This window comes from Canis lupus, chromosome X, assembly GCF_011100685.1.
Source record: "Canis lupus familiaris isolate Mischka breed German Shepherd chromosome X, alternate assembly UU_Cfam_GSD_1.0, whole genome shotgun sequence".
NCBI lineage: Eukaryota > Metazoa > Chordata > Mammalia > Carnivora > Canidae > Canis > Canis lupus.
The window spans coordinates 40658619-41233907 of record NC_049260.1 but is presented as its reverse complement, the minus strand read 5'-3'; the positions used below and the strand labels follow the sequence as shown (position 1 = coordinate 41233907).

The 575289-nt window shown below is 42.6% G+C and overlaps 11 protein-coding genes, 1 non-coding gene and 2 pseudogenes across 32 annotated transcripts; 2 read left to right on the top strand and 12 right to left on the bottom strand.

Annotated features, from left to right (window-relative positions):
* Window positions 1-25193: 25193 nt before the first annotated feature.
* On the bottom strand, window positions 25194-78363 carry ZNF157 (zinc finger protein 157). Of its 3 annotated transcripts, XM_038587286.1 has the most exons (5): window positions 77813-78363; window positions 75781-75987; window positions 29540-29666; window positions 29152-29247; window positions 25194-28146 (listed from the first exon to the last, which is right to left on the bottom strand). In XM_038587286.1, the coding sequence occupies exons 2-5, from the start codon at window positions 75850-75852 to the stop codon at window positions 26924-26926; spliced, it is 1518 nt and encodes a 505-aa protein (XP_038443214.1). In that variant the 5' UTR covers window positions 75853-75987; window positions 77813-78363; the 3' UTR covers window positions 25194-26923. The 3 variants fall into 3 exon arrangements, with proteins under 3 accessions (XP_038443214.1, XP_038443215.1, XP_038443216.1); XM_038587287.1 differs by lacking the exon at window positions 75781-75987; XM_038587288.1 differs by lacking the exons at window positions 75781-75987; window positions 77813-78363 and having other exon boundaries at window positions 29152-29333; window positions 29540-29668.
* LOC119878042 (methylosome subunit pICln-like) lies at window positions 68460-70003 on the top strand. Its single transcript, XM_038586683.1, has 2 exons — window positions 68460-68576; window positions 68735-70003. The coding sequence occupies exons 1-2, from the start codon at window positions 68460-68462 to the stop codon at window positions 69254-69256; spliced, it is 639 nt and encodes a 212-aa protein (XP_038442611.1). The 3' UTR covers window positions 69257-70003.
* A 95584-nt stretch (window positions 78364-173947) lies between the features above and the next one.
* Window positions 173948-174083, bottom strand: LOC119868685. Its single transcript, XR_005386651.1, has one exon. It is a non-coding gene; the product is annotated as a U4 spliceosomal RNA (small nuclear RNA).
* On the bottom strand, window positions 185798-187164 carry LOC403708 (cathepsin L2 pseudogene; annotated as a pseudogene).
* On the bottom strand, window positions 188538-204589 carry USP11 (ubiquitin specific peptidase 11). The gene is made up of 21 exons (NM_001197040.1): window positions 204273-204589; window positions 197678-197787; window positions 197389-197519; window positions 196991-197108; window positions 196455-196600; window positions 196273-196334; window positions 196050-196149; window positions 195544-195717; window positions 195275-195433; window positions 194739-194963; window positions 194522-194605; window positions 194321-194415; window positions 192559-192765; window positions 191788-191879; window positions 191404-191649; window positions 191245-191315; window positions 190928-191040; window positions 189627-189776; window positions 189420-189535; window positions 189158-189246; window positions 188538-189073 (listed from the first exon to the last, which is right to left on the bottom strand). Exons 4-21 carry the CDS (start codon window positions 197034-197036, stop codon window positions 188936-188938), a joined length of 2313 nt encoding a protein of 770 aa, NP_001183969.1. The 5' UTR covers window positions 197037-197108; window positions 197389-197519; window positions 197678-197787; window positions 204273-204589; the 3' UTR covers window positions 188538-188935.
* Window positions 204590-209106: 4517 nt separating this feature from the next.
* On the bottom strand, window positions 209107-221134 carry CDK16 (cyclin dependent kinase 16). Of its 6 annotated transcripts, none has more exons than XM_038587282.1 (16): window positions 220725-221134; window positions 215691-215898; window positions 214974-215107; window positions 214747-214872; window positions 214565-214621; window positions 214353-214467; window positions 213565-213659; window positions 213412-213474; window positions 213037-213160; window positions 212718-212838; window positions 212511-212608; window positions 212319-212424; window positions 212187-212250; window positions 211920-212010; window positions 209468-209545; window positions 209107-209382 (listed from the first exon to the last, which is right to left on the bottom strand). In XM_038587282.1, exons 1-16 carry the CDS (start codon window positions 220734-220736, stop codon window positions 209345-209347), a joined length of 1530 nt encoding a protein of 509 aa, XP_038443210.1. In that variant the 5' UTR covers window positions 220737-221134; the 3' UTR covers window positions 209107-209344. The 6 variants fall into 6 exon arrangements, with proteins under 6 accessions (XP_038443210.1, XP_038443213.1, XP_038443212.1 ...); XM_038587285.1 differs by having other exon boundaries at window positions 212187-212229; window positions 220725-221131; XM_038587284.1 differs by lacking the exon at window positions 220725-221134 and adding an exon at window positions 220284-220661.
* A 3029-nt stretch (window positions 221135-224163) lies between these two features.
* Window positions 224164-247028, bottom strand: UBA1 (ubiquitin like modifier activating enzyme 1). Of its 4 annotated transcripts, XM_038587241.1 has the most exons (27): window positions 243366-243579; window positions 239058-239180; window positions 238792-238908; window positions 238598-238656; window positions 238318-238486; window positions 238089-238223; window positions 236964-237070; window positions 236616-236706; window positions 236373-236505; window positions 235749-235846; window positions 235525-235671; window positions 235206-235382; window positions 234984-235088; window positions 234809-234889; window positions 234276-234431; window positions 232228-232393; window positions 231886-232082; window positions 229813-229877; window positions 229380-229575; window positions 228566-228640; window positions 228232-228421; window positions 226568-226656; window positions 226189-226281; window positions 225868-226059; window positions 224838-224939; window positions 224627-224727; window positions 224164-224502 (listed from the first exon to the last, which is right to left on the bottom strand). In XM_038587241.1, exons 3-27 carry the CDS (start codon window positions 238906-238908, stop codon window positions 224367-224369), a joined length of 3177 nt encoding a protein of 1058 aa, XP_038443169.1. In that variant the 5' UTR covers window positions 239058-239180; window positions 243366-243579; the 3' UTR covers window positions 224164-224366. The 4 variants fall into 4 exon arrangements, with proteins under 4 accessions (XP_038443169.1, XP_038443170.1, XP_038443171.1 ...); XM_038587242.1 differs by lacking the exons at window positions 239058-239180; window positions 243366-243579 and adding an exon at window positions 246874-247028; XM_038587243.1 differs by lacking the exons at window positions 239058-239180; window positions 243366-243579 and adding an exon at window positions 246044-246373.
* A 7473-nt stretch (window positions 247029-254501) lies between these two features.
* Window positions 254502-284037, bottom strand: RBM10 (RNA binding motif protein 10). Of its 6 annotated transcripts, none has more exons than XM_038587235.1 (24): window positions 283504-284037; window positions 281448-281589; window positions 269370-269553; window positions 267721-267951; window positions 265819-265888; window positions 263899-263972; window positions 262209-262295; window positions 260103-260163; window positions 259802-259978; window positions 259262-259422; window positions 258977-259074; window positions 258803-258890; window positions 257999-258113; window positions 257746-257888; window positions 257508-257625; window positions 257317-257408; window positions 257064-257228; window positions 256015-256164; window positions 255854-255919; window positions 255586-255774; window positions 255426-255500; window positions 255142-255248; window positions 254936-255065; window positions 254502-254843 (listed from the first exon to the last, which is right to left on the bottom strand). In XM_038587235.1, exons 1-24 carry the CDS (start codon window positions 283766-283768, stop codon window positions 254718-254720), a joined length of 3114 nt encoding a protein of 1037 aa, XP_038443163.1. In that variant the 5' UTR covers window positions 283769-284037; the 3' UTR covers window positions 254502-254717. The 6 variants fall into 6 exon arrangements, with proteins under 6 accessions (XP_038443163.1, XP_038443161.1, XP_038443162.1 ...); XM_038587233.1 differs by having other exon boundaries at window positions 257999-258185; window positions 283504-284036; XM_038587234.1 differs by having other exon boundaries at window positions 257999-258185; window positions 259265-259422; window positions 283504-284036.
* Window positions 284038-284102: 65 nt separating this feature from the next.
* Window positions 284103-286538, top strand: NDUFB11 (NADH:ubiquinone oxidoreductase subunit B11). The gene is made up of 3 exons (XM_038587310.1): window positions 284103-284528; window positions 286014-286144; window positions 286312-286538. Exons 1-3 carry the CDS (start codon window positions 284322-284324, stop codon window positions 286436-286438), a joined length of 465 nt encoding a protein of 154 aa, XP_038443238.1. The 5' UTR covers window positions 284103-284321; the 3' UTR covers window positions 286439-286538.
* Window positions 286539-293067: 6529 nt separating this feature from the next.
* On the bottom strand, window positions 293068-293585 carry LOC491855 (annotated as a pseudogene).
* A 21883-nt stretch (window positions 293586-315468) lies between these two features.
* Window positions 315469-347044, bottom strand: RGN (regucalcin). Of its 3 annotated transcripts, XM_038587295.1 has the most exons (9): window positions 346928-347044; window positions 333506-333757; window positions 332681-332849; window positions 331679-331856; window positions 329307-329489; window positions 319566-319781; window positions 317926-318057; window positions 317407-317561; window positions 315469-315880 (listed from the first exon to the last, which is right to left on the bottom strand). In XM_038587295.1, the coding sequence occupies exons 4-9, from the start codon at window positions 331839-331841 to the stop codon at window positions 315830-315832; spliced, it is 900 nt and encodes a 299-aa protein (XP_038443223.1). In that variant the 5' UTR covers window positions 331842-331856; window positions 332681-332849; window positions 333506-333757; window positions 346928-347044; the 3' UTR covers window positions 315469-315829. The 3 variants fall into 3 exon arrangements, with proteins under 3 accessions (XP_038443223.1, XP_038443222.1, XP_038443221.1); XM_038587294.1 differs by lacking the exon at window positions 332681-332849; XM_038587293.1 differs by lacking the exons at window positions 332681-332849; window positions 333506-333757; window positions 346928-347044 and adding an exon at window positions 332147-332302.
* A 1323-nt stretch (window positions 347045-348367) lies between these two features.
* JADE3 (jade family PHD finger 3) lies at window positions 348368-485451 on the bottom strand. Of its 3 annotated transcripts, none has more exons than XM_038587245.1 (11): window positions 485388-485451; window positions 410609-410665; window positions 409775-409854; window positions 391987-392144; window positions 379484-379674; window positions 376020-376231; window positions 370479-370646; window positions 367468-367584; window positions 355450-355920; window positions 353474-353591; window positions 348368-351477 (listed from the first exon to the last, which is right to left on the bottom strand). In XM_038587245.1, the coding sequence occupies exons 2-11, from the start codon at window positions 410652-410654 to the stop codon at window positions 350567-350569; spliced, it is 2472 nt and encodes an 823-aa protein (XP_038443173.1). In that variant the 5' UTR covers window positions 410655-410665; window positions 485388-485451; the 3' UTR covers window positions 348368-350566. The 3 variants fall into 3 exon arrangements, with proteins under 3 accessions (XP_038443173.1, XP_038443172.1, XP_038443174.1); XM_038587244.1 differs by lacking the exon at window positions 485388-485451 and adding an exon at window positions 484938-485070; XM_038587246.1 differs by lacking the exon at window positions 485388-485451 and adding an exon at window positions 464229-464322.
* LOC491854 (40S ribosomal protein S6-like) lies at window positions 420061-421192 on the bottom strand. The gene has a single exon (XM_038587311.1). The coding sequence runs from the start codon at window positions 420846-420848 to the stop codon at window positions 420594-420596; it is 255 nt and encodes an 84-aa protein (XP_038443239.1). The 5' UTR covers window positions 420849-421192; the 3' UTR covers window positions 420061-420593.
* A 19757-nt stretch (window positions 485452-505208) lies between the features above and the next one.
* RP2 (RP2 activator of ARL3 GTPase) lies at window positions 505209-558399 on the bottom strand. Of its 2 annotated transcripts, XM_038587292.1 has the most exons (6): window positions 558102-558399; window positions 539109-539774; window positions 534253-534367; window positions 511128-511213; window positions 509261-509369; window positions 505209-506150 (listed from the first exon to the last, which is right to left on the bottom strand). In XM_038587292.1, exons 1-5 carry the CDS (start codon window positions 558201-558203, stop codon window positions 509286-509288), a joined length of 1053 nt encoding a protein of 350 aa, XP_038443220.1. In that variant the 5' UTR covers window positions 558204-558399; the 3' UTR covers window positions 505209-506150; window positions 509261-509285. The 2 variants fall into 2 exon arrangements, with proteins under 2 accessions (XP_038443220.1, XP_038443219.1); XM_038587291.1 differs by having other exon boundaries at window positions 506000-509369; window positions 558102-558398.
* Window positions 558400-575289: the final 16890 nt, after the last annotated feature.

The following is a 575289-nucleotide window of genomic DNA, read 5'->3' as shown; positions in this document are numbered from 1 at the left end:
TCTAACAGCATAGATTAGTTTTGTCTGTTTGGTAATTTAAATAAATTAAGTCAAACAATTATATTTCATATTTTAGTAATATAATCTTTAGTTCTTTCATTCACATTGTAAATGTGAGGTTCATCCATTTTATTGAATGCAGTTGTAGACAATTCATTCTTATTGTCATGTTATGTTCCATTGTGCGAATATGCTACAATATGTTTATTCCACTGTTGATGGACATTTGGGTTGTCTGCAGCTTCTGGCTATTAGGAATAGTGGTGCTATAAATATTTTAGTACCTATATATTAATGAATATACTTATGAATTTCTGTTTGGCATATATCTAGGATTTGATTTGCCAAGTCATACAGTATCGATATGCTCAGCTTCAGTTTATAAAACTAGTTTTCCAAAGTGTCTATACCAATATACACTCCCAGCAGCATAGTATATGAGTTCTGGTTGCTCCACATTCTTGCCAACACTTGGTATTTTCCATCTTTTTTACTTTAGCCCATATATATATTTGTGTGTGTGTGTATATATATATATGTGTGTGTGTGTGTGTGTATGTGCATGTATATATACACACACGAAAAGATACATTTAAATCTTGCATATATATGTATATGAATGTATATCTATGTATGTATGTGTGTATATGTATGTATGTGTGTGTGTGTGTATATATCTATATATATATATATATATCTGTTATGGTTACTATATAGTGATTGCAGTGTGATTTTAGTTATTATTTCTTATCTTCCAATCCCACCATAGTAGCTCCCCAAGACAGTTAACTGATATCTGAGATCTGACACCCAGGCATGGTCCTCACATGCCTGCACCATTTATATTACAGTAGTAAGCAATTAGTAAATTTAAATCTTCCCATACAAAAAAGACTAAAGCCAGGTGGCTTAACTGGTTAATTGCATTAAACATTTATAGGAGAAATAATATCAAAATTCAATAAAATCTTTCAAAAAATAGAGGAAGAAGGAGCACACTCCCAAGTCTGTGAGGCCAGTATTACCCTGATACTTAAGCCATACTAATACATAACAACAACCAAAAAACTACAGACCAATATTCTTCATGAATTTAAGATGTGAAAAAACCTTCAACAAAATATTAGCAAATTGAATCTAGCAACATATAAAAGAATTCTACATCATGACCAAGGGAGGTTTATTCCGTGATGCAAGGCTGCTTCAACATTCAAAAATCAGTCAATGTGGGCAGCCTGAGTGGCTCAGCGGTTTAGCGCCACCTTCAGCCCAGGGCGTGATTCCGGAGACCCGGAATCAAGTCCCATGTCGGGCTCCCTGCATGGAGCCTGCTTCTCCCTCTGCCAGTGTCTCTGCCTCTCTCTCTCTGTGTCTCTCATGAATAAATAAATAAAATCTTTTTAAAAAATCAGTCAATGTAATCATATTAACAAACTGAAGAAGAAAAATCACATGCCCTACAGATTCAATACAATTTTATCAAACATTCAGCAGTCTTCCTTCCCCCAAAACTGATCAACTAATCCTCAAAATATAGAGAGAGGTAGAAAGGATCAAGAATAGCAAAAAGGAATTTGCCAAAGTAGAAGGACATTTACCTACCAATTTCAAAATTATTACAAAACTACAGTAATTGCGACAGTATGCTACTGGCATGGGGATTGATACATAGATCAACAGAATAGAATAGAGTCCAGTAATAAACCCTCATACTTATGGTAAACATTTTTTTTCACAAAAGTGTGAAGGCAATTCAATGAGGAAAGAAAAGCCCTTCAACATTTGGTGCAGGGATAATTGGATATTCACATGCAAAAAAAGATAAATTTAAATCTTCACACCATTCTAACAACTCAAAATGGATCATAGACATAAATGTAAAAGCTAAAACTATAAAAATTTTAGCAGAAAACACAAGAAACTCTGTGACCTTGTTTTAGGCAAGAAATTCTTAGGACACCAAGAGCATGATCCATTAGGAGAAAAAATAATAAACAACTTAAACCAAAACTCAAAAAGACTTGTGCTTCAAAAGACACCAGTAAGAAAATTAAAAGACAAAACACAGACTAGGAGAAAACATTTGTAAATCCTATGTCTGATAAAGGACTTGTATATGGTATACATAAAGAACTCTTACAACTCAATAAAAAGAGACAACTCATTTTAAAAATGGGCAAAAGGGCAACCCAGGTGGCTCAGTGGTTTAGCGCTGCTTTCAGCCCAGGGTGTGATACTGGAGATCTAGGATCGAGTCCCATGTCAGGCTCCCTGCATGGAGCCTGCTTCTCCCTCTGCCTGTGTCTGTGCTTCTCTCTCTCTCTCTATCTCTCTGCGTCTCTCATGAATAAATAAATAAAATCTTTAAAAAAAAGATTGACTTTAAAAAAAATTAAAATTAAATAAAAATGGGCAAAAGACTTGAAGAGACATTTCACCAAAGACATAGTGCAAGTAAGCAAATAAAGAGATGCCCAACATCATTGGTCATTAGGGAAATTCTAATGAAAACCACAATGAAATACCACTTTACATGCAGTAAAATGGCTATAATAAAAAAGACAACCACAACAAATGTTGGCAAAGATATGGAAATTAGGAACTTGCATACATTTCTGGTGTAAATGCTTCAAAGTGGTATAGCCACTTTTCCAAAGTGGCAGTTTCCTTAAAAGTTGATCATAAATTTACCATAAGACCCAGAGATGTCACCCCTACTATCTACCCAAAAGATATGTAACATGTGTTCACACAAACACTTGCACTTATTTGTAACAGCATTATTTACACAAGGCAAAAAGTAGAGACAATCCAAATGTCCATTAACTAGCAAATGGATACACAAAATGTAGTGCACTCAGCAATAAAAAGTAGTAAATACTAATAAATAATACAACATTGATGAACCTCAAAAATGTGCTAAGTGAAAGAAGCAAGACAAAAGAGATCAAGTATTATATTCGTATATTGTATTTATATGGAATTTCCAGAAAAATCTATAAAGATCTGTAGATTATTGGTTAACTGGGGGCTGAAAATAGGAATGATCATTACTGTAAATTAGTACAGAAATCTTATTGGGGTGATATAAATGTTCTAGAACTTGATTGTGGTGATGGTTTCACAACTAGGTAAATTTAATAAAGGTCATTGAGGTGATCCTTAATTCCATTCCTTTTTAAACATCTGGATTCCCTGCCATAACATCTATTGCCACTTATAGCTAGAATGAACTGTTGTACATTTAAGAATAAACTTTTTTGTTTAAAAAAAGTCATTGAACTGTAAAATTTAAATATAGAATGTAAATTATACCTCAATAAAGCTGTTTCTTTTTCAGAGTTTGTTTTGCCTATTCTAGGTCCTTTACATTTCTATATGAATTGTAGAATAAGTTTGTCCATTTCAACAACAACAAAAATGCCATGGTTTTTATTGGGATTAGTTTGAATCTATAGATCAATGTGAGGATAACTGAAATCTTAACAATATTGTTTTCTGACTCATAAATAAGATATATCTCTCCATTTCTCTAAGTATTCTTTAATATTGTTACATTTTATTACATTTGTAGTTTTCAATATACAGGTCTTTCACATCTGACAAATGATTCCCTAAGTCTTTCATATTTTTGATGCTTTTTTAACTTGTTGTTGTCTTGTTTACACTTTATTGTGTAATATTGGTTTTTCTTTTTAATTTCTTTTTTTTAAGTAATCTCTACACCCAATGTAGGACTTGAACCCACATCCCTGAGATCAAGAGTCACATGCTCCACAGACTGAGCCGGCCAGGTGCCCCTTTGATTTAAACTTCTTATTGTTAATTACTAGTATATGGAAAGTCAGTTGATGTTTATATGTTTATCTTGTGCAGAAGTTCGTGGAAACAGCCCTCACACAAGACTGTCCTCACTTAGGACAGCAATAGCAAGTTCAAGGGTCACCAAGACCACCCTCAGTTTTAATAATTCGCTGGTTAGACTCTCAGAACTCACTGAATGCTGTTAATACTCATGGTTACATTTTATTACAGCTAGAGGATAGAAATTAAAATCAGTCAAGGGAAGAAGTGAATATAACAGAGTCCTAGAAGGTAAGCTTCCAGTTGGAAGGAAGAGATTCCAGTTGTCCTCTCCCCACAGAATCAAGATATTACTCTCATCGCATTGCTATGTGACAATGGCATGGAATATTGCCAACAAGGGAAACCCACTCAAGCCTTGGTGTCCAGAGTCTTCAAGGGGTTCCATCATATAGGCATGGTTGACTGTTCACATGGCTGATTTCAGTTTCCAACCCCCAAGAAGCCAAGCTTCATGAACCAAAGACCCCACACTTCATTATGTTGTTCATATGGCTCTGAGCCCTCACCCTAAATCACATAGTTACTACCTGGAAGGCATAAGGCCCCCAGATAAATAAAGACATTCCTATCAGGTATGACATTCCAAGGGCCTAGAAATCTGAGGGCAAAGACCAGACTTCTCTTTGAGTAAGGTTAAGTTTTAAAAGTTTTATTTATTCATAAGAGACACAGAGAGAGAGAGAGAGAGAGAGGCAGAGACATAGGCAAAGGGAGAAGCAGGCTCTATGCGGGAAGTCTGATGTGGGACTCCATCCCGGAGTCCCAGGATCATGACCTGAGTCAAAGGCAGATGCTCAATCGCTGAACCACTCAGGCCTCCCAGAGTAAGGTTAAGTTATTTAAAATATAAGCCAACCCCTGAAATTTGGCAAAGGCTCTTTCACAGCAAAATATATTTGCCTAGGCACTACCTTTAGTATAACATTTATATAATGTCAGCAAGAGTAAAAAGCAAATCCATCCTCTAAGGCCATTGTATACATTTTCATGTTTTTATGTTTATCTGATTACACTTCCCCTTTGATCTCCCTGTATCTATACCTTATTATGTACTTGTGATGAACTCTTTAGGATGGAAATTAGCTTATGGTTAATTAAATCCAGTTCTTAGGGGCACCTGGGTGGCTCGGTGATTGAGTGTCTGCCTTCAGCTCAGGTTGCGGTCTGGGGGTCCTGGGATCGAGTCCCACATCGGGCCCCCCTGTGAGGAGCCTGCTTCTCCCTCTGCCTATGTCTCTGCCTCTCTGTTCTCTGTGTCTCTCATGAATAAATAAAATCTTAAAAAAACAAATCCAGTTCTTCAAGCCATTTCCCATCAGAATTATATCCTGAAAAGTCTTTAGCTCACTTAATCAATATATTTGATCATCAATATAAATATAATCTTAGCAACAATGCCAGTGTTACACCATATCTCAGTATGGTAGTAAATATAACTTGATACAAAACTATACCTAGAGTCAACAATAAGGTACTGCACATTTAGAATTTTGTGTATCTCCTGTTAAGTGTTCTTTCCAAAATAAAATGCCTAAAAGGTACTGGCACATTACTAGAGTCTTATTCAGTCATCAACAATTGGTCCAGCTCATCTCCCAAAGGAATGCCAGAGTTTGTAGGCTCCCTTCCACCTTGTCAGGTTCCAAAGGTAGTGCCAGTCTTGGTAACATATGGCTTCATTCTTTCAGGCATCTGATATAATTGAGTTAAGAGACAATATTATCTCTTTCTCTGAGCCTTTCATGTACCAATTTAATGGATTTTCCTTGTTGCATACCTATCCATTCGTTTTTTTCTGAAATATTAGTATCTTTTTTAAAAAAGATTTTATTTATTCATGAGACACACAGAGAGAGGCAGAGACATAGGCAGAGGGAGAAGCAGGCTCTCTGCGAGGAGTCCAATGCAGGACTCAATCCCAGGACCCCAGGATCATGACCTGAGCCAAAGGCAGGTGTTCAACCACTGAGCCACCCAGGTTTCCCTCCATTCATTCTTTTACTCTTAGCTACCATTCCTCCTCTCCGTTTATCATTGAATTTGATCAAAATTTTTCACCCTTAGGAGAGATAATAGGTTTGGCCACTGTCCTATTCCAGATTGCCAACAGCAATGCCAGTCTAGCAAATGCTTGCCCTTCAGTCTACTCCCATTCATATAGGGAATCATTACACAGGTTCAGAACTAGCAGGGTATTTCAACCACTAAGTAAATCAGCTGCATTCATTGTGAACCCCAATTTTTCCAGATGGGGTGAAGGCAGAATCTATCACATTAGGCCCTTAAGAATTCTCACATAACCAGGACACCCAGGTGCCTCAGCGGTTGAGCATCTGCCTTCAACCTAGGGTGTGATCCTGGGGTCCTGGGATCAAGTCCTGCATCAGGCTCCCTATAGGGGGCCTGTTTCTCCCTCTGCCTATGTATCTGCCTCTCTGTGTGTGTCTCTCATGAATAAATAAAAACTTAAAAAAAAAAAGGTAGAGCCCTAATCCAATAGGACTAGTGTCCCTATGGAAAGAATAAGAGAGGGACATCTGGCTGACTCAGTCAGTAGAGCATGGGACTCTTAATGTCAGGATCATGAGTTCAAGCTCCACATTGGGCATGGAATCTACTTTTTTTTTTTTTTTTTTTTTTTTAAATTTTTTTTAATTTTTTATTTATTTATGATAGGCACACAGTGAGAGAGAGAGAGGCAGAGACACAGGCAGAGGGAGAAGCAGGCTCCATGCACCGGGAGCCTGACGTGGGATTCGATCCCGGGTCTCCAGGATCGCGCCCTGGGCCAAAGGCAGGCGCCAAACCGCTGCGCCACCCAGGGATCCCTGGAATCTACTTAAAAATAGTTTTTTTTAATGAAAAGGAAATGTTAAAAAAAAAAAAAAGGAAGATACTCCAGTGCTGTGTGTACATAGACAAAATGCCATGTGAGGACACAATGAGAAGATGGTCACCAATAAGCTGGAAAGAGAGGTCTTACCAGAAACCAACCCTGCTGTCAGCTTGATCTTGAACTTCCAGCCTTCAGAACTGTGAGAAAATAATTTTCTGTTATTTAAGTCACCCAATCTGTGGTATTTGATTATGGTAGTCCAAGTAAACTAATACAGTTGTAAAGTTTATTCCAAGGTCTGAAGAAATGTAAATTGATGGCCCAAATTGGTACAATCTCTTCCATTCTGGTCCTTTTATAGTACTCTGAACATTTGCATCTACCATCAGGTATGTATGACTTAGTTCAGAGTGTCTCTGCCTGTCAGGACCCATTTGTAGCCTCTCCAAATTTGCTGAAAGATGTTACACATCCAAGAAGCACAACAAACTTAAAGTAGGATGAATTCAAAGAGACCCACACCCAGACACATCCAAGCAAAATGCTAAAGGGCAAATACAAAATCAGAATCTTGAAGCAAGGGGAAAATGGTTGGGCATATAGAAGAAAACCCCAATAACCTTCACAACTGAATCTCTACAGAAACAATAGAGGCCAGAAGGCAATGGAATGACATCCGAAGTACTGAAAGAAAAAAAACGTCAAAAAAGAATTTTATATCCAGCAAAACTATCTTTTAAAAATGAAGGAAGGGGGGATCCCTGGGTGGCTCAGCAGTTTGGCGCCTGCCTTTGGCCCAGGGCATGATCCTGGAGTCCTGGGATCAAGTCCCATGTCGAGCTCCCTGCATGGAGCCTGCTTCTCACTCCTCCTGTGTCTCTGCCTCTCTCTGCCTCTCTCTCTCTCTCTCTATGTCTATCATAAATAAATAAATAAATAAATAAATAAATAAATAAATAAATAAATCTTTTAAAAAATAAAAAAATAAAAAAATAAAAAATAAAAATGAAGGAAGGAAAAAAGATGAAGGAAGAGGGGGGCACCTGAGTGGTTCAGTCAGTTAACTCTTGATTTTGGCTTAGGCCATGACCTCAGGGTTGTGAGATCCAGCCCCATGTTGGGCTCCACGCTGGGCATGGAGCCTGCTTAAGATTCTCTCTCTCCCGTTCCCTCTGCACCTCCCCCCACTGTAACTCTCCCCCTCTCTAAATAAAATAATAAAACATAAAAATAAAATTTTAAAAAATGAAGGAAGAAGGGTGCCTAGCTGGCTTAGTCAGTAAAACATGCAACTCTTGGTCTTGGGGTTGTAAGTTTGAGCCCCTTGTTGGGTGTAGAGATTATTTAAAACTAAAAAAATCTTTTTAAAAAGATTTTATTTATTTATTAGAGAGAGAGCATGAGCAGTGTGGGAGAGGCAGAAGGAAAGGGAGAAGCAGGCTCCCCACTGAGCAGGGAACCTGACACAGGACCCCAATCCCAGGTCCCCAGGTCCCCAGGTCACCCAAGAGCCCCCAAAAGTAAAAATAATCTTTAAAAAACATAAATAATTTTTTAAATGAAGGAAGAATAAATGTATTCCCAGATTAACACCCAGATGCTTGAATCTGTAAATCCACTATTTACCAAATTTAGGAATTTTTTGGTAATTTTTGAATTCTTTAGTCATGTCCTAGTTCTCCTTTCCTCCAGGACTCTGATGACATGAAATACTGTGTTAAAGGGGTGCCTGGGTGGCTCAGTGGTTGAGCATCTGCCTTAGACTCAGCATGATCCCAGGTCCAGGGATTGAGTCCCACATCAGGCTCCCTGTGGGGAGCCTGCTTCTCCCTCTGCCTGTGTCTCTGCCTCTCTCTCTCTCTCTGTGTGTGTCTCTCATGAACAAATAAATAAAATCTTTTAAAAATGAATGAAGTAAATAAATAAATAAATACTATGTTATAGTCTCATTAGTCCCTGAAGATCTGTTCATTTTTTAAATTATATTTCCTCTCTCTTGTTCAGATGGGATAATTTCCATCCTTACTTCCAACTCACCAATTCCTTCATTTGTTCCTCCACTGAGCTCTTTTGAGGTTTTTATTTTGGTTATCGTATTTTTCAGTTCTAAATTCCCATGTGGTTTTTATATATACTTCTATATCTTTGATGAGACTTTCTTTTTTTTTTTTTTTGCTGAGTCTATTTTGTCATTTGTTTCAAGTGTTCTTAACTGCTCATTGAAGCGTTTTTTAATGGTTTCATTAACACAAATACAATATGCACATATGCTGTCTGCTCATTTTCTTCACTGTGCAGCCTGGCATTGATTGGGTTTGTTGACACTGATGGCCAGCTGGGCTGCTCTTTCCACAAGAAAAAGCTTTGCAGTTCTTGGAGGAGATCTTTATGAGCATTCAATCTCTGCATAGTAAGATTTGTTGCACATCAGCAACACTTGACATAGACTAGGAACTCCCAGAAGCCACTAGGCAGCATGTGCTTTGTTTTCTTGTTACTCCCATAACCAATGTTGGGCACCGAGATCTGACTCTATTGCTTCTTCTGGGCACCCTATTGTCAATGCCTATGGGTTTCTGCCAGTTGTGCTTAATTTTGACATATCAGTCTAACTGGTTCCTGATGGACTTCTTGGTCCTCTTTTTAATGATCTTGGACTTCCCCAGAGGTCTGAGGGCAGCCATGATACCAAGTAGGAGATGGCTGCCACCTCCACAGGCAGCGCCGAGGAAGAGGAAGCATTTGTATTACGGCTGCTTTTTTTTAAAGATTTTATTTATTTATTCATGGGAGACACAGAAAGAGAGAGGCAGAGACACAGGCAGAGGGAGAAGCAGATTCCATGCAGGGAGCCTGACGTGGGACTCAATCCCGGGATTCCAGGATCATGCCCTGGGCCGAAGGCAGGTGCCAAACCGCTGAGCAACCCAGGGATCCCGTTATGGCTGCTTTAAAAGTATTGTCAGGGATGCCTGGATGGCTCAGTGGTTGAGTGTCTGCCTTCAGCTCAGGATGTCCTCCATTGGGTTTCCCATGGGGAGCCTGCTTCTCCCTCTGCCTGTGTCTCTGCCTCTCTCTTTGTGTTTCTCATGAATAAATAAATAAAATCTTTTAAAAAATCATTGTCAGATAATGTCAGATAATTTGTCATCTTGGTGTTCACACACATGGATTGTCTTTTTTTCATTCAGTTTGATATCTTCCTGGTTCTTGGTATGACAAGTGATTTCCAATCTAAAGCTGAACATTTTAGGTATGTTATGAAACTCTGGTTCTTATTTAAGCCTTCTTTTTAAACTGGCTTTTTCTGATACCATCCCAGCAAGGAAAATGAGTGGAGGGTACCAGTTTGCTAATGCCAGGCAGGGGGAGAAGTCTAGTTTCCCCACTTGGCCTCTGTTGATAACAGAGAGGGGGGGCTCATTGTTACTATTGGGTAGGGCTTGGAATTCCACTCACAAGTAGGGCTCCAGTTGTATTTCTCTCAATGGAAGAGGTAGCAGTGCCTCCTTTCTGCTCTCTACATGCCCTCCAATGATACCACCCTCGGGGGAAAGGGAGGGGTTTCTTGATACTGCCAAGTGAGAGAGCAAGTCAAGGCTCCCCACATGGTCTCCACTGACACCACACAGGGGAAGGCTTGTTACAACCTGGTCAAGACAAAAGTCCTAGCTCTATAATCAGTCTTTCCTGAGACCACCTTGGCAGGGGTTGGGCATGAATTTTACAGCCTGTAGAGGATGAAAATATAAGCTCTTTACTTGGCATCTGTTGGTGTGGATGGAAATCAGGCCACATTTTTTTCTACACTGTTTTGATTCAGTAAAGTAACTATTTTCTAAAAGTTTACTATCTCATTAGACTACCCATTTCCTGGTTCTTTGACAAGATAAAGCAAGCTTTGGTAAGGTCATTTTTCTTGTTTGGGACCACTGGCATTCCCACGTTGCCAGGTTCCCCAGCACAGTCTCAAATACATGAATAAAAAAAAAAAATCCATGGAACTCACCAGTGTGCTCTTTTTTGGGTTCTGAGATCCCTAGCCAGTCTGCATTTTTTATTCCACCTTTCAGAGTCATCTTACATTTGATTTTCTAGACATCATTTCCAGGGGGTTTTTATGTACTCTGTGGGAAAGATAGGGAAAAGGGCATCTATTCCATTTTTTCAGAAGTGGAAATCCTATATCGGGTCTTTATATATATTTCTTCCAAGTCTCTACTAACTTTCTGAGGATATGCAATGCATTTGTTCATTCATTCACTCATTCATTCATTCATTCATTTATTAATTAAACCAGAACATTTACTGTGTGACTAATCTTTGAAATCCTTAAGGTAAACTGGATGCTCTACAGCTGCCCTCTTGGATTTCAGTGTTTGTTGTTCCTTCATGGAATCCATGCCTGAATCTGTGGCATACAATTTTTAGGTGCCTCATTCGACTGACTGGTCCCAGTGGTATTTCATCCTTCAACCTTGGAGCACCAGTTGTACGTTCTCTTCTGCTTGGCACTATAGCCACATTTGCCACAGGTCAACTTCTGAAGGTGGTAGATGTTAGAGCCACAATGTGTGCATCTTATTGGAACGCTTTCCAAACGATGGAGACTTCCCCATCATCATCTCATTTAGGTGGCCAAGACCAAAGAGGTGGGAAGAGAAGCCACTGTGCAAGAAATTGATAGTAACTTTTTAAATACCCTTATTTGCTCATTCTAACGTGTGTCAGTTCTGGGTTAGTTGATTGCTTGATTATTCTCATTATATGTGCTGTTCTCTCACCTCTTTGCATGCCTGTTAATATTTGATTTAATGACATTGTGGATTTTACTTTGTTGGATACTGGGTATATATGCATTTTTATGAATTATTTTCAGTTTTGTTCTGGGACATGAGTTTGTTCCTTGGAAATAGTTTTACCCTCACAGGTCAGGTCTTCCTTATATAATTTTTAGGTGTATCTGGAGGAGTGCTCAACCTAGGGCTAACTATTCTCCACTATTGGGGCAATAGCTTCTGGGATTTTTTATGTGATACCTATTTTTCCAGCCTGGTTGGTGATCACAGACACTATTCCCAGTGATGTGTGAGCATCAGACACCATTTCCTCTTATTCTTTCAGATGCTTCTCTCACTGGCCTCAGTTTCCTCACACATGTGTGCCTGAGTGGTACTCTATTGAATACTCAAGAAGGACCCTAGAGAGATCACTTGGATCTTTTCTCTGTGCAGTTTTCTCCATTCTGGTAGTGTGTCCTATGAATTCTAGCTGCCTTCTTCTCCTTAGACTCTCCATTCCTTCTCAAGTCAGGGAATTTATCAGCCTTTTCCTGAGTTCCCCTACTCTGTGCAGTGCCCTGGGTAGTCTCTCAGTGAGGTAAGCCAGACCAATCATAGGGCTCATTTCCTGTTTCCCTTTCCTCATGGATCACCATTGTTCATTGCCTGATATCCAGCACCATGAAAACTGGGGGGAGGGGGGGGCTTAATGTATTTTCTCTGGTTTTGTTTGTTTGTTTGTTTCTTTTCTTTGTTTATTCCAGGCCTGAGGGAAATCCAGTCCCTGTGACTCCATCTTGGCTGGAATAAGTCACAGAAGGGAATTTATAAATGGGGAGATTCGTCAGTGGAGGTCACCAATATGAGATATATTTGAGTTAGTGTGATTTTTTATGAATAGGTAACATTGCACCCTGAGTTTGAGACAAGTGTGTCAACGAACCTGTATCAATGAATGGGGAACTTATAGCGATTGAGTGCTCATTGCTGTGGGATATATTGAGAAGTATTAAAGAAAGGGGAGATATGTGAATGTAGGCTGTCAATAAGAAATATTCTCAAGGGTGGCTCAGTGGTTGAGAGTCTGCCTTTGGCTCAGGGTGTGATCCCGGTGTCCTGGATCGAGTCCCACATCAGGCTCCCTGCATGGAGCCTGCTTCTCCATCTGCCTGTGTCTCTGCCTGTGTCTCTCATGAATAAATAAATAAAATCTTTTTTAAAAATATATTTTCAGGGTGCCTGGATGGCTCAGTCAGTTAAATGTCTGCCATTGACTCAGGTCATGATCCCGGAGTACTGGGATCGAGCCCCACATCAGGCTCCCTGCTCAGCAGAAGGTAGCTGAGCAGGGACCCTGATTCTCCCTCTCCCCACTGCCTGTGGTCTTTCTCTCTCAGATAAATAAATAAAATCTTGAAAACAAAAGAGGGGAGCCTGAGTGGCTCAGTCAGTGGAGCCTTAGGCTTAGGTCATGATCCCAGAGTCCTGAGATCAAGCCCTCTTGGGACTTCCCGCTCAGTGGGGAGCCTGCTCTCCCTCTTCCACTGCCTGCCACTCTCCCTGCTTGTGTTCTCTCTCTCAAATAAATATAAAATCTTAAAAAAAGAAAGAAAAATATTCTCCAATAGGTGAAAATCTATGAGTATGTTCAACAGATTTTCAAGTAAAAAAAATTCCAATGGGCAGGCATTTACAAATCAGATCTGTAAATTGTGTTGTCAATGATATGCTTGGTGAGTATTTAAGAAAAAAGAGATTTTTCACCAGTGATCATCAATGGAGTTATACAAGTGGAGGGGGCAGTATTTAGGAATATAGATCCTGATAAATGTGGAGCAACCAATCAGGGATACATTGATAGGTGTACATGAATGGTGAGATATACAATAGGTATTGTATAGACCAATGTAGTATACGTCAATAGGGGTATTATGATGGGTATCTATGTAAAATAAGCTGAGCAATAGAGCATATGTCAGTAGGCAAGTGTTTATAAAATAAGGCAACTTGTCATTAAAGATAACAAGTTATACAATCAGGTGGATATTTAAGAATATAGGTTTTTTTTTTTCAAAGGCAAGCAACAATGGAGTATGTATTATATAGGTTATCAATAAAGAGATTTTTGAGAGAGAGAAAGTGCTCATGCACATGTGCATGCAAGGGGAGGGGAGGGGCAGTGGGAGAGGGAGAGGGAGAATCTTAAGCAGGCTCTATGCCCAGCAAGGAGCTCAAATTGGAACTCAATTTCATGACCATGAGATCATGACCTGAACTGAAGTCAAGAGTCAGATACTTAACCAACTGAGCCACCCAGGTACCCCAATAAAGAGAGATTTTTAAACAGCAGTTATAAATTAAGAAATATGCCAATGGGGCAGCCCTGGTGGTGCAGCGGTTTAGCACTGCCTGCAGCCCAGGGTGTAATCTTGGAGACCAGGGATCCGGTCCCACATCAGGCTCCTTGCATGGAGCATGCTTCTCCCTCTGCCTGTGTCTCTGTCTCTGTGTGTGTGTGTGTTTCTCATGAATAAATAAATAAATAAATAAATCTTAAAAAAATAAGAAAAAAGAAATATGCCAATGGAGGTGGTGGGCTGGCTCAGTGGGAAGAGTATGGGACTCTTGATCTTAGGGTCATAAGTTTGAGTTCCATGTAGGGTGTAGAGATTACCCAAATAAAAATAAAACTTAAAAAAAAGAAGGGGTACCTGGATGGCTCAATTGGTTAAGCATCTGACTTGATTTCAGCTCAGTTCATGATCTTAGAGTTGAGAGATTGACCCCCCTTGCTGGGCTCCATGCTGGACGTGGAGCCTGCTTAAGATTCTCTTGCTCCTTCTCCCTCTCCTTCTGCCCCTCCCCTCCTCTCTTTCTCCCTCCTAAAAAAGAAATATGCCAACAGGTGTTTATGAATAAGATTTCTCAATGACAGACATCTATGGGTGATATGTCAATGGTTTTTATTTCTCAGTGGGGAGATTTGTCAAGAGGGGTCATGAATAGATATGTTTTAATGGGTATTTTTGAATGGAGTGATTTTTTTTTCCCAAGAGGTTAATGGATGAAAGATTTGCTGATGGGTAGGTATTTATGAAAGGAGAGATTTACCAATGGGAATCATAAATAGAGATATGCCAGTAGAATATTCATTAATAAGTAGGTAGCACAAAAGTGGCTATGGTAGGCAGAATTCTGAGAATGAAACCTAATATCTCTATCACCCTTACATAAGCTCCTCCCTTGAATGTAAGTGGAACCTGTGAATATGATGACATATAACTCCATGACTGTATTACATTAACAAGCAAAAGGGATCTTGCAAATGAAATTAAGGTTAATCGGTTGACCATAAAATAGAGAGATTATCCAAGTGAGCCTAATCTAATTAAGCGCAGGAGCCCTTCAAAAATGCTATTTTCTCCTTTTGGTGGCATAAAAGGACATCAGAGAAACTGAAAGCATGAGAAGCATTTGGCACATCCTTCTTGGCTTCGAAGACAAAGAGGCCCATGTGGTGAGGCATGAGATTGGCTTCTAAATGCAGGGAACAAGCCCTGGCTGAGTAAAGAATTGGGAACCTTTTACTACAACTGCAAGAAACTGAATTCTGCAAATAAACTGAACAAGATTGGAAATGGACTCATTCTTCCTGCGAGCTTCAGATGAGTTCACTGTGGTCAACTTTCATTTGGTGAGACCATTAAGGAGTGAATTCAGCCAAACTCACTTGGACTTTGGACCTACAGAAATGTGAGATAATAGATGAATGTTGCTTTGCTTCTAAGTCTGTGGTAATTTCTTACACAGCAATAGGAAACTGATAAACTATTTTCCAGTTGGGTATTTATGAAAGAGGGGATATGCCATAAAGAGAGGACGTTTCAAGGCAACTATTTACCAACAGCTTGGGGATTTGTCATCTGCAATCTTGGCAATAGTTGAGATTTATAAACACTGGGATTTGTCTATAATGGGGACTGCATAAAGGGGAACTAATTTTATGGGTTGAATTGTGTCCTCCAAAAAGGTACATTGAAGCCCTAATCCCAGTACCTTAGAATGTGACCTTACTTGGAAATAGTAACAGAACATTATCAATGGGGGGATGGTTGTCTTCAGAAGTCTTTGAAAAAAAAAAGAAGTCTTTGAAAACGTTGGTATTTGTCAGTGCAGATATTTACACACTAGAAATTAGTGTATGAGCATCACCATCAGAAAAAAAACCATTACAAATGAGCATCTTAATATTTGTAATGTTTTGAGGAAAGACCATCAAAATTAAAGGTGCCAGGGGACACCTGGGTGGCCCAGTGGTTGAGCATCTGCCTTTGGCTCAGGGCATTATTCTGGGGTCCTGGATGGAGTCCTACATCGGGTTCCCCCAAGGGAGCCTGCTTCTCCCTCTGCCAAGTCTCTGCCTCTCTCTCTGTGTCTCTCATGAATAAATAAAATCTTTAAAAAAAAAAGGTGCCAGCATGCATGAAATTATTACTCCTAGCATTACACATTATCTCTAATATAAATTATCATTCTGTTTTATAAGTTATTCTTAATAAAGCATTTGCAATATTATATATTATAAATAATTTACTAGGTCTTATCACTACTAAATTATAAATTATATTTACTGTTACTACTCATAATAACTAATACTTACAGAGAGCTGACTAGGTGCCTGGCATGGTTTTAAGCACTTTATATATATGACTTCATTTAATATTCATACTGTTCCTATGAATTAGGCATATTTAATCCCCATTTTACAGATGTAAAAATTGAGGCATAGAGAGATAATATAATTTCCCTAGGGACACACAGCTAGAACAAGGAAAAGATAAGATTTTCTTAGTCAAAATTATAAGCAGACACTAATTAAATTTTTTTCCTTTAAAAAAATTACAAGGACTCAAATTTTAAAATACTGACCTAGTTAAAATCTTTTTTATTTTTATAATATTTTTCTTTTTAAAACATTATTGAGGTGTAATTCACATACAATAAAATTTACCCATTTAACATGACAATTAAATCTTGTATATTCACAAAGTTGCACAACCATCACAATAGAATTTTAGAATATTTTCATCATCCCAAAAAAAGACCCTGTACCCATTAGCAGTCTACTCTCCATTGCTCCCACCTCCTCCCACTCCAGCCATAGACAACCACTAATCTACTTTCTGCCTCCATTGTTTTGCCTGTTCTGAACATTTCTTATAAATGGAGTCATACAACTACATGGTCTTTTGTGACTGGCTTCTTTCAAATATTTTCAAATTTTGTCCATGATGTAACAATATCAGGACATCGTTCCTTTTGATTACTGAAGACTGTTTCATTGTATGGATATACCATATTTTGATTATTTATTCATCAGTCAATGGACATTTGTGTTGTTTCCACTTTGGGGCTATTATGAATAATGTTGCTGAGAACATTTGTATATAAGTGCTTATACAGACATGTTTTCATTTCTCGTAGGTGAATACCCAGGATTAAAATTCCTGAATCAGGGGCACCTGGGTGGCTCAGTAGTTGAGCATCTGCCTTTGGCTCAGGTCATGTTCCTGGGGACCTGAAATTGAGTCCCACATCAGATTCCCCACAAGGAGCCTGCTTCTACCTCTGCCTATGTCTCTCTCTCTCTCTCTCTCTCTCTCTGTGTGTGTCTCACAAATAAATAAATAAAATCTTTTTTTAAAAAAAAAGATATTCCTGAATCATATGATAACTCTGCTTAACATTTTGAGAAACTTTCAAACTGTTTTCCAAAATGGCTGTACCACTTTGTTTCACCAGCAGTGTAAGATGGGTTCAATTTTTCCAAATCCTTGCCAACAATTGTTGTTGTCTATACTTTCTTTTCTAGCCATACTAGTAGGTGTGAAGTGTTTTCTCATTGTGTTTTTTTTTTCATTGTGGTTTTGATTCTTATTTTCCTAATGCTTAATGATGTTGAGGCCATTCGTATATCTCATTTAGAGAGATAAATGTGTTAAGTTTTTCATGTGTTAAGGCCATTCGTATATCTCATTTAGAGAAATGTCTGTTCAGATCCTTTGCCCATTTTTAAGTTGGGTTATTTATGTTTTTATTATTGAGTCATAAGAGTTCTACATAAATTCTAGATAGAAATCTATTATCAGATATGTGATTTGTAAATACTTTCTCCCATTCTGTGGGTTAACTTCTTACTTTCTTGACAGTATTGTTTGCAGAACAAAAGTTGTTAATTTTGATGAAATCCAATTTGTCTGTTTTATTTTTTTAAAGATTATTTATTTATTTGAGAGAGTGAGCAAGAGCAAGAGCATGAAAGAGAGAGACAGAGACAGAGAGAGAGAGAGAGAGAGATTCCCCACCGAGCAGGAAGCCCAACACAGGGCTCAATCCCAGGTGGGAATAATTCACTTTACTCACTTTAGTGGATTTTCTAGAAGGGTAATGGGAGGAAATGCAGCAACCCCAGGACTACACATAGCCTGCCAAGAGCCATACAAAGACCCTGAAGTAGGAAGCCTCTCTGTAAAGTATGCTTCTCCATGGCAGCCACAACTAAAGGGAACTACCTGGAAGGAAGGTGCTCCCATCAGCACCCTGAAACTCCTTGCTGTTTAATACCCCCAGCTACATCCAGTGTATTATATAAGAGTAACTTAGTGTTGAGAAACAGTTGGATAAACCAGAAAATAAGCAGGTGTGAACATACCTAGGATTGAGATAACAACTGGGAGAGTAAGGTCAATTATTCCAGGCATTGGGGAATAACCAGAAGCAGCAAGAACAGTTTGTGGTTCCAGACAATAAGCTAGGGTGGAAGAAATATTCCAAGACACTAGAAAACAGCTATAGGGACAGGTAACAGTCACTGCAGCGATGTGAAACAGTCAAACAGGCTACCAAACAGCCAGAGGGACAGAGAACAGTCCTTATAGTTAGAGGACAGCCATAGAGACTCTAGCCAAATGGAAGAGGAAGTCATACCTAAACGTCATGCAACAGCCAGAAATACCAAGGAGACAGCCAAAGAGATAAGGGAAGAATCTCAGGCTGAGAAACAAGGAAACAGCTGGAGGGACAAGGGGACAGTGTCTGGACCTGAGGAATAGCAAGATCATTTAGCATCTGGAGAGATCACAAAATAGTCCTTGTATTTAGAAGATAATCAGAGGGACTGCAAAACAGCCAAAGCAACAGGGGATAGACCCTAAGGATAAGCCCATGGCCATAAAAACAAAAACAAAAACAAACACAAACAAACAAACAAGCAAACAAAAAACACCAAGAAGTGGGCTCTCAAGTGCAAGGAACAGAAAAATAAAATAGTCGGAGGGACTGGGGAACCACCAGAGTCCAAGGAACAACTGCAAGGATTGAAACAATAGCCAACAAATCAGCATACAAAGATCAGGGGAAAATGGCTGGTCCTAACATAGGGTCACCAGAAACTGTGGGGAGTAATCACAGAGATCAAAGACACTATACTTATGACTAGTGGGAATTCAATAGATAGTCATGGGAGCTAATATAGTGCCAGCAGGCACATAGGGGGGACTACTGGGAGTCAAGGACACTGTACTGATGGCTAATAAAGGATCATCTGAACCATGAAGGGCTCTAATGTGGGGTAGGTTCTAATGAGTCCTGGGCATTAGGATGAGGTTCATGAGGCCAATACACCATACTAGGGAATAATGAGGGACCAGCATTCACAAAGATGGGGGTAGTAAATGAGTTGATGCTGAGATAGAGACAAAATCACTTTAGTGGTGGCTAATGGCTAATCAGTAGAGTGACCAAGGGCTAAGGGTTGATTTTTTAGGATGAAAACCACTGCATTTGTGACCAATATTAGTAGTTATAGTGATAACACTAATACAGGGTGAGCGGCAGTGCCAGGACTGACAAGCATGAGGCAACGATTAAACTAGTGAGCAATCACAGTGTTGAAGCTAATATGGTGTTAGCATACACAGTGATAAACGCTAATGTATGGTCAGCATGCACTTTGCTGGCCCATCAATGCATTCTGACACTATATTACTGGCTAATGAGGGATCAGCTGACACAGTGATGAGGGTTAATGCAGTCACAAACACCATGATTGGAACTTGGGAAGGTCAAAGACACTGTACTTATAGCTAAAGGGTGATCAGCAACGTAGGGCTAATGTGGAATCAACAGATACTGTACTGGAAGCTCATGGAAGTTAGTCTCAGCTCTTCTGGCTAATTGGGGATCAACAGACAGAGGGATGGTAGCTAAGAAGGATCTGCAAATACACTGCTGGTGTCTCATGGGCGTCAAAGAAACTAGTATTGGTTAATGGAGGATCAAAAGACACCATAACAGGGGCTAATGTAGAGTCAGCAGACTACTGTGGCTTCAACTGGTCAGACACAATATTAGTGGTTAAGGAAGAGATTTAGCAGACACAATGATTTGACTACTGTAAAGGCAAAAAACATAGTGATGCATCCTCAAGGAATTCATATTCTGCTTGTGCCTAATAAATCAAAAGACACTTTCGGGAGCATGGGCAGCATAGTAGGTTAAGCTTCCAACTTGGCTTTGGTTCAGGTCATGAGATTGAGTCCCATGTCAGGCTCCACACTCAACACAGAACCTGCATAAGATTCTCTCTCCCTCTCCCTCTTCCCCTCCACACTGTGCTCATGCACTCTCCCTCTCTAATAAATAAATCTTTAAAAATCAATCAGTCAAAAGACACTAGTGTATGGTCAGCAGATACACTGACAGGCTGTAGTGTAGGGTCAGAAGACACAGTGATGGGGGCTATTTTCAGTGGACACCACTCAGTTTCAACATTAAAAAACTTGAACCTTGGTAAACGGGATCAGAAGACAGAGTGACAAGGTCATCTGAGTTCTGCAGATATTGCATTGGGGCTCAGAAGGATCAAACTCTCCACACTGGTGGATAATTGGGGAACAGCAGATAGATACTGGTGCAACTGTGCTATGCTGTTTGTTCATGGTGGGGAGGTGGCCAGACAGTGACTACTGGTGGATAATAAACATCACCATAACGATACCATCCAACATAGGATGAGCAGACACCGTAATTAGAACACATTGGATTGAATATATTGTAATGGTAGCCAAATGAGGGAGCAACAGACACTACATTAGGTCTAAAGGAAGGTGACAAGACACACTACTTTGAGTTAATGGGCAGCAGTCACCATGGTGAATCTAAAGGAAGGCAAAAAAATTCCATGATACTGAGTTAATAGAGGATCATCAGTCACAAACCTGGAGGCTAAAGGGGTGAAAAGACACTCTGGTGAGCAAATGGGTCAGCAAAAATTGTAATGGCAGCTAAAAGGGGTGGTGAGAAATGATGCTACGAGCTAATAGGGAGTCAGCAGAAAATTGTGATAAGACAAGATATTGTGGGCACCTGGGTGGCTCAGTGGTTGAGCATCTGCCTTTGGCTCAGGTCGTGATCTCAGGGTCCTGGGATCGAATCCTGCATTGGGCTCCCCACAGGGAGTCTGTTTCTCCCTCTGCCTATGTCTCTGCCTCAATCTCTTTGTCTCGCATGAATAAATAAAATCTTAAAAAAGAAAAAAAGATTTTAAAAAAAGACAAGATATGGTGACCTGCTGGTAGGTCATTGTACAGACACTGTGCTCCAGGCTAACAGAAGTAAAAAGAAGAGCTGCAAGTTAATGGTGTATTAGTAGACACCATGCTGACATATCCTGGGGGTAAACTACTGTGGTGGTGGCTAATGGAGGATCAAGAGGGATTGTGCTTACACAGGAGTTGGGACGCCTGGGTGGCTCAGCAGTTGCGTGTCTGCCTTAGGCTCAGGGCATGATCCTGGGATCTGGGATTGAGTCCCATATGGGGCTCCTTGAGGGAAGCCCGCTTCTCCCTCTGCCTGTGTCTCTGCCTCTCTTTCTCTCTCTCCCTTTCTGTCTCTCTCTCTCTGTCTCTCATGAATAAATACAATCTTTAAAAAAAAAAAAGAGTCAAATACACATAGGAGGGTTGGCACTGAGGGATCACCACGTAGGTGATAGCTGCTGGTGGAGGGCGACTACCATCCATCATGGGGCCTCAGTGAAGGTCATTTTCATGGAGCAAGGCCATTTCTAAAGCCTTGGGAGGACTAAGTGTCCCATTGCTAGTGTCTTTTATCTGATCTAGCAGTCAAGATTCCTGGTTTTCTCCCTGGCAGCCCACATCTGGCTCCTGGTACAGGAACAGTTAACTTTTTTATTGTTTTTAAATTTTAGTTGAGATATAATTTACAACAATAAAGTGCACAAATCCTAAATTTACTCATTTCATAACTATTAGTACACATTCCAATCAAGATACAGAATAGTTCTATCACTCGAGGAAGTTCCATCCAATCCCTTAGGAATTAATCCCCATCCCAGGGGCAACCACTGATCTGCTTTCTGTCACTACAGGTTACTTTATTTATGGTTGACACTTTCCATAATAATAACAATAATAATAATTTTAAAACAGAAAGTTGAAATTCTGTTTTTTTTTTTATTTTTTCATTTATTTATGATAGTTACAGAGAGAGAGAGAGGCAGAGACACAGGCAGAGGGAGAAGCAGGCTCCATGCACCGGGAGCCCGATGTGGGACTCGATCCCGGGTCTCCAGGATCGCGCCCTGGGCCAAAGGCAGGCGCCAAACCGCTGCACCACCCAGGGATCCCGAAATTCTGTATTTTTTAAAAGATTTTATTTGACAAAGAGAGCACAAGCAGGAGGAGTGGCAGGCAGAGGGAGAGGGAGAAGCAGGCTCCCCACTGAACAAGGAACCCAATGTGTAGCTGGATCCCAGGAGCCCAAGATCATGACCTGAGCCAAAACAGACACTTAACCAACTGAGCCACCCCTAAAATTGAAATGTTTAAAATGGATGAGCTGAAGATTAAAAGAATCAATGAGAAAACATCTTGATAAATGTAATTAATAATAAATGAGGGCGAGGACACACTGTTTACAAAATGCAGAAAGTGTAATATATACATTCAAGTGTATGCTATATTTGGGAGCATCTGATGATTAATTCAAATGTCCTGGGTCTTCATATTTATTACAGAATATACAGGAAACTAAACAAAAAACAAGTATTTAATTTAGCATCAATTTACTATAGCAGAGTGCTACCAAATACTAATGGTAAAGGATTGACTTCTGCTGATCAGAAATGGTGCATTAGAAACATTCTTGGGGGGGCCTGGCTGGCTCAGTCGGTAGAGCATGTGACTCTTACCTTTGGGTTATGAGTTCGAGCCCCATGTCGAACTAGAGCTTACTTAAAAAAATTTTTTATATAAGATATGCTTCAAAAAAAAAAAAACATTCTCAAAGTTCAGTGGGTTGTCACTAATAGATCTCCACTAAACAATATTTTTCAGGCAAAGAAGAAATTGATCCTGGATGGAATACAGAAAGGAATGAAGAGCAACCAGGGTGGTAAACATGTGGGTAAAATGAAATGAACATATAAAACAAAAATGTTTTCAAGGGATTTATGAGTGTGTATTTGCCTGTGTGCGTATGTGTGTGTATATGTATATACACACATATATTACATATAATTATTTATATAAACCCCATAATACATCATTATATTTGAAAATATATATGTACATACATCTATATGAGCAAAGTTTCTGTTAAAAATTAGCTTTAATCACTAAACTCTACCTCTGAAACTAATATACTATATGTTAATTAATTGAATTTAAATTTAAAAAAAATTTAAATTAGCTTTAAAAGACAATTTCTTGGAGAAAACCATAAGATACAATTAAAGGTTAAAAAGGTGAGTTAACCAAAAGACTCCACCCCAAGATTGCTAGAACTCATACAGCAACTTGGCAGCGTGGCAGGGTACAAAATCAATGCCCATAAATCAGTGGCATTTCTATACACTAACAATGAAACTGAAGAAAGAAAAATTAAGGAGTCAATCCCATTTACAATTGCACCCAAAAGCATAAGATACCTAGGAATAAACCTAACCAAAGGGGTAAAGGATCTATACCCTAATAACCACAGAACACTTCTGAAAGAAATGGAGGAAGACACAAAGAGATGGAAAAATATTCCATGCTCATGGATTGGAAGAATTAATATTGTGAAAATGTCAACAGTACCCAGGGCAATTTACACGTTTAATGCAATCCCTATCAAAATACCATGGACTTTCTTCAGAGAGTTAGAACAAATTATTTTAAGATTTGTGTAGAATCAGAAAAGACCCCGAATAGACAGGGGAATACTGAAAAAGAAAACCAGAGCCGGGGGCATCACAATGCCAGATTTCAGGTTGTACTACAAAGCTGTGGTCATCAAGACAGTGTGGTACTGGCACAAAAACAGACACAGAGATCAATGGAACAGAATAGAGAATCCAGAAATGAGCCCTCAACTCTATGGTCAACTAATACTCGACAAAGCAGGAAAGACTATCCACTGGCAAAAAGTCTCTTCAATAAATGGTGCTGGGAAGATTGGAGAGCCACATGAAGAAGAATGAAACTAGACCATTCTCTTGCACCATACACAAAGATAAACTCAAAATGGATGAAAGATCTAAATGTGAGACAAGAATCCATCAAAATCCTAGAGGAAAACACAGACAACACCCTTTTTGAACTTGGCCACACCAACTTCTTGCAAGATACATCTATGAATCAAGGGAAACAAAAGCAAAAATGAACTATTGGGACTTCATCAAGATAAAAAGCTTCTGCACAGCAAAAGAAACAGTCAACAAAACTAAAAGACAACCTACAGAATGGGAGAAGATATTTGCAAGTGACCTATCAGATAAAGGGCTAGTATTCAAAATCTATAAAGAACTTATTAAACTCAACACCCAAGAAACAAACAATCCAATCATGAAATGGGCAAAAGACATGAACAGAAATTTCACCAAGGAAGACATAGACATGGCCAACAAGCACATGGGAAAATGCTCCACATCAGTGGCCATCAGGGAAATACAAATCAAAACCACAATGAGATACCACCTCACACCAGTGAGAATGGGGAAAATTAACAAGACGGGAAACCACAAATGTTGGAGAGGATGCGGAGAAAAGGGAACCCTCTTGCACTGTTGGTGGGAATGTGAACTGGTACAGCCACTCTGGAAAACTGTGTGGAGGTTCCTCAAAGAGTTAAAAACAGAACTGCCCTATGACCCAGGAATTGCACTGCTGGGGATTTACCCCAAAGATACAGATGCAGTGAAATGCCAGAACATCTGCACCCCAATGTTTCTAGCAGCAATGTCCACAATAGCCAAACTGTGGAAGGAGCCTTGGTGCCTATCGAAAGATGAATGGATAAAGAAGCTGTGGTCTATATATACAATGGAATATTCCTCAGCCATTAGAAATGACAAATATCCACCATTTGCTTCGACGTGGATAGAACTGGAGGGTATTATGCTGAGTGAAATAAATCAATCAGAGAAGGACAAACGTTATATGGTCTCATTCATTTGGGGAATATAAAAAGTAGTGAAAGGGAATAAAGAGGAAAGGAGAGAAAATGAGTGGGGAAATATCAGAGAGGGTGACAGAACATGAGAGACACCTAACTCTGGGAAACGAACAAGGGGTAGTGGAAAGGGAGGTGGGCAGGGGGTTGGGGTGACTGGGTCATGGGCACTGAGGGGGACACTTGACAGGATGAGCACTGGGTGATATGCTGTATGTTGGCAAACTGAACTCCAATAAAAAATAAATAAATAAAATAAAATAATAAAAAATAAAAAGGTGAGTTAAAAAATAAAAAGATAAACCATTTTCATGGATAGAATGGCTTAAAGCCATTTTGCACCTTTCAGACTGGTAGCAATTTGAAAGACTGATAATAAGTCCTGGTGAATATGTGGGAAAATATAAACTTCATCTCAACTGCTCATAACAGTATAAATTAGTACAACCTGGAAGGAAAAATCCAATTATTTAATAAAGTTGAAAAACTTTTTGTATCAATCAGAAGAACCCAGCTAGGGGACAGAAACAATACCAGCTATTTTAATGAAAAGAATGTCTTAGAAAGAATGTTTAACTACTCACAAATTATTAACCATGTAACTGAAAAGACAGAAAGAGACTGTTAAAATTTTCATGGAGGTAGCAATTGCAGAAAGCAGCTGAGCTAAGATAACAAGGGAAGAAACTGGAATTAATAAACATTGAAAGGTTGGAGGAGTAGTGTCATGTGGGTGGGACTCATACCTCTAAGGAGATGGCACCAAGCAGTTGCTGCTAGTGTCTCTGAGGAGGTGAGTAGGCTGTTCTGTGAGTGCTGGTAATCTACAACCTGAATTAAACTATTGCCGTCGTGAGGAACTTCTGCTGCTCAAAGGAAGACACAATCCTGAGCTGACATTCATATAAACAGGGAGCTAAAAGGAAGGGGGGGGGGGGAAGGAGCAGGTCCCTTTTTCCTTCCTCACACTCAAAGTGTGTATTTAGTATCTCTTACTGGTAAGGCCCAACAGGAAGCAGATAGCAAGAAAGAAATATGTTTTGTAGAGTCATAGCCCCAGCATCACAGAGAACGGTGTTGAAGGGGAGTGTCAGAGTGAGGGCACAAGAGCTTAATCACTTAAACACTCCCTATACTCTAACTCTATGACCCATCAGTTCCACTTTTAGATTTAGATGCTAAACATAGAAAAATACAAATGTCTTGCACTAGGGGAATGAAGAGAGAAATGAACGAACCAGACCTAGATTTATCAACATAGATGGACCTTGGAAAGGTAAAATTTCATGAAAAAAGCAAGCTACAGAGTTTCAACACTGTATGATATCCTTTAGGTAAAGTTTTTAAGAGCAATAGAGAATTATATATTGTACAATTCACACTATACACATACACAAAAACTCTTAGGGTAGATGAAAAATTCTAAATGTTGAAAGGAAAACCTTAACCTCAGAGGAAAGGACAGGAGAATATTATCAACTTGAAACTGGTAATATTCAAACATAAAGCCTCAGCAGAAGAGTTAACAAAATTAAGTAACCAGGCACAGTCCATGAGCAGATTATCTGCAACACATATGACTGGAAAAAAAGATTTTTATATTCTCATATATTAAAAAACAAAAACAACAACATTTAAACCAAGAAGCAAATATAAGATAAGCAGCCCATTATAAACAATGAGCAAAGGATATAGAACTGTCAGTGCACAGAAGAAAAATCCTAATGGCCAATCAACAGGTAAGAAAATATTCCACCTCATCATTAATTAGGGAAATCCAAAAGAAATGAAATCAATGAGTTGTCCCATAAAGAGAATCAGGACGTATTTTCACACCAGTGTAGGAGCCAATTATAACAGGTATACTCTGTGTGTGTGGTGACTAGATGACCCAAAGGGATTGATCAAATGGTAATAGGAGTTTTCACAAAGAAGCTTTCTCCATAGTACAAGGCAAGGGCCGGCCTATGTGAGTTCTCTGATGTTCTGTGAGGTGTGCTTTCCGGCAGAAGGCTTTCCCACATTCCTGACATTCAAAGGGTCTCTCTCCTGTGTGAATTCGCTGATGTTCAATGAGGCGTACTTTCACATAGAAGGCATTTCCGCATTCACTACATTCATAGGGTTTCTCTCCTGTGTGAGTTCTCTGGTGTTGACAAAGGGATTTCTTCATACTGAAGATTTTTCCACATTCACTACATTCATAGGGTTTCTCTCCTGAATGCATTCTCTGATGTTCAATGAGGCGTGCTTTCACATAGAAGGCATTACCACACTTATTACATTCATAAGGTTTCTCTCCTGTGTGAATTCGCTGATGTATCCCAAGAGATGAGTGCACCCTAAAAGATTTCCCACATTCATTACATTGATAGGGTTTTTCACCTGTGTGAGTTCTCTGATGATTATTGAGAGTCATTTTCATTCTGAAGAATTTCCCACATTCACCACATTTATATGGTTTCTCACCTGTGTGAATTCTTTGATGTTGATTTAGGGATTTCTTTGCACGGAAGTTTTTCCCACAGTCACTACATTCATATGGTTTCTCCCCGGTGTGAGTTCTCTGGTGTTGCGTAAGGGATATCTTAACTCGAAATGTTTTTCCACATTCACTACATTCATAGGGCTTCTCCCCAGTGTGAGTTCTCTGATGAATCATGAGGGTTGCCTTCTCAGAAAAGGTTTTTCCACATTCAGTACATTCATAGGGTCTCTCTCCCGTGTGCGTTCTCTGATGTAGAATGAGTTGTGACTTCCTGCCAAAAGACTTCCTACATTCATTACATTCAAAGGGTTTCTCCCCTGTGTGAGTTTTCTGGTGAGCAATGAGGTATGATCTTGCACTAAAGGTCTTTGCACATTCACCACATTTATAGGGTCTCTCCCCTGTGTGTATTCTCAGATGTTCAATAAGATTTGATTTCCTGCAGTAAGTTTTCCCACATTCATGACATCCAAAGTTTTTTACTCCTGTGTGTGTTCTTTTGTGTCCAACAAAGCCTGTTTTCTTGTAGAAGACTTTCCCATATTCGTTATATTCAACAGTTTGATCCAAAGTTTGAATTTTCTGATGCTGAAGGTCATTATCATGCCTGAGGGCATTACCCCCAACAGAACTGTTGCCACACAGCAGTGAGAGAGATCCTTTAAAAACAAATCAGAAAAAATAAAATAAAATAAAATAAAAACTAAAAACAAATCAGATCATTCTTTCACTTAAATCTCAAAAATGGCATCAAATTAAAGTGCTTAACAAAGTCTATAAAGCATATCCTATAAAAAGTGCTTAACATATCCTAAAAAACTACATAATTTGGCCCCCAGCTAATTCTCTGATATTGCCTCTTACCACCCTCACCACCCACCATCAGGATACCCAGCCTCAAAAAAAAAAAAAAAAAAAAAAAAAAAGGATACCTGGCCTCTTTGCTATTTTTAGGATATATCACTCAGACCAGGCCTGATACATACTGTTCTCTCTACCCAGAATTTGAAAATCTACATGGTTCTGTCTGTCTCCTATCACCGATGTTGGCACGCTAATGTCAACCTCACAAAAAGTCTTCCCTGAGCACATTCTCCACAAGCACACAACCATCATTGTCTATCTTTTTTATCTTGAACTGATTTTCTTTTCACCACCAAACATTTGTTTTTGGTCTCTTTCCCTCATAAGACTGCAAGTTCCCAGAGAACAGAGATATCAACTTATTCACTGCTGGACCCCCACACCTAGAACATGACCAGATTAGAGTTGATACTCATTTAAGATTTGGTTGAACACTAAATGAATGTATGAGTGAATGCCTGACAACAGTAGCCATCCAAGACAATGGAGGGAAGGAAGATAATTTAGAATACTAAAGAGAGACAGTCTAGCTAAGAATGTCTAAGATTAGGCAGGCAGGGATGGATAAGAGTGGTAGATAACTACAAAAATCAAAATAAAATAAGACCGAAAACTTAAGTGTGAGCATAATAATGGCATGTGTGATTTAGGTATCTGAAGTGTGTAGACCTTCCAGTCATTTTCAAAGAGCAAGGGCCTCTAAAAAGAGATTACTGAAAAACACTGCCCAAAGTGTTTTGCCCTGAATTTCTGGGCTATTATTTCCCCTGTTTCCATATGTCTGATTATTGTACACTCACCTGGGTAACAATGGCCTGAGGAGTCCTCCTCTAATATCCACAGCTCCTCGCCTCGCTCCAACTTGAAGATCATCTCTGGTTTGGCCACGCAGAGGCCTGTTAATGGGAAATGGCACAGGACATGGGCCAAGCTGTCTGAGCTTTAGGGCCTCTGATGAAGGAGGAAGGTGCATCCTCATGAGCTGCACAAGGAAGGGGGCCCATTTAAACCTTTCATTGGGGGAAGTGACAACACACACACTCTTCCTGATGCCCCAAACTGATGAATCATCTGTAACCCTTGAATCTAGCACTAGAGTATCATTAAAGTCTACAACAGTTGCATACATTACAGTAACCAAGAAAGGAAACACATGCTACTAGGAGTTACATGGACAATAATCCTCACCCACAGATGCCAGGTTGCTATAGTTCTCCAACATCACATCCTTGTGCATGGTCCTCTGAGCAGGGTCCAGTCTGTGCCATTCCTGTCGGGTAAAATCCACAGCTACGTCCTCAAATGACACAGATACCTGTAACAACAATCTACAATGATCAGAATGGGACACACAAAAGATGTATGGGAACTAATTCTCACCATAGAGCACCATTAAGAGTTAACTAGAAGCTACACTGGACATCTGACTTTCTGTCTTGCTTGATATACATTGTTGGGGGGAAACTCCAGAACAGCCATGCTATTATGTTAATTTACCAATCCATGAAGAAAAGACTACTAACTACTTAGCGAACACTTTGTACCCGGACTTGTCTCAGTTGCTGGTTAAAAGAAAAGACAGAAGATGGAGTGCCTGTTGTCAAAGAGTTCATACCCCAAAATAAAGAGACTTGTATATAAAAACATTCTTGCAATGAGGTATTATGGGAGCTGTGCTAGACATGTGTAACAGGGTGCAATGGGCTTTCATGAGGGAGGAATAGGATTCCACTTGGTGTTAGCAGATTTCACTTAATTTGAGGAGACAGAGCTATGAATCCTTAAATAAGAATATAATTTCCCGGGCAGCCCTGGTGGCGCAGTGGTTTGGCACAGCTTGCAGCCTGGGGTGTGATCCTGGAGACCCGGGATCGAGTCCCACATCGGGCTCCCTGCATGGAGCCTGCTTCTCCCCCTGTCTGTGTCTCTGCCTCTCTCTGTGTGTCTATGAATAGATAAATAAAATATTTATAAAAAAAAGAATATAATTTCCCTAAAAAATATGGGGCAATAGCATAAGAAAAGGCAGGTAAACATGAAATACACAGAGTGAGTTATAGAACTACACATAGAGCAGCATGACAGAAAAACAGCACTTCAGGCTCTGATGAAATAAAGTGCTGTAGAAGACATTTAGGGGCCAGAGAGTGGGAGGATTTTCAACTCTTTTTTCCTACAGATCCTCAGTCTCTAGGACTCTTGACTCCTTACACCATCAGAATATTTTCTGACCTTCCCACAATATATTTGTATCTATAAACTAAACAGAAGTACCTTCAAGTGGAAGAGAGGCACAGACTACTACTCCCAGGATAATGGCATGAGCAGATGGGTTGAGGCTAGCAAGATTAAAACAAGAGAGATACTGGGTTGGCAGAAGGGAAATTAAAATAGATCTTGGACCTCAGCTGGAGTGTTTATGACACATACTGATGGACATCCAGCTGGCAGGTGGATATATGGTTCTGAAGCTCAGAAGAAAAGGCTAGGACAGGCCAAGGATGGGGAGGCAATAGCATTTCAGTATGAGGCGAAGCCACCAGAATAAGAATAAACTGGATGGCAAAGAAAAAAGAAAGAGCTTGAGAGAAGTACCAAGTACTGATTCAGCAAGGACACCTAAGTTACATGAAAATTGAAGGAAGAGGGTCCCTGTGGGACAGAGAAAATGAGAGAACTGTTGTTTTTTTAATGCAGTCCTTCCCCAGACCCAAAGCTCCAACCTTCTAGCAGAAGAAACCTCATACTGTAAGGAAGAGAAATTACTTTCCTTGGCAAGGAGAATAGTGGTCTGAAGAGTGTAGAAAGGATCCTATTGCCTTTTTTGTAACTGCTCACCACTTGGCCCCAAGGGCAAGCCTAGTTACAGAAAGTGAGTGCCAAAGCAGAGAGACTAAAGCCCTAACTGTCCAGCCAAAAGACCATGGAGGGAATCGTGGGGGAGCAGGATTGTGGGGAAGACTGTCCGAATAAAATGGTCTGAATAACATGAAGCAAAAATGACAGACCTGAAAGAATTGGGCAAATCCACACTGAGGGCTGCTGACTTTCAACACTTTTCTTAGTATTAAAGGTAACTAGTAAACAGAAAATCAATAGGGATTAAAAAAAAAAAAAAACACCATCACCCATCAACCAATTGACTGTGCACACTGTTCCTCTCAAAAATATAGAAATTAAGTTTCTCCAAGTACACATGGAATACTCCTCAAGCTAGAACATACTCAGCATCCTAAAACAAACCTCACCACAAAGACCTACAGAGTACCAAGGAACATTGATCTGGAACAACCCACTCTGAGCTATATCTTAATCAGACAATTAGAATTTAAAGACAAAGAAAATTTTCCTCAGGGTCTCAAAGCCAAAAAGATGAAATAATGCCAAGACAAGAGAATTAAACTGGCATTAATTTATCAAAAACAAAGTAATAGTAATACAGTATTGTCAAGAAAGTTAAGGGGGAAGAGTACAAATGAAGGAAATTATATCCAGCCAAGATACTCTTCAAGTACCAAGGCTATTAGAAGAACAGCTGAGTATGCCAAAGCGCTTGTGACCTTCCTAAGGAATTTAATAGAGGTGCACCATTTAATTTGGCAGCCACTAGCCACATGTGGCTATTTATTTTTAAGTTTTGATTAATTAAAATGGAACAACACAGAAAATCCTGTCTTTCAGTCACATCAGGCATATTTCCAGGGTTCAACAGCCACACAGAGCTGGTTACAATCCTAGACAGCATAGATACAGAACATGCTCATCACTGCAGGAAATTCTGTTGACCAACATTACACCAAATAATGAGTTTCATCCAAACAAAACCAATGAATGGGAAAATGCTGGAAAAAGCCAAACAGCAAGCATTTCATATACTTAAAGCTGTAAAGCTGTAAAGCTAAGGCTGAAACAAGGCTGGGGTCATGGGTTGAAGGATAATGCATAAACATTAAGTTGTTCTGACAAAATAAAAAAACAACCAAAAATAGAAGGAGAATAGAAAGAGAAAGAGAAAAGATGAATATGATCATTGACTGCTAAGGAGGAGGGAGGCAAGATGGCGGAAGAGTCGAGTCCTCAACTCATCTGGTCCCACTAACAAACCTCGATAACTTTCAAAACATCCTGCACACCTACGAATTTGACCTGAGATGTAAAGACAGAACAGGTAGAACGCTACAGAGAGAAAAGTTTTCACTTCTGACATGGTAGGAAGGTGGAAAAAATTAAGTGGGGGAGAGAAGCCATGACAAGCCGGACAAAAGCAGAGCCACAAACGCCGCCAGGGCACAGCAGCCCAGCCCTGGACGAGTGGGAACTATAAAAATCCGCCCCTGAGTTTTCCCTGACTGAAAAGTGCTCAGCAGGGAAATAGGGCAGAAACGCAGGAGGGGCAGAGAAGCATCAGGATTCCAGGAGATACTGTAAGAGGAGGGGCGCCCAGGAGAAAGCTCACCGCAAACCATGGTCCACAACCTTCCAGGGCGTTTGGGAGAAGCTGGCGGGTTATGCAGGGTGGCTCTGGAGCCCCCTTTACCCTAGAGCCCGGCAATGGACAGAAGCGGCTGGCCTCAGTTCTCTCTGGGAGAGGCGATCCCTGGGAGTGCGGGTCCCGTGGCACAGGGTCCACGATCAGAGGGCGCCGAAGCAGACAAAGCCATCGTCCGTTCCCCCTGGGACAGGCGGAAGCAGGGAGGTCACAGGAAAGCGAGAACTCTGCCGCTGGGTGCCTGGCAAGCTGTGCAGATCAGTGCATCCATGACTGACCCCAGGAGCATCTAGGCAGTGTGGACGGGGAGGCTGCGGTTAGGTACTGACAGGGAGCCCTTGGCTCCGGAGCTGGAAATCTGGCCACCACTTTTTTTCACTGGGAGAGGCGGGGCCTTTAAGGAACAAAGGCCTCACCGGATAAACAGCTTATACTGAGTCTGGCACCTGGTAAGGGGCCGGGCATCTCTTCCCAGGCACAGACACCTGGGAGTCAGCACAGCAGACCCCTCCCCCAGAAGAACTCCCGGAAGAACAACAGAAAAGCAAGTTTACTGAACAAGCCGCACTGTAAAGATCTAGGACTGAAGGAAAATAATATATAGAACTAGAGGGTTTTTTTTTTTTTTCATTACAACCCATTTTTATATCAGGTTAAAATTTTCCAATATTTTTTCTCTTTTCCCACCTTAACTATAATATTTTATCAACTCTTCGTTTTTAAGCGTCTTCCTTTTTGAATTTCATATTTCTACAATTATACGTCCTGGATATATTTTTTATTTCTGGATTCCCTTCAACATGCTCAATTTAATTTTGGTAGATATATGAGATAGGGATTTTTGGTTTGCTGTTTTTCCACTTTGTTTTGTTTCACAATGGTGTAAGTTAATACTTCCTAACACAAAGACCAAAATACATCCGGAACCAAGTGGAACACCATTTTGGTTCATTATGTGAGACTATATTCTCTCTTCCTTCCCATTCTGACCCCCTTTTATATTGTTTATGCTTGGGGAGTCGATGTTGGGTCTTTATATAAGTTTTACTGGTTTATATGAATTTGGAATTGAGCATCTTCCAACATACATAACAAAATACACTCAGAACCAAGAGGATCACCCTCTAGGTCCCCTCGGGGAGATATTCTCTCTCTACCACCACTTCCTCACCACCATCACCCACTCCTCCTCCTCCTCCTCCTCCTCCTTCTTCTTCTTCGTTTTTGGTTTCTTATTTTTACTATTTTGTTTTAAAATCTCTTTTTCATTTTAGTGGCCTTTTTCTTTTATTTTGTTCTGCTCTTCTTTTTCTTTTATTTTCTGGTCTCTGACCTTTTTGGAATTGTCTAGGGTGTATTTTTACATAGGTCATGGTTGATATTTTTGACTCAGCTCACTCATATAGCAACTCTGCACTAGACAAAATGACTAGAAGAAAGAAATCACAAAAGAAAGAACCGGAAGCAATATGTTCTGCCACAGAATTACTGAACGCGGATTTAAATACCATGTCAGAAATCCAACTCAGAAGCAAAATTATAAACTTACTGGTGGCTCTGGAAAAAAGCATAAAGACTCTAGAGACTGTGTTACTACAGAATTGAGATCTAATCAGGCTGAAATTAAAAATACTTTAACCGAGATGCAATCGAAACTGGATGTTCTAACTCTTAGGGTAATGAGATGGAAGAGAGAGTGAGTGACATACAAGACAAGTTGATGGAAAGGAAGGAAGCTGAGGAAAAAAGAGAAAAACAATTAAGAACCAATGAGAAAAGGCTTAGGGAAATAAATGATAGCTACAGAAGGAAGAATATATGTCTAACTGGAATTCCAGAAGTGGCTGAGAGAGAGGACCACAAGGTATATTTGAACAAATCATAGCTGAGAACTTCCCTAATCTGGGGAGGGAAACAGGAGATCCAAGAGATAGAGGACCCCTCCTCATAAAAACAATAAAATCCGTTCAACATCTTGACATTTAAGAATGAAACTTGCAAATTTCAAAGATAAAGTTCTTAAAGCAACTCGAGACAAAAGATTCTTAACTCGGGCAGCCCCGGTGGCGCAGCGGTTTAGCGCCGCCTGCAGCCCAGGGCGTGATCCTGGAGACCCTGGATCGAGTCCCACATCAGGCTCTCTCTCTGTATGATGCCTGCTTCTCCCTCTGCCTGTGTCTCTGCCTCTCTCTCTCTGTCTCTATGAATAAATAAATAAAATATTTAAAAAAAAAAGATTCTTAACTCATATGGGGAGAAATATCAGATTATCAACAGACCTCTCCACAGAGACCTGGCAAGCCAAAAAGGGCTGGCAGGATATATACATGGTACTAAGTGAGAAAAACATGCAGCCAAGAATACTTTATCCAGCGAGGCTCTCATTCAGAATAGAAGGAAAGATAAAGAGCTTCCAGGATAGAAAGAAACTGAAAGAATATGTGACCACCAAACCAGCTCTGCAAGAAATATTAAGGGGGATCCTGTAAAAGAAAGAGGAAGCCCAAAGAAATATGCCACAAGAACAGGGACTGAATAGGTAATATGCTGACATTAAACTCATATCGTTCAATAGTTACTCTGAACATGAATGGGCTAAATGATCCCACCAAAAGACTCAGGGTATCAGACAGGATAAAAAAGCAAGACCCATCTAAATGCTGTCTATAACAGACTCATTTTAGAACTAAGGACACCTCCAGCCTGAAAATGAAGGGTGGAGAACCATTTACCATTCAAATGGTCCTCAAAAGTAAGCTGGGATGGCAATCCTCATGTCAGATAAATTAGAGTTTATACCAGACTCTAATAAGAGATGCAGAACACTATGTCATAATTAAAGGGTCTATCCAACAAGAGGACCTAACAATCATGAATATTTATGCCCCTAATATGGGAGCTACCAAGCATATCAATCAATTAATAACCAAAGTATAGACATGTTTAGGTAATAATACACTAATAGTAGGAGACTTCAACATGGCAGTTTCTGCAAATGACAGATTTTCTAAGCAGAACATCACCAAAGAAACAAGGGCCTTAAATGATGCACTAGACCAAAGAGATTTCCCAGATATAAACAGAACATTCCATCCTATTGCAACAGAATACACATTCTTCTCAAGTGCACATGGTACTTTCTCCAGAATAGACCACATACTGGGTCACAACCAATACCAAAAGATTGGGATTTTCCACTGCACATTTTCAGACCACAATGCTTTGAAACTAGAACTCAATCACAAGAAGAAATTTGGGGGATCCCTGGGTGGCGCAGCGGTTTGGCGCCTGCCTTTGGCCCAGGGCGTGATCCCGGAGATCCGGGATCGAATCCCACATCGGGCTCCCAGTGCATGGAGCCTGCTTCTCCCTCTGCCTGTGTCTCTGCCTCTCTCTCTCTCTCTCTCTCTGTGACTATCATAAATAAATAAAAATTAAAAAAAAAAAAAAACAAGAAGAAATTTGGGAGAAATGCAAACACGTGGAGGTTAAAAAGAATCCTACTAAATGATGAATGGGTCAACCAGGAAATTAGAGAAAAATTAAAAAGATTCATGGAAACTAATGAAAATGAAAAAACAACCATTCAAAATCTTTGGGACATAGCAAAAGCAGTCCTAAGAGGGAAATATATCACAAATACAAGCATCCCTCAAAAAATTGGAAAAAAACCCAAATACACAAGCTAAACTCGCACCTAAAGAAATTGGGGAAACAACCACAAATAAAGCCTACACCAAGCAGAAGAAAAGAGATAACAAAGATTCGAGCAGAACTCAATGAAATAGAGACCAGAAGAACTGTGGAACAGATCAACAAAACCAGGAGTTGGTTCTTTGAAAGAATTAATAAGATAGATAAACCCCTAGCCAGTCTTATTATAAAGAATAAAGACTCAAATTAATAAAATCATAAACGAAAGAGGAGAGATCAAAACCAATACCAAGGAAATACAAATGATTTTAAAAATATGTGGAGCATGGGATCCCTGGGTGGCGCAGCGGTTTGGCGCCTGCCTTTGGCCTAGGGCGCAATCCTGGAGACCCAGGATCGAATCCCACGTCGGGCTCCCGGTGCATGGAGCCTGCTTCTCCCTCTGCCTGTGTCTCTGCCTCTCTCTCTCTGTGTGTGTGTGACTATCATAAATAAATAAAAATTTTTAAAAAATGTGGAGCAGCTATATACCAACAAATTAGGCCATCTGGAAGAAATGGATGTATTTCTAGAAACCCACAAATTACCAAAACTGGAACAGGAAGAATTAGAAAACCTGAACAGGCCAATAACCAGGGAGGAAATTGAAGCAGTAGTCATCAAAAACCTCCCAAGACACAAAAGTCCAGGGCCAGATGGCTTCCCAGGAGAATTCTATCAAACGTTTAAAGAAGAAATAATACCTATTCTACTAAAGCTGTTCCAAAGGATAGAAAGGGATGGAATACTTCCAAACTCGTTTTATGAGGTCAGCCTTACATTCCTTCCAAAACCAGACGAAGATCCCACCAAAAAAGAGAATTATAGACCAATATCCCTGATAAACATGGATGCAAAAATTCTCAACAAGATACTAGCCAATAGGATGGAACAATACATTAAGAGGATTATTCACCATGACCAAGTGGGATTTATCCCCAGGATACAAGGGTGGTTCAACATTCGTAGAACAATCAATGAGATAGATCACGTCAATAAGAGAAAAAACAAGAACCATATGATCCTCTCAATAGATGCAGAGAAAACATTTGACAAAATACAGCATCCATTCCTAATGAAAACTTTTCAATGTGTAGGGATAGAGGGAACATTCCTCAATACCATAAAAGCCATTTATGGAAAACCCACAGGGATTATCATTCTCAATGGGGAAAAACTTAGAGCCTTTCCCCTAAAATCAGGAACACAACAGGGATCTCCACTCTCATCACTGCTATTCAACATAGTACTGGAAGTCCTAGCCTCAGCAATCAGGCAACAAAAAGACATAAAAGGCATTCAAATTGGCAAAGAAGAAGTCAAACTCTCCCTCTTTGTAGATGACATGATACTGTACATAGAAAACCCAAAAGACTCCACTGCAAGATTGCTAGAACTCATACAGCAATTCGGCAGTTTGGCAGGATACAAAATCAATGCCCAGAAATCAGTGGCATTTCTATACACTAACAATGAGACTGAAGAAAGAGAAATTAAGGAATCAATCCCATTTACAATTGCACCCAAAAGCATAAGATACCTAGGAATAAATCTCACCAAAGAGGGAAAGGATCTATACCCTAAAAACCACAGAACACTTATGAAAGAAACTGAGGAAGACAAAGAGATGGAAAGACATTCCATGCTCATGGGTTGGAAGAATTAATATTGTGAAAATGTCTATGCTACCCTAGGGCAATTTACACATTCAGTTCAATCCCTATCAAAATACCATGGACTTTCTTCAGAGAGTTGGAACAAATCATCTTAAGATTTGTGTGGAATCAGAAAAGACCCCAAATAGCCAGAGGAAGAGTGAAAAAGAAAACCAATGCTGGGGGCATCACAATGCCTGATTTCAAGCTGTATTACAAAGTCGTGATCAGCAAGAAAGTGTGGTACTGGCACAGAAACAGACAGATATATCAATGGAACAGAATAGAGAACCCAGAAATGGGCCTCAATTCTATGGTCAACTAATATTCGACAAAGCAGGAAAGAATATCCACTGAAAAAAGGACAATCTCTTCAATAAATGGTGCTGGGAAAATCGGACAGCCACGCACAGAAGAATGAAACTAGACCATTCTCTTACACCATACACAAAGATAAACTCAAAATGGCTGAAAGATTTAAATGTGAGGCAAGAATCCATCAAAATCCTAGAGGAGAACTTGGCCACAGCAACTTCTTGCAAGATACATCTAGGAAGGCAAGGGAAACAAAAGCAAAAATGAATTATTGGGACTTAATCAAGATGAAAAGCTTCTGCACAGCAAAAGAAACAGTCAACAAAACTAAAAGACAACCTACACAATGGTAGAAGATATTTGCAAGTATCAGATAAAGGGCTAGTATCCAAGGTCTATAAAGAAGTTCTCAAACTCAACATGCAAGAAACAAACAATCCAGTCATGAAATGGGCAGAAGACATAAACAGACATTTCTCTAAAGAATACACGTAGCCAAGAAGCACATGAGAAAATGCTCCACACCAGTTGCCATCAGGGAAATACAAATCAAAACCACAATGAGGGGCAGCCCTGGTGGCACAGCAGTTTGGCACCGCCTGCAGCCTGGGGTGTGATCCTGGGGACCCGGGATCGAGTCCCACATCAGGCTCCCTGCATGGAGCTTGCTTCTCCCTCTGCCTGTTTCTCTGCCTCTCTCTCTGTGTGTCTATGAATGAATAAATAAAATCGTAAAAAAAAAACACACACACAATGAGATACCACCTCAAACCAATGAGAATGGTGAAAATTAACAAGACAGGAAATAAATGTTGGAGAGGATGTGGAGAAAGGGGAACCCTCTTGCACTGTTGGTGGGAATGCAAACTGGTTCAGCCACTCTGGAAAACAGTGTGGAGGCTCCTCATGAAATTAAAAATAGAGCTAGCCTACGACCCAACAATTGCACTACTGGGGATTTACCCCAAGGATACTGATGTAGTGAAATGCCAGGACACTTGCACCCCAATGTTCATAGCAGCAATGTCCACAATAGCCAAACTGTGGAAGGAGCCACGATGTCCTTTTACAGATGAATGGATAAAGATGCGATTGATATATATATATACACACACAATTGAATATTATTCAGCTATCAGAAAAGACAAACACCCACCATTTGCTTCAACATGGATGGAACTAGAGGGTATTATGCTGAGTGAAGTAAGTCAATTGGAGAACAATCATCATATGGTTTCACTCATATGTGGAATATAAGAAATAGTGAAAGGGATTATAAGGGAAATGAGGGGAACTGAGTGAGAAAAATTAGAGAGGGAGACAAATCATGAGAGACTTCTAATTCTGGGAAAGAAAAGAAGGGTTGGGATCCCTGGGTGGCGCACCACTTTGGCGCCTGCCTTTGGCCCAGGGTGCAATCCTGGAGACCCGGGATCAAATCCCACGTCGGGCTCCCGGTGCATGGAGCCTGCTTCTCCCTCTGTCTATGTCTCTGCCTCTCTGTGTGTGTGTGTGTGTGTGTGACTATCATAAATAAATAAAAATTTTTAAAAAATAAAAAAAAGAAAAGAAGGGTTGCAGAAGGGGAGGTAGGTGGGGGAATGGGGTAGCTGGGTGATGGGCACTGAGGAAGGCACCTGATGGGATGAGCACTGGGTGTTCTACTATATGTTGGCAAATTGAATTTAAATGTAAATAAATAAATAAATAAATAAATAAATAAATAAATAAATAAATAAATAAAAATTTTAAAAATAAAAATAAAAAATAGTGAACAAATTTTACATCTTAAAAAAAAGATCATGGACTACTATAAAGGGAAAGGTGAGAGACAAATTAGATGGATTTGCTAAGGTCAAGCCCCACATTCCATGTAGAGATTACTTAAAAATAATCTTTAAAAAAGGTAAATTGCTACACCCATTATGGAAAAACAGTATGGAGGCTGTTCAAAAAATTAAAAATAGGCACATCTGGGTGGCTCAGCAGTTGAGCATCTGCCTTTGGCTCAGGTCATGATCCCAGGTCCTGGGATCAAGTCCCACATTGGGGTCCCCCCAGGAAGCCTGATTTTCCCTCTGCCTTTGTCTCTCATGAATAAATAAATAAAATATTTTTTTAAAAAAAATAAAAATAGCGCAGCCCAGGTGGCTCAGTGGTTTAGCGTCACCTTTGGCCCAGGGCATGATCCTGGAGCCCCGGGATCAAGTCCCACATCATGCTCCCTGCATGGAGCCTGCTTCTCTCTCTGCCTGTGTCTCTGTGCCTCTCTTTCTCTCTCTGTGTCTCTCATGAATGAATAAATAAATAAATTAATAAAGTATTTTTTAAAAATTAAAAATAGAACTACTATATGATCCAGCAGTCCCACTTCTGGGTATATATCTGAAGGAAATGAAATCAGTATCCCAAAGATATATCTGTACTCCCATGTTCACTGCAGCATTAATCAGAATAACTAAGATATGGAAAACAACCTAAGTGCCCACTGATGGATGAATGGATAAAGATGGATATTTCCGAGTATTATTCAATCATGAGAAAGAAGCAAATTCAACCATTTGGAAGAACATGGATGAAACTGAAGGACATTATGCTAAGTGAAATGAATCAGACAGAGAAAGACAGATATTGTATGTTCTCATTTATATGGGAAAGCTTTTTAAAAAACGTTAAACTCATAGAAGCAGAGTAGAATGTTACCAGAGTTATGGGGGAAATGAGATGTTGGTCAAAGAATACAAAGTCAATTATGTAGAATGAATGTCTAGAGATCTATGGGGCACCTGGCTGGTTCAGTCAGTGAAGCATGAAACTCTTGATCTCAAGGTTGTGAGTTCAAGCCCCACAATGGGTATGGAGATATACTTAAAATCTTAAAAAAAAAAAAATTCTAGAGATCTAATATACAGGCATGAAGGCTATCTATACTTAATAATACTATATTGAACAATGGAAATATGTTTAAAAAAACTAAATTATAGGTGTACTCATCACACACACACAAAATGGTAACTTTGGGGGTGCCTGGCTGGCCCATTTGGAGGAGTATGCGACTCTTGATCTCATGATCAAGCCCCATATGTGGTGTAGAGATTACTTAAATACAAGTTTTAAAAAATGGTAACCATATGAGGAGATGTTAATTAGCTTGACTATAGTAATCATTTCGATACGTATATGTGTATCAAATCATGTTGTATACCTTGAATATATATACAAATTTTGTGAATAATAAGTAAATAGAAGGATAGAAGGATTGACTAAGGGTACTATAAGAAGTATTAACACAAAGGAAGCTTGAGTGGTTCAGTCAGTTAAGCTTCTGGCTCTTGATTTTGGCTCAGGTCATGGTCTCAAAGCCATGAAATCCAGCCTATTATGGCCTCCATGTGAGTATGGAGCCTACCGAAGATTCCTTTTCTCCTATGGGGTACCTGGGTGGCTCAGTCAGTTAAAGGGCTGACTCTTTGTTTCAGCTTAGGTAATGATCTCAGGGTTTTGAGATCAAGCCCTGCCTTGGGCTTCATGCTCATCACACAGAGTCTGCTTGAGATTCTTTCCCGTTCCATCTTGCTCCCCCCTCCACTCTTCTCCCCACTTCTATGCTCTCTAAAACAAATAAATAAAATCTTTAAAAAAAATTCTCTCTCCCCCAGCCCCTCCCCTGTCCCACTCTCTCTCTAAAAAGAAAAAAAAGTATTAACACAAAGGAGATTAACAACATAAAAATACAACCTTCCTTTTTTTTAAATACAACCTTCCTAATTACAAAAAAAAAAAATTAGAAGAAACGCTCAACAGAGAACAAAATACAGTGAATATAACACATATGCCCAGTAATTACATCAGAAGATGAAAGAATTGAGATGAAACACATTTGAATTGTTTATATCATCAAACAGTAACACAAACAAGTGTAAATAGGCTTATCTCACCTATTAAGCAAGAAAGGTTTCCACATTGCCTCATAAAGCAGAACCCAGAAATGCTGTGCACAAGAGATATGTTTACAACACAGTCATTCAAACAGGCTAAAATTAAAGAGATGGACAAACATTTACCAAATGAAAACAATATAAAAGAAGGAACTGGAATCCTGATGTCAAAGTAGCATTCCAAAAGCAGTTATATGAGCCAAAGGAGAATACTTTGTAATGTTAAAAGCCCTGTCCAAAATGAAGATTTAGGGATGCCTGGGCAGCTCAGTGATTGAGCATCTGCCTTTGGCTCAGGGCATGATCCCAGGGTCCTGGGATTGAGTTCCACATTGGGCTCCATGCAGGGAGCCTGCTTCCTGCTCTGCCTGTCTTTGCCTCTGTGTGTGTGTGTGTCTCTCATGAATAAGTAAATAAAATCTTTTTAAGAAATGAAGATTTAACAACAAAATATGTGAAGATACCTATGCACAAACTTACACAGCAAAAGCCTATATAAACCAAAAATGTTAGGAATGCAAAAAAAACAAGCATTCCCTAAGGGGAGACTTGCAACATACCACTTACAAAATGAGACAGATTTAGTAGACAAAAAAATAAGTGAAGATACAAAAGACCCAAGCAATATAATCAATAAGGTGAAACTTTTGGATCTATATATATTGAACACTATACCCAGATCATACAAAATATAGTTTCTCTTGAGCACACATGCAGCAGTCACAAAAACTGATCATACAGTACAACACAAAAAAAGATAATCTCAGTACGTTCCTTAAAATATTTATTACAAACACAAATTACAATCAGTAAAGAAATTTAAGAGTTACAAGTTAATAAGCTGATTCTAAAATTCATATATTAGGGATGCCTGGGTGGCTCAGCAGTTGAGCGTCTGCCTTCAGCTCAGGGCCTGATCCCGGAGTCCCGGGATTGAGTCCCAGGTCGGGCTCCCTGCATGAAGCCTGCTTCTCCCTCTGCCTGTGTCTCTGCCTCTCTCTCTCTCTCTCTCTCTGTGTCTCTCAGGAATAAGTAAATAAATAAAATCTTTTAAAAAAATAAAATTCATATATTAAAAAAAAAAAAAAAAAAAAAACGGGAAAAAAAGAGCCTAGATAGCCAAAGCAATTTTGAAAAAGAAGAAAAGGGGCACCTGGGCAGCTCAGTGGTTGAGCATCTGCCTTTGGCTCATGGCGTGATCCCAGGGTCCTGGGATTGAGTCCCACATCAGGCTCCCTGCAGGGAGCTTGCTTCTCCCTCTGTTTATGTCTCTGCCTCTCTCTGTGTCTCTCATGAATAAATAAAATCTTAAAAAAAATGTTAAAGAGCTTATATTACCTCATTTTAAGACTTATAAAGTTATCGTTCTCAAGACAGTGTGGTAGTTTTGTAAAGATATACACAAGACAAAGTAAGGTTTAGAAATAAACCCACATATACATGGTCAATTGATGTCTGACGAAGGTGTCAAGGATATTCAGGGAAGAAAGAATACTCTTCTCAACAAATCTCTCTGGACAACTGGTTAGTCATATCCAAAAAACTTCAGAGTTCCTGAAGGATCTTACTCAACTGTTAAGACTGATTATCTCCAGAAGGTGAGACTATGAGGAATGTTCAAATTAAAATTTTTATATTTCTGGTCATTTAGTGAAGGTGGTAACTAACAGGTTTCTCCATTATAAAGTTACCAATTGTCCCTATGTAACCAATGACTAATCTGTGGGGATGTAACTTGAGACAATGTAAATATTTTGTTCCTCATTCAACTTTCACCCAATAACTTTGGCGTCCATCAGTGATTCTTGCTTGACTCAATTATTACTTTAATAGTTTCAAAATGGTTATTTTTCTAACTCTCAATCTTCCCACATTATTAATTGGTACTACACAAAACTGTAATTCCAAAATCTGCTGGCGAAGTCCTAACAGGGGCCATAGTCAGATCAGAAGGATAGAGGGATACAACAGTTGATGGAATTAAGGTGGAAGTTTGGATGAAAATAGGAATGTCTGAATGGACTTTACATGTAGATGCATCTCCTTCATCTAAATGTATTCCTAGGGGCACCTAGGTGGCTCAGTGGTTGAGCATCTGCCTTTATTTAGCTCAGGTCATGATCCTGCAGTTCTAGGATTGAGTCCCGCTTCAGGCTTCTCGTGGGGAGCCTGCTTTTCCCTCTGCCTATGTCTCTGCCTCTCTGTTTATCATGAATAAGTAAATAAAATCTTTTAAAAATTAAATAAATGTATTCCTAAGGTGGATATTATGTCTGACTAGGGAATATTTCTCCTGTCTAGTATGGTAAAACAAAAAGAATGTAAGTTCACCCTTTGGGCAGTATTAATTGTACATGATAAATGAGAATCTTTAGAATTGCCCAAACCCATACAAGTTGTTATTCTGAAGCAGTACAGAATACGTGGTGAGGGGGCACCTGGGTGGTTCAGTCGGTCAGACATCTGCCTTTGGTTCAGGTCACCCTGGGGTCCCGGGATAGAGCCCTACATCAGGCTCCCTGCTCAGCGGGGAATCTGCTTCTCCCTCTACCTCTGCCCCAGACTCTCCCCCTCCCTGCTCGTGCTCTCTCACTATCTCTTTCTCTCCCTCTCAAATAAATAAATAAAATCTTAAAAAAAAATACGTGGTGGACAAAAAGAGATGACGACTTTAGTGGCATGTTAGAGGCTGAATTACTGGTCCAAAAAATTCTCCTAGAATAGCCCTGTGTGCCCTGTGAAAGAGGTGGTTGACACAGACAACAACACCCTGTCACGGCTTAAATAAATTAGTAACACCTGACAGCGTTAGTAGTTCCTGATATGGTTTCCACAATGGAAAAACAAAGAAAGCTAAGGAGACTGGTTCTCAGTGACTGATCCTGCAAAGGCTTTGTCCTCCATCTATTGAGATAGGAAAACAGTAAGCAGCCCTCTGCTTTCATATGGGAAGGATCCTAATTTACATTTACAGTACTACCAGTGTTCTCTGAATTCACCAGATGTCATAATCCAACTGTCAAAACTTGGTTAGAAGAGATTTGGATTTGATACAGGTCCCAAGGATAATAATACACTACGTTGATGACATCATAATACGAGAGACACTGAAAATCAAGCCAGGACTTACAGGCAGTGAGTGACACACGGGGACAGAGGTGAGTTGATAAATCCAGCGAAAATCCAAGGGCCCACTCAAATGGTGAAATTCATCAGAATCCCCAGGGCAGGAGCTCTTCATGACATTCCACAGGCAACAAAAAATGAACTACTGTTGGACTGTGAGCATGGGCGAGAGCCAGAAACTGGCTGTCATTCTTGGAACATAAGCAGGCCTCAGGCCCTGTATAAAGCATCTGTGATGAAATTTACATTCCTTCCTGAAAGGAGGATTCTGCAGTCACTTTGTCAACCAGCACAGATGTTTCTCTTCCTACGATAAAGATCAGGGATCTAAACTTACCCAGAAAGGTAGAGAGGTACCATGTGTTCCCATTGGAATGGCGGGTTTTGCAGCATTTTGTGTGTATTATTTAAATTGAAGAGCAAGGCAAATGCTAAAAGGTTGTCTGTTCACCTGATCCACATGTGCCTGGCAGCCAAAGGCTTTGCTGTGGGAGCAAGGACTCTTGGTATGGGCTAATCCTGCATAAGGAATTCTGAGCAAAGCCTAAACTTTAGAAGAAGAGATGCTTGGTGGTAGTTGCTTTAGCTAGACATCTCATTTTGAGGTTATATGTTCATGTTGAAAATAAATCATTAGAGTGGGTCAGACAAGAACATGGTGATTTGAATATTGACTTCCTTTCTTGCAGGCTTGATCTCCCTGGTGACCAAATTACTAGTGACTAGTTCACTAACCAGGTCATTCAGGGGAGTCACATTAGTACCAAAAAAAGTTACTTTTAAATGCACTTCATAGGGACGCCTGGGTGGCTCAGTGGTTGAGCGTCTGCCTTCAACTCAGAGAGTGATCCTAGAGTCCTGAGATCGAGTCCCACATTGGGCTCCTTGCATGGAGCCTGCTTCTCCCTCTGCCTCTCTCTCTGCCTCTGTGTCTCTCATGAATAAATAAAATATTTAAAATAAATAAATACATAAATGCACTTGATAGTGGCAAAATGGTTACCTTCTTAAACTCTTCTGATGAAATTAGTTTTAAAGAGGACAACATGCCAGTCCTAATGTATTTCCAGTTGCTGCAGAATATCATATGCATTTCATGTTATGTAGGAATCCTACTTATTGCAGTTAATTTAACTTTTTTCTGCCTGCTCTGTGGACTGAGTACTTCAGTTTTTAGGGCTGGTAAGCTATTGACGATCCCTTTTAGAACAATGCATTAATATAACATTATAAGCCTCCCCATAATTGAAAATGTGTGTGTTTAAACCAAACCTTAAAAAGCTGATAAAATGGCTGCTTAGAAGTAGTGCTTATTTCAAGAAGGATCAACGGGATCCCTGGGTGGCGCAGCGGTTTGGCGCCTGCCTTTGGCCCAGGGCGCGATCCTGGAGACCCGGGATCGAATCCCACGTCAGGCTCCCGGTGCATGGAGCCTGCTTCTCCCTCTGCCTGTGTCTCTGCCTCTCTCTCTCTCTGTGACTATCATAAATAAATAAATTAAAAAAAAAAAAGAAGGATCATAGTTGCAAACATGAGAATAAGTTAATTATGGATCCCAGTTTAGCTCTTTTGCAACTGCAGAATTATATTTATGCTGCTGTTATATTAGAATAATTTTTAAATGTCCTTTTGAAATAGAAACATCTTTTAAGTGCCAATGCAAAGGTAAATGAAAAACAATTTTTAAACGTATGAAGTATGTTTATTTCTCCTATAAGACTCATAAATGTTAACAAATTACCTACAGTGGAAGTGATTAATGACTTATGAGCAAGCTTGTTTGGTCAAACATTACACACAAACTTTGGTATACTCCAGAATATGTATTGCAACTTGTGAAATTCTCTTGTCTAACCTGAATTTACATTCCATGGTGATAACATGGTAAATGTAACTAAAATAAGTGAACACATTAAAATATATATATATATATAGTTGCCTACCGCTGGTATTAAGCAAAATAACATAGCACCTAATCAGGTTACTTGGATTTTGCAAGACACATGTTCCATGTCTGTGGATATTACTAACTCCTATCTATAAAATTACCCAAATACGGTCATATTCGAATAAGATCCTGGAAAAAAAGTAAGCTGTCTCAATTGCAAAAAGCAGGAGCTCTTTTTTTTATGGTGAAAAAACTTATATTTAGATTTAGCCAGCTGGACTCAGTTTAGATGATCCCATTTTTATTGGCAACATCCAAAGCATCATAGTCAGAAGCCAATCAAACATATGACTTCTCTCCAATGGGCCTGATCAAGATGTTGATGTTGGTTACAACAATGTCCTAGAGCTTCTTCACAGCCCGTGTGATCTGGTGCTTGTTGGCCCTGACATCCACGATGACTACGAGTATGTTGTCTTCATTTTCTTCATGGCTGTCTCGGTAGTCAGGGGGGAACCTGATGATGGCATAGTGGTCAAACTTGCAGCTTTGGGAGGGACAGGGGCTTCCTTATTTGCCTTCAGTGCCATCTTCACGAAAGGGAACAGTAGCTCTCTTGATGCCTTTGGCCATTATGATCCACACTTAGATATGATTTTAGAACTGTCTCCAATTTTACTAATGAAGACAGGAGGCCAGGAGGCTCATGAGCAAAATGACCATGGTGACAGGGATGGAGGTTATGTACAGACCCAGCAACATGGACTTTCACTCACCAAGGTTGACTTGGCTACAACCACAGCAGAGTGCCCAAGGTGCCAGCAGCAGAGACCAACACTGAGTCTCTGATATGGCACCATTCTCTGGGGTAATCAGCCAGTTACCTGGTAGCAGGTTGATTACACTGACCACTTCCATCATGGAAAGGGGAGCACATTCTTGTTACTGGAATAGACAGTTACTCTGGATATGGATTTGCCTTTCCTGTACAGCATGCCAAAACTACCATCTGTAGACTTATGTGATGCCTTATCCACTATGACGGTATTCAACACATTGTTAATGATGAAGGAATTTACTTCACAACAAATGAAGTGCAGCAATGAGTCTGTGCTCATAGAATTCACTTGTCTTACCAGGTTTCCCACCATCCCCAAGCAGCTGGCTTTGACAGAATGGTGGAATAGCCTTTAGAAGACTCAGCTGCAGTGCCAACTAGGTGGTAACACCTTGCTAAGCTGAGGCAATGTCCTCCAATAGGCTGTACACCCTCTGAATCAGCATCTGATATATGGTACTGTTTCTCCCATAGACAGGAGTCAAGGATCCAGAACACAAGGGGTGGAATTGGAAAATGGCACCACCCACTATTACCCATAATGAAAAACTAGCAAAAATTTCCCTTTTCATCCATATGACCTTATGCTCTGCTAGTATAGAAATCTTATTTCCAAAGGGATGAATGCTTCTACCAGGAAACACAATGATTCCATTTCACTGGAACCTAAGATTGCCACCCAGCAGAAAATTGGGCTACTGCTACACAACTGAGGTAAGGAATTATATGCCTGAAATACAGAAGACCCCTTGGGCACCTGGGTGATGGCTCAGTCAGTTAAGCACCGAACTCTTGATCTCAGCTCAGGTCTTGATCTCAGGGATGTGATTTCAAGCCTTATGTTGGGCTCCACACTGGGCTTGGGGCCTACTTTAAAAAAAAAAAGGCCCCTTAAGGCATACTCTGTGTCATGTTCTGTGATGAAAGTCGATGGAAAACTATACAACACAATTCAGGCAAGACTATTAATAGCTGGACCCTGCAGGAATGAAAGTTTGGGTCACTGCACTAAATAAAGAACCAACCGAGGTACTTGCTGAGAGCAAAGGGAATATGTAATGGGTAGTAGGATTTACTTATAAATACCAGTTATGACTACCTGACCAGTTATAAAAATAAGTGCTATAATCTTTTAGTATTTCTTCCTTGTTTTGTTATAAACATTGTGTATAACACAATTATTTTTGCTTTGTGCCCTCTCTTATCCTCTATCACCCAACATAAAATCTATTAATAAGGCTTAGCTTTGGGGCACCTGGGTGATGCAGTCAGTTGAGCATCTGACTTTTGATTTCGGCTCAGGTCGTGATACTGAGCCCCATGTAGGGCTCTACACTCAGTGCACTGTCTGTTTAAGAGTCTCACTTCCTCTGTCCTTCCTGCTCATGCTCTCTAAAATAAATAAGTCTTTAAAAAAAATAATAATGGTTAGCTTTACGTCACTTATGTAAGTGCATGGTATATCAAAGAGAAGAGTAAACATCACTCAATGACTTTGCATCCTCTTCTGAGGAAAGAATTAGCCTGTTTTCGGTTATACACAAGATGGCTGTATCATGTTAGGCAGAAGGATGACTTTGTTGTCTTTATTTGGGGACTGAGTATGGTTCAGGATGATGCATGTGGGCACCAAGTTGACAAGGGGTGGACTGTGACGGGTCAGTTTTATGTGTCAAGTGGGCCAGCTATCATCCTGAGTTACTCAATCAAACACTAATCTAGGTGTTGCTGTGAAGTTCTTCTGTAGATGTGTTTAACATGTACCATTAGCTAACGTTAGTAGAAAAGATCATCCTTGATTATCTGGATCCAGTTTTATACAATCAGTTGAAAGGCCTTAAGAGCAAAACTGAAGGGATGCCTGGGTGGTTCAGTGGTTGAGTGCCTACGTTTGGCCCAGGGCATGATCCTAGAGTCCCAGGATCGAGTCCCACATCATCAGGCTCCCGGCCAGGAGACTGCTTCTCTCTCTGCCTCTGTGTGTGTGTGTCTCTCATGAATAAATAAATAAAATCTTTTTTTTTTTTAATGATAGTCACACACACAGAGAGAGAGAGGCAGAGACATAGGCAGAGGGAGAAGCAGGCTCCATGCACCGGGAGCCCAACGTGGGATTCGATCCCGGGTCTCCAGGATCGCGCCCTGGGCCAAAGGCAGGTGCCAAACCGCTGCGCCACCCAGGGATCCCAATAAATAAAATCTTTAAAAAGATAACCACAAAACTGAAGTTTCCCTCAGGATGAAATTCTACCTGTGGATGGCAATGTCAGCTCCCACCACTTTCCTGCTGGCCTGCCTATGGATTTTGGACTCGCCTTGCCAACTCACACAATCATGTAATCCAATTCCTTGCAATAAATCTCTTAAAGCACTACACGTGTATATCCCCTACTGGCTCTATTTCTCTGGTAGAACTCTGACTGATACAGAGTACCCAGTTGGGCCCTTAATCCTTGTAAGACACAGAAGAGGAGAAGGCAGACACAAAGGAGAGGGTCTTGTAATAAAAGCAGAGATTACAGTGATACAGCCACAAACCAAGGAATACGTATACCCATAAGAAGGTGGAAGATGCAAGGATGGATTCTCCCTTACAGCCTTCAGAGGGAGCATGGCTCTGCCAACACCTTGATTTCAGATTCCTGGCCTCCAGACTGTGAGAGAAAAAACTTTTGTTGTTTAAGCCACCAAGTTTATGGTCATTAGTTATGGCACAACAAGGAAAGTAACACAAATTTTTCTTACTGGGAAGTCAGGTACTGCTATAATAAATACCTAAAAACGTGCAAGTGGCTATGGCTTGGGCTACTATGTAGCAGCTAGAAGAATTTTCAAGCAAGTGACAGAAAAAAACCAGACTGCCCCGAAGAGACTGTTGGGAAGAAATATGGACGTTAAAGGCACTGCTGGAGAGGGTTCAGAAGGAAGTGAAAAAGACAGTAGGATAAGTTTCTATCATTTTATTTTTTTAGGATTTTATTTATTCATGGGGGGGGGAGCATGAGAGCACAAGCAGGGGGAGGGGCAGAGGGAAAAGAAGAAGCAGACCCCCAGCTGAGCAGGGAGCCTGATGTGGGCCTTGATCCTAGAACCCTAAGATCATGACATGAACTGAAGGCAGACATCTAACTGACTGAGCCACCCAGGCACTCCAGTTTCTATCATTTTAAAGAATACATATATCACCAACAGAATGCTAACAAACATATGAACATTAAAGGTGCTTCTGGTGAGGTTTCAGATAAAATGAGGAACATGTTACTGGAAACTGAAAGAAAAACTATCCTTGTTATATAATGGCAGAAAACTTGGGAGAATTGTGTTCTACAGTTATGTAGGAACTAAAACTTGTAAGGAATGAACTTGGATATTTAGCTGAGAGATTTTCAAGCAAAGTATTGAAGGCGCAGCCTGGGTTCATCTTGCTGCTTATAGTAAAAAAGTAGGACAAAAGGAATACATTGAGTAAGGAACTATTTAACAAAAAAAAAAAAAAAAAAAAAAAGAAAAGAAACGACACTCGATGATTTGGTATATTCTCAACCTACCCATATTGTAATGAAGGCTAAAGTTAGACAAATGAATTGTCTGTGGAAATTTTCTGCGGAAAGCCAAGGGTGTAGCTAGATAATCTTTTCCTGGAAAGATTAGGTATATGGCTAATGGATCCACTGAACCATCTCACCAAGATCCAGGAATAGAGGGTGCCTGGGTGGCTCACTAGGTTAAGCGTCCAGCTCTTGATATTAGCTCACGTCATGATCCAAGTCCAGAACACCATCATGATCCCATCAAGTCCAGAACATCAGGCTCCTTGCCCCATGGGGAGCCTGCTTCTTCCTCTCCCTGCCACTCCCCCTGCTTGTGTGCACGCGCTCTCTCTCTCTCTCTCTGTCAAATGCATAAAATCTTTTTAAAAATCTAGGAACAGGGATCCCTGGGTGGCGCAGCAGTTTGGCGCCTGCCTTTGGCCTAGGGCGTGATCCTGGAGATCCAGGATCGAGTCCCACGTCGGGCTCCCGGTGCATGGAGCCTGCTTCTCCCTCTGCCTGTGTCTCTGCCTCTCTCTCTCTCTCTCTCTCTGTGACTATCATAAATAAGTAAAAAATTTTTTTAAAATGTTTAAAAAAATCTTAAAAAAAAAAAAAATCTAGGAACAGAGATGGGATTATCCAGTACAGATCACTGGGGTCCCTTTTGTCTAATGCAGACATACATAAGAGAGTCACAAGGCTTTTGAGAACATTATATGCATAGAAACACTGCCAGCTTGAACCGAAAGAGAAAGATACAGGACAAAATGAGAAAATGCTGAAAGCTTCCAGGTTGGTGAACATGTGGAGGTGGGGAGACTGGTGTGCCTAGAGAGCATGGAAGCTTTGCACCCTATCCCCATACCTTGCTTTATGCATATCTTCATCTGGCTGTTGGTTTGCTTACTTTATCCTATCCTTTAATAAACTGGCAAACATCAAAAAAAATGAGACAAGGCTGCCAGCCTTCCAAAATTTTATAGGCAGAAAACCAGCTGATGGAACTACCTAGCTGTAAATGTGTGCCACTGTGCCAGAAAAAGGGAAGAATGACTTAAAAGGCAGAGAGCCTCAGGTGCATCAGAGTGGGACCAGAAGCAGAGGAGCCACTGCAGGCATTGCAGAGGCTAGAAGCCAATGGAGCCACTGCAGGCATTGCAGAGGCTAGAAGTGTTGCAATAGGTGCACAAGATCAAGGAAGAATCTTATAAGCTCAAGAATTATGCAAGAGAAAGAAATACTATAGTGATAACTCAATTCTGTCTTCCTGATGGTTCTTCCTTTATAAATCAGTTTCATCTGGACTCTAATCAGGGAAAAAGCACGCAGTTTGCTGCACAGGCAGAAAGTCAAACTACATCTATGGTTCACTCTTCCAATGGGACATTTGTACACTGTTGGGGACAGTATTTTATCCATGACTTGTCATCTGAATATCGATTAGCAACTGGATACTGATTACCTGCACAGACCGGACAACATCATCAGAACACCATCACAGCTCTCAATTTGTGCATCATACAGAAACTCACGAAAAAAACTAAAAAAAAACTAAAAAAAAAAAAAAAAAAAAAAAACAGCCAGGGATGCCTGGGTGGCTCAGCGGCTTGCCTGCCTTCAGCCCAGGGCGTGATCCTGGAGTCCTGAGATCGAGTCCCAAATCAGGCTCCCTGCATGGAGCCTGCTTCTCCCTCTGCCTGTCTCTGCCTCTCTCTCATGAATGAGTAAATAAAATCTTAAAAAAAAAAGAAAGAAAAGAAACAGCCAGAACAGAGTGTCAGAAAAGCACAGGAAAGACTTAAAAAAGGAAAGGTAATAGATTAAGGACTCAAGATGATGGTGAAGATGAAAACACTTGGAATTCAAATTCTACTCAACAGATGTAATGAGATTAGTACAATATGTACACTAATAATTGTTTCATTTATAATTTAATGCAACTAGGGCAGCCCGGGTGGCTCAGTGGTTTAGCGCCGCCTTCAGCCAGGGTGTGATCCTGGAGACCGAGGATCGAGTCCCACATCGAGCTCCCTGTGTGGAGCCTGCTTCTCTCTCTGCCTGTGTCTGTGCTTCTTTCTCTCTCTCTCTGTCTCTCATGAATAAATAAAATCTGTTTAAAAATAAATAAATAATTTAATGCAACTAAAATTCTACTGGGAGAATTAATGAAGTGCACTTGTGATGAGCACTGGGTATTATATGTAAGTCTTGAATTGCTAAATTGTACACCCCAAACTAGTATTATACTGTAATATACTATTACAAAACACTATTATTTTTTTAAGTTTCTTTTTTTTAAGATTTTATTTATTTATTTATTCAGAGAGGGAGAGAGAGAGAGAGAGAGAGAGAGAGAGAAAGGCAGAGACACAGGCAGAGGGAGAAGCAGGCTCCATGCAGGGAGCCCGACACAGGACTCGATCCCAGGTCTCCAGGATCACACCCCGGGCTGCAGGCGGTGCTAAACCGCTACACCATCGGGGCTGCCCAATTAACTGGAATTTAAATAAAACTTTAAAAAATTCTACTGGGGAAGTAGAACTGCTTTTCCTTTTTCAAGGAATCTATATTTTGAAATGTATCCTTAATCTCCTTAGTGGGTGTGGGTAAAAACACATGATCAATAGAAGAGGATAGAATGTCCAAAAATAAACCCACACATACATGTCAATTAATATTCAACAAAGAAGGAAGAATATACAATGGGAAAAAGACAGTCTTTACAACAAATAGTGTTGGGAAAAATGGACAGCTACATGCAAAAGAATGAAACTGGACCATTTTTTACACCATACAAAAAAAATAAAATGGATTAAGGACTGAAATGTGAGACCTAAAATAATACAACTCCTCAAATACAACATAGGCAACTATGTTGGACATAACTTCATGGACATCACCCTTAGCAACATATTTATGGATATATCTCCTCAGGCAAGGGAAAGAAAACAAAATATTGGGACTACATCAAAATAAAAAGCTTCCACACAGCAAAGAAAACCATCAACAAAATGAACAGGTAACCTGTTGAATGGGAGAAGATATCTGCAAATGATGTATCTGATAAGGGGTTAATATACAAAATACACAAAGAACTTGGGATCCCTGGGTGGCGCAGCGGTTTGGCGCCTGCCTTTGGCCCAGGGCGCGATCCTGGAGACCCAGGATCGAATCCCATGTCAGGCTCCCGGTGCATGGAGCCTGCTTCTCCCTCTGCCTGTGTCTCTGCCTCTCTCTCTCTCTGTGACTATCATAAATAAATAATTAAAAAAAAAAAAAAAGAACTTATACAACACAACACTAAAAAAACTGATTAAAAAATGGGCAGAGGGATCCCTGGGTGGCACAGCGGTGTGTTTAGCGCCTGCCTTTGGCCCAGGGCGTGATCCTGGAGACCCGGGATCGAATCCCACGTCAGGCTCCCGGTGCATGGAGCCTGCTTCTCCCTCTGCCTATGTCTCTGCCTCTCTCTCTCTCTCTCTCTGACTCATAAATAAATAAAAATTTTTAAAAAAATCATTAAAAAAAAAATGGGCAGAAAGGGGCACCTGGGTGGCTCAGTGGTTGAGGATCTGCCTTTGGCTTAGATAGTGATCCCGGGGTCCTGGGATGGAGTCCTACATCGGGCTCCCTGCAAGGAGTCTGTTTCTCCCTCTACCTATGGCTCTGCCTCTGTGTCTCTCATGAATAAATAAATAAAATTTCTTAAAATAAATTAATTAAGGGATCCCTGGGTGGCGCAGCGGTTTAGCGCCTGCCTTTGGCCCAGGGTGCGATCCTGGAGACCCGGGATCGAATCCCATATCGGGCTCCTGGTGCATGGAGCCTGCTTCTCCCTCTGCCTATGTCTCCGCCTCTCTCTCTCTCTCTCTCTCTCTCTCTCTCTGTGTGACTATCATAAATAAATAAAAATTAAAAAAAAATTAATTAAAAATGGGCAGAGAACTTAAAAGACATTTTTCAAGAGAAGACAGGTGGATGGCCGACAGACACACAAAAAGATGTTCAAAATCACTCATCATCAGGGAAATATAAATCAAAACCACAATGAGATAACACCTCACACAGTCAGAATGGCTAGTATCAAAAAGAAAAGAAACAGGGATGCCTGGGTGGCTCAGCGGTTGAGCATCTGCCTTCAGCTTAAAGCGTGATCCCAGGTCCTGGAATCGAGTCCCACATCAGGCTCCCTGCATGGAGCCTGCTTCTCCCTCTGCCTGTGTCTCTCTGCCTCTCTCTCTCTCTGTGCCTCTCATGAATAAATAAAATCTTAAAAAAAAAAGAAAGAAAGAAAGAAAAGAAAGAAAAAAGAAAAGAAAAGAAAAGAAAAGGAAAGGAAAGAAAAGAAAAGAAAAGAAAAAAGAAAAGAAAAGAAAGAAAAGAAACAAGTGTTGGCAAAGATGTGGAAAAAAAGAAATCCTAGTGATCCTTAATAGGAATGTAAGTTTGTGCAACCACTGTGGAAAACAGTATGGAAATACTTTTTTAAAAAAATTAGAAATAGAGGTGCCTGGGTGGCTCAATCATTTAAGTGTCTGCCTTCTGCTCAGGTCAGGATCCCAAGATCCTGGGATCAAGCCACACAATGGGCTCCCTGCCTGAGAATTCAACTTCCCCTCTCCCTCTGTCTGCCCCTCCTCCTGCTCAGGCTCATGCATGCTGTCTCTGACAAATAAATAAATAAAATATATTTTTTAAATTAGAAATAGAAATACCATTTGATCTAGTAACTCCACTAGTGGCATTTACCCAAAGAAAATGAAAACACTAATTTGAAAAGATGTTTACTGCAGCATTATTTACACTAGCCAAGATATGGAAACAACCCAAGTGTCCATCCACAGATGAATGGATAAAAAAAATACGGTATGTATATATACATACACACAATGGAATATTGCTCAGCCGTAAAAAAACAATGAGGGATGCCTGGATGGCTCAGTGGTTGAGCATCTGCCTTTGGCTCAGGGTGTGATCCCGGGGTCCTGGGATTGAGTCTCACATCTGGCTCTCTGCAGGGAACCTGCTTCTCCTTCTCCCTGTTTCTCTGCCTCTCTCTGTGTGTCTCTCATGAATAAATAAAATCTTAAAAAAAAAAAAATAGAATGAGATCTTGCCATCTGCGAAAACACAGATGGACCTAGAAGGTATTATGCTAAGTGAAATAAGTCAGGCAGAGAAAGACAAGTACAAGTACCATATGATTTTACTTATACATGGAATCTAAAAAATAAAACAGACTCAAAATACAGAGAACAAACTGATGGTTGCCAGAGTATAGGTGGATGGGGGAACAAGCAAAATAGATAAAGAGGATTAAGAGGCAGAAACTTCCAATTATAAAATAAATAAGTCACACAGATGAAAAGTACAGCACAGAGGGGGCACCTGGGTGGCTCAGATGGTTAAGTGTCCGACTCTCGATTTCAGTTCAGGTCATGATCTCAGGTTTGTGAGATTGGGCTCCACGCTCAATGAGGAGTCTACTTGAGATTCTTTCTCCCTCTGCTTGCATGCTCTCTCACTCTCTCTCTAAAATAATTAAGTAAATCTTTAAAAAAAAAAAAAGAACAGCATAGGGAATATAGTTAAAAATAATGTAATAACATATAGAGACAGGTAGTGACTACACTTATGTGGTGAACAGAGTCATATATAAAATTGCTGAATCAGTTCTGAAAAATAGTTTTGCTGGATATTAGATTGCTGGTTAACTGTTATTTTCTTTCATTATATTGAATATGTTATCCCACTGCTTTCATTATTGAGATTCTATTATTTGCTGAGACATTGTCATAAAACCTTTGTTAAAGTATGATTTTCTTTTGTTGTTTGAATATATTTAAAATAAGTGCTTTGGGGGGCTCCCAGGTGGCTCAGTGGCTGAGCATCTATCTGCGTTTGCCTCAGGTCGTGATCCTGTGGTCCTGGGATTGAGTCCAGCATTGGGCTCCCCATAGGGAGCCTGCTTCTCCCTCTGCCTATGTCTCTGCCTCTCTCTGTGTGTCTTTCATGAATCAATAAAAAAAATTTTTTTTTAAATTGCTGAATCAATGTTGTACACCTGAAACTAATATAATGTGGTATGTTAATTATGTTTTAATTTTAAAAATCTGTATCTGTAGGGATCCCTGGGTGGCGCAGCGGTTTGGCGCCTGCCTTTGGCCCAGGGCGCGATCCTGGAGACCCGGGATCAAATCCCACATCGGGCTCCCGGTGCATGGAGCCTGCTTCTCCCTCTGCCTATGTCTCTGCCTCTCTCTCTCTCTCTCTCTCTCTCTCTCTGTGTGTGTGTGTGTGACTATCATAAATAAAAATTTTAAAAAAATCTATATCTATAATCTATAAATTTCCCTGGGGTAGGAGTAACTTGAAAAAGTCAAAAGATAAATAACTAACTGGCTATGAAGTCCCTGCATATGGTAACCAACTGTCAGAAGCCTAAAGAGTCTAAAGGTCTGACACAAGTAACTTCCAACGGCTTTCTTATGTAGTATATCATATACCCAGTATCACTATGCTTTTAGATGGTATGTTTTGCTTAGAAATATTTTACCCTAAAACTCTTAAGCCCACACAAAGTAACTGGTATATCAATGAATAACTTGACTCTGGGTCAGATACATTTTCATTAACCAATCATATGATAATCTGTTTTAGCCTTTCTTTTGTTACACAACAATTGCAAGGAAAATCTTCTCATTTTTAATTATAAACACTGAATGAAAAATCTTTTCAAAAATAAAAAAGCCACAGAAAAGCTGTGATACCATTCATAACAAGATTGTAATTAAAGAGAGATGTCGGCGTGTCTCAGTCCATTAAGCATCTGCCTTCAGCTTAGGTCATGATCTCAGGGTCCTGGGATCGAGCCCCACAGAGCTGGGAGCCTGCTTCTCCCTGCTTCTGCCTCCTTCTCTGTCTCTTGTGAATAAATAAATAAAATCTTTATAAAGGCACCTGGGTGGCTCAACGGTGATCATCATTGGTTCAGGTTGTGATCCCAGGGTCCTTGGAGCAAGTCCCACATCAGGCTCCTCACAGGGAGCCTGCTTCTCCCTCTGCCTAGGTCTCTGCCTCTCTTTCTGGGTCTCTCATGAACAAATAAATAAAATCTTTTAAAAAATTAAAAATTTAAAAATAAAATCATTAAAAATAGATTATAATTGAAGATCTTATTTCCATCATCCATATGAAGATCAAAAGATTTTTTGACACTCAAGTATCATGAAATCTTTACTATAGAGGAAGTATTGATTTCCCTATGAAGGCATTGTAATACATGTGTCTGATTGCACTTCTTACTCTGTTATGTCTTCCCAAAATGTCAGAGATCAATCTAGACATCTTTGTCTTCTTCCAGATCTTAGAGAAAAGCTCAGTTAATCTTTACACACTGTTGGTGGGAACATAAATTGGTACAGCCACCGCAGAAAACACTATGGTGGCACCTCAAAAAATCTGAGGGGCACCTGGCAGGCTCAGTTGGTACAGCATGCAACTCTTGATCTCAGGGTCATGAGTTCAATCCCCACACGGAGAATGCAGTCTACTTAGAAAAAAATTTTTGAAACAGAAATACTATATGATCCAGTAACTCTACTACTTTTTTAAGATTTTGATTTCTTTTTTCTTCCCCAGCTGTATTGAAGTTAGAGGAAGCCAGCTACGAAAACTTAATAAGAACAAGATTCTCAGGGGATCCCTGGGTGGCTCAGCAGTTTCGCACTGTCTTTGGCCCAGGGCGTGATCCTGGAGTCCCGGGATTGAGTCCCACATCGGGCTTCCTGCATGGAGCCTACTTCTCCCTCTGCCTGCGTCTCTGCCTCTCTCTCTGTATCTCTCATGAATAAATACATAAAATATTTTTTAAAAAAAGAACAAGATTCTCATAACAATATAAAAAAGGTCTAGGTTTCAATGGATAATCACACCAAAAACCAGAAAAACCTCAAACTGAATGAAGAAAAATCAATTGGTATCAAGACTGAGATAACAGGGGCACCTAGGTGGCTCAGTGGTTGAGCATCTCCCATCAGCTCAGGTTGTGATCCCAGAATCCTGGGATCGAGTCCCAAATCAGGTTCCCCACAGGAAGCCTACTTCTCCCTCTGCCTGTGTCTCTGCCTCTGTCTGTGTTGTGTCTCTCATGAATAAATAAACAAAATCTTTAAAAAACAAAAAAAGACTGAGATGACAGAAAATTATCCAACCAAGACTTTCAATGAGCCATCATAAAAATGCTTCAATGAGCCTGTCTCAGGAAAAAAACAAGATATAAGGCAGACCCAAATGGAAATTTTAGACCTGAAAAATACAATAACTAAAATAAAAAAACTCATTGGATGGCCTCAAAAACTGAACAGAGGGAACAGAAATTACCCAATCTGAACAGCACAGATAAAACTGAATAAGAAAAAAAGTGCCTTAAGGATCTATAACAAAAGAACCAAATCGTGTAATCAGAAAACAGGAAGGAAAAGAGAAAGAGAACAGGCCTTAAATTAACAACAATTCTGGAAACAACAGATGTTGACAAGGATGTGGAGAAAGAGGACCCCTCTTACATTGTTGGTGAGAATGCAAACTGGTGCAGTCACTATGGAAAATGGTATGGAGGTTCCTCAAAAAAGATAAAAATAGAGCTATCCTACGACCTAGCAACCACACTACTAGTTATTTATCCAAAGGATACAAAAATAGTGATTCCAAGGGGCACTGCACCCCAATGTTTATAGCAACAACGTCCACAATAGCCAAACTATGAAAAGAACATAGATGTCCACCAACAGATGAATGGATTTTATATATATATATAGAATAGTCTGTAGTATATATACTACAGACTATTACTCAGCCATCAAAAAGAATGAAATCCTGCCATTTGCAATGACGTGGATGGAACTAGACTATATAATGCTAAACAGTCAGTCAGTCAGAGAAAGACAAGTACCATATGATCTCACTCATATGCAGAATTTAAGAAACAAAACAGATGAACATAGGGGAAGGGAAGGAAAAATAAGATAAAAACAGAGAGGGACGCCTGGATGGCTCAGCAGTTAAGCTCTGCTTTCAGCTCAGGATGTGAGCCTGGAGTTGAGGGATGGAGTCCCACATCAGGCTCCCTGAGGGGAGTCTGCTTCTCCCTCTGCCTATGTCTCTGCCTCTCTCTCTCTCTGTGCCTCTCATGAATAAATAAATAAAACCTAAAATTAAAAAAATTAAAAAAAAAACAGAGAGAGAGGCAAACCACAAGAGACTCAACACAGGGAACAAATTGAGGGTCACTGGAGGGAAGGTGGGTGGGGAAATGGGGTAACTGGGCAATGGGCATCAAGAAGGGCATGTGATGAAATGGGCACCAGCTGTTATACACAACTGATTAATCACTAAATGCTACATTGAACCTAATAATACACTATCTGTTAACTAAGTTTAATTTAAGTTTAGAAAAAAAGGGGGGGGGGGGAGTACATGAAGAAATAATGGCTATAAATGTCCCAATTTGGCAAAACATAAATTTACAGGGGCCTCTGGCTGGCTCAATCAGAAGAGCATGTGACTCTTGATCTTGGGGTTGTGAGTTCAAGCCCCACATTAGGTATAAAGATTACTTAAAAATAAAATCTTAAAAAATAATAATAAATTAATTAAAATAAATTTACAGACTCAAGAACCAGAAAAAAACCCCAAACAGGATAAAATCAAAGAAATCGTCACCAAGATGAATTGTTAAACTTTTGAAAACTAAAGATTAAAAAAAATATATATATGGGCACCTGAGTGGCTCATTCGATTAAGTATCTATCTTCAGCTCAGGTCACGATCCTGGGGTCCTGGGATCAAGGCCCTCCCACTCCTGCCCCAGTCAGGCTCCCTGTTCAGTAGGGAGCCTGCTTCTCCCTCTCCCTGTCCCCCATTCGTGTTCTCGCTCTCAAATAAATAAATAAAATCATTAAAAAAATATGTATTTGGAACGCCATGATTGAGAAATGATACTTTACCTACAGAAACAATTTGAGTGAAGAAGATTTCACATCAGAAACCATAGAGGCCATAGGAGGTGGGACATTTTTCAGCTGAAAGAAAAGAACTGTCAACATGAAAATATCCCTTCAAGAATGAAGGACGGAGGGACACCTGGGTGGCCATGCCTTCAGCCTAGGGCATGGTCCTGGAGTCCCAGGATCGAATCCCACATCGGGCTTCCTACATGGAGCCTGCTTCTCCCTCTGGCTATGTCTCTGCCACTCTCTCTGTGTCTCTCATGAATAAACAAAATCTTAAAAAAAAAAAAAATGAAGCAGACGGGCAGCTGGGTGGCTCAGTGGTTGGTTCAGTGTCCGTCTTTGGATCAGGTTATAATCCCCGGGTGCTGGGATTGAGTCCTGTTGCTTCTCCCTCTGCCTGTCTCTGCCTCTTTCTCTATATCTCTCATAAATAAATAAATAAAATCTTAAAAAAAAAAGAATGGAGAAATAAAGACTTCTCAGATGAAAAAAAACTAATAGAATTGTCCCCAGCAGACCTACCTAAAAGAATGGCTAAAGTAAGTTCCCTAAACAGAAAAGTAAAGACAAAAGAAGGAATCCTGAAACACCGCAAAGGAAGAAAGAATACAGGAAATAAGACTATGGGTAGGGACACCTGAGTGGCTCAGCGGTTGAGCATCTGCCTTTGACTCAGGGCATGATCCTGGAGTCCTGGAATCGAGTCCCACATTGGGCTTCCTACATGGAGCTGGCTTCTCCCTCTGCTTATGTCTCTGCCTCTCTCTTTCTCTCTCTCTCTCTGTCTCTGTCTCTCATGAATAAATAAAATATTTAAAAACTAAAAATAAATAAAAAGAAAAAATTAAAAACATCATGCAAGTGTATGGTATCTAAAAAGAAAGTCACTTCAAATATAGCAATATAGGCACACTGAAGGTGAAAGTATGGAAAAAGATATATCATGCAAATGTTCATCAAAAGAAAGCAGAGATGCCTGGGTGGCTCAGGGTGTGATCCTGGGGTCCAGGATCAAGGCCTACATCAGGCTCCCTGTGAGGCTCCTTTCTTTAAAAAATAATAAAGAAATCAATGACAGAGAACAAGAGAATCTCCAAACACTTGGAAACTAAATAACACATTTCTAATAATCTATGGTTCGAAGAGGAAGTCTCAAAGGAAATTTTAAAAACTACAATGAACTGAATGAAAATGAAAATACAACCTTTAAAATTCATGGAACACATCTAAAGCAGTGCTGAGAAAAAAGCACATAGCACTAAATGCGTACGTTTAAAAGAGAAAAGTCTCAAAAAGTCTAAGGTCGCACCTCAAAAATCTAAGAAAAAAGACCATATTAAGGATATGTTGTTTAAAGGTACAAACTTGAAACTAGTAGATAAATAAGTACTAGAGAGCTAACGCACAGCAAGTTGATGATACAATACAATATTATAAACTTCAAAGTTGCTTTTTCTTAAGATTTTATTTATTTATTCATGAGAGACACAGAGAGAGAGAAAAAGGCAGAGACACAGGCAGAGGGAGAAACAGGCTCCTTGCAGGGAACCCAATGTGGGACTCGATCCCAGGACCCTGGGATCACGTCCTGAGCCCAAGGAAGACGTTCAACCACTGAGCCACCCTAGGCATCCCTCAAAGTTGTTTTTTAAAGATTTATTCATTTATTCATTTATTTGAGAAAGAGAGGGTACAAGGTAGGGGGAGGGGGAGCAGGAGAGGGAGAAGCAGACTCCCAGCTGAGCAGGGAGCCCAACTCAGGGCTCCATCCCAGTACCCTGAGATCATGACCTGAGCCAAAGGCAGATGCTTAACCAACTGAGTCACCCAGGCACCCCAAACTTCAAAATCGTCAAGAAACTAGACCTAAATTGTTCCCACCACAAAAAAGAAATGATAATTATGCAATGAGATAGAGATGTTAGCAAACACAATAGTAATCATATTGCAATATATAAATGCATCAAATCAGTATGTGTATACCTCAGGGGATCCCTGGATGGCTCAGCGGTTGGGCGTCTGCCTTCGGCCCAGGGCATAGTCCAGGAGACCCGGGATCGAGTCCCGTGTAAGGCTCCCTGCATGGAGCCTGCTTGTGTCTCTGCCTCTCTCTCTCTCTCTCTCTCTCTCATGAATAAATAAATAAAATCTTTAAAAAAAATAAAAATAAACCAATATGTGTACACCTCAAACTTATATGTTATATAACAATTATATTTTAGTTTTTTAAAAAGACCAAAATAAACCCAGAGCAAGCAGAAGGAAATAGAAAAGAGCAGAAATTAATAAAGTTGAAAACAGAAAAATAATAGATAAAAATCAATGAAACAAAGAGGTGGCTCTTTGAAAAGATCAATAAAATTGAGAAACTTCTGGCAAGACTGAAAAAAAGAGAAAAATCAAATTACCAATATCAGGAATGAAACAAAGGATATCACTAAAGACCCTGCAGACACCAAAAGGATGAAGCAAATATAAACAACTCTTCATATATACATTTGATAATTTAGATGAAATGGACTGATTCTTTAAAAAAACAAAACAACAACAACAAAAAAAACCAACTACCACAAATTGACTGATATGAAATGGATAATTTGAATAGCCCTAAAACAACTAAGGAAATTTAATCCATAATTTAAAACTCACCAAAAAAGAAATCAGTCGATCAATGAATCTGTGGCCTAGATGGTTTTCCTGGAGAATTTTACCAAATTTTTTTTTTTTAAAGATTCTGTTTTATTCATGAGAGACAGAGAGAGAGGCAGAGACATAGGCAGAGAGAAAAGCAGGCTCCATGCAGGGAGCCTGATGGGCACTCCATCCTGGGGCCCCAGGATCATGCCAGAAGCTGAAGGCAGATGCTCAATCGCTGAGCCACTCAGGGGTCCCTTACCAAATTCTTTTAAAGAATTAACACTGGCGGGGATCCCTGGGTGGTGCAGCGGTTTGGCGCCTGCCTTTGGCCCAGGGCACGATCCTGGAGACCCGGGATCGAATCCCATGTCGGGCTCCCGGTGCATGGAGCCTGCTTCTCCCTCGGCCTATGTCTCTGCCCCTCTCTCTCTCTCTCTGTGTGTGACTATCATAAATAAATAAAAATTAAAAAAAAAAAAAAAAAAAGAATTAACACTGGCGGCCCAGGTTTAGCGCCGCCTTCGGCCCAGGTTGTGATCCTGGAGACCCGGGCTCCCTGCATGGAGCCTGCTTCTCCCTCTGCCTATGTCTCTGCCTCTCTCTCTCTCTCTCATGAATAAATAAATAAAATCTTTAAAAAAATTAACACCAATTACAACACCTCTTACAGGAAAAAGAAGAGGAAGTGATTCTTCCAAACTCATTCTAGGATGCTAGCATTTGCCTGTGACAGGCTAAAAAGGGACCCCCCCACACACAAAGATATTCACATCCTAATCCTGGCAACCTGTGAATATCACCTTTATAGGGCAAGAACAAAAGAGTCTTTGCAGATGTGATTAAGGATCTTGAGATGAGTACCCTGAATTATCCAGGTGGGTCCTAAATGCAATCACATGTATCCCGATAAGAGAGAGGCAAAAGAACTTGACACACACAGACACAGAAGGCAGTGATGTGAAGACAGAGTCAAGAGATTTGAAGATGCTGGCCATTAAGAATAAAACGATGAAGCCAAGGAATAGCTGCAGCCAGCCAGAAGCTAGAAGAGAGGCAAGGAATAGATTCTCCCCTAAAGGCTCCGGAGGGAGTACAGACAGCCCTGCCAAAACCTTTATTTTGGCCCAAGGATACTTACTTTGGACTTAAGGCCTCCTTAAGAACTATGAGAGAATCAATTTCTGTTATTCTAAGCCACCAAGTTTGTGGTGATTTGTTGCAGAAAACACATGAAACTAATACATTCCCTGATTACAAAATCAGACAAATACAATATAAAAAAGAAAACTACACACCAATATCACTCATGAATATGTAGGAAAAAATTCTTGATAAAATATTAGCAAATATAATTCAACAATATATTAAAAGAATTATACACCATGACCAACTGGGGTTTACTCCAGGAATGCAAGGCAGGTTCCACATTCAAAAATCAATCCATGTGAGGGACGCCTGGGTGGCTCAGCAGTTGAGCATCTGCCTTTGGCTCAGGACGTGATCCCAGAGTCCTGGGATCGAGTCCCACATAGGGCTCTCTGCATGGAGCCTGCTTCTCCTTCCTCTTCCTATGTCTCTGCCTCTCTCTGTGTGTCTCTCATGAATAAATAAATAAAATATTTTTAAAAAATCAATCCATGGGCAGCCCGGGTGGCTCAACAGTTCAGCGCCGCCTTCTGCCCAGGGTATGATCCTGGAGACCTGGGATCGAGTCCCACGTCGGGCTCCCTGCATGGAGCCTGCTTCTCCCTCTGTCTGTGTCTCTGCCTCTCTCTCTCTGTGTGTCTCTCATGAATGAATAAAAAAAGAAAAATAAACCCATGTAATTCACATTAACAGGATCTTAAAAATTACATGATAACCAATGTAAAAAAATTTTTGACAAAATTCAACACTCATTTCCGCCAAAAATATGAACAGAAACAGGAATAGACAGGAACTTCTTCAACTTGATAAAGAGCATCTAAACCAAAACTACAACTCATATTATATTTAATGGTGAAAGACAATATTAACAGCAGGCAAGAATATCCAAGGGGCATCCCGGGTGGCTCAGTGGTTTAACGCCACCTTCAGCCCAGGGCCTGATCCTGGAGACCCGGGATCGAGTCCCACATCAGGCTCCCTGCATGGAGCCTGCTTCTCCCTCTGCCTGTGTCTCTGTCTCTCTCTATGTGTGTCTCTCATGAATAAATTTAAAAAATCTTAAAAAAAAAAAAAGAATATCCATTCTCACAATTCTTATTCAACATAGTGCTAGAAGTTCTAATAATGTAAAATTAGGCAAGAAATGGAAATGACAGGTATACAAAATAAAAAAGAAAAAAGCCCCTATTTATAAATGAAATGATTACCTATGAAGAAAAATCACCAAAAAATCTCTAAAAACATAAAAACCTCAGGACGCCTGGGTGGCTTGGCAGTTGAGCATCTATCTGCCTTCAGCTCAGGGCATGATCCCGGAGTCTGGGATCAAGTCCCACATCGGGCTCCTTGTGGGGAGCCTGCTTTTCTCTCTGCCTGTGTCTCTGCCTCTCTCTGTGCCTTTCATGAATAAATAAATAAATAAATCTTTAAAAATAATAATAATAAAATAAAATAAAAATAAAAACCTCCTGGAGCTAATAATTGAATTCAATGAAGTCACAGGAAACAGGATACAATACAAAAACCCACTGTATTTGTTTGCAATGAAAATGTGGACTTCAAAATTTAAAATATAAAATCATTTATAATCACTTAGAAATATGAAATACTCAAGTATAAATCTAACAAAACATGTAGAAAACTTATAAATCAATAACAACATGCTAGCAATCATAAAAAAAAAAAGGACAGGACTGGAGGCATTGTGCTGATTTCAAACTATCATACAAAAGCTATATAGTAATCAAAACAATATGGTATTGGCATAAAAACAGACACATAAGTTAACAGAATAGAACAGAGAACTCAGAAATAAACCCATGCATATATGGCCAATTAATTTATGACAAAGGACCCAAGAACTTTCAATGAGGAAAGGACAGTCTCTTCAATAAATGGCATTGGAAAAATTAGACAGCCAGTGCAGAAAAATGAAACTGGGGACCACTAGCTTATATCATACACAAAAATCAACTCAGAATGGATTAAAGACTTGAACCTAAGACCTTAAGCCAAAAAATCCAAGAAAACATAGGCAGTAAGCTCCCTGACAGTCTTGGTGATGCTTTTTTGGATTTAATACCAAAAGCAAAGGCAACAGAAGCAGACAAACAAATGGGACGACATCCAACTAAAAAGCTTCTGCACAGCAAAGGAAACTACCAACTAAATGAAAAGGCAACCTACTGAAGGGTAGAATATATTTGTAAATCATATATCTGATAAGGGGCAATATCCAAAATATATAAGGAACCCATACAATTCAATAGCAAAAATAAATAAATACTTATTTAAAAACGGGCAGAGGGGGATCCCTGGGTGGCGCAGCGGTTTAGCGCCTGCCTTTGGCCCAGGGCGCGATCCTGGAAACCTGGGATCGAATCCCACGTCGGGCTCCCGGTGCATGGAGCCTGCTTCTCCCTCTGCCTATGTCTCTGCCTCTCTCTCTCTCTCTCTCTCTCTCTCCCCCATCCTCTCTCTCTGTGTGACTATCATAAATAAATAAAAATTTAAAAAAATAAAAAAAATAAAAAAATAAAAAAATAAAAACGGGCAGAGGGATGCCTGGGTGGCTCAGCAGTTGAGTGCATCTGCCTTCGGTTCAGGGCATGATCCCAGGGTCCTGGGATTGAATCCCACATCAGGTTCCCTGCATGGAGCCTGCTTCTCCCTCTGCCTATGTCTCTGCCTCTCTCTTTCTGTGTCTCTCATGAATAGATAAATGATCTTTCAAAGAAGACATGCAGATGGCCAACAAATACATGAAAATATCCCAACATCGGGAGTCGCCGTGCGGCAGCTCCCTCCTGGCCTATGTCTCCGCGCTCCCTGCCGCAATGAGCTTCCTCAAAAGTTTCCCGCTGCCCCGCTCGGCCGAGGGGCTTCGGCAGCAGCAGCCCAAGACCGAGGCTGTGCTGAAGGGCAAGGGCCTCGGCACCGGCACGCTCTACATCGCGGAGAGGTTTTGAGTCTCCGGCCCCTGAGTGAGAATCATCAATGTGCCTGTCTCTTCTGTGAAAAGGTGTGGGAGGTGTTGCTCTTGGCAAGATATCCACCTGTCTTGGTTAGATGGCTCTGGATTAGGATTCTCACTGGAATACCCCACCATTAGCTTGCATGCGATGTCCAGGGACCTAAATGCCTATCCACAGAGCATTTGTATGTTATGGTGAATGCTAAATTTGGAGAAGAATCAAAAGAATCTGTTGCTGAAGAAGAAGACAGTGATGATGATGTTGAACCTATTGCTGAATTTAGATTTGTGCCTAGTGATAAATCAGCATTGGAGGCAATGTTCACTGCAATGTGTGAATGCCAGGCTTTGCATCCTGATCCTGAGGATGAAGATTCAGATGATTACGATGGAGAAGAATATGATGTGGAAGCACATGAACAAGGGCAGGGGGACATCCCTACATTTTATACCTATGAAGAAGGATTATCCCATTTAACAGCAGAAGGCCAAGCCACCTTGGAGAGATTAGAAGGAATGCTTTCTCAGTCTGTGAGCAGCCAATATAACATGGTTGGAGTCCGGACAGAAGATTCAATCAGAGATTATGAAGATGGGATGGAGGTAGACACTACACCAACAGTTGCTGGACAGTTTGAGGATGCAGATGTTGATCACTGAAGATGATTTATGCTGCTGTGGGATTCTGCTCATAACTAGGAAAGAACTAAAGAACTTGGTGCCTCTTCTACTGTGGAGTGGGTGTTGATGAAAGTCTTTTTCCTTCTCCAAAATTTACCTGAACCAGTTCTTTTTTTGAGACAGACTATATACTGAGACAAAAAGTTGTCACCAGCAGAAGAAACTATGACCTTTATTAACAAAGGTGAATTAACTTAACCAAGAGGGTATTTGTAGTTTATCATCTACCCAAAACTTTTGTGTATAGGTATCCTCTGAGTAGGCCTATAGTTCCTGCTTTCACTATATGCATCTTCTGTAACCTGGCAGGCCTATGTGGTGAGAATGCGCAGGTACTTGAAGACATAGGTAGACTGGATGGGAAGGAAGGAGGCTGAATCTAAGATATATCCTTTAGAGCCTAAGGATTCCCTTACCCCTTAAAAAGAAAGACAAAGAGATCTCAGAGAAATCCTGGCCACTGCTTGTTCTTCACAGGGATTAAGGTCTTTTTACTAATTTGGGATCCAGGTTAATTCATTTAGGCATCTTTAGAGAGCCTCTTGGGAAATATCCTAGCCACATGAAATACCACTAATATGGATGCTTCTGATTAGCTTTTACTTCTTTCACCATGTTTCACCAGTCTGTTTTGTTATAACCTCTTAGGTTATAGCCTTTAATTTCTAACCTCTTAGGTCAGTTTCCATAACAAATGAAATTGGGACGAAGTCCTCACAGTACTTCAATGATAATTGTTTTGTCTTTGTAATAGTTTAACAAATAAGTCTAGGTTTTCTATTAAAAAGAAAAAAGAAAAAAGAAAATATCCCAACATCACTAATTTAGGGGCACCTGGCTGGCTTAGTCTGTAGAGCATGTGATTCTCGATCTCAGGGTTGAGTTTAAGCCCCACACTGGGCATGGAGCCCACTGGAAAAAAAAAAAAATCACTAATCTAATCATTGGAGAAATGCAAAATAAAACCAGAGTGAGACATCACCCCACACCTGTTAGAATGGCTAGTATCAAAAAGACAAGAAATAACAAGTGTTGGTGAGGATGTGAAGAAAAGGGAACACTTGTGCACTGTTGGTCGAACAGAAACTGGTACAGCTGCCGTGGAAAACAGTATGAAGTTTCCTAAAAAAATTAAATCTAGAACTATCATATCATCCAGCAATGCCACTTCTGAGTATTTATTCAAAGTGGAATAAAGCAGTAACAAAGAAAAAAAAAAAACAGTAACAAAGAAATATATGCACCCCCATGTTAATTGCCACATTATTTGCAATAGCCAAAATATGGAAGCGATCTAAGTGTCTATTAACAGATGAATGGATAATGAAAATATGGGGTGTGTATGCGATATACACACAATAGAATATTATTCAGCCATAAAAGAAAAGGGAAATCTTGCTATCTGCAAGAATATGGATATACCTTGAAGGCATTCTGCTAAGTGAAATAAGGGAAATATAAAAAATAGTGAAAGGGAAAAAAGGGGAAAGGATAGAAAATGAGTGGGAAAGATCAGTGAGGGTGACAGAACATGAGAGACACCTAACTCTGGGAAATGAACAAGGGGTGGTGGAAGGGGAGATGGGTGGGGGCTTGGGGTGACTGGGTGATGGACACTGAGGGGGACACTTGACGGGATGAGCACTGGGTGATATGCTATATATTGGCAAATTGAACTCCAATAAAAAATATTTAAAAATATATTAAAATGCAAAAAAAGAAAGAAAGACAAACACTGTATGAGGTCACTTATATGTGGGTTCTAAAAACAAAACAAAACAACAAAAAACAAGTTCATAGTACAGAGAACAGATTGGTGGATGCCAGATATGGGGCAAAATGGGGGAAGGGAGTCAAAAGGTACAAACTTCATTATAAAATAAATTACGGGGATCCCTGGGTGGCGCAGCGGTTTGGCGCCTGCCTTTGGCCCAGGGCGCGATCCTGGAGACCCGGGATCGAATCCCACATCGGGCTCCCGGTGCATGGAGCCTGCTTCTCCGGTGCATGGAGCCTGCTTCTCCCTCTGCCTATGTCTCTGCCTCTCTCTCTTTCTCTCTCTGTGACTATCATAAATAAATAAAAAATTTAAAAAAAAAGTCTTAAAATAAATTACGTCATGGGGATGTAATGTACAGCATGGCAACTATAGTTAATTAAACTGTATTGCATATTTAAAAGTTGCTATGAGACTAAATCTTAAAAGCTCTCACCACAAGAAAAAAATTAATAACTATATATGGTGATGGATATTAACTAGCCTTATTGTGGTGATCATTTTGCAATACATACAAATATCGAATGATTATGTTGTATACCTGAAATTAATATAATGTTGAAGTCAAGAATACCTCAATTTAAAAAGAGCATGGTAGGGATGACTGGGTGGCCCTGCAGTTGAGCGTCAGCTTCAACTCAGGACGTGATCCCGGGATCTGGGATTGAGTCCTGAATCGGACTCCTGCATGGAGCCTGCTTCTCCTTCCCCTGCCTATGTCTCTGCCTTTCTCTATATCTCTCATGAATAAATAAATAAAATCTTTTTAAAAAAGAACAACACGGGATCCCTGGGTGGCGCAGTGGTTTAGCGCCTGCCTTTGGCCCTGGGCATGATCCTGGAGACCTGGGATCGAATCCCATGTTGGGCTCCCGGTGCATGGAGCCTGCTTCTCCCTCTGCCTATGTCTCTGCCTCTCTCTCTCTCTCTGTGTGACTATCATAAATAAATTAAAAAAAAAATTTTTAAAAAAAAGAACAACATATTGGAGAAAGAATAGACAATTTTATCAGTGGAACAAACAGAAAGAAAGTAGACCTGAGCGCCTAGGTGGATCAGTCGGTTAAGCATCTGACTCTTCGTTTCAGCTCAGGTCATGATCTCAAGGTCTTCAGATCAAGGTCTGCATCAGGCTCCACGCTCAGTATCAGTCTGCTATCCCTCTCCCTACACTGCCCCCCCACCGCATCGCTTGCACAATTGTGCACACTCTCTCTCTCTCAAATAAATAAAATATTTAAAAAGAAACAGGAGGGATCCCTGGGTGGCGCAGCGGTTTGGCGCCTGCCTTTGGCCCAGGGCGCGATCCTGGAGACCTGGGATCGAATCCCACGTCGGGCTCCCGGTGCATGGAGCCTGCTTCTCCCTCTGCCTGTGTCTCTGCCTCTCTCTCTCTCTGTGACTATCATAAATAAATAAATTTTAAAAAAAAAATTTAAAAAAATAAAAAAAAAAAGAAACAGGAAAAAAGAAAAAGAAAAAGGAAATAGACCCACACAAATATAATCAACTGATCTTGGACAAAGGAGAAAAAGCAATTCAATGGAGAAAATAAATAGTGCTGAAACGACTGGACATCCATATGCAAACAAAAAAACTAGACTCGGTCCTTTTATCTTTCACAAAAATTAACTCTAAATGGATCTTAGACCTATATGCAAAATGTAGAACTATAAAACTTCTACAAGATAATAAGAGAAAATCTAAGTGACTTGGGTTTGAAAATGTTTTAAAATACAACACCAAAATTACGATTCATGAAAGGAAAACTGACAAGTGGGACTTTATTAAAATTTTAAAATTCTGCTCTATGAAAGACACCATTAAGAAAATAGACAAGTCACAGAATGAAAGAAAATATTTACAGAACACACATCTGATAAAGGACTTGTATTTAAAACATATAAACAATTCTTAAAACTCAACAATAACAAAATAAACAACCCAATTTAAAAATGGATAAAAGAGGGACGCCTGGGTGGCTCAGTGGTTGAGGGTCTGCCTTTGGCTCAGGGCGAGATCCCAGAGTCCTGGAATCGAGTCCCACATTGGGCTCCGCACAGGAAGCCTGCTTCTCCCTCTGCCTATGTCTCTGCCTCTCTCTGTGTGTCTCTCATGAATAGATAAATAAAATATTTTTTAAAAATGGATAAAAAGGGGCAGCCCAGGTGGCTCAGCAGTTTAGCGCTGCCTTCAGCCCGGGGCCTGATCCTGGAGACCCAGGATGGAGTCCCACGTCGGGCTCCCTGCATGGAGCCTGCTTCTCCCTCTGCCTGTGTCTCTGCCCCTCTCTCTCTGTCTCTCATGAATAAATAAATAAAATCTTTTAAAAAAATGGATAAAAAGGGGGGCACCCGGGTGGCTCAGTCAGTTAAGTGTCCAACTCTTGATTTCAGCCTAGGTCATGATCTCAGAGTTGTGAGATAGAGCCCTATGTTGGGTTCCATGCCCAACAGGGAGCCTGCTTAAGATTCTCTCTCCCTCTCCCTTTGCCCCTCCCCTGCTCATGTTCTCTCTCTCTCAAATAAATACATAAATCTTTTTTAAAAGGACAAAAGATCTGAACAGACACTTGACCAAAGAAGATATACAGATGGCAAATGAGCACATACAACTAGATTCAACATCATTATGGAATTGTAAACTAAAACAATGAGATACCATTACACACCTATTGGAATGGTTAAAATCCAAAAATCCGACAATATCAAATGCTGACAAGGATGTAGAGCAACAGGAATGCTCTCATTCATTGCTGGTTTGAATGCAAAATGGTGAAGAACTTTGGAAGACAGTTTGGCAGTTTCTTATAAAGCCAATCTTACCATATGACCCACAATTGCACTCCTACTTATTTACCCAAGTGAATTAAAAACTTACATCCAGGGATGCCTGGGTGGCTCAGTGGTTGAATATCTGCCTTTGGCTCAGGGCATGATCTCGGGTCCAGGGATCGAGTCCCACATCGGGCTCCCTGTGAGAAGCCTGCTTTTCCCTGTCTCTGCCTCTCTCTGCCTCTCATGAATAAATAAACTAAAAAAATATATTAAAAATAAAAACTTATGTCCAGGGACGCCTGGGTGGCTCAGTGGTTGAGCGTCTGCCTTTGGCTCAGGGCATGATCCCAGAGTTCTGGGATCGAGTCCCACATTGGGCTTTCTGCAGAGCCTGCCTTCTCTTCCCTCTGCCTGTGTCTCTGCCTCTCTATGTGTGTCTCTCATGAATAAATAAATAAAATCCTAAAAAAAAAACTTATGTCCACACAAAAACCTGTATACAAATGTTTATAGCAGCTTTATTCGTAATTGCCCAAAACCAGGAACACATAAATGTCCTTCAATAGATGAATGGATAACCAAATTGTGGTACATCCATACAATAGAATTATTATTCAATGATAAAAATGAGCTATAAAGCCATGAAAAGACATGGAGGAAGTTAAAATGCAAATTGCTAAGCAAAAGAAGCTAATCTGAAAAGGCTACAGACTGTATGATTACAACTATGACATTTTAAAAGAGGTAAAACTATAGAGACAATTAAAAAAAAAAAAAACAGTGGTTGCCAGAAGAAGTCCAAGCATAGGAGAGAAAAGATGAGTAGCTGAAGCACAGATCAAACTGTTCTGTATTGAAACTATAATGTTGGATATGTGTCATTATGCTTCTATCAAAACCTACAGAATGTGCAACACAAAGAATGAACCTTACTACAAAACCGTAGACTATAATTAATAATAGGGTATCCGAATCCATTCATCATAACAAATGTACTAAACTAATGCAAGAGATTAATCATGTGGAAACTGGGGGAATACAGAGTGGTACATGGAAGTATATGTACTATTTTCTCTATTATTTTGTAAATCTAAAATTCTACTAAAAAAATTAAGTCAATTAATTGTTTGACATGCACTTAGCATACAATCCAGCAATTGCATTCAACACATACAAAATCCTTACACAAACAATCATAGCATCTTTTTTTAAAAAGAATTTATTTATTTGACAAAGAGGGAGGGAGGGAGAGCACAAGCAGGGGGAGTGGCAGACAGAGAGAGAGGGAGAAACAGACTCCTCGCTGAGCAAGGAGCCCAATGCAGAGCTCAATGCCAGGACCCTGGGATCCTGCCCAGAGCCAAAGGCAGATGCTTAACCAACTGAGTCATCCAAGCGTCCCCAATCATAGCACCTTTATTCGTAATAGTCAAAAACTGGAAACAACCAATAGGTCCTTCAACTAGAGGTTGGTTAAGCAAACTGTGGTACATTTATGCCATGGAATACTGTTCGGTAATAAAAAGGAACAAGCTATCCATATACACAACGATCTGCACGAATCTCCAGAGAATCATGCTGAGTAAAAAAAGCCAGTCCGAAAAGATTATATACCGTATTATTCCATTTATATGTCATTACTTGAAGTAACAAGACTATAGAATCAGAGCACAGATTAATGATGGCTACAGGTTAAGGATAGAGTGGGGGAGGAGAGAAGTGGTTGTGTCTAGTAAAAGGCAAGATGAGGGATCCTTGTAGTGATGGAAATGTTCCCTATGTCAATATCCTGGCTGTGACACTATACCAAGGTTTTGCAGGACGTTCCTACTGGAGGACACTGAGTAAATGGTACATTGCATTTGTATCTACAATTATCTCAAAACTAAATTTATCTTAAAAAAAAAAAACAAAAGAAAAAAATTTTAAAGTAGGCTCCTCCTCCTTACCTCAAATGATCTGCCAGACTGTCCTGGAACCAAGGCAGGGAACCTCTGGGGTGATTTCCCATTAGCTGGCATGTTCACCCTGGGTCTCAGACCACCTTCCAAAGCTGGAGGGGAGTCTGTATGTGGGCTGCGATCAGAATGAATGGAAGATCCCGCAGCCTCCAGTAAGGAGAAAGCTCAACAGCTCCACAGAGACACCAAGAAATCCTAAAAGGACAGTATCCATGTCATCAGTGTCATTCCATATCTACACCACAAAGTTCAGCAACCCCCACTCTAAGTGTTAGGGTGAATTATGGAAACAATCATGATATTTGAAGTCAAATTAATGATCTCAGAGTCCTTTATACTGGGGTGGCTCCACAGGGAGCTTCATACCTTATCTAGCCAGCCTATTCCTCAATTCCAGGTTCAAAGTAGATCTGGGTTTGCAGGAAGGGCAGAAATGGGGCAGCAAATGGTGCTAAAGCCCTAAGCCGTGGACAGAGGGAGGGCTTGTCCATGGGGACTTGGTGGGTGTCTGTGGAGGCAGGAAACCTGGAGACCTGGCAATCTGAATGAAAGGTATCTCTTTCTGCTCTCCTTAATTATCTTGCCATTTTAGGGTGAAAAATCCCTCCTGAATTCTACAGGAAGCTCTTAGCCTCTTCTTTCCAGAAGATGGTTCAACATCAATAATATTATTTATTAATCAACAAATGGGGGATGGCCATGCTGCTATGAACTTACACCAGAAAAGCATATGACACAATCCAGGAGACATTACCAATAAGACTCCCAACTAAAATTAGGGAAGATGTAAATCACTTAAATATCACAAAAATCATTTACTAAACATAGCCCTGAACTATGATGCTAAAAAATACAATGATGAAGCTACTGCCATTAAAATTATCAACAACATAGGGATGTCTAACACAGCTCAAAATTGTTTTGCTGGCTCTAGCTCACACTATGGAAGATGAAACAATCAGAATGAATGTTGTAAGGAAATGGAAATGTGGCTTTCTTTGCCAATGATATGATTTTATACATAGAAAAAGACAGTACTAGCATTCATAGAGCAATTTGATAAGGGGCTGGATACTGCATAAAATTATAAGAGCATATAGTTTTTCCTCTATAATAGCAATGGTCAAATGAAAACGGCGGGGGGTGGGGAGGGGAACCAATTAGTAACAGCAGGAAATACGCAAAATACATTGAAGGAGTTGAACTTCTATGATTAAAAAATTGACAAATATAAAGTAGTCACACAAATATACCATATCCTTGGATAAGAAGATGTTATAAAAATGTCAACCCTCCCAAAAGCATTATAGTAATGTAAATAATAAATTTAGGGTAGCCCTGGTGGCTCAGCGGTTTGGCGCCACTTTCAGCCCAGGGTGTGTGATCCTGGAGACCCGGGATCGAGTCCCACGTCGGGCTCCCTGCATGGAGCCTGCTTCTCCCTCTGCCTGTGTGTGTGTGTGTGTGTGTGTGTGTGTGTGTGTCATGAATAAATTAAATCTTTAAAAAAATAATAAATTAAAAAAACAACTCTCAATAATAAGATGGTGTATATAGAATGTTGTGGAATGCAGCTAAAGAGATCTTTAAAGAAAAATTCATGTTCTAAATGGCTTATAACAAAGAAGAAAGGCTGAACATTAGTGAATTAACATCCTATTTAAAAAGTTAAAATGGTACAGAAAAGAGCAGAAATTAAGGAAATATAAAACAAAGGTACAAAAAAAATAATAAAAAAAAATAAAACAAAGGTACATCAGAGAGGATCAACAAGGCCAAAAGTTGGTTCTTTGGAAAGACTAGTAAGATCAGCACACCTCCGGGGAGACTGATAAGGAAAAATCTAAACACACACTCTATTAAGACTTGACAAGACGCAGCGAGGAATCTGAAACCTGACTGCCCCAGAAGCCCCATCCCTGACATGCACAGATTCCCATTCACCAGAGTCTTTAACTTCCCACCAATGGACCTTCACGAACTGACAATTCATCATTCCCAAAGCCAACAAAGCCATCACCTCAAAATCACTGATGACTGTCACGCCATAAAACCTCGTGCACTCGCTTTAGCGCCGCGCGCCAACAAGACTTAAACGTCCTCTGAGGGCCACTTCCGTTTCCTGTCCACCCCGACAGTGCCCCTTCTGGGGTGCTGGTCTCGCACAGGATCCTAAGGGCTGTGATGCTGCAGTCTACTCGCTCCGAGACGTGCGCTTACGGATCTACGGAGACTTTGCCCATGAGTGGTGGTGTCGGGAAAGGAACATGGCTGTGCGGAGGCGTTCCTCCGTGGGGGCTGCCATCTTTGCGCCCATTCCGTACAGTGGGCTGTTCCATGGGAGGCGGTGGCTGGGGGCGCAGTTCCGGGGTAGAAATCTGCGGGCAATCATTCCGGGAGGAGCTGGTCTTTGGAACTGGGTTCTCTGGGTCTGTACAAAGTTTAAAAAAGCGGAGGTGCCGACGCTCGGGGAGAGGTGTCCTGATCTTTAAGGGAGATATCACACGGCGTGGGAGGGGGTAGTCAGGATTAGTTTCCCCTGGGAAGATGTCACTCGAAGAAAAGGAGAAATTAGAATGGTACAGTCCCCCTCCTGGCAGATACCACTGGGCAAGAGAGGGAAGGCGTCGCTGTGGTTCAGCCCTCTTCCTGGAGGTACCGCTGGAGAAGAGTGGGGAGGAGTCATGGGGACACATTGTTTTGATGTGCTGGACAGTTGGTTAGAGGGTAATGGAAACCCCCTCAATCTCCATTACCTCCATTATCCCCACTAAAATAATAATGGCTAGGAATAATAATAATAGCTATTGATATGGACAACTAATATTTTTAAGCAAATTATCAATAGAAAAATATTTAGAAAACATCATAAATGTACTTTCTCTGAAAACACATCTCCGAGACACACTCCTAACTCCTCCTGTCAACCAGTTTACAGCCCCTTAACCTCTCTTACGTGGGAATTTAGGAGCTACTAGTACTCTTGGGAGAAAGGGAGAATTCTTCGGGCGCCCGGGTGGCTCAGCGATTGAGCGTCTGCCTTTGGCTCAGGGCCTGATCCTGGGGTCCTGGGATCCAGTCCCGCATTAGGCTCCCTGCGAGAGCCTGCTTCTCCCTCTGCCTATGTCTCTGCCTCCCTCTCTGTGTCTCTCATGAATAGATAAATAAAATCTTTAAAAAACGGAGCGGGGGGGATTCTTCACCTCTGAACTCCTAAACATTCTTCAAAGCCTACTCCTACATATACTCCTCAGTAGGCCTTCTCTGACAAGAGGTAGAGGGCTCTTTTGCCTGCTGAAGGCATTTCAAACAGAACAGGTAGGCCCTAGCTAAACTTAGCTAAACTTGGGTATGGATTGCTGGGTCCCCTAAGGACATTCATACCCTCTCTCTGGGTCTCAGCCCAACAACCTGGAAAGTTAGAGTGTAACCCTCTATTTGTGAATTGAGTGGAAGAAAGTAGCAAACGTGAGAACATTTTTGTAACACACACACTTCTACAGAAATTTCCAAAACATTCTTGTTGTGACTTCTGGGCAATATCTCAAATCCTGGTACAAGTGCATTCATGGTAGAAGACTGCTCACAAGCTGGGACTTAGAGCCAGTAAAACAAGATGGTAATTTCTGGCAAAACCATAAACATGTTTTTAGCTCAAACCAGGGAGACTGATGATGTTGAAAAGTTCATGTTTTCCTAAGGTATAGACATGGAATGGTTAATTGAGGCCCAGAGTTCAAAGGCAGAAGTGATGGTCTGTCACTTAAGAGAATAGATTATAAAAGACTGAGGCTTCCATCTTGTTCTCTCTCTCTCCTTCTATCCCTCATATCACACACTCTGGGAGAAGCCAGCTGCTATGTCATAATGACACCCAGGCAGGCAGCCTTTGGAGAGGCCCCAGTGCCAAGCACACCTGCCCATAGTCAGTGAGGACCATCTAGGCCTCTAGCCTCTAGCCATCTAAATGAGCCAACCTCCAGCCTCAGCTGACTACAGCCCCAGGCTACAATTTCAAGATAGCATCAGTTGAGACCCTGAGACAGAATCTCTAAGCCAAGCCACTCCCAAGTTCTTAAACCCACGGACATTGTGAGATAATAAATGTTTGTTAAATTTCTGTGTTTTAAGAGTAATTGGTTGTGCCACAATAGGTAACAATATGGGCATTTTAAGTTTTAGTATTTTGTTCATCGTGGATTTTTGTATTGATTCTGACTTTTGAAAACTCTGCACTAAAATGTTGTTTATCTTGATTACTGAGGGGTTTTTTGGTGCCCCCTTAAATTTTCCACTTTGAGGTGAGTGCCTCGCCCTAGTCCCAGCTCTGCCAAGAAAACTTGTTCTCTGTAATCAAAGACTATCAGAAACTTTGCTATTTTAAATTATACCAGTAAGAATAAAACATCCTACTCTGCCTGGAGGATCCAAGTCACTTTGACATAGAGGAGCAGCCTCAATTTCCAACCCAGGTTCAGAGGCTCCAATTAGGGGCATTTGAAGTGAACATGTCACATCTATTTTTACTGTAGTGTTTCTTTTTCTTAATTTTATTTATTTATTTTTAAGATTTTATTTATTTATTCATGAGGGACACAGAGAGAGAGGCAGAGACAGGCAGAGGGAGACTCAGGCTCCATTCAGGGAGCCTGACCGGGAACTCCATCCCGGGTCTCCAGGATCATACCCTGGGCTGAAGGCAACACTAAACCTCTGAACCACCCAGGCTGCCCTACTGTAGTGTTTCTAAATAAAAAGGCCCCTGAATCCATTTCACAGTCCAGACTTAACTTGACTCTTGTGATGCCTGGGTGGCTCAGCACTTGAGCAGATATCTGCCTTTGGCTCAGGGCGTGATCCCGGAATCCCAGGATAGATTCCCACATCAGGTTCGCTGCATGGAGCCTGCTTCTCCCTCTGCCTGTGTTCTCTGCTTCTCTCTTTCTGTGTCTCTTATGAATAAATAAATAAAATCTTTAAAAAAAACACATTGACTCTCTTATATACCAACTTGCTTTGCTTTGGCCTAATCCAAACTCTGCTTTCAATTTAAAAAATTTTTTTACATTTAAAATTTTAACTAAACTCAACTCTTCCCCAAAACCCTATAGTAATCTCATTTCCTCCTTTGTTTGCAAAGACTAAAGTGATTGACCGTCCCTGTTTGCCCAAGACCGAAGGATTAACTGAGACAAGGGACAATCATTGCTGAAACCAGGAAAGTCGCAAGTAAACTTGAACAAGTTGGCCACCCTAGGTGAGATTCTCCTCAGTTCTTATGATGTGTGGTCTCCATTGCTGCAGCAAGTTAATAAGCCCATTAATGTCAGACTATGTATGTGACCCCAGGGGTCTTTATCAGGTAGGCTTTATCAAGGTCGTTAATGTTGGAAGGGTTTACAGAGGTCATGTTTGAGATCAGTCCTACTATGCACTGATGGTGAAAATTTTCACAGACCTGGACTGAAGCTTCAGATCAAAGGGGCATTGATGGAGGAATGATTAATTGTAGGCTGAATGTTAAATCATGCCAGAAAAGCACTGAGTTATCTGAGCTCTAAAGTCAGAGACTAGAACAATATTCTATAAAGTTAGAAACGGGTCCAGAAGTGGTAGAAGTGTTAAAAGGAGCCTGGATTTTATATTTTGACGAGAGAGTTATTGATGGTGGATTAGATAACAAATGACCAAGTTCAAGGGCCAGCTGGATGAGAAGTGGTGGGGGAAGAGTTAACAGAAGCCGGCAATTTGAGCTCTCTTGTCTAGACCAAGTCTGTGGGTTGTAGATAGATGGTACAACTGGCCAATGGCTGTTTAAGAGAGGTGGGGTCTAGTCTCTGATGGCCAATGAGATGAAGCAGCAGCCTGTTACTAAGGCGAAGCCCCTTTTGCTACGTGCCAAGGAGAAGCAGGGTCTAACTTGAGTAGCTCCAGACAAATAGCCAATGACTGCTGGAGAAGATGGACTTTGGCCTCTTCAGCCCTTGGTGAACTGTTACTATGCCACAAGCGCCAAGACCATGGGAAATGAGGCAGCCAAAGTGGCACCTGAGAAACTGTAGACTGAAGGTGCACTTAAGGGAGTTGGTGAGCGTTAAGAATCTGGCTCTGGCTGCTAGGTCTGTAAACCAGCAAAGTCCCCATGCTCCAATGCAGGGAGGGGGCAGGGCATAGTCTTAGGGGCTGCGAGGCAGACTCTAGTTTCCTTGGCCAATGAAATGTGAACATCCCTGTTACTATGCAGCAATAACTTTGCCGTTCCAAATCATATCAGTAAGAATGAAGCCTCTCACTGTTGCCTGGAGAATCTAAATCACTTTGATGCAAAACGGCAGCCTCAGTGTCCAACCCAAGGGGAAGAAAAGGAGGAAACTTAGCATGAGGGGCTGCAGACAGGTGACCTGTTGAAAAGAAAAAGAAACAAATGAAACGTAATAATGTGTTTTATTTAAACTACATATCCAAAACATCATTTTGACCTGTCATCAATTCTTTAAATTATGAATGAGATTATTTGGTGGGTTTTTTGTTATTGCAAATAAGTCTACAAAATCAGATGTGTATTTTACACTTACAACATGTCTGTTGGAATACTGAATTTCCACCAGAAAGACTTGATCCTTCTTTAGATTTCATAAAATTTAAATTTGAAAACCTAGATTAATATTCACAGATTAGGGATCCCTGGGTGGTTTAGCAGTTTAGCGCCTGCCTTTGGCCCAGGGCGTTATCCTGGAGTCCCAGGATCAAGTCCTGCATAGGGCTTCCAGCATGGAGCCTGCTCCTCCCTCTGCCTGTGTCTCTGCCTCTCTCTGTGTCTCTCATGAATAAATAAATAAAATCTTTAAAAAAAATTTTCACATTTTAGTTCAAACGTACTTGAAAAGTTTTCCATTTGCTGAATTGAATATCTATTTTAAATGCTTCATTAATTAAAAGAAATAAAATTTAAAATTTGATTCTCTGTCTCACTAGCTTCATTTCAAGTACTGCATAATCACATGTTATGCTAGTGTCTCCTATTTCAAATGGCATGATTCTAGACAAAATGCCACTGATGGTGGTCGAGTTTAAAAGGCATGGTTTTGAGTTGTGGACCAGGTAGGCATGGATAGTAAAAGTGTTCATAGAGGCCAGGGTTGAAGATCTATAAAAGATGGGAAATGGTGATGAGTTGTTGACAGAAACCCACGTTCAAGGATAGATCAAAGCAGCACTGGTGGTGGAAGAATTAACAGAAGCTTGGGTTTGAGGCCAGCCCCGAGAGGTGTTGATGGTTAAAAAAGAGGTTTCCAGTCTCCACAAGATAGACAAGGTAGCATAGGTCTGTTTCTCCCTGCTAAGCACAACTATCCACCCTAGAAATAAAACAAGAAAGCATCAACAGAAAACTAGGAAGGGTGGCAAAAAGAAGGTGAATTCGGGGATCCCTGGGTGGCTCAGCGGTTGAGCGCCTGCCTTTGGCCCAGGGCATGATCCTGGAGTCCCGGGATCAAGTCCCACATGGGGCTCCCTGCATGGAGCCTGCTTCTCCCTATGCCTGTGTCTCTGCCTCTCTCTCTGTGTCTCTCATGAATAAATAAATAAAATCTTTAAAAAAAAAAAAAAGGTGAATTCATTTAGGATAGGACTATTCCTGGACTAGAGGAACAGTACAACTGCAGGGCATCTTATATTCCCCGCCCCCCCCCCCCACCCAACAGAAGGCAATTCAGGCCCTGCCTAGCAACATGACACCCCACCTAGCAACATGAGGCAGCTTAAGTGGGTTCATTTCTCCCCTGGATCAAAAGAAAGTCCCTCTGACAACATGAGGCAAACCCAAGAACCACAACGTGATGGACTGAGAGTTTGCTTACAATAAGTGGCCATGAGAAGTTCCGTCTTTCTCCACTGCCCTCCCCCACCACACTGCAGCAGGCAGGGGAAGCTGTAAGAGGAATGTAGACACAGCAAGAGACCAGCCTGGAAAACTTCCTTTCCTTTGAAAGCCCCCAAGACCTGAGATTCCCTTCTCCCAACAGGAGGCACAAGGCTAGTGGGTGAAATCAGCAGGAAGAACTCAATCAGACAGCCAGACCTGGAAATCCTTTCACCTGATCAGAGGTCCTGGAATAGTAAGGTGGAACCAGCAAAAGGGGCTCAGCCACACAAGCATTATGCCTCAGGATGCCACTTTGAACTTGTAGGCCTAAGATTCCCATTCCCTGCACAGAGACCCCTGGGCAACCATGAGGCACTGGTCAGGGGAGCCCATCACATTCCTCTACCACTGAGGGACACCCAGAGGTCTGGCTTGTAGAAATTTCTTCTGCCCCTTCAGTCAGAACCAGCAGAGACAAATGGGAGCCCCAGAGACACCAGAATGAGCAGGCAGATGAAAATAACACCACAAAGTTTCTGAAAATTAAAATTCCATTGGAACTACAGCACAAAAACTAGGCCAAAATACTACATAATATACCTAAACAAGGCAACGGGCCACTGAAATAAAAGATTTTAATAGGACCCAGTCTCCTAACATCATAAACAAATGCCTGGGATACAATAGAAAATTATCGGGATCCCTGGGTGGCGCAGTGGTTTGGCGCCTGCCTTTGGCCCAGGGCGCGATCCTGGAGACCCGGGATCGAATCCCACGTCGGGCTCTCGGTGCATGGAGCCTGCTTCTCCCTCTGCCAGTGTCTCTGCCTCTCTCTCTCTCTCTCTCTGTGACTATCATAAATAAATTAAAAAAAAAAATTTAAAAAAAATAATAAAATAAATAAATAAATAAAACCTTTAAAAAAATAAATAAAATATTTTAAAAAAAAAGAAAATTATCCATCATTTGAAGAGCCAATAAAATCACAACTTGAATAAGAAAAGAAAACCTGATGCCAGGGCACCTGGGTGGCTCAGTCAGTTTAGCTTCTGTCTTTGGCTCAGGTCATGATCCCAGGGTCCTGAGATGGAGTCCCACATCAGGCTGCCTGCTCGTTGGGGAGTCTGCTTCTCTCTCTCCCTCTGCCTACAACTCCCCCTGCTTGTTCTCTCTCTGTATCAAACAAATAAATAAAATCTTAAAAGGGGGACCTGGGTGGTTCAGTGTTTGAGCATCTGCTTTTAGCTCAGATCATGATCCTGGGCTCCTGGGATCAAGTCCTACATCAGGCTCCTCACAGGGACCCTGCTTCTCCCTCTGCTTATGCCCCTGCCTCTCTTTCTGTGTCTCTCATGAATAAATAAATAAAATCTTTAAGTAAATAAAATCTTTAAAAAAAAAGAAAAAGAAAACGTGATGCCAATGCAGAGATGACTCAGATGTTCAAATTATCTGACAAGGTCTTTAAAGCAGCCATCATGAAAATTATTCAGCAATCATAAACTCTGCAAATTTTCATGGAACAAATGAAAAACAAGATAAATCTCAGCAAAGAAATAGAAGCCATTTTTAAAAAACCCAATGAAAATTATAAATTGAAAAACACAACAAAGGAAATAAAAATCTCACTGTACTGGGCTTTAAAAAAAAAACCTCAACTGAGCAAATTTAAAGCTCTAATTGGCTTTATTTAATCATTAACGAATCTAGAAGCATCCCATGTACCAAATACAAAGGTGCTCCAAGGAGCTGTACAAAACAGAAGATTTTTATAGGTAGAAGGAGGCAGGCAGGACAAGGAAGTTTCTAGCAGAGTGAATTGTTTCAAGCAAGGTCACCTTCCTTTGAGGGGTCACAGAGGTCTATAGCTAATTACCTCATTAGTGCTGACCAGGAAATTCCAGACTGACTGGATTATATTACATTCCTGGGAGAGACTGAAATTGCAATTAGGTTAGGTATTAAGTCTCTAAATTGGTGATGTGAGTTTAGCACAAATGGCTTCATTTGGGGCCCGTTGTCTTTTTTTCCCCATAGGCTCAATAGTAGAGTGGAGATGACAGAAGATAGAATCGGTAAATTTAATCAATAAATTTAATCAATCAATAAATTTAAAAACTGGGGGCATCTGAGTGGCTCAGTCAGTTAATCTGTCTTCAGCTCATGTCTTGATTCCAGGGTCCTGGAATTAAGCCCCAAATCGAGACCCACATGGGGTCCAGGAATTGAGCCCGGCTTCTCCCTCTCCTTCTGCCTCTCCCCACTGTTCGTGCTCTTTCTCTCTCTCAAATAAATAAATACAATATTTTTGTAAATTATAAATAAATAAATAAATAAATAAATAAATAAATAAATAAATAAATTTGAAAACTGGACAATAGAATTAACCCAATCTGAACAGAGAGAAAACTGATTGAAAATATGAGACAGTAACAAAAGACCTAGCATTCAAATCAGAGACATCCCAGAAGGGTAACAGAAAGACAGTGAGGCCAAGAGTGTTTAAATAAATCATGAAATGAATAAATAATGAAATCTGGCAAAAGACACAAACCTACAGATCCAAGAAGCCAAGGCAATCTCAACAGGATAAAACCCCCAAAATTCACATCAAAATATGTCATAATTAAACCTTTGCGGGATCCCTGAGTGGCGCAGCGGTTTGGCGCCTGCCTTTGGCCCAGGGCGCGATCCCAGAGACCCGGGATCGAATCCCACGTCAGGCTCCCAGTGCATGGAGCCTGCTTCTCCCTCTGCCTGTGTCTCTGCCTCTCTCTCTCTCTCTCTCTGTGACTATCATAAATAAATAAAATTAAAAAAAAAATAAACCTTTGAAAACTGAAGACAATGAAAATACCTTTGAAAGCAACCAGAGAGAAACAAAGCATTACCTCTAGGGAAACACCAATCTAAGTGACAGCATACAGGATGAGGGAATTGGAGAGATGCTGTTTAAGGGTACAAACTTGCAAGTAGTAGATAAGTTCTGGAGATGTAATGTACAGCATGATGAATATAGTGAATGGTACCATACCATATCTGATGTGAAAATTTGGGAGTTAGGGAGTAAATGGTCAAGAAAGAATTCTTCAGATGTCTTCAGTGCAAAAAGGTGATTTTATTAAAGCATGGGGACAGGACCCATGATCAGAAAGGGCTGCACTGGGGTTGTGAGGAGTAGCTGATTATATACTTTGAAGTTGGGAGGGGTTTAAGGAAACCATAAGTCTAAGGAATTTGGAGGCAAAGTTACCAGGACCTTGAGGGGGCTAGCTGTTGTTGGGAAAGGTCATTTACTATCTAGTAAAACCTGAGTCATGAGACCCTTGAGATGTATATCAATGGGCCAAATGCTTGGAGGATGATTGCTAAGATATATCTTAGTGGGTAGAGCTAAAGGAAGTTTCCAAAGGAATTTTTTTTCCCAAAGGAATTTTTATATTAAATGAGACTTACAGGATCCTGGAGGATGGGATAATTTAAGGTAATATTGATTGCCTTTTGTCCTTAGCAAAGTTATTAACATCGAGGCAGTTGAGTTCCTAGAGGTAGGTAGCTCTACCCATCTCAAGGACTTGTCGGTGGGTTGCAAATTGTAAGGAAACGTAATTTTTTTTCTTTTGTGTTTGTTCTCCATATCAATATCCTTGAATACTGCTAAGAGAATAGATCTTAAATGTGCTCACCACAAAAGAGAAATGGTCTACAGCCATACCACCCTGAATGCCACCCAATCTTGTCTGATCTCGGAAGCTAAGCAGGGTCAGGCTAGCTAGGTCAGGTCAGGTAGAGAAATGGTAACTGTGTGACAGGATTGAGGTATTAACTAATGCTATGGTGGCAACCATAATGCAATAAATAAATGTATCGGGGATCCCTGGGTGGCTCAGCGGTTTGGCGCCTGCCTTTGGCCCAGGGCGCGATCCTGGAGTCCGGGGATTGTGTCCCGCGTCGGGCTCCCTGCATGGAGCCTGCTTCTCCCTCTGCCTGTGTCTCTGCCTCTCTCTCTCTCTCTATCATGAATAAATAAATAAATAAATCTTTAATTAATAAATAAATAAACAAATGTGTCAAATCAATGCATTATACACCTTAAACTTACACAACGTTATATGTCAATTATATCCCAATTTTTTAATGGAAAAAAAACTTTCAGTTAAGATGAAAGCATATTTCTCATCTGGAGGCCAGAAGGAAGAGGCATAACATTTTTCAAAGTGCTGAGACAAAACAATTGTCACCTGCAAATTCTGTATCTGGCGAAACTATCGATCAGGTAAGATGAGGAAATAACAAGCTTCCAGGTTGGTGAACATGTGGAGATTCTGGGAGAATGGTACACTGGAAAGGGCATGGAAGCTCCTTGTCCTATACACCTCTTCCATCTGGCTTTAATAAACCAAGGCTAAATAACAAGAATTCAGGGGTGCCTGGGTGGCTTAGTTGGTGAAGCTATTACCTTGGGTTCAGGTCATGATCCCCAGGGCCTGGGATTGAGCCCTAGGTGGGGCTCTCTGCTCAGCGAGAAGCCTGCTTCTCCCTCATCCTCTGCCCCTCTCCCAGCTCATTCTCTATAAATAAATAAATAAATACATACATACATACATACATACATACATACATAAATACATACATAAATAAATAAATAATAAAATCTTTTAAAAAAATAACAAAAGTTCAAAAAAACTTTCAACCGAGTACATTTTAAAGATCTAACTAGCTTTTTTTCTTTTTAAAGATTTATTTATTTATGATAGACCTAGAGAGAGAGAAGCAGAGACACAGGAGGAGGGAGAAGCAGGCTCCATGCTGGGAGCCCCACGAGGGACTCGATCCCAGGACTCCAGGATTGCGCCCTGGGCCAAAGGCAGGCGCTAAACCACTGAGCCACCCAGGGATCCCCCTAACTAGCTTTTATTAAATGATTCATGAGTTGGGCAGCATCCTGACTAGCAAGTAGAGGTGGAGCTCCAAGGGCTACATAAAGGGAGAAGTTTTTAAAGCTAGAGAGGGAGTAGGGGAAAAGGAAATTATTAGCAAAATCCACTGTTTTTTAGGCAAGGTCACCCTCCTTAGGGGAAAAGAAGGGTCCTATTAGTAAATTTCCTATTACTGACCAGGAAATTCCAATGTTGACTGATTAAATGTGACAGTACTAGGTGGTTGAAACTGCAGTTAGGTTAGGTATTACATCTTGGTTTACTGACTTGGGGTCCTTAACTCTAAGGATACAATGTCCGGCCTGTGGTTTTCTTCTTAACACCAGTGATCTAGTAAGTAAATTGTTCCTCCGAGTTACATGACCTGCTCTAGCAAATTAATAGAGCCTAAGGAGGTGGGAACCTCTGGTTTATAGCCAGTTGGTCAGAAGTCCAGGTAACCTGAGCTTGTGACTGCCATCTGATATGTGTATGTGTGTGTGTGTGGGGGGGGCAAGTCTTGTAGGACTGAATTCTTAATCTGTGGAATCCGGGGCTACTTCTGGGTAAGTAGAATCAGAATTGCTTGGTGTTGGAGCACCTGGATGGCTTCGTGGTTGAGTGTCTGCCTGAGGCTCAGGGCATCATCTAGGGTGCAGGGATCAAGTCCCCGCATCCGGCTCCCAGCAGGGAGCCTGCTTCTCCCTCTGCCTATGTCTCTGCCTCTCTCTGTGTGTCTCTCATGAATAAATAAATAAAATCTTAAAAAAAAAAAAAAAAAAAAAAGAAAGAAAGAAAAGGGGGCAGCCCGGGTGGCTCTGCGGTTTAGTGCTGCCTTCAGCCCAGGGCCTGATCCTGGAGACCCCGGAATCGAGTCCCAATTCGGGCTCCCTGCGTGGAGCCTACTTCTCCCTCTGTCTGGCTGTCTGTCTCTCTCTCTCACACACAAATAAATAATAAATAAAATCTTTTTAAAAAAAAAGAAAAGAGGGATTCCCTGGGTGGCGCAGTGGTTTGGCACCTGCCTTTGGCCCAAGGCGGGATCCTGGAGACCCGGGATCGAATCCCACGTCGGGCTCCCGGTGCATGGAGCCTGCTTCTCCCTCTGCTTCTCCCTCTGCCTATGTCTCTGCCTCTCTCTCTCTCTCTATCATAAATAAATAAAAATTAAAAATAAAAAATAAAAGAATTGCTTGGTGTAGTGTCAGATGCCGCTCCCCCCCACCCCCCGCCCATACTCACACGTGCCCATGCATTGTAAGTGGGTCCAGGAACCCAACCTAGTGGTGTCGGATACATGAGATTTACTAAGAATGGCCCTGGCCCAGGGAAACAAGAGGTTTGGAAAGAGAAGTATAAAAGGGCGGGGGATGAGGAACGTTTGATTCCTGGGTGGCCATGTGGTCACCTAAGGTTTGGAGCAGCAGCTGCGCTGTGCTCAGTTGCTAAAGATAAAAATGACCAATGAAATTTAGAAATGCATCCAACTCCTGGGCAGTTGGTTCACTGAATGCATAAGGAAATAATGAGAAACTAAGGAGCAAGCAGAGAAGAAAAAGGGAAAATACTCAATCCCTTGGTTTATTGTAAATCTGTAAGAGCTAAACAAAAAGTAAAACAACGCCCGGGTCAGACTGATGCTAGTCCAAGCTCAGATTGCAGAGGCTGAGCTTCAGTCACTGGCCTCAAACCCGCCCCCCAAGGTAGAAAAAAAAAAAATCAAGGTGGGGGAAGGGCAAAGCCAGGAAACCATTGAAACTGGGGGAGGAGGGAGGCAATAGTGTGAAGGGGCTTTTTCATTTTGATCTGGGTCTTCAGCTTCCTGAAAAGACTTTACCCAAATGGATTATGAGCATAATTTACTCAGGAGCTGTGTCAGTGGTTTTTGCTGCTGCAGGGTGGAAGAGCCTGTTTGAATTGCTACAGGACTCACAGCTCACTACCCAGGTCAAGGGAAATGCTGTGATTAAAGGGGCCACTTTCACCCGCACACCATACAAACTTATTGTTGCAAAACTGAAAAACAGCCCCGGAAGCCTTATTGAATTTGCAATCTCAGCTTGCCCTCCTGGGTCTTACAGATGCTAATGGAACGTTAGGTTAATTAACAAGTGAATGGGGGAGATTCAGAGGGGAAGAATCCCAGGAAGTTTCCTGACGAGGTGGAAATTTTTTTAACAGTTGTTTGGAAGTAAGGTGAATAAAGCATGATTTCCGAGCAAAACAGAGGAGACGGGGGAGAGGCACAGGACTCATTTTAGCAGGGTGGAAATCTTTAGATGGTTATTAAGAAATGGGGTGAATAAAAAAAAGAAATGGGGTGAATCAAACATTGATGAAGTTAAAACAAAGGTTTTATTTTTTTAAAGATTTTATTTATTTATTAAGGAGAGACACAGAGAGGCCGAGACACAGGCTGAGGGAGAAGCAGGCTCCCTGCAGGGAGCTCGATGTGGGACTCGATCCCGGGACCCCAGGATCACATGCCCTGGGCGGAAGGCAGACGCTTCACCGCTGAGCCACCCGGGCGTCCCAAAACAAAGGTTTTAATACTGCACTGCCAAAGGACCCACCCCCTGCAGATGCCCCAATATTAAAGGCCCCCAAACAATTCTGCTTTATTTTACCCCAGTTTAAAGCAATATTAAAAGTCAGAAGGTAGAAATTACTATGAGAAACCTGACCAGCAATCCCATGGATATATTACTTAAAAATAACGTCTTAAAAAAAAAAAAAAAAAAGTCAACCAAAGGGCCAGAGTCCCTCTCTGAGGACCTCAGGGCCTTTTACACCAGAGTAGGTAAAATGGTTAGGGGATTGGAAAAGTTTCCAGGACTCTTTGAAACAGAAGCCCCAGGAACTCTATGTAGTACAAGAAAACCTGTTCCTGAAGTCTTCATGGAGGCTACAGTTAGAAATATAAGTGAAGGCTAGCACACTTTGCCACCCAAAAACATGCTTCTTTGGCATGGGGATTATTTTAAACTGCTTATTTTCAAGAAACAGCAGACACAGGTGAAGCTCTGAAAAGTGAGCAGAAATTACGTTTGCTAAGAGACATTTACATGTATAAGGGAAATCTCCATTTGTAAAAGTGTCTTCCTTGCTATAACCAGGAAGCAGGGGATGATTCAATTTCTAGAAAATCTGATCAGTGGAGAAGACAGTGACTTAAATCTGCATAAGAACCCTACCCTGAAAAAAAAAAAAGAACCCTACCCTGGTTTACTGTGATTTGTGTGCTCTTTTGTCTTTGGCTGAACGTGGTACGCAAGGTGATAGCTTTGATCTTTTGGGGAGAGTTACTCAGTTTTCCTGGGTCTTTCCCTTGTATCTCGGAGGTCTGTGTGTGAGTAAACTTGTCTTTCTCCTCTTGATTGTTCTTGATTAATGTAATTATTAGACCAGCCAAAGAAGCTAGAAGGGAAGAGGGGAAAACTCTTCCACCCCTACATAAGTGCTGATAAAATTAGGGTAAAATGTTTGTAGGGGAATTGGTATGTCTGAACAGGCTTTATGTGAAGTGGTTGCATCTTTTTTTTTTAAAGATTTTATTTATTCATTTGAGAAAGAGGGGGGAGGAGGGAGGTGGGCAAGAGTAGAGGGAGAAGCGGACTCCCCACCAAGCCGGGAGCCCAGCGCTGGGCTCTATCTCAGGACCAGGGGACCATAACCTGAGCCCAAGGCTGACACTTAACCAACCGAGAGCCACCCAGGCACCCCGGTTGCATCTTTTTTATCTAATTGTATTATCGGGATGGGCATTGTATCTGACTGGGGAATGTTTCCCCTGCCCAACACCGTAACCCAGAAGGCATGTAAATCTGCCCTTCAAAGCAATGTTAATTGGACATGCTAAATGGGAATCAGTAAAATTGCCTAAGCCCGCAGTGCAGAACAGGAGCCGGAGCGTGTAAAAGATTTCAAAATGGATCAAGCAAGCAGAGATAAGAGACTTTTAAAAAGAGGGTCAGGAGGCCATCAAGGAGGAGGAATTTACGCACATACCCATTGAAGAAACAATGAACTTTTTTTGAACTTTCCAGCCAGCTGCAAGCCCTCCATCTGGACTTAACTGCTCCTCACCACATACACCCATATCATCCCCAACTGCACTTTGAAAGGAGCCAATGTGATCTAACAAGTTTCAATCCTTCCTTTGCATATTAAGCCAACCCATCCCAGTTAAGCTAGTTTAGATCCCTGTTTTTGCAAGGAGGACCTGAAAGAGAACTACACTATAGGCTGTTTTGAAAATCCACCCTCTCTTTGTGTTCCTTCAAACATGATTTAGGTGTCTATCTGAATCTGTGTATCCCGAATTGCAATTCTAATTGCCCAAATAAATGCCTGTTTGTTTAAATTTGCAGTGAATTCTTTCTTAGTCGACAAATGCTGATAAGGACAAATTATGCAATAGCCCACATGGAGCTTAGATTGGGCCTTATGGCAAAACCCTGTGAACACCTCCCAGTGACTACTACTTGGACCTTGACCTAGAGCATTTCCACTTGAAGGGCACTTAATACCTAGCTATTAGACGTTATTAATTGAAGCTACCTCTGTGACTGAAAGACATAAAGTGATCATAATGCCAGAAAGTCAGCCGAAAAAGACAAAGACCCAGTGAACAAATTTGAGCCAAAAAGAAGTGATCCAAAGACAAAATTCGGAACAAGCTCAATAATCTAATCTTGTTTCATAAAACAACATAAGACCAACTTTATAAGAAAGTTCCCAGGGAAGCTGGGTGGCTCAAGGGGTTCAGCAGCTGCCTTGGGCTTAGGTCATGATCCCCGGGCCCTGGGATCCAGCCCTATGGCTGGCTCCCTACTCAGCGGGGACCCTGCTTTTCCCTCTGCCCCTCCCCACCCCCTGCTCAAGTTCATGCATGCTCTCTCTTTCTCTCTCTCTCAAATAAATAAAATCTTTTTTTTTAATTTTTATTTATTTATGATAGTCACAGAGAGATTGAGAGAGAGGCAGAGACACAGGCAGAGGGAGAAGCAGGCTCCATGCACCGGGAGCCCGACGTGGGATTCGATCCCGGGTCTCCGGGATCGCGCCCTGGGCCGAAGGCAGGCGCCAAACCGCTGCGCCACCCAGGGATACCCCTAAATAAAATCTTAAAAAGAGAAAAAGTTGGGATACCCCTAAATAAAATCTTAAAAAGAGAAAAAGTTGGGATACCCCTAAATAAAATCTTAAAAAGAGAAAAAGTTGGGATACCCCTAAATAAAATCTTAAAAAGAGAAAAAGTTGGGATACCCCTAAATAAAATCTTAAAAAGAGAAAAAGTTGGGATACCCCTAAATAAAATCTTAAAAAGAGAAAAAGTTGGGATACCCCTAAATAAAATCTTAAAAGAGAAAAGTTGGGATACCCCTAAATAAATCTTAAAAAGAGAAAAAGTTGGGATACCCCTAAATAAAATCTTAAAAGAGAAAAAGTTGGGATACCCCTAAATAAAATCTTAAAAAGAGAAAAAGTTGGGATACCCCTAAATAAAATCTTAAAAAGAGAAAAAGTTGGGATCCCTGGGTGGCGCAGCAGTTTGGCGCCTGCCTTCGGCCCAGGGCGCGATCCCGGAGACCCGGAATCGAATCCCACGTCGGGCTCCCGGTGCATGGAGCCTGCTTCTCCCTCTGCCTGTGTCTCTGCCTCTCTCTCAATCTCTCTGTGACTATCATAAATAAATAAAAATTTAAAAAAAAATAATAATAATAAAAAGAAAAAGTTCCTAACTATAAGCTTATAACTCCAGCTGTTACTCTGAGAAGGTAGATACCACTGAATATCTGAGGTTCCCAGGCCAGAGCAGCTCTTCAGGGGCTCTTTAGTAAAGAACTTTTTTTTTTTTTTTTTAAGATTTTATTTATTTACTCATGAGAGACACACAGAGAGAGAGGCAGAGGGAGAAGCAGGCCCCATGCAAGGAGCCCGACATGGAACTCGATCCTGGGTCTCCAGGATCACACCCTGGGCTGAAGGCAGCACTAAATCACTGAGCCACCAGGGCAGCCCTATGCAGAGTGTTCTTTTTTTTTTTTTTTAAAAGATCTTATTTATTTATTCATGAGAGAGAGACAGAGACACAGGCAGAGAGAGAAGCAGGCTCCATGCAGGGAGCCTGAAGTGGGACTCGATCCCGGGACCCCCGGATCACGCCCTGGGCCAAAGGCAGGTGCTAAAGCACTGAGCCACCCACGGATCCCTGCAGAGTGTTCTATACACACCTAATGGTAACCACAAATCAAAAATCACTAATAGATATGGAAAGAATAAAGAGCAAGCACTAGAGACAAACAACCACGAAACAAGTAACAAAATGATAATAAACACATATCAATAATTACTTTGAGTGTAAACAGACTAAACATTCCAATCAAAAGACAAAGGTTCTGGGGCAGGTGGGTGGCTCAGTCATTTAAGCACCCAACTCTTGATCTCAGTTCAGGTTTTGATCTCAGGGTCCTGAATTCAAGCCCTGCCCTGCATCAGGCCCCACACTGGGCATGGAGCATATACTTAAAAAAAAAAAAAAAGAATGGATAAACAGAATGGATAAAAAAAAAAAAAAAAGACCTATGTAGCTGCTGCCTACAAGAGACTCATATTAGATCTGAAGACACTTGCAGATTGAAAGTGAGAGGGCAGAGAAACATATATCATGCAAATGGATGTCAAAAGAAAGCCAGAGTAGCAATAATTATTTCAGACAAAATATACTTTAAAACAAAGACTAAGAGGCACCTGGGTGACTCAGTTGGTTAAGCACCCAACTCTAGTTTCAGCTCAGGTCATGATCTCAAGGTCATGAGAGCAAGCCCCTTGCCATGCTCTGATCTCTGCAGAGTCTGCTCAAGATTCTTTCCCCTCCCTCCCCTTCAGTTCCTCCCTCTGCTTATGCTCCTGCACTCAGTCTCTCCCTCTCTCTAAAATAAATAAACTCAAGCTTCCACCTGGGTGACTCAGTGGTTGAGCATCTGCCTTTGGCTCAGGTCATGATCCCAGGGTTGTGGGATCAAGGCCCTCGTTCCAAATCAGGCTCACCACAGGGAGACTGCTTCTCCCTCTGCCTATGTCTCTGCCTTTCTCTGTGTCTCTCACAAATAAACAAATAAAACCTTTAAATAAATAAATAAATAAAACACCTTTTTAAAAAATAAAAAATAAAAGTGAATCAGGAGAAAGAATGTAAAAAAAAAAAAAAAAAAAAGACCATAACAAGAGACAAAGAAGTACCCTATAAAATAATAAATGGGAAAATCAAAGAAGATTTGACAATTGTAAATATTTATACACCCAATACGAGAGCACCCACATATATAAAATAGTTAAAAACAAACATAAAGAAATTAATCCATAGTAAAGGAGCTGGTTCTTTGAAAAGATCAACAAGAAATTGATAAACGTCTGAGTCTAGTCAGACTCATCAAAACTAAAAGACACAAATACACAAAATCACAAATGAAAAAGGAGAAATGAGAAATAACAACAAATACCACAGAAATACAATTTTAAAAGAATATTATAAAAAATTATATGCCGGGATGCCTGGGTGGCTCAGTGGTTGATGTCTGCCTTTGGCTCAGGTCATGATCCTGGGGTCCTGGGATTGAGCGCTGCATTAGGCTCCCTGCTCAGAGGGGAGTCAGTTTTTCCCTCCCCCGTTGCCCCTCCCCTTGCTCCTGCTGTCTCAAATAAATAAATAAACACTTAAAAAAAAAAAAGCTCCCAACAAAGAAAAACTTTAGGACCGGACAGCTCACAGGCAAATTCTACCAAACATTTTTTTAAAGATTTTATTCATTTATTAATGAGAGACACAGAGAGAGAGGCAGAGACATAGGCAAAGGGAGAAGCAGGCTCCCTACAGGGAGCCTGATGTAGGACTTGATCCCAGGGCCCAGGGATCACGCCCTGAGCTTAAGTCAGACGCTCAACCACTGAGCCAACCAGGAACAAATGTTTGTTCTTTTTTTTTCTTAATATTTTATTTGTTTATTCATGACAGACAGAGAGAGAGAGAGAGAGGCAGAGACACAGGCAGAGGGAGAGGGAAAGAAGCAGGCTCCATGCAGGAAGCCGGATGTGGGACTCAATCCAGGTACTCCAGGATCACGCCCTGAGCCAAAGGCAGATGCCCAACCTCTGAGCCACCCAGGCGTCCCTTCTACCAAACATTTAAAGAAAAGTTCAGGGAGGAGGGACAGGATGGCTGAAGAGTAGGGTCCCCAAATCACCTGTCCCCACCAAATTACCTAGATAACCCTCAAATCATCCTGAAAATCTACGAATTCGGCCTGAGATTTAAAGAGAGACCAGCTGGAATGCTACAGTGAGAAGAGTTTGTGCTTCTATCAAGGTAGGAAGACGGGGAAAAAGAAATAAAGAAACAAAAGGCCTCCAAGGGAGAGGGGCCCCACGAGGAGCCGGGCTGAGGCCGGGGCGAGTGTCCCCAGGACAGGAGAGCCCCGTCCTGGAGACGCAGGAGCTGCACCGACCTTCCTGGGCGGAAAGAGGCCCGCAGGGAGTTGGAGCAGGACCCAGGAGGGCGAGGATGCCCTCGGGCTCCCTGGGACACTAACAGACACCTGCGCCCCGGGAGAGTGCGCCGAGCTCCCTAAGGGCTGCAGCGCGCACGGCGGGACCCGGAGCAGCTCGGAGGGGCTCGGGCGGGGGCTCCGCGGAGGGGGCTGCGGGGCGGGAGCAGCTCGGAAGGGCTCGGGCGGCAGCTCCGCGGGGCTCGGGCGGCAGCTCCGCGGAGGGGGCTGCGCGGACGGGAGCATGAATCCAACTGCGCAGGCCCCGGAGCACTGGGCGCCGGGACACAGCCCAGGATCCGGCCTCCCCCCGGGACAGGCAGAGGCCGGGAGGGCCCAGGACAGCGAGGACGCTCCTGCCCCGAGCTGAGCAGATCAGCGGCCCCGCCCCGGAGCCTCCAGGCCCTGCAGACGGAGAGCTCCGGACCTACTGCCAGAGCTGAATCCAGGGCTCCAGAGCTGGCCCCGCCACTGGGGCTGTTCCTCCTGGGGCCTCACGGGGTAAGCAACCCCCACTGAGCCCTGCACCAGGCAGGGGGCAGAGCAGCTCCCCCAAGTGCTAACACCTGAAAATCAGTACAACGGGCCCCTCCCCCAGAAGACCAGCTAGACGGACAAGTTCCAGGGGAAGTCAGGGGACTTAAAGTATACTGAATCAGAAGATACTTCCCCGTGTTTGTTTGTTTGTTTGTTTTTTGATTTCTGATTGCTTCCCCCACCCTTTTCCCCCTTTCTTTCTTTTTCTCTCTTTTTCTTCTCTTTTTTCCATTTTTTCTTCCTTTTTTCTTTTTCTCTTTTCTTTCCTTCTCTCTCTCTCTTTTTCTCCTTTTCCCAATACAACTTGTTTTTGGCCACTCTGCACTGAGCAAAATGACTAGAAGGAAAACCTCACCTCAAAAGAAAGAATCAGAAATAGTCCTCTCTCCCACAGAGTTACAAAATCTGGATTACAATTCAATGTCAGAAAGCCAATTCAGAAGCACTATTATACAGCTACCGGTGGCTCTAGAAAAAAGCATAAAGGACTCAAGAGACTTCATGACTGCAGAATTTAGATCCAATCAGGCAGAAATTAAAAATAAATTGAATGAGATGCAATCCAAACTAGAAGTCCTAATGACGAGGGTTAACGAGGTGGAAGAACGAGTGAGTGACATAGAAGACAAGTTGATGGCAAAGAGGGAAACTGAGGAAAAAAAGAGACAGACAATTAAAAGACCATGAACAGATTAAGGGAAATAAATGACAGCCTGAGAAAGAAAAACCTACGTTTAATTGGGGTTCCCGAGGGCGCCGAAAGGGACAGAGGGCCAGAATATGTATTTGAATAAATCCTAGCTGAAAACTTTCCTAATCTGGGAAGGGAAACAGGCATCCAGATCCAGGAAATACAGAGATCCCCCCCTAAAATCAATAAAAACTGTTCAACACCTCGACATTTAATAGTGAAACTTGCAAATTCCAAAGATAAAGAGAAGATCCTTAAAGCAGCAAGAGACAAGAAATCCCTGACTTTTATGGGGAGGAGTATTAGGGTAACAGCAGACCTCTCCACAGAGACCTGGCAGGCCAGAAAGGGCTGGCAAGATATATTCAGGGTCCTAAATGAGAAGAACATGCAACCAAGAATACTTTATCCAGCAAGGCTCTCATTCAAAATGGAAGGAGAGATAAAGAGCTTCCAAGACCGGCAGGAACTGAAAGAATATGTGACCTCCAAACCAGCTCTGCAAGAAATTTTAAGGGGGACTCTTAAAATTGCCCTTTAAGAAGAAGTTCAGTGGAAAAATCCACAAAAACAAGGACTGAATAGATATCATGATGACACTAAACTCATATCTGTCAATAATAACTCTGAACGTGAACGGGCTTAATGACCCCATCAAAAGGCGCAGGGTTTCAGACTGGATAAAAAAGCACGACCCATCTATTTGCTGTCTACAAGAGACTCATTTTAGACAGAAGGACACCTACAACCTGAAAATAAAAGGTTGGAGAACCACTTACCATTCAAATGGTCCTCAAAAGAAAGCAGGGGTAGCCATCCTTATATCAGATAAACTAAAATTTACCCAGAAGACTGTAGTGAGAGCTGAAGAGGGACACTATCTCATACTTAAAGGATCTATCCAACAAGAGGACTTAACAATCCTCAATATATATGCCCCGAATGTGGGAGCTGCCAAATATTTAAACCAATTAATAACCAAAGTGAAGAAATACTTAGATAATAATACACTTGGTGACTTCAATCTAGCTCTTTCTACCTTTGATAGGTCTTCTAAGCACAACATCTCCAAAGAAACGAGAGCTTTAAATGATACACTGGACCAGATGGATTTCACAGATATCTACAGAACTTTACATCCAAACTCAACTGAATACACATTCTTCTCAAGTACACATGGAACTTTCTCTGGAATAGACCACATACTGGGTCACAAATCAGGTCTGAACCGATACCAAAGGATTGGGATCGTCCCCTGCATATTCTCAGACCATAATGCCTTGAAATTAGAACTAAATCACAACAAGAAGTTTGGAAGGACCTCAAACACGTGGAGGTTAAGGACCATCCTGCTAAAAGATGAAAAGGTCAACCAGGAAATTAAGGAAGAAGTAAAAAGATTCATGGAAACTAATGAGAATGAATATACAACTGTTCAAAATCTTTGGGATGCAGCAAAAGCAGTCCTAAGGGGGAAATACATTGCAATACAAGCATCCATTCAAAAACTGGAAAGAAAAATATTCCATGCTCATGGATTGGCAGAATTAATATTGTGAAAATGTCAATGTTACCCAGGGCAATTTACACGTTTAATGCAATCCCTATCAAAATACCATGGACTTTCTTCAGAGAGTTAGAACAAATTATTTTAAGATTTGTGTGGAATCAAAAAAAAAAAAAAAAAAAAAGATTTGTGTGGAATCAGAAAAGACCCCGAATAGCCAGGGGAATTTTAAAAAAGCAAACCATATCTGGGGCATCACAATGCCAGATTTCAGGTTGTACTACAAAGCTGTGGTCATCAAGACAGTGTGGTACTGGCACAAAAACAGACACATAGATCAATGGAACAGAATAGAGAACCCAGAAGTGGACCCTGAACTTTATGGTCAACTAATATTCGATAAAGGAGGAAAATAAAATAAAAATTTATATATATATATATATATATATATATATATAATTTTAAAAGTTATTATCTGGCAGTCCCTGCTTTACTCTCCTGCCTGCCACTCGCTTATGGTATATTCAAGAAAATTCTATATCGTTTAAAAAAAGTGATTCACCACAATCAAATGGGACTTATTCCCAGGATGCAAGTACAGTTTAATATTTGCAAATCAATCAATGTGATACATCACATCAATAAGAGAAAGAATAAAAACCACAATATCATTTCATTTCTTTTTTTTTTTTTAAGATTTTATTTATCTGTTCATGAGAGACACAGAGAGAGAGAGAGGCAGAGACACAGGCAGAGGGAGAAGCAGGCTTCATGCAGGGAGCCTGACGTGGGACTTGATTCCAGGGCCCCAGGATCAGGTCCTGGGCTGAAGGCGGTGCTAAACAGCTGAGCCACCCAGGCTGCCCCACATTATCATTTCAATAGACGCAGAAAAAGTACCTGACAAACTACAACATCCATTCATGATAAAAGCCCTCAACAGGGACAACTGGGTGGCTCAGTGGGTTGAGTATCTGCCTTTGACTCTGGTCGTGATCCTACAGTCCCAGGATCAAGTGCTGTATCAGGCTCCCTGCAGGGAGCCTGCTTCTCCATCTACCTCTCTCTGTGTCTCTCATGAATAAGTAAATAAAATCTTAAAAAAAATAAAAGCCCTCAGTAAAGTATGTTTAGAAGGAATATGCCTCAACATAATAAAGGCCACATATGAAAAAAATCTACAACAAATATTAAGCTCAATGGGGAAAAAGTAAGAGGTTTCTCCTTAAGGTCAGGAACAAGACAAGGATATCTACTCTCACCACTTTTATTCAACATAGTACTAGAAGTCCTTGTCACAGCTATTAGACAAGAAAAAGAGGGGAGCCCGGGTGGCTCAACAGTTTGGCGCCTGCCTTTGGTCCAGGGCATGATCCTGGAGACCCGGGATCGAGTTCCACATCTGGCTCCCTGCATGGAGCCTGCTTCTCCCTCCGCCTGTGTCTCTGCCTCTCTCTCTCTATCTCTCTCTCTCTCTGTGTGTGTCTCATGAATAAATGAGTAAGATCTTTAAAAAAAAAAAAAAGAAAGAAATAAAAGGCATCCAAATTTGTAAGGAAGAAGTAAAACTTTCATAGAAAACCCAAAAGAGGGCAGCCCCGGTGGCCCAGCGGTTTAGCGCCGCCTGCAACCCAGGGCGTGATCCTGGAGACCCGGGAGCGAGTCCCACGTCTGGCTCTCTGCATGGGGCCTGCTTCTTCCTCTGCCTGTGTCTCTGCCTCTCTCTCTCTGTGTCTCTATGAATAAATAAATAAAAATCTTAAAAAAAAAGAAAACCCAAAAGAATCCATCAAAAGACTACTAGAACTGATAAATGAATTCAGTAATGTCACAGGATACAAAATTAAGGTACAGAAGTCCATTGCATTTCTATACGCTAATAATGAAGCAGCAGAAAGAGAAATTAAGAAAAAATTTCCAATTTACAAATGCACCAAAAAGAATAAGATACCTAGGAATAAACTTAACCAAAAAGGTGAAAGATCTGTACTCTGAAAACTATAAAACATTGATGAAAGAAATTAAAGACAGCACAAAGAAATGGAAAGACATTCCATGCTCATGGATTGGAAGAACAAAATTTTAAGGGATCCCTGGGTGGCGCAGCGGTTTGGCGCCTGCCTTTGGCCCAGGGGTGATCCTGGAGACCCGGGATCGAATCCCACGTTGGGCTCCCGGTGCATGGAGCCTGCTTCTCCCTCTGCCTGTTCTCTGCCTCTCTCTCTCTCTCTCTCTCTCTCTCTCTCTGTGTGTGTGTGTGTGACTATCATAAATAAATAAAAATTAAAAAAAAGAACAAAATTTTAAAATGTCTATACTACCCAAAGCAATCTATCAAAATACCAACACCATTGTTCACAGAGCTAGAACAAACAATCCTGAAGTTTGTATGGAACTACCAAAGACCCCAAATATCCAAAGCAATTTTGAAAAAGGACAGGAAAGCTGGAAGTATCACAATCCTGAACTTCAAGTTATATTACAAGGCTGAAGTAATCACAACAGTATGGTATTGGCACAAAAATAGATCAATGGAATGAAATAGAAAATCCACAAATGAACTCCCAATTATATAGTCAATTAATCTTCAACAAACCAGGAAAGAACATCCAATGGAAGAAAGATAGTCTCTTTAATAAACTCTGTTGGGAAAAGTAGTCAGCTACATGCAAAAGGATAAAACTGGACTACTTTTTCATACCATACAGAAAAATAAATTCAAGATGGATTAAAGACCTAAATGTGAAATCTGAAACCATAAAAAGAAGACAGTTCAGGCAGTAATGTCTATGATATTGGCTGTAGCAACATTTTTCTAGATAGGACTCCTGGGGCAAGGGAAATAAAAGCAAAAATAAACTATTGGGACTACATCAAAATAAAAAGCCTCTACACACACACACATACACACACACACACAGAAAGCCTCTACACAGCAAAGGAAACAATCAACAAAATAAAAGGCAACCTACAAAATAAGAGAAGATATTTACAAATGACATATCTGATAAAGTGTTAGTATCCAAAATATATAAAAACTTAAACAAATCAACACCCAAAAAATAAATAATTCAATTTAAAAGTGGGCAGAAGACATGAGCAGACATTTCTCCAAAGAAGATATCCAGATGGCTAACAGACGTGTGAAAAGATGCTCAACATTACTCATAATCAGGGAAATGGAGAGCAAAACTACTATGAGGGGACTCCTGGGTGGCTCAGTGGTTGAGCATCTGCCTTTGGCTCAGGGCATGATCCCGGGGTCCTGGGATCGAGTCCCACATTGAGCTCCCCACAGGGAGCCTGCTTCTCCCTCTGCCTATGTCTCTGCCTCTCTCTATCTCTCTCTCTCTGTGTCTCTCATGAATAAATGAATAAAACCTTAAAAAAAAAAAAACAGTGAATGTAGCTCTGTTGCCTGATGGTACCGATAGCCCATCAGGCAATGCGCCTAGGTAACCTTACTCCATATGGCAGGAGTCATTGAGGGGGGGACGCTTGCTACACTAGTATTGCTGCCTGCAATCTAGACCATCGTAGTGGTAGAACCTAAAAATAAAAAGCCTCTACACAGCAAAGGAAACAATCAACAAAACCAAAAGCATCCTACAAAATGCGAGAAGATTTCCCTTCCAAAAGGGAAAAAGTTTGGGTGTGATTGGAAAGAAGGAAAAACAGCCCCTGAGAGTAAGGGGATGAGTAAATGAGTTATGTTATATATGTAATGAGAGAAACTCAGTATCACATTAACACTTTGAAAGAGGCTCAGAGGAAGAGATGATACTCTCTAAGGTTGATTATATCAAATGCCTGAAAAGGTGAATCCATAACCTTGCTGACGCCACTCCTGCTTTTGGAAACTGACAAGATGAAATGGAAGCCTGTGTAAGAGAGGAAAACGTTTAGTCCTACCCTTCTAGTTTTTTTGGCTGGTTCTGTAATGAAATTGACATAAGACAGATTAACAGGAGAGAAACAAATTTAATTACATAAGTACAGGAGCCCCAAAGATATAAGACTCAAGGCAAGTTGGTCAGTTGAGGCTTATATGCCATCCTGAACTAAGAATAACATGGGGGGGGGGCCTTCAGAGGGGATGGTGGAAATTCACAGGACAATTCTTATTGCAAATGTTTGATAATGAGATACTTGTCCTGCCATTCAGACAGGTCATTCAGATAAAAGTTATCTCTGGTAATAGGTCTTTCTCTGAGCCAGGCCTCTCATCTAAATTATTTTAGGTAGTTAAGGTAAAGGTAAGTTTTTCTTGACTCTGCTGGGTCTTGACTGCCTTCAGTTCAAAATAATCCAGGTGCCAAAGTGGCATGTTTTAAGGATCACATAGTCTTCTCCCCTTCACCTGCAAATCTGAGTGATTTCACCCTGGAAAACATTTTCATGTGATATGATGATGGACTGGATAGTTACTAACGACTGAATCAGATGCTAATAATGCGGCATTATCTTTTGACGTTTATGATTATTTTGCTGTAGGGAGTCCATGTTCAAAGACCAGGGGGTGGTGGACTGTGATACTGTGATTTGTAATAAGAAATATATATATTTATTTATTTATATTTTTTAAAGATTTTATTTATCCATTTATGAGAGACACACAGAGAGAGAGGCAGAGACACAGGCAGAGGGAGAAGCAGGCTCCATGCAGGGAGCCTGATGTGGATCACGCCTCGAGCCGAAGGCAGACGCCCAATCACTGAGCCACCCAGGTGTCCCAGGAAACATATATTTAGTCTTCGTTCCCATTTCTGGCACAGTGCTCCTAAAACCCTTGGAATTTCCTAAGTGAGGAGAGCAGTCAAGTCTTTTGTTATGTTAATAATATGGCTTTTGGAAAGCATCTAAGGAAAGGGGCTGGTTGCCAGGGCAACCAACCCTGTGGTTAGTGGGTTGGAACTTTTGATTCCACCCCCTGACCTCTCCAGAAAGTAGAGGGACTACAGATTGAGTTCAGTCACCAATGGCTGAGGATTTAATCAATTGTGCCTATGTAGTGAAGCTTCCATAAAACCCCTAAAGGATGGGTTTGGAAAGCTTCCAGATTAGTAAACACATAGAGATGTGGGGAGACTGGCGGGCCAAGAGAAATCATGGAAGCTCTACAACACTTCCCCACACTTTGCCCTATTCATTTCCTCCACTGAGCCCTTCCTGAGTTATATCCTTTTTTAGTAAACTGATGATCTAGGAAGTAAAAATAAACAAATTAAATTAAATTTTAAAAAGACAAAGAAAAAAAAGAAAAACAAATAAATAAAAAGACAAAAGTAAAGACATACTCAGGCAAAGGAAACTGAAAGAATTTGTTGCTAGCTAGATGCACCCTTAACAATTGGCTAAGGAAATTCTTCAAGAAATAAGAAATGAGAAAAGAAAGCATCGTGGAGCATCAGGAAGGAAAAAGACTCAAGAAGAAGAGCAGAAATATGGGTACAGAAATTACACTACCTTTTTCTTCATTATTTTTATATAATGTATCATATTTGATGGTTGAAACAAAAGTGGAGAAATGGGATGCCTGGGTGGCTCAGTCAGTTGAGCATCTGCCTTTGGCTCAGGTCGTGATCTTGGGGTCCTGAGATCAAACCCTGCGTGGAGCTCCTTGTAGGAGGCCTGTTTCTCCCTCTCCTGCTTCTCCTGCTTGTGCTCTCTCTCTTTTTCAAATAAATAAATACAATATACATTTTTTAAGATTTATTTATTTATTTATTCATTCATTTATTTATGTATTCATGAGAGAAACAGAGACAGGCAGAGACATAGGCAGAGGGAGAAGCAGGCTCCATGCAGGGAGCCTGATGTGGGACTCGACCCCAGGACCCCAGGATCACGCCCTGAGCTGAAGGTAGATGCCTAGCCGCTGAGCAACCTAGGAGTCCCAATAAATAAAATCTAAAACAAAAAAAGTGGGGAAGAAAAGGATCTAGATGGAAGTGAGGTTTTCATATTTCACTAAAAATGGTAAAATGAGGGTACCTGGGTGGCTCACTGGTTTAGCATTTGCCTTTGGCTCAGGTTGTGATCCTGGGGCTCTGGGATCAAGTCCTGCATCGGGCTCCCCGCAGGGAGCCTGCTTCTCCCTCTGCCTGTGTCTCTGCCTCTCTGTGTTTCTCATTAATAAATAGATAAAATCTTTTTTTGTTTAAATAAAGTGGCAAAATGTTGTACCAGTTTATTTTATTTTATTATTATTTTTTAAAGATTTTATTTATTTATTCATGAGAGAGAGAGAGAGAGAGGCAGAGACACAGACAGAGGGAGAAGCAGGCTCCATGAAGGGAGCCTGATGTGGGACTCGATCCCAGGACTCCAGGATCATGCCCTGGACCAAAAGCAGGCACTAAACCGCTGAGCCACCCAGGGATCCCAATACCAGTGTATTTTAAAATATAAATTTTTCATATTATTCAGGTATATCACTATACCTTCACAGCCAACCAGTCAGGAGACAAGTGCCATTGAAAGAGAGTTGGTTATACTCGCAGATACCAAGAGGAAGGTCATGCCACACCACGGGGGTGCACATAATGAAGCCCAGGGTCAATAAAGAAGAAGGAGCAAGGAGAAAACAAAGATATTATGGACTGAATGTTTGCATCCTCCAGAATTCATATGTTAAAGCCCTAACTCCCAGTGTGGCTGTGTTTGGAAACAGAGCCTCTAAAGAAGTAATTAAGGTTAAATGAGGTCAGAAGGGGCTCTGATCTGATGGGATTAAAGACCTTATAAAAAGAGACATCAGAGACAACAAAATTGTTTTATAGCCCTCAAACTTGTTAAGAGACTAGATCTGTACTTCCACCAGGGAAAAGAAATGACAATTATGGGACATGATGGAGGTGCTATCTTATTACAATGGAAATCATGTTACAATATAAAAAATGTATCAAATCAACATATTGCATATCCTAAATTTATACAACATTGTATATCGAGTCTATTTCACAAAACATTAAAAGCAAAAAAATGATTCAAGAGTATATATTTTTCCGGGTGGGGGTGAGTGGGTGACGGGCACTGAGGGGGATACTTGACGGGATGAGCACTGGGTGTTATTCTGTATGTTGGTAAATTAAACACCAATAAAAAATTAATTTATTAAAAAAAGTATATATTTTTCCATATTAAACAAAAAGAAAGAGACCCTAGGGTTCTCATGTTCTCTCTGTCTCTCCCTCTCTCTCCATGTTTATGTACAAAGAGGTGGTATAAGCACAGAGAGAAGGCAGCCATCTGCAGTCTTGTTCCCTCACTAGACATCAACCCTGCTGGCACCCTGATTTTATTTATTTATAAAAAATATTTTTTTTATTTATTTATGAGAGACACAGAGACAGGGGCAGAGACACAGGCAGACAGAGAAGCAAATTCCATGCAAGGAGCCCCACATGGGATTTGATCCCAGGTCTCCAGGATCATGCCCTGGGCCAAAGGCAGGTGCCAAACTGCTGAGCCACCCAGGCGTCCCTGGCACCTTGATTTTAGACTTCTAGTTTCCAGAACTGTGATAAAATACATTTCTGTTGTGCAGGTCACCGAGTCCACTGTATTTTGTTATGGTGACTCTAGCAGAATAATACAATGAGGGGGCATCTGGGCGGCTTAATTGGTTAAGCATCTGCCTTCAACTCAGGTCATTATCCCGGGTTTCTGGGATCCTGGGATTGAGCCCTATGTCGGGTTCCTGGCTCATCAGGGTGCCTGGTTCTCCCTCTCATCCTTGCTCATGCTCTCTTGCTATCTCTGTCTCTGTCTCTCTCTCCCCTAAATAAATAAATAAATAAATAAATAAATAAATAAATAAACTTAAAAAAATAAGAATAATACGAGTAAGAGATTTACTGTGGTTTCCACAGTAAGAAACTGTCAAGGCAGGGTCCTCAGGTTTAAGATTGTTTAATTTGAATACTTTCAGTAGTCTCTGGGTATAAGGGGCTGTCTCTAGTCGGCTGGTACCTGGCTTTGGGGTGAGTAGGGCAGGTGGATTAAGGCCTGGAGTATGACAACCTGATAGAAGCAGTAGTTAAGGCTGATGCTCATTATGAATAGCACAAGACATTCTTGTAGTTCAGGAAATCCCAAAGGTTTTAGGAACTCTATGCCAGGAACCAGGGACAATGACCAAATATATATATCTTACTGTACAACCTGAAGAAGAAAAATCATGTAATCATATTAGTTGATGCAAAAAAGTATTTGACAAGATCCAACACACACTCTTGATTAAAAAAAGAAAACTCTCAGCACGTTAGAAATAGTGGAGAATTACCTCAATTTGATAGAGCATTTACAAAAATCCTACAGCTAACATCATATTATTGGTGAAAGACCAAATTGTTTCCCCCTAAAATAGAGAACAGGGTGCCCAGGAGTGGACAGCATGGTCTGAGGGAAAAGTAAATAAATAAATAAAATAAACTAGGGAATAGGGCAAGAATATCTATCTGATCTTACCATTCTTATTCAACATAATATGAGAAGTTCTTTTTTTGAAAGAAGATTTATTTATTTATTCATGAGAGACACAGAGAGAGAGAGAAAGAGACAGGCAGAGGGATAAGCAGACTCCCTGCAGGAAGCCTGATGTGGGACTCGATCCCAGGACCCCAGGATCACCACCCAAGCCAAAGGTAGATGCTCAACCACTGAGTAACCCAGGTGCCCCAGTATGAGAAGTCCTGATCACACCAATAATACAACAGAAATAACATAAGCATCCAGATTATAAAAAGGGAAACAAAATTGTCCTTATTTGCAAGTGACATGATTGCCTATATGAACTATCCCAAAAGGGGCACCTGGATGACCCACTCAGTTAAGCATCTGACTGTTGTTTTTGGCTCAGGTCATGATCTCATGGTTGTGAGATCGAGCCCCATGTAGGGCTGTGCACTCAAGGTGGAGTCTGCTTCAGATTATCTCCCCCTTTCCCTCTGCTTCTCCCCCCTTCCCCGCTCTCTCTTAAATAAATAAATAAGTAAACAAACAAATAAATAAAATCTTATAAAAAAAAAGAAATTTATCCCTCAAACCCCTAGAATTAATCAGGGACTTCAGTGACATTCCTGGATAAAAATCAACATGCAAAACAATCACATTTCTATATACTTAAAATGAACACACAGAAACTGAAATTTTAAATACACTATGATTTACAAACAGTCCTAAGAAAATGAAATAATGGGGACACCTGGGTGGCTCAGTGGTTGAGCATCTGCCTTTGGCTTAGGGTGTGATCCCCGGTCCGGGATCCAGTCCCACACTGGGCTCCCTGCATGCAGCCTGCTTCTCCCTCTGCCTATGTCTCTGCCTCTCTTTCTCTGTGGGTCTCTCATGAATAAATAAATAAAATATTTTTTTAAAAAAGAAAAAGAAAATGAAATATTAGGGTATACACTTAACAAATAGTGTAAAATATCTGCTTGACCTAGAAATTACAAAATGCTGATAATGTAAGAGAAGACTTAAATGAATGAAGAGGAATACTGTGTTCATGGATAGGAAGACTCAACAGAGTAAAAATGTCAAATTTCCCCACATCAATATATAGGTTTAATGCAATTCTCATCAAAATCTCAACAAAGTTTTTGTAAATAGACAATAATTTTCTGAAATTTATATGGAAAGACAAAAGAACTAGAATAGCTATAACAGGGATCCCTGGGTGGCTCAGTGGTTTGGTGCCTGCCTTCGGCCCAGGGTGTGATCCTGGGGTCCTGGGATCAAGTCCCACATCAGGTTCCCTGTGTGGAGCCTGCTTCTCCCTCTGCCGATGTATCTGCTTCTCTCTCTGTGTCTCTCATGAATAAACAAAAAATTTTTAAAAATATATAGCTACATTAATAAGAGTGTGGTTTGGAGGAAGGATAGACACATAAATCAGTAGAACAGAATAGAGAACCCAGAAAAAGCCCCACACAAGTATGGCCAAGTTATTATTATTATTATTATTTTAAAGATTTTATTTATTTGAAAGAGAGCAGGAGGGAGCAGAACAGGGGAGGGTCGGAAAGAGAGAGAGAGAGAGAGAGAGAGAGAGAGAGAGAGAGAGAAGCAGACTCCCTGCTGAGCAGGGAGACTGATGAGGGGCTCTATCCCAGGACCTTAAGATCATGACCTGAGCCAAAAGCAGACACCCAACCAACTGAGCCACCCTGACCAATTTATTTTTTACAAAGTTGCAAAAGCAATTCAATGGAGAAGGATAAGATTTTCAACAAATGGTGGTGGAGCAAGTGGACATAAACAACAACAACAACAAAAATAAGCTTTAAGCTTTACATAAAAATTAATGCAAAAATGTGAAATGTAAAACTTTTAGAAAAAAAGCATAGAGAAAATCTTTGGGATCTAGGGATAGGCAAAGAGCTCTAAAATTGGATGCCAAAAGCTTGATTCAAAGAAGGAAAAATTTATCACCTTGTCAAAACTAAAAACCTTTTTTTCTGCAAAATCATTTGTGAAAATGGAAGACAAAAAGGCAGAAAGGAAGAAAAACTTTAGTATACTACACAGCCAACAAAAGACTAGTTTCTGGATGTAACTAGATGTAACATCTATCTATGTGATAGATATAAAGAAGTCTCCGGACATCTGGGTGGCTCAGTGTTTGAGTGTCTGCCTTCAGCTCAGGGCATAATCCCAGGTCCGGGGATCAAGTCCTGCATCAGGCTTCCTGCAAAGAGCCTGCTTTTCCCTCTGTCTATGTCTCTGCCTCTCTCTGTGTGTCTCTCATAAATAAAATCTTAAAAAAAAAAGAAGTATCAAAACTCAAGAGCGTAAAACAAACAATCCAATCATAAATAGGAAAAAGATATGAACAGCCATTTCACCAAAGAGGATGTACAGATGGTAAATAAGTACATGGAATGATGTTTGACATCATTAGCCACCAGGAAAATACAAACTTAGGCCACAAAGCAAAATCAGGCTGAAATATCAGAACGGCTGAAATTAAATATAGTGACAACACCAATGCTAGTAGGATATGGAGAAATTGCTCATTCATACATTGCTGATGGTAATGTAGAATGGTACAGCCACTCTGGAAAATAGTTTGGCAGTTTCTCATAAAACTCAACACGCTCCAGAAATTGCATTCTTGGGCATTTATCCCAGAGAATATATATGTAATATAATTTTTTAATAGGATGTGGGCTTTAAAAAATAGTTTATTCATAAGCTTCAAAAAGTATTTCCACCAGATGATAAAAGGTTAGCTAAAACTGGTTAATAGAAACAATCTTGCACAAACAGAAATAGCTTTGATTTGGAGGATTATAACAACATAGGACTGGGAGGGACTCCTTAAGGAGAGTTAGATCACACAGTTTGTACCTCTTCCAGAGACTGCATTAAAAAAACAATTGAGGGCAACCAGAGTGGCTCAGCAGTTTAGCGCTGCCTTCAGCCCAGGGCCTGATCCTGAACACCAGGGATCAAGTCCCACGTCGGGCTCCCTGCATGGAGCCTGCTTCTGTCTCTGCCTCTCTCTCTCTCTCTCTCTCTCTCTGTGTCTCTCATGAATGGATAAATAAAATATATATATTTTTAAAGACAATTGATGGGACATTCTGTCCTGTTTTGTGACACATGCCACTTCTGAAAATTGTCAACTTTCTACATAGGCTCTGAGATATTTTATTTACATTTTATTTTTGTTTTTTAAGATTTTTATCATGATCTAAGCTGAAGGCAGATGCTTAACTGATTGAGCCACCCAGGTGCCCCCTCCCAGGTGCCCCTTTAGATATTTTTATTATGGAAACTTAAGCACATGGACAAATGATAATAAAAAGTATAATGACCTGGCATATAACCATCACAAGTTTTTTGGTTCTTTTTTTTTTTTTAAGATTTTAAGTAATCTCTACACCAAACATGGGGTTCAACTCACAACCCCAAGACCAAGAATCACACACTCTACGAACTAAGCCAGCCAAGTGCCCTTAACCATCAGAAGCTTCAACAATTTTCATGAAAATAATTCATTTTTTGGAAAGGGAGAGAGAGGAAGTACAGAGGGAGAGGGAGAGAGAGAATGTTAGGCAGGCTCCACATCCATCGTGGAGGTGGATACAGGGCTCAATCTCACAAATCTGAGATCATGACACGAGCCAAAATCAAGAGTCAGACATTTAAGTGACTGAGCCACTCAGGTGCCCTGAAAATCTTTTTTTAAAAAGATTTACTCATTTATTTTAGAGAGAGAGAGAAAGTGAACACATGTGTGCACTACAGGGGGAGGAGCAAAGGGAGAGAGAGAGAGAAGCTGACTTCCCACTGAGGGCAGAGCCCATCTCAGGGCTCCATCCCAGGACCCCAAGACTACTACCTGAGCTGAAATCAAGAGTCCCATGCTCAACCAACTGAGCCATCCAGGCAACTCCCCAAAATGATTTTTAAGTCCTACATAAATCACATAGATATGACATCCTCATATTTAAAAATGTAACATCTATCTATGTGATTAATCTGTGTGTGTGTGTGTGTGTGTTTATGATAGTCACAGAGAGAGAGAGAGAGAGAGGCAGAGACATAGGCAGAGGGAGAAGTAGAGGGAGAAGCAGGCTCCATGCACCGGGAGCCCGACGTGGGATTTGATCCCGGGTCTCCAGGATCGTGCCCTGGGCCAAAGGCAGGCGCTAAACTGCTGCGCCACCCAGGGATCCCATAGTTTTGTTTTTATATATAATATATACTTTATATATAATTATATTATTTATATAATATAAATATATATTTATACATATTTTATACTATAAAATTTTTGTGTATTAGATGTATATATTTACCTATGTAAGCAGGGGGATTCTCCAAATTTACACTTTGGGAAGCAGTTCCCTAACCCCTAAAAACTAGTCCTCTTCCTGCCACCCCATCCCAGAGCACAAAGACCATAACCCTTGAAGAACTGACCCCCAGGAGCACAATCCTGGAGGACAGGTGGCAAACTGTTACTTCACAGCTGCTAATGAGGATGCATACTGGTGGGAAATAGGCAAGGATTGGAAGAAGGGGGCAAGGGAACCTGGTTGAGTTCCTACCTTTAGCTCAGGGCATGATCCTGGGGTCCTGGGATCGAGTCCCACATCAGGCTCCCTGCATGGAGCCTGCTTCTCCCTCTGCCTATGTCTCTGCCTCTCTCCCTGTGTCTCTCATGAATAAATAAGTTAATCTTAAAAAAAAAAGAAAGAAAGAAAGAAAGAAAGAAAGAAAGAAAGAAAGAAAGAAAGAAAGAAAAAGAAAGAAAGAAAAGAAGCAGATAAAAAACAGTAAGGGTCTGCAACTCGTCTAGAAACTGGCTTTTGTCAGGAATGGTGACTTTGGTTAATGATGGGGGTGGGGGTGGGTAAGACAAGTTATGAAGATCTGTGGGGTCAGTAATAAACAGTCTATGGGGTGAGTAATGAATGAACGATTGGATGTCTGTCAAGTCAATTATGAGGTCTTATTATTTCCTTGGCTTCCTTTACCATATTATATGACAAAGTACTTCTAGTTGAGATACAGCTGTCTTTCCCAATATAGAGAATGACGTGTCAAGATGACCTGCCCCCAAATTTATATAACTAACATTCTAAATCTTCTTTTAATGCTTGACATTTATTGCTTTTCACATTTTCCATCTTTACAGCAGCTGCAGTTTGTTCTGTGTTTTGGTATTGCAGGAACACTTAACTTTTTGAAAAGTTATATTAATTTTTGTCTGTCCAATATCTGCTCCTCTAGTTTCTGTTGCTAATTTATTTTTTTTAAGATTTTATTTATTTAATTGTTTGAGAGAGAGAAACAGAGAGAGAGAGAGAGAAAGCGCCCGCACAAGCAGGGAGAGTGGCAGAGGGAGAGGGAGAAGCAGGCTCTCCACTGAGCAGGGAGCCCAATTCGGGGCTCGATCCCAGGACTCTGGGATCATGACCTGAGCCCAAGGCAGGCACCTAAGTGGCTGAGCCACCCAGGCACCCCCTGCCTCTAATTTCTTAACTAACATTGGCTAGGTCCTCTAGGACATATCAAGTCCTGTCAGGGACCAATCTCATCTTTTTCCTGACTTGAATACAATGACTTTAGTGGTTCCATGTTTAATATGATGCTGGTTATTGGTTTATTTTAATTTTTTAAGATTTTTTTTATATTCATGAGACACAGAGAGAGAGAGAGAGAGAGAGAGAGGCAGAGGGAGAAGCAGGCTCCATGCAGGTAGCCTGACCTCGGACTCGATCCCAGGTCTCCAGGATCACACCCTGGGCTGAAGGCAGCTAAACCGCTGAGCCACCCAGGCTGCCCCTGGTTATTGGTTTAAGATAAAAATACTTTATCACATTAAAAAAATAACCAACTATTCCTAGTATATCAAGTTTTTATTCAGAATGATCAATGGTTTTTATCACATCTGTTTTTGACATCTGGGAGATAATCTGTTTTATCTCCTAACACCAATCAATACAATATGATTTATAGTCATAGATTTCCTTTCATCTGACCCTCCTGGCTTTCCTAGAAAAAAAAAAAAAAACCCACTTGTTCATGTTGTAGTATTCTTTTGTTGGGTAGTGTGTTTCACACTTTTTTATATATGATTTATGTATTTATAGGCATAACTGAAATATGGCTGTAGTTACCATCTGATTTTTTTCTCCTTTTGGTAAGGTTGATATCAGGGTTGTATTCAATTTAAAAAAAAGTGAAAACTTTTCCCTTGTTTTTCTTTAGTTTTTAACTAACACCCTTTTCATGTTTCAGGATATCACATTACATTTAATTATCATGTCCCCTTAGGCTCCTCTAGGCTACAATAGTTCCCATCAATTTTTTTTAGCATCTCCTTACTTTTTGGTATAACAAGATGTTCCAGGTTCATATTATATTTTCCCTGTCCCAGCCCTGCAATCCGCCATTTCTCCAGGGAGCTCTGATTGGTGGAAAATGTTACGGGAAACTGAGATCTGGGCACCAGGTGGGCTCATTGCAATTGGGATGTTAATGTTCCCAAGCCCCTTCAGTGGATAAAAGATTACAGTGGTATGCTGGAGCTGGCTTGCACTGGTTTGCAAGAGCTGATTGTTAAATTTTCATTGTTAAATTGTGAACTGGTTATCAAACCCAGCCACTATTAAATATTAAATAATATAAACTTACAGGGATGCCTGGGTGGCTCAGCGGTTAATCGTCTGCATTTGGCTCAGGGTGTGATCCTGGAGTCCTGGGATCGAGTCCCACATCGGGCTCCCTGCCTGGAGCCTGCTTCTCCTTCTGCCTATGTTTCTGCCTCTCTCTGTGTCTCTCATGAATAAATAAATAAAATCTTTATATATATATATATATTTACAATTAAATGAGTTATATTAAAAGCAAATATAGGCCCCTGGATAGCTCAGTCTGTTAAGTGTCTGACTCTTGATTTCAGCTTAGGTCATAAGCAAATATAGGCCCCTGGATAGCTCAGTCTGTTAAGTGTCTGACTCTTGATTTCAGCTTAGGTCATGATCTTGGAGTCCTAGGATTAAGCGTTCCATATCAGGCTCCATGCTCAAGAGAGAGAAAGCTAGAGAGTACATGATGGAGGGGGAGAGGGAGAAGGAGAGAAGCAGACTCCCTGCTGAGCATGGAGCCACCACCCAAGCACCCCTCCAAAGTAAATAAATAAATAAAATATTTTTTAAAAAGGTAATACATACTCAGAATTAACCATTCCTAATTATTTTTATATAGTTTATTGTTATTTTCATCTTCAGAATATTTACATGTATTGTGTGTGTATAGTGGAAATACTATATAATGGAGTGCTATTGTGCATTTCTCCCCAACTCTGTTTAATGATGTCATGTAGGCAGCTTTGAAATCAGCCATGGTGGCAATATTTACATACTGGAAATCAGCAAATACTATAAGTCAGAGCCAATTGATTCTAGAGTGCATTGTTTAAAGCAGGGATCAAAATGGTAGCTCACAGGCCAATCTGACCTACGACCTGTTTTGTTTTTTTTTTTAAGATTTATTTTTATTTATTTATTTTTTTTATGATAGACATAGAGAGAGAGAGGCAGAGACACAGGCAGAGGGAGAAGCAGGCTCCATGCCGGGAGCCCGACGCGGGACTCGATCTGGGGACTCCAGGATCGCGCCCTGGGCCAAAGGCAGGTGCGAAACCGCTGAGCCACCCAGGGATCCCCTACGACCTGTTTTTTAAGTAAAGTTTTACTGAAACCCAGCTATGCACATTTGTTACATATTGTCTATGGCTATTACCCAATTTATCAAAGAAATCACTCAAATCATTGGAACAATGAGTGGAGTTGCAGCTTATATAGTGATAAAGCTGAAAGAAATTTTTGCATAATGAGAATGGAGTTTAACATGGTGAAGCAGGGGATGCCTGGTGGCTCAGTGGTTAAGCGTCTCCCTTTGGCTCAGGTTGTGATCTCAGGGTCCTGGGATCGAGTCCCACATGGAGCCTGCTTCTCCCTCTGCCTGTGTCTCTGCCTCTCTTACTCTCTCTGTGTCTCTCATGAATAAATAAATGAAATATTTAAAAAAAAGATGGTGGAGTAGTAGGAGGACCCTATGCTTGAACACAACTACATAAATATCAAATCATTCTGAACACTCAAGAAATTGATCTGAGGGGGCAGCCTAGGTGGTTCAGCGGTTTAGCATCTGCCTTCAGCCCAGGGTGTGATCCTGGAGACCCGGGATCCCACATCGGGCTCCCTGCATGGAGCCTGCTTCTCCCTCTGCCTGTGTCTCTGCCTCTCTCTGTGTGTGTCTCTCATGAGTAAATAAATAAAAATCTTAAAAAAAAAGAAATTGATCTGAGGACTGACAGAACAATCTGCACAACTAGAGAGAGAGAAGAGGCCACATCATGGAAAGTAGGAGATGCAGAGATGTGATTTGGAGGAGAAAAGGATCACAGGTGCTATGGAGAGGAGGGAGCTCTGCTCATGGAAAGAAGCAAAAGAGAGAGACAGAAAGGATCACAAAGGGGATTGCTAAGCCATTGACTAGGAAAATGAGAGGGGCTGATTATCTTGAATTTTTACAACCAGTAGAGTTCAAAGTCTAGAGTTTTAGAAGTCTGCACCTTAGCTGGTGTTGAGCCCAGTGGGTGCTACAGTGTTCCTGTGGAGAAGGAGGGCAGAGGCCCAGGAGTGGATGGCATGATCTAAGGATTCCCTGGGATGCACTGAGAAAGACAGTTCCGCCATCTTGGAGTACATCTGAGAGAAGTGGTGTTGGCCTCTCAGGGGACAAAAGAGCCAGCAGGTACCATTTCACTCTCCTGCCCTTTAAGCACCACATGCACCATGTTTACTGACCATGGAGTTCTACAAAGTTTTAGCTCTAGTGGAAATAACATCAGGTCTCTTTTAACAAGCAGACCCTAGAGCACACCTAGTTAAAACTCACCATACTGTGGCCAAGTTCCAAACACTCCCTGCTGCAGGCAAGAAGAAACTGCAGAGCACTGATATGAAGAAAAGAGCAGCCAAAACACAGAGGCAGAAGGCACACAGCATACACCAGAAATACTACTCAAAGTGCTTCTCAGATGCAAGAAATATGATAGGCTTTCCTAATACACAAGAAGGCAGAGACCTAGACAAAAATACCAAGATGGAGGAATTCATCCCAAGAGTAGGAACAAGAAAAGGTCACAGCCAGGGATCTAATCAAAACAAATATAAGTAATATGCCTGATCCAGAATTTAAAGCAACAATCATAAGGATATTTGATGGGCTTGAGAAAAGCATAGAAGACACCAGACAGTCCCTTACTGCAAAGATAAGAGATCTAAAAACTAGTCAGGCTGAAATTAAAAATCCTATAACTGAAATGTGAAACCAACTGAATGTAATGCCACAAGGATGGAAGAAGCAGAGGAACAAATAAATGATAAAGAAGATAAAATTATGGAATATAATGAAGGTGAGAGGCACCTGGGTAGCTCAGTCTGTTGGATATCTGCCTTTGGCTCAGATCATGATGCTGGGTCCTGGGATTGAGTCCTAAATCAGGCCCCCTACTCAGCGGGGAACTTGCTTCTCCCTCTCCCCCCTGCTTGTGCTCTCTCTCTCTCTCAAAAATAAATAAATAACTAAAACCTTTAAAAATAAAAGAATGAAGGTGAAAAGAAGAGGGAAAGAAAAATACTGGATCATGAATATAGACTGAGGGAACTCAGCAACTCCATAAAGCATAATAACATTTGTATCGTAGGAATCCCAGAACAAGAAGAGAGGGAAAAGGGGACAGAAGGTTTACTGAGGAAATGATAGCTGAAAATTTCCCTGATCTGGGGAAGGAAACAGATCTCTAAATCCAGGAGGCACAGAGAACTCCCAACAAAATCAGTAAAAGCAGGCCAATACCAAGACATACTATAGTTAAGTTTGCAAAATATGGAGATAAAGAAAAAAATCTTAAAGCCAGCAAGACAAAAGAAGTCCTTCCCTTACAAGGGAAGACAAATAAGGTTAGCAGCAGATCTTGCCACAGAAACTTAGCAATGCCAAGATATATTCGACATACTGAATGGGAAAAATCTGCAGCCGAGAATACTCTACCCAGCAGGGCCATCAATCAGAATAGAAGGAGTGAGAAAGTGTTTCCCAAACGAAAACAAAAGGAGTTGGTGACCACTAAACCAGCCCTGCAAGAAATATTAAAGGGGACTCTGTGAATGGGAAAGACCAAAGCAACAAAGACTAGAAAGGAACAGAGAAAGTCTCCAGAAACAATGACTTAACAGGTAATACAATGACACTAAATTAATATCTATCAATAATTACTCTGAATGGGGCAGCCCAGGTGGCTCAGAGGTTTAGCACCGCCTTCAGTCCAGGGCCTGGTCCTGGAGACCGGGGATCAAGTCCTATGTCAGGCTTCCTGCATGGAGCCTGCTTCTCCCTCTGTCTGTGTCTCTGCCTCTCTCTCTGTGTGTCTCTCTCATGAATAAATAAATAAAATCTTTAAAAAAAGACATAGGGTATCAGAATGGATAAAAAAAATAAGACCTTTCTATATGCCTATAAGAGACTCATTTTAGACCTAGAAACACCTGCAGATTGAAAGTGAGGGGATGGAAAACCATATATCATGCTAATGGACATCAAAAGAAAGCTGAAGTAGCCATACTTACATCAGACAAACTAGGTTTTAAACCAATGACTGTAACAAGAGATGAAGAAGGGCATTATATCATAATAAAGGAGTCTATCCAATAAGAAGAACCAACAACTTTAAATATTTATGCCCTCAACCTGGGAGCACCCAAATATATAAATCAATTAATACAAACATAAAGGACCTCATAGTAATAATACAATAATAGTAGGGGTCTTTAAGACCCCACTCACAGTAATGGACAGATCATCTAAGCAGAAAATCAACAAGGAAACAATGCCTTTGAATGACAGACTGGACCAGATGGACTTAACAGATATATTCAGATCATTTCATCCTAAAGCAGCAGAATACACATTCTTTTCCAGTACACATGAGATATTCTCCAGAATAGATAACATACTGGGTCACAGATCAGCTCTCAGCAAGTACAAAGAGATTGATATCATACCGTGCATATTTTCTGACCACGATGCGATGACTTGAAGTCAAGCAAAAGAGAAATATTTGGAAAGACCACAAATACATGGAGGTTAAAGAGCATCCTACTAAAGAATGAATGGGTCTACCAGGAAATTAAAGAAGAAATTTTAAAAATACATGGAAACAAATGAACATGAAAACACGATGGTTCAAAACCTTTGGGATGGGGGCAGCCCAAGTGGCTCAGCGGTTTAGCACTGCCTTCAGACCAGGGTGTGATTCTGGAGACCCGGGATCGAGTCCCACATCGGGCTCCTTGCACGGGGCTTGCTTCTCCCTCTGCCTGTGTCTCTGCCTCTCTCTCTGTGTGTGTGTCTCTCATGGATAAATAAATAAAATCTTAAAAAAAAACCTTTGGGATGTAGCAAAAGCAGTCATAAGAGGGAAGTATACCATAATACAGGCCTTCCTCAAGAAGCAAGAAAAATGTCAAATATACAACCTAACCTTACACCTAAAAGAGTTAGAAAAATAGGGATCCCTGGGTGGCGCAGCGGTTTGGCGCCTGCCTTTGGCCCAGGGCGCGATCCTGGAGACCCGGGATCGAATCCCACATCGGGCTCCCGGTGCGTGGAGCCTGCTTCTCCCTCTGCCTGTGTCTCTGTCTCTCTCTCTCTCTCTGTGACTATCATAAATAAATAAAAAATATATATTAAAAAAAAAAAAAAAAAAGAGTTAGAAAAATAACACCAAATGAAGCCTAATGCCAGCAGAAGAAGGGAAATAATAAAGATTAGAGCAGATATAGAAACAAAAAAACCACCCTACCCAGTATAGCAAATTAATGAAACTAGGGACTGTTCTTTGAAATAATTAATAAAATTGATAAATCCCTAGCCAGACTTATCAAAATGAAAAAAGAAAGGACCCAAAGAACTAAAATCATGGAAGAGACAGCAGAGATCACAACCAACACCATGGACATACAAACAATTATAAGAGAATATAATGAAAAACTTTATGCCAACAGATTGGGCAACCTGGAAGAAATAGATAAATTCCTAGAAACCTATAAACTACCAAAACTGAAACAGGAAGAAATAGAAAATTTGAAGAGGCCCATAACCCGCAAAGAAGTTGCATCAGGAATAGAAAATCTCCCAACAAACAGAAGTCCAGGGCCAGATGGCTTCCCAGGAGATTCTATGAAACATTTAAAGAAGAGTTAGTACCTATTCTTCTCAAACTGTTCTAAAAAATAGAAATGGAAGGAAAACTTCCACTTCTGAGCAGACTCTATAAAGAACTTTTCAAACTCAGGGCACCTGGGTGGCACAGTCAGGTGGGAATCCGACTCTTGGTTTTGGCTTAGGTTGTGGTGCTCAGCCCAGAATCTGCTTAGGTTCTTTCTCTCTCTGCCACTCTCACCACCCCCACCTCTCTGCTCTCTTTCTCTCTCTCTCTCTCTCTCTCTCCCTCAAATAAATCTTTAAGAAAAAAAGAACTTATCAAACTCAACACCCAAAGAACAAATAATCGAGTTAGGAAATGCCAGAAGACATGAATAGACATTTTTCCAAAGTAGACATCCAGATGGCTAACAGACACATAAAATATGCTCCACATCGCTTATCATCAGGAAAAGACAAATCAAAACTACAACGAGATGCCACCTCACACCTGTCAGAATGGCTAAAATTAACAACTAAGGAAACAACAGATAACGTCGAGAATGTGGAAAAAGGAAAATCCTCTTATACTGTTGGTGGGAATGCAAATTGGTGCAGCCACTGTTGAAAACAGTATGGAGGGATGTCTGGGTGGCTCAGTGGTTGAGTGTCTGACTTTGGCTCAGGGCATGATTCTGGAGTCCTGGGATTGAGTCCCACATGGAGCTTCCTGCATGGAGCCTGCTTCTCCCTCTAGCTATGTCTCTGCCTCTCTCTCTCTCTCTCTCTCTGTGTGTGTGTCTCTCATGAATAAATAAATACAACCTTTAAAAAAAAGAAAAGAAAAGAATAGAGTATGGAAATTCCTCTCGAAGTTAAAAATAGAACTACTGTATGACCCAGCAATTGCACTACTGGTCATTTACCCAAAGGATACAAAAATACTGATTCAAAGGGGCACATGCACCCTGATGTTTATAGTACAGTATCAATAATGGCCAAACTAGGGAAAGAGCCCAAATGTCCATCAGCTGCTGAATGGATAAAGAAGATGTGGTATATACATACAATGGAATATCACTCAGCCATTAAAAAAATGAAATCTTACCATTTTCAGTGACATGGATGGAGTTAAAGTGTATTAAGCTAAATGAAATAAATCAGAGAAAGATAAATACCATATTATTTCACTCATGTGTGGAATTTAAGAAACAAAACAGATGAACATGAAGGAAATTTTTTTAAAAAAGAGGGAGACAAACCATAAAAAAGACTCCTAACTATAGAGAAAAAACAGGGTTGATGGAGGGGAGGTGGGCAGGGGGTGGGCTAAATGGGTGATGGAGACTAAGGAGGGCACTGGTGATGAGTACTGGGTGTTATGTGTAAGTGATGAATCATTAAATTCTATTCCTGAAACTAAAAAAAAAAAAAAAAAAGAGTAGAAATAGAAGCAATTTTTGTGTAATGAGAATAATCTGCATGACCATGAGAAATCACCCAATAGATCACATATCAGATTTAATGACCATAAATTTATTTGGAAATGAGTTATCAGATTGGAATGCAATTGAAAGAGATAGTTTGGCCACAGATACAAGAATTTGGCAAAAGACAATGAAAGAATTCTGTGATAATGAATTGGCTATACAATATTTAAAATAAAGAGTATTGTATATTGAGGTGCCTGGGTGGCTCAGTTGTTTAAGCATTTGACTCTTGATTTGGCTCAGGTTGTGATCTCAGGGTCAAGAGATAGAGCCTCACATAGGGCTCCGTGCTCAGAGGGTAGTCTGCCTGAGGATTCTCTCCCTCTGCCTCTCCCCCTGCCCCTCCCCCAGCTCAAGCTCCTGCTCTCTCTCTAAAAATAAATTAATAAGTCTTTTCTTTTTTTAAAGATTTTATTTTTTTATTCATGACAGACACAGAGAGAGAGAGGCAGAGACACAAGCAGAGGGAGAAGCAGGCTCCGTGCAGGGAGCCCGACGTGGGACTCGATCCCAGGTCTCCAGGATCAGGCCCTGGGCCATAGGCAGGAGCTAAATCGCTGAGCCACCCAGGTGTCCCAGTTAATAAGTCTTTAAAACAAGAATATTGTATATCTAATTATCCACTATAAAGTGAGTGCTACACATCCTTCATATTGGTAAAATTTATAGTAAACTCAGTTATATAGTACATTTCCCCTAGAGAGCTGGTTGTTAAATATTTTCCAGCACATGTGTGCACACACATACACACACACACAATCTCTTGTCCTTAGTATCTCTACAGAACTATCTGCAGGGCAGCCCCGGTGGCACAGCGGTTTAGCGCCGCCTGCAGCCTGGGGTGTGATCCTGGAGACCCGGGATCGAGCCCCACATCGGGCTTCCTGCATGGAGCCTGCTTCTCCCTCCACCTGTGTCTCTGCCTCTCTCTTCGCTCTCTCTGAATGAATAAATAAACCTTTAAAAAAAAAAAAAAAAAGAACTATCTGCAGTCTCTGAGCCCATGGAGTCCTTCTGTGCTCTAGGATCCAACTTCTCCCTCTGTGAATACCATCCCTCTCATGTCCTACGACCATTTATTGTGCCCCACTCAGCCTCTCCCACGCCTCTCCTGTGCACATACTTGACTTTCCTGAGCAGGAGAATTGTCCTCCTCCCACACACTCTGCCCTCCAATCCCTAGGCCAATTCTTAAAAAAGAGGCCTGTTTCTCTAGGTCCTCAAACTACCTAGTAAAGGGGATTTATCTTGGGCAGCCCAGATGGCTCAGCGGTTTAGCGCCGCCTTTAGCCCAGGGTATGATCCTGGAGACCTGGGATTGAGTCCCGCATTGGGCTCCCTGCATGGAGCCTGCTTCTCCCTCTGCTTCTCCCTCTGCATGAGTCTTTGTCTCTCTTTCTCATGAGCAAATAAATAAAATTTTTTTAAAAAAGGAATTTATCTGGGGGTGGTTAATAAACCCCCGGCCATCAACTTGCTCTGATCATTGGCATGGGGGCCCTAAAAGAAGCCCCCCAGGCTTCCTTTTTTTAAGGGATGAAGAAAGATGCATAGCAAGTGGCAGGATATATTTAAGTGACATTCTCAAAGTAAACTTTATATATTTTTAAAAGATTTTATTTATTTATTCATGAGAGACACACAGAGAGAGGCAGAGACATAGGCAGAGAGAGGAGCAGGCTCCCCGCAGGAAGCCCGATGCAGGACTTGATCCCAGAACCCCAGGATTATGACCTGAGTCGAAGGCATACCCAAAGCAACCCCAAAGTAAGTTTTATATTAAGAAAACATGCAGGGAACCCTGGGTGGCGCAGCGGTTTAGCGCCTGCCTTTGGCCCGGGGCGCGATCCTGGAGACCTGGGATCGAGTCCCACGTCGGGCTCCCGGTGCATGGAGCCTGCTTCTCCCTCTGCCTGTGTCTCTGCCTCTCTCTCTCTCTGTGATGTGACTATCATAAATAAATAAAAATTTTAAAAAAAGAAAACATACAGTAAAGTGCACAAATCCTAATCCCAGTGTGATTTGACAAATATATTGACCTATGTAACCAGCACCAACAAGCTATAGGACCCTTTAAGCTTCCTCATCCTTCTCTGAATGCAGTAAAGCTTTCAGTAGGAAATCAGAACTCACCATTCATCCTGGGATTCATACTTCTGAGAAGCTCTATGAATGTAATGAATGCAAGAAGCCTTCTCTTATAACACATCTTTTAGTAACCATCAAAGAATTCATGCTGGGCAGAAAAGCTATGAATGTACTGAATGTGGTAAAGCCTTCTTCTGGAAGTCAGAACTAATTGTACATCCAGAACTCATACAGGGAAGAAACCTTATAAATGTATTGAATGTGGGGAAGTTTTTAGCACAACGTCGTATCTCATCCTACATCACAGAACTCATACTGGGGAGAAGCCCTGTATATCTTCTGAATGTGGGAATGACTTTAGACCTGGCTCCAGACTTATAAGCATCAGAGTATTCCCTCTCAGGAGAAATCATCAATTTGAGGAAGTTAGGAAAGCATTGTAATTTTTTTAAAAAAGATTATTTATCTAAGAGAGAGAGGGTAGAGCAAGCAAGAGAGAACACGAGTGGCAGGGAAGGGCAGAGGGAGAGGGAGAAGCAGACTCCCCACTGAACAGGGAGCCTGATTCAGGACTCAATTCCAGGACCCTGGGATCATGACCCGAGTCGAAGGCAGATGCTTAACTGACTGAGCTACCCAGGCGCCCCAGCATTTGTATTTTTAAAATATAATAGTATAAGGGGACACCTGGCTGGCTCAGTCAGTGACTAAGTGTGCACAAGTCGGTGTGACTCTTGATCTGGGAGTTGTAAGTGTGAGCCCCACGATGGGTGTAGAGATTATAAAATTTTTAAAAAGTTATATAAGGAAGGTTATATTTCAGATGTGATGTCAAACATCTTGAAATGTTTTAAAAATAGTAATTTATTTTTTTAAATAAGAATTTAAATAAAAACAGGGAATCCCTGGGTGGCTCAGTGGTTTAGCGCCTGTCTTTGGCCCAGGGCGGATTCTGGAGTCCCGGGATCGAGTCCCACATCAGGCTCCCAGCATGGAGCCTGCTTCTCCATCCTCCTGTGTCTCTGCCTCTCTCTATGTCTGTCATAAATAAATAAATCTTTAAAAAAAAGAATTTAAATAAAAACAAAATACCATAGCACACTTGAAAAATTAGCAATAATTACTTAATACCATCAAATATCTGTTCAGTGTTCAGGTTTCACCAATGTCTTTTAGTTTTATTTTTACATTTGAGTTTACAAATTGAGTTCCAAACAAGATTCATGGATTGCATTTGCTTAATGAAGCCTCTTATGATCTTCTCTTTCCTCTTTTTTTCCCTTGAAATTTATTTGCTGAAGAATCCAGATCATTCACCTTAGAACTTCTCATGTTCTAAGGTTAGAACCTTACATGTTCTCATGTTCTAACTTCTCATGTTCTCATGTTCATGGCTTTCTGATTACATCATCATGGTGTTAAAATTTCTCTGAGACTTATATCTCCTTTATTTTTTTTAAAAGATTTTATTTATTTATTCATGAGAGACACAGAGAGAGAGAAGCAGAGACACAGGCAGGGGGAGAAGCAGGCTCCATGCAGGGAACCTGATATGGGACTCGATCCTGGGACTCCAGGACCACACCCTGGGTCGAAGGCAGGTGCCAAACTGCTGAGCCACCCAGGGATCCCCTTATATCTCCTTTAAACTAGTAGTTAGATCTAAAGGTCTGATAAAATTCAGCTTTAATTTTTTTTAATTAAAATTAATTTTTTTTTCTAGCAAGAGAACTTAATACGTGGTGCCATGTACTTTTATTATATTATACTAGGAAGCACATAATGTGTCTCACTTTGGGTTATGTTAACATTGATGAGTGAGTTTAGGTGGTGGAGCCTGATCCAACCATTAAAACTGCCCACCGGCTTTTCACCATGGTTTGAACACTGTTGCTGATCACTGCTGAGATTTTTATTGCAAGAGAGTGATATGCTAATTTTGTCCTCTTCCTGTATTTATCAATTTCATTGTACTTCAAAGAAGAATCTCCTCTAATCAACTGTTTGTTCATCCTACTGTACATTTCAAACAGGAAAGGTAGGATATAAATACTATTCTTTCCTTTTATTGGTCCAAATGTAACCAATGAAGTTTGTTTATTTTGGGGATTTTTTTTGAGGGGAGGATGGCTAAGATTATTAGGAACTCATGAATTTTAGTATTTGGCTGTGTTTCAAGTCGTTAGCATTAGTATCCTTACTGATGCTAAAATTGCCCTACCTTTAGCCAGTGGGAACCCTTCAGTTTGGTTCTGGTGTCCTATTGACATGTCTCTAGTAATCTTTGACAACTATCTGGGATGATAGGATAGTCCAGGCTCATTTATATGTTTCCTTGCCACAGACTTAGAATATACCCTTCTCTCCAAAGAGATTTAGCTCCTTTTAGTGGGAGATGATATTTAAAGATGCTAGGGCTACTTGTTGCTACAAGGTCGGTCATTGTTGCCAGGATTTTTCAGTGGACCAAGCAAGGAAAGATATGTATTTGAGAGAGAGAAAAAAATGCATCATAAATCCATACCATTATTTTCCATTCAAATATAAGACTACAGGATTTTTACTTAGCTTCTTTGATTTTGCATTTAGAGGTCTATAAATAAACCAAGTCTGAAAATCTTGGTTCCTAACAACACTGACATAATTACTTATTTTAAATATCTGTATATATCTCTATGTATATTTATCTATAAACTCATTGCCAGATAGTAATTCACATTTTTTTGTATATTTCTTAATTGGAATTCAATTTGCCAACATATAGCATAACACCCGGTGCTCATCCAGTCAAGTGCCCCCCTCAGTGCCTGTCACCCAGTCACCCCATTCCCCTGCCCACCTCCCCTTCTACTACCCCTGTTCGTTTCCCAGAGTTGGAAGTCTCTCATGTTTTGTCTCCCTCTGTAATTTTTCCCACTCATTTTCCCTCCTTTCCCCTATAATCCCTTTCACTATTTCTTATATTCCCCATATGAGTGAAACCATATGTTTGTCCTTCTCCGACTGACTTGCTTCACTCAGCATAATACCCTCCAGTTCCATCCACCTTGAAGCAAATGGGGGGTATTCGTAGTTTCTAATGGCTGAGTAATATCCCATTGTATACATAGACCACATCTTCTTTATCCATTCATCTTTCGATGGACACCAAGGCTCCTTCACAGTTTGGCTATTGTGGACATTGCTGCTATAAACATTGGGGACATTTAACTTTTTTAAAAAAGATTTTTATTTATTTATTTGAGAGAGAAAGAGAAAGAGAGATACAAGTGGTGAGGAGGAGCAGAGGGAGAGGGAGAAGCAGACTCCCTGCTGAGCCAGGACCCTGACCTGGGAAGGGGGGAGGGGGGAGGGGCTCGATCCCAGGACCCCAGGATCATGACCCTGCTGAAGTCAGACCCTTAACGGACTGAACCACCCAGGTACCCCTCGTATTTAACTTCTAATGGAAAATATTTTGCAAAACACTCATTAGCAATAGCATTGTTCATTCTGGGTACTAGAATTTTTTCAATGTCAGAAAGTTGACTGGCCAGATTAGCAAATGAAGCTCATGCATGGACTATAATTACTAATGCTATGGAATATAAAATATAATAGAAGCTATATGTTCTGTATTTCTGGAAATCTAAAACAGCTGTAAGATGCACCATTATTTTATGTAACATCAAGAAAAAATGCTGCCAATAAAACATTGACATAATGCTTTCTTTATTACATGGATTTTTAATTTTAGACTTACTGAAACAGCTGGTTTAGACAGTGATGGATTTTCACTACATATAACTCTTTTTGTTTTTTTAGAGACAGAGAATCTTAAGCAGGCTCCATGCCCAGCATGCAGCCCGATCTCATGACCCTGAGATCATGACCAGAACCAAAATCAAGAGTCGAATGCTTAACTGACTGAGCCACCCAGATGCCCCTACATATAACTCTTATGTAGGACTTGGATCTGCAATATTTTTTTCATTTTTTCCTTTTAAAATTTGGAATAGATAACACATGCACACTGTTCAAAAACTAGAACATGAAAAAAAAAAAAAAAAAAAAAAAAAAAAAAAAAAACTAGAACATGAGAAGTAAAGATTGGCAGATTTTCCTTCTCCTGTTTCATCCAACTGATCTACTCCAGGCCTCTTTAAATAACCATCTTTGTGACTTTTTCTTTTTCTTTTTTTTTTTAAGACTCACTTTCCTTTTTTTAAGATTTTATTTATTTATTCATGAGAGACACACAGAAGCAGAGACACAGGCAGAGGGAGAAGCAGGCTCCATGCAGGGAGCCTGATGTGGGACTCCATCCCAGGACCCTGGGATCACGCCCTGAGCCAAAGGCAGACACTCAACTACCGAGCCATCCAAGTGCCCTTTTTGTGACTTTGTTTTTGTCCTTTCAGGGCTTCTCTATGTAAAAACTAAATAAGTTCAAATATGCAGACTAATAAATGATATTATGTAGGCATAATTATATCATGGCAGGATGTTAATAGGTAATAGATATAAATATCACATAGATGATGTATAAAAATGATAGGTCAAGATGTGCACTCACCAGAATGTTTAAAAATAAAAGGACTGATGGTACCAAGTATTGGCAAGAATGTGGAACAACTGGGAGATTCTAAATTAGAACAACTGGTTTGGAAAGCTGAATATATGCCTACTCAGAAATTCCACTAATAGCTATACACATTACAGAAGTTGGTACTTATGCTTACTCAAAGATATGCATTAGATTGTAGAAATACTATTTGTAATAGTCAAAGCTGGAACCAACCCAAATTGCTCATCTATAGGAGAGTGGATAAATAAATCACAGTGCGTTAGCCCAATGGAATAATGTGCAGTGATAAAAGGATGAACTATCACTCTACACACAACATGGGTGAATCTCACAAATATTGTGTTGAGCCAGACACAAAAGACTACACACTGCATGATTCAATATATATGAAGTGCCAAGACAGACAAAACTAGTTTGTGGTAATAGAGGTCAGAACAGTGGTTATGATTGGGGGATGGGTATTGACTGGAGAAGGCATGAGGGAGGCTTTTGAGGTCCTGGCAATGTTTTATATCTTGATCTTGGTGGTAGCTACACAGGTGTAAGTGTATAAAATATGATTGAGTTGTATACTCAAGATTTGTGAGCCTTATTATATTTTACAGTTCAGTTTAAAAGTAAAAGGAGGCAGTGCCTGGCTGGCTCAATCTGTAAAGCATGTAACCCTTGATCTTGGGGTTGTGAGTTCAAGCCCACATTGGGTGCAGAGATTATTAAAAAATAAAATCTTTTAGGGCAGCCCGGGTGGCTCAGTGGTTTAGCGCTGCCTTCAGCCCAGGGCGTGATCCTGGAGACCCGGGATCAAGTCCCATTTTGGACTCCCTGCATGGAGCCTGCTTCTCCCCCTGCCATGGACTGAAGGCAGTGCTAAACCTCTGAGCCACCCGGGCTGCCCTGAAGGCAGCTGCTTAACTGATTGAGCCATCCAGGCACCCCACATCAACTTTATCTTAATCTGTCATAGGCTGCATATGTAAATCAATGGGGAAACTGATCCTGAGGCCCTGGCTCAATAATAGGGCCAATACTCTTGAGGTCTTCCACTGCCTTTGTGCCAGAGGCAGATTTCATAGAAGTGTCTTTTGCCTAAAATATACAAAAGTAAAAAATTTCCGTTAACAAGGCAAGAGTTATGGGGAACCTGTGTGGGTCAGTTGGTTAAGCATCTGCCTTTGGCTCTGGTGGTGATCCTAGGGTCCTGGATGGAGCCCCACATCGGGCTCCCTGCTCAGCAGAGAGCCTGTTTCTCCCTTTCCCTCTGCTGATCCTTTTGCTTGTGCTCTTGCTCTGTGTCAAATAAATAAGTAAAATCTAAAAAAAATAAAAGACACTATTTTCAATCTAAATTTTCTTTGGTGACTTTGTTCATCATATTTTTTTGCCTTACCAAATATTGACATTGTTATATAGTAAAACACGCACATTTCTAAATGTATTGGCATACAATTATAGGTATAAAAGTTCTTCCCTTTAAAAGTATGGTCTTGGGTTCAGTCTGCAGAGCGCTGGACTTTTGATCTTGGAATTGTGAGTTGGAGCCCCACATTAGTGGTAGAGTTTACTATTTTTTTTATTTTTATTTTTTAGGTAATAGTGCTTCCATTTCTTTTTTTTTGTATATTTTTTTATTGGAGTTTGATTTGCCAATTATAGTATGACACCCAGTGCTCATCCCGTCAAGTGCCCCCCTCAGTGCCCGTCACCTAGTCACCCCATCCCCCCGCCCACCTCCCTTTCCACTACCTCTTGTTCGTTTCCCAGAGTTAGGAGTCTCTCATGTTTTGTCACCCTCACTGATATTTCCCACTCATTTTCTCTCCTTTCCCCTTTAATTCCTTTCACTATTTTTTATATTCCCTGAATGAATGAGACCATATAATGTTTGTCCTTCTCCGATTGACTTACTTCAACTCAGCATAATACCCTCCAGTTCCATCCACGCTGAAGCAAATGGTGGGTATTCGTCGTGTCTAATGGCTGAGGAATATTCCATTGTATACATAGACCACAGCTTCTTTATCCATTCATCTTTCGATGGACACCGAGGCTCCTTCCACAGTTTGGCTATTGTGGACATTGCTGCTAGAAACATCGGGGTGCAGGTGACCCCGCATTTCACTGCATCTGTATCTTTGGGGTAAATCCCCAGCAGTGCAATTGCTGGGTCGTAGGGCAGATCTATTTTTAACTCTTTGAGGAACCTCCACACAGTTTTCCAGAGTGGCTGCACCAGTTCACATTCCCACCAACAGTGTAAGAGGGTTCCCCTTTCTCCACATCCTCTCCAACATTTGTGGTTCCTGCCTTGTTAATTTTCCCCATTCTCACTGGTGTGAGGTGGTATCTCATTGTGGTTTGGATTTGTATTTCCCTGATGGCCAGGGATGTGGAGCATTTTCTCATGTGCTTCTTGGCCATGTCTATGTCTTCTTTTGACACCAAAATGTTATATTCATTTATTTATCTAGCAAATGAAAACCAATATTACAACTGCTATAAGCATTGGGGGGAGGGCATGGAGTTTGTCTTCTTTGAGCATTAGCAGAATTTTGGGTTTTGAGATGGGCCACTAGCCCAGAATTAAATTCTTGCTGCTGAATACAATCTTAAGGGGATCCCTGGGTGGCTCAGTGGTTTAGCTCCTGCCTTCGGCCCAGGGCGTGATCCTGGAGTCCTGGTATCAAGTCCCACATCGAGCTCCCTGCATGGAGCCTGCTTCTCCCTCTGCCCGTGTCTCTGCCTCTCTCTCTCTCTCTCTCTTTCTCTCTCTCTCATGAATAAATAAATAAAACCTTAAAAATAAAATAAAGAAAAATGAAGACAATCTGACATCTCCCCCCCCCCCCCCCCCGTGTCCACAGTCTCATGGATGACAAATATCAATGGACAGGCATCAAGGATGCCAACGTCATGACCCTCACCTCCTGAGACTCTGGTTCCTGCCTCAAGGTGTTTGTGAAGGTCCTGGGGGATGGTGGTGGATGCTGGCCATTCAAGCAGAGGCCCACTCATTCTTTCCTGGACCAGCCACAAGAGATGTATGTTCATGTCTAAGAGCTAAAACTCACAACCCCCAGGGCCCAGTATGTGGGCCACAGCCAGAACAGGTCAGTGAGGTCGTGGCCTGCTGGTTCTGCAAGACCAAGGAGGGATGCCTGGGAGGCTGTGGAGGAGGGAGGAGGGAGGAGGGAGGAGGGAGGAGGGAGGAAGACATCTTTAGTGTCCAAAGATGAAGGGGACACCCTGAGGGAAAGGACCTGACTCCTTTGTCTCTCCTATTGTTTGCCCCTCCTCCTCAGCTAGCCCCTAGCTACCTTTCCCAAACCAATTCTCTGTCACCACGTACCATATCTCTTTCCTCAGTGTACACAGTCTGGGCAGATTGGAGAAGAAGTCCACCACCTACCCCTCCTACACCAACACTGCCCACCACAGGTCCTTTCTGAACCTGGCATGCAGAAATGACAACAGAGGACATAGCCTGGGGTCCTGGAAGCCTCAAGACAAAGCTACTGAGCAGTTGGCAAAGGGCCAGAATAAACTCTTCTGTGTCATGTCACCCTGCTATCCACTTCAGAATGGGGCCAGATGGCCAATGGAGACTCAGACGTGGTCCAGAGTACCACGCTGAGACTAATTTTTACCATTCAAGGAAAAGGTGGGTCTGAGAGTAGAGTCAGGTGGGAGAGTCTGATTGCTGTGTGGACTCCAGTTAGTTGAGGTGCACAAGTTTGGGCTTGGTGATGAGTCTGGGGACTGACATTGCACCTAGGTCTGATATTCAAGGTCTTGTTTGGCATAAAGCAGCCGAAGTCCCCAGGCTGGAATTGAGCTGTAGCAAAACTCTCAGCAACAAGCAAGCCCTTAGCTACAGGGAGGGCACTAGCAATTCAGGCTTGGGACCTCCCCTTGGAATGTTTGATAAGTCACACTGAGGCATGGGCATCACGCTCAGAGACTGGAATGCTTGGCAGAGAACGGGTGTCATGGAGACTAGGACTGGCACCAAGGCATGGCAGGGTGGAGTGAGGAAGACTGAATTTAGACACAGAGGGGGAGGAGGAGTTAGCTCAAGTCCAGGTGGGTGTGGCTGACACATAATCCAAGATGGCTGCACCCAAGGAGAGGCTGCTGTGTGGGTACTGCCTGCTTCCTTGAAGTTTAGGGATGAAGGATGCTCAACGGTGCACAACAGAGCTACAGGGACTGCTATGTTGGTTTAAAGCACTCATCTACAACCTTAAATCCTCGATGAACACTCCAGAAGACTATCAGCTTCCCAGATGGAGCCTAAGGGGATTAAGCTTGTTGTGTTAGGTTTAAGAACATGCCAAACTTAATAAAATCATAATGTCAGACCATACTTTTATGTTATTTGCTTAAAATGTTTTTAAAGATTTTATGTATTTATTAACGAGAGACCCACAGAGAGAGGCAGAGACACAGGCAGAGGGAGGAGAAGCAGGCTCCATGCAGAGAGCCCGATGTGGGACTTGATCCCAGGACCCCAGGATCACACCCCGGGCCGAAAGCAGGAGCTCAACCTCTGAGCCACCCAGGCGTCCCCTATTTGCTTAAAAATATTTTTTTAAGGGTGCCTGGGTGGCTTAGTGGTTGAGCTCAGGTTCTGATCCCCAGGGTCCTGGGATCAAGTCCTGAATCAGGCTGCCCGCAGGGAGACTGCTTCTCCCTCTGCCTATGTCTCTGTGTCTCTTATGAATAAATAAATAAAATCTTTTAAAAAATTAAAAAATTTAAAACTGTACATTAATTTATTTTTTTAATTTTTATTTATTTATGCTAGTCACACACAGAGAGAGAAAGAGGCAGAGACACAGGCAGAGGGAGAAGCAGGCTCCATGCACCGGGAGCCCGACGTGGGATTCGATCCCGGGTCTTCAGGATCGCGCCCTAGGCCAAAGGCAGGCGCCAAACTGCTGCACCACCCAGGAATCTCTAATTTATTATTTTTTTTAAGTAAACTCTAGGGGCAACCTGGGTGGCTCAGTGGTTTAGTGCTGCTGCCTTCAGCCCAGGTTGTGATCCTGGAGGCCCAGGATCAAGTCCTGCGTCAGGCTCCCTGCATGGAGCCTGTTTCTCCCTCTGCCTGTGTCTCTGCCTCTCTCTCAATCTGTGTCTCTCATGAGTAAATAAATAAAATCTTAAAAATAAGTTAATAAATAAACTCTAACTCCCAAACATACAGATGCAGTGAAAAACCGAGACACCTGCACCCCAGTGTTTATAGCAAAAATGTCCACAATAGCCAAACTGTGGAAGGAGCCTTGGTGTCCATCAAAAGATGAATGGATAAAGAAGATGTGGTCTATGGAACAAATCATCTTAAGATTTGTGTGGAATCAGAAAAGACCCCGAATAGCCAGGGGAATATTAAAAAAGAAAACCACAGCTGGGGGCATCACAATGCCAGATTTCAGGTTGTACTACAAAGCTGTGGTCATCAAGACAGTGTGGTACTGGCATAAAAACAGACACAGAGATCAATAGAACAGAATAGAGAATCCAGAAGTGGACCCTCAACTCTATGGTCAACTAATATTCGACAAAGCAGGAACGACTACCCACTGGAAAAAAAGAGTCTCTTCAATAAATGGTGCTGGGAAAATTGGACAGCCACGTGCAGAAGAATGAAACTGGACCATTCTCTTACACCATACACAAAGAGAAACTCAAAATGGATGAAAGATCTAAATGTGAGACAAGAGTCCATCAAAATCCTAGAGGAGAACACAGGCAACACCCTTTTTGAACACAGCAACTTCTTGCAAGATACATCCATGAAGGCAAGGGAAACAAAAGCAAAAATAAATTATTGGGACTTCATCCAGATAAGAAGCTTCTGCACAGCGAAAGAAACAGTCAACAAAACTCAAAGACAACCTACAGAATGGGAGAAGATATTTGCAAATGACATATCAGATAAAGGGCTAGTTTCCAAGATCTATAAAGAACTTATTAAACTCAACACCCAAGAAACAAACAATCCAATCATGGAATGGGCAAAAGACATGAACAGAAATCTCACAGAGGAAGACATCGACATGGCCAACAAGCATGTGAGAAAATGCTCCGCATCCCTTGCCATCAGGGAAATACAAATCAAAACCAGTGAGATACCACCTCACACCAGTGAGAATGGGGAAAATTAACAAGATGAGAAACAACAGATGTTTGGAGGAGAGGGTGGATTGGAAGGAGAGGATGTCAACAAGGTGACAAGCAATCAGACCTTCGGGGGCAGGAACACACACACAGCTCTCCTTCTCTGTAGGCATCATCACACTCAGAGGCCCCTGTAAGGCCTGGACCTCCTTGCAAAGCTTGAAGCCTGGTGGGGTCAGGGTTGCTGACATGCTGCAGCAGTGCTAAGGGCGAGCTCAGCCTAACATGTGTAACTTCTGGCTGAATGTTAGATTCAAAGTTAGAATAATGGCTGCGTGTAAAACATTGGGTCTTGCAGAGAAAGATAAATACTGTATGATCTCACTTATGTGGAATCAAAACAAGCCGAACTCTGAGAAGCAGAGAGGAGAATGGTGGTTGCAGGGGCTGGGGGATGAGGGAAGTGGGGGGATATTGGTCAAAGGGTACCAACTGCCAGTTAGAGGAGTAACAAGTTCTGGGGAATCTAAGGTACAACATGGCAGGTCTAACTCACGATACCATATCATATACTTGGAAGTTGCTAAAAGAGTACATCTTAAATGTTCTCACCACAAAAAAGGAAAGATAGCTATGTGATGAGATGGAGGTGTTAGCTAATGCCATGGTGGTAATCAGACTGCAATAAATAAATGTATCAGGGATCCCTGGGTGGCGCAGCGGTTTGGCGCCTGCCTTTGGCCCAGGGCGCCATCCTGGAGACCCGGGATCGAATCCCACGTTGGGCTCCCGGTGCATGGAGCCTGCTTCTCCCTCTGCCTGTGTCTCTGCCTCTCTCTCTCTCTCTCTCTCTCTCTCTGTGTGACTATCATAAATAAAAAAAAAATAAATGTATCAAATCAGCCTATTGTACACCTTACACTTACACGATGTTATATGTCAATTATATCTCAATATAGCCGGGGCGGGTGGGTGGGGAGGAAGTAAAATAATACTGATTTCCTCTGTTTTCTTGTTTTGTTTTTAAAGATATTATTTATTTATTCATAGAGACACAGAGAGAGAGGGGCAGAGGAACAGGCAGAGGGAGAAGCAGGCTCCATGCAGAGAGCCCAATGTGGGACTCGATCCAGGGTCCCCAGGATCACACCCCAGGCTGCAGGTAGCGCTAAACCGCTGTGCTACCAGGGCTGCCCCTGATTTCCTCTGTAAACCTGAATAGAGATTCTGCAAAATTACTACTAAAAATTGGGTCTAAGGGCAGCCCCGGTGGTGCAGTGGTTTAGTTCTCTCTGAATGAATAAATAAATCTTTAAAAATAAATAAATAAAATAAAAAATAGAAAAATAAAAATTGAGTCTTAAAGCATGAAGTTGTCACAGCTTTATTTTGTAAAAAAATACGTGACATATAGGGGCACCTGGGTGGCTCAGTGGTTGAGCATCTGCCTTTGGCTCAGGTCGTAATCCCAGGGTCCTGGGATCAAGTCCTGCATCAGGCTCCCTGTAGGGAATCTTTCTCCCTTTGCCTATGTCTCTGCCTCTCTCTGTGTGTCTCTCATGAATAAATAAATAAAATCTTTTTAAAAAATTTTAAAAATTAAAAAAATAAATAATATGCGATGTATAGATTTCTTTCCCTCTAATCACTGAAACTATGATGATCCCCCAACTTATAGATGAGGAAAATCAGGCCTATAGTGCTAAAGCACCTTGTGTAAGGTCATGTAGCTGGTAAGATGTAAAGCTGGATTTAAGGGACACCTGGGTGGCTGAGTCGGTTAAGCATCTGCAATCTCAGGGTCCTGGGATCCAGTCCTGCATAGGGGTCCTTGCTCAGCTGGGAGCCTGCTTCTCCCTCTCCCTCTCCTTCTGCCTGCCACTCCCCTGTTTGTGCTCTCTCTCTCTCTGTCAAATAAATAAAATCTAAAATAAATAAATAAATAAATAAATAAATAAATAAATAAATAAAGCTAGAACTTGAACCCAGTCCTGAATCAAAAAGGACAGTAGAGAAGTTCTAGGCAGAGGGAGTGAAGGGTAGGAAGTGGTTTTCTGTCTTCTGCAATCTGTATATGGTGCAGCAGAAGAGAAGATAGGTATGAGAGTCTTACAGCTGGGCAAGAACTGGTCACAGGGCATCCTGTAGACCCTGCTGAGGAATTCAAGCTTTTCATTGAAGCAAATGGAGAAATAATCCTTAGTTTTAACTAGTGGCAATAGCCATCGCCTATATTTTTAGACAATCCATCTGGCAGCAGTGTGGGCTGTGACTTTAAGGAACGAAGGAAAGAATGAGATAAGAGATATTTAGGTTACTACTGTAATAGTCCAGCAGTAGACCAGGTGAGAAATGTCATAATGGCCTAAAGAAAAAAAAACAGTGAGGATTGTGGGTTGAGACAGATTTGAAGAATGTGCCCTGGGATTTGATGACTGATTACACATAGGAACTGAAGGTTATAGTGATAGCATGAGATGTGTTTCAGGCAAAATGTATTTGATGTATCTACACAACATCCAGATAGAGACATCCATCAGAGAATTGGATAAAGGGTTAAGGGCAGGCAGCATTATCCCAAAGCAGTTGGCAAAAAATGATTGTTCTCTGGGACATTAGCAAGTTTAAAAGGATAAATGAAGGAGGAAAGCTCCATATAAAAGAAGTTAGGGGAAAAGCTCCAAGCTACATGAAGTTGAACAGGTAGGGAGCTGTTAATATGTTAATGTACATTGTGAATTTCCAAGAGTAAAGGCATTTCTCCAAATTATTTGAACATAGACCTGTTTTTCTTCCCATAGAGTATCCTGGGGGATTTGTTCCAAAGAACCCTTCAAAAAGACTGGTTTTGAGCTCCAGGGAGAAAAGTATGGAATAGCAACATGGGAGCGCTCTATTAACATGCCAACAGAAGGCATAGAAATGATAAGATCACTACAGAGCATATGGAGTGAGAAGAAGTGATGACTGAGAACAAAGCTTGAAGGCAAAAGAAAAAGCTTTCGAAAGGACACCTAAAACTAGTCATAGCTTGTGTCTGCTTACGTTTATCTATAATAAAGCACAGTTTTCCATGACATTTTCCTCTTAATATTTTATTTTTTTCAGTTGATTTTTTAAAAGTTTTCATTAATGCTTTTATTAGAAAAATGCACAAATCCTAAGTATACAGCTGTCTGGATGATTCCAAAAGTGAACATATATACCCAGGTACTGATGCCCAGGTCAAGAACCCCAGAAACTCCCTTTGGGCCCCTCCCAAGTATCTCCTTCCACCTCCTCAAAGTAAGTAACCATTATCCTGACTTATTACACTATACCCTGGTTTTGTCTGGATTTGAACTTTCTTCAAAAGTGGAACCACACTGTTTGATGTCTTGCTTCTTTCACTCAACATCATGTTATGGGATTCATCTATGTTGTTGCATATACTTGTAATTTGTCCTTTTGTTTTTATTTTTTTTTAATTTTATTTCTTTAAAAGTAATCTCTATTCTGTGCCTGACATGGGGTTCTAACTCATGACCCCGAGATCAAGAATCACATGCTCTAGGGACACATGGCTGGCTCAGTTGATAGAGCATGTGATTCTTGACCTTGGGGGTCATGAGTTCAAGCCGCACGTTGGGTGCGGAGCCTATTTAAAAACAAAATAAAGGGAAGCCTGGGTGGCTCAGAGGTTGAGCATCTGCCTTTGGCTTAGGGTGTGATGCCAGGTTCTGGAATCGAGTCCTTCATTGGGCTCCCCAGAAGGAGCCTGCTTCTCCCTCTGCCTGTGTCTCTGTCTCTCTCTGTGTGTCTCTCATGAATAAATAAATAAAAATTTTAAGATAAAAAAATGAAAACAAAATACAAATATTTAAGAGTCACATGCTCTACCCACCGAGTCAGCCAGGTGGCCTGTAGTTTGTTCTTTTAGTTGCAGCATAGTATTTCATTGTGTGAATATGCCACAATCTATACATTCTATTATTGATAAACACGTGTGTTGTCTCCAAGTTCTTTTTTTTTTTTAAGATTTTACTCATTTATTCATGAGAGACACAGAGACAGAGACAGAGAGAGGCAGAGGTACAGGCAGAGAGAGAAGCAGGCTCCATTCAGGGAGCCTGACTCAGGACTCGATCCCGGGTCTCCAGCATCATGACCTGAGCCGAAGGCAGCCGCCCAACTGCTGAGCCACCCAGGCGTCCCATGATTTTTGGTTTTTAACAGATTTCCACTTTGATCCCAAACATCATTGTCCGTATATCTTATGATCCTTTGCAAACAGTGTCCTGGCTGACACGGATAGCAAGAGCTTTAAACAACTATCTTCCTGGGACAGTAGGAGGGAGAGTTTGAGGGCTCAATGCTGAAAGAATTACAGCTGCTCCAGGAGCTTCAGTGAGAGCTGAGGCTGGTAAAGTGCAATGCACCTCCTGTTGCTTCCAAGTTGGCCCAGACCCCAAAGAAGTGCCCACTTCCATCCATCTCTCACTATTTCCCCTATTGTAGAGTAATTTTTTTTAAAGTTTTCAATTTTTTAAAAAGATTTTATTTATTTATTTATTCATGAGAGACACACACACAAAGAAAGGCAGAGACACAGGCAGAGGGAGAAGCAGGCTCCTTGCAGGGACCCCGACATGGGACTCCATCCCGGGATTCCGGGATCCCGCCCTGAGCTGAAGGCAGATGCTCAACCACTGAGCCACCCAGGCATCCCCAAATTTTTCAAATTTTATTAGAAATATATTTGACATATAACATTTTATGTCCCCTATACTTTTATACATCAAGTTTCAACTTGAGTATTGCTACTGCTTCTTTAGGTAATTCTCATAACTGCATTGCATTACAACGTGGTCTTTTAAAAAAAGGTTTAGAAGGATTAACAGCCTCTCATAGCCAAAAGAATAATGTGTATAATGAATGCACACCTAGCATGATATTATCTCTAGAAAAGTCCCCAGCATTTAACAAGAATTTTTACAGGAAACCCTATTACCTAGGAATATAAATTTCAATTAAAAGTATGATTTTTCATTCTTGAATCCTGTAAATTTTCTTTTTTTTTAAAGATTTTATTTATTTATTCATGAGAGACACAAAGAGAGAGAAAGAGAGAGAGAGAGAGGCAGAGACACAGGCAGAGGGAGAAGCAGGCTCCATGCAGCGAGCCTGACATGGACTCGATCCCGGGACTCCAGGATCAGGCCCTGGGCTGAAGGCGGCGCTAAACCGCTGAGCCAGCCAGGGATCCCCTCCTATAAATTTTCTAATGGTGATTTTCATTGTTGGAAATTACAAAGTTTAAGATTCTTAGAGATTAACTGTCCTAACATTTTTCAGAAATAGTGAAGTCTAGGGGCATCTGGCTGGCTCAATCAGCAGAGCATGCAACTCTTGATCTCGGGGTTGTAAGTTTGAGCCCCATGTCAAGTGTAGAGATTACTTAAAAATAAAATCTTTAAAAAAAAGAAATAGTAAAGTCTAAACAATTAGCATGTTTCTCCCCCAAAATATAAAGAAATGAAACACCTTTCTTCTTCCTTTTTTCTTTTACCTTCATTTTCTTCTCTCATTCTTTTCATTTACTCCTATAACTTTTACCTTCCCTCTGCCTTCTGATATATCCTTAAAAGAAATTTTATTTTGGATCACCTGGGTGGCTCAGTGGTTGAGGGTCTGCCTTTGGCTCAGGTCATGATCCCAGGGCCCTGGAATTGAGTCCCGCATTGGGCTCCCAGCTAGGAGCCTGCTTCTCCCTATGCCTCTCTCTGTGTGTGTTTCATGAATAAATAAATAAAATCTTTTAAAAATTTCATTTCATGAAAATATTTCCAGCAATGCAAAGGATTTTTGAATCTAAAACCTGAGAAGGGTCTCAATTTACACTGCCTGGAAGAATATAGAAGAAATAAACAGGTAACCATGTGTTAAAAGAAATCCGAATGTTTGGTCAGTAATGTTGATTTAAATATAAGCTGTGGCAACAGAAGGATGTTTTATTTTTTAAATTTTTTTGTTAAAGATTGTATTTATTCATGAGAGAAACAGAGAGGTAGAGACACAGGCAGAGGGAGAGGAAGGCTCCATGCAGGGAGCCCGATGTGGGACTCGATCCTGGACCCCAGGATCATGACCTGAGCCAAAGGCAGATGCTCAACCACTGAGCTGCCCAGGCATCCTGAAAGCTGTTTTATTTACACCATTTGAGGGTTTACCAAAAGTGACTATGAATATAAGGCAATTGTACAAAGAATCAACATCAGATTTTTTTTGAGACTTTATTTATTCATGAGAGACACACAGAGAGAGGCAGAGAGACACAGGCAGAGGGAGAAGCAGGCTCCACGCAGGGAGCCCAATGTGGGACTCGATCCTGGGTCTCCAGGATCATGCCCTGGGCCAAAGGAGGCACTAAACTGCTGAACCATCTGGGCTGTCCTCAACATCAGATTTAAATGTATAAGATTATTCTGCCCAAAAGCATAAAGATTTTGTTTTAGACTTACCCTCTTATCATAAATCTGGAGCTAATTGTGGAACCCTTATTTAGCTTCTAATTCTGATCTTATGTATTTGCTTCTACATTTTTATTAGGTGAATTACAAAGTCATAAAAACGGCACATGAATCAGAAAACATTTATCTTTGTGTTCTAATATTTTAAACAAAGAATTTTCTGTTTGAACCATATTAACCAATATTTAGTAAGACCAACTTTCAGCTAGTGGTACCACTTAAAATCCTCTATTCGCTAATTATTCACACCTAGCCTGTCATTTCCTATGAAATGCAAATAAGACTCTAAGCTACTAGGCCTGCATGTTCATTTATAAATTGCAGGTAAACAGATTCAAAATGGCACCGTGGCCATCTTGCTTCTCTCCACATAGGTCACATAGTCAAGTTTTGACTGCAGTCACCCAAGTCTTGGTAGAACCACCTGTGATCCTCCCCTGGGACATCATGGTCATGTGAGGAGCTATCCCCAGGCCATTTCTCATCTGCCTCCCTAGGTTCCAGAAGCCTCTTGCCAGAGGCTCCCGCACAGCATTTTCTCATCTGCCTCTCTGGTTCAGGTGAAGCATGGGACATTCTCCATTGTCCCTCCATCCTTAGGGTAAGCTGTAAACTTCTGTGCAAGTCTATAAAATTGTTTGGTTGTAGCTGATAGGAGAGTTCCATCGTGACCCATCGTGAATGCTTTCTCTCATCTGGCCCCTCTGGTTCAGTGTCACCCTGTGAGACTGGGCATACGGGGGGGTGACACAATACTGACCTTGCTTTTATGGTCTGTGTAAATAATAAATCCTATGCTTCATTGTCTCCTTACCGGCTGGATCCATGGAAATATGACAAGCCAACTTAACGGTGCTGTTGCTTAGGGACGGCTTGAGCACTTGACAAATTGGCACCCAGTGTGGGGCCAGTAAAGTCACAATGCCTTTTTGGAGAAAAGACGTAAGAGTCCAGCAGGTCAAGTTAGGAGACGCCCTGGGATCTGGCAGTGGATGCTCTTTCTCTTTTCAGCACTGCCACATGTAAAAAGTACTCATGGGGGAAACCTCCCTCCACAATTTGTCACCATGTGTGAGTCAAGATTTAATGCAAGTACCTCTACCCTCTGATGTCCAAAGCTTTCACTATATAGATGATGTTCTGCCGGTTGGCAAGTCAGAAGCCTTAATCTTAGCAGCCCTGACTATGGTGTCATCTCACCTTCACCAGTAGGGGTAGCTGATCAACCCCAACAAAATCCAGAGTCCTGCTTGCCAAGTAAAGATTTTTGGATCCACATGGATGAATTGACAACACTCAGTCCCTGTGGAAGCCAAAGAACACAACCTACTGTCTCTTACAAAGTAAGAACTCTATGTTTCTGATAAGAAACCACTAGTGCATGTCAGACTGATAGCTTCTGGCAAAGTCTTAGTACCAAAATATTCCCATTTCACTGGGCATTGGCCCCACTCACTCCTAATAGATCAACATCAGATCTGTGTGATACCCTTTCAGGTTATCAGTGGGACCTCATCACAGTTGATATTTGTTCAAACTGTGCCATGTTTTACTTGATGAACACACAACTCAAACGGTTGTAACAGATGTTGTTGAAAGTTACTGGGGTATCAGACATTTTAAGTAGGAGTAATACTTCTGATTGTGTGGAACGTTTCCAGTGGAGAAACACCACAATTTTTTTTTAAGATTTTATTTATTTATTCATGAGAGACACAGAAAGAGAGACAGAGACATAGGCAAAGGGAGAAGCGGGGGTCTCTCTACGGAGAGCCCAATGTGGGACTTGATCTCAGGACCCCGAGATCACGACCTGAGCCAAAGGCAGATGCTCAACCGCTGAGCCACCCAGGGGTCCCTTGGAGAACAGTTGTTTGGTCAAGGGTACACGAGTAGCTGCACTCCCCTGCTAGAACCTCCAAACAAGCTCTCAAGGTTCATTGGTAGGAGAATGTAGGGCAGTCAAGCTTCCAAGACTTCAGACACATCCAAATGAATTGCTGGATGTGGCAGTCTGCCTTTCTTTAAAAAAAAAAAGTAATAATAATAAAGTAAAATTAAATAATAAAAAAATCCAACAGATTGCTATCCTGCTTAGGCCAGTCAGGCCTAATAAGCTTTTTGAATTACAAGTGTCAGTGACTCATAATTAGGCAGACTAGAGCTTGTAGCAAAAATAAGTTGTCACTAAGGCCATAATCTCTATTATGGTTCTGCACATGGCATTTGCTTTGGTACACCAAGATTCCTGAGTATAACGACCTGATTCACAGACAGATCAACTTAGTTCAAGTCTGATGGGGCACTCTGGGCCACTTGCAGCAATGCAACCACCACAAAACAAAACAAAACTATTTAAAGCTTTCCACGGAGCATGCAGACCCAGGAAGGTGCTGTGCCCCTGAAGGCAACACCAGCACAGATGGAGCAGTTTCCAGTTTCCAGTTTCCAAGAAACTGGAAAAAGTGTTCCCACCTCCCAATCCCACATCGTCCATCCTACACCCATGGGCCAGGAAAGCAACATCCACGCTTGCCATCAACAAAGACTGAGATGGTGCTCTAGTAGCACCAGGTAAATGAAGCAGACCGGAATAACATTGCAAGGACTCTGAAAACTAAATTGTCATTGGAACCACAGCCCCAAAACAGTCAAGACTTGCATGCTAAACCTAAACGATAATTGATTGCGAAAACAGAAGACTTAAGTAAGATTCAGAGTCCTGTCACACAATAGACAAAATGTCTGGAACATGAAAAATCAGATCTCACAGCAAAAAAAAAAAACAAAAAAAAATCACAATGGGAATGAAAAGATATCAACATAAGCCAATACCAAGATTAATTGGATGTTGGAATTATCTGACAAGGATTTTTTTTTTAAGATTTAATTTATGTATTCATGAGAGGTACAGAGAGAGAGGCAGAGAGAGAAGCAGGCTTCCCACAGGGACCCTAATGCAGGACTCGATCCTGGACCCGGGGATCCCAACCTTAGCTGAAGACAGAAGTTCAACTGCTGAGCCACCCCTCTGACAAGGATTTTAAAGTAATTATAAAAATGATTCAACAAGGAATTACAAATAAAGTTGAAACAAATGGGGACACCCAGGTGGCTCAGCAGTTGAGTGTCTGTCTGCCTTTGGCTCAGGGTGTGTCCCCAGAGTTCTGGGATGGAGTCCCACATCGGGCTCCCTGCATGGAGCCCGCTTCTCTCTCTGCCTATGTCTCTGCCTCTCTCTTTCTGTCTCCCATGAATAAATAAATAAAATCTTTTTTAAAAATTGAAACAAATAAAGAGAGAGACAATCTCACTAAATAAGACATTAAAAAGAACCAAATGGGTGGTGTCTGGGTGGCCCAGTGGCTGAGCATCTGCTTTTGGCTCAGGTCATGATCCTGAAGTCCCAGAATTGAGTCCCGCATCGGGGTTCCTGCAGGGAGTCTGCTTCTCCCTCTGCCTATATCTCTCCCTCTCTCTCTGTGTCTCTCATGAATAAATAAATTTAAAAAAATTTTAAAAATTACCAAATGGAAACTACAGAATTGAAAAATATAAGTGAAATTTAAAACTCATCCAAAAAGGATCAATGGCAGAATAAATTTGATAGAGAAGAAGTGATCTTAGAGATAGAACAATAAACTTGCCTGATATGACTAACAGAGATAAAATATACTGGAAAAAAAAGGTAAAGAATCCCAGGGACATATAGGACAATAACAAAGATCTAAGATTCATATCTTTGGACTACTGGAAGTAGAAGAGAGAGTAGTGTTGGAAAAGTATTAAAAGAAATAATTATTGAAATCTTCTCAAGTTTGGCAAAAGACATAAACCTACACAGATTCAAGAAGCTGAGAAAGTATCAGTAGGATAAACCAAAAGAAACCCATGCCAATATATCATAATTCAATTTCTGAAAACTAGGGGCACCTGGCTGCCTCAGTGAGAAGAGCATGCAGCTCGTGATATTGGGCTCATGAGTTCAAGCCCCATGTTGGATGTAGGCATTACTAAAATAAAATAAAATGGGTCACGTGGGTGGCTCAGTTGGTTAAGCATCTGCCTTCAGCTCAGGTCATGATCTCAGGGTCCTGGGATGGAGCCCCATGTTGGAGGAGTCCCTGCTTGGCAGGGAGCCTGCTTCTCCCTCTCCCTCAGTCCCTCTCTCCACTCATTCTCTTTATCTCAAATGAATAAACAAAATCGTTGGGGTGCCTAGGTTAAGCATCTGCCTTCAGCTCAGGTCATGATCCAAGGTCCTAGGATTGAGCCCCATGTCTGGCTCTCTGCTTAATGGGGAGCCTGCTTCTCCCTCTCCTTCTGCCTGCTGTTCTGCCTACTTGTGCTCTCTCTCTTTGTGTCAAATGGATGAATAAAGTCTTAAAAATATATGTAAAAAATGTTTTAAAAAAATAAAAGTCAGAAGGGTAAAGGGACTCAAAAGAAATCTTTTTTTTAAAGATTTTATTTATTTATTCATGAGAGACACAGAGAAAGAGAGAGAGAGAGAGAGAGAGGCAGAGACACAGGCAGAGGGAGAAACAGGCTCCATGCCAGGAGCCCGATGCTGGACTCGATCCCAAGTATCCAAGACCACGTCCTGGGCCAAAGGCGGGCGCTAAACCTCTGAGCCACCCAGGGATCCCCGGGACCCAAAAGAAATTAAGTTTTCTCCACTTTAATCAAAGTGGTAAAACATTGCTATCAGTAGACTGTGATAGGTCATATCTGCACATTGTAATACTATAGCAACCACTAAGAAAATAACACAGATATACTAAAAAATTACATATATAAAAATAGAATTCTAAGAAATATTTGTGTACCCAAAGGAAGGTAAAAGGACAGAAGCAGAAGAATAAGAATCAGAGGGAACAAGTAGAAAACAAATAATAAAATGATAGACATAAGTCCAAACATATCTTACTAATTACCTTTAGTGTAAATGGTCCAAACATGTCAGTTAAAAGACAGAGATTAGCAAAATAGATACAAAACACACCCCAGCAATATGCTGTCTACAAGAAAGTCACTTCAAATCTGATGACAAAGGTAGGTGGAAAGTAAAGGGAAAGAAAAAGATGCAATGTTAACATGAATTTTTAAAAAGTAGACCTCAGACCAAATAAACTTATAGGAACAGGGCAACCCGGGTGGCTCAGTGGTTTAGCGCTGCCTTCAGCCCAGGGTGTAATCTTGGAGAACCGGATCGAGTCCCATGTCAGGCTCCCTGCATGGAGCCTGCTTCTCCCTCTGCCTGTGTCTCTGCCTCTCTCTCTCTCTCTCTGTGGGTGTCTCTCATGAATAAATAAATAAATAATCTTAAAAAAAACTTATAGGGACAAAGAGGAACATTACATAACGATAGAAGAATATACCAAGAAAATATAGCAATCTTAAACATGTATGCACCAACAAAACAGTTCCAAAAAATGCAAAGCAACAGAGATTGGGCTGAAAGAAGAAATAGATAAATTCGCAATTATAATTAAGGACATCAACACCCCACATCAGCAATTAATAGAACTATGGAGAGAATTCCAGCAATGATAAAGAAAAACTGATAAAGAAAAACTGAAAGAAAAATTGATTAACAGGATCTAATTGATATTTATAGAACATTCAACCCAGTAACAACATATTTTTTTAATTATTTTTGAGAGAGACAGAGAGAGAGGCAGAGACATAGAGTGAGAAGCAGGCTCCTCGTGAGGAGCTTGATGTGGGACTCTATCCCAGGACCCAGGGATCCCGACCTGAGCCGAAGGCCCAACCGTGGAGCCACCCAGGTGTCCCCCAAACAACAACACATTATTTTCAAGTGCCTATGGAACATTCACCCAGATGCCCAATTTCTGGGCCATGAAAAAATACCTCAACAAAGTCAGAAGAATTGAAATCATACAGTGTATGTTCTCTGATGGTATGAAATCAAACTACAAATCAACAACAGAAAAACAACAGTAAAATCTCTAAGACACTTATTTAAAATCATGCTTCTCAACAATCCATGGGTGAAGGTGGAAATCAAAAGGAAATTTTGGGCAGCCCTGGTGGCTAGTGGTTTGGTGCTGCCTGCAGCCTGGGGTGTGATCCTGGAGACCCTGGATTGAGTCCCACATCGGGCTCCCTACATGGAGCCTGCTTTTCCCTCTGCCTGTGTCTCTGCCTCTCTCTGTGTGTGTCTCTATGAATAAAGTTATTTTTTTAAAAAAGGAAATTTTACAAATATGTGGAGCTGGGGTTGCCTGGCTGGCTCAGTCAGTAGAGCATACAATTCTTGATCTTAGGGATCCCTGGGTGGCGCAGCGGTTTGGCGCCTGCCTTTGGCCCAGGGCGCGATCCTGGAGACCCGGGATAGAATCCCACATCAGGCTCCCGGTGCATGGAGCCTGCTTCTCCCTCTGTCTGTGTCTCTGCCTCTCTCTCTCTCTGTAACTATCATAAATAAATTTAAAAATTTAAAAAAAAATTAAATCTTTAAAAAAAAAAATTCTTGATCTTAGGGTCATGAGTTCAAATCCCACATTGAATGTAGAGATTACATACAAAAAAAATCTTTTTTAAGGGAGGAGGAGCAGGCAACCCGGGTGGCTCAGTGGTTTAGCCCCGCCTTCAGCCCAGGGCATGATCCTGGAGACCTGGGATCGAGTCCCACGTCAGGCTCCCTGCATGGAGCCTGTTTCTCCCTCTGCCTGTGTCTCTGCCTCTCTTTCTGTGTCTCTCATGAATAAATAAATAAAGTCTTTGGGATCCCTGGGTGGCTCAGCGGTTTGGCGCCGCCTGCAGCCTGGGGCATGATCCTGAAGACCTGGGATCGAGTACGGCATTGGGCTCCCTGCATGGAGCCTGCTTCTCCCTCTGCCTGTGTCTCTGCCTCTCTCTGTGTGTGTCTATCACAAAATAAATAAATAAATCTTTAAAAAACAATTAGGGAGGAGGAGCTAAGATGGCAGAGTAGTAGGAGGACCTTAAACTTTCTCAATAACACACCTAGAGGGATCCCTGGATGGCGCAGCGGTTTGGCGCCTGCCTTTGGCCCAGGGCGCGACCCTGGAGACCCAGGATCGAATCCCACGTCGGGCTCCCGGTGCATGGAGCCTGCTTCTCCCTCTGCCTGTGTCTCTGCCTCTCTCTCTCTGTGTGTGTGTGTGAGACTATCATAAATACATTTAAAAAAAATAACACACCTAGATAAAATGTCAAATCATTCTGATTACCCAAGAAATCGATCTGAGGTTGGACAGAACAAACTGCACAATAAGAGGAAGAGAGGAGGCCATGTTGTGGAAGGGAAGAGGTGTGGAGATGTGGCTTGGGGGAGAAGCAGATCTCTGGTATTGCAGAGAGGAGGGAGGCCTGGTCACAGAGAGAGGCAAGAGAGATTAGTGCACAGGGTATCACACAAGGAAAATACTTCCCAAAAACTATTGATTGGGAAAACGAGAGGGGCTGATTTTTGTGAGGTTTTACAACCAGTGGTGCTCAGAGACTGGACTTTTTGAGATCTGGGGTGTGGCTGCTAGGGAGCCCCGAAGACACAGCACTGGCCCCGTGGAGGCGGCAGAGAACCTGGGGCAGACAGCACAATCTGAGGATCCCTCTGGGAGAGACGGTTCCCCCTTCTTGGAGCCCATCTGGAAGAAGTGGCATTGCCTCTCAGGGGACAAGAACTGGTGGGCACCATTACCCTCCCCCACCCTCCAGCATAAGGGCAGAGACACCTGCTGAGGGTGACTAACCTGGATGCCAGCTCTTTGCTCACTTTACTCCAAACACCATGCCCTTGCACTTTGGCACAACTGCCCACTTGATACAAACCTGTATCAGTCCCAGGTCAGCAAGACCCTGCCCCAGGGGACCATCATGGATCCCTGACATGCCAGGTGCCTAAAGTTTGGAGTTTTGAAACTCAGGCGGCCTGCCAGGGATAGAGCCCAAGGTGTACTGCCCTGCTAGGTGGGCAGATGGCCCAGACACAGACAGGATGAAAGTAGCGAGCTGAGGAACACCTGGGGCACACAAGGGGAGATGTGTCTTCCACTGAAGTCTAAAGACTTCCCAGACAATGGAGGTTGCAAACTCCCCTCTGGGACGAGGGAGCTGGCTGGCACCATTTCCCTCCCCCACCCCTCAGCATAAACTAACTTCAGTAAGCAACAGTGTGCTAACCTGCTACACCAAGCCCCACCCCCCAGCCCTCTGCAGGTGCTTCTGAGTGTGTCTGAGAACCACAGCAGTGGCCCCTTCCCAGAAGACCAGCACAACCCCCCACCACATGCATCACGTCTACTGACCATAGAGGTCTAAAGCTTCAGCTCTAGTGGGAATAAGCATCAGGTTGGTTTTAACAAATAGACCCTAGAGTACACCTAGTTAAAACTTGCCACACTCAGGACAAGGTCCAAACACTCCCTACTGCAGGCAAGGAGAAACTGCAGAGGACTGACCTGAGGGAAAGAGCAGCCACAAAACAACAGCAGAGTGCATATAGTATATACGAGGGACCCTACCTGAAGTGCCAGGCCCCGGACAGTATATGACCTCTTCTTCATTAAGCCATTAACTGTCAGAAGCAGGAAACATAACATGCTTTCCTTTTCTTTTTTTTAATATATTTTATTTATTTATTCATGAGGCACACAGAGAGGGAGGCAGAAGAAGAATCAGGCTCGTTGTGGGGAGCCCGATGTGGGACTCAATCCCAGGATCCCGGGATCTCGGCCTGAGTCCAAGGCAGACACTCAACCGCTGAGCTACCCAGATGCCCCTCCTTTTCTTTTTAAGTAGGCTTCCCCATGGGCATAGGGCCCAGCCTGAGGCTTGAACTCACAACTCTGAGATCAAGATCTGAGCTGAGATCAAGAGCCTGATGCCTAACTGCCTGAGCCACCCAGGCTCCCTTTTAACAGGCTTTCCTAATACACAAAAGAAGACAGAGACCTAGACAAAATGCCAAGATGGGGGAATTCATCCCAAAAGAAAGAACAAGGAAAGGTCATGGCCAGGGATCTAATCAAAACAGATTAAGTAATATGCCTGATCCAGAATTTAAAGCAACAATCATAAGGATACTAAATGGGCTTGAGAAAAGCATGAAAGACACCAGAGAGTCCCTTACTACAGAAATAAGAGACCTAAAAACTAATCAGGCCGAAATTAAAAATCCTAGAACTGAGATATAAAACCAAGTGAATGCAATGACCAAAAGGATGGAAGAAGCAGAGGAACAAATAAGTGATAAAGAAGATAAAATTATAGAAAATAATGAAGATGAAAAGAAGAGGGAAGAAAAATACTGGATCATGAATATAGACTGATTGAACTCAGCAACTCCATAAAGCATAATAACATTTTTTTGTAAGATTTTATTTATTTATTCACGAGAGACACAGACAGAGAGAGAGAGGAGAAGGAGGCTCCATGCAGGTAGCCTGATGTGGGACTTCATCCCGGGACTCCAGGATCACACCCTGTGCCAAAGGCAGGCACTAAACCGCTAAGCCACCCAGGGATTCCCCATAATAACATTTGTATCATAGGAATCCCAGAAGAAGAAGAGAGGGAAAAGGGGACAAATGGTTTATTTGCGGAAATGATAGCTGAAAACGTCCCTGATCTAGGGAAGGAAACAGATCTCCAAATCCAGGAGGCACAGAGAACTCCCAACAAAATCAGTAAAAGCAAGCCAAGACATGTTATAGTTAAATTTGCAAAATATAGAGATAAGGAAAAAAATCCTAAAGCAACAGGACAAAAGACATCCCTCCCTTACAAGGGAAGACAAATAAGATTAGCAGCAGGTCTTGCCACAGAAACTTAGCAGGCCAGAAGAGAGCACCAGGATATATTCAACGTGCTGAATGGGAAAAATCTGCAGCCAAGAATACTCTACCCAGCAGGGCAATCATTCAGAATAGAAGGAGAGATAGTTTCCCAGACAAACAAAAACTAAAGGAGTTGGTGACCACTAAACTAGCCCTGCAAGAAACATTAAAGGGGATTCTGTGAGTAGGAAAGACCAAAGCAGCAAAGACTAGAAAGGAAAGGAGAAAGTCTCCAGAAACAACAAAACAAGTAATAAAGTGCATTAAACTCATATCAAAAAATTACTCCAAAAGATAATAATAATTACTCTGGGGATGCCTGGCTGGCTTAGTTGGTGGAGTATGTAACTCTTAATCTTGGGATTATAGGTCTGAGCTCTACTTTTTGTGTAGAGATTACTTAAAGATAAAATCTAAAAAAAAGAAAAAATTACTCTGAATGTAAAAGAACTAAACGCTCCAATCCAAAGACACAGGCTATCAGAATGGATAAAAAAAAAACAAGACCCATCTATATGCTGCCTACAAGAGACTTATTTTAGACTTTAAGACATCTTAAAGGGGATGGAAAAATATTTATCATGCAAATGAATGTCATAACAATACTTATATCAGAAAAACTAAAATGTTTTTAAGTAGGCCCTACTCCCAGTGTGGATCCCAATGCAGGGCTTGACTTCATGATCCTGAGATCAAGACCTGAGCTAAGATCAAGAGTTGGATGCTTACTTAAATTGACTGAAAGACCCAGGCACCCCAGAAAAACTAGATTTTAAACCAAAGACTATAACAAGAGATGAAGAAAGGAACTACAAGAAGATCTAACAACTGCAAATATTTACACTCCCAACTTGGGAGCACCCAAATATTTAAATCAATTAATAACAAAGGACCTCATTGTTAATAATACAATAATAGTAGGGGCCTTTAAGACCCCACTCACAGCAATGGACAGATCATCTAAGCAGAAAATCAACAAGGAAACAATGCCTTTGAATGACACACTGGACCAGATGGACTTAACAGATATATTCAGATCATTTCATCCTAAAGCAGCAGAATACACATTCTTTTCCAGTACACATGAGATATTCTCCAGAATAGATAACATACTGTTATCAGTATGTACAGCCCTCAGCAAGTTCAAAGAGATTGATATCATACCGTGCATATTTTCTGACCACAATGTGACGACTTGAAGTCAAGCAAAAGAAATATTTGGAAAGACCACAAATACATGGAGGTTAAAGAGCATCCTACTAAAGAATGAAGGAGTCTACCAGGAAATAAAGAAGAAATTAAAAAGGGGGCACCTGGGTGGCTCAGTCAGTTAAGTGTCTGCCTTTGGCTTGGGTCATGATCTCAGGGTCCTGGGATTGAGCCCCACATTGGGCTTCCTGCTCAGCAGGGAGCCTGCTTCTTCCTCTTCCTTTCCCTCTGCCTCTAAACCTGCTCATGTGCTCTCTCTCTCTTTCTCTCAAATAAATAAATAAATAAATAAATAAATAAATAAATAAATAAATAAAATCTTTAAAGAAAAATATATGGAAACAAATGAAAATGAAAACATGATGGTCCAAAATCCTTGGGATACAGCGAAAGCAGTCATAAGAGGGAAGTATATAGTAGTACAGGCCTTCCTCAAGAAGCAAGAAAAATCTCAAATGCCCAACCTAACCTTATACTGAAAGAGTTAGAAAAATAACACCAAATGAAGCCTAATGCCAGCAGAAGAAGGGAAATAATAAAGATCAGAGCAGAAATACATGATATAGAAACAAAAACAAACAAAAAAACCCAACCCAGTAGAACAGATTAATGAAACTAGGAACCAGTTCTTTAAAAGAATTAATAAAACTGATAAATCCCTAGCCAGACTTATCAAAATGAAAAAAGAAAGGACCCAAAGAACTAAAATCATGAATGAAAGAGGAGAGATCACAACCAACACCCACGAAAATACAAACAATTATTAAGAGAATATAATGAAAAACTTTATGCCAACAAATTGGGCAACCTGTAAGAAACAGATAAAATCCTAGAAACCTATAAACTACCAAAACCGAAACAGGAAGAAATAGAAAATTTGAAGAGGCCCATAACCCGCAAAGAAGTTGCATCAGGAATAGAAAATCTCCCAACAAACAGAAGTCCAGGGCCAGATGGCTTCCTAGGGGATTCTATGAAACATTTAAAGAAGAGTTAGTACCTATTCTTCTCAAACTGTTCTGAAAAATAGAAATGGAAGGAAAATTTCCAAACTTACTCTACAAGACCAGCATTACCTTGATTCTAAAACCAGACAAAGATAAAAAGAGAGAGAGAGAGAGAGAAAGAACTATAGGCCTACATCCCTGATGAATATAGATGCACAAATTCTTTTTTCTTTTTTTTACAAATTCTTTTTTTTTAAAGATTTTATTTATTTATTCATGAGAGGCACAGAGAAAGAGAGGCAGAGACACAGGCAGAGGGAGAAGCAGGCTCCATGCCGGGAGCCTGATGCGGGACTCGATCCTGGAACTCCAGGATCACGCCCTGGGCCAAAGGCAGGCGCTAAACCACTGAGTCACCCAGAGATCCCAGATGCACAAATTTTTTTTAATTGTTTATTTATTTATGATAGTCACACACACAGAGAGAGAGAGAGAGAGGCAGAGGCATAGGCAGAGGGGAGAAGCAGGCTCCATGCACCGGGACCCTGATGTGGGATTCGATCCTGGGTCTCCAGGATCACACCCTGGGCCAAAGGCAGGCGCCAAACCACTGCGCCACCCAGGGATCCCGCACAAATTCTTAATAAAATACTAGCTGGGCACCTGGGTGGCTCAGTGGTTGAGCATCTGCCTTCAGCTCAGGTCGTGATCCCCGGGTCTTGGGATCCAGTCCTGCATCAGGCTCCCCACAGGGAGCCTGCTTCTCCCTCTGCCTATCTCTGCCTGTCTCTCCGGGTCTCTCATCAATAAAGAAATAACATCTTTTTTAAAAAAATTTATTTATTTACTCATGAGAGACACAGACACACACAGAGAGAGGCAGAGACACAGGAAGAAGGAAAAGAAGGAGAAGCAGGCTCCACGCAGGGAGCCCGATGTGGGTGGGACTCGACCCCGGGTCTCCAGGATCAGACCCTGGGCTGAAGGCGGCGCTAAAGCGCTGCGCCACCCGGGCTGCCCAGAAATAAAATCTTTTAAAAATCTCCAAAATACTAGCTAGTCCAATCCAACAGTATATTAAGAGAATTGTTCACCTCAATCATGTAAGATTTATTCCTGGGTTGCAAGGGTGTTTCAATAGTTACAAATCAATCAACATGATACACCACATTAATAAAAGAAAGGATAAGAACCATATAATCCTCTCAGTAGATGCAGAAAAAGCATTTGACAAAGTACAGCATCCATTCTTTTTTTTAAGATTTTATTTATTTATTTATTTATTTATTTATTTATTTATTTATTTATGAGAGTACAAGTGAGCCCAAGCAGGGGGAGGAGCAGAGGGAGAGGGACAAACAGACTCTGCACTGAGCATGGAACCTGATGTGCAGCTTGATCCCAAGACCCCAAGATCATGGCCTGAGCTGAAATCAAGAGTTGGACGCTTAAGTGACTGAGCTGCCCAGGCGCCCCTACAGTATCCATTCTTGATAAAAACCCTCAACAAAGTGGGAATAGAGAGAACATATCTCAACATCATAAAGGCCATATATGGAAGACCTACAGCTAATACCTCAATGGGGGAAAAACTGAGAGCGTTTCTTCTACAGTCAGGAACAAGCCAGGGATATCCACTCTCACTGGTGTAACTTCACATAGTACTGGAAGTCCTAGCCTCAGCAGGCAGACAACAAAAAGAAATAAAAGGCAATCAAATCAACAAGGAAGAAGGCAAACTTTCACTCTTCAAAGATGATGTGATGCCCTATATAGAAAACCTGAAAGACTCCCAAAAAATTGCTAGAACTAACATATGAATTCAATAAAGTCACAGGATGCAAAATCAACGTACAGAAAGCTGTTGCATTTCTTTTTCTTTAATTTTTTTTTAGCTGTTGCATTTCTATGCACTAATAATGAAGCAGCAGAAAGAGAAATCAAGGAATTGATAGCATTTACAGTTGCACCAAAAACCATAAGATATCTAGGAAAAACCTAACCAAAGAGATAAAAGATTTGTACTCTGAAAACTATAAAACACTTAAGAAAGAAATTGAAGAGGACAGAAAGAAATGGGAAAACATTCCATGCTCATGGATTGGGAGAGCAAATATTGTTAAAATGTCTATACTAGCTTGTGGCGCCTGGGTGGCGCAGTTGGTTAAGCATCTGACTCTTGGTTTCAGCTCAGATTGTAATCTCAGGGTTGTGGGATCAAACCCCGTGTTGGGCTCTGTGCTCAGTGTGGAGGCTGCTTGGAATTCTCTCTCCTTCTCCCTTTGTCCTTCCTGCTTGTTCTCTCTCTCTCATAGATAAATAAATCTTAAAAAAATAAGTTGACTAATTTTTTAAAAAAGAAACTAATGTAAGATTGTATGTTAATTTTACTCCAATTAGGGGCAGCCCCAGTGGCGCAGCGGTTTAGCGCCGCCTGCAGCCTGGGTTTGTGATCCTGGAGACCCAGGAGCGAGTCCCACATCGGGCTTCCTGCATGGAGCCTGCTTCTCCCTCTGCCTGTGTCTCTGCCTCTCTCTTCGCTCTCTCTGAATAAATAAATAAATAAATATTAAAAAAAAAAATTTACTCCAATTAAAAAAAAAACAGAAAAAAAGTAAAGAAGGGAGGAAAGTTCTCAAATCAATAATCTGATTCCTACCCCCAAGAAACTAGAAAAAGAAGAGTGAAACAGATCCAAAGCAAGCAGGAGGAACGAAATTATAAAGATCAGAGCAAAACCCAAGAAAATGGAAAATAGAAAAGTAATAGATAAAATCAGTGAAACAAAGGGGTAGAGCATTAGAAAGATCAGTAAAACTGAAAACCTCTGGCAAGGGAATCCCTGGGTGGTTCAGCGGTTTAGCGCCGCCTTCAGCCCAGGGCGTGATCCTGGGGACTCGGGATTGAGTCCCACATCGGGATCCCTGCATGGAGCCTGCTTCTCCCTCTGCCTGGGTCTCTGCTTCTCTCTCTCTCTGTATCTCTCATGAATAAATAAATAAAATCTTTAAAAAAAAAAAAAAACCTCTGGCAAGACCAAGAAAGATAAAAAGAGAGAAAATACAAATCACCAATATCAGGAATGCAATACAGGACCTCTCCGCAGATCCTATTAAAAAGATAGTAAGATAACCTGGTGAACAGCTTTATGTTCATAAATTCAACAACTTAGAAAAAAATCGACCAAGTGCTCTGAGAATACAAACTACCAGACTCCTCCAAATAGTCCTAGAACCATTGAAAAGATTACATGTGTTGTTTTGCCCTCAAGAAAGGAATCTCCAGGTCCGGATGTTTTCACTGGAGAATTCTACCAAATATTGAAAGAGAAATTAGCACCAACTTTGTAGAATCTCTTCCAAATAAAAGGACATTTCCCACCTCATTTTATGAGGCTAGTTTCATTTTGCTACCAAAACCAGGAAAAAAGCACACACACACACACACACACACACACACACCAGACTGAAAGATCTCACTAACTCAGCCAGAGAAATTCAACAAAATAGTAACAAATCAAATCTGGCAATGTTTAAAAAGAATTATACAGTATACCACAACCAAGTGGGATTTATTCTAGGTAAAAAATCAGTCAACATAATTCACCATATCAAAAGAAGACAAATCATATGATCATATCAATTGATGCACACACACACACACGCACACACACACAACCCCACCAGCATTTGACAAACTCCATCAGCCAGACTTCTGGTGCCCGGAAAAGATGGAGTGGACACACCTCTCCCTATTTCTAGCATTAATTAGGGAACCCGGAGCAATGATCAAATAAATAGTATTTCTTATTATAAGTCACAATATCACAGTAACAAAGACAAGCTATTTACATTCCTGGCTATGAGTGATCTTCTGTCTAAATATTTCATCCAGAGGAAAAAAGCATCAAAGAGATTATTTTCTGTCAGCCCAGGTGGCTCAGTGGTTTAGCGCCGGCTTCAGCCCAGGGTGGGATCCTGGAGCCCTGGGATGGAGTCCCACATCAGGCTCCCTGCATGGAGCCTGCTTCTCCCTCTGCCTGTGTCTCTGCCGCGCTCTCTGTGTCTCTCATAAATAAATAAATAAAATATTTTAAATAAAAGAGATTATTTTCATTTGATTAGGGGAACTATGAAAAGGATCCAGAACTTTTAAAAAGATTTTATTATTTATTTGACAGAGAGGGAGCACAAGCAGGGGGAAGGTCAGAGGAAGAGGGACAAGCAGGCTCCCTGCTGAGCACAGAGCCTGACATTGGGCTTGATCCCAGAGTCCTGGAATCATAACCTGAGCCGAAGACTGATGCTTAACTGCCTGAGCCACCCATATGTCCCCAGGATTCAGAATTTATATGACTTAGCCACGGAGTTATGCATTAGGTTGTGTACCTGTGGCCTAAATACCTGTAATATTACTATTGGGAATTATACTTTAGAAATTTTCAAACTAGAAAGACAGTTGATTGCCTTTTTTGTTGTTTATTTAGTAATAATGGAAATCTGCCTTTGAGAGGAAACTCGGAATATTTTCTGCTTTAAGTTATTTTCGTGTTCTCTTAGAATAAGGACCAGCAAACTATGGCCCATGAACAAATATGGACTGCTGTCTGTTTTTGTAAGTAAAGTATTTTTGCAACACACACACACACCCTAATAGCATTTCTATATGCTAACAAAGGTAAAAACACAATGCCATATAATTGCTCCAAAGAACATAAAATACTTAGGTATACAGTTAACAAAAAACATACAGGGTCTGTATGCTAAAAAATTATAAAATATTGATGAAGAAAGTAAGAGGAGATCTAAATAAATGGAGAGATATATCGTGTTATTAATTTTAAGAGTCAACATGGTAAAAAATGTCAATTCTCCCCAAATTGATCTATAGGGTTAATGCAATTACTATGAAAATACCAGCAAAGTTTTCCATAGATAGAGACAAGCTTTTTCTAAAACTTATATGGAAAAGCAAAGAGTAAAATACCAAAGACTAAAATAATTTTGAGCAAGGAAGAAAACAGCAGGAGAAATCACTCTACCTGATATTAAGGCTTATTATATAGCTACAGGAATCAAGAGAGCATGGTACTGGCAGAGGAATAGACACATAGATCAATGGAACAGATTATAGAACCCAGGCATAGACCCACACAAATGTGCCCAACTGATTTTGGTCAAGGGAACAAAAGCAATTCAAGGGAGGGACAGCTTATTTGACAAAGGTGCTAGAGCCAAGTGGGCATCAATGGAATTAAAAAAAAATGCATCTGGACCAAACCTTGCTCCTTATACAAAATTAACTCAAAATAGATCATAAACTTAAATATAAAATGTAAAACTTCTAAAAAAAAACAGGAGAAAATCTTCAGGATATCAGGCTACAGAGTTCTTATAGATGACACCAAAAGCAAAATCCATAGAAGGGAAATGTGACAACTTGGGCTTTATCAAAACTAAAAGTTTTGGGGATGCCTGGGTGGCTCAGTGGTTGAGTGTCTGCCTTCAGCTCAGGGCGTGATCTCGGGGTCCTGGAATCGAGTCCCACATCAGGCTCCGTGCAGGGAGCCTACTTCTCCCTTCTGCCTATGTCTCTGCCTCATTCTCTGTGTCTATTATGAATAAATAAATAAAATCTTTATAAAAAAAACCACTAAAAATTTTTGCCCTGGAAGAGATGAAAAGATGAGCTACAGACTGGGAAAAAATAGCCACAAAACATATATCCAACAAAGGACTTGTATCTAAAATACATTTAAAAGCTCTCAAAACTCAACCAAACAACCCAATTAGAAAACCAAACAATTCCATTAGCAGATGGTGCAAAAGACACGAAGAAACATTTCACCCAAGAGGATGTACAAATGGCAAATAACAATGTCAATATCACTAGCCACCAGGGAAATGCAAATGAAAGCCACAATGAAATATCCCTGCATACCTACCAAAATGGTTAAAATAAAAAATAATGATAATACTAAATGCTGGAGAGGATGTAGAGAAACTGGATCACGTATAAAGTTGACTCTTGAATAATGCAAGGTTGGGGCACTGACCCACCCAGCCATGTATAACTTGTGACTTCCCAAAAATTTAACTACTAATAGCCTACTATTGACCAAAAGTCTTACTGATAATTAAAAAATCGATGAACACATATTCCATATGTTATATGTACCTTATACTGTATTCTTAAAATTAAGCAGCTAGAGAAAAGGAAATGTTATTAAGAAAATCATAAAGATAGAAAAATATATTTATACTATTGTACTGTATTTATGGAAAAAATTCCACCTATAAGTGGACCTGTGCAGTTCAAGGGTTAACTGTTCATTGCTAGAGAGAATGCAAAATGATCCAGCTACCCTGGAAAATAGTTTGGCAGTTTCTTATAAAACTGAACATGCAACTACCATATGGTCCGGCACTGCATTCCTGGGCATTTATCCCGGAAAAATGGAAACTTACATTGACACAAAAACGTGTACATGAATGGTCTTAGCAGCTTTGTTCATAATAGGCAAAAACTGGAATTAGCCCAGATGTCCTTCAGTGGGTGACTGGTTAACAAGCAGCAGACACATCCGTCCGATGGAATATACTCAGGGATGAAAAGCAACGGTCTATTAAAACATGCAGCAACTTAGTCGGATCTCAAAGGAATCATGCTGAGTGGAAAAGCCAATCTCAGAAGGTTTCATATTGTGTGATTCCATTTATGTAACATTCTTGAAATAACACAATTATAGAGATGGAGAAAGGATTAGTGGTTGCCAAGGAGACAGGGATGGGGGAGGGGGACTGTAAAGGCAATAGCACAGGGCTCTTTGTGCTAAGGGAACAGTTCCCCGCCCTTACTGCAGTGCCATTAATCTACACTTGTGATAGAATTGCACAGCACTACACACACACATACACACGAGTGCACATAAAGCTGGTGAAATCTGAACAAAGTTGGGTTGTGCCAATGTCAAGTTCCTCTTTTTTTTTTTAAGATTTATTATATTTATTTGAGAGAGAGAGAGAGAGAGAGAAAACGAGTGGAGGGAGGGGCAGAGAGAGAGGGGGAGAGAATCCTCAAACAGACTCCCTGCTGAGCGTGGAGCCCCAGGGGTGGGGGGGGGCTTGAGATCCCAGGACCCCAAGATCATGACCTGAGCCTATATCAGGAGCTGGCTGCTTGACCCACTGAGCCACCCAGGTGCCCCGAGTTTCCTCTCTTTGATATTGTACTATAGTCATGCAAAAGCTAAAAAAAAAGGACACATGGGGCAATTTGGTGTTAATTTATGATCATTTCAAAATCTAAAATTTTAAAAATTTGGGACGTCTGGGTGGCTCAGCAGTTGAGCATTTGCCTTTGGCTCAGGGCGTGATCCCCGGTCGGGGGATTGAGTCCCACATCAGGCTCCCTGCATGGAGCCTGCTTCTCCCTCTGCCTGTGTCTCTGCCTCTCTCTCTCTCTGGGTCTCTCATGAATCAATAAATAAAATCTTTTAAAAAAAAAACTCTAAAAAAAAAAGTCTAAAAAATGTTAAGAATTAAAAAAACCCATGGAATCTCTGTATCATTTGGGGGGGGGGGCAATTTGATGTGAATTTATGATTATTTCAAAATTAAAAATTTTTTAATTAAAAAAAAATTTTAAAGCAGCCTGTGTGGAGAGGAAGGCTGCATTCTGTGGGCAGAGTTGCAGGCTGTGGAGCTGCCCCGAACTCAGACAGGGGCCTGGCAGCGAGGCCACAGGGTGACCATGTGTCAGCCTCCACAGGGACAAACTTTCTGGCAGATCGCACAAGACCTACACCCCTGTCTGTGACCTATGTAAACGGATGCCCCGGAACAGGACCCACTTTGGGATGTGTCAATGGATCGACCAGCTAGTTGGCCCTGCATTGCCTGCATCAGGACCACGGACACCCAGACACGGCTGCACAGGGCCTGGGAACTGGCCACCGTTCACGACTGGGCCCCAGAACAAGGCCCGTGATTCCAGCACAGGAGACCAGGAAACCCAGCAAATGTGCTGAGGCTGCAGGTTGGTTACACAGTAAGGGTGACAAAGAGAGCGTCAGGGCCCAGAGCCCTCTAGAATCCTTCCCTCTTTGACTCTTTGAAGGTGGGGGGCGCTGACTGCAGTAGGCGCCTCTTCAGGGCATGGCCCGGCCACTCAAGGTCTGCACAGCAGGTGGGGACCTAGCACCCTAGCACTCCTAACTGGGCTGGGCTACAAACTTCTCCCAACACATCTGATCACACCAAACGGTGCGGCCTCTGAGCGCAGATGACCAGGCAGTGGGCTGTGTCACAGAACGTTCCCTGGCCTGTATCACCTCCAGCTATGAATGCCATTAAAAAAAATAATAAAACAGATTCATGAAAGAAAAAAATTTTTTTTAAACATTTTATTTATTCATGAGAGACACAGAGAGAGAGAGAGGCGGAGACAGGCAGAGGGAGAAGCAGGCTCCATGCAGGGAGCCCGACATGGGACTCGATCCCGGGTCTCCAGGATCACGTCCTGGACTGAAGGCGGCGCTAAACCCACTGAGCCACCAGGGCTGCCCCATGAGAGAAAAAATTAGACACCTGGGCCACCACAGCACAGCTCCTCGCGGGGAGCACACATTTTAAGCAGGCTGTATGGGCTCCAGACGTGGCAATTCTCCTCAAGAAAACCTCCCACTTGAAGAAAATGTTTAATTACAAAGTTGAGGGCAGGGATCCCTGGGTGGCGCAGCGGTTTGGCGCCTGCCTTTGGCCCAGGGCGCGATCCTGGAGACCCGGGATCGAATCCCACGTCGGGCTCCCGGTGCATGGAGCCTGCTTCTCCCTCTGCCTCTCTCTCTCTCTCTCTCTCTCTCTCTGTGTGTGACTATCATAAATAAATAAAGAAAAAAATATTAAAAAAAAAAAAAAAAAGTTGAGGGCAAGAGGAGGAGGCCCAGACTGGCTGTAAGAGACCCGAATCACATGAGGGGTCCTTTTTACCTTATTTCTTCCCCTCCCACGCCTGAACAGGAAGCCAAACAACTGGAGTGACTGAGAAGAGATGGGGTGAGGGGGTAGGAGACACTAACCTGGTGTTTCTCTTCCCATCCCGTTAGCCAGCAGGACTGGATGGTTAGAGACTGATGACAATGACAGGAGACAGGAGGTAATGACTCCTCCGTTGGTCCTGGAGTGGTGCACCCAACCCTAGGAAGGCCCCAGCTACATAAAGAAACCACTGGACAGGGCAGCCCTGGTGGCGCAACGGTTTAGCGCCGCCTGCAGCCTGGGTTTGTGATCCTGGAGACCCGGGATCGAGTCCCACTTCGGGCTCCCTGCATGGAGCCTGCTTCTCCCTCTGCCTGTGTCTCTACCTGTTTCTCATGAATAAATAAACTCTTAAAAAAAAAAAAAAAGAAACCACTGGACCATCTCAGGATGAGTCTATACACACGGGGGCGGGGGGATATGGGGGAGATGACAATGCCTGAGTGCTTCAGAGACTGGACATGCCCATCACGCGGCCACCAGAGCACAGTGCCGTCCTGGGCGAAGGAACATGTCAGGCTAGGGGGGTTTGGTGTAGCGAGGGGTGTGTGTGTGGGGGAACCATTAGGTTTGCTTGGCTCTTGCCACAGGACACCCGACTCGTCTTGTCATCTCCAAATGCTGGGGAAACCTTGCTCTAGAGCCCAAGTCAACAAAGTGCTGCTGTAGAGTTGGCTACAAACCGAATCCAGGTCTCACCGAGCAGGCCGTGGCAGGTGGCTGGGCTGCCTGGGCTAGCCTAATAGTTCTCTGCAGAAACATTTGAGCCCGTTCAAACGGTTTGTCTGTATTAAGGGATGCAAAATTGGTTTATTCTGGTTATAATAAATGTAATAAATTATTCCATCCTGCTACAGCTTCTGTCCCAATAGGGTATCACTTCTTCTTCTTCTTCTTCTTCTTTTTTTTTTTTTTTTTTGGATTTTATTTATTCATTTGAGAGAGAGAGAGAGAGCAAGCACAAGCAGGGCAGGGTGGAGGAGGCAGAGGTAGAGGGAGAAGCTGACTCCCTGCTGAGCCAGGACCCTGATTTTGGGGGGGGGGGTTGTGAGACTTGATCCCAGGATCTGAGCCGAAGGCAGATGCTGAACGATTTGAGCCACCCAGGCACCCCTAGGGTATCACTTCTAACACGGACATCAGGCCTGTACTTGCCTGCCACACACAAACCAGTCCCAACTCGCCGGCGTGCCTAGGGATGCACAATCCCATTGCCCTGGACTTGCCGGTGGCCACCCAAGGCAGGCTGTGTGCAGCTGCCAACACGTCTTGCTACATCTGGATTCATGGCATATTTAGGTGGCTTGGCTCTGGACCAGGAGCCTGGCTGTGGTCTGTCTGTCTACTGGGAGTCATAGCCATGATACACCCATCTGATTTTACTCAAGAGAAATGGAAAAGCTTTCATTCAAGCCTCTGTCAGTTACAATTGATGTAGTTTTTTAATATCTGTCTATCTATCTATCTATCTAGTCTGGTGTGGTCTGGAGCTGACGACCAAGAAAGAATTCTTGAGACATCTTCAGTGCAAAATGGTGTTTGTTTGTTTTTTTCAAAGCATGAGGACAGGACCCACAGAAAGAGCTGTGGCTGCCTGCTGCTCCCCACTGCATCTGATGGCCTGAGATTATTAGGAGCAGATGATTATGTATTTGGGGATTGAGGGAAGTAAAGATAAGGGAAATTCCAAAAGGATCTTCATATGCTAAAGAAGACACAGGATACCAGAGGCCTGGCTATTGTCAAACCAAGGTTACTTTCCCCTCTAGCAAGACATTAACAGGAAGATAGTTAGGAACTTCCTGGAGGAACCTGTACTTTGCCTGCCTCAAGTATTTGTCAATGGGCTGCAGGTGATCTGGACATTTAATTTTATCTACATTCCTTCTGCTTTTGTTTCCCACATCACAGTTACTTGGGCATCTGATGGGGTGGCCCATGCTTCTAAATTCTCAGGTGAATACATGAGAGATGGGCAGTCGGTTGTAGGGAAACAGCTCTTTTGTCATGGCGCCATGGTGACTTGGCACAGCCTCACACAGGCCACAAGGCGAAGTCCTGACCAAAGTCTGACAGGAGTCTTGGCAGAAGGTCCTTTGATCTTCTTTGGGACATGACTAGACAAGCAGCCTGGTGAGGCCTGGTAAGGAGTGTCCCTCGCCTCCCTGGTTCTGGTCGCAGCTGGGACTTCCCACCTTGACCACATGTAGGGTCCAGACTCAGGCTTCTGTGGAAGTCCACAAAACTGGAGTTTTGTAGTTCTGGAAACAGAACTCCTTCTGTTTAGAATTGGCTCTTCAGTAACAGAGTGGCTCCCTGCCTGTGCTGCCTGTCATCTGGCTTCTCTGGTTTGGTGTCATCCTGTGGGACTAGGGACATGCAGCTGTCACCATGCTGGTCTTACTTTCTGTTGCCTCTGTAAGTAAAAAACTGAATGTATTTGGGCTTGTTGTCTCTTTCTTGGCTGGATCTGGGGACATGTGACAAGCTAGTCTAGCAGCTGCTGCCACACTGCTGCTTAAGAACTGTTTGCCTGAGTGACATAAATGTTCTGAAATGCGAGGGAGGATAGGCTTCCTCATACTTTGGCATTTGGATGAAACATCTTCCCAATGTCACCTTATCTTACAATTACCCATGTCAGTTCCCGGAGTCACATTGCCCTGGACGCACCGCCACCCGTGAGGAATGCAGAACTCTGCTGCACGTTAGCCATTGCGAGCCCCCTGGAAGCTGGGAGGTTGCTTAAGAGATTCTAAAGGGCAAGACAGGAAACCCTAATTGCCATTTTTCTTTTTTTTTCTTTTAAGATTCTATTTATTCATTTGACCGAGAGAGAGAGAGAGAGAGAGAGAGAGAGAGAGAGAAGGAGAGAGAAAGAGAGAGATAGAGAGAGAGAGAGAGCCTGAGCAGGAGGGGAGTGGCAGAGGGAGAGGGAGAAGCAGACTCCCCGCTGAGCAGGGAGCCCATCCTGGGCCTCCATCCCAGGACCCCGGGGCCATGACCCCAGCGGAAGGCAGACTTCCAACCAGCTGAGCCACCCAGGTGTCCCTGCCATTTTTTCTAGACAACAACCCTAATGGAAGGAAATTAGTTCATCCGTGTTAATATGTAAGATCACAGATCACAGACGTTTGACAGTGAAAAGGGTATTTGGAGAGTAGTTCAGCCAACAGCAGCCTCAATCAAACAGGCAAGGCTTTCGGGACCTGTCTTACAGGTCAGGAACGGAGCCACAGAACACCGTAAGGTGCCTTGTCCGAAATCCCAGGCCTGGAGTTGGGATTGACGATTGTCCCTTTCTTGCACCTACAGCCTGGCTCCTTACACGAGCTGTTGTTGCTGGAGCAAACAGCAACAATGACAACAAAGAATATGTGCCCACTCTTCGGCTCTTCGGTTTCTGATTCTCTTCCCCTTTGAAAAGTTAAAGCCTAACTCTTAGACACCGAGAACAAACTGGTAGTTGCCAGAGGGGAGGTGGGGGTGGGGGGAACGGGTGAAATAGGGGGTGGGGATTAAGACTTCACTTACATCCTAGCGAGCACTGAGTAAGTGATACATGGAAGTGTTGAATCTTGTACACCTGAAACTAATATAACAGTGTGTGTTAGTTTTACGGGAATTGCAATTTTTTAAAAAGATTTTATTTATTTATTTGAGAGAAAGAGAGTGAGCGAGAGAGTGAGCACGCAAGGGAAGCAGCAGAGGCAGAGGGAGAAGCAGATTCCCCGCTGAGTGGGAAGCCCCAAAGAGGGCATTGATCTCAGGACCCCCAGATCATGACCTGATTTTTTTTTTAAGATTTTATTTATTTGTGAGACACAGAGAGAGAGAGAGAGAGAGAGAGAGAGAGCGAGCCACAGGCAGAGGGAGAAGCAGGCTCCATGCAGGGAGCCTGACGTGGGACTCGATCCCAGGTCCCCAGGATCACACCCCGGGCTAAACTGCTGGGCCACAGGGGCTGCCTCTGACCTGATCTGATATCGAGAGTTTGACCCTTAACTGACTGAGCCACCCAGGCACCCCTGGAATTAGTTTTTTAAAACATTACAGTGTTACATGAAACAAAGCAGGCAAATAGATGAACGCTTTCACCCTTACAGAAAATGCCTGCCTTACAAATGAGACTACTTGGCATGCTCTGGTCATGTTGCCAACACTAATGTGTAGCACCAGTAGGTGCTGTCTTGTAACAATTGGTGTGCAAGCCAGTCTTTGCACTGTGCACATACATGAAGGGCGCCAGACGTCTACACACTGGTCTTCCTGTGTTTAGAATGACTTCTTTGTGCCTGGCCGCCTTTTCGCTCCCAATCTCTGTTCTGAGGCTGTCATCCCTCCCCAGCCTGGTGTATTCTGAAATGGATATACGGCCTTAGAGAAGGATGATTAGCAAGAGAACCAAAAGCTTATTTTATTTGCAGTTTTTGGTCAAGTACATTAATCAGAATTGCACAATAGCTATGCAGTTAGTTGACCCTTGAACAAAGCAGAGGTTAGAGGTGCTGGTCCCCACACCATGCAGTCAAAAATCCGTGTGTAACTCTTGGCTCCCTAAAAACTTAATGACTAGGGGCACCTGGGTGGCTCAGTTGGTTAAGCATCTGCTTTTGGCTCAGGTCATGGTCCCAGAGTCCCGGGATAGAGCCCCACATCGGGCTCCCTGCTCAGAGGGAAGTCGCTTCTCCCTCTATCCTTCACCCAGCTCATGCTCTTTCTCTTGCTCACTCTCTCTCTGTCTCAAATATATTAATATTTTTTAAGATAAACTAAAAAAAATATTGAAAAAAACCTGAACTACCAATAGCCTACTATTGACCAGGAGTCTTACTGACAAAAGCCAATGAACACATTTTTTTGTTTTATCAGTTATATGCTGCATTCTTACAATCCAGTAAGCTAGGAAAATAAGAGGTTATTCAGAAAGTTATAAGGAAAAAATGATAAGGAAATGAAAATACATTTCCAGCACTATACTGCATTTATTAAAAAAAAAATCTTGTATATAGTGAGCCTACACAGTTCATACCTGTGTTGTTCAAGGGTCACCAGTATAGCAACTCACAGTTTGTTATATAACATAGTCTCAGATAGTTGAGAAAGAAGCAAAATACTGGAAAGATCTGGCTTTTCCTTTGGCATTCCTATTTCTTTTCTGAGTTTCAGTGTGGCTGTTTGAAAAATCTCTACAGGGACGCCTGGGTGGATCAGTGGTTGTCTGCCTTCGACTCAGGTCGTGAACCCCAGGGTCCTGGGATTGAGTTCTGCATTGGGCTCCCTACAAGGGGCCTGCTTCTCCCTCTCCCTATGTCTCTGCCTCTCTCTCCGCATATCTCATGAATAAATAAATAAAATCTTTATTTTATTTATTTATTCATAAGAGACACACAGAAAGGCAGAGACACAGGCAGAGGGAGAAGCAGGCTCCATGTAAGGAGCCTACATGGGACTCAATTCCAGGTCTCCAGGATCAGGCCCTGGGCTGAAGGCAGCACTAAACTGCTGAGCCACCCGGGCTGCCCAATCTTTAAAAAAAAAAGAAAAGGAAAGGAAAGAAAAATCTCTACAATTGTTAGTTTCTTTGATTGAGCAGAGAACCTGATGCGAGGCTTGATCCCAGGACCCTGGGATCATGACCTGAGCTGAAATCAGATACCCAGCAGACTGTGCCACCCAGACACTCCGCTTTTGTTTCTAAGTTATTACTTTTTCCTCCCTTTATATACTGGGGGTCAGTACAATGAAAACAAAATAATCCTACTGAGTCATAGCTAAATCCTACCATTTGGTGGAGGCTCTGAGCCTGAGGCCTGCTCTTCTGTTGTCATAAATTCCAAACTGAGGCTTTCTACCTGCTGTAGCCACAGATGCTGAAGGAGCCCGGGGAAGGTGCCATCTCTCTCATCCTGTGATTCACTGATATTTAGTGCTGTGTCCATAGTTACCATCAGTGATAAAAGCATCCTGCACTTAGGACTGAGCGTCATTTTATTTAACCTTCAAAATATGCATCTGTTTAGGGATGCCTGCCTGGCTCTCAGCTGGTGAAGCATGAGACTCTTGATCTTGGGTGTCAGTTTAGCCACCCCCGCCATTGGAATAGAGTTTACTTAAAGAAAAAAAAACTAAAGTATTTTTAAAATGAGCATCAGTTTAAATAAACAGATGAAATGGATAACTTTTATGTGGTATATGGATATGGCAAAAGTAGTGATGGTTGCACACAAATTAATGAAATCAGCACTGCATCATCTTGTATGTATGTGTTTTTTTTAAGATTTTATTTATTTATTCATAAAAGACACAGAGAGAGAGGCAGAGACACAGGCAGAGGGAGAGGCAGGCTCCATGCAGGGAGCCTGACGTGGGACTCAATCCCAGGACTCCAGGATCACGCCCTGGGCCGAAGGCAGGCACTAAACCATTGAGCCACCCAGGGATCCCTTGTATATGTTTTATATGTATGTGTGCCACATAGGTATGTCACCTGTGTCATATGTAACAGATATAATATGAAATCCAAATACCTAGTTTTTGTATATATCCTATATATTAAAGCTCTGGAAATCATGAAGAAAGCATCAGAGTCTCTGGATTTCCTTTTTTCTTCCATTCACACCTAAAATCTTTATGACAAAGGGGTACCGGGCTGGCTCAGTCGGTGAAGCATGTGATTGACTCTTGATCCTGGGGTTGTAAGTTGGAGCCCCACATTGGGTGTAGAGATTACTTGAAAAAATAAAATCTTAAAAAAAAAAATCTTGGGGCACTTGAGTGGCTCAGTGGTTGAGCATCTGCTTTTAGCTCAAGCTCTCATCCTGGAGTCCTGGGATCCAGTCTTGCACTGGGCTCCCCGTGGGGAGTCTGCTTCTCCCTCTGCCTATGTCTCTGCCTCTCTGTGTGTGTCTCTCAGGAATAAATAAGTTTAAAATAATTTTTAAAAGATTTTATTTATTCATGAGAGACAGAGAGAGAGAGAGAGAGAAGCAGAGACAGAAGCAGACTCCATGCAGGGAGCCCGACGTGGGACCCGATCCTGGGACTCCAGGATTACGCCCTGGGCTGAAGGCAGGCGCCAAACCACTGAGCCACCGAGGGATCCCCCAAATTTAAAATAAATTTAAAAAATCTTTATGACAGAGTGAATTGAGGGGAAATCATTGGGAAAATTAGGCTATCAATTAATATATCACACACCAACTTCAGAGAATGGACTTCTGTGGCCCTTTGCTATAGTGTTTCTAGCCCTACTTGGTCACTAAGCCGGGACTCCAACCAGTTCTCTTGACTCCAGTGCTCCAGTAGTTTCTCCTATGCCTTGTGCGTGGTAAGTGGAAAAACCATAAAAGATAGGAAAAACACACAGTTAATGGGAACGGAAATTGATACATTCCACAGTGTTCACACAACATAAATGTGTCAAAGGAAGGATTTATGGTGAACACATTTCCATTATGACATAATTATGCACTGTTATGGGTGAGTTTTTTTTAAAGGGGGGGCATTAGGGACGCCTGGGTGGCTCAGTCAGTTAAGCATCTGACTCTTGGTTTCCGCTCAGGTCATGATCTCAGGGTTCTGAGATTTCGGGCCCTGAGGCAGACTCCCTGAGCAGGGAGTCTGCTTCCCCTCTCTCTCTCCCTCTGCTCCCCACCCCTGCTCGCGCTCTCTCTCAAATAATTATAAATCATTTTTTAAAAGAGGGGCTGGCATTATGGGACATTTCAATTCAAAATATTGCCCTGTGGTGACAAAAATTGGGGGGGGGGTGGATATTTATTCCATTGGGTTTAAGATAGATCAGTCCTGTAAATTGATCCATTTGAATGGTACTCTCTGAAATCCAAATGTTCAAAGGGCCAATCTTAAAATTTATAAAAAGGCTGCAACTGGATCCCTGGGTGGCTCAGCGGTTAAGCACCTGCCTTTAGCCCAGGGCGTGATCCTGGAGTCCCAGGATCGAATCCCACATCGGGCTCCTTGCACAGAGCCTGCTTCTCTCTCTCTTTCTGTGTCTCTCATGAGTGAATGAATGAAATATGCAAAAAAAAGAAAAAGGCTGCAACTATCACTTTAACACCCATTCTGTAAGTTCTTTTTTTTATTTTATTTATTTATTCACAAGAGACACACACAGAGAGAGACACACACAGGCCGACTCCATGCAGGGAACTCAATGTGAGACTCTATCCCGGGTCCCCAGGATCAGGCCCCGGGCTGATGGCAGCACTAAACCGCTGGGCCCCCCGAGCTGCCCTCGGTTGGTTCTATTCACTGACCATTTGTTCAAAGCCTAGCAAATGAGGGACCCTAACAGGTGGCCTTCTGCCTCCTTTCTCTGGCTACTTCTCATAGCAGCTGAGTTAATCTATAAGGTAAAGCAGTCATTAAGTAACAAAAAGTATAAGGGGCACCTGGGTGGCTCAGTCGGTTAAGCTTCTGCCTTCAGCTCAGGTCATGATCTCAGGGTCCTGAGATCTAGCACCAGGTCAGGCTCTCTGCTTAGCTGGGGAGCCTGCCCCTCCCCCTGCTCGTGCTTACTCTCTTTCTTAAATAAATAAAATCTTTTTAATTTTTTAAAATATTGTGTTTATTTATTCATAAGAGACACACAGAGAGAGGCAGAGACATAGAGGGAGAAGGAAGCTCCTCACAGGGAGCTTGATGCGGGACTTGATTCCCAGACCTGGGATCACACCTTGAGCTGATGGCAATTGCTCAACCGCTGAGCCACCCAGGTGTCCCAATAAAATCTTTTTTTAAAAAGAAACAAAACGTATGTTCACAAAATCCTCCAACTCACCTTTCAACTTTTTTTCCAGAGGAAAACAAGAATTCTGCAATTCACATATTGAGACAACTTTATTACTAGGACTCAGAGGAAAAGCCTGTTTGGGTCTAGCAAAGTTCTACAGAAAGCTCCTATATTTGGTAAAGCAGAGAATATTTTTTAAAAGATTTTATTTATTCATGATAGTCACAGAGAGAGAGAGAGGCAGAGACACAGGCAGAGGGAGAAACAGGCTCCATGCAGGGAGCCCGACGTGGGATTCGATCCCGGGTCTCCAGGATGGCGCCCTGGGCCAAAGGCAGGCGCTAAACCTCTGCGCCACCCAGGGATCCCTAAAGCAGAGAATATTGAGATCCAGCAGCTCACTAATTTCTTTTAAATATTTTATTTATTTATTTATTCATGAGAGACACAGAGACAGAGAGGCAGAGACACAGGCAGAGGGAGAAACAGGCCATGCAGGGAGCCCAACGTGGGACTCCATCATGGGTCTCCAGCATCACGCCCTGGACTGAAGGCGGCGCTAAACCGCTGAGCCACCCGGGCTGCCGGCAGCTCACTAATCTGATTAATGAAATGCTACCCTCCATACCACACCTGGATTATTAATTTTTCCAAGAATTGGAATGCAAAAAATTTGCCACTAAATCTGAAGATAATTTCATTTCACAATGGAGAAAGTGTGTCACAATCCAGCTGAGTTATAGGTGCCTGCATTTTACCACTCTGCTAAGAAACAAAGATATCCTTTCTGGAGCACAAACTGTTCCCTGTCCATTCCATAATCTTTGTCGGATACATTAGGGCTCTGGGAGTGATAAAATGAGAGCTTCATTTGTTTGCCTTTCTTTTAAAGATTTTATTTATATATTTATTTGAGATAGAGAGGAAGCATAAGCAGAAGGCAGAAGGAAAAGCCAACCCCCTGCTAAGCAGGGAGCCCAATATGGGACTTAATCCCAGAACCCTGGGATCATGACCTGAGCTGAAGGCAGGCAGATGCCCAATTGACTGAGCCACCTAGGCACCCCCATTTGTTTGCTTTTTAAATCACTGTGGTCTTTAAAAAGTCGTGGGCAATAACAATATACCAGAGCAAAAGCTGAAGATTATTTTCAAGGCCTAAGAAAAGCAATGCATGGTACATACTATGCGTTATCTGTTCAAATAGCCCACTGTGGTGAAAGATCTTTGGGAGGAAAAGTAGACATTTTTACCAACGCAGAAGAAAATGTTACTTCTCTGGGTCTAAGTACAGTAATGAGGACAAGGAAAAAAAATGTCAGAACAAGCAGGAAAATCAGGTTCTACATCTTGAGAATAGAAACCTCTTAGGAGTCTCACTAAGAATTACTGTGAGGGGCACCTGGGTGGCTCAGTCAGTTAAGCACCTGACTCTTAGTTTCAGCTCCTGTCATGATCTCAGGATCCTGGGATCGAGCCCCATGTCCATCTCCATGCCCAATGGGGAGTCAGCTTCCCCCTCTTCCTCCCTTCTCTCTCTCTCTCAAATTGATAAATAAAATCTTTTTTTTTTAAAGAGAATTACTGTGAATAAGAGGCTGAGTTTGACAGCAGCATGGAAGCTAGAAAGGGAGTGAGAAAAGCAGGAAGCAAATCCAAATAGCCACTGGAGCAGCTTTGACCATGGGTCAGGATTTCAGGAGGGACAGAAAAAGCAGGCAGGCAGATGGCAGAGAGATTTATTTGCTGGAAACCTCAAGCCACAAGCAAGACTTCTGAATATGTTATCATTGCTTTATAATGCTTTCACAGCTACAGCTGTCTGTGAGGAAAAGCTCTGGTAGCCTTTGAGACCGATGAGGACTGGTTGTCCTGCCATGGGAAACGTGGGAGGTTTAAAATGGAAAAGCCTAGGGTTTCTTGATGAGAAGAAATCTGTGATGGAACATTCACATCCCAAGCATTATTTTTTTAAGACTTTATTTATTTATTCATGAGAGACAGAGAGAGAGAGAGAGAGAGAGCTACAGGCAGAGGGAGAAGCAGGCTCCATGCAGGGAACCCAATGTGGGACTCGATCCCAAGGACCCCGGCCAGGATCACGGCCTGAGCCAAAAGCAGACACTTAACCACTGAGCCCCCCAGGATCCCTTAGCATTATTTATATATATATATATTTAGAGAGAAGCTAATTGGCATTTCTGCATGGTTGTTTAGGTGTTATAAGAAAAGAGGCTTCAGGGTCGCCTGGGGGGCTCAGTTGGTTGAGTGTCTTTTGGCTTGAACTCAAGTCCTAATCTCAGAGTCCTGGGATCCAGCCCAGTGTCATCATTGTCATCAGGCTCCATGCTCAGCAGGAGGTCTGCTTGTCTCCATCTCCCTCTGCTTCCCTCCCCCACTCACGTGCTCCTGTTCTCTTTCAAATAAATAAATAAAACTTATTTCAAAAAAAAGAGGCAGGGTGGGCAGCCCCGGTGGCTCAGTGGTTTAGCACCGCCTTCGGCCCAGGGTGTGACCCTGGAGACCCAGGATCGAGTCCCACATCGGGCTCCCTGCAAGGAGCCTGTTTCTCCCTCTGCCTATGTCTCTGCCTCTCTGTGTGTGTGTCTCTCATAAATAAAATAAAAGAGGCAGCTGGCTCAATCAGTTGGGCGACTGCCTTTGGTTCAGGTCATGATCCCAGGGTCTGGGGATCTGAGCCCCACATGGAGCTCCCCACTCAGCTGGAGGTCTGCTTCCCCCTCTCCCTGCCACTCCCCCTGCTTGTGCTCTCTCTCTCTCTCACAAATAAATAAAATCTTTAAAAATAAATAAAGGCTTCAGGAACACCACCTTTTGTGATACTTAAGGCCACTCAACTGTCAATTCCAATTAGCAATAATCGCGCCTCGGATAAACCTCATTGGCTACGATACTGCCACTGCGCAAAGCTTCAATTCCACTTCTGGTGTCACCAGCACACAAACAAAATAAAAGCATGCTTCCTTAGGCCAACACAGATCACAGAGGGACTCCTGCTCTCTGTGGGTCCTTCAGATAATATGCATTTTCACAGCTCACCTAGGGGATGACCGTGAAGCTTGGTAAATTCATCAGGGCCTCTAGGTACATTTCTAATAGCACCGTGAAAGCTACCAGAAGGCCATGGAGAGAAATGACTTACCAGCTACCTGTGCCTTGATGAAGTCGTGGCCTGAGTGTACAACTGGCTGTTTTACTTATGAGCTCATGTTCACAATGTGACAATTTGTTCAGCCACCTGGTTTAAGGAGGGTGATGAGGATGTTCTGTGGTAGTTCTTAAACTCTCATGAGGAGACTTTACCAAATGAAGACCTCAGAGACTTGTCCCCAACAAGCATAAGATGACTGAGCAGCTCAGCCAAAAAGATTCCCCCAAATTCACTTAAATGCAAAGTGTTCTTAAGTCTAGGCAGCACTTGAAAAAAAGCTCCAGGGGCACCTGGGTGGCTCAGTGGTTGAGCCACTGCCTTTGGCTCTGGTTGTGATCCTGGGGTCCTGGGATCAAGTCCCGCATTGGGCTCCCCGCAGGGAGCCTGCTTCTCCATCTGCCTCTCTGTGTCTATCATAAATTAATTAATTAATTAATTAATTAATTAAAGAAAAGAAGCCCCAGCCTGACAGCCTTGGTTGAAGGACAGAGTCGATGCAGAAAGACATTACCATTAAAGAAAGGTTTTGAGGGGTGGTTGGTGAGGGGAAGTCGATACTAAAATCATCTTTTTTCTGAAGTAATCACGTTTGTTCCAGAAAAGGTTAAAATGAATCATCTCTCTCCCTGCATCTCTGCCACCCACCGCTTCCACAGCTCTTATGATTCCAGAGCAGAAACAAGACCAATAATCACTGCGATTACAAGTAATTGATGATCATGAATGCATGATCATGAGCATAAAATCATTTATATTTTAAAATACGAATTACAAAATGGGTGAAAGAGGTACACTCAGAGCCAGTGGAGGTTACCATAGAGACAGTCAGCTATATTGTTCCCAGTTTTACTGTTTATCATTGCTCAGGAATGCATCCACATAACTATATTCTTCCTAGAATACCAACACACACACTGAAGTGCCACATTTCTACAGAATTTAGGTTACATTGTTCTTTCATTTGTGATCTTGGAAGCATGAAAACTCAGAGCAGCAAGAGCTCTGTGTTTACAGCATCACCCAATGTATTATGTTTACAGATGTAGAGAATGAGAAGCCAGGGATGGGAGTTAGGAGCAGCCTTCTAACTAGACGTAGAGTAAGAGGGCATGGTGGAGACCTCTAGAAAATGCTAAATTCTGACAGAGGAGGCACCCTGTGGCTTTGGAGAATGAGGTCTATCATAAATAAAGCACCATTCTGAAGACACTACTGGGCTCTGAAATGTGAATTATTCCTCTGTCTCATATTTTATCATCTAATAAAGCTTTAAAAGTGCAGATATCACTTTTTGATGCTATATTTTCACTGAAATTAATAAGTGACTGCTGTAGTTTTTAAAATTGTACTTTTAAAATAGAAACATAACTCCTGATTTCTTGGGAATACTTATCACATAAGAGACTGGCTCATAAAATTCCAACCTTAGGGGTACCTGGGGGGCTCAGTCAGTTAGGCCTCTGCCTTTGGCTCCGGTCATGATCCCAGGGTCCTGGGATTGAGCCCTACATTGGGCTCCCTGCTCAGCAGGGAGCCTGCTTCTTCCTCTCCCTCTCCCACTCCCCCTGCTCATGCTCTCTCTCTCTCCCTCCCTCCCTCTCCATGCCCTCAAATGAATAAATAAAATCTGCAGGCTCCTTACATGGAGCCTGCTTCTCCCTCTGCCTGTGTCTCTGTCTCTGTGTGTGTGTCTCTCATGAATAAATAATAAAAAAATCTTTAAAAAAATGAATAAATAAAATCTTTAAAAATTTTTCCACAGGGATGCCTGGGTGGCTCAGCAGTTGTGTCTGCCTTTGGCTCAGGGCATGATTCTGGGGTCCCAGGATTGAGTCCCACATTGGGGTTCCTGAGTGGAGTCTGCTTCTCCCTCTGCCTGTGTCTCTGCCTCTCTCTCTCTGTGTCTCTCATGAATAAATAAATAAAATCTTTAAAAATTTCCAACATTAAAAAAACACAGGTTTCCCACAAATTCTACTTTAGAAAACTGTTGGAAGAAATGTAGGTGAGGGGATGAGGAGGGGTGGCAGGAGGATATGATGGGAAAAATAAGAAACATCACAGCATTCCAATAAAAATTAAAGATTGGGGATCCCTGGGTGGCGCAGCGGTTTGGCGCCTGCCTTTGGCCCAGGGCGCGATCCTGGAGACCCCGGATCGAATCCCACATCGGGCTCTCGGTGCATGGAGCCTGCTTCTCCCTCTGCCTGTGTCTCTGCCTCTCTCTCTCTCTGTGTGACTATCATAAATAAATAAAAATTAAAAAAATAAAAAAATAAAAAAATAAAAATAAAAATTAAAGATGTCTGTTCTTCCTCCAAAAAGATCTTGCTGTGTGAGGTGACAGGTGTTCACTGAATGTATTGTGGTGATCATTTCACAGTATATATAAACCATATTATCATCTCAGAAACTGAAAACTAACACAATATTATATGTCAATTATATCTCAATAAAACTGGAAAAACAACAACAACAAAAAAAAACCCTAAAAATATAAAGATTTCAGGAGAACCCACACCTGCTGTGGGTTCAGCATTCACTTGCCCTGCAGACTCACCCTCTTTGCTCAGATTTGGGGCTTCAGATGTAGTCAGCAAGTAGTACATACACCCACTACATTTCCTTGTCATCAAGTTAATTCAGTAAGCCCAATAAAAGTCACCTACCAGATGTGTCTAACTCTGTGGGATGGTTCCTGACCTATTGCCAACAAAACAACTACTGTCGGTTTTCTGCTGAGTTTTATCTTATTTTTTTTAAGATTTTATTTATTTATTCACGAGAGACACACAGAGAGAGACAAAGGCACAGGCAGAGGGAGAAGCAGGTTCCCTCAGCAGAGGGGACTCCCCTGCAGGGAGTCTGACTTGGGACTCAGATCCCAGATCTCCAGGATCACACCCTGGGCTGTAGGCGGCGCTAAACCACTGAGCCACCGGGGCTGTCCTGAGTTTTTTCTTTTTAAAGTAATCTCTACATCCAACATGGGGCTCAAACTCATGACTCCAAGATCAGGAGTGACGTGCTCTACTGACTGAGCCAGCCAGGCTCCCCTTCTGCTGAGTTTTATTTTTATTTTTTTAAAGATTTTATGTATTTATTTGACAGAGATAGATAGATAGAGAGAGAGAGAGAGAGAGAGCACACACGCACAAGCAGGGGGGAGGGCCAGTGTGAGAGGGAGAAGCAGGCTCCTCAGGCTCCCTCCTGAGCAGGGAGCCCCATGTGGGACTCGATCCTAGGATCCTGGGATCATGACCTGAGCTGAAGGCAGACACTTAACTGACTGAGCCACACAGGTGCCCCTCTGCTGAGTTTTATTTTTTATTTATTTATTTTTTTCTGCTGAGTTTTAATATCAGAAAAGATGTGAGTTTCTGGCTATGATTATATGATAAACTCTTCTAAACACAAAATAATCTTTATTTTCTTTTAACTTGTCTTGTAAGTAAGATTACTGCAGCTAAGGGGGTGGCTGGCTGGCTCAGTCTGAAGCACACATGACTCTGGATCTCAGGGTCATGAGCTCAAACCCCACGTTGGGTGTAGAAATTACTTAAATATATAATATATAATTTTTTTTTAAAAGAAGTTACTTCAGCTGAATATAACAGCACAGTCTGAAGCTTCCAGTATTTCTGTGTCCTGTTAAAACAGAGAAGCAGCCCTGTGCTGTTCCATCATGGGAATTCACAAAAGCCAAAGATAGGGATGAAGACATGGAGGCCTTACACTGTAGTGGTCAGCGGTTGATATTCTCTCTGTGTGGGCAACAAAATAACCACCTCCTCTTTTGATTCTGGGTTAAAACAAAAAGCTACACAAATAGCTGAAATTTTGGGGGAAATATTTCTAGAGAAGGCAGGTTTTGCTAATCTGCTGATTTTTTTTTTTTAAAGAAGACTTTATTTATTTATTCATTACAGACACACACAGAGAGAGAGAGAGGCAGAGGGAGAAGCAGGCTCCATGCAGGGAGCCCGATGTGGGACTCCATCCCGGGTCTCCAGGATCATGCCCTGGGCCGAAGGCGGCGCTAAACCGCTGAGCCAGCCGGGCTACCCTAATCTGCTGATTTTCAAACCTCATGCCAGAACCACCAAGAGAGTAGCAATCCCAGAGACATCCCTCCCTTGACCATCTTATGACAAAGAGCCTTTCAGAAACTAGAATGGCATTAATCTCACCTGGCAGGGTGCAAAGTAGTAAAGCTAAGCAATGAAATGATCTAAAATAATGAACTGATCTCTAAACATTCAGCCCTACCAACATGGCTCACTCCTTCAAATTATAGGACTACATTTCCTTTTTTTAAAGCTTACACAAGATCAAAAGCAGTAGGTGGGGGCACCTGGGTGACTCAGTGGTTGAGCATCTGCCTTTAGCTCAGGGCCTGATCCTGGGGTCCTGGGATTGAGTCCTGCATCAGGCTTCCCGTGGGGAGCCTGCTTCTCCCTCTGTTTATGTCTCTGCCTCTCTCTGTGTGTCTCTCATGAATAAATAAATACAATCTTTAAAAACAACAACAAAACAAAAAGCAGTAGAAGGACGGAAAGTGCTTTCTTTTTCTTTAAACAAATAAGATTGCTTTTTAGCACATGCTAGAAGGAATAGAGTAGTAGGAAAAGTAGGGCTTTGGGCAGAAGACTTGGCTAAAAAATACCACTTGTTTGCTACATGACCTTGGGCAAGGGCAGACTTGCCTAGCCTCAGCAGCCGCTCCATCATCTGTTAACATGGCAACAACACATTCCATAGTGTTATCACGAGGGCCAATGAGAATATATCTGGAATTCCTTTTAATTTTTTTTTTATTTTTAAAGATTTTATTTAAAAAAAAAGATTTTATTTATTTATTCATGAGAGACACAGAGAGAGGCAGAGACATAGGCAGAGGAAGAAGCAGGCTCCCTGTGGGGAGCCTGATGTGGGACTCCATCCCAGGACACCGGGATCACGACCTGAGTTGAAGGCAGATGCTCAACCACTGAGCAACCCAGGCATCCCCTATATCTGGAATTCCTGAAGTCCCATCTACCTAATTGTATTTATGACAGAGCTGTACAGTTTTTAATAATTGTTAAAGTATTTTTGTTTCCAGGGCAGATTCAAAAACATTTTATTTTGAAACATATTTTACCTTCACTGAAACTCAAGCTCTATTCAAACCACACAAAAAGAAAGGGCTGGCTGAAAGCCAAGGGCAGGAGCTTGGGAAAAGGCAGGAGTGTTTCCAAATGGATACAAAATCTGCTGCTTTCAAAGCAGTCTCCTTTTGGAAGGAAAGATCCTCTTGATCCCTCCCCCACTTCCAACTGGGCACAGTAGGGCCTATTGACTAAGGTAGGGGGAGGAGAAGCCCCTTGGTGAGTATAACTGCTAGTAGCAAACCCAAACCGAAATTTTGTTAGGATCTAGAATGGAAAGAATCAAGATTCTAGAGCTGCTCAGAGATTGGGACATGGATCTTCTATGGCAATGGCGGGTAGGGGGAAGGATGGTCCCTTAAAACCCTGTTTTCAGACATTGTTCATTCTTAACACCAAAAACCTATATTCACAGTTAAGTTTTCTTCTATGGTGCTTTTACCATTTCATAGAGTAGTTAATGTAGGCAGCAACTCACTCGGTGGGGTGGCTGGCAAATGCATGTGGACCGTGACCAGCGGTACATCACGTTCTGAGGAAACTGTAATTGTAAACCTTATCCATGTGCTATTCATTTTTTCCTACTTTTCAGTTCCCCTTTCTTGCTTTCTTCTTTCCATACTTCTTTTTAACTTCCAGATTGCTTTCTCTCCTATCTCCTTACTGCACTGGAAGAATGTACAATTTTTAGAAGGTGATATAAAAAATGTTTTTATTTATTTATTTATAAACAATGGAATTTTAATTGTGTTTTTTCAATTGCACAAATATTCCAGGTTTCCTTCTATAATCAATTAAGCATCAATCTGCTTCTTTTTTTTAAGATTTTATTTATTTATTTATGAGAAGCACAGAGAGAGAGAGAGAGAGAGAGAGAGGCAGAGACACAGGCAGAGGGAGAAGCAGGCTCCATGCAGGGAGCCCGATGTGGGACTCGATCCCAGGACTCCAGGATCACGCCCCGGACCAAAGGCAGATGCTCAACCTCTGAGCCACCCAGGCACCCCAAGAAAATGTTTTTAAAATATAGATACTTGGGGCACCTGGGTGGCTCAGTGGGTTAAGCGTCTGCCTTTGGCTCAGGTCATGATCCTGAGGTCCTCGAATGGAGCCCTGCATTGGCCTCCCTGCTCAGTAGGAAGTCTGCTTCTCCCTCTGCTCCTCCCCCTGCTCATGTGTTCTCTCTTGCTCTCTTTTTCTCAAATAAATAAATTATTTATTTATTTATTATTATTTTTTAATAAAATCTTTTTAAAAACAACTGTGTTACAGAATAGAATAAAATATAGATACTCATGTTTATATCCATTTTTGTGCAGTTGTAAGGAAACTTTTTTTCAAGATAAGGACTGTGATAGCACAAAAAACCTGTAAGCATTTCACAAATGTATCACTTTTTATTCAAAGAATTTAAATAATCCAACAGTGTTAAAAGTAATAAATCAGGGGCACCTGGGTGGCTCAGTGGTTAAGTGTCTGCCTTTGGCTCAGAGTGTGATGCTGGGGTCTTGGGATTGAGTCCCAGCATTGGGGTCTCTGCAGGGAGCCTGCTTCTCCCTCTGCTGTGTTGCTGCCTCTCTCTCTCTCTCTGTCTCTCTCTCTGTCTCTCTCTCTGTCTCTCATGAATAAATAAAATCTTTTGAAAAAAAGTAATAAATCAATGTATATGAGGTTTTTACAATCCATATTCCTGTCTTTTAGTACCTAAGAGTACAAATATATCAAGACAAAAAGTTGGAAAAATTAATGGGCTAAGCCTCCATCTCAAGAAGTGAGAAAAAGGAAGCTAAATTTAACAAAGTTGAGGAAAAGTAATCCTGCTTCCAGTAGCAGTGGAGCAGCAGGGACAAGATTTATCTTTTTCTGCCTGAAACAAGAGAACGAGACACACACATGAAACAGTAGTTTTCCAAATAAGGGACATCAGGGAAATGAAGGACAGTGATCCCAGAGAGATGGGAAACAATTGAGGTGAGCCCTATGAATTCCTCAGTTTACTGCCTGGAGGGATTGTCCAGGCCACAACTTAGGGAGAGGAACCCAGGCAGAGCCCAGCAGACCCTTCAACTCAAGGAGACAGAGCAGAGAGTCCATGGAGACCAGCATGGCTAGTGTCCATAGGACAGAGTCACAGAGGAGATTGATGTACAGAAGACCGTGGAGATTTGCAGAGGGTCCTCCTTGAACAGTCTTCAGAGTATCAATCAGAGCCTGTGTGTGAGGATACTACTCGAGCCTGGGGAAAGAGCCATCTGAATGGGTTATGGGAACCATGCCTAGCATTCATTCAGGGTGAGGAACAGAGGCTAATCCCACTAGCAAGACTGGAAATCCTCTTAATTCACAAGTCCTGGGCTAGAGAACTCAGTAGCGGGGAATAATTAGCCCTAGAACCAACATTTCTTTGGAACTGCCTAACAAGTCATAAAAGCAATACCTTAAAGGATCAAACTGTTTCTAAGAAAATTAGATGCCTAACAGAACAAAGATCCAGGAGATTTATAGGAAGACAAAAAAAAAATATCCAGCAACTAGTAAAATAAAATCCACAATATTTAGAATCCAGCCAAAGATGACCATAAATGCCTTTGCTGGGAAACATGACCCATAATAAGGAGAATCAGCAATTAATGAAAACTAACTTAGAACTGACTTTGATAAATTAGCAGAGAAAGTCACTAGTGGTTATTAGCAGGACTATATGCCATCTGTTCAAAAAGTAAAATAGAGACACTGAGAATATAAAAAGGACCCCCCCCCAAAAAAAAAAAAACTACTGAAAATGAAACATATTGGGCTCTTGACTGCCTCATGGATGGAGCATGCAACTCTTGATCCCGGGGTCATGAGTTTGAGTCCCAAAATGGGTAAGAGATTACATAGATAGATAGATAGATAGATAGATAGATAGATAGATAGATAGATAGAGATATTCTATATAAAGGAAAAGAAAATGAAACACATTGAGTAAAAAGAATTTTAAAAAATTAAAAGTGCATCAGTGAGCTATGAGACAACTTCAAGCAGCCTAATACATGAGTAACTGAAGTCCATGAAAGAGAAGAGAGAGGGTAACCTCAGAAAAAAAATTTGAAGAAATACTGGCCAAAATGTTACCAAGTCTGATGAACACTAGAAATCCAGAGACCCAAGAATCTCAAAGAAACCCAGACACAATAAACATGAAGAAACTACACCAAGGCGTATCATAATCCAATTGCTCAATACCAGTGCTAAAAAGCAAAATATTCAGAGCAGCCAAGTGCCAAGAAGGACATACTAGGTACACAAGCACAAAGATAAGGATGACAGATTTCCCACTGGAAACAAGGTAAGCAAGAAGACAGTGGAATAACATCTTAATTTAAAATTTTTTTTAAAGATTTGTATTTATTTGAGAGAGAGAGAGAGAGAGAGCAGGGGGGAGGAGGCAGAAGGTGAGGGAGAAGCTGATTCCCCACCAAGCAGGATGCCCAATACAGGGCTCAATCCCAGGACCCCAAGACTATGACCTGAGCCAAAGGCAGACACATAATTGACTGAACCACCCAAACATCACTGGAGTAACATCTTTAAGTACTGAAGGAACTAGAAACTGTGTACCTAGAATTCTATACCCATGAAAATATCTTTCAAAAAATAAGGTGAGGGACACCTGGGTGGCTCAGCAGTTGAGCATCTGCCTTCAGCTCAGGGCATGATCTCAGGGTCCGGAATAAAGTCCCACATCGGTCTCCCCACAGGGAGCCTGCTTCTCCCTCTGCCTATCTCCCTCTCTCTCTCTGTGTGTCTCTCATGAATAAATAAATAAAATCTTAAAAAATAAGGTGAAACAAAGACATTTTCAGACATTCAAAAACAGAGAATTCATCACTAGCCGACCTACACTCTAAGAGATATTAAAGGATGCCCTTAAAAAAATAAAAATAAAGGATGCCCTTCAGGCAGAGGGCAAGGGATACCAGATGGAAATCAGGAGCTAGGGAAAAGTACTGGAAATGGTAACCATGGTATGGCATGATAAATATACATAATTCCTTTTCTTATTATTTAAATCTCTTTTTTTTAAAGATTTTATTTATTCATGAGACACACAGAAAGAGAGAGAGAGGGAGAGGCAGAGACACAGGCAGAGGGAGAAGCAGGCTCCATGTAGGGAGCCCGATGTGGGACTCGATCCTGGGTCTCCAGGATCAGGTCCTGGGCTGAAGGCAGCGCTAAACCGCTGAGCCACCTGGGCTGCCATATTTAAATCTCTTTAAAGCGATTAACTGTTTAAAGAAAAAATACCCAATGTATCTTGGGGTTTATACATGTAAAAGTCCAAGCAGGGGGAAATGGAAGCACACTATGGGAAGTTCTTTTTTTGTTTTGTTTTTTAAGATTTTATTTATTCATGAGAGACACAGAGAGAGGCAGAGACATAGGCAGAGGGAGTTAAGCAGGCTCCCTGTAGGGAGCCTGATGTGGGACTCCATCCCAGGACTCTGGGATCTGGAGCCAAAGGCAGATGCTCAACCACTTAACCATCCAGGTACCCCAGGGAAGTTCTTATACTATATGCAAAGTGGTATCTATCACTTGAAGTTAAAGATGTATACTATAAACCTCAAAGCAATCAGTAAATAAAATCAAGAATTACAGTTAATAAGCCAACAAAAGAGCTAAAGTGGAATCATTAAAAAAACATACCTAATCCAAAATAAAGCAGAAAAAGAGGGAAAAGGAAAAGAGGGAATTGGATAAATAGAAAACCAACAGCCAGATGACTCAACTTGCTTAAATGTCAATAATCACATTAACTGAATGATCACTCCAATTAAACACAGATATTGTCAGATCAGATTAAAGATCCATCTAAATGCTACCTAAGTGTGTTAAGAAATACACTTAAGGGGATCCCTGGGTGGCTCAATGGTTTAGCGCCTGAGTTCAGCCCAGGGCCTGATCCTGGAGACCCAGGATCGAGTCCCACGTGGGGCTCCCTGCATGGAGCCTGCTTCTCCCTCTGCCCTTCTCTCTCTGTGTGTCTCTCATGAATAAATAAATAACATCTTAAAAAAAAAAGAAATACATTTAAATACACTTAAATACACTTTGGCATCAGCAAAATGGCCGACTGGGAACCTTCAAGCTCTCGTTCTCCAACAGAAACACCAAAAACCAAACACCGACAAGAAACATCAGAACAAACCATGTCAGAGCCCTGGAGAATGGAGTTTTACAGCAATGGAGCAAGCATCCAATTAAGAGAAAGCCACCTTCAAAGCTGTAGGAAAGTTTTGGGCATTCTTACCCACCCTCATCCGACCCTCTCCCTGGCACGGTGACAGCCATGCTCTCGAAGTGGCAGCCCAGTTCCCAGTCCCCTTCCTTGAACTGAGGGGACAGAGATGACTTTATTTGTAAATGATCATTTATGTGCTCTCTATCCATCCACCTTACTCTATGTTCCCTTCTGGATTATCTGGATTGATAATTCATCATTCTATTTCCCTCTATTTGTTTGAAATGTGTATCTTTCCTATTCTTTAATTGGTTACCCTTGGTTTATCAAAATACAGTTTTTAGTCCAACTTAAAATCTGCAAGATACTTTCCTTGGTACACTTAACCTCTAACTGTTATATATTTTATTTACTCATTTTACGTAAGCTCTATGCCCAATGTGGGGCTTGAACTCACAACCCTAAGATCAAGTCACAAGCTCTACTAACTCAGCCAGCCAGGTGCCCCTGCTTTTTTTTTTTTTTTAATTTTTATTTATTTATGATAGTCACACACACACAGAGAGAGAGAGAGAGAGAGAGGCAGAGACACCGGCAGAGGGAGAAGCAGGCTCCATGCACCAGGAGCCCGATGTGGGACTCGATCCCGGGTCTCCAAGATCACGCCCTGGGCCAAAGGCGGCTAAACGCTGAGCCACCAGGACTGCCCCTCACACTTCTGATTCTTATGCGTGTTGTCATTCCTTTTTTTTTTTTAAAGAGATCTTATTTGAGAGAGAGAGAGAGGAGAGGTGGGGAGGGGCAGAGGGAGAGGGAGAAGCAGGCTCCCCACTGAGTAGGGAGCCCAACTGGGGGATCGATGCCAGAACTCAGAGTTATGGCCCAAACCAAACACAGTTGCTTAACTGAGCCACCCAGGCCCCGACGTGTTGTCATTTCAAGAGATTTTTGGTTACATCAGGCAAGTAATTTTAAATGGGTTCCCTTTAGGCCTTTGTCCAGGACTGATTATGCATAGGTAATGAGGTCTTCCTGTACTTAAAGAGCATTCTGAACTAGCTCTTTTTTTTTTTTTTTTTTTTTTTTTTTTTTTTTTTACATATTGAATTAAAATTTATTTCAAAAGGCAAAGTTTTATATATCTTTTGAAAAAATGAGAAGTCAAAAGTCTTAGAATTAAGTAATGAGTCTTCAACGTTATAAAGCCATATATAACAGTAATTAAAGTAGTGGTAATGTTTTACCCTGATAAAAATGTCACAGAATTCAAATCACAACTTGGATCCTCAATGATTCAAGTGTCTTATCTTACACAATAAGAGTCTGGTCAGCTTTAAGATAAAATTCTTCCAGATATGCTGCCTTCAAGTCCTCTAATCTTGCGATCCATCAGCTCACACAGTGGGATAGCTGGCTGCTGTGGCAATTCCACAGTGGTTGTTCTGGTCTTTGGCCATTTTTACATAGCCATTCCAGCCCCATTCTGGACCCCAACTGTTCTTGACAATCCAAAATTTATTATTTGAATCTGTTCCTTCAAAGCCATAGCCAACCACCAGAACACCATGATCTAGATCTTTGCTGCTGCAGTCTGGATCAAAATAAATGCCTGATTTGTAGAATTGGAAAGACTGATGGCCTGCATCAATAGCAACAGAGATGGGCCCTAGAGTTGCCACTGCTTTCATTAGGGCCTTCTCCCGTTGAGGGAGGTCCACAAAGCCAGTGTCATTGGCAGCAGAACACTCAGGCTTGTAATTGCAGGTCTCTGTGTCCCTTCCAAGATACGGATAAGATTCCTCTGAGTCCAGGCCTCCATTGTCCTTAACATACCGGAAGGCGTTATCCATCAGGCCACCATTGCAGCCCTCGTTACCTTGAGCCCTAGAGCAGTCCACCAGGTTTTGCTCACTCAGTGACACAAGTTTGCCCGTTTTCCGGAACATCTGTCCTTCAAGGGCACCAGTTGCACTAAAAGCCCAACAAGAACCACACTGACCCTGATTCTTCACAGGAGTTACATAGCCTTTCTCTCTCCAGTCCACTGATTTGGGGATCTCAGCAAAGAGAGGTTCTTGGAACATTTTCCCTTTCTTGTGCTTCTGGTTTTGAAAGCCATTCATCACCTGCCTGAATTCTTCATTGGTCATGTCACCAAAGGCATTCATTGCCATTGTGAAGCCATGTTTCCCTTGGCTGTATTCCCGATTATGCAGTTCAATCATTTTCATATTCTTCTCCCACACTGCTCTCCTCCATCCTTCTTCATTCATGCCATATAATCTCCTGTGCGTTGCCTTCCACTGGTACCACTGTGCATTTAAGCTTTGATCAAATTTGGGAGCTGCTGAGGCTATTCCCAAGCAAAGGGCAGTCAAGAAGAGTGAAGGATTCATGTTTCAAAAACCTGCGGCGCCCACAGCTGCGCAGGCGAACCCCACCGATCGCCAAGGCCCAGGAGTCTCTGAACTAGCTCTTTATACTTGTTTCCTCATTTGCAAAATGTGGTTAAGAGGGACAACTGGGTGGCTCAGCAGTTGACCGTCTGCCTTCTGCTCAGGGCTTGATCCCGGAGTCCAGGATTGAGTCCTGAATCCAGCTCCCGGCAAGGAGCCTGCTTCTCCCTCTGCCTAGGTCTCTGCCTCGCTCTCTGTGTCTCTCATGAATAAATAAATGGAATCTTAAAATACAAACAAAAAAACAAAAATCAGGTAATAGTGTTCAAATCATAATGGTCTTTGTGAGGATTAAATGACCACTTTTTTGAGTTCCTGGATCTGGTCGTACCGGGAATTAGTGTCTATTGAGTTGGGTTCCTCACAGCAACTACCTCCATTCTTGCCGGGGGTCAATGGCGTGACTGGGATGGGAGGTTTGCCAGTGGTAATGCTGGGCCGAGTGACCCTCAGTGTGGGACTCACTAGAGGGATGTGGAGGCCCCTCCTGTGCCAACAGTCCTTTAACCAACCACCACTGTGCAAGATTCCCTTCCTCAGTGTGAAGGGCTGGGGGCTTGTCTACACTGCTCCACTCCCCAGTGGCTCTCACAGGAGCCGTTTTTCAGAGGAGGTGGCTGGTGCCTACAGAATGGGTCAGGTGGGAGGTATGTTTAAACGGTGTCTTATACCCATACACACTATGCTTTTCCCATTCTGTGGTAGGTGTTCCATTTCCCTCTTCCCTGGGATGGGGCTGGAAGGACTGTGCCTGGTCGGTGAGCAGGAAGGCTAAGTACAGGGACAACACAGAAAGCACATTTGTCCATCAGGCTGGCTGGCTTGGGTCAGGTGTACCACCTCTGCAGTTCTCCTGAGAGTACACTACTGGGAGTCTGTGAGGTGGTATGATTACTCTGTGTCCAGAAACCACACATTTGCCCACATGGATGCCTGTCTGTTCCAGGGCACCTTTTTCAGATCAGCTGTAGGGCAGGCCATGTCCACAGAAAGATTTATGACTTGGGTCCAGAGAGGTCAAATGCCCCCTCCAAGGAACCAACACTGGTGTAACTAACAAGGCAGGATCTCCTGACAGAACCTGAGCAATTACTTGATCTCTGTACCTCAGTTTCCCCAACTGAAACTGGAGAGAACTCCCACATGAGACAGTTGTGAGGATTATGAGTCAGTGTGTAAGATGCTCTGGAAAACCCTGGGTACGCAGTTGGTGCTGAGAAGCATGTCTGCCGTGCAGATGGTGCTAAAGAATTCCCAAAATGGTGCTCAACGAGCACTCGGAGAAGCACTCATCACACACCTGGCATTCAATGAGCACACATAAGCACACAGGCATCCAACTGGCGCTTAGTAACCAAGTGGGGGAAAAAAACCACACTGCCAAGGAACACACTGGCACTTTATATATACACAGCAGAAGGTACAGGGTCTCGATAAGAAAATACACTCTGTGTTCAGGTGCACCCCACCACCACCCCCTCAGAACACCCCAGGTTGAGGACAGAGGGAAGGGGACAACCATAAATAGAGAAGAGAAGGGAAGATTAATGCTCTAAGGGGCAAACACAGGCGGGGAACACACTGCCGGGAGGAGACACAACCTCCTCTTCCCCGGGAGAGAGCAATATAAGCGGCACAGGAGAACAGTAGCCACAATCAGGCCTGCAATGCCTGGCACGGGGCACCTAACGCGGGTAGGAGGGCGAGGGTGGGGGTGGATGGATGTGGGAAGGAAGAGAGCAGAGATGGCTTCCTTCCCTGTGGCAGGGACAGAGCCCCTTAGTTTACATCCATGAACTCAGAGTTGGGTGGGGAACCGCAGGCAGGAGATGCCGGGGGGTCAGATGAACTGGGCTGGGGTTGCAGGCGACGCGCCACATCCTGGCGTTGGTAGAAGAGGACATAGGCTGCCTTGGACTGCAAGAAAAGGACAGGAGTCAGCGTGGGCTGGCTGCGGGCCAGAGGTCAGGAGAGGGGGAGAAGGAAGGGTGGAGATCACACCTCGATCTGATTCTCAGTTACAGGTGAGACACTGTTGTCATCGAAGTAATGCCACTGGCCGCTGTCTTTGTTGCAAGCAAATGTTGTGTCTGCAAGAGAGGGGTGCTGTCCACACCTACTCTCCTACCCCAGAGAGGGTCCCCCCGGTCCCTCCCCACTCCACCCACCATGATGACCTTGCCACCGGCTCACTTATCTTAGTCACACACGGGACATCCTGCCCCCCGACCCCGGGGAAGCCCTGCCACAGCCCGGCACATACAGTGTCCGTCACGCAGGCCCCCGTAATGATTGGAAACTGCGATGAGATCATATTTGTACAGCTCTGGAGCGGACTCATTCTGCGGCTTGATGACAAACTCAGAGAAGTCCAGGTCCCTGTGGGAGAGGACAGTTACTCCCAGTGCGCCCCTTCCGTACTCCCTGCCTCCCCCCACCCCAACCATCCTTCTCCAGCCCTAGCCCAGACCGGATAGGAAACTCCACAAGGGTGTCCAGCTTCTCGCGGGAGAACTTGGTATAGGAGAAGCGCTTCAGGTGGATGATGAGTGTCTCGGGCAGCATCCACAGGTCCAGCTTCTTGGTGGCCAGCTGGTGCTGCTTGCAGGTGGGGCAGAACCTACAAACCAGAGCCCAAGTCAGCACACACACTGGCTGGGCATCTACCGCATTCTCTGTGGGTCCCATGGGCCCCGAGCAGTCCACAGAGATGCTGCTCTTCCTTCCCACCTGCCCCTTCCTCTCATCTGCTCTCCTGACACATTCAAATCCTGTCATTCATCAGGTACTACATTGCTTTTATACTAGTGTGTGTTTTGCTTGGTTTCTGCTCCACAAGCCATTCTTTTTTTTTTTAAGATTTTATTTATTCATGAGACAGAGACAGAGAGAGAGAGAGAGAGAGAGGGAGGCAGAGACACAGGCAGAGGGAGAAGCAGGCTCCACACAGGGAGCCCTATGTGGGACTTGATCCCAGGACTCCAGGATCATGCCCTGGGCCGAAGGCAGGCACTAAACCACCAAGCCACTCAGGGATCCCCTGTTCATCTTATTTTAGAGCATGCCTCTGTCCCTCCACTTCTCCGTTTTCTCCATTCGCTCACTTGCTGGGGACTTACCAGCTGACCACCTATGGCTGACTCCTTTGGCCACTATTTTGTATTTCTGTTCCCCTCCTGTTCCACGGAGATGCTGCTCTAACTTTTGAGACTAGTTTTACCTTCTCGGTTGCCCTTTATATTTTGTTTATTCTGCAAAGATCTACTGAGCATGTCCCGCACCTCTCCCTCTACCCACCATTATGATCAGTGAGAAGAGACACATGGTAAAAACTTAAATTAGAAGTCTTCACCCTCAAGGGTTTACTCTTCCGCAAAAAAAAAAACCCAAAAAAACAAAAAACAAAGAAAGATACAAAAGGGGATCTAGGACATGACACCAAATGGTATTACAGAGCTTGGAACAAAGTAATGCTTGGCTAGATGGAAAGGGCACAGGGAGGGATAGGTCAGGCTTCTAACAGGGTAGTAAGAGAAGAGCTCTGATAAGCTGATATGAGCCAAAGGAGTCCAGTCCTGCACACAGCTGGAGAACTGGAAGAAGAAATAGACAAGTGCTCTCAGGTGGGACACTAAGCCTGGGTGTTAGTGGCCAGAGTGGCAGGAAGGGTCCGAATGTGGGGCAAAGGAGGGAAATGTGCAGGTAAGAGGGATCTGGGCAGGCCATCCTACCCAACTACACCCACCACAGACCCCCATACTGGTCCCTCACCAGGGATTTTCCTTCTCCAGAGTCTCGACAGTGGTGAAGAGCTCAATGCACTCCTGCAGCCGCACAGGAGCCTTCTTCAGCACGTACCCAACACAGTCATGTTTCACGTAGCCCTAGGCCAGAAGCAGTAGATGGCCGGGAGTGAGGACAGTAGATGAAAGGGAGTGGAGGCAGAAGACACATGCCCCGTGGTGAAGGGCATGGACTCTGAAGCTAGGAATCCAAGACCCTGGGAGCTCCGTGGTCATGGCTTGGAGGGGATGGGAGTGGCGGGTATGAAGGGTTTCGGGGATGGAAACAACTGGGATCTCATTTACCTCGGCCTCCACCTCGTCATAGTAACGCTTCTTCATCTCTGGCTCCCAATCGATGGCAATGTACGGCTGGGCTGGGGGCGAGGGAGGTGGTCATGGGCCCTGCTGCCAAGGAAACCCCCCTCCCGCCTCCCAACCCTGGCTCACAGCTGAAGGAGACACCATGGGTATCCTCGTTGAAGGTTGAGCGGTCGCTGGTCCCATTGGAGTTCACTGTCTGCAGGGTGAACAGGTGCTTGCGCCGTGCCCTCTGGGGCCAGTGAGATGGTCCAGGGGAGTTATCCACGGGGGCACGGCTTCCGCCTGCGACTCCAGAGCTGGGCCCCGCCTGCTCCGGCCCAGAATCCTGGGAGCTGGCCCCAGCCACGTGTCCTGGTTTGGGGATGTTGTCCTTATCCTCTATGTCTGCTAGGATTAGGGGAGGGTGGCAGGCACAGGTCTGTGTGAGCCCCAGGCGGCTGAGATAGCAGTACGCATCCAGGTGGACCTACCCCAGACCCCCACCCCCATGACCCTCCCTCGGGCCCTGGCATGGCTTGTATAGACCCTCATCCTTGTCGATCCTTTCTCCTTCCTCTTCCTTACCTTTCTCATCCCCGTCATCTTCGTCATCCGAGCTGGGTCTGGTCACATAGCGCCTGCCAAGAGAACACAGGAGCCTCTTGAGGAGGGATGCAAGGGCAGAGAGGCCAGGGCCCAGGATTCTACTTTGCTTATGATGGGAAACCACTGGCACACCCCCACATGAGCAGCTGAGATGACATAGAAACGCATGAAGAGGTGGCTTGACAAGGTAGGATCTCGTGAGCCATGACTAAGGAGTATGGACCTTAAGTACGATAAGCCACTTTAAACAAACACACGATCTGCTGTAAACTTTGATCAGGGAAGGCCTCTGAGCAACAGACTCGTTAGGGAGAGATTAAGCCAGAGAAACATGGGGAGAGATTAAGCCAGAGAACGCACCGCTCAGGATTTTAGGTACAATGGAAATCTCTTAGTAAAAATCCAAATAGCCATGCCCCTTAAGGAGAGAGCGATCATGTATAAGACAAAGTTGTGTATACTTTGTCCCTTTTGTTGACCCCTGTTATCCCCAACACCCAGGAGAGAGGGAGGTAAACCCAGAGGTTTAGACAAAGAAAAAAACCCTACAAGCTCCCCTCTGGCCACGTTAAGCAAACCCTACAAGCTCCCCTCTGGCCACGTTAAGCTTAGCTGTCTTTTGGAAGTGGATGGGGGTTGGCAACAAGCAACTCGACACCCAGGTCTGAGTTCAAACCCCATCCTTCCTTTGTCCTCAGAAGGCAGACTCACGAGAGGCGGTACAGCAGGATGTGATAGAGGGCATCCCAGGAGAGCCGGTCACGGGGCACCGACACCAGGAGAGGGTGCCCAAAGAGCATCAGGCCATAGTAGGAGTTGTTGTAGTCCCGGGCTGGGGTGCGCTCCCGCAGGTAGATAGGAAGCACAACGTCTTCCCTGGAGTTTTCACCAATAGCAGACCTGCCCGACACCTCATATCTGTGGCGGGGGGGGGGGGGGACACATCAGGTCACACCTGATCAGGACACTCAAGAGGGACTTGTGGACGCTGCCCCAGTTGCCCCACCCACTCACCCCACACAGTCCAGCCTAGAACTGTGTTTTAAAGGGTCTGAAGAGCCACCCAGCGTTATGTGCTTTACAAACTGGTAGACGGTACAACACCTGGTTTCTGTGATGTTTTACAAAGCATTCTGGTGTTAGGAAAACACTGAGAAGATTAACACCAATTTTTAGTGACAAAGGGATCTAAAACCATTTTGTTTTTGGAAAACACTCCTTGGTTTAAAAAAATCTCGGGGATGCCTGGGTGGCTCAGCAGTTGAGCATCTGCCTTCAGCTCAGGGTGTGATCCTGGTCTAAGGATGGAGTTCTGCATCAGACTCTGTGCACGGAGCCTGCTTCTCCCTCTGCCTATCTCTCTGCCTCTGTGTCTCTTATGAATAAATAAATAAATAAATAAAATCTTAAAAAAATATATCTTCTCCACTCAAGATGCACTTTCTATTTTATTCTTTTTAGCTTTTTATTTTTAAGATTTATTTGAGTGAGAGAGTGAGAATGAGAGAAAGCACGCATGTGTGCACAAGTGCAAGTGGGAGGGAGGGGCAGAGGGAGAGAATCTCAATCAGATTCCCTACTGAGCGGGAAGCCGAATGCAGGGCGCCATCTCATGACCCTGAGATCATGACTGAGCTGGAATCATAAGTCGGACGTTTAACTGAGCCATCCAGGCGCCCCTGCACTTCATATTTTAGTTACCCAAAGATTTCTTTTTTTTAAATAAAAATTTTATTTATTTATTCATGAGAGACACAGAGAGAAAGAGACAGACAATAGGCAGAGGGAAAAGCAGGCTCCATGCAGGGAACCCAACGTGGGACTCTAGGATCATGCCCTGAGCCAAAGGCAGACGCTTAAATGCTGAGCCACCCAGGCATCCCACTACCCAAAGATTTCAAATTTTTTAAAAAATATTTTATTTATTTATTCATGAGAGAGAAAGAGAGAGAGAGGAACAGACACAGGCAGAGGGAGAAGCAAGCTCCATGCAGGGAGCCCGACGTGGGACTCGATCCCGGGTCTCCATGATAACACCCTGGGCTGAAGGCGGCGCTAAACCGCTGAGCCACCTGGGCTGTCCAAAGGTTTCAAATTTATTCTGAATGCTCTTATGTTCAAAAAATATCTTAGTGTTCCCTATTTCACAAATCACTTTTGATTTTTGAGGACTGCAACAGGAGTTAAGGAATGAAGATCGAGCTTCTGATACACACAGGAGGTACTTAGTGACTGAATAAAATAAAGAAACATGAGCCTCCACCATTTAAGAAGAAAGAGAACACCAGAGAACACCCTATAAAACGATGTCTTGCCCACCCCACTGACAGCCCCAAGCCTCCTGCCCTACTAAGGCACATGGCTAAAGCCCTGAACAAGGCAGGTGCCATGGGAGTCAGGCCAAAGGGGACAGGGAAGTTGGTTACGAGGAGATTCCTGAGTAGCCCCTAAATTCCCTGGTCCCCTCACTCACATGAAAATATCATCGCGGTCCAAGATGCTGCTCAGAGACTCCTCCAGCTGGTAGATCTTATAGAAGCGGTGGCTAAAGACGTCAGCCACCATCATCTGGGAATGGAATGCAGAGAGGAGGCTGGTCAGTCTGCAAGGTCTCCCCAGGCCCTCTGCCTCCCTGCCCCTAAATCCCACCCTCTCTGTGCCTGCAGAGCCTCACCCTTTCTGGTGACATGCCAGTGTGTTTGGCCAGAGCCACACACAGATCCGAGATCTTGCCCTTCTTGGGGACCACGAGCCGGTGCTGAGGGAGGAACAGTATCCACAAAAGAGCAGAAGGGTATGTGATGAGTTAGTGTGGGCAACATTAAAGTATGGCAGAGTAATCAAACTGACTATACTTCTTATTCTATTCCCGTATCACCATCACTTCATACCTGCTCCGGCTTGCGGCGAGGATCCATGGAGACAAAGAAGACCTCCATGACCCTCTTGTGGCTGACAGGCAGTGGGACACTGAGGTAGCAGAAAGGGTCGAAGGTCACAGATACGTTGCCGCAATCAGGGCACACCAGCGTGGACTTGAAGAGACCATGGAAAGTGTCCACAATCACAGAATCATTCCGCCGTTTGTGGTTCTGCCAGGCCTCCTGAGCGACCTCCTATTGACAGTGTGGGTGTCAAGGTTTGCCCAGGGCAGGGGAAACCATAGTTTGGGGTGGATATGCATGGGGTTGAAGTCAAGGTTAGGCCATGGCAAAGTCCAGAGACAGAATTACAGCTAGGGGTATCTGAAACTATCAGACTGGGTTTTATTTGGGCAGGAGACTGAGGGTCAACTCTGGGCTGGAGCCCAGTCTGGGACTAGGGTTGGAGATGATGTCAGGCGGGGTGTGGGATACCCTGGGGAGGCCAGAAAATCCCGGGTGGTTTTAATGGAGCTCTCTAGATGGGATCTCTGAGGAGTGCCTACCTGATCTGGCCGTCCAGCAGCATCACACAACTCCACATATTCCTTCTTCTTGACACGATTGAGGTCCTCATGTAGCCCATCCAGGAGGAACGACAGCAGCTCCTGTGAGTCATGCTGCTGGTAGCCCAGAAACTGGGATGCAAAGTGGCCAACCTTGGTCTGAGAAGATGGGTAGGGTGGTCAGAGTGAGAGAGCGCCAGTTGGGGCGGGGTGGAGGTGGAGGGTGGAGGGTGGAGGAGGGGCAGGGGCAGCCCAGGGCTGAGTCACACCTTGAACACATGGGGCACAATGGACCGGTGGTGGCCGGACCAGGCCTGCTTCACCAGGTCTGCGTAGGCCTCTGCGATCTCACCCTTCATGCCCAGTGGGTTGCAGAAGTTGAGCTCTTCCAGGTAGTGGTTTTTGAGGAAGTACTCGGTGAGCTGTGGCACATTGCTGAGGCACTGCAGGAGGCAGGGCCCAGGAAAATGAGGCAGAGAGGGCGATGAATAAGGTAGAGACCGAAATAAGGAAGCAAAGAGGAAGGGGGGTGGGCAGGGAGGCGGGGGAGAGAAGGAAGAATGTGGTGACAAAGGAGAGAAGAAACCAGGAAAGCAGGGGCAAGCAGAGGGAAAGGTACTGGTGATTCTGGGAGGACTATGGCTAAGTCAAGTCTGACCTGTGGGGCCCCAGCTTCCAACCTGAACCCTTGCCCTGCAATCCCTTGCCCCCCTCAATCCTCATCACTCAGAGCCCACCCCTGTGGCTGTGCCAGACACAGCTCTACTCGCCCAACCTGCAGGGCTGAGTTCATGAAGCACGTGTTGCCCAGGTTGGTGAGACCGCAGATGCCTGGCTGGCCCTGGAAATCCTCCTCCTCCTCCAATGCAGTGTTCCTAGGGTGGAAGGGAACTCTCATCAGCTGAAGGCCAATTACATGCAGGTGTGATGGGCTCATGAGCACTGTCATCCTGCCTACTGGGGGACCCCACTCTGGGATGGATACTGCATGTGCTTACACGGCCTGTGGCTGGGCACTGGGCCAAGTGCCATCCTTGTTTCGGGTCTCCATAATGACCACCTGAGTTGAGGAAGAGAAAGAAAAGCAGGAAGGCACTCAGGGAGGGCCTATGGGAACCTTACCCTCATTTCCACCAACCTGAGCACTGCCGGGGAGCAGGAGAGCCCTCCCCACCCTCACCTGCCCTGTCTTGAGGGCAGCGTCAAGCACTGTGACACGTGTGTTGCACAACCTCTCGAAAGAGCCCTCTGCGTTCTTGATCCACAGCCGTGTCTCTTCCTGAGGGCTCACCAGGAAGTGCTCTCGGGCGGTGCGCAAAACGAGGTCTGTGGAAGGTGGCAGAGCACATTCAAGGTCTTCCTGGGACCCTGAATGATCGACCCATCTCAGCATCAGACCCTGATGCATCCTCACATACCTTGCACACTTGAGTCAATACCTGTGTCCTTGAGCAAAATGACTGATGCATGCTCAGGACTTAGGACCCCCAGGAAATATTCTCTGCCACACCATCTAAGCCACCAGGCTGCAACTCACATACCCTCAGGACCATAAGGCACCCCCTCCAACCAGGGCCTCTGCCCAACTTAACCAATACCTTCTTGGTCCTCCAAAGTCTGACCAATGCCTTCTCAGTTGGTCATAGCCAAAACCCAGGCATTCCTAGATCATTGAGCTATGGGAACGCCAATTCACTCTGTGACCCTCAGACTCACCAACAGAATCTGTATGGCTGAATTGAGCAGTGTGAGGTGTGTCCATATCACTGTGCCGGACAAGCAGCAGTTCTACTGGGTACACTTCCACCTTCTGGACGCTGGGCAGCTCCACAACCTGGAAGGTGGGAGGTACATACACAGGTGTACCCACATGGCACATATACACAGGCACAAGCACGACAACCTCTGAGATCAGAGGAGCACGCATATAGACAAACACACACTTGAGAAACACTGAGATACTTGAGGGGAAAGGAGTGCAGACAAGGTGTATCTATACAGCATAATGGAGACCCGTGAACACACAGGTCTAGACCCACCCTGGGCCTACAGGGCCTTTCTCCTACTCCATTCCTCAAGAATCTAACCCGAGCACCCTCCCTCATTTGCTCTACCTTGCGTTCAATGGGTGGCTGGCCATGCTCTAGACCATACCAGTCGACCAGGTAATGCCAAGCAGCTGCTGGGAGCAGCACATAGTCCTCACCTTCCACTAGACCCTTCTTGAGGCGCCAGTTTACCTGGTCTGTCGGGGGCAGAGGAAGAATCAGGGTAAGAAAGTGGTAAGTCACTCTGGCCATCTCATCAATGACCTAGCTCAGTGAAGAGGCTTATGATCATTTGTTGTAGGGACAGAGGGGACAAGAACTCTGGGGCTGGGCTAGGTAGGGAGAGGCCAGGTACCTTCAAAGAGGTCAGCATTATTGATGCAGCCAGGGAATGTGCCGGAGTCCTGGTCTCCTCCCTGCACGTACACTTCCCACCGTTTGTACCAGTGCTGTTCCACGAGGAACCTGGACCAGACAGGTAACAAGGGTATCACATGGTTACCTGGAGTTAGTGGCACCACTTCCCATGGTTATTAGACTAAAAGAATCAACATGCTGCAAGTCAAGATGTCAAGTTTCACGTACACCTAAAACTAATACTGTGGCATATGTCAATTATAACTCAATAAAAAAGGGAAATCTCTCCCAGAATTCAACAAGAAAAAAAAGTTTCACCATCATATGAAAATAATTGAAAGCAAAATATATTCAGTGCAACTCAGGTTTGGATAGATTACCAAATTTCTTAGGATACTAAGAGACTGGATTAAGAACAAAAAATGGCAAAACTCCAAACAAAACAAAACAAACCACCAACTCACACCCATGGTGCCAGGAAATATGAGGTTTTATTATAGAACAAAGAATTAGGCTGAAAATTGCCTGTTATTTACACCTAATGTTATAAAGCTTTAGCCATTCATTAAGTGTGCAGTCTTTGTAAAGAATATATAAATGGAGAATAAGAAATTAATTTTTTTAGAAATTTAGAAATTTAAATTTTGGAAACCTGCTCAGAAACTGAGAGGAATTTATTTTTATTTATTTTTATTTTTTTTATTTTTATTTATTTATGATAGTCACAGAGAGAGAGAGAGAGAGGCAGAGACACAGGCAGAGGGAAAAGCAGGCTCCATGCACTGGGAGCCCAATGTGGGATTCGATCCCGGGTCTCCAGGATCCCACCCTGGGCCAAAGGCAGGCGCCAAACAGCTGCGCCACCCAGGGATCCCACTGAGAGGAATTTAAAATGCTAAAAGAATCGTAAGGTTTTCCTTCAAAGACTGCATCTCACCATGTTTCATGATTTTTGTGTTGAAAAGTTTATTTTGGGGGATCCCTGGGTATGCACTATACCTAGGATAAACATTTAGGACTGCTAAAGCCTGGCTCTATAAAATGTCATGAGCAATTCTTAAGTCTGGAAAAGACTTGACAGAGTAAAAATGCTAAATAAATTTTAGCAAGTTACTGTTTCAATCCCAGGGTTTGGAACTCAAAGCTCAAATTTGCCCCTCTCTCTCTCACACAGACACACAAACCCGGTCCCACACTTAGAAATCTGCTCTGCTACGGGATTTTTGATACATAAGAGGCTGTCCCAAATAGTTAACCACCTCAAATAAACACTTTTTAAAATACTACTCTCACACTGTAGTGATTAGTGTGCTAGCAATTTAACCCTTAAATGGGATTCTTTAAAATGACAACTTTCCTGTATTCATAAAAGGCTGAGGGAGATGGGGGAGACGGAGGGCTAGAAAACCTTGCAATAGTCATGAGTAACCTGGACAGGCATGCATGCACACATTTTGGTGGGGTTTTGTTGTTTTTACTGCACTGAGCCCCACAGACCCCGCACATGACTCATGCCAGGAACACACATCCTCCTTATCCCAGTGGCACATGCCCCAATCTCCCATCACTCTTCTGGAATACCCCATCACTGACCCTACCCCTCCACCACTCATCCCTCACCCTCGTGGCTTTCACTGCCTCCACTGACAGTCTATGAGGTTAATTTCTTCAGTAAAGCTCCATTATGGTTACCGGGACTTTCAACGCAAAGGGCATCATTGCTCAACATTTTTTTTTTTTAAGCCAGATTTTTAAGGAAAACCAACATTAAAATCACTCTGTAGCATACACCTGAAACTAATATAACACTGTACATCAACTATACTGCAATTAAAAAAAAATCATTCTGCAGCCCTTAGCAAAACCCCCATACCTGGCTACAACCTGAATTTCTAGAGTCTTCACAGGAGACTCAAGTTTTATACCAATTTTCACAGGACTACCAGATTTCTTCACTTCAAGAACACTTTAAAAATGCCTCTGAAATTGGGATGTCTCATCATCTGTCAGACCAGATGGCAGTCATGACATAGTTGTCATTGTCTGAGAGGGAAGCACCCACACTGTTAGATTTATCTCTAGGTATTTGATTTGAGCAGATGCGATCATAAATGGTATATCTTTCAAATTTAAATTTTCCTACTTCTTCCTGCTAGTATATAGAAATACAACAGATCTTGCTAAAGCCACTTATGTGTATTTCCTCAAATTTGCTGAAATGCTTATGAAATATGTGCTTATGGAAAAAATTGCTAGCAATGTTTTTTGTCCTCTAGTTTCTCTCATGTGTGAAGAAAATTGGTTATGATAACAATATACATCAATTAATTTACTAGATACAACGATCAGAAATAGAAATCTAGACATAGGGATCTCTGGGTGGCTCAGCGGTTTAGCGTCTGCCTTTGGCCCAGGGCGCGATCCTGGAGTCCCGGGATTGAGTCCCACGTTGGGCTCCCGGCATGGAGCCTGCTTCTCTCTCCTCCTGTGTCTCTGCCTCTCTCTCTCTCTATGTCTATCATAAATAAATAAATAAATCTTAAAAAAAGAAATATAGACCTAAATGAAGAGATAGGATTTCTGACTTATCCAAAGCTTTGTTAGCTTAGCTTATTCAGACGGTAAATCTAATAGCATGTTGCTCTAAGCTTACCATTTATGTATCCGTATAAGCCTAAATAGATGTACAGAGGCATATAAATGAATTATTTACTATAAAATATTACATGAATAATGTACCAAAGGAGGGAGGGATCCCCTTTTTTTCCTAACGACTATTGTTGATTTGTCTTTACCAAATTCAGAATAATAATACTGTTAAAATGTTCTTTTATGGGGATCCTTGGGTGGCTCAGCGGTTTAGCGCCTGCCTTTGGCCCAGAGCGCGATCCTGGAGTCCCAGGATCGAGTCCTGTGTCGGGCTCCCGGCATGGAGCCTGCTTCTCCCTCTGCCTGTGTCTCTGCCTCTCCCTCTATGTCTATCATGAATAAGTAAATAAAATCTTTTAAAAAATGTTCTTTTATGGCTAAACTATGTTTGAGAGATAACACAAAGATTTGCTCCTTTGACCTATAAAAGGAATGGCAATAGGCATAATTAAGTTTAATTAAAATTCTCCAAATTTCAATGAACTTAAAACTTTTATAAAAGCTCTTTTATTTTCCAAACTTAGTATTTTCTTTCAATTTTATTAAGTTTTTAATTTTAATTCTAGTATAGTTAACTCAGTTTCATGTGCACAATATAGTGATTCAATAATTCTATATACGTTACTCAGTGTTCATAATGTACTCTTTAACAAACAATGTTTTTTAAAAATGACAAATCAAAAAGCAAATTTATCTTCCTAGCTTAATTATATTAATTATAATTAGATACACAAATATCTTTCAATAATTGCCTATTTTTCAAGCTAAAAAGCATACTCCTGTTCAAGCAACAAAGACTGGTACATTTACTGTCTACCAAAAGATTTCCCACTCCAGGACTCTAAACTCATAAATTCTCTCCCCCCAGTTCATGAAAAGTCTGAACAAGCACTAGGGGGACCAACTCAATGACAAGGGAATTGCCAGTCTTTGTTTATTTCAGTCTTTCATTATATCCAGAAATCAAGGGATAGCCACCTTGTTTAAGAGCTACGCAGCAATCACCAAAGAAGTGAAAACTGTTGATTTAGTTCTAGCATCTTCGTTACACTTAAAATGGTCCTCCATGTTGTACAGACTTCTCCACTGACAGAAAAGGCTCAACATTTCTAAGGCTAGTCCTTCACCTCTAATGGAACACTGTCACTTTCCCTTCACACATCACTATCCACTCTGCAACACTGAACCCAGCCACACTCCTTCTTTTACCTGAACAAAGAATCTCTTGCCTGCTGCTTACCTGTTAGAAAACTACCCACACCCTGCACAAACCATCTAGAGACTCCCTTTCCTCTCCCTGATTTAATTATGTTTGTAGATGGTTCATCCTCAAAAACTGGAATTTGCCAAGGAAGCTATACTATCATAGATACTAATTTACTCTTAAAATATAAGCTTCTCCTAGAGATTTAAATCAGTTCAGATTTAATTATGTTTGTAGATGGTTCATCCTCAAAAACTGGAATTTGCCAAGGAAGCTATACTATCACAGATATTAATTTACTCTTAAAATATAAGCTTCTCCTAGAGATTTAAATCAGTTCAAATTACTTCCCCTTGCCCAGATCTGCCAGCTGACGAAAAGAAGGTGTAAAATATTAATATTGGTATTAGATATGATTTGAGGATTATTAGTCTGTGACTTTGTAAACACAAATTTCCTGACCACTGCAGCAAACCTCTATCAAATGAACAACAAATTAAAGAACCTTGAGATGCTTTGCTCTCACCTAAGTAGATAAGCATTTAAAAAATGGAGCTATGGAAAAATGCTTCATGGTATCAGCTACAATAGCAGAGATAAACTGGCTTTAATACTGAACCAACATTGGTGGGGTAATTTTTTTTATTGACAGAACATAATTCTATTTGTTTATTTATTTTATTGGAGTTCAATCTGCCAACATATAGCATAACACCCAGTGCTCATCCCGCCAAGTGTCCCCCTCAGTGCCCATCACCCAGTCACCCCAACCCCCCGCCCACTTCCCCTTCCACTACCCCTTGTTCATTTCCCAGAGTTAGGTGTCTCTCATGTTTTGTCATCCTCACTGATATTTTCACTCATTTGACAGAACATAATTTTAAAAATTCACATAAAATTAGCCATTTTCAAGTGAACAGTTTGGTGGCATTTAGTACATTCACAATGTTGTGCAACCGTGACTTCTATCTAGTTCCAACACATTTTCAACACCCAAAAAAGGAAATCCATACCGGTGGGGTAACTAAAGGGTACTGTCACAAGGAGGCTGTAAAGGCATGATGCATCAGGAACCAAAGCCCCCAACCCTGTTTGAACACATCCAAATAAACTATAAAAGATGATCCAGTTATTGTTTATTTTCAACAGGGTGGAATGAGGCTTTTCCTTGCCCGAGAGCTACAGCACAACAGTTAAAAAAGAAAAAAAAAGATTTCGTATTCTCTATTTGGGGAATTTCAATTTGTCTCTGAACTCTCCAGTAACAGGGAGAGTAACACATTGTGATTAGAGAACTCTAAAATAAGCAAAACTCACTCAGAACAGCCCTCAGGTGAGAGCATGCCTGCGGTGTCTGAGGAACAGGAGTCCAATATGGCTGGATGGAGAGAGTTGGGGGGGTGGGCAGTGGTAATCAGAGCAGGGGGACCAGACTTGCTAGTCGTTGTAAGAATTTTAGCATTTACACTGCACGATGGGACGCTGTTAAAACGTTTTGAGGAATGAATGGCTATAATATGTTTTTAAAAGAATTACCGCATACGGAAAGAGAAAAATACTACCTTTATAGTGGAGAAACAGGGCAGATACCATCTTCACCAAATGTTCAAGGTTAACGTCACCAATGACGTAATGTGGATACCGTATACCACCTGATATGATGCAAAGGGCACACGGTACGCCTCTAGGCATAGGATTTCACATATATCCTCCATGAAATGAAAGCTTAGACCACAAATACTATTTTTTTTTCCACAAATACTATTTAGGGATGCATACAAAAGCGGAAAAATGTTAACAAATTGAAAACTTCAGAATAATAGTGGCGCAGGGAGAGGGATTTCCATCAGGGAGGAGATTTCTTAAGCTAACGGTCTGAAATCTTAACCTGAATGGTGAATTCACAAATTTTTATTATTCTTTTATTTACTTTGAAATAGACTCAGAAAAAAATTGCAAAGATAATATAAAGAATTCCCGTATACCCTTCATCCACATTTCCCAAATTTAACATTTTAGCCATTTGCCTCATCGTTTCTTTAAATACATCTTTACATACGCTATTTTTTCCCGACCATTTGCGAGTAAGCGGCTTACACAATGGTTCTTTATCCGAAAAATTTCAGCATGTATTCCCTTAAAAAAATTCTCTTTCATAACCACAATTATCCAAAGCAAGAAATTATCACTACTAATATCTAATCTACAAGCCTCAGTCAAATTTCATCAATTTTCCCATTAACATCTTTTACAATAAAAAAAGAGAAATCAATCTTATGAGAAAAATCCTGATTTTTAAATAATTTATTTTTCTGCTCCGGGATCCAATGCAGGATCACACATTGCATTTAGTTATGATTCTTTAAATCCCATTAATTCCTTCAATCTGGAACAGTTCTTCATCCTTTGTCTTTCACGACCTTGAAATTTTTGAAAAGCACAGGCCGTTTATTTTTACAGAATGTCCATCAATCTGGGCTACGTAAACGTTTTATGCAATCTTTTTAGGTCTTACGTATATCACAATTTAAAAAATGAGATGCAACTTGGCGAGAAATAAAATAAACCCAGAAACAGTGTATTTCAAGTACTGGTTAGCCAAGAAATCAGTAAAACAAGCCAATTTATCAAGACACGCACTGACATTTTTTAAAATAACTATTTCTCCTGATTACAAAAACGAAGCAGTACTAAAACACAAAACAAATGTAATAGCGAAGGCCCCTCCCGTGCCAATCACCTGCACTTTCTCCCGTCCTGGGAAGAAGGCCTCGGCCAGAGGCAAAAACCTCGCCGCGTCACAAACTTTGCTCATTCGCAGGCGCCATTTTCTGCTTCACAGGCACTACCTCCCCTCTGCAGTCTTTCCTTGGCCTCAGGACACGCCCCTCAGCGTCCGTCACAAGCCTCGTTCCCAGGCGCCAGCTCCCTCCACCACGCAGGCTCCGACTCCTTCCCTCCGCCCACAGCCCCACGGCTCGGATTCCGCTCTTCTGCCTGACGTCATCCCCGCCTAGCTCTCAGGCGCGGAGAAACCGCAGGCCGCCCCGCCGCCAGATGCTACTCAACGCCACGCAGACCACGCCCCTCGGCCTCGGGCACCGCCCCTTCCCAGGTTGCGAGTTCCATCACGCACTCCCGGCCCCACCCCCTCGCCTCTCCAAAACAAACCTCCAGTTCTCAGGCCTGGGGCACCACCATACAGGCCCCGCCTTTTTCCCCAGACAAGGTGATCCACTCACAGGCACTTCCCCGCCCCTCCCGTCCTCAGTCTCACAGGCCACTCCCCCACCCCCACAGCAATTCTTCGGACCTCAGCCTCCACGTTCCCCCAGCCGAGGATCCGTTCGCAGCCCTGTCTCACCAGCTTTCGCCCGCACGCAGTGGACGCTCTCGCCCACTCTCGCTGTTCTCGATTTGGCGCCACTGGCTCTCCAGGCCCGGCACCGCTTCGCGCTGCGGCTCTCGGTCTTCAGCCGCAGCCGCCACATTCGCTGCGACCGCCGCCATCACCGTTCGCCCTCCTCTCACAGCCACCGCAGCTGGAGATAGGAAGAGGCCCCTCAACGGCCACTTCCGGATTCTGGTCCCGGAAACGGAAACAGAGCCCCCCAAACAGCCAGGGGGCTACTGCCATCTTGGAAAGGGACCCCACGCTCGCACGCGTGGACCGGCTAGGCGGGCGTGGGACTGTGGGCGGTGATCCCTGCGGCCAATGGGCGGGGCAAAACCTCCAGTTAGGGACTAAGGAAGACAAAGGTGCCTTGTAGGATTTTAAAGCCATGTTGAGTCAGGGCAAAAGGTGGTGTGGAAAGGTGGAGGCTGAGGTCCCGTTATGGACGAGGACATTTTGGGGAGTGCTCAGGGACACGAAGGTTCCGCGCTTTCTCGGTCCCATGCTTTGCTGGGAACCACGGCCCCTACCCTGAGAGTTTTTGTTAGCCTGACCAGAATGCCCTATTCACTGCGCTGCTCTTGTCCATCAGAACCTAATACAAAAAAGGTCACCACCCAAGCCTACGGGCTGCTTCCCTGCCTGAACTAGATTTATTTTCCTGACAAACGTGTTGAAGGCAAGTCAGCTTCAGGCCCAGTGTATTTGTTGGCATTATAGCAATGATAACTAATAATAGTTGGCCCTGTTTAAATGCTTTATTGCACGTAAAAGGTAGCCTTAGGCAACAGATGAACATCACCGTCCCCTACGGACATCAAAGGGGCAAAGTGAGGACCAGAAACATTCATTTTGCCCCAGCTAGTAAAAAACACCGAGCTGTGGTTCGAACTCAGAGCTGTGACCTTAAGCACAAGGCCAAACTGTGGTTTTAGGCTTCCTACTGGTTCAGGAGACCTTCTCAGGAGGATTCACAAAGTCAAAACTATTTTCACAATACTTTTTCATTGTCAAGCTGTCTTGCGTGTGTGATGGAATATTCTGAGAGGCTACATAAGCAAAAGCTCTTTAGATGTCCTCAATTTTTAAGACTATTAAAGAGATCATGACCAAAAAGTTTAGAACCATTGCCCCAGGCCAGGAGTTCTCAATCAAGATCTATTGACATTTCTGTTGTGGGAAGCATTGTAGGATATTTAGTTGCATCCCTGCCCTTTACCCACTGGATAGCAGTATCATCCCCTAATTGTCTCATCACCAAAAGTGTCTCTAGACGTTGCCAGTGTTCCCTGGGGGTGGAGATCTCTGGTTGAGAACCACTTCACTAGGCTCTGCCATCCTTTTCTGCTGAGGCTTCTAGCCCTACCTCTTGTTGATAACTTTAGCATTTCACACTCTGGCTCTCTTTATCTACCTGTGTTGGCTGCCCCACCTGACCGTCTCACATACTCCCCCAAGATGGGCTCATGATTCTGGCTCTGGTTCAGTGACTTATTCTGGCTCTGGTTCAGTGACCCATTCCCACAAGCAAGACCACACAGCTTGCCTTCCTATACCTCTAGGCTGGTGCACACAGCTCCCTGGGCCTGGAGTGTCCAGAATACCCTCACCTCTCCCTGAACAATTTCAAATCCCACCCATCCACTAGATACCATAACTCTTTTCAGTTAACCTCTACAGGGCAGGGATTGTCTTTATTACTGTGATTCCAGCCCCTGGCCCAGACCTGAACAGCCGTGGGGTTACAACTCAGTTGTGTAAATTCTGGGGAGGGAAAGAGAACAACCCTTTCATCCAGGGTTCTCTATAATGGCATGGAATTTGGTCTGGCACATGGCAAGTAGCTGCTTTTGAAGCCCAGCTTAATCTGGTCAGGTCCTCTGAATTGCCTTTCCTCATTGCCCCTCTGCAGACTCTCCCTCCCCATTTATTGGATAGCCGGTCCTTCCTACAATTCAAGAGGCCTCCCTTCCCAGGCCTAGACTGTTTGGTTTCCTCACCTTCCAAAGGCCAACCTCTGCACACAGCAATGACCCTACCACTTCCCAGAGCAGATGTGTAAATTCCAGCCTTTCTAAGTTTGGTTTGGCAATCCTGTCTCCCTTTGCAGGGTCCTCATTTTCCCAGCATCCCTTGCTGCCAGAGGTGGCCATATCATCTTATTCTAGCCATAGAATGGCTCGAGAAGTCTGCTAAGAAGTTTGTGGAAGGTTCAGCCCTATTACAAGGAAATAGGGTGTCCGGTTTTCCTCGCTTGCTTCCCCATCTCTGGGAACATGGCAGCTGTCATGCAACCATAAGGCTGCAAACCGAGAGATCACCAAAATGTTTACAGGGGCACAGTGGAATGATTAGAAGTTCTTGGGCCACCACCCCTGGACTTCAGTAACCAGCCTTAGGTTTATTACCTGCAGTATTTGCCTGGCCCTGCCCACCCCCACCTCTTCTGTTTGAAAAGCTGTCCTTGGCTTTGCCCAGATGTTGGGACAGAGGCCAGAACTCCCAGGACAAAGGTAATCAAAGCCCCCATTATCCTCACACTTGAGTCCAAGTTCTAGGCTGTGCTATTTGGCCTCTCACAAGCCGCTGCATCCTTCTCAGGATTTCTGTTACTCCCTGGACACCAATAATCCAAACTTCCAGTTCCATCCATCAGTGGCTCCATTCCTGAATTTGATCCATTATGATTCCCCTACCTACTCAGTGGTCCAAAAATCTATCCTTCCTCTCATACTCTCTCTCCACCTGGCCTGCCTCATGGTGTCCAGTTCTGATGTGTGGTCATACTGGTCCTCCCTGCCTCACCTCTTGGTTTAACGGAGTCTTCCAAGTGTCTCTCACAGTCCCTCTACATACACCTGTCCCCACACTATCTGGCATTCTCATATTCTTGGGTAAATCTCACTCTTCTCCTGGATTCTTAGCTCATCCTCTTTTCAGCCTGCCCTACCTGCTTCAACAAAAATGTTCCACTATTGTGTGTGCAACCCCTCAGATGGCTTTCAGTCATGCCATGTCCCTGGCCCATCTCAGTGCTCTCCTAGATGTCGGGGGCCAGGTATGAATTCTCCAAGGTCCTAGAACTCACCTTGGACTGAGCCCACCCCCACCCCTGCAGGGACTTGCAATCAGGTTTTTCACTTTAGACTTTTTAATATTTCATACAGCGATTATGGTGCATTCAGGAACCCAACCCCCCAAACCCCACTAGGAGGGCCCCCACCCCAGCCCTCCCACCCCATTTGAGGGCCCCAGGTTTAGAGTGGAGGACGGGGAGGTAATCACCCATCTGGGACTGACCCCAGAGACTGTCCCTGCCCTGCCTCACCCTCCCCAGGGGTTAGGGGATAATGCCTGGGCACAGACCCCCATGCACCCCTCTGCCCCTGCTTGTGCACATATACACACTATGGCTCCTTGAAGAGTTGGTCAGTTCCTGGCAGGGCCCCTACTCAACAGCACCGAGTGGGACAGGGGCAGGAGGGTTGGGCTAAGGAGACCCTGAGAAGGAAGGAGGCCCCAGCTGTGGGACTGCAGGAAGGAAAGAGTGGGGGCCCCCCCCACCTCATCCACCTCCCAGAGAGTCTCCCGTAGTCCCCAGGTCCCCCTGCTGCTGGGGATGGCAGGTGGGGGTGGGGTGGGGTAGGAAGGCGAATGGTCGAGGCATGCTTTCCCTTAGCCAACCCCAGGGTCTAGTGATGGTCAGGGTTCCAAATAGGGGCTGTGTCCCTGCCTTGGAAAGGCTGAGAGCGGGGCTTCATTGCACAAAATACTGTGGGAGGGCCACACGCAGGGGGTGGGGCCCAGCCAGTCTGTATACAGAGATATTGCATTTAAAAAATGAAAACCTCATTTAAAATAATTAAAAAACGACAATGAGTGAAACAAACAAACAAAAAAAAAGCCCACACAACATGAGGCAAGTGGGGCAGGCAGGAAAGCAGGCAAGGGAAGCCTCAGACCCAAGGCATTGCCAGATCCTGTCTGAGCCGAGATCCCCAGCCTGGACTAGCTCCGGACCCCTGGCTGGCCGTCGGGTAGCGGTCAGTGGTCCTGGGGGAGGATATGATGGGGAAGAGGGGTAGGCCTGGCCTCAGTGTGGGAGGCTGGCACAACCATGCTGTCCGCCGGCAACTACTGAGACTGAGACAGAGACAGACAGACAGACAGACAAACCAGGCGAAGGAGCGATGAGAGCTTTGTTAGCACCCAGCAGACAGGCCAATGGGTGGGCTGACAGGCCAATGGTCGGGTGTTCGGACAGGCAGCAGGGAACATGTGGGCAGGCGAGCATGAGTCAGGCAGATAGGCAGGCAGCAAGCAAGAAGGATGCAGTTGGGGGCTGCCCTGTGAGGGGAGTGGCATCCCTCCAGCTGCTGCTGCCTGCTGGGGCCTCGGTTTGTGGCTTAGAACTCAGCTTAGAACTCGGTGTCCACCACGCGGAAAGCTGGCCTGCCTGCAGGGGAAAGCAGAGCGGATGGCTGTTGGTAGGTAAGCAAGTAGGTGGCTGGGGCAGGGAAAGAGGGCGAGGCCACACCTACCCGAGTCAGGCATTGACGAAGACCGAAGGCTGGCCTCCTTTTGTAGCTGGATCTCCTTTAGTGCAAATATGGAAGTAGCTGTGGGTAGAAGACAGACCGTGGAAAATGACCCATAGGCCCATCCAGGATCACTGCCCACATGGCCCTATTGGAATTACCAAAAATTGCCTTTTCTTTGAGAGGCATGGCTTTCACCTGTCAAATAATCCTTACACACAAACCAGCTACAACTAGGGAATATGGATTATTACAGGACACTGGGAAATCAGTAATTTTGTCAAGTGTGATAACAGTGTTGCAATTACCATCTGTTGAGTCCAGGTGATGAACACTGGGATTTGATTTAGACTAAACCACTGGGGAGATACAGGAAGTGGGCCAATTTTTTAAAGCTATAATAACGATAGTTATTAAATGTTTGAGATACATGCTAAATTTATAGATGAATGATATATCTGGGATCTGATTCAAAATAATCAGAGGGAATATAGATAAAACTAGATTGGCCACAAGTTGATGAGATGTTAGAGTACTTGGGGACTCACAGTATTTCATCTAATATATAAATAAGTATCATTTATTTTCTAAAATAAGATTTTGAGAGAAAGCAAGCGAGTGAGCAAGAGAAAGAGAAGTGTGGAGAGGGGCAGAGAGGGAAGGAGGGAGGCAGAAGGACAAGCAGATTCCATGCAGAGCATAGAGACTGATGTGGTGCTCACAACCCTGAGATCACGACCTGAGCCAAAACCAAGAGCTGGACGCTTAACCAACTGACCCACCCAAGGGCCTCTATTTAATTTTTTTCAAGTAATCTCTTCACCCAACATGAGACTCAAACTTACAACCCCAAGATCAAGAGTCCTAGCTCCACTGACTGAATCAGCCAAGCACCCCTAAATATATATAATTTTAAAGTGTCCATATTAAGAAGTTTTTTTAAATCAGGCATGAAGGGGCACTTGGGTGGCACAGTCAGTTTAGCATCAGACCCTTGGTTTTGGTTCAGGTCCTGATCTCAGGGTCCTGAAATTGAGCCCCGTGTTGGGCTGTGTGCTCAGCATGGAGACTGTTTAAGATTCTTTCCTTATATTTATGTCCCTCCCCACTGCCTACTCTCTCTTTCTCCCTCTAAAATAAATAAATCTTTAGAGTGCCTGGTGGCTCAGTCAGTTAAGTGTCCAACTCTTGGTTTCGGCTCAGGTCACGATCTCAGGATCCTAGGATCAAGACCCAGTTGGGCTCCATGCTTAGCTGGGAGTTCGTTTGAGGATTTCTCTCCCTCTTCCCCTCCACTTGCTTGCTCACTCTTGTCCTCTCTAAAATAAATAAATAAATCTTTTTTTTTAAATCAAGTATAAAAAGAGAATACCCTGTGTGATTCCATTTCTGTAGAGTACAAGGATGGGGAAAACTTATCTATGCTGTTAGAAATCCAACTAGTGGGGATACCTGGGTGGCTCAGTGGTTGAGCATCTGCCTTTGGCTCAGGTTGTGATCCCGGGGTCCTGGGATCGAGTCCCACATCGGGCTCCTTCCATGAAGCCTGTTTCTCCCTCTGCCTATGTCTCTGCCTCTCTCAGCTTCTCATGAATAAATAAATAAAATCTTAAAAAAAAGTCCAAATAGGGGTAACCCTTAAGAAGAGGCTAGGAATACCTAAAGCAAACAAGAGGGCACTTCAAGGGAGCTTCTCATATCCTTTCATATTTTTTCTCTCCTTTTTTAAAGATTTAATAAATTCATGTGTGAGAATGAGCAAGAGAGCAATGAGGAGAAAGCACAAGCTGAAGGAGGGGCAGAGGGAGAGGGAGGAGCAGACTCCCCATTGAGCAGGGAGCTCAATATGGGACTTGATCCCAGGACCCTGGGATCATGACCTGAGCTGGAGGCAGATCTTAACCAACTGAGCCACTCAGGTACCCTCACATCCTATTTCTTGACCTGTATGCCAGTTACATGGGTGTGTTTAGTTTGTGAAAATTCACTGTGCTGTGTATACTTATGACCTGTGCATTTCTCAATATGTATTTTTTTTAAAGATTTTATTTAGAGAAATAAATTCATGAGAGAAAGAGAAAGAGAGGCAGAGACACAGGCAGAGGGAGAAGCAGGCTCCTTGCAGGGAGCCCAATGTGGGACTTGATCCCAGGACTCCAAGATCACGCCCTGGGCCAAAGGCAGGCGCTAAACTGCTGAGCCACCCAGGGATCCCTCAATATGTATTTTATAAAAAAATATTTACAAAAAAAAGGGAAAGTGATGTTGCATCTATTTTCATGTAGATTTAAAAATTTCCATGAAAGGTAAAAAGTAACTGAAAGCTAAATAGTTTTTGTAATAAACACACCACACTTGTGAACAAGGATGTGCCCCCTCAGAGATGACCTAGCCAGAGCCCTGCACAATCTGCCCCATGTCTTGTTCCCCACACCCCCCTACCAGTTCCACTCACTGTCAGGAAGTTTGTGGATCCGCTCCCCCAGACTGAGGAAGAATGGATGTTTCATGGCATCCTCCGCGGAGATCCGATTGCGACCTTCAAACTGAGTAGGGGAAAGAGGGATAGGGGCAGGGGCGGTGGCAGCACTGGTGGTGTATTGACACCTTCAACAAGTAGGCCTCTCTTCCTCCCCACCCCAGACCCTCCCCCTGGAGCTCCCTGTCTCCCCACACCTAGGATCCCCTAACCCCCAAGGCTGGCCCAGGAGGGTGGGCTTACCTGCAGCAGCTTGGTAAGGAGGTCAGCCCCATCACTGTCAAGTCTACCGCAAGGACAAGAGGACCTGCTTTAAATTGAGTTTGGGCATTCTGGTCCTTAACAGCCCCCCCCACCCCCTGCCATGAGCCTCACCGGGGTGCATGGCTCAAAAGGGCCTCGGCTCGATACTTGGGGTAGTTGTATGTCTTGAACTCTTCGTTGGACAGAATGCCTGGCCACGTCTCTTCAGTTGGGGTTCCTGGTAGGGAAGAAAAATTACTCTTAAGTGTTCACAGGGCACCTCTAAATGTCTCCATGGCTCCTAGTGGGCTCAACCATCCTCACCCAAGATGCGGAAGATGAAGTGCAGCTGTTCCTCCACTGTGGAGCCTGGGAAGAGGGGCCGGCCCGTGGCCATCTCATAGAAGATGCAGCCCACACCCCTAAGCAGGGAGAACACAGTGAACAGGGGAGGCGGTCAGCTGGTTGGCTGCTGTGACGAGCCACCCCCTTCAGCACACTGGCTCCTGCCACACTTCCACATGTCCTTACCACATGTCAATCTGGGTAGAGTAGTCTGTGGAGCCAAGCAGGATGTCGGGGGGCCGGTACCACAGTGTCACCACCTCGTTGGAGTAGGTCTTCGTTGGAATTGACTTAGCTCGGGCCAGGCCTGAAGGGTTGAGAGAAGGGGCAGCTGGAATTGAGTAGGTCCCAGGCAGTCTGGGGGACAGTAGAGCTGGGGACTAAGGGCGTCTGAAGCAAAGCTCAGAAAAGCTGAAAGGAACTGAGATGAGGTGGTCATGAGGAAGGGGGAAAACAAGAAGGTAAGGCTGGGGGATCACTGGGAGGAAGGGGGAGGCCAGGGTACCGAAATCCGCCAGCTTCAGCTCTCCTCTCTCATTGATAAGCAGGTTTTGGGGCTTGAGGTCTCGGTGTAGCACCTTCTGCCGGTGGCAGTAGGCCAGGCCACGGAGCAGCTGGAACAGGAACAGCTAGGACCCAGGAAGGGCAGGGAGAGGTCAAAGGGTATCCAGTAGCCTGACCCCCAGCAGATACTGTTCCCCCTCCCAAACACAGACACTGAGCTCAGAGCCTTATCTCACAAAAGAGGACAGGGTCCCAATGCCCTCCAAGGGCTCCCAGCAAAAAAAGCCAAACGGGAAAAGTCTGTTTCTGGGATTTTGTGGGGTGGAGTGGGTGAGTGGGGGCCCCCATGTGCCCCTGCTTCCTGCCCCACACCCACTTTCACGTTGTGCATGTTGATGACGTTCCCACAGTCATCCAGGTACTGCTTCAGGTCCTTGTCCTGAGGAGAGAAGAGGAGATAGTGGAAAGAAGAGGAGATAGTGGCCATATCCTCATCTTCCCCCCAGGACTCACTGCCACCCAACCTTACCAGGTACTCAAAGACAAGGGTGAGGGACTTCTCCGTGTGGATGATGTCATGTAGTGTGACGATGTTGGCGTGTTTGAGGTCCTTGAGCAGGGACACTGCAGGAAGCATGAGGGTGAGATGGGGAAGAGTCAGGACCTCACCCTCAGGATAGAAGTGAGAGCAAGGACCAGACAGGGATGAGCCCAGGGTTTCCTTGTTTCCCTGAGCACTCTGGGCTGATGGAGAGCCATTGGCTCTTTCCCACCTAATACCAAGAAGGTGTTTCCTTATGTTCCAGATGTGGAAACTAAGGCTCAGAGAAGAGCGTGGAGCAAGAACCTGGGACTGCAGCCCCAGTTTTATGTGACATTAGATTTTCACAACTTGTTTTTTATTTCTGTACTGATTTCCCTCACTACAGAGGCCTGCAGCTTTGTGTGAAACTGAGTTTGCACACATAATACCTATACAATTCAGGTTCATTCCATGTGATATTATGACTAGAAATTGTTGTGTCAAGGAAATTGGTGAGCATCTTCACGGGTGCTCTCAGAACCAAGGCAAGTACCCTGCTCTCTAATTCCTTGGCCTCTTCTCCAAACAGGAACAGATTCCTGGTTATCTTATTATCTAAATATTTGCATGATGGGCACTTTCTCCTGAAGCCCGGAGTGTCAGGAGGGAAGTCCCCAAAGCCCCAGTCTCTGTTCTCACTATGGGGCATGTGTGTATGTGTGCACACACGCGCATGATAATGTGCCATGGGGAGAGCCTGGGAAGCCTGGGACAGCCTTCCTGGGTGTCTGTACCTTCCCGGATGGCGGTGCAGGGTGCCCCCTCTTCGTGTTCCAGTCTGATCTCCTTGAGTGCTACAAGGTTGTCTGTGAGCTTGCTTTTGCCTTTGTAGACGGTGGCATAGGTACCCTGGGGTGTGGGGAAGAGTGATAGGAGAGGAGCTTGAGGCTGCAGGAAGTTCTCACAGACCCCTATCCCCACCACAGGCCCTGTGACTGTCTCTCACCTCGCCCAGCTTGTCCAGCTTGATGTAGGTCTCCAGTTTCCCAAAGCCAATCTCAGACTGTGGGGTAAAGGGGTAGGCTGAAGCAGGCTCACAGGAGGGGACTGGCTGGGGAGAGAAGTGGGGTGGAGGTGGGGGAGAAGCCGTGAGGGGCGGGGAAGAGGACCAGAACAGGAGATGCTCACTAGGCTGACGCGGCGGAGGCGGCGGCTAAGGGGCTTGTCGAAGATGGGGCTATTGAGGGTCAGCTTCTCAAGGTAGCCCTCAGGCAGCCGGATGTCGGCTGGTAGTGACAGGCGCTTGTTGATGTCCTAGCAGGCAAGACAGGTGAGAAAAAGGGCCATGAGCTCCACCTCCCCAGGTTGAACCCTCTTTTCTAGCCCCACCACCAGCCAGATAGGGGGTTAAGCACCTCAGTGGAGATCTTGCGTGGGGGATGGTTGCGCATGCGCACCCTCACTGGCGACTGCACCTCATCCGAGGACGTGGCTGAAGCCTGGTCACTTTCCCCATCAGACCCCATCTTCAAGTCCTCATGTACAATCTCTGGTAGTGAGGACAGGGGGAGGAGGGCAGACCAGTTGAGGTCTGGAGCCCCAGGAACCCCCCTCCCCAGCAGAACACATTCCCTCATCACACATGTACACACAAGCCCCCAGAGCAGCCTGGAGTCCCTCAGGGAGAGGGAGGCAAGGCCCAGGGAAATTCAGACAGGTCGAGACTGGTTGGATAGGGGTGGAGGGACAATAGTCACCTAGTGGAGCACCCCATTCCAGGGGTGAGCTGAGACTGGTGCTGGCCCAGGGCCAGAAGGCAGGCAGTGGCAGAGTAGCCAAAGGCCCTGGGAAGGCAGGCACCAATAGGCCTAAGGGGGTGCAGAGTGCAGGAGAAGGGCAAAGGGAAGGTTGGGGCAGCTGCAGCAGGCAGGGCACTCTTTCTCCCCCTGAGGCCTGGGCACAAAGCCAAGGAAAGGGACACAGATGGACAGAGAGAGTGTGGAGAAGATGGCAGGGAAAGGAGAGAAAATGGAGAAAGGAAAACGGAAATAGCACAAGTCTAAGGGGGAGCTCGGCTGGGAGGCAGCACCTGGGGGCCAGACTCGGGGGGCAGGAGTGGTCGGTGGACCTACCTGGTGCAGAGCTGAGTGGGCCCCGTCCAGAGCGAGGTTCCCCAGGAGCGGCACGAGTGGGTACCTCTCCAAGGTCAGTGCCACCGCCACCCCCACTTTCATCCAGGCCTATCTGTTCAGGGGCACCATTGGTCTTGTCCGCACTTCGGCCCCCTCGGAGTGTCATCGACAGCTGCCGCTTGATCTTCTTCATCCGATCCATGGCGACCTGAGCAGGGGATAGAGATGGGAATGGGTCCCATGTTAGTACCCATTACTAAAGGGTACCCTTAAAACCCAAGACAACTTAGTGAGGCACACTGACATGGATTTGTATCAGTGCCCACCCAACCACTGTTGAGCCCTGGAACCGCTCGGGAATCCTAGAAACCTGCCATAGATGGGGACCCTTGTCAGTACCTCCCACCAGCCCCTGGGGACCCTGCTCCTAAGTAGCACACCTGGGTATTGAGGCTTGGGTGGCTGGCTGAGGGTAAGGGCCCAACCGGTGAAGTGTTGGCCTCTATGGGGGCAGCCTCACTGTGGGAGCAGAGGCCTCCACAGCAGGCCTTCTCAGGTGCAGCGGCAATGATGGACCCAGCTGTGGATGGGGCGAGAGGCTCGCCCAGGACCGAAGGGCCACCAATACGGCCCCGGGCATGCCCATAGAATGGCATGTTTCGCCGGCACCAGCCCCACATCACCCCCAACTGCCAGGGCAGAATGCTCCCCACAACCACAAGGACGCTCCTACCTTCCCTAACAACCATCGTCATGGTGACTAAGTGGACTACCCCACTGGTCTACCTGAGTGAGGGGTGCATGGAGAGGGGAGTCTTGCCTAGACCCAACCACTGGGTAGGGTTGTGTGTGTGGGGGGCATGGATCTCAAAGCATACCAGCTGTCCTGAGGGCTGCTGGAAAGTTTCAATCAGGTTAGGACTCTATGGGTCCCATCCAGATTTTTATAAGCCAGGTCTCATTTCTCCTCTACTTGAGAGTATACATCTCCCTTATCATCCCAAATAAATGTCCCAGTCCTCAAGGGTGGCCCACTAGGTCTTACCCTATTAACCCCTATTATCTCTTTGGCCTCACCTCCCCCTCAATCATTGCTAGTTGCTGGTCTGCAACCACACCCAGCAGTCCTACCTCAGGGCCTTTGCACTGGCTATTCCTGGTATGTGGAATACCCCTCCCCCAGATTTCAAAATAGCTCACTCCCTCGCCTTCTTCGGACCATTGTTCAAATATCACCTTTTTAATGGATAACCCTGCACAAATAACCCTATTTAAAATCTCAACTACACTGAGCTCCCTCTCTTTGTCAAATTACCCCCCCCCAGCACTTATCACCTCCTCAGAAATGACACCATCTATTTATTGGTTTCTGTATTCTTAACTGTCTGTCTCCTCACCGCCATAACTAGAAGATCAGCTCCGCCAGGGTAGATTTCTGTTTAGGTCACGGCTATATCCTGAGGACCTGGAACAGTGACTGACACAGAGTAGATGCTCAAAAATTGCTTATGGCAGAAATTAATGAATCAGGGTACTGAGGGCCTAAGACCAATCTCTACCAGGATGGGCAGGGTAAAGTTGGCTCTTCGTGAACAACTCCAGAAAAGGTGGCCCAGGGACACTGGCATCGGCAGGAAGATGACCTAGATGGGGCTGCTGGAGGGAACAGGGCCACCAAAAGGCTTAGGCTGGCCTTCTTCTGCTTCCTCCTGGGCTCTAGGCCAACAAGGAGGGGGAAAGACCTGGCCTAGGAACCATCTGGACTCACAGCAGGGCCTACGATGGCCCTGGGCCCAAGGGAAGTAGAGCTAGATAGGAGGTGGGAAGGTGGGAAGGTAGGAAGGTGGGGCTGGGGCTGAGGCTAGATTCGAGGAGAGAAGTGGGTCATCTGTTACCTTGAAATCAGGTGCTTACCTCACTGGTCCCTACACCCTGCTTCCGCCTACCTGACCTCACCACCCCCAGGAGGGGCCAGCCTAGCAGAAAGACCCCAGTAAAGAAGATGAGGTCCATTCAGAGAACCCAGAATAACAACAAAAATCCTGACCCAGTAGGCCACACACTGGACCTGAAGCTGAAGAAGCATGGCCAGCCCCCAAAGGCAGTCTTGCATCCATGGTACAAATACCCAGTCGCTTTGCCTGTTGTGGCAGGGAATGGGACATCTGGGGGGACGGTAAGTAGGGCTGGATGGAAGATGAGGAGGGAGCCAGAAGGAGCCAGGGTCCATGACCTCTAACTGGAAACTCCAAGGGCTGGACATGTTCCAGAGTTCAGTTTTTTTGGGGATTTTAGGAAGACAGGATACAAAACCTGCTTATCATGCAACATTCCTAGCAGGGGTGCCCTGGGCAGACCTTTGTGAACAGAGACACTTGAACATTAATATACAATAAAACTTTTAGATGTTATTATTTGCATCTTCTGAGCTTTTTAGATTTTAGAATAGTGAGGGAGGGAACAAGAAATTGGATACACAACTCCACCAAAAAAGGGCATATGTCCTTCCTGACCCCTGAGGACATACCCCCATCCTCAGAATACTCTCACACGCAAGGGCACTCATCACTTCACACCACACTGACCACTGAGGACATAGCCATTACATTTACTCACTCCCACCAAGAACACATCACCCTCAGCCTGTCCAAACTCCCGTAAGCACATATTGGACCCTCAAGAAGGCCTCCCTGCATTCTAACTTTCAGCACCTGCAATTTCTCCATTTATTTCCAACCCCCATCAGCATACAGAGCCCCCAAAGAGCAGAGAATTCTGTTTGAATATGCTCGGGCCCCTCTAGTTTAACCCTTACCACCCCACATTCTTGGATGCCTCCCAGGCCCAGCCGCCTGTTTGCTTCTCCAAAGCACTTACCCCCATTAACACACTGTTCCCCGTGCATGATTCTGACCCCTATTAACACGCACTTGGGACCCTCTACAGCTGACCCACATTAGCACTCACTGGACCTTCACACTCCCCTGAATCTCATTAACACAAAGTGAAACTTGCCAATCCCTGACCTGTTTTTGCCCACACTCAGACCCCTCCACGGCTATAACCATCATTAAACACATATTCTGATCCTTCTACACTACCCTGTTCCCACCACTTCCTGTCAGCACAAGCTGGACCTTCACTTCACCCTGACCTCTATTAACACACACTGGAACTCACACAGTACTCCCTATTAGCACATCCTGAACCCTTACTCAGCCCCATTCCCCATGGACACACAAACACTGTTCTATAATGGCCTGACCCTCATTAGCGCACACAGGTCTTCATTCAGCCTGGAGCCCCATTAGTACACTTCAGCCCTCCATCGTTCTAAATCCACTTTACCACACCTAGACCTTCACATATTCCTGTCCTTAATTTCTCTTTGCTTCAACTCCTCCACAGTTAGGCCTGTTCCCTTCATGACCCCGATCCTCCTTACTGCACCCTTTGGAACCTCAACACACCCCAGTTCCCCGTGGACACAAACACATACTGTCTTCGCAATGTTCTGACACTCACTAGCATTTTCCAGACCTCATACTGCTGACTCTTCCCCTGATGGCACACATTTAAGCACCTCTAAGGCTCTAAACCCATATCAACTGTCATTAGAATTTCATACATAACTGTCCCTTATCGCATCCCAGAATCTCATAACCCTTGTCCTCATCGATACACACTAACTTCACACCATCTTAACCCTTAATAGACTGAACCTCTTACACTGCTAAGACATTTCCCTCACCACTGTGCCCTCCCACTCCACATAGACCGATTTCTGATACCCAGTAACACAGCTCAGGTCTTCCACCACTCTGTCCCCATTAGCAATATACTGGGCCTCATACTACCCAGACCTTTATTATAAACACAGGAACATACCCTCTACAGCTATGACCCCCATTAGCACACTCTCAACGCTCCAAGTTCTTCCACTATCCTGACCTCCAGGAGCACTCTCCAGACCCACACGCTGCAGTCCCTCATGGACAAATACATAGTATTAACACCATCCTGAACGCTCATTACCACACATAGGGCTTCAGAACTCTGATCCTATTAGCATACCTCCTGCTATCTCTACCACCTTATCCCCCATTAACACACACGGGGTCTCTCTGCACCTATAACTCCGTTTGCATACCTCAGCATTCCTCTGACATGCTCTCCCCTATCACACACCGTCGGGGCCACCCACTGCCCACCCCCCGGTTAGCATACGCTGGGCGTCAAGCCCTACACAGCGGTAAGACTTATTATCACCGGCTCCGACCCCTCCAAAGCTCAAGCCATTAGCAAACCTTGAGCCTTTCACCACCCACTTCCACATCTTTTGGTCTTTTGATCACCCTGCTCCCCATTAGCACCCACAGGGCTGCCCATCCCCAGCTCCCAGACCGGGCCCAGGGCGGGGCCAAGGTCAGGGAGGCCCCGAATGACCCTTGCCCCGGTGCACTCTGGGAAATTCGCTGGGGGAGGGGGCACATGCCAGCTGTGCAGCCCAGACCCCTGGGCACCGCCCGGGGTCTGGGTTGGTTCTGCAAGAGGAAGGGCAGCCCCCACCCCACGTCTCGCGGACGCGCTCACCGGCGGGGGCGCGCGAGCAACCTCAGCGCCGCGGGGCCGGCGCGGCGGCGCCTGGGGCGGCGGCCCGGGATGAGGCCGCGCGACCTCCTTCTCCTCCTGTTCGCCGCAGGCGCCCGTCCCAGTAGTCTTCGGCCATGGCTGCTGGGCCCGGGCCGCCGCCGGCTGAGGAGGAGGAGGCGGCGGCGGCGGCGGTGGCTGAGGCGGAGGCGGCGTCCCGCTCAGCCGGCCATGAGCTTGGCCGCTGCGGGCGATGCCCCCGGGCTCGCTGGCGCCCGCTCGAATCCGAGAGCTCACGGCGGCTCGCGGCTCAGAGCCGACTGCTTGCGGAGACGCGGCGGATCCCAGGGCCGAACACCCAACGGCCCAACCGCCGCGCGCGCCGCGCTCCGCGCATGCGCACGCACGCGCCGAAAAGGCTGAAGTGGGAAGGAGGGGACTCACCTCGGACTGCATGTACCAAAAGACCCGTCCGCACCGGGAGGGGGCGCGGCCATTGCGCGCCCACCGTGGAATGTGGCGCCAGCCCTGGAACGGCGCCAGGGGGAAGTGTAGAGGTTGTTTAGTACTCAGTCCCGATTTCGCTAGAAGTTTGCTAGCCCACCGAAGTGGGCAGCAGCCAGTAATCAGCGTGCCGGTCACCACTCGGTCCCCCTACTTGATCTCACTTGGTACATCCCCATGGTGGCAAACGGGACTTTTGCAAGGAAGAAAAAGACTGATGAGACTGTCAGTTTGAGTCCCTTGAGCTGCCTCAGAAGGCAGGAATTTTAAAGGTTCGCGAGAAGATGACTTTTCTAGGAGAAGCAACCTGGAGAATCATTTGCCTTTACCACCTTAAATAGGACAGAGTCTAACCCCGCCCAGCTTCCCCCCCCCCTCCGCTAGCTCATTCCCACTGTAAACGTGTGCGGCCCCGCCCTTTGAGGTTGTCGTCCAGCCAATCGGATTTGCCCCCTGGGGTGAGGCCGCGCAAGAATGAAGGGCGTGGCTAAGCTGGAGAGGCGTGATTCACTGCCCCCCACACCCCCGCCTCTGCCCGGTTTTCATTGGTTTTCAGCGCCGGAGGCGGGCATTTCTTTTTGTTCTGAACGCCTCTCTCACTATAGGCCGAATATTCCACAAGATGATTGGCCAAAAGAGCGTTCAATCGCCTTTAGTCCCGCCTCTGGCCCCTCCCATTTTCCCTTTACAAGACTCCCGAGGCGGAGCTTAGGCTGAGAAAAGAGGAAAGGCGGACCTTTAGAGGGGAAGGTGCGTTAGTGCGCATGCTTGAGACTTTAGGTCGGGAGACCTCTTTACCGCTTCACAGGAGCGTTTGCGTATGCACCCGGTTTTGGGTTTTCTTTCCTGCTACCTCTCAGCTAACACTTGCCTGCCAGAGTCGTCTCCCCGCCCCCGTGGCTCTTCCCAGGTCTGCGGTTTTCTGTTTCATTTATTGCATGCCTGTGTGTGTAAAGCACTGACAGCATACCTAAATCCCTCACAGCTCTATGCCTGGAAAACTCTATCAACAAGCCCAGCTCAAATGGCGGCAGCTTTTGGCAGGCCTTCTGGGACATCTTTAATCTTTACACTGTACCCCAGTCCAAAACCAGCTTCCCCGCCTCTTCTGGGCTTCGTTTTATGGCAGCCTTGATCACACTGGTAGATTCATACTAGGGAGGATTTACCAGAGTACGATGGGAGCGGAAATACTTGACAAGGACTAAAGTCCACCGTGGGCTAGACCATCAGGTCCATCATTTCTCTGACTTCATTCTCATTTCCTACCCTTCTTTGTCTCACTCCAGACATATTCGTTTCGTTCTAGCTGTTTCTGAATAAAGCAGCCACAATCCAGCCCCAGGGACTTTGCAATTGCTGTTCCCCCTGCCTAGTATATTCTAGATACCCACATGCTTAATACCTCCACTTAAGTCTTTACTTCAATGTCACCTTCATGAAGCCTACCCTGAATTCCCTACCTGCATTAAAAATGCCTACCTGCACCCCCAACATTCTAGACCCCCCAGGCCTGGTCCTTTCGAATGATACCAGTTAACTTCTTACAATTTACTTGTGTTTGTCTATTCTGGGTCTCACCCTAGCAGAACATAAGCAGCACCCCCCTCCTTCCCCAACACACACCCAAGGCAGGGATTTTTTTGATCCATTGCTGTCTCCAATGCCTAGAATAGTGCCTGGCACATAGTAAGCACTCAAGGATTGCTGTGGCAAGTATTTGGTGGCAAACAGCTCTAGGCCAAGAAAAGAGAAAACCACGTACCATCCTTTCCTTCATGCCTGCTGGGTGCAGGGGGCGGGCTCAGTGAAGTGACCCAAATCCTGCCCACTAACCCTCGTCTTCCATCTTGTTGGTGTTACAATGGTAGCCAAACATGACAGAAAATGGCACACATTGGAGAGCTAAAATGCAACCAGGATTCAGGGGTTCTTGATGAAGCTATTCTTGGTGTTTCAGGTATGAGTAAGGTAGTAAAGGGGATCCAGGAGCTGGGGTGCTGAACAAAGGGACAGAAGTGTCTGGAGAATCAAGAGCTGTAATGGGGGAGATAGATCATGGACAAAGAGCTGGGATAGTAGAGAAAGGGAGCAGAGGAAGTTTTTGTTCAAGTCTCAGATGGTAGCAATGGTGGACAGAGGTGTGGGGTACTCTGGAGCAGCAGTAATGGAAAAAGTATCTCTGGTGGGAAAACCTCTCCACTTAAACAGTTAGCATCACCACTAAATAGATGCCAGAGGTAAAGCACTTCAGTCCCCAGTGTCCTGGAGGGGAATAAAAAGGAAGTATGGAAGGATGAAGTCACCCAAGCAGAGTAGGCCAAGGGAAAAAAATATAATCACAGGATGGAGGTGGACAAGGGCATACACTGTGCCTGGGGTCTGGAGCTGGCCCAGGAGGCAGCAGATGTGGGGCAGGCTGTGATGAGTGCCCGGCCAAGTTCCAGGATAGGTTATACTATTCCCAGTACCCAGGTTTGAATGAAGGAACGAGGGGTCTATTTCCAAGTGGGAGAAAAGTTGGGCTTCTGGCTGGCTGAGGGAGAGGTAGGATTGGCATCCTCAAACACCAGGTAGCCAGTCTGATTGGCGCTTTCAGCTGTCTGGAGTACTCAGTCAAGACCAAGGACGAGCGTGGGCAGCTCTGCAGTCCTGGTAGAGCCTGTGGTGAGCCTGCTCTATCTAACCAACAACCCAGAGCCCACTCTCTTCTTAAAGGTAGGCAGCCTTGGGACAAGCAGACCAGGCACGAGGGGGAGCAGGGTGGAGTGGGAAAGGGGCTTTTCCTCTACAGATGTTCTCAGCCAAATATTTTCATAAAAACTTTAAAGTCTGAACAGTCATGATCTTCCTCAGTCCAACAGTTGTTTAGAGCCCCCTGTAGCTGGGAAGTTGACCTTGGGCACTTGGTCCTGGGAACCATGATTTTAAGACTTGTCTGGAGTCTCAGTGCTTTAAGCCACATGGGAAGGGATCTGCCCCCCAAGGACATAAGCCATGCTAACCAAGCCCTGGTCGACGGGTTGCAGTAACGTTCTTCTTCACGAAAGACAAGGTTAGAGAAGCTGCGGGGCTTGCTCAAACATGACTCTTCACTACCTCTCAAAATCAACATGGTGGTGGGGAGTTGGGAGCTAGAGCTGGACAAGATGGAATTTGAACCCAGCTCCAATACAGTCACATGGACCCAGCTACCTCCACCCTATGCCTCCATCCAATTCTTCCCAAACACGGAGGGTGGGAGGAAGAAGCGGCAATTCCCATTTTCTTTGCCCAGGCAACTGGCTGCTGGGGTGGGGTTGAGCCCTCTGGGCTACCACCTGAACTGGACAGCTCTGGGAAGTCTCTTCCTTCCCTGGAACCAGCAGGGAATGCCACGTCTGGGTTAATAATTCTTTATTAGGATTCAGGTTCCAAATAAGGTAGAAAGCAGCGGCAAGAGGGGTGCAGGGAGGGAGATGAGGAGGGGACACCAGGCGTGGCTAGCTGGACCACTGCCAGAGGCTTGATGGGAGCCCTGGGCTGGGGGGTGGGGTGGGGTAGGAGCCAGGGCTGGGGCCAGCCTATGGGCGTGGACAGGGGTCAGCGGATGGTGTATCGTACATAGGGAACCTCGACGTCTTCGCCGCTCTCGTCGTTGCAGCACAGCTCAAGCACCAGCGCCCGCACATGGCGGCCCAGCTTTCGCTTCGACACACGGCTTACGATCTCTGTCATCCTGAGGGGTGGGGGGAACAGAGGGTCAGGGAGGCAAAAAGTGAGGGAGGGCTGGGTGGCAGGGAAAGAGGCAAAGGGCAGCCAACTGGGCTGGAACAGATGTGAGCAGAAGCCCCCCAACTCACGGCTGATCCAACCGTTCCTTGAGCTTGGCGGCTGGCATGAAGAAGGAGTAGAGCATGGACACACCCTGGGACAGCATGGTGATCTCCAATTTATGCTCTGTCTGGAGGAGGGGGAAGGGGGACAGCAGTGTCACGGGGGGTGGGCAGCCTAGTGAATCTCACCAGCACACTCTGCCTGTGGGTGGGGGTGAGAGTGAGAAAGGGGCCTCACCTTAAAGTAGTCAAGGAACTGTTTGAGTGTCATCTCCTCACCGTTAGGCTGCAGACCCTGGACCTCAAAGCGATCCCACAACGTCCACTCCTGGTTATAGTACTGTGGGGCAAGAAGTGGGCTGATGGGATAGGGGCCAGCACAGGGCCTAGCCCCGTCAGTCTTGTCCTCACCCCTGCTGCCCACCCCCACTCAGGCTAATGTGCTCAGACTGCAAGCCTCTTCCATCAAAAACGTGGCTTCTCTCACAACTTGAGCTAGCAACCGAAACCTTTCGGTGACCAATGACTGACAAGCCTAGGCACTGGGAGCCTGTTCTGGCCTAACCTCCTACCCCTCATCCCGCCCCCGCTCTACCAACTTACTCTTCCTCAAACACACCAAGCATCCTCCTACCTTGGGACCCGTGAAGAGAATGGTCCCTTTGGCCTGGGAATGTTCTCCTCCCAGGAGCCTGCATGGTCTGTCTCCCTCTGGAGGGAGGGAGCCCAAGTCTGGGCTTATAGGTCATCTTTTCAGCAGGGCCTTTCCTGACCATCCCACAATTGAAGGCCCCATCCCATCCCCCTGCCACCTGGTAGTCTCAAGTCCTCCTTGCCCTGCTGTTTCTTGGGAGGTTCTAAAATCATTTATCATGTTATAAAATCTGTTGCACAAATACAATCCTACTACCTACAAGAGTATCTGGCACACAGGTGCTCAGCAAACATTTGAAGTTAATGAATAAAGTGAGTAAAGGTACTTGCCATAAGCACCCAGTAAATGTTGATTGCTATTATTATGTTATTAATAACCTCTTAGGGTACAATTAAAATATTCCATCTTTTTTGAGGGCTTCTACAGGCAGATTCACATCAGTGCTTAGCGCAAAACAGGGCAAGGAAATAAATGAATAAGGTGTGCACAAAAGGAGTAGGTGCATGCTGACAGAAACCCTCACCTGGTGATAGGCTATGCAAGCAAACTAAAGCCAGCTCCACAGAAGAAACCCCCTGCTCACAAACCTACCTGCCCTGATACAGGCCCTTACCTGGTGACGGGGTGCAGCAAGGGGTTCAGAGAAGCCAAAGAAGGGCAGGGCCAAGTTGAGGAAACCATTCTTGTAAGAGTCAAGCTGTCGGTGCCCATGCACCACTTTATACAACTCCAAACACACCAGGCCAACCACAGCTGCTGTGGTTGTGGCAATGGCTGGGATGATCTTCCCTGCAATCAGCTTGCTCTGTGAGGCAGGAAGATCAAGAAACACGGTAGTTAAGGTGGAAGCGGCTCAGAGCCTACATTGAATGAATGGAATGTAGAGAACTCAAGCCAGGGGTGAGGGGGGGAATCAGGTCCAGACTCCCCTCACCTTATGCCGGTCCGCAGGGGGAATGTCATAGTTCTCTGCCCGGAGGTTGGAAGCAGCCACAATGAAATCCATATGGAAATTGCTGTCATCATCCTTTTATGAATGAGGGAGGGAGAAGGGGAAGGGTGGGGAGAGGATGAGAGAGGATCAGTGTCAGAGGAGGAAGAGGATTCCTGGCCTCTGCAGACAAGTATCCTCCACTGCAATTACCTGCCAGGCTCTCAGATCACAAAGGCATGGCTGGGAACATCTATACATTCAGGGCCATATAGCAGGCCCAAGATCCAATTCCCATAAGGGCCTGGGGCTGCCATCAGATTCCCAAAGGTCAGTTCTGTCTAGCCCATCCCCCTGCCTGCCCACGGCTCCCACCCAGCACCTTCTCAAAGTCGATGGGATACATCTTGAATCCAGGGAGCTTTTCTGGACTGGGCAGTGTGGCCTTGAGCTCCTCTAGACGGCTGTCATCTGCAGGAAGAAAGGGACACCATCAGCCCCTTTAGATCCAGGCCAGTGTCTGAGGTGGAAACGGGGGCCCTGGGGCAGGGGGATCAGGAAGGGCAAAACATGTTCACGTAGAGAAGACTTGAAAAGGAACCTATCCTGGGAGAGAAAGGAGGTCCAGAGGGAGAGGCAGAGCAGGACAAGAGAGCACAAACCTGAAGGAGACAGAAAGGGGGTTGGGTATATCAAAAGAGAGCTCTCCAGAGACACTAAGGAAGACATCAGGATGAAGTGGACATGGATAAATCCTAATGGGAGAGCTGCAGATCTTAGGGAGAATGTTATATAAAAAGAGATGAGGAGACACGGAGAATATGAGTGAGGGGGAAGGAAACAGGGGATGAAAAAAATATACAGACAGGATACTGGGGGGGAACACGCAGACATGGAGATAGAGGAAAGATATGGCGTGGGAGAAAGATCAAAAAGGGGAGAATGGGGACATGAGACATGTAGGTGTTCTACATTTCATACACGCTTTACATGTATCATTTATATACATTTTACATATATGTTACATACGTTATATAAATCTCGTGTACAGCTACACAGCTTCATGCACGTATGCACATGTCTATGAGGAGAAAAGTGGAGAAAATACAGGAGTGAAGTGAAGGGAGATGTGGAAGGAAAGATGGGAAGAAACATACAGAGAGGAACATGAAAGGGCAGAGATTTGGGAAGGGAGATGGAGAGACGATAGGGGAGACAGCAGGAGAAGCGAGAAGATCCATGGAGAGGAAGATGGGGGGCATAAAAGGTAAATGCAGGGGGATCCCCACAGCTGCGAGTGCAGTATCTAGTCTATGGATAAGAAAAGGTATGGAAGAGAAGATAAATAAATCTACAGGGCCGGGGGGGTGGGGGAGGGCAGGGCGGCAGCAACGAACGAAGGCCCCGAGCCAAGGTCAGCCCACCCGCCCTGTGTTGTATCAATAAAATTTTACTGGAAAACAGCCACACATATTCATTTACACGTTGTTCATGGCTGCTTTTGTGCTTCAATCATGACAGGTGATTAGCTGCATACAATCTATAACCCGCAAAGCCTGAGAGTTACTATTTGGCCTCTTACCTGATATGCAGCATGAGCTAGAGGAAAGAGATGGAGAGATGGGGAGTTGCAGGGAGATGGTGGAGGGAGATGGGGAGGGAGTGCTGAGGAAAGATATGGAGGAAGATATTAGGGTGAAGACACATACAGAGGAACTCGGGGGCCAGATGTCAAGGGAGAGAGACCACTGGTGGCGATCATACCCCCCAGAGAAACATAAAACAGAAACAGAAGTTGTGCTTTCCAAGGCAAATACAAACAGAAGGCCAGAGAGTAGGGAGAAGGAAGAAGTGAGAGAGACAACTTGCCCCAACTGACCACCTTCTTCACACTTCAGAAGGAGAGAGGCTCAAAGGAAGGTGTGGGGAAGCCTCAGGCCTGGGGTGGCAAGAGCTGAGCCAGAGGTGGAGAACTGGTGGGGAGCCTGGCCCGGGCAGGGGACAAGTGAAGTGGTGACTCCTGGCCGTCTGGCCAAACACCCTCACCAACTGAGGCATTGGCGCTCTGCAGTTCCTGGTCAGAGACGTGGATCTTGACACCAGACTTGGGGGTAAACTCGGGGACCTGCACAGACCGTAGGAGTGTGGCCACAGCAGCTCGGTCCTGAGAGCCTGTCAGCCCATAGGTCTGGGCAAACAAGTTGGCGGCAGCCATCACGTAGTCCAGATGCAGGGGCTGGGAGAAGGCAGGGCCCAGAAGGGTAATAAGCACATCGGCTCTTGCCTGAAGAGTAGGCCTCCTTCCCTCCCTCCTGCCCTCCCTTCCTTCCCCCTTCCAACCCTCCACCAGACCTAAGAGACTCACAGGGAAGAGACTTACATTGTTGACATCAAAGGTGAGCGGGTGTGGACAGCGTTTGGGCCCAGACCAGAATGGAGCTCCTGAGCTCGTGAGCTAAAGGAGTAAAGAGATTTTTGAGGGGCAGGACCTGAGAGCAGAGGCCTCTCTAACAAGCCTAACTCCTCGCCTTGGCCCCAGATGTGCCCTCACTACCCCCGGCTGGGCACACACAGGGCGGTGGAGTCAGTCATGAAAGACCTCACCTGTAGGGTCCTATAGATGGAAGTTCTGATGCCAGGCTTAATCAGGGACCTCACTGAGCACACAACTGCCAAATTCCTGGGCACTTTGTTTTGTGCAAGATACACAGCCATCTCACAAACTCTTACCGACTACCACGCACCAGACCGACTTACTATTAGTTAAGTACCAATAAATTCTGACAAAAACCCCCATGAGGAAAATTACTGTTAGGTCTCCTGCACACATGACAAGACTGAGGTGCCGAGGAAGTTATGTGATTTTGCCCAAGTGCAAATGCTGCTGGGATTTGAACCCATACTGATTCCTACTCTCTTGACTACAAAATTTCTCCCCCATAATCTATACAGCCTGGGAGTCGAGTAGGGCTCAGAGTCTGCCACTGGCAAAGGAAATAGAAATGCAAGTTTCTTGCTCGAAGGCAAGGTGATGGGAAAAACAGGTCAGACTTAATCATTCTTCTGAGATTCCCCATGCCCTGGGGGTACCTGCCACAGTTGGCTTGACAGAAAGAGCATGTGGAGAGCCTAGAGCAGGTCCCTATTTCAGGGAAAATGCATTGTACCAAATGGACCTGGCAAGTGGGCATTACCTGGTCGGGAGGGAAGTTATGCAGCAGCTGCCGGATGTTGTTAGAGTACTGGGTGTGCCAGTGGTGGCAGGCCCAGGTCACACAGTCAGCCCAGGTCTGTGGCCGCTGCAGCACCAGGCTGCGCTGCACAGCCTCCAGCACCTCCAGGGGTTGGGTGCCCGCCAGCCGCAGGGTCCGCTCCACAAACTTGGGGTCTCTATCAGGAATTGGAGGGGTCAAAGGGGCAGGATTACACAGCAGCCCCAGGAGTGGGCTCCAGGGCAACCCCACTTTCTCCAGGGAAAGCTAATCCTGACCCCCAGTGGTATGAGGCCCGAGCCTTCACTGATTCATTTGCAAAGTGTGCCTGGTGCTGGGTGTTACTGGCAAGAAAAATAGACGGGATGCCTTGGCTAGCAGGCGGGGTGGGCTGAAGGGGCGTTTGGTTACTTACGTGAGGTACTGGTTGACGTTTTCTGCTGGCTGCTTGAAGAGGCCTTCAAACTCATCCCGAGCCCACTGCAAGACAGAGCAGATGGACTGCATGGAGTGACAGCTGACAACTGGCTATTTGTCATTACAAAGACTGTCCGTAGGGATCCCTGGGTGGCGCAGTGGTTTGGCGCCTGCCTTTGGCCCAGGGCGCGATCCTGGAGACCCGGGATCGAATCCCACGTCAGGCTCCCGGTGCATGGAGCCTGCTTCTCCCTCTGCCTGTGTCTCTGCCTCTCTCTCTCTCTCTCTGTGACTATCATAAATAAATAAAAATTAAAAGACTGTCCGTAAATAAACCCAGTTAGAAGAACACCGCTGCTCTGAGCAAAGAGAAACCTTCCGCCCCTGCTCCCCCATCTTCCCCACACCCCCAGTGCCTCAATTTAAAAACGAATGAACTTGATTTGGGCCACGGAATAAAATTATTAAGGATTTGTGTACCTCACTAGAGATCCATTATGTCTCGATTAAAAAAAAACAACAAAAACCAAACTTTTAGCTATGTATATTTTACCAGTTTTAAAAAAGAAAAAAACCATCAGACCCAAATCAAAAATGATTGCCATACAGGCCCTGGGGCTGAGCAGTAAACCAGACACTCTGTAAATTCCTAAGGAATTCCTGTACTCTGAAAATTCCTAAAGACAGTAAATGCATTCACTGGTGGAAGGCTGGGAGGAGAGGACATCTAGGTTCAAACCCCAGCTCTCCTACCTAGTATCTAGTTTTGGGACTTTAGAAACACACAGCAACACTTACCTTTGCATTCTCCTTCCTAAAACAGATATCGTTACCAGTAATACCTATCATGAGGTGGGCTTGCAAAGAAATGAGCAAGGATGTATCCACTCAAAAATTCGCTTAAACAGCACCAAATACAAGTAAATGCCAAGTGCTTCGCAACCATGAGACTGACAATGCTGTCAGCCCCGTTTCACAGAAGAGTCAGGCACGATGAGGTAGAATCCAAAGTCACACACGGCTCAGTGAGACCATGGAGGGCCCACAAATATGAACGTGCATACTCTGGAACTACAGGCAGAAAGGAAGGTGGCCGAGGAAGCCAGTTTTGCCCTGTTTGGATCTCGCCAACCCCCCCCTTGCTCCTAACTGAACACTCTGAATGGTTTGTTCTCGAAGACTACAGTCACTCTGATAGCACAATCGTTATCCTCAGGTCACCCTTAGGTTCTCCTTCGTGGCCCTGGTATACCAGTTACATAGGTGCGTTCACTTTATCAAGACTCAGCCTGGTGAGAGGTGCACAGGATCATCCTGAGAAACTAGCTGTTGAAGCCATTCTGAGCATCACCTGGTGACACGTGAAGAAGAACTAAAACATTAAAGACCTAAATAACTGCAGGAGGTAATCACCAGTAATTTTGTTCAGCGTGCAAGCAGGATTTGGGTTAGATAGCAGTGGTCCTCACCTGGGAGCGATTTTGCCCCCTGGAGGAGTGGGGGGATATCTGACAATGTCTGGAGACCTTGTGAGTAGCCGCAACCGCACCCTCCTGCAGCCAGGGATGCCGCTAAGCACTAGACAGTGCAGAAGCCACCCACCCACCCATCCACCCTGCACTGGCAAGGAAATACCTGGCCCCCAATGTCAACAATGCCGAGGTCGAAGAGACCCTGTTAGGCAGAACATACTTCCCTCACAGATGCCTGTTAGAATGTTAAGGAGTTAAGTGTTGTGATACCTATGAGACACTTCAGCACAAAGAAGGAAAGATATGGCAATCTAAGAAGAAAATGTGTCAAAACATTAACTATTACATCTAGGTGACGAACGCTGAGTGTTCACCATACCGCTCTTTGTCTTTCTGTGTTGAAAACTTTTCAAAATGAAAGATGAATGAAATCGCTCTAGAAACCCAGGCTGTTGGGATGGGAAGCGAGGGAGGAAAGTTTGGAGAGAAAGCACATCTTGAGCTTTGGCTGGTGACACCGGAGGGGGAGGGGGCCTAGTTGCCATGAAGGTGCCTGCTCCCTCCCCTCCCTGCCCCTTCCCCCCAAAAAAGCTGATCACCTGCAGAGTGTGCTCGATGGCGTTGGGGAAGTTCTTCAGGGTGCAGATGGGGATGGACTTCTCAGGCGGATCCTGGCTAGAGCTGTAGGACTCTGTCAGAAAGGGGATCACCACCTGCACGTTGCCCTTGGTACCCAGTGTGCCAGACTCCAGTAGCGGCTTGCGGTAGTACACACAACGGCGGTCCATGTACATGCCTAAGGAGGATAGGGTGTGTGTGTGTGGGGGGGGCACATGTGTCAGGACAGGAATGTCAACAGAGGATGGAAAGACAGGCATCCCTGATGGCACACATGCACACCACCTCCCCCCGCCCACCTCCTCACCCGCCTCCAAACTCACGGGCATCCACGTTGTCAAGGGCATTGGCCACACCATCCAGGTTTTGGAAGAAATCATCATCATAGATGCGTTCTGTGTCAGGGCCCACACGGTTCTGGTGGCTTGTCACCCGGATGTGCGGATTCATCTGGCGCACAGCTGCAGCGGCTGTGTCAGACTTTAACTTCTAAGGGGGATAAGGGTGGGACAGGGAAACACAGAACTCAGTTATTCATGCATTCACCCAACAAACCTCTACAGGGCCATCCTCCTAAAAATGGGTTTACTTAATGCCTGGGAAAAACCAGGCTCTGAGTTCAGAAGGCTCCCTGATTTAGCAGGAAATAGTCTGTGACAGTACCACATGGCTAGGGCTGTGACAGTAGTGGCAGGGGCTCAGTGGAAAGCGAAGCAATGAACAAATGTAGACGAGAAGCAAGAGGCCACCATCTGTTTCTATGACTACCCAACACCTATTGTTCTTTCCGGTAATAGCACCCAGGCCTGGGGTCCATCCTCTCAAACAAAACAGGATCTTTCCAAAGCCTAGGTCAGTCACATCCCTCCTCTGCTCAAAACCCTCCTCTGGCTTCCCCCTCCACAGAGGAGAAAATGAGTTAGCCCCTACTTCCTCTAGCTCATCTCCTACATCCCACCCCGCCAACAGGATCCTGGCCTAGGGTGCTCTGAACCCAGAAAAGGGGTCTCTACTCCCTTCTACCCTCCAGGTGTGCAGGACTGAGCCCTTTCCTAACCATTATAATCGAAACTGCCAACCTGTCTTCCAGACAGGCCCAACTTCCCTTAGCTTGCTTTGGTTGTTTCCTTTGCACAGCACTCATCAACATTAACTACAAATTTATTATACTGTATTGCTTGCTTATGGTCTGTCCTCCCTCCTTAGAACCTGTGTTTCCTTGCTGTATCCCAAGTGCCGAAAGCGGTGCCTAGGCCAATGACTACCGATGACATCACTGAATGGAAAGGAGAACATCTTTAAAAAAAAAAAAAAAAAGGGCAGCCCGGGTGGCTCAGCAGTTTAGTGAGTTTAGTGCCATCTTCGGCCCAGGGCCTGATCCTGGAGACCTGGGATAGAGTCCCAAGTCAGGTTCCCTGCATGGAGCCTGCTTCTCCCTCTGCCTGTGTCTCTGCCTCTCTCTGTGTCTCTCATGAATAAACAAAATCTTTAAAAAAAAAAAAAAAAAGAAAAAAGAAAGGGGAACAGATCCCAGGCAGGCAAACAGGGCACTGTCCCCCATAGAAGGCTTCCCAGCTCGAGCCCCTGAATGACCTAGACTCCATCTGGCAGAGAAGAGTGACCCTAACACAAACGTTCTCCTAGGGAAGGCCTACTGGCAAGATCAACCCTTGGTCGGCATCTGGGAACCTGGATTTCCAGAGGGTTCTCACCAGGCCTTACCTTCTAAGGGCAGCTCACTGTACCTAGACTGCTTATGCAAAGTGTGGTTTCTATTGAACTCCTGCTTTCCTTCTGGGAGGCTGGAATTTGGGTATGTGCCCAGTGGACGGTGCCTACGTGACCAGCCCATAGTACAAACCCTGAGTACTGAGTCTCTAACGAGCTTCCCTGGTTGGCAACATTTCACACGTGTTGTCACAACTTGCTACTGGGGGAGTTAAGTGTGTCCTGTGCGACTCCACTGGGAGAGGAGTCTCGGAAGCTTGTGTCTGGTCTCCCCCAGATGCCTTTTCCCTTTGATTTTGCTCTGCATCATTTTGCTAGAAGAAATCATAACTGTGAATAGGGCTAGAAGATGAGTCCTGTGAGTCCTCCTAGTCAATCATCAGACTTGGGGGTGGTCGGGGGGACCCCCCAACACACTGGCCCAACCAGCACTGATAACAGGTCAAAAAGAAAAAGATGAAAAAATGGTAGATTCAACGCAAGGATGCTCAAGAAATGTTTGCTAAAGGAGTGTCGCAGAGAAACTGAAAGAGCTGAAGGAAAAAGATGGAGAGGCCTCCCTCCTTTCCAGAAAGAATGGAAACAAAAGACAGGAGGAAAGGGAGAGGATAAAATCCCACTCCCTTCTCCTCATTCCACTCACCGTGACATCCCATGGCCGGAAAAGAAACTGCCGGTTCAGATTTGACTTCTCAATAGTGTCCATGTCTGTGACAACAATTTCTCCACCCTCCCCACAGCCCAGCCCAATCATGGCGAAGTTCTTGAGCAGCTCACAGCCAATGGCACCTGCACCCACCTAGAAGGTAGCGAAGAAGACAGATAGAGCCTGGTTGGGGTAACACAGGGGAATGTGACAGTATGCATCACTCCACACTCCCCACCCCCTACCCATGACAGAAGACAACAGGAGAGGTGGAGTGGGGCTTGTGCCACATCCTCAAGTCCCAGGGCTATCAGAAATAACCCAGAGCCATCTGAGGGAAGGCAGCGCCAGAGGAGGAAACAGAAGGACAAACAAGGCTTTCTCTTGAGATAAAAAAATGAGTGGCAAAAGGCACGCAACAGAGTTACAAGAACCAAAAGACCCTCCCTTGGGACGCAGGAGACTCCAGAAGAGGGGGCCAGAGGCCCAGGGAGATGAAGGCAGTGGGTGTCTAAGGGGGTCACACTCACTAGGAAGTACTTCTGTTTGCCCAACTTCTCTTGCAGGTCTGAGCCAAACACGGCCACCTGCCCATCATAACGGTTCTGGCGCTGAGGAATGCGAAGGGAGGAGGGTCAGAGTGTGGGGGGAGCCTCGCCAGAAATGCCCCCAATGACATCTTCCCCATGGGCCCCACTCCCATACCGGGTGGCACTTGTCTTCTGTGAGGGCCTCTTTGTCCTCAGGGAGACACTCCAGGGCATCAAAGTACAGCCACTGCATGATGGGCATAAACTTCCCAGAGCAGGCCTGCGGGGTGGGGAGGAGGAAGCGGTCAGTGGTTAATTGAGGCAGATGGACAGTAAGTGATGGAATCAGGGACAGGCCTGGGCCACTGTTGGCCCTGCCCTTCCCCACTGTGCTGACCTTCATGACCTCCTGGGCAGCCAGGCCCCCAATGAAAGCGTTTATAGGGGCCAGATCACCAGCAGCCACATAGGCCAGCTTTCGGATGAGGTCCTCATCCAGGCTGTCCTGCTGCACTGCTCGCAGGGCTCGAGCATTCACGGCCCGTGCCAAGGCCACCAGCTCTGTTGCATCTTCCTGGTGGGGCAGGAAAGACCAAGAAGACCTCAGTCAGGCCACTGTGGGAAGAGGGATTGGGGGGGATGCAAAAGGAAGGGAGAGCAGACAGGTAGAGGCATACATAGGTCACTGGGCCTGGCTGGCCCACCCACTCACCCACCTCATTGCGGGGCCGAGGGGGCCGGCCATGCTGAGCACAGAACTGGTGTAAGGCCTGGAATCCAAGGTGCAGCTGGGCAGGGCGGGAGTACTTGGCAAAGTCTGTCATCACAAAGTCAGGCTCTGCCAGTGAGGCCAGCAAGGATTTCTGTGGGGGATGGGACATCAGAGCCTAGAAATGCCCAGGACCAACCCCTCCCCACCCCCACTACCCACCACACTCACAAAGCTGATCTTCTTAGGTACTTTGACCTGACTGACAATGCCTCCACGGATATAATCGGAGAAGTTGGAGGTGTCACAGATGCTAAAGGTGTAAGGACCTAGGTAGAGGAGGAAACTGTCAAGCTACCGGCCCTCCCCTAAAACCCACAATACCCCCAAGATAAGGCAAACTCCATCCCTGACCCAGCTCAGTCATCAGGAGCCAACTCTCCACCCCAGGTCCTGCTGGGACATCAGAAACCATGTCCCCTCTGCCCAAGACACAGGCTTGCAACCCCCTTGGGCCCTTGGACCCAAGTCTATACTAGAAGACATTCTCTGCCCCTGTCTACATCAGCTTAGACAGGAAGTGGATCGTCTCTGATCTGCTCTGTTTAAACACCAAAGACCTTCCCCCCCGCTTAGCGCAGACGCCAAGGACCTATTCTCCTAGGAATAGCTCAAACACCAGACAGTACCTCTACCCCATGCCCACCAGCTCTGGTTGGACCCAGGGGACTCTGTCCTGGTTCATCTCAGACACCCAGCATGTGTCTTTCTCCCCTCGCTCAGAGCCCAGGGACATACCTCCTACCACCCCTGATTCCTCCTACCACCCCTGATTCCTCCATGGCCTTAGCTCACCCAAGACTTTGATCTCCATGGGCTGACTTCCATTGAGTTCAACCATGCCCTGTACTTCTGAAAAGGAGACATAGTCGCCACTCTCAAACCCATGTCGGGCCTCATCCAGGCAGGTGACCACACCGGGGCTATCCTGATTAAAGGAGGAGTGAACCTCAGAGGCAGACTCAGGGTACCAGGAGCAGACAGAAGGCCTGCTGCTGCCCATTGGCATTCTAGGACCCCTGAGGCTCATCTCCTTACCTTAGTGACCATAGAAACCATAGCACTGAGTGGCTGCTCCCCATTGGAATCTGTGAGGATCATTTCCTCTCCAAAGTCACAGAAGAGCTGCCTGTAAAGGGAGGCAACAGGGCTGAAGCCCCAGAGTCCCATGCTCATGGGGACCGGACATATCCCTTGAGATAGAACAAATACTTGCTGAGCAAATTCAGTCCATCACTGCTGGGAATCACACAGCACTCATGTTACGTGGGGAGGGGTGGACACACAGAATCTGAAACCCGGGTGGCCAAGGGGCAAGGCAATGAGAGCTTAGGGGTCTTGGCGCAGGCCTGGCAAGGGTCGGGGGATGAGGATAGGGGCACTCACCCAAACAGGCCCCGTGTGTCTGCCACCACCAGCTTGATACCACGGCTGTGACAGAACTCACCGACCCGCAGCTGGTCCTCCAGGGGGGTGTTGGTGAGGACCACCACCTGTGGAGAGGTGGAGGCTCAGGACAAGGGCCCAGCACTGGGGCAAGAGGGAGAGAATAATGCAGGAAGGCCGGAACCAGGGGGGACTCAGAAGAGTCCTTAAAGCTTTCACAGAATTATCTACTATGGTTCCGTGGATACTGTCTCCCAAAGCATCTACTACGGATCACATTCGGCCAGGGTGAAACCCAGCAAAAAGAAATGCGAATCCCTACACCAGGGCGGGCAAGGTAGCAGACAAGGTAATGAGGCAGCCAGGAGGGGAGAGTGTAGAGAGGAGCTGACTCATTTACGCATCAACACCCACTGCTGCCCGCCTACAGGCCTGCCTTGCCCTGGGAGACACAGAAGTAAACCTCCCTTCACAGCCAAAGTCTGAGCTCACTCCTACCACACCCATTTGCTTCCAATTCTCCAGACAATGCCTGCTGAACCAGGTACCTTGGGACTTTTCTTTCTACCCGAATGCTCACCCTTGCCCACCAGGGTGAGCTCCTACAACTACTTCAGGTTCAGCAGCAGGGTCCGGCCACTGGGATGCCCCAGGGCACAAACTCAGCTCCCATAGCTCCTCTTTCGGGCTCAGAGTTTTTATTTAACAAATAACCAGATGGCCCTTATCATGCACCAGCTGCTATTCTAAGCACTTAGCCCTCACAGAAACTCTACAAAGTAGGTACTACTACCGGTCCCAAGTCCACAAACAAGAAAAAGAAAACAAAGCAGAAGAGATCAAGTGACCTGCCTGAGATCATACTAATAGAACTGGAGACCCACTCAAGGGCAGTCTGGCTCTGGCCTGTGCTCATAATCACTACGCTCTATGGCCTGCCCATTCACACCCCTGCCCTCCGAAAAAGCAGGTCCAGGGTCTAAAACCCACCTGCATCTCCAGTGTGAAACCTGGCACACAGGCTGGCCCATTTAATAGAGAACAAATGATCAAAGGAAAAGTGGGTTTGGAGAAAACTGGGCAGGAGGCTGGGTGGTGTGCAACCCCCCACTGCGCCCAAGGTACCTGAAAGCCACTAAGGAAGTCCTCGACCAGAGGCCCAGTGTAGGCACTGACAGGCACATAGCTGTTGAGCTCAGCGAGGCGGGGCTGTGAGACCTCAGCCCGATTTTTACCGATGTCCTCCTCCCGCAGGTAGAACTGCAAAGGGGAACCAGGGAAGAAGGGAGTGGCAGTCGAGTCTGGGGGTGGGGGACCAGCACCTCAGCAAGGGAGAAGGACTAGCAAGAGGTACCTGGGAGGAGAGGTCAGCCCACTGGGCAGTGCCCTGGTCATGTAGGGTGACAGCCTTGACCCCGCCAAGGATGATGTTCTTGGCAATCTCCACGCCCAGGCCCCTCAGGCCTGACACCAGTACACTCGATGTCTGGAGCCTCTTCATTGCCTCATGGCCCAACACATACCTGAGGGGTTGGGGGGTGTTCCAGGTCAAGGTCTCGTCCTCCAGACCCAATCCTCCCAGTGCCCCTCCCAGTGCCCCTCCCCGTGCTTAGCCCAATTGAGGCCCCACTTACAGCTGCCGAGAGTAAAGGCCCTCATCTATGTCTGCTTCGCTGCCGTTCTTCGCCATTCCCTAGAGACAGAGGAGAAGAACAGGTTTGGGTAGAAACAGAGGAGGGCGTGGACAGATGCACGGTGATACCGAAGGCTCTCCCACCCACCACTCTCACTACCCTAACCTGCCAGGGTCCAGGAAGGAGACACTTACGTTGGTTGGCACCGAGGGCACTTCGGACAACACGGAGTGGGCAGGGGAACAGTTAGAACCCGGCTTTGGATCAGGCCCGGACACGCGACGTTTCTTGGACAGCGGCGAGCTGGACATCTGGAAGGGAAAAGGAGTATCAGAGGTGAGCCTAGGGCATGTAGGTATTACAGTTGGTTAGTGGTGACTGTAGGGGAAGGGAAGACTTAAGGGCTGGTATCTCCATTTTACAGAAGAGGAGGCAGGTACAGAGAGGTGAGGTGACTTGCCCAGGGTCACACAGCTGTCAGAGCTAAGATCTGAACCCAGGTGGTCTGGCTTGCAATCCATGCTGCTGACCACTAGGCCATTCGCCTTTCTCCCCAGCCCAGCATGAGGGAGAGACTCCAGTCCTGCGGGGTGAGAGGAGTGACAAGAAGAATGTCCTTGTGGGAAAGTCAGAGGAGGGTGTCAGCTCAGGTCAGACCCTGCCACTCTTTGACAGACCTCATTCAAGCCCCATTGGCTCAATTGCCTCACCTGTGCAAAGGGCTAACAGTGCCACTTACCTACCCCACGGAGTTGCCGAAGTGATGAAAGAGAGCCCAGACCACAGAGCCTGGCACAGAGCAGGCAGGCAACAAAAAGCAGCCGTTCTCCTCCCCCTTAACCCCCGTGACAGGGGTGCAGGAGGGAAATGTGGCTTAGACTTCCATCAGGGTAGCATGATGGCAGGAGACACCTTGCCGGAGACCCAGTACCCGGAGGGGCTTGGGGAAGAGGGTTTTCCAAAGCCCCCTCCCCCCACCCAGCTCTGGGAGGGGAAAGGCCCAAGCCAATAAAAAAGGTCATGGGAAGAAAAAATACACACTTTTGCCTGTGGAGTCCCTTAAACAGGTTAACAATAATGGCAGATGAATATTTATTAGGAATCCTCCCAGTGCCAGATGTCACGCTAAGCCTTGCTTCACTTTGTCCTTAAGGCATCTCCGTGAGATCTGGACTACCATCAATAACATCCCCCAACTCAGAGTTGAGGGAAAAAATTCACTTGGGGACATTTGGTGATTCGACCAAGGTTCCCATAAACACAGTGGCCAAGCAGAGCCCAAGACAGGATCTGCTGACCCTGAAGCCTAGGCTGCTGCCTGAGGTTATCACATTTCATCCCCTCGATGGTCCCGGCCCTGCAAGGCAGGGCTGAGCACCTTTGCCAGACAAATGAGAAAACCTGAGCTCGTGAGGTTGAGCTAACCTGCCAGGCATCACACACTGGGTCCCAGAGACAGAACAATGGAGTCTGCTGTGGGAGTGAGATCTGTGTATGACCAGATCCCCATGCCAGAGACAACAGGACCCTCAATCATTTCCCCTCGCCACCGATGCTCTCCCCACTGTAAGCCACCTACACTGAGACTTTCCTGACCCCCAAACACACCGAACACGCCCATGGTACCCAAGATTCCATCTTGGCACCTGTCACACTCTCACACTAACCAGGAGAACAGAAGCTCCCTATTATCTACCAAGAGCTTACTGCCCGTCAATCACAGGGTAAAGGGCTTTGTCTAATCCCAACAATGCCCACGAACGAGATAACCTCATGCCCACATCACAAGTAAGAAAACAAAGGCTCAGAGAGAGAACTCAATCACTTGCCCACAGTCATGCAGCTGGTGCGGGCCTGTTTGCCAAATGCCTCCCGGGAGAAGAGAGTCAGGACCAAGCTCAGGGCCCAGCCCATAGAGCTAAGGGATGAGGTGTGAGGAAGGAGGACCCAGAAGGCAGGAGGCTGGCTAGGACCCTGGAGCCAATCAACCTAATTACTGGGAATGCAAAGCACCAACCTAGACAAGAAAAAGTTGGTGAATTAGTATGGAGACAAAAGCAAATCATGATTTTTCCATTCACTGACTCTCTGACCTGGGGAAGGGATCTCATTTACTCAGAGCCCTACTTTCTCCAAAAGCAGGAACAAACAACTATCCTCAAGGGGCTGCTGGGAAGGGTAAAAAAAAAAAAAAAAAAAAAAAAAGCCTACTTCTGTGGTCAAAACTCAGCAACTTGAAGACCTAAGTAAGATCCTCCCTGGATACCTGCAGTGGCCTCTGTTACTCAGTTATCTCCTTGTCTTGTCACTGGTTTGCTCATCTGGGACATACCATCTCTCTTGCTTCCTAGATCAGAGATGATCCAGGTCCAGAGAGATCTTTAATATCTGCATTTTTTTACCTTAGGATTCCTGTTGCTGCCAGCAAGGGTCTAAGCAGGATTTGGGTGACTGTTGCAGAGATTTCAATTGCAGAGATTCGGAACAGCCCAGTCTCAAGGCAAGCAAGAGGATTCTGGGGCAGAAACCCCAGAAAGGAGCTAAAGATCCCCCATTTCTCCCTCAACATATGCTCAGGCCCCAGTAGGATGCACGTACTATCCATTGTTCAACAAAGCTGAACTGGGCTTAGTGAGTTTCAGAACTTGCCTGAGGTCTCCAAACTAGTGATTCTGAAGCCTGAACATTCTCTACCACCCAAATCAGAGAAGGTTTGAGGGAGGAGTCCTGGAGCAGGTTTGAGAGGGGGCGGGCACAGGGTCAGGTTATCAGGAATAGAGAAGTTAGGGAACAGGATGCTGGGGCCTGTCAAGCCTCCTGGGAGGGATTAACTGAGAAGTCCCTGGTAACATAAAAGAAAGAAGTCAGGAGATAGTTGTTTGAGCCCATGGAGGCTCAGAGGGAGACGGAAGAGGGGGTTAGAAGTCATGGGGGGAAGGCAGGACAGAGCCAGGCCAGGTCGTTAAGACGCCTATCTAGCTCTTTGGAAAGAATCTTTTAGGGGAAGGCCAGGAAATTGCACTAGAGGCCCCCTGAGGCTGCAGGGAGGTAGGAGGGCAGTAGCTGAGCCCCATGGAAGCTACACAGGGGATGGGTGGGGGATTCTGGGGCCCAAGAAGGCCACAGGAAAATGCTAGGGCCTGCAGGGAGAGGTGCTCTCCATCAGGAGGATGCTAGGGCCCTAGTGGTCTCTGTAAACGGATGCTGTTGGCACAGAAAAACCTCTCACCAAAAATAACAGGGACACGTAGGAAGAGAAGAACCTATGACATCAATGTCAGAGTCGCAGAAGGCTATGAAGGCAAACGTGGAGTCCTAGGGTAGAGTTTGGGAAGGATTTCTAATGGAGCACAAAGGCCTTGTGATAGTATCTCTGACTGGTACATGCTAGGTACACCAGCTGCTTGACAGAGTGGAAGGGGAAGGCTGAGCCCAGACGGTTCTGGCCCTAAAAAGTTCGGTAAGCAGATACCAGCTAGGTCTCCAAGTAGGGTTGGGTTTCTCTGACCAATTCTGTGGAATCCTATGGAGGCTCTGAGAGTAGACACTGAGAAGGGGATTGTCTACTCTGACTGAGGACAACTGGGCCTGTTGGGGGAAGGGACATCTACATCTGACAATGATGCTGAGATCCTACAAACCTAAAGCCCTCTAACTGATGCTGGGGACCTTGAAAGACTCCGAGGGCAGATTCTGGGGCCTTATGTGAGGTTAAGAGATCTGTGTGAGAAGCTGCAATCCTGGTTGGCTTTTGAAGGCAGAGGCTGAGTGAAGGGTGGGGTTTGAGGTGAGTTTGATAGAGAGAGCTAGAAGGCAACAGGGTCTGCAAGGGCAGCTGCTGGCAGACTGATTGGTGATGGGAGAATTATGTATCCAAACAGTTCTGCCCTGGTATCTGGTCCTCTGGGAGGCTCTGAGGGAGCATCCCAGGAGTTAGAGGAGTGTGTAATCAGGAAGATGCCAAGGCTCACAAGAGGTAGTCTCTGAAAAGAATACGGAGACCATGAAACAAGGCATTCCCTTAGAGTAAAAAGTCTGTAAAAGCAAATACTAAGAATTAAAGAAAATCTTAAAGGTAATTGCAAAGGAGAACCTCTGACTAGAAAGGCCAGACCCAGAGGGCTTTCTGATGGAAGATGCTAGGGCCAGGTTGGGGTTATAGATGTGAAGGAATCTCTGACACGGAAGCCAGGCCCAAATCGTCTTTCAAAGTCTAGTTTCCTTGGAAGTTCTGAGGGCAGAGAATGCCTGTGAGTTGAGGGAGCGGTCTGAAGGAATATACTAGAGAGGACTTACAGAAATGAAGGCCCTCCCCGGGGTCTAACCCCTCTTGGAAGTGAGCAAACACTGAGGAACTAGGAGGGCCTGAAAGAAGATTCTGGGGTAGGGCTTTAAGCATACATTGGTGGGGGGCTTCCAACAAAAATGCCAATCCCTTAAGTCTCTACAGGCGATTGAGGGGCGTTCTGACCTGCGATACAAGGTTCTGGATAGGGTTCCGGTCCCTGACTAGGGATACTAGGCCTGAGTCTCTAAACCCAGATCTCAGGGGGTCTGACCCCAAGGTCAGATTTCGGAGGTTAAGGGCTGGTCCAGGATGGGAAATGTCGACCCCGCCCCAAAATCTACCCCCCTCCACACGAATCCCTAGCATCCGAGTCACCACCGCCCATCCCGGCATCAGCCTGGCCCAGCACCGACCCAGGCTCCTCCAATGCTTCCCGAAACCCTTGCCCCGGCCAAGGCGCTGAGAAAGGCCGTTTGTTACCAATGCCGGTTCCCCGGGTCGCGCCGCCGCCAACTCCTCTAGGAGCCGAAGCCAAGCCCGGCCGCCACCCTCCTTCTCCTCCTCCTCCTCCTCCTCCCCGCCGCCTGGGCCGCGTAGAATCGCCGCCGCCTGGGCCGCCTTCTCCTCCCCCGGCGGTAGTACTTGTGCTCGTCCCTGCCACCTCCTTCACCTCCGCCGCCGACACAAGATGGCGACCGCTGAGCCCGGGGCCGGGACAAAACCTTGAGCCCCACCCCCCAGGAACCCGGATGCAAGAAGGCCGCGCCTATTCATGAATCATGTATATGGTCCCGGCCCATCTGTGACTCATTCGAAGAGGAAGAGCTCCACCTGGTGGCAAAGGTGGCAGTAACTATGAAAACAGGTAAAAAAAAAAACCACCAAAAAACGCAGAGGCCACGCCACATGGAACGTGAATAATGAATATATTGTTGTATCCAGGCTGCCAAGGAAGCGAAGAAGGGACCTCAAGGCCACACTTCCTGATCATGAATTATGCACGAGGCCGGGTGGTAGGACTAACTCCCTGCAACCTGAAAGCCAATGTTAAAACATGGAAGCCACGCCCCATTGCTCATGAATAATTAATAACTTCACAGCAGCCCGGAAGCCAAGGAGATTAAGGCCACATCTTTTCATGAATAATGCATGAGGCCCGGTGGGCTGGAACAAAAGATACAGGTCCTCCTACTGCTGCATCTAATACCCTGTAAGCAGGGAAAAAGGGCTACCACAGGGAAAACACACTCCCTTGGCTCATAAATAATGAATAATGCTGCTGCTGCAGCGGCTCAACCTGGAAACTCAGAGAGGTCAAGAAAGGTCCCACCTAGTTACTTATGAATTATGTACGAGGCTGGATGGACAGAAACACTCAAGACAGCCCTAGCTACTGGAGATTATAGTACTCCAGCCAAGGCAACACAGCCACGCCTTCCTATTCATGAATAATGAAAACCGATACTGCAGAGCCACAGGGGAAACCCAGGGGAAGTGTAGATGCCTTCTCCCCACCCCTGACTAACTGCACAGGAACCAGGGCTGTCTTGGTCCAACGGAATCCAGACTCACTAATATGACTTTGGCAGGTGCTTCAGTTTCCAAAACTGTAAAATGGGGCTGGAAATAGAACCCATTTACCTCATAAAGGCAAAATGTGCTATTATGAAAATCAGAGAATATGGATTAGGGAGTGAGCTGGCAATGCTGACACAGGGCGCTGTTTAATTAAAGTATTATATAATAACATAAAAGAACTATGTAAATATATATTTATATTAATATAAAACTGGTTACGGGTGAGAGTATACTCAGCCACCAGAGAAACCCCCAACTGGGAGCATTATTTAAAAAACAATGTCTTAACCAGACAATGAAATATCATTCAGCATTAAAAAGAAAAAGAGGGATGCCTGGGTGGCTCAGTGGTTTAGTGCCTGCCTTTGGCCCAGGGTGTAATCCTGGAGTCCCGGGATCGAGTCCCACATCAGGTTCCCTGTGTGGAGCCTGTTTCTCCCTCTGCCTCTCTCATGAATAAATAAATAAAGTCTTTAAAAAAAGAAAAGAAAAAGAAAACAATGCCTTGAGTCAACCAACCACAGAAGGACAATGGAAAACAGAATGCTAAAGCCTCCAATGTCTACTGAATAGGTAAGATGGATAGAGGACCAGGTCACGAGAGATACAACTATATACCAAAGCCTCAGGTACACAATAAACACCCAATACACTTCTCTCAAATAATAATAGATCATATTTAACAGATCACGTATTATGGTGATGTGTTCTTCCCATGCATTGTGCCACTGTTCTCAGGAATGCAGAGCAGGAAATTGGTTCCTTCCTGGCCTTCAGGTCTTAGCTCAAAGGCGACCTCCTTAGAGAGTTCTTGAACCCTCACAAAAATCATTTCCACCCACCTACAACTGGCTGTGTGACCAGGGGCTAGACATTTTGCTTTTCTGGGCCACCGTTTCTCCAGTCATAAAATGAGAACAATAGTAACCTACCTTGTGTGATGGGAGTTTAAGTGAGTAAATAGGCAGAAAAGGCTTTGAACAGTGCCATGCACAAGTGCTATATGACTAACATCAGTAGTAGTATATGCAATTAAAGTGGTGGTGGAGGGTACATTACGGTATTTGATTAAGACTACAGACTCTGGAACTAGATTGACTGATGGGGTTTGAATCCTGGCCTAGCCACTCACTGACTAAGTAAGTTTAGGCAAATTACTTAGCCTCCCAGTGTCCCAGTTTCCTCATCTATAAAATGGGGTAATAATAACCTATCTCCTAGGATTGTTGTGGGGATTAAATGGGCTAATAAAGTGTGAAATGAGTGTAAACTCATCTGATCATTATTGTGCCCATACACATTTTCAGGCTCACAGAAAGATCTGCCAAAGATCACAGGGCTTGGCAAGGATCGATGGGATTTGAATCTAGAGCCTTTGTGGATAATCTGGAATTACTGGGCCATAAGGAATGAACAATGTAGGAGGCCTCGTCCCTTTGGTTGACTTAAGGCTTAAATCTTGGAACCTGTAAGGGAAAGCTAACAGCGGGTCATGCAGGTGAAACTGCAAAAGCTACGCCCCTCATGAATTATGCACAATGCCCCTACAAAAGCCACAGAAAACTCGGGGCGCTACTCACCTTTACGATTAATCAATGAGTTCTAGTTTGCCCGGGAGACTGCAGAATGCCCGTTCAGCACATCCCTCCAGCACGCTGATCCGCCCCCTCGTGAATAATTCACAAGCCGATACTTCCAGCGGACCAGGTGTGAAAGCGGCAAAAATGGGCTTCCTTAGCAATCCCACCTCCTCATGAATAATGAAAAAAGCCGCGACCAACGGAGGCCCGGTAGCACGCCGTCCCCTCGGGAAGAGCCCAGCACACTGGGTTCCAGCGTCCCTTCAACAGCCTGGGCTGGGGGGGTCCCTCTCCCTAAAAACGTGTGGGCCCCGACGTGTCCGGTCGCCTCGCCGCGAGTACCTAAGCGCGGGGGGACCTCATCATAAAACTAGAGGTCACAAAGGCCACAGATACATCCACAATGCCACGTCGGTCCCGAACGTTTCCTCTGTCATAGGACCTTGCTTGAAACAAGCTCTCCCCAAATTCCGCCTGGACTTCGGGAACCTCAAACTTCGCTTCTCCCTTTGGAGAGCACCTCCATATCCTGCCTCATGGACAGAGAACTCATACACGGACCTTAAGGGTCTCCTCAAACATCCCCCTAACGCCTGCCTCCGAGGGGTATATAAATCCTGCCTCCCTCCCAGTGATACTCCTTAAAACAGACTCAAAATACTATCCTGGGGTCCCCAAATGCCACTTCCTAAGGGACCACTCGAACACAACCACCCCTAAACGCCACCCCGGGCCCAGAGCCTCCAAATGTGCCCATCAGGGGATCCCCCAAATTGAGTCCCCTCCCCCAAATGCTGTCTAGGGTTTGGGGGCACCGTGCTCCAGCTCACCCCCTGCGCCGGGCGGAAGCCTCGCCTTCCTGCTGGAGATGAGCCGAAGCCACGGGGCAACGGAAGAGCAAACCACCTCCGTCGTACAAGAGCCAGAGTTTGCGCGGAGCTCGGAAGCGCGGGGCCTTGAAGGGCCCCCAGTTTGGGACGTACCACAGATGCTTAGCTAGAGGGGCGCCCGCCTCTGCTCCCGTGCTGTCGGCGCCCGTGTCAGACCCAGACACCCCTACGGGCTGTGGTACGTCCCTATCGCGCGAGGCATGCTGGGGGTGGTAGTCCTGTCTGGCCCGTGCCTGGTGCACGTGGTGGGCTACAGCGCCCAGAGTATGGGAGAATGTAAACCCTGACTGTGGAATTCCCGGAGCTGCGCTCTGGGGGATTGAAAAAGGATGTGGAACATGGGGTACCTCCAGATGTAAAGGCACACCCATCCTACGGATGGGAAGACTGAGGCTCAGGTAGCCAAGGAGTTCATTCACTTGACATTTATGGAGTTCAAGCTGTGGGCTAGGTGCTAGGGATTCTTTCCCTGCCCTCACGGAGCTGATGTTCTTGCGAGAGAGACCAGAAATATGGCAAATAAGTAAAACTTAACAGTTTTGCATATAAATACTTATTATAATAGATATATGTGACTGTATAGTATGAATTATATGTAATAAAATATGCATATAAATACTACTTATTGACATAACATGATAGTGTCAATATGTAAATAATTTACCTCTGTATGTGATAAATGTCTTATATACATTGTGTGTATTCTATATTCATATGCGAATATATAATTAAGTACACATGTAAATACGTGTTGTATATATGTATGTGACAACTGCCAAGTGCTATGGAGAGAAATAGAACAAGATCAGGGGAAATCTGGGGGTTGTCTGTATTTTTAGTGTGGTCAAAGAAAGCCTTGCTGAGGTGGTGATGTTTGAGCAAAGGTGTTTAACAGAAAATATCTTTATCACCCTATCCCAAATTCTGCATCTCATATCCTGTCAATAACCACCAAATTTATTCATTTGAAAAAGATTTCTTGCATGCCTACTAAGTGCAGAACACTGGGAATGTAGCAAAAAACATGAAGGAGGGGATCCCTGGGTGGCTCAGCGGTTTTGCGCCTGCCTTAGGCCCAGGGCGTGATCCTGGAGTCCTGGGATCGAGTCCCACATCAGGCTCCCTGCATGGAGCCTGCTTCTCCCTCTGCCTGTGGCTCTCTGCCTGTGGCACTCTCATGCGCGTGCTCTCTCTCTGGTGTCTCTCATGAATAAATAAATAAAAATCTTAAAAAAAAAACATATGAAGGAGATTGCCCTTGCAACAGTCGAGAACACTCTTCAATCAGATCTTTTCCTTCCTATTTATCTTCTGCCACCCCTCAGAGAGACCTCCCCTGAAACTCCATGTAAAGTGGTCAGGGACCGCCTCTCTGAGGAAGTGGCATGTGAAAAGTGAGGAACCAGGCCATGTGTCACATGGGGGAAAACATTCCAGACCAAGGGATCATCAGGTGCAAAGCCCGAGGCTGTAGTTTTCTTGTCTGAGTAAGAGTGCAGAAGTCTGTGTAGTCAGAGAAGAGTGAGGAGCAAGGAAGGGAAAACACTGGTCATGAGATCTGAGGCCATGTGTGTCAAGGAGGGTATTATAAGCCTTAGAATAAACAGGCTGGCTGCTCTGTGTGGAGAGAGAACAAACTAAGGGGAAAGATGGGAGCAGAAAAACCAGCGGAAAGGCCACTGCAAGAGCCCAGAAGTGCAGAGAAAGGATCAGACCAAGATGGTAAAAGGTGAAAGTGGAAGTGGTGAGGAGGGATTTGATTTTGGATTGATTTTGAAAGCAGAGATGCCAGGACTTGCCAAGATATCAGAGGACATGAAAAGTAGAGAGGAATCCTGGCTGACCCCCAGAGTAATTAGCCAGAGCATCTGGGAGGATGGAGTTGTCTTCAACTGACATGGGAAATACTGTTACGATCAGGTGTGGGGTAAGATGAGGAGTTTGGTTTTGGATGTGACATTTGAGATGAATATTGGACATCCAAGTTGTGGTATGTGTTGGTCAAGTGAACAATTGGGGACCAGGTGTGAAATTCAGGGGATGGAGGGAGGTCTGGGGCTGGAGATACAGATTTGGGGACCATCAGAGGTGACAGCTGAAGCAATGAGTGTGGCCGAGTTCTTTGAAGAATTAATTGCCTTCAAATAAATCAGTGGGAGGAACTGAGGCAGGATTTGGACTTTCCTAAGTGAGAGGGAAGAGCATTCCAGCTGGAGGGAACAGCTTGAGCAGAAGCCCATGGAGGTAAGAAAACAGGAAAAGGAGAGAGAGGGGGAGATGGAGGTGAGAAAGAATTGTACCATTTCGCTTTGCCTCCAGCCACATATGAGAATGTCTGCTTGTTCACAGCCTGAGTGGATTGCCAAGTCTTTGGATGTTTGCCAATCTGTTGTAATTACAATTTGAATTTCTCATAGTAGGAGTGAGCTTGGGCATCTTTTCATAGATTTAAAAGTATTTGTGGTTCTTGTTTGGGGAAATTTTGTTTGTGTCCTTTGTTTATTTCTCTTGGGCTGCTGTACATCTTCATGGATTTTTAGGGACTCTATTAACCTTTTTTGTTTTTTTTAAAAGATCTTATTTAATGGGTGATGGGCACTGAGGGTGGCACTTGACAGGATGAGCACTGGTTATACTATATGTTGGCTAATTGAACTCCAATAAAAAATATAAGTAGGGCAGCCCCGGTGGCGCAGTGGTTTAGCGCCGCCTGCAGCCCGGGGTGTGATCCTGGAAACCCAGGATCGAGTCCCACATCGGGCTCCCTGCATGGAGCCTGCTTCTACCTCTGCCTGTGTCTCTGCCTCTCTCTTCGCTCTCTCTGAATGAATAAATAAACAAATCTTTTTAAAAAATAAATAAATATTTAATTTATTTATTCATGAGGGACACACAGAGAGAAGCAGAGACACAGGCAGAGGGAGAAGCAGGCTCCATGCAGGGAGCCTGATGCGGGACTTGATCCTGGAACCCTGGGATCACGCCCTGAACCAAAGACAGACACTCAACCGCTGAGCCACCCACCCAGGCTTCCCATTAACCTTTTTTGGTTTTGTTTTTTTTTCTCCTAGCCTTTTTTTTAAAGTGAGAGTGATTTGAACAGTTGTGTGTGTCTTTATTCATGCTTTTGAGTCCTGGTATATGTCAAACCCTGTTTTAGGCATTAGGGACATGGTGGTGAGCAACACAAGACCAAAGTCTCTTCCCTCATGGAGCTTTTGTTCTGATGAAGGAGACAATATAGAAAAGGGGGAAAAATATATGGAGAGGATGTTAGAAGTTGAGAAGTGTTATGGAGAAAAGTAATGCAAGGAGCAGAGCCTAGGGATCCCTGGGTGGCACAGCGGTTTGGCGCCTGCCTTTGGCCCAGGGCGCGATCCTGGAGACCTGGGATCGAATACCACATCGGGCTCCCGGTGCATGGAGCCTGCTTCTCCCTCTGCCTGTGTCTCTGCTTCTCTCTCTCTCTCTCTGTGTGACTATCATAAATTAAAAAAAAAAAAAAAAGGGGAGCAGAGCCTAGGGAGTATGGTGGGGGAGGGTTTGGAATTTTAAATAGGGTAGCCAAGGCAGGCCTCATTAAGGAGGTGACATTTGAACTTTCAAATGGCATGTCTCCTTCAGTCTGAAACAGTTCTTCAGTCTTCCCTTGACCTTCATGACCTTGACATTTTTGAAGATGACAAGCCAGGAATTTTGTAGCATGTCCCTCAGTTTTTCTGTCGGATGCTTCCTTGTGGTTAGATTCAGGTTCTGCATTTGGGGTGGGAATATCACAGAAGTATCGCTGACTCCTCATTTCATTCTATCAGATGGCTCATTATTTTAGTACTGGTAAGGTTTGCATGTTCCCTTCATTAAGCTGCTATCTGCCAGGTTTCTCTACTGTAAAGATATTCTTGTTCCCTTTGGAATTAACTAATATATATTTCATAGGGAGATACTTTGAAATTGCAAACATCCTGTTCCTGATCAAAATGTGACCCACTGACTGCTACTATAACCACTAGCTTTAGCATCTATACATTTTTAAAAAAGATTTTTATTTATATATTTGTGAGAGTGAGAGAGCATGAACAGGGGGAGGGACAGAGGGAGAGGGAGAAGCAGACTCCCCACTGAGCAGGGAACCCAAGACCTGAGTCAAAGGCAGATGCTTAACTGAGCCACCCAGGCGCCCCACACCCATAAATTTTCTACCTCTATCATTGTTGACAATTATTAGTATTATTAGTTGACATTCTACTGTAAAGAATAATATTTCCCTTCCTTTCCAAGTATTTACTCTTTCACCCATTAATTTATGTAAGTATGGAAGTGCTTTTTCTGTGTTTCAGATGCTTATGTTTTGTTTACTTTGGGTCTGTTAACATAGAGAACTACATTCATAGCCTTTTCTGATGTTGACCCAATTTTGCATCCCTGGGATAAATCCTATTTGATCAAAACACGTTTGCTGGGACACCTGGGTGGCTCAGCAGTTGAGTGCCTCCCTTCGGCCCAGGGCATGATCCTGGAGTCCCCAGGATCGAATCCCACATCGGGCTCCCTGCATGGAGCCTGCTTCTCTCTCTGCCTGTGTCTCTGCCTCTCTCTCTGTGTCTCTCATGAATAAATAACATCTTTTAAAAAACAAAACATGTTTGCTAAATATACTACTGGATTCATTTAGCGAAGATTTTGTTAAAGATTTTTACATCTATAGATATAAGTGAAATGGGCTTGAAATTTTCTTGTATTATCTCACCTGCCTCAGGAATAGAGATTACACTAGCTTCATAAAATAGACATCTTTTCTTCTTTTTCTAATACCTGGAACAACTTTTATAAGGTAGCAGTTAACTAACTATTCCTTGGGAGTTGGGTAAATCACACCTATAAAAACCATTTGTCCCCCCCTTTTTTTTTGGTGGGAAGAGGAAAGCTTTTGACTACTGTTTCAATTTATTACTTTTTGCTCCATTCAACTAATCTGTTTCTTCATGGACCAGTTTTGGCATTTTATATTTTTCTAGAAACGTATTCATTCCACCTAGATTTTCAGATATGTTCCTTCTTTTTATTTATTTATAAAAGATTTCATTTATTTATGACAGAGAGAGAGAGAGAGAGGCAGAGCCACAAGCAGAGGGAGAAGCAGGCTCCATGCACTGGGAGCCCGATGTGGGACTCGATCCCAGGTCCCCAGAATCATGTCCTGGGCCGAAGGCAGGCGCTAAACCGCTGAGCCACCCGGGCATCCCCTGTTCATTCTTTTTAAATGCTCTGTTGCATTTGTAGTATGTTCTCCTTCTTAATTTTGTATTCGGTGCTTGCTTGCATTTTTGATCTTTAATTGATCAGTCTTGCCAGAGGTCTGTCTTTCCTCTTATTTTTGTTTCAAAGATTTTACCTTTGATTTTACTAATCTGTTGTTTCCCTATTTCATCTATTTCTACTCTTATTTCCTTGCTTCGTATTGGTTTGCTCTGGTGGTCTTTTTCCAATTTCATGTACATATGATAAAATGCTCAGATTTTAATTGTACAGCTTGAATTGTACATACACACCCATGTGACGAGTACCCTAGTCAATCAAGGTCTAGAACCTTCTCATTATTCCAGAAAGCTACCTTATGACCCTTTCTAGTGAAAGACACCCTCCCCACCTCCACTCGGCTCTATCACCAAGAAAATCTTTAAGATTTTATTTTTAAATAATCTCTACACCCAACTCGGGGTTCAAACTTACAACCTTGAGATCAGTCACATGCTCTGCTGACTGAGCCAGCCAGGCACCCCACCAAAATGTGTTTTGATGGAGACCTTCACATAAATGGAATTCTACAGTGTGTACCCTTTTCTGTCTTTTTTCACTCATGTTTGTTGAGATCCATTTATGTTGATATTTGTATTAGTATTTTGTTCTTTTTATTGCTGAGTTGTAGTCCATTGTATGAATGGACAATTTATCAATTCTCCCCCTCTTTTTAAAAATATTTATTCATGGGCAGCCCCGGTGGCACAGTGGTTTAGCGCCGCCTGCAGCCCGGGGTTTGATCCTGGGGACCCTGGATCGAGTCCCACGTCGGGCTCCCTGCATAGAGCCTGCTTCTCCCTGTGCCTCTGCCCCTCTCTCTCTGTGTCTCTATGAATAAATAAAATCTTTAAAAAATTTATTCATGACACACACACAGAGGCAGAGACACAGGCAGAGGAAGAAGCAGGCTCCATGCAGGGAGCCTGATGTAGGACTCCATCCCGGGTCTCTAGGATCATGCCCTGGGCTGAAGGTGGCACTAAACCGCTGAGCCACCCAGGCTACCCAATCCATTCCCCTCCTCTTGTTGGATGTTTGGGTTCCCAGTTTTTGGCTACTGTGAACACAGCTGCTACTTTCCATGTACATATAGCAAGTCTTTTTGGTGACATATGTTTACATTATTTGGGGTAAATAAGAATGAAATTGCTGGGTCATAGGGTAAGCATATATTTACTTTTATATGAAAGTTTTCCACAGTGGCCTCACCATTTACTACTTCCAAACACACAGAAGGGTTCCTTGTTGTGGGATTCTGAGAGCCCTGGGGTGTGGGAAGAGGGAACATGTGGGCATCTCCAGGCTAAAAGCCACCCATCCTGAGACAGGTGGCTTCCATTTCCTGTCCCTCTCCCCTCCCGGTGTCGGGAAATCACATCACCTCCAGGGGGCACCCTCTTTCTAACCTTGCCTCCTTCTGCTGGTGCAGGGAGGTGTCCCAATGCAGACCAGTTAATGGGGGGGAGGGGCTTTGTGCTGACTGCCTTTTCCCTTGGCACCTCCCCTTCCACTTTCTCGCCTCACAAGCGTTTGGAGGAGGGGCGGTTCCTGGCCCCATTTCCGGCCCAGCCATTCTCCGCCGGTAGAGGGCAGCCCAGCTTCAAGTTCCACTGCACCCAGACCCGTGCTGAGCATACACATAGTTAGGAATCACAGGGTACAGACTGGCCTGTTGTGACCGGAGGGCTGGGTCCTGTGCTAACAGTTGTGGAGAGGACAGGAATGAGTGTGGGCCCAATTGGTCCCGATGAAGCATCTCTGGGATGTGGGATTGGCAGGCTGAGCTGCTCTATCCCTACCCTTCTGGGGTCATCTGTCCACTGAGGAGGGCACAGGGGTGACTGGTGCCAGAGTGGCCACTGCTGTCCCTTTGGAGATGCCCGTAGGCAGTCCCCAGATTCAGGGAGGGCCAAGTGTGGTTCGGGGTTAGCCCTTCGATTGTACAGCTGGTACAGCTGCTGGGTGGAAAGGCCAGGGGGTGGGAGGTTCTCAGTGCTGACTGACTCAGGGGGACTTCAAGCCCTGGTGGTGTGGGATTTCCTGGTAGGTCAAGACCTGCTGGACTTGACAATGGTAAGATGGCTATGACTAGGATCTTGTGGGTTGGGGCACAGACCAGAACTTCCTGTTATATTTATCCCAAGTGGGTAGCCCCTATGCACCAGCCACTGTGAATGCTACCACTGCCACTCACCTTATCCACTCATGTTTATGTCCCTGTGTGTGAGCCACAAACCATGCTGGTGCATGAGAAAGAGACATGCAAGCTATTGACTTTTCAGCTTTTATTACAAAAAGAAGAGCATGATCCCAGCCCAGTTCTCCAACAAAAGTCACCAACTCAAAGTCTGACTTGGTCAGGGCCTCTCTGGCTGGGGAATAGGCTGGTAGACAGGTGCAGGGCCCCACTCAGACCACCCACCACTTCACCCTCCCCTGTCCCGGGCTGGACACCCGACATAAGTAGAAGCAGCTCCTGCAGCTGCTCACTGAGCCTCGTTGAAGCGGGTCACCATTGTCTTGTGCAGTGTCTCCTTGTAGGACTCAGTCGAAGTAACCCCATAGGAGCTGCCTCGGGCACCTAAGCCGGAACCCCGCACCCGTGTCTGGGCCTATGTGAGGGAGGCAGGCTGTTAGGTCGGCTGCAGGATGGGGGTGCAACAGAGAATGCTGGAGGATGGGGATGGGATCACAGGAGACTTACCTCAATAGGCGTCACAATGCCCTGCTTCTTGCGGCCCAGGCCACTACCCTCTTTCCAGCCCATGGCCTGAAGCATGCGACTGCCAATGTTGTCACTGCCCAGCCCATCCCTTGTGGGCTGCTCAAAGTCCCTGGAGGGGCCAGTGGTACAGTGTGAGTGACTGGCCCACTGACCCTAAGCCCCTCACCTTGACCCTGGGCACTTACACAGAAGCTGCAGACATGCCACCATACTTCCTCCTCTTGGGCTCTGGTGGCTCAGGGATGCCGTACTTCTCTCTGCGTTCAGCTGCACGGTCCCGGTACTTCATTTGCTGAAAACGTGTGTGTGAGAATAGGGTAGCTGGTCACTCTTTGCAGGAAACACCAGGGGCCCTGTGGGGACTGGATCTGGCTAACAGATGGATGTGAGCAGCCAGGCTACCTCCAGCTGAGGGACCTGAGCACCAGCTGCTTGAGGGGAGAGAGTCCAGGAATGGATCACCCCTCACCTCCATGTCGTTCTTCTCCAGTGCTTCCAGCTCGTTCTCTGATAGATGGGCTCGCCGGTGAATCTCAAGGTTTTGCTGCAAGGGGACAGACAAGAGGAGGTGTGATGCCGCCAGGCCACACAGGGCCGAGCTAAGGTTCCCTGCCAATCCTCTCTGTTACCTTGTGTAGCCCAGAAAGCTGCTGGTGGCGGATGAGCGCCTCCTTGCTGGGGAACTGGCGCCGACAGAGCAGACAGGCCAGCTTCTGCCAGTCAGTGAGCTTCTCCTCTCGCTCTGGACCCCCGCGTTCCTGCTCCTCCTCACTGTCGCTCTCCCCACTATAGGCTGCCACCAGGCCCCGAGGTGGGCTCTAGAGAATGTGAGAGTCGGGGAGAGAGGTCAGGCCTGGCTACACTGGAGCACCGCCCCCTCCTGCCCTGGCCACTCACTGGGCGGTCGTCGCTGGCCAGTTTCGGGAGGTCCATGCTGGTGTGCTGTCTCTCAGCTAATGCTCCCTGGGGTAGACGGACACACAAATTCAGGGACTTCACAGAGGGACCACTGCGATGACAAGACTAGGGGGGATAATGGAGGGGTGGCCACAACACACCTTCTTCTCAAGGATGGCATAGCCGGCATCCGCAGTGGCTGACTCCCGCCTCTCGTCATCTCGCAGAGAGCTGATGGGCTGGAAGCTGTTTTTGAAGTTTTCTTTTTGCTTGTTGAGGCTGCGGGCCCAGCGTTCCATGTCCTTGGCAATCTAGGGGTAAAGGTGGGAGTGAGGCTCTCAGGGACCCTCCAATGGCTGGGACGGCCAACTCCATCCATTGCACCTTCCTGCCCTGCAGTCTCAAGCAGGTGAGGAGGTGGTGATGAAAGTCATGGTTTCTCGCCATTCTGTCGTTGGTGCCTCTTGCCAAGCCCTCTGGGGCTGTGCCTGCTCTCCTCACAAGCACTCACACCACAATTATGCTTTCATCTTATCATTTTACAGTGCAGATGATGGCTTCCTCTAGGTAGGATTTTAATACGTGTGATTCCATGTATCCCATATTCCATCTGCTCCCCCCGCCCCTCCACTTTTAGAATTTACCAGGTTGCCAAGGGAACACTTAGTTCTTGCTTCTAAGTGCTACACTCAGACCGTCATACTCTTCCTCCACAGGAGGACACCGAAGTTCCTTCCAATTGCCCACTCCCATCAGACATGGCAGTGGCCATTTTCCACAGCCTGATGGGCCCATGAGAAGTTCTCTGGGTAGACAGACCCGGACACCTACCCAAGAGTCGGGTTCTGAGCCCAAAGGAGGTCTGCATGCCCATTTGCTTCCACAGGCAGGGTTAGCCTGGCTTCAGGCATGCAAGCAACGTGAAGGTTCCCACTGGGGGACAGAAAAGCTGACTGGTCTCACTCGGATGGATGGTACTGGCCACTCAGGAGGTGGGCAGCCCTACCGTGTACAGAGGCAACTGCCTTGGCTCAAGGTCATGCATCAAAGAGCAGAGCTGGGTCAGGAGCCTGGTCTCTCTTGAGCATGGTCACTCCCATGCTCACATCCACCCCTGTCCCTCAGCAGCAAAGGCTTAAAGATGATAGAAATGCATTCATCAGAAGACATTAAATAGCTAGCCAGTGACTGCTGGACCCCCAGTGTTCACCTGTTGGGCTGTCTTGGTCTTGTGCTTCTCCTTCTTCTCTTTACCCTCCTTTGAGGGGGCCCCCGTCTCCTTATGCCCGTCGGCCGACTGCTCCAGGGCAGGGACGTAGGTCCGCCTTTCCCCGTCCCAGTACAGGTACTGCTGGCTTTGAGCGTTGTAATAATACTGGGGGAGGGGTGAGGGAGGGGGGTGTGAGGGAAGACCTCCGAAGGGGAACTGCAGACCCCACCCACTCCCTGGGCTACCCTATCACCTGGGAGTTGGGGTCATAGTAGAGACCAGTCTGGGGGTCATAGTAGTAGCCAGATGTCTCATCATACTGGTAGGTAGAGACGTCAGGAACAGCTGGGGGGGGGTAGTGAGAAAGGAGGGGGGGTCACACTCCTCTCTGCTTTGTTAAGGAACTCCCCGCCTCCCTACCACCCACAGGCCATGGCTACTCACGGTACTGGCTGTAGGACTCCTGGGCAGTGGGGCTGGTGGCCGGTGGCAAGGCAGAACTGGGATGAGTAGGGCTCTGGAGCTCAGATTTGAGCACAGCAGGTGACATGATGGTATATGACTGGTCATGGGGCCAGACAGGGTAACAGGACTCAATGTCTGCCAAAGCCTCCTGTACCCACGCCCCGCAACAACCCAAGATCCCCTGCCTGACACCCAGGAACCCCTCAAGCTCCCTCACCTGGCTGTTGGCAGCAGCGCCCTGGCTGCCACTCGCTTCAGCTGCTGATTGCTGATAGATGCCAGGGGCAGCACCAGGCTGGGCTCGAGAGAAAGCCTGCAGTGACACGGGGTCTGCCCCAGGCTCCAGGGAGGCCTCTGAACCTGTAATGAAGAACAGGGAAGGAAGGAGAATGCCTGTGAACAGGCAGGACCCAGGGCCTGCCACCCTCCCTAACCCCACAAAATGCTCAGAGACAGATGTTGGGCCTCACCTGCTCCAGATGGGTCCCCTTTAGTTCCAGTGATGCCGGGGCCCTTGGTGCCCTTGAGGTAGCCATGGGCATAGAGGGATGACTCTGTGCCCTGGCTGCCGCCATAGCCCTCATCCTGTTGGTAGTAGCTGTAGTCGACCGGTGGCTCCTCGGGGGTGGCCCAGGCACCCTCCCCACCCTGGGAGGCCTGAGGGGCAGTGGGAGGGGCTCATTAGCAGAGGAAGGGGCGCAGGGGGAGGGGAACCTGCTAAGAAGCATTTGCCCACAGGTGAGGCTAGTGTCTGTCTGCTGACAGAAAGCATGCAGGCCTCAGACAAGTGAAGTGTGAGGGCCACCCAGCCACAGCAAGGCAGGGCAGCGGCAAAAACAAGAATCCACCGAAGACATGTGCCAAAACACCCCCAGGGCTGACACTGGTATGTGTGTGGCATAGTTCAAGAGCTGGGTTGTCAGGTCAAGAAGACACTGTCCTCCCCTTCTTTATTCTCCTCTCCCAATTTTCTTTCAGCCATTTATAAATTCCATTTTATTAACAAAGTTGTAACAATGCAGGTCGATAAAATAACCACCAAATACAAGCGAAAAGCAGTCACGATGGTGTTGAAGTTGAAAGCCCGGGAGGAGGTGACTGGGAAGGGAGCTGCAGCAAGGCCCCCAAAGCCAATAGCAGCCACTGTGAAAGGGTTTGGGGTCCAGGGAAAGCCAGACAGCAAGCCAGCCCTCTTGGTTGCAGAGAGGGCACGAGAGGGTCGAGACCGTGGCCCCAGTATGGGGATGCTAGGGCAGAGGGGAGTCTTTGAGTACCTGTGAGATGGCCCACTGGGCCGCGGCAATGGCAGTACTGGCCACAGAGGCAGCATTGATGCGACTGCCTTCGTTGGAGGCCATGTCCCTGGGGAGGATGTCAGAGACTGGGAGTGAGATGGGAAGCCCCAGGCTGGGGGGCCAGCTAGGAAGGGGCATAGGTGGGGTCCTGACCTCTTAGAACCCTTGGCAAACTCAACGTTGATGGTCTTGCCGTCAATGGTGAGTGGTGGGTGCAGGGCCTGCAGGATCTGCAGGAGCTGGGCTGCCTCCTGGGGGAGTAAGGGAGGCAGGGGCAGAAGGGTCAGGCCCGGGGAGGCCCCCGGCTCCATTGCCCTGTCGCCAGGCTTGGAGCCGCGGTGGCGCGGGGTGAAATGGGGGGGTGTGGGTCAGGGTCCCTCCTCCCCACCCCGGGGGCCGGGACCCTGGCTGCCCGGCCCCCCCCTGTGCCGCCCTCACCACGATGGTGGAGAGCTGGATGAAGGCGAAGCCACGGTTCAGTTGGGTCTGCTTGTCCTTGATGACACGGACATTGGAGGAGGACAGCACCGCGTAGGGTGCCAGGGCCCCCAGGATGGAGTCCATGGTGCTGTGTGGGTTCAGGTTGCGCAAAATGATGGCTGTGGGAAGCGGCCCAGCATTAGGGGGCACCCCTGACACTCTGCTCCAGCCCTACCCCTCTGATGGCTCCCCACTGCCCCTCTCCTCTGGCCTCTGTGTCTTTGCCCTTGCTGCTTCCTCTCACCTCTTCCTCCTGGATAAACTCTGCTTGTTAGTCCAAGTCCCAGCTCAGTCGCTCACCTGCTGAGACCCTTCCCAACACACCCCCAAAGTCGAGTCGGGCAATGCTCCTCCTCTGCTCTCCCTACATCACTTCTGTCCCCCTGCCAGGCAGAGACCCTGGGAGGATTAAGTCCTGGTCACCACCATCTCTCTGGTCTTGGAGAGCCCGGCCCAGACACCCTAGGGCAGGGAGAAAGGAAGGAACAACTGACTCACTGTCATTGGCGTTCTCTGAGCTTGGCTCTGAGCCCTGTGACAGGGCTTGGGAGGCCAGCACTCCCTGGGCCTGGTAGGGCTGTGGCAGGGGGAGCAGGCCCTGGCTTAGCTCCCGTCCACCCAGTGGCAGCGTCTGCTGATCCAGCCTTGCGCCCAGGGGCAGCTTCTGCTCTGCCTCTGTCAGGGGTCGCAGAAGATAGGCCGATGACAAAGGGGGAGGCTCCAAGGCTGGTCACCCTCTTCCTCCCCTCTTCCACCAACACCCTGGGTGGGGGGGAGGGAGGAGGCAGGAGGGCCTCACCTGACTTGGGCACACCACATTTGAAGCACTTCTCACGGCGTTTGAAGTTCTGGACACCACACTGTGAGGCACAGGCCAGGCTGTCAGAGTGGGTGGGGCTTTCCACCACACCCTGCAAACTTGGGTCCAGAGATCACCCAGGGAACCCCGCAACGCCCCCGGGAAGGAAGGTCCCAGGGTTGGGGTGGCGGGGAGCTCTGGCTGTCACTCTCAGTCAGAAATCTTCCCTTCACAGGGTCTCAAGTTTGTCCTCAGTGCCACCTCCTCAACTCAGGAATCAACAACTAACTCCCCTACCTCTGCCATAAGCGCCACCTCCTCCGAGGTTCCAACTCCCAGGATTGCCCCCCTGTTGTCCCTTTAGCAAGTTCTTCCTAAAACTTGCTTCCCTGTTCAGAAACCTGCAGTGTTTCTACCCCTAAAAGCCAGCAGCTCTTCTCTTGCTAGACTCCTATCCTTCCTTCATCTTGAAGACTAGGTTGGTATTCTTGAGAAACTAGCCTTGGGCATGACAACCTCCAGGAACCCCCAGCTTTCACCCCATTTTTATCTCTGTTCCACGTCGGGGACCGTGCACCGTTCCTGCACCAGGCTCTGCCCCATATGCCCAGGATGTGGCCTCTGCCACTCTTGTGTCCCCCTAACAGGGGGCAGGTTAGTCTGGGGACTCAGGAAGGGGAACAGTCCCAGAGGGGCCTGGCTCACTCAGCTGGGGACAGTTGGTGCAACATTGGATCTAGGAGGCCTAGAAGTTTGCTTTGGTTTGGTTTTGTTGGGAAGCTACTGCTGGTAAAGGGAACAAGAGATTTTCTGCAGCTGGTGTAGGAGGGTGAATGGAGAGGCAAAAGTGGAAGCTGGAGAAGGCAGGTGGTACCAGATTATGGAGGGTGGTCACACGTAGCTCAGAGTTGGGGAGGTGGTCTTCAGCAGAGGAGTGACTTGGCTAGAGGTAGTTTTGAGGAGTATTATAGGTGAGAAGGTGGGAGAAAGAGGCAAGGGGCCAGCACAGCGGAAGAGGGGCCCACTGTAACAGAGGGAGTGGGTGACGACTGGCCTAGCCAGTGGGAATTGCAAGGGAAGGAATTCTTGTGATGGAAGGGACAGGACCTGGTGATCAATGGGATGTGGGGAATAAAGGAGAGTAAAGGAGAGAATTCCCTAGTTTTGAAAAGTAGCTGAAAATACAAGGAGGGACAGAGTGCCACTGTCACTTCACAGTCTCTACCCCTACAGAGACAATGGACACCGGTGCTACTCCCCTTAGTAGACAGTTCTTCATGGGGAGAGGGTTGGGGGCTCCTCCCCTTAGGTCTCAACACTGCCAGCTGGCTGCAGGAGGAGGGGCTATGGAGCTGCAAGGCTGCTTCAGGGCTGCTTGGGAGGCTGGCCCCAAGAGAGACCTGAACCCAGGGTGGGGATCCATGGCCCCCGTGATCATGATGGTGAGCATATCGCTCAAGGCTAACTCAGGTTAGCACCTCTCTGAGCTTGCCTTCCTCGTAGGGAATATAACTGGAAATACCACAGCTTGAAGCCTTGACCTCAGATGGACATGGCTTTGTCAGAGTGACAGTCAAGGTTACTGACATAGGGTCCTAGAACAACCTGTGCTTTTCTTTGGGGGAATAGGCGGACATTCGAGGGTGCTAACTGTGGACCAGCTGTTGTTCCAACTGCTACACTGGAATCCTCCCAACCACATGGGAGAGAGGGGGTCATTACTATTCCTGTTTTGGAGATGAGGAACGTGAGGCAGAGACCAAGGAGGATGTAGGAGGCTCTAATTCCAGCCAGCCTGCTCAGAAGTCCACCTTTGACACACCACACGTTGTGCCTCCACTGTCATTAGGTAGTCACTTATGTTAAGTACTTGTGTAAAGTATACTGGGGCTTCAAGAAGGACTGTGCCTCCTGAGGGCAGAGCCTGGTGCTGAGTGAAAGCCCAGTATACATGGGTGGGTGGACAGGCGGCAAGGGACGGTGGCTACTTGAGCTGAGCCAGTCCTCAACACCTATGCCATTTCAGGCCCCAGGGAGATAGATGTTGCCGCTGCCGCCGCCGCCTCTGTCTCTATCCATGGCAACTGCTGCCCACCGCCCCTGTACCTTATTACACAGCCAGTCCTCATTGATCTTGGGCTTGGGGTCGCTGTAGTGCATGGACACCTTCTGGCCCAGGATGTTGAGGGAGTGCTGCGGGAAAAAGCAGAGCACAGTGAGGCCCAGGCAGCAGTGCCCCACGCACCGTTTCAGCACAGGAGAAGAGAGTGAGCGAGCCCTTCAGCTGGATGGATGAGGGACAGGGAACGGAGGGAGGTCGGAGAACGGACGAGGGAAGAAGGAAGGGAAGGAGGGAGGGAAAGCGCCACAGCCCTTGGGCGCAGCTCTTTGCTGCCTTCCGGGCACGCGCACGCACACGTGAACACACGCCACCAGGCACACAGTGCTCGGCTGACCGACGCTTGCCGGACAGTGGGGAAAACCCCCCACTCGGCCCTGACACTGCCAGGCCACACCCAGGGCCAGCACTACACAGGCTACACTCGGGATGAGGGGGACAGGGAGGGAAGGGAGAGGAGGGGAGAGAGAGAGAGAGAGAGCGCACGCGCGCTATTGCTGGAGAAGGGGAAAAAGAAAGAGCCATGTTTAAAAGATGGAAGTTCCTGCTGTGAGGCTGTCTTCCTGGGGCTGGCTGGGTCCTGGGCCCCGAGGCATTAGGGCAGAGATGGCCCCAGGGCTGCCCTGCTGAGCCCCACTTCCACCACACCTGCCCCTTCCTCCCCTGAGGCTTTTCTTCTGTGCCCAACACCAGTAAGCCGGGCTCTGGGTAGGTGAACAGAGCAGGTCCTTGGGTCTCTGAAGGTCCCAAAGCTGCTGGGTGGGGAGACCGTGCCAGGTGGGGGAGCAGGCTCCCTTCCCTTCCTGACAGCAGGACTCCTTGCTGAAAAGGCAGGCCTGCCCCCAGTGGAGTGGGCATGTGGTGACTCCCGTAGTGGGTAGGTGCAGGGGGAGGGCTGGGGCACCCGAAGTGAGTTCTATCGCATTTGACTGGTGCTTTAGGTCAACAGAGCGGTGCTGGCCTCTCACATGGAAATCAAAAGGCCAAACTCACATGCAGGAAGAGAGCTGGCAAAACGGGACTTGCTAGTTAGTGTGCCAACAGCTAAGTTCCCCAGTGGCTAGACTTCCAGTGATGCCTGAAAGTGGAGAGAAATCCTGTCTCTGCCTAACCCCCAGAGCAGGGTGGTCCCCGAGGAGTGGGAGCCTCAGTGGAAGAAAACTTCCCCCTTGCAGCCCTTTCTCCAAAGGCTCAGCTGGGAGGTGGAGGGGCAGAGCTAGTGCCTGGTGGTGGGAATGGGCCAGTGTTGAGTGTGGGTTCTTTTTTTTTTTTTTTCTTTTTTTTTTTAAGATTTTATTTATTTATTCATGATAGTCACACAGAGAGAGACAGAGAGGCAGAGACACAGGCAGAGGGAGAAGCAGGCTCCATGCTGGGAGCCCGATGTGGGATTCGATCCTGGGTCTCCAGGATCGCGCCCCGGGCCAAAGGCAGGCGCCAAACCGCTGCGCCACCCAGGGATCCCTTGAGTGTGGGTTCTTGATGGGAAGCCCAGTGGGTAGCAAGAGATGGGAAGAGGAGATAGTGAGGGTCAGGAAGGGGGAGAGAGAGGGGGCGGGGGGGATGGGACACAGGGCCACAGGGCGGGGAACTGTGTCCATAAGAATCAGGCGATGGGGAGCGCTCGATTACAAAGTAGTATTTGTTTGGGGGGGGGTTCAAGTGCGGCAAAGCAACCTGATTGGCTTCCATCCATCGTGTAGCGTCCTGCAAGTGACTAAACTCGACGAAGGCGAAGCCCCGGCTCTGACCTGGAGACAGCATTCAGATACAGACGCAGTGGGTTAGTCAACAGCTTTGGACACACGGCGTTCCCGGGGGTGGGACCCGAGGGGAGAGGACCAGGGGGCAGAGAGGGAAGGGGGGAGAGGAGAGAAGAAGAAAGGGAGAAAGAGAAGTAATCAGAGAGAGAAAGACCAAGGGGTGGGAGGCAAGGTAGATGGCCAGGAGGGGCAGGAAAGAGGGATGAGGGAAGAAGGATAACTGAATGGGAGTGGGGGTTGGGGGGAGAGGGAGATACACACACGCCAGCTGGGAAAAAAGAGAGAGGGGCTCAGGCAGACCTGCCTGGGGTGATGGAGATGGAGAGGAGGAGGTGGGAGGGAAAGGGTACAAGTAGGGATCTCAGAGGAAGGAAGGAGGGCAGATGGGCAAACTATTGGCTCCACATGGGCCAGAATAAATAACTGAAGGGTTGGGCCCAGCATAAGGCTGGGGTGCCCAGGAAGGGTCTTGTGACAGGTGTTTCATCAAAAAAGCAAAAGAGAACCTGGGCCAGGCTGCTCAGTGAGGCTAGGAAGGCTCTAGGCCCATCAAGAACCAGGGGGACTTAGGGACACAATGTCACCTCAGCCTTAGCACAGTGCAGGGGAGGTGGGCCTTAGCAGGGAGCCACCTCAGGGCCAAGCCAGGAAGATTACGTCCACCCACAATGCAAGTCCTCCTAGACAGCAGGAGAATGGGGGCCAGATTGGCTAGGTAGACGTTAAAGAATCAGTGGGTACCTGGGAGAAGTGCTGGCGGGGGGGGGGGGGGCACACCTAGGACACTACCTTATGGAGAGAGAGAAAACAGAACCCTGTCAGTGTGTGGTTTGGCTGGGGTCAAACAGCAAGACCTACATGCAACCAAGAGAGACTCCAGGCCTGGCCAGGGCTGGGACAGGGATCCAGGGCTTGAAGCTGCAGGAAAGCAGCTCCTCTTCTGGAGGTACACACACAGGATGGGCTTAGACATGGCAGGGCTTTTCAGGGGGGCATGATTGATCTCCATAAGAATAATGGTTAGGATGCACAGGAAGATGAAATGGTATGATCTGGGGCGGGGGAGGGAAGGAGAGACAGAGGGGAAAAGAGAGAGGGGAGAGAAGGGAAGGAAAGGGAGAGGGGGAGGGAGAGGTAGAGAGAGATATAGAGAGAGATAGAGAGAGATATGGAGGTGTGGGGAGGAGAGAGACTGAGAGATGGAGAGAGAAGCCCAGGCAGTGAAGCCCCACTGTGCCTGCCTTGGGGAGCCTGGGCCAGAGGTCCTGCAGAGACAACTCCCCCCCACCACCCTGCTAACCTCAGGCCAGCTCCAAGCTGCCTGCAAGAGGGAGGGAGGGAACAAGCAGAGGCCAGAAATCCTGGCTGCTCCTTGGGATGCACCCTTGGATAAGAGCCATCCTCTGCCTCCCCTCTTGGGACACGTGGGTGCGACCATGTCAGACCTACTTTCTGGTCACAGGCTGTTACCAGAAAATGTGGGGGAGATTGAGGGGCAGGGGAAGGAGAAGAAGGGAGAGGGAAGGGAGTATATGGGGGGAGGGGTTACCACCTCAGATACTCAGAGTCCCAAAGAGGAGGTTCCCCGGAGCCTGGCCCTGGCCCTGCCCCCGGGGAGCACTCAGCTCAGTGCTGCACCCCCTCCCCGACAGCCCCAGAGCTGTGAGGAGGATGGGTCGAGGGGAAGAGAAGAAGAGAGGGTACCCCAAGCTGCCCATTCCCAGCTGTGGCAGGAAGGCAGGGCAGGGAGGGTGAGGGAAAAGGCAGAAGCAGGAGGGAGACTGGAGGCTGAGGCTGGCCAGCGGAAGGGGAGGCACTGGGAACAAAAGCTCACCTGAGGATTTGTTCCGCATCAGCCGGACCTCCCGAGCTTGCACTCCATGGGACTGCAGCTGGCCCCGGATCTGTACGGGGAGATACGGATTGGGGCAGGCTCAGCACATGAGGGTGGGTGGGGGGCACTGGAGGCCTCCAGGACCCTGAGCAGCTGCCGGGGATGTGCATGCACTGCCTTCTCTAGCTTTCTTGGGGCTTTTCCCCAAGTGGCTGTGGCCCCGGGCCCACACCAGCACCTGGTCTTGGCGCTCAGCCCCAGACGTGCAGAGAGTGAGTGAGATGAAAGGGGCATGGTGCGAGGGTGGGGGGCATGGCAGCGTGATGATCCTCAGAGGCGGAGAGCAATGAGAGAGCGAGCCAAGCCAGAGCTCAAGAATGGCCTGCCTGCTGGGGTGATCTGACAACAGGCTTGGTGTAGTTGTGGTGAGGAGAGCTGGGGCTTGCCTCAAGAGAACCGTGATGCAAATATCAAAATGGGAAGGACTGGGGTCTCAGCAGAGCCCAGCTGCATGTGGAGCAGTATCTTGGGGTGGAGACCAAAAGGTGTGGTCAGAAGGTTGGGAAAGCTTCCTGGATGAAGCCAGAGGGAAGCTGCAGAGGCAATTTGGGGTTTGGACCAGGTTAAGCAAGGTCTCTAGGCCAGTGGTGCCTCTTGCAGAAGCCCAGAAGCACATACTGGGCATTCTCAGGCGGCAATCTTATTGCCTCTGGGCTTAATTTTCCTCATCAGGTGAAAAAGAAAGGAGATCTCTATTTCTCACACGCACATGTGCACTCAAGGATAAAAAGAAACATACACAGAAGAGCTTGTTACTTGTTAGGACTACAAATATTCAGGGAGGGCTCAGGAAATGGCAAGAATGTGGGCTCTGGAATCCAGCTGCCTAGGGCCAGACCCCAACTCCACTGCCACTCACTGGCTGTGGGAGTGGGACCTGGGGCAAGCTGCTTCACTGCTGGGGGTCTGGCTTCCTGATCCGTAAGATGGAAACACGCAGAATACCTTCCCCACAGGGTGGCTGTGAGGATTAAATGAGACCTGGCCTGTGGCCCACCCTGTGATCAATCCTTAACACATGTCAGCATAGAGCTACTGTCTGACCCTGAACACAGCAGCTGGGCCAAACCTGAGAAGCTCCCAAATACACAGGTGGGATTCTCTCTGCAACAAAACGGGCAGCTGGTGGGTTTCAGAGGAGAGCTGGGCAGAGAATTCAGGGGAGGTAGAGAGGAGACTCAGGGAGGCTGGGGAGGAGGCTATTCTAGTGGCTCCCTGGGGTTTTACTGCGACTCATTAGGGGAAGCCTGTATGAGAAGAAAACAGAAGAAAAGGGAGGAATACGGAAGGAAATGTCACAGAGCATGGGGTGGGTGGGGAGGCTGTCAGTAGCAGCAAAGGAAGTCAAAGAATGTAGGACTCTGTGGCCAGGCCACTGAGATTTGATGCTGCTACCAAAATAGGGAGGGGGTGAGGCTATGGGGAGAGAATGTGAATAAAATCTCAGAAAATCTCATGGGGACCCTCCCTATCCCCAGGGCTGCAGGGCCCTACATCATCTCTGCCACCAGGAATACCCAGCTCTGGGCCTGGTGAGCATCTGGCCTTCAATCAACATATGCCGAATGGATGGATGACCAGTGGAATGTTTGGGAGGAATGCTCTGTTCCCTCCCACACCCACCACCGCAGCCCCTTGGCCAAGCCAGCCTATCCGACACTCCTCCCTTCCGGACCAGGAGAGTACAAGGGCCTGCCCAGAGGACGGATCAGTGCTGGGGGAGAGAAGGGATAAAAGGTGCTGAAGTCGGGGTGAGGGAGAAGCTGGGGGCCCTGGAGGAGACCCAGCCTGGCCTCCTGCTCTGTCGCCTGCCCGGAGCCATGGGGGGGGGGGGGCACGTACGTCATCCTCAGTGGCTGCCTGTGGCAGCATCCTCAGCATGACGATGTTACTGGCCTTCTCCTCCTCCTCCTCCTCCTCATCCTCCTCCTCCTCCTCCCCTTGCTCGGTCCGATAGTCCTGGTCCCGATAGTCGCCGTCTCGGGGGAAGCCTGGCGGGCCAGTGGGGCTGTGCCTGTGCCGCCGCCGCCGCCTACGCTGAGTCTCGGAGCCCGGGGAGGCCTCGTAGGAATCCTGGCCAACAGAATGAGACGAGAGACACCAGACGGGCAGTCAGTCTGGGGTGGGCCTAGGGGCTGGCCGCTGGCTCTCTGAGGCAGGCGGGCTCTGAAAGCCAGGGGTGGGCGGGCTCCGGCTAAAGACTCAGGGCAGGCAAAATGGGTCAGCCCTGGACTGCAACCCTTCTGGGGTGGGAAACTGTCCCCGGATGCCTTTTGGGGGCTGCCTTGGTGGGGAGTGGGGAGAGGCTGGTGGCAGTAGTATTACTGTAGGGGAGAAACTCCCACAGACAGGTGACCAGACTGCTTAAACTTCCTTGGGTCTGGGGTCAGCACCCTAAATCCTGCCCCCTGTTTCTCCCTCGTCCTCCCTTGCCAGCTCGGCTAGAATGTGCACGACTGTTCTTTATGCCTTATGATTTCTGGCATGGGCCAGGGTTCTAGGAGCCAGTCAGCAGGGACTAGCAAAGATGTGAGGGCCACAGCACTGCCCCCAGCCCCTGATCCTCCTCTGCCTGGCCGGTGCTCTATCATCACTAGGCTCCCTCCTAACAGGGTGTGGTCACGGAGTTCTTGGATGTTGCCCAAGCCATCCTGCCAGGACTAAGCAGGCCAGGCCAGGGTCCACACCCCTTCTGCCCTCAGGGGGACGAGATAACTCAGGTCTCCACTCCCACTCTTCCCAGTGGGTCCACCCAGGGCCTCCTGGTGCCCTGGAGACATCCAGGCACAGATCACAGCTGCCACTGTGAAGCTTGGCTGCCCACTCTATACCCCGGGGCTGGGTTGCAAAAGTACCCTTCCCACCCTGCTGGATAGGAGAGCTGCTTGCTTGCTTGGACCCAGGGTCCTCTCAAACTGGGGTTCCCTTAAGGCAAGTCTGCTGCTTCTCCTCAGATGGTGAACGCCTCCCCTCCTCAGGCTAAGGCTAACTACCCAACGTGGAACTGGCTACCCTCTGAGCTCAAAGGGAGAGGCCCTAGAGGGTCTTTCCCTTTTGTATAGGGGCTCTGTTGCCCCTGTAAACGCCCATGGTTGGCCTCCCAGAGCTACTCTGCTTGGTGATATCCAGTGTCCCCACTGCCCTCCCAAGCCCCACATGCTGGGTCTCATGCAAAAGGCTCTTCAAGGACCCCAAACTGGCTGGGAGCAGGCAGTAAAATAAAGGGCTTGCAGTGAACCATGAGCCCAAATTAAAAAACAAGGAAGAAGGGAAAGAGGTGATGGCCAAGGGCCCTCAGAAGTACAGAGCCAAGCAGGTGGAAGTCAGGGAGACCCAGTTTGGGAGAGGAGCCCTCAGAGAGGAGCAGGGACAGACCCTCCAGGTGAGGCAAAGCCACTGAGCACAGTCTGAAGGCATGGGAACTGAGAGCTACCTGCACATGGTGCTACAACCAGAGGCCCTGCAGGAATTCTGTCCTCCTCGGCCCTCACCTCTGCACTCTGCTCCTCAGATGAGTCGTCGTAGTCATGCTTGCCCTCCTGGCTACCATACTCTCGGGGATATGAGCGGTAGTCCATGTCCCGGTAGTCGTGGTCTCTGCTGCGATTCTCCCCACCATCATCCTGCGAACGGTCAGTGGCCCCATAGCGGCCAGTCCTGTCCCCACGACCACCTCTGACGGAAGAAGAATGGGGAGGGATTAGAGGGCAGTCCTTTCTGAAAGGTGTAAGAGGTGGGGGGCTCCCACTCATTCCCTCTAGACCCTAGATCCCACTCCTGACAGGGGTCCCAAGATCCTGACTCCATGAGGCGAGCTGGTCCTTACCTCTCAAATCCAATCCATTTCTCTTTCCCCCTGCCACCTCTCTAGTCCATGTCTGTCTTCCTTCACAGGGCCATCGGGTGTGGCATCAGGGCCTGGCTCACCTCCACCAGGCCTCTCCTAGATCATTCTTTATGCCCCAAATGTGAGCCAGTGTTCGATCAGGCAAAGCCAATCAAGCCCAATCACTGCACTCTCTTCAACGGCTCCCTCTCATTCTCAAGATAAAATACCAAAATGCTCACCAAGGTCCTGCAATGTCTGCAGGGTATGTGTGGTGATGTCCAACCGACCTCTCCCTCTGCCTCACTGTGTGCTATGCTACCCTGCCCCTCTGTTTCACAGTTGCCCTGCTAAGCACTGGTAGTGTTTTGTTAAAATTTTTCCTATTGTGATTACTGTAAGATAATTATCTCTAACTTGACTTCATGGGCATTTCTTTTTTTTTTTAATTTTTTTTTATTATTTATTTTTATGATAGGCACACAGTGAGAGAGAGAGGCAGAGACACAGGCAGAGGGAGAAGCAGGCTCCATGCACCGGGAGCCCGACGTGGGATTCGATCCTGGGTCTCCAGGATCGCGCCCTGGGCCAAAGGCAGGCGCTAAACCGCTGCGCCACCCAGGGATCCCGCATTTCTTTTTTAAAAAAAAGATTTTATTTTTAAGTAATCTCTACACACAACATGGGGCTTGAAATTACAACCCTAATATCAAGAGTGGTGTGCTCTACTGAGCCACTAAGGCACCCCTCACTTAGATTTCTTTGATGATTTAAAAAAAGTACTTGACTGTGAGTTCTGGGAAAGAGGGGACCACACCCAGAGGGTCCATTGCCCTACTCCTCAAAGCTTAGCTTAGTACCTGGTACTTCAGTAGGTGCCCAATAATTTTTTTTTGGTGAAATAATGATTTAAAAAGTATTCTAAAATACATGTTAACTTCAAACAAGAAAAAAACAGACACCATAGTAGACTAGCAGGGTCCCATTCCTAGTCAGGAATGACACTTTTAGAGTATTTAGCATCAATACCACTATGAATGCTATTCTAAGATACTAGATGAAACAAATAAGAGAATAAAGAAAAGAAGATTAAAGGCTGGAAAGGAGAAGGCAAAATTACCATTATTTGTAAATGATATGAGAATATGCCTGCAAAGTCGAAGAGAATCAAATGAAAAATGGTTATAAACAATAAGAGTAAAGATGCTGAGTACAAAAGTAATAGGCAGAAATAAATACATTGCCTCTGTTCAGAGAGGCACCATTTAGAAATGGGAAGATCCCAATTATAACTGAACCAAAAAGGTTAAATACCTAGACAAGCGCAAGATCTCATGACTATGCTTCACACATGTAAACCAGGATATGGTTAAAATGGGTCAAAGATTTGCAATGACATGGATGGAGCTAGAGAGTACAATGCTAAGTGAAATAAATCAGTCAGGGAAAGGCAAATACCAGATGATTTCACTCCTATGTGGAATTTAAACAGAACAAATGAGCAAAGGGAAAAAAAGGGAGGCAAACCAAGAAACAGACTCTTAACTATAGAGAACAAACTGAAGGTCACCAGAGGGGGTTAGGTGGGGGTTAATGGGGGAGATAGGGGACAGGGGTTGAAGCATACACTTCTCATGAAAACAAACTTTAAAAATAAAACAAGAAAATGTGAAAAAAATAAAATGCATTGTTCAACAGTAAATAATAATAATAATAAAGCAGGTCAAAGATTTATTTAAATGACGAACTGAAACCATAAAAGTAGAATATATGAGATGATTTGAGAATCTTCAAATGGGGAAAACTATGACACAAATCCAGAAGCCACAGAAAAGATTATTAAAGTTGACTATATAAAAATAAAACACTTCTGCTTAGAAAAGAAAAAAACCATCACGAGCCCAGTCAGGACAAATCAACTGTGAAAAAGTATGGGAAGAGGAAGAGGAAGGGAATTCACAGAAAAGAAATACAAGCAATTTGTATTTTTAAAAAGATGCTTAGTCTCACAATGAAGGATGAAAATGAAAACTACCCTGGACAGGCCATTTAAAAATAAATGTCTAAAATGTATTTTTGTAAAGTTTTAAGTCGTTTTTATTGTGGTAAAACATATATCTCACAAAATTTACCACAAAGTATACTCCCAATGTTGAGCAACCATCAGCATCTATTTCCAGAAACTTTTTTCATCATCCCCAACAGAAACCCTATACTCACTGAACATTAACTTCACACCCCACCCCACTCCCTCTATTCTACCTTCTGTCTCTATGAATTTGCCTATTCTAGGGGCCTCATATAAATGGAATCATATGTTTGTCCCTTTGTGTCTGGCTTCTTTCACTTAGCATCATGTTTTGATGGTCCATCTATGGTGTAGCATGCATCAGGACTTCTTTCCTTTTTATGGCTGCACATGTATATAGGTATGGCATAGACTACACTTTATTTGGCCATGCATCTGTCAACGGACACCTAGGCTGTTTCCAGCACCGGTTGTTTGGGTGTTGTGACTAATGCTGCGATGAACACTGGTGTACAAATATCTGTTTGACTCCCTGCTTTCAATTCCTTTGGACAAATACCCAGGAGTAGAACTGCTGGACCATATGGCAGTTCTGGATTTAATTTTTGGAGGAGCCTCTGTGCGGTGTTCCACAGCAGCTGCACCATTTACACTCCCATAGGCAAAGCAGCAAGGTACTAATCTCTCCACATCCTCACTGACACTTGTTATTTTCTAGCTCTTCATGTGCTTAGTGGCCACTGTGTATCTTTTCCAGAGACACATCTATTCAAGTCTTTTGTCCATTTCTGAATTGTGTTTTTCTGTGCTGCTGGAGTTCTTTTTTCCATTCTGGGTGTTAATCCCTTATCAGATATATGATTTGCAAATACATTTTCGCATTCTGTGGGATGTCTTTATACTCTCTCGAACCATGTCCTTTGATATATTTAAGTTTCTAAATTTTTTTTAACATTTTATTTATTTGACAGAGAGACCATGAACAGGGGGGAAGGCCAGGGCAGAGGCAGAAGCAGACTCCCTGCTGAGCAGGAGCTGACTCAGGACTCGATCCCAGGACCCCAAGATCATGACCCGAGCTGAGGGCAGATGCTTAACTGACTGAGCCACCCAGGGGCCCCTTAAGTTTCTAATCTTGATGAAGTCAAACTTATTTTGAAATAATTTTAGATTTACAGAAAAGTTCAGAGATAACAGAATTCTTGTATACTCTTTACTCAGCTTCCCCTAATATTAACAAGGGACAAATATAACCACAGTACATTTGTCAAAACTAAGAAGTTAATTAAACGATAGACTTTAAGTAAGATTTCAACCATTTTTCTACCACTATCCACTTTCTGTTCCAGGACTGAATCCAGGATACCACACGGCTTTGAGTCATCACGCACCCTTAGTCTCCTCTGGCTCTGGAAGGTTTCTTAGTCTTGCCTTGCTTTTTTTTTATGACCTTGACAGTTTTGAAGAGCACTGGCCAGCTATTTTGTAGAATGTACCTCAACTTGAGTTTGTCCGTTGTGTTCTTGTGATTAGATTTGAGGTTATGGTTTTTTGGGGGGAGAATACAAGAGAGGTGATATGCCCCACCAATTGCATTGTATAAAGGGGCCCATGATATCAACATGACTTATCACTGGCGCTGCTGACCTTGACCGTATGGTTGTGGTGGGGTCTGCCAGGTTTCTCCACTGTAGTTTCTCTTTTTCCCTTTCTATACTCTGTTCTTTAGAAGTGAGTCACTAAGACTAGCCCGTATTCAAGAGGAAGAGAATTAAGCTCTACCTCCTGGAATGGAGAGTACCTACGTATATTATTTGGAATTCTTCTATAAGATTTGTGATAGAACATTTCTAATACAAGTATCTGTTTAAAAGCCAAATGTTTGGGGGCACCTGGGTGTCTCAGTGGTTGAGTGTCTGCCTTTGGCTCAGGTTGTGATCCCTGGGTCCTGGGATCGAGTCCCTCAACAGGCTCCTCACGGGAAGCCTGTTTCTCCCTCTGCCTGTGTCTCTGCCTCTCTCTCTCTCTCTCTCTCTGTGACTATCATAAATAAATAAAAATAAAAAAAAAGATTAACAAGGGGGAGAAGAGCTCCACCAAATATTAAAACATATAATATATAAAGGTGGAACAATTGAAACACAAATAGATCAGTGAAATTGAACAGAGTCCCTACTACACAAAAACACATGGAAATTTAGAGTAACCCAAAGGTTGTATCTCAAATGAACAGGGTGAAAATGGATTAGTCAATAAACACCAGCTGCAGTAATGGTCTGACCCAGAGATCAGCAACTACAGCCAGTGGATCCAATCCAGCCACCTGAATAAAGTTTTCTTGAACATGGCTATACCCATTCATTTATATACTGTTGTGGCTACTTTCAGACAAGTAGTTGTAACAGAGACTATGCCAAAAATATTTACTATCTGGTCCTTTACAGAAAAAGTTTAAGAAAATAAAGTTGTTTATCTACATTACTTCTTATACCACGTAAATTCTAGATAAATAAAAAATTTAAATCCCTGAATAGAAACCATAAAGACATTATAAAGAAAATATAAGAAAAAAATGAATCACCTCAAGAATGGGGAAGGCCTTTCTGAGGAAGATAAAACTCTGAAGTCATTAAAAAAACCCTGATAAATCTGACTTTGTAAAAACTTAAAAAAATGTATTAAAAATAACATAAACAAATACACGTCATAAAGCAAGCATGGTAAAATGTTAATGGTAGAATCCAGTAATGGGCATAGAAGTATTCACTGTAAAATTCTTTTTCTTAAAGATTTATTTATTTATTTATTCATGAGAGACACACAGAGAGAGGCAGAGACATAGGCAGAGGGAGAAGTGGGCTTCCTGCAGGGAGCCTGATACATAACTTGATCCTGGGACCTTGGAATCACAACCTGAGCCGAAGGCAGACGCTCAACCACTGAGCCACCCAGACATCCTTCACTGTAAAATTCTTTCAACTTTTCTGTGTTTTTGAAATTTCATAATAAAATATTGGAAAGGGACACCTGGGTGGCTCAGCAGTTGAGCATCTGCCTTTGGCTCAGGATGTGATCCCGGAGTTCTGGGATTGAGTCCCACATCGGACTTCTGCATGAAGCCTGCTTCTCCTCCCTCTGCCTGTGTCTCTGCCTTTGTGTCTCTCATGAATAAATAAAATCTTTTAAAAAATACTGAAAAAACACCATAAAGCTCAAAGTTAATTAACAAATAGGGAAAATAAAATGTTTTCAGACATCTGGTTGGTTTCCAATTTTTCATAATTGTTCTTTCATTTATTCATTCAACAAATATTACTAAAACATTTGCTAAGTGTCAAGCACTGTTCTAGGTGTGAGGGCTACTGCTGTGAATAAAATGAAGTCCCTGTCCTTGTAAGCTTGGCTTGAAACCCAAATTGTTTCTTTATGATAAATACCCAGACAAGAAGTGGCTGGTATGAGTGACACCACTCATTTTTAGGGGTTTTGTTTTGTTTTAGAGGAGGAGAGGGTGGGAAGGGGGAGATGGAGAGAATCTTTTTTTTTTTTTTTAAGATTTTATTTATTTATTCATGAAAGACACAGTGAGAGAAAGGCAGAGACGTAGGCAAAGGGAGAAGCAGGCTCCATGCAGGGAGCCAAAGCGGGACTCGATCCTGAGACCGCGGATCAATCACGCCCTGAGCCAGGGGCAGGTGCACAACCACTGAGCCTCTCGGGCGTCCCAGAGAGAGAGAGAGAATCTTTTTTTTTTTTTTTGGAGTTCAATTTGCCAACATATAGCATAACACCCAGTGCTCATCCCGCCAAGGGCCCTCCCCTCAGTGCCCATCACCCAGTCACCCCAACTACCTGCCTACCTCCCTTTCCACTACCCCTTGTTCGTTTCCCAGAGTTAGGTGTCTCTCATGTTTTGTCACCCTTATGGATATTTTCACTCATTTGAGAGAGAGAATCTTTAACAGGTTCCATGCCTAGCGCAGAGACAGACTTGGAGCTTGATCTCACAACTGAGATTATGACCTGAGCCAAAATCAGGAGTTGGATACTTAACCGCCACCCAGGCACCCCTAAACCAAATAAAAAATTTTTTAAAGATTTTATTTATTCATGGGAGACACACACAGAGAGAGGCAGGGACATAGGCAAAGGGAGAAGCAGGCTCCATGCAGGAAGTCTGATGTGGAACTCGATCCCAGGACTCCAGGACCACGCCCTGAACCAAAGACAGAAGCTCAACCACTGAGCCATCCAGGTGTCCCCCAAATAAATTTTAATATTGAACTCTTGCTATCTAAACTCGAGAAGAGAACAGATTTTGACAGTAAAGCATGCTGTCCAAATCTGTTCTCTTCCCAGTTCATATAATACATTTCCACAAAGCTGGACTGAATCCTACTATGTGAGGACCTCCACAAAATGAATATATTTCTGAAAAACATAAACTGCCAAACTTGGCAGAAGCAGTAGGCAGAATGATCATTAAAAACTCAGGCCCTTCTAAAGCTCAGTTTTACCAAGCTTTCAAGGGACAGATAATTCTTACATAAGTTTCTCCAATAAAGAGAGAAATGGCAAAAGCTGCCCAAATCACACCAAGGGGCTACAGTGACTGTCAGATGGATACTAGAAAAGGAAATCTCCTAGACTACTTTACTGAGGGACACAGACACACAGATACAACTGTCTGTTACAGTATCTAATCAAATATAACAGTGTTTTAAAAATATATGAATTAAGGGGCACCTGGGTGGCTTAGGGGTTGAGCATCTGCCTCTGGCTTAGGTCATGATCCCTGGAGTCCTGGGACTGAATCCTGCATCGGGCTCCCCACGACGAGCCTGCTTCTTCCTCTATGTCTCTGCCTCTCTCTCTGTGTCTCTCATAAATATACGTCTTTCGTAAATATATATACGTATTAAGTAATTTTTCTGCCAACAGTTCATGAATAAACATTAGGAAAACTCAATTTCAGAAGCATCTACAAAGCAAATGACCTGTGCTCTTAAAACATATCAAGGCCATGGAAGAAAAAGAAAAACTCAGTAATTGTTCCAGAGTAAAGGGAACCAAATATATAAAGTAGCTCCATGTAGTATATGATCTTAGACTGGATCCTAGATTAGGGAACTAATGCCATAAAGGACAAGGGATGACAATTGTATACACTTTTTAAGAGGACAAAAGTATTGTAATAATGTTAAATTTCCTGATATTCAGAAGTGTACTATGGTTAAGGAAGAGAAAGTCCTTGGTCTTAGGATATACATGCTATTGTACTTAGGTCACCTCCTTCACTAACTGAAATGATATAGAAAGAAAAGTTGCCTATATATAGATACATGGATATATATCTGTATCTCTACGTATACATAGAGAGAGATGGGGGAAAGAGAGAGATGGTGAGGCATGTAGGTAGGTAAAATAAATGTGGCAAATGTTTACAGTTAGTGGTTCCAGGGAGAAGATACATGGGAGTTTACTGTACTTGCAACTTTTCTGAAAACTGAAGTTTTTTCAAAATAAGAAGTTATAAACATACATATCTGTTCAAGGAAGGTGTATCTCAACAATGGCAATGATATAATTTACTGTAATTTGTGAAACTGATGGACAAAAGGAGAAAAATAATGTAATTATAAAGTTTGATTCTCATTTTTTTTAATGTTCTTTGAACCCAACATTGATTATTTTTTAAGATTTATTTATTTGAGAGAGCGTGCACATGTGCACTAGTAGGGGGGAGAGGGAGAGAGAATCTCAAGCAGACTCTGTGCTCAGTGTAGATCTGGTATGGGACTCAATCCTAGGACCCTGAGATCATGACCTGAGCTGAAATCAAGAGTCTGGTGCTTCACTGACCGAGCCACCCAGGTGCCTCCGATTCTCATTTCTTTTTTTTTTTTTTTTTTAAGATTTTATTTATTTATTCATGAGAGAGAGAGAGAGAGAGAGAGAGAGAGAGAGGCAGAGACACAGGCAGAGGGAAAGGGAGAAGCAGGCTCCATGCAGGGACCCCGACATGGGATTCGATCCCAGGTCTCCAGGATCAGGCCCTGGGCTGAAGGCAGCGCTAAACCACTGAGCCACCCAGGCTGCCCTGATTCTCATTTCTGATCAATCTTGGCAAACTAAGATTAGAGAGCTTTCTTGGTTTATGAAAGGCTACATTCTAACAGCCTATAGCACACATTGAATTTGATGGCTAAGCAGAAGGGGCTGCCCATCAGGCCAGGACTGACTGCCTATCTGCAGATGTCCTTTATGAGAAAGAGAATAAACTACATTGTTAAGCCATTATTCTTCAGGTTTTCGGTTACAATCTACCAAAATGAATCTTAATTTGTACACCAAGCATCACTGACACCATTTAATATGGTACTAAAGTCTAGGACAACATTGTATGTGAGGAAAAAGTGACAGGACTGATTTGCATACAGCACGACCAACTACTGAGACTATTAGAACCAACAATGAATGATCAGAAATAACAAGAGAGTACAGCAGGGATAAGATAACTTACAAAAAAACCAACAGCTTTTCTCTACCCCAACAAACACAAGCTTGGAAAATATAAAAGAAATAAGATGTCAATGAAAACTACTGAAGCGTCTAGCAATGACAAAAGACTTGTATTTTCTGGGATCCCTGGGTGGCGCAGCGGTTTGGCGCCTGCCTTTGGCCCAGGGCGCGATCCTGGAGACCCGGGATCGAGTCCCACATTGGGCTCCCGGTGCATGGAGCCTGCTTCTCCCTCTGCCTGTGTCTCTGCCTCTTTCTCTCTCTCTCTGTGACTATCATAAATAAATAAAAATTAAAAAAAAAGACTTGTATTTTCATTTATTCAGGTTTGAATATTATTCATTCATTCATTCATCCATCCATTCATTTTTAAGTAGGCTCCATGCGCAGTGTGGAGCCTAATATGGGTCCTGAACTCACCACCCTGAGATCAAGACCTGACTGGAGATCAAGAGTCAGACACTTAACCGACTAAGCCACCCAGGCACCCCATGGATTTGTATGTCTTTTAAACGAATTTTAAAATATTTTCCATACAGGTCTTGGATGAGATCACTACTTAACAAAGATAATTCTCCCCAAATTACTATACAAATTTGATGGAGTCTCAATTAAAATTCTTGAATGTTTTTGAGGGACTTGATATATATATACATATATATATGTATATATATATATATTTAAAGATTGTATTTATTTATTCATGAGAGACACAGGCAGAGGGAAAAGTAGGCTCCTCTCAGGGAGCCTGATGTGGGACTCGATCCCCAGACCTCGTGATCACACTCTGAGCCGAAGGCAGACACTCAACCACTGAGCCACCCAGGCAACCCGATATATCTTCTATATAAGTCCTACACATGGCTAAAGTCAACTTTGATAAATAAGAGAGCAAAGTGGGAGCTAAGTTAAGAAATTCTACAAAGCCACAGTAACAAAAACAATAAGGTTCTGGTATGAGAATTAAGCAAATAGACCAACAAAACAAATCAGATTACTCAAGACAGATCCACATACATGAGGAGACTTGAAATGAGATGACATAGTACCAATCAATAAAGAAAGAAAGGACTATTTAAAAGGTGGTACTGGGAAAACTGTCCACTATATGGAGGAACACAAAACCAGAACCTAATTTATAACCATATTCAAAAGTGTACTCTACATGTTATTAAAGATCTGAATGTGAAAGGGAAAACTTCAGAGTGTAAAAATCTTTGTAATCCATAGGTAGGAACAGAGAAGGTTCTGAAAGCACAGATTATAAGAGAAAAAAGTGATGAATTTTACAGATATCCATCCTTCAGGGAATCATTAAGTAAAAGGCAACAGGCACACACCATGGTGTCCTTGGGACCAATTAGAAGCAAAGCACTCATATACACATGGCAAGGGAGACAGATCTTAAAAATGCAGTGCTGAGTAATACAAAGTTCAGGAAACAATGAAAACTGTAGCACTCTGCCATTTGTATAAATAGAAAACACAGACGCTCAAAGCAGGGCTACATATTTTAGAAGAGATAAATTTCAAACAGGAGAGAGCAGCTGCCTACAGCCATGGGCATTGGAAATAAAAAGGACTGGAGGGTATTATGCTGAGTGAAGTAAGTCAGTCGGAGAAGGACAAACATTATATGTTCTCATTCATTTGGGGAATATAAATAATAGTGAAAGGGAAAATAAGGGAAGGGAGAAGAAATGTGTGGGAAATATCAGAAAGGGAGACAGAACATAAAGACTGCTAACTCTGGGAAACGAACTAGGGGTGGTAGAAGGGGAGGAGGGCGGGGGGTGGGAGTGAATGGGTGACGGGCACTGGGTGTTATTCTGTATGTTAGTAAATTGAACACCAATAAAAAAAATAATAATAATAAAAAATAAAAAAAAAAAAGAAGAAGATAAAAAAAAAAAAAAAAAAAAAGGAAATAAAAAGGAAAAAAACAAATATGGCAAGAGAAGGCCCTATAGTGACCCATGATAGAAATCAACCTTGAACTGAAAAGGTAGGATTTAACTCAAACCTCTGCACTTGAGGTCCTCTGAAAGCCAAAAGAAAGTGGCTTTATTTGGTTATAAAGTCTGAAGCAAGTATGTCACCTACTCAAACTCAGAAACTGCCACAGAGCATTTCCAGAGAATACTACCCAAAATTGAATGCTTTCAAAAGATTTTTTTTTTTTTTGAGAAGACTGATTAACACTAGATGATGACCACATCTCAAACTTAGGTTCGCTTTTCAGAAAACATTTTTAAAAAGGGTAGTAGAAGAAGAAACCTTTTGTAAGACATTTAAAAAAATTATTTCCTCCCTGACTTTTTATAAATCTACTGACTTGATAGAGGCTTTCTGGAAGATTAGGTCTACTTTCCTATGCACTTTTAAAATGTCAGGAATAGATCATCTGCATGATAATCAACTGGGGAGATCCACCAGGATGGTAAGGGTTGGCCCAAGATCTCTGTATTTTACCAAGTGTCCCGACTGTTTCCTGTTTGTACCAGTTTAAAAATAACCACATGGAAAAAAAATAAAAATAACCATGAGAGTATCCCATTCGAAGACAAGTATCCCATCAGCTTTAGCCCACTTTGTCCCTGAAGTCTTCCACTATCTGACATGGTCTGCCCCATACTTGTCCTGTACAAATGCCTGACTGAAGGCACCACTCCCATCCATCCCTCCAACCCAAAGCCACAGTTCACACCTCTCCCGTTAGAATCCACAGGCGTTTACAACCCGCCACCCACCTGTCACCCACTTCTGCCTCTCCTCCTGCAGTGGCTGTACACACCTTGGTGAATGGCACCATAAGCCTATCTGAGTCACCCAAACTGGAAACTTGGGCCTCAGCTTCCATTCCTTCCTTTCTCTTGATTCTTTCCCAACTTCACAACCAACCATGTCACCTATCAAGTTGTTTCTTAATCACCTGTTTACTGTGTGGTCTCCCTTGTGAGACCCTGAGGGAAAAAGGTGAAGTCTCATCTGTCTCGCTCACCACTGCACTGCCAGAGCCTAGCACAGGTCCTGGCTCACAACAGGTGCCAAGTAAATGTCTGCTGAAAAGAAACCAATCATCTGCTGCACTGTTTCCTCCGCCCAGAAGTCCCCTCCTAGCACCTAACTGGATCAATTTTTACATGAGGATTAGCCTAGGATGCTTGGTAGGGGTGGGAGTGGGAAACTTACCGTCTTTCATACTCCATGTCCTGATAGGGCCTGCGGGGGCTGCTGGGGCCCCTCCTCAGCCGCTGGCTCCGTTTCACTTCCCAGCTACCCCCGCTGCTGCCACCATGATCTGCCAGCCTGGGTGATGCCTCCTGCAGGGACTCTGGGAAAGTAGAAGGAAGGGAGGTGTCAAGGCAGTTGGGGCCTCCTGGAGAATCCCTTGTCAAGGCTATCTGCTGTCCCTCAGCCCAGGGACGTTATTTCCCAACTTCCTGGTGCTCCTGGGGACTACAGTGGGAAGGCAGCCTCTACTGGGCCTGCTCCTTCCTTTCCTCACAAACGGGAGGCTATAGCCCATACCACTAAAACAGCAAGGACAGGGACACCTGGCTGGCTCAGTCAGTAAAATGTGCAGCTCTGGATCTTGGGGTCATGAGTTTAAGCCCCACACTAGGCATAGAGCTTACTTAAATAAAATAGAAACAGCAAGGCCTTCAGCAGAGAGGGATCATCCTGCAGAGAGACCTGGTAGTGCCACTTATTCTGTGATCAGGGCTCTGCCATCTGAGATCGGTAGACAAGTCCAAGCCTGGAGCTATCTGCCTAGGGGGCTCTTGGTGCTGGATGACTTGTCTACAATCAGGCATATCAGGCATGGAGGCAAGACTTTACAACAGGAGTTGTAGGCACCCACCAGGCTCCTTCCATGGGCCCCCAGGTGCTATTTCATCATTCTCCCAATAAGATGTTGGCTGTCTTCAGTGAGACAGTTGACGCCTCCCTGGGCTCCTGGCCAACACAGCTTTGGCCCTCACTCTGCAACTAGCTCAGCCTCCAGCCCTGTCTCTTATGTGAAGCCAGGTCCCAAGGTGGTTCTCTCCCTGGGGCTCTGGGCCCAACTTATTCAGAGGCAAAAGGAGCCCTTCTGAGGCTGCTCCCAACCATTGTGCTGTTCTGCTGGGATGGAAGGGCAGTCACTTCACCCAATCCGCAGGGCAGCCAGGAGAACTAAGTCCCAAAAGCCACGTGACCTGGCTGGGGGTCACCAAGAAGTATCCCAGAATCTTCAGGCCCCACCCTCTGAGCAGGAATCAGGCAAAGCAGGGCAGTAACACTTGCCCAACACTAGGTTGCCACCACACCTTTCCTCCATGTATACACACAACCAATTTTCTCTTCTTCCTTAAGCCACTGGGAACCAGAGCTCCTTGCTCCCAGATGGATAAGAGTTAGAATCACAACCAAGGGCCCCAGTGGATGAGAGCCAGATACAAAACCCTCAGTAGACTCTGGCAAAGAGGTCAGAGTCACACACTGGTATCCACAACAGATAGGGACCAAAGTCACAGACACGCACCCCGAATTAAAATGGACCAAAATCACAAGACAGGAACCCACAATAAATACGGGCCATAATCACACACTGAGGTCCTTTCAAAGGATGAGCGTCAGAGTCACAGATACGAACCCCTCCCCAAAGAAGGGGCAGTAAGTCATACACACATTCCTTGTGCTCCCTCCCCACCTAGCAAGTGGATTAGGGCCAGTTCCAAGAAGACTCCCTATGGATAAGGACCCTTCCCCATGGATAAGGACCTGAGTTACAGCAGAGACTGCAAGAATAAAGACCAGAGTCATACAGACGTTTTCCCTCCTCCTCCTCCTCCACCCAAGAATAAGAACCAGAGCCACGGAATACTTTCCCATGGACAGGTAAGTGCCCAAGTCACACAGAGAAGACAGCACACCCTCTCCCCTATGGATAAAGACCTCGACCTCTCCACGGATAAAGTTCCGTGTCGCAGACACAGTAAGCCACATTAGCCCACTCTCATCGGTCCCTCCCTTCCCCCAACCCGCGTGCACCCATCCTGTGCTCCAATCGCGCACGCGCCTCCGCTCTCTAAACCGAGGGGGGGGGGAAGACACCCCCCTCCCGGGCTCAGGCCATGCACCCATCTCCTGGTTCCGTGCGTAGCCCAGGCCCACATCCCGCAGTCCGCCCTCGAGCCTCCTCTCCGCCCCCGCCCGCCCCCGGCCCCTTACCTCCGCCCCCACGACCAGCGACGACGCTCACCTTCTCGGCCCGGGCTGTCAAGGGAGGGCTCCCGGACATCACCTCGGCGCGCCGCCACCTCCTCCAACTCTCCCAGCTCAGCCGGAGCCGGCCCGCACCACCGCCAAGTCCGAGGCTGGAGGCAGAAGGGTGGAGGAGCGGGGAGGGGAGAAGCGCCAAGCGCGCTACCCTCCCCAGGAAACCCACTGCCGCCTACTCCCAGCCGGCTGCAATCACCAGCACAAAATGGCGACGACGAGCAGAGAGCCGGCGCTTCGACCACCATCCACCTACTAAGGGAGCGCGCTCTGGCCGGCCTCGTCTATTGGTCGCTGGCCGCCGACGGCCAGCCCTGGCCAGCTCTGATTGGCAAGCGTATGCCACCTCCCCACTCTCCTTGCGAACGCTCGCAAGTCTGGAAAAGGAGTAGCTATTGGCTAATCCCGCGAGGCCCGCTTTTTAGAAGCTTGGCTTCCTTCGAAGATGAAAGACAAACGGAAACTCCGCCCCTTCCCCCAGAGGGCGAGGGAAATCTCCGTGCCATTGGCTGGGACTTGCACCCACCCAAATGTCAACGCTTTCTTATCAAGGAAAGGGGCAGAGTTATCCGCCAGAAACTCCTTAGCCTGACGGGGGGAGGGGGAGGTTAAGAAAATGGTCGCCCCCATGAGGTCATGACAGAGGGCTACTCAGCGCCTCATCTCATTTGAGAAGCAAATCCAATCTCGGGACCTATTTAGTGCGGCGGGGCGGAGCGACAATTGTCGCGCTCGGGTCAACTGCAGCTGCGCACAATCGCATTTCCGTCCCCGCCCCTGAGAGCCTGCAGAACCATTGTCATGGCGGCGGGGCTGTTAGGTCTGGGCGCTCGCCGCCTTTTGGCAGTAGCGGCGACGCGAGGGCTCCCGGTCGCCCATGTTCGCTGGGAATCCAGCTCGTCCAGGGCCGTGATCGCCCCGTCGGCTGTGGCAGGAAAGCGGACGCCGGAACCGACTGTACGCTGGCAGGAGGACCCAGATCCGGAGGACGAAAACCTCTATGAGAAGGTGAGAGGGAGGGGAAACGGGTCGCCAGAAGGGTCAATCGGGGGCCGGTGGACGGGGCGCTGTAGAGGACGTTCTTAGGCGGCTGTGGATTGCGCTGCTGGTGAAATCCTCGAAGACTTGGGAACTTTCCCTAGCTTGATTTCCTTCTTTGTCCTCTGGTAATCTCAGGTCAGGGCCAGAGGCGAGACTGCCTTTATTTTGCAGACATATATCAAACCTGAAGTGAGCAATGCTCAAAACACATTAGAAACAGTACAGTATGACAATGATACTCACATGGTGCTTGCTCAGTGCCCGTGCTCTAAACGCTTGACTTACGTTATCTAATCCTCAAAACAACCCTGTTTAGAAGTAGGTACTATTAGCATACCCATTCTACAGCTGAGGAAACTGAAAAATAAAGATGTTAAGTGACTTGCCCAGACTCGCACAACTGAACGTGTGATCCAACCAGGTCTGCTGGGCTGTGGTGATAGCAGAGACTCAAATCAGAATGCCGGAGTTGGAATACAGGCATTGACAGTTACTCATCTTGGTGACCTTGGGCAAGTAGCTTATCTCCTTGGTGCCTCTTTGTAAAATGGGGAAAGTATTAGGACACCTTCTAGAAAATAAAATACTACATCTGCCTGATGTAATCAAATGGATCAAAATGCTCAGAACAGCAGTTGGTATTTAGTATCCAGCATTAGAAGGTGTTAATTATTGTTGCTACTTTCTGCCTTACTGGGATATTGTGATGTTTGTGTGTGGCACACAGTAGGTTATTCATCAGTACTGTCCTCTGGCTTGGGTATATAGAATGTTTATTCACTTATTCATTCATTTTTGTGAATAAGGAGCCAGGGCCTGTTGTATGCCAGGGGCAGTTCAGGGCTCTAGAGGTTCAGCAATGTGGAAATCAAATAAAGCTCATGCTTTTGTAGAGCTCATATGATAATGGAGAACACAGAAGATAAACATGTAAAATATTTGGAAACAGTAACATTGAGTATGTAATATATAAGACAATGTGTTAGGATCTAGGGAGATGCTACCTTGGTAAACTAGTAACTGCTAGAAAGGAAGTTCAGTAAGATAAATAGATGGAGAGTGACTTAGGGGTAGAGGGTAATTTTATTAGATGAAACTATAGGAAATTGGCTATATTCAACCATTTTTAACCTATAAAAGTGGCAATTTCCTGTAGTTTGGATAAAGTGACTAGGGAATGCTCTCTAAGGGAAGTGATTATGAAGCCAACACTTTGAATGAGGAGACAGATCTAGCTATGACGAGATCTGGAGGAAAGGCTTTCCAGGCAGAGGGAATAGCAAAGGCCCTGTGGTAGAAAGGAGTTTACAACTCCTAAGACTAGAAGGAGGAATTAAATGAGAGAGAGGAGATTGGTCTGAGGTGAAATCGGAGACCAACTGATGTAGGGCCAGCATAAGGCTTTTTGTGGAGCCACAGGAAGCCCTCATTGTCCTCTTCTTCTTGCCATAGAACCCAGACTCCCATGGTTACGACAAGGATCCTGTTGTGGACCTCTGGAACATGCGGGTCGTCTTTTTCTTTGGCTTCTCCATTGTCTTGGTCTTTGGCAGCACCTTTGTAGCTTATCTGCCTGATTACAGGTGCATGGGAATGTCCAAGAGAGTGGAATGGGTGGGGGTGGGGGCGGAGGTTGAAGGGGACTGTGCCAGGAATCCCATTCTTTGTGCCAGTGGGGAAGGGGGAGCTAAGATGGGGATTGGTGTCCAGTGAAGCTCCCTCACATCTTCCCCCATTCCACTGCCTCCAGAATGCAGGAGTGGGCCCGCCGGGAAGCTGAGAGGCTTGTGAAATACCGAGAGGCCAATGGCCTCCCCATCATGGAATCCAACTGCTTTGACCCCAGCAAGATCCAGCTGCCAGAGGATGAGGACTGATCTGTTACCAAGCGGGGCTCAAGAAGCATCACCTTCTCCACTGCCTGCCTGTCGTTCTGCCGTTTCTTTAGAGCACCTAATTAAAGGGACTGAAAGTCTGGCTGGCTGGTGTTGGTTTTGTTGTGTGTGGGGAGGGGGATGTGGGAACAGGGTGTCGGGTCTTAAAAGACCACTGCAGCCTTTTCCGGGTGTTCTGGTTATCTGTTGCTGGGTAACGAACACCATAAGACTCGATGGGTTAAGATGACAATTTAGTATTATCTTCCATGGTCCTGTGGTTGACTGGGCTTTAGCTAGGTGGCTCTTCCTGGGGCCTTAGGTGGTTGTAGTCAGATGGTGGCTGGGGGGCCCAGGGGTATCTGAAGGCTTAACTGGGATGGACGTCCAAGGTGGCTTCTTCACTCACATATCTGGCACTTTGGTGTCCTTCCATGTGGCATCTCTCTCCAGCAGAATAGTCTGAGCTTCTTATATGGTAGCTCAGGGCTCCTCTGGATGGAGGTGTAGCATATAGGAAGAAATCAGTGGCAACCATCCTAGAAGAAGGGCCTGGATGACTGGGGATTGAGGGTGGTGTGTCAGAGCAGGGCTTTTCTACTGCTGAGGATGAGTGTTTGTCTCCCTAGCTATCTTCTCAGTTTCTCTCTGTGCTTTGGAGTTTCTGCCTATCTTGCGTTTTGGTGAGTCTGGATGGGTCTCTACCTCAAGACGCACATCTCTGTATGCATGTGTGTCTTTGCCTGCTCCCCTTCTCTGTCTCTCTCTCTTTCTCTCACAGGAATTCTCCCCCTGCACATTCTTTCTCTGGGAATAGGCTGTCTCCTTGCATCAAGGGCTCATTCTGTCTCTCTGGTTTCTGGAAGATGGAGTAGGAGACTTGCTCTGGCTGTTTATTTCCAGGGAGTTTCTCCTAAATCCCTGTTAAGTCTGGACATCTAAGCTCCCTGTCATGCCCCTAGCATCTCTGCCCTCTCCCCGGTGGCCCCATTCCACAACTCATACCTCAAAACTCCACACCACATGCTCATTGCTACCATCTCCGTGCATTCTCTGCTTGGGACTTCAGAGAATGCAGGAACCCCCATTTACTGGCTACCAGAAGAAAATCTGGCCTGCTGGACCCACTGCTAGAAGGTGATGTCTCTACCCCTAGCTACTGAGTCTCAAGAGGAGCCCTAGTCCACTGGTACGTGGCCAAGGTGGGAGCACTGTCCATGTGAACAGTGACCACGTGAGCAGTTTCACTCCCTGAGTGCTTCCTTGTGAGCCTGTCTCCCAACCTGAGGATAGGCCCCAAAGCAGAGTATCCTAACATGTAAAGGGTACACTCTCCACCCTCCAGCCTGTAGTTACTGGGACTGGAAGTGAAAGGGACATGTCCCAGCCACCGAGTACCTGAGTACTCTGGGGTAATACTCCCTATAATAAACCTCAGCCTGTTGCCGTCATACCCTGCTGTTGGTCTGGAGAACCTATCCCCCCATGACCCCATCCAGGAGGTAAGCTCCATGAAGGCAAATTCTCAGGCATGCCTGTTCACTTACAGCAGGAGTTGGTACAGTGCTTGAGAAACATGGTATTGTTACCTCGGGTATAGGTGCCATCCCTTACCATCAATGCCCTTCAGGCTCACTGCCGCTGGGGATGAGCACTCCAATGCACCCCCCCGCCCCCTACCCCCGTTCTGCCTCCTCATCAAGCTCTCGGGATCTCAAGAAACTTCCATTCTGGGGCAGCCTGGGTGGCTCAGCGGTTTAGCTCTGCCTACAGCCCAGGGTGTAATCCTGGAGACCCGGGATTGAGTCAGGTTCGCTGCATGGAGCCTGTTTCTCCCTCTGCCTGTGTCTCTGCCTCTCTCTGTGTATGTCTCTATGAATAAATAAATAAAACCTTAAAAAAAAAAGAAACCTCCATTCTGGCCAAACTGGAGCCTGCACTTAAGACTAAATCCTGAAATCCATGCCTTTGCTTCCTTTCTGATGGCAACAATACCACCTACCCCCAACCTCCTTCACTGGGGCCCAGCCCCACTGGCCACCTCAAAACTCTTTTATTCTGACCATTGAATTAAAATGTACATACAGCTTTCAAAGCTCATTTACTTTTTACAAGCTGGACACTCTCATATAACCAGCACCCAGGTCAAGAAACAACATGAACACACTAGAAGCTCCCTTCAGCTCCACTGCCACCCCCCCCCCCCTTGCTCCAAGGGTGACCACTCCTGACCTCGAACAACCTAAGTTACTTTTGTCTGCTTTGGGACTTCCATATAAGTGCAAGTATACATTTTTCTGTCCAGCTTCTTTCATTCAGCATGATGTTTGTGAGATGGATCCATGTTGTTATGTAATTGGTAGTTTGTCCATTCTTGTTGCTGTAATCTCTTCCATTGTGTGAATAAATCACACTCCATCCATTCCAGTGTTGATGGGCATTTGGGTAGTTTTCTGTGTGGGGCTATTAAGAATAATTCTGTGAACATTCTTGTACCTATCTTTTTGTTGCTCGGATAGATGCCCTCATTTCTCTCAGGCATATACCTAGAATACAAGTCATGGAGTAAAACGTGATCAGCTTGGATAGATGACACCAATTTTCCAATCTCCACGATCCCCAGTGGCGAACGCCACATCCCCACCATCACTCAGCGCCCTCCATCATTCTCACTGTAGCCATTCTGGGTGAGCCACTGACCTTTTAAGGACCACAGTGAGATGAAGAGGTGGAAGTTTGTTGCCTACTGTGTGCTAAGTCCTGACTGTATGCCAGGCCCTGATACATACCAGGATCCTTGTCCTCAGGAATTTCCCAGGCTGGGGGTGAGGGTGGGGGCCGGTGTGAGTGGTCAGAGCACCTATGCCCTGCCATTTGACCCCAGGGATATTTGAACCTTGATATGCAGGGCCCTGCTCTGCTCTAGCAACATAACAGATACCAACCTCCTTCACCCTTCAATCTAAAAGAGCATCTACTATGTGCAAGGCTGAGGGAACAAGACAGTCACAGACCCTGTAACAGATACTGTCAGTTCCCTGCCCGTATCCCTGTGTCCTTACAGCTCCAGTGTGCACTGGCCAACCGCCAACTGCTAGTGTCTGGATGTCTGTGCTGGAGGGCTTCTGCTCAAGCTGCTTGTTTGTTTGTTTGTCTGTTGGGAGAGGGTAAGCATGCATTAAATTTGAGGGGGATGGGGTGGGCAGGCTGGCTCAGTCCATGGAGCATCTGACTCTTGATCTCCAGGTAGTGAGTTTGAGCCCTACATTGAGTGCAGAGATCACTTAAAAACAAGCAAACAAAAAAACAAAAACAAAACAAAACAACAACAAAAAAAACAAGCAAACAAATTCAAGGGGGATCAGGAGTGCAAGGTGACAGAGGCTAGTATGTAAATAGGGTAGTCACTTGATTTTGGCTCAGGTCATGATCTCAGGGTGGTGAGATTGAACCCCATGTTGGGCTCTGTGCTCAGCAGGGAGTCTGCTTGAGAGTCTCTCTCTTTCCCTCTCCCTCTGCAACCCTCTACCCCTGCATACTCTCTCTAAAATAAATAAATAAATCTTTAAAATAATAGGTGATTAGCTTAGGCCTTGTTGAAAAAGGATTTAAAAAAAAGAAAAGAAAGATGAGGGCACCTGGGTGGCTCAGTCGGTTAAATGCCTTTGGCTTGGCTCATGGTCTCAGGGCCCTGAGATTGAGCCCTGCATCAGACTCCCTGTTCAGTGGGGAGCCTGCTCCTCCCTCTCCCTCTCCCCCTCCCCCTTGCTCATGCTTTCTCTCTTTCTCACACTCTCCCAAATAAATAAAATCTTTAAAAGTAAGTATATAAAAAAAGAAAGATGATTTTTTCTTGAGGGAAAAAATGAAGAAAACAAGAGACAAGCTATGCAGATGCAAAAACATTTCTGGCGAAGGGAACAACTAGTACTGTCCCTGAAGCAAGATGTGCCTGAGCTGTTCAAGGAGCAGCTTGAGGCTAAGGAGATATCTGGGGCAAACCTATTATTGCTGAAACATGACACAGATAAGAAAATTGATGCATGAATCAAATCGTTACTGTAAAAATTAACCCCCCTAAAAAATGAATCACTGTAAGTAATTTCAGAAAAATGAAAATCGCCAAAACCAGCTTTGGGTTAAGTGTGCCAGTGTATGGCATTGAACAAGGAACTAAACTGGCTTATAATTCACTCCAGGGAAAACTCTTAATAGAAATTGATCAGAGAGGTATGATTCCAATTTTTAAATGTTAATGTTTGTAAGCAGAGCCAATATATCAGAGGTTCAGTTGTGTATGAGACAGAGGAGTGAATCCAGGGCCAGCCAGGATTCCGACAAGGCACCTTGGAATCAACCATCATTGGAAGAGTTCCTTCCTTCCTTCCTTCCTTCCTTCCTTCCTTCCTTCCTTCCTTCCTTCCTTCCTTCCTTCCTTCCTTCCTTCCTTCCTTCCTTCCTTCCTTCATCCCACAAATATTTACTGGGTTCCTACTGTGTGACAGGGGAGAGAGACAGTAGTGAATAAAACAGGCAAAAATCTCTGCCTTCTTGGAGCTGACTTCTATAAAATACAGATAATAAATGGAAAAAACAAATACCAATTTTGTTTTTTTAAAGATTTACTTATTCATTTATGATAGGCATAGAGAGAGAGAGTCGCAGAGACACAGGAGGAGGGAGAAGCAGGCTCCATGCCGGAAGCCCGACGTGGGACTCGATTCCGGGACTCTAGGATCGTGCCCTGGGCCAAAGACAGGTGCCAAACTGCTGAGCCACCCAGGGAATCCCCCAAATACCAATTTTTAATAATGCTTATTGCTAGATCAATAAGTAAAATGTATAATATAGTGATAAATGTAAAGGAGAAAAATGAAGCAGGAAAGGGTAAAGCGAGTGAATGTGTGTGTGTGTGAATGTGTGAATGTGTGAATTTTAACTATTGTGGCCAGGAAAAAGGCCTCACTGAGATGAGACATTTGAGAAAGACCTAAAGGAAGTGTCTGAAGAGAGAGCTTTGAAACAAGAGCCATGATTGCAAGACAATCATGGTGGTTAAGGGCACAGATTCTTTTTTTTTTTTTTTTTGTATTTTTTTATTGGAGTTCGATTTGTCAAAATACAGCATATCACCCAGTGCTCATCGTCTCAAGAGCCCCCCTCAGTGCCCATCACCCAGTCACTCCAACCCCTGCCCACCTCCCCTTCCACCACCCCTTGTTTGTTTCCCAGAGTTAGGAGTCTCTCATGTTCTGTCTCCTTCTCTGATATTTCCCACTCATTTTCTCTCCTTTCCCCTTTATTCCCTTTCACTATTTTTTATATTCCCCGGATGAATGAGACCATATAATGTTTGTCCTTCTCTGATTGACTTATTTCACGCAGGATAATACCCTCCAGTTCCATCCACGTTGAAGCAAATGGTGGGTATTCATCGTTTCTAATGGCTGAGGAATATTCCATTGTATACATAGACCACATATTATTCATCCATTCATCTTTCGATGGACACCGAGGCTCCTTCCACAGTTTGGCTATTGTGGACATTGCTGCTATAAACATTGGGGTGCAGGTGTCCCGGCGTTTCACTGCATCTGTATTTTGGGGTAAATCCCCAGCAGTGCAATTGCTGGGTCATAGGGTAGCTCTATTTTTAACTCTTTGAGGAACCTCCACACAGTTTTCCAGAGTGGCTGTACCAGTTCACATTCCCACCAACAGTGCAAGAGGGTTTCCCTTTCCCACATCCTCTCCAAAATTTGTTGTTTCCTGTCTTGTTAATTTTCCCCATTCTCACTGGTGTGAGGTGGTATCTCATTGTCTTTTTGATTTGTATTTCCCTGATGGCCAGTGATGCAGAGCATTTTCTCATGCACTTGTTGGCTATGTCTATGTCTTCCTCTGTGAAATTTCTGTTCATGTCTTTTGCCCACTTCCTGATTGGATTTTTTGTTTCTTTGCTGTTGAGTTTAATAAGTTCTTTATAGATCTTGGACACTAGCCCTTTATCTGATAGGTCATTTGCAAATATCTTCTCCCATTCTGTAGGTTGTCTTTTAGTTTTGTTGACTGTTTCTTTTCTTTTCTTTTCCTTTTTTTTCAGTGTTCAGACTTCTATTTAAGATTCTGTCTCCCTTGGGTCAAATGTCCAACCTACATGCATCTTCTGGATCACTCTCCCGGTGGGGTGGGCTGTGTTCTGGTGGCTGAGCAGGGCACAGAGGAGGGGTATGGCATCCTTCCATCTGAGAAAGGACCTTGGTGAGGTTAGTGGCAGTGGCAGTGGCTGGGAAAGAGCTGTCATGCCCTGCATGGGGTGCATGCGAAGTTGCTTCCAACAGGACAGAGGGCCTGTCCTGCGGGGAGCAGCCCTGAGGCCCAGCTCCCTAGAAGACAGTTCTCTCTTGGGGTGGGGGAGGTCATGGTGGAACACCTGCTTCATGTTGGCTGTGGGCCCCTTGCCTGGCACTGTGTGTGCTCAGCCTGTTCCTCCACAAGGAGCTGGGCCCCTAGCCCCTCAGAGGGAGGATCCCCTGAGAGGGTCCTGTGGAATCACGGGCATGGAGCTGATACACAGTGAGAGGGGGGAACAGGAGTGGGACAGGGGCCTGGGCATGGGCATCCGGAGTGGCCTAGTCGTCCTTGTCCTTGGCACCATGCTTGAGAATGCAAGTGAACTCCACGTAGTTGAAGTTGCCTTTCTTATCAATGGGTGCCTCTCGGTACATCTCGTCCACTTCCTCGTCCGTGAAGTGGTCACCCATGGTGGTGAGCAGCTCCCGAAGGTGGTCCTCATGGATAAAACCTGAAGCCTCCTTATCGAAGCAGGCAAAGGCATTTCGGATCACATCTTTAGGGTCTGTGCCATTCAGCTTCTCCCCAAACATGGTGAGAAACATGGTGAAGTTGATGGGCCCTGGGGCCTCACTCATCATGCCCTCGAGGTACTCATTGGTGGGGTTCTTTCCCAGTGAGGCCAGCATGTCATGCAAGTCCTCCTTGTCAATGAAGCCATCTCGGTTCTGGTCAATCATGTTGAAGGCCTCCTTAAACTCCTGGATCTGGGACTGGTCAAACATCGTGAAGACATTGGAAGTGCCCGCTGTGGCTGCTTCCTGGTGGTTTTGGCCTTGGTCCACTTACTGGACATCTTGGCTTCAGGTGGGTGGGGCTTCCCTGGTGCGGAGAAGGTGCTCGCTCGCTGCGTGGGGCTGGTCTTGTTGACTGTTTCTTTTGCTGTGCAGAAGCTTCTTATCTTGATGAAGTCCCAATAATTCATTTTTGCTTTTTGTTTCCCTTGCCTTCATAGATATATCTTGCAAGAAGTTGCTGTGGCCAGGTTCAAAAAGGGTGTTGCCTGTGTTCTCCTCTAGGATTTTGATGGATTCTTGTCTCACATTTAGATCTTTCATCCATTTTGAGTTTATCTTTGTGTATGGTGCAAGAGAATGGTCTAGTTTCGTTCTTCTGCGCGTGGCTGTCCAATTTTCCCAGCACCATTTATTGAAGAGACTGTCTTTTTTCCAGGGGATAGTCTTTCCTGCTTTGTCGAATATTAGTTGACCATAGAGTTGAGGGCCCATTTCTGGATTCTCTATTCTGTTCCATTGATCTATGTATGTTTTTGTGCCCGTACCACACTGTCTGGATTTTCACAGCTTTGTAGTACAACTTGAAATCTGGCATTGTGATGCCCCCGGCTCTGGTTTTCTTTTTTTTTTTATTTTTATTTTTATTTTATTTATTTATTTTTTTTTTTAAGAGAGAGGGAGAGAGAGAGAGGCAGAGACACAGGCAGAGGGAGAAGTAGGCTCCATGCACCAGGAGCCCAACATGGGATTCGATCCCAGGTCTCCAGGATCGCGCCCTGGGCCAAAGGCAGGCGCTAAACCGCTGCGCCACCCAGGGATCCCTGGTTTTCTTTTTTAATATTCCCCTGGCTATTCGGGGTCTTTTCTGATTCCACACAAATCTTAAGATGATTTGTTCCCACTCTCTGAAGAAAGTCCATGGTATTTTGATAGGGATTGCCTTAAATGTGTAAATTGCCCTGGGTAGCATTGACATTTTCACAATGTTAATTCTTCCAATCCATGAGCATGGAATATTTCTCCATCTCTTTGTGTCTTCCTCAATTTCTTTCAGAAGTGTTGTGTAGTTTTTAGGGTATAGATCCTTTACCTCTTTGGTTAGGTTTATTCCTAGGTATCTTATGCTTTTGGGTGCAATTGTCAATGGGATTGACTCCTTAATTTCTCTTTCTTCAGTTTCATTGTTAGTGTATAGAAATGCCACTGATTTCTGGACATTGATTTTGTATCCTGCCACACTGCCGAGTTGCTGTATGAGTTCTAGCATTCTTGGGGTGGAGTCTTTTGGGTTTTTCTACTACAGGATCATGTCATCTGCAAAGAGGGAGAGTTTGACTTCCTCTTTGCCAATTTGAATGCCTTTTATCTCTTTTTGTTGCCTGATTGCTGAGGCTAGGACTTCTAGTACTATGTTGAATAGCAGTGATGAGAGTGGATATCCCTGTTGTGTTCCTGATCTTAGGGGGAAGACTCCCAGTGTTTCCCCATTGAGAATGATATTTGCTGTGGGCTTTTTGTAGATGGCTTTGAAGATGCTGAGGAATGTTCCCTCTGTCCCTACACTCTGAAGAGTTTTGATCAGGAATGGATGCTGTCTTTTGTCAAATGCTTTCTCTACATTTATTGAGAGGATCATATGGTTCTTCATATGTTCATATGTTTTTTCTCTTGTTGATGTGATGTATCACGTTGATTGCTTTACAAGTGTTGAACCAGCCTTGCATCCCAGGGATAAATCCCACTTGGTCATGGTGAATAATCTTCTTAATGTACTGTTGGATCTTATTGGCTAGTATCTTGTTGAGAGTTTTTGCATCTGTGTTCATCAAGGATATTGGTCTATAATTCTCCTTTTTGGTGGGGTCTTTGTCTGGTTTTGGAATTAAGGTGATGCTGGAAGGGCACAGATTCTTGAGCCAGACTGGCTGGGTTCAAATCACAGCCTCTTCCCCAGATTGTGACCTTATGTACCCATTTTACTCTTTTTTTTTTGAATGCTTTATTTATTTATTTGAGAGACAGGGAGGGAGCAAGAGAAGGAGTTAGCATGGGAGGGGGAGTGGCAGAGGGGGGAAGGATAAGCAGACTCCCCACTGAGCAGGGAGCTGACCCAGGGCTTGGCTCCATCCCAGGACCCTGGAATCATCATGACTTGAGCCAAGGCAGACACTCAAATGGCTAAGCTGCCCAGGTGCCCCTCCCCATTTTACTCTTCTATCAGCAGGGGCTAATGACAGTAAGAGAGGATTAATTTGTGGGTGCTTCTAACAATGCCCGACACAGATTAGCCACTTGTAAATATTGGGTGAATGGTTGAATCCTTATTAACATCAATCTAGTGACCATGGAAGTTTTTTTTTACTAAGTGCCTTAAAAAATGAAATTGTGGTAATTATGGTTTGGGGAATGTTTAGATTGTGGACTCAAAATAGAAGGTGGTTTGGGAATCCCTAGGGATCACTTATGGGAGATTTGGGGTCTGGTATGGAAAGTGGTGGTGGCTTCTGGAGACAAGGTTTGGAAAATGACTTAGGTCAGTCAGGGCCATTAGCAATAGCACTCAGAAGAGTGGCAGGATTCTTGGAGTTAGTCATCTCAAAGGTAGAGAGCATCAGGGGAACTCTGCCAGGGTCAGAATGAAGATCCAGGGTTTCAGCTGAAGTTTGGAAAAAGAGCAGCCATGGATGGAGGCCATGGGGTGTCAAGTACAGGTACCCTCTGGGGGCCTAGAAATGCTGTAGTCTTCTTTTTTGTTCTCTTTCCAACTCCCTCTCCTCATTCAAGACTTTGCTAAATATCAGCTTCTCAGAGATGACTCCCCTTATTTAAAATCTGCATCCCCCTTGCTGTTTATTCTCTACGTTTATTGTTGAGCACCCCCCCCAACCCGCCTCTACTGCACACACAAACTGCATTGGGTGTGTTGTCCTTTTAACCGTGGTCATGCTACCAAAAATTAAACAAAAATAAATGAGGTTATTTCAAAGAGAGAGAGAGAGAGAGAGAGAGAGAAGGAGAGGAGGAGGTAGAAAGAGGAGGGAGGGGGGATGGAAGGGAGGGGAGGAGGAAGGAAATCTTCAAAAACCCTAAACCCATCAAGAGGAGGCAGAACTGATGGTTTGGGTCTGGATCACACAGGGCTCTGAATGTCACACTGAGGCTTGGTGCACATGCGGGTGTGGATTTGAACGGATTCCATCCAAATGAAAAACACTCTGCACACACTTTTCAGCCTCTGCTTCTGCCAAGATTCTAAGTCATATTGACTTCTGGGCCATCATTCTTCTTATCTGGAATCTGCTTTCTCCCTTTTCCAGAAAAATTCCACTTGCCCACAGACATGGCCTCTCTGGGGGAAGCTTTAGGGTTTTAAAAAAACAAAAAACAAAACAACCAAACAAGTTCAGAGAGGTCAGTTTGGGATCTGAAAAAGACTTTTGATTAATAAAACTTACCATCTTTAAATTTAATTTTTAAAAAAGATTTTATTTATTTATTCGTAAGAGACACACGGAGAGAGGCAGAGACATAGGCACAGGGAGAAGCAGGCTCCCTGTGGGGAGCCTGGTGTGGGACTCCATCCCAGGACTCTGGGATCACAACGTAAGCCAAAGGCAGACACTTAACCGACTGAGCCTCCCAGGTGCCCCAAACTCAACATTTTTAGTTTAAAGTCTATTTTGTCTGATATAAATATAGCTACACCTGCTTTTTATGGGTCACTACTTGCTTGAAATACCTTTTAGCGTGTCTTCACCTTCAGTCTGTGTCCTTAAGGCAAAAATGAGTCTCTTATAGAGAGTGCATTTTTAGGTCTTGTTTGTTTTTTTTAAATCAATTCAGACATTTTATGTCTTTGGATTGGAGAATTTAATTTATTTATATTTAAGGTAATTATTGATAGGTAAGGATTTATAATTACCATTCTGTTCATTGTTTTCTGGCTCTTTTGTAGGTCTGTTATGCCTTGTTTCTTATCCTACAGTCTTTTTTGGTGCTTTGATGTCTTGGTATCAGTATGCTTTGACTTCTTTATCATGTTCTTTCATGTAAGATTTTTCCCTTGTGGTTACCACGAGGCTTACATAAAGTATCTTAAAATTATAACAATACCCTATTATAAGCTGGTAGAAAGCTAACTTCAATAGCAGTCCTAAACTTGACACTTTTTACTTCTCCCCAGCATAATTTAGGTTATCAATGTTACAGTTTATGTATTTTACATATTGTGTAATCAATAACAGATTGTGATAGTTGTGATTTCTCACGTTTGTTTTTTAACCTTTGTAAAAAAGATTTTACTTATTCATGAGAGACACAGAGAAAGGCAGAGACATAGGCAGGAGCAGGCTCCTCAGTGGGACTCAACCCCCAAACTAGGATCACGCCCTGAGCTGAAGGCAGATGCTCAACCGCTAAGCCACCAGGCATCCCTGTTTTTTAACTTTTAAATTTAGGAATATATTTTTTAAAGATTTGATTCATTCGTGAAAGACACAGAGAAAGAAAGAGAGAGAGGTAGGCAGAAGCAGGTTCCATGCCAGGAGCCTGACGTGGGACTCGGTCTCAGGTCTCCAGGATCACGCCCTCGGCCAACGGCAGGCCCTAAACCGCTGAGCCACCCAGGGATCCCCTGCTTCCTAACTTTTAAACTAGAGTTGTAAGCTAATTACAGTACCACCATTGCCATATTACACAACCATACAGAAAACACAATTACAAAGTGTAAACATATTTTTTAAAAAGTCACACATGTGCACACACGCCGGAAAAATTTCCCAGACTAGGATGAAGCTCCAGAGTTTTGAATACAAGTCAGTCCCTGTGCGCTAGATGAGAGACAAAATAGCAGCCGTCTGGAGTTACTCTTCAAAAGTGTTTAGGACCTGCCCCCAGGTCTCTGCGTTCCTTAGTGCCGCCGCTGCGCAGACTCCTCGCTCCACTGCGTGCGTACAACACTGGCTCCGTCTCTCTTCCCGGGCACCGAACCCGACACCTTAGGGGACCAGCTGAGAGCAGCTGGGCTGAGCTCACCACCTCTTTGCAGGCCCACCCGTCTCGGCGCCATTAGGTGTTCGGGAAGGGGCGGAGCCAGTTGTGACCGATCTGTGGGCCCCTAACCGCCCTAGGGTTAATCAGCTGTTCCTCAGAGCCGCTCTGACACCTTTAGATGGTGGGCTCCAGGCTGAAAGGGCTGAAAGGGCGGCGGGCAGCCAATCAAGAGTTCCGGTTCCTGAGTCGCTGGGTGTGCTGAGGCAGAGGGTAGAAAACTGACCAGTCCGCCTGTCCAGGAGCGCGGAAGCTCGATCCGCGGCTCTTTCGCGGCCAGGGGGCGGGAGTGGGGACTTGATTGATAGCCTTTTCAGTGAGAACGTCCGAGCCCGGCCTCCCTTAAGTAGCACGTGTCTTTTGGCCGTCAAGGGGCGGGTCTTACTTTGACTGACACTCTTATCACCCAATAGGTGTGCCTTATTGGGCTGGGGGCGGGGCGACTGCAGAAAAGGCGGAGTCTTGTTCTTGCGTGACCTGGTTTTGCTTAAAGAGGAAACCCCAATTCCACGTGGATCCTCCTCCCTTTGTCTGGTTTTGAAAAGACTTACGATACTTTTAAAAAATTTGAAAAGTTGGGATCCCTGGGTGGTGCAGCGGTTTAGCGCCTGCCTTTGGCCCAGGGCGCGATCCTGGAGACCCGGGATCGAGTCCCACGTCGGGCTCCCGGTGCATGGAGCCTGCTTCTCCCTCTGCCTGTGTCTCTGCCTCTCTCTCTCTCTCTCTGTGAGACTATCATAAATAAATAAAAATTTTTAAAAAAAATTTGAAAAGCACAGCTTTAGAGCAATTTAGTTTTCTCATGCTGGATAGAATCAGCGGTCTCACTGCACCTGTGAAAAAGAGCAGCTGTTAGGGAAGGTGGGCTTAGGGGTGGGGACAGGAAATAGAAGTGGTTCTCAGAAGCCACTTAACAGCAATTGGCATAAAATTGGAACTTGATTTGAGGTTTTAGGGCCTGAGAGACTGGGGGGGGGGGCGGGTCTTGTCTGATAAAGGGTCTCCGTCTGGTGTGAGCAATGGGGGCTTGGGGGCAATGATGGGGGCCTGTGGGGATCAGTAATGGATGGTTAGTGGTTGAGGTCAGTCTGGATCACCCATGTAGACGCCCACAGTAAGGGCCTGTTCTCTGGTGAGACCAAATGGAATCAAGCGGCTTATGGGGCCGGCGCTGCCCAAAACGCTGCCGTTGCCCCCTGGACATGACAATGTACCCATTATTAGAGACTGGACACAAAGTATAAGACTATTTCTGATGCAGAACATTTGCAGTTTAAAAAATATATATTTTATTTATCTATTCATGAGAGACACAGAAAGAGAGAGAGGCAGAGACATAGGCAGAGGGAGAAGCAGGCTCCATGTAGGGAGCCCGATGGGGGACTCGATTCCAGGACCCCGGGATCATAACCTGAGCTGAAGGCAGACGCCTAACCACGGAGTCACTCAGGTGCTCCAGAACATTTGCAGTCTTGACAGTATTGTACCTTTTCTTGCAAAGGCCACCCAATAATGTGTCAGGAGTCAAGGTATTTGATAGACATCCCCTGCTCCTACCATTGGCAGATAGCTGATGAACATTGAGCAGCCTCCTTAAAAATGGACTCAGAAGAATCTCAGACTCTACCTCTGCCACGTTCTCCTGGCCCAGACACTTTAGTAAGGCACTTTGATCACTGAATGTGGCTGTCAGCAAAAAGGAATCATCTCCTAATGGATACCTCCTAGATAATGATCAGAACAAAAGGGGTGAGTCTTAGAGACCTAGTTTGAAAATCAGGGATTCTGCTCTGCCATTCCTGAGCACTAGGTAATCATCTGGGTGGCAGCTTAGCCTAAAAGAGGCCTAGGAGATTCAGATTTCTGTTTCAGTCACCTGGATTCTTTTGATGGATGAACTTGGTGCTACATCATAAGGATAGAACCACTTTATTGAGTAGTGCTTGCTGAATTCCCCCACAATGGCCCCCAGTGGCCAAGATGGAAGAAGTAAAAAAAAAAAACCTGTAAATTTTACAAAAATGCCTTTGGTCTTTTTGCACCTGACCCTCCTGGATGAAAGATCTAGGTGCAAGTAGGAGATGATTGGATAAAAGTGAAGTGAAGTGAAGGCACTGGGATAGGACACACTGAATTCCTGGCTGTGGAAAGAGAGTATTTGGGGAGCACATGAGTTAGCCTCTGAGAGCTGTGAGGTGAGGAGACAATTCTTTTTTTTTTTTTGAGGAGACGATTAAATACTCTCTTTGTCCCCTAGATCAAGCATCGAAGTCTGGAAAAATAATCACACAGTCTCTTGGAGTCAAGCAGCAGATGCAGCCGGCAATCTGACCTCCTGCCAGGTTTGTCATCACTTCCTTGGGATGACAAAAAAAAAGGAAAGAAAGGAAGAGGAAAGAAGAAAGAAAGAAAGAAAGAAAGAAAGAAAGAAAGAAAGAAAGAAAGAAAGAAAGAAAGAAAGAAAGAAAGAAAGAAAGAAAGAAAGAAAGAAAGAAAGAAAGAAAAAGAAAAAGAAAAGAAAGACAGACTTATGTGAACATGGCCAGTCCTAAACTATTCTGCTGTGCCTGATACATCAATGTCAGCTCCTGAACCTCCCTCATACCTACACACACACACATACACACGGGCCAGCATGGCCTTGTTTAGATCTGACTGATACAAATTCATCTGCTTCTCCTGACACCTGAGTGGCCTCGGATGATCAGTGCTCAGCAAATTGGCAACAGGCCGTTGATGCCACCACCACCCGTGGGACTTAACCAAACCAACACAACAGTGTTTTCAATCAAGTTTAACAAAAAATTCTGAACTGGAATAAACCGTGCCCTTTTGGTTATGTATTTGTATATGGTGGGGCAGGGGAAGAATGGGGAACAGAATATCTTTTAGACCATTCAGTGCTCCCTCTAGTTAGTGACACCAAACACCAACAAATCAGTCTAAACACCTTTGCGTGGGTTGCAGTATAACAGCCTGGCCATAGACTACTTCCTGGCTGTCTAAGAATACAAGGCCCTGACCACTCATTACCTTGGCTATTTCTCAGGATTGTGTTGACAGCAAGCAACCCTGAGGGATGAGGTAATATCTCCCTCCAGTACACAGAGCAAGCTGGATTCTCCAAGCTCAGCATTTTTTTGGCTGTACTGGAAACCTGCTGCATGTGTAGCATCCACGAGGGCCCTCTGTGTCACCTTTTCGAGATTTGGAGGACACAGAGTGCCAACACCATATGTATGCTGCCTGCTGTGCCCTGAGCAGAAAATCCTCCATCAAATCCCCACGAGTCTCATGTCTTCTGTCAGCAGCCATACAACTTGTTAGCTTCCAAGAGGGTAAAAATCTCAGGCCCTGACAGTCAAGACTTGAGGGATCTTTTTTTCCCCCTGTGTGTCCTGACATTCCCTATAGTTTGGCCATTGGCAGTTTTCAAAGGTCAGTGATCAGCTAGCTGCCAGTGGTGCCAGGGATGTGGCTCGAAGGATCTGAGTCCTGAGGTGATTAGTGGCTGGAGGCCTGTGAGGCTGCTGTTGAGGATCTGTGGTTGTCAGTCACTGGGAGAAGGGATGTGGTGCCAGTGTTGATGGGGACCTGAGTTGGGGTTTGTTTTCTTAATTGGATTCTTTGAGGATTAGTGATTGGCACTTTATGTGATTAGTGGGGGTTTGGGAGGACCCTGTGGGAAGTAGGACTGCCCCATGCCCCAAGGGAGAATGGGTCGGGAAGATACGGAATTGGATTTTCCTTAGGTAATAGGCATCCTTTAGATTCAGACCTATCTGCATTTGGTGGTTAGCTCCACAACTTACAAACAGGTTTGAAAAAAAAAAAAAGAAACCTCTCCCAGTCTTTCTTCTATATAGGGAAAAATACAGCCCACTTCTTCCTATGCTTCTCCTTTACTTTTACACAAAACACTTCACTTCTGACACTTCTGGTCACTAAATGTGTAGAGAATTTTCCCCACACCAAGCAATTCTCTGTGACACCAGGTAGATGGCCTACAACCTAACTTGATTCTGACACCATCTACCTTGAGACGGCGTCAGATCCCACAGGTTAAGGGCTCAGTCCCTCAAGACTGACCCCTTCCTCACCTTAGATGCCTACTACCTGCAAGTAGTAGGTCCCCAGGTTACCCACGGAAGTTGTGGCTACAAATTAAAGGTTTCTATGACCCCTTCCTTAGGTTCAAATAAGTTGTCAGAGCAGCTCATAGAACTCAGGGAAGCACTTGCTTGCATTTTTCAGTTTATTAAAGGACATGACAGGGATCCCTGGGTGGCGCAGCGGTTTGGCGCCTGCCTTTGGCCCAGGGCGCGATCCTGGAGACCCGGGATCGAATCCCACATCAGGCTCCCGGTGCATTGGAGCCTGCTTCTCCCTCTGCCTATGTCTCTGCCTCTCTCTCTCTCTCTCTGTGACTATCATAAATAAAAATAGAAAAAAAATTAAAAAAAAAATAAAGGACATGACAAAGGATACAGTTCAATAGTCAAAGAGATACATGGGGCAAGGTCTGGGAGGGTCTCGAGCACAGGAGTTTCTGTCTCTGTGGAGTTGGGTGCATCATTCTCCTAGTATGTGGATGTGTTCACCCACCTGCAAGCTCCCTGAACCCCATGCTACTGGGATTTTTATGGAGGCTTCCTCATGTAGGCATGATTGATCATTAAGTCTGTTTCTAGCCCTCTTCCTTCTCTGGAGAAATGGGAGAGGGCAAGGCTGAAAATCCCAGACTTCCAATCGTGCGTGGCTTGGTCTTTCTGATCACCAGCCCCCACCCAGGAGCTCACCTAGAGTCACCTCATTAGAACAAAAGATGGTTCTAGTGCTCTTTTTTTTAACATTTTATTTATTTAAGTAATCTCTACACCCAACGTTGAGCTCGAATTCACGACCCCAAGATCAAGAGTCACATGCTCTTCTGACTGAGCCAGCTAGTTGTGTTCTTATCACTTAGGAATTTGCAAGGATTTCAGGAGCCCTGTGTCAGGAACCAGGGTCAAAGGCAGATATTAGGATAAAAGATGCTCCTGGTGCTTTTATCGCTTAGGAAATTAAAGGGTTTTCAGAGCTCTGTGCCAGGAACCAGGGGACAGAGGCCAATCTGTAGATTTTCTGTTATCTCATGCCAGCATAGTTTGACTTTGGTCAAATTTCTTATTCCTTCTGAGGCTCAGTTTCCTTATATATAAAATGGAGGTAATATATCATATAATATATATAGTATATAATATGTATAATATCTTAATATTATTGTGAAAAATCCTCAGCATGTCCATAGCGTAAGATCATGCACAATTTTGGGGAAGAACGATGGCAATATACTGGGGTATGTGCCTCTGAATTCAGGACCTGGAGGATAGGGTAGGAGGAGGAACAATGTGGATAGGGAGTGGCTTTTGGTGAAGCCGGTCTGTAGCAAACTGCACACTCACTCACTCTCTGGTAAATCTGATCTCCACGCGTCTTAACAGGTTCTGCGGTATGGCTCAGAGAAAAGCCAGCATGGTCATAGTCTAGATACAGATCTTTGGTTGTTAGCCCAGGTAGGTATCTGGGAAGTTTTAAATTTTGTTAGCTTAGAAAGTAGGCTGTGTAGATTCCCTAGGGTGTACAGTGAACTATCCAGGAGCTCTGTTTTAAGTATCCCTAACATTGTCACCCTGCAGCCTGAGCTCTTGACCTGAGCCTCACAGGCCTGTTTTTCTACAATCACTGACTCAGAAGACCATGGGTCCTTATATTCTTTTTTCCCCGTTCTTACTAAATTGGCTAGAGTTTTCAGTACAATGATGGAGAGAAACATTGAGAGTAGAACCCTTGTGTTTTGTTTTTGTTTTTTAAAGGGAAATCTTTCAACACTTCCCATTGAGAATAATGTGTATTTGTTTTTTTGTAGAGATCCTTACCGGGTTATAGAAGTTACCATTTCTTCCTACTTTACTAAATTAAAAAAAAATTATAGGGCCCCCTGGGTGGCTCAGTCGGTTGCTCAGATGCTCAGGCTCAGGCTCACGGCTCAGGTCATGGTCCTGGAGTCCTGGGATTGAGCCCCCTGTCAGGCTCCCTGCTCAGCGGGGATTCTGCTTCTTCCTCTCCCTCCCTCCACTTGTGCTCTCTCTGGTCTTTCTCACTCATTATTTCTCCCTCTCAAATAAATAAAATCTTTTAAAAAAATCATAAATTATAAATGGCTGCTAAAATTTGGCAGATATTTTTTCTATGTCTTTCTTAGCAGTCACGAGGTTTCTCTCTCTTTTTTAAAAAATTTTATTTATTTATTCATGAGAGACAGAGAGAGAGAGAGAGAGAGAGGCAGAGAGACACAGGCAGAGGGAGAAGCAGGCTCCATGCAGGGAGCCTGATGTGGGACTGGATCCCGGGTCTCCGGGATCAGGCCCTGGGCTGAAGGCGGTGCTAAACCACTGAACCACAGGGCTGCCCATGAGGTTTCTCTTTTAACCTGTAAATATGGTAAGTTACATTATTCAATTTTCCAACAATAAACCAACATTGTATTCCAGGGATAAACCTGATTTTCATGATACCTTATCCTTTTTATATATTGCTAATATTTCATTTAGGATTTTTGCATCTATGTTCATGAATGAGACAAACCTGAAATTTTTGTTGTCGTTCATTATGCTGTTATGTGTTGAACTGTGCTTCTGCAAAAGAGATGTTGAAGTCCTAACCCCCAGGACCTCAGAATGTGACCTAATGTGGAAATAGGGTCATTGCACATGGGATTAGTTAGGATGAGGTCATCTTGCTCTAAGGTGGGTCCTTAATTCAATGTGACTTGTGTCCTTCTAAGAAGATGATCAGAGGTGCCTGGCTGGCTCACTTGGTAAAACTTACAACTCCTGATCTTGGGGGTGTGAGTCAAGCCCCACATTGAGTGAAGAATTTATATAATAAAAAAAAATTAAGGGGTGCCTGAATGACTCAGTTGGGTAAGCTGCCAACTCTTGATTTTGGCTCAGGTCATGATCTCGGGGTCCCTGGGATCGATCCCTATGGCAGGCTCTGTGCACAGTGGGAAGCTACTTGAGGATTCTCTCTCTCTTCCTCCCCTGCCCCTGCGCTCTCTCTCTCTCTCTCTAAAATAAATAAGTCTTTAAACAAATTTTTTAAAAATAAAGAAGGCACCCATGTGAAGACAGGGAGACACAGGGAAAATGCCATGTGGTAACAGGGCAGAGGGTGGAGTTATGCAGCTGCAAGCCAGGGAACACCAAAGATAGCTGGCAACTGCCAGAAACTAGGAAGAGACAAGGGAGGAGTCACTTTTAGGCTCCAGAGGGAATAGGGCCCTACACCTTGATTACAGACTTTTGGGCTTCAGAGCTGTGAACCCCCCCGCCCCCAAGTTTGTGGCACTCTGTTACAGCAGCCCTAGGAAACAAACACACTATCTTCATAAAATGAACTGAGGATTTTACCCTTTGTTTTTCTATTCTCTGTAAGAGTTTATATAGCCTCCAATGAACTGCTTCTTGAATGTATTGCACAGCTTGAACTTTAAGCCAGGTGGGCTTACTGTTTTCCTTGTGGGAAGATATTTGTTGAATATGAAATAAACTTCTAGTCACCTGCTATGTATCCTCAGCACTGAAGACAGGCAGAGCCCCTGCCCTTCCAGAGTTCCTAGAGAGAGAGAAAAATATTCCAGAGAAACATATTTGCATTTTTCATATTCCATTGAGAATAGCCACTAGGTAATTTGATATATGTAGTGAAATGACTACTATAGTCAAGCCAATTAACAGATCTATTTTCTCACATAGTTGTGCTTGTGTGTGTGTGTGTGTGTGTTAAGAACCTCTGAGACCTACTCTCAGCAAATTTCTAATATACAGTACAGTATTTTAACTATAATCACCACACTGTACATTAGATCTCTAGAACTTGTTCATCTTACATAACTGCAAATTTGGGAACATTGACCAACATCTTCCCATTACCCTACCTCCCCTACCTCCCCAGGCTCACCCCTGGTAACCACTGTTCAACTCTCTGTTTCTATGGATTCAATTTTTTGAGATTCTCATGACTCATTCTTCTTTCTGTCTTTGGCTTACTTTACCTACCATAATGTCCTCTAGGTTTATCCATATTGTCACAGATGACATGATCTTCTTTTTTAAGGCTGAATAATATTCCATTGTGTATATACCACATCTTTATCCATTTATCTATCAATGGACACTTGGGTTGCTTCCATATCTTGGCTATTGTAAATAATGCTACAATAAACATAGGGGTGAGGATATGTTTGAATTAGAGCTTTTGTCTTCTTTGCGTAAGTACTCAGTAGTGGAATTACTGGATCATATGGTAATTTTATTTTTAATTTTCTGAGTCACCTCCATACTGTTTTCCAGGGTTGCTGCTCCAATTTGCATTCCCACCAACAGTGCATGAGACTTCCTTTCCCTCCACATCCTTACCAACACTTGCTATTTCTTGTGCTTTTCACTTTAGCTATTCTGACAGGTGTAAAGTCTTGTGGTTTTAATTTGCATTTCTCTGATGATGAATGAGGTTGAGCATCTTTCCATGTACCTACATATAGGATCTCATCATCTGAAAACAGAGATAATTTTACTTCTTCCTTTCTGATTTGAGTGCCTTCTATTTCCTTTCCTTGTCTGATTGCTCTGGCTAGTGCTTCCAGTGGTATGTAGAATAGAAGTGGTGAGAGCATCCTTGTCTTGTACTGGATCTTAGAGGAAGATCTCTGAGATTTCCTCCCATTAATTATAATGTTAGTTGTGGGATTTTCATAAATGTGCTTTATTGTGTTGAGGCAAGTTTCTGCTATACCTATTTGGTTGAGAGTTGTTGTTGTTGTTTTAATCATAAGTGGATATGGATCTTTGTCAAATGCTTTTTCTGCATCTATTGGGAGGATCATGTGTTTTTTTATCTTTAATTCTGCTAAAGTGGTGTATCACATTGATTGGCATATTTTAATCATAAACTTGCGCCCCAGAGATAAATCCCACATGGTTGTATTGTATTATCTTCTTGAACTTTGTTTTGGGATCCAGTTAAGTTTCTTGGAAATCTTTTTATTCTTTCAGGTCTTGCCTTTATGATTTGTTAGATGGGGTCCTGGAGCAGTCCCAGTGTAGGGCTAATTATTCTCTGCAACCAGGACAAGACCTTCTTGAAGACTCTACTTACTGCCTCATGAATTATGTGATTTTTCCAGCCTGGTTGGTAGGAGGAGTTACTATTCTTCTGCCTGTACAAGTGCCAGCCACTGTTCCTTCTAATCCTTTCAGACGGTTCTCTCCTTGGCCTCAGGCATTTTCTTCAGATGCATGCACTAATCTGCATTCTTCTGCATAATACACCCTGTGTGGAGGCCCCTATAGGCTAAGCCAATCTGGCTTCCAGAGTCAAGCGGAGCAAGTCAATCAACCTTCCAGACCATGGCATCAGAGAATGACCAGGACAATGTCGGGTGGCTAAGTGGCTGTAAAGGGTGGAGCTTAGATTAGGTTTCAAACAGTCCCTGTTCCACAGAAGTTTCCTCTGGAAGATTTCTTTACCCTTCATATTGGTTTCTGGGGTCATCTCATGGGATTTCACTGTTCTTCAACCTCCCCCACATGATAAACTGGGCCATAAATCCCTGGTAGTTGCTGAAATACCAGCTGGATATGGAGCGTGGGGGGCAGTGTGCTGCTTGGGATTCCAGATCCCTCCAGTTTCTGTAGTGCCCCTCCTCAAAGGCCAGTGCACTCATCCTGGAGAACCCCAATGTTGACTTGTGCCATTCTCATCAACTATTTCCTGACCTGCACAAGAGATGGGGACCTTAAATACCCAGGTTCAGGTGCATATCCAGGCAACTCTGGTGGAGGAGCATGTGCTGGTATTTGGGTTTACCCCCTTTCCCCAGTGGACCCTTCCTAAAAGGCCTCTGCACCCTTGATATTGGGACCTGGGATTGTTCTATATTGGTCTTACTGCTATCCAACCTTCTCTACCCAAGAAATGGGACTTCCAGCTGCCTGGGTCATCATCTAAAGACCAACCATCCATAGAGGGCAGGAAGGCCCTGGGGTATCTTACTGTTCCTGGATTTCCTAAGGTCAGTTCTAAAAGGACTCTGCAGGGATCCCTGGGTGGCGCAGCGGTTTGGCGCCTGCCTTTGGCCCGGGGCGTGATCCTGGAGACCTGGGATCGAGTCCTGCGTCGGGCTCCCGGTGCATGGAGCCTGCTTCTCCCTCTGCCTGTGTCTCTGCCTCTCTGTCTCTCTCTGTGTGACTATCATGAATAAATAAATAAAATCTTTAAAAAAAAAAAAGGACTCTGCACCCTCTGTGGAAGACTCCAACATCTATGTCTACCAGTCCTTTCCACTCCTTTCTCCTCTGCATGAGTAATGGTGTCATGAAATGCCCTCTTTAATGTCAGGCCTTTAGACAGCTTTAGTGACCCCTCGTGAAAGTTGAGACTTCACCTCTGCAGTGCAAATTGGAAATTTCATCGCAGGACTAAAAGTAGAGACGTTGATTCTGAACCTGACATAAAGACTTACCATTTGGAGGAGGAGTAGAGATTTGGTATCTGGAGGGAGAACTGGGGAACCTAGCTTCTGATGTCAGAGGTGGGGACTTATCCTCTGGAGGCAGAGTTTTGACTTGATTCCTGGCAGGAGAGGTCAGGACTCAGTCTCTGGAGAGGGAGGTTGGCACTCAGTATCTGAAGCAAAAAGTAGGAATTAAGTTCTGGTGCTATTAGTGTGGAGTTAGCCTTTGCAGGGGCAGTTGAGGAAGGAATTGTTGGCAGCATAGATTGGAAGTTGGTATCTGGCAGGAGGAAGACAGAATTTAGTGCCTCGTATGAGGAGTCTGGTGTGGGTGCCAGGCCTGAGGACCTTGAACTCAGTGTCTGATGGGTGCAGGTCAATGTCTAGCATTGTAAAAGGTCTGAGATTTTATTCTACTTGCAAGCTAACAAGCTATCCTGTTTCATGGATGCAAGTAGAAATCATGAGACTCCTGGGTCAGGGATAAAGAACTTTACTTTTCTTTTTTTTTTTTTAAGATTTTATTTATTTATGACACACACACACACACACACACACACAGGCAGAGACACAGGCAGAGGGAGAAGCCGGCTCCACACAGGGAGCCCAACGTGGGACCCGATCTCAGGTCTCCAGGATCACGCCTAGAGCTGAAGGCAGCACTAAACCGCTGAGCCACCCAGGCTGCCCAGAACTTTACTTTTCATACCAAAAGTAGTAGCCAGAGTGTCAGATGTTAGAGCTGATTACTCCAAGGGAGTAATACAGATGGGCCTAGATGCATGTCTGCATGCATTGTGAGTTGTATTATAGGAGGGGAATACTGAGTGTGGAAGATTAATCGCTCCTATGATGAGCAGCAACAAGCCTGCTTTTTGTCTGTAAGGAAATCTTATTTCACTTATCAAGGGAACTTGCTACAAACAGTTCTGAGAAAAGACTTGTGTTAAAGAGCGGTCACAACCTTGCATTTTTGGCATGCCCAGCAAGAAATGTGTGTGAATCCTCAGGGATGATGGCAGATTGCCTTTGGTAAGTCAGGATGGCCAGATATCACAATTCCCCGTCAAGCAGATGCCCTTTTTAGAAGTTTGGTTGACTAGATGGCTATTTGTGCAATTGGCCAGAAAAGACTCAGTGCAAGGGTTTAATGTTTGTCATAGGGGAGGCTTCCACCACCAGGGAAGGGAGCTAGAGTGGGGGTCCCACAAGGCTGAGTTTCCAGGTTCAGGGGTCTTGCAGAGAGGATAGCCACTCTGGGGGCTTGGGATCACCTGCAATTCTAGGGGTTTCCTTCTTCAAAGTCCTCAGAGCACTCTACCTTGGCCCCTGGAGCACCTCAGCAATTCCATTACTCTCTGACTTACCTTGAATGAGAAATGGACTGGAAGTGACTGAGTTAGGAGGCTAGCCAGCTGTAACATGGAAGGTGGGGAGGAAGGTCTCCAGTTTTGTGCTTCTGATCATCTCATTTTTATTAGATATTTTTAAAAAATATTTTATTTATTTATTCATGAGAGACACACAGAGAGAGGCAGAGACATAGGTGGAGGGAGAAGCAGGCTCCCCATGGGGAGCCTGATTCGGGACTCAATCTGGAACACGGGATCACATCTTAAGAAGAAGGCAGATGCTCAACTACTGAGCCACTCAGGCATCCCTTAAAAAATAAAATCTTTAAAAAAACTTGATGAGTTTTCAATGGATTTTCAAGGGATAAAGAGAGGATATTACATATTGAATTCAATTCATCGAAAAGAGATTCAGTTTTATTTTTTAAAAGATTTTATTTATTTATTTATTTATTCGAGAGAGAGAGAGAGAGAGAGAGAGAGAGAGAGAGAGAGAGAGACAGGCAGAGGGAGAAACAGGCTCCATGCAGGGAGCCCAACGTGGGACTCAATCCCTGGTCTCCAGGATCACACCCTGGGCTGAAGGCAGCGCTAAACCGCTGAGCCACCCAGGCTGCCCCAAGACATTCAGTTTTAAATGCACCTAACAACAGAGTTCCAAAACTGTCAGAAATGAATAGAGAAACAGACAAATCCAAAATGATAGAAATTTCAACACTCCTTCCTCATTTATGGATAAAACTAGAAGACAGAAGCTCAGGAAAGATATAGAACTGAACACTACCACCACTCAACTGAATCTAACTGCCATTTATAAAACACTCCATTCATAATAGAAGAATGCACATTATTCTCAAATATAAATCTAACAAAACATTTACAATACCTATATGCTGCAAAATGCTGATGAAAAAAGTCATAGAAGACCATATAGTTGAAAGACGCACCATGCTCATGGGTTGGAAGACTCAAAATAGTAAAGATGCTGATTCTCTCCAAATTGTTCTGCTGATTTTTTAAAGATTTATTTATTTATTAGAGAGAGAGAGAGAGAGAGAGAGAGAGAGAAACCCTTGACTGAGAAATGAGAATGGGAAAGGACCAAGCAGAGATCAGACAACTAGTGGACTGTAGTGAGGGTTGGAGAAGAAGCTGTCCTGGGGCTTCAGATCCACCATGCTCCCTGGAGATCCTCAATGAAAAGGCCTTTGCATGTTGGGTTTGAGCCCAGGCATTCATAAACAACTTTACGGAGTTGCTTTTCCCAGCTCCCGACCTGCATGTACATGAATTGGATCTTGATTAACATATCAAAGACTCAGAGAAGTGAGCTAATGCTAGACCTTTTCCCAGGTCCCAGACTGACCACCAGGTAATACACATGTGGAACAGTCCCAAATAACACTGCAAAGCCTGTAAAAACAACTGACATTGGAACCACACCCGCAGAAGATAGGATGGAACTTTTTGACCAAACCTATCATCTGCTAAAACAAATATACCAACATTCTTCATAGGATTTATTTATTTTTTAAAGATTATTTATTTATTCGAGAGAGAGAGAGAGAGAGAGAGGCAGAGACACAGGTAGAGGGAGAAGCAGGCTCCATGCAGGGAACCCAGTGCAGGACTTGATCCCGGGTCTCCAGGATCATGCCCTGGGCTGAAGGCGGCGCTAAACCGCTGAGCCACGAGGGCTGCCCTCTTCATAGGATTTAAACAAGACCTAGAGTTCCATAATATAGTATTCAAAACATCCTGGATACAATCTAAAATTACTCATCATACAAAGAACAATGAAATGCTCAATTCGAATGGAAAAAGACAATAACAGGTGCCAGGAGTGAGATAATGCAGCTGTTGGAATTAGTCTGACAAGCACTTTGAAACGACCATCATATAAAAATGATTGAGCAATCATGAAAATTCTCCAAACAAATGTTAAAATGGAAAGTATTGGAATAGAAATGGAAATTTTAGAACTGGAAATGGACATTTTAGAACTGAAAAATAAAATAATAACAGTAAAAATAACCAGATGGACTCACTAGCAGAGAAAACAGAGAAAAGAGCCAGTGAACTTGAAGATCAATCGATAGAACAGAGAGAAAAAAACATTGAAACAATTTAACAGAAATTCAGGAACTTGTGGGACAAGAACAAAAAGTCTGATGTTCAAGTTTTTGGAGTCCCAGAAAGAGAAATATGAGGCAGACAAAATATTTGAAGAAATAATTTCCCAAACTTCCCAAGTTATGTGTGATATATATATGATGTATATATTCAAGAAGCAGAGCAAACCCTAAACAGGATAAACCCAAAGAAATACATATCCAGACACATCATAATCAAATTGCAGAAAACTAAAGACAAAAACAGTCTTGAAATCGCCCAGAAAAAAATTACTCATTACCTGTAGGGAAATAATGATTTTGAAGACTAGGTTTCTCATCAGAAACCATGAAGGCCAGAAGAAAATAGCACAAATTTAAAGTGCCAAGAGGCTGGAAGTACAGAACTATCAACCATGAATTCCATATCCAGTGAAAATAGCCTTCGGGGATGAAGGTGAAATAAAGACACTATCATATGAAGTAAAAATGAGAGAATTCATAGCAGCAGACCTACTCTAAAAGAACTGTTAATGGAAGTTCTTCAGACAATAAAATGGAGAGCAAAAGAAACTTAGAATATCAGAAATGAAGAAAGAACAACAGAAATGGTAAATATTTTGTTAAAGATAATAAACTATTATTTTCCTCGTGAATTCTTCAAAACACGCTTGATGGTTGAAAGCAAAAAAATTAACATTAATGAGGCACCTGGCTGGCTCAGTCAGTAGAACATGGGACTCTTGACCTCAGGGTTGTTAAGTTTGAGCCCCACGTTGGGTGTAGAGATTACTTCTTTAAAAAATCTTTTTTTAAAAGATTGTATTTATTCATAAGAGACACACAGAGAGAGGCAGAGACATAGGTGGAGGGAAAAGCAGGCTCCCCATGGGGAGCCTGATTCAGGACTCAATCCTGGAACACGGGATCACGTCCTGAGCAGAAGGCAGATGCTCAACCACTGAGCCACTCAGGTGTCCCTTAAAAAATAAAATCTTTGGGCAGCCCCGGTGGCGCAGCGGTTTGGCGCCGCCTGCAGCCTGGGGTGTGATCCTGGAGACCTGGGATCGAGTCCCACATCAGGCTCCCTGCATGGAGCCTGCTTCTCCCTCTCCCTCTGCCTGTGTCTCTGCCTCTCTCTGTGTCTATAAATAAATAAAATCTTAAAAAAGAGACCCATCTTAAAAAAAAAATCTTTAGGGATCCCTGGGTGGCGCAGCGGTTTGGCGCCTGCCTTTGGCCCAGGGCGCGATCCTGGAGACCCGGGATCGAATCCCACATCAGGCTCCCGGTGCATGGAGCCTGCTTCTCCCTCTGCCTATGTCTCTGCCTCTCTCTTTCTCTCTCTGTGACTATCATAAATAAATAAAAATTTAAAAAAATTAAAAAAAAATCTTTAAAAAACCTTGATGAATTTTCAATGGATTTCAATGGATTTTCAAGGGATAAAGAGAGGACATTACATATTGAAAAAAAGTGAATTCATTGAAAAGATATTCAGTTTTATTTTTATTTATTTATTTATTTTTAAAAAGATTTTATTTATTTATTCATGAGAGACCAGAGAGAGAGAGGCAGAGACACAGACAGAGGGAGAAGTAGGCTCCATGCAGGGACCCTGACGTGGGACTCAATCCCGGGTCTGAAGGCGACGCTAAACCACCGAGCCACCTGCGCTTCCCTGATACTCAGTTTTAAATGCACCTAACAACAGAGTTCCAAAACTGTCAGAACTGAATAGAGAACAGAAAAATCCAAAATGATAGAGATTTCAACACTCCTTCCTCATTTATGGATAAAACTAGAAGACAGAAGCTCAGGAAAGATATAGAAGAACTGAACACCACCACCACCCAACTGAATCTAACTGCCATTTATAAAACACTCCATTCATAATAGCAGAATGCACATTATTCTCAAATATAAATCTAACAAAACATGTACAAGACCTATATGCTGCAAAATGCTGATGAAAAAAGTCATAGAAAAAAAAGAAAAAAGTCATAGAAGACCTATATAGCTGAAAGATGCACCATGCTCATGGGTTGGAAAACTCAAAATAGTAAAGATGCTAATTCTCTCCAAATTGTTCTACTGATTTTTAAAAAAGATTTATTTATTTATTTATTTATTTATTTATTTATTTATTTATTTATGAGAGAGAGAGAGAACATGCATAAGCAGGGGGAGGGGAAAAGGAAGGGCTAGAGGGAAGCAGACTCCCCACTGAGCAGGAAGCCTGACATGGGGCTCAATCCCAGGACTCCTGAGATCATGACCTGAGCTGAAGGCAGATGCTCAACCAGAGCCACCCAGGTGCCCAGTTAAGCTGATTCTAAAATTTATATGGAAGGCCAAAGGAACTAGAAGAACTAAGACAATTTTGAAAAAGAACAAAGCTGGAGAAATAACACCATCCAATTTTAAAACTAATTAATAGTGACAGACATCAGATCAATGTTTTCCTGGGGATGAGGGCAGACATACAGAGGGACCAAAGCAAAGGATTACCAAAGAACACAGGCAAAGTCTTGGGGGTGGTAAATAGATTCATTACCTTGCTTGTGGTGTTGGTTTCATTAGTGAGTATATATGTAAAATTTATCAAATTGTAGACTTGAAATATGTATAGGTCAATTATAATTCAATAAAGCTATTTTTTTTAAAGTATTCTCTAAAGTGATATATTGCTTTTACATTTATTAGGTGGCAGTTGGAGCCATGGATTTTGCCAGAGTTTCATTCTCATCCTCCAGTTATATTTTAACTTGCAAAAAGTAATATGTAGGAAAAATAATATGAAGGCAGGTTAGCACTGCAGTATATTTTATAAGATTATGACGAAAATAAAAAGGAACATAATCATAAGTCATTATAAGGTAATTATTTATTAGTTTTTTTAAGCTTTAGGTATAATAAGTATGGAATGCATAAAAGATATAGTACCCCCAGTCCCCTTCTAGCAATTTGCAAAGAGTAGAGGCTGATTGACAGTTGAACAATTCTTTATATTTCTGTAATACCTTTGTAGAAGGCCTCTTAGTGTGTTATCAAAACTACCTGTCACCCCTTATTAAAATGCTCTACCTCTTAAAAATGAAAAAAAAAAAACGTTAATTTTGCCTGTTAATAGTACCATTTCTTTAATTTGTTTTGTAACTAGATTGAAATTTCAGCTCTAGAATTTTCTACGTGTCTTCAAATTTCTCCCAGTAGGAAAGAAGACCTGCCATTCATCCTGCATAGGGATAGGGAGGAATTCCTTTGACCCCAAGGCCAGTTATCTGTTAAAAAGAAAAACGAGAGAAATTTTGCTTAAAGGTAATTCTCAAGTATTCTTCAAAAGCATTTTTTATGATTCATATTAATATATTTAGCTACCAATTATACTTGTTTTATTTCCTATCATAAAAAGGAATTACTTGATTAAGTCGAGTTCACATTGATAATAGTCCAACTAGCAACCATCTGCAATTAACTTGGATTTAAAACTGAATTTATTTATACCATCTTCCTATTTCTTTTCAGTTTGAGAGGTCCATAATTTTTTTAAAGATTCATTTATTTATTCATGAGAGACACAGAGAGAGGCAGAGACACAGGCAGAGCGAGAAGCAGGCTCCATGCAGGGAGCCCGATGTGGGACTCGATCCCGGGACCATGGGATCACGCCCCAAGCCAAAGGCATATGCTCAACCACTGAGCCACCCAGCCTTCCTAGTCCATAATTTTTAAAAAATATTTTATTTATGTATTTGAGATATATATAGAGAGATAGCAAGAGCAAGGAGGAGGGGCAGAGGGAGAGGGAGAAGCAGACTCCCCGCTGAACAGGGAGCCTGACTTGGGGCTTGATCCCAGGACTCTGAGATCGTGATCTGAGCCGAAGGCAGATGCTTAACTGACTAAGCACCCAGGTGTCCCTAGAGGTCCATAGTTTTTATCAGTGTTTGTTTTGTTGCAAAAAGGAAGAAGCCCAAAGATATTCTTTTGACACCAAAACAATCAACTGATCTCATAAACATGTTTCAAACACTGATTTTTCAAGCTCGTTCTATTGATTTACAGAATTTTGGCAAACACTACTGAAGCACAACAATATTTTGAAATGCTGCACAAAGTGGGCTAAACACATGATCTTGTACTTACAGTCTATAAAGTCTAAATAAAATGTTTTAAAAAGTCTAGCATAAAAAAAAAGTCTAGCATGATGAGCTTAAAATTGCTAAATAGAGAAATGCCTGGGTGGCTCAGTTGGTTGGGCACCACACTCTTGATTTTGGCTCAGGTCATGATCTGAGGGTCGTAAGATCAAACCCCTGGTTGTGCTCTACACTGGGTGTGGAGCCTACTTAAGATTTTCTCTCCCTCTCCCATTGCCCTCCTTGTCCCAACTCGAGTGTGTGTGTGTGTGTGTGTGTGTGTGTGTGTGCGCGCGCACATATACCTGCTTTCTCTTGCTAAAAAAAATACTAAGTAGAATTATGTTTTGGAAGTATGGAAAAGCACTAATCAGAGCACATGGGTGGCTCAGTCAGTTGGGTGTCTGCCTTTGGCTCAGGCCATAATCTTGGGGTCCTGGGATCCAGCCCTGTGCCTGGCTCCCTGCTGAGCAGGGAGCCTGCTTCTCCCTCTCCCTCTGCCCCTCTCCCTGTTCGTGCTCTTTCTCTCTTGCTCTCTCTCTCTCTCTCAAATAAATAAAAATGAAATATAAATAAATAAATAATAAAAAGAAAAAGCACTAATCACTCAGTTACTTAGCCAAGGATCTCCCATCTCACCCTCAAATTAAAATAAATAGCTGGATCACCTTGAAAATCCCACCAGCTTCAGGCTGCTTCAGAAGACTCTCAGGGTCCATTCCATCCCGGGCACAGGTCACATACATTTCAGAGTAGTCCTTCCCTCCAAAGCAGCATGAAGTTGTTTTATCAACAGGTAACTTCACAGTTTGGAGTCTTTTCCCTAGATCACCAAATATTTTTTTGAGAGTCCAGCTCTAGCAAATTTTCAACCTGCACTACTGTTCGGGACCCCTTGTAGAGAATTAGGGATAATCAAAAAGGATTGTGGAGGTCAGACTTCAGCCATGTATTTAACCTACCTTCCCTGACAATTTGTTTTGGGCAAAAAGACTTAACCTCCTCAGGAAAAGAAGTTCTGCCTGTAAGTTTTGTGCTCTATCTTTGGCCTTTATTTCCAAGCCGTCCTACTGAGACCTCTGAATATAGCTCCATATAACTTAATTAGTAATGAAGTTTCTTTGGTTGCTAGTGTCGTGTTTTTTTCTAGACATGGCAGGGATTTTTTTCTTTTGCTGTGAGCCTACCTGTCTCAGGATCCAAACGAATCACTCTTCCTCCATTGTAACAGGCCACCCAGAGCTTCCCCTCAGTATCGATACACATTCCATCTGGAATTTGTTCTTCTTTCTCCAGCTTGTAAACACTTCTGCGGTTGGCTAGAGTTAAAACAAACAAACATACACACATGACAAAGCAATAGGCCACTCAATGCTGGGCATCAGACAAGGAACTCGCAAGTTGACTGTAAATCCTGATGACTTTTGCTTATCCGGGTCTGGCATGTGGGATGGTTCAGAAGAATTCCTAACTAAACAAAAATGTCCAGAAACACGAGTGGGCACTCCTCAACTAAGGATTTTTGCCACATGATTTGGGGGTGATTGCACTCTCTTTAGTTTGTGTACAGTCATATCCATCTAAGCTTTTGGAGAAGGAGAGCCAAAAGGGAGTTGAATTCTTTTTTTTTTTTTGGAAGTAGAATTATTAATAAAATACCAATAGTTCTTTTTGAGGTTGACCTGAACTGAAGCTCTGAGCACCCACCTCGGATACAGTTCAGTCTGCGGTTAGACCTTTGCTGTTTTGCTTATAAAAATGCTGACTTTGATTAACTCCAAGATCTAGAAGGCAACTTAATGGTGGCCTTACCATGTGAATGGCCCATATGCAAAAAATAGTAAGATGTGAGAGTTCTGTTTCTGCCCAGCTGAATGCTCCAAAATCATCTTATCAAAACTCAATATTGAAGAGCTTATTTCTGAGAGGAGGGGTAATCTGGAGCCAACCAGCTGGCATTAAAGGAGGGGGAATCACAGGATACAAAGAACCCCCCCATCAAGCTCCAGAGGAAATTTATACTACAAAATCCAGGTCATCATGGTAACTGCATTGTGGTATAGTGGAAAAAAAGATGTTAAAACCACGTGTCAGTAAAAATGGGTAAAAACAGTTGTAACAAAGAGCCTTATATATTTCAAAGCAAAACATCTGTACTGAAATAACTGGCCTCTCGTTAAATCTACACGAGAGCCTTGTGATATTTTTTTTGAGTTGCTTTTATGATTGGTTTTGCTCTTGTGGTTTGGCACCTTCCACAAAACAGTTTCAAGAACTCCCTCCTGATTTTTCCTCAAGAATTCTTTCCTTCCCAGTTTCCAACTGTGGCTCATGCAGAACTCACTGATGGAACTGAACAATCTGCAGCTACGTTTTAGACTTTCCCACTTTGGAAGATTGTTAATTTGTCTCTGAGTATTGCCTACCATTAACTAAAGGACAAATGAGAAATGCCAACCCCAACCCTAACTTTCTGTTCTTTTATCTAATTCTGCTGTGTATTATTTGCCTGTAGGCACCTCCCGGTAGAACAGCATCCATTGCACAGTGAGCCTCTTTCTAGAGATGGTGGCGAGAGAGGGGATTAAGGATCTATTCATATTATGTCCGAGGTGGCCACAGTTAGTTGTGTTGAGGGCCATGGCTTGATTGGCCGCACAGTTGAGTCTGGGCAATTATGACTATGTTGGAATAGTCACATCAGACAGTTCTTTATTTGACAAGTAAGGGCCTTTTCATATAAGTTGAGGAAGAGGCAGCTTACTAGTTACACACATATGAAAAAAAATACCAGCAGTATTAAGAAGAATAATGAAAAAGTACATACAGATCTTCCCCGTCTGCAGGTCATAGTCAAAGGCATCCACAGAGTAGGACAGACTATCAATGTAATAGAAGATCTTGTGATCCAGGGACCAATCCAAACCATTGGAGATGTCCACCTGGTCAAAATACTTTTCCACATGGCCATCAGGAAAGAGGGAGTACAGGGACCCCTGGTGCCGTTCCAGAACTGCTGGGGCCGTTTCCTCAGCCATGGTGCCTACAAAACCCCAAAAGCACTGGGTTTAGCATCACAGGACCTTGCTCCATGCCCTACACCATCTTTTATCAAAAGGGTTCCTTTCCCAGCATTAAATCAAGGAAACTAGGGGCACCTGGGTGGCTCAGTGGTTGAGCTTCTGCCTTCAGCTCAGGTTGTGATCCTGGGGTCCTGGGATTGAGTCCTGCATCCGGCCCCCCACAGGGAGCCTGCTTCTTCCTCTGCCCATGTCTCTGTCTCTCTCTTTGTGTCTCTCATGAATAAGTAAATAAAATCTTAAAGAAAAAAAATCAAGGAAACTATTTTTTTTAAATTTTATTTATGATAGTCACAGAGAGAGAGAGAGAGAGAGAGAGAGAGAGAGGCAGAGACATAGGCAGAGGGAGAAGCAGGCTCCATGCACCGGGAGCCCGATGTGGGATTCGATCCCGGGCCTCCAGGATCGCGCCCTGGGCCAAAGGCAGGCACCAAACCGCTGCGCCACCCAGGGATCCCATCAAGGAAACTATTATATGATCCCCATCTGGGTCCTATATTAGAAAAAAAGAAATGACAACTACCTTGCTTATGATGCGAATGGGAATCACACCGACAGGTCTGGTTCCAAATAAGGAGAACATCTCTACCAACCCCACTTTCTCCCACTGAGCGCAACTCTACAATCTAGACCAAACCTATGGTAGAGCTATTTGAGAACTCTGAAAAGTCAATATCAGGCAGCTCTGGGAAGAACAACGGAATTTTCAGTGCCACCTAATGGGTGGTTAGTTCTCCATTTTATTTTCCAGATGTCCCAGCCTGAACTCAACACAGCTGAAACTTGGAAGTGAGCACCGTGGTGAAGAGAGATCCAAGAGAAACCCTCTCAGTCTGACTCAAGGAGCAGAAAGGAAACTCCTGAGGCTCAAAGAGTGGAAGAAATCTCTGTTTCTTTTCTTTGCATTTGCTTTCTCAAATAGCTCCATCGTAGGTTTGTTCCAGATTGTAGGGTTGCTCTCAGTGGGAGAAAGTCGGGTTGGGAGAGATGTTCTCCTTCTTATTGGGAACCAGACCTGTCGGTGTGATTTCCATTCGCATCATAAGCAAGGTAGTTGTCATTTTTTTTTTCTAATATAGGACCCAGATGGGGATCATATAATAGTTTCCTTGATTTTTTAATTTAAGATTTTATTTATTTATTTGTGAGAGACACAGAGAAAGGCAGAGACATAGGCAGAGGGGGAGGCAGGCTCCCCGTGGGGGGATGTAGGACTCCATCCCAGGACCCCAGGATCATGCCCTTAGCCAAAGGCATATGCTCGACCACTGAGCCACCCATGTGCCCCACCCTACTTCTTTTCTACTCCTTTCTCCAGTCTACCAGCTATTTGAAGCAAGGGTAGTTAACAGCAGAGAGTGGCCCACAACAGGAAACTGCAGGAATCAAGACTTAGGGAAGGGGACATTCCTCTCCAGCTGGTTGAAGACAGAGTTCCAAAAGGGGAGAGCCAAACACTGCTGCTTTTACATCCCTCTCCTCCTCTGTCTGGCTGCTGCGTAGCCCCAGAGACAGCATCGTTCTAGAAATGGGTAGTTTCTGGCTGGAGGAATGACAAAGACAGCTCCAGGAAAATGGGAAGTACTTGGAGATAGTGAAGAGGGATGTTGCTCAGGAATGCAATTCCATAAAGCTGTTTATGATCGCCCGGGGCTCATCTTCTACTTGTACGGGGCTCATCTTCTACTTGTACGTGCACGAATCTGGTTCTAATTAGCATACCAAAGACTGAGAATGCAGCTGTGGTTAGAACTCACCAGTCTCAGGCTGACCACTGAGTAGCCTACATGTGAGCCAGATCCTAATGGCACCTCACAGACAGCAGGCTCAAGCTTTTCGGTTAAATGTTCTGAACCTATAGATCACTAACTAGGACAAATATATCAACATTCTCCATAGGATTGAACCAAGATCCAGGGTCTCAAAATAATATTTAAAATTTCTAGGAAACTTGGCAATGCAAGGAAGGAGAAGGGAGTAGAGGACACAACGAATAGCCAAATAAACATTTTAGAACTGGGGCATCTGGGTGGCTCAGGGGTTGAGCATCTATCTGCCTTTGGCTCAGGTTGTGATCCTGGAATCCAGGGATCCAGTCTTGCATCGGGCTCCCCGCAAGGAGCCTGCTTCTCTCTTTGCCTATGTATCTGCCTCTCTCTCTGTGTCTCTCATGAATAAATAAAATCTTAAAAAGATTTTTTAGAACTGAAAAAGAAAATAATAATAATAATAATAATAATAATAATAATAATAAAATAATCTAGAAACTGACTGGATGGATTTGCTAGCAGGATAGAGATGACAAAGGAAAGAGTTAGTGTAGGGAATGATAGGTCAATAGAAATTATCCAGGAGCACTTGGCTGGCTCAGTCAGTAGAGGGCACGCGAGATTCTTGATCTTGGGGTTGTGAGTTTGAGCTCCACGTTGGGCCTAGAGATTACTTAAAAAAATTAAAAATCTTAAAATATATTTAAAAAGAAATTATCCAATGTGAACGACAAAAATAATATTGAAAAAAAATGAACAGAGCTTTAGAGATCTGTGGAACAACAAAAGAGCTAACATATGTGTCATTAGATTCCTAGAGGAGGAAAATACAGGGTGGAAACACATTTGAAGAAGCAATGGTTCAAAACTCAAGTCTGGTGAAAAGCAGAAAACTATAGATTCAAATTGAGCAAACCCAAAACAGGAGACAATCCCAAGGAAATCTATACCCAGACACATCATAATCAAAATTCCGAAAACTAAAGTCAAATAGAAAGAAAGCAAAATGACATATGATATACCTAAGAATAATGATTTCAATGACTGTCAATTTTTCATGAGGAACTATGGAGGTCAGAAGGAGGTGACGCAGTTTTTTTCTTTTTCTTTTTCTAAAGTAGGCTCCTTCCCAGAGTGGAGCCCAGCATGGGAGCTTGAACTCATAATCCTGAGATCAAGACCACAGCCAAGATCAAGAGTTGAATCCTTGACTAAGCTACCCAGGCGCCCCAGAAGGGACACATTTTTCATTTGCTGAAAGAAAAAAAAAAAAGGTGTCAGCCTAGAATTCTATATTCAGTGAAAGTATCTTTCAAGAATGGAGGTGAAATAAAGATATTCTCATACAAAGTAAAACTGGGGGGATCCCTGGGTGGCGCAGTGGTTTGGCGCCTGCCTTTGGCCCAGGGCGCGATCCTGGAGACCCGGGATCAAATCCCACATCGGGCTCCCGGTGCATGGAGCCTGCTTCTCCCTCTGCCTATGTCTCTGCCTCTCTCTCTCTTTCTCTCTCTCTCTCTGTGACTATCATAAATAAATTAAAAAAAAATCAAAGTAAAACTGGGAGAATTCATAGCCAGCAGACCTGTTCTAACAGAATTGCTAAAGCAAGTTCCTTAGAAGGGAAATGACATCAAAATGCAGCTTGAAACAACAAAATGAAGAGCAATGGAAATAGTAAATTTAATAGACAGTTCTTCTTTTTAGTGCTTTAAAATATTTCTTTTTTTGTTAAAGATTTTATTTTTTAAAAGATTTTTTTATTTTAAAGTAATCTCTATATCCAACCTAGGGCTTGAACTCACAACCCCGAGATCAAGAGTTGCATGCTCCACCAACTGAACCAGCCAGGCACCCCTTTAAAATATTTTTGATGGTTAAAGCAAAAATTACATTTTCCAACAGGATTTATATGTATGTATATAAAGACAACTATAGGGATGCTTGGCTCAGGGCGTGAGCCAGGAGTTCCAGGGTCAAGTCCCACATTGGGCTCCCTGCGGGGATCCTGCTTCTCCCTCTGCCTGTCTCTGCCTGTCTCTGTGTCTCTCATGAATAAATAAATAAAATCTTTAAAAAAAGACAACTATAGTATAAAGAAGTGATAATCAATTGAAGCGGTAAAATCTTGATTATAGATAGACTGCAAAAAGTTAACTGTAGGGCAGCCCGGGTGGCTCAGCGGTTTAGCGCCGCCTTCAACCCAGGGCGTGATCCTGGAGACCCGGGATCGAGTCCCACTTCGGGCTCCCTGTATGGAGCCTGCTTCTCTGTTTGCCTGTGTCTCTGCCTCTCTCTCTGTGCCTCTCATGAATAAAAAAAATAAAATCTTAAAAAAAGTTAACTGTATATTTTACAATCCTTTCAGAAGCCCTTAAAAAACTATACAGAGAGATACAGCAAAATATCATTATAAATAAATTAAAATTGAATTCTAAAGAAGGTTGAAGTAACCCAAAAGAAGGCAGGAAAGGGGAAACAGGAACAAAAATATACAGAGGGAAAGAAGAGAAAACAAATAACAAAATGGTAGATCTACATCAAAGCATATCAATAATTAAAACACATCAATTAATACATTGTTGAGATGAATTTCTAAAAAATCCAATTATTTGCTTGCTGCAAGAAACTCACTTCTGGGACGCCTGGGTGGCTCAGTGGTTGAGTGCCTGCCTTTGGCCCAGGGCGTGATCCTGGAGTCCCGGGATCGAGTCCCACGTCAGGCTCCCTGCATGGAGCCTGCTTCTCCCTCTGCCTGTGTCTTTGCCTCTCTCTCTCTCTCTCTCTCTGTGTCTTTCATGAATAAAAACAAAACAAAGCAAAACAACAACAAAAAAACCCTAGCACTTAAAAAAAAAGAAAAAGAAACTCACTTCAGATATAATGATAGAGATTGTGTACAAGTGAAAGGATGGGAAAAGCCATGCAAGTATTGATTAAAATATTAGCTGGAGGGGCTGTATTAATATCAGACAAAACAATTAGAGCAAAGGGGGATCCCTGGGTGGCTCAGCAGTTTGGCGCCTCCCTTCAGCCCAGGGTGTGGTCTTGGAGTCCCAGGATCGAGTCCTGAATCGGGCTCCCCGCACGGAGCCTGCTTCTCCCTCTACCTGAGTTGTGTCTCTGCCTCTCTCTCTCTCTCTCTCTCTCTCTCTCTCTCTCTGCGTCTCTCATGAATAAATAAATAAGATCTTAAAAAAATAATTAGAGCAAAGAAAATTACCAGGGATACATAGGGGTGCTACGTATCGTGAAAATGGTCAATTCACTAAGGAGACATAGCAACCTTAAATTTGTATGTGCTTAACAACAGAGCTTCAAAATACACAAAGCAAAAGTCAGAGCTGAAAAGAAATAGACAAATCCATAATTACAATTGGAGATGTCAGCATTCCTCTCTCGGTAATAGATACAAGTAGATAGAAAAATCAGCAAAGACATAGAACTGAACAGCATCAACCAATCTAAGTGGCATTTACAGAACACTGTACACTCAACAGCAGCAGAGTAAGAATGGGTTAAAGGAAAATAAACAAAAGTTTGGAAGCTTGAATAGCAAGCAAGACAGGGTAAATCCTCCCTCCCAGGGGACAAGGATGTTCACACAGCAGTTTCGGGCTATAGGGTAGTTGGATTTGTTTCACTAATATTCCTCCCCACTGTCTGCCCCACAGAAAGAGATACCTGGAACGTGAATGTGAATTCCCCACTGCTCGGAAAGGGTTCTACCTTTGTGGGAAAGAACAAGCTGGAGCCCTGGCTTATACCTCACTGTCTAGGAGTGAGCACACACAGGTCAGACCTTGGATGTAGTGACACCCTCACCTCCTGACTATCAAATGACTCTACCCTTTCCTGGTCCAGAAATATCTCCTAGTACCTGCTGAAAGCTATGAACTCTCTAGAAAAAGGTTCTCAGGTGCTTCTGACAGATGCGCATGATCAGTTTGTACACCTACAATGATGCCTACAATTTTAAGAGGTCTCCTCCAGGCACAGTTTAAAAACTGGGGACTCCAGGCTAAGGACTCAGGCTTCCGAGGATGTCTTCGTTTTGTCTCACAAAGAGCCACAGAACCGTATACTATAGCCATAAGGGAGAGAGAAAATCAATTTTGACAGCAGGTAGGGTATCCAATCCTATTTCCTTATCCTGCAGAAATCAGTGGCAGAGGGCTTCCAATCGATTCTCATCTTTAATCTTTCAACCTGACCTGGACTAGATCTGTGGTTGTGTAAAGTCCAGGGATATGGGAAGCGAGCCATGGCCAGTCGTTCGGATCTCACGTACCTTCCATGCTGAAAGTGAATGGAGCCACGGCAGCATGGCTGATACCGTGAGGAGGCGGGGTGGGGAGGTGGAAACAGCAGGGTTTTGAAATCAACTTTGGCTAATTTGTTATGACGAGAAGGAAATAAGAATGTATGTGAAATGTATTATTTAACTGGAAACTATAGTTACATTTCACTGAAAGCTGAACATAAGCCATTCTACAGCCATCACAGTCAACATTGGTTCAAGAAAGATTCATCAACAAATGTAAAACCCAAGAGAGATGTTTTGCTGAGGACTAGGATATTTGGTTGGTCTTCAGGTATCTCCCTCCGTGTGGCAGCTAGCCTCCAAGATGGCCCCAAGGGATCCCTGCCTCCCTATCCCCCTAAGGGATATTCACACCCTTTGTATGTAGTCTCTTCTATCATTGTGTGACCAATAGCACATGACAGAAGTGATGGTTTATCACTTCCAAAATTAGTTATAGTATGACTGTAGCCTCTGTTTTGGGTGTCCTCATTTTCTCTGCCCCCCCCCCCCCCCCCCGTCTCTCACCTCACTGGCCCCGGGAGAAGCCATGTCCAGAGCAGCCCTATGGAGAGGCCCACTTGGTAAGGAACTGAAGCCTCCTGCCGACCCCTTGTGAGTGAGCTTGGACATGAATCCTCCAGGTCCCTTGAGAGACTCCAGCCCCTTCTGAGGCTACAGCCCCCGCCAACAGCTTGACTGCAACTTCATGATACAGCTTTGAACTAGAACCATCGGGCTAAACCACATCCAGATTCTTAACCTTCAGAAACTATGTGATGTAAGAAATATTTCTTATTTTAAGCTGCTAAATTTCAGGGTAGTTTGTTACACAGCAATAGATGACTAATAAACCCCACAAAATGTTTATAAATCACAATTAAAAATAATAACCATGGGGGTGCCTGGGTGGCTCAGTCGGTTAAGTCTCCGACTCTTGATTTCAGCTCAGGTCATGATCTCAGGGTTGTGAGATGGAGCCCTGCGCTGGGCTCATGCTCAAGGCAGAGTCTGCTTGTCCTTCTTCCTGCCCCTCTGCCCCTCTGTTCTCTTTCTATCTGAAATAAGTAAATGAAATCTTTTAAAAAATTAGTAATTATGCAGTAGAGAAATCTGAGAAGACCTAAACCAGGTGATCAAAACGAACATCACCCACGAGGGACATGGTATCCAGGTGGGATACCTGGACAAAGACAGTATCACCTCTGTAGTATTCTAGCGACAAATGTACGGCATCGATCTAATCACAAGGAAACATTAGACAAACACAAGGACAAGAGGAACATGAGGAATGTTCTATTAAAAACAGGAGGAATTGCTTCCCTCTGCCTATGTCTCTGCCTCTCTCTGTGTCTCTCAGGAATAAATAAATAAAATCTTAAAAAAGGGCACCTGGGTGGCTCAGTGGTTGAGTGTCTGCCTTTGGCTCAGGCCGTGATCCCAGGGTTCTGGGATCGAGTCTCGCATTGGGCTTCCGCAGGGAGCCTGCTTCTCCCTCTGCCTGTGTTTCTGCCTCTCTCTGTGTCTCTTATGAATAAATAAATAAAATCTTAAAAAAGGGGGGGGGTAGTTGTATGTATTCTTCAAACATGGCAGGGTCATAAAAAACAAGAAAGGCTATGTTCTGTCCCAGACTACAGAGGTTTAAAGAGACATGTCAACTAAATGCAATACATAATCCTAGACTGGATCCTGTGGTGGAGGGGGAAAAATACTATAAAGGACATTATTTGGTTAATAGACAAAACTGGAGTATAGATAGTATGTCAGATATAACTGTTAACAATGGGGATCCCTGGGTGGCGCAGCGGTTTAGCGCCTGCCTTTGGCCCAGGGCGCGATCCTGGAGACCCAGGATCGAATCCCACGTCGGGCTCCCGGTGCATGGAGCCTGCTTCTCCCTCTGCCTGTGTCTCTGCCCCTCTCTCTCTCTCTCTCTCTGTGACTATCATAAATAAATAAAAATTTAAAAAACCTGTTAACAATGTTAAACTTTTTTTAAGTTGATAACTATACTGAGGTAGTGCAAGAATGTCATTTTCTTGGGAAAATCACATGGAAGTATTTTCCAGGGTTGTGATATATGCAACTTACTTTCAAATGATTCTGGAGGAAAGTATGTTGATATACATAGAGAGCGAGCAAATGGGACAAAACCGTTGACAATAGGTGAATCTAGGTAAAGGGTGGACAGGTGTTGTTTGTACTATTTTTACTTCTTTTTTCTGTCAATTTGAAATTATTTCCAATTTAAACATCATCAGCAACCACAAAACCTCTATTTTAAAACTCATTTAAACTATAATAGGACCACGTACATTTTAGTCTCCGCTAGAGACAGATATTGAAAGATTTTCTCATGGCATTCTTTTTTTTTTAATTTTTATTTATTTATGATAGTCACAGAGAGAGAGAGAGAGAGAGAGAGAGAGAGGCAGAGACATAGGCCGAGGGAGAAGCAGGCTCCATGCACCGGGAGCCTGATGTGGGATTCGATCCCGGGTCTCCAGGATCGCGCCCTGGGCCAAAGGCAGGCGCCAAACCGCTGCGCCACCCAGGGATCCCTCTCATGGCATTCTTAAAATTAAAAAATGAGCCTTTGGCTCAGGTCATGACCCCAGGGTCTTGGGATCGAGCCCCACAAGGGGGTCCTGGCTCAGTGGGGAGCGTGCTTCTCTCTCTCTCCCCTGCTAATGCTGTCTCTCTCATATAAATAAAATCTTTTAAAAAATTATCATTTTTAACAGTTGATTTTTAAAAAAGATTTTATTTATTTATTCATAGACACAGAGAGAGAGAGAGGCAGAGACACAGGCAGAGGGAGAAGCAGGCTCCATGCAGGGAGCCTGTGGGACTCGATCCCGGGTCTCCAGGATCACACCCCAGGCTGCAGGCGGCGCCAAACCGCTGCGCCAGCAGGGCTGCCCTTAACAGTTGATTTTTAATTGGCTTTCTCTTATGTATGTATGTATGTACTTTTACACTTCTGTTAAGTAAACTCTACCCCCGGGACGCCAGGGTGGCTCAGCTGTTGGGCACCTGTTAGGCAGGGATCCGGGATCTAGTTCCACATTGGGATCCCTGAGAGGAGCCTGGTTCTTCCTCTGGTTATGTCTCTGCCTCTCTCTCTCTGGGTCTCTCATGAATAAATAAATAAATCTTAAAAGAAACCCAAAACTCTACCCCCAGTGTGGGACTCGAACTCATGATCCCAAGATCAAGAGTCATATGCTCTACCAACTGAGCCAGCCATGCGTCCCTTGGGATATATTTTTTAAGGAAAAGCTATTCAAGTAATAATAAAAGAAGAACCCAAGACCCGTTATGAATAACATTTTACCACTACCAATTCGAGACTTTTCTAAGTCCTGCTTCTCTCCCACGCTCAGTCAATAGGTGCTAGAGATAAACCGTACCAGCAAAGTATCTTCCAGCGGGATCCACCTTTCCATCATTGAACCGATTGTTTTTCTTGTCTTTATCTACTGTGGCCAGGGCAACTGCTGACTGATCTTCCCAGTTCAAAGCACAGAACTTTGTTCCAATGGTGGCGACATAGCCTCTTCCCTGGCGAAGGGCCACAGAGCTAATGGGGGCATCTGCAGAAGCAAAAGCAGCAGTCAGAAGGCAGTAAGTGGGCCAGTGGCGGTCATCCCGCCACCTGGCATCTCTAAGAGGATTCTAGCTCTTTTGACAATGGGAGTGCCCTCTCCCTTCTGTTGAGTGGTGAAGACTACAGAACCAAGTATATTTGTTGAGCAGTATCCTGGGCAGCAGAGATAGAAAGGTGAAGGAAACCCAACTCTTCTGGAAACTTCCAGTTGAGTGGGAGAAGCAGAGAAATCACATAGGGGCAGCCACCATACATTGGAGCAGGTGCCACATCAAGTTCAAAGGGAGGGGATGTCTTTAACTGGGGTGGAATGGGGGAACGGGGAGCACCAAAGTAGCTGTCACAGAGCAAGTGATGCTTGATTCACCTGATCTCCAGGAAACTCAGAGACACAAACTGTGTTAGTTCCGGCAACTAGGTTTTGTGACATCTCTCTCTGATTCGGGACTTGTCTTTTCTAAGGGGTCCTGTTTTATGTATGTAATTGAAAATTGTTTCTCAAATTCTTTTTTGGAAGGAAGCATGATAAAAATAATAGAAACATAGATGTGGTGATAAAACAATCATATGTGACTAGATTGCTATATTTTGTATTTTTAAATTTTAGGTTTTCTGGGCTTAACATTTTTCCACGTATAAGGAAACTTCTTTGTCTAGAGAGATTGATTACCATGGTGAACAGTCAGAGGAAACAAATTTATCAGAGTTTATTTTGAAGACATTTTCTTTTTTGTAAAAAATATTTGAGAGAGAGAGAGAGAGAGAATGGGAGGAGGAGCAGAGGGAGAAGGACAAGCAGACTCCCAGCTGAGCACGGAGCCCAATGCGGGGCTTGATCCCAGGACCCCTGAGATCATGATCTGAGCCAAAACCAAAAGTCGGTCCCTTAACCAACTCAGCCATTTAGCACCCCTTGAAACATTTTCTAAGCATCTATTCAGTAAGTGCAAAGCCCCATTCAGAAGTTGATTCCAGCCATTGAGAGGCCCAAGGAACGTGCAGCACAGTATTGGGAGGGCCACATTCTCATCATGCATCCCAACCTGTGGCCTGAGGCTTCTGTAACTTCCTAAATTAACTGATACCATAATGCCTTTCTGTGGTTTGGGGGTGGTTGCAGATTAGGGATGGGAACATACCTCTACTGTGTGCACACTGGCGAAGAGAGACTAGGGTAACGGGTCCTTGCCTCTATGCTGGCCACTGGCCACAGTCACTTTGCCTCTAGCCACACTCATATCCCTGGGTGAGTTAAAAAGCTGTTCCCGGGGGGCAGGGGGCACCTGGGTGGCTCAGTGGTTGAGCGTCTGCCTTTGGCTCAGGCCATGATCCCGGGGTCCTGGGATTGAGTTCCACATCGGGCTCCCTGCGTGGAGCCTGCTTCTCCCTCTGCCTGTGTCTCTGCCTCTCTCTCCATGTTTCTCATGAATAAATAAATAAAATCTTTACAAAAAAATAAAAGCTATTCCCTCTCATTAAAAAAAAAAAAAAGTTTGAGATCACCAGTTCTGGGATGAGACTGTCCCAAGGTCACAGGAATTCATTGTATCTCTTCCCATTAACAAAGAACAAGAAGCTTCCTTATCTCATATCAAACTCCTACAATGAGAAACCCCTCCTCTGGGAGTCACACGGCCATAAACAGAATCACATTCCAATGCCCTTGAAATTTGTCATGAATCTTATCTTGTACAGTGAACAGATAGTCCTGGTTGATACTTTGTAAGTCTGAAAGCCCTTCTTGGTACATTCAAAGAAGGAATATACCTGGGTTTTTTTTTGGGAGGGGGTTGTTTGTTTCTGTTTTGCAAATAAAGGGCTTGGCCCGACCCAAGGTAGACAACCTTTGCTGTGCCACAAACGGGCCTCCAACTTCTAAAGCTGTTATCCAAAGATGTTAAGGAAAGATCCTCCAGTGCCTGGTCAGCAACACAAAATGGGGACTGTTGCCCCTCGCCCGCGGGGAAGAGGAAGTATTGAGCATCCAGAATTTGCTCTTGGATCGAAGCGGGAGTGCACAGGTGTGGACAGAGAGAGCACGACCAAGCAGCAGTTTTAAAGCATGTCCAGGATGCTTTAACAAGAAGTTCCCTGGGGAATGACACATCAGGTGACCGCCCCTCCCCGGGGAGAGGACGATGTGTGGGCGGATCTGAGCCCGGCCTTCATCCTTACCCACGGTCACGTGCTGCACGCTCTTGCTGAGCGAATCCCACCGGCAAACCTTTTTCGCAGGAATATCTACGAAGAGCAGAGAGTTGGCCGCCTCCTCCCACACCGGAGACTCTCCGCACCTGCAGTTCTCCCGCAAAACACACTCAATCTTAATGGAAGACATTGTCAAGGGGGTGCTCTGCGGAAGGTAACGGAGATAACACGGGATGTAATCGCATGGGGCGAATTCAGTCAAACTCCGGGCTTAAGGCCCTGGTAAGATGACGATGCAGAACTGAGTTTTATCGGAACTGGAAAAATTTCTCTAAAATCAGAACAAAATAGGCAATGCGGCAGGAAGAGACATATATGAAGACAGGGCTGATCGTCCATAACATGAGGCATCTTCAATCCACTTACCAGTGCTTGTTTTCAACTATCTTTAAAAGAGAGAGAGAGGAAAAACCCCAAGCCCCCCCACATCCGTACCTTGGTGCCGATGACCCTTGGAGAGCTGGCTGCTGGCTGCTCCTGCACCCAAAGGCTGCCCTTTATGCCTGCGCCCTAGCCCCCGACTGAAGATGGGTCTGGTCAGGGGCGGGCAGCTCCCTCATTGGTGGCCCCTCCCCGCCCGCAGGTCACCAGCTCCTGCTACCCTCCCCACCCACTGATGGTGCGGACTCCCTTCTCCCACCTCACCAAGGCCAGGGCCTTCCCGCTCTGCATTTTTCGGACCTGCATTTTTACAAGTTAGATTCACCGGTGATAATAAACTAAATTGGAGCTGACACCCGTTTCCAACTTGGTGCAGTGGAAGGGGTGGAGAAGGGGACATACATGATCTGGGGATCTCTTGTAGGAATGGACAGTCCCTCGGCTACTTCTCGCTCCGGGGAAGGCACTGTGCCAGTTTGGCAAGGAGTCTTGAACTTTACCGACAGGAACATTCTATGCTGGGACTTGAGGCCAGAGTGTGACCAGCGAACAGGGAGAAGACAAAAATTATCAGAGAAGAAACATTACCTAAGACACCCCGTGGGAGAGGAAAACCAGGCAACTTTTCAGAGCCTCCTTTCTTTCCCAAACTCGTCCCAGCTGCTGACCCAAATTGTCTGCATTGTCATTCTTCCCCCTGGCATGTTTCTGCTTAGAAGTAAGTGGCCTCACCCACGCATGGGCGAATTAATGACAGCTGAGGGAAAAGGCAAAAATAATCTTTGATTTCATATTTCCTTCTATACATTGGTTTTTTTTTTTTTAAAGAAACGACTCAAATCTTATTATTATTATTTTTTCGACTCAAATCTTAAATGCTGATGGCCAGCGTCGTAGCATTTGGAATCCTTGCTGGCTGTTAAAATTTGGCACAGGCTCCAAAGGCCTTCGTGTTATCGACCCGAGATAAGGCCCAGGATCAGACGAGGACCTTTTGCAATGTTGACTTAATGGGGCGCTCCGGCGTGCAAGCTGAGGGTGGGAGGGCTGGGCCTCGCAACTGTCATTCCGCCGGGGCTTCCTGGGAGCGGGCGGCGGGGCGGCGGGGCGGCGGGGAGCGGGCGCGCGCCGGCAGGTGTCCCCGCTGCACCTGAGCTGCGCGAGCGGCGAGGGGCCTCCGCACCCTCCGGCGGCGCCGCCGCAGCCTCGGGCGACCGTGAGGCCCCGTGAAGCTGAAGGTCGAGCCCGCCTCGCCTCCGGCCGGGCCGAGGGGGCGCACGGGGCCCGGGTCCCCGGGGGGCAGGGGCAGTCGGCCTCTTTTCAGCCGGCCCCGGCGACTCTGTACCGGCCGTGGCCGGACCTTTGCATCCCCGGGGAGCCGGGCGGAGAGGCCAGCGCGACCCCGGCACTCACCGGGCTGGCGCCTTCCAGTGGCTCAAGGTCGGGCCGCGGAGAGAGGCCTGGGCGGGGGCAGGGCGGCTCAGCAGGTGGGTGGCAGCAGCTGGGGGTGCGGGCCGGGGAGTGCACCCCCCGACGCTGTCCCTCTCCTCCGTGGCTCCTGGAAGAATCGTACGAAGCCACCCGCGACGGGCGGGGCGGGGCAGACGCTTGGAGGCCGGAGCCAACCCTCGGAGTTTGGCCGGGGAGCTAAAGTTTCTCTCTTACCTAAACAAGAAAAGTTGTTAAAATACCTAACAGAGATTGGGGTCGAGGGTCCGGTTAAACACAAGCAGGTTCAAAGAGGAAAGAACAAAGCGGTTAAACAAATCCACCCTTTTCCTAGCGGGAGAAGAACGACTGTTGGCTGGAGTCCAGCTCTTGCAAAGCTTTTTTGGGGAGGGGGGGAAGGAAAGGCCTTATTTGATTGGATTTAAAAAATCAAATGGAAGAAACGACCCTAAGCAGTGCTCAGCTTCGCACTCTCCTTTGAGAGGCTACGTCACCACCCATATTTTTCTCGAAATAACTTGCAAGTTTCAAACATTTTTAAAAAATTAAGGGAGACATGGGATCCCTGGGTGGCGCAGCGGTTTGGCGCCTGCCTTTGGCCCAGGGCGCGATCCTGGAGACCCGGGATCGAATCCCACGTCGGGCTCCCGGTGCATGGAGCCTGCTTCTCCCTCTGCCTGTGTCTCTGCCTCTCTCTCTCTCTCTGTGACTATCATAAATAAATAAAAATTAAAAAAAAATTAAGGGAGACAGGTAAACAGAACGGTGGTTCCCGCTGGCGGATGAGAGCTGAGGAGTAACTGTGAAGGGGTTAAGGGAACTTTCTGGGGGGTAATGGAAACTATGTGAGTGAAGGTTTGAGTTGCATAGAAGTAGGTACTGTCCCTATTCGTCTGGTGGGACTCTTGAGATTTGTGGATTTTATTGTATATGTTGAATCCCAGGTCAGGGCTACCTTATTATCATTATTATTTTAATTTTTAAAGTAGGCTCCATGCCCAGCGTGGGGCTTGAACTCAGTCACGACCCTGAGATCAAGAGTCACTGGCTCTACCAACTGAGTCAGCCAGAGCCCGGTGCCATCTCATTGATCTGTCTCAATCTCTTCTCGCATTCCTGGCCATCTGCACTATCCTAAGAGCCCTTAGTGCACTCAAATCATGATCACTGTGGCATTCCAGTTCCCTTTAATTCACTGAGGAGGAAAGGCCAGAGATCAAGCTCCAAAGACACAGGGCTCTAGGCAGCCTGGAGATGTTTGGAGCAATCTCAGCTCAAAGTCTCAGGGTAGTAACAGAGTAACTGGCACTTAGGGCCTCAATGATTTTGCCTTCCCCCTGGGAGATGTTTAAGACAACTACTCTCCCATGGGACACCTGGGTGGCTCAGTGGTTGAGCGTCTGCCTTCAGCTGGGGGTGTGATCCTGGGGTCTTGGGATCGAGTACCACAACAGGCTCTCTGCAGGAAGCCTGGCTCTCCCTCTGCTTATGTCTCTGCCTCTCTTTCTGTGTCTCTCATGAATAAATAAATAAAATCTTTAAAAAAGAAGAGAAAAGACAACTACTCTCCCATGTCTCCATTTACAGATGGGAAAACAGTCTACAGAGTGAGGAGGCTCCCAAAGTCTTGTGTTAAGCTGGGAGAAATCTGGCAAATAGGCCAAACCTGCAGCAGAGAAATAAGACCTTGGGGCCTCCTGGTGGGGGGGGGGTCAGTCAGCTGAGCCTTGATTCTTGTTTCAGCTCAGGTCATGATCTCAGGGTTGTGAGATTGATCATCGTGGAGTCTGCTTCTCCGTCTCCCTCTCCTTTTGCTCCTCTCCCCCACCCCCCCTCAAATAATAACATAACATAATATAAAATAAGAAAAATAAGAACTTGAAGGGTACATTCTTGAGTGGGGCAGAGAATGGGACTTTGATCTCCAGAGGCTTCTCTGGAGTTCTGTTTTTGCCCTCTTCCCATCACACAGCTTCTTCCACCACCTTAATGCTGACGATGCCCCAAGCTATCTCAGCCCAGAGCTCTCCCCAAAAATGACAGGCCTGGGGTTCAGATGCTCTACTCACTCGCACCACTGAGCTGTCCAAAACCAATCACATTATTCTCCATGAGCCTGGGAATGTGACCCTGGTCCCTCCAACAGACTTTGTGAGAAGCCCAGACACCCTGCTAGACTTCTCTTGGTCCCGACCTCAAGTCCAGCTAGCCACCAGGCCATAGAAATTGTCCCTCCAATGCCCTTCTGACTACGTTGGCACTTCCTTCATTGATTCAGGCCTCCCCGCTTCTTGCGCAGATTGTTGATTGTTGTCAGCAACCTAGAGGGCTTGCCTCACCCCTTTGGATCTGCTGCCAAAATGACCCACTAGATCATGAGTCCTGAAGGGCAGGGATGATTCGCATTCATCCTCACCTCCACAGGGCCCACCGTAGTACTGACACATAGAGGCTCTTCAATTACATGCCCCCCCTTTTTTTTGTAGGGAGGAGATAACTTTATTTTGAAAAAATGTCAGTGTTACAGAAGAGTTGCAAAAATACTGTAAAGGATTCCCGAGTATTCTTTACCTAGATTTCTCAAATGTTAACAGTCTACTGTTGCTTTGTCTTTCTCGTTTACATATAAATGTAAATATATTTTTATTTTTCTTGATTTTTAATTTTTTAAAGTAATCTCTACATCCTACACATGGCTTGAACTCCCAGCGCTCTACTGACCGAACCAGCCAGGCACCCATATGGCTATATTTATTTAATGGTTTGAGAGTAAGGTGCAGACATGATGCTCTGTTACCTCTAAACCTTTTGGTATGCATGTCCTGAAAAAAGGGACATTCTTTTATATAACCACAGCATAATTATCAAGATTGAGTGATTAACACTGATACAATATTATCTAGCTGAGTTTCATTGATTGTCCCACCGATGTCTCTTATAACAAAAGGAAAGAAAGTATTCCGTTCTCAAATGCAACCCAGGAGAAAGCTTTGCATTTAGCTGTGCTTATTCTCCTTTAATCTGGAGTAGCTCCTTAGCCTTTGTTTCATGACATTGACAGTTTTGGAGTTTAAAACGTAGAATGTGGGCAGCCCCGGTGGCTCAGCGGTTTAGCGCCACCTTCAGCCCAGGGCCTGATCCTGGAGACCTGAGATCAAGTCCCATGTCGGGCTCCCTGCATGGAGCCTGCTTCTCCCTCTGCCTGTGTCTCTGCCTCTCTCTCTCTCTCTCTCTCTCTCTCTCTCTCTCTCTCTCTCTCTCTGTGTGTGTCTCTCATGAATAAATAAACAAAATCTTTTAAAAAATAAATAAAACGTAGAATGTTCCTTAATTTGGGATTATTTGATTTTTCCTCATGGTTAATTCAGGTTATGCCTTTTTTGGCAATACTGTAAAAGTGATGCTGTATCCTCCATAGCATCTGGAGGCAAATGATGTTGATTTGTTAACTTTGGTCACCGTATGTGCTCATTGAATCTTTATAATAAAATATAATTTATTCATACCCAAGAGCATAGAAAGCCCCTTAAACCTGCTGGAGGTTCCTTCTTGACCTCAGTGATGGTCTAGCCATGTACTCTTTCTGCTTCTTTCATCTGAATTTGCTACTCCTTCCGCCTACAACACTTTACTCCTCCCACTAATCCAACCCCTACCTCTGCACTGGGCTTGCTCCTACCTGAGAGTTAGCCTAGTGTCCTGTCCACCAGGAAGCTTTCACTGATTGTCCTGGCTCTGACCTGTGGCTCTTACAGCATCCTGTCTTTATGTTTTATTATGATATTCACCACATTGACTTAAAATTGTTGGTTTGTCTGTCTCTCCTGCTACATCAGGAACTCTCAGAGTAAGTCTTGGACCTTTTATTATGATATAAACCCCTTCATTCAAAGATCACCTCCAGGGACACCTGGGTCGCTCGGTTGGTTAAGCGTCTGCCTTTGGCTTAGGTCATGATCATGATCTCAGGGTCCTGGGATCGAGCCCCACATGGGGCTCCCTGCTCAGCAGGGGAGTCTGCTTCTTCCTCTCCCTGCTCATGTTCGCTTTCTCTCTGTCTCCCTCTCAAAAAAAACAAAACAAAATCTTTAAAACAAAACAAAAACAACCCTCCCCCAAAGATCACCTCTAGTCCAACAAATCTGGGTTCACTGATTCCTCAAAAGAAGAGAGAACTCACAGCATGGGGGAACTGTGGGATGTCTTGGTTAGAAGGTGTTAGACAGAACCTATTATAGGACTTGGCTTTGTGTTAGGTCATTTTGGGGTGAGTACAAGGACTGAAGGCTGTCAGGGAGTGGGGTAGTTTTATGATTGGATATCTTAATTCTTATTAAGAAGGTGAGGAGGATGGAGTGATTGATAAAGAAGCAACACCCATTCATAGGAGCTAGGAGAGGGCGATGTTTGGTCATTTTGGGGATTTTTTTAAAGATTTTATTTTATTTATTCATGAGAGACACACACACACACAGAGAGGCAGAGACACAGGCAGAGGGAGAAGCAGGCTCCATGCAGGGAGCCCAACATGGGACTTGATCCCGGGACTCTGGGATCATGCCCTGGGCCGAAGGCAGATGCTCAACCACTAAGCCACCCAGGCGTCCCCATTTTGGCGATTTGGACTGATGTTTGTTAGTCTTGTTTTTGTCTTGCTTCGTGATGGACACAGAGAAGTCTTGTCTGTTGTTGGAGATCTGTGAAATTGTTCATGTTCAATGAGAGAATACCAAAGCCTTGCTGTGAGTTCCAGGCCAGCTCTTGTATGTCAGGGGCTGCGTTTCTTTCTCACTCCCCTCTTTCATCCAAGATCAGATGAAGTCAGGCCACAGGACGCAAGTCTATATTCTGATCATCACCACTGCCAGGATTTTGCTGACCTGGAGTTGGCTCAGAGGAAGTTGTCTGTAGTAGGGTTAGGGCTCGTCTCTCCTCTCCATTGCAGAATGAGTTGTTATTGAATCCCCTGAGGTGACAAGGGCTGTACAGTGGCATTTAAGACTCTGGACAGGATGCATCGGCCAAATGCACCACAGGCAGTTACCAGAAACAAGATGATGATTAGTCCTTGTAATAGACCCTGGAGACAGACCAAACTCAGGCCAGGGAAATATGTCCCAAAGCCCAGCTGGTCTCTTGTAGAGAATCAGATGGCCTTTTCTTTTAGCCTGATCAGAAATTGTTCTACTTGGGGGCTCCTGACTGGCTCATTTGGTGGAGTGTGCATCTCTTGATCTTGGGGTGGTGAGTTCAAGCCCCATGTTGGGTGCAGAGACTACTTAAATAAATAAAAACTTAAAAAATAAATTATTCTCCTTGAGCCTTAGTATTTATATGAGTGCAGCAAGAAGTGTTTGCTGAAGCATAAACTCCCCCTTGGCTAGCTAACAGGAAATTGAAGGTTATGAGTTTCCTCATGACAACTCTGGCTAATGAATGTAAACTGGTTTTGGCAGCGGGCAGGGGGTGGGGGACTTCTGAGTAGAAACCGTGTCATTTCTGGCATCTGATAAGGTCAGAGACAGGTTTTGAACCACCTTTTCACTATTTTGCAGACTCCAGCTCACAGAGCATGCATGAAGAGTCAGCAGCTACTTCTCCCGGGATTTATCCAGACTCACCCGTGCCTGCCTCTTCTTTTCAGGGAAAAATGTTCCACAGGAGGGCTGGTACCTTCAAAAGTTGTTTGAAAGTTTCTAAGAATTATCCCAAATATGCAGTTAAGTTCACTTGTAGCAGGTGGATGTACATCTGATGGCCACATAGGCGATGGTATCGTAATGGGGCACAGACTCTATTGGGCTTATGAGTATCATTTGGCATGAGCTAATTGTATGTCCCTTGAAATGTCCCCTCCAATAACGTGAGTGGTGGGGTTAAGCGGTTCCTGAGACAAGGGTTTCTGATGAGAACAGAGTACTGTGGCCCTGGCACAGACCCCACCTGAGTCCCCACTCCTGGTGGCTAGCTTTTGCTGACAGCACCGTGATGACCTTGGAAGAAGCATTCTGCTGATGTGAGGTCACTTGTTATGTGACCAAAGTTTGGGATGGATGAACCTTTTTTAGAGGTACATCTTTTCTAAAGATTTTATTTATTTATTCGTGAGAGACACAGACAGAGAGCCAGAGACATAGGCAGAGGGAGAAGCAGGCTCCCCACAGGGATCCCAGGACCTGGGATTATGACCTGAGCTGAAGGCAGACGCTCAACCACTGAGCCACCAGATGTCTCTTAGAGGTACATTTAAAGGAAGAATGATTAAATTTTTGTCCACAGTTAAATTCAGAGCGGCAGCTCTGGTCTGAGAAAAACTTATCAGGTTTTTCTTTCCTTTTTAAAGATTCTATTTATTTATTCATGAGAGACACAGAGACATAAACAGAGGGAGCAGCAGACTCCCTGCAGGGAACCCAATGTGAGACTCGATCCCAGTACTCCAGGATCACGCCCTGGGCTGAAGGCAGACGCTCAACCACTGAGCCACCCAGGTGTCCCAGGTTCCTTTTTTCTTAAGCAGGAGATCACTGAGGGACAAAAGGCACAGGACGAAGATAAGGAAGAACCTGCAAAGGAGCCTTTTAGTAGGTTACGGGGGAGTGTCAAGTACAAGAATAGCAAGACGACTGTGGTAGGGTCGAGGGAAGGAAGAGGCTGCTGACAAATCAGAAAATGAACCTTGGGGCATAAGCTGTCTTCTTCTGTAGTCAATGGTTTCTGGAAGGTTCCTAAGAGTCGCATTTAGAGTCCCAGTGGAATGGCCATCTAGTAGTCAGGATCCAGTGATGTGTATCTTTTAAGTTGGGAAACACGAACCGAAGTGTCAGTGCCTTGGAGTTTTATTGCTGTCGGTTGCTAACAGCGCCCGATAAAGTCTTTTCCATTGAGGCTCAAGGGCAGTTTTGAGAGAAAACCTTTCAGGTTTGAGTCATGCAGAGGCTGCTGGGTGGGTGTTTTGAAAACGCAGCTTGGACCTGTTGGTGATAAAGCTGGAGGTGTACGAGGCTCTCGTGGTAATTAGTCACTTCAGCTTGGAATAAGCTAGAGCCTAGGATTGGAAGTACTTTCTTTTCCTTTTTTAAAGATTTATTTATTTATTCATGAGAGACACACACACAGAGAGGCAGAGACACAGGCAGAGGGAGAAGCAGGCTCCATGCAGGGGTCCTGACGTGGGACTCGATCCCGGGTCTCCAGGATCACACCCTGGGCTGAAGGTGGCGCTAAACTGCTGAGCCACCCGGGCTGCCTTTTGACCCATTTTAAAATTAGTTTTATATATGAGGGGAGGTATGGATTGAAGGTCTATTTTTTACTATATGGATATCCAGTCATTCCAGTACACTTTGTGGGAAGAGGATTGTTAAAGACAATCTACTTTGCACTAAATTGCTGTGTGCTTTTGTTGAAAATCAGTTGGCATGTATGTGTGGGTCTATTTTTGAATTCATTCTATTCCACTGATCTATATGTCTATCTCTACACCAGTACCACACTTTTTTGATTACCACTTCAAGAATGAAATCAGGTAGTGTCAGTCTTTTAGCTTCATTCTTTTTGTTCTAAGTGTTTCGCCAACCCTGGGTCCTTTGCACTTTCATATGATTTTAAAATTTGGTTTGTCAATTCCCACCCCAAGAAGGTATGATTTTGATTGGAATTGCATTGACCAATTGGGGATAACTGACCTCTTAATATTGAGCCTTCTGATCCATGAACATGGTATATCTCTCCATTTATTTAGGTCTTCTATTTCTCTTGGAAATGTTTTATTGATGCCATTGAACAGGTCTTTCATATCTTTTGTCAGATTTATACCTATGAATTTCACATTTTTTGGCACTAACTTAAATGGTATTATTTTTAAAATTTCAATTTCTGATTGTTCCTTGCCAGTATATAAAATACAATAGATTTTTGTAAATTAACCTCTTATCCTGCAGCCTTGCTCTACTCAGTTATTAGTTCTGGTAGGTTTATTTATGTATTTATTAAATATTTTATTTATTTATGAGACAGAGAGACAGAGAGAAAGAGGGAGGCAGAGACAGAGGGAGAAGTAGACTCCCCACTGAGCAGGAGCCCAATGTAGGACTCAATCCCAGGACTCTGGGATCAGTACCTGAGCCGAAGGCAGATGCTTAGCCACCTAGCCACCCAGCTGCCTGTTTTTTTTTTTCTACATGGGCAATCATGTCATCTGAAAACAAAGAGAGTTATATTTCTTCATTTTTAATCAGGATGCCTTTCATGTCTTGCTTTATTGTACTGGCTAGAAATTCTAGTATAATGTTGATGAGAAGTGGTTTCTTGCTTTATTGTACTGGCTAGAAATTCTAGTATAATGTTGATGAGAAGTAGTAACATTCTTGTCTTATTCCTGATTGTAGAGGGAAAACATTATTTTTCACCATTAAATACAATGTTAGCTTCTTGCTTTATTGTACTGGCTAGAAATTCTAGTATAATGTTGATGAGAAGTAGTAACATTCTTGTCTTATTCCTGATTGTAGAGGGAAAACATTATTTTTCACCATTAAATACAATGTTAGCTGTGGGTTTTTCATAGTTATCTTTTATCTGGTTCAGGAAGTTCCCTTCTATGTTTAGTTTGCTAAGCATTATTATCAGGAATAGATACTGGATTTTGTCAAATGCTTTTTATGTATCCTGGAGATATGATGAATTATATTGATTGTTTATTGAATATTAAATAAACCTTTCACTTCTGGGATAAATCCCACTTGGTTATTGCTATGGACTGAATGTTTACGTTCCCCCAAGTTCATATGTTGAAGTCCTAGCCTCCAATGTTATGGTATTTGGAGGTGGGACCTTTGGGAGATAATTAGGTTTAGATTAGGCCATGATGGTGGGACCCTCATCATGGGGTTCATGCCCTTATTTGAGGAAAAGAGAACTTTCTCTTTCTCTAACTATGCACCAAAGAAAAGCTATGTGAGAACACATTGAGAAGGCAGCTGTCTACAAACGAGGAAATGAGCCCTCACCAGACAGGAGTCTAATGGCACCTCTATCTTGGACTTTTCAGCTTCCAGACTGTGAGAAACAAATTTCTCTTGTTCTAGCTAGCCAGTCTATAGTTTTTTGTTGAAGCAGCCCAAGCTAAGATGGTCTCGATGTATTATCTTTTTGATATGTTATTGGATTCAATTTGTTAAAGTTCTAAGAATTTTTGCATCTATTTTTATGAAGGATATTGGCCTATAGTTTTCTTATTATGTCTGTGTGGTTTTGGCATCAGGGAAGAGTTTGTGTAGAATTGGTATTATTCTTTATTTTTTTAAAGATTTTATTTATTTATTCATGAGAGACACAGAGAGAGAGAGGCAGAGACACAGGCAGAGGGAGAAGCAGGCTCCACGCAGGGAGTCCAATGTGGGACTCGATCCCGGGTCTCCAGGATCACGCCCTGGGACGAGGGCAGTGCTAAACGGCTGAGCCACCCAGGTTGCCCTGGTATTATTCTTTAAATGTCTGTTAGGATTTTCCAGTAGAGCCATTTGGGCTCAGAGTTTTCTTCATAAGAAAACTTTTAACCCTAATGTATTTAAGAATAAAAAGGTTTTCAGGTTATCTATTTTTTTTTCTAGAATGTGCACTGGTAGTTTGTGTCTTTGAGGGACTGTGTCCATTTCATTTTTGTTGTTGAATTTACTGGCATAAGTTTTTTAAAAAAGATTTATTTATTCATTCATGAGAGACAGAGAGGAGAGAGGTAGAGATCTGGGCAGAGGGAGGAGCAGGCTCCTTGCAGGGAGCCTGATGCAGGACTCGATCCCGGATCCCAGGATCACGTCCTGAGCCGAAGGCAGATGCTCAACCGCTGAGCCACCCAGGTGTTCCATGGCATAAGTTTGTTAATAATATTCCCTTATTGGGGCTCCTGGGTGGCTCAGTGGTTCTCTAATCTTTGACCTGAATCTTTTTAAATTTACTAAGACTTGTTTGATGGCCTATCTTGGTAAATATACCATTTACATTTGAAGAAAGGATGTGTACTGTGCTCTTGCGGGATGGAGTAGTAAATGTCAATTAAATCTGGATGGTTGATAGTTTTGTTCAAATCTTCTATGTTCTTTTTAAAAAGATTTTATTTGTTTGAGAGAGAGTGAGCGAGGGAGAGAGAGAGAGCATGAGCGGGAGGGAGGGAGGGGCCGAGGGACAGGGACAAGCAGACTCTTTGCTGAGCAGCAAGATTTGATTCCAGGACCCTGAGATCATGACCTGAGCTGAAGGCAGATGTTTAACTGACTGAGCCACCCAGGTGCCCCTCAAATTTTCTGTGTTCTTACTTATTTTGTGTGTACTCGTTCTATTAGTTATAAACTATAATTGTTGGTTTGTGCATTTTTCCTTGCAGTTCTCTCATTTTCTCCTTAATGTATTTTGAAGCTGTTAATAGGTGCATAAACACCTAGGATTTTTATGTTCTCTTGAAGAATTTGCCCTTGCGTGGTGGTGATATAGCCATCCTAGCTTTCTATTGGTTAATGTTACCAGGTATCTTTTACCATTCCCTTAGTTTTAACCTATATTTAAAAGTGAGTTTCTTATAGGCAGCAGAGAGTTTCATTCTTTAATCCCCAAGCTCTGCTCAGGGGTCTGGGATCTTCAAGAACTCTCTAACTCTCCAAGCTACCCACTTCCTTCTAGGAAGTTCTGATAATTAGAGCATCATTCCTCATGATGAGCCCCCCACCTGCCTTCTATCACCTCCCCACCAGGGTGACATTCAGAGATTTCCACTTCCTCACAACAGCTTTTCAGACAACAGGGACAGTCAAACCTATGGCAGCTACTCAGGCAGTGCCAGATTCAGCCACAGTGGATCAATCAGGCCCATGGAAGATTACCTCAAGGCTACCTGAGAAGTACAAAAGGCTCCCTTGGAAAAAGTATGGGGAAGCAGAGAATATAAAACTAATTTCTACAGGGGAGGATCTTATTGGTAGAAAAAACCCACTTATTTTCCATTTTCAGAAAGCATCTCTTTTTTAAAATATTATTTTTAAAATTTTTTTATTTATTTGAGAGAGAGAGAGAGAGAGAGAGAGAGAGAGAGAGAGAGAGAATGAGCAGGGGGAAAGACAGAGGGAGAAGCAGGTCCCCCGCTAAGCAGGGACCCCGACGTGGGACTCGATCCCAGGACTCCTGGATCATGACCTGAGCCGAAGGCAGGCACTTAACCAACTGAGCCACCCAGGTGCCCCCAGAAAGTGTTTCAACTAGGGAAGAAAGCATAGGAGCAACCTATAATGGTCAGCCATAGCCCAGGTGGGCCCTTTGGGAAAGAGATGCTCCTCTGAAAGAGTGAGGAGCACTTGCTCTATTCCTAGTGTATTTGTTTATTTCTACTGTCACAAATTAAATTTGGTGGGTTAAAGCAACACAGATTTATACTCTTATAGTTCTGTTTGTCAGAAGTCTATAATTATGGTGTAGGCAGGGCTAGGTTCTTTCTGGAGACCTTAGGAGGGGATTCCTTTCCTTTCTTAGTTTCTAGGGGGCTACCTGTGTTCTTTGGCTCATGGCCTTTCTCAGCATCACCGCAACCACTTGCTTCCACTGTCACATCCCCTACTACTGCTGATCCTGCTGCCTCCCTCTTATAATTACCCTTGTGATGATACTGGTTGGTCCCATTTGGATCATCAAGGACAATCTCTCCATCTCAGTTCCCTTACCTTTATTATATCTGCAAAGTTCCTTTTACCATGCAAAGTAACACAGCAGCAGGTTTTAGGGATGCAGCTGTGGGCATCGTTGGGGAGCCATTGTTTAGCCTACCACATTTAGTTACAGGCTAGAACAGCCATGTGGACCAGGTCCTAGCTCTACCGCGAGACCTGTCCTGTCCAGATGTGTGTGAATTATCTTGGTCTCTGGACATGAACCTCTGAACCATTTGCTTCTGTGTCAGATGACTAATTCTGGTCCAGTCATCTCTGTCCAGGATGGCAGGGATCAGTGAGTGGTACAGGACTCATGGGATTAAACCCTAACTCGGGTTGCTTTCTTCAGGGAGAAGCTGAGCAGGAACTCTTAGAGAAGGGGCTTGGGGCACAGAGTCCAGCAAAGTGACCAAGAGTAAGAGCTGTAGAGGTGACCTCACAGGTTTTCATCTCAATCCTGCTATTTACTAGCTGTGGAACCTTGAGTAACGGTCTTAACCACTTGACCTGTTTTGAAATGCATCAAATAGAGCTAGTAGTATCACTTTCATATGGTTGTCATGAGAACTAAATAAAAGGTTGTTCACGTTCATGTAAAAGGCTTAATCAGCAGAGGGCCTGACACAGAGGAAGGGCTCAATGAATATTGCCATTCTTATTATTTGAAGGCTTGACTGGCCCCCCAAAAGTTTCCTGGACTGTCCTACCAAGGGTATTGGTCTCGGTTGGCTTCCCTAAGGGATTTAAGTAGTTGTGTTAAAACTGTCTTTTAGCCTGGTCTTTGCCAGTGTACTTCCCAGTCCATCTTGGAGGGCGGGAGGACAGGGACACTGGCACAAAGTCTGCCCCTGAGATGTAGGCGGCCCTGTTTGGTCTTGCTCATGGTTATCCCTGTGGGAAAATATAACAGAAAAAACTGGCAAGTGGCCACAGGACTGCAGACAGCCAAGAGCATTGTGAACACCACTGGTTTTACCCTCTATGGCCACCAGTCTGCAGGGCTGGAGGAAGGAGGGGGCAGAATTACCCAGAGATCCTGTCTTAGAGAGTCAAGAAGGGAGAGTTAGAGTGGAAAGAAGTCTGTCCCCAGAACTCTGGTACATGTGCCAGGCCTATCTGGAGCAGGACTAAGTACCTAACGTGTTCTCCCCTAAGCAGGCAAAAGGTCTGAAATGCTAACTGTCCCTTCCGAAGTGTCTTTCTTGAAGCTGACGTGATTAATTCGATGAGGTTATTCATTTTCAAAATGTCAGCAATTCTTAGCTTGAGGTTTTTTCATCATGTGAGAAAGGACTATAAAATAACGAGACCCGTTTCCCGGTGTGATCTATGGAAGCGGCTTCATTACCGCACGGCAAGACTTTGGAAGGTAAAGTAATGTGGGCTGAAAGGTGGTTCTGCAAATGGTTTCCGCGCTCAGGTAACTCGGCTGTACGGAGCACAGCTTAGTCAGCCCAGCGGTGCCTTTCCAGCTGATTCACCACCTGACATCCCCTCTAGCGGCAATGGGCAATGACACGGACAAGGTGGGCCGGGAGGCACAGTGCGTGGACTGGAAGGGAAGGAAGCCCGGGGTGTGCAGGCCTCAGGGCTGGAATGCTCACACCCAAACCCACCCTGACAAGGTGAGAAATGCTCCGTTTATCTAGACAACTTATCTCTTTAGGGACCTACAGGTGGAAGAACTCACCAGTGGCGAACAGGGCAGGGGACACCAGTCTGGGTCTTGAGCCTTCCCCACCTCCATTCACTTCAAGGACAACTATCCCCAAAGCTTCTGGCCGTACAGTTTGTTCCAGTCCACGAGGTTACATTAACTGAGTTCACAGAAACAGGGCTGAGTGTTACAGAGCCCTGTGTAGGAGAGACAGCCTCAGGGTGGGGCTTTATCAACTCAAAAGTTATTTTGTAAAAACATCAACCCATGGTTGCGGCTTTCCATAAAACCTGAAAAACAGTTGAATTAATGCTGTGAAAATCTAATAATGCTTATCATAAATAAGATACATTTTTGGAAAATATCACATGGAAGTTGCTCAGTGGTAAGGTTTTACTCCTGTCAAGTGCTTTTCCTCAATTCTCAAGGGTCAGCAAACATGCTGAAGATTGTAAAGCCCAGGAGGGGAAAAAAAAAAAAAACCAACAACCCAGGACTATGTGTCGTCTGGTTTATTCTCTGAATTTAAAAGTTTCTTCAACACAAAGATTTCATCTTCCATTGGCAATATAGACATTGGTATAAAGCCAGCTTTTCTTGGCTACAACAAAAGGGTACATTTGTGATTTTGGTTCTCCAAAATCTTACCTAACAATGTAGTGAATCAAGAGTTAGCCACTGGGGCACCTGAGTGGCTCAGTGGTTGTGTCTGCCTTCGGCTCACGGCGTGATCCCGGGGTGCTGGGATAGAGTCCTGCATCGGGCTCCCCACAGTGAGTCTGCTTCTCCCTCTGCCTATGTCTGTGTCTCTCATGAATGAATGAATGAATAAATAAATAAATAAATAAATAAATAAATACCTTAAAAAAGAGCCATTAATGAGAGGAAGGGTGAAAGGGAGAAAGAGAAAAGGCGGCCGAGGAGGAGGGGCAGGGAGAAGGGGGAGGAAACCACTGTAGCTATTAACTATCTTCACTACTGATTTACCCAATGACCCTTAGTAAGTACATTTCTCAACCATAATGAAAATGTTTATAATGCCCTCAGAGTCCTCCACCATGACACTATAAAACCCATATTACATTACTATGCTCACATCCTCCAAATAGAACGCATTCTGTAAAGAGTGTATATTTAAGTGATGCCTGATCTAATCCTTTTGGACTGTGTGACTTTAGATAGGATCCATTTCTATGGTGACTTTTAAATGATGATCCTAAGGTTTTGTCTTACTAGCCTGATGAAATCATGATTTTGGGGTAGAGTTCAAGGCCCCAGAATTCTCTTTGGTCCCTGGTAATTGACATGAATCATCAATCTGTGCCTCTAAACTTTCAATTCCTCCTCCTCCCGCTCTGTCCTTTCCCCCCACCATCTGTGTGGTTTAATGAGTAAGATTTTTAAATATAAAAGGAACAGATGTAAGATTTTCTAAAACCCACATGCCAAATTAAGAAATTACCACACTGACAGTTAGCAGTTTTCATAATTTAATGAAAAAGTATTGGTAAAAAGGTGACATTTGAAAAAAGACGGAGTTTTATCTTGGAAAACTGGACTATATAAGACAAAATGAAAAAAAATTAACAAAAGGTTAAGAGGTAATACTTCAAACAACAGCAAAATGTAGCAAATACATTTTGGGGCAATTGCAATTTACAGAACTGAAGGCTCCTTCATTTACTTAGGAAAATCTTGTAAAAATATTACAACTATATTTCCCTGACTGCAATTACTTTAGTCAATACTCTCCCAATGGCATTACATATGGAATTTGGCTGAAGCACTTTTTCAATGTTTGCTTTTCCTCCTACTCACTCTGAATCGAAAGGCATGAAGGGACACAGGCTATGGCACTGGCCTTGTGCAGAAGGAGTTTTTATCACACAGCTCTATTATAATTTTATTACTGGCAAGGTGTCAAATTTACTTCCCCCTGGGGCAGAACTCAAGAGAAAAAGCACAGAAACCTAGTGTATCCCCAGGAGAAACTGTTCTCCTCATTTGGAATAATCCATAGCCGTTTCCATCCGAACAAAACACAGGACACCTACCACACATGCGATGGCGTGTTCACACATGTACACAGGCAATAAAAGAAACATTTTCAAGGTGTGGGCCAAAGGGGAGGCAAAATACAAAGTTTTCCAAAGAGGAAGAACAAACAAAAGCCATGGAACCCACTAACAACGCTACAGGAACCAAAGCAGGGAAAGGAAAACTTGAGTTTCCCTTGTCGGTAGCGAGAGGAAGAGCCCTGGCCTGCCTCGCCTGACCCACGCCTACTGCAGCTGGGCTGTTTGTTCACCAGTAGGCAATGTTAAAACTCTAAAAGTGGCCTCTCTTGTCTGAAACTTCCCACTACACTTTCCCAAACTAGAAGAGAATATTAATTTAAGGCTAAGAAGAAAAGAGAGCAGAGAACTATAGTCGGCTTCACATTTTAAAAACTGCAACATTTTCCCCTTCTTTAAATGGGAAGCAGACATGTTTTATCCGCCCCCCCCAAATGTAATTATTCTCTTCCTCCCAGAAATCAATCAAGGCTGATAGTTTGGGAACAGGGTATAAGCAACTTCTGAAAAATGGCTCCAGCCTTTTTGTTTGGGAAATTGCCTTGGATTCAAAGTTGGTACAAAGCTAAATTATATCCATGTGTTAAACACATGCTTTCAAATTCTGTTTGACAATAAAAATCTGTTTCAAAATTAAAGCAGGTAAGAATACTTAACCTCTGTGCATTTTACTATATTTTAATTATACCTCAATAAAAATTTTTATAAACATTAAAGCAGGTATACAAAAACTGTCAGCCAAACTTATTTAAGTCAAACTGATTTGAAAACAATAACACAAAAACCCTGACCTGGTACAAATCCCCCAGAATTGGTCTCACTTTGGGAAAGGCTCTGGGATCTTTCACAAATGCTTAAATTGCGAGAATCAGAGCATTTTCCTTAGAAGTAGTACTTTTTTTGTACCTCTGTAAACACTATCCGCAAGTTAGCCTTTTATGCTTGTTAGATGGGTGAAGTGGTTACAAGTGCGTTCCTAACAAGCAAGTCTAGGAACAGGCCCTGGACACTCATAAGCATTAGGAGTATTGACTTGGTAAGGTAAGATACTGCGAAAGGAGCTCAACCTTATGCAGAGCAAAGGAAGAGGGTAGTGAGTCTCACAGTATCTGAGATGTGGTCTCTGGTCTCTCCCTGAAGTGGGGTTTCCAGATACCAATGGAGTTAGGAACTCCCTACAGACAGGAGCTCTGGGAGTCACATGCTGTAGCTTCAAAAGATAAGTAGTTTTAGTGTCTGATAATCATGGTCTCTTGCAAATCCATTAACAACGCAAGGACTCTGAATATGTATGTGCATCAATGTGTTAATGTGACTGGAGAGTTGTCCCAGAGTATTTACTGAGCAAGTACTCTAGGCCTAGCTGTTCTCAACAGCCTCTGGCAGAAAAACTTTCGGACAATCTGTAATTCTTTAATGTGCTTGTGAAAAGTAGACTTAGATGGTTTCAAAAACTGCAAGCCAATTTACTATGGAAACATTTTATTCTTTTCACTACAACTCTTCCTAACATATGCTAGAAATCCTTTTGGTGTGTGTGGCTTTCCCCAATGTATGGGGCAAAGGCAAAGATTAAGCTATTCTTGGAGGTTTCTGATCACCTTTGCATTGAACTGTGGGAAACAGGATGTGTCTTGCTTTTACCATGACAATCTCGTCGAGAGTCATGGGAAGGATTCTCCCTGTCAGAGCTAACTCTTCTTACCCTAACTTTCTCTTTATTCCCATCACTTTCTGCTTCTGAATCACTCAGCTCCAAATCTGGGCAATACCCATCATTTTCCTGATATGAAGCTCTCCCTGCAGACCGCTTGACAAGCTGCTTGCCCCAGAGCTGCTCCTTGGGGTTAATATTCTTGGTTGGTTTCATATAACACTGGAGGTCTTCCATGGTCCTCGGCCATCTGTTGGTGGTCTCCTTAAAGGACCTGCTAAACTGTTCCACGGTAGATTTTCTAAAGGTGCCCTGACTGGCCAAGTGGGAGCTGAGTATGGACTCCTGGTCACAGAACGTCTCACTTGAGCTGTCTTTTTGGGTGACATCTCCAGACCAGTTGCCCTCCAGGCCATTGGATTTGGCAAGCTTGGAGGTAGACTGACTTTTCCCATTCCCAATGGAAGACTGTCCATGCAGGGCAGCCTGAAGGACCAGAGGCTTTCCCAGTGATTGCCCGTGATAGAACTCCGGAGATGGAGTTCTCCATGCAGGACTGGGATCCTTTGTTTCACTCCGAGGATGGCTGAGACTGGCCAGCAGACGGTTACTCTTGCTCTCTAGTGAATGTCTTGGGTACGATTTCGTTCTCATTTCTAGTGGCTCCTGAGGCACCTGCATGCTCCTTACACCGTGAACAGGGGAGCTGCTGGCAGGAGATGGGGGTCCATGATCAGGCTCTGTGGAGCTGTTCTGGCAGTCTTCTGGAGCTGATTTGGGCATTTTTAACTTTAAGGTAATTCTTGGTGGTGGGTTAAACAATGAGTTTTCTAGTGCACTTGTCAAAGGAAGTCCTGTGATCAAAAGGAAAGATTCATCTTAACAACCGATTTAAATAACAGTGTACATGCTCATTATGGCACAGTGAGTTCACACACCCGCTCTTCCAAATGTCTAACAAGCCCCTGTCTTTGATATGCATGTACATCATGGTGGCATAGAAGCTGAAGGGAGCTGAGATAGAGGTTGGGTGGGGGGTACTACAGGTGGAAAACTCAACGATGCCACTGTTTTTTTTAATATTAAATCCAAAAAATTTTTTATTGGTGTTCAATTTGCCAACATACAGAATAACACCCAGTGCTCATCCCGTCAAGTGCCCCCCTCAGTCTGTTATGTGTCTCTCAGCCTCTTCACCTATACTCTCCCAGTCTGTAAAATGGTCACAAAGACTAGTGTGCCACCTCCTATATCCCCATCTCTGCCCCCTCCATTTCTGAAAAGAATGCCAATAGCAATGGCTTAGAACAGTCTCCCCTTCTGTGTGTGTGTCTGCGTGTGTGCATGTGTGGGTACTGTATAGCACTTAGGACATGCCTTAGACATTTCAGATCCTACCCTCTAATCTCTTCTGTCCTTCCTAAAGCAAGTCAAGAACACAGCATAGGTTTTGGTGGAGGAAGAGTATGTGAATGTATGTTTTAACCTGACAATAGTAGTAATGGTAGTGGGTGGTTCCCATGTGTTTTATGTCCTTAACCTAAAATAATTTCCTGACGGTGAATGACTATCATGGAGGTATGGAGAAGGTTATTTGCAGTGGCAAGGCCAGCAGAAAAGAATCACAACAGTCCTGCCCATGGCCTGCTATGGGGGTTGGCCTGGGGAGTACTGGCAATCAGTTACCTGGTTATATCATCCTACAATCGTATTTAGAACAGATCTTCCTTTCTCTATTATTTTGAGTGCTCTGAAATTTAAAAAGCACTGCCAAACAATTTCTTCTTGCATAGGGACTTGACCTTTGCCCACAAGAGGACAACTAGTAGGGGCCTGGGCACCACACATTCCCTAAGGGTACATGTTGAATACTCACATCTCCCATCTCTACCCGGGGCTGCCACCCACTGACACTACAAGCATTTATGGGGCTGGTTCCCACCAATCAGAAGCCACATCTGGGGCCAGTCTCCTCGGCAAGCAGGGGCCCTCCTCGCTATCCTTTGGTTTTCCTGGTCTTGTTTGTCACGGTGTCTTTGTGACTGAGCAGCCCTGCTCCTTCCTGCTATCCCATTCTGCTGTGACCCTTGATAATTGCAAACACCCCAGAGCCTTTGATGCCTACCTGACACCTCACTTCTGGGTGTCTCTCTTACTCTATGGCTGGCCCTTAGCTGGAGCTGGATTCTGTGAACCCTGCATAGTGACTCCTGGTTGCCCAGGCTTTGCCACCAACCTCTGTGTTAAATGAGGTACAGGGAGGTTACAAATGTCACTGAATACGACTGTCATTGCAGCCAAGCTCTCCATGTTTAGGGCACTGTAATTATGCTCACCTGTCTCTCTCACCAAGTGGGCAGCACACCTTATAGGCAGGGATTTTGTCTTGCTGACTGCTCTACTTCCTAGCTCGCTTCTTAGTCCACAGTAGGTCTTCAACAAATATTAGTAAAGAGACAGAACCTATATCTCCTAACTATTGGCTAAGGGTTTGTTTAACCTTGGAATTAAACGTTTTCTGGAAACTAGGATTAGGTCTTATCCTACTGATTTCTAAATGAATTTGATGATTACGGAATAATTTCATGGTTTTCACTAATGGCCCTTAATATCTGTCTGACACCTAGATTATCTGCCCTACACCTGCAAGTCCCCCAACTCTACCTTGGGATTTCTTGCCTCATGAGTCAACACTGAAATGGGCCATGTTGTATCAGGGTTGGACTTGAGCAAATGAGATATTTGACAAGAATGTTACAAGATTTTTAAGTAAAACAACTGCCATAAAATTAAAATTGTTAAAATAGGATATAACCAGTCTATATTAGGACATCTTTAATATAAAGTTACCTGCAGCCATTTCCTGGTTAGCAAGCTGGACTTGCAAACCGAAGATCTGTTCCTGTAGTTTGTTTTGTGATAATTTCAGTTTCTCTCGTCTGCTTATCATGTAACACAGATTTCGGACCTGAAAGCCCAACATACAGCAAATAGAGATTTTTGCCATGTTACAGAAACCTGACAATTGAAATTTTTTAGCTAAAATTAAGACAACTAAAATTAAGTGAGGTACAGGGGTGGCTGAAGAGAGAAGACAGAACACAAAAGACAGAGCCACTGTAAAGGAATTCATGTAGCACGATCAGTCGTGGGATCATGGTTCCCATATCAATCAGCAGCACAAGCAAAACGCTCCTAAGCCACTCCCTGAAACCTACTCTCCCTGCAGTGTGATGCGCTCAATGTTTATCTGCACAGCCAACTGAGGAAGACCGAGTGATGGTTTAACACTGTGGCCTTCCCTTTAGATCCCTGTATAAAACAATGGGGATGCTGGATCCAGTATAATTTTCTTTTTTTATTTTAAATATTTTATTTATTTATTTATGAGAGTACAGAGAGAGAGAGAGAGAGAGAGAGAGAGAGAGAGAGAGGTGGAAACACAGGCAGAGGGAGAAGCAGGCTCCATGCAGGGAGCCTGACGTGGGACTCGATCCCGGGACTCCAGGATTGCACCCTGGGCCAAAGGCAGGCGCTAAACCGCTGAGCCACCCAGGGATCCCCCCAGTACAATTTTCTAATGAGTACTGGACCAGCAGGATAAAAGTCTGCTGGAAAGACTGAAAGTGGCTTTTTTGTTTACACCTCTAGCTTGGCCAAATCTCAGCCACAAGGGTGCAATCCTCATGCTCCCATACTCCCCATCCCACCTCGACAAATCACCCCACCTTTCTGTGCCCCAGTTTATTGCTCTGTAAAAAGGGCTAAACAATAGTACTTTCTTCACAGACATGTTAGGATTAAATGAGTGAATATTTATGAAATGCTTAGAACAGTGCTGCCACATAGTAAGTGCTATAGATGTGTGAGTTAAATTTTACAAAGTGAGCCAAATCTATTCCCTTCCAAATTCTGGTAGCAGAGAGAAAAACAAGCCATCTCTATAATTATACTTGATTATAAAATTATCTAGGGTAAACACAGGGCCTAACTTATCTTTAAATAAGTGAGTTAAACGGACTTATCTGGTGTAGAGTCTTTTAACCAGAGGCGATTTTGACCTCCCAGGAGGCATTTGGTAATGTGGAACCATTTTTGGTTGTCACAGTGGGTATGTTGTATGTGTGTGTGTGGGTATTTGCTATTGGGTAGAGGCCAGGGATGCTGCTAAGCATCTAACAGTATCCCCCACAACAAAGGACAGTCCCCTACAACAAAGAACTATCCAGCCAGAATGTCAGCAGTGCCAAGTTTAAGAAACTCTGATCTAGTTCTTTCCTCAATGAAATTCATTCTTTCTTCAGCCCATAGTCTTATGTGTCAGTAAAATATAGCTGAGCCAATTTAGGCTCAACGGTGAATAAAAAGTAAGCCAAATGAAAATTTCTTTCAGATTTAAGGCTCATATAGCATATAAACGAGGGCCCTCCAAGTCCCTTGAAAGTGCCTGGCAAAGTTTGCCTGGGTGGCTCAGGGGTTGGGCATCTGCCTTCAGCTCGGGGTGTGATCCCGGAGTTCCAGGATCAAGTCCCACATCAGGTTTCCTGCATGGAGCCTGCTTTTCCCTCTGCCTGTGTCTCTGCCTCTCTCTTTCTGTGTCTCTCATGAATAAATAAATAAAATCTTAAAAAAAAAAGACAGAAAGTGCCTGCCAAAAATGTAAACAGAGTCTAACGTTTGGGGCCACGGTGTAATCAGAAGATAAGTAAGGACACAGAAGCCCACAGTATAAATGAGCTGACCTTTAGAAAATGACAAACTGGAAGCAGGGCCTCCATTTTTATGCAGACCTAGACCTAAACAGTAGCCAGAGCTGATCACCTTACCCTCTCTAGGTCTTGCCGTAGATGCATAAACATTCTCATGCGAGTGTGAATACTCTCTTCTTTTGGCTGCACCAGGCCATTTTCTTCATCCTGCTTTGGAGGAAATAATGGCTTGTTGAAGTTACTTTTCCGCTTCAGTTTCCAGTAGTTATAGATAAAGTCCACGGCTAGTGTTGGCAGCCCCAGCTCTGCAGCCACATCTTCAACGCGGACCAGGGAATAGAACTCCTCCTCCAGCTCCCGAAGCTTCTGTGCCCGCAGGCTGGTTTTCTCATTTTTGGCCTGACTCTGCTCTGCGGCCCTGTGTAGGGGGTACTCAGCCTCCCCGAGTTTCTGCCTATTTTGGCTGTGCTTGAGGCAGTATGACTTGAACTTCACTTCATCTCCCTCATCTAGGATGGTCTTCATCTCTAGGCTGTGCTCAAAGGCACAGGTGACATGGAAGGCAGTGATGCAGCTTTTCACAGAGCACTGTAGGAAGAAAAGAGGTGTTAAAGGCAGCAGGGCTGGAGGGTGGGGAGGAGGAGGGAAACCTTATATCCCTGGGCTTAAATTGAGAGGTCACAGGAAGCAAAGGAAAGCCAGGGAGAAAACTGGCCCTAAAATGACAACAGATACTTTACAAATAACCCAGAAATCTGTTTGTATAGAACACAGAAAGAACAGAGGCAAAAAATATATATATATATTTCAAACTTCTTTAAGATTTTAGCTCAAGCATTAAGTTTTTCTGGGAAATCTTCCCTGCCCTTTGTGAAGAGTCATGCTATACCTTGTGTCCCCCACATCACCTTATTATATGCTTCTATAGTGGTACTTTTCACACTGTACTTAACAGTATAGTAAATGTCAAATCCCTGGCTAGAGCTCTTAAAGACAGAAGCTGTGTCATTCAAATTTGCATTGGCATCAACTTTTGAATAAGCAGATGCTCAAGAAATGCTTTTTTAAAAAAATGCTTCTAAATAAACAAAAAACCCAACAAAGTCAATATTATTGCCAGAGCATCTAGTGGTTCTAAAAAGGCCACAGGATCTCCAATTATCTAGGTAACCTAACTTCTTGAAATTATTCTTATAGAGCCATGTTGTCCAACATAGTAGCCAACTAGCCACAAGTAGCAATTTAAACTTAAATCAATTAAAGTTATATATAATTAAAAATTCAAGTCCTCAGTCACACTAGCCACATTTCAACAGCTTAAATCTACACTGAACAGTATATATTTCTATCACTGCAGAAAGTTCTATGGGAAATTAAGGCTACAGACAATCTGAGATTAAGCTTACAATATTCTGCTGTTCATAGATGCAACACATTTGTTAAGTAGCATGTGCTGAGGATTCATTTACAGGGCAGCAGAGTAGGAAGAACCGGACCCAGGATTGCTGTCCTCCTGTGCTTCGACTGGTCTCAATTATCATTTGTTATGCTTGCGATGCTACAGCTTTCCTTCCAAAGATTTTAAATGCATGGGTGCATGTATATGTTTATACAGAGGAAGGAGAGAAAGCGATGGAGCATTTATTTCTAAAAATAGGGGGAATTCCTGTGGTGAAAGCCAAGTCTCAGCTCTTTTGGAAGCCTGCATCTGGATGGCAGACTGCTCAATTACCTATATGTTGGGTTTTTGATAACTACAAATAAGGAATGACCTTGGGTTTGAATAAAGACTAAACAGATGCAAACCCTGACAGGTCTCCCTTATAATAGATTGAGAAATTCAACACCTAAGATAAAACTGGCAACCATCAAAGCTTCAAAGGGGACAGATTCCATTTAAGCTAATTTTATAGGATAAAGAATTCCAGAGATGAAATTTAATTCTAAGATTATCTTATCCAGCACATTTATTACTATTTGTGCTTCCCTTTAGATTACCTGATGTTCTACCTTCACTGCCCTGCCCCCTCCCAACTCCTTTCTCACTTTTCTTTTTTTTCTTCCAAAGACTTTATTTATTTATTTATTTATTTGAGAGAGAGAGAGAGAGAGAGAGAGAGCGCACGCGCCCATGTGTGCAAGCAAAAGTGGTGGTGGTGGCGAAAGCAGAGGGAGAAGCAGACTCCTCACTGACCAGGGAGCCTGGTGTGGTGCTCGATCCCAGGACTTCCTGCAACCATGACCTGAGCTGAAGGCAGACACTTAACTGATTGAGCCACCCATGCATCCCTCCTTCCACTTTTCAAGCGAGTGGTAATCTAACCACTTAAACAGCATTCCTGAGACAGCCCACCTCACCTTTGGACAGCTCTAATGGAAAAGTTTGTTACGTTACGCCGAAATCCGTATCCTTAAAACGTCCATGATGAAAGCCAAAAATGTCCTTTTATTTGGGCACCTTTTGTTAATCACTTGGCTAAGAAATTAGCCAGTCATTTAGAGAACACATAGCAAAAGGCATTTTTAAAAAAGATTTTATTTATTTATTCATGAGAGAGAGAGAGGGGGGAGGGCAGAGACCCTGGGCGAAGGCAAGTGCTCAACCACTGAGCATCCCAGTCGTCCCAATTTTTCTTTCTTTTTTTTTTTTTTTTAAGATTTTGTTTATTTATTCATCAGAGAGAGAGAGGCAGAGACACAGGCAGAGGGAGAAGCAAGCTCCATGTAGGGAGCCCGACGTGGGACTCAATTCTGGGTCTCCAGGATCACACCCTGGTCCAAAGGCGGCGCTAAACCACTGAGCCACCGGGGCTGCCCAAAAGGCATTTGTTTTAAGCAAAAGATTAAAAAGTGTTGGGCATAGTACTCTTTCACTATTTAGTAGCTGATAAAAATATGGGAAGAGAAAGCAAAAGGACTGTTTCCTATTCAAGGGGATGAATGTGTGACATAAAACTACTACTGACAGGAAGCTAAAAATAGACCATCTCTCTCAGGTCAGATTTATAGCCATCTGTAGAGACATAACTATAAATTACTAAAAATAAAAGGAATAATACATGAATAAGTATTGGGTACTTAGATGAAAAATGGAATGCCGCTAGGAAACTCTGCCATAAAATCCATCTAGTCACAAAAAAAGGTCATTCTATGATATTTACAGCTGAAGATCTATAGATCTTGGTGGTAAAGGAGAAATGCCAATCCAGTTTTGGTGCCAATCAAATATCTATTTGCTTTTTCCAAAAACATATACTTGGAACATTCTATTAAACAAAGTGCCTTTATATATATCTCATTTGTTTCTACTGTAACCACTTAAAGTGACAGAGGAGGTATTATTATGCTCATTAAAATAACAGCTTTGGGATGCCTGGGTAGCTCAGTGGTTGAGCGCTTGCCTTTGGCCCAGGGTGTGATTCTGGAGTCCCACATCGGGCTCCCTGCATGGAGCCTGCTTCTCCCTCTGCCTGTCTCTCTGCCTCTCTCTCTGTGTCTCTGATGAATAAATAAAATAAATCTTAAAAAAATAACAGCTTTATTGAGATAGAGTTTATGTGCCATAAAAGTCACCAATTTTAAGTATACATTTCACTGATTTTAGTATATTTACATAGTTTGCAACCATCACCACTACATAATTCCAGTATTTCATCACCCCCCAAAAAAGAAATCTCATGCCTCCCTGTAGTCACTTCCTGTTTCTAATCCCAGCTCCAAGTAACCACTAATCTAACTTGGTGTTTCTTTAAAATATTTTTAAAAGATTTTATTTTTTTATTCATGAGAGACACACAGAGAGAGGCAGAGACATAGGCAGAGGGAGAGGCAGGCTTCCCATGGGGAGCCTGATGCAGGACTCGATCCCAGGACCCCAGGATCATGACCTGAGCCAAAGGCAGATGCTCAACCACTGAACCACCCAGGCATCCCTAACTTTGTGTTTCTGTAGATATGCTTATTCTGGACATTTCATATAGGAGGAATCATACAACATGTGGCATTTTTATCTTTTTCTTTTCACTTAGCATGTTCTTAAGGTCCATCCATGTTATAGCATGTTTCAGAATTTCATTCTTCTAAAAATGTGGCTAAACAATATTCCATTGTATGGACATACCACATTTGTTTATCCATTCATCACTTGATGGGCATTTGGGTTGTTTTCACTTTCTGGCTGTTATGAAATAATGCTGTGAGCACTGTGTAAGTTTTTGTGTGGACATATGTTTTCATTTCTCCTTGGTAAGGTGCATTAAAGGATTAACCTTGCCCAAAGAAAGGTTTGGCCCTGTGCCCCCAGCTCCTAAGATAACCTCTAAGCCTTTGGAATGTCTTGATTGAGAAGACGGTGCCTGTTTATCTGGGATCGTTGGGCCATGTCAGGTAGTCTATGCTACCTGATGTATGGTGGAGGCTTTGGGCCACTGGGATCAGCGCGATCTCTGGAGGAACTGGAGACTAAGGTCAGCCATGCAGGTGGTCAACTGTGTCTACATCACCAACTCCTGATAAAATCTCTGAACGCTAAGACCTGGGTGAGCTTCCCTGGTTGGCAATACTGTGTATTATGACACATCATTAGTAGAGAAATCAAATCTGTCCCTAAGACTCCACTTGGGGAGGACAACTGGAAGCTCCACGCCTGGTGTCTCTTGGACCCTGCCCCATGCACCTCTTCCCTTTGCTTTTTTTTTAATCTGCATCCTTTTACTGTAATAAACCATAACCACAAGTACAATGGCTTTTCTGAGTTCTGTGAGTCCTTCTTGTGAATTACTGAACCTGAGGGTGGTCCTGGACACCTCTCAGACTGCAGGTATATACTTTGAAGTGGAATTGCTGGGTCATATGGTGATTCTACATCTAACTTTTCGAGGAACTGACAAACTGTTTTCCACAGTGGCTGCATGTTTTATATTTCCACCAGCAAAACACAGGGTTTCCAATTGCTCCACATTCTTGCCAATAATTGTTATTTGTCTGCCTTACTGATGATTATCACCCTAGTGAGGATGACGTAGTATTTCACTGTGGTTTATTTATTTTTAAAGGGGGGAGGAGGAATAATTTTCTATGTATTCTTCAGAAATTATAGAAAATAAATGAGCTACAAGATGAGATGCCTGGGTGGCTTAATGGATGAGCATCTGCCTTCAGGTCAGGGTGTGATCCCAGGATCCAGGATTGAGTCCCGCATCAGGCTCCCCTCAGGGAGCCTGCTTCTCCCTCTGCCTGTGTCTCTGCCTCTCTCTCTCTGTGTCTCTCATGAATAAATAAATCTTAACGAAAAAGAAATGAGTTAAGAGATATTTCGTCACCCCCCAAAAAGAAAACCATGTGTCCTTCTCAAAAGGGGATGACACCTGCCTGGAACACTAAGGGCCTGGTGCATATGTACTCAGGAGTTCCCATGCTGCTGCAGGACAGTGTCCGTTTGGTTGTCTTTAATCCCAAATGATCTGTGAACAGACAACTGGGTGGTATCACAGCAATTTTCTCAAAACTCTCACTGAAACAATGTCATAAATGGTTCAAGCCAGCCTATAAAACTTACTCCAGCCATTGTATACTTAAATTCTGGCACCAACAGTGGCCACCAGCCCTCCTGACCTCTCATCCCTAAGAGTCTGCAAGTCTGAGGGCAGATGTCACTTTAGTGTTATTTAACTTTTCCCATGTTCGTTTCTTTTAAAGATTTTATTTATTTATTCATGAGAGACACAGAGAGAGAGGCAGAGACATAGACAGAGAGAGAAGCAGGCTCCCTATAGGGAGCCCGATGCGGGACTTGATCCCAGAATCCAGGATCATGCCCTGAGCCGAAGGCAGACACTCAGCCACTGAGCCACCCAGGCATCCCTAACTTTTCCCATTTATATTCGGCCTCCCTTAATAGACTATAAACTCCTGAAGGCAGGGACAGGAAATGCCTTAGAACCAGAACAATTTGTACTGACGAAATTTGGAATATATGAAAAAAATACTAACTATAGTCATTGAGTAGGCATACTTGCATTTCCCTACTTGTTGAAGATTTTTACTTGTTTTTTAAAAAGTTCACTTTCCTCATAATCTAACTCATATTAGCCTAACAATAAACTCATGGCAGCGCACTGATTTATCCTGAATTCGATCCATTTGCATGTGATTTCAAACATGACCACATCCATCTACTGTCAAAAGAGACACTTATCTAGTACCAAATGTTTCATGATTCTACTAAGTTTGGCTGCATGAGTGCTTTCCATCAGCAAAGTCTGAACGACTCCTAGGAATAATAATATGAATAATTAAAAACAAGTACAACTAATATTACAACTGAGTATTTACTAAATGTTAAGCACTGTACTAAGCTCTTTATTAAGTAGGTATTATTATCATTTCCATTTAGAGATATGGAAACGAAGGCACAGATATGGTAGGTATCTTCGTTAAGATGGTGTAAGAAGCAAGGAGGTGGAACCAGAATTTGAACCCCAGGAATCTGGCTCCAAAGGTCATATTCTTTTTAAGTGTGTGTATATGTATATTTATTTATGTATTCAATCAATCAATCTTTCCACCCAACGTGGGGCTTGAACTCATGACCCTGAGATGAAGAGTTGTATGCCTTCCAACTGAGCCAGCACCCCAAATGTCATATTCTTAACCACTGTTCTTTCTTTCTTCTCAGAGAAAACTGAAAACATGTGGATCTAGGTTGAATGGGGCTTGAACAGAAGACATATAAGGATCCTACAGGAATTCTGGAAAGCTGGCAGTTAGAGGGACTACTGCCAAGGTCTAGGCAAAATCCAGAGCTGTCTGGGGTATCTCATTTGAACCTAGTCTTTATGATCTGGTTCAGGATTATCAGAAATACTTCATGTTCAGGAGAAAGTTTCTAGCTCCCAGATATGGAAGCTGTAGACATTGGCTAGTTTAGACCCCAAACCCACCAGTGCTGGATTCTATCCTTCCCCAGTGAGTGTTCCCAAATCAAAAGAGGACAGATACATGTGTTCCCACTGCTGAGAAACAGGAAGAATAAACATGATTCACAGCTAGTTAAAAAATCTATAAAGAGTTAAAATAAAATACCCCAAATATGTTACTAACCACAAAGGCTTAAAATAAACCTCCCAAGAACAATGATGCTATATGACCCCTACTGAATTACTGTATTTGTTTACTATATTTTTGATTCACATACAGGGAGCAAGATGTTAAATTACTAATGAGTTTGGAATTAACTTTACTTAGTGGTGGTTTAAAAGGAAGAAAAAGGTTTTGGTCTGTTTACCCACAGGAAAACTAGGTATCAACCATGGAAAACAAACACCACACCACTCTATATGTATAAGTAGAATGTAGGTGGGAAAAGATTACATACTTTAGAAGGTCACCTGAAGTTCATTCCCCCTCACTCCAGGGGGAGGGTCTTTAATACAGCCTGGCACTCACACTGCACTTCCCCAAACCATAAAATGATTTCACACCTCTCCTCAAACCCCTGGATCTCACTCTCAGCTGATGATCCTGCTTCCTACCTCATTGAGGAAATTAAAACCATCAAAAGAGTACGTCTCCAGGTTCCCATCAGCATGCATACTTAATACTGAACCTATATTCTGCCTTCAAGGCTGTTACCAGGGAAGAACTATCATGCTCCTGCTCAAGGCCACTCGTTCATCGTGCACTTTACCCCACCCTCTCTCACCTATGGAAAACCTCACCTTCAGCAGTTTTTCCTCTCCACTAGATCACTCCCTTTCATGCATTACTGCAATGCTCCCTGTGTTAACAAGTATACATACATATACTTGGTATTTCTACCATCTTAAGGAAAATACCTCTTTACCTCACCTTTTTGAACTGTTCCTACTCCCTCTCGTTGCCCTGACCCTCAGCAAATGTAGCTTTTGCCATTGCTGCTGCCCCTAAACGGTTCCTTCCAATTACCAATAATCACACTGCTAAATTCAGGGGTCCATCTGTAGCCCTCACCTTACTTCAGTCACATCTTTACACCACTGATCCTTTCCTTCTCTTTGAAATGCTTTCTTCTCTTGATTTTTAGGCTGCTATATACTCAGTTTTCCTCCTGTCTCCCTGCTGGCTTCTTCCCAGTCTCTGCCACTTCTTACTCTACTGGACTTTTTCATTCTGGAACGCTTCCAGGACTAGTGCTTGGTACTGTTCTATTTACACTCACTCACTCACTTGGTGATCTTACCCAGTCCAGGCTAAAGCCATCTCTAGGCCAATGTCCCCCAAATGAACGTTTGCAGTCCAGTATATTTCCCAAACTCCAAACTCACAAGGAAAACTTCCAGTTGGACATTTCTACTAGGATGTCGAATAGATATCTCAAACTTAAGTGTCTAAACCTGAACTCATCATCTTTTCCTCCAAATCTGTTCTCCTGCAGATTTCTCTTTGGTTTATGGCAACTTCATCCTTCCCACCATTTGGGCCCCAAACCTGAAGGTATCCTCAACTCCTATCTTTCTCCTACACTTCATATCTGATTCACAGTCAATTCTGTTGGTTCTACCTTCAACATTCATCCAGAATCTAGTCACTTTTCATTACCTCCAGGGCGACTACTCCAGTCAAAGCCACCACCATCTCTCAAGGATTATTAGAATAGCCTTCTAAACTGCTTTTCCTATTTCCAATCTTCCTTCCCCAGTCTATTCTAAATATAGGAGTCAGAGCCTATTTTTGTTTTTAACCTTTTACCATGGAAATTTAAAAACCTATATAACAGCACAGAGAATAATAATGACCTCCATATACCCAATCGGCCAGCTTCAATAGTAATTAATGTATGACCAATCTTGTTTTATCTTTAACCCCCATAGTACCCTGCCCCCCAGGTTATTTTGAAGTAAATATTAGACATCATATCATTCTATAGAGTGATCCTTTAAAAACACAAGTCAAGTCATATCACTTGCCTACTCAAAGCCTGCCAACTGCTCACCCTTCAACTGAGAGTAAAAACAAAAGATCTCATAAGTGCCCTCGAAGCCCTACACCAGGGGCAAACTATGGCCCACAGACCAAATGCAGCAGCTGCTTTTGTGTGGCCCAAGAGCAAAGAATGGGAGCTAAGGATGTTTTTACATTTTTAAATGATGCAAAAAATAAAAAGAAGAATCCTTTATGACACGTGAACGTGAAATTTAAATTTTACAGTCCACCATAGGTTTTACTGGAATACAGCCACGTTCATTCGCTTAAAGTACGGTCTATAGCTGTCTTCATGCTCAAGGTAGAGTTGAATAGTTGTGTCACAGACTGTATAACCCGTAAAGCCTAAAATATTTACTCTGTTTACAGAAAAAAAACCCTGCCAATTTCTTCTGTAAACAGCCAAGTTCCCGTATGATCTCTCTGATATTCTCTTCTTACCCACTCCATTCTAGCCTCATTGGCCTCCTTCCTGTCACTCAAACAGGCCAGACACACTCCTATCATTGGCTGATCTCTCAGCTGGGAATTTTTTTTTTTTGGGGGGCAGCCGAGGGGCGGGGGGGAGGGGCAGGGCCGCCGGGCCGGTTTCCCTTCCCTCCCCCCTCCTCCCTTCCCCTCCCGTTCCACCCCTGGGAGCAAGCTAGGGCCGGGCGGGCCGGCGTCCCTTCCGGGGAGCAGAGGCCTCCCTTGCTGGGAATATTTTTACCTGAAATATCTGCATTGTTTTCTCTCATCTTCAAGTCTTTTCTCAAATGTCATCTCTACGGCAGGTCCTACTCTGATCAGTCTATTTAAACCTGTAATACATGCCCACTGCGCACACTCTCCCCAACTTCTTAGTGTGCTCCACTTTTTCCTTTCTATAGCACTTCCCATTTTCTCATGCACTGTTCCTTATTCTCTATTTCTCTCAACTCAAACCTAAGTTGCAAGGCGCAAGGTTCTTTGTTGGTTCACTGATAAATCTCTAGTGCCTAGAACAGCGCCTGGCACACAATTAGGCACTCAAATATTTGCTGAATAAATGTAATCCCTTATAATAAAAAATTTAAGAGTCTTAATTTGGTAAGATCTTTACAAAATGCTGACTCTAAACTCTAAGCAATAAAAATAAGAATCATTGCCCTGCAGGTGAAAAACCTACTCCAGAATGCTTTATCTGTCCATCTGTTCATCTATCCATCAGTCTAATATTTACTGTCTGTCTGCCATGTCAGGGGTGTGGGGGACCTAAGGATGAAACAGTCTGAGCTTACAATCTACTAGGGAAGGTAAATCTAAGAATAAATAACTCAGTGTGGAAGAATGTGGTAACATGGGGCTGTAATGCAAACTTGGGTCTGCTAAGGTCTAGGCCAGTGTTTTCTCTCATAGCAGTCATGCTGCCAATTACTAACAATTCTAAAAAATCATCCTTTAAAACAGGAAAGATAGGGAGAAAAATGTAGGCACCACAATAATGAAAATAAGTTAACTAATGCATATAAGTTCAATGTGCTATTATAAAATGGCTAATAATGGGACACCTGGCTGGCTCAGTCAGTGGAGTATAGGACTCTTGATCTCGGGGTTCTGAGTTTGAGTCCCACGCTGCGTGTTGAGATTACTTAAAAATTTTTTAAATGACTAATAATTGTAAAAACATGGAAACTATTTTATTTTTTAGTGGGGAGAATGAATATTATAACAAATTTATGACATAATTAAATATAGATATATTTATTCAATAAACACTAATTGAGCACTGACAATGGGCAGACATTCCCCTTTGTGCTAAGGGGAAATCCACGAAAGAATGATGCACAACTTTGGCCTCCCAAGGGCTCACATCTGAGGAGCAGCCAGGATAGAACTTAGGAAAATCTAATTAGGCAATCCAGTGGGATTAGTGTTCCCTTAAACTGTTTTCCTTTATAACTGCTATAGTTAAATAATATCAGCAGAAAAAAAAGTTTAAAAAAAGGCAGGACAAAGTATCCAATTCTATTAGATGTAAAAAATGAATTTTAAAAATTGAAAGGGCCTTTGGGGTCCAGGTTATGTTCATTTTTTAATACTTTTTAAAAAAGATTTTATTTATTTATTCATGAGAGACAGAGAGAGAGAGAGAGAGAGAGAGAGAAAGAAAGAGGCAGAGACACAGGCAGAGGGAGAGGGAGAAGCAGGCTCCATGCAGGGAGCCCGACATGGGACTCAATCCTGGGTCCCCAGGATCACACCCAGGGCTGAAGGCGGCGCTAAACCGCTGAGCCACCCAGGCTGCCTGCCCCAGATTATGTTCTTTAAATACCATTTCTCAGCAAAAGAACCAGGTTTACTTCAAGGAGTAGCTGATCCCAGGTCTACAGCAAGAAATCTACAAGATGAGCCAGACAGCAAGAAATCTCATGGAACACCTAGAGCCTTTGTCCCTAAGTGATGGCATCGTATATGGCTCCTTTTCTATTAAGGAACTCAGCAGGCAAATCTAATTTTAACCAACCTGCAGCTCCTTTGCAGGAGGCCTGGGGAGTAGAAGGGTCAACCCTTCTGCCTTTGTCGGAGGTAAATGGCCTCTCCCAGTCTCATCCACCATCCCCCAATTATTGCTGTTGGGTGCACCAGCTACTACTTCTACTTCATTCAGCTGAATTCTTGTATCCCAGACGTCTCAGAAAACTTTACTTGTACTCCATATATGAGAAATGTGTGTCTGTAAGAATGACTTTCAAACCTATCTACCAGAATTTATGCATTTAGATGCAGCTTTCCCTACCAAAAAATGAGTTGTATTTAGTCTAAGCAACAGTCACTGGTTGAATCATCTTGGAACCTGAGTCCATCCATAATTAGTGGGTGAGATGCACAGGAAGATGGGCCTGGTTGTTTTAGAGTTATGGCTTGTTTCCACCCAGGATGGTATCATCTAGCTTCAGAACTTACCTAATTCATCTGAGATCTGACAGCAAAGGATGAAAATTAACTACCACTATGGATGAAAAGAGTACACTGAAGTGTGTAGAGGCAATGTCTAAAAAAAATGGCTCCAGAATGGTCTGTACAATGGCAGAGCCCTAGGAGTGAGTGGGAGGCCTCCCGAGTAAACTTGCAGCTAAGAGGCTGCTCTCACTGGGAAGTTGAGGCTGGCTAATTCAGTGGTAGCCCACTTCACTATTTCTCTTGGGGACTTACCTGAATACAGGCTCCTGTCTTCAGCTTGCACAGGTTGCAGACTAAGGCCCATCGACTGGGCGGGATGTGGGAGACCTTTGTGATTGGTTCCATCCTCTCAGGACAAGCAATGCTGACCTACAAATAAAACATCACCATAAGGCAGAGGCACCAAGGCATTCTAGAAGTACCTCTTGCAAACCAAAAATGATATTACACGAAGCTCAGGACATCAAAACGATGAGGTGAACCACGTCTCTTACGGTTACTATGGAACAAAGAATAAATAAAACCTATCTCTAGCCACTGCTCAGATCTTTGATCATTTCTAGTAATGTAAAATTACTGATTCATATACAGAATGAGAGGGCAGGAGTAGAGATGGGCATGGTTACTTTAATGAATCCAAGATACCCACATTTTACTTAGGAACCAAAGAAAGCCACTAAGGAAAGGAATTAAAATTCACAAAATCTAGCATCTATTCTATGTAAGAGATGGTGCCACATGCCTTGTTTTGTCATTTAACCAACCAAGTATGAAAAATAGGCAGTGACAAGCCTTTCAGTTCAGTTTACAAAGAGGCATGATACTATTAGAAAGTAGCAGCAATCTGGGTAATGAAGAGGTTGCAGCACGTAAGTAGGAAGGATGAGGATGGTAACATTTTCAAACCACAGTCTTTTAAATCATGTAACTACCATCAGTCTGCTCTACTCTTTCAGCCAAAGTACCTTCAAAGTGAAATCAGTACTTTGGGAGAGTACTGAAAGGAAGGCATGCTTTAAAAAAATGGAAAATATTTTTTCCATATGAATGTGAGGGGTTAGGCAACTTCTGGTAAAAAAAAAAAAGTGTTCTCACCCTCTCTTACAAATGTGTACATGAGTTTCTGAGAGCGCCACAACTTTAAAAAGTGAAAGACTGTCAAATAAGGCTAGTTAAACTAGCACCAGATCTACCCACATCAAGAAATCAATAGTAGGGGGATCCCTGGATGGCTCAGGGGTTTAGTGCCTGCCTGCCTTCGGCCCAGGGCTTGGTCCTGGAGTCCCGGGATCGAGTCCCGCATCAGGCTTCCTGTGTGGAGCCGGCTTCTCCCTCTGCCTGTGTCTCTGCCTCTCTCTCTGTCTCTCATGAATAAAATCTTAAAAAAAAAAAAGAAACCAACAGTAGAAAGATGACAGTGATCTTGGGCAACCCAAAAGGTACTAAAAACCAAAAGACAATAGATAAGAAAGCTTCTTTTATTTCTAGAGGACTCTTCAGGAGTCATGTTCTAAACTTACTATGCTGAGAGAGCTTGCTCTATTAGCTGGGGCATTTGCTGCTTGAAACCAGTCACTCTCAGGCCAGACACCTGAGAGCTCCTATCAGTTTGTAAGCTGGACATTCTTAGTAAGAAAAAGAAACCATTAGTCAAATATTTTTTAAAACGATTACTTCTCTATCCATCAGAATACCATAGTATTTATCATGGACAGTTTAACTCTGTGAGCTTGAGCTCGAACTGTTAACTCCCCTGGAACTGCCATTAACAAGATAAAGCCAGGGAAGTTTTTAAAGGACAATGAATTACTGATACAGTATTATGAGCTTTCCCATGAACAGAATTCTAAAGTCTCTCTTGCCCTGCAGTTAAACTGCTTAACAAATTTGCTGGGTTGGATAGTGACTGGGGAAAGATGATGTGAGTGGAATATTCAAACAGGTTTTAAAAAAAAATGGCAGCCAAAGAAGTAAGGACAAGTAATGTTTGGAAGCTCTTTTTAATCAATTTAGTACGCACATAGCTCCTTATCAGCAACTGAAGGACCAGATTAAATAACTAGGGATGGAGTTTTGAATAAAGAAGCTTTTAGACACACCTTGAGTCCAAGCTCTGAAAAGAGCTTCAAAAATCAAAGGACAACCATCGTAGTGGGCAAAAGTTATTGCTCACTTTATGTGGAATAGCCTAAAACTGGAAACAACTGAAATGCTCATCAAAGGAGAATGGATAAACAAATCCTGGTATATCCATACGACAGCATACTATTCAACAATAGAAACGAATGCGTGTTGATACAACCACAACATGGAGTGCTAGGTAGACAGAAAAAGAGTGTATGCTGTATGATTCTGTTTATATGAAATTCAAAAACAGATTAAACTAACCTACAGTGATAACAATCGAAATGGTAAATAGGGACCCAAATAAGGACTGGAAAGTGGGTATGAGGGATATTTCTGGGGTGCTTTTTGGCTACCTCTGCGGTGTTCCATGTCTTGGTCTGGGTTGTGGTTACAGATATGTGTAAAAATTCATGAAACTGGATACTTAGTATTTGTTTTTTTAAGCTAAGTTTCACCTTAAAAAATCTGTTCATATCTTTTGTGCCTCATGGTCTTTTGTGCCTCTCTTCTCATACAAATTTATCCAATACCACTGGTATCACTACCTATAAGGTTTTAAAAAATTCTTTCTTTTCTTTTCTTTCTTTTCCTTTTCTCTTTCTTTCTTTCTTTCTTTCTTTCTTTCTTTCTTTCTTCTTTCTTTTTCTTTCTCTCTCTCTTTTCTTTCTTCTTTCTCCCTCCTTTCTCTCTCTCTTTCTTTCTTTCTCTCTCTCTCTCTTTCTCTTCTTTCTTTTCTTTCTTTCTTTCTCTCTTTCTTCCTCTCTCCTCTCTCTCTCTCTTTCTCTCTTTCTTTCTTTCTTTCTGACAGAGAGAGGCAGAGACATAGGCAGAGGGAGAAGCAGGCTCCATGCAGGGAGCCCGATGTGGAACTCAATCCTGGGACTCCAGGATCACACTTTGAGCTGAAGGCAGACACTTAACTGCTGAGCCACCCAGGCATCCCTCACCACTTATAAATTACTCAGCACAGGCTTATGTGCTCACTTGCATCAGAGGAGAATGTGAGGGAGCTCCAGTGGAGCTCAGAAACATGGGCAGGCATGAAGCATCTCTGTGAAGCCCGAGTCAGTCTGAATGCTGTGGGAAATAGGGGCACCCTAGTACATATGGGCTCAAAGACCTAGATGATTTCTTACCTCTGGAATCCACAGGGCACAGCTGACATGAGCCCATTTAGTCCCTGTCCTGGTAGTCTTCATGGCCCCACCTCTCTTTGGACATAACAGACACTGTGGATGAATGCCCAGGACACAGGAGCGACACAGCCAGCTGCCTTCTGGGACCTTGAGGATGCCGTAGCAGGCCTGGAGGCACGAGGAAGAGAGGGAGAATGATTAGCATCTTCTCACCAGGGCTGATGTGTACACTGGTACACAGTCACAAGAGTACCCTCCGCTTTTAGAAGAGGCAAATAAGGCCCAATAAGCTCATATCCAGGGTTTAGTAATTTTAAAACACTCAAAAAAAGGGCAACTTCCAGCACCTGTTCTGCAACTTCCAGCACCTGTTCTAAGATCAACATGTCTGTCTATGAGAACTGACTTTAGGACACAAGACTAGAAAGAAATATATACAAAGGCTGGTGCAACTGTTATGTGAGTTTGGGAATTACATCTTTTCTTTTTGCCTCTGTTTTCTGAAGCTTTGTCAATGATTATGTATTATACTTAGTCATATACTTATTGAATAACTTCTACATGTCATGCACTGTTGTAATAAAAAAAAAGTGTTAAAAAGGAAACAATGAAACTTCCGAGGAGCAAACGAGCTAACGTTTAAAGAGCCTAACAGAGCCTGGCACATAAAAAGCACTCAGCAAATCACAGCAATTACTTGCTTGGGTTGAAGAAAAAGGGACTTGTGAATGAATCTTGAATTGAATAGAATATTAGACTAATCACAGTACTCCATAATGAATTCTGGAAGATGCTTCAAATCCTTTATGGAATGAAGTTGGACAAATAAATGAATTACCGGGGGAGGGGAGATTAGTTTGGAAAACATTCCAGATTTCCTCTTCACTACCTCCAATCTAGCCCATCTTTCCCCTCCTTACTGTTCTACTCTCACCATTCAAGACTAAACCTGGGGGCCACCTGGCTCCCCATGTGGCCTGGCATACTTTGCATCACTGACTGATTCACCATGGCAGCTTCAAAATCTGTGTTTACTCCAGGAGGTTCACCCACAGCTCAGATTCAGGTTCCAAAAGTTACTATCATGTTACTCCCCAACCAGGCTCTTTTCCAAGTTATTCATATCACCACCATGCTTCCCAGCTTCCAGGTCCAAGATTCCTATATGCATATTATCTACTTCCCTTCATCTACTGCCCCGGGGTATGCTAGTTGCCCCTACAGAGTGGCCCTTAGTCTCTGATCTTCCTCTCTATCCCCACCACAACTGCTCCATCTATCTAAATCCTTATCATGTTAGGTCTGGATTGATTTATTCCTAAATTCTCTTCCATCCCCTTCACACCTTCAATCCTTCTTCCATTTGGCTGTCATCTTCTTACTAAAACAAAGATTTCATTCCATTGCACGGCAACAAACCCTCTAGAAATTCCTTCTGTTCTCACCCCCACCCTCGTCTAAACCACAGGTTGGCAAACTACTACTTGAGGCCTGTTCTATAAGGCTAACAAGCTAAGAATGGTTTTCATATTTTTAGAGCTATGTTAAAAAAAGAGTATGTAATGGAGACTGTATGTGGCCCTCGGAGTCTAAAATATTTACTACCTGGCCCTTCAAAGAAAAAGTTTCTCTGTCTCTGATCTAAAGCCTGATGTTCCTCAACTCACTTATCAGTTCATATAGCCCCTTGTGTCTGCTCCACTTCTTAACCCTTGCCCTCTACTCAAAATGCCTTCCCTCACCAGGTATGTGGTTGGCATCATGTATTTTTCTTTATTTTAGCTGTTATGTTTCATCTCCGCAGCAAGACTCTAAGGTCACTGAAGGTAGGTCTTTTCTCATCAATTTTTTTTCTTTTATCATCAATTTATCTGATATGCTTTCTATGCTGAGATCAAATAGATGGTTTGGTAGAACAGACTAATTTAGGTCAAGAACTGAAGCTGAACTCCAACCAGGATGCTCTTACAACAGTAGGGCATCATTTTCTAAGGCTCAACCTTCAAAGCTTTTCTTTCTCTGAGGTCCAGAAAGTTTGCTAGGAAATGAAAGCAAGCTTCCTCCCTAAACCAGAGCCTCTTTCAGACCAACAGACTAGCGGTTCTAGGAATACCTCTTATCTCCTGGCTGTTCCACTGGGCAGAAAATCATTTACTAAGCCCTTGTATAGACTTATTCATGGTCATAGGACCATAGAAGCTTGTATTTCTTGGCAGGAGTTCTCATTTTTTTCTAGACCACAACATGATGAAGGCTGTGGACTTTCTTGAGAGAAGTGTACACATGCACAGACATATGTCTTACATATAATATCAGGGGGTGAATAAACTCAGTGCCAAACATATATATGACAGATGCAAAAAACTATCCTCAGACACTATTGAGAAACTATTGAGAAACTACTGAGCGTTCAATACCTTGGCTAAGAACCAAAAAGTGGAACATACAAAGGAACTTGGAATGCTCCCAATTTTCACATTTTAATGTTAAAATATCCAGTCTATTGATGTAAAACCTCTCTTCTACTTGTACTGACACAAGTGTATTATAGTCACAGAGGAACAAACATTGATGTGGTGGCAGTAAGGAAGAAAAATTATGTTTAATAAATACAGATGTCAACATTTCTCTGATTCTGTTAGGGAGTAAACCAAATCCTCCAAATCATTTTAAGTCAGTTTTCAGTCAACAGAGGGAGCTCTAAACTAAGCATCTCTTTAGAATTCAAGTGAATATACTCACTTTGGAAGAATTTCTTTTATATGAAACCTTACGTGGCACCAACATCCAGCTTTAATACATACCAGCTTATATTCTGCAAGGCCTGGTCAAGTGTTACTGTCATCACTTTCTACGTGAGGAAAGCGCATCATTTATAGTCATTACTGGATATGTTTTCAAAACAAATAAAATAATCTTTGAGGATAATAATTAAGCTACATTTCATTTTTTAGTAAGGAATCCGAAAACAATTCCTTAATATTTTGTCCCAACTGTGAAGGACAAATACAGAAAATACATACAGATGACCTTTGTACTATTTTCCCTTCAAGCCTACTAGAGATCCACAATCATTCATCTGAAAACCCTAGAGTGAGAAACATCAGGAAATTCAGAATTGCTCAGATGTTCGGAAAGTAATAAGTACATACATGATACATTACCAAAACCCAATGGGGCCAGGGGCAGTATCATATTATCAAATACATTAATATTTCTCTAGCAAACTATATGAGCATTTATACAAAATGAGATAAAGACTATAAACAGTCTCATATTGGGTGAGTTCTAGTATTGCCCCAAATCAGTTTTGGTGCAAAACTTAAGCAAAATCTGGTAGTTTTCGGAGCTTTTGAATTTCTGGAATTGTAAAGGGAGGACTGTGGACCTATATTATCAAATATATAAGTTCATATTTAATGATATTTCCTCTCCCACTAAAGGTGTGACGTAAATGCCAATAACTGGTAGAGTGAAGATAAATTTTTGAAGTTCACTCTTTTAAAGGAAACAAGTAAAATGAAGAAGATCCAATTGTCACAGAATAATTCTGAGTACCTTCTAATATAGAGAGATAGGTTAGATGGCCCAGGCAATTAAAATAAAGTCTTAAGTCCTGTTTTTTTCTCGCTCTCCTGTGTTACCTAATCATTGTTTTATTTATTTACTAAAAATTTTTTTTAGAGTTCATAAATAAAATTTTATTGTAACAAAGTGCCACACATTTGTTGACTTACTATAACTGCTTTTGTACTACATCGCAGAGTTGAATTGCTACAATAAAGACCATATGGTCTTACAATTTTGTTTTTTTGTTTTTTTTTTTCTTTTTTTTTTTAATTTATTTTTTATTGGTGTTCAATTTACTAACATACAGAATAACACCCAGTGCCCGTCACCCATTCACTCCCACCCCCCGCCCTCCTCCCCTTCTACCACCCCTAGTTCGTTTATTTTAAGTAATCTCTATGTCAAATGTGGAGCTCAAACTCATGACCTCGAGATCGAGAGTCACACGGTTTACTGGCTGAGCCAGCCAGGCGCCCCACTGTATTATCTAATCATCTTAGTCATTTTGTAGCCAGAATGATCTTTCTAAAATACAACTATACAACTGATAGCTTTCAGGGTTGATGGGACAAAACCAAAGTTCCTCAGTTTGTCAGCAAAGGTCCATCACCTGTGGCTCTTGTATTCCTTTCTACCCTCACTCTCCATCCTCCCCACTCCACCCTGCTACCTTCTGCAGCTCTGAACAGCTCCAGATATACTTTGCCCACTCTCACTACTCTGCCTGAATGTGTTTTCCTCTCTGCCTGAGCACACACTGCTGTTTTATGTGGCATTTAGATTCAGCTTGGATGCCACTTCTTAGAAGCTGTCACTGATCCCCATCCCTTCCATGCACGCACTTTCATAGCAGCATGGACTTCTATCTACAAAAACATCTGACATATTGTGCTAAATGGACAGTATCCTTGTAGCCCTTATACCAGACTCTGATCACCCTGGGAGCAAAGACCATGTCTGCCTCTTCGTCACTGACTGTGTCTTCAGCATGTGGCACAGTCCTGGCACATGGGATGGTGTTGCATACCTATTTGCTAGATAAATTAATGAGGTAAATGAAACACACAACAGGTTCAAAAAAGTGAAAAATTTCTTGGGGTAAGGGAATTAAAGGAAAGATTTAAACCAAATCTTGGAAGTCATGTGTGTAGATTGTTCATACATGGAGGTGGGAGAAAGCATTTTAAATTGGAGTGTGGCTGAAACATGGGACAGGACAGTGTCAGGAATAGTAATCACAGCCCCCTAAGGTGAACTTATTTCGCAGGAGCATAGGGCTTATGGGGGAAGGGAAGAGCTGAAAAAAAATGCAGATATCATTATCATCATCATCAATTAAAAAGGCATAGTGGAAAAAAATAAATAAAAAGGCATAGAGGTAGAATGGATGACAAATCATTAGCTGTAAGAACTTGGGTAAAATCACTTCATCTTTCCTGGTATTATTTGTAAAAAAAAAAAAACAAAAAACTGAGTGGGATCTTCTTTTACAGTCCTAAAACTCTGATCTTTAAAAGTGTAGTGGACTCAGCTTCCTTGGGAGGACTGGAGAGGGCTCTGGGTGCTAGGATAAAGGGTCTAGATTTACACCTGTAGGAAGTATAATCTCATTAAGGTTACTGACTATGAGTGTAACGTAATGTAACAGGGATTCAAAGAGAGAGTAGCAGGCAGGCAACAAGGAGACACCCCAGGGGACTATAAAAGTCTTAAATAAGTCAAACTCAATGGCATGGGTATGAAGGGACACAATAAAGGTCTAGGTTTAGCTCCTGTGGTATAGTTAGTAAATCGGTCACCTTGGGGATCATAAGTACTGTTTCTAAAGGAATTACTGAAGAACAGCCAGGCCAAATCTTTATTTTCCCCCTTATTAAATGTAAATTGCTACCCAGATATGGGTGCTGGAGACCACTGCTGAGCTTCAGAAAGGCTGACCGCGGGGAGGTGGCGGTCTCCACTCTCACTAACCTGATGCACACAGATGTTACACTTATCACAGAACACCATATCATTCCCTTCTTCACTGTCTGGAGACCGGCACACATCACAGATCACATCTTCATCGTATTCTATGCCTAGCCCTTCCTCTGTCTCAATAGCATGGTTCATATTTTCATGGCAATGGCGTTCCAGGACTTCTACTGTCTTTTCCATAAGATTCTCATCAACTGGCCCATAACCTGCACAGAAATACAAACAATCAATCAACCCATCAGTCAGCTGTCATTTCCAAATCACCTACTGTGAGCCAGGTGCAGGGACGGAGGGATTCTGAAAGATAAGACCATCTCTTCCTTGACTTAAAACAACTGTATTTCAAAGAATCTTTTACTAGGAGCTATTCTAATATTTATCTATCATCACATATTAGCATTTGACACATGAAAGGAGAAATACACTTCACCACATTCCTTGTAAGATGTATTACTGATTTTTCAGTTTTCTGTCTATATCCTAACAAGTCTCCTCCTAAATTTGTTTTTTTTTTCTCTTATTCCCACTGAGGGCAAACTTCCACTGAGCTTTATAATTTTGAACACTTTAATTTATAGAATAAGATAATTAGGGTCACATAATTATGTGAACATAAATAATAATGCATTCTTAGCAAATCAGTCCCGATTGCACATATATCAGTTACAACATTAGGAATTTTTCATACAAAATGGTATTAAGTCACAAAAGTGAATTCTACATACTGTGTATATCATTCTACATCTAAAATATTTTGTTTTTCAAAGCTGACTTCTAAAAATATCCAATAATATTTTTCAATGGCAACTATATATAACATAAATCTATTACATTCATAAAAGTCTAACTGCAAATTTTGAAATTACCTTTTTTTGCCTGATTCCCTTTACTTCAATACTTTTAATTTTTCTTAGTCTTCTAATCTTAATAAACCTAACTAAAAGATTCATATGGTGGGTACTGGCAACAAGTAAACATATTTATTTTTAGGGGACTAATGTTTTTGTGAGAATACATATATACTGAACAGCTTGTAAACTCAGGAATAATTCCTAAAGTGATTCAAAACAAATTCACCCAAATATTCCACTCATTTGTTATATTAAGATATACTAGAAACTCTGGAATTCCATATAAACTACCTTTTTAGTGTTGTAGATACTTATGAAAGCAAAAACTACCCAAGTAGTATCTTTCATTTTCCCAGCCAAGACAAATTACACATTTCTGCACCCTGAATTGGAGGAGGACAGTGTCTGGTTATAGGAGCACTTAGATTCAAATTCCAACTTGACCCCATGTTGGTTATGTAAACTTTGACAAGTTATTTATCCTCTTTAGGGTTTAGTTTTCTTATCTATAAAATGAGGACCATAATACAGACTCACGGATTTCTTGTGACACGTTTAATTTAATGTTGTTTTTCAAAGTTTAAGCTCTTAGAAGTCTTACTACAATATCATTTACTCTAAAGAGTGAAACTTGAGATAAGGCAATCCTCTTTTAAAACTCGTCCAAGGGCAGCCCCGGTGGCACAGAGGTTTGGCGCTGCCTGCAGCCTGGGGTGTGATCCTGGAGACCCGGGATTGAGTCCCACATGGGGCTCCCTGCATGGAGCCTGCTTCTCCCTCTGTCTGTGTCTCTGCCTCTCTCTCTCTCTCTCTCTGTGTCTATGAATAAATAAATAAAATATTAAAAAAAAAAACTCGTCCAAGCCTAAATGCAATGTGGTGTCCTGAATGGGATCCTGGAACAGAAAAAGGTCATTAGTGGAAAAACTGGTGAAATCCTGATCAAGTCTAGAAGTTAGTTAACAGTATAATGTAGCTGTGCTGATTCCTTAGCTTGGACAAATGTACCATGTTCAAGTAAGGTGTTATTAATATTGGGGGGAATTGGAACCATGTGAGGGGTATACGGCAATTGTATAAAATGTACAACTTTGGGGCACCTGGGTGGCTCAGCGGTTGAACGTCTGCTTTCAGCTCAGGTTGTGATCCTGGGGTCCTGGAATTGAATCCCGCATCAGGCCCTCCACAGGGAGCCTGCTTCTCCCTCTGCCTCTCTCTGTGTCTTTCATGAATGAATAAATAAAATCTTAAAAAAATGTACAACTTTTCTCTAAATCTGTAACTATTCTAAAATAAAAGGTTCATTTAAAAAATCATCTGAAAAAAAAATCATCCGGAGGGGATTAACTGCAAAATACCAAAGGGTCCTCTTCATAAGGTAGTGTCATGTTGAGGACAGCCCTGTAATGATCATAATGTATATGGATGTCACATGGTTCATAAACACAACTGCACACTGAGCCATCAATCCATCTGACTATGGTCTCATACTCTGATTTTCCCCCTCTGCTAGTCTTTTATTCCCTTCCCTTTGTGGTTCTCACCCTACACTGACATCTCTTCTCTCCTCTTAGAAGGCAGAGTAAGAGAAGACATAAAGCAGAAAGTTTTAAAAAGCAAGAAGTACTGGTTACTGACAGAATAACTACCACTATCCCACCAAACTGGATTTAATACAATTTTAAGTTTTTATTCATAGGTATTCAGATAGCAACCTCAAAAGAAAGAAAAAAAGTGAGGAAAGAAGAAAAGTAAAACCACTGAGCTTTGTACTAACAATGTACAAAGGTGATTCAAACAAAGATGAAATCAAACTTATGCTTCACTGCATCTAATATGGAGACTTAAAAACCACCCACAGTTCCATAGGACCACTTGGACCTAAACGCTGCTGAGACTGAACACTGGTCAAAGAGCAGACCAATGTATGTAGGAATAAAGTGAGTTTCCTTCCAGCCCAGTATTTCCCAGCATCGCTGGTCTGGTACTGTAGTGCATGCATTTACTTTAAAACTATTATTATGTTTACTTCCAAGAATCTTTTGTAAACTGCTTTGGGGATGTTTTGCCCTAAGACTGCCATTCTTCTGGCAGGAAAATTTTAAGTCTTGCATTAAGGCATGCTGGTCACATCAACATGTCAGGTGAAGTGGTGCTGCCTCATGCTAAAGTTAGAGCTTCTCTTCATCTGGCAGAGATGGCAGAAGTGTTGCTGTCCCTGGCCCTGCCCACTGATCAGAGTGCTTTTCAGGGGTTAGCCAGGAACCAGCTTCAGAATCCTCTTTAACCAGAAGTCCAATCACCCATGACCACTCTCACAATCAGAATTGGAAAACAATCTTATGAAACCTACATGCCATCCCTGATCCATGCTTCACTATGAATAAGGAAATAAAAGGTCAGATTTAAATGTTATTGCTCCATTTCAGTATATTTATGCACTGCAAGAAATGCCTCATTAAGGTAATATCAAAGAGAAAAAATAAACGAAAAGGCCAGAAAAGAAAAGAAGCCACAAGATGAAAGCAAGTTATATGGTCCTGACAACTTAAAAAATAAATCACAAGTCAAGTTAAGGAACAACTTACTAGTGGGAAAACAACTCACCCATCTCTGCGAGATCTTCATTGAGTTCCTGGAGCCAGAAGATGTCCATGTCGTCTAGGTCATAGCGACACACAGATGCTGCCAATTCCATGATGTTGATGTAGCCAGGTTCTGTGGTTTCTGAGCTGGAGCAGTGGATGTATTTCCGGGGCCTCATAAACAGAACATCCTTTACCTTCTCGGCTACAACCCTAGAAAAGTGAAAGAAAGATACTGATAAGTCAACAAATGACAGATTCCAGGCACTGACTAGGTGGGACATAGTAGAGTTGAATGCTCTCTTTATCCATTGTGGGGGAGGTCCCTGCTCTGCCAACTGAGAGGTATGGCAGATCTCTTTCTAGAAAGTATATGGTTCTACAAATTCAGTTTTGTCATCTGCTGTGAACAGTCTGAGCTAATGTAATGTTTCATTTACCCTCATCACTCCACGGTCCCTATTGCCATTCATTCTAATAAAATATTGCAGTGTGTATTCTTGGTGCAAAAGTCACCACATTTGGTTAGAAAGGGAGACTGAGGAAGAGATGATACCTGCACATAGGCACAGCCAGATTCAATACTAAAGAATTATTTTAGCTAAACTCATGATTTTTTTGCCACGGAGGCAATACTGGATGGTAAAGAGTACAGGCTACAGTTCACACAAGCCTGTTTTTTCTGCCACTTACACAGTGATCTTGGGGAACTGCTTAATTTCTGTAAGGTTCAGTTTCCTAGCTAAAAAGTGAGGACAACAGTCATAATCTCAAACTTGTAGGGCCGTTACTATAATTACACAAAATAAAATATATAAGGTGCTCAGTATATAGTAAAAAACAGATGTTTAATAATATTATTGTTGTAATATTTCTTATTATTTTCACTATTTAGGTAGATGAGGTAAAGCCAAGATGCCATGGACTTATACAAACTCCAGGCATATTTCTTAGTCATAAATGATAGTGACCTTAAGTCCAAGCCAGGGTAACAGGACAGGATAAAAGATTCCTGTCCTTCCATCAACTTCTCCAACAGGCCTGAGCGCATCCATATTTCCCCTCACCCCTCCTGACACCGAGGAGCCTAAGGCAAGGAAACCAAGCAAGGGAAGAAATAGAAGTTTCTCATACCAAAATTTATTCTACAGTCAATGTTTTATTTTTATTTTATTTTTTAAAAGATTTTATTTATTCATGAGAGAGAGAGAGAGAGAGGCAGAGACATAGGCAGAGGGAGAAGCAGACTCCATGCAGGGAGCCCGACATGGGACTCGATCCTGGATATCCAGGATTAAGCCCTGGGCTGAAGGTGGCCCTAAACCACTGAGCTACCCAGGCTGCCTCTACAGTCAATGTTTTAGATACTGTACAAAGCACCAGAAAATATAAAGAAGAGGAAATCTGGATTCTTATTCCCTGGCAATTTTATTTTTTTTATTTTTAAAGATTTTATTTATTTATTCATGACAGAGAGAGAGAGAGAGAGAGAGAGAGAGAGAGAGAGGCGCAGAGACACAGGCAGAGGGAGAAGCAGGCTCTATGCAGGGAGCCTGACGCGGGACTCGATCCTGGGTCTCCAGGATGGACTCGATCCTGGGTCTCCAGGATCATGCCCCAGGCTGAAGGCAGCGCCAAACTGCTGGGCCACCGGGGCTGTCCCTCCCTGGCAATTTTAAAGAACAGAGTGGGCCATCTAAAAAAAGAAAGAGAGAGAGAAAGAAACAGATATATGTATCATGGATAATGAAAATTGTTTCTCTAGAAGGCTTCTGGAGCCAGTTTCTTTACTAGAGAGTCACTACATATGTAGAAGGATTCATAAACATGAATGTTTATGAATTTGAATTCATATGAATACATATAAGTATACAGAAGCATAGTCCATCTTGTAAATATACAGTAAATATTTCTTCCTAAGCATTCTTCCAAAAGGTTATGATTCTGCATAGCGTATGTTGAATAAAGTTAATAAAGTTAATAACTACAAGCACATTTTAATTTTTCTACCATTTGGAGTTTTTAAAGCCAAAGGCAACAAATATTTGAGAAAAAAAAACAGAACCCTAAAATATCAATTGAAGCTAAAAATTTGGGAACTGCTGACAGAGGCCTGCTTCCAACTGAAATGAACCCAACTTAAAATGACAGGACATGCATATGAATTCTCCAGAGACAATGAGATTAAATATGCTATGCTTATTTGGTGCATGGCCTAGGAGGTAATTATAGAATATTTAATTTTTTTTCAAGATTCATCTTGTTCTAAAAGGAGGAATATTTTGCCAACTATTCATATCAATTGTCTCAAATCCTCTGTGGAACAAGGTAGACTATAAATGTTCTTGAATTAAACCAATGCTTATTAAACTTCTGGAAGAAACTTCAGGATAGGCAAACACACACACACACACACACACACACACACACACACACACACTTATTTATTTAAGTAATCTCTACACCCAACGTGGGGTTTGAACTCATAACCCCAAGATCAAGATTCACATGCTCCTCTGACTGAGCCAGCCAAGTGCCCTGAAGGCAAATATATTTTAAGTAAGACATAAAAGCCATCAGCCATAATGGAAGAGATTTTAAAACTTCTATTTATCACCAATATTATATAATAAACTCTTACAAATCAATTAGAAAAAGACCGACAATCCAATTAAATAGTGGGCAAGAAACTTGGATACTTCACAGATAAGGCTATCCAGATGGTGAGAAAACTTTTTAAAGGTTTTCAATCTCATTAACACAGAAATGCAAATCAAAATAAAAATTACTATTACCTACCAGAATGGCTAAAGTTGGAAAGACTGACCAAAAACTGACATTAACTTAAGTGTTTATAAGGAAGTGGAGCAAACAGATCTCTCCCACACTGCTGGTGGGAGTGCTGAATTGGTATAACCACTTTGGCAAGCTACTTGGCAGTAGGTATCACAGCTGAATATCACATATCCTAGGACCTAGTAAACCCAATCTGGGGAATATACCTAACAAAACAGTATATGTATACTAAAAAATCGAAAATGTCTATATTAGCTGAAAAAGGGAAACAATCCAAATACCTATCAAGATCAGAATGGATAAATAAAATGTGGTATATTCACACAATGGAATATGACATAGAAATGAAACTTAATGAACAACATGGATAAATCTCACCACCATAATGATGAACAAAACAATCTAATCTCAGTACGAAGTTCAAGACTGATAAAACTATCACCTATGGAGAGGGAGGTCAATTTGGGTATAAACAGGAGGGCTTCTGCAGTGTTGGTAACATTCTATTTCTCCATCTAGGTGGCAGGTAAACAAGTGTATTCAATTCATGAAAATTCGCTGAGTTATACAGTTATGCTCTGGTTACTTTTCTGTGTGTGTATATTACACTTCAACGCAAAATTCATAATGATAATGAGGACAATTATGTCACTCATCTTTTCATGTGTATCTTGAAATAAAGGTTTGAATCTAAGGACTGAATCTATGACAGTAAAAATATTATAGACTTAACCAGTAATACTAAAGGCAAGGAAATGCATGAGTAAAAGGTGAAGTTAATTCAAATCTCACAAGGAGAGAGGAGGGTCTATGAGAATTAGTGAGAAATATTACTTTGGGATTTTAAAAAACGCAGCTTTAACATCTTCAAGGACGTATAACACTGCTATAGCTGGGGGAAATTCCAGGATTATCCTGGGGTCATTTTCTTCTCTGGCCAATATATCCTAGGTATACAGGCATTCTTTAAATGGTCACCAGACCAAGTGATCAAATCAGCAAAAGCTCACAAGCCCAGAAGTATGAGCAATTTTGCTAGCATGATGTTTAGTAAGTACAGTTTTTAATTTGGATGCGTTAATGAATGCTGTCATAACCTTCTGGGTGACTGACCTTCGGTAAAAGGACCCACAATCACATCTGCTTAGCTCCATGGGAAAAAAGGCCTATCCACCTGCTCCCAGGGTAGGCCAGCTACCTTCTGGCCCATGTGAACACTGCTGTGACACTGAGGAGGCAAGGCAAGGAAGCTGTAACCACTCTAACTTGACCTGTGGCCTCCTACTGTATCTTACGCACAGTGAGTCTTCAGTATGTCTTTGGTTGATCTAAATATCTGGCAGGGAGAGACTACGTTTCATTTCCTAATGAGTAGATTAGGATCATTTGTGAACGGCACAGAAAATGCACAAATATCATATCATTATGAATTTTTTAAAGGATTGAAATAAATATCTTAAAATCGATCTAAATAGGAAGCCCCTGTAATAATGTCTCTAGGAGTAGTTTCTCAAGTTTCCCCTTGTTAGTCTTGCCATCCGGGCTGACTGCCTTCTCTACAAAACTCCATGTCTCATCTATGAAACAAAGGACAATTATAATTTTGGTGACGGCTGGTATTTTCAAAATCTCACATGCTCTTCCACAATGTGACTATGCTACTCTCTTATCAAGTGGTGAAATATATTTCTCCTCTTGAATCAGGAAAGGCTTGTGACTGCTTCCACCAACTGAATATGGCAGAAGTGATGATATGAGAAGTGCGAGGCTGGGTCATAAAAGGGAATACAGGGATCCCTGGGTGGCGCAGCGGTTTGGCGCCTGCCTTTGGCCCAGGGCGCGATCCTGGAGACCCAGGATCGAATCCCACATTGGGCTCCCAGTGCATGGAGCCTGCTTCTCCCTCTGCCTGTGTCTCTGCCTCTCTCTCTCTCTCTCTCTGTGACTATCATAAATAAATAAATAAATTTAAAAAAAGGGAATACAGCTTTCACCTCCTTGGCTGGAACATGTGTATATGCCTGAGGTCTATAAGAAAGTCCGCCTAAAAAAAAAAAAAAAGTCTGCCTGTGCTGAGATTTTTATGCTGTCAGGAGATCAAAACACATGGTGAAGTCAAGTACAGTCTATGCCATCCCAGCCCAGGTGACAGACATGTTAGTGAATTAGCCTTTGGACGACTCTAGCCCCCAGCCACTGAGTTACCCCCAAATTTCAAGTCTTCCTGGATGAGGCCCTAGGTATCATACAGCAGAGACAAGCCACTCCCACTCTGCCCCATGTTAATTACTAACCCACAGAATCCATGAGTATGATAACATAGTTGCTTGAACTGCTAGGTATGGAGGCAGTAGTAAATGGGAAAACCATCAAAGGAATGCTTTGAATTTTAAGATATGTGTATGAAAGTGGTTCTTACTGATTCTCATAATTGAAAGCAAGGATGGGAGGCTGCTGCAGCATGGAACAGAACAGGAAAGGAGCTGTGAGGAGAATGGGGCAAGATGAGCAGGGGAGGTGAGGAAGACATGATGAAATGGCGCAATGCAGTGGGAAGTGGGCTTGGGCTCCCATTTATCATCAGGGCCATTCTTCCTTTGACTTACTATATGGAATCTGATTATCTTTTGAAAGTGGGCCCAAGAAGCTCTCCTTTAAGACTGAATATGGGGTATGAGGCAATGAAGAATCAAAGATGACTTAAAGAATTTTGGCCTGAAAGACTGAAAAGACAGTTACAGCAGGAAGAATGGATTTGCCATCAGTTAAACGTGGGAAACTACAGGTGGGACCAGTTTGGGCCGATCAATAGTTCAGTTTGGGGCATTTGAAGTCTGAGATGCCTACTGGACAGCCAAATGGAAGTGCTGAATTGGTAGTTATATATTTGAGTCTGGAGGTTAGTGAACAAATAGTCCAGTTAGTTCGATGTTTACATTCCAAGGATAACTAGGGGCCTGTCTGAATATCTAGTTACTCCCTCTTTCAGTATCATTAGTGATTGATGATATACTATTAAGTGAAAAAAGCAAGTTATAGAACATTCCCACTTATTTATATATACATAAATACATGTGCATGTGTATAAGCATATATACACTATGTGGTTAATGTTTCACATTCTGATTCCTTTTTGTTTTTACAATAAGTCAACAATTCACCTATGATGTTAAAAATATACACATACACACAGTAAATACATCAACTACTTTCCCATCATACAAATTATAATGCATACTTCCTTTCAACCAAACATGAAGCACTGTTTGGAACCTTACTGCAACAGAAACTAATTTAAATATACAAATGAAAACCTAAAACAAACAAAAATTGATCCACGCTTGTTTATTATTGACTAGTGTAAGAAAAACTACCCATAGTTTACCTAAAAACATGTAATGAAGTTAACACCATCTTTATTTGTTGAACTTGCTTTCAAAAAATTCCTTGTGGTAGTCAACAGACTTACCTAAACAGCTGTAGCTTACAGTGCAAGCTGGCTCTGTCATTGTCTATCCCTCCCCTCAATCACCACACACACACACACACACACACACACACACACACACAACTACACTATAGAGACAAGATAACTGCAGAAAGGACAATGCAGGAGAGGGGAAAATCTGGAGAAAATCCTAGCACTCCACCCCCTCCCGCCAATCTACCTCTATAACCCTCCACGCTGTCTGTCTTCCCTTGCAGACTGGATTTAGAATTTTGTGGGGAGAGAAGGGAGTGGAAATGGACCTAGTCGATAGAGGAGCCACTCATAAAAAGAGCCCAAGTCCCTGAAGGACCACATGGGGCAGAGGGGACTCACATCCCGACCTACACTAGATGGGTAAGAAACAGGAAGGACCTTCACTGTGTTAAGATGCTGAGACTTTGGGGGATGTTTGTTATAGTAAATGGCCTATCTTGACTAACGCAAAGAAGGATTTGTAAAGTTATTTCCCAATATTTTCACGTATGTTTTAACATAAATAACTACAGTAGTCCCCCTTTATCTGTGGTTTCCCTTTCTGTGGTTTCGGCTACCCACAGTCAACCATGGCCTGGAGGCAGATGCTCTTCTTATGTATCAATAGCAGCCAAGTCAATAGCAGCTGCATGTTATGTCACAGTGCCCAGGTCATTCACCTCACTTTGTTTCATCACATACGCATTTTATCATTTCATATCATCACGAGGAGTACAGTACAGTAAGATATTTTGAGAGAGAGAGAAAGAGCACATTCACATAACTTGTATTATAGTATACTGTTATAATTGTTACATTTTATTAGTAATTATTGTTCATCTTTTATTGTACCTAATTTATAAAGTAAACTTTATCATAGTGTGTATGTATAGGAAAAAACATAGTATACACAGGGGTTGGCACTATCCACAGTTTCAGGTATCCACCAGGGATCTTGGAACATATCCCCTGTGGAATGGGGGGTGGGAGAGTACTATACTGTAATGCATTAGATTTAGTCTTAAATTTCTCTAACAGATTTATATTTTAGAATATTTTCTCTAGAGAAGAGATTTCTACCAGTAGAAAAGAAAGTAACTAAGCAATTAGGTTTTAATTTTGCCAAAACTAACATGGAAGAGCCAATTCAAAATAATGTATTAGAACATTTTTGACATTCTGGTATTGTTTATATCCTATTGTGAACTGCTGTTTAAGAGTCTTTTTCTTAAATTATTTATTCATGAGAGACCACAGAGAGAGGCAGAGACACAGACAGGGAGAAGCAAGCTCCTCACAGGAAGCCTGATGCAGGACTCGATTCCTGGACCCAGGATCATGCCCTAAGCCAAAGGCAGATGTTCGACCACTGAGCCACCCACTCTTTGGTGTCCCAAAGAGTCTTTATTAAAAATCTTTAGCATAGAATTAAGGAATATCATCATGCTCTTGATGTTCAGTGATTTATGATTTTTAAAATTTGGAAGGTGGGAAGAATCTTTACAACTGAATAATAACATTTCTTCTTTATATGAAAGTAATACATGATCACTGAAGATATTAGCTTTAAATTTAAAAATGATTATTGTAAGGTCTGGTTATAAAACATTTACATTTGCTTAGATTTGGCAGTTATGTCAGAAGAAAGCACTTCAGGGGCAGCCCAGGTGGCTCAGTGGTTTAGCGCCACCTTCAGCCCAGGGAATGATCCTGTAGACCTGGGATCGAGTCCCACATCAGGCTCCCTGCACGGAGCCTGCTTCTCCCTCTGCCTGCGTCTCTGCATCTCTCTCTCTCTCTCTCTCTCTGTCTCTCATGAATAAATAAATAAAATCTTAAAAAAAGAAGAAAGCACTTCAAAAAAAAGGAACACAGTGTTCTGTCATACAGTGTGGGGGGAAAATGAACATATTTAGACAGAGTGAAGTGTAAGTAGAGAAATCAACATCTCAGTTCAAAGTAGGAAAAAATCCCTAAAAATTCACTTTGGTAGATTTGTGAAAGTGGGGATTTTAAAAAAATACAACTGGGATGTCTTGGTGATTCGAGAACTGTTTTCTTCCACAGCAGCCAGGCTTGTAAGGGACTCATGGAACCAAGGGTGGGGTTGGGGTTTAGTGTCCATCACTTTCAAAAAGGAAGCTGTCAACAAATAAGCAGGGACACATGGATATCCACATGTAAAAGGATAAAGTTGGACCCTAACACCTCACACCACATACAAAAATTAACTCAAATGGATCAAAGACCCAAGTGTAAGAGATAAAACTATAAAATTATTGGGAGAAAACAGGTGTAAAACTTCAAGATCTTGGATTAGGCAATGATTCCCTAGGTATGACACCAAAAGGATAAGCAACCAAAGAAAAAAAGTAAATCGAACTTCATCAAAATTAAAAACTTTTGTGCTTCAGAGGACACCACCAAGAAAGTGAAAAGACAGCTCACAGAAGGAGAGATAATATTTGTAAATCATATATCTTGTAAGTGACTTGTATCCAGAACGTGTAAGAAACTTTTAGAACTTGGATCCCTGGGTGGCTCAGCGGTTTGGCGCCTGCCTTCAGCCCAGGGCATGATCCCGGAGACCCAGGATCGAGTCCCATGTCGGGTTTCCTACATGGAGCCTGCTTCTCCCTCTGCCTGTGTCTCTGCCTCTCTCTCTATCTCTCTCTGTGTCTCTCATGAATAAATAAATAAAATCTTAAAAAAGAAACTTTTAGAACCCAATAATAAAAAAACAAATAACCCAATTTTTAAAATGGAGGAAATATCTGAATAATTTCTCCAAAGAAAATATATACAGGGGGTATGCATGGATGCATTACATAAAAATGGAACATTCCAAAACTGCTGGTCAGGGGACTTTGTTGCCTTGTTTACCAACAGGTCAGATTTGCAGCAGCTGAGGGTATCTATTCCAAAGTGAATGTGATGGAACATAAAGAAGTAAACTGAGATGATTCACTTTGGCTCTTTGAACAGTAGTGTTTCATAGGAAGAGAAAAAAGTCACATAAAGTCTTCTTCTCTTTGTAATAAAGTAGAAAAGTTCTCTTTCAAAAAGAATATACAAATGGCTACTAAGCTCATGAAAAAAAGATACTCAACATCATTAGCCATTAGGCAAATGCAAATTAAAACTACAGTGAGAGGGATCCCTGGGTGGCGCAGCGGTTTAGTGCCTGCCTTTGGCCCAGGGTGCGATCCTGGAGAGCCGGGATCGAATCCCACGTCGGGCTCCCAGTGCATGGAGCCTGCTTCTCCCTCTGCCTGTGTCTCTGCCTCTCTCTCTCTCTCTCTCTCTCTCTGTGTGACTATCATAAATAAATAAAAAAAAATTAAAAAAATAAAACTACAATGAGATATACTTCAGACCTGCTAGGATGACTATAATAAAAAGACAAACAATAACAAGTATTGGTGAAGACATGGAGAAAATGGAAGCCTCATACATTGCTGGTAGGAATGTAAAACAATGCAGATGTTCTGGAAAACAGTTTGACAGCTCCTCATATGACTCAGTAATTCTATTCCTAGGTATATACCCAAGAGAAATGAAAACATAAATCCAGTCAAAAAATTGTACAAGAATGTTCACAGCAGCATTATTCATAATAGCTAAAACATGGAAACAATCCAAATATCTATCAACTGATGAGCAAATTAAGAAAATACAGTATATCCATACAATGGAATATGATTTGGTCATAAAAAGTTAACAAAATACTGATACATACAACATGGATAAACTCTGAAAATATTATGCTGTGTAAAAGAAGTCAGGCTCAGGGGCCACACATTGTATGATTCCGTTTATGTGAAATATACAGAATAGGCAAGTCCACAGAGAAAGAAAGTAGATTTGTGGTTGTTATAGACTGAATTGTGTTCTCCCAATATTTTTATGTTGAAGTTCTAACTCCTAGTGTGATTATATTTGAAGATGGGGCCTATAAGGAGATAACAGCGGTTAAATGAAGTCATAGAGTGGGGGCCTAATCTGATAGGGTTGGTGTCCTTGTAAGAGGAGGAAGAAACACCAGATCTCCACCTCTTCCTCCCTCTCCCTCTGTCTCATTATCTCTCCCCCTACATGCACACAGAGGAAAGGCCATGTGAGAACACAGTGAGAAGGTAGCTAGCTGTCTACAAGCCAGGAAGAAAGGCTTCACTGGACACCAACCCTAATGGCAACTTGATCTTAGACTTCTAGCCTTCAGACTGTGAGAAAATACATTTCAGTTGTTTGAGCCACCCAGTTTGTGGTATTTTGTTATGACAGCCTTAGCAGACTAATACAGTGATTGCCAGGAGCCAGAGCAAGGGGAAAATGAGGAGTAACTGTTAACAGATGTGGGGTTTCTTTCTGGGGTAATGAAAATGTTCTGGCTTTACATAGTGGTGATAGCTGCATAAGTGTGAATACACTAAAAACCACCATGCAATTTAAAAGGGTGAATTATATGGCATGTGAATTCTATCTTGATAAAAAATTGTATCAATTATATCTCAATTTTAAAAATCTTAAAAGAAAATGCAACCTGCACATTTATAAAAGTCCATGCTGATCATGTGACAAACTTGGAACTTGACTAAGGAACTTAGTGAAATTCCCCTACCTCCCATTTTCCTAGTTTGACTTAAAAGACACTTTTAAGTCTGTTAGTTGTAATGTATGTTTACTTACAATACACTCATTCAATCACATGGCTGAGAAAGTGAAAAAATCTTTTTTAGAATAGGAAAGGCGAGTGGTTAAAATAGAAGACACTGTTATTACGGTTATTCCCTAATCTTGTTTTTATGCCCTTCCCTTCCTATCTTCATCTTTGTTTTTCTTATCTATAAAGAACCCCTGGCTTTTGGTTCTTCATTTATTTTCTTTCCTAACATCCACTCATTTTCCTCTTTGCTTCCTTTGCCCTAGTCTCCTTATATCAGTAAGTGTGTATTGAAAATCTCCTGCTTGACAGTCCCTCTGCTTTTAGGGCAGCTTATAGCCACATCTTGTTGTCTTTCTTTCTTTTCTCTCCTAATCACACAGTATTTGCCTTCATTGTGCCCACTATCACATTTTCTTACCTTACCCATTTTTACACTCCTCTACTTGTGATGATTGTGTGTGTGCATATGTGTGTGTGTCCAATGTTAATGCTATGGTATATAAAAATCCTGACAAGAAGGACATGAAAATGTCTGACTCTTGTGTCCATTCGTGATGCTGTTCTGATTTTTAGGAGTAGGAGACAGTGTTGATGATGATGGGGGTAGTGAGACTCAGGAAGTGTGTGGAGCAGGACTGGAACTTTCCTTAACAGCATTGGTCTCTCGTAGACAGCCTGAGCTCAGTTTCTAGAAGTGATCTGACAAGTATTTCTGGGGCATGACTAGGACCTAAGAACCCAATGCCAGAGGCATACAATTCAAAGATGTGATCTTTGCCCTTTAAGAATCTAACATGTACTAGAAAAAGACAGATGTACAGTGAGGTATTTCTCATAGTAAGCAGCAGGTCCCACCAGCCCCCTCATCTGGTGCTGTTCCTTCTATTCCTTCCTTCCTTCACTCAAACTTATACTGAGCATTTTATTTCATGCCAGCCTTTGTGCAAAGCACGGGAACACAAAGATCAGTCAGGAAAAATGGCTTCCAAACCAATCATTACTCTTGAGGAGCTGAACTTATTACTTCCTCTGGCAGAAAAGTCCTCTCCTACTTAAATTTTCTTCTCAAGTCTTTGTAAATGAAGGTTATGTGCTTACAGTCAACCTGATGTTCTAGTCATCTCCTTTCATTTGGATTTATGCATTTTACAAACTGAAAGTTTTGGCCCTTTATTTACAGATGCTATCACTATGATGTCCCTCTTATAACAAAGCAACTTCTCATGGGGTTATATATTACTAGGATTATTACGAGGTTATGTAATTAATGCTCTGTTTCTCTTCAAAGACTAGTAAATGCTATTGATTGTTGAGTCAGACTTGGAAATTTTACTCTCCAAAACCTATCACAATTTCGGATTGGACCTCAAATAGTTTGACCCTGTGAATGAGCACATATTAGATCCCTAAATCCATGAGCTTGACTACAGACCCATCCTAGCCTGGTATCACCTGCCACTGATCTATGTCAAGTGGTGAACATGGTATGTGACTTTATATTATGAATGTATAATTTAGCCTTGCAATCTCTCCCCAACCAGCACACAGATAACTGTAAGAGCATTTGGGCCCTGAGTCAAAGGTGCAAACATGCAAATACCTGAGGGAAGGCTGTGGAACAGTGTCTGGACTGACTGGTACTTGGACTCCTTTTTCCCATTCTTCCTTCCATGTGTCCGCAAAGACGTAATAGCTGTCAGGACTAATATGGTGAGAATCTGGAAGTTTCATGGCACTGATGAGGTCCTTCCGGAACACCTGAGAAGACATTGTACACATCTTGAGAAGACCATCACTATGCAACTAACACCATTTCATGTCCTCTTTTTATTTTTTAAATTTTAAAAAAAGATTTTATTTATACAGTTTGTATAAAACAATTATTTAACTCTCAAATTAAGCAGTTTAAACACCCTCTGATAACTTCTAATTACTTATTTAGGCATCACTATATTTTTTATTTACTTATAAATTATTTTAATATCTTCATTTTTTTCTTTCTGAGATTTTGATAGGAATTATGGTTTTTTTTTTTTTTTGGCGGGGGGTAGGGAGAGAGAGGAACTTAAGCAGGATCTCTGCCTAGCATGAAGCCTGACGGGCTCAATCTCACAACCCTGAGATCACCACCTACACTGAAATCAAGAGTGGGATGTTTAACCAACTGAGCCACCCAGCTGCCCCTACTTAGAAATTATTTTAGACATATGGAAGAGTTACAAAAATAGGACAGAGCTCCTATATACCCTCCATATAGTTTCTTCTAATGTTAACATCTTACATAACCAGAGTACAATGACCTAAACCAGAAAATTAACATTACTACAATACTATGAATTAATCTACAGACCCTATTAAAATGTTACTAATTTTCTGGTAATATCCTTCTGTTCCAGAATTCAATCCAGGATCCCACATTGCAATTAGTTGTCATGTGTTCTTAGTATTCTCTAGTTTGTGACAGTTTCTCAGTCTCTCCTTGTCTTTGAAGACCTTGACACTTTTGAAGAATACTGGTCATGTATTTTAGAGATTATCCCTACAATTTGGGTTTGTCTGATGTTTTCTCATGATTAAAGTTAGTCATTTTTGGCAAGAATACCCTAGAAATGATGCTGTGTCCTTCTCATTCCATTGTATCAGGACGTATAATGCCAATGTCCTATCAGTGGTGATGTTAAACTTGATTGCTTGGTTAAGGTAGTGTGTTTCGCTGGTTTTCTCCCCTGCGGGTTTCTGTATTTCCCTTTGTAATTAATAAACATCTTTGAGGAGATACTTTGAGATTATTAAAAAAATCCTGTTTTGCCTCAAACTGTCATGAGCTAATTTTAGCATCCACTGGTGGATATCTTGCCTGAAAGAATTATTACTGTGGTATTCTAATGGTGATTTTCTATTTCCCTCAGTCCTTCTACACTTATTAATTGGAATTCCTCTGAAAGAAAGATCTGTCCTTCTTCCCTCTTACTTGTTTTATTCAACTATTTAGTTATATCCTTATAGACTCATGGATATATAGCTTATTCTTTGGGTTAAAATCCAGTATTATTTTTTTTGTTGTTGCTGTTGTTGCTCAAATTGTTCCACCTTTGATCGTTGGGAGCTCTTTTGGGTTGGCTAGCGCCTGTGGTCTTTGAACACATCCCATCTGTTTTTGAATATTTCCTGAATTTCCTACATCACAACATGCCCCAGGCATGTTTATATCCTCTAACTGCTTATAAAAACTATTGATTTTATACGTTAACTTCATATCCTGCTACGTTACTGAATTCTTTTATTGCTTGAGTTAGTTTTATCATTGCTTTTCCTATGGTTTTCTAGATATATTATCATATCATCTGCATACAGTTTCATATCTTCTTTACCTAGTCTTAGGTCTCTAATTGGTTCCTCTTATTTAACTGCATTGGCAAAATACTGTACTAATATTTGGAATAGTAATGGGGATAGTGGATCTTTCTGCTTTCTTCCTAAAATCTGGGGAAATGACTCCAGTGTTCATTAAGATACTAGGTTGAGGACTATGGTATATATATAGTATCTATGTTAAATTATCTCACAGTTCCTCTTTATTCTTGAATGTTTTTGAATGCCTGGGTACTGAATTTTGTTAAAGATTTCTTCTGCATATATGAGAATAATTATATAATTATTTTCCTTAGATATAATATGCTGTATGATTATACCGTGTTTCTTTTTTTTATTGGAGTTCAATTTGCCAACATATAGCATAATATACTGTATTTCTTAACATCAAAACAAACTTGCAATTCTGGAATTAATGTCATTTGGTCATGATACATTTTTAAAATATGGTATTATATTCTGTCTTCTAATATTTTATTTAGTATTTTTATATCATATTCATGAGTGATATTTATCTTAACTTTCTTTCCTTTTTTTTATAAATTGTCTTTGCCTTTTAGGTTTAGGTTATCAGAGTTATGCATGCCTCACAAAAAGAATTAGAACATTTTCCTTCTGTTACAATGCTGTAGAAAAACCTGAGAATTATTGGGACTTTCTGGTCCCTAGGAAACCATCCGGATTTGGTGCTTTCATCGTGGGGTAGTTGCTTTATTTTCTCTACTTCTTTGGAAATTGATCACTTTAAGCATTCTACCTCTAATGGAGTCAATTTTGGTAACCTGTATTTCCATAGGAAGTTATCTATGTTATCCAGTATTTCAAATTTATTTCTGCAGAGGCTTACAAAGTGTAGGCAGTTCTACTTTGCACAGAAGTGTGAGACCACAGAAATGATAGTGCATATGGAAACTGTGAAAAGCAATCCTAATAATTAATGGGGAAAATTATGACTTCTATGACCTTTAAACATTTTGGTCAAAATACTAGAAATTCTTATTGTTGGCTCTAAGTGTATAAAAATGAAAAATATAATATTTTAATATACTATAAACATTAGAAACATTGAGACTTAAAGTAATTTTTATAAGAAAATTTATTAAGAGTAGGTGGAACGAACAATGCTTGCCTCCTTTTTCTTATCACATAATTTAAGATATAGAGCAAACATCTGAGATGGGTTGTTTTAAACTGTCATTGGTTTAAAAAATCTATGATTTCAGTTTGTATTTTTCTCCTTTCACCCAAGAGTTAATACAAGGTTTTAAAATTTCCATAGGAAAGGACCTTTTTGTTTTTATTAGCAATTTCTGGTTTTACTGCATTGTGATCAGAGTATTGTTTATATTATGTCCATGTAATAATGGAAATTACTGTTTTCCTTGTGACTTAATATTTGATATTTTGTGTACCATAGACCCTGAGAAGATATATCCTCTATTATTTCCAATATCAAGGTTTCAAGTTAGATATATATTCATCATCTGTACCTTACTGCTTAAGTTATATCTTCTACCTCCTCACTTTTTTGTTCACTTAATCTGTATGAAAGCCTACTATGATTAGTGTGTTTCTATCTACTTCTCCTTGACTCTTCCACAGTTTTTGCTCCATAAAGGTGGTTGCTGTGTTATTCAGTGTATAATTACTCCTAAGTATTACAACTTCACAGTGAATTGTAGCGTTTAGCATTAAAAAGGCTTTTTGGGGTACCTGGGTGGCTCAGGTTGATCATCTGTCTTCAGTTCAGGTCATGATCCTGGGATCGATTCCCGTATCCGGCTCCCCAGAGGGAGCCTGCTTCTCCCTCTGCCTGTGTCTCTGGGCCTCTCTCTCTTTCTCATGAAAAAATAAAATCTTTAAAAAAATTAAAAAGGCTTCTTTGTTTTGGGGGGGCTTGATTTCTACTTTGTCTGAGATCAGGCTCACTCCTCCTCCTACCATTTACCTGGCATACCTTTGTCCATCTCTATTTTTAGCCTTTCTGAACAGGCGTTTTAGGTATATTCTTGTATACAGCATACAGTTGTGTTTTGTTTTGTGAACCATAAAATTTTTTTCTTTAAAAAGACATACTAGGGCAGTCCTGGTGGCTCAGTGGTTTAGCGCCGCCTTCCACCCGGGGCATGATCCTGGAGACCTGGGATGAGTCCCACGTCTGGCTCCCTGCATGGAGCCTGCTTCTTCCTCTGCCTCCCTCTCTATGTCTCTCATGCATAAATACATAAAATACTTTAAAAAATAAAATAAAGACATACTAATATGTCTCAGATATATGGGCTCAACTGTCATATTTGATAATTATATGTATTATGTTATAAATCCTTATGCATCTTTATTAGTGTATTCTTTGCTCTTTTAATTACATTTTTTGTATTTAAGAAGGTTTATAGTTTTATTCTATTTGTCATCTTTGTACTTAGATCTTTAAAAAATGTCCTTTATTTTCTTTTTTAACCTCTTATGATCTAATCTGGTTTATCAGTTTTTATTGCTCTCAGTGAATTCCTCGGGGGTGAGAAGGATAGAAATGAAATGTCTACTGTGGCAGCCAAGAGGACCCCAGTGCAAGCTTTAACCCTACCCCTAGCAAGGAAGCCCTAGCTGTGTGAAAAGTTCGAAGGCCAGAGGTAGAGGATGATGATAGGAGTACAGCTACAACTTGGACTTGGGGAAACAAAGAGATTCCCATAGTTCATTTTCTGCATCCTAAGCACAATTAGGCACTGACAATATGGGAACTAGGATCCATCTAAAGTTTGCTGTACTATTTTTGTTCTTTTTTTTTTTTTGAAGATTTTACTTATTTAACAGAGAGAGAAAGAGAGAGCACGTGCATGCATAAGTAGGGAGAGTGGCAGGCAGAGGGAGAGGGAGAAGTGGACTCCCTGTTGAGCGAGGAGCCCGATGTGGGACTCAATCCCAGAACCCCAGGATGATGACCAGAGCCCAAGGTAGACACTTGACCGACTGAGCCACCCAGGTGTGCCAAGTTTGATGTATTGTTATCCTCTGGCTGAAAATGTCCCTGCGTGACTAAGGGGCACAGAAATATGCTCCACCAGCCTGGATACATGATTTAAATGACTATGGAAGTCTAAGCTTTATGATTCTGCATTTTTTCAGCAACAGAAAAAAGTATGCCATGAGGTCTTAAGCTAACCCAGCAACGATGTCAGTGATGAAGGCCCAGGTGAAGTCTAAGCAATGAGGGAATACACTTTCACATAGAAGTATACATACACTGGTCTATACCTCATCTACTAATTTCTAGTTTGGAAAAAAATCAACCATCCACTGGCAAGCTGAAGATAAACACTTCCACATTTCTGGAAGATCAAAGGAAAAAATGCTATCAATCAAACATTTTAGGCTTTAATGCTAATAAAGGTTCTCTGAGGAGAAACATGTTCAAATTATGTGTAACATGAAAGTAGAGGCACAAAGCGTGATCCAATAAAGCAGTTAATTCTCCACTGGTGCCGTTCTGTTTAAACTGACAACATTTCAGAGCATAGGACTGAACTATCACATAATCAAATGATGCCACTTAAATGAATAAAGACTCATTCCATTTGCTACTTTGCAGGGACAACTCTGCAAATGCCTGATGCTTTCACTTAGGGAAGATTAAGAATTAATATGATCTGAGCAAAGTAGAGAAGGAAACCAACCTTAAACATGCTGGTGGCCAGGTGGCAACAAAATGACTTCCTTACCAAGAATCCTAGCCAATTAAAGTTAATTGGGCACTGTGCAGGGAGAAAGCAGTCTATGGAAAAAAAACCTGGTGGTTTATTACATAATGCTTTGTACAAGGAGAGGAAGAGAAGATCAGTCATATCCATTTAACATGTTTTGCATAGAACTCAGTGTTCTGGATGGCTAGGGGGAGAAAACTCAGTCACCATTTTCCTGAACACTGATCCATTTCTTTTTTTTTTTTTAAGATTTTATTTATTTATTCATGAGAGACACAGAGAAAGAGAGAGGGGCAGAGACATAGGCAGAGGGAGGAGCAGGCTTCATGCAGGGAGCCCGACGCGGGACTCGATCCCGGGTCTCCAGGATCATGGCCTGGGCCAAAGGCAGGCGCTAAACCACTGAGCCACCCAGGGATCCCCGGGAAATCCTAACTTAGATCTGGAAAGAATATTAGAGCTAAGTATTTTCAACCTCCTAAAATATTTCATTATCTTCCATGTGATACACTTCATAAAATAAATGACTGCAAACCATGCTTAGGGCTTAATAATCTCACACCATCTCATATAGCTCAAGCCATGTCTTTTTTTTTTTCCAAGTCATGTCTTTATATTTGATGTAACTGCTTATGAAAATCTGTTCTGTATAGTTTCCTAAGTAGCCTGGAAACATATTGTAGTAGGTTGAATGGTGCCGCCCCGCCCCAAGATATGTCTGCATCCTAATTTCTGGAATCTGTGACTGTTACTTGATTTGGAAAAGGGATCTTTGCAGATATAAATAATTTAAGGATTCTGAGATGAAGAGACCTTCCTAGAACACCTGGGTGGTCCCTAAATCCAATGACAAGTATCCTTATAAGAGAAAGGCAGAGAGAGATTTAAGACAGAAAAGGAGGCAATGTGACCATGGAGTTAAGAGATTGGAGTGATTTATTGATCCACAAATCAATAAATGCTGAAAGTTATCAGAACCTGGAAGTGGAAAAGGATGGAATCTCCCTTAAAGTCTCTGGAGGGAGCACAGCCTGGCCAATTGCGGACTTCTGGCCTCCAGAACTGTGAGAAAATAAATTCCGGTTGTTTTAAGCCACCCAGTTTGTGGTAATTTGTTACAGCAGCCCTAGGAAACTAATACACATGTTTACCAAACAGAAAAGTAACTTGAAGACTCTAGACAAAGAGATACAAAAGCAGAAGCCAGTGAAATCTGGCCCTTGTCCATGGCTTCAGAAATACCAAACCTCCAGGGAACAGACATTCTGTGAAGTCTGGGAAACCTCAGGCTTCAAGAACACCAATCAGTTCAGATCTATTTTTCTTAAGCAAATGAAGGCTAAATCTAATGACTATTATAATTTTTCTTCCATCTTTAGAAAAAATAGCAGACTTATAGGATAAGCCTGATTTCAATTTTACCAGCTAGTCAGATTAAATAGCATCAGATCCAAGGTTTCTAGAGAAGCATTTTTACTCAAGGCAGAGTGCAAGAGTCTGCTTTATCTTGCTGTAGAAACATCCCAAGCATGAGGCAGAACATAAAATGCTGAAGAAGGGATAGGAATGTAAGTTCAGTACTTAGGCAGATATCTGCAAAGTGATATGAAATATATTTACCAAAATGGTCTCATGGATCTGCTTTTGATAAGAAAAGGAATTTGTTTTTTTTTTTAAATGAATACAGGCAAACAAACTAGTTTTAGTGTACCCTGGGTAGAGAGATGTGAGTTGTATACACATACGACAGCATACACATATGCACGTATTTGTATATATTTTCATAAAGAAACAATAAAAGTATAAACCAAAAGCTTTTAAAAAAAATGGCTATCTCTGGGAGTGAGGGAGAAAAAGACCAAAGCTAGAACTTTCTGAATGTATTTTGTCTCATAGTTGGATGTTTGAAGCAGGCAAATATTTATACAGTCAAAAATGAAATTAAAAATCTTTAAAGAGGGGCACCTGGGTGGCTCAGTTGGTTAAGCATCTGCCTTCAGCTCAGGTCATGATCTTGGGGTTCTGGGATCAAGGCCTGCATTGGGCTACTTGCTCAGTGGGGGAGTCTGCTTCTCCCTCTTCCTGTCCCCTTGCTTGTGAGTCACTCTCTCTCTCTTGCTCACTCTCTCAAATAAATAAATAAAATCTTTTTAAAAAATCCTTAAAAAAAGAATATGGGCTCAGGGACAGACTACCTGAATTGGTCTACTGATTTCACCAACTAATTTGGGACAAATTATTTAAATTGTGTCTCAGTTTACTCATCCATAAAATGGAGATAATAATCACACCTCACATGGGTTGTTATAAGAATTATATGGCTGAATTTATGTAAAGGGCTTAGAGTGGTATTAGGCTCATGGTAATTGCTAAATAAATTTTAGCTGTGGTTATTATTTTATTATCATCATCATAGTCTAGTTTACTTCTAAAAGCAGAAAGAAGTATACAGCCGAGTTCTCTTATTTATCTAGTCCATAAAAGTAATTGTTGATGGGATAAAGGAGATGTGAGTTCATGGCTCAACTAAAACATGCATGGTTATGCTCCCAAAGATAGGATTCCCAAGCAACAGGCCCATCAAAAACTCTACCCAACACTCTATAGGCCACAAGGTAACAAAGAAACTTCATAAAGTAAAACATAGCATTTGATGCTAAATTAAAGATTATGAATGAAGGAAGGATCTAGATGTTGACATTGACCTAGCTAATGAAGTTGAGAAGTTTTACAAGTTCTTAGTTGTCTGCCTATTTTATATGCACTAGTAGTTTCCCCAAAAGTTCCTGAAACAAAAAAGCTTTGTACTTACCAGATATCTGCTCGTTTATGGTCAAAGAAGGGATTCACAGGCTAACATACTGCCCAGAAGCTATGCCAAGTCCAACATTGCATGTACATCTTGGCCCTCAGATGCATGCAGAAACAAAGGAGGCCTCACTATGAATATACTTAGAATATCAATGTTTAACCTGCCAGAGCCACAGAATGAAAATGTCCTTCATGGACAGCTCTGGCTTTTACTGCTCTTATTAACATTTCTCAGTGGGCAGTTTCTTAAAGCAAGGCTAGTCTGAATACTTCTGTGACATTTTTTAGAGGAAAAGTCAAAACATTTACTTCCTATATGATACAAAGGGGGAAACTGTCTGGTCCATGTGAATGTAGCAGAGAAACGGGTTAGTTTTGAATCATAGTCACTTAACTATGAAACTATACATAAATGACCACATATATGTCACTCCAACAGCACAAAAAACAGCTGCAAATATGGTAACTATATTTAATTAAAAGGAATTAAGTGTGATTTTCTTAGAATTATACAATCTTAAGGTAAAAAAAAGGATGTTCAGGTTATCTAAAAGAATCAACCACTTAGGCAAAGAAAACCTAACAAAGAATACAAGTTTGTTCTTATATGATGACAAAGGTACCCAGTATTATTAAAAGACACTGTGTCCCAGGTTAATTTTCCAATGGAGCAAAGCTTATTCATTTTTTAAGTTTAAAACTTTAAAGTCATGTAAATATTTTTTTCACAGAAATATTTTTCAAATAGCTTAAAATAATTCTCAGTTTTCTTACAAAGAACAAACAGGGCATTTTTGATGGCTTTGGGTTGACATCAACTGAAACATTAATTACCACAAAGCAATGTACTTCTGGGTAGCTTAGGCAGGTTTGATTACTCCGCTTCCCTACTACCCAACAGAGTATACATCCCTGGTGATGGAGGAGGGTGAGCAATTGAGTCTGAGTTGGGAGATCTGGGCAATTTTCACACAAGAGATGACATCTGAGGTTTACTTTGCAAATTTTTCTCCCATCCCTCACTATTCCCTTTTTTTTCTTTCTTTTTTTCCTCACTATCCCTTTTTTGTACAGTAAGTGTGCACTTGCAAGCTTGGTAGTTTTTATCTCCTGTAGGTCAGAAAACCAAATAATCAAGCATGTTGGAAATACAGGTAAAGTGACATAAACAGGCTCTATGTGAAGGTATTGCAGTGTTCTCTGCTGAGTTAAAATATGTGAGCTTTCACTCTGTTGCTAAGAAAGTCTTGGACGTAATAAATGAAACTATGGAACTACAGATGATATGCCATCAATCCTTTAAGATAGGTTATGTTTTATAGACCAGTTGGACTAATATATGTGATAACATCCTGGCTTTTGAGAAAGAATAGAAGACTTTTTAATACATTCAAATTAGTCATCTAGTACCATGTGCTTTTCCTAGGGTAACTGACTTTATAGAAACATCTTTAAGAGTATGGGCCCTTTTGAGAATCAGATGAAGGCTACTAACATACACATACACACAAAAACACATTAAAGACAAACCCTTAAAAGCCTGTATACAGGGACACCTGAGTGGCTCAGTGGTTGAGCATGTCTTCAGCTCAGGGCATGATCCCAGGTCTAGGGATTGAGTCCCACATCAGGCTCCCCGAGAGGAGCCTGCTTCTCCCTCTGCCTATGTCTCTGCCTCCCTCTCTCTCTGTGTCTCATGAATAAATAAATAAAATCTTCATTAAAAAAGTCTGTATAGGGCAGCCCGGGTGGCTGAGCGGGTTAGTGCTGCCTTCAGCCTAGGGCCTGATTCTGGAGACCTGGGATCGAGTCCCACGTCAGGCTCCCTGCATGGAGCCTGCTTCTCCCTCTGCCTGTGTCTCTGCCTCTCTCTCTCTCTCTCTCTGTCTCTCATGAATAAATAAATAAATAATAAATAAATAAATAAAATCTTAAAAAAAAGCCTGTATACAATTTGCAGAAGCTACCAGAGCCCTTGAAACATACGTGGAATTCACACACCCCTAGGAAACTCTTCTCTAGAGGATAAATCAGGGGTAGGCATGCACAGGAATCCCACTGAAGCACTAAACATCAAAGAAAATATGTATCTATTAATGCAGCGGATTAAGCCCCAGTGAAAACAATCATTTATACTGCATTTCAATGACAAACTCTCATTACAAACATAAGGCTTCAGTCAGAAAAAAGAAACTCCCATCTTTACAGGAAGAAAAAGGAAAGACAGGCAGCAAATTAACAATTTTTTCATAAACCCATTAGAGAAATGAGTTGCAGGACAAATGGCCAATATAAGGAAGGACAAACATGCCTGCAGGGAGACATAAGACAGGAACATTTGCTTACCTGGGACAGAAGCCACAGCAGGAACATTTAACCCAGAAAATTTGACAAATTGCTGGGGGCAAAGTGAGGACAACCAAGAGAGAATGAAGTTCCTGGGGGCTATAGTAATAGGGGTTCCAACCCTCTTGTAAGCTTTTCCTCTAGAGACTCAACTAGGCTCTCATAGGAAAGATGGTGGAAAACCTGGAGAAAGCTCTCCCAGTGGTGGGTGCTGTCTGGGTCACTGGTGCTTTGTGTCCTGGCTCCCTTACTGAACAAAAAGTTTCACCTACAGGGGAAGGCTATCAGGTGAGGGCACTGGTGTAATTTCACTAGTGCTGGGGAAAAAGGCAAAGCACCCAAGCTCAGCCTCTCCATGTTACACAGGGGAAAAAAAGCCTTAATCTAGAGAAGGGAGAACCTTAAGGACAGAGACTGAGAATATTGGAAGATATCAGCTACAGGCAGATAGTGGAATAGGAGGCAAGGGCAGAAAAAGCTCTACCCCTCAAGTTCACTTCCCCCATCTCACCCCCACAAACAGGACCACTACACATTTCAGAGACTGAGATGTAATTGGAAGGTTAGAGAACAATGTCTTTCCCCAATACTCTACTACATGCTAAAGCCTCCAGTGATAACAGTGGCTTATACTGGGAGAGCTGCAAAGGACAGTCTCTCTCTCCAAGGACAAGCACAAAGGGAAGACTCTAATCCAAGATAGGAGACAAAAACAAGGTCACCAGAAGAATTAGAAGGAAGTCTTTGGTGTCCACAGCAGTAACACATTTTAAACACTCTCTGACACTGGTGGTGGCAGTGTAAACTGTTGAAGTCCCTTTGGAAAACAGTCTGGCATTTCCTCAGATGGTTAACTAGAATTACTACAGACTCAGCAATTCCCCATCTAGGTGTAAACTCAAAACTGAAAACATATGTCCACATAAAAACTTGTAAATGAATGTTCATAGTAGCATTATTCATAATACTCCAAAGATGGAGACAACCCAAATGTCCATTAATTAATGAATGGATAAACAAAATGTGAAATATCCATACAATGGAGTATCATTCAGTCATTAAAAGAAATGAACTACTGGTACATGCCACAACATGGATGAACCCTGAAAACATTATGCTAAGTTTAAGAAGCCAGACACAAAAGGCTGCATATTGTATGATTCCATTTATATGAACTGTCCAGAACAGGCAAATCCATAGAGACGGAAATTAGATTAGTAGTTGCCAGGGGCTGGGAGTAGGGGAATTAGGGAATAACTGCTAATGGGTAAGGAGTTTCTTTCTGGGGTGATGAAAATGTTCTAAATTTAGACTGTGGTAATGGTCATACAACTCTTATGACTAGACTAAAACCTACTGAATTATACATTTTAAATAGATGAACTATAGAGTGTAAGAAATATAATTCATAAAAGGTGTATAAAATGTTTTCTTTTTTTGAAAAGGGCAATTGTTGTGGCATCAGTGGACATCACTGTAGAGGCCCTGACATCCACTCCCACCCAACAATAACAAAGTACCCCTCCTCTTTAATGTGGTATCATCAGAGACTGGGTAGGAGCCTGGACTGTCACCATCAGCCATCAGTAATGCAGTACCCCTTACCTCTACCACTCTGCTATCAGTAGAGGTAATAGGGTGGGGATTTCCTCTAAAGTAGTAGGGAAACACTCCTCCCTTGTCCCAGAGAGATCACAGAACCACTTTCCTAGAAACTAACAGAAGTAAGATGGGAAGCCTAGGAATTCTGCAAATGTTGGTATGGAGTCAGCATCCTACTTCCCCCACTGGCCTAGCTACAACAGAGGCCTGCTAAAATAGATTTAAATAAGACTTACTGTCTGATAATATAATACCAAATACAACAGAAAATCACTCATCATACTAAGAACTGGGAATGAGAAGAGACAATCAATAACACCAACACTGAGATGACACAGATATTGGAATCGTCTTGATAAGAAATTTAAAGCAGCCATCATAAAAATGCTTCAATAAGAAATTACAAATTGAAAGTTTCATCAGAGAATAGAGGATGTAAAAAAATAACCAAATAAAAAATTTGAAATGGAATACAATAACTGAAATAACAAACTCATGGCGGGGATAGATTCAATAGAAGAATGGAATTAATAGAATAAAAAGAATCTGAACAAGAGAGATTACCCAATCTGATCAAAAGAAACATTATATACTGAAAAAAGAGAAGAGTCTGAGGAACCTGGGGGAAATAACAAAAGATCTAACATTTATGCAATTTAAGTCCCAAAAGAAGAGGAGAAAGAAGGTAGAGTTGAAAAAATAGATGAAGAAATAGTGGCTGAAAATTTCCCTAAATTGGTAGAAGATATAAACCTAGATTCAAGAACAATAGGATGAACCAAAAGAAATCCATGCCCAGGCACATCATAATCAAACTTTGGGAATAAAGACAAAGAAAAATCTTTAAAGCAAATGGAAAACAAATGACTGATTACCTACAGGGGAGCAACTATTTGAATGAGAGCAGATTTCTCACCAGAAACTTGTGGAGGCCAGAAGAAAGTAGCACATTTGCCAAGTACAGAAAGAAAAGTACTGTTAAACCAGAATTCTGTATCAGGTAAAAATATCCTTCAGGAATGAAGGTGAAACCAAGATATTCTCAAATGAAAGAAGACTAAGAGAACTGGTCACCAGCAGACTTACCCTAAAATAATGGCTAAAAGAAGTTCTTCAAACAGAAAGGAAATGAACAAAAGGAAAGTTGGGACATCAGGAATAAAGGAAGAACAAGAGTGAAAAATATGGGTAAATATAATAAACTATCTTCTTGAATTTAAAAATAATGTTTATTGGTTAAAGCAAAAATTATAACATTGTCTAGTACAGTTCTCAAAGTGTGTAGAGAGAATATTTAAGAAAATTATATTATAAAGGTGGTGGTGGGGGAACGGATAAATGAACCTAGATGGTAAGGTTTCTTTCCTTTTCCTTTTATTTTTAAGTAGGCTTCACACACAACATGGGACTTGAACACACATGACCCTGAGATTAAGAGTCACAGGCTCTACTGACTGAGCCAGCCAGGTGCCCCAGTGGTTAAGGTTTCTATATTTCACTTGAAGTGATAAAATGTAGAGACCACACTAAAAAAGTCCTCCTTTCTTAAGGTTGCTTCCCAAGAGCAACCACTAAAAATCTACACAAAGATATACACTCAAAGCACTACAGAAAAGTCAATATGGGATTCAAAAAAATGTTCGAGTAATCTACAGGAAGACAGAAAATAAAACACAGAAACAAAAAACCAGAGAGAATAGAAAACAAACAGCAAAATGGCAGACTTAAACGAAATCATACCAAAAGTTACATTAACTATAAGTGGCTTAAATATTTCAATTAAAAGAGACTGAAAGAGTGGATTTAAAAAAATGACCCAACTAGGGGTGCCCAGGGGGCTCAGTGAGTTAAGCTTCCAACTCTTGATTTAAGCTTAGGTCATGATCTCAGGGTCATGAGATTGAGCCCCGCATTGGGCTCTGTGCTGAGCAGGGAGTCTGCTTAAGATTCTTTCTCTCCCTCTCCTTTAGCCCATCCCCCAGCTTGTGCTTTCTTTCTTTCTCTCTCTCTCAAATAAACAAATAAATATTTTTAAGAAAATGACCTAACTATGTATCATCTATAAGAAACTCACTTCAAATATAATCATATATATAAGTAAAAGGATGGAAAAATATACACTTTCAAAAGAAAGCCAGGAACTATATTTATATTAGATAGTTGCAGACTCCAGAGCAAACAAAATTATCAAAGACAAAAAGGGACATTAAATGATGCTAAATTCACCAACATATAGCAATCCTAAATATATATGCACCTAACAAGAGTTTCAAAATATATAAAGCAAAACTGACAGAACTGAGAGGAGAAATACACAAATCCATAATCACAGCTGAAGACTTCTATAGCCCTCTCTAAACAACTGATAAAACTACTAGGCAAAATATATGTGAGGATACAAAAGAGTATTGTCAACCAGTAGGAGCCAACAACAGTACAATATACAGTCTTTGCAAGTACCCATGAAATGAAACATTTACCATGATAAATAATATCCTTAGTCATAAAACAAACCTTGACAAATGTAAAATAAGTGAAATCGTGCAGATTATGTTCTTCATCAAAACTGGACTCAAACTAGAAATCAATAACAGAAAGATGGCAGGCAAGTCTCCAAATGTTTGGAAACTAAACAACTTACTTCTAAATAAGCCACGGGCAAAGAGGAAGTCTTAAGAAAAATAAAAAATACACTGAACTAGGTAAAAATGAAAACAACAGACTTATCCTTACCTAGACTAATCCCAAAATTAATGGGATGCAGCTAAAGAAGTGTTTAAAGGGAAATTTATAGGAGTGCCTGGGTGGCTCAGTTGGTTAAGCATCTGCCTTTGGCTCAGGCCATGATCTCGGGGTCCTGAGATCACGCTCCACATCAGTCTCCCTGCTGAGCAGGGAGTCTGCTTCTCCCTTTCCCTCTGTCCCTCCCCACTGCTTGCGCTCTTTCTCTCTCTCAAGCAAATAAATACTTTTAAAAAATAAAGGGAAATTTATAGAACTAAAATTCTTACATTACAAAAGGGGGGGGGAGGTAAAGTCTCAAATAGCCTAAGCATCTACCTCAAGAATCTAGAAAAAGAACAAAGTAAACCTAAAGCAAGAAAAAAGAAAATGAGAACAAAAATCAATGGAATTGAAGAGAAAATAAGAGATGATTTCACTGATTTATGAAACAATTTGAGCCATACATTAAATTAACTTGAGCAGGGAGTCTGCTCAAGTATATAATAAATGTACATGAGTGCAACTGACAGTATTAAAAATTTTTCTATTAAAAATTTTTTTAATGAAAGAAGCACCCAAGGAGATTCTTGGAATTGCTAAATTTGGGAAGTGATCAGTTTATCTAGCATAAAGCTCTTGGCACATAAATTTCAATAAATGGTAGCTATGAGAGGTAGTTGTGATAATGTCCATGTTATAATGACAAAATAAATTATTTCAGAGATGAAATAAACCAGCAAGGCAAACATGGAATCATTCTCTTCTAATGTCAAAGCTAGTTTTTCCCTACAATATCAGGTTCTCTCTTTTATAACAGAAAGTGAAATATAAATTAATAAATTTGCTTCCAGTAGCCCAGATCCCCTATCCCCTGCAACAAAAGACTGCATTCTCACTGAACTGGAGGCATCAGGACTTAAGATCCAAAACTACCGAGTTACTTTGTGCTCTAGGACTGGCTGTCCTAAATGGAAAAGCAGCAAAGTTTCTTTCTCACCATTCTATGGTCAAAACCTCCTCTGGATAGATGGGGAATCTGTTCTGTTCCTGTTTATGTGCATTTTATTCCCTAAGTTTTTCTGCATGAAACAGAGACATATAAACATACTCTGATATTTTACTGTGCCCAGAAAGATCTCAAGCAAAAGATGGAAATGAAAAGTGACCTCTGAGAAAGGGAGAAATGCTCTCTCTGGCGGACACCCTAAAGCAATGCACCCTGTCCCACCTTGTGTGTGAGGGCAGGTGGAACCTGTGCCTTGCTAACAGAATATGTCAAATATGATGGGATGTCATTTCCTTAATTAGGTTATGTTATGTGGCAAATGGGATGGGATGTCATTTCACTGCTGATGTTATGCTGTACAAGATTCAGTCTTAAAAAAAAAAGATTCAGTCTTAGCAGGTTGGAACAAAAGATTTTCCCCTTGTTCGCTTTGACGAAGTAGGCTGCCATGTTTTGAGAGGATCTACGGAGAAGGCCATATGGCAAAAATTATGAGCAGTCTCTAGAAGAAGAGGGTAGCCTTACACCAAAAGCCAGGAAAAAACCAAGGGTCTCAGTCCTCTAGCTGCAAGGAGATGAATTCTGCCAACATCCTGAACGAGTGTGGAAGTGAATTCTTCCCTAGCAAAACCTGCAGAACATACAGCCTTGAAAGATCTGAAACAGAGAATCTAGGGATGCTTTGCCTAAACTCCTGACTCACAGAAACTGAGATAATAAATGTTTGCTGCTTTAAGCCACTAGTTTTGTGATAATTTGTAATGTAGCAATAGTTAACTAATATACTCCTTTTCCTTTGCAGCTAAGGAAGTCTACTAATAGAAGTAAAGACACACAATGTTAGTTTCTCATCATTTAACTATCACAGAGGAAAGTCTGTAGGATTTGCTAAACCGTTACTAAGTTCATGTACAACCCTGGCACTTTGCTGCCCTTGGAGCAGATGATGACCAGCCTCAGGGCACCTGGGTGGCTCAGTTGGTTAACCATCTGCCTTCAGCTCAGGTCATGATCCCAGGGTCAAGTCCCACACTGGGCTTCTTGCTTAGGGGGGAGTCTGCTTCTCCCTCTCCCTGTCCCCCACTCTCATGCTCTCTCTCAAATAAGTAAATACTTTTTTTTTTTTAAAAAAAGGATGACCAAGGACAGCTCTGGTGGCTCAGTGGTTTAGTGCCACCTTCAGCCCAGGGCATGATCCTGGAGACCTGGGATTGAGTCCCATGTCGGGCTCCCTGCGTGGTGCCTGCTTCTCCCTCTGCCTGTGTCTCTGCCTCTCTCTCTCTCTGTCTCTCATGAATAAATAAAATCTTAAAAAAAGGGATGACCAACCTCACAAGGAGTGATCCATTTTCTTTGGGTTGGCAGTGCCCTGGAGTCTGTAAAGACCCATAAAAACCCATAGCTTCTATCTTCATCCTAATCTTTCCCTTCTCCATCCATAACCTCTTCATCAATTCCTACTTGCACTGCCTTCCACTTGCCAACTTACATCTTTCCAATCAAGGCCAGATCTTTGGGTCTTTCCCAATTCCCCAGGTCTGGCTCCCTTTGACTTCTTGGCTAGGGAAAGCCTTATATTCTAAAGCCAGGCACTTAAATGTCATCACCAAAATGATATCAGTGTGATGACTACTGTTTTCCCAAAGGGAAAAGAAAATGGAATCTTTCTTAAAAACCAAAAAAGTTCCTAAGAAAACAAGTCTATCCCTTGGCACATAGTTTAATCCTCACCTCTCTAAGATCTGGGCATTGTAGGCAGAATGTAGCTATTTCTTTTTTTTTAATTTCTTTATTTTTAAGTCTAAAAATTGAATAATTGATCTCACCTCAGCAGGCTTCTTGTGTTCATGTGGAATTTTTGACTTGCTCCTATACATCGAGCTAGAAGTAAAGGAAGTAGAAGGACCTGCAAAAGATAATTAGACAAAAAATACTGAGAGTTAAATATTACTAAATGTCATATAACTAAATGTCATCCAAGAGAGAAAGGTATGATGGAGAAGAGCACAGTGATCTCACAGCACTGAAGAAAACAGTTAAATTGCAATCAAGGAAGATTCAGAATGGAGTTTAACGCCATTTATAGATGACCTCCTAGAGTGTAAAAGGTTCAACAGTGCTAATGCTGAGGAGATCTGATTTGGTGTAATCATACTTCACAACATTTTGGAATAACATGATTCACATTCCACCTGGAAAAAAATTATCTGCAAAAGCAACTGGAAAAACTAAAAATGTGAGGCAAATAATCTGTGTATCCTTCAGCCCTCCCGCAAATGCTACAAATGATGATTCATCCAGTCAAACATTTAATACCTGAGTTACAACTGGAATTGCAGGGCCTACAATTTATGCTCTTGTACTTTCTGTCCTTTCTAGAAAAGCACTGTTAAATCATTATTAGATTTGGCTTTTGTTGTTTTGGTAAATGAAAAGTAAAGAACAAAATGCTATATGCCACAAAAACCCAATTTTTCCACTTATTTATTTCTAATGAAATTTAAATGAGTAAGAAAAATAGTACCCTAAGCTTTCCTTCCTCGAAATATTATTTTTTTAACCGTTGAAAGAAACATGAAACAGCATGTCCTCAAGTCAAAGAATAAATCCTCAAAGGGTATAGATACAGAGGTTACCAGCTGTTGGCCAGTTCTACTCACACTCGTCTGAACTGTCACTGCTGCTGAGTGTTCTATGGCGTTTCATCCTGGAGCATCCTGGGAAAGAGAACAACACTGAATAAAACAGTCAACACACACACATCCATTTCAGAGGGCAGTTATCACTGCCCAATAGATCCCAAGAAGCAACAGCAGGCAAATCACACAAATCAAATGGTTTCTGTCAAAAATATTCTTAAATGATCTACAGTGATGGGAGAAGAGTACTACCAAATTCTCCAATACAGAGGGTAACAAAGACTGAGAATATGAGCCTCAGGAGCACACCCAAGCAGCATTGGCTCAATGGTCCAGAATTGGCTGCCCTCAGACATGGCCATATGACCATTGTCCACCCAAACAAAAGTGGGTAGCCATGTGGCCATCACCAGCCAGGGGACCACAGTAGGGGAGGAGCAGAAAAGGAAAAAGCATTTTTAAGGCAGAGCTGTCAAGGTCAAAAGGCATGAGACACAGTTGGCTAAAGAAAGAACAGGTGAGGCATGTCCCACCTTTAAGAGTACAACCATCCTGTTTTTCTGTCTGCTCTTTTTTGCTTTTTCCCTGTCCCTATCTCCCAAACAACTAGCCTAATTTAAAATTGTATCTATATATACAACACAAGGAATGTTATAAGAAAGCTCCTGTAGGGGCACTAGGGTGGCTTAGTTGGTGAAGCATCCAACTCTTGGCTTTAGCTCAGGTCATGATTTCAGGGTCATGAGATTGAGCCTGCATAGGGCTCCACACTCAGTGTGGAGTCTGCTTGGGATTCTTTTCCTCTTCCTCTTTCTTCTCCTTCTCCCTCTGCCCCTCCCTCCTGCTCTCTCTTGCTCTCTCAAATCGTTTTTTAAAAGCGGGGAGGCTTGGGGGCGCCTGGGTGGCTCAGTCGACTGAGTGTCTGCCTTTGGCTCCTATCGTGATCTCCAGGTCCTGGGATGGAGCCCTGAGTCAGGCTCCCTGCTCAGTGGGGAGTCTGCTTCTCCCTCTGGTCCTGTGCTCTGTGCTCTCTTGCTTGCTCTCTCTCACAAATAAATAAAATCTTAAAAAAGAATTATCATTAGCATTTAAAAAAGCTCCTAATATTGTGAAAAATGCAAAATGGGTTTGACTGAAACTGAAATGCCCTTCCTTGCGTGTGTGGCCAATGGAAGATAAAAAAGAGGCACAACTCCACACAAATTTTAGGATTATTTCTTCCAACTCCGTGAAATAAGTTGATGGTATTTTGATAGGCATTGCAAAGATACAAATGTAGTGATCCGAAGGGGCATCTGCACCCCAATGTTTATAGCAGCAATGTCCACCAATAGCCAAACTATGCAAAGAGCCCAGATATCCACTGATTGATGAATGGATAAAGATGTGAGATAGATATCTCTCTATAGTGTGTATCACACTCAGCCATCAAAAACATGAAATCTTGCTATTTGCAATGATGTGGATGGGACTAGAGGATATTATGCTTAGCAAAATAAGTTAATCAGAGAAAGACAATTATCCTATGATGTCACTCCTATGTGGAATTTAAGAAACAAGACAAAGGATCATAGGGGAAGAGAGGAAAAAAATAAAACAAGATGAAATCAGAGAGGGAGAAAAACCATAAGAGACTCTTAATCACAGGAAATAATTACATTATATGTTAATGTAAAATACATTATATGTTAATTGAATTTAAATAAAAAAAGAAACATCCATGGGTTCAGAAGTAGGCAGGAAAGTACTAATTATTACATATTAACTAGTATTTAAGGTAATTAATGACTGAAAACAAAGTCATAGGTGTTTAGAATACTTGATTCCAGACAGTCTCTGGAAAAAAAATTCCACGGTCAAGTATCTTTGGGAAATGTAATTAAATTCTGCGCTTAAACATTCACAATGAATATTAGCATATTAAAACTGCTGACAAGAGCCATATTTTACATAATTTAACTGGTGTTCCCATATTTTATTTAGAAAATAAATATTTTTACTCTTTTACTCTCTTTTAAGATTTATTTATTTATTTTAGCGGGGGAGAGAGGAGCAGAGAGAGAGAGAGAAAGGCACAACGTTTTTGGGAACACACCAGCACTACAGTATAAATTTTTTAAAATTTTTATTTATTTATGATAGTCACAGAGAGAGAAAGAGAGAGAGGCAGAGACATAGGCAGAGGGAGAAGCAGGCTCCATGCACTGGGAGCCCGATGTGGGATTCGATCCCGGGTCTCCAGGATCGCGCCCTGGGCCAAAGGCAGGCGCCAAACTGCTGCGCCACCCAGGGATCCCAGCACTATAGTATAAGAAAAACAGAAGATACTGCAAGTTACAAAAAGAAGTACTGAAGAAATGAACTAGAAAAGAGTGACACAAAAGTGACATTCCTTTATGTGCCACACTATACAAAATGCTATTAGAAGCAATCATTATTCCAGAAGGCATAAAGGTCAGGGCTACTGCTACTGCCTTGGAGCCACTCACAATCTACCAAGGAGATAGAAACCCCAGTAAAAGGCCTTTGTGAACAATTAGAAGTAACAAACAAAACTATGTTAAAAAGCTAATAGAGTTCCACTTCTGGAATGACTATATGAAGAGGTTTACCAATTCACTCCCCAATGAAACTGGTAAAAATTACTTTAAAAAGAAACAAAAACCTATTTACTTAAGATCGATCTCTAGAAATGGCTGTAAGGACACACAGCAAATAGAAGCAGCATTTATTAAAGAAAATCTACTAAAACTCAGTAAGAAAGAATTTGTAGTATTTGCACCTAGAACCACTTCCTTCACCCTCTCTCCCAGCACAGATCTCATACTAGACTGGAGCAGCCAAGAACAGAGAGCTCCCTCTCTCCCAGTTCCCACTTGTAAGGCTTTCTTCCTGGGAGGAGCAAGATGTCAGCATTTTTCATCCTGCCCCATCTACCTGTTGCTGAGGTTAAGTTCCAGACAAGAATAGCTGAGGACTGTGCCTTCCTTCTTCCAAGTGGTCCCCACTGCTGGGATAAAGGCTATACCTTGGGTGTGAAGCCACCAAAAATAATGAGGTTCCAATTCCCCTGACTCCAATTCATCAAGTGAGGGTTCTACATCATGAGAGGCAAACCTAGGAGACCTGAAGGCTACCACTCAGAGGGAAGTATATCATTGTCCCCACCCTCTACATTAGAGCTGTGGCTCAGAGACTAGTCCAGGAGGAAAAGCAGACCATAGAATAGAGGGCTTGAAAGCTCTTCCCAATAGGAGTTGACTTCATTTGCAACCAAGCATGGAGAGGTTCAAGCCTAGGCTAGCTAGCATGTTGGAGAATCAGGGAAATAGACAGCTGGGAGGAACAATCCTGTTGTCAGAAAAAAAAATCAAATACTGATCTCAGGAACTATCCCTTCAAAGAAGCTCTAATTCAACTGGATCAGTTTGTGGAGCAATTTATGTCCCAGGGTATTATTAAAAACAACAGAGCAAACAGCTAGTTCAGCTTAACAGCGTGGTGTGAGGACACCTGGGTGGCTCAGTCAGTTAAGTGTCTGCCTTCAGCTCAGGTCATGATCTTGGAGTCCTGGGATAGAGCCTGCATCTATCTATCCCTGCTCAGTGGGAGCCCTATCTCTCTGCCTGTCACCTCTCCTCCCCCTCCCCCAGCCCCCCAGCTCATGCCCTCTCTCAAGCAAAAACAACAACAACAACAACAACAACAACAACAAAAACCCAATAGCATGGTGTGGTGAGGAAAAAGTCATAAAGAGCCCTGCCAAAGCCAATGTCATCCCAGCGTGACTGGGGCATACCAAAGGCTGCACCCCTAAGAAACAACATCAAGACTTACACTGCAGGGCAAAGGTGAGGAGTAAATAGGGGTGCCTGGGTGGCTCAGTCAGTTAAGTGTCTGATTCTTGATTTCAGCTCAGGTCATGATCTCAGGGTAGTAAAATTGAGCCCCATATCAGGGCTCTGTGTTGGGCATGGAGTCTGCTTAAGATTCAATCACTCTCCCTCTGCCCCCACCAACTTCCCCTCAAAAAAAAAAAGGTGGCGTGTAAATAGACTTTAGTAAAATAATCCAGTCATTAAAGAAATGAACAAGCAAATAACAATAAAGTGCCCTGGGTGAGGGGGGCCCAGTACCCAATGTTGCTACATCATATTATCTAAAATGTCCAGTTTCCAACAAAAAGTTATGAGACATGTAAAGAAACAGGAAAGTATGATCTATACACCAGAAAAAAAAAAACAAGCAACAGAAACTGTGAGAGCAACCAGATATCAGACTGGACAAGTAAAGATTTCAAATTAGCCATGTAAATATGTCCAACTAAGAAAAAACATGATTAAGGAAATAAAGGAAGGTAAGAGAATCAATAAAGAAGTAGAAAGTATAAAAAGAACCATCCGGTAATTCTGGCATCGAAAAGTACAATAACTGAAATGAAAAATTCACTAATGGGGCCCAACAGTTGATTTGAACTGGAAAAATAATTAGTGAACTTGAAATAGATCAATAGAGACTATGCAAGTCAAAGAACAGAAGAGACAAAAAGATGAAGAAAAATGAACAAAGCCTCAGAGAAATGAGGGACACCATTAAGTGCACCAACATATATGGGAGTACCAGAAGGAAAGGAGACACAAAGGAACAGAAAAAATATTCAAAAAAATTACAGCTGGGGCACCTGGGTGGCTGGTTAAGTGTCCAACTTCGGCTCAGGTCATGATCTCAGGGTCATGAGATCGAGCCCTGCATCAGGCTCCAAGCTCAGCGTGGAATCTGCTTGAGCTTCTCTCCATCTCTCTGCCCCTCTCCCCAACTCTCTCTTTAAAATAAATCTTAAAAAAGATTATGGCTGAAAAATCCCCAAATTACTGAAAAAAAAATTAATTTGCATATTCAGGAAGCTCAACAAACTCCAAGTAATTTATATTACCACCACTACCACTACCATCTGCAAAGAGATCCACAAGAAGGTACATAATAGTACAAGTGCTGAAAGCCAGACAAGGAGAAAATACTGCAAGTAGCAAAGTGACTCCTCACTGTTAAGGTAACTCCAATAAGGTTAACAGTTGACTTCTCATCAGAAACAGTCAAGTCAGAAGATAATGAGGTAAGTAAGATATTCAAAGTACTCTATAGTGATGGTTGCACATATCAGTGAATATTTTAAAAATCATTAAAAGTTGTACATTTTAAATGGTTGAACTGTATGGTATGTAAATTATATCTCAATAAAAGCTATTCTTAAAAAAAACTAACAGGATTAGTATAAGTATCAAAATCATTGATCAAAATTCTATTTGTCCTAATGTTAAAGTCAACTGAATTTTTTAAAAATTGAGATATAACTGACATTTAACACTATGTGTTTCAAGTATACAACATAATGATTCAATATGTGAAAGTTGAAGACTATTTTTTATAAACTAGTTTTATTATTTTTTTTTAGAGGGAGGGAGTGGGGGAGAGGCAGAGGGAGAGAGAAAATCTTAAGCAGGCTCCATGCCCAGTGCAGAGCCTGACATAGGGCTTGATCTCCCAACCCTGAGATATGACCTGAGCCGAAATCAAGAGTTGGATGCTTAAATGACTCAGTCACTCAGGTACCTTGAAGACTATTCCTTTAAATAGAATGTTATCCTATTATCATATAAATTTATGGGGCTACATCTGGCTCCTTGGCACAAGACTTAAGACATTCAAACGCTCTTCTGAAATGCAAACAAGATCAACAGTAACAAAATATATCCCATCAAAAAGTAATGTGGGGGCACCTGAGTGGCTCAGTCAGTTAACTGTCTGCCTTCGGCTCAGGTCATAATCCCAGGGTCCTGGAATCAAGCCCCACGTCAGGCTCCTTGCTGAGCAGGGAGCCTATTTCTCCCTCTCCTCCCCACTGTGCTTTCTCTCGCTAGCTCTGTCGCTGTTTCTCTCTCTCAAATAAATAAAATCTTAAAAAAAAAGTAATATGTAATTTAAAGCCACAATGAATGCAGGAATTAAAAATAAAAGTAATGTATTTTTCTAACTATTCCCTATTGGATGCACTTATTCTCTATTGAGTAGCACGTCATTTGACTGATACGATTGGGATGTTCCATGTATATAAACTTTCCAGATAAGTGGTATGCCCAAACATTTAAAATCCTATTACCAATGGGAGCTTTTCTAAAATATAGATTAGTATTTTACTGTTGCAGTAACAAGTTACCAGATACTCAGTGGCTTAAAACGACTTAAATTTATTATCTTATAGTTCAGTGGGTCAGAAGCCTGATAACAGGTATCACTGGGCTAAAATCAAGATATCAGCAAGGTTGCATTCTTTTCTGGAGGCTCAAGCAGAGAATCCATGTCCTTGCCTTTTCCATCCTCTAGAAGCCACTCATATTCCTCAGATCTTGGCCATCTTCTTCAATCTTCAAAGCCAGCAACTGCATGTCTCTGACCCTGCCTGCTTCTGTCACACCTCTTTCTCTGACCCTCTCTTTTGCCTCTCTTCCACTTTTAAGGACCCTTGTGATTACTTCAGGCTCACCCAGAAAATTCAGGATAATGTCCCTATCTTAAAGTCATCTGATTAGCAACCCTAATTGTCCTTTGCCATGTAACCTAATATATTCATAGGTTCCAGGGATTAGGGCATAGACGTTATTCTACCACAACCTAATATATTTTTGCATTATTAAAAGTAAATATACTCCACAAATATGTCCAACAGATTTCTGATAAAGGTAGAAAAGTAATTTAACAGAGGAAAGATAGCCTTTTCAACAAATGGTACTGGCACAATAGTAAAAAAAAAAAAAAAAAAAAAAAAAAAGAACCTCAACCTAACTCTCATACCTTATACAAAAGCTAACTCAATTCAAAATAGACCATGGGGGGATCCCTGGGTGGCTCAGCGGTTTAGCGCCTGCCTGCCTTTGGCCCAGGGCGCGATCCTGGAGTCCCGGGATCGAGTCCCACGTCGAGCTCCTGGCATGGAGCCTGCTTCTCCCTCCTCCTGTGTCTCTGCCTCTCTCTCTCTCTCTCTCTCTCTGTCTATCATAAATAAATAAATCTTAAAAAAAACATAGATCATGGACTTAAATGTAAAACTATAAGACTTTCAGAAAAACTGGAGAAAATCTTCAGAATCGAGGGCTAAGTAAAGAGTTCTTTGACCTAACACCAAAAACATGATCTGTCAATGAAAAATTCACCTCTGTCAAAATGAAAAAATACTAGCTCTGCAAAAGACTGTTGAGAAGATACAAAAACAAGCTACAGAACAGGAAAATTTTTTTTTATAAAACACATATCCAACAATGGACTTGTATCCAGAATACGTAAAGAATTCTCAAAAAAAACCTCAACAGTAAGGAAATAAATGATTCAGTTAAAAATGGGCGCCTGGATGGCTCAGTTGTTTAAGTGTCTGCCTTCAGGTCAGGTCATTATCCTGAGGTACTGGGCTTAAACCCTGCATCCTGGCTCCCTGATCAACGAGGAGTCTGCTTCTCCTTCTCTCTCTTATCCTTCCCCCTGCTGTGATCTCTGTCTCTCTCAAATGAATAAAAAGAATATTTATGAAGACGGCTGGAGAATATCCAAATGTCCAAAAGACTTGAACAGACATTTCATCAAAAAGTAATACGAATGGTAAATAAACACATGAAAAAATACTCAGGGGATGCCTGGACGGCTCAGTGGTTAAGCATCTGCCTTTGGCTCAGGGCGTGATCCTGGAGTCCCGGAATCAAGTCCCACATCGGGCTCCCTGCATGGAGCCTGCTTCTCCCTCTGACTCTCTGTGTCTCTCATGAATAAATAAAATCTTTAAAAAAAGAAAAAGATACTCAGCCATTAGGGAAATGCAAATTAAAATCACTATCGCTGAACTAAGAAATAGTGATACTTCAAATGGTAAAGATGTGAAGAAACTATAATCACTCATACATTGCTGGTGGGAATGTAAAATGGTACAGCTACTCTAGAAAACAATTTAGCTATTTCTTTAAATATTAAACATGCCTCTACATAGGAACCAGTAATTGCACTCGTGGGCATTTAGTCCAGAGAAATGAAAATTTATGTTCACACTAAAACCTGTACACAAATATTTATAGCAGTTTTATTCATAATAGCCCCAAACGGAAAACAACCCAGATGTCTTTCAATAGGTGAACAGTTAAACAATTTGTGGTACATCCATAGCATGGAATACTACTCAGCAATAAAAAGGAACAAAGTATTGATACATGCTATAACGTGAAAAACATATATAAGATATGTAAAAAAAAGCCTAGCAAAACATTATGCACAGTGGAAAAAGTTATAAACATAAGATTGCTTATTTTGTGATTCCATTTATACAAAATGTACAGAGCAGTGGTTGCCTAGGGTTGGGAGTGGGAATGCAGATTGACTATAAATGAGCACAAAGCTTTTCTTTTTTGGGGGTGTGTGTGACAGAAATGTTCTAAAACTGGACAGTAGTGATGGTTGCAAAACCCTATAAATATACTAAAACTCACTGAACTATATACTTAAAATGCATGAATGTTACAGAATTACATAACTTATAGTATGTAAATTATACTTCAATAAAGCTTAAAAAACCTTTAAAAGTTATTGTAATATTTACCAATGAGAATTTTTAGGCAGAGGCAGGAAGAGTTAGCAATAGAAAAATTCTGTGTCTATTGAACATTACCCCTAGATGGATAATTCATACTGAGACTGAAGTAGCATATTCCATAAAAGAAATAGTTATATTCTCCAAAAACTCTCAGTGAAGAAAGCCAACTGAGCACAGAACCTACCCTCTCTCTCCTCACTTCCTGGAGTTTCAGGAGACCCATGACTTCTTGTGAGATAGATACTCCTCTCATCTGAAGTTCTGGTCTTAGGAACTTTGGCTAAAACAGTTATCTCCATTTTCTCCTCACTAATTAATTAATGTTCTTGTTTATATTTTTATGTATGTAGAATTTGTTTTTATTTTAATTCCAGTTTAACATACAATGTTATATTAGTTTCAGGTGTACAATATAGTAATTTCCATTATCTATAACATTCTGTTCTTTAGAAGTTGGTTATCAAACTGTTCATGACTGAGGGAGGTACAAATTTTTAAGAATCTGCAAAATTTTGTGTTTTTAAAAACTATTACAGTAACAATCACTTTTTTATGAAAGATGGACACAAAGCAATCTTGCCTTATCAGTGAAGAGTCTTGGAAACAGATTAACACCAATAACATCAGTCCTGGGAATAAGAAAGTGGGTTTGTTAATGATTTTTAGAAAAGAAAACAAAATTTTGGGTTTGGGCTTTTATAGTGCATTGATCTGTCTGTCCATTTCTCTGATGCCACTGCTGTTCTAATCACTGTAGGAAAATTACAAAGAACAGTAAATGTAGCACAATGATAGTAAATCTTTAGCTCTGTCTTTATTATTTCTTTGTGTGTGTGTGTGTGTGTGTGTGTCTGATCTTATTTATTTTGTCACTCTGAGAAAATCTCATTTTTGACTGGACTCAGACTTAGAGGTAGAAGCTCTCAGAGAGGACAGCCTCCGTCTCTAGGCAATCTGTTCCTGGCGTTTTTCTTTGGCCTCCTTCATTCTCTTGGCCAAAGGTTTAGCATATTCTGCATCCTCTTCCTTATTTTTCTTAGTACGCTGTTTCTTCAAAGCAATACGCCGACATTTGTGTTGGAGGACACGTGGAGTAACAAGACGCTGAATCTTGGGTGCTTTGGTTCTAGGTTTCTTACCTTCTTTGTTTAGGGGCTTTCTAACAACATACTGGCGGACATCGTCTTCTTTTGACAGATTAAAAAGCTTTCGGATTCTGCTGGCTCTTTTGGGCCCCAGGCGACGAGGCACAGTAGTATCCGTGACTCCAGAAATATCCTTCTCCCCTTTTTTCACAATAACCAAATTGAGAACACTGAGATTGGCATACACAATGCAACCCCGAACAGATTTGCGCTTCCTCTCTCCAGTCCTCCTGGGTCAGTAGCAGGAATGCCCCTTACTCAGCAGCAGGCGGACACGGCCATGGGTCAAGACACCCTGCTTCATGGGGAAGCCTTGTTTGTCATTGCCACCACTGATTCGCACCACGTAACCCTTCCATTCCTTGCCCAGAGCATCGGCAGCAACTTCTGTGGCCATACGCTTCTCATAAAAGGTACGCAGTTTGCGCTCATCATCCACTTCAATGAGTTTCTGGCAGCCAACAGCTGGGAAAGAGATGTTCGGCTTCATCCTGAAGCGGCCTGTCTTTATTATTTCTAATCACAACAGTACTATAAATATCACCATCAACCAGCTGTTTTACAGATGAGGAAATTGGGGTTCAGAAATGTTTAATGGAAATGCTTGCAGCCACACGGCCACCAGAGGGCAGAACTGGCAGGTATATCAGGACTGGGCACTCCAAGTTGACCCCGAGACCTGAGGCAGGCAGGGGTGGGGGGGAGGAATGACAGCAGAAATGCTGGCCCTTCTAAGCCCAGCCTCCTAGGCGTGACCTTGGAGGCCCACAGTATTGTGGTTTCAATCTGTCAGGCCTCATCACCTGCTGTTCCCCTACCTCCAGCACAAGCTAGGCCCAATGAGATTCCAGGAACGCATCTTATTTCATACTTGCCGACCTTTGCATGGAGCTCATCCCTCTGTCTATAGTTCCTTCTTTGTTAACCCTGACCACCCCATTTTCCTCTCACCTGGTCCTACCTACCCATTTGTTGGATCCCTTCAATGAAGCTCTTCAGATAGCACCCTCCCACAATTATTCATTCCTTTGCTTTCTATCCAAGTCTCTGTGCATGCTTTTGTTGGTGTAAAAAGCACCTCGCTTATGCTGTAAATATTCTTTACATGGTCAGCCCTGCCACTAGACCACACCCATCTTAAATGCGTGGACTATATCACATTCATCTTTTATTCCCAAGTCTTAGCACAGGGTCCTGCAAAAAGTAAACATTCAAAAGAGTAACAGATGCTCTGGTGCCCTACCCAGATTCCCTTTACCTAGCAAACATGCCCATCTCCCAGTTACTGCCTGTTGTTGGCTGCTAATGGTTCCCAGAGGTCCCCCTCACTAAGCATAGGGGTCTTGTCCGGGAGATTATACTCTCCCAGTCTCCCTGGGGGCAGCTAGCAGCCAGTTCTACAACCTGCCTCACTCTAACCACAACATGGTAAGACTATAAGACTTTCCTAAGACCATATTCTTCCTTTAGCTCCTTCTTCCCTACCCTCTTATCCTCACTCCCTTATCAGTTTCCCCTGAGAATACTCCCTCAAGAAATCATATACTTTCAAATACCATCTCAGGTTCTGCTTCTAGGCACCCATACTACTCAAGACAACAAGTAAATCTTCATTAAGTGGTATACTTTTAAAAGTATTTCAGAATAAAATTTTTTGTTAAGCAAAACCATAAATAAGTACAGTGCAATCTTGGAGTAACTTCATGATGCACCTCAGTGTCTTATATTTGGATATACTATTCAGCTGTTTATTTTCTAGTCCTCTATTCAATGTAGAGACTTTATAAAGGCATCCTTTCCTTCCTTACCTCCCACAATGAGAATACCTTTGTTTTGGCAGAAAGGAAATGTGCACCAGCCCTCACCTTGCACCCCTGGGAACAGTAATTTGATGGCAGTTTTCAGATCTTATTCCTACTATAATCTCAACCAAAATGATTAACAGCATGCTGACTTATTTTAACAGTGACTGTGAGCCAGGCAAAATACAAATGTATAAAGTAAATGCCTTCCCTGGGTGAAACTCTCTTTTAAAGGAGCACTGTCTGGAAGTCAACCCAACTGGGATTATTTGGGACTGGAATCTAAGTCTGTGGTTTGGTGGCTACTTGACTTCCCATTAATATTACCACAGAAGGGTAGGCAGGCAGGCAAGGAAAAGTGATTAACTTAAACACAGCCCTTTCCTTCTATATGCCCAGGAGACAGACTTATGAAATGCATGGTCAGTGCAAGAAGCTCCTTTTCACTGCCCTCTGTGGGGCCATGCAGCAGTTTACAAAATAATCTAAGGCTCTGCTTTAAACGTGTTCACACCCTTTGACCCAGAAATTCTACTTCCAACACTCATTTTTGAAAAATAATACAAAACACAGAAAATAATTATGGACAAAAATGTCCATTAAAACTCCGTAATAAAAATAACTGAAACCTAGCTATCAAACAAAATAGGAATAATTAAAAAGTATTATCATATCTCATTCAATCAGGTAAAGATGGTATAAGGGGAAATTTTTACGTTAAAATGTTAAGCGGAAAAAACAGTATAAAAACTGGTTTTATAGTGAGATTACATGAAATAAAATATGTAGAAAACAGGTGAAGGCTGTAAGTAAATTTACAAACATTAGTTACATTAGTAACACTAAAGTGATGGATTTGGGGGTAATAAAAACATTCTTTCCAGGGCACCTGGGTGGCTCAGTGGTTGAGTGTCTGCCTTTGGCTCAGGTCATGATCCTGGGGTCCTGGGATCAAGTCCCACATCAGGCTCCCCGTAGGGAGCCTGCTTCTCCTTCTGCCTATATCTGTATCTCTTATGAATAAATAAATAAAATCTTTTTAAAAACCCCATTCTTTCCAATTTTTTTCCACTGTCCACATTTTTATAGTACACATACAGGGCATTTATAATTAGAAAAAAATACTTCGAGGATTTCAAGATACCTGTCCCTCATGTCACCCACAAATGATGCAGCTGACCTGAAACACTGAGGCTATAAAAATAGCTGTCACTGCCATTCAACATGGACATTAACCAGAGTTGGAAAAAAATCCAGAAAAGCACAATACAATTAATTACATTGAGAAGCCTCCATATTATAAACATAGCCCCCAAAGCACAAAACTTTGTAGTTTGGTTAAAGACAAATATCTAAAGCAATGGTTCCCAACTGAAGGCAACTTTATCCTCCAAGGGACATGTGGTGACATTTAGAGACATTTTTGGTTGTCACAACTGGGAAGGGGGGTGTTACTGGTATCTGTGGGGTTAGAGTCCAGAAAAGCTGCTAACCATTCTATACAACCCACGGGATAGTCTCTTACAATGCACAGATGTATCTGGTCCGAATTGTCAATACTGCCAAGGTTGAGAAATCTTGCTCTAAAAGGATGAAGCAGAAATAGATAAGACTCAAGAAGAGTGCAGAAATGATTGACTTGAGTTTATTCACCCAATCACAGAGTAAAAGTAACAAAGGGGCACTCCCTGAAACCTAAAGGCAATTTTATCAAAAAGAAAGCAGGACTTTGAGCAATGCTTAGAGAACTTAGAGAACTCATTAGCTCAAGAAGTGGAACAGAATGAAAATGTAAACAGGTTCAAGAAGGGCTGAGATAAAATCAGGGTGGATAAATCCATGACGGTATTTGGAAGTAATCCTTAAGTAAAGAAACATCTGAAAAGTCCAGCTCCCTTAGGCTTTCAGGAAAATATCCTTTAGAGCCATTAACAGAGATGGACGTTTGAGTTAGGTCACTGATCAGACCAGAGAACACTTCTTATATCCTTAAGGGTCAATTCCCGCCCATGTGGGCAAAGAATCTCCTAAACTATTCCTTAAACAGAAATCATGAATACTATGAATATGTTTCTTGAACTGGTTAGCTTTGCTTTGTGGTAAACAATACTAGCCTCCACGTTGAGGCCATTTGAGTCTACTGCCTATGGTTTAATTCAGAATTCATCCCTCTCTACACAATAATTCAATCCATCACTACTTCAATGCAATGTTGTGGAAACATAACTTCCCTTTAAGCCTGTTCACCTCACATATCTTTCTTCTCTACCACATTTCAGTAGTCAGTGACTATAGCCATAAATATCTATCTAGAAACTGAGTAAACAAAAAATAAGAAAAAGAACATAGCCTATATATTTTACTGCTCCTCCTCATCCCCAACAAAATCTTTGTCTTTAAAAAAGAGATACCAGAAGTTGGAGTAGATGAACTTTTCTGTATTTTCTAAAAGAAGACTACCTTCATCTCATTCTGTATGTATTTGTCATTTTAAAAGCTTATTTTAAGAAATTAAGACACGTCATCTGTCTTATGAGTTCCCTGTGACCAGATGAGGAATCTGGAGGTCAACTTTTTTCCAAAGCCCTCAAGACACATTAAAGAAAAAAGAAGAAAATACAAATTTACCTAGACAGGTTCCTGCCACTCAGAGTAGTATTTCCATGTCAACCACAGTTATCTCTATTGCCAGGAAGCAGGCTTACCCTCTTTAAACCAACTTGTTAACTTATTTGGGCATTTCAAACCTCCTGAGTAGAAATCACTTTGCATAGAAAGGCCGGCCTGGGAAGTGAGTTTAAATCAAGGTTCAGTCAACTTTTTCTGGAAAGGACCAGCTAGAAAATATTTTTGGCTTTATGGACCATATGGTCTCTGTTCCAACTACTCAAATCTGCTATTGTAGCATGAAAGCAGTCACAGACAGTACATAAACAAATGAGCATGGCTCGGTTCCAATAAAACTTTATTATACTGAAATTTGAATCTCATATAATTTTCATGTCATGAAATATTATTCTTCATTTTCAACCATTTAAAAATGTAAAAATCATTTCTAGCTCACAGGCCACAGAGAAATAGGTGGCAGGCTAGATTTGACTTATAGGCCATAGCTTGTCAACCTGTGGTCTAAACTACAAGAAACAAACCTACCTACCTACCTACCTACATTCATTCATATAAATTTTTTTTTCATTCATATAAATTTTTATTATTATTTTTAAGTAGGCTCCATGACCAGCATGGAGCTCAGGCAGGGCTTGAACTCATGACCCTGAGATTAAGACCTGAGCTGATATCAAGAGTTGGATGCTCACTGACTGAGCCACCCAGGTGCCCCAGGAGACCTTTATTTTAATGAAAGAAAGAATATTGAAAAGTGGAAGCCTACAACTGAATTATCACTCTCCTAACGTCACCTCCCTCCTTCTTAATCTCTCAGCCCACTGTTTGGCTGATACAGACCTCACTGAAAGGTTTCAGCCTGGGTGGTCTATTCTGTGATATTATCTTGACAGATTTTAATGGTCGTAGGCCTTTCTAAATTAAAATCTGTTTTATGCCTTTTAAGGGGAAAAAAGTCCCAGTTCTAGTAAGTTTTTAAAAATTAGCAGTACATGTTCTTCTTAAATTATGCACATATATTTAACAATTTCAACTACACATATAAGTAGGCTTAATTTTAAGAATAAAAAGAGATATACGTACAAAACATGAACCCTCTTAAGATAAAATACCATTTGCAAATAAGACCTCTTAAGAATAAACTAAGTCAATAAGAATAGCTTTTACTATGATATACGCAATTCTCCAGATAGAAACACAAACAGTTTTTAAAAATAGTTTCCAATATGCCTCATCTGCTGCTGTGAGTTGCTTCCACATTGGGATTTTTGCTCACAGGTACCCCCTAGTACATTTATAACATCTACTCAATTTAAAGTGATCATCATAGTTTATTAGGAGGAAAAATAACCTTTATCTCAGGTTTTAGTAACAATAAAAGGCAGGTAAGCCTTACATATAGGTCAAAAAAACAGAAACAATCCCAAACTTACTGAGCAAGTTCAAATCCACTGCACACCAACCGTTAATACTGTGCTACTAGAGGGCTGGCACTGCACTGGCCACCAGAACTGAGAAACCAACTCCTCTGGCTCCCTCAGGGCCAGGGTCACAGGACCAGGTGCACTAGACACATTTTCATGGCTTGGGTGATCACAGCCTCAAACTGGTAACCAATGATGTGTGACAAACCAATCAGAAAGGGGTTTCGGTGTTAATCCCAAAATCAATCAAATTGGTTGGGGGTGAAGTGGAGGGGGATTGAGGTTAAACCCTCACCTCCGGTTAGAGCAATGCCTAAGGCAAAGGAGCAGTCAGACATGCAAATTGACATACAAGGGAAAGAGTCAGTACTGACTTTGAGGGCAACAAAAAGTGAGGGAAAATGAAATAGCCACAAATCTTCCTCAGAAGAAATTAAAGGGACTGGGGCACAGATGCCAACACAAGTTAAGCCCCCAAGAAAATATATCTAGCCTCTCCAGCACAGGTTCTCAATCCCCATTTCTCACTGGAATCATCTGGGGAGCTTGTAAAAACCCCAATGCCCAAACCACACCCATTACCAATTAAATCAGAATCTCTCTTTTCAAAGGACCAGCTTTTGGATTCACTGTTTCTCTCAACTGTTTTTGTTTTCAATTACATTAACTTCTCTTTTTCTTTATTGTTTCCTTCCTCCAGCTTGCTCTGAGCTTCTTTTGCTCTTTTTCCCTATTTTCTTGAGGTTAAAGCTTAGATTTTTCATTTGAGATCTTTCATCTATCCCTCATATAATCATTCAGTGTCATAAATTTCCCATTGGGCACTGATTTTGCAACATCCTACAAATTTTGATGCACTGTATTTTCATTTACATTCAGGTCAATGTATTTTTTTAAATTTCCCTAGAGACTTTCTCCTTTACCTGTGGATTAATGAGAAGTGTGTTATTTAGTTTCCAAGTGTTTAGAAACTTTTTAGTAGTCTTCCTGTTTTTGATTTCTAGTTTGATTGCATTATGGTCAGTGAATATACTCTGCATGATTTTAATTATTTAATTTTTGTTGAGGTTAGTTTTTTGGATTGGGATATAGTCTATTTTGGTGAATGTTAGTTACCAACTTGAAACTAACTTGAAAAGAAAGAATATTATGCTGTTGTGGAGCATTCTATGTCAATTATATCCAGTTGACTGGTAGTGTATTTCTTCTACATCCTTGCTGATTTTCTTCTGCCTGGTGGTTCTATCAGTTACTGAAAGGGGCACTGAAGTTCCCAACTTTAATTATGGATTTGTCTATTTCTCAATTCAGTTATGTTGAGTTTTGCCTCAAGTACTTTGAATCTCTGTTATTTGGTGGATACACATTTAAGACTGCTGTGCCTTCTGGATGGATTTACCCTTTGAATCATGTAGTGCTACTCTTGTCCCTGGTAATTTTCTTTGCTTTGATGTCTAATCTATCTGATATTAGTATAGCCACTCCAGCTTTCTTTTGATTGGTGTTGGCATGCTATACCTTTTTGCATCCACTTATAAACTACTTGTATCATATTTAAATAGAGTGAAATGTGTCTATTCCATCTTGTTTGGAACAGCAAGTTTAGTATTTTTGCAACATTACTCTAAAATTAGACATAATATCTCAAAATCTTACTTCAAACAAAAAATTAACTATTAAAAAAGGAAATATATGATACAAAGAGCATCTTATTCATGTTCCTACCATATCTGAAGAGTATCAAATTTAAAAGGAAATGAATCAACCTGAGGATGTGTGAGATTTTCACTTATTGCACTCTCCCAGAAGAAGGAAAGAAACAGGTTAAGAAAATAGGTAAAACTGACAGGCATGAGGGTAACTGGGAGACTGACTCCCTATCTGTGGGCTAGTTGGTAACAAGTAAAATCAGTTGGTAACAAGATGTAACTATTTTTCCTTAAAAGATAAATATTCCCCACACCTGGTGCTCCTGGTTTTTCTTTGGGAGTAGGAACTCTTTCTCCAGTACTTGCACTTTCTAGTTTCCCATTCTGGATTTTAGTTATTTTACCACTTACTGGCATTTTCAAAAGGTTAACAGAGAGAATTTAAAATGTATAACTTGAGAAGGAATAAAATTCTAATTAATTAGTTCTGCCACTTGTTAGTTCTGTGAAAGAAATGATGAGTGAGAAAGCTGGAAAGTACTGACTAAAATGTGGCTTTCTGAGAATTAGTTGTGTTCAGTCATTTACGCTGTTCATGCTTCAGTGCCCCAGGAAGCCAGATCTGGATACAGGTAAGTAGTCATTTGAGACAAAACTGCAAAAGGTTACCCCTGAACTGTTTTAAATGCTAACCATAAGGGATCACTAAGCAATCTAAGATAAGGACTAGAGAGCATAGATAGAAACTAATTATCTCCTCTTGGCCCTAGGAAATCAAACTTCATGTAAACTAAAAGCATTCGTATAGGAATATGAATCACAGAGGAAAGGAAACAGGTTTTTCTTTTCTATCCATTTCTCCTATCATCTCAGTGCTATTTTGATCATTCTGAGTAACAGTGTTTTTAAAAAATGGACAGATAAAAAATTAAACTCAAAAATTTGAAATAAAACTCATTGTTGCTGTGTGTGGTAAGTGACTATCCTTTTGAAAAATACCTGTTATGTCTAGACCATAGTTGATTGTCATAGTGATGAAACTTTCCTGGACACTAAGCCTCAATATTTTCTTATCTGAGAATCTGCAGTTTAATTTCATCCTTCAAGATCAAAGGCACATAAATTAACTTGGCACATTGATCTGATGAATCTATGGAAAGTTGCCAGGCAAGTCCACAGATTAACTCATTAGTTTATAATGCTTAAAACAGCTTTGGGCAAACTGTTGAGAACTGAACAGAGGCTAAAACACTCAAAGTCATTCACCAATATATCTTTCTACACAGTTCACTGAAAAACATCTAACCTCTACTTGACCACTCAGTGAGGGAGCACACTATCTATAACAAGGCAGTCCATTCCAATTTTTAGACAGCTCTAAATGAAGAAATAACTTTCTATGAACGGAAAAAAATCTGTCTTTTAACTTCCTAATTCTGCCTTTATACTAGATTTACACTGGTTAACAGGTTCAAATCTCTCCCTACCTTTATCCCCAAACTCTCTTGACCCTACATCATTTTTCTCTATCTAATACCTAATTTCTTTCCCTTCTCTTGCAAACTCCTCAAAAAGTAATCTATGGTTTCTCTTCTCCTCCTTGTTTTTAGTCACTCTACAGACTTCTATCATACCAGAGTCCTTGAAAAAGTCACCAGTTTGGGCATATTTCCCAACCCTCATCTCTAAGTACTTGCATGCAGCATTTGACATGCTGATCACTCTCTCCTCCTTCCCACCAATGCTCCTGAAACAACTACTTTGGTTTCCAAAGGCTTTCTCTGGGTTCCCTCCCTGTGTTGCTCTCTAATATCCTTTTCTTCCTTTAACCATGTCATAAGTGATGGTGTTTCCTCAAAGTGCTCTATGCTACACACATGCTTATGGCTCTAAGAAAGGAAACAAAGGAAAGAAAGAGGGAGGGGAAGAGGAAAAAGATAAAAAAAGAACAAATCCAAAACCCTCTACCAACCATACATATCAACCTGGAAGGTGATTAACACCACGGCCACTGGCTCTTTCTCCCTTCTAGTGGTCTCTCCACTGGCACCTTCCTTTATGCAGGCACAGAACCTAGAAGAATCTCTAAATTCTTCCCCTTCTCTCACCTTGGATCAGTCATCAAATTCTACCAAGTTAACCTCTGAAATTATCTTCTAAATCACTAGTCCCATTTTAACCTTCATTTTCCTAGTTTGGGACCTAACCATCACCTAAAACCAGGACTATGATAGCAACTTCTTAACTAACTGATCTTAGGACTTCTGGTCTTGTCCTCAAATTTATCTTCCACCCAACTGCCAGAGACTTAGTTGAAACACAAATTGGGCTATGTCCTTTCATTGCTCAGACTTTAATGGCTTCCCTTTGTCCTTAGATCTTTATTAAGGTCCTCATGAGAGCCAACAAGGTCCTCCACAATTAAGCTGCACCTCATTCTGCAGCTTTATCTTTCACCACACTGCCCTGGGTTTTATGCTCTAGCAACAATGAACCTCTGTAGTTCCCAACCCCCATACTGTTTCTCACCCATATGCTTTGTATAATCATACCATCCTTTCTGTCTGGAAGGTCCTCTTCTCACTTCCTCACTTAGAAATACATAAACTCATCCTTATAAGGCTTAGAAAACATGTCACCTCTTCTAGAATGCCTTCCATGTCTGACTCACTCTTAGCCTGACAATCGCAACAGCAATATGCCCTAGGAATGGCCTGGGTATAGTACCATCATTAACTTAAACTGTTCTGTACCCGGCAATATGTATTTTTAAAAATCTCCAACTAGAATATGAGTTCCCACCAGGCATGGGCTAGATTTTTTGAAAAATTTGTAATGGATATTATTCTTCCTTTATTTCTTTGAAAATCCTAAACTTCAAAGTCATTCTAAAATGGTTCTCATTGGGAGTGGGAGTAAAATTATCATTTGCTGGGCTCTAATTTGGACAACTGTTCTTACTTTGAAGTTTTAGTTTGCAGGCTAACCTTGGAGAAAGTTCATTTCCCTTCTTCTTTATTTACCCTCTCCATTGAGAGGTACTTCCTCTCAGGATTCTCAGTCTTATCCTACCAAGAGGGAAAAAGGAACAGATTTAGACAGTAAGCCAATAATACATTTGTCTCTGGCCCTGAGTCTCTCTCAGCTCTCTTGCCTGTCACTCTGAATAGAAATAACATCTTTTCCTCTCTGTTCATGGGCAATCCTTGACTTCACAGTCAGGGATCATTTCCTCCATTCACTGAATGTTTTGATCTCCATTATCTACAGAAATACAATCCTCAGACATCTCTACCTTTTTCTGGATCTAGAGTCCAACATGTCAGTAACTAGAGGCCCATGACTAACAGTCTCCACTGGCTGTTTGATCGGTTTCTGGTCCAGAGGTTTACTTTTCTTGATCACAGATATGTCTTTCTAATTTTTATTTTATTATAACTTTGTTTAGAAAGGAGATATGAGTTTGAAGTATGAAGTCAGAGTCATCTTGACCAGAAGCCCTTAGGTTTAAATTTTACAAGTACTACATAATCTGGGTTCAACAAGCTATATAGCCCTTAGGCCAAATCTAGCTCATTGCTTGTTTTTGGTATAGCCTATAAGCTAAGAATGGCATTTATATTTCTAAATGGTTGAAAAAAATCAAAGGAAGAGTAACATTTTGTGACATATAAAGATTATGTAAAATTCTTATTTCAGTGTCCTTAAATATTTATTGGAATACAGTTATATCCATTCATTTATGCTGTTCTAGTTATCAATTGCTGTGTAACAAACAACTGCAAAACAGAATGGCATTAAGAAACCACCATTTTATCACCTCACGGAATTCTATGGGTCAGGAATTCAGATAAGGCATGGCAGGAATGGCTTTTTTCCTACTCTAAGATGTCTGGAACCTCAGCTGGGAAGACAAACAGCTGGAATCATCTGGAGGCTTCTTCACTTATCTGGCACCTTTGACAGGGATAATTTAGCTTAGCAAACACCATCTCCAGCATGCCCACATAAGACCTCTCCAGCTGACATAGCTTTGGGATAGTCAGACTACTTACATGGCAATTTAGGGGTCCCAGCATGAATATTCTAATGAACAAGGCAGAAGCTGAATTCCCTTTTATGACTTAGCCTCAGAAGTCATATACTCCACTGTACTGGTTGATGTCATCACAAGTCAATCTGGATCTAACTGGAAGGACACATAGGCCCTGCCTCCTGATGAAAGTAGTGTCAAAAAATCTGCAGCTCTGTTTTAAACCTGCATTTATGGTCTTCACATCATTTAGTACCAAGGATCCAGAATTAACGACTCTGACTTAAAATGTGAGGCACAATCAGGTATTGGAGCACTGGAGTTTCAAAAGAAAAAATCAGCTTCACAAAAGGACTGATATCAAGGCCCTGACTTATAAACAATTTTAATACTTTCCAATTTGTTTCTTATCAGCCTTTAACTCTGAACAGTCAGAACACATGACTTTTTAAATGTTACAGAAGTAACTGAAGCCTTTAAAAAGAAGAATCTGTATTTGTGTGATAAACAGCAAAAAAAAAATGGCCCCAATTTTCTATCCTTGTCTTTATTTATGACCTTTCAAGGTGACTTTGAAGCTTCTTCCCATTCCTTGAATCTAGACTGGCTTTATGACTTGCTTAGGGCAAGAGAATAAGGAGAATAAAAGTGGGCCAATTCTGAGCTTTGGGCTCAAGAGGCCTTGCTGCTTCTACTCAGCTTTAGAAATCTGCCCAGTTACCATGAAAACAAGTCTGGGCTAGCCTGCTGCAGGAGAAGATATGTAGGAGCCCAGTGCTCCTGCCCACTACCACTGCTCTGGCGGATCAACCAACCTCAAGTGTAGAGCTCCCTGGTGACCTGTAGTTGACACAGGCATCAAGGGAGACCACCTAAGAACAGCAGAACCACTCAGCTGAACCCAGCCCAAATAGCCAACTCCTAGAATAATAAACTAAGTAATTACTATTTTGAGCCACTAGCTTTTGAAGTGGTTAGATATATAGCAATAGTTAACTGATAGAATTTAGAAGGCAGTTTTTAATGATTAACTATAGAATGGAAATTTCATCACACACTTCAGACCTACTACACTGAGTCACTTCAGACACTGAATGATTCTCCAAAGCAGGAACTACTGCTGGGCTCTACTGAGAAGGGCACTCAAGCTAATGCCGCTATCACAGAGGGGTCAAACACCTGACCCCCCCAAAAAAAGAGGCCTGTAATAGCACCCATACAAATAACAAACATCACTCCATGCAAGTCTCTCATCTTACCTGATGCCAAATGCAGCCAAAAAGTACCTCCTCATGCCAGAGGTAAGTGGCATCTGCAATTAGCAGTTAACTAGTTAACTAGAATGTCAGAGTAACACATCCCACAACCGTAATGAGAGAACTTAACATTGCTATTAGAATGCCTATTTTTTAAGCTATAATCCCCATCCTCTTTTAAAATAAATTTATTAAAATAATTCTGTAAAATAAATCTACAGAAAAAGTTCAAGCAGGGGAGGGGCAGACGGAGAGGGAGACAAGAAGACTCTCCACTGATCAGGGAGCCTGACACTGGGTGATCCCTAGGACCCTGAGATCATGACCTGAGTTGAAATCAAGAGCTGGACACCTAACCGACTGAGCCACCCAGGTGCTCCAATCTCCAACCTCTTTATTTGCCCCAGTGTTACCCTTTGGTGCACTCCCATAAAGGCAGGGCAGATACCAATTCAAAAAATTACTTACACACATGTAGCCACATACACACATACACACACAATCAGAATTCACACATCCAATTATAAGTTGACTTCTGAGAGACCTTCTGAGACAGCAAATGTTTGTTCCAAAAGTGCAATTTCGGGCAGCCTGGGTGGCTCAGCGGTTTAGCGCCGCTTTCAGCCCAGGGCCTGATCCTGGAGACCCGGAATCAAGTCCCACGTCAGGCTCCCTGCATGGAGCCTGCTTCTCCCGCTGCCTGTGTTTGTGCCTCTCTCTCTGTGTCTCTCATGAATAAATAAACTCTTTAAAAAAAAAGATACACTCTTATCTTTAAAAAAGTGCAATTTCTCAAAATACTTAGGACATTTTTTTTGCTTGGATTTGCTTTCTGTTCTTTTGCCATCCTATTCCTTTGAATAAAGTCAATGGAAGCAATTTTTTTCCTTTGAGAACGAATTTAATTTTTGGAAACAATCAAATGTCATTCAAAGTCCATTCAAGTGGATATGCAATTGAGGTGTGTAAAACCAGTTTTATCAGTAACAAGCTGGGAAAAGAAACTGCAAGGCTGATTTATAATTCCAGTTATACAGTTATTAGCTGGCAGGTTAAAACCCTAAAAGCACAAAAATCTTCAATGGCTTCCTACTGTTCACAGAGCAGATTTCAAACTCCTAGGCCTAGTATTCAAGGCACTCCTGTGGCCATATTTTCCTTGCACAGTCTCTTCACTAGGGAAGCTAAGCCCCTCACTGGTCCCCATTCACATGTCCTGGTGCTTTCTCGCATCCTGCATCTGTTCATTCTCCTCTCCTGGACCGCCCTCTATGCCCATGTCATATGTCACTATATCGGATACACTGCCCACCACTGTACATGACTCAAATAAATATTGAATGAATCAAGGGGTGTCTGGTGGCTCAGTCAGTTAGGCATCTGCCTTCCCCTTGTCATGATCCCAGGACCCTGCTCAGTGGGGAGCCTGCTTCTCCTTCTGCTGCTCCTCCTGCTTGTGCTCTGTCAAATAAGTAAATAAAATCTTTAAAAAATGAATGAATCAATTCCTTGGGTGGCTTATGAAATGCTCTAAAGGTAATTCCAAAAAGGAGAGCTCCAAAAACATTCTAAGCAAGGGAATAAGTAGCTAACCTTCAACATGCATTTTGAGGATGAAGTCACAAAACACTGGAATAGCAATTGATTTGCAGTCATGCCTACTGACTGCCTAAGAAGGACTAGTCAATTAGGTACTGAGAGGATCCCTGGGTGGCGCAGCGGTTTAGCACCTGCCTTTGGCCCAGGGCACGATCCTGGAGACCCGGGATCGAATCCCATGTCGGGCTCCCGGTGCATGGAGCCTGCTTCTCCCTCTGCCTATGTCTCTGCCTCTCTCTCTCTCTCTCTCTCTCTGTGACTATCATAAATAAATAAAATTTAAAAAATAAAAATAAAATCTTAAAAAAAAATTAGGTACTGAGCTAGAAATGAACTAAAAATTCCAGGTTACTCTAGTCTACCCAGACCATGGATCACTGTGTCATTGTATTTAAGATTGCAGGCCTTGGAGTTCTGGATTTCTCTGGGTTTCTCTCAAAATATCCAAATTAAAAACAAACACTACTTTTAGATATATACATAGAAGTGAGATTACTGGATCATTCAGTAGTTCTATTTGCAATTTTTTTAAATGATCTTCATACTGTTTTCCATAGTGGCTGCATCATTTTACATTCCTACCAACAGTGTGTCCAAGGATTTTAATTTCACCACATCTTCACTAACACTTATCTTTTAAAAATACATATAATAGTCATCCTAACAGGTGTGAGGTGATATCCCATTATGGCTTTGATTTTTCACTACCCTGATGATTAGTGATGTTGAGAACCTTTTCATATACCTGCTGGCCATATATATCCAAAAGAACTGAAGTCAGAAACTTGGAGAGGTATCTGCACACCAATACAGCATTATGCATAAGAGTCAAAATATGGCAACAACCCAAATGTCCATCGACAGATGAATGGATACAGAAAATGTGGTATATACATACAATGGAATATTATTTAGCTTTTAAAAAGGGAATTCTACCATTTGTGACAACAAGGATGACCCTGGAGGACATTATGCTAAGTGAAATAAGCCAGTCACAGAAGGACAAATACTGAATGATTCCACTTACATAGGGGTATCTACAGTAGTCAAAGTCATAGAGAGTAGTAAGGTGGTTGCCAGAGGCTGGGAAGAAGGGGAAATGGGGAATTATTGTTCGATGAGTATAAATTTTCAGTTATGTAAGATTAATAAATTCTAGAGATCTGTACAACATAGTACCTATTAATACTATATCATACCCTTAAAAATTTAAGAGGATAGATCTCATGTTACATGTTGTAACACAAAAGAGAACAAAGAATCTTTTGTGTTTTTTAAAATATTTTTTAATTTATTCATTCATGAAAGACAGAGAGAGAGAGAGAGAGAGAGAGGCAGAGACACAGGCAGTGGGAGAAGCAGGCTCCATGCAGGGAGCCTGATGTGGGACTCGATCTCGGGTCTCCAAGATCATGCCCTGGGCCAAAGGCAGGCGCTAAAACCGCTGAGCCACCCCAGGATCCCCACAAAGAAACTTTTGGAGGTGATGGATAGGTCTATTACCTTGATTGTGGTGATGGTTTCACAGATACATGTATATAACTAAACTCATCATCAAGTTGTATAACACTGAATATATGCAGTTTCTGTGTATCAGTTATATCTTAGAATTGTTTAAAAAAATCCACTAGTTTTGATAGGTGATAGATATGTCACAAATTATTATAAACAATAAAGACTCTCTAAGAATGTATGATATCCTTGCCCCTCTGATAAAGTTAAGACTAATACAATAATAAACTGGGAATGTTTTCAGAGCATTTGTGTGATGAAATCAGTTTATATTTAGTTGAACCACATGAAATTGCCATTGTTGTAGGTCAAAATGTTTTGAGTATTAGCAATTTCATATCATTTGACCGAATACTCCAGAATTTTGCTCATGAACAAAAAATAAGTAAAAAAAGAAAAGACCCCTTCCTTTGCCTTCAAGGCCCTTACACACTCTGGAGAATCTCAATTCTTATGAACTTTTGAGGATTTATAATAAACAAAGAAAAAACACACAAAGCCTTGCCTATACATACATAATTTCTTAGTTCAAAACACCTAGTTTCCTTTAGGAGTTGTATTCCACTTACCAGACTCAAGGTAATTGGCCTGTGAGTCCCCAGTGGAGTATTAGGTCTCTCCAGCTACATCTCAAATTTCTAGGTCAGATCTGAGCACCCTCTTCCCGTGTTCCATTTGCACACTGCAAATAGGCCATCACACCCAGGATTCCTGAATGTTGTTTAATGCAAGGGAAGGTTGTTGATGAAAAGGCATCTAATCATTATCACACGTGGGCTGGTGGTGGTGGGGCTTGATTTTACCCTCATTTCTTCTGCTTTTCCTGCCCCAGAGTTGCAGCCAGCAACTAGCTAGCAGCCAGCTGGCTAGACTCTCTAGGTCTCTTTTTGGTCAGAGCAGGAGAAGCCTAATAAGCAGTATTCCTAACCCTGGATGTGTGGCTGAAGTGGTGAGGCAATTACCCTCCATCTTCCTGGGCAGCCTAACAGGACCCTGCAAGGAGGCGCAGGTGCTGCGACTAACTGGCACACTCCCAGGCTACAGTCAACACCACGTGCTCAGAACAGAGGCTCAATTTTAATCCTTCTGAGACACCATTTCAGGAATCAGCCAATACACAGACATGTAATCAATGTAGTGCTTTTGTGTGCTTGTGTGGGTCTTGAGCTGGTGAATTTTCCATATTAAAATTTTTAGAATTTTCTGCACAGAAATTTTTAGAATCACCCAAGACAAGTATAAATGCAATCTTCTTTTAATGGTAAATGTTATTTCATGAGAAACACTGAATACATAATTTCAGCTCCAATGGTCAGAAGATCCTGTGCTTTCAAGTTTTACTGTTAGAAATGCAAAACAGGGACAGCAAAACTCCATCATCCCACCTCTGTTCCCTCAGTACAGGATGTTTTCCTCTTTCAAAGGTCTTTTTTTAATAAGATCTTTCATCCAGTGTATTTTAAATAAATGATTTTCTCTATTTCCCCAAGCAGATTATTGCATGGTCTAATTAAGTTGTCCCTTAGGAAACATTATCCCTGACATGCAAAGAGAGACAAAACAATAGTGGCAGATTGTGGAAATAGGAATATTTCATTTCTACCAATTGAAAAACTATAAAAATCAAAAGTGCCAAAATTACTCCTAAGCTATTCATACGTACTGATTTGAAACATCAGTAATTTGCAAGAGACTGGTAAAAAGTTCTTAGTTTCTTTACTGTTCTTCCCAGGTTCTGAATTCAGAACCCCACATTCCTACATTGACAGTTGACAAGCATTACAACCACCTAAAAACAGGTTCAGAAGGTTCTGTTGCAGCAGTGTAAGTGATGCCTATTTTTGCAGGGACCTGTCTCAGAAGTAAAGCTGAGAGGGAACGGAGTCTCACATGTTCACTCTTACAGGACTCATTAAATAATTCAATAAAGATATGATGAAAGACCTTGGGCTGGAATTTGGGAAACCTGGGTGTTAGCTCAAATTTCTAGTCCATTACCACATTATTTTTTTTTTATTATAGGGGCTTTGTACTAAATTTTAATCTGATAGAACAAACTCTCCTCACAAAATTTCCTGATGATTCTTGGGCATTTACTCTTTTCAAAATGCAAATTTGATAGTGATACTCCTTAGTGTAAAACCCTTCCACTGCTCCTTAGTGTTCACAGATTTCCTTATAGGCCCTTGTAGGGCTATAATTTACTAAGTGGGGAGTACAAGTTTAGGGCCAAAGCTGACGGCTCAAAAGAAGAGGAGAGTCAGTGATACCACACCGGAGAGTCCCTTTCTCTCCCCTGGTTCCTCATCAGGTTCACTCTCTCCTTTGAGTAAGTATTGAACAAATATTTAACAATGATTTGCATGGGTGCTATGTCGGGGTCCTCAAGACCACCTCCAACTTCTGTGATTCACTAGGAGGACCCACAGAACCCAGCACATAATCATACTCTAGGCTATAATTTACTACAGTCAAAGGACACAAAGCAAAATCAGCAAAGGGAAAATGCACACTAAATGGAATACAGGGAAGATCAGGCACAAGCTACCCAGAGTCCTCTCCCAGTGGAGTTACACAAGGATGCACTTAATCTCCCTAGCAACGAGTTGTGACAACACATGTGAAACGCTGTCTACTAGGGAAGCTCATTAGGGACTCAGTGCCCAGAGTTTTGATTGGAGGCTGGTTACATAGGCACCCTCTGACTGGCAAATACCCAAATTCCAGACTCCCAAGAAGGAAAGCAGGTGTTCAGCAGAAACCACATTGTTTGTATAAACAGTTTAGGCACAGTGAGCCACCTTTATCAATCAGTTCTGGGAATGGTGGGAACCCTCCTGAAAATCAAGTTCCCAGATGCCCACCAAGGGACAACCTCGTAAGCAGGGCTTTCAAAGTCAGGTCTGCTATGATTCTCTTTTGCACAGATGCCAATCATTAGCCTGGGCAGGCACCAACAAATCCTGTCCAGACGTGGATGAAGGAAACAAAATCATGAGAGTTCTCTGAGCAAGATACTAAGGGAACAGGAATGGAGAAACACCTATCCTTTCTCAGTGGCAAAAAGGAAGGGGCAATGAGGACTTCCTGGGAGAGGCAATTCCTGAGCCAGGTCCAGACACATGACAGATGTTGTGGCATGTCTAGATTTAAATCCCAACCAGGTGGGTGATCTTGGCTAATTACCTAGACTAAGCTCTATCTCAGGAAATGAGTTACCCGCATGGACCAGAGCTATTAATCACTTTGATTCCCTACTTAAACTTTGTATGGCTTCCAAACCTCTTGCATGCCATGTGGCCTTGTTAGAGGCGGTGCCAACCTACTTCAGCCTCCTCACCTGTGCCTCTCTGCCCCTTCACTCTCTGTGATCCAGCCATTCTGATCTCATTTCAGTACCTGGAATATGCTTCTTTCTATTCCAAGGCTCTAGACATACTATTTACCCCCCTACCCACCCAATGTTTGTCATCACCCTACTTATTTCACACATCTAATTCCTACTCATGTTAGATTTCAATCCAAACAACACCTCCTCAGGGCAGCCTTTGGTCACCTGCTCCAGAGTACATTGGAAACCCTGTCATTTGCTTTTCAGCACCAGTAACTTCTCCTCTATCACTGTGAGTACATTAAAGTCCATTAAAAAAATAAAAAAATAAAGTCCATTTTATTTTACACTTACACACTTCAAGAGGGCAAAAATTATGCCTGTGTTATTCACAGTGATAACCTCTGAGCCTAACATGATACCTATGACATAGTAGGCACTCAGTAAATGTATGAAAGAGGAATGAATGAGGGTTCTATGGTCCATATGGTCTGGGTGAGGACAATTCTGTCCTTCCCTAACAAATATATACCTTCTGGGTCTAAGGCACATGACCCAGGCGATATCAACAGTTCATCTGAGGGTTTCAACATCAGTATTGGGAAAGAAGCACTGCATCTGCTGCAGACTGAGAGTGAAACTAACTCAGAGGAGAGTAAAGCTGAGAGAAGGAGATTCTGGGCTGTGATGAGGATATAGCCATTCCTAAGAGCAGCAGTCCATGGGCTATTCATTTGCCAGTAAACTTTCTGTTTATTATTGAGTTGGGATTCTGACACATATAACTAAGAATCCAAATACAAAAATAGTACCTGGAATTAGACATGTAGTTGGTCCCAAAGAACAACAGAAAGACCATCAGCAAGCCTAACTTGTAATGACCTGAGCTACTTGCCTAGAGAATCCTCATAGTTCCTTAAACTATGAACAGGTTTGGTTCTGGTGGTGCAGGGGAAAAAAGATACTCTGGCTGGTGAGTAGGGCACAGGCATCCTGACTACTCATAATCCTAAAAACCACCTTGTTCCTCTCCACAGGGCTAAAAAAAACTATTTGCAGCTATGACAGCAGAATCACTTCCTCTCATCTATGAAAACTCAGAAATCAGACCTCCCAACAGACTGGAGAGAGACAAAAATCTCCCTTATTTTCAAAGGTGTGGAATAAAATTGTTACAAATACAAAGTGTGAATCTCACTCCAAACTAAATTCTAGACCAAATTAAGAAAGCACTGGCTGGATAAGCATTTGAAAAAGAAAGAAGAAATAGTAGCAGCTAGCACGGGTTCTTCAAAATCATGACACACTCAACTTACCCTAGACTCCTTTCTGTTCCAACCACTTGATTCATTTATTGAGATAAATCTTTGTAAGCACAGTATACATGGAGGTAGCTGGCAAAGGCCATTAGGATCTTCCAGTTGATAAGATGAAAAACTGAGGCTGCAGACAGGTAAACCTGAAAGGTGTCTTGTGGGAGGACACAGAGCTACACCCTTGGCCCTGTGCTGATCAAAACTCTGATCAGTAATGTAGATGAACCTACTACTTACCAACCTAGGAGGAGTAACATTCATCAGAGGAAAAAGGAGAATTAAAAAGCTAATATAATTAGAAGGATGAAATTTAACTAGAATGTACGTAGAGCTGCTGCAATTTAAAAACTCTATTTCCTGAATGCAGGATGATAGCAGTTCAGTTTTTGATGCCAGCAAATACCACACAGGGTGATGCAGCTACTCAAATTGGGCTGAATTCAGAAACATACCATCTACCTCAGCTGGATAACAAGTGAGCAACCAAGTTCCAGTCTGGGTATTACAGAGAAACAATGACTAACAAAAGTAAATCCAGAGATGGGAACCAAGATTACAAAAAGGTTTGGGACTCATGTCACACAAACGACAGCTGAAAGGGTGAGAATGTAAATTGGTATGGTCATTTTTGGATAACAAAGATAGAATCCTATAAAACTCAAAACATCTATACCTTGTGACCCAGAAATCTTATTTCTTTTTTTTAAATTTATTTATTTATGATAGTCACACACAGAGAGAAAGAGAGAGGCAGAGACACAGGCAGAGGGAGGAGCAGGCTCCATGCACCGGGAGCCCGATGTGGGATTCGATCCCAGGTCTCCAGGATCGTGCCCTGGGCCAAAGACAGGTGCTAAACCGCTGCGCCACCCAGGGATCCCCAGAAATCTTATTTCTAGATGCATATCCTGGAGAAACTCTCACAAGCTTACATAATTACCAATACAGAATTTTTTATAAAAGCAAATTCAGGAATTACTTAGGCTTTTGTCAATAGGAGAGTGGCTAGACAGACTAAGGTCAATTCACACTCTGTGATACTTTACAGCCGCTAAAAACAATATATAGGTCTACTTATCAATCAGGATGGGCTACATTTGCCAAAGTATAAAAGGAACCTAAAATCTGAGCTTAACACAATTAAAGTCTATTTATTCCTTATGCTACATATTTAAAATGAGTTGGCAGAAAAGCTAAATGTTATTCTCAGACCCAAGCTGGACAGAGGCCCCATCTCTATTTGCCAGGGACATGAAATGTAGTAAATTTCATATTGGCTCTTAAAATTTCCATTTGGAAGTGTACCCATTACATTGTTGACATTTCATTGACTAAAGTAAGTCGCATGGCCACACCTAACTTCCAAAGGGGCAAGAACTACAATCCTACCATATGCTGAAAGCACACAGCCAAAAATATTAGGTTATAGATAATGACTAATACAATATGCAGTATGGAAAGATTAATGCAAGATATATGAAAAGGTCTAAGACATTTTGCTGTGTGTACAAAACACACAGACACATTCATAATTAAAACAGAGATCCAAAACAAATCTAAACATTGTTTATACATACCTATATATGCACAAAACTGAGGAAGGAGGAGCATGACACTGGAAGAAGTGATCAAAGGGAAATAATTTCTGTAATGGTTTAATTTCTTTAAGAAAAAAATATGAAAAATCTTAATTATTGATAATTCTGGCTGGTGGAGAGTTGAGTGTTCATTATATTACTGTATGAATTTTTCCATTGTGTTAAAATCCTTGAAATAAGCTGTTGAAAGCACCAGGAATTTTTTTTTAATTTTTATTTATTTATGATAGTCACACACAGAGAGAGAGAGAGAGAGAGAGAGAGAGAGAGAGAGAGAGGCAGAGACACAGGCAGAGGGAGAAGCAGGCTCCATGCACCGGGAGCCCGACGTGGGATTCGATCCCCGGTCTCCAGGATCGCGCCCTGGGCCAAAGGCAGGCGCCAAACCACTGTGCCACCCAGGGATCCCATCACCAGGAATTTTTTAGCCTGAGAAGATCACAGGTGTGAGAAAGGGGGATGGTGAGTAGGAAAATAGATGACTTTAACTGTTTTGGACAAAGGAGAACTGCTCTGTGTGGTAATAAAGGGGAGATCTGGGCACAATGGCGAAAGTTCCTTAGGAGCTAGATCTTGGCTTGGGAATAAAGAATGACCTATCATAGAAAGATGAGTGAGTAGCTTCAAGAATATATGGAGGAAAAATATGTATTCTTTGTGGGGAAAACTTGATCAAGAGTCAGACAACTGCCTGTCTGACAGAATATTGTGAAGAAGACTGCTACACTGGGAAGGTATCTGGATTTGGTGATCTCCAAGGTCCTTCCAATTCTCAGATTCCATCAACCTTGGACCAGAACTTCTCAGTTTAGAGCTCAAAGACTCTGGGAAGTGTAGCACAATTATCCCAAGACAAGCTTTAAAAAAATAATGCAACAATCTGAATTCAGTAAAGCCTTTAATGGTACTACCCAGGAATATTTCACAATCAGTAAGGAATAATTCATTTAATTGGGCCTGAAAATTAATATAGGCAGGGGTTTACAAAAATTATTCTGGCCTTGAATAAAGCTAGCTTTAATTCTCATGCCTGGTCAACCTTATGCACATAATTAAATCAGTATTATTTGTAGAACTGTAGCCTATTTAATCACTGCCTCTGTGGCTTATCAGTTGTTCTCCCAGTACCAAAGTCAAACTGCTCCCACAGCTAAAGAGATCGCCACAGAAACATCCCACTGAAATGAACATTACTTGGTAAAATCAAAGAGTAAGAATAACAAGTGTGTTTTCTTTTTAACTAGTTGCTTTGGCTATTGCCAAAAGAAAAAATAAGTCTTAGCAGTGGAAAACAAGTATCCTTGACCTGTCCTTGTGTGAGGTGGGTCAGTATGGCATAAAAACAGTGGAGTCAGAACTCAGGCAGCTCCCTGTAGCTGCCCTGCTCCCAGGCCAAGAAGAAATTTCAGTGGTAGTAAATGAGACATGCTTACCTGAGGATTTTCTTTCAAAAAGGTACTATATCTTTTGTACCAACAAGTTTTTATCTGTACATAGTAAATATATGCCCAGAAGGTTATGAGTTGAGCAGACTTTACATGCCTGGAACCTGATTGATTTGAATAGACACCTGAGAAGCCCATTGTGGTTTTTAAGGAATGTGTTTCCACCATAAAAATATTAAAAGCATGCTGCAACTTAAAAACATGTGCTTTTTGTCCATGTATTTTTGCCTATTTAGGATTTCCTACCTGCAGGGATTCTGTACCACATAACTAACAAGGGGAAATACTTGCATAAAGGTAATTATTTAGTAGTTCTTTCCTATTAAATTTCAAGATTAACAACAAACCAAACCAAACCAAATGAAAACCAGCTCAAAAGGCTCTGATATATTCCCAAGTTAATGAGGTTAGTGTGATTTGAATATTACCTTCTTTCTAGACTCATAGTCTAGGCTGTGCTGGAGCTTCTTGTGGCCTGGCCCCACAATCCCCCAGAAATGCCATATGAAAGAAAAATCCCTAATATGCTGGAAAAGCAGCTGGCTAGATAGACCACCACAATGCCTTGCAGAGACTCAGGTCTGGCCCTAATCTATGAGCAAAAACTGATTACTCACCCCCCACATCCCCTGCCTAGCCTCTCCATCCGTCAAGTGCAAGCACTTACATCCTAGGATGTCACAGGGAAGTGTATTTATCCTTGGAAGACAGTGGTGATAAAATGCTAGACTGTAATGTTAGGAAGCAGTGTGGGGGGAAACCAGAGACAAACAGGGGAGGAAGGAGAAAGAGCTTGATGAATGAAGTCCTGGGGGCAAAGGTTACTGGAAAACAGCAGGACAGAAGTAAGAGAATGTGACAGAGAGGCAGGGCCAAGGCAAACAACGAGGTCAATGATATGCTGCATGAGGACAAAGAACTGTGCTTCCGGGTGAGATTACCACATATGCCTTCAAAAGAGTGGCTTTGTTTTTCAGTAGGTCCTTATGTATTCTGCCCAATAATGCAGCTCCTCTGCTTACCCTTCGAAACTTGTCCACTTAACTACACCAAAAGCTGCATCTCTAGAACAATTATTTCAGAGATATATATAAATACTTTGGGGAAAAAGAAGGGAACTAATCCCAAACATCACTTAAAATATCAGTTAAGACTTCTGGTTCCAGATAAGATGGAATAAACATATCCAATTTTCTGTCCACTGAATGTGACTATAAAATTTGTACAGAATGTGGCAGCTATTAGAGAACTCTTTAAAGTATATATCAGCAGGTAGACCAGGGAAGAATACTGGAATGCCAAGTACAACTTAAACTGGTGATGACTTTACCACTTTTTTACCTCCAGTATTCTCTCATCTGAACCCAACACAACAAAACCTGAAAGTGAGTGAACACTGTGGTTAAAGCACATGTTCTGGCTCAGGTACTTTTTTTTGGAAACAGGAACTACTATAACTCAGAGAAACTTGGGGGAAATCCCCTGGGTTTTTCCTCTCTTTTTCCTCCCTTCTCCATGCCCAGAAAATCCCATGGTGGAGGCTACAGCAATGAAATTAACTGGCAAAGGAAGACTGTAGGACTTAAAACTCTCAAGAGAAAGGAAACTTACATTCCATTTGGTGGAATTACAGCTCCAAAAGGGCAAAACCAAATCCCATTGTTTTTTTCTTACTTTCTCTGCCTGCCTGTCCCTTGTGTTCCAGAGGCAGTGCATCATGAAAGTGGGTGGTTTCTGACTGGAGAACCGAAAAGAAAAGCTCTAAGGAAACAAGAAAGTACCATGAAAATAACAGGGAGAAGAGCTCAGGAAAGCAAACCCATAAAGTTGCTTATGAACAATTCAGATCACCCCCCACCCACACATATGTGGGCTTGATCCTAATTATCATGTCAAAGACTTTGAGAACTGAGCTAACAGAAGAACACTCAGGTCCCAAATTGACCAGTGGGTGTCACACATGGGACAGATCTGAATAGCACTGCAAAGGACCTGAATACTAGCCCTGGAGCTACAGTCCACAGAAAGTGAACTGGAACTTGCACTCTGAACCTAACCAGGTCAACTGACTGTTAAATAGATCAACATTCTCCATTGGACTGAAATAATATCTGGAGCCTAATAACTTAATATTCAAAATGTCCAGAATAAAACCCCAAGTTACTTGCTATACAAAGAACCACAAAAAAATGCCAATTCACGTGGGAAAATACAATCAACAGATGCCAACAATGAGATGACACAAATATTGAAATTATCCAACAAGTATGTTAAAGCAGCTATTATAAAAAAATGCTTAAATAAGCAATTGCCAAACTTGAACACTCTTGAAAGAAAGCTAAAATACAAAATATTGGCAAGGTAAAGAGAAGATACAAAGGATAATCAAACTGAAAGTTTAGAACTGAAAAATAAAATAACCAAAAGTAAAAAAAAATTCACCTGGAGAACACAATAGCAGAATGGAGGAGGCAGTGAACTTGTAATAGGTAAACAAACCAGCCAATCTAAATAACAGAAAGAAAACGATGGTGGGGAAGGGGAACAAAGTCTCAAGGACTTGCAGGATAACAATAAAGGATCTAACATTTGTGTAACTGGAATCCAATACAGAGGAGAAAAAGAGTGTGATGCTAAAAAATATTTGAAGAAAAAATAGCTGAGAATTGTCAAGAAACTGAGAAAGGTTGGAGTGGTGGCAAATAGGCACAAAGAATTTTACTGGAGTGATGGAAATACTCCAAAACTGAATTACGGAGATGGTTACAGAACTTGGTAAATTTACTAAAAAGCATTTAATTATATATTTAAACGTGAATTTTGGGGTATGTAAATTATACCTTAATAAAGTTGTCATTTTAAGAATATTATACAAATGAAATCACGTGGTATATAAACTTTTGAGATTGGCTTTTTAAAATTCAGCATAATGCTCCTGAGATCCATGTAAATTGTTCCATGTAACAGTAGTTCATTCTTTTTATTCCATTTTATGCGTGTACCACAGTGTGTTTAACCATTCACCCACTGAAAGACATTTGAGTTGTTTCCAGTTTTGGATTATTACAAATAAAGCTGCTATGAATGTTCCTGTATAGGTTTTTGTGTGAAAAGATACTCTTTAAGAGAGTGAAAAGATAAAAAAAAAAAGAGAGAGAGTAAAAAGATTCTCTCAGACTAGAATAGACTCATATCCTAATATAAACAACTCCAATGATTTAATCAGAAGACAGACAACCCAACAGAAAAAATGGCAGAAGTCTTGAACAGGCTCTTGACAAGAGGATATTCAAATAGAAATAAACATAAAAAGATGTTTAACTGTATTAGTTATTAGGGAAATACAAATTAAAACCACAATAAGACTTCTAAAAAAAAAACCAAAACGGGGGATCCCTGGGTGGTTCAGTGGTTTAGCGTCTGCCTTCGGCTCAGGGCGTGATCCTGGAGTCCCATGATCGAGTCCTTCATCAGGCTCCCTGCATGCAGCCTGCTTCTCCCTCTGGCAGTGTCTCTGCCTCTCTCTTTCTGTGTCTCTCATGAATAAATAAATAAAATCTTTTTAAAAAAAACAAAATGTCCATCAACAGAAGAATAGATAAACAAATTCTGGTACACTCATACAATGAAATATTCAGCAATAAAACAGGATGGACTACTGATATATAGGATATCAGGGATGGATCTCAAAAACATTATATTGAACAAAAGAAGCCAAAAATAATACAGACAACAGAATACATACTATATAATTTTATTTCCATGAAGTTCAATAACAGGCAAAACTAACCTATGGTGACAGAAATCTGAATAATGGTTGCCTTTGGTTGGAGAATACTATCTGAAAAGAAACACGATGGTATATTCTGGTGTGACAGAAATCATCTAGATCTTTACTGGGGTGTGGGTTACATGGGTATATATACAATTGTCAAAACTCAAACTGTACTCTTAAAAATCTTTTCATTTTACTGTATGTAAATTATACTCAATAAAAAAGAAATAGGAAAGCCACAATAAAACATCACTAGTGTTCATTAGGATGGCTAAAATTCAAAATCTCAACAATCTAAGCACTGGCAAAGATGTGACCAAATGGTACCTTCTGAATATTGCTGGTGAGACTATAAATTAGTCTAAATGCTTTGGAAAGCTGTTGACAATATCTACTGAGGCTCAACATGTGCATACCTTATGACTCAGCTCTTAGTTATACCGAACAGAAATGTACAGATTTGTTTCTCAAAAGATACGCAAGAATGTTCAGATGAGTACTATATGTAGTGGCCCCAAATTGGAAACAACCCTGATATGTTCATCACAGTATAACAGAATTCTTTAGACTGTGAGATGTGTGTGTGTGTGTATGTATTCTTCACCTACGCAAAGTGTCAAAATAGGATTAATCTATAGTAACAGAATTAAAGATAATGATAATTTGCTAACCTCTGGGGTATAAGAAAGAGGTAGTCCTTGCTAGGAAGTAGGAAATGGACTTCTGCAGTGCTGGCAATGCAATGCTCTTTTTCTTGACCTGGACACTGGTTAAATAGGTATGTTCCCTTATCAATAGAGTTGTACACTTATGCCTTGTTCACTTTTTCTTCAGGTACATTACACTTCCACTTATATGTTAGATTCCGTCCCTAGGCTATATGCATGCAAACTAAGTTTTTCTCCTTTGTTCACTACCACCACCACTACACCCCTTTTCCTTCTTTAGCATGTGCACTTCCCTTACTCTCTGCATTCTTGTCTGCTGAACTATCAATAATACTTGGTACTTAACTCGAATCTTCATTGCCAGTGATGGGATCACATAAAGTCAAAATCACAGTGAAAAAAGAGACCCCACAAAATAACTACAGGAAGAACACAGGCATCCTTTCTTTACACAGGCAGGACTTTATGAGTCAGCATCAAAGAACTGGACCTTGTCTATCCACAGAGGGAAAACCATCCTTTAAATAGAAGGATTAGTTCATTTGCCCACATAATTCCAGGACAAAGCTATAATCCCAGAGTGACATTCTTTATGTGCTCCTTCCAGTAGAGGAAATCTTTCCAAAGGCACTTTGAGATACTCTGGCAATTATCAAAGCTGAAGAATATTATAAAGGGGGCAAAAAGGCTGTCCAGGAATTGATTCTTAACAGTGTAAAATCCGGACTCGGGGCAGCCCCGGTGGCCCAGTGGTTTAGCACCACCTTCAGCCCGGGGTGTGATCCTGGAGACCCTGGATCGAGTCCCACGTCAGGCTCCCTGCATGGAGCTTGCTTCTCCCTCTACCTGTGTCTCTGCCCCTCTCTCTCTGTGTCTGTCGTGAATAAATAAATAAAATCTTTAAAAAACTGATTGAATTGTACACTTAAATGAGTGTACTTCACTGTATACAAATTGTGCCTCAATAAAGTTGCTTTTAAAAAAAATCTGGGGGGATCCCTGGGTGGCTCAGTGGTTTAGTGCCTGCCTTTGGCCCAGGGCACAGTCCTGGAGTCCTGGGATTGAGTCCCACGTCAGGCTCCCAGCATTGAGCCTGCTTCTCCCTCCTCTTGTGTCTCTGCCTCTCTCTCTCCCTCTATGTCTATCATAAATAAATAAATAAATCTTAAAAAAATGCTACCATAAAGCTTTAAAAATAAATAAATAAATAAAAAATAAAAAGAATAAAAAAAATCTGGACTCAGGCATGTTAATCTTAAAAATTTCCCACAAGCTAACTTACTTTTTACATTACCTTTAATTTCACAGAATGTTATTCATTAATTTATACACACTCCAAATTTATGTACAGGATACTGTAGGCTAACATCACATTTGTTATTGCAGATATAGGGACAGATAACTGTAAGGCCTATAATTTTGACATAACTGAGGGCTCTAGTAGATGGATAAGGAGAGGAAAACAAATAACTACAGCCAAGGATGACAAGTTTTATAAGAGAAGAAGGGAAGGCTCCAAGTTTCCTAGGGGCATGGAAGGACAGTGACTAAATCTGTCCAGAGAAGGTATGAAGGCTCCATGTCAGAAGTAACATTATCAGGACGTGTACCAACCAAACAACATGGTACCTCTTGAGATCTTAGAGATGAATGAAATTCACATGTTTGCATTTCCTATTTCCTGTATCTGGAAGTGACTGGACACCCACGGGGGGCAAATTCTGATACTGCCTATACAGGGGACCAAAAAACTCAAACATCCAAAACCCCAAACTAATATGGGGGTTGCATGGATGTAAAAAAAGAAGTGACTTTGACTTTATTTTGGGGAAGCAGGGTTGGAATATGATCACAAGTTATCAAAAACAAACAATTTTGACATTTTACTTAAGATGGACTGTGAGAATAAAAGGTGAATCAGTCTGAAGGATGGAAAAAAGGAGAGTGCAATAATCTGAAGTTCCTATCCAAGCATGGCCCAGAGGGAGATGGAACTCAGGTCCAAATACCCAACCTTCTTGGCTGGGGGACAGGAATACCACAGTTTTCAGAAAAGGACCAAAAGGAACGCTCATGCTGATGACATCAAACATGAGAATCACATCACTAAAGTCCAAGTCCACACTTGAGAAGATGACTTGGCCTCCCACACAACTTATCCAAAGAGACAGAGATAGTATCAGCAGTATAGTAATAAATGTTTAACATCAGCCTGAGGGATGCTGTGATTTGTAGTTTACTGATTTCTGTGATGTAGATATTCCCACCATGGTCAATTTCAAACTGTTAAGATGATGTCATTGGGCACCTGGGTGGCTCAGTGGTTGAGCATCAGCCTTCATTCAGCTCAGGTCATGATCCCAGGGTCCTGGGATCAAGTCCTGCATTGGGCTCCCCACATGGAGCCTGCTTTTCCCTTTCTGCCTGTGTCTCTGCCTCTCTCTGTGTCTCTAATGAATAAATAAATAAAATCTTTAAAAAATAAAAAATTTTTTAAAAAGATGATGTTATTTGCCATGGAATTTGAGAGTGATACATACAACCAGCTCTTGCAATCTGGTGTAAGGTGGCTACATCACCTGAAAATGCAGTCAGTTGAATTTTTACTATCAGTAAATTGCTATCTTGACTTATACAGATCAGATCTCAAGAGCTAGGTGACCTGAAGTCCATCCTTAAGTAAGAGGTCCATCCTCGGTAAGAACAAGATTGGGTTTTGGAGCACACCAAATAGAAGGCCAATCCTGGACTATGGTAAATTCTCCAAGGTGAAAGGTAAAACACACATGATAGCATGGAAAGGCACATATACATATTAAAATAAAAGGAATGAACATACCCCCCCAAAAAAACACCCGTGCAAGTAATTCTGTGTATTAGACTACCGAGTGGTATGAAAGACTGATGAGCAGTGAGTTTGGGGAGCCAAGCTAGGAATAGACTATAAAGAGAGGTATGGGGGGGAGCACCTGGGTGGCTCAGTCAGTTAAGCATCTGCATTTGTTCAGCTCAGGTCATTATCCCAGGATCTTGAGATGGAGCCCAGCATCAGGCTCCCTGCTCAGTGGGAAATCTATTTCTCCCTCTCTTCCCTGCTCATGCTCTCTTGCTCTCTCTCTCTCTTAAGAAAGAAAGAAAGAGAAAGAAGAAAGAAAGAAAGAAAGAAAGAAAGAAAGAAAGACAGAAAAAAGGAAGGAAGAAAAAAGCAAGCATTTAAAAAGAGAGAGATGGCATGGAGAACTATACTTATGGGCACCCTTTGCCCTCATTAGTTATACCTATTCACATATTATCCATTTATACAAAAGTGCCTCAGTGAGAGATCAGGGAGCTGATATTTGAACCCATGGACTGATTGCCACAGCATATTACCCCACTACATCATGCTACTTCCATGGGAGGGCTAGGTGATGATGTAAGAACACTCCCTCCCCAATGCTGTCCACCGCCCCTTAAGTCCTCTACATTATCTGAACCCCCAAAAGGGAGACTATGGAATTTTTCTTTCAGGTCCAGCTAGAAAATTCTACTACATCCCTTTGGGATCCATTTCAATAGTTTAGAAACACTTCCATCATTTCTTAATAAACCCATCAGACAAATATAGTCCTTATTTTTAGTACTCATAATTATAACTAGCTACTATCAAAAAATTTTTTAAATGTCCTAAGTAATGAAGGGGCACCCTCTTAATCTTTTCTTTTGCAGAGCTAGTGATCATAATCTTTTATCTGCTATTCTGAAGTCTTGTTTTCCAGCTCTTTATCATTCTTCATGTTTTCCCAAGCCAGACACTCTTTTAAAAGGCATGGCCACTGGTGAATACCATGAAGTTACCCAGTAGCTCTTGTATTCCATACATCCATGTATCTATCCAATTATTAGAAAAACTGTAGACAGTGGAAAAGGAGTTCTCAAAAAAGGAGTAAGAATGATTAAGATGGTTAAAATAACTTTTAAAAAACTTTAAAAATGTAATCCTTACTAATAAATACAAACATGGTTTGAGAAAGAATGAAACAAATATAAAACTTACTGACAGGCAAAAGACACCATTAAGGTGAATACAGGAATTAGAAATGTAACAAAAATCAAGTGTAAATTTAATAGTTTTTTGAAGCCTATGACTGATTCTGTCCCCTTCACTACTGCCTACCCTAGTAAGCTTTCCATTATATAATGTACTCAAAGAGTCACTCATGAAGAAGTCAGACATGATTCCAAAAAATGTATCCTATGGACATTTTATTGATCTCTGAAGGACCAGCAAATGTAAATGGTTTAAATAAACCAATCAAAAGGCAGAGATTGGCATAGTGGGTTAAAGAAAATTATTCATTTATATGCTATCTACCACAACTCACTTCAAATATAAGGAATTAAGTAGGTTGGAAGTAAAAAAAATGGAGAAAAAATAAGATGCAAACATTACTCAAAAGAAAGCAGGGGTGGCTATATTAGTATCAATAAAAAGAAAATTACCACAGGTGAAGAACACTGAATAATGATAGAAAGGCTGGTATACCAAGATATAGCAATCTTAAATGTATATGCATCAAAAAAAAAACACCCCCAAAATATCAGCTGCAAAATATGTGAAGCAAAAACTGATTGAACTGAAAGAAAAACCAAAAAATCTAGTTATAGTTGGAGACTTCAACGTTCTTTTCTCAACAATTGATAGAACCAATAGACAAATCAGCAAGGATAAGGAACTCAAGAAACACAATCAACCAACAGGATTTAACTGACATTGGCAGAATACTGCATCCAACAACAGCAGACTATTCTTTTCAAGCACCCACAGAAAATATACAAAGATAAACTACAGCTTGGGCCACAAAATGAACTTAAACAAATTTAATAGGAGTGATATCATATGGAGTACATTCTCTGACCACAATGGAATCAAGGCAGAAATCAATAGCAAAAAGATAACAGGAAAACCTCCACACATCTGGAAACTAAGTTATATAATTCTAAATAAGCCATGGGTCAAGAGAGGAGGTCTCAAGGGAAATTTTTAAAATACATTCTGAACTGAATGAAAATGAAAATGAAAATACCATAACATACTCAAATTTGTGAGGCAGAGCTAAAGCAGTACTGAGAGGGAAATTTATAACACTAAGTGCTTATGCGGACTCCTGGGTGGTTCAGCGGTTAAATGTCTGCCTTTGGCTCAGGAAGTGATCCTGGGGTTCCCGGGGATCAAGTCCCACATCAGGCTCCCTGCATGGAGCCCGCTTTTCCCTCTGCCTATGTCTTTGCCTCTCTCTCGGTGTCTCTCATGAATAAATAAATAAAATCTTTTAAAAGAAAGAAAAAAAATAACACTAAATGCTTGTGTTAAAAAAGAAGAAAATCTTAAATCAATAATCTAAGCTCCTACCACCTCAAGAAACTAGAAAAAGGAGTATAATAATCCTTGATATAGGATACAAAAGTAGATGAAGGTTTGAGAAGAAAAGAGATGCCTGGGTGGCTCAGTGGTTGGGCGTCTGCCTTTGGCTCAGGGTGTGATCCCAGACTCCTGGGATTGAGTCCCACATGGGGCTCCTTGCATGGAGCCTGCTTCTCCTCCCTCTGCCTGTGTCTCTGCCTGTCTTTATGTGTCTCTCATGAATAAATAAATAAAATCTTAAAAAAAAGGTTTTAGAAGAATGAACTTCTATGAGGTAGTAACATTGGATAGGTAGGTCAACCTGAAGTGGCCTGAAGTGGGCAGAGTATCTGGGCAGGAAAACAACCAAACTAATGGCCTTGTTTAGGTAAAGGTAGAAATTAAGCTCTGGGCTTCCTACAGCAGCTGACCAGCATAAAAAAACCTCAAGGAGACAGAGGAATAGGGATGTACACACCACAGGGCACATATTATCAACACATACATATAATCCCATAGAGGGCCCCACTTGAGCAGGTGATTAGCACACCAGTGGGATTCTTATCTGTCAGGACATGCCTAGGAGCAGCCTATTTTACCAAGAATCTAGGTTCTTGAGGGAACAAGGCATCTCCAAGTAAAGAATGTTGTCCTAAGGGAAGACAACAGTTCACCAACATGACCTAGTGGTCCCCCCAAGGTCTGAGGGAGTCATGATTCAGAAAGTGGGTGTGAAGCATGTTACTCAGGTTTATCTAAAAGCTCAGCTTTCAAGGACTTGATTCAGAATTCCAGTCAGAGAGGGCCCTTCCACAGAAACCTAAACAAGCTGACTTGTAGTCCCTACAGCCCCAGGAGCTCCAGCTACAGCAGGAGGATGAAAGAGTCCAGAGCCTCAGCACAGACATCAATCAGTGCCCTTAACTCATCCAGTGGGTTCTGGATGAGTGGGTCACTCTTATGTGCAGAGTCAGGCATGTCAGTGGTATTAGCAAAAATGGGAGCTGTGCAAACACAGAACAACCTCGATGGGCTAAAAGCACTAGCAGCCCAGCAAGGACTCTGCCCCAGAGGTCACCAAAAGTGCTAGAAGGAAAGAGAAGAGGAGGTAGATGACATTTCAAGCTCTAGAACACCTAGTCAGGAAAACACAGCAGATAACCTCCAGGATAAACTGGTTCTATCTGAAAACTGTCCTATAAGCTGAAAAACTTTAACAGAACTAGCAAAAGTCTACAGAGTGACTGTTATTTAGACTTTTTCCTGTCACCTAAAATGTAAATTTCCAAATCAAGAGAATATATTTTTACCCTAAAAATTAATGTGTATTGTACATTTAATATTGGTTGTTTCTAGGAACACTCTATGATAGGCAACTCACTTAAGAAGCTTAAATTTCAATGGGTAACAGAAGTTAACTTGGGCCTAAAAACATCCTTAAGTGTATGCATAGTACAGATATGGCTCACTTGGTCCTTGAGATGGAGGGAAGCAGTTAGGAGACACAGGCCATGGACATCTCAGTAGACTTCTGATGCCAGCTGGCAAGGCTGGTCTGTAGGCAAGAGGAAAGGCCAACTACAGGGGTAGGGGTGAGGGGCAATGTCAGGGTTCCTGGTTAGAGTTGGGATTTCCTCTTCATTTAAAAGTGATCAGCCATTTCCTCTCACTAGTCTCAGAGAAACAGCCTCACAAAAGAAGTCTACAGAAAGTCAACTAGGTAATTAGACTTGTAAAAAGCCCAACTCAGAAGCAGGAAAACAAAATTTAAATAACGGCCTTTATCTCTTCTAGCCAAGAAAACCTCCCTAAGGCCCTCACAATTGCCTGTCAAGTGACTCCAAATAAAAATCTTCTTTAAATAACTAGATAGAAACAGTTCTGGCTTTTCTTCCAATCAATTTCTCCTGCTTTAAAGGGCTAATCTGATTGATTGATAGACCTTTATTTTTTTCCCTCAGCTTTACTGAGGTACAACTCACAAATTTGTATAAAATGTGATGATTTTATATACATATACATTGTAAAAGGATTTCCACCAAATTAACACATCCATTATTTCACATACTTTTTTTTCCTTTTGTGGTGAAAAACATTTAAGTTCTACTCTTAGCATCTTTAAGTATGTAATGCAGTATTGTTAACTATAGTCATCATGCTGTTTATTAGATCCCCAGAGCTTATTCATCTTATAACTGAAAGTTTATACCCTTTTACCAACCTCTGCCCATTTCTCCCACTCCTCAGTCCCTGGAAACCACTATTCTACTCTGTTTCTATGAGTTCAACTTAAAAAAAATTACATACATAAGTGATACACCATGCAGTATTTGTCTTTTTCTCTCTAGTTTATTTCACATAGCACAATACCCTCCAGGTTGATCTATGTTGTCACAAATGGCAGGATTTCCTGAAGAGCTAACTTTAAAAGTACAATGTGAAATATTGTTCTAGAACTGAGAATATTTAATATATGTTAATAAACTAGTACTGTAATCAGCTAATAACTCTTCTACTTATACTTAAGACACTTATTCAAAGAGCAAAGTTTGAAGTCTAGCTAACCTTTCCACACAGCTCAGATCACTGACATTCTAACTCAACTCACTAGGCATTATTCTAAAAAAGTTAGCAAACTTTTTCTGTAAAGGGCCAGAGAGTAAATATTTTTTGCTTGGTAGGCCACTCGGTCTGTGTCTTAACTATTCAACCCTGTCACTGCAGCAAAAAGAAACATAAATAATATGTGAACAAACAGACAGGGCTGTGTTCCAATTAAACTTCACTTATGGATGCTAAAATCTGAACTTCATACAATTTTCACATATCATGAAATATTCTTCTTTCAATTTTTTCCAACCATTTAAAAACAGAAAAATTCATTTTTAGCTTGTGGGCTGTATGAAAATAGGTAGCAGGCCAGATCTGGCTGGCAGGCTACATAGTGTACCAATTCCTGCTCAAACCAAGACTTGATGCCTCCCAGAAAGAATTTAAAATTTCAGGCTTTCTCTGATTTAAAAAAGTACACATTTCAAACCAACAATTCACCATAAACTTCTGTTATTAAAATTTCAGCTTGAGGAGCAGGGGCAAACTCTGTAAATGTGTAGCAACATATTATAGTGGAAAGAGAACTAGAAAACTTACAGACCTGTAATTTACTAGGTATATAAAACTACAAAACTTATTCTTTCTGGAGCTCAATTCCCCCTCATTCTAGTCCCTTTGCAACAACCTTCCACATTCCATAGTTACAACTATAATTTACTAAGCTAATGTTAATTTCTGTCTGGGATATATAGCAAATATTTCTATTTCTATTGTGTGCAGGTCCCTATGAAGCAAAGACACTTTTAAAAGAAGTCTTTTATCATTGTTATTCCAGTCTATTCCAGAATCTAGAGCCAACTTATGATGCCCTGAATAGCCTGAGCAGTGAAAAACCTCAAACAGGATAAACCTGAAGAAATACTGTCCAGACATAATCCAAATCAAACTGCTAAACAAAAATACAAAGGAAAAAATATTGAAAGCAGTCAGACAGAGGCACCTGGGCGGCTCAGTGGTTGAGCATCTGCCTTTGCCTCAGGTTTTGATCCTGGGGTCCTGGGATCAAGTCCCACATTGGGTTCCCTACAGGCCTGCTTCTCCCTCTGCCTATGTCTCTGGCTCTCTGTGTCTCTCATGAATGAATAAATAAAATCTTAAAAAAAGAAAGCAATCAGACAAAAACCTTATATTACAGGAATACTAGTTACCTTTTATAGGGGTACAATAATTTGACATTACAGTGGATTTTTTTTTTATCAGAAACCATGAAGGTCAAGGAAATGGCATGACATGTTTGAAGTGTGGGGAACAAAGAACATGTAATTCTATATCCAGCAAAAATATCCTTCAGAAATGAGAATTTATAGCCAGCAAACTAAAAGAATTGCTATAGGAAGTCTTCAGACAGTTGGAAAATTATAGCAGACAGAAATTTAGAACATTGGGGACAAAGGAACAACAATATAAATGGAAAGTATTTGGGTAAATATAACTGACTATTCTCTTGAGTTTTTAAAAACATCTTTGACTACTGACAGCAAAAATGATAATGTGTGAAGGGATTTTCAATAGGTGTAGATGTAATATAAGACAACTATAACAAAAAGGGTGGAGGGTAAAGGGTAAAGTTTCTGCATTCCTCTTGAAGTGATAAAGTATTGATACTAAGCAAACTGTGCAAAGCTAAATGTGTATAATTCCTAGTGTAACCACAAAAATATCCAGAGATAAACTAAAAAATCAGAGTAGATAAATTAAAATAGAGCACTAAAAGTGTTCAAATAACCCAAAAGAAGGCAAGGGAGTGGGAAAAAGGAAATAACAACAGAGGTTAACACAAGAAGTAATTAAATGGTAGGCTAAAATCAAGCATAAATAGTTACATTAAGTGTAATGGTCTAAACATACAATTAAAAGATAAAGAATGTCAGAACAGATTTTAAAAATATGACTAAACTACACACTGTCTATAAGAAATTCACTTCAAATATAAATGATACAGGTAGGTGAAAAGCAAAAGGATGAAAAAAGATACATAATGCAAACAATGATCAAAAGAAAGAATTCAGAGGAAGGAAAATGACAAGGATAAAGTGGGATATAGAGGGACATAACATAATGCTGAAAGGTTATTAACTCACTCAAAAGAATTAACAATCCTAAATCTGTACATACCTAACAACAGTGCTTCAAAATATGTGAAGCAAAACTGTCAGACCTAAAATTAGTAAAAAAATTCACAATTATAGTTGGAGGCTTCAATACTCCTCTCTAATTAATACACAGAACCACTAGACAGAAAAATCAGCAAGAATATATGAGAACTTAACATCATTATCAACCAAGTGGCATTAGCTGCATAATAAGGAACACTCTACCTGACAATAGCAGCATATATATTTTTTCAACAAGACAGACCATATCCTAGGTCATAAAACAAACCTCAAACATAAACGCATTGAAATTATAAAAGAATATGCTCCATGACCATAAAGAAATTAAACTAGAAATCAACAATACAAAGAGGAAAAGCTCCAAACACTTGGATATTAGACAGCTACATCTAAATAATCCATGAATCAAAGAGAAACTTCCAAGAGAAATTAGAAAATGTTCTGAATTAAAGAAAAATGAAAATACAAATAATCCAATCTATGGGCTACCGCTGAAGCAGAATTTAGAGGGAAATTAACAGCTATAAACGCACTTTTAGGGGGGAAAAAAGGTCTCAATAAACAATCTAAACTTCCACCTTAGAAACTGCAAAAAGAAGAGCAAAATAAATCCAAAGTAAGCAGAACAAGGAAATAATCTACATAAAGCAGAAATCAATGAAGCTGAAAAACAACAGAGAAACAAAAACAGACAAAAATCAATGATAATAAAAGTTGGTTCTTTGAAAAAATCAATAAAATTGATAAACTTCTAGCAAGACTGAGAGAGAAAAGAAGAGAGAACAATCAAAATAGCCATATCAAGAATGAAAGAGGGGATTATTACCATACACCCTGCAAATACTGAAAGGATAATAAACCAATCTGATGAATAACTCTATGCACACAGACAACTCAAATGAAATGGGACAGATTTCTCAAAAACCATGAGCTACCAAAATTCATTGAAGATGAAATAGATAACCCAAATAATGCCATATATATTAAGGAAATTAAATGCACAGCTAAAAATCTTTTTAAAGAGAAAATCCCAGGCCCAGATGTTTCACCAGCAAATTTCAACAAACATTTAAAGAAAAAACAACACCAATTCTGCAAGATCTCTTCCAGGAAACAGGAGAGGATGGAATCCCTCCCAACTCTTATTTTATGAAGCCCTGCTATCAAATCCAGACAAATGCAGTACAAAAAAGAAAACTATAGACCAATATCCCTCATGAATATAGAAGCAAACATCCCCAACAAGATATCAGCAAATCTAATTGTAATATATAAAACCTACAAACAAGTGGGCTTTACCCCAGGAATGCAAGGCAGGTTCAATGTCTGAAAACCAATCAATGTAATCAACCACATCAAATTTAAAAAAGAAAATCCACATGATCATATCAGTTGATGATTACATAAGCATTTGTCAAACTTCATTATCCACTCATGATAGAAATTCTCAGCAAACTAGGAATACAGGGCAACTTCATCAACCAGATAAAAGAACTTCAAAAAAGGAATGCCTGGGTGGCTCAGGGGTTAAGCATCTGCCTTTGGCTCAGGTCATGATCCCAGGGTCCTGGGATCGAGTCCCACATCAGGCTCCTCACAGGGAGCCTGCTTCTCCTTCTGCCTATGTCTCTGCCTCTCTCTCTGTATCTCTGATGAACAAATAAAATCTTAAAAAATGAACTTCAAGATGAAAGACCTGAAGGTGAAACAGGAAAAAGGTATCCTTTTTCACCACTTCTTTTTTAAAAAAAATGTTTTGAGTATAACTAACAGTGTTATCTCACCACTATTAAACATCATACTGGAAGTCCTGGTCTGTGCAATAAGGGATGAGTGGATGGATGGATGGATGGATGGACAGATGGATAAACAGATAAATAAATGGCATACAGGGGTGCCTGGCTGGTTCAGTGGGTAGAGCATGAGACTCTTGATTTGGGGGTTGTAAGTCTGAGCCCCCCCCACAGTGGGTGTAGAGATTACTTAAAACCAAATGGCACTATCTCTACTGCTAAACATGATTGTTTGCTTAAAATATATCAGGGAAAAAAATAAAATAAAATATATCAGGGAATATATTCTATTTTTTTTAAAGTCCTATAACAACCAGTTAGCTTAGCAAGGGAGCAGGATATAAGGTCAATACAAAAATAAATCATATTTCTATGTGGTGGCAATAAACAATTAGAAACTGATTATTTAAAAAATATATTACTTACAGTAGCTCCAAAGAAATAGAATATTTAGGCGTAAATCTAACAAAACATGTACAGGACCTATATGCTGAAAACTAAAAACACTGACAAAAGAAAGAAGTGAAAATCTAAATAGATGGCGAAATATACTATATTCATGTGGTAGAATGTTCAGCATATTAAAGATGTCAATTATCTCCACATTCATCAAATTCATCATTAGATTTAATCTGATTCCAGTAAAAATCGAAGCAGTTTTTGTAAGTATAGACAACTTGATTCTAAAATTTATGAAAAAAAAATAAGATTTATGAACAAAAGGTATAGAATAGCTAAAACAAATTTTAAAAAGGTTAGAGAGGGACACCTGGGTGCCTCAGTGGTTGAGCGTCTGCCGTCAGCTCAGGGCGTGATCCCAGTTCCAGGACTGAGTTCACATCGGGCTCCTTGTGTGGAGCCTGCTTTTCTCTCTGCCTGTGTCTCTGCCTCTCTCTCTGTGTCTCTCATGAATACATAAATAAAATCTTTAAAAATAATAAAAAGGTTAGAGAATTCACACTAACTGATTTTAAGGCTTACAGTAAAGCTACAGTAATGAAGACAGTGGTATTGGTGAAGTGATAAAAACTGACCAATGGAACAAGAGAGTTCAGATATCAACTCACATAAATATAGGCAACTGATGTTTGACAAAGGTACAAACAACTTAAAGGAGGAAGGATAGTCTTTTGGGCAAATGGTGCTGAAACAATAAGATATCCACATGTAAAAAATAGACCTCCACCTAAACTTCACATCACATACAAATATTAACTGGAAATGGGCATAAACCTAAATGTAGAACATAGAACTATAAAACTTTTAGAAGAAAACACAGGAGAAAAATCTTCATGACCTAGAGTTAATAAAATGGTCCTTTTAAAAAAATGATAAACTGGATTTCATCAAAATTAAAATCTTGCTTGGTGACTGACACTGTTAAGAAAATGAAAAGCCAAGCCACAGATGTAGAGAAAATATTGATAAATTATGTAACCAATAAGGGATTTTTATCCAGAATATTAAAAAAATACCTCTCAAAACTTAACAGTTAAAAGGGCACCTGGCTGGCTCAGTCAGAAGAGCATGTGACTCGATCTCAGGTGGAGTTCAAGGCCTACACTGGGTATAGAAATACTTAAAACAAATAAATACATATGGGATGCCTCGCTGGCCCAGTTGGTAGTGTATGTGACTCTTGATCTCAGAGTTGAGTTCGAACCCCGTGTTGAAAGTAGAAATTATGTAAAAAAAAAAAATCTTTATTTTTAAAGATTTTCTTTTCTTTCTTTGAGAGAGAGCGAGACAGAGCATGTGCACAAGCAGGGGGAGCAGCAGAGAGAGAGGGAGAAGCAGGCTCCCCACCGAGCAGGGAGCTCTATGTAGGGCTCGATCCCAGGACCCTGGGATCATGACCTCTGCTGAAGGCATTCGCTTAACTGACTGAGCCACCCAGGTGCCCCCAAAATAAAATCTTTAAAATAATAATAAACTTAAAAAAAATCTTAATAGCAAGAAAACTACCAAATTTTAAAATGACCAAATTTTTGAACAAATACTCCTCTGAACAAATACTTGAGCAAACTACTTCTGATAGGTTCAATAATGGATCATGAATTTGAAATCAGTCTGTTTTTTTTTTTTTAAATTTTACGGGTGGGAGCAATGCTCCTTCTAGCTCTCTACATCCCAAAGCAGAAGCTGGCCCAATTGATTATTTTTTCAAAAACATTTTATGATGAAATATTAAAGAACTTTGTTTTAATAATCACCAGGAAAAAAAGGAGTTGAAAAATTTCCCCCTACTTATGTCCCATATTCTTACCCCACTCCACCCCCTCCTCCCTGGTGTTTTAGAATTCTGGTTCAAAATTTCTCTGCAGAGGATTCCCTATGCTGCATGGGAAGTTGGCCCTTTGGTCTCTGTATAAATGGGCACCATACCTGGATTATTCTGAATTTGAGTTTTTATTGCAAGGTATTTGTTTATACCTCTTTCAATAAAGTCATCAAGCCAATTCAGAATATTTATAAATACCAGGTGTTAATGAACCATGTTTTAACCTACCCTTCCTGTTTCACAGGATGTTTCAAATTTGTATGTATTTAATATTCAGTGGCCTTGTAGCTTTTATTAATGTGAAAAAGACCCACTCTTTTCCTTGACTCTGTGGGTGCTAACAGGGTAGACTGCAACCCTCCATCTGGGCTTGCTCTGTTCTCCACTTTCATCCTGGACAACTGCAAATCAATGACTGACACTGAGTACCAGTGAAGCCTGCTTGAGGCAGAGGGTGAGCAGGGGTGGTCAGGACTGAGCAGTGCCTAGTGCCTGAAACACACTGGGCATTTGCTGAATTGTTGATTTGATTATGCTGTTCAGTAGTGTGAAAAAGAAAGTGTTAAAATAAAACCTGTTAGGGAAAAAGAGGCTCTATCACAGCAAGCTACAGTATATTTTGCCAAAGCTATTAGATTTTTGAGGCAGCTGGTAGTTTATCAATTTTTATTGCTCCAATATAGTTATTTTATGGCCATTACTAGCAAAAGTGGATTATAAGGAATAGTGTTTGACAGGAAAGAAGGGCCCAGTGTGAGTCTGTTTGCTCTGGATCTCCTAAAACAAAGGTTCTTAATGTCATCCTCTTGGCTTATAAATAGAACAATAACATGATAGGAAGGAACATCAGTTTCTCATTTTGTGAGAATAGTTCCAGAAAGTCTTTCTGCAGTGTTCTGCAGAGGTATCTAGTTTTTTTTTTTTTTTTTTTTGTGTGTGTGTGTGTGTGTGTGAAGAGCTCTTCAGGTACCAGCATGATCACAAAGGTATTTCAAGGTGCTGGTACAGCATTAAAATCAGCAATCAGTAGTGGATTTCAGGGACTTTGTACGGGATAGGGCATGATCCTTAGGCAATGTTGTAGGATGTTTCAGGTATCAAAGTATAATTTTCAAAATTAAAAAAATGACTCCTACAAATACAGAGTGAACACATGTGAAAGACTACTTTATTAGTGAGGGACTCAGGCTGATTCAAAGAATATTGGAGAGATCTGGTAAATATAGGTACTAAAATTAAAAATGCTACAATAAGATAGATAAGGTACAGAGAAAAGTGGTTAATGTCCTATAGGACAGTTAATCTATACTCTCTGGGATTATTTTTTCTACAAACAGAATTTTTACATCTCTGCCCAACAAAAATCTTTGAGTTAACATGTTACTTCCAAAGACGCAATCCCCCAGAGAACTAAATAATCCTTGGGTGGGCCTGTTAGTCAATGTTCCAGTATGACAATGAAAGAACATTTGGCCACCTTTCTGTATTATTTTTAATTTTAAAATAATTTATATTAACAGAGGGTTAATAGTTTATTTTATACCCGAGTCTTTGTAAGGACAATTAAGGTTCTAGGGGACCAGCTTCAGAATAGTGTGGTGGTACTTATATATTTTACCTTATACAAGCGTTCCAAAATAGTCATTTATTTACCTTTCAAACCAATCACAGGATCTTAGAGGTCATCTGAGATCTAGCCATCTCCTAGGGTATATATGCTTTCTTTAGCAGTCTTGATAGATGATCCTGAAGCATTTGTGTGCAGGGAGGAAAGAAACTAACATGAGTACTTATCATGTGCAAATTTATTTTCAAAGGGCCAAATTCCTTTTCTCACAATAACATATAACCTGTATATTTAGCCACATTTATAAAAAAAATGGGACTTATTCAGCATAATTGCCTTGAATTATACCTTAATTCTAAAAATTTATACACAGTATAACCTATCCTTAATGTACAATTCAAGTTCTGAAAAACGAATACAGTTGTAATTACCACCACAAACAAGATACAGAACAGTTCCTTACAATGAGATAACACATCACACCAGTCAGAATGGCTAGTATCAAAAAGGCAAGAAATAACAAGTGTTGGCAAAGATGTGGGTGAAAAGGAACCCTTGTGCACTACTGGTAGGAATATAAATTGGTGCAGCCACTGTGGAAAACATTATGGAGGTTCCTCAAAAAATTAAAAATAGAAATACTGTAAATGATCCAGTAATTCCACACTTGGGTATTTAACCAAAGAAAACAAAAGCACTACTTTGAAAACATAAATGCACCCCTACGTCTACAGCAGAATTATTTATGGCCAAGAAATGGAAGCAACTCAAGTGTTCATCCACAGATATATGGACAAAGGTGTGGTGTGTATACACAGACACACAGAGACACACACACACGCTGGAATATTTCACAGCCAAAAAAAGGATGAAATTCTGCCACATGCAACAACACGGATGGACCTAGAAGGTATAATGCTATGTGAAATAAATCAGAGAAAGACAAATATCATATGATCTCACTCATATGTGAAATTTAAGAAACAAAACAAATGAGCAAACAGAAAAAAAAAAAAAAAACAGAGACAAAAAACCCCAGACTCTTAAATACAGAGAATAAACCAGTGGTTGCCAAAGGGGAGGTGGGCGCACGTATTAGTGAAACAGATAAAAGGGATTATGAGGTAAAAGCTTCCAGTTATAAAATAAATAAGTCATGTAAATGATAAGTACAGCTTAGAGAATGTAGTCAATAATACTATAATAACATTGTATGGTGACAGATGGTGACTACATTTATCGTGGTTAGCACTGAATACATAGAATTGTTGAATTACTATGTTGTATACCTAAAATTAATATAGCATTTATGTCAATTATACTTCAGTAATTTTTTCAAAAACTTGGCAACCTTACAAAAAAGAGTAATTCCAGCATAATTGCTTTTCAAATGTCAATTAATCGACAAGTATTCATTGACTACTTACATGTTCAGTGGTCACTGGCTAGTCTTTGAGGATAGCAGGAAAGTATGAAGAGATATACTCCCTTTTCAAAGAACTTCTATGGTCTAATTAGTGAGGCACAGTTTTACACACATGAACCAAGTACAAATAAGCAATCTACTAGGTAATAATCTATATTTTAGGTATTTTAAAAAAGATTTTATTTATTTATTCATGAAAGACAGAGAGAGAGAGAGAGGCAGAGACACAGGCAGAGGGAGAAGCAGGCTCCATGCAAGGAGCCCGACATGGGACTCGATCCCGGGACTCCAGGATCACACCCTGGGCCGAAGGCAGGCGCTAAACCGCTGAGCCACCCAGGGATCCCCAGGTAATAATCTGCATGAGATGTGGGTTCTGGTATTGATACTGCCAACATATGACCTGAAAAAGCCATTTCTATGGCTATTTCTTATCTGGGCATTCCTTTCCTCACTCATAACTCAAAGGAGTTGTCTGAGACAATCTCTAAGGTCCCCCCTAGTTATAAGCACATGTGAATCAGGTAATGGGAGTTCAAAGTCACAGTGGAGGGCTGGGAAGTTAAAAACAGCTTTATGGCATTCAGGTAGTCCATGGGTTGACCCTACAGTTAGTGAACAAGGTTAAGTAATAAGGGATGCGACATGGAGTTGAGGGGTACAACCTGTAATGGGGCTGCAAAGAGAGAAAATGGATGGATGTTGGTCCAATAGAGCACAGAAAAACTGAAAGGTGCTATTCTTGAAGACGGTGTTAATCCAAGCTTTGAACTGTTTGAAAACTAGGAAAAGACATGAAGATTTGAAAGCTTATTTGTCTATTAAATAGAGAGGAGTGACACCATGATGAAAGTGATCCACAATAATCACTTAAAGAAAACCTGCCATAGGCATGTCCTCTAGGCCCTAGGAATACAATACTACAAACCATGCCCTTTCAGTTATGTATTACTGCATAGCAAATCATCCCAAAACTTTTTTTTAAGATTTTATTTATTTATGAGAGAGAGAGAGAGAGAGGCAGAGACAAAGGCAGAGGGAGAAGCAGGCTCCATGCAGGGAGCCCGATGCGGGACTCGATCCCGGGACTCCAGAATAACGCCCTGAGCCAAAGGCAGGCACTGAACCGCGGAGCCACCCAGGGATCCCAATCATCCCAAAACTTAGTGGCTTATAATAACAATCATTTTATGTGCTTACAATTCTGTGGGTCAGCAATTTGGGATAGAATCAGCTAGGTTATTCTTTAATTAGTCTTTCCTGAGTCCCTCATATGGTTAGTCATCTGGCAATGTGACTGGGGCTCAATGTTCTAATATGGCCTCACTCACATGTTTGATGGTTGGCTGCTGACTGACCTCTTCCCACAGCATCTCTTCCTCCTCTTCCTCTAGCATACTAGCTGGTCTTCTTCACAAGGTTCCTTCAGGATTCCTAAGGAGCAAGGGGAAAGCTACAAAACTTCTTGAGACCTAGGCGCCGAAGTCACACAGTTACTCACACTGCATTTTATTGGCCAAAGCAAGTTACAAGGGCAGCCCAGATTCAGGGAGTAGAGAAACAGACTCTTATCTTGATGGGAGGTGCTGCAAAGTCACATACATACAGAAATGAAAGGACTTTGTGGCCATTAACCAATCTATACTACCATCCCATTTGGGAAAATGAGTGCTGAACACAGTCCTGTGTGCCATCAAAGATTAAAGGAACCATTGAGGTAAAAAAGATAAGCTTTTGAGTGGGTCCTGCGGAATGTACAGGATGAAACAAACCCAGAGGAATGTGGAGAACTTCAGGCAAAGGCAGTACACACAGAAGTGGCAGGATGACTCATAGTATGTTTAGATTCTAGTGAATGCACACTTGGGCAGAATGAGTAAAGGATTTGAAAAGTAAGAGGTAAGGATGGTGGGAAAGGTTAGGACTGGATGTGGGGAACTTTAACTGCTAGGCTCTCAGGAAGTTAGACACTGTCCACCATGCAGTGAGCAGTGAGGGGTCAGTGGTGGCCTCATGGTGAGAGTGGGAATGGGGGTATAAGGAAGAAGAGACCTTTACAGCCTGCATCTTTAAGGATAGTAGTCTGGAAGGAAGTTGAATTTGGGCCTGGAGTACAGAGGCATAGAGATCATGGCAAGAAAACAGCCTAGAAATTATTTCCCTAAAGAGAAGTGTCTACATGAATTCTCTTCAAGGGGTTAAAGGGCATAACTGGAGCTTTTACAGCCAGGTTTATTTACAAGTATAAAAAATGCTTTCTTTAAAAAAAAAGATTGTATGTATGTATGTATGTATGTATGTATTTATTTGACAGACCAAGCAAGAGAGCACAAGCAGGAAGAGCAGTACAGGGAGAGGGAGAAGCAGGCTCCCCGCTGAGCAGGGAGCCCAACACAGGGCTCCATCCCAGGACTCTGGGATTACGACCTCGGCAGAAGGCAGATGCTTAACCAACTGAGCCACCCAGGTATTCCCAAAGTATAAAAAATGTTTATCCTGGACCTAAGTTGGTTATCCTGGGGAGATCTAAACTGAGGCTCAACACACACCCACTCCCCTCTCCTATATATAAGATGCAGGTTTCATATGAGACAAGTAGGATACAACTGTTTGCAATGTTTTGCCTATATTTTTTTAATAATTTTTTTAAAATTTTTATTTATTTATGATAGTCACACAGAGAGAGAGAGAGAGGCAGAGACATAGGCAGAGGGAGAAGCAGGCTCCATGCACCGGGAGCCCAACGTGGGATTTGATCCCGGGTCTCCAGGATGCCCCGGGCCAAAGGCAGGCGCTAAACCACTGCGCCACCCAGGGATCCCTGTTTTGTCTATATATTTTTTTTAATTTTAAAATTCCCAGTGCTCTTTAACATTTTAAGTGGGCAAAGAATTATGGGGAAAGCTAGAATGCATGATGGAACCAGAAAAAAGCTGCTTGAAGTTTTGACTGTAATCTATACTGTGAAGCCATGCTATATCCAGGTAAATGGTATGGACACACTTTTCACTGTGGCAGCATGGCAAAACATCAGCTTTCTCCTGACAGTCCACAAAATGCATATTTATTTCCCAAACTATCACTTTTCACGGGACTTATGTAGCCATTAGAACATGTTATATGTAATTTTTAAACACAAAATGAGAATCGCTGTTTGGCTTAATTAAATAGCAGGCAACAATTCTCTTTCAGGTATTTGTGGAGATAGGATATAGAGAATTTGAGGGTTTCCTACCACTCTGGGAAAGACAGTCTAGTTGTAAACCTTCAGATCGTGTATATATGAAATAGGTCACAGAGTAAGGAAGTATGGCATTAGGTGACAAAGTGAATAGGAAAGACATGATTGGGGCACCCGGGTGGCTCAGTCAGTTAAGCATCTGACTCTTAATCTCAGCTCGGGTCTTAATCTCAGGATTGTGAGTTCAAGGCCTGTGTTGGGCTCCACACTAGGCATGGAGCCTACTGAAAAGAAAAACAAGACATGATGTAATGAAGAAATATGGAGTAGAGAACGGTGTCCAAACAAGTGGTTTTGAGGCAAGGGGGAGTGTCTTGCTGGGCTAGAATTTGCGAGAAATGGCCCAGGCAGGATTGGCAGGGCAAAGAGGGAAGAATGTTCCAACTGTGAGGAAAGGTTCCAGGTAAACTCGAGTGTTGTGCTGGTGGTACTTGGGGAGGTGAGGCAGTGAGGACAGTTTAGAGATGACATCCCAGACTATGTGCTCTAACTTCTTGTTTCACCCACTTCCCTTGAAATTCCAGGTGAAGAATTGTCCTCAGTTGATAGACTGTGGCATGTGAATACATTACAAAACAACTGAACAGACAAGAGAAGGAAGGTTCTTCTTTGCACCTCCTGGCTTTCACCCACTCTCTAGTAGGTGAATGGGTAGCCCTTTGTGTGTACCTCATAGGACAGGGAAAGTTCTCCAGGGGAAAACACATCTCTTCTGCCTTGGCATTCTCTCAGACTGAGCCAGACCATACTCTATAACAGTTATGCAAGAAAGGAGCCTCTGTTACATTCTAATGACATAGTGCTCTAGGGAGAGATTTGAGTAGACATGTTGAGGTTTTACAATTCTCTCCTCAATGTGCTCCTCAAAACTGGGGAGGTTTCCTGTTTCAAGATAGGATCTGAGATATCATAGGTGGTTCACATCATGGGCACTTCAAGAAATCATGCCTCATCAGTGTCTTCAACAGTTACCTTTAAAAAAGTATAAAAATATCACTCAGTGATTATCCAAATTACTTATTTTGTGGGGACATACTAAGGTTTATACACTTGAGTCCCTATCCTGGAGACTGGTATATAGCAAGCACTAAATGAGTGTTAGCTGATCCTGAAGTAGTTTTTGCAGCTTCTCTATTAAATATAGCAATGGATTAAATTCTTAGTGAACATGATTCTTTTAATGTTGAGAGGGCAAGTAAAACCATCAAAATTGGTCATCTAGTCCAACCTTTGGATGTTACATAGGACTCCTGTACATCTATGTTCCTAAATTTTTTCACCACTGAGAATAACTTTTAAAATTTCTCCTAGAGACAGCATGCTTTGAAGGCTTGCCTTCCTAAACACATCACACTTATGGATTACTTAATTTCCTATTTTAATTAAAGACAAATGTTTCTGACAAGGTTCAGTTAAGCATGAAATAATAATAATATTTGGTTTGCCAAACATTGATCAGCATTTTATCCTTAATATGCCATTAATTCCACACAGCAATCCCAATGGTTATTATTATTAACTTCGTTTTACAAAACATAAAACTGGGGCACAAAGAGGTTAAATTCACTCAAGGTTGCATAACTAAGAAGCAAAAGAAGAATTCAAACAACTTGAGCCTCTACTACTCTATCCATTCTACCATTCAAACTCTAGGCAACTAAGTTTTACCATGAATGTTAGTATAATTCTAGCAATCTCACTCTCAGGTTATTTGCCCTAGGAAACTGAAACTGTATGTGCACATAAACACTTGCATATGAATTCTTATAGCAACTCTACTTATAATTACCAAAACTGCTAGAAACCCGAATGTGGTACATTTCTACAATGGAACACTACTCAACAATAAAAAAGGAATAAACTATTAATATGCACAACTTGGATGAATCTCAAAAGCATTATGCTGAGTGAAAAAAAGCAAGACTCAAAAGATTACATTCAGTCTGACTCCATTTATGTGACATCCTCAAAGTGATAAAACTAGTGATGGAGCACAGATCAGTCAGTGGCTGTCATGGGTTGGGGGTGGGAAAAGTGTGACTGAAAAGGTAACACAGAGTTTTTTCAGGTGATGGGACTATTTTGTACCTTGATTATGATGGTGGTTATACTGATCTATACATGTATCAAAATCCACAGGACTATGCATGCCCCCAAAAGTCAGTTTTACTATATGATAATTAAAGAAAAAGGTCATCTTCTTTTTGGTCAGTACTAATTTATGTAAAAAGAAAACACAGTTCTACCTACCATTAACGATAGTTTTCAGATTTAAAAATTAAAAGAGTTAACTATAATGTGAAGCAAAAAAGACATTATTAGGCTACACAACCAAACTGAATGATGAGTTATCCCATTAAACAAAAGTTAACAGAATTTGTGTGCTTAGTCCCTTAAAAATACATGATACTTGATATAGCAACTTGCATAGTAAATAAAAAATAAGTAATAAAAATTAACCCTGAGAAGAATGTAATGAAATGAGGCTGTTATAAGGATGTCATGGACAACCATGGCTCTCTTTCTACACCTTTTCAATTTTTACTAGAATGCAACTCTAGTATATCTCTAGTATAACTAAAAACAGAATTAAAAACAATTTTAATCCTTCTAGATCAAAATGGAGATATTTCCCAAATGGCAATATCCTTACATCCAAAGGGTCTCATCTCCATTGCCTTTGAGAACCTCTTGGTTACTCCACTTACCAGGCCATGCTTGTATTCTACTCAACACCTAGTGCCTTACAGCACGGTGGGCACTCAAATATTTGCTGAACTAAACTGCACCTGGAAATGTGGGGAATAAAAATGACAAATACATGGTCACTAACAAAACCTATACTGTGGAAAGACTAAATCACACTCTAATTTTGAATGAGGCAAATTATTACTGAGTGCTAATAATGTTCTCAATAATTATAAAGGCATATATAGAATTCTGGAAGATAGCAAGACACAGAACAACATACTGCCAGCAGTGTAGAGGCTTTTAAAGCCTAAAACAGGCAGAACCCAAACCAGAATCAATTATTCCTAGCTCCCTAGCCATAAAACCATAAAATTCAAGGAGGTGAGAAAAAGAAAAAGGAAAAGCTAATCTGTACTGAGTTTCTATGGGCCACGCACTGCATTAGACATTTATACAGATGAAAACTTATTTCTCAGGACACAGGTTTCAGCTGGTAAAGGATTGGTAAGCCATCATTCTCACCTTTACAAAAAAGAAGGTACTAGACAAACTGAAAAACCAACGACTCTTCTTGGACCTATCAAAGAACTGAGTACAGGGCAAACCACCATCTGGATATCTGAAGAGACAGATGCCTGCAGGTAGGCATAGGATCCAAGCATGTAATCTGATAGGAAGATCAAACTAGAAATTCTAACAAATTACTGAAGACCAGAGTATGGGATGTCATGACAGTATGAAGCTTCTAGGCTCCACATGGGGTGGAGGAATTCCCATTCTCTTACAAGTTTTTCCTACAGGAATCCCACCAAGCTCTTACAGAAAGAATCAGGGAAAATCCCAGAGAAAGCTTCCATCCTGGTGCTGGTTGGTTGAGGAAAACAACACCCACTGTGAAATCCACCCAGACCCCTTTCCTTTACCGCCAGTACAGAACAAAAGGCTTATTAATCTGCAGGGGGAAGGGCTTAAAACCCTTGGTTTAAGGACACTGGTGGATACTCACTGCAGCTGGGGAAAAGGAAGACAAGAAAAAAGGAAAAGAAGCTTCACCCCCTGGAGAAGGGGCAGGATCTTGTAAAGGACATAATCAAGACCCAGGTTCCAATGCGTGTCTAAGTCTGAGGCTTAATCAAATCATCAGAGAACTCCCTCCTCCTCCACCATCCACCACCTGGCAAACCAGCTATGTAGTTAGTAACAATGGAATCCAACTGGGAGGGCTATAACAGCTCTTGGGAAACAGCACAAAGGAAAAACCCAAAGCCAAGCAGGAGTCAAAAAGAAGGTATCACTAGAGGAATCAGAAATCTCTGGTGCCCTACCAAAAAGAAACATCAAACACAAGCCAACTCCTGACTAGATTAACTCAAATCCCCACACTAAAGGCCTAGCAGAAGGACATCTGTGTTCTTACCCAAATATATCAAATATTTAACTCAGCATCTCCTGATGTTCAGTTTCAACTTTTCAGCCATGTTCAGCTTTTTATTATGAGGCATAATGAAGGGCAAGAAAATATTCCAAGTGACAAAGCAATAATCAGATTGAGATTCAGTATGACATAGATGTTGGTACTATCAAATGAAATTTAGAATTATGATTAATATATTAAAGACTCTAATGGAAAAAGTAGACAACATGCAAGACTAGATAGATGAATAATTTCAGCAAGAAGATAGCATAACAATCAAATGGAAATGCTAGAACTTAAAAAAAAAAAAAAAAAACCAAACCAACATGTTCAACAGTAGAATTGACACAGCCAAGGAAAGATCAGTGAGTTTAACAATTGAGTTTATTGGCCAAATCAATAAAAATTAAAACAAAAAGTGACAAAAGAGTGAAAAAAAAAGAACACAGCATACAAGAACTATGGGAAAATATCAAAAGGTATAACATACTTGTAATTGGAATCCCGGGGGAATTAAAAAAAAGAGAATGGAATACAAGAATTATTTTTTAAAAAGATTTTATTTATTCACGACAGAGAGGCAGAGACACAGGCAGAGGGAGAAGCAGGCTCCATGCAGGAAGCCTGACGTGGGACTCAATCCCGGGTCTCCACGATCACACCCCAGGCCGAAGGCGGTGCTAAACCCCTGGGCCACCAGGGCTACCCAAAGAATTATTTGAAAAAATAATGACTGAGAACTCTCCAAAATTAGTGACAGGCAACAATCCACAGATACAAGAAGCTCAGAAGAACACCAAGCAGGACAAATATGACAAAATTAAAAAGCCACATCTAGGCAAAGACAAAGAGCTCAAAGGCAGTCAGAGGAAAAAAACACATTAACTACTAAAACTATATCTCTATCTATATCTATATATAGAGAGAAAGAAGAATAAAAGTTACAGCAGACTTAGCAGAAACCATGCAAACAAGGCAACAGTGGGGTAATATGTTGAAGAGGATAAAAATTGTCAACTCAGAATTCCATATCCCACGAAAATGTCCTTCAGAAGCGAAGGAAAAAAAAAGACTTTCTCAAACAAAAGCAAAGAATTTACTGTCAGCAGACCTTGCACAAAAGAATTGTTAATTAAGGAAAATTTTTTCAGGCTGAAAGATTATGATTAAGGTGGAAGCTTGGATTAACATAAAGAAATGAACACTGGAAAAGGAATAAATGAAGGTTGAATATTTTATTTTCAAAATGTTTGAAGAGCCAATTTTCAAGACAGCAGCCAAGGGCCAATCTTGCAAGACCTTCTAAAGATAGCAAACAGTGTCAGGACTGCTATGGTAACTCTTTTCAGTGCAATAGGGTATATATATTTTAAAAACCTACAGCTAGGGAAGCCTGGGTAGCTCAGTTGGTTAAGTGTCTGCCTTCAGCTCAGGTCAAGATCTCAGGGTCCTGGGATTAAGCCCCATGTCAGGCATCCTGCTTGGTCAGGAGTCTGCTTCTCCCTCTCCCTCTGCCCCTCCCCTGCCTGTGCTTTCTCTCCCTCAAATAAATAAAATCTAAAAAAAAAACCCTATAGCTAACATCATACTTAATGGTGAGAGACTGGAACAAGAATGTCCTCTCTTATGATTACAATTCTGGTAGAGAAGAAAAAAAGTAAAAGTACTCATATTAACTAATTTCAAGACTTACTATAAAGCTATAGTAATCAAGACGGTGTTTAATAGCAAAATGATGGACACACAGATCAATGCAACAGATTACAGAGCCCAGAAGTAGACCCACACAGGCATAGTCACATTTTTGACACAGGTGCAAAACCAATAATAATGAAGAAAGGACAGTCTTTTCAACAAATGGTTCTGGAACTCCTGGATATCCATATGCAGCAAAAGGAAACTTGACACACACCTCATATTCATGGCTAGTGGGAATGCAAAATGGCAGAGCCACTTTGGAAGACTGTTTGGCAATTTCTTATAAAAACTCAGCAAACCCACCCCTATATATCTACCCAAATGAACTGAAAACTTACGTTTAAAAAAAAAATCTGTATGCTAATATTTACTGCAGCTTTATTTATAATCACCAAGAAACTGGAAGCAGCTAAGTTGTCCTTCAAGAGGTAAATGTACAAATTGTGGTACACCCATACAATGGAATACTATTCAGTGATAAAAAGGAACAGGCTATTAATTCACATAACATGGATGAATCAAATAAAAGAAGCCAGACCAAAAAAGGCTAAATAGGGTATGATTCCATTCATATGACATTCTGGAAAAGGCAGGACTTCTAAAAATTCAGAAGTACGCTATTCTGAAGCACTTCTAGGAAACAAAAAACTGTATATCTGTATCTATATCTATATATTTTTTTCTTACCAGGGATAGCTCTGACCAGATCAACTTAGGTGGGAGTCCATGCAGTTCACATCATCATCACCATATACCGTATCTTTTTAAATAATTTTATTTGGGGCAGCCCAGGTGGCTCAGCGGTTTAGCGCCGCCTTCAGCCCAGGGCCTGATCCTGGGGCCGCGGGATCAAGTCCCATGTCAGGCTCCCTGCATGGAGCCTGCTTCTCCCTCTGCCTGTGTCTCTGCCTCTCTCTCTGTCTCTGTGTCTCTCATGAATAAATAAAATCTTTAAAAAAATAAATAAATCTATTTGATTTTTAAAATAGGGTAATGTATTCACATGGCTTAAAATTCAAAAGGTACTTTTGACTTTCAGCTTGGAGGTGGTAAAGGTGCAACTGTCTTGGGTCCTCCTGAATCTGGGCTGATCTAACACCACTGCCTCCACCATACTGCCTATGTTCAACTCCAACAAGATCAAAGTTTTATACCTAAGGTGAACTGGTGGGGAAGTCAGTGCCATGTATGGCTTGGCCCCAAAGATCACACTCTCCCCCCTGTGTCTATCTTTAAAAAACACTGATGACATTGCCAAGGCAACCAGTGATTAGAAGGGTCTGAGGAACAGTGAAACTGACCATTCAGCCCAGACTGAAGTGGTACCTTCTGCTTCTGCCCTGATTATCAAAGCCCTCAAGGAACCACCAAGAGACAGAAAGAAGCAGAAAAACATTAAGCACAGTGGAAATAGCACTTTTGATGATACTGTCAACATTGCCTGACAGATGCAGCACTGATGTTTAGCCAGAGAACTCTCTGGAACCATTAAAGAGATCCTGGGGACTGCCCCATCTGTGGGCTGCAATGTTGATGACCACCACCCTCATGACATCATAGATGACATCAATAGTAGTGCAGTGGAATGCCCACCTACTTAAGAACTGCAAAGTAAAAAACAAAACAAAACAAAACAAAACAAAAACTAACAAAGTAAAATATTTCAATGGAGGATCACTTGACAACCAAAAAAAAATTTTTTAAAGGTATATACAGAAGTTTATGCAGTAAAAAGATCTTTCAACCCTCTACCCTCACTATATATGTTCTAAAGCTATCAGTGTCTTGAACATCCTTCTCGAAATATTTTATGTCTATGTAAGCAAAATGTATATATTATACAGTACATATTACTGCCCCAGTAGCTGTCACAAATGGTAGCATACAATACACACTGTTCTCTTATTTTTCTTCATTTTGTACACCTTAGAAATCATGTGGTATCTTTTATTTTTAAAAAATATTTTATTTATTTATTCATGAGCAACAGAAAGAGAGAGAGAGAGAGAGAGAGGCAGAGACACAGGCAAAGGGAGAAGCAGGCTCCACGCAGGGAGCCCGACGCGGGACTCAATCCTGGGTCTCCAGGATCACACCCTGGGCTGCAGGCGGCGATAAACCACTGCACCACTGAGGCTGCCCTCATGCGGTATCTTTTAATATTCTACTGTACAACCAAGCCTTGACTGATACTTAGAACATTAACCAATCTTTTGCTATTATAAATATTCCAAATAATATGCAAATATTTGTTGAATAAATTCCTGGAAGTGTTTGCTGGGTCAAATGATATATACATTTATGATTTTGATGGCTATTTTCAAGACACTGACTTTTAAAATGTCAGGGATTTTCCATTTTTAATTTTTATCCTAGGAGGAAAAGAAAGAAAGCTGAGATTCTATCACCAGGCAATTTTCTGGAGGAATGTGCATCTCTAAAATGAACAAAGTGAGCCTTCTCCTCAGTTTCCCACACATGCTTCCTAGGGTCCAGCTGCATTTTTATGTAATATATTTCAGGCCATAGCTGGTTGAAAAATCCTATTTCAGTTTATGAGAAAAGGGTTACCTCTGAAAACTTCACAAATAAAGGTCAAAGGCTGATGCCCCGAACTGCTGATCACTGACCACTCACTTCACAATACACTACTGGATTCTTCACTGCAACCACAGGGAGACTTTAAAATCTCGACCAGGGTATCCCTGGGTGGCGCAGCGGTTTAGCGCCTGCCTTTGGCCCAGGGCGCGATCCTGGAGACCCGGGATCGAATCCCACGTCGGGCTCCCGGTGCATGGAGCCTGCTTCTCCCTCTGCCTGTGTCTCTGCCTCTCTCTCTCTCTCTCTCTCTCTCTCTCTGTGTGACTATCATAAATAAAAAAAAAAAAAGAAGGAGTTCACTGAATTAGAACTTCTTTGTAAAAAAAAAATAAAATAAAAAAAAAATAAAATCTCGACCAAATAAAATATATACCTACAGAGAATCCTTTGTCTTTATCATAATGCCCATATAAGGATTTCTTCTCAGGTAAAAACTATAAAGGTTATGTAGAGGCAGCCCGGGTGCCTCAGCAGTTTAGCACCGCATTCGGCCCACGGCCTGATCCTGGAGACCCGGGATCGAGTCCCACGTTGGGCTCCCTGCATGGAGCTTGCTTCTCCCTCTGCCTGTGTCTCTGCCTCTCTCTCTCTCTGTGTCTCTCATGAATAAATAAATAAAATATTTTTTTTTAAAAAAAAGGTTATGTAGAAAAGCTGCAAATGTTTCTCTCATCTTTCAGGTAGTGATGGGTTTCCAATTCCAATTAACCATTTTCTGCTTGACTACAAAGCACAGTATAGTCTAGCACAATAAGTTTTAGGGCATAAAGCTTGAAAGGAGGTTGAGGAAATGCAGGAACTCCTTTGATAACAGCCACAAAGATCAGTGAGCATTCAAGCCACTTGCAAGAGTACCTACATCCAGAGCCACACTATCTCCCCTTCTGGTTTCCTTCTAGAAAAACCATCACTCAGCTCCACACTCAGTAGAAGTAATGGCGCATACTACTTAGTTTGAAGAATATACTACATTTAGTGGCACCTGGGTGGCTTAGTCAGTTAAGGGTTTGACTCTTGACTTCAGCTCAGGTCATGATCTCAGGGTTGTGAGATTGAACCTCATGTTGAACTCCACACTGGATGTGAAGCCTTCTTAAAATTCTCTCTCCCTCTGCTTCTCCTCTCCCCTTTCTTTCTCTCTCTCTTTTCTTAAATACACTACATTTAGAAATGAGTGCTTAAAAAAATAAAAAAATAAAAAAAAAGAAATGAGTGCTTAATAAGATTTATCAAAAGAAAAGAGGTTACATTCATTAATAATTATTATGCATTACTGCAGTAATGGTCCTCAGTTAAAAAAACACCTCCTTGCATTTGTACCTTTAGATGGTTCCCTCCCACAATGACTCTGGGCTTGGCCAAGGAAGCACTCCCCAACTTTGGCTAATAGGACAATACCAAATGTGATACGAGCAGACACCTGAGAAATGCTTGTGCACTGCCACTTGCTCTTGTTTGTTTCTTTGTGCCTTTGAGACCATGTCAACAGATCCAAACCAGTCAGCTAAAGGAGAGACCACTTCGGAGTGGAGATGAGCTGTCCTCACTTAGGGCCTCCTAGACCAACTGGCCTGACAGCCACCAGATATGTGAGCAAGGCCATCCTAGATCATCCAACCACCAGCTAACAACCATCCCTGCCAAAAAGAGAAAAAAAAAACTAACAGACAAAGACTACTTCAAAGTAAATATGTTTATGGTCTGCTACATATGGAAAGGGGAAGAGAACACTGGTTTTCTCCCTGTGCAGTTGATTCTGCACATAAGAAATAGTTTCAAACAGAAAAACCTGCAGTACCTGGATGAGAATAAATAAATATATAAGTACTGAAAAAATGCCTAAGTCTTCCCAGATTCTCACAAATGTGCTGTCTGCCATCACAGATGGCACACACCAAAAAAACAAAAAACATTAAAAATTTCCATTTAGTCACTGAAGAATCCTTATCATGATATATTTAAACTGAAGTCTTATACTCAACAGTTCCATTTCTACCACTGAACAATAACTCAGGTTTCCAGGAATTAGTTTTCCTAATTTTTCCCCCCATTTGACAGGGCTCAGTGAAAGCTGAAAGAGCTCCCTTAATGCAGCCTAAAAAGCATCAGATATATAAGCCTAATTAAACCTTCTAGAAGCATTCTGCAGGACCAGCTTCTTCCAGCATCACAGCAACTCTTTTTAGCTGTGTTAATGGTGGGCCATAGAAACTGTTTAAGATCTACACATTTGGGCCAGAAACACTGCCTCCATTGGATCACAAAGTGGGATACTGAAGGGGAAATGACTTTAAAACTACTTTTGTTGGGATCCCTGGGTGGCGCAGCGGTTTGGCGCCTGCCTTTGGCCCAGGGCGCGATCCTGGAGACCCGGGATCGAATCCCACGTCGGGCTCCCGGTGCATGGAGCCTGCTTCTCCCTCTGCCTATGTCTCTGCCTCTCTCTCTCTCTCTCTCTCTCTCTCTCTCTATGTGACTATCATAAATAAATTTAAAAAAATTAAAAAAAAAACTACTTTTGTTTAGGTCTCACTAGATGCTTTTCAGGATTACACACACTGCACCACACCCACCCACCCACACATACCCCTTATGGTTTAAGGTGAAAAACACCTTCCAGCAGCCTCCCACTGCCCTTGGAATAAAACACAAGCTTCTTAATGAGATCCCATAAGGCCCTGTCAATCTCCCCCTGCCTACCTCATCTCTCTTTCCCCGGGTCCTAGCCAAACCTCTATGGATCCTTTCCACATCTCTCTTTCACCTCTGTCCTCACAACACCTGGTGTGTTCCCTCTGCCTGACAATCCTTTCTTTTACCTTGCTTATTCCTTCTCATTATTCAGGGTCCAGGGCACTTTGCTTGTCTCCCTTATAAAAGCATTCTACCTTTTATTTGCTGTGTGACCACAGGCAAGTCACCTTTGCCTTACACCTCAGAGTGATACTCTATGTTAAATATTTAGCACAGTGCTCAGTGTACAAAAAATGGTTAACAAGTCATAGCTGCTGTTATTATCCCTTACAGTGATCTCCATCATAGCTCTCAATACAATTAGCAATTACATATTTGTAGGAAAAATAGAAACACCTCCTTGGATCCCACCTTAACACTTAATACTGCTCACCTTATTTCCCCACATACTGCATTTGGAGGGAGGGAGATAAAAATGAATGTTTACAGAGCAATTATTACCTCAATTAATTATTACTTTGGACATGTCAAATTAGGCAGATGAAGAAACTGAGGCATAGAGAAGTCAAGTACCAGCCCAGATCAAGTGGTAGATTCAAATCCAAGTTGTCCTGACTCCATAGCTTGTGCTGGCTATAGGAAACCAAAGGCTTCCCTAACTCATGAACCTTGTCACCTAAGAGCAGCAAGTCTCAGAGAAAATGGATCTTCACATTCGACTCCCATGTATCTATTCTTCAGATCCTTAACCAGTTTGTGGTGTTCTAAGCACCTCCTGTAAACTCCTTCAACAGAAATGCTCTTCCCCATGACTGTGACGGTAGATTTCTTTCTTCCTTTACACTGGATGTTGAACTCTTAATAGGATGAAGTGAGTTATCTTTCACTTCTTATACTCCCAGCAAATAAGAGGCACTCAACAGATGTTTGCTGAATGAATTAAATGAAAATGTTGGAGAATACATTACAGCTGCAAAGCTGCGGAGTGGTGAAGTGGATTTTCCTAACAATATTGAAGTTTGGCATAGTTGGGAACAAATTTAACCACTTTTACAATTGATACTGATTTCTATATCTAGCACCAGAGATTCCATATGACTCACATGTGCTTTACAGCTATAGGTAGACTTGACTCTCCCTCTGGGGCCCTGCATCACCACCAAAATTCTGCTATACCCCAAGGATACACCTGAGCCACTCTTTAGGACAGGATGCCCTTGACAATGTCAATCTCTCAATGGTTACTTTCAAATGGCTCAGAAAAAGAAACAGAAAGAACAGATGATAAAGCACAGTATAGTCTTTGCTTTGGGAGCAAACTATTGATAATTAGTGACCTTGGGTAAAGGGAATACAGGAGGTTCTTTGTACTATTCTTGCAACTTTTTGCAATTATAATCAAAATAAGTTTTTAAAATCTAAAAATGGAAGAAGAATTTTCCCAGGAGACTCCAAAACACAAGGTCTGGTGTACTGGCCATGCTGGTACCATATTCTCTTGTCAGCATTTCAAAAAGCACATTCCGCGCTCAGATATCCTTGCCTATCAGCTCGTATCAAGGGACAAGGAGCTCCTTGGATAGTAGGCTCAGCTATGGTCTCTGGGTTGTGACAGAGATTATTTACTGCTTAAAGAGTATCAATCAGGGATCCCTGGGTGGCGCAGCAGTTTGGCGCCTGCCTTTGGCCCAGGGCGCGATCCTGGAGACCCGGGATCGAATCCCACATCGGGCTCCCGGTGCATGGAGCCTGCTTCTCCCTCTGCCTGTGTCTCTGCCTCTCTCTCTCTCTCTCTGTGACTATCATGAATAAATAAATAAAATCTTAAAAAAAAAAGTATCAATCAACGCATAGGCATCTCCTATTAGTCAAAAACACCAGTACCATTTTCCCACACCAGGCCCCCCACCTACTTTCCTCAGTTGACTGCCCTCTGAGTTACTTTTCCGAAGCTTAGCTGTGGGTTTAGGTAAACTCTCCCCAGTACCCTTCTTTCTGTCCCCCAGAGAAGCAGAAGCAGTTCTGATTAAGAGCTTTGCTACTATTGTCTAAGGAGAGACCTACTACAGGGAGGAGGCAAAAATAACCATGGGGGAGTCACAAATATTTCAGAAAACAGAAAGTCAAAAAGGTAGTTACTTGGTCTGTAATGACCATTTGCTAGCACCTTTTTATTCGCTCATCATTTTTACCCATTCACCCTAAATTCTCCCCACAAACCAGAATGCTTCAGCTTTCCCAGCCACACTATAACTGAACAACAGGGAGAAACTGCTAAACCACTCCAGTGTCCCCATATAAGCCACTTCAGGAAAGTGCCAGATGGGTGTCACCTATAAAGTGAGGTAAGTGAGGTAAGTTATTCCCTGATGAGAGATTTTTTTTTAAATGTAAGCCAGCATATGATCTCTACCTTTCTCAGCTCCTGTTTCATGTAACCTTCATGAGGAAGTAGGTGCATTATGTCCTATGATAATATTCAACCTCTGTATCCCTCCCTGATCAAGGCTTATAAAAGCCCTCTGTAATGCCATGTCTTCACAAAGACCCAATGCCTCCTGCCTTCCCCTACATTCCCCCAAATACTTGCCTAGTTCTACTCAGACCTCAAAGTAGTGGGCAAAAAGAAAAAATAGATTTGTATAGCTTAGGGGAAACATGGATTGTTACTGTTGAAACACAAGGGAGGGAAAAGAGAAGAATTATCAAAGGAGAGGATCATAACCAACCTACTAGTCTAACATCCTTGGTTCTTTATTTTTACTTTCACTAATCCATTTGTCTCAACTATGATGAAAGCCCTGCATCATCATGTGTCCTACTTATGGAAACTTCATCTACAGGCTAGAAGGTGGGTCATGGGCACCCCTAAGGTTATTTCTGAGTCCCCCCTGGCTTCCAGTTGATCACAAACACTTCAGGAAGGAGTAGAAGGCCCTTCTCCACTTTCTCCCACCCGTGACCAAGATTCACAGGATACTAAAAGCGAGAAGGCACTTACCACACTGCCAAAGCACAGCAATGTGACTCAGAAAGGTGGGAGACGGAATGTGTGGGTTCTAGAACCAGACCTGTATCCCTGACTATTCCAGAACTGATTGGATGAAAAATGCAAGGAACTGTTTTAAGGCAAAGATATTGGGTTAAGAACTCTTCTTTCTAAATAAAAACAAAAAACATCAAACTGTAGAGAAGACCACAGTTAAAGAAAAGGTGGTAATGATGGTAGCTAATACTGAGAAGCGTGTCCCAAAGACCTCATGTAATCCCTTCACCCCTTGAAGCGAGGTATTATCTTTTACACTTCAAGTATTTCAGCTCAGAGCTCACTTTAAATGAAAAAGAAAATGATATGTTATGGAGGTAGAATACTCCTTGGCTAAACAAAAAAGAAAAAATATATTTTCAGTTATCAAGAGAGTAATCACATGACACTATAAAAGCATGAAAACTACGATATTCAATTCAAAGGGTACAGAGGTAGGAATCCATTCCCATTGTTTACAGATGTTATGAAAATATTAAATTAAATAAAATACAATGCTTTGTTCAGACCGACTTCTTTCTCCCCCTCACCCCCAGGCTGACAAGAAGTGGCTTCAGGGAAGGTATTTAAGAGAACTACTCTGGGAAAGTGGATTCTGGGTTGCTTAAACTGAGCCAAGATGTTGTGCAACCAGTCTTTACCTAAATTATTTTCCATTACTTTGAGAGTTTAGAGAGAAGCAGACAGTTATCTTTATCAGACTGAATACCGGGAATGAGGTCGCCTTTCCCTTCAGGCCACTGAAATCACCATCAACACGGTTTTGATTTCTTATACAATCAGATGGCGTGGGGGGGGGGGGTCCCATCCTCAGCTTCACAGATAAACGGTTCTCACATCAAAAAACCTTGCGCACATCTGAGGCCATGGATTTCCTAGCAACTCAGAAAGTCAGAGAAGCGGCCAAACAAGTTTCTTGCCAAATGCCTGGGAACTACATATGTCCCAGGGCTACACAATGATACCAACTTTTAAACATGCCTTCACATACCACCATTATGGTCACTCACTCCAGATCCCGCCCCCCCTCACAAATAATAAACGCAGGTTGCCCTGTGCAATTTAAAGCCAGACTTCACCAAAGCAGTAGCTCTGAAAAGCGAGAAGAAAAGATTGCAAGGAGGCTCTCTCTCTCTCTCTTTTTTTTTAAATCGATCGCCCCACGGCCGAGGGAATAAAACCAACTCGTTCACTGGAGAAAAGTTAACTTTGCCGTGCCCAGCGGTGGGAAATTTTCCCCGCAAGATTCGCAAAGCCCTCCCGGTTTTCCCACCCCCCGGACCGCCAGGCGCTCGGCGGTGGCGGCGGCCCCGGACTGGCAGCGCCCGAACAATGACGGGAGGGGGAGGGAAAGTTAGCCAGCCCGCGGGGAGCTCGCGCTCCTGCTCCGGGGGTACCCGGGCTCACCGGGAGCCTCGCCACTCCCTGAGCCGCCCGGCCCCCCCTCTCCAAACACTCGGTTCTTCATGCCCCCCAACATCGAAACAGCCAGGGGCGCGCCCTCGCTCCCTGGAGCATCCGGCCCAGGCGGCCCCGCAGAGCAGGTCCCCCCACCGCGGGTCTGACCCCGGGAGCCCCGAGACCAGGCAGAGCGCAGAGAGGGAGGGGGCGCCGGGAGGGGGCACCGGAGTGAACGGCCGCAACAGTTATGGCGCTCAATTCCTGCCCGAGCGAAGCTGCAGCCGAGCCCGAGCTCGGGCGTCCGCCCCCGCCCCCCGCGGCGGCCACCCCAGCACTGTCCGGGCCGACCGAGGGGCCAGCGGGCACTTTACCTCAGCCCACACACGCTCTCGGCCCGAAGACGCCGGGGACGCCGGAGCGACCGCGATGTGGGGCCGGAGCGTCCCGGAACGCTGCGAGGCTGGGCCGGGACGTTGCGCGCCGCGGCACCCGCTTCCACTCCCCGAGGCCGCCACTCCCGCTACCCACCCGGCGCGACGCCTCCAGCGCCGCTCGCGCCGCGTCCAGCTTCTGTGGCGCCTACCTTTGCGCAGCTAGGTCGCCGCTCCCTCCTTCCCGGCTCCACACTCGGGCCCGGCAATGTGCCGGGCGAGTCCAGTAGGGGTGGTAACCGCCCCCCAACCGCTCGCTTTCTTCTCTCCCCTCCCTCGCACCTGCCCCCTAATCTCCTCCCCACCCCCGCCCCCCGCCCCGCCGCCTGATCCGCCGGGGCCGCCCCCTGCGCCTCAGCTCCCGCCCTCGGCCCTCGCCCGCCCGGCCCGTCAGGCCTCAGCGTTGGGCAGGCGGTTGGGCGGCGGCGGCGGCGGCGGTGGCGGTGGTGGCGGCGGCGGCGGCGGCGGCCGCGGCGGCTGAAGCGGCGCGGAGCACTATTGTATTCCTGACACTGTGCGCTCCCACGCTCCGCCTCTTCCCCTTCCTTCCAGCCCCCCCTCAACGGCCCCCCCACACCAACCGCCGGCCGCGCTCGCCCTACCCGACTGGCTCCCCGCCGTCCGCCCGCCGCGCGCTCTTCTGGCGGGCTGGGCGCCTTCGCCACCGCCGCGCGCCTCGAGGCTCCGCCCACTTGGTGCTCCCGCACCCGCGGCGTCGTGCTCCAGGTGGGTTCCTCTCTGCTCCTGCTGGGCGCGCTGCTGCCGGGAGGAGCCTCGGCCCGGATAAGTGCCCAGAGGACGACGGGGAGGTGCCTTGACCGTGGTGAAATATAAACTAAGCTTTTCATGGCCCCTTTCAACTCTAAAGTTCTGTAAGTGGTCCCTCCTGTATAAAACTCATTGTCGGCCACTATTGATTTAAGTTGTTTGCTCTTGAATTACCTATAATAATAAAGCCAGGGTGCCTATTAACAGAATAAATTTATTCAATTGCCAGCACAAATGGTCTGTGATGTCTGGCTTTTTGAGGTGTCGACTTGGTCAGGCTGCCGCCCCTCTTATTCAATCAAACATTAATCTACGCGTTGCTGTGAAGATATTTTGCTGATGGATCTAAAGCTCCTGATCAGTTGATTTAAAGTAAGGGAGATTATCCTGGATAATCTGGGTGGGCCCAATCGTTCCTTTCTGACAGTGTGCCCTACAGATTTTGGATTTGCTTACCCAGCCCCACAATTGTGTAAGCCAATATCTTAATGAATGAATGAATAAATAATGTGTGTGTGTGCGGGTGTGTATAGAATGTCCTATTGGTTGGCTCCTCTGGTGGAATCCTAACTCATACAGATGTTTAAGCAACAAACCCTTTTCGGTTTACTTCTCTGGGTTTGGAAATAGACCATGTGCAATTACCATGAACTCATATTGTCATTTTCATTTACATTTCTTGGCTAAACAAAAATGTAGGCTCTTCTGTATTTTGTCTAATTTACATAAGAAAGATGTTCGGTTTTATAATAGGCAAATGTGTGAGTTCTAAAACATTCATAGTCCTTCGGATTTACCTTGTTTTATTATAGATTCATAGGATCTGTAAAAAATATTATGCAACAGATCCATGTACTCTTTACTCAGTCTCCCCCAATGCTAATATCTTACATAACCAAGATACTGCCATTGGTACAATCCACAGACCTTATTCAGATCTCACCAGTTTTACATGCCCTCATTTCAGCGTCTGCACATCTAGTACTACACAATTTTATCATCGGTAGATTGATGTAACCACCACAATCAACTGTTCCTCCACAGTAAAGATTCTTCCTTCTACCCAATATAGTCACAGTCACCTCCTTCGGTTACTCTAACCCCTGGCAACCTCAAACATGTTCTCCATCCAATAATAATTTTATTATTTCAAGAATATCATGTAAATGGAATCATGCCGTTTGAAATTGGCTTTTCTTCATTTAGCATAATTTCCTTGAGATCCACCCAAGTTCATTCCTTTTTACTGCTGAGTAGTATTATTGTTAAGCTTTGGTGTTCTACAGTGTATTTATTCACCCATTGAAGGACGGTTGGGTTGCTTCCAATTTTTGCCTGTTAAAAACAAGACTGCTATGAACAGTCATATAGAAAACATCAGTTTTCCTTTTGCTGTGATAAATGCCCAAGAGTGCAACTGCTAGGTCGGATGGTAAGTGTAAGTTCAGTGTTACAAGAAACTGCCAGAATTTTCCAGACTGTACCAATTTACATTCCCACCAGCAATGTATGAAAGATCCAGTTTTTTTTACCTCTCTGCCAGCATTTGGTATTGTCACTATAATTTTGTTAGCCATTCTAATAGGTGTATAGTGATATCTCTTTATTTTCAGTTGCATTTCCCTAACGATGTTGACATATTTTCATGTGCTTACTTGCCATCTGTATATCCTCTTTGGTGAAATGTCTGTGCATGTCTTTTATCCATTTTCTAATTGTAGTGTTTGCTTCTGTTAAATTTTGAGAATTCTTGGTATATTCTAGGTACAAGTTCTCTGTCAGATACCTGGTCCGCCGTTTATTCCCCCAGTCCGTAGCTGGTCTTTTCATCTTAAGAGAGTTTGCGGACCAAAATTTTTCATTTTAACAAAGTCTCACTTCTCAAAGTCTGCATCTATGTGTTGTCCTTTTCGTGTTATGTCTAAGAAACATTTTTGCCTAGTGCCAGGTTCCACAAATTTTCTCTTACATTTCCTTCTAAAAGTGTTATAGTTGCATATTTTACATTTAAATCCATGATTCATTTTGAATTAATTCTTGTATAAAATGTGAACTTAATGAGGTCGAGATTCATATTTTTGTCTATAGAAGTCTGATGGCTCAAACACAATTTGTTAAAATGACTATCTTTCCTCCATTGAATTGCTTTTGCACCTTTGTCAAAAACAGTTGGGCATGGTTGTGTTGGACTAATTGTGTGGGGCTATTTTTTGATTTCCTGTTGTGTTCTGTTCTGTTGTTCTTTGTCTATCCCTCTGTGAATCCTGGAGTCCTGATTATTATAGCTATATAGTAAGATTTAACATTGGGTAGAGTGATTCTTCCCACTTTATTCTTCAAAATTGCTTCAGTCATTCAAAGTTATTTGCCTCTCTCTATATGAATTTTGGAATAAACTTGTTTATATCTTTAGAAACTTTGCTGAGGGGTGCCTGGGTGGCTCAGTGGTTGAGCATCTGCCTTAGGCTCAGGTTATGATCCCAAGGTCCTGGGATCAAGTTCTGCATCAGGCTCCCCATGGGGAGCCTGCTTCTCCCTTTGCCTGTGTGTCTGCTTCTCTCTGTGTGTCTCTCATAAATAAATAAAATATTCTTAAAAAGAGAGAGACTTTGCTGGGATTTTGTTAGGGATTGTGCTAAACTTATAGATCAATTTGGGGAAAATTGACATCCATACTATACTGAGTCTTCCAATCCATGAAGAGGATTTGTGTGCCTCTCCACTTGTTTATTTTATTTTATTTTTTTCAAGAGTGTGGATTGTATTCTTTTTTTTTTAATTTTTTTTTTATTTATTTATGATAGTCACAGAGAGAGAGAGAGAGGCAGAGACACAGGCAGAGGGAGAAGCAGGCCCCATGCACCGGGAGCCCGATGTGGGATTCGATCCCGGGTCTCCAGGATCGCGCCCTGGGCCAAAGGCAGGCGCCAAACCGCTGCGCCACCCAGGGATCCCTGTTTATTTTTTTTCTAAAGATTCCATTTATTTATTTGTTCATGAGAGACACAGAGCGAGAGAGACAGAGACACAGGCAGAAGGAGAAGCAGGCTCCATGCAGGGAGCCCGACGTGGGACTTGATCCCGGGTCTCCAGGATCAATCACACTCTGGGCCAAAGTCAGGCACCAAACCGCTGAGCCACCCAGGCTGCCCTCTCCACTTGTTTAGACCTTCTTTGATGTCTTTCATCAGCATTTTGGAATTTTCAGCATATAGATCCTGTACATGTTTTGTTAAGCATATATTGTATTTTGTTTTCTTTGGAGTGATTATAAATAGTATTGTATTTTTATTTTCAGCTTTCTCATTCATTGTTTATTAGTACATAGAAATGCAATTAATTTTTGCGGGTTGATCTTCTATCCTTTGACTTAGCTGGACCCACTTATTAGTTCTAAAAGTTTTCTGGTAGACTCTTTGGGACTTTCTACGTAGACAATCAACTTGTCTGTGAGCATACCGTTTTATTTCTTCCCTTCCAATCTGTGTGCTTTTTATTTCCTTTTCTAACCTCATTGTGCAGGCTAGAACTTTCAGGCCTATGTTGAGTCAGAGTGATATGAGTGGACATACTTCCCTTGTTCTCTATCGTAAGGGGGAGACATTCCATATTTCACCATAAAGAAAACTATTAGCCGCTCTTTATCAAGTTGAGAAAGTACCCCCCTCTTCCTAGTTTGCCGAGAGTTTTTTGTTTGCTTGTTTGTTTTTAAAGATTTTATTTATTTGTTTATGAGACACGCAGAGAGAGAGAGACAGAGACACAGGCAGAGGGAGAAGCAGGCTCCATGCAGGGAGCCTGATGTGGGACTTGATCCCAGAACCCCGGGATCACGACCTGGCCAAAGGCAGATGCTCAACCACTAAGCCGTCTCTGCTGAGAGTTTTTTTTTTTTTTTATCAGCAATGCATGCTGAATTTTTTCAAATGCTGATTCTGCACCAATTGATAGATTGTATGATTTTTCTTTTCTTTTTTTTAAAGGATTTTATTTATTTATTCATGAGAGACACAGAGAGAGAGGCAGAGACACAGGCAGAGAAAGAAGCAGGCTCCATGCAGGGAGCCCGATGTGGGACTACATCCCAGGTCTCCAGGATCAGGCCCTGGGCTGAAGGCAGGTGCTAAACCGCTGAGCCACCGGGGCTGCCCGATCTTATGATTTTTCTTCCTTAGTCTGTGGATATGGTAGATTACATTGATTGGAGATTGATTTTTGAACTGACCCCGCATCCCTGGAATAAGCCCCATTTGGCCAGTGTATAATTCTTTTTATACATTTCTGGACTCTGTATCACTAATATTTTGTTGTAGATTTTTCTATCAGAGTTCATGAGAGAAGTTTTGAGGGTTTTATCCCCCCCTCACTGCCTTTGTCTGGTTATGGGATTAGGCTAATACTTGCCTCAGAAGTGGAGTTGGGAAGTTGTACAGAAAAGAGTTAACACACAAGCTCTTTGGGGGTAACTGGGAACTTGGATTTTCGGAGGGTTCCCACCATTCCCATAATTGATAAGTGCCTAAACTGTTTGTACATATGTGACTTATGCTGGAACTAAATTTTGAGTCTCCTGATTTCCAAGCTGTGCAGAAAAGAGTTAATACAGCAGGCCTGAATGCTATCCTTTGAAAGGCCTGCTTGCAAGGTTAGTCCCGGGTTGGCATCTGAGGAGGGTTCCCGTCATTACTGGGACTGATAAGAGTGGCTCACTGTGCCTAAACTGTTTATACAAACAATATGGTTTATGTGGAACATCTGCTTTCCTTCTGGGAGTCTGGAATTTTGGTAAGTGCTAGAGACAGAGGGTGCCTATATGACCAACCCCTGATAAATGCCCTGGGAACTGAGTTTCTCATGAGCTTCCCTGATAGATGGCATTTCACATGTGTTGTCACAATGCTTTGCTGGTGGACGTTGGGTTCATCCTGTGTGACTCCACTGGGAAAGGACTCTTGGAAGCTTGTTCCTGGTTTTCTCTGGATGTTACCCCATGTGCCTTTTCCCTTTGCTAATTTTGCTCTACATCCTCTCATTGTGATAATCATAGCCACGAGTCTGACTGTATGCTGAGTTTCTAGTGCATTATTGAGCCTGGGCATGGTCTTGGAGACCCCCGACACAAAAGTGTTCCCTTCTCTTTGGTATTCTAGAAAAGACTGTAAATTTGGTGTTAGTTCTTTAAATGTTTGGTAGAATTCTCCAGGGAAACCATGTGGATCTGGAGCTTTCTTTTTTCAAGACTATTTAAATTACTAATCTAATTTCTTTAATAGTTATTGGACTATTCATATTATAAATTCCATATTGGCTGAATTTTGGTAGTTTGTGGTTTTCAAGGAATTAGTCCATTTTATCTAAGTTGTCATTTTAAATGCCTAGGAATTCTCATAGTTTTCCTTTATTTAAAGACACAGCCATCATTTCACATATTTACTCTTTTTGTTGGTAAGAACATTTAAGTTCTACTCTTTTAGCAAATTTTAATTATAAAATACAGTTATCGGGACACCTGGGTGGCTCAGCGGTTAAGAGCCTGCCTTTGGCTCAGGGCGTGATCCTGGAGTCCCGGGATTGAGTCCCACATTGGGCTTCCTGTATGGGGCCTGCTTCTCCCTCTGCCTATGTCTCTGCCTCTCTCTTTCTCTCTCTCTCTCTCTCTCTCTCTCTCTCTCTGTCTCTCATGAATAAATAAATAAAATCTTTAAAAAATATACAGTGATCGAACTCCAATAAAAAATACAAAAAATAAAAAATAAAAAAATATACAGTTATCAACTACAGTCACTAAGGTATACATTAGATACTCAGACCTTATCCATCTTATAGCTGAATCTTCATACGTTTTTACCAACCTCTATTTCCCCCACCCCCAGCCTCTGATAACCACTATTTTACTCTCTGGTTCAATGACTTTGACCTTTTTTTTTTTTAAGATTTTATTTACTTATTTGAGAGAGAGAGAGAGAGAGCGAGCATGCTAGAGAGAGCATAAGAGAGAGCATGGGGGCGGGGAGGGAGGGGCAGAGGGAGAGGGAGAAGCAGACTCTCCCCTGAGCAGAGAACTGGACCTGGGGCTAGATAGCAGGACCCTGAGATCATGACCTGAGCTGAAGGCAGATGCTTAACCCACTGAGCCACCCAGTCATCCTTTTAACTTTGACCTTTTATTTTTATTTTCTATTTTTAATTTATTTGACTTTTAATTATTTTTATGTTTTATTTAAATTCAATTTGCCAACGTATAGTATAATATCCAGTGCTCATCTCATCAATTTTTTTAAAAAAAATCTTTTAAGATCCCTCATATAAGTGATACCATATAGTATTTGTCTTTCTCAGTCTGGCTTATTTCACTTAGTATAATGCCCTCCAGGGTCATCCTTGTTGTCATAAATGACAGGATTTTCTTCTTTTGTAAGGCTGAATGATATTCTGTTGTGTATACATATATACCACATTTACTTGATACATTCATTTGCTGAAAGGGATTTAGGCTATTTCCAAACCTTGGCTATTGTGAATAATGCTGCAGTGAACATGGGAGTACAGATATCTCTTTGAGGCAATGGCTTTATTCCTGTTGAACATATACCCAGAAGTGGGATTGCTGAATCATACAGTGGTTCTTTCTGGGGAAGGAGGGGAGGAGGAGTGTCAAAGAAATTTAATAGTCTGCAAGTTTTTTTCTGAATAGTGACAGATTTTATAAACATTTTTGTTCATGGATTGACTATATATTTGCTATGGACAGATATTCACATACCATCTTTCTTCCGAAGAATGTGGGTACTGGATTGAGGACTTTATTTTCCTTTTAATGGCTACAGGGTCTGTAGCAAGATTCCTCTGTCTCATTTGTGATATTAGTGATTTATGTCTTCTTTCTTGCTATAGGTTTATCAATTTGATTGATCTTTTCAGAGAAACAGCTTTTATATAATTTATTTTCTCTATTGTTTTCCTATCTTCAATTTAATTGATTTCTGCTCTTTAGTATGTTTCTCCTTCTGCTTATTTTGAGTTCATTTTATTTTGTTCTTTTTCTAGTGTCTTGATGTGGGAGCTTACGTGATTGATTTGAGACTTTTCCTCTTTTCTAATGTAAGGGAGCATTTAGTGCTCTAGATTCCCATGTCAGTCCTGCTTTAGCTACATTCCACAAATTATGGTATGTTATATTTTCATTTTCGTTCAGTTCATTGTATTTTTTACAATTTCTCTTGAAATTCCCTTTTTGACCTATAGATTAGTGAGAAATGTGTTGTTTAGTTTCCAAATGTTTGGAGATTTTACTTTGTTCTTAATTTCTAGTTTGATTCCACTATGGTCAGAGAACATATTCTGTATGATTTCAGTTCTTTTATTGAAGTTTGTTTTATGACCCAGAATATGAGCTATCTTTCTTGGTGAATGTTCCATGGGTATTTGAAAAGAATGTGAATTATGCTGTTATCGGGTGGAGTGTCCTATAAATTAGATCCTGTTGCTTTATGGTTTTGAGTTGTATAGTCTTGCTGATTTTATGTTTAGTAGTTAGGGAGTATTGAAGTTTTTTACTATAATTGTGGATTTGTTGATTTCTCCTTTCACTTCTGTTTTGCTTCATGTATTTTGAAGCTCTGTTTGGTGCATACACATTTTGGATTGCTGTGTCTTCTTGGTGGAGTGGCCCTTTCATCATTATGCAGTATCCCTCTTTGTTCCTGGTAATTTTGTTTGCTCTGAAGTCTACTTTATTTGATATTAATATAAGCGCTCCTTTTACAAATTTAGGTAGTATATCTTTTTCCATCCTTTTACTTTCTACCTACCTAGGTTGTTATATTTGAAGTGAGTTTCTTTTTTTTTTTAAAGATTTTATTTATTCAGAGAGAGAGAGAGAGAGAGAGAACAAGCGGGGGAGTGGGAGGCAGAGGGAGAGGCAGATGCCCCCAGAGCAGGAATCCGGATGCCAGCCGATCCCACAACCTGGAGATCTAGACCTGAGCTGAAGTCAGACGCCCAACATCTGAGCCACGCAGGCGCCCTTGAAGTGATTTTCTAGTAGACACCATACAGTTAGGTTGTGTTTTAAAACCATTCTGTGACATGTTTTAACTCATGTATTTAGACTGTTCATTTTTAACATAATTACTGGTATTTTACGGCTAAAGTCTAATGTTTATTGTTCCCTTTTTAAAAAAGATTTTATTTATTCATTCATGATACACACAGAGAGAGAGGGAGGGAGGCAGAGACACAGGCAGAGGGAGAAGCAGGCTCCATGCAGGGAGCCCGATGTGGGACTCGATCCTGGGAGGACTCGATGCTGGGATTCCAGGATCACACCCTGGGCTCTTAAACCACTGAGCCACCCAGGCTGCCCTATTATTCCCTTTATTTCTCATTCTTCTGTTTTCCTTTCTTGCCTTACAGTGGGTTACTTGAATATATTTTAGAATTCCATTTTGACTTACATGGTGTTTTTAAAGTATATCACTTTATATAGTTTTCTTAATGCTTTCTCTAGGTATTAAAATATGCATACATAACTGATCACAGTCTACTGGGTGTAGAAAACTTATTTTCATTTAGTCCCCTTTACTCTCCTACTTTTTAAAAGATTTTTAAAATTTATTCATTTGAGAGAGCAAGGAAGAGAGCGAGTTAGAGCATGAGGAGGGGGAAGGGTCAGAGGGAGAGGAATAAGCAAATTCCTCGCTGAGCAGGGACCCCAATGTAGGGCTCAATCCCAGGACCCTGGGATCAGGACCTGAGCCAAAGACAGATACCCAGCCAATTGAGCCACCCAGGCGCCCCTCTCCTACTTTTATTTTTTTTCCCCTCTCCTACTTTTAAAATATAATTTTCTTTTTAAAAAAAAGATGTCATGGGATCCTTGGGTGGCGCAGCGGTTTGGCGCCTGCCTTTGGCCCAGGGCGCGATCCTGGAGACTCGGGATCGAATCCCACGTCGGGCTCCCGGTACATGGAGCCTGCTTCTCCTGCCTGTGTCTCTGCCTCTCTCTCTCTGTGTGTGACTATCACAAATAAATAAATAAAAATTTAAAAAAAAGATGTCATTTATTTATTCATGAGAGATACAGAGAGAGATGCAGAGACATAGGCAGAAGGAGACACAGGCTCCCCGCAGGGAGCCTGACAAGGAACTCGATCCCAGGATGCTGGGATCATGCCCTGAGCCAAATAAAATCTTTAAAAAAATTTTAATTCCAGTACAGTTAACATACAGTATCATATTAGTTTCAGGTGTACAATATACTGATTCTACACTTCCATATAATACCCAGTGCTCATCATGACAGTGCTCATGCACTCCTTAATCCCCGTCACCTATTTCACCCATTCCCCCGCCCACCTCCCTTTTTCTTACCAGCAGTTTATTGTCTGTAGTTAAGAGCCATTATTTCTTTGAATTCATTTTCAGGCCCATTCTCTCTTCTCCATTAGGGACTTTAATGATATGAATATTAGTACCTTTATTATTGTCCAACTGGCTTTGGAGACTGGGATATTTTTCCCTCAACTATTTTTTCTCTTTTATTCAGATTGGAGAAATTCTGTTGTTCTGTCCTCAAGTTCAGATTCCATCCTGTCATCCTCATGCTACTATGAGCCCATCCAGTCTGCTTTTTTAAAAAAGATTTTATGTATTCATTTGAGAGAGAGAGCAAGAGTGAGCACAGGCAGGGGGAGGGGCAGAGGAAGAAGCAGGCTGGATGCGGGGCTCAATCCCAGGACCCAGAGATCATGACCTGAGCTGAAGGCAGACTCTTAACGGACTGAGGCACCTAGGTGCCCCCCCCCCGTTCGCTTTTAATTCTGATTATTTTTCACTTCTATAATTTCCATTTGGTTGTTTTTTTTAACTCCTGTTTCTTTGCTGAAATTTTATATTTTTTCTCCATTTGTTTCAAGAGAATATGTAATTGTTAATCGAAGCATTTTTTTTTAAAGATTTTATTTATTTATTCATGATAGTCACACAGAGAGAGAGAGGCAGAGACACAGGCAGAGGGAGAAGCAGGCTCCATGCACCGGGAGCCCGACGTGGGATTCGATCCCGGGTCTCCAGGATCACGCCCTGGGCCAAAGGCAGGCGCCAAACCGCTGCGCCACCCAGGGATCCCTCGAAGCATTTTTTTAATGATGGTTGCTCTAAAGTCCTTGTAAGGTAACTCTGATACTGATTTATCTCAGTGTTGTGTCTTTTTAAGCATATTTATTTATTTATTTATTTGAGAGAGAGAAAGAGAGAGAGAGAGAGAGCACAAGCAGGGGGAGGGGCAGAGGCAGAGGCAGAGAATCCTCAAGCAGACTCCCCACTGAGTGCGGAGCGTGACTGGGGGCTCGATCCCAGGACCCTGATATTATCACCTGAGCTGAAACCAAGAGTTTGCCACCCAGGCGCCCCCTCAGTGTTTTGTCTGTTAATTGACTTTTCCCATTCAAGTTGTGATTATACTAGTTCTGGGCATGATGAGCGATTTGCCATGGTCTGGCATTTTGGATGTTAGGAGACTGGATCCTACATAAATATTCTATGCTAGCAGGCGGTTACTCTAGGTTTAGCACACGGATCGTGGCCTACTTTTGTGAACCGTGGTTGCAATGACAGTTTAATTTTTCGAACCCTTGCAAGGGCTATTCTGGTCTGCTTTGTTTGTGTGCTACTTAAAGCCACCTTCAAAACTTAGGTGGTATTCCACACTGTGGTTCTGTTCTCAGACTTTTAGGCATGTTGATTTTTACCTTTGGGTCCATCAGGTGTGTTTCAGAACTTCCCATGCAGATTTAAATAATCCTTTCTCCAGCTCCCTCCTCTCTAAGATCCTTCTTCCACTTTATAATTGGAAGTCTCAGGGGCGCCAGCTGCCACTGGCAGACAAGGGTGAAAGTCCAGATTCCTCACTCTGTCTCCACTGACACGGCAACACCCAGTAGGGGAAGCATCACTCTGGATCCTCTGCTGATGCCAGGTGGGAGGGAAGCAGCAGATGTCCACACTCCCCCACAATCTCTCGTCCGACACCACTAGCGGGAGAGGAAAGTGCCTTCCCAGCCACCTGCCACTTGGTGGGGGTCAGGAGATCACCAGATGGGGGATTGGGAGATGCCAGGCCTGCAGGGGCTGAAAGTGCTCACCCTGGTTACCTGCTGCTGCTGGGGGGGAGGCATGGTAGTATGGATTCTTTGCTGGGTACCCGCTGATGCTGCTGGCAGGGGCAGAGCATGCCTCCCCCCAGGGCTGCCTGGTGTGGTTGGGGCCCCAGCTCACTCTGGATGGGTGCCAGGGGCGGGGGGAGGAGAGTGCTTCCCTAGGCTGCCTGGTGCTGCTGACACTCCCACTGCCTTGGCTGGTGTTCCCAGAGGGAGAGGACAGCATTCCCCCTAGCCGCCTGAGGCTACTGGATGGGCCTCTATAGTTAGAGTCTGAGCCTACTCAGTCTCTACTCAGTCTCTTCTGACACCTTTGGCTGGATTAGAGTGGGCGTTGTCAAAGGTTTCTCTCCTACTAGACTGGCTTCCTCCCTTTTCCTGGTCCTTTGGCCAGAAAGAAAAAGATTTTCTTTGGTTTTGTTGGTCTTCGTTTGTTAGTTTTTTGTCTGCTCTGGAGATTCTAGGTTATTCATGAGAGACACAGAGAGAGGCAGAGACACAGGTAGAGAGAGAAGCAGGCTCCCTGTGGGGAGCCCAATCCAGGACTTGATCCCGGGACCCTGGGATTATGACCTGAGCTGAAGGCAGATGCTCAACCACTGAGCCACCCAGGTGTCCCCCACTCTTTTTTTTTAAAGTCATCTCTATACTCAATGTGGGGTTCGAACTCACCACCCAGAATCAAGAGTGGCATGCTCTCCTGACTAAGGCAGCTGGGTGCCCCTGTTTTGCACTCGAAAGCCAAAGCCATATTTCTTTTTTTTTTTTTTTAATTTGTCAAATGGAACTGATGATGGACTTCGGTGGACTTTCAGAAGGCATAGGGGGCTGCATATCTGTCTCGAGTCCACCCATTGACGAAACTGGTTGTCAGATCCTTAAACTGCTTCTGCATGTGCACAGCAGACACTATGGTGGTATAACTTGCCAGAAATAGGCTCAGAAGAGCAAAGTGAAAGGGCCAACGAAATAGAAGTAATTGATCACGCTTGGCAAGCCGTCTCTTCCTTTTCTCTTCCTTCTGTCCTTTCTCCAATCTCTCTTACCCATCACACCAAACTGTACACGATAAAAATCAATAATGGGCCCCATTTTCCTTAGGTAAGTAAAATAGCTACTGTCATATAAATTCATCTGCCTGTACATGTAACATATGTGTCCATAGACAAATGGTCTGGAAGGATACAGGCCAAATTGATCCCTGTGGTTACCCACAAGCAGCGGGGATCAAAATGATTTTAGATTTATTTTCATTTTTTAGGGAAAACAAAGTGATATTGTCTAATTAACAGTTAATAATAAAACAAAACAACATGTGCATCTGCCAACCTGCGGATCAGACCTGAGAAAGTCTGATATGGAAAACTGAGGAATGCTCCCTTTTTTCCTGAGTCAAAAACGATTTCAAACCTGTGAAATCTGGTGGCATCTAACATTTGTTCAGAACGTCACCATTATGACTCACAGGAACATCTGCAGATGAAATTTGGGAAAATGCTGAATTTTTCAAACAAAAAAGCAATTGTAAATACCTGGCAAATTTATCTGCATTCATGTTTGAAATGATAACTTGTAAAAATGGTCTTTATGTGCACGTAAGTAAATACAAAGGAAACTACAGTGAGAGTGTATATGGCCAGTGTGACAAGTTCATGGGCACTGGTAACCTCACTTGATTCTTTGCTATTTATTGATATCCAAAATAATGCTGTCAAATTGAGACTATATTCATGGAAGGAGGCAGAAAATCAGTATTTGTAGAGCATTTGCTGTGTTCCAAGTGTTTGATATTTTCTCATCTAATCCTCCTCCAAACCCTCAAGATAGTAATCATTATTTCCATTTTACAGGTAAGCAAACTGAGGCCCAGAAAGAAAATAGTTTGCCCCACATCATTATTACGCTTCAAGACAAAATGCTTTCGTGTAGGTTTGAGTATCTAAAGCATCCACCAGTTTTAATGGTCATTTATTTAGGTTTTATTATTTTCAAAAATATTTTTTTAGGGGGGGGCAGAGGGAGAGAGAATCCTGAAGCAGACTCCCCACTGATCGGGGAACCCAACACAGGGGTGGGACTCCATCCCAGGACCCCCAGATCATGACCTGAGAGGAAATCAAGAATCAGACACTTAACCAAGTGAGCCAACCAGGTGCTCTTGTTTATTTAGGTCTTAAAAAAATGTATCCTTAAGTCAGTCTTGGTAAGTAATATTTTTCTACAAGTGTAATGGCAGCCACCATTTTTATCCTAAGGGAGAGTGCAGATAGCCAGCTAACCTAGCCCAATACTCATTAAACATTCGTGGCATGAGGAAATGATGTACAAATGAAGAAATACACACCTACTCCTTGAAATACTTCCTCCTTTTTTAGGTGTTGAACTTCAATTGAGCTGGAGAACTAATTTTCCTATCAATAAACTGAAAACAGTTTAGTGGAATCAGGCAACAGCAGATACCCAAAGGATGTGTTGTAATCAATGAAGCTTCCTTTTACCAGATGGTTAATGACCTTCATAGACCAAATATGTATTAATGCCAATGCCACAGATTGATGATATTGACTCTCTCTCTTCTTGGAAGCCTGTCTGGGCTTGTGATTTATTTTCACAAAGAATAAAGTGTTCACTGATGGAAACTGAAAACAAAATGAAACACCGACCATCACTGTAATGGTCAGTTTTATGTGTCAACATGGCTAGGCCGCAGTCCTCAGTTTTTTAATCAAACACTAATCTGGGCAGCCCTGGTGGCTCAGCGGTTTAGCACCACCTTCAGCCTGGGGCGTGATCCTGGAGACCGGGGATCGAGTCCCTTGTCAGGTTCCCTGCATGGAGCCTGCTTCTCCCTCTGCCTGTGTCTCTGCGCCTCTGCCTCTCTCTCTCTCTCTCTCTCTCTCTCTGTGTGTGTGTGTGTGTGTGTGTGTGTGTGTCTCATGAATAAATAAATAAATAAAATCTTTAAAAAATACTAATCTAAGTTAGGGGTATTTTGTAAATGTGATTCACGTCTATAATCAGTTGACTTTAGGTAAGGAAGATTATCCTGGAGAATCTGGGTGGGCTTGACTCAATCAGTTGAAGGCCTTAAGAGCAGAATTGAAGCTTCTCTGAAGAAGTAATTCCACCTGTGGATAGCTGCATCAACTTGTGCCTGAGTTCCATCCTGCCCTTCTTGATGCCCTGCCCTACAGACTTAGCATTTTGGACTTCACCTAGTCAGCCCCCATAATCATCTAAGACAATTCATTGCAGTAAAATTCTTAATATGTGGCGCCAGGGTAGCTCAGTTGGTTGGGCATCATACACTTGGTTTGGGCTCAGGTCACGATCTTGGGGTCCTGGAATTGGGCCCTGCGTCAGGCTCCCTGCTCAGTGGGGAGTCTGTAAGCAGTCTTCCTCTCCCTCTGTCTTTTCCTCTGCTAGCAAACTCGCTCTCTCTCTCAAATAAATAAATAAATCTTTTAAAAATTCTTATTGTATGTATCCTAATAATTCTGTTTCTCTGGTGTAATTCTGGATGATACAATTATTGTTTTCACTTTTATGTCTAAACCCAGAATCTATATGCACTTTAGAAAAATATTAATTTTCCCTGAACTTTGTATTCTCTCTTGAGATTGGATTTCCTAAGTCAGAAATTTCAAAAGGGATTAAGGAAGTTTCTGATTCCAGAGAATACTCAACTTTAGAGACTAAACATCATTTTCCATATTGAAAGTAAACCGCACCATGTGTGGCTTAGGAGTAGTTCCTCTTGGGAATCATCATCTAAATGAATTCTGAGTCTGTATTCAGCTTTCTGAACATAGAAGCACCATGACCTTATGGAACAGAAGCCCATGAAAACTCTTCCAGCCTTTCTATGCTCCATCCAAGTCCATCCATAAATCCCCCATGTCTGATGGGATATGTGAACCAGTTGTTTGTTTGTTTTATTTTTTATTTCAGATTTTATTTATTTATTTGAGAGAGCAAAAGCAGGGAGGAGGGACCAGGGGAGAAAGAGAACAGACCCCTCACTGAGCAGAGCAGAGAGGCTGATGCGGGGCTCCATCCAAGGACCCTGGGATCATGACCTGAGCGGAAGGCAGATGCATAACCGACTGAGCCACCCAGGCACCCTGCCAGTTGTTTTATTTTTTTAAAAGATTTTATTGGGATGCCTGGGTGGCTCAACGGTTGAGCGCCTGCCTTCGGCCCAGGGCGTGATTCTGGAGTCCCCGGATCGAGTCCCACATCGGGCTTCCTGCGTGAGAGACACACACACACACACACACACACACACACACACACACACAGAGGGGGAGAGAGAGAGAGAGAGAGAGAGAGAGAGAGAGAGAGAGGCAGAGACACAGGCAGAGGGAGAAGCAGGCTCCATCCATGCAGGGAGCCCGATATGGGACTCGATCTGGTCGAAGGCAGGTGCTCAACTGCTGAGCCACCCAGGCGTCCTCAGTTGTTTGTTTTAATCACAACAGCAATAATTTTGTTCCAAAAGTTCTTCAGAAATTTCTTGGCAATTCACTTTCTGGGAGAACATATCCAAATTATTTTATCCCATTCTTTACCCCTCTGAAGAAACCTTTGGGTTGCTTTTGGATATGTTCTTAAACTTTTCTCCTCCCATCTGTTCCTGGTGTATGCTAACTGAACAGATGGTGAGTTTCATGTGGCAAATACTGGTAGTTGCTTACTCAATACCCATTCTTTTCACCTTCACTGCCAGAACCTCCATTTTTCAAGGAGATGATGGACCCAGGAAGAACAGTCTCCTCCGCAGCCTCCCTAGAGGGTAGGATGGCCATGTGATCAAGCTTTGGCAAATGAGACATAAGTCGACGGAGTAAGGCTTCTGGGAAAGTTACTGTTTTCCTGACGGAAAGGGAAGACTTCGCTGGCCTTTTGCCATTCACCTCTACATTCTTTCTACCTAGAGTATAGTCACAATACTTAGAGGTGTTGATGAAGAGAACCATCTTAGCAGTGTAAAGAAAAAGCCACAAGTTTAGGATGGCAGAGCAGGGCTAGCCTGGAGTCTTATAGACATCCTGGAGTTGCTGGGCTGACGAGCTGCCTACCACAAGACTATGTTCCATGAGACCCAGCATGTTCTTCTTCTTCTTTTTTGGTACCCTATCAGTTCTCTCCATCCTCCTACCGCCATCCTACAGTGTTCAGCTCATAGATTCAGTACTCACATGTATTCAGAAGAAGTTCCTGACTGATTGGCATCTGTAAGAGTACTAGAGCCACCTCAAACATGCTCATATTTGTATTCATCCAAAGAGTACTTCTTTGGCTGAAGCAGTATTTGGCTGCCTGAGACCAACAAGGGGCAGGAACAGAAGTCTTGGGGACTGTCCACAGTGAGTTTTGGGTCATTTTGGAAAAATATGAAATGAGAAAAGTAATACTCTAAGGTTTTGTATGATTAAGGAGAAGAACTAACATTGAGGCTAGTCCTTTCACTTAATTTCACTGACTACTCAAAATAATGGCAAAGCAGTCATAATCCTCATTTTACAGATGAGAAAACTAAAAACATGAACATAGCTTGTGGGGATCTACACGGGAAATATGTAGTAGAATGTAGATCAAACCCAGGTCAGGGGCACCTGGGTGGTTCAGTGGTTGAGCATCTGCCTTGGGCTCAGGTTGTGATCCTGGGGTCCTAGGATTGAGTCCCACATCAGGCTCCCCGCAAGGAGCCTGCTTCTCCCTCTGCCTATGTCTCTGCTTGCTGTGTCTCTCATGAATAAACAAAATAAATCTTAAAAAAAAACCAAACCCAGGTCTGATGATTCTCAAATCTACACTGCTGTTCCTTGCAACTCTGACATGACTAGTTCAAATGGTCAGGGGTCAGTGGCTTACCAGAGCATATAGAACTCGGGCCAGTCCCAAAGGAAGGACAGAATTTGAAGCTTTGGGGTAAGGGAGTGGGAAAGGGGGGAGAATGATCAAGGGATTCCAGGCACTGATAGATTTCTACTGAGGAAACAGAAAGAAAAACCACTTAAAGTAAATGAAGGGGAGAGTGTGAATTTAGGGTTTTACTTTGCTTTCAAATTTTACACTTATGATTAAGCCTTTGTTCCAGGAAACAATTAATCATTATCACCACCATACTCCCCCCTGAATTTGGAGCAACACCAAACACTTCCCTGGAAAATCTTGCAGATGGTTTGTTGATCATGGCCAAGCTCATTCCTGAACACTAGAAGTGGGAAGATGTCAAGACATAAAGAGGGAGGGTAACAAATCTGAGAAGAGACTAAGTGACTAACTTTCCCCATAAATCCAAAGCAAGCAGCTGACAGCTTTTTTATTTTAACTCAGCCCCGGCATCAACAAATCACCACATTGGCTTTATGCAACATGTTTCCTAATTGAGTAAAACAAACTTGAATACAAAAACATGTCAGAAGAAAATTTCAGTTAGAAATTGTTGTGCTCTTATCTGTTTCCGGTGAATACCACTGATGCTCTTAAAGCTCCCAAGGAGTCTGAGTGGGCAGAGACCATGGTTATTCTTTCAACACAGAACAGTGGGGGGAAAGTAAATACTGTAGGATGTATTTTATTCCAAAGCGAATCGAGAAGAGTTGAACGAATGAAGCACTGGATTGTGACATTCGATTATAAAAATTTATTAAATATTGATATGATTGGACCCTAAACTGCTCTCTAGGAATACAAAGATTTCTAAGCCGTGATCCTAGCGCTCAAGGAACTAATGGTCGAGGACACAGCTTCTCAAACTTTACTGTGTGTATGAATCTGCCCAAACACCTTGTTAAAATGTAGAAGCTAATTCAACAGATCTGGAGTGGGGCTTGAGATTCTAATGAGCTCTAGGTAATGCTGATGTGGCTGGTCCACAGATCACACTTTTAATAGCAAGGAAAGCATGGATAAAGAAATAGTATAAGGTGTTATAAGCCCTTGGACATCTATACAGAGTACCATGTGAGCAGCCAAGGAGAAAATGCACCTGAGAGTTAGAAACGGCTTCATACAGCAGAAGATGGGTGAGCTGAGTCTTGTTCTCCCAGTGATCCTAGGGGAAAGTCAAGGGGCTTATGCTGTAGTTCAGTGAGGAAACAGTCTGACCCTCGATTTTCTCATCTGCAAGATGGGGGACTGAAAAAAATGTCCAGCCCCTTCAAAGTACTAAAACCACATGATTCTACTGAGATAAACTTTATTTTTTAAAAGATTTTATTTATTTATTCATGAGAGATACAGAGAGAGACAGAGGGAGAAGCAGGCTCCTCGTGGGGAGCCCAATGTGGGACTCGATCCCAGGACCCTGGGATCACGCCCTGAGTGAAAGGCAGATGCTCAACTGCTGAGCCCCCACGTGTCCTGAGATAAACTTTAAAATCACCTAATATATGATGTTTGGAAGCTCAGGTGAAATAGGACAAAGGGTCTGAGTGACTACTTATTTATTTTACTAGGCAACTTTATTAACCTTTTAAACTTTATTTCCAGGCTTCTTCAGCTCAATCAGCTGCAAAAAGAATGAATTGAGTATAAGCAAAAACTGAAAAGAGTGGCGGTGTGTTCAAGGGGCTTGGGCTTAAAAATATTAGAGATCTCAATTTTATCAGATCCATGAATGAAATTTTAAAAAGCCAAGCCAATTTATATTATAAATAATATAAAATAGCATAGTCATATAATCATAATATAAAATAGCAGCTTCCAGTAACTTCTTTCCTATCTTCAGAAGTTGACTCAATTTGGTTTGCTTGGTTCTTGGAAGCCTCCTTGACATTCTCCACAAGATCTGGAAATTGATTATCATCATTCTCTCCAGGAGCAAGTGGTGCTTTTCTGTGCACAGAGTACTTGGGTAGAGCTTCAGCCAGTCTTCTTAAACCAGTCAGACTGTTGGCATCACGCTGGTTTAAGATGCTGGGCAGCATTTCTGTCAGCTGCTTTGTCTCAGCATGGCCCATAATGGTGAAAGTGTTTGCTGCTGGCGATGGCTAAACTTTAGGGCTTGTATACATACTCACTTCTTCAGTACAATAGTGTTTACTCCTAACTTCTTTAAGGAGAGCTGAAGTTGTTTATTTTAACCATCTGCTTCAGCTGTTCTAATGAACCATCTTCTTTTGGCGAGCAATTGATTCTCCACCAATGCACACTTGTGCCTACAGTTGGGTGAGATGCTCCTGGTTCATGCTAATTTCTTTGATTTTGTGGGTGTGGAACTGGGGACTAAGGATGGCACTCAGGGGGTCTCTGGCAGAGGCCAGTTGGGGTTATGTGCATACATGCAGGGACACTTATAAACGATTTTATTAATGAGCCTAACAAACTGACCTACATTTGACAAATGGAAGTATATCAATCATCAGAAAACAGCACTAAAGTCTTAATAACCTCGTATACTTGTTTTCTCCATTCAGTTGCCTGTTTGTAGATGGGTGTATGGCTACCCAGCTGAACTCCTCAAAAACACCATACTCACTTTGAGAATACTTAGCATTCATAAAGTATATTTTATTTTCAAGGTATACTTTATAAACATCATTTAGGTAGTTGTCATATATGCCAGTTACTTTTCATTAGTACAACTGCGAGTAGACCAGATTAAACTGAAATGGGGAAAGGCAGGCCCCACTGGGAGGATCAGAGCCCAGGTGACAATGCCAGGGCTCTTGCTGACCTGTGCTCCTGTTCTCTCATTATCTATTTATAGATGAGAACCCACCCTCACCAGGAAAGCCCCTAAACATTAAAAAAGGAAGAGACTGCTTTTTGGAACATCTTGCAGGAGTTTGCCATTAAAAGCCAAAATGTCAAAAGAGAAAGATGTAGCTTAAAGGCTTCCTGCTTTCCCTCTGATGTAGGACTGATTGCTGATTCCCTCCAACACTATCTACCAAAAAAGAAAACCAAGTCAACAGTGTATTACTTCATTTTCACACACACGCACACAAACACACAAAAGGGGGGTGGTTTCATTACTAAAATTCAAATTTTTAGTGTTAGGCTTTTAAAGGATAAAATACTTTCTAGAATGGACTTTGAAGGAGTAATTATGCCCTAATTACAATATCATTTCTCTATATAGAGAACAAAATTAAATATGTCCTTTTTAAATGAGAAAAATACATTTTAAACTCAGCACAGCAAGAATTACCCAATAAATAAGAAGTAATTTTTCTATTGTCTTGTACATTTCTATTTCCCCCCATGCTCTAAATGTACAAAAAGCTTCATACATAGAAAAAAATAATAAAGAATGTCATTTAAAAACTAACCAATTTGTAGTTTCAGTATTTCAGATTTTATTTAAAAAACTAACCAATCTACATTTTTAGTACTTCTGATTTATGGGCTAGGAAAGGGAGAGGTTGGGTACAGATGGCTGGAAAATTTGGTAGTAATTTAAAAATAAGGTCCATTTGTATAAACCTGAAAGAAATTATATCATGGTTCATTATTTTCTTAAACATGGAAGAGAGAAATGCATAATCTTAGTAAGTATTCAACCATAATAAAATGTATCTTTTAACAAAGGAAGAATTATTCCTTAGATTAAAACAAGTTTTCTATTTCCTTTGCATTTCTCTAGAGTGCTTTGTGTACACATGTGCGCGTGCACACATATGGCACACAGTTCTAACATAAGACAGAGATCAGACCATTCTATTATACTTCTATCATTAAGAAATTTGTGCCATGATGAGCACTGGGTGTTATATGCAACTGATAAATTATTGAACACTACATCTGAAACTATAGTATGTACTATATGTTGGCCAATTGAATTTAAATTAAGAAAAATTTGTGCCATGATCAAATCTTGGCACATGTATGAGAAGATGTATGTTATACAGTGGACCTCAAAAATTAGTGTTAAGCCATTTTCATTTAATTTTTTTAAAGTAAACTCTATCCCCCAATGTGGGGCCTAAACTCACGACCCTGAGATCAGTAGTCGCATGCTCTACCAACTGAGCCAGCCAGGCACCCCAGCCATTTTCATTTTAACAACATTTATTACAAATCACGTTTTATAAACACTAGATATAAATTACATACAAAAGCTAGACAGAAATATACAGAAGCAAAAAGCAGTACTAATTACACAGGAGAAATAAGCTAATATAATGTTTAAACATGTATAACAATAAAATTACTAATATTTCATTGCTAATAAATGTTCATGAATTCAAAAGCTATTAAAAAATGAAATGCAGTATAATTACTATCAAAGTTTGGAACTACAGAAACAACCATAGTACTACTTATTTTTTAAAATCTTTTTAAACATTCAGAAGCCAAATGACTGTCCCTAAAGACAAATTAAGCTTGGGTAAAAGCTCTTAGCCAACTGAAGAATGTACAATTTTAGGCTTTGGTTAATAGATACTAAATTTAGTGAGTATTTAAAAATTAACATCTCCCTTATATGTTATATTCCTGAGTTTTTTTGCTTAAATACCATAGATAAAATAAAGAACTCAGTTTACAGCTTTGCATAACATTGTATTATATTTTTGAAAAACAAAAAATATGAATAATGGTGTTTAATAATATAATCACAATCAGAAGGAATATGTTTAATTTAGCTTAACCATGAAAAAAATTAATGCCCTCTGACCACTAATTGCAAAGCTTATTTGTAAATTATGATCAAAATTATGTTAAACCTGTCACCAATTTTTATTTGCATCTCATGAAATCATTTTGATTTAGAGGAGGTTGATTATGTAGTATAGAATGCTCTTAGAAAAGACTGAAATGATACAATGCTAATGGTTTGCACAAGGCCAGACACAGGGTAGGTAGTCAATTTTACTCATTAATTTAAAATGAAAAGTATTTGAATGTATTATTTCTGAACATCAACACACAGTTCAATGTAGTTTATAAATTAATTTGAAAATATCCAAAAGCAGTTTATACACGAAAATATCCTTTTAGTAACAACCATAAGAGGGATTTTTATAAGTGGCTATTTTCAGTCTTGGTTTTACCAAAATAGATTTAAATTTAAGGTTTCTTTTAAAAATAGACCTCTGAAAGCTAATTTCCTATTAGCTGTTATTACATGATGTACATGGCAGGTCCAGACCTTCTCTCCAGATCGCCCTATCCACATCTTCTGAAATGATTACTTTAGGTTACAACAAACTCCTCACAAACGGCTTTCCCCTGGTGACTGAATCAGTGTATTTGGGTACTGGGTTCAAGGATGTGGATTTTTAAACAAGTAACTCTCCCCTGCCTCCTGGTAAATTATTATAGTCAAGTTGATTTGGGAAATAATGCTTTAAAGCAGCCAAAAGCAATTTCATCATACTTGAAGAACATTATTTCTTGATTAATGGTATATCTAATGAAAATCAAATTTATCTAGATTTTTTTTTTTTACAAAAAATCTGCATAGCTTATCATCATGCCTAAGCACTTCATACCTAAATGTCACAAGGTTTTAATTCTCCTGCTAACTCCTAAGAGCTGGTGATTTCACCTTTCTTTTTTTTTTCCTTTTTTTTTTTTTAAATTTTATTTATTTATGATAGTCACACAGAGAGAGAGAGAGGCAGAGACACAGGCAGAGGGAGAAGCAGGCTCCATGCACCGGGAGCCCGACGTGGGATTCGATCCCGGGTCTCCAGGATCGCGCCCTGGGCCAAAGGCAGGCGCCAAACCGCTGCGCCACCCAGGGATCCCGATTTCACCTTTCTGAAACCTGCCAGTGCTCATCAGGCTTCTATGCTTTTAGATTTTAGTATTTTCTTACCAGGAAGCAGAATTGTCATTTTAGCAGTTGTATTAAAAAACTACATGGTGTGGAATTTATTCAAATAATCATACTACTCACAAAGTAGTCTTTAAACAGCTATACCAACATCAGTTAGTAGAGTTAATTGCAAAATGGTTATCAAATTCCTATTAATAAAAAAAATCAATTTACACAGTCTTATATCAATTCCATGTACAAAATCTCATTTGCCACATTATGCAACTAGGAAGCAATTATTTAACTGGCTATGTATACATGAAAAAAATGTACAGAGGTTCATTCTAATTGATCAACTACTAACAGATCTCTCTAAATTAAAAAAGAAAAGAAGCAATGGAATGCATTCTCAAATAATATATGGAGCACTGAGAAAAGTTTAAATTCTTAGAGATTTGAAAGAATATTTAATGAGGATTAAAATCATGAACTGCTAGCCACTTCTATGTTCTAATAATGGTATCATAAGCAAGGAAAGAAAACCACAGCCTTATTGAAGCAGGTTAAACAGTTTTTAAGCTGATTAAAACTACTAAATTTAAAATGAACTTTTTTTTAAGTAGGCTCCATGCCCAACACGGGTCTTGAACTCATGACCCTAAGATCAAAACACATGCTCTACCAACTGAGCCAGCCAGGTGCCCCAAAACAAACTATTTTTGAACCTGAAGTAAATGATGCAGTATTCAACAGTTTACTAAGAAATAAACATTAACAGTTTTATCATTAGTAAAAACCATTGTTAATACACAAATTAAAAAGGGCTTAATACCAAGTCCTTGGTTCCACATTGCACTTCATATTCCCATCTGTATGTCAGCAAAGTTGTAGAAGCTGTCTACATCTCCAGATGCTGTCTCCTTGCTTTCTGATACAAACATCTATTTTAAATATAAAAGAAGCAAAAAATAAATACCAGCAATCCCCAAATTCCAAAGCGCATGTTGTCTACAGAACAGTCACAAGCTTGCTATCAAAAGAAATTCAAGTACACCATTTATATAATACTTAATCAGTATTCTGTAGAATCCATACAATATAGTTTCAGTAGCTATAATGTAAATTGAGCTCTTTTAAAACCACTTAAGGTCTTTGCTTTCATAATACTTTAGTTGTACTTTATCACACTTGGAGTTTTACTGTTTTTTTAAATATACAAGAGTCAATATTATGAAATCTACTGAATAGAGAGGTTTATTTAAAGAAATCTTAGTTTCTTCTACTTCCTAATAACCTCAATAGGTAAAACTTGATATTGTCATTTTTAAAGTTGCTAAAGATATATTACTAATTTTAAATGAACTATTTGCTAAACATCAGTAAGGCAGTACTCAGTAGAACCCTTCAAAAATCATTTTTACAAATGTCATCTAAGAATTAGACAAGACCCAGGCTCTACTCTAGCTTTATCATAAACTAGCTGTATGATGCTAACAATTCATTCAATAAACCTCTCTGGGCTAACTTTCCACATCTGTAAAATGAGAACACTGGATTAGATAATCTTTGACTCATTCAGATCTAAAATCTCCAAATCATATAACCATCTTCTCTCTGCTTCCTTTTCTATTCAATCTAGTTATATTTAGTACTCCCCTTAGTACTGTTGAAATGATAAAATGACACAAAAGACAAAGTACTTTATGCAAATTTAAGAAACCATAAGCCAAATCAGACAAAACCAAAAAATTCATCTCAGATATTTATCAAAAAATTATTATATATATATATGTGTGTGTGTGTATATATATATACACACTCATTTAGTACTCATGTTTGGTTTCTAAGTTATATAAAGCTATTTAAGTCTGAAATTCTTAGATACACCAACCTCATCAGCATTATCTAGAAACTACCTACATGTGATATGTAATGATTTCTAGATACAGCTCAATGTTTTTTTTTTAATAAGCTCTATGCCCAGCACACAGCCCAATGTGGGGCTCGAACCGACCACTGTGAGATCAAGACCTGTGCTGAGATCAAGAGTCAGATGCTGGGATCCCTGGGTGACGCAGCGGTTTGGCGCCTGCCTTTGGCCCAGGGCACGATCCTGGAGACCCGGGATCGAATCCCACATCGGGCTCCCGGTGCATGGAGCCTGCTTCTCCCTCTGCCTGTGTCTCTGCCTCTCTCTCTCTCTGTGACTATCATAAATAAATAAAAATTAAAAAAAAAAGAGTCAGATGCTCAACCAACTGAGCCACCCAGGAGTCCTCAAATTCAATGTCTGATGAAGCATTACTGAAGCAAATAAAAATGAACAGTGGGCAATAGGATCATCTGTCTAAAGTATACAATCTTATATAACATTTTTCAACATATTACTAGTTTTCAAAAATGGAAGAACTTGGACATTTAATGAGATTTTTTACTTTAGAAACATGTATTATTGAAGGTTTTTCAATTAGTAGATTCTTATTTTGTAAAGTTTTAAGGAATTAACATTTTAATTTGGCAAGGAAAAAACAAAGCTTAGCCCCCCAATTATTTATCATAGATTCTAAAAAATCATGATCTGCTGGTTTTTTTTTTATTATTCCAAGGAACAACAGGAATAAAAGTACTATTTGATTGTAAGGAAAAGGAAATGACATGAAAGGTCTGATGAAAGAGAAATAATCAATAAAATCTTGTACCTTGGTCCCATTGAATATCTCACTGACAATAAGTTGGCATCCTTCTACAGCTCCATCTCCGTTAAACTCCAAGGCAATAACAGGACCTATAAGCAAACCCAAGAAATGTTGTCTGAACATGAATCCAAATTATCTATCTATCTATCTAGAGAAGGCATGGGGGAGGGGCAGAGGGAGAGGGAAAATATTAAGCAGGCTTCACAGCCAGTGCAGAGCATGATGTGGGGCTCAATTTCACAACCCTGAGATCATGACCTGAGCTGAAATCAAGAGTCAGATGTTTAATAGACTGAGCCACCCAGATGCCACCAAATCTATTTTAAAATTTATCTTTTTATTCTTTGCATTCTAAAGAATCTCCAGCCTCTTCCTTGGGAGGTAAGAGAAAAAGAAGAGGAAAGTAGACAGATGGGACACATCACTTCAGCTACTTCTTCCAACTGTAATCATAAAACAAATTAACACAGTCTCATCATAGGATGGGTAGTTTCAGTGTTATTACAGAACTACAGTCACATTTTTAAGTGTTGTAAATAGTCTGATTTTTCTGGTTTCCATTCTTCTATAAAAACCATAAAAAGTCCATTCATTTAGCAGTACAAAAAATAGTTGATAAGATGACAAATAAGATCAAAAGCAATTCAAGTTACCACAAGTAGGTTTTGCCAGGCAGCCAGTCTTGTTTCCAATTCTCCTACTTATCAGCCAAGTTCTGGGCCACCAATAATGAAACTAAGCCAAGTAGGAATTGAAGCCAGGCATCAGAAGTAATGACCATCTGAAAGTAGTTTTCTTGAGTGTGCCTTAAAACTACATTCTAGAACCAAAGGCTAAGTTTTTATTCTCTGAAGAGAATATTTGTGCCTCCTCTCCCATACATTAATTTGAATACTTTTAAACCACCTGTACTTTAAATTCTGGTGTAAAGATTTATGATTAAGTTTGGCTTGAGTTTAAGTACAGCATTGGCACTACTGTTGTCAAATTGTTGGCAAATGTGGCCATCAGCTAGCCAAGCAAAATATGTCCTTCAATTCAATTAATGTTTATTCAGTTATCACTATATTCCTTAGTATTTGGGTTTTTTTTATAGATTTGGTTTTTAACTTCTAAAGTAATGGGTATGTCCTAACCTCTAGAAAATTATAAATTTCTTGAAAAAAGACATAAACCGATTAAACAAATATGGAGCAACAGAGACTAAGAAGTACTAAGCAATGAAATACTAAGGTGAATGCAGGCATGTGCCATAGGACAAGATGCAAGAACAAGGGAGATCACACTATACTGGACACCAAAAGAAATGAGGGCTTGTGATTTAATGCAAACAACAAATACAGAAAAGGCCTGATACATAACCGTAAACTGTACAATTAGATGTGGAGAACAAAGTATGAGTTTTTCAGCATCACTGTATAGATCAAGAAAGGTGCTATATAAAGAAAAGAAGATAACTGGGTACATTTTCTTAGCAAAATACACAGATTTTCTGTCTAGGGCAAGAAATAGATCGGATTAACCTGGAATATCTTGTTGAGCCAAAAAGCAATGAGGCTATCAAAGGCCAATACAGTAGTACCAAAAGGACACAGAAGCTAGACTGAATGAAGGTGCTCCCAATGGCCAAAGATGAGACATTGATACCAGAAGGAATAATGACTGCAATTTATTAAAACATATCGAATATATAAAAAGTCATGAGCTCAATATGATATTTAGAAGAGAGAAACAAAATTCACTGGACACCCCTGTAGGTTGCTAGTTCACCAATTCATTACTCTGAAAATTGATGCTTAATTCTTTCCCCTTTATTCTGCTTTTTTGTTTTTTTTAAAAGATTTTATTCATTCATTCATTCATTCGAGACACACACACACACACACACACACAGAGAGAGAGAGAGAGAGAGAGAGAGAGAGAGAGAGAGAGAGACAGGCAGAGGGAGAAGCAGGCTCCATGCAGGGAGCCTGATGTGGGACTCGATCCCAGGACTCCAGGATCACGCCCTGAACCAATGTCAGGTGCTAAACCGCTGAGCCACCCAGGGATCCCCTATTCTGCTTTTCTGATATGAAGCATATTTCAAGTTAACCAAACAGCTTTGGTGTACACGGAGTTCTGTTAACATCCATTAATATATGCAGGGGTAGCGACATGCTTAGAAAATAATCATTTTGCAACTCCTAATAAAATAATTGGATCCAGGCAATAATCATCAATGGTTTTAAAAGCATCCCAGAGCAGGTTGACAGGAAACTACTATGAAAAGCTAAGGCTGCCATCACCTGAACCTATTGATCAATCAACTAAAAGTTCAACAATCAAGTATTATGTGCCTTCTCATTTAATACTACAAAAAATAGTACCACTTGTGAAATATTCTTGCCAAAAAAGTAACCAAATTTCAGTTTAAGAAGGCTTTCTTTGCTCTAACTTCTGATCTATAAGAACTCTAGAGAAACGAATGAAACAAACCCAATCATACAACAGGACAATGGACCAGGTTTTTTGTTTTTTGCTTTTTTACAAGAGAAAGGCTTGCAACAAAAAGGGGGGCGGGGAGGAGGAGACACCTGTTTTTGGTTAAGAGAAATATACGATAACAAAACAATCACATACAGTGAGTGGACCAATTTTCGATCTGGATCAAATTAACTTTGAAAATACAGAAAGAATGTTTTCAGATTTGGGGAAAATTTGAATATGGACTGGGTATTAGATGATATTAAGGAATTGTTAATCATGATCGATGCGATATTGTGGTTACTTAAGAAAACACCCGTTTTAAATTTGGTTTAAGATACACACTGAAATATTTAGGGATGAAATAACAGCACATATCAAAATTCGATTAAAATATTTCAGTAAAAAGGAGATTATAGATTACTTTTGAAGTATGGCAAAAGTTGATAAAACTGGGGGATAAATACACATAGGGTCAGTGTACTCTACTTTTTCTTTAAGATCTTATTTATTTATTCATGAGGGACAGAGAGAGAGAGAGAGAGAGAGAGAGAGAGAGAGGCAGAGACACAGGCAGAGGGAGAAGCAGGCTCCATGCACGGAACCCAACGTGGGACTTGAGCCCGGGGCTCCAGGATCGCGCCCTGGGCTGAAGGCGGTGCTAAACCGCTGAGCCACCCAGGCTGCCCAGAGTACTCTACTTTTAAGTAGACATAATACATTTGGAAATTTGCAAAAAAGAGTTTTTTAAAAGCATTTTAAAACAAACAGATATTGAATTAAAAAGAAAAAGTTAGTAATTAAAAGTAGGGTTTCCAGTTTTTCGGAGCGGAAAGTTTGAATTAAGACAGAACAGAGCAGGCTTTTATTCAGGTCACCACAAAGAAATAGAGTAGATACATTTTTTATTTTTTTATTTTTTATTTTTATTTTTTTATTCTTTTAAAAATTTTATTTATTTGCTCATGAGAGACACAGAGAGAGTGGCAGAGACATAGGCAGTGGGAGAAGCAGGCTCCTTGCAGGGAGTCCAATGTGGGACTCAATTCCCAGACCAGGATCACACCCTGAGCCAAAGGCAGGCACTCAACTGCTAAGCCACCCAGGTGTCCCAGAGTAGATACATTTTTAAAAGTCAAACATTTATTACTGAAAGTTCCTGTATTCTATAAAGAGAACATAATCTAGAATTCAGGAACACAATTTTGCTGAAATTACCCAGGCATGTAACTTGGCTGACAGTTATCTTTTTATATATTTTTTATTTTTATTTATTTATTTATTTTTTTTAAATATTTTTTTTCAATTTTTATTTATTTATGATAGTCACAGAGAGAGAGGCAGAGACACAGGCCGAGGGAGAAGCAGGCTCCATGCACCGGGAGCCCGATGTGGGATTCCATCCCGGGTCTCCAGGATCGCGCCCTGGGCCAAAGGCAGGCGCCAAACCGCTGCGCCACCCAGGGATCCCCTCTTTTTATATATTTTTTAAAGTAAGCCCTGCACTCAATGTGGAACTTGAACTCAGGACCCTGAGCTGAAGAGTCACATGTTGTACTGACTGAGCCAGCCAGACACCCCAGCTTGGTTGATATAATTTAAATAGAATATGATGGGGATCCCTGGGTGGCGCAGTGGTTTGGTGCCTGCCTTTGGCCCAGGGCACGATCCTGGAGACCCGGGATCGAATCCCACGTCAGGCTCCCGGTGCATGGAGCCTGCTTCTCCCTCTGCCTATGTCTCTGTCTCTCTCTCTCTGTGTGTGTGAGAGAAGGGGCCCAGGCCCCTTCATAAATAAATAAAATAAAAAATAAAAATTAAAAAAAAAATAAATAGAATATGATGAACTTCTAGTAAGTGACCTAATAATTTACCAACAAAGACACACCAACAAAAAAGGTGGACAGGTGCATCAGTTTTGACTAATATGTGTGGATAATCCTAAATTTAAAAAAAAGCCCTACAATGATGACAATGTACTTTTTAAGCAGTCCTACTTGTCTGATGATGCTGACAATTACTGTGATTATTTCAAGCTGAACCATGAGGTCAATAAAGATCACTGGTTACCTTTTTAAAAAGTATTTTAATGTGAACACCTTATTAAATAGTTTGCAGTAACTTTGGGGCACATGCATCCCAATGTTTATAGCAGCAAAGTCCACAATAGCCAAAATATAGAAAGAACTCAGATGTCCATCAACAGATGAATGGATATATATACACATACAATGGAATATTACTCAGCCATCAAAACAAGTGAAATATTGCCATTTGCAACAATGTGGATAGAACTAGGGGGTATTATGCTAAATGAAATAACTCAGAGAAAGACAAATGCCATATGATTTCACTCATATGTGGAATTTAAGAAACAAAACAGATGAACATAGGAGAAGGAAAGGAAAAATAAGATAAAAACAGAAAGGGAGGCAAACCATAAGAGACTCTTAACTACAGGGAACAAACAGGGTTGCTGGAAGTGGGAGATGAGGGGGTGAGGTAACTGGGTGATGGGCATTAAGGAGGGCATGTGATGTAATGAGCACTGGGGGTTATATGCAATAGATGAATTACTAAACTCTACCCCTGAAACTAATAATACACTATATGTTAACTAAATTGAATTTAAATTTAAAAAAATTTAAATATTTGAGCTGTCAAGAAAAACTGAGATTTTAAAGTAAAAAAAAAAGTTCCTGGATGTCCTAACACCCTCTTCTATGTTATCTAACATGACCTTGGAATAAGTCACTATCATTTCTCAATTAGATTACAGCTATAGCCTCCCAGGTGGTCTCTCTGCTTCCCCCTTACTCAGAGTTACATTTTAAAGTGACCATTACTCTGCTCTAAAACCTCCAGTAAAATATAATCTATATTTATCTTATTTGTAATTGTTCTAAAAATAAGTTTTTCAGATTTTTATTTTCATTGAAGTATAGTTGACATACAGTATTTTACTAGTTTCAGGTCTACAAAATAGTGATTCAACAATTATATACATTATAAAATGCTCACCAAAATAAGTGTGTTACCATCTGTCACCTTACAAAGTTATTACAATATTATTGAATATATTCCCTATGCTGTACTGCTTTTCATCTCTGTGACTTATTTACTTTATAAGTGGAAGTTTGTACCTCTTTATTCCATTAAAAATAACTTTTTAAAAAGGTTTTTTTTTTTCTGAGAGAGAGAATGCATGACCAGGGGAAGGGATATGGAGAAAGAGAGAGCATCTCCTGCTGAGCACAGAGCCTGACACGGGGTTCGACCTCACAACCCAAAGACCATGACTTGAGCCAAAATCAAGAGTAGGATGCTCAACTGACTGAGCCACTCGTGCCTCCACAATAATAGTTTAAAGCATTAACAAAGCTATAACAAATTAACAAGGTATTTAAGTGTTTACAGCATATGTAATAATAAAATATATAACAACTATACAGGAATGGGAGGGAAGACTTGAGAATATAATGTTAAGTCCTTATATACAACAGGTAAAGTGTTATTCTTAGTGTATTTGAATTATTTAAACATGCATAGTGCAAAACCTAAGGTGACCATTAAAGTAGGTTTTAGAAAAAGTAGCAAAAATAACAATAGAGGAGATTAAATGGAATCATAAAAAAAATGCCTAATTAAACAGAAGAGGTAACAAGAAACAAAAGACAAATGGAAAAAAAGCAGCTAGCAAGATGGTAGATGCTTGCCGAGGCATATCACAGTCAAATTTACAGAACACACAAACAAAATACCAAAAGCAACAAAGACTAGAAAGAACTAGAGAACACCACCAGAAACATCAACTCTACAGGTAACATACTGGCATGAAATTCATATCTTTCAATAATCAATCTGAATGTAAATAGACTAAATGCTCCAATCAAAAGACATAGAGTGTCAGAAGGGAAAAAAATAATCAAGATCCATCTATATGCTGCCTAGAAGAGATTCATTTTAGACCTGAAGATACCTGCAGATGGAAAGTGAAGAGATAGAGAACCATCTATCATGCTAATGGGCGTCAAAACAAAGGTGAAATAGCCATATTTTTATTGGACAAACTAGATCTTTTTTTAAAAAAAAGATTTTATTTCATTCATTCATTCATTCATTCATTCATTCGAGACACACAGAGAGAAAGAGAGGCAGAGACATAGGCAGAGGGAGAAGCAGGCTCCATGCAGGACGTCCGATGTGGGACTCGATTCCAGGACCCCGGGATCATGCCCCAAGCCAAAGGGGTCAGACAGTCAACCGCTAAGCCACTCAGGTGTCCCAAAACTAGATCTTAAAACAAAGACTGTAACAAGTGATGAAGAAAGGCATTATACCATAATTAAGGGGTCTATCCATCAAGATGATCTAACAATTGTAAATATACTCCCAACTTGAGAGAACCCAAATATATAAATTGACTAATAATAAAAACAAAGAAACTCATTGATAATACAATAATAGTAGGGGACTTTAATACCGCACTTACAGCAATGGACAGATCTAAGCAGGAAATCAACAAGGAAACAATGGCTTTGAATGACAAACTAGACCAGATGGACTTAACAGATACATTCAGAACATTTCATCCTAAAGCAGCAGACTACACATTCTTTTCGAGTGCACATGGACATTCTCCAGAAGAGACCACATGCTGGGTCACAATAAAGCCCTCAACAAGTACAAAAAGGGGCACTTGGGTGGCTCAGTTGGTTAAGCATCTGACTTGATTTCAGCTTAGGGCATGATCTCAGGGTCATGAGACTGAGCTCTGCATCAGACTCTGCATTGAGTGTGGAGCCTGCGTAAGATTCTCTCCCCCTCTGCCCACCCCCAACTCATGCACTCGCTCTCTCTCTCTCTCTCTCTCTCTCGCTCTCTCTCAAAAAAAAGAAAGTAAAAAAGATCAAGATCATACCATGCATTTTCTCAGACCACAATGCTATGAAACTTAAAGTCAACTACAAAAAAAATCTGGAAAAGACCTCAAATATCAAATACATGGAGGTTACATAACATCCTACTAAAGAATGAATTGGTTAACTGGAAAATTAAAGAAGAAATTAAAAAATACATGGAAACAAATGAAAATACAATAGACCAAAACCTTTGGGAGGCAGCAAAGGGGGACCTAGGAGAGAAGTATATTGTAATACAGGCCTACCTCAAGAAACAAGAAAAGTCTCAAATACACAACTTAACCTTACACCTAAAGGAGCTAGAAAAAGAACAGCAAATAAGGCCTAAAGCTGGCATTAGAAGGAAAATAATAAAGATTAGAGCAGAAATAAAGGATATAGAAACAAAAAAACCCCCAATAGAATGGATTAATGAAACTAACAGCTGGTTGGTTCTTCAAAAGAATTAATAAAATTGATAAATCCCTAGCCAGACTTATCGAAAAGAGAAAGGACCCAAGTAGATAAAATCATGAATAAAAGAGGAGAGATCACAAGCAATACCGCAGAAATACAATTATAAGAGAATACTATGAAAGATTATATGCCAACAAACCGGGCAACCTGAAAGAAATGGACAATTTCCTAGAAACTTATAAGCTACCAAAACTGAAACAGGAAGACAGAAAATTTGGACAGACCCATAACCAGCAAAGAAATTGAATCAGGAATCAAAAATCTCCGAATAAACAACAGTCCTGGGCCAGATGGCTTCCCAGGGGAACTCTGCCAGACATTTAAAGAAGAGCTAATACCTATTCTTCTCAAACTGTTCCAAAAAATAGAAATGAAAGGAAAACTTCCAAATTTATACTATGAAGCCAGATCACCTTGATTCCAAAGCCAGACAAAGACTCCACTAAAAAGGAGAATTACAGGCCAATATCCCTGATGAACATGGATGGCAAAATTCTCAATAAAATACTAGCAAATTGAATTCAAGAGTACATTAAAAGAATTATTCATCATGATCAAGTGGGATTTATTCCAGAGTGGTTCAACTACAGGGTAGTTCAACATCCACAAACCAATCAACATGATATACCACATTAATAAAAGAAAAGAACCATATGATCCTGTCAATAGATGCAGAAAAAGCATTTGGCAAAACACAGCATCCTTTCTTGATAAAATCCCTCAGCAAAGTAGGGATAGAAGGAACATACTTTAACATAATAAAGGCCATTATACGAAAGACCCACAGTTAACATCATCCTTAATGGGGAAAAACTGAGAGTCTTTCCCCTACAGTCAGGAACTAGACAAGGATATCCACTCTCACCAATACTTCTTAACAAAGTACTAGAAGTCTTAGCCCCAGCAATTAGACAACAAAAAGAAAGAAAAGGCATCCAAAATAGCAAGGAAGTCAAACTTTCACTATTTGCAGATAACATGGTACTCTATGTAAAAAAAAAAACCCAAAAGACTCCACCAAAAAACTGCTAGAACTAAGACATGAATTCAGAGAAGTTGCGGGATATAAAATCAATGTGCAGAAATCTGTTGCATTTCTATACACCAATAATGAAGCAGCAGAAAAATAAATCAAGGAATTGATCCCATTTGCAATTGTCCCCAAAACAGTACGATACATAGGAATAAACCTGAGTAAGTATGAAAGATCTGTACTCTGAAAACTACAGAACACTTCTGAAAGAAATTGAAAAGGACACAAAGAAATGGAAAAGCATTCCATGCTCATAGATTGGAAGAACAAACATTGTTAAAATGTCTGTACTACTGAAAGCAATCTACACATTTAATGCAATCCCTATCAAAATACCACTAGCATTTTTCACAGAGGTAGAACAAACAATCTTAAAATTTGTATGGAACCCCAAAAGACTTGAATAGCCAAAGCATTTCTGAAAAAGAAAAAAACTGGAGGCATCACAATTCTGGATTTCAAGCTATATTACAAAGCTGTAGTCTTCAAGACAGTATGCTACTGGCACAAAAGCAGACACACAGATCAGTGGAGCAGAACAGAGAACCCAGAAATGGGCCCACAACTATATGGTCAACTAATCTTCGACAAAGCAGGCAAAAAGATAGTCTCTTTAACAAATGTTGTTGGGAAAACTGGACAGCAACATGCAGAAGAATGAAACTGGACCACTTTCTTACACCACACACAAAAATAGATTCAAAATGCATGAAAGACCTAAATGTAAGTAAGACAGGAAACCATCAAAATCCTAGAGAAGAACACAGGTAGAAACCACTTTGACCTCGGCTGTAGCAATTTCTTACTTGACATGTCACCAGAGGCAAAGGACACAAAAGCAGAAATGAACTATTGGGACTTCATCAAGATAAAAAGCTTCTGCACAGTGAAGGAAACAATGAACAAAACTAAAAGGCAGCCTATGGAATGGGAAAAGATATTTCTGATATCTTCTCTTGACATATCTGATAAAGGGTTAGTATCCAAAGTCTATAAAGAACTTATGAAACTCAATACCCCCAAAAAATAGTCCAGTTAAGAAATGGGCAGAAGACATGAAAAGACACTTTTCTGAAGAAGATATCCAGATGGCCAAAAGACACATGAAAAGGTGCTCAACATCACTGATCATCAGGAAAATACAAATCAAAACCACAATGAGATACCACCTCACACCTGTCAGAGTGGCTAAAGCTAACAACACAAGAAACAAGCGTTGGTGAGGATGTGGAGAAAGGGGAACCCTCTTGCATTGCTGGGAACGCAAACTGGTGCAGCCACCCTGGTGAACAGTATAGAGGTTCCTCAAAATGCTAAAAATAGAACTACTCTATGATCTGGCAATTGCACTACTAGGTTATTTACCCAAAGGATAAAAAATGCAGATTCAAAGGGATATATAAACTCTGACATTTATAGCAGCATTATCAACAATAGCCAAACTATGGAGAGAACCCAAATGTCCAACGACTGATGAAAGGATAAAGAAGATGTGGTATATGTATACAATGGAATATTAGTCAGCTATCAGAAAATGAAATCTTGCCATTTGCAATGATGTGGATGGAGCTAGAGTGTATAACACTAAGTGAAATAAGTCAATCAGAGAAAGACAAGTACCATATGACTGCATTCATATATGGAATTTAAGAAAGAAAACAGATGAACATAAGGGATGAGGGAGAAAAGGAGAGAGGGAAACAAACCATAAAAGACTCCTAACAATAGAGAACAAACTGAGGGTTAATGGAGGGGAAATGGGTGGGGGATGGATTAGAAGGGTAATGGGTATTAAAGGAGGCACTTGTTATGATGAGCACTGGGTGTTGTATATAAGTGAAGAATCACTGATTTCTACCCCAGAAACCAATATTACATGGTATGTTAACCACAATTTAAATAAAAGATGGCAGATGTTGATCCCAACTATATCCATCTCTTTTAATGTGAATGGTCTAAACACAGCTGTTAAAAAACAGATTGTTAGACTGAATTGAAAAGGAAGAATCAAGTATATCCTGTCTATAAAAACTTGCTTTAAAATGTGTGTGTAGTCAAAAAAAATAAAAAAATAAAATGTGTGTGTATGAGAGAGAGAAAGAGGGGAGGGTTAGAGGGAGATGGAGCGAATCTTTTTTTTTTAAGATTTTATTTATTTATTCATGAGAGATACAGAGAGAGAGAGAGAGAGAGGCAGAGACACAGGCAGAGGGAGAAGCAGGCCTGATGTGGGACTTGATTCCAGGACTCCAGGATTATGCTGTGGGCCGAAGGCAGATGCTAAACTGCTGAGCCACCCAGGATTCCCCAGATGGAGCGAATCTTAAGCAGGCTCTACACCCAGCATGGAGCCTGATGTACTGTTTATTCTCCCAACTCTGAGATCACGACTTGAGCTAAAATCAAGAGTTGGAGGGTTAACCGATTAAGCCACCCAGGCACCCCAAAAAACTCACTTTAGATATAGACTTCAATCAATTAAGAGAAAAGGGATAAAGATATATATGAGACACTAAAGAACCAAATGAAAGCTAGAGTGGCTGTATTTCAGACAAAGTAGATTTCAGAACAAGAAAGATTATCAGAGACAAAGAGGGACATTACATAATGATAAAGGATTCTCCAAAAAGACATAACAATCTTAAATGTGTATGCATCTAACAACAGAGTTTGACAATTCACAAGACAAAATCTAACAGGATCTGACAAGAGAAATAGACAAATCCAGTTAATGTTGGAAACTTCAACACTCCTCTTTCATTAATTCACAGAAGTAGACAGAAAATCAGTAAAGACACAGATGAACTGAACAGCACTATGAACCAAATAGACTTAGTGGACATTTATAGAATATTCCACCAAACAACAAAAAACCATTATACATTCTTCTCTCATGCAGACAGAATATTCACCAAGAGACGCTATATGTAATTAAAGAAAATAGAAATCATACAATGTGCGCTTTTGGACCATAACAGCTTTAATTTAGAAATAACAGAAATACATCTGGACAATGTACAAGTGTTTGGAAATTAAACAATATATGTCTAAATCAATGAATCAAGTAAAAAGTCTCAAGGGAAACTAAAAAATATTCTGAACTATATCAGGGGTCAACACACTTTTCCCATAAAGGGCCAGATAGGAAATATTTTAGGCTTTGTGGGCCATACAGTATGTACCACAACTAATGAACTTTGCTGTTACAGCACAAACAGAAAAGCATGATAGATAAAAGAATGATACAATAAAACTTAACTTATAAAACACACAGTATGCCATAGTTTACCAAAGCCTGAATTAAACAAAAATACATGTCAAAATTTGCAGGATGCAGTTAAAGCAGTGCCTAAAGGAACATTTTTTTAAAGGAACATTTTTAACATTGAATACATATGCAGTTGATTCTCATTATTCACAGATTCCTTATTTGCAAATTTGCCAACTTGGTAAAATTTATCTGTAATCCCAAAATGAATACTTGCAGTCTTCTCATGGTCATTCAGAGAGAAACACAGAGCAGCAAAAATTTAAGTTGCCTGACACACAGATTGCTGAAGCTGAACAAAGTGATCCTCTCTGCCTTCTTGTTTCAAGCCCTCATACTGTAAGCAGCATCTTTTTCACAGTTTTAGTGCCATGTTTTCCAAATTTTGTGGGTTTTGTTGGTGGTTTTGCTATTTAAAATGGCCCCCAAACATAGTACAAAAGTGCTGTCTAATGTTCCTAATTTTAGAAAGGCTGATTTAGGCCAGAGTTAAGTGCTATTTGCTGTGAGTTCAATATTAATGAATCAAAAATATATACCGAATAAAATGTCTTTAAACAGAAACAAACAGGTGTGCCTGGGTGGCTTAGTAGGTTAAGCATCTGACTCTTGGTTTCAGCTCAGATCATGATTTCATAATTTCAGGTCATGATTTCATAATTTCCAAACACTTGACCTTCTTAAGGTCAAGACCTGAGTTGAGTTGGGCTCCTCACTCTGTGTTGAGTCTGCTTGAGATTCTTTACCCTTCTTTTCCCCTCCCCTCTGTTCCTCTTTCCCCACCCTCCCACCCCCATGCACACATGCTCTCTATCATAGATAGATAGATAGATAGATAGATAGATAGATAGATAGATAGATAGGATATTTTTTAAAAAGAAAAAATAAACAGAAATAAACTTACAAAAGATTATGTATGGATTGACTCACAAAAATTTTATGACCAGAGACTTGTAGGAACTTAACCCCATATTTCTCTTAGGAGCAAAAGCTCAGTACTCATTAATTCAGTCTTCACAGTGACATTACAGAACATAACTACTGTGAAAAGCAACTCTATTAGAAAAGAAGAAATATCTAAAATCAGTAACCTAATCTTAAACCTCAAGAAATTAGAGAAACAAAAGCAAATAAAATGTAAAACAAGGAAGGAATAATAATTAGTTGAGCAGAAAATAATAACATTGAAAAGAGAGAAACAGAAAATCAATGAAACAAAGAGCTGCTTCTTTGATATTATCAATAAAACAATAAACCTTTATTCAAGCTGATAGGAGAGGGAGAGGATTCAAATTACCAATAGCAGGAATATTAGTGGGACATTACTACTGATCCCAAAAATGTTAATAAGAATAGAGAAATATTATAAACAACTCTATGTCCATAAATTTGGTATCTTAGATGAAATGAGTTTCCTAAAAGACAAGTACTATCAAAATTTATTCAAAACGAAAAAGCCCTATAAGTAAATAATTTAATAAGTAAATTAAACTTACAGCCAAAAATCTTTCTCTCCAAATCTCCAAGCCTAGATGGTTTCATTGGTGAAGTCTACCACACATTTAAAAAAGAAATGATATCAATTCTCTAAAATTTATTCAAGATCTTAGAAGAGGAAAAGATATATCCCATCTTATTTTATGAGGCCAGCATTATCTTAGTATCAAAGCCAAACAAAGATATTACAAGAAAACTACAGACCAATGTCCCTCATGAACAAAGATGCAAAAATCTTCAAGAAAATATTAGCAAGTTGAATTTGGCAATATATTAAAGAGATAATATACCAGGATCAAGGGAGTTCATCTCAGGAATATAAGGCTGGTTCAACAGTTAAAATTAACAAGTCATTCACCAGATTAAATTATTAAATAATAAAAAAATTATCTCAGTAAATTCAGAAAAAAACATTCAACAAAATTCAACATCCATGAAAAATGAAAACTCAACAAACTAGGGATAGAATGAAACTCCCTTAGCCTAATAAAAGGTATATATAAGAATCCTATAACCAAAATAATTTTTTATGGTGAGATGCAACACCTGCACTCTGAAATCAGTAACAAGGCAAGAATGTCCTCTCCTCACTATTCTGTACATCATCATAGTGGAAGTTCTATCCAGCATAATAACGCAAAAAAAGAAGGAAATATAAAAGTCATGTCAAAATGACAGAGGAACCAGCCTAAAAGAACTATCAATGGCTAAAACTGGAACAGTTTGATAGTACTGGACTATAACTCAAAGAACAAAACGCATATTCATGAGTCTCTACTGATAGAAATAAATGACTAAGAGTAAATGGGGGAGAAGGGACAAATATTTCTTACAGAAGAATTCCAAATAACGTGAGTTGATACTCCCCTCTCCAGGAGGTAGGTATAGCTTAATTCTCCTTGCCTTGAGTGTAATCTGGTCTTAGTGACACAACTTCCAAAGAACAAAGTATGAAAAGGAAAAAGCAGGAACTTTACAGTGTTTGGGAAACCTGGCAGACACCACCTGAACTAAGTCACCAAGGTCAATGCTCCAAAGAGAAGTCATGTTGATATCCTGTACCCCTGGATGTGATGTGATGTGATGTGATGTGATGTGACGTGATGTGATGAGAAGGGCATTTCACCTCTTCTCCCAAAACCTCAATCTAACCAGAGAAAACATTAGACAAACCAAAACTGAGGTACATTCTACAAAACAACTTAGTAGTACTGTGAAAATATTTCAGGGTCATGAAAAACAGGAAAGACTAAGGGACTCTCATGGATTTGAGGAGATTAAAGAGACATGACAACTAGATGCAACGTGGGATTTTGGATTGAATTCTGGAACAGAAAAAGGATATAACTAGAAAAACTGGTGAAATTTGGATAATGACTATAGCTTAATAGTTTTTTTTTACCAGTGTAAATTTCTTTGTTTTGATAAACGTACCATGGTTATACTAACATTAGGGGATGCTGGATAAAGGGTATATGGAAGCTATCTGTCCTACCTTTGCGACTCCTCTGTAAAACTAAAATTATTCCAATATAAAAAGTTTATTTAAAAAAAAACAACTAAAAAAAAAAAAAAAAAAAAACAACTGAGGGGCACCTGGCTGGCTCAGTCAATAGAGGATGTAACTCTTGATCATGGTGTCAGAGTTCAAGCCCCATGTTGGGCCTAGAGCTTACTTAAAAAAAAAAAACAAAAACAAAAACATGGGGCGTCTAGGCAACTCAGTCAGTTAAGCATCCAACTCTTGGTTTCCGCTCAGGTAATGATCCCATGGGCTATGAGATCAAACCCCATGTTGGGCTCTGTGCTTAGAAGAGGGTCTGCTTGAGAGTCTCTCTCTCTCTGAAATGAATATATAAATCTTTTTAAAAATACAGCTGAATGGGAGAACATAATTGTAAATCTTATATCTGGTAAGGGGTTAATATTCAAAATATATAAAGAATTCATATAACTCAATAGGGAAAAAAACTACCTAGGAAAAAAAAGTACCAAACAATCTGATTAAAAAATGGGCAGAGGGGGTGCCTGGATTGCTCACTTGGTTAAGTGTCCAACTCTTGGTCTTGGCTCAGGTCTTGATCTTATGGTTATGAGTTTGAGTCCCATGTTAGGCTCCACATCATGGAGCCCACTTAAAAAACAGGCAGATGATATGAATAGACATTTTTCCAAAGAAGACATACAGGTACGTGAAAGGTGCTCAACATCATTCATCATCAGGGAAATGAAAATCAAAAACATGATGAGATTGATCATCTCACACTTGTTAGAATAGCTACTATTGAAGAGATAAAAAACAACAAATGTTGGCGAGGATGTGGAAAAAAGGAAGACCTTGTACATTCTTAGCAGGAATGTAAATTGGTGCATCCACTATTAAAAACAGTATGGAAGCTCCTCAAAAAATTAAAAATAGAATTACAAATATGATCCAGCAATTCCACTTCTGGGTATTTATCTTAAGAAGATGAAAACACTAACCAGAAAAGATACATGTACTCTCATGACACTGCAGCATTATTTACAATAGGCAAAATATGGAAACAGCCATTGATATTCATGAATAGATAATGAAAATGTGGCATATTTACACATAGAGACACACACACATGCACACACACAATGGAATAATATTCAACCATAAAAGGGAACTTTCCCATTTGCAACAACATGGATGGACCTTGAAGGCATAATGCTTGGTGAATTAAGTAAGAGAAAGGCAAATTCTATATGATCTCATTTATATGTGGAATCTGAAAAAAAAAAAAAACCTAAGCTTATACGTACAGAGAACAGAGTGGTAGTTGCCAGAAAGGTATAAAGTGAGGGGTGGGCAAAATGGGTGAAGGGGGTCATAAGGCACAAATTTCCACTTATAAAATACATGTCATAAGGATATAACGCATAGCATAGTGACTATAGTTAATAATATTGTATCACATATTTGAAAGTTGCTAAGAGAGTAGACTGTAAAAGTCCTTATCATAAGAAAAAGAATTTTGTAACTACATATGGTGACAGATGTTAACTAGATTTATTGTGGTGATAATTTCACAATATACACAAATACTGAATCATTATGTTGTACATCTGAAACTAATAGGTTACATGTGACCTGTATTTCAAAAAATATCTAGTAGCTTCTCATCTCAGTCTAGAAGCCAAAGTCTACAATGCCTACAAGGCCCTCTATCATTGGACTCTTTCACTATCTCAGACTTCATCTATGTTTACTGAATAAATGAAAGAATGACCCTCTAAAACAAAGGAATCCAAGTCTGACTAATCATCAGAACGATCTGGGGAACTTTTTAAAATGCAGATCCCAAGGGTATATCTCAGAAATTTTTTAATCAGTCTTTCTGGGGTGGGAGATGGAAATTTATATTTTTCCAAGTACCCTAGATAGTTCTGAGGATTAGTTAAGTTTAGAAGATTCTCAAGATGGAAAACACAGTGAATTCTCTCATTAAGCAGACAAAAAGCTTTATTAATTGAAAGTAAATAACTATAACAGCTTTAACTGAAGAGGAAAATTTAGAGATTCTGAGGTACAAAGTACTTGAAATAAAAGTGTATTTTCAAAAGAATAAGTTCACCCTTGACTCAAAACAGTGGTTTAAAACTGGGAGCAGGGATGCCTGGGTGGCTCAGTGGTTGAGAGTCTGCCTTTGGCTCAGGGCATGATCCCGTGGTCCCGGGATTGAGTCCCACATCGGGCTCCCTGCAGTGAGCCTGCTTCTCCCTCTGCCTATGTCTCTGCCTCTCTCTCTGTATCTCTTATGAATAAATAAATAAAATCTTTAAAAAAAAACAAATAAAATAAAACTGGGAGCAATTTTGCCCCCCCCCAGGGGGCATTTGGCAATACCTAGAAACATTTTTGGTTATCACAACTAGGAGTGTGGTGTTTGCCACTGGCATCTGGGTGGTAGAAGCTAGGGATGCTGCTAAACATCCTAAAAAGCATGGGACAGCCCCACCCCACACGATCATCCATCCTAAAATGTCTATAGTGCTGAGGTTGAGAAACCCTCCTTAGAATGTCTGATGGCCACTTTTAGATAAGGACCCAATTGACCCAAGTCCTGCTAGAATATTTCCACTGACAGCCTGCTCATCATTCCATATCAGTCAATGCAATATTGGGCAGCTAAAAACTTTTCCTCTGTTTTTTATTTTGAAAAATCGCAAAAGTTAAGAAAAGTTGACAGAAAAACATAAATATCCATTTGCCCTTTACCTACGCCCATCAAATGTTAACATTTGGCCCCATTTGCTTTATCCCACACTATACTTGCTTTTTTTGTTTCACTGAGCCATTTGAAAGTAGCAAGACATCATGACACGTCAGCATGAGTCTCCTAGATAACCACAAGATAATCATACTTAAGGATATTAACAGTAATTTCAACTTCATCTTCACAATCTTCGCAAGTTTTCCCCAAAAACGTCTTACAGCTTTATAGTTCACCACATCTCAATCAGATGAAGGTTCATTCATTGTACTTAATTGTTATGTTTCTTTTAATCCATAATAGTCCCTCATCATTTTTGTTTGTTTTCCAGGACATTTGTTGCCCTGGCCAGTTGTTTTGTGAAATGTCTTCGTTTTTGAATTTGAATCATCATGTTCTCATAGTGTCATTTAAAATGTCTCTAGATTTTCTTTCTTTCTGATAAACTAGAAGTCTTAGCTTGATTAGATTCAAATTAAGTATTTTGAGGAAGAACTCTTCATAGATGATGATGTGTATTTCTTACTGAAAAACACAATGTCAGGCTGTCCTGCCTTCAGTGATCCTAAGTTTGATTGGAGTGATCACCAAGTCTCTGATGTAAAGGTTTTTTTTTTAAGATTCTATTTACTTATTTGAGAGAAAGAGAGGAAGAGAGAGCAGAGTGGGAGGAAGGGAGGGAGAGAGGGAAGGGCAGAGGGAGAAGCAGGATCCCTGCAGGGAGACTGATGCAAGTGAGACTCGATCCTAGGACCCCAGGATCATGCCCTGAGCCATAGGCAGATGGTCAACCACTGAGCCACCCAGGTGTCCCACAAATATCCTATTTCTTTTTTTTTTAAAGATTTTATTTATTTATTCTTGAGAGAGAGAAAGAGGGGGAGAGACACAGGAGGAGGGAGAAGCAGGCTCCATGCAGGGAGCCCGACGTGGGACTCGATCCCAGGTCTCCAGGATCACGCCCTGGGGCTGAAGGCAGCGCCAAACCGCTGAGCTACCCAGGCTGCCCCAAATATCCTATTTCTTAGCAACTTTTACCCCAATAGTTTTAGCATCCACTGATAATCTTTACTGAATTAATTATTACCTTGGGGATTAGAAGATGGTGATTTTCAAAGTCTAATCATTCCTTCTACATTTATTAGCTCACAGTATTCTGTAAAGAGCAGAAGATCTTTCCTTTATTTCTTCCTCCTCCTTTTTTATCACTATGGATGCATGGATTTCTGTTGTTAAATCAATTCTCTTCATTATTCTTTGTTATACCTAAATTATCCCAAATTTGGCCAGTGGAAACAGATTTAAGCTTGTTCTTGTGACCTTTTGGCATGACCTCATTAGTCATTGAATACTTCCTATGGATATCTCTGGTTTTATAAATTTTTTTAAAAATTTTAAATTTATTTATTCATGAGAGACACACAGAGAGAGAGGGGGGCAGAGACACAGGCAGAGGGAAAAGCAGGCTCCATGCAGGGAGCCCGATGTGGGACTCATCCCGGGTCTCCAGGATCACGCCCTGGGCTGCAGGCGGCACTAAACCGCTGAGCCACCCGGGCTGCCCTATCTCTGGTTTTAAAAGTTAATTATATGATGTTCATTTGCTGAAATTCCTGTAACATTGGCCCATTTATTTTAATTCTACTTTTTTTAGTTCTACTTTTACCTCTTCCATGTGGAATGTTGTGTTAAACACAGATATTATATTTGGGGTTGGAGCATTTCTATGAAACTACTCCACTAACATTGCATGAGCACATAAATCATTAACTTAGACCTACTCATATACTCACTTCATCCCTAACTTCACACATTAGGATGTCCATTACACTTAATAACTTAACTTAATAACATTAACTTCAATGTCTGAAACCTCTTGAGTTTATTTTTTAAAATTTTATTTATTTATTCATGAGAGACACAGAGAGAGAGAGAGATAGAGAGAGAGAGATAGAGGCACAGACACAGGCAGAGGGAGAAGCAGGCTCCATTCCATGCAGGGAGCCCGATGTGGGACCGGACCCCGGGTCTCCAGGACCACACCTGGGACTGAAGGTGGCGCTAAGCCACTGAGCCACCCGGGCTGCCCTTCTTGAGAGTTTAAAGGCTTGTTTTCAAGGTTCCATCAGAATGCTCCCATTTCAAAACAGTTGTATCAAACAAGCCAGGACACTTGAAAAACTATAAAACACTGATGAAAGAAATTGAAGATGAAACCAACAAATGGAAAGATATGCCATGCTCATGGACTGGAAAAACCAATATTGTTAAAACATCCATATTACTCAAAGCAATCTACAGATTTAATGCAATCCCTCTATCAAAATACTAACAACATTTTTCACAGAACAAGAACAAATAACCTTAAAATTTGTATGAAACCACAAAAGACCCTGAATAGCCAAAGCAATCTTGAAAAAGAATATAACTGGAGGTATCTCAATCTCAGATTTCAAGACATGCTACAAAGCTGTAGGTAATCAAAATAGTGTGGTACTGGCACAAAAATAGATCAATAGAACAGAATAGAATCCAGAAATAAATCCACACATATATAGTCAACCAATCTATGACAAAGGAAGCAAGAACATACAATGGGGAAAAGACAGTCTCTTCAACAAATGTTGCTGAGAAAACTGGACATTGAAAGAATGGAACTGGACCACTTTCCTACACCATACACAAAAATAAATTCAAAATGGATGAAAGACCTAAATGTGAGGCCTGAAACAGTAAAAATAATAGAAGACATAGGCTGTAATTTCCTTGACACTGGCCTCAGAAACTTTTTCTAGGCATGTCTCCTCAGACAAGAAAAATAAAAGCAATAAAGTTAAAAGGTAACCTACTGAATGGGAGAAGACACTTGGAAATGAATATCTGAGAGGGGGTTAATATCCAAAATATATAAAGCTCTTATGCAACAGCAAAAGAATAAATAATCCAATTAAAAATGGGCAGAGGACCTAAACAGAAATTTTCCCAAAGAAGACATACAGCTGGCCAACAGACATGTGAAAAGATGCTCAACATCACTAATCATCAGGGAAATGCAAATTAAAACCACAATGAGATATCACTTTATACCTGTCAGAATGGCTAAAATAGAAAACACAAGAAATAACAAAGTGCTGGTTAGCCAAATTATGGAAGCAAGCCATGTCCATCCACAGATGAATGGATAAAGAAGGTGTGGTGTGTGTGTGTGTGTGTGTGTGTGTGTGTATACACACAATATACAATATATCCATATACACAATGGAATATTACTCAGCCATAAAAAAGAATGAAATCTTACCATTTGCAACATGGATAAAGAAGGGAGGGAGGGAGAATGAAATCTTACCATTTGCAACATGGATAAAACTAGAAGGTATAGTACTAAGTGAAATAGGCCAGCCAGAAAGAAACAACTGCCATATGATTTCATTCATATGTGGCATTTAAGAAACAAAGGAAAAAAAGACAAAAAGCCAGGCTCTTAAATACAGAAAACTGGTGGTTGCTAGAGAGGAGGTGTGTGGGGATGGAAGTCAAATAGATAAAGGAGATTGAGAGTACACTTATCTTGGTGAGCACTGAGAAATGTATAGAATTGTTGGATCATTACATTGTATATCTGAAACTAATGTAATATTGTATGTTAATTATACCTCAATTTAAAAAGTACTAAGTCGGGATCCCTGGGTGGCGCAGCGGTTTAGCGCCTGCCTTTGGCCCAGGGCGTGATCCTGGAGATCCGGGATCGAATCCCACGTCAGGCTCCCGGTGCATGGAGCCTGCTTCTCCCTCTGCATATGTCTCTGCCTCTCTCTCTCTCTCACTGTGTGCCTATCATAAATAAATAAAAATTAAAAAAAATAAAAATAAAAAAAAAAATAAAAAGTACTAAGTCATAATTTCCAGTATATATTCTAGAGTAGATTTATGCACTGGGTTAGAGCAAGTCCCTCATACTGTTACAGTAACCAAAATGGTATATGAAATACTATATTAATGGCTGAGTCATAGCCAGCATTAGTTATTAAAATGATCCCAACAATCTTCCAATATTTTTTTAAGATTTATGTATTTATTTTAGAGAGAGAGCGAGAGAGCGCGCACATAGTGGGGCAAGGAGAGAGAGAGAATTTCAAGCAGACTCCCTGCTAAGCACAGAGCCAGACACAGGGCTCACTCTTACCACCTTGAGACTGTGAGCTGAAATTAAGAGTCTGACACTTAACTGACTGAGTCACCCAGGCGACCCTCCTCCAACATTTTCATATAGGTTTTGCAGTTATTACAACTTATACATAAAAAGTATATAAATGTAGATGTGCCATCTTTTTAGGGTATACTCAATCTGCACTGCATATTATTCTACATATTTGCTCAGGCAAATAAAGAGAAGCCTGATGAGCCTTGAGCAAACAATGTCCCTGTTCTGACAGATAAACAGAACTCTGTCCCCTAGAATCAGTATACCTTCAAATACATATAGGCAGGGATGCCTGGGTGGCCAGTGGTTGAGCATCTGCTTTTGGCTCAGGGCGTGATCCTGGGTCCAGGGATCAAGTCCCACATTGGGCTCCCTGAAGGGAGCCTACTTCTCCCTCTGCCTATGTCTCTACCTCTCTTTCTGTGTCTCTCATGAATAAATAAAATCTTAAAAAAATACATATAGGCAGACATAATATCCCTTCCAGAGGGCACATGAATTCCAGTTCCTCTGTTTGCAGATGTATTTCCAGTATTTGAAATTTGTTGGTGGTATTTGCCCATTGGGTAAAACAATTCTACTTATGGATGAGAAGTTAATCAATCATATTAAATACATAAAAGAGTATACAATTTTATTTGTATTTCTTATTTTCTTTCCAGTATGGTCAAAGCCCACTGAAAGCAGAAAGAATCCTTATAAAGTGCTTTGTAACTCTGGACAGGGAGAACGAAACAGTCACTCATTGTAGTACAATAATACAATAAAATAATAACTAAAATAACAACATATAATAATAATAAAATGTGACTTTCAAGTACTAAGATGACAAAATAGGAAAAAATCTAATGCCTAATTTCTAGTTAGTTATATAGGGATTTTTGAATGATGTGAAATTTTGACATTTTTGAATAGTCATAGGAAAAAAAACATAAAACAAACAAGAAAGAGAAGGCAATGTAAGAGAAATGCCAATGGCAAGAGCAGATCTAATCACATGTCAAGAAGATAAGCACACAAGTACACCAATCGTTCAGAACATACCTTTGTTCAGAAGAGGAAGGAAGTCAGGTGCTTTTTCCCCAAAAACCCTTTGAGCATCCTCAGCTTTCATTGACACTTCCTTTGTCTGAACTAGGAAAAAGCCTTTACCAACCATCTGTGGAAAATAAAATTTCATTTAGGTTTTTAAAATGAACTTCTGAGATTAAAACAATATATTTCTATTCTAGTATTTTTCTGTATAAAATATGACACAGCATGGTGATTTTTGTTTGAATCATCACTGTAATTCAAGGCGTTTGCTCTAACAAGTTTTCACATATACAAGATTTTTCCAGAAGGGTAGTTGTGGTTAAGAATTAGTGTGCAGTGCCTCATTTGTTTGGTGATACTTGTAAATGTCCAATAAGGAGAGAATGGTTAAGTAAGTAAACCAGGGTACATTCATCACATGATGAAATAGCATTGATCATTAAATATAACAAATCATAAAATGAAGAAAAGCTTATGTAATAATTTTGAAAAGCATGATACAAATGTATGTAGTATAGCACAATAGTGATAGACCACATTTACGGAGCCCTACTGTATGCCAGGCAGTTTTATGCACTTTACATGTATAACACGTTTAACCCTCTCGTGAGGTAGGTACTACTATTACCCTAATTTTACAGGTGAGAAAATGAAGGCACAGAATGGTAGAGAAACTTACTCAAGGTCACACAACTATCAAGTAACAGAATTGTGATTTAAACCCAGTTAATCTCATTATAGACAAAATAATGAAAAATTATTCCTAAAAAGACTATTCAAGATATAGTATGTTATAGATGATTTCTTTTGTTATGGATGATTTTTAAACTTATTTCTACTCTTCCTTATTTCTACAATTCTGTACAATAAGTACACATTAACTTTTAAAATAACAATGAAAGTAGTTTTTAAAAATGCAAAGTATTCACTTAATTTTTTTAGCAAAGCGTATTGGATTTTTCAGTATAAAAGTAACATATAGGGCACCTGGGTGGCTCAGTGATTGAGCGTCTGCCTTTGGCTCAGGTTGTGGGATCGAGTCCCGCATTGGGCTCCCTGTGGGGAGCCTGCTTCTCCCTCTGCCTATGTCTCTGCCTCTCTCTGTGTGTCTCTCATGAATAAATAAAATCTTTTAAAACAAAGTAAAAAAATTAAATAAATAAAAGTAACATATATGTTCAACACAAAACACTTCAAAAATGAAAAAATAGAAACAAATATGAACCAAGGTGCTACCACTCAAAGGTGCCAATGCCATTAGGGTATACTTCCATTTACCCTCCCAGTTTTATTTTTCCCCCATTACAGAAATAACACATGTTCATTGTAAAATCCATATAACTACAAAAAAGAAAAGAAAATCCTGCTCTTAATCCAATTCCTAAGAATAACCATAACTGTTAACATTTTAGTATATATAACTTTCCAGACTTAGATCTCTTAAAAAATTCAGATACTTATATAATATTCTACAAATTTTCACTTACTTGACTGTGAATATTTCTCAGCTATTTCACTATAAAATCAGTTTTTTTAATAAACTAATTTTTTATTGGTGTTCAATTTACCAACATACAGAATAACACCCAGTGCTCATCCCGTCAAGTGCCCCCCTCAGTGCCCGTCACCCATTCATCCCCACTCCTCGCCCTCCTCCCCTTCCACCACCCCTAGTTCGTTTCCCAGAGTTAGGAGTCTTTATGTTCTGTCTCTCTGATATTTCCCACACATAAATGGCTGATAGTATTTCATCCTATGGCTATATTATCTCATACCATTCCATCAACTTGGATTCAAACTCAAATCCTTTTTCAGAGCCCTCAATGCTGCCTCAGAAAAAAGAAACATACATAAAAAATAGCAGAAAATTGCATGAACATCATTGCCAGGTGATGACTGCAAAGTTACTTAAAATATCAGAAATAATCCTACATCTGTTCCTAATTTTCTAGATGGCTCAATACCTCTCATTTTATAGTCACACACGTAAACTGACAAAAGATGATTTATTCAAAATACTGTTACCCAAAAACAAATAATAAATTACAAAACTTGATCTATTTTGATATCTCACTCTAGATATCTGGAGACTCATTTTTCATGAAAATTCTTCTACTTTGAAAGACCTGAAATAGCAGTAACTATTCAACTTTAATTATGCAATACACTACTTTCAAACAATTCAAACTACTTTTACTCTAATTTATCCTGTGGATGTTTGTGATGTAGCTAAGAGGAAGCAAGAAATCTGATTTAAAGTAAGGCCCAGTAACTTATCTTGATTCCCTTTGGAATGTGCTTTCTGGTTTATCCAGCTTTTCTGGACTTCCTATCTCAAAAAACTATTATAATACAGTTAATTTATAAAAACAATGTGAAACAAAATTCTGTGATACTCCTAGGGTTTAACAAAGCCAAAGTTAGCAATCACAGTTCTAGTCAAAGCTGTCTTAAGGTATTTGGGTTATGATATGAGACTGAAGTTTTGTGTGGTTCTTTTTTTTTTTCATCTCAGAATGAAGTAGCTTCTATACATATTTTCCTGGAAACTTGAGCTTCATTTTTTGGAAAAAATATGTAATATCTCCCTTAATATGTAAGCCAGTGATCTTTTAGCATGTTTGATACCCTCTTCACATGTAGTTGGCATTTTCTTCTTTTGGTTCTCTTGTCATTCCTTAATTCTGTGCTTTCAAAGTTAGGTAGGGTAACTCCAACCAAGGGTTCCAGGGTTTTTCCTTTGTAGGCTGAAGGGTAAGTATCTGCCTTGACTCCCTACACTTTCAGTCACATTCCTGTTTCACCAGGAATTCTCAGCTTTCCTTTACCATTGAGGTAGCAGATTAGCATCATGCTTAAGGACTGAGGCTATGGTCTATAAACCCGACTGCCTGGATTGAAGTCACGGCTCTGCTGTTTACAAGCTGAATGACCTTTCGCAAGTTACTTACCTTCTCTGTGGCTCATTTTCTGTATCTGTAAAAAGGGGAAATAAATGGCACCTATTTCACAGGTTATTCTAAATTAAGTGAGTTACTTCATTTAAATACCTTTAAATGGCAAACACTATATATAAATGTTAGATATTATTATTGCTGTTGTTGCATTTTTGTTTTAAATTATCTTTTAATCCAGAAGGACATCTAAAGAACATCATTCTTCCTGGTCATATTGCTTTCAAGTGCACACAATGCTGCCATTTCACACATCAGCTACCAAAAGCTAAAAGGTTAAGAACATCTGATGACTCATGAAGGGAGACTGTTTTGATGTTTTTTTTCTTTAAATATGCTATTTTATTCTTTATGTCTACTGCTCATTACCTACCAAAAAGGAGCTTAACCTCAATAATTACATTGTCTGAGAACTGTATGTAGATTTTTTTTAAAAGTCACCATACAGTATAATGAAAATGCTGACCTCTCAGATCTTGGTTTAACATGAGATTAGATAGCTCAAAGGCCAGAAGTACTGTTTCTTTATCTTACCAGATTCATAGCATGTTTTTAGGAGATTTGGCATGAACAACAACAAAAAAATCACAGTCTTAAAATTATACTTTGGCTTCTGTTGTTTTGAAAACTAGACTTCAGATATATTTTGTAGATTTCAGACATGGGTTTTCTATATTGAAGGATGTACAGCTACAGAGAGAAGGTCATTTAGTTTTTTCCCCCTCCATAATCTTCAACAGAACTGTTACAATTTTGAAAAAATCCATTAAAAAAAGGAGACTTGATGAATTCCCCATTCACTTCTTCATTTTTGGAACTTTGATTTTTAAATTTGAGGACTCCTTCTGAGGAACATCTGACTAACGGGGTAATCAATACATGCCACTGCTACCTCCCCACTGGAGCACACCCACCAACACTAGGAACTGCTGCTTCTGCAGCCCCTAATCTCTACATCCCCAGGTTATTTTTCAAGTGAAAGCTGCTACCAATAGAAGAACTCTTTTCCCAAACTCACTGAGTCCCTGCTCCTGAGCCCACAACCTTTCCTAACCCAGCTCCCACCTCCTTCTTACACACCAACCTCCCCTTTGCATAGCAACAGGGCAAAGAAAAAATATCAAGGTGGTTCTCATAGTCACCCCAGTGGCCAAAAGTTGTTCTCCTAAATGTCTTTCTTACTCCCCCCTCCAACCAATTAAAACCCAAATAAATATTCCCAACTAAATAAGATTGTGCTTTAGTATGCAGTACTACCTTTGTAAACTTCCATGGAAATCATTTATTATAAAGAATGGAAATTATCTGAGGGTAGAGAATTTTGCTTATGTGTCTCCATCTCCAGCATATACTCTAGTTGATCAGTTTTAAGTTGCCATCAATTGTAAGATGCATTTTGTTTTTTAATTTTTTTTTTATTTTTTTTATTTATGATAGTCACAGAGAGAGAGAGAGAGGCAGAGACACAGGCAGAGGGAGAAGCAGGCTCCATGTACCGGGAGCCTGATGTGGGATTCGATCCCGGGTCTCCAGGATCGCGCCCTGGGCCAAAGGCAGGCGCCAAACCGCTGCGCCACCCAGGGATCCCGTAAGATGCATTTTGGATAAGCAAAAATGTGGAGAACAAATGTACATTCTATAATCAATGAAATAGGGTAATAGAAATAACTCTTCACATAGTAAATGTTTAATAAATGCTTACTGAATTGAATGATATTTTTTAAAGTTTCTTTGAAAAGTCTTTTGAGGCCTAAGCAATCAGCTTATAGATAAATCTGCAGGGGGCAGAGGACTATAACTTAAGGATTGCCTGCATTTCTAATAGCCAGTTTGAAAAGAATGGAAGTTCTCCAGGAAGTGTGGTGTGTTTCTACCTAGGTATGTGTCTGTTTTTCCTCTCTCTCTCCTTACCTCATCAATTAGTTTTCTGGCATTTGCGATAGTATAATCACCAGCAAATAATACCACTAAGCATGATTCATCACTGCTCTTCTGTCTCTGACCCCGAGATACTGGAACGATACTTCTATTGGCTTCTGTGGAAACGCGGACAGCTTTGAGCTCTTCAGTGGTAGGTAGGGGAACATGGTCTTGAACTACAGTATCTTCTGGAAGAAGACTCCAGTTGAGTTCTCCTGACACAGGTGTAAAGTCATGAATGTTGCTCCAAGTATTATTGAAGATACTTAATGCCGCATCTTTGAACTGGAATGCTAATTCAGGGTAGTACCATTGGAAACAGCCAAACTTGATGTTTGTGGAAGACTCAATAATGGGTTGAGTGGCACAGCACAAAAAGACTTCCAGCTTTCTACAGTCCCTCACACGAAACTGTTGGCAGGCTAATGTGCACTTGCAATCTCTGCAATTCCGGAAAAACACACTGCCTTTCACAGGTCCCAGGAAAATTACACAGTTAGTACAGTCGTCGATAGTGATGGTAGCAGAGTGATCAAAAATGTAGATGTTACAGTTCTCACAGTCCTGAATGAGAAACTGTTGTCCTGCCACTTGGCCAGGTAGGCGACCCACTGTTTCATCCTTCAGTCCACTGAACATATAGTCTTTTGGATCAACCTGCAAGGACAAAATATGGGTCTTGAGTATTACTAACATTATTCAACAAATATTAGTCAAGTGTCTACTAGGTGCCAGGCACAACTTCTGGTGCTAAAATAAGTTCCTACTTTCACCGACTTTGCAACATATTAAGAAAATGAACAGCACAAATTATTTTTTCCAATATTAAAAGGCATGAGGGGAACAAAGGGAGAGGAGACTGTTATAAAGAGACTCAGGACATACCAACCAAACAATGGATATTGTTTGGATCCTGTTTCAACATATCAACTATAGAGACTTTTTTGAAATGACTGAGGAAATTCTCACACACACAGCATTTTGGATGATACTGAGGAATATTTCAGCTCTGACCCTTTTTCTTTTTCTGATGCTTCACTTTTTGATTTTTTTTATTCAAGTATAATTAAAAGACAGTGTTATTAGTTTCAGGTGTACAATACAGTGATTCAACAATCCCATGCATCACCTGGTGCTCATCACAAGTGCACTCTTCAATCCCCATCACCTATTTCACCCCCCTCAACCACTTCCCCTTTGGTAACCTCCAGTTTATTCTCTATATTTAAGAGTCTGGTCTTTTGCCTGTCTTTTTTGTTTGTTCATTTGTGTTGTTTCTTATATTCCATGAGTGAAGATTTAAAACAACTGCTTCTTAAAAAACTTCTGAAATTGGAAATACACTCCCATTGAAATATATTTCTCTATTTTTCAATAAACTGACACATAGGTCTTAGTTTCTAAACTCTGACTGATTTCTGTAATATGCTACAGAAAATGGAAGAACCTGAAGGTACAAAAATCACTATATGGCATAACTTCCATCTGCAAGTTAGATTCAAATATTTATTGAGTCTTTCCTACAATGGAAATTCTTGAAACGCCACCATTCCTATCTTTTGATATTCTAAACTAAAGCACACACAACCTTTTATTCAGTATGCCTGGAATTTGTCACAGTATATATTTAAAAATTCTACTGACCTCTAAGAGTCACAAAAGGCCATTTTGATTTTTCTAAATTACTTTTGAGTCCACTTGCACTGTTTTACCTCTTTGCAAATATTAAATTTCATGCAAAACTATCGATGTAACCAGAAACAGACTCCCATACAGTAGGTAAAATTTTGATGATTCACAAAGGATAATTTAATCATCTCAATCATTACCAAGCTAAAAGTGACTTATTCAGTATTGCACAGTAAGTGTTGTTCTTATCTACTTTTACATAATGTACTAGAAGGAGTACTGATCTGTAACACGAGGCAATAAAAGAGGCACTTTGTTTCCCAATCTTAATTTTGTCATCTATGAGCAACATGATCTTGGAAAAGGCACTTTAACTTTCCAGCTCATCAGTCATTCAACCAAAATTTGAACACTCAATATGAGCCAGGTATCCTTTTAGGCACTAACATGAGTATGACCAGCTCTTCCTATAAAAAAGTAAACACTAACCTAAACAGATGATTTAAAAACAACTTGGTTGTGCAATGCAAGATGCCTAGAATATTCTGGAAACACAGATGAGGGACATCTGGGATAGGGGAGGTAGGGGTGTAAGACTTCATTAACAAAAAAACAAAAAACAAAAAAAAATAACAAAAACACACACACACACACAAAAAGACTTCATTAACAAAGTGAGAATGAACAAGTTAGAGTTCATCACATAAAACAGGCAGGAGTAAAGGATCTTCCCTTCCCACATCAGGCCAAAGTGAAAGAATTAACAAAATAAAATTTTTCAGAGAATATGAAGAAAACTGAAAGTGGTTTGGTGGTTACCAGTGATACTGGTATGGGAGCAGATGAAGCTAGAGAGATAGGTAGGGGCCATACTATAAAGCTTAGAAGTTATCCATGGGCAATAGAGTACCACAGGAGGATTTTACTTTATTTTTTAAAGATTTTACTTATTTATTTATGAGAGACACACAGAGAGAGGCAGAGGGAGAAGCAGGCTCCCTGCAGGAGCCTGATGTGGGACTTTTTTTAAAAAAAAGATTTTATTTATTTATTCATGAGACAGAGACAGAGAGAGAGAGAGAGAAGCAGAGACACAGGCAGAGGGAGAAGCAGGCTCCATGCAGGGAGCCCGACGTGGGACTCGATCCTGGGTCTCCAGGATCACGCCCTGGGCTGAAGGCAGTGCTAAACCTCTGAGCCACCTGGGCTGCCCCTGATGTGGGACTTTATCCCAGAATATCAGGATCATGCCCTGAGCCAAAGGCAGATGCTCAACCACTGAGCCACCCAGGTGTCCCACCACAGGAGGATTTTAAATAAGAAAAATTTACATTTCAGGAAGATTACTCTGATAAGAATAAGGAGGTACAGCATGGATCTGAGACTTGCACTTATCCAGAAAGGCCTGGAAGTAGAGCAATGGTTAGGAGGGAAGAAGAAGATGGGATAAATTTGAGAAATACTGAAGAAGTAGAATCAGTCAATTTGGTAATTCAATGGCTGTAGGAAGGAAGGCAGAAGGATGGATCCAAAATGATTCCTAGTTCTCTGGTCTGTGTTTTTCGACTTTTTTTTAGACCATAACCCACATTAGTAGATTCTTCAGCACAGCCCAGCACACTTACTTTTATTTGTGCATGTACACATACCAAAGCAATGAAAGCTTCACAAATAATGCTTACTTGAATTTTGTGTTAAGCTCCCTAATATTTTCTATTATCCCACCAATGGGTTTGAAAAAATACTGCTCTGGTCTATGTCGCTGGATGTTAGTAGTGCCATACACCAGAAAAAGTGAAAAATACAGGAGGCAACACAGGTTTAATGTAGAAAGAAGTGTCCAAGCAATTCTATTTCTAGGATTTTACAGGTGATGCGTGTATATAAAGTACAGGTATGCCTGAGTGGCTCAGTCAGCTGGGTGTTCGACTCTCAGTTTTGGCTCAGGTCAAGATCTCATGGGTTGTGAGACTGAGCCCTGCAGCAGGCTCCGTGCTCAGTGCTGAGTCTGCTTGAAGATTCTCTCCCTCTGCCCACCCCCTCAAATAAATAGATACATCTCTAATAAAAAAAAAGTACAGTATTCCAGTTTGGTCTCTACCAAGAAACTGAACTTGCATAGTTGCTGGCTCCCTATTGCCCAAAATCAACCCCACAGGGACCAAGTAAGGAAAACATCAAGAAAAGGGGAAACTATGAGAAGTCCCTGTGGTGGAGTGTGGGGGGATAAAATAGAAAAGTAACCCTCATAACGGGCAGATTAAAATCTAAGCAGTATCTTCTCATGCTGCTTCTCTCAACTACTGATCGGTCAAGCGACCAAAAAAATTAAGTCAACAAGAATATCTAAGATCTGAACCACACAATGAGAATAAGCTTGAGGTCTGCATCCAACAAGAAGAGTGTACTCATGATTTTCTTAAGGATGCATTCAAGCTTTTTTAAAAAAATCATGTACTAGATCAGAAAGCCTAAACAAATTTTAAATAAGAGATAACTTACAGACTGTGATATGGGACTAACATGTAATTAAAAGTTAATAACAAAAGATAATTTTAAGAATTCTTACCTACTTGAAAATTTTAAAAAACATACTGCTAAATAACCTATGGGTCAAATTAGAAATCATAATCAAATCTAAAATACTTAGAATTAAATGTTAAGGTACCACATTTGGGATGGAGCAAAGCTCTGAAGGAAATGTATAACCTTAAGCAGCTATAATAAAAACACTCAAAAATTAATTAAATGTCCATCTTAAGAAATTAGACAATAAATAAGCTTAGAGAAAGTAGGAGAAAAAAGATAAATAGTAGAAATTAACCACTTAGGTGTTAAATATATAATAGAAAACATCAGCAAAGCCAAAAATATGGGGTTTGGGGGGGGCAACAAAAAATAGGCAAACTTCTGGCAAGAATGATCAAGGAAAGAAGAATGAAACACAAACAGTATGGATGAAAGGGGGAATGAATATCACCATAAACAAACGTTAAGAGAATAGTATTAATGACTATATGCCAACAAGTTTTAAGAGATTGTGGTCTATGAAGTGAACAAATCTCTTAAAAAATAACTTATCACAACTGACTCCAGAGCAATTTAAAAGCTTAAATAAAATGCTACTGCTACTAAAGAAATAGAAGCAGTGGGCTAAGTGTTCCCCCAAAGAAAGACACCAGGCCCAGATGGTTTTATAATCAGATTCCAATTTTATTTATCCCAGGTTTATGCAGACCCTTAAAGACAACAGAAAAAGAAGGAACAGTCCTAACTCATGCTATTAGCCTGCTCAGCAAGACCCTAGTAAGAAAAACAAAGACACAACAAAAAAGAAAAGTTTAGGTTCATTTCATTCACGTCTATAGATGGGGGAAAAAAACCCTGCAAATTAAATCAATCCTATAAAAGAAGAAAGCACCACAACCAAGTTGGATTTATCCCAAGTCAAGTAAAAATGGTTCAGTATTAGAAAAATCTTTCATAGGGGAAAGGAGAGAAAATGGGTGAGAGAACATGAGAGACTCCTAACTCTGGGAAACGAACAAGGGGTAGTGGAAAGGGAGGTGGGTGGGGGGATGGGGTGTGTGGGTGATGGGCACTGAGGGGGGCACTTGACGGGATGAGCACTGGGTGTTATGCTATATGTTGGTAAATCGAACTCCAATAAAAAAATCTTTCATGTAAGTCACTATTATGTGATAACAACTTATATTTCATTCCTAATTCCTATTGATCTCTTATGAAAACCTTATTCCTCAATAGTTCTGAAGCACTTGCTGTGACTTGTCTATATCCTCTGATTCTCCTTTGCTCAGACAACCTTCTCTGCTTGTCTACCTGTCAAACTTTCCTCAACCAGAAGCCTGCTCTCCCTTTCCGGAGTATCTATATTGTATTAAATACCAGTCCATGTCCGTTCCTGTACAGTGATCTTTGGGCTATAATCCTGTAACCAATCTATTAAAAACTGAAACACCTCCTCCAATACCACTTCTTTACCCTTCTTTATTTTTCTCCAAAGCACTTGGCTTCCTTTTTAATGCACTACATATGAATTATATTTATTGGTTTTTTTTCTACCAGTCCTCCACTAGGACATAAGCTCCATGAAGGAAAGGATTATCTGTTTTGCTCACCCTTCTTTTCCCCTGCACCTAGAATAGTGCAAGGCTTTAATAAATAAACATGAAAGATAACTAAGTTTGGTAATCACACACTTCTCCATTCCATCCTCAAAAAAGAGAGACCCTGATAATGATCAAGAACAAAATGATATTCTTGGGGACATTTAGTCAGGTCACTGTTCAAGTTGGCCAGTTTCTGAGTGGGAAGATAATTATACACAAAGGAGGCAGAGGCACATCAGTCCTGGGTTTCTCCTTTTTACATCCTCTACTCTACCATACCTGCGGTTAGAAGAAAGCTGGGGCTGCCTTGCACTTGAAAGAGCCAGTGAAAGGGGATGGGGATGTGGTCATAGAGCAGGCTAATGGGATCTGGATCTAATCCAGGCCTTAAAGTGGAGAAAAAAGAACATGAAGAGCGGTTTCAGTCAGTTCTGCTTTAGGCCATAAAGAGGGTAAAAACATTCTCTGGTCTTCTTCAGCCTGTCACCTTGGCACCAATCCACTTCCCACAGTGGGGGTGAGAAGATCAGGAACACCAGGAATAGGTGTAGGGAAAAGAAGCCCAGGAGTTGGCCTGTCTCTACCGAGGCCTCAAATGCAATGGACAAGCAGAATCTTCAAGCTTCAGTTCATGGTTTATCTCGCTGTACCAGAAACTCCTTAAAACTTTGACGTAAAACTTTATGTGTACTTTCCCGGGGAATTAACTTGGGGTTCGAGATTCTGGCCAAATTATCTTTGCCTGAGATATGGATAACAAGTTCAAACATTTGCAAGCACATTTATCTGAAAATTAAGGAGGGGGCAAACCAGTGTTTGGATAAAAATTAAAAAATAAAACCGTTGGGGCGCCTGGGTGGCTCAGTTGATTAAACATCTGTCTGGCTCAGGTCATGATCTTGGGGTCCTGGGATCAGCCGGTGTCGGGCTCCCTGCTCAGCTAGCAGTCTGCTTCTCCCTCTCCCTCTGCCCCTTCCACCCACCCACCCCAGCTCATGTGCTCTCTCTTTTTCTCAAATACATAAATAAAATCTTTAAAAAAAGACAGTTAATACCTGTTACTTAAAGGAATTTAGCGAATTTGTTTTGCATGGAAATGATACATAAGATGTATAGTATTTGAAAATTTTCAACTATATGAATTATAATATAATCAGTACTGTATCAGTAGTTGTTGCAAATGCAGAAGTATCTACTCTTAACTCTGAAATTACTGAGCTGCTATCTTAGTCTGCACAGGAAGTATTATGTACTGAATACTCATATCCTCTCAAAATTCTTATGTTGAAGTCCTAACCCCTGAAGTGATGGTACTTGGAGTTAGGCCTTTTAGGTTTAGGAGAAGTCAAAAGGGCAGCACCTCATGATGAGCTTAGCACTCTTAGAAGAAAAGACAGAATTAAGAAAGAAAAAGAAGAGTTCCCCCTCTCTTCCTCCCTCCACACACTAGAGGAAAGGCCATGAGTACACAAGAAGGTAAGTGAATATGAGCCAGGAAGCAGCCCTCACCAGTGAAAAGTGTGGAACGTTACAATTCCGTCCAAATCCCTGCAGTTAAGAGACGTGACTGAACTCTAGCACGGCTTCTAGCAGCACAAAACCATGTCTCTGGAAGGACCCTACCCTCCTGCCCCCATTAAAATTCCTGCCTGGAAAATTTTCCTCCTGGGACAATTTACCATTTGTTCTAGCCAATACCTGATAATAGGCCCCTGACCTCCCTTTCTTAGGGTATTTACTAAAAAGGGCTGGTGGTTGTGAATATGTAAGTCTTAAATCTCATAAACATCTTTCTCAAAGACCTGAGAGCCATTCCTTTGAAATATAATTATCAGGAAGGATAGGGCCTCTGTCTACCAGTCTCTGTGGGAGGACAGAATCCTAACTTTGATAAGTGTGAGAGAACAAACACAGCCGACCTAATCACATTTACACTGACCAACTTTGTAATTTTCACTTTTCTGATTCTATGGAGGCCCTGCTCTCCCTGCTCCCTCATTTTCCTGATAAAATTGCTGAAATCACCTCCACACAAATCGGAACAAAGCTCAGCTCTGTCCCCTACTGTCAGTAGTTACAGGATAAAACCTGTTTTCAATGCTTTAACCTAATGTCCAGCAGTATTTATCTTTGGCATCAGACACTCGGATCTGCTAGTACTTTGATGTTGGATTTCTCAGTCTCTAGAACCATCTAATAAATAAATGTCAGCTGTTTAAGCTACATAGTCCATGCTATTTTGTTATGGAGAACTGGTTGCTATAATAAAATAACAGACCAGGTGGCTTAAACAACAGAAATTTATGTCTCACAATCTGGAGGCTGGAAAGTCCAAGATTGAGGCACCATTGCAGTTGGTTTCCGGTGAGAACTCTCTCTCTGGGGATCCCTGGGTGGCGCAGCAGTTTGGCACCTGCCTTTGGCCCAGGGCGCGATCCTGGAGACCCGGGATCGAATCCCACATCAGGCTCCTGGTGCATGGAGCCTGCTTCTCCCTCTGCCTATGTCTCTGCCTCTCTCTCTCTCTCTCTCTCTCTCTCTCTCTCTCTGTGACTATCATAAATAAATAAAAAAAAAAAAAACAAAGGTTAAAAAAAAAAAGAGAACTCTCTCTCTGGCTGGCAGACAACAGCTGCCCTCTCACTTACATCCTCACATGGCCTTCCTGGGTGAGTGCAGGACAAGCTCTCTGATGTCTGTCTGTCTCTCTGTCTCTTTTTAAAGATTTTGTTAATTTGTGAAAGACACACAAAAAAGTGAGGCAGAGCCTGATGCAGGACTCGATCCCAGGACCCTGGGATCACGCCCTGAGCCAAAGGCAGATGCTCAACCACTGAGACACCCAGGTGCCCCTCTCTGATGTCTCTTCTTATAAGGATGCTAATCCTATCAGATCAGGGCCCTACCCTTATGATCCCATTTAACCTTAATTACTTCCTTTGAGGCCCATCTCCAAACACAGCCTACACGGTTAGGGCTTCCACATGAATTTTGGAGGGATATAAATATTCAGTCCATAACAACTGCCAATGCTGAGGAGTTAAATGTAATTTACTATTCTTCTAAGTATTTTATCTGGATACCTCAGTTCTTCTGGTTATGGAGAGAAATTAATGCTATAGCTAAAGATCCTCTAGCTAAAGAGTTCTATGCTATAAAATTATTTGGACTGTCAATATGGTCTACAAAGGAGAAATTTAAGATGTATGTTGCTGTACTTTCTCAACAAATCCTGAAAGTTCTTCAAAACAAAAAGTAATAATAAATAACATGAAGCTCAGTACCATAATCATTTTGCAAAAGTTACTAGTTCTCAAAGTGCCCCAAATCACAAACATGAAAAGGTTATATTTCAAGCTACTTTTTCCACAGGAGCCACTTATGAAGTGAGCTTAGTTTAGGCTGTATTTCTTACTACGAAATCAAAGAAACACTTTCAAAATCAAAGAGACATCTCAACAACTGGAATTCACCTGATATAGCTACTAAACTAAGTTAAACATTATTGTCTTAACAGAAAACAAAAGTGAACATCTAATATTTTCACTGAGCAGCAATGCAAATTTTTCCATTAAAACTCACCTCTACAGTTTAACTTCCAAAATGATAACCTGAGATGAAATAATGGAATTTGTTAATTTTAATGGAAAGCCTGTCTGCACAGAGTTCCAAAATAAAGCTGAGCAGTATAAGCAGCACCATATAGGTACGAGGCACCATTCTCAGTGCTTTATAATCATTTACTCAATACTGATAAAAACCCAGGGGCACCTGGGTGGCTTAGTTGGTTGAGCATCTGACTCTCAGAGTTCAACTCAGGTTGTGATCTCAGGGTCCTGAGATCCAACCCTGTTTTGGGCTCCGCCAGCCCTCTCCCTCCCCTTTGGCCCCGCCATCCCTGCATGTCTACACTCCCAAAAAAATAATATCTTTTTAAAAATATTCATAAAAACCCCTATGAGAGTTGTGTACTATTGTCTCTTTTACAGATGAGAAAATTTAGGTACCCAGAGGCTAAATAACTTGCCCAAAGTCACACACAGTAAATGCTTGAGCTGAGTTTCAAACCCAGGCAGTCTGACTCCTAAGTATTTTCTTGATTGCTTCTTCATGTGTAACCATATTCAAGCAGAAAACAATGTTTACTAGGTACATAAATCAATAAAACAGAATAGGGATTCAAAAATAGACTAACATATACACTGACAAAGGTGCAAAGGCAATTCAATAAACAAAGAAGTCTTTTCAACAAATAGTGTTGGAACAATTGGAAATCTATATGTAAAAAAATTAAAAGAACCTCTCACATTTTGCACCATTAATTCATTCAAATAATTAATTCAAAATGGATTATAGAACCTAACTGTAAAATCAAAAACTCTACAAACTCTAGAATAAAATAGATGAGAAAATGTTTGTATTCTTAGTCAAAGATTTTCTAGATGTGAAACCAAAAACCCAATCCATAAAAGAAAAAATTGAAAACTAGACTTTTATCAAAATAGAAAATTTTTGTTCTTCAAAAGACACTGTTAAGAGAATTCAAATAATTAATTGGGAAAAAAATCGCAAAACACATATATGACAAGAGACTTGTGTCCAGGATATAAAAAAAGTCTCAAAACTCAATTAAGAAAACAATCCGGTAAAAAATGGGCAAGAGATTTTAATAAACACTTCACCAAAGAAAATATATGGGTGGCAACTAAGTATATGGAAAAATGCTCAACATCATTAGTCATCAGGGAAATACAAGTTAAACCACAATGAAATACTACTACATGCCTATTAGAATGGCTAAAGTTAAAAAATAAAAAAACACCTGACCATACCAAGTACTGGTGGCATAGCAACTGGATCTCATACATTGCTGGTAAGAATGCAAACTGGCATAGCCACTTTGAAAAATAGTTTAGCAGTTTCTTAAAAAGTTTAATATACAATTTCCACATGAGTCAGTAATCCTACTCCTAGGTATTCACCCAAACAAAATGAAAAATTATGCTCACTCAAAAACCTGTATGCAAATATTTATGGTAGCTTTCTTCATAATTAAAAATTTATTTGGCTTTCAAAACTGAAAACAAGCCAAATGTTCCTCAACTGGTGAATGGATAAACATGGTACACCCATATAGTGGAATACTACTCAACAATAAAAACGAACTCCTGATACATGCAACAACATGGGTGAACTTTAAAGGTATCATGCTAAATGAAAGAAGGCAGACTCAAAAGGTTACATATTACATGATTTCATGTAATATGACATTCTCAAAAAGACAAAATTATAGGGATGGGGCACCCGGCTGGTTAGGTTGGTAGAGCATGGAACCCTTGATAATAGGGTCATGAGATTGAGCCCCATGTGCCAGTGCAGAGATTACTTAAAAAAAACTTTGTGTGTGGGGGGTGCATGGGTGGCTCAGTCAGTTAAGCATCTGCCTTCAGCTCAGGTCATGATCCTGGAATCCCAGGATTGATCCCTGCATTGGGCTCCCCACTCAGCAGAGAGTCTGCTTCTCCCTCTCACTCTCTCAATAAATAAAATCTTTAAAAATAAATAAATAAATAAATAAATAAATAAATAAATAAATAAATAAATAAATCAGTCCAAAAAACCCCCAAAACTATAGGGATAAAAACTGATCAGAGGCTGGAGTGGAGTCGACTACAAAGGAGCATGATGAAATTTGGGGAGTGGGGAGATAAAACTGTTCTATATCTCAATTGTGGTGATCAGTTACTCGACTATGTTCATTTGCCAAAACTCAGAAGTATATACTTTAAAAGGGCAAATTTCTGGGATGCCTAGGTGGCTCAGTGGTTAAACATCTGCCTTTGGCTCAGGGCATGATCTCGGGGTCCTGGGATCAAGTCCTGCATCAGACTCTCTACGGAGAGCCTGTTTCTCCCTCTGCCTATGTCTCTGCCTCTCTGTGTCTCTCATGAATAAATAAAAATCTTAAAAAAAGTAAAAGGGTAGATTGGGATGCCTGGGTGGCTCAGTGGTTGAGTGTCTGCAGTTCAGAACATGATCCTGGAGTCCCAGGATTGAGTCCTGCATTGGGCTCCCTGCAGGGAGCCTATGTCTGCCTATGTCTCTGTCTCTCTCTCTGTCTAATGGATGGATAAAATGTAAATGCCTATGCCTATGTCTCTGTCTCTCTCTGTGTCTAGTGGACAGATAAAATGTAAATTATCCATGTAAATTGCACTTCAATTAAAATAAAATTACTTAAAATTTCAACTTTGTTAAATCAGTTTCAGGACTACGCAGCTATTATAGCTGAAAGATTATTTCATAAATAAAATGGCAGTGCCATGTAATTATAGAAATAATACCAGTACCTTGATCTTATGTACACTGAGAACAAAAGAAGGTGAAGACCTGTATTTATATTAGTTCACCATGTTGCTAAATATATAACTATGAAATAGAATTATGAAATTTTAGGATTGAAAAGGATTTTCCATGTCATCTAATCTTAATCTAATTTTACATTCCCTTTGTTGACCCAGATCTGCCTGAATGCTGCTAGCAACGCTTCCCCCACCCCACCCTGAGAATTAGAGAACTGGAGTGGATCTTAGGAAATTGAGAGCTGGAAAACTTGGAAAAGTATACCTCATTGCCTTTACCAATGAGGTATACTGGTGTGTAGAATATAAATTAAAACCCCAGTCCCATATACTTCTCACTCTGTGCTTTTCCCCTTTATCAAAACTTTATGTACGTGAAGAAATTTGAATCCTTAACAGTTGGCAGTGCAGACACTTTTAAAAAAGTTCAGCAGAGGGCAGTCCCAGTGGCTCAGCAGTTTAGCGCCACCTTCAGCCCAGGGTGTGACCCTGGAGGCCCGGGATGGAATTCCATGTCTGGCTCCCTGAGAGGAGCCTGCTTCTCCCTCTGCCTGTGTCTCTGCCTCTCTTTCTGTCTCTCATGAATAAATAAATAAAATCTTTAAAAAAAAAACAGTGATTCAACAGTTTCATATATTACCCAGAGCTCATCAAGGTAAGTGTACTCTTGATCCCCTTCACCTATTTTACCCATCCCCCCTGCCCACCTCCCCTCTGGTAACCATCTTTTCGTTCTTTACAGTTATAAGTCTATTTTTTGGTTTGTTTTTTTTCCTTTGTTCATTTGTTTTGTTTCTTAAATTCCACATATGAGTGAAAGAATATGGTATTTGTCTTTCTTTGACTGGCTCATTTCACTTAGCATTATACTCCCTATCTTCCATTCATGTTGTTGCAAATGGAAAGATTTCATTCTTTCTTTTTTTCTTTTTTTGATTTTTTTTATTTCACTCTTTCTGTGGCTAATATTCCATTATATATATATATACACCACATCTTCTTTATCCTTCATCTATTGATGGGACACTCAGGCTGCTTCCAGCTCTGGCTATTGTAAATGATGCTGCAACAAACACAGGGGTGCGTATATCCCTTCAAATTAGTGTTTTTGTATTCTTTGGGCAGTAGGGTACTTACTCATACTTACTTACACTTACTTATACTTACTGGATAGTAGGGTAGTTCTATTTTTTATTTTTTGAAGGACTTCCATTCTGTATTCCACACCAGGCTGCATTCCCACCAACAGCAACAATGCAAGAGGACGCCCTTTTCTCCACATCCTGGCCAACACTGTTGCTTCTTGAGTTTTTGATTTTAGCCATTCTGACAGGTGTGAGGTGCTATCTCATTGTTTTTTTAAAAAATTTATTTATTTTAGAGTGAGAAAGAGAGACAGCAAGTGACCAGGGGGAGAAGCCGAGGAAGAGGGAAAGAGTCTCAAGCAGGCTCCCTGCTGAGCACAGAGCCCAACATGGGGCTCTGTCTCATTACCCTGAGATCATGACCTGAGCCGAAATGGAGAGTCAGAGGCTTAATCAACTGAGCCACCCAGGGGTCCTTCACTGTGGTTTTATTTTTTTTTTAAAGATTTCATTTATTTATTCATGAGAGACACACAGAGAGAGGCAGAGACACAGGCTGAGGGAGAAGCAAGCTCCTCACAGGGAGCCTGATGTGGGACTCGATTCCAGGATCCAGGGATCAGGACCTGAGCTGAATGCAGATGCTTAAACACCGAGACATCCAGGCGCCCCTCATTGTGGTTTTATATTGCATTTCCCTGATGATTAGAGATAAAGCTGCTTTTAAAATGAATAAAACAAAAAGCTAGTTATCTTCTTCAAAAAATGGTAACAACAACTTTACATAAGAGATTTAAAACATGCAAATTCTTTGACACACCTCCCATGAAAAGTCCCCTCCCCTCGAACATGGGTGCACATATGCGACTACCTCAACCAGCAGAATGTGGCAGAAGTGATGCTACATCACTTCAGAGGCTAGTTAGAAAAAGCCACTAAGTTTCCCTCAGTCTCTTAGGACTTGCCCTTGGAACCCAGCCATCATACTGTGCAGAAGCCTGGGCTACATAAAGAGGCCCCTAGCCCTCACCCTAGCCAAAAGCCAGGATTAACTTACCAGCTAGCTCTGTTATTAAAGCCATATTGAAAGCGGATCCTCTAGCCTCTAGTCAAGCTGCTGCATCTGATGCCAGACAGCCAACCTTGCTAAGCCCTACACAAATCACTGAGTTGTAAACAATATAAGTACTTGCTATTATTCTAAGCCACTGAGTTTGAGAGTGGTTTGGTATGCAGCAATCGATACCTAGAATATGTACTTTACATACTTAAAAGGCTAAAAACAGCATCTAGCCCCCTACTCAATGTGGACACTTCTTTCTCTAATAGGTGGCCATCCAATCTCTGTCTGAATCTTTTGACTAATGAGATGGGTTCCTCACAAAGCCACTTCTTCCAATGATGAACAACCCCAGGAATTTATGATCTGCTTTATAATAAGACTGGTTCTATGCTCCCCAATCTGTGGTCTGAGTGCTATCTTCAGAAGTGATCATTATCGGGCAGCCTGGGTGGCTCAGTGGTTTAGGACCGCCTTCAGCCCAGGGCGTGATCCTGGAGATCCAGGATCGAGTCCCACGTCAGGCTCCCTGCATGGAGCCTGCTTCTCCCTCTGCCTGTGTCTCTGCCTCTCTCTTTCTCTGTCTCATGAATAAATAAATAAATCTTTTTTTTTTTTTAAAAAGAAGTGACCATTATTGTCTAACCTCCTTTTGTCAAGACAGGGCTTTGCCTTGTTAAATAGTAGAGAAATCTTTAGCACTGTTCCATTTTACAGCCAAGGAACCTGAAATGCGCAAATTGACTGCTTTATCCAAAGTCATGAAACAGCAAATAAAATGCAATTACTTGAATTTCTGGCATAAGGCTTTTGTTTAGTTTTATTTCTATCAAATATGAGACAATTGTAATGGACACAAGATGTGTTGCCCATACTCAAATTCACAATTTTCATACCTATGCCATCACTGTTCAGAGAACTAATCCTCATTTCTAGGAGGAGTATTGGTATGAATAACTAGAAAATGAAAATTACTTTTCTATACTCTCATCTTTTCCTTGTTTGTACTTAAATATTTCCTGTCTTAATTCAATAAAAGCAGTCAGCTCTTTAAGGGCAGGGATAATTTTTATAATTTTGAGTCTTCCTTGGTGTCTGAGTACTTATATATTGAATAGGTTGCCTAGCTATGAGAGGCAGCATACAGGCAAAAAAGGATAAAAGCATTTCTGTCCAAATGATTTAAAAACAGATGGAACTAGAGGGTACTATGCTAAGTGAAATAAGTCAGAGAAAGACAAATACCATATGATTTCACTCATATGTGGAATTTTACTGATGAACAAAGGGGAAGGGAAGGAAAAATAAAATAAGGTAATAACAGAAAGAGAGGCAAACCCTAAGAGTCTCTTGACAATAGGGAACAAATAGAAGGTGGGGAGGGGAGGTGGGTGGAGGATCATTTAACTAGGTGATAGGCATTAAGGAGGGCACATGATGGAATGAGCACTGGGTGTCATATGCAACTGATTAATCACTAAATTCTAACCCTGAAACTAATAATACACTATATGTTAATTAACTTGAATTTAAATTAAAAAAAATTCGGGACGGCTGGGTGGCTCAGTGGTTGAGTCTGCCTTTGGCTCAGGGCATGATCCCAGGGTCCTGGGATCGAGTCCTACATCAGGCTCCCTGCAGGCTCCCTATGCCTGTGTCTCTGCCTCTCTCTCTGTCTCTCATGAATAAATAAATAAAATTTTTAAAAATTTTTAAAAATTAAAAAAAATCTTACAACCCCAAAATATTTCTCATGCCAATGTAGTAATTGTACAGTAAGCTTTTCATTTTTTCAAAGTTAGCAACAATAGAAAATAAGCTTCATACACTGTTGATTACAGTGTATTAGTTGCCATGACAACACTTAGTCTCCAAACATTCTAATTGAGACAATTTCTCCTAGCTTCAGTCCCCTAAGACTGACCCAATTACACAACTCAAAACGCAAAACCCAGAAGGTGCCTCTGAACAAAGATACTCTGATTACACAACCTAAGGAAAAATTTAAACACCACTTTTCCAAGTTGCAAGGAAACTTTTCAGGCAATGCATTATGTTTTTACATCTAAAGTTGAATGGTAGTTGTCTGATGTAACTTTAAAACATATCTCACTTCTATTCTCTGGACTGTATTTGCATTCTGTTCCTTTTAAGGTACAACTAAAATCTTCTAGGAGCAAGCAAGACCATGCTAAACTCAGTAGAATTACCACTGGGCTAATATAGAACATTTGCACACTAGCCTAAATTGGCCTCATAAGAGATAAAGAACTAGAAAAAATATTTAAAATCATATAAAATTTAGCCACTATAAATGAGACACCTAGAGTGAACTCCTAATGATTTCAAAACAAAAAAGAAAAAATCACAAAAAAAAGCAATGTTGGGAAATGTGGTACCTCCACTGTCTCAAAATGTAAGCTAGTAATTCTCTTTCTCTAATAGTCCAGCAGATTTTTAAACTGGGTTGTTTTCAGAATATAATGTCCATTTATTAAGAAAAATTCTGATTAGGTGAGTTGATCAATATTTTAACTTTGATTACGCACATATGCAGAAGCATGAGCTTATTTTGCATATCCAATAATGTCTTACACCTCTACATCTACAGTACCCTACTAGTGTTCTCCCAAAATGTTCCTTGTAAGCTCAAAACAGTGTCTACAATTGAAAGTTTACTATACGAAAAAAAAAAAAAAGAAAGAAGGTTTACTATACGGCTCATATGGGGGGGAAAGTTTGGATGTTGGTGTCCACTGTTCTATTTTTCGATATATTTACTTAGCCAAAAAGCAAAAGAAAAAAATCACAGTATACATTCATGTATCTAAAAGGAAAAAGGGGCACCTGGGTGCCTCAGTCCACTGAGCAACTGGTTCTTGATTTCCACTCAGGTCATGATCTCAGGGTCTTGGGATCAAGACCTGCATCTGGCTCTGTGCTCAGCCTGGAGTCTGCTTGTTCCTCTCCCTCTGCTTCTCCCCTCCCACTGCGCACGCATGTGCGAGATCTCTCTCTCTCTCTCTGATAAATAAATAAAATCTTAAAAAAGGAGAAAGATTGACATATGCAATTCTGACTAACCTGAACATTGTTAATAAACGCTAACCACAAAATCATTTTTTACAAAGTAATGAGTCAAAGGGCAACTGAGACTACACTAAATTTAAAAAAATTAATAAAAGCACTTTAGTTTTAGCCTAAGATTTCAAAATAAAAAGCTAAAATAAAAATCAAATACACAAGCTTCTCTATGGCAGCCAGTTCAAGATTAAAGAGAAATACTAAGAAATACTAAGGCTGAGGAAATGACTCTTTTAAAAACTGTCCACTAAATAACTTTAAGTGCAAACTTCTTGTACACCAGAAAGCACAGTATTTTTCATTCCTACACAATAAAATGATGCTATCAAATATATATATATATATAAGAGGACAATAAATATACCATGCAATCCAAGAAGGATCTGAAAAACAAGGAAGAAAGGTGCAGCTCAGAATTCTGCAAAAAGCTTCGCATTGCTTACACTTGGAGAACTTAGTTTATATGAATAACATTCCTGTGACTGAAAGTCATGCAGGGAGGTCTATGAAATCATAACATGAATACAAACTTTACTCCAAAGTATTCATGGGTGAAGATATGTTGCATTAAGCAAGGACGTAACTGTTCTTAACGTTTACTTAAAAGTCTTTTTGGGGATCCCTGGGTGGCTCAGCGGTTTAGCATCTATCTGACTTTGGCCCAGGGCGTGAAGTCCCAGGATCAAGTCCCACGGCGGGCTCCCAGCATGGAGCCTGCTTCTCCCCCTGCCCGTGTCTCTGCCTCTCTCTCTCTCTCTATCATGAATAAACAAATAACATCTTTTAAAAAGTCTTTTCGTTTGGAAAAGAAAAATACTTGACAAGTGTATCAAAGTATTTTACTAAGCACAAATGCAGAACTATGTAGAAAGAGGAAACACGATGAAATTTATGACTAAGTGTGTTTTGTGCAACACCAGTGGACGTCCCAAAGCTTTCTCATTTCTGGCTATATACAAAGTAAAATGAAGGGCGTGTTCATTCATTGAAAACAATAGTCACATATTGCCTGGTTTATGCTGGTTATTGTCACCATACAGTCTTGACATACGTCCCAACACTGATTCAATTTTCATTATTCCTTCTGTACAACTGGAAGAGGAGGAAAAGCAAAGGCATACGTTCGACAGTCCACTTCGGAACTGCGAGAATTCAGGAGTGGAAATATACCATCAGGCACCAAAGTGATTCAACGGCTAGGGCAGACAAAAGAGAAAACAGCCACAGACGAACATGAGCCGCGAAAAAAGCTGAGAATCGGTCCCACGTGTAACTCGACGACTGGACCAAACCCCGCTTGGGCGCTGCCGGTGAAATGAGCAGATTTGAGATTTGGGGCATTCACGGCTCTCCTTCCTCCCCTGGAGTCCACCTCGGACTGCAGGGAAAGCCCCCAGGGCTCTGACCCTGAGCTCTAAGGCCCCTTCCAGCGCTTCACAGTTCCCCGTGGCGCCCTCTCCAGCGCTGTATCTCATCGCACCCCAAAAAGTCATTCCCCCCGACTTCGACTACTCGCGCTGAGAAAGGAGGGCGCGCGCGAGCGCTGCAGCCGCCGGATCGGCCCGGGCCGCAAGGGACCCTCGTCGAGCGGCTCTCGAGAGGGCTGAGCCCGGCGGCCACCGGACTTGGGTTACCTTCTCGCGCTGGTCCCAGCTGTACTGCTTCGGCCGCTCCCCCTCGCCCTCGGGCTGCGACTCCTTCTCAGCCTTCCGCCTGTTGGAAAAGAAGCACCCCATGGTCCCTGCTTGCGGACCGCCACCCCTCGCCGGCCCGCTCCTTCAGGCACCTCTTGGGGAGTGTGGCGTGAACCCCAGGCGCCCGGGCCCCGCAGCTCTCCGGACCCCGCCCCGCGAAACCGCCCAGCACTCCCCTGCCCGGGTCAGCCCGCCAGGCCCAACACCCCTTCTCTTTTTCCTCTCAGTCGCCCAGACGACCCATCTCAGCCAATGACCACTCAGCGCCCAGTGAGCCAATCAAAGCCCCGCGAGCAGCCCTGCGCGACCTATGAAGGAAGGTCGACGTAGGCACACAACCAATCCCCTGCCCGCTCCGGCGCCAGCCCCCAGGGGCGGGCCCTCGGGCTCCGGCGCACGCACCGCTGGCCCCGCCCCCCGGCCCCGCCCCGCGCCGCCAGGGACTCTCTGGGGCTCCCCGGCCGTTGAGAGTCAGGCTTCCGCAGCCTTGTCTTTTTGCCCTTGGTTCTCAGTTTCTAAGTTCTAAGCGCGCGAAGGATCCCTAGTTGAACATTAAGCTTCAGTTTTATGATGCAAGTGGTGAGGGAACAGTAGTTGCGGCTGACACAGGAAGAGGCCCTGAAATTCGTGATTGGCCCTTCCTGCCCCGTCCCCCTCAACCCCAACATCTTCTGGCTAGTGGCGCTCCCTCCGAAACTTCCCCCAGCCACACTCCCTTTTGCCTTCTCTTCTGGGCTTTCTTAATTCTTGTACGTCTCACTCTAAAATTGCACGAGTACTTAGTAAAATAATTGTGTATTCTCTCCCTATTAGAAATGTGAATTTCTTGAGGCCAGAAGGCCTCTCTTTAAGAGCACGTACCTTTGAATTCCCTAGGTCTGGCTCAGCTCCGTGCTAGGTGCTCGATAAAACGTTTGTTAAATGCATTCATGAATGAATACATGCTAGTAAAGGAAGTGTTTATAACCTTTTCTATATTCCTTATCAAAGAAAGTGACTAGAGTGTGTATATGGTGAGGGGGCGGGGGGAGTTACATAGCAAAGGGGTTCTTGTGCAATTTATAGCTTAGTGGAGGATTGCCAGATGAACAGTCAACTCTGAGCAAGTGGTATAGACTTTGAAGGGTTTTTTTTTATTGGAGTTCGATTTGCCAACATATAGTGAAGGTATTAAATATATATATATATATTTATATATACTCTATGAAAATTTGTTACACTTGGGCCAAGTTTACTACAATACACATGTATTGCTTATGTGACAATAAAAAAAAAGACCACCTGGGTGGCTCAGTTGGTAAATCCTGGGACTCTTGATTTTGGCTCAGGTCATGATCTCATGCTGGTGAGAAGGAGGCCCACCCCCACCCCTGGTGGGGCTCTGCTGGGGTGGAGCCTGCTTAAGATTCTCTCTCTCCTTCTCCCTTTGTCCCACCCCCTCCCAAAGGCAAGTTGTTGCTTAAATTCTCTGAGTACAGTATTTTGACATCTTAGTAGGACACCAAATGTGAATCAGGTCAAGTTTAAATTTGGTTATCTTTTTACTTTCCCACGCTTATTCACATCTAGCATATGTCCTAAATGAGTCTCTGACTTAACTTGAGCATTAAGAATGTTCTCTTTTTCACTTCCTGTCTTTTGTTGCCCAATCAGGAAGAAAAGTGCATGTGTTCAAGTATTAGAAATTACTGCAAATTTAAGTTCCAGATCTTAGGCAATAGGGTCTTTACCCTATACATACATACTTTTTCTTCTTCCAGCTGAGATGAAAGGTCTATGGGAGGATGTTTTGGGTAAGACCCTTAGATATTTTATAGTCATAGAATGTTAACATTGTGACCACCGTGTAGTGGTGGGAAACAGGTCTACAGAGATTAAGGGATGAATCCATAGTCACAATGAGAGTGGTTGATCAGGGACTAGAAAAACCCAGAGCCTGTATTGTTCAATGCTCCCTCCTACCCTGAATGCATTCCTTTCTGATTCGTCTGAAATAAAAAAGTAAAGAAATATGTCTTTAGGCCTTCTGATGCCTAGGGGAGCTCTGTCCCACAGTGATGCTCTTCCACTTAATGAACAAACAACAAAATTAATTTTAGAGAAACAATCCCTAAAACGCTCATAGTTTTGAATTACTCATTAATGAGAAACTCAAACCTAAAACAAAAATCTAGATCCAACAGTGATCTTTTCAGGGACCCTAAGGAAAGGGCAGATAAAGTCCCCATTCTGTTAAATCCCATCCCACCATCACCCCCGACCAAAAATAAAATAATTAAATTAAAATTTAAAAACTGAGGACTAGAAAGCCAAGGAACAGAGCCGGTACTAGAGCTGTCATGCTCTTTCTTTCTCTCTAGCTTACTCTTTCTTTTCTGCTCCTCTCTCTTTTTTCTCTCCCTACCCATCATGGATTCTCATCACCACTTTCGTGTGTGTGTGTGTGTGTGTGCGTGTGCGTGTGCAAACCAGCTCTCTTTACATATCCATCAGCATGCACTATATACGTGGCTGAGAACAGCTATCCCACTCTGATTCCTTATGGCTTTTCTGTCCAAGTATGCCACAATCTCTTTATATCTTAGTTCAGATTCTCAAGGAAGAGAACCACATAAATTGCTGGCCAATCAACAATAGAATGGTTCTCCATCAGTCAAGTGTACACCCTTGGTCTAATGGCTGCAGCTGCAAGGATGAATTTCATATTACAAACATGGGTGGGGAGCAGGTCCTACAAAGGAAGCATGTGCTGGCAGTCCCAACTCCAAAACGTCCAGACAGAAATGGGTTGTTCCTTCTGCCTGTACCCTTCCTGCTACTTACACTCTTTTGACTTCTGTTCTGTAGAATGCTGCCCTTCATATTCAGCTTAATAGATATGTTCGGCTAAGTTGAGTTGCGGAGTTTGTACCTGGCCACAGGTTCCCAAGAAATTCTGGGTTCCCCATGTGTCTTGACCACAGAAGTGGCATAGTTACTTCTCAGAAGACAGACATGAAGAGGTATATATATATGTATATATATATATATAAAATGAATAAGTCAATTACCCCAACAACAGCAGCTGGAAAAGTCCCTATTCTTGAGTTGACCTGACAAATGCTTGCTCACTCTGCACTCAATGAAGGACACACTTGATAATGAAGGAGAAGGGAGAGGAGGAGTATTTCAGTTATTTATTGCTGCATAACAAATCACCTGAAACATAATAGCTTAAACAACAGTTTCTTTACTTTGCTCACAAATCTGAAATTAAGGCAGGGCTCTATGGGGACAACCGAACTTCTATGCTAACATGCAGAGTCTCAGCTGAGAGGACTCAAATGGCTAGGGGACTGCCAGAAACCACACTATGTGAAATCTCAAGGCCTCTCCACATGATCTCTCCATCTAAAGGCTCCAAGAGACAAAGACAGAAGTTGCAAGGCCCCTTAAGATGTAGTCTCAGATATCATGCAATATGTCTTCCACTAGACTCTATTGGTCACATGGGGCTGGCCCTAATTCATTAAGGGAGGGCACTGAACAAGGGAATGTATACTGGAAGGCACAGATCTTTGGGGTGTCATCTCAGAGGCTGGCCACCACAACGGAGTCAACTCAGTCATTAGTCTTACATATGTACCAAAGAAGATGATTGGAAGGTTAAAAAAATTGCACAGGCATATAACTGTTATTTTCTTTTCATAGTTTTCTGAGCCAAAATTCTTCTCATTCTTTAGCTTTTAGGCACTTCTTACTGATTTTTTTACTACCTTATTGACCAGTTCTAATTATTTCTAAAAGCATCAAAAATTGTGTGTAATCAGGTTATAAAGACTGTGTTTTTCTGACTGCTCTTAGCATTGGATATCTTATTCACTGTTGTTGGCAAAATTCTCCATGTAAGCCAAGTAAAAAATATTCAAATGTTAGTACAGAAGAAGGATAACAGGGGAAACAGACTTCTAACTCAGATTGGGGTGGGGAGGGTGGAAGAGTAGAGAAAGACTTCTCAGAAGTGAATGGATTTAGCAGCATAAAATAAAAATAATTCCAGTAACTTTTTACAGCAAAGCAATTCCAATGGAAACTATTTTAAAAAATAGCTTCTGGACTAAAAAATTTTTTTTCTGGTGGAATTTCCATTTTCTAAATATCTATTTCAATACTTTTCAGAAGGGAGAAACTATGATAAAACTCAGAGCTAATCAGAGTATGTTAGTTCATGAAATTTGTTTTTCTTCTTGAGATTTTATTAACAAAAGAGAACTGCTTGCTATTTCACCCAAGCTAAATGAGAGATATTTTCTAGTTTTCTCTACACATGGAGACAAAAAAATAAGTCTTTTTTAAAAAATAAGTCTGAATCTGACATCTAGAAGATTCCAACCATAATTGCTACTCATCGACATCTGTATACTATAAAAATTATTTCAAAATCCTGAAAAAGAAAGATTTGGGCAAGATAACCGATGCCACAAGGCAAAAGTTTTAGTAAAAGGATATTTGATAACATTTCCTAAATCTTACACAAGAAAATGGCTATTATCACAGAGATGGCCAATAGCTAGGCAAGCCTGACATTTCCTGGGACTTTGAAGAGTAGTATTTCTTTCCAGCTTCTCTCCCTCTTCCTTTCCCAGTGCCTGACAAAAGTGGAGAAAAGTCAATGTTCATTCTAGACAAAAATCTTCCCTAAGAGTTGCTCTGCTGGTTTCATATGATGTCCACCTTCTCACCTCTCTACCACAAACACCAAGCTGCATAGTACATTCTAAGATCAGGATAAGAAAGTGAACCAGAGAGGAAAACATCTTTTTGGGACTTCTGTCACATGCTCACTAATTCTCGTGGTGCCAAGGATGATATCTAATAACAGTTCACTCTAAGACAAGGAGAAACCCAGGATTAGTAGGGTTTGAAGTTTATACAATTTGGATTGGGTCCTTTTTTATTTTTTTATTTTGGGGGGGTCCTTTTTAAAATTGAAATATAATTGGCATACAACGTTATATTAATTTCAAGTGTACAATGCGGTGATTCGATATTTGTATATATTGAGAAATAATCACGACAATAAATCTACTTAACATCTTACTATATTGACTTATGGAGTTTTTTATTCTGATGATGAAAACTTTTAAGATCTACTCTCTTAGCAACTTCCATATATGCAATACGATATTATTAACTTTAGTCACCATGCTGTACATCTCCAGAACTTATTTATTTTATAACTGGAAGTTTGTACCTTTCAACTACCTTCACTCATTTTGCCCACCACTTACTCTCACCAACCTCTGGTAACCATCCTTCTTTTCTTTGTATCTATGAACCTGATTTTTGGTTTTTGTTTGTTTGTTTGCATTGATTCCATATATAAGTGAGATCATGTGGTATTTGTCTTTCTCTATGTGACTTATTTCACTTAGCATAATGCCATCAAGTTCCATCCATGTTGTCACAAATGTCAATATTTCATTCTTTTTTATGGCTGAATAATATTCGTGTGTGTGTGTGTGTGTGTGTGTGTACATCTTCTTCTTCATCCATTCGTCCACTGATGAACACTTTGGATGCATCCATATATTGGCTATTGTAAATAATGTTTCAGTGAACAAGAGAGTGCATATATCTTTTCAAGTTAGTGTTTTCATTTTCTTCAGATAAATACCCACATGTGCCATTGTTGGATCACATGGTAGTTCTATTTTTAATTTTTTGAGGAACCTCCATACTGTTTTCCATACCAGCTGCACCAATTTACATTGGGCTGGGTCCTTTTAAAGAGAAATAATACAAAATTATGAATAGCAAATTGTTAGGGCCCTTTCTGGGGTATGTATAGGACCTGTACAAATGAAGGGCTCTACAGTTTGTTTCATTAATTATACTATAAGCTGCCTGTCCAGAGGTATTAGGGATATTATTTCTTGGTGAGTCAGGATCTAAGTTTGCACATCCTACATATCTTTCATATACTAGCTGGCTTCAGAATATATATATGTCAGCACATTATACAAAGGACTAAGAAGACCATACTTTCCCAGCAGTTATGTATCTGCCACAAGTTATGAAAACCCTCAGTGGGAGAAGAGAAGTCAACCAGTGCAGGCTGATGAAAGCCAACCAAAAATCAGCCACTAGAGTCAGATATTCAAAGAACAAAATTCCTAATGCAAACTATACTGATCTGTTAACAATCCCCCAAGATAACTACATAACCAGACATTCAGACAACCAGAAGTACCAATTTGGTCAAACTCTTAAAAACTTTCCAATGAGGAAGAAAAGTTAGGATCTTGACATTTATATGTGGGCCTGGTGTTTCGATTCTAAATTGGTAGGACTACAAATTTTTCTTTTTTTTCCAAACTGTTCTTCAGACCGATGCTTACACTTCCTGTTGAGACAGTGTAAGCTCTTATCAAACCTATCACATTGTCTTTTCTTGAGAGCTGAAATAAATTCAGTTCCCATATCTCTTGCCCAGTTTTTTATTTTAACAATGGTAACATTCAATTTTATAGTCATGTACCCTATTGCCTCCTCATTGATAAAGAAACTCTTCCTTGAAAAGGATCCTACCAGGGGTGTGTGGGTGGCTCAGTCAGTTAAGCATCTATCTTTGGCTCGGGTCATGATCTCAGGGTCCTGAGACTGAGCTGGTCAGGCTCCCTGCTTCTCTCTATCTCTCCCTTGCCTGTCCTCCCTGCTCATTTCTCTCTCTCTCTCTCTCTCTCTCTCTCTCTCTCTCTCTCTCCCTCAAATAAATAAATGAAATGTTTTGTTAAAAAAGAAAAGGGTATTACCAGAGTGTAATTTTTGCAATATTAAAAACCCAATTCCTATACCAATTGGCAGTGACCCAATGTCCAATAGTTACTTAATTTATTAGTGAGGAAGTCCAAAGGTCAACAAGTTGGTTCAGAGAGGATATGAGAAGTAGGGCTTTATATAGTTAGTAAAGAAGAAGGACTATTTAAATAACATTGCTACCATGGATTCAAATCTGGTTAAAGCCCTAAATGGAAAAAGACACATGAGCTTTGGGATCTTTCCTACCAAGCAGAAAAAAATCTTCATGATTTACCAGATTTCTAGAAGTCTCCTTCTAACTTTATAGACTGATCTAGTATCTAAGTACTATTCAGCAGTACACTGGATGCCAAACAAGCTATGTTCTCTTAGAGAGTCAGCTGGGCCTTAGTCAAGCTTATAGGATGGTGCTTCCAGCACAGCATTTTTAAAAAGATTTTATTTATTTATTTATTTATTTATTTATTTATTTATTTATTTATTTATGAGAGAGAGGGGGTTGGGGCAGAGACATAGGCAGAGAGAGAAGCAGGCTCCATGCAGGGAGCCTGATGTGGGACTCGATCCCAGATCTCCAGGATCCTACCCTGGGCCGAAAGCAGACGCTCAACCACTGAGCCACCCAGGCATCACCCAGCACAGTATTTAAAGACCATGACACCATCTTGCTTATTTCCAGATTTTATCTCATTTTTCTTAACATTACTCCAGGGCAGGGTGATTGCTGCTAGTCTCCAGGAATCATCATTGAAATCATGAGATTTGAAGTTTGGCATTAGAATGTCCCCCAAGAATTCTGGTCTGGTGATGAATGGGTGGGTGGCTCAGTGGTTGAGCATCTGCCTTTGGCTCAGGTCATGATCCCGGGGTCCTCAGATTGAGTCCCCCATCGGGCTCCCCACAGGGAGCCTGCTTCTCTCTCTTACCTATGTCTCTGCCTCTCTCTGTGTCTCTTTCATGAATAAATAAATAAAATCCTTGAAAAAAAAAGAATTCTGATCTGGAATTTGAAGCCTTGTCAGTTCTCTTCTTTGGGTTTTAGGGTTGCAAAAGAATGTTTCTTCATGATTCGTTTTTCTAACCTCTTGGTCCAAGAGTATACCACCACATTAGCCAAACTGAGCAACTGGTGATGGAGCAAGTGGGAAAATCTTAGGCTAGATTAGGTTGAATTGTGTCCCTTTCAAAGTCAGATGTTGAAGTCCTAACCTCCAGTACCTCAAGATGTAATCTTATTTGGAGGTAGAGTCTTTGCGGAGGTCATCAAGTTGAAGTAAGGTCATCAGAGTGGGCCCTAATCCAACAGGAGTATTGTTCTCATAAGAAGGGGAAATTTGAATGCAGCCACTCATAGAGGGAAGCCGTTGTAAAGAAACAGAGGGAGCAGGCAGTCACCTAAGCAGCCAAAGACAGTGGTCTGGGCAGATCCTTCCCTTATGGCCCTCAGAGGCAACCAACCCTGCCAACACCTTGATCTGAGACTTCCAGCTTCCAGAACCATGAGACAATTAATCTCTGTTGTTTAAGCAACCCCCTCCCCCAAGCCACCCCCAGTCTGTGGTAATTTGTTATGGCAGCCTTAGGCTGATTGTGAGAGTTTCTTTTCTGCAGTCATGTGGAATGATGATCTGATTTTGTTCGGGCTTGTGATCAGAATGCAACATCTCCCTGTATGAGAGATTTAGGACGTAGTTATCAACAGGAGTCATGGGATTGTGCTGTCAGCTTCTGAAGTCCTGTCTCACTCCATTTACAATGAAAAGTGTTCCAGCTAGCGCATTAGCTGTGCTAGTTAAATGTGCCATCCTCCATCAAGATAAGTCCGAACGAAAAAGTAAATAAATAAAAAATAAATTAAAAAAAAAGATAAGTCCTAACGTTCTCCGTGCAGACTAAAGCCCCAGGAACGTCACTGAGAATGCTAGAGGCCTTTGTGGGGCCACTGGACATGAGGCAGTACTCGATTGTGGCTCCAAGCACCTTCTCTTTGGGCCATACTATGGCTCAAAGCCACAGAAAGATCTGAGGAGGCTCAAGAGGTGCTGATACATAACAATGAGGATCACTTTGGCCAACAAAATAATGGCCAGAGGTGCAGAGTTTTCATTGATCTTCTTGTACATAGCGAACACAGTGGTGTGTTTATTTTATTTTTTTTTTACAAGATTTTATTTATTTACTCATGAGAGACACAGGCAGAGGGGGAAATAGGCTTCCCGCAGGGAACCTGATATGGGACTCTATCCCAGGACCCTGGAATCACGACCTGAGCTGAAGGCAGACACTCAACCACTGAACTACCCAGGCATACTGACAGTGGCATATTTAAACATAATGAGGTTTTCTCTAAACCTTATTAAAAAAAAAGGGGGTATGGTACACACACACACACACACACACACACACACACAGAGGAATATTACTCAGCTGTGAGAAAGCACTTGCCTTATCATATCCTGAGTGCTGATAGCTAAGAGGCTTTCTGCCTTAGAACAGCGCTGCAGGCTATAAAACCACTTAGCTGCAGTCTATAATACTCTCTGGAGAAACAGAGTGTTTTATCACTTGTGCTCCAGTCATTTGGCCTCTTTTGTTTCAGGGCTGCCCAGCTCACTGGCCATGGGGAGCCACTGGCACCTTTTGTTACCCTCTTCATTGTCTTTGTGAGTAAAGAACTGAATCTAAAAAGGGCTTGTTATTTCTTGACCCACAGAATCTGTCCCTTCTGGCTTTGCTTTGTGCTGGACATGTAATTCACCTGCTATCCAACCAGAGACAAAGGCTGGGGTCTTGGGGAAAAGAGGAAACATGGAAAAGGTCTACCTGGGGCAAATCAAAGCATGTCTTCCAACTCCCAAATCACAGCACCCTCATTTTCTTTCCCCAAACTTACCTCCACTCACATTCCTTTAACATTTTCATAGACGTGGTATTGGATTAAAATGAACAGAAAATAAATGGGCAAAGGACATAAGTAAGCAATTCACAATCATGGAAATGCAGAGAAACATTAAATATTTAAAATATTTTAAAATAATGAAAATATGAAGATTAAACAAAATTTAATTAGCAAAGTGCTGGGAAGAGTATGGTGTGGGGGCAAGTATCACCTTTCTAGAAAGCAAATTGTCATGATATAAAAAGAGCTTTAAAAAGGTCTATTTCCTGGTGGCTCAAAGGGTTACCCATCCCAGGATCCAACCCCCCCCCCCCCCCCCCCCCCCCCCCCCCCCCCCGCATCTGGCTCCCTGCTCAGCGGGGTGTCTGCTTCTCCCTCGCCTTCTGCCCCTCCCCCCCACTCATGCCCTCTCTGTCTCAAATAAATAAGTAAATAAATCTATTTTCTTTGATCCAGCAACTTTATCAGAATCTAATGTGAGGAAATAACCAGAAATGGGGATAAATATTTACGAACAAAAGTTTTTACTGTTGATTATTTTAAGCAATAATTAAAAATAAATACACAAACTATTCAGTAAATTGTGATTATTGGGAAATCAGGACATAGGCACTTAATGCAAGCATATATTTATTCATTTGTTTGTTTTATTTTTTTTACATAGGGTCCACGCCCAGTGCGGAGCCCAATGTGGGGCTCGAACTCATGACCCTGAGACCAAGACCCAAGCTGAGACCAAGAGTCAGAGGCTTAACTGACTAAGCCACCCAGGTGCTCCCAGGAAAGCATTTAAAATCATGTTAACAAAAATTTTTAAAGTGTGTGTGAGAAAATACATAAAATGTGGTAAAATTGAACACAAGTGGCATATTGATATGAAAAAAATCAATGTAAAATTTATATAGGCATAGAAAAATGTCCAAGGAACTGTGTTAAAATATTAACTGGTTGTCTGTGGATGGTGGGGATGTAGTGATTATTATTTTATTGTCTGTATTTTCCAAAGAAAAAAGGATACATATTCTAGGCATAACCTGCTTCACCAAATTGGGTAAAAAGTCACATATTCTAAAAAAATTTCAGTTATTTTCTTTCCTCAGTCCTTATAAGCAGGCACTCCAGTATATTACCCCATAGGGGCCCCCAATCCAGCTCCCACCCTTCCAAGAATCCTGAGGCTTACTCAGAGCAAAGGGCATCAGTCCTGTGTTAAAAAAAAAACCCAGGTAGAAATCATAACAATTTTGAAACTAGGTAGAGAAATAATTAAGAACTATCACCTATTGAACCCTTAATGTGCCAAACACAATTCCAACTTATTAAGTCATTGAATCTTCTGAGGCGCTTGGGTGGCTCAGTCTGTTAAGCATCTGCCTTCTGCTCAGGAGTCCTGGGATCGAGCCCACCTTGGGCTCCCTGCTCAGCAGTGAGTCTGTTTCTCCCTCTCCCTCTGTATGCCGCTCCTCCTGCTTGTGCTCTCTCTCTCTGTCAAACAAATAAAATATTTTTTAAAAATAAATAAATTGTAGTATCTTCCTAAGGGCTCTACGAGGAGGGATTCTAACTATCCTTGTTTGCAGATGAGGACATCAAAGCACAGAGAATAACTTGCCCCAGGTTACATAGTAAGTGGCTCAGCTGAGCTTTGAACCCTGGCCAGAGGGCTCTGAGCTTGCTCTAAACCAATATATAGGATGCATCCAGCAAGAACTGAAGTGGGATCCATTCCCTGCTGCTCTTGCTTCCAAAGTGCACCCCCACCCCCAATGGCTTCTGAAGTCTGGTTCTGCCTAAGCTAAGATACTCATGTTTGGATGGGTCCCCTTACAGGTCTTAGTGATGTCCCTTCCACAGGCCCAAAGGTCACCACTCCATGGTTCACATTCACATGTGAGCAACTCTCCCCAGCAGAACACCACACCAGTGAGCTTCATCCTCGCCGACCTTTCTTTATCCTATAGGTCCGGGCTTGGGATTCATTTCAATTTCTCCTTTCTTCCCAGTGAGTTACTTCCCAGGATCATTGGTGTCCTTTCCCACAAGTTAATCTTTTTTTGTAAGACTTTATTTATTAATTCATGAGATACAAAGAGACAGAGGCAGAGACATAGACAGAGGGAGAAGCAGGCTCCGCGCTGGGAGCCTGATACGGGACTCAGTCCCAGGACCTTGGGATCACACCCAGAGCTGAAGGCAGATGCTTAACTGCTGAGCCACCCAGGCGTCCCTCCCACAAGTTATTCTTAATTGGAATCACCCAGGGCCCGAGTAACAAGCTTCTATAACCATCTGTCTTAGGGAGCCAAAGCTGAATTTGATCCACACACCAAGAAATATTAAGAGGGTGCTAACTTTGGCAAGCTACAAAGAGATACCTTGCACCGTTGCCTCAGTGTAAGGGGCAGCTTCTAGGACTCTCCCCAACCCTAGCATAATGTAGGGAGATTGCTGGTCTTGAGTCAAGATGTGTAGGAGGACGTTTTTGACATACTTTTATATAAAATAAACACTCTTGCTAGGTGTTATGGCCTGAATTATGTCCTCCTAAAATTCTTTAAAAGATTTTATTTATCATTTGAGAGAGAGAGAGAGAGAGAGAGAGAGAGAGCATGAGTGTGGAGGAGAGGGAGAAGCAGGCTCCCCACTGATCAGGGAGCCTGATCCAGGGCTCGATCCTAGGACCCTGGAACCATGACCTGAGCTGAAGGAAGATGCTCAACTGTCTAACCCACTCAGGGCCTCCCGTCCTCCTAAAATTCTTATGTTGAAGTCCTAACCCCTAACACCTCAGAACGTGACCGTATTTGGAGATAGGGCCTTTAGAGAGGTAATTAAGTAAAATGAGGTCATATAACTAGGCCCTAATCCAATATGACTGGCGTCCACATAAGACGAGATTAGGACACAGACATCCTCCTGCACAGAGGAAAGACCATGTGAAGGCAAGGTGAGAAATTGGCCATGTGCAAGCCTGGGAGAGAGGTCTCAGAAAAAACCCGACACCTCCATCTTGGATCACCAGCCCCCAGAACTGAAAAGAAATGTCTGTTGTTTAAGCCACCCAGTCTGTGGTATTCTGTTATGACAGCCTGAGCAGACTGACGCCCAAGGGAGAAGAATGGATGATGATACCGAGCAGATGCCATGCAATCCTGAGGGGCAGGATGGGTAGAAGTAGGGAGAAGACACTGGAACCGGGCAGCGCATGACCGTGTTGCCTCAGAAGCTTCCTTTCCCCCAGCTTCCTGCCTTCCTGTCCTGAGTCTCCAAAGTGGAAGGAGGCAACGAGAGGCCCATGACAGCTAACTGCCTCAACTTGAGTTACCTCACAGATGCTTTTCTCTCACGGTGGTTTTACAGGGTGCGTGCATATACGTGTGCGCGCGCATGTGTGTGTGTCCACACTTGCCCACGGCACTGTCTCACCTCCACCTCCGCCTTCACAAGTTTAGAGAATCCTTAATTTCTGGGGTATATAGACCCATTGGTTATTTGTATTTCACACAATTGCAGCATTCGCTACAAGACATAAAAGAGAATTCCGCCCTGCTCAGTTTTCTATGCTGAGGTCTGAAAATGATACTGAATTTTTGGTCATCGATCTTGGTTGATTGATTCTGAACGGTACGAAAAGGCAGAGTATGTTAAGAGTCACTGTGGCAAGACCCAGAAGACTTGAGTTCATCACCGATGAATAGCCACACCCGTCCCAACCTCTCCGAGGGAAGAGGAGCCTCGTCAGCATATCTCAGGCCAGGGCCGGCTGTTCTGGGAATCAGTATCCCATGCATGAAAGTGCCTCCTGCTTGGCCTCCAGGCGGTTGGCATTGTAGTAATGATGGTAGCCAGAGTTCTCTGCTGGGGTGTCCAGGAAAATGCTTGTAAAATCTAGGAAAGAAGTGTATTTTCTCCCTTGGTCTCGCTGTTGGGGTATTGTCACCTAAGGGGGCAGTAAAAGGGAAGAATTGAGTCCAGTAAATACAATCGCCTCTAATAAAAATAATCAAAACTTCAGTTTCTTCCCACATTTCTCTTGGTTGGCTGGAGGTTTAGGGGATACGATCTGACTTGCGCTTCCTTTTCTTACTCCTGGGAACCATACCAAGAGGATATGCCTTTTCTCTGCTCTCCTGGTGCTGAGCCGGCTTGGAAAATAAGCAGAAGAGACCACGAGTTTAAATATTACCATTAAAATCACAAGAAAATTCCTTCATGCATTGTTGATGAGCACAGCCTGGAAGCCTGAGCCTTAGGCTCCTGTTGGAGCTTAGAGTGGAAAGGATCTAAGAGGGCAGGAGGTACAGCCTGTGGCCCTTCATCCCTGTGCTCTGATCTTAATATGCTGAAGCTATTTTCCATATATCCGCTTCTTTCTGACTACCTGTTTGTCTCCCCAATCTACATCTTTTCAGTACCCATAATTCTGTTTTGTCATCTTTATTGAGGTATAGTTGACATATTAACATAGCGTAAGTTGGAGATGTGCAATGTGATGACTTGATAAGCATTTATATTTGATACGCGTATATACTGCAAAGGGTTTGTTTACCACGATAAGGCTAGTTAGCACATCCTTTATCTAACACAATTGCCATTTGGTTGTTATGTCGAGACCACTAAAGCTCTACTCTAGGGACTCCTGGGTGACTCAGTGGTTTAGCACCTGCCTTCGGCTCAGGGTGTGGTCCTAGAGTCCTGGGATCAAGTCTCACATCAGAGTTCCCGCATGAAGCCTGCTTCTCCATCTGCCTGTGTGTCTCTGCCTCTCTCTCTGTGTCTCTCATGAATAAATAAATTAAAAAATTTTTTTTTAAAAAAAGCTCTACTCTATAGCAAGTGTCAAGTATGCAATACTGGGTTTTTTTTTGTGTAATCTTTTTTTTTATAAATTTATTTTTTACTGGTGTTCAATTTGCCAACATATAACACCCAGTGCTCATCCTGTCAAGTGCCCACCTCAGTGCCCATCACCCAGTCACCCCCACCCCCTGCCCTCCTCCCCTTCCACCACCCCTAGTTCGTTTCCCAGAGTTAGGAATCTTTCATGTTCTGTCTCCCTTTCTGATATTTCCCACTTATTTTTCTCCTTTCCCCTTTATTCCCTTTCACTATTTTTTATATTCCCCAAATGAATGAGACCATATAATGTTTGTCCTTCTCCGATTGACTCATTTCACTCAGCATAATACCCTCCAGTTCCATCCACGTTGAAGCAAATGATGGGTATTTGTCGTTTCTAATGGCTGAGTAATATTCCATTGTATACATAGACCACAGCTTCTTTATCCATTCATCTTTCGCTGGACACCAAGGCTCCTTCCACAGTTTGGCTATTGTGGACATTGCTGCTAGAAACATCGGGGTGCAGGTGTCCCGGCGTTTCATTGCATCTGCATCTTTGGGGTAAATCCCCAGCAGTGCAATTGCTGGGTCATAGGGCACATCTATTTTTAACTCTTTGAGGAACCTCCACACAGTTTTCCAGAGTGGCTGCACCAGTTCACATTCCCACCAACAGTGCAAGAGGGTTCCCCTTTCTCCGCATCCTCTCCAACATTTGTGGTTTCCTGCCTTGTTAATTTTCCCCATTCTCACTGGTGTGAGGTGGTATCTCATTGTGGTTCTGATTTGTATTTCCCTGATGGCAAGGGATGCGGAGCATTTTCTCATGTGCATGTTGGCCATGTCTATGTCTTCCTCTGTGAGATTTCTCTTCATGTCTTTTGCCCATTTCATTATTCGATTGTTTGTTTCTTTGGTGTTGAGTTTAAGAAGTTCTTTATAGATCTTGGAAACTAGCCCTTTATCTGATATGTCATTTGCAAATATCTTCTCCCATTCTGTAGGTTGTCTTTTAGTTTTGTTGACTGTATCCTTTGCTGTGCAAAAGCTTCTTATCTTGATGAAGTCCCAATAGTTCATTTTTGCTTTTGTTTCTCTTGCCTTCGTGGATGTATCTTGCAAGACGTTACTGTGGTCAGGTTCTAAAAGGGTGTTGCCTTTGTTCTCTTCTAGGATTTTGATGGAATCTTGTCTCACATTTAGATCTTTCATCCATTTTGAGTTTATCTTTGTGTATGGTGCAAGAGAGTGGTCTAGTTTCATTCTTCTGCATGTGGATGTCCAATTTTCCCAGCACCATTTATTGAAGAGACTGTCTTTCTTACAGTGGATAGTCTTTCCTCCTTTGTCGAATATTAGTTGACCATAAAGTTGAGGGTCCACTTCTGGATTCTCTATTCTGTTCCATTGATCTATGTGTCTGTTTTTGTGCCAGTACCACACTGTCTTGATGACCACAGCTTTGTAGTACAACCTGAAATCTGGCATTGTGATGCCCCCAGATATGGTTTTCTTTTTTAAAATTCCCCTGGCTATTCCCACACAAATTTTTTTTTAATATTTTATTTATTTATTCGAGAGAGAGAGAGACAGAGACAGAGACACAGGCAGAGGGAGAAGCAGGCTCCATGCACCGGGAGCCCGACGTGGGATTCGATCCCGGGTCTCCAGGATCGCGCCCTGGGCCAAAGGCAGGCGCCAAACCGCTGCGCCACCCAGGGATCCCCCCACACAAATCTTAAAATAATTTGTTCCAACTCTCTGAAGAAAGTCCATGGTATTTTGATAGGGATTGCATTGAATATGTAAATTGCCCTGGGTAACATTGACATTTTCACAATATTAGTTCTTCCAATACACGAGCATGGAATATTTTTCCATCTCTTTGTGTCTTCCTCAATTTCTTTCAGAAGTGTTCTATAGTTTTTAGGGTATAGATCCTTTACCTCTTTGGTTAGGTTTATTCCTAGGTATCTTATGTTTTTGGGTGCAATTGTCAATGGGATTGACTCCATAATTTCTCTTTCTTTAGTCTCATTGTTAGTGTATAGAAATGCCACTGACTTCTGGGCATTGATTTTGTATCCTGCCACACTGCTGAATTGCTGTAGGAGTTCTAGCAATCTTGGGGTGGAGTCTTTTGGGTTTTCTATGACAATACTGTATTGTTAACTATAGTCACCACACTGTACGTTAGATCTGCAGAACTTTTTCATGTTATGTGGGCATCTTTTCCTTTCTTTTTTTAAAGATTTTATTTATTTATTCATGAGAGACACAGAGACAGAGGCAGAGACATAGGCAGAGGGAGAAGCAGGCTCCCTACAGTGAACCTGATGGGGGACTCGATCCCAGAACCCCAGGATCATGATCTGAGCTGAAGGCAGACGCTCAAGCACTGAGCCACCCAGGTGCCTGCATCTTTTCATTACTTTCTTTCTCATTGCTGCAGGGAATTGCATAGTTTCTGTTCTCTCATCAGAGCCACCAACTGCCCGATTATTCTGCTATTTCCAAGTTCAATTTCTCAGAGTGGAATATGACCTGGCTAATCTTTTGGTAAGCAAAACCCTAGATTGCTGGCCT

What these genes read in the sequence shown, in the direction of transcription:
- LOC119878042 (XM_038586683.1), top strand. Translation starts at nt 68,460, where the DNA reads ATGAGCTTCCTCAAAAGTTTCCCGCTGCCCCGCTCGGCCGAGGGGCTT. An exon ending in GCACCGGCACGCTCTACATC is followed by an intron (nt 68,577 to 68,734) that starts GCGGAGAGGTTT and finishes CCCCACCATTAG; the next exon opens with CTTGCATGCGATGTCCAGGG.
- ZNF157 (XM_038587286.1), bottom strand. Translation starts at nt 75,852, where the DNA reads ATGCCAGCTAATGGGAAATCACCCCAGAGGTTCCCTGCCTTGGTTCCA. An exon ending in AGTCTGGCAGATCATTTGAG is followed by an intron (nt 29,667 to 75,780) that starts GTAAGGAGGAGG and finishes TTGTTGTTACAG; the next exon opens with GTATCTGTGTCATTTGAGGA. An exon ending in CTCAGGCCATTGTTACCCAG is followed by an intron (nt 28,147 to 29,151) that starts GTGAGTGTACAA and finishes TTGTTTTTAAAG; the next exon opens with GATCTCTCTCACTGCTGTGT.
- USP11 (NM_001197040.1), bottom strand. Translation starts at nt 197,036, where the DNA reads ATGGACACACCTCACACTGCTCAATTCAGCCATACAGATTCTGTTG. An exon ending in CAGCCATACAGATTCTGTTG is followed by an intron (nt 196,601 to 196,990) that starts GTGAGTCTGAGG and finishes CACCTTCCACAG; the next exon opens with ACCTCGTTTTGCGCACCGCC. An exon ending in TTGTGCCCCATGTGTTCAAG is followed by an intron (nt 195,434 to 195,543) that starts GTGTGACTCAGC and finishes CCATCTTCTCAG; the next exon opens with ACCAAGGTTGGCCACTTTGC.
- CDK16 (XM_038587280.1), bottom strand. Translation starts at nt 216,370, where the DNA reads ATGTGGGGCTGGTGCCGGCGAAACATGCCATTCTATGGGCATGCCCGG. An exon ending in ACCCAAGCCTCAATACCCAG is followed by an intron (nt 215,899 to 216,130) that starts GTGTGCTACTTA and finishes TCCCCTGCTCAG; the next exon opens with GTCGCCATGGATCGGATGAA. An exon ending in TTCGTCAATGCCTGACTCGG is followed by an intron (nt 209,383 to 209,467) that starts GTAGGTGTGGCC and finishes TTTCCCCTGCAG; the next exon opens with GCAGGCCAGCTTTCCGCGTG.
- UBA1 (XM_038587242.1), bottom strand. Translation starts at nt 238,908, where the DNA reads ATGTCCAGCTCGCCGCTGTCCAAGAAACGTCGCGTGTCCGGGCCTGAT. An exon ending in ACTTCCTTAGTGGCTTTCAG is followed by an intron (nt 237,071 to 238,088) that starts GTACCTTGGGCG and finishes ACCTCTCCACAG; the next exon opens with GTGGTGGTCCTCACCAACAC. An exon ending in TCCGGCCATGGGATGTCACG is followed by an intron (nt 232,394 to 234,275) that starts GTGAGTGGAATG and finishes TATCCCCCTTAG; the next exon opens with AAGTTAAAGTCTGACACAGC.
- RBM10 (XM_038587233.1), bottom strand. Translation starts at nt 283,768, where the DNA reads ATGGTGGTCGAAGCGCCGGCTCTCTGCTCGTCGTCGCCATTTTGTGCT. An exon ending in CTGAGGAGCAGAGTGCAGAG is followed by an intron (nt 267,952 to 269,369) that starts GTGAGGGCCGAG and finishes TCTGTTGGCCAG; the next exon opens with GATTCCTACGAGGCCTCCCC. An exon ending in ATGCCATCCTTGAGAAGAAG is followed by an intron (nt 255,920 to 256,014) that starts GTGTGTTGTGGC and finishes CGTCTACCCCAG; the next exon opens with GGAGCATTAGCTGAGAGACA.
- NDUFB11 (XM_038587310.1), top strand. Translation starts at nt 284,322, where the DNA reads ATGGCGGCGGGGCTGTTAGGTCTGGGCGCTCGCCGCCTTTTGGCAGTA. An exon ending in ACGAAAACCTCTATGAGAAG is followed by an intron (nt 284,529 to 286,013) that starts GTGAGAGGGAGG and finishes TTCTTGCCATAG; the next exon opens with AACCCAGACTCCCATGGTTA. An exon ending in GCTTATCTGCCTGATTACAG is followed by an intron (nt 286,145 to 286,311) that starts GTGCATGGGAAT and finishes CACTGCCTCCAG; the next exon opens with AATGCAGGAGTGGGCCCGCC.
- RGN (XM_038587295.1), bottom strand. Translation starts at nt 331,841, where the DNA reads ATGTCTTCCATTAAGATTGAGTGTGTTTTGCGGGAGAACTGCAGGTGC. An exon ending in CGTGCAGCACGTGACCGTGG is followed by an intron (nt 329,490 to 331,678) that starts GTAAGGATGAAG and finishes TTGCTTCTGCAG; the next exon opens with ATGCCCCCATTAGCTCTGTG. An exon ending in AAGCTGGTGGGATTTTCAAG is followed by an intron (nt 315,881 to 317,406) that starts GTGATCCAGCTA and finishes TCTTTTTAACAG; the next exon opens with ATAACTGGCCTTGGGGTCAA.
- JADE3 (XM_038587245.1), bottom strand. Translation starts at nt 410,654, where the DNA reads ATGAAACGCCATAGAACACTCAGCAGCAGTGACAGTTCAGACGAGT. An exon ending in TGAAGATCTCGCAGAGATGG is followed by an intron (nt 376,232 to 379,483) that starts GTGAGTTGTTTT and finishes ATTTCTGTGCAG; the next exon opens with GTTATGGGCCAGTTGATGAG. An exon ending in TACGGCAAGACCTAGAGAGG is followed by an intron (nt 353,592 to 355,449) that starts GTAAGGTGATCA and finishes TTGGGCTTTCAG; the next exon opens with GTCCGAAATCTGTGTTACAT.
- LOC491854 (XM_038587311.1), bottom strand. Translation starts at nt 420,848, where the DNA reads ATGAAGCCGAACATCTCTTTCCCAGCTGTTGGCTGCCAGAAACTCATT.
- RP2 (XM_038587292.1), bottom strand. Translation starts at nt 558,203, where the DNA reads ATGGGGTGCTTCTTTTCCAACAGGCGGAAGGCTGAGAAGGAGTCGCAG. An exon ending in CCTTCCTCTTCTGAACAAAG is followed by an intron (nt 511,214 to 534,252) that starts GTATGTTCTGAA and finishes GTTTGCTTATAG; the next exon opens with GTCCTGTTATTGCCTTGGAG. An exon ending in AGATATTCAATGGGACCAAG is followed by an intron (nt 509,370 to 511,127) that starts GTACAAGATTTT and finishes TATTTAAAATAG; the next exon opens with ATGTTTGTATCAGAAAGCAA.